The sequence below is a fragment of the Falco rusticolus genome, chromosome 4 (assembly GCF_015220075.1).
Source record: "Falco rusticolus isolate bFalRus1 chromosome 4, bFalRus1.pri, whole genome shotgun sequence".
In the NCBI taxonomy this organism is placed as follows: Eukaryota; Metazoa; Chordata; class Aves; order Falconiformes; family Falconidae; genus Falco; species Falco rusticolus.
In genome coordinates, this window is record NC_051190.1 from 10,843,764 (window position 1) to 11,386,490 (window position 542,727).

A 542,727-nucleotide genomic window follows, 5' to 3' on the forward strand; every position below is an offset into this window, starting at 1 on the left:
TCTTTCCCACAGGATGAAAACACGGTTAAATACTTGCTGTAAAAAAACCATTATGTGATGTGCTAGCCAAATGATACACTAATACTCCAACGTAAGTGCTTTTTTGGCATCTACTCAAAGGAGCAAAAAATTACATCGTTTTCAACCCCAGTGATGATAAGATTACACAAAAGAAAGCAAAATATACAAAACGGGTTGATGATAAATATTGTACAATAAATGGAGAATAAGCCGGTTTTCTTGCTGTCACACCCTTTGCAGTTTTCTGCAATTTTTCCATCACTTGAGGCAGCCACACCAATTATTTCCATCATATTGGGTGTCCCCTGAAAAAAAACTGACAAAAATAAGGATTTGAAAGATTCCTTTTCAGGAACTTCCTCCACCAACTATTTCCTCCTTTTCAAATGGGGCTTTCAGAAAGGAAGTGGTGGCCAGCAGTAACATTCCCCACGGGAGGGACCCATCTTCCCTTCACATGTGGAGAAGCAAGAATATCCTCTTATGAGGCAAAGCAGGAAAAGAAATCATCCTTTCATTGGCGGTGTGTTCCGACCGGATAGGTGTCTGGTGCCGTGTCCACGATGGTACCTTCTGAGGAGTCATTTCCAATTGGCTTCAAGCCCCACATTGCAGAAGGACAGTCAAGACCTCGTTGGCTTATCCTATACCCTACTTTTTTCAGTTGGACACAAATCAAGACGTTAAAAAAAAAAAAAAAAAAAGCAACCCTTAATCTTCACTGCAGCGGAAAGACTTTCTTATATCCTCAGTGAGGTGCTCAAATATTTCTTTTTGTTGCTAACAGGCGCAACTTTGGTGGAAATGTTTCTTGCAGCCTTTCACCTTTTTTTCCCAGTTTGCAAACCCAGTTTCCTGCCTCCTGCATACCACCTTACTCCTTGTAAGCGCTTACTAGGTAGGTGGAAGGAACCATCCCAAATGCCAAGGCTGGGCAGGAGCCATTTGCTTCAAGTCTCTTTTGTTGTATTTAGGTACATAAAATAAACAGTTGTGCTCTCTAGGTAATTTTTTTTCAAACAGCATTAGGATGAGGCAAGAACTCAATGGATGGTGGATGGGAAAGTCTGCAGCAAAGAAGCCATCTGCTTCCTTATTATTCTCATTCGATGCAGTGTGCTTACTCATAATCTCCAAATGTCCAGTATCCAACCAGAGTGGCATCCAGCGGACCAAGCAGCTGCTATGACCCCATCACCACAGCATCTGATTGCAGGCACCCCCAGAAAGCATCCCAATCACCTGGGAGTCCTACCCACCCACTGCCACCCCACGCTGTGTGGATGCAGCCGTGCAACTGCCACATGTGGCCAAGAGCTGGGGCTGCCCTGGGGAGCCAGACGAAAAGCAGGCGCTCGCTGGCAGCCCTGCAGCAATATCCCTTTTGCACAGATGTTTGCAAGGGCAGACTTGTGGGGGGGGGAGGGGCACAGAGAGGGGCACCAACCCGGAGGTGTGATACCGTCATGCAAGTTTGCAAACACCATTTAGCGGAAGTCAGATGCCTATTTATTGCTTTCAAAGATCAGCTGTTAGTGCTTGCAGGATCAAATGGGTAAATTAGACGCAGAAAAGATCGCCGTTCAGGCTAATGGGATTTACACTCTCAAATCAAGTTACATAGATGCATTATAGGGAGTTCACATTGAGGGAGCCAATTACCCCATTAGCACTAATAGGAACTGCACTAAGGCATCATGTGAGAAGAACACATGCAAAAAGATTGCAGCTTTCCCTTTCTTATTCAGGATTGTTTTGCCGAAACAAGGCAGTAAGTGATGGATCTCTCTCTCCCCAACACAGGCCAGGGTTTAGATGCTCAGTCTTGCCTTCATCCAGCCACTTCATTCATAACACTGGGAAGGACCTTCCTCCCAAACAGTTTTTATGAGGAGGGCTCAGCTCTTCTATATCCACTGCCACCTCTTTTAATAGCAAACAAGGCCATAAATCCAGATAGGCCTTCTGCTGCTAAGAAAGCCACGCACGTCCAGGGATGTGGCACTTATCTGCAGTTCCTTCCTACTCTCTGTAGTTGCACACTGGCTTTGTCTCCAGTTGCTGCTGTTTATCACCACCTCTTCACTGGCAAGTGCCCAGTGGACACATTTATTCCCTGTGCAGCGCACAGAGGCATCTTAAGCAGATACCTGTAACCCTAATGACAGTACTTTAATGAAGAAAAGGCAGCAAAATTAAATGCGAGTGGCATATTACCACACTTGTTTTAAATTGATATTTAATTAAAAAGTTAATTATTAATTAAGTTTATCAATTGCACATCAGTTGTTCAATAGAAAAGGGCTCATTCATTTAATTATCTGCGTGCAACCGATAGTATATGCTTTTTAGCCAGGCAAGGTTATCTCTGCATCTGTTCTAATTTAGATCAGTTTAGCTTCTAATCTATCGAGAGTGCTTCCTTTTGCGAGCTTTTGATTTGATCTATAAATGTTTACTCACAGAACTGTTAGGTATTAGGAGCTGATCAAATAAAGGGAAGAGCTGCTCAGAGTTGCGTTACGCTCACCAAAGGGCTCTGGTGGTGCTTTCTTGCAAAGAGCTTCTCAGGGTTTGGGCCTGCTGTAAAAGTTTCAAAAAAGATAAACATCCAGCCCAGAAGTATGTTAATAGCCCAAACAATGGGGAATCTTCAAAGGGCGAGGGAGGCCTGAGAGCAGAATACAGCGACAGACGCCACCACTGCCGGGCAAACCTCCTCGCTGCTTTTGCTGCAGAGGACCTCAGGGCATGGGCCGTGCCCAGGGTGCTGGGCAAACACTGGTGTTCCTAAGGGCCCCCATGATCAAAGAATCGGCATAGGGCTCCTCCTCTCCTTTCTCCCTAAAATGATTCCTAGGTGCAAAGCAACAGCTATTTATAGAGGAGTTTTGGATGCCACATAGCAAACCATGCAATAAACTCCTCCAGTACTTGGATAGTATAATGGAGAGAAATACCCTGTGGAGGCTGTGACTCCAATAGTGTATTCTAATAAATTAGCTTGTATTTATTTTAACTGCAAATCACGGTCCTGTTCAGTTTCTATTAAAAGTAGTGCTCAGTGCATATATTTAAAATGCTAAAGGGTGCTGGTACGTTAGTATGTTATTGGGGACCAGACCTGCCTGGTGCTGAGGACGCTGAACACCAGTAAAGCTAATAAGAAACTGAGGGTACCCAGACCTTGGAGCATTGTAGGAGGCTATAGATAGGCACTGAGTAACTAATTAGAAACAGGCACCAGCTCAATGTTTGGGGCTTAAGCCACAAAAGGGGCTGCAGCACTTGCATGTCCCTAAATAGTTCTCCTATCCATTGCACGATAGATGGCTTTTCACAGGCAACCACCACGACACAGTCCCTGCCCCAGGAGTCTAACACAAATCATGACCACAAGACAAAAAATGCAGCAGGCCATAGAGGGTAAGTCAAGGAAAAGGTGCGATGCTACAAGACAGAGCGCTGATGGACTGCCTTGAGGGGGCAATGCTGAAACAGATGTGTCTTTTCAGAGCTTAGTTAATCAAGAAAAGGAAATGTATCACAACAAGTAAATAGCTACAGCACAGAGGTTCATATAATTCAGGTGAATACCCGGAGTCTGCAGCTTGCATTTGATCTGAAGACAACTAAGCCCAGGGCTGTCTCCCATCTCCTGAATGAAAAGCACTAAGGGGAGAGGGCTTTTAAAAGGAAGGTAATTTACAATGCAATATTGCCGGGGGTGGTGGTGGTGTTGTGTTTGTACAACTGGAAAGACGATAAAAGAAATCTCCATGAATAGTAACTGTATGTTTACAGATGGGTGCCTCTTTGCCAACTCTGCATGCAATGTGCATTCATCTTCACCAGATATTCAACGGGCAGGACTTTTTCAAGCAACACTGTTTATAGAAAATGACTATTTTGAAGCTTTACACACTAGAATTTGAGGAAACTTAAAATTTACATTTACAAACATCATCAGTCATCCTATCTGATAAATCAGAACAGAGGAATCTGGCTTAACTACTATAGATGGGCAGCAAATAACAGTCCGTTTCTCCAGAGATTTGCTAACATCGGTTAAAATGAGAAATTTATCATGCATCTGCTCACAGATGCTCTGAAAGAAACCAAACATACCAAAGCACTGATTTGTGAGGAATTATTTACACCAGTCCCTCTTTCTTGACTAGAGAACAAAACTGAAAAGTTTCCTTTCTGTTGTATCACCCCATTCAATGTAGCATCGAGCCGTGGGATACTCCTTTCCTTCAGTGACAGGACAAAAGTGAAGATAAAGAAGAACTTCCACACGGACGTAAGTTATCAGTGAAAATGCCATATAAGCAAGCAGCTCTGAGAGATGGGGAACAAATAAAGCTGGTTTGTTTGTTCTTTAAGGTGCCACTGCGCAATGAGATGGTTGATAAAGTGAGAATTTTGACTGGAGCATTTCCACAGCTGGGGGACATCAGAAAGCCCTTTGCTCCCCCTTGACTCACCCTCTGCTGTATGATAAGGAATGAATTAACACTGCAACCTTTTCCTAATAGGGGTGCTAATTTAGTCTGTCATCCCCATTCAACCCGCTATTCTCACAAAACCTGTAAGAATTTCGTATCTCTGAGCTCTTTAGGCTTTGTGGCCAAGTGAGGTTGAAAAAATTACCTGGAGAGGGATTCAGCGATGCTGGCCTGACATAGAACTTCACAGTGTTTGTCTTTGAATTCCTGGGCTGAAAAAAACACCTTGGATAATTTAAACAACTTCTGCATGTATGGAGCAGTAGGGCTTTTAGGATGAGACTATTTCATATTTCTAAGTTAAAAGAAAGCAATCAACCCCTTCCTTCCATTCCCAGCAGACGTAGAAATGAATTTAAAAGAACTGGGTTCCTATAGACTTACGGCCCTAGAGGGTCAACACTTTCTGAGCATTGATTCTGGGTTTCTGCCCCAAAGGGTGAACCTCTCCAGCTGTCAGCCAGCAGCAAGCAAGCCATCAATCAAGAAAGGACCAGGCCTTCATGCAACACTTTGATTAAACCTTTGGTTTCAAAGCTGAATCTTCTGTGCCCTTCTGTAGTCCCAGGCTACACTGGCAAACAAACGCAGAAATGCCGCTGGGGAAAGCATGTTTGTGTGAGATTTCCAACCCAATTTTGCAGACTCAGATGTTAGGCAGTTTAGATAAGGGGATGATTAGAGGTCTAAGCCTAAGGTTTGAAATACCCAGACTTCCTGGAACCACTGGTGCAAATCCCAGCAGGGCTGACTCAGCCCTCCAACCTCTCAATGAAGATAAAGTGAGCTCCATGCAGAAGTGTGACTTGTGGGTCTCTACCAGCCAAGACCCCGCTGGAGCAGAGATAATGGTGGTGGTGCCTACAGCATAGAAGAGGATTCATTACATGGTGAAGGTGTAGTGCCAGGAGTCAGTCCACCCACCAGGGCTCTGGCTGGTGCTTTCGCTCCTGGGCTCCACCAGAAGTGATTTATGGACCCTAAGCTTTTCTAGAGTTTTGTTCCTACATGTCTTAGCGTGCATGTCCAGTGCTCCTGGCAAAACTATGGTCCCTCTTATCTTTCTGCTGCACTACATATTGACCCCTTCAGAAGAGCACTGTAGCTGCACATTTTTTGACTCAAAGCCCTACAGAGGTGGATTACATTGCTTTTCTATCAATTAGCACTGTGATCAAATAGTTTTTATTTTAGAAAATAAACAGAAGTCCCAAATCTCTGGTACGGTCTTCACAGTATTATTTGGTTTGCCAAGCACAACTACCTGGAAGTTATCACCCAAAAAGTTTTAACAAACAAGCTGAACTAATCAATTTAGCCTTTCTTTTCCTTTTGGCTACTGGCCAATTAGACAACATGATACAAAATTCTAGCATGCATTTCCTCTTTTAAGTTATTCATATTATTATCCTTTAATAATTCAGAGTACTTGCAATTTATTCTTTTGTGCTGTGCTCTGAAATTTAAGTTATCTGATCAGGGGCTCCTCAGAAAAAAGATAAAGAAAACCACACAACTTCTGTAGCCATCAAACACAGCATCGATGACCGATTTCACAACCAAGTGTATGATTTGAAATGCACTTTAGGAAAGTACTGAAGCAGCAGAGAGAATTAAACCCTTGCTTTCCAGTAGCGTTCACCTCATTAACAGTTCAGATATTCACAGGGCAGCAAATTTGCACAGGACACACATACTTAAACATTCTCAAGTGAAACTCCACAAATAGACATCAGTACAGAACCAGTCCCACGTTTTGTCATTCCTCATCCCATACTGAGACCAACAGATCGATCAAGTTGACCAAACAGGGTAGCAGATGCTCAGTTCTATTACTCAGTCCAACATAAAAACAGTAAGAAACTGTAACTCATCCTCTCTCTAGCTCCTGTTTGCACTGTGGCAAACTGGATGATGAGCCATCAGCACCTCCACCCCCAAAATGCTCTCCAGCAGAGGCAGGAGATGCTGTGCTCATTCATGGTTCTTTGAGCTGAAAGAAGCATCCCCAAACTTCCATCCACCAAATGCATACGAGTAAATTAAAGCCAAACAGGTAACTTCAAGAAAGGTGGAGATAAGGATCTTGTTTTCCTGGACTTGCTGCTCCTATGGTTGAATTATCCTGAGTCTTAAAACATACAACTCCTACATCTGTGCAGTGATGGAAACTTCTCCAGTGGCTGCAGCCACAATGGCTGCAAGTAAGCATCCATCCTCCTTTTCCCCTTTCTCAAATTTTTTGGAGACTAGTAATGCTGCTTCTGCACATGCAGAAGCTTTTCTTTCAGTTGAAATAATGGTTTGGTTGCCTCTCCTCCACCTGCTTTTTTTATTTTCACAAAACAAAACAGGAACACAGTACCTTTGAGACCTCTACCCTCCTGCTTCCTTTCAACTGAACCTTGCAGATAGGCTCCAATGTTACTGAGGGACGGAATGAGACCCATTTCTTTTAAGATGAGGTTAAAAATGGCTCTAGAAACCATACACACACACAAGAAAAACTAAATAACTTAGTGGAATGCTTGGCTTTCCAAATAAAAGTGCCCACCTTCTGGTTTATAATATCATGCAGCCAACGTTTTCACTCTGCTTTGGTCTGAGTTAAATTGTAAGTCCCTTGGGGCAGCATCTTTGCTTTTCTATTTGCTTTTAAAACGCCTTGCGTGCCCAGCAGCTCCAGTATAAAATAATCTCTAGAGCTGCAAGGAGAAAAGTCTCCATGAAGACGCGCCTGAATTTTGTAATAAAATTGTCTCTCCGTTGAGATGTCCTGGTGCACAAACATTTCCTCGACAGGGTTTCACTCGCACAAATACTTGTTTTTTGTTGTTTCATGTTTGAATACACATGGAGACTGCATCTAAGCTTGGGTAAGCATTCACATCAGAAGCAGCTTTGTAAGTGAAACTCCCGCTCAGAGAACAGAAAGAGTGATTTTTCTTGACCCATCCCAATTCGGCAATAAAATTCAAATGTGGCAAACCAGACCATCCAGGCTTTTATTTTTCCTTTCTTTCTTTTCTCCATCCCTCACCCCTCCCTTTTTCTCAAAGCAACAAACATTTTGTTGAATTGTTCTAAATAATGACAACATTTGAAACCACTTCAGTCTGTTTAAGATCTCAGGGGGAAAATTTGGTGAATAAATGACTCGGGATAAATCAAATCATTCTGTTCTAATAACTGCCTCCCTCACTCTCCTTATCTCAATTGCTGTCCCTACTTCTGTGTGCTCCTGCGCCTCCGCAGCTAACTCCTGGGCATCGCCCCTTGCTCTGAAGCCACCCTCTCTGCTCTTATCTCCACCTCTGTGTTGGTCCCCATCCCACCTCCTCTCATCAAGCTGTCACAATTTCTCCTGTCTCGTCTTTGATCACAGCTTTTTTCTCCATGTGGTCCCCGACCTCCATCCACCAGCCCTGCGTGCCCTGCTGTCAGGCATCTTCTCTCACCACCCTGTCCACCTGCACGTTGCACAGCTCTCCCCAGCGAGGAGCCCTGGCTCCCCTTCTCCCCTAAAACCAGCTTCTGACACAGGCACCACCCTGCCATCTACACCAGACCCTGGTACCTCTCTACGCCTCATTGCAAAACTAAGCCAACCTCCTCCATGTCTCCCTCGTTTCCCCCTGCCCTCCCGTTCCCTGGCCATGCTGTCATTCTCCACCATTTGAGGCAGCAGCGGCAGAACTCGTGGAAGTCGTTTTTGACGGCCTTTGGGTATGGCTGGTGGGGGAAACGCTACGCGGCACCGCACGAAGGCTGAGGAGTCAGGAGGGGTCAGCCCAGCCATCGGCTCGGCCTCCCCAGCCCATCTGCCTTCACGCAAGCAAAGATACACGCTCCAAACATGTATGATGGTTTCAGGACATTTGTTTTGGGAGCGGGTTGCGTTAAGCAAAGGTACGTCAATTGATAATAAACCTGCTCCACCGTGTCATTTGTGGGTGATTTGAAGAAAAGCAGACCATGTAATCAGGTCTAAGGGGTCCCTAATACCAGAGACGCTGGTGCTGTCAGCTATAGAAAATAATTAGAACGTTATCCCTGTGGCAAGGAGAATGTAAATACATCTAAAATACGACATAATGACATTCTCCTCTGTAAGCCAGGGGATCTGCTTCAAATAAAAGGGCCATTAACACAACAATTAAAGCCGAGGGGGCCGGTGAAGTAGGGAGCCGGCCTGGTGCAGGGCGAGGCGAGCGAGCGCCCGGCGTAAATCTTTCGCCATCCCAGCCAGGAATGTGACTATTAGCCCTCTCATGACCCGAGGGCTTCCCAATAATGCATCTGCTCTCTGTCAGGGCCAAGATTTCGTAACGTCCTCCAGCCCGAGCCCAGGGCCGGCTCCACGGTGCGGCGCCAGCGAGGGAGCTGGCGGGAGCGGGGTGGCTCCACGCTGGACCTTGGCCCCTGTTCAGCAAAGCACTTAACCACAGGCCGCAGGGACATGTCCCTTCCCAAGGCTGCTCGGCCGCTCGGAGGTGAGTGACGGGTGGGCTTTGCTGGGCTGGGGTCATCCAGGCTTTCCCAGAGCAGAGCTGGACCCCTTGTCATCTCCAGCACTTCTCCTCTCCGCCTCCCTTGCAGGGAGCACACCCCACGGAGCTGTCCTGAGATGCTCCATGAGCATCCTCCTTGTGAAACTCCGGCTCAGGGAACCTGTGAGAACCGAGGCGTGGAGAGCACTGCAGAAATTTAGGCACGATTCAAAGGAAATAACATCATTGCTTTCAGTGCCCAGGCAGCAAGCACTCTGAACGTGCTCCAGGCAACATGGAGATAATACTTTCTATAAGCTCTATAGCAAACATACAGAAATGATGGACAAGTGCCTGGGGAGGACAGCAGCTCCCACCTTTCATTCAGGCTGAAGTAGGTGATAAAAGTCCCAAACACATTAGGAACTTTGATTCCAGGCAAAATGATTCCAGCACACCCCTGCAGGTTCTTGGCAAAGGAAAAATATCACTGAGCTGGCAAAATCAGCTTCCACAATAACACCAGGCTTAGACATACTTTTCTTAAAGCTGACAAGTTAGGTCACAAACGCAGATTTTACTTTCATTGTAGGGAAAAAGGCCTCATCAGGCTCAAAAGACTTTTTTATTTCCTTTGTTTTAATTTGGTGACTTTTTGTGGTAAACATCAAATTTTCTATGTCCAGTGGAAGTTTCTGAATGCCAGAAAACAGAAACTGATACCCACCTGCCTGGCTGAGTTGTGGAGGTTGAGACCAGTGCCCAGTCCAGGTCTGTGGCAAGATCTGTCAAAAGCCAAGTTTGTTACATCAATCCCCTTTTCCAGTTCTACTGATCCTTCTAAGAGAATGACATAGCAGGGACTTCAAAACAAATAAAAAAAAATTCCTTCATATTTTACTTTTAAGCCTGAATGTTTCAAAATCCAAAGGTAACATGCTTTGATGTCCTGCTTTGGGTGTATTAACTCCCACCCCCCCAAAATGGATAAATTTAAGTAGTTGTAGGACATACGGAAACTTGTAGAGCTATTTCAAGATGACCTTTAATTTTTTAAAGAAGACAACACATATCCTCTCAAACATTATGAGCAAGGAAGATCTGAAAATAACAGCTATGGAAGTCACATTTTTCTTACGAAATCATACCATACACTGAGAAAACTATCAGAAAGGCACACAGAGAAAATTTCTCCCTACAGTGCATTAATGAATTCCACAAAAGAAGCACTTGTTTAAGAACTGAGGAGCTGAATAACTCAAGGTACGCTAACTGAAAACCAGGACTTGACATCCAGAAACATTTGCATCGCGTGAAACAAGGCTGGGGTCTGGTTGCCGAGAGGTTGAGAAAATCAGAACCAGTTTCAGGGGAAAGAGAAAATGTCTTGTGCAGTCTGGGCTGCGTGGGCACTCACTCTGTCCCCTGCTGATGGATGCAGGATCAACACCCTCCAGAGGATGGACACCTGGGCTAAGAGAGAATTACGTATGTTAAGGTACAGCAGACTAGTATCTTGGTATGGAAAAAAATTACATAAGCAAAAAAATTAGCTGCGTGGCCAATATAGAATAATCTTTGAAGATCCTCATTACAAGTAAACACAAGGATAATAACTAATGGATAAGCTCATTAGTCATGCAAATCTGATGGATTTTTCACTGCCTTCTTCCAGTCACTTATTGCTTTAGAAGGCATTTCATTTTCTGAGTAGTGCACAGTTCAGCATCCAATTCATATTGGTTGGGCAAAAAGACAGTCCTTTAATCTTCTGACACTTTGGTCCTCAGTGTGAAACACATGGAAACTTTCCAACAGAGAGACAAAAAGAGTGATAATATAAAAGAAAATATTAGCAAAAACTCCCATGGAACAAAATGAGGTGGTGTTCTCTGGCAGATCTCATGCTTGAGCATTGTGGACAGCAGTAATGTATAACCTGCAAATGCAAGGACAGCAACCAACACATCTGTCTCTTTCAATTATGTGAGCTGCCTTATATATAATAGAACTGTTAAAAATTATCTGAAATAAACAACAGCCAGCCTTCATAACTAAGGTCACACTGGCCAAAAGGATTGTGAATGTTCCAGCAGGCTAGGAACAAGTTTCTAGACAGCTGGAGACATTTTGAGCTAACATGGGCCAACTTAAACCGACATGGGAAGCCAAAGTGAAACCAGTAAAAGCTTGCCTACTCAGATGACTTTTGTTTGAGCTGGAAGCTAAATTAAAACAAAATTCCTAGGATGATACTGCTTTGACTGTGACAGCAGTCACCTGAGTCATGTGATAAGCACTTTGCTTAAAAAAATCTTAGCATGTCACTCGTGAGAACACTTGTACTTCAGGTCCATGAGAAGCAAAAAGAAGGAGGGGGGAAAAAAGGGAAAAGAAAAGCTTTTGTGCAAACCCTGTGAACCAAGTCCCCTATGTCTCTTTGCTTCCAGACATTTCTGAAAAAACAGCTCACTGGAACCACAAAGAACAACAACAACTGAGCAGCATTCTAATATGGGACATCCTGCCGGACCAGCCCGAGCCAAAGGAAGAAAGCAAGCCACAAAAGTCAGAACTCAAATTGGACACTCAAACCCAAAGCCTTACATTTTGGGGCATTTTTTTCATTTAAACTAATCTAATCGATTGGTCACCATAATACAGGGTTCAAGCAGCTGGCTTAGTTACGTCCATCTGTGACGAACCTTGGAACCAAAGCCATGTGTTCAAACGCACGCACATTTGAAAATGCAAACAAAAGATCAACTATTGTGTCTTAAAATATCTACAGTTGACTTTGTGCATCATCACTAATAAGTATCGTAGCACACAGTATAGTCCTCAAATTGTTTGTGGAGCTTCCAATTGGTTCCCTCAAAATACAGTTCATACATTAAGTCCCAGCGATGGATTTCCTCTCATACCGACTTACAAACCACGGGTGAAGGTTTATCAAGGGTCATTGCCTTGTGCTGATGACCCTATCTTGGGAATGGCTGCAGATCAGAGGTCGCGAGAAATAATACGAAACAATTAAAGAAAAGGAAGACTATAAACCAAGATAGGAACCTGGGAAGAGAGCATTTTTTTTCCAGGAAGCATAAATATCTGGAAAACTGTAAGGGAAAAAACCCAACCCCTAATTAACCATTAAAAGAATTCCTTAAAAGCAGAACCCTTAAAAGAAGATTAGTGGCAAAGCTCACAAGTATGGTACTATCCAGTTATAATCTTAATCTACAAGGTAGTATCTACTCTGCTTCCTTCCTACCAGCTGGGGAATAAGACTTCCTGGCTCTGCCGAGTAGAGCAGGGGCACTGTGTAACACACCTCACCACACTGGTCCCCTGTTGCCCGCTGGACTAGAAAGAAAAGGCCGTGAGTATGAGGGACAGCTGAGCCCAGACCCAGCACAGTGTCAGATCACAGCTGGACTGCGACTCCCAACACAGAGTCCAGCTTGGACCCAGGAGCTGGAAAATACTCTTTGGCCCTTATTCATCCTCCGGGATGTTTTCCAGAAATGAACCTTCGGAGCCAAGGTCTGATAAAATGGAGCCTGGGACTGGACCAGACCTGCTTTTTGGATCCACAGCCCCAAAACCCATGAGCCAAGACACCGCAAATCCAACACTGTGCTTGACAAGTTGGGTCACTGCAGGCACCATGCATCTGAGGGCCACATTCGGGTCTACCATACATTCCAGCATGGTGCAACTCTCCCTTTGATGGCTGTTGACCTCAAATAGGACCTACACGTGCTTGGTTTTGCTAGCTCAGAGCTGTGTCCAGCTTTGCTCTACTCTCCGCTACCACTGCCTTTTTACATGTTTTTCAGCCTCACAGAGATAAGCTCAGTGAGTAAATGGCCAAGGGATGTTGAGGCTGCTGCAAGAACAAAACCAACCACTGACTTTCTTTTTATGTAGCAAGGCAAAGGCTTAAATTCTCCTAAGAATAAACTGCTTTTTATTGCAAAAGAAAGAAAAACTCTTAGCAACAACAACAAAAGAGATAAATGTCCTAAGAGATTATAATGGAACTGGGGTAAATTACTTTAAAATGAGAAATCCAGGGTGAAGGGGAAACTCCCCAGAAGTGAACAAGTGCTCTTCACATTTTAAACAAGGGATGGATTTTTTCCCCCCTTTTTTTCCTCCTTTCTTTCCAGCAGCTAGAAGTCCCATCTGGTTCCTGTTTCTATTCGTCTGATCTCCCAGAAACTTCTAAAAGCCATAAGCATCAGCCAAAAATTCCCCAGGCATGGACTCCTTTCCAAAATAGCCCACAAAACGGCATTTTTTAGGTGGGTTGGTTTGGAAGGAGCAGAGGGGGGGATGTTGATTTCTGTAACATTCCTAGGAATTTCTTGCATCTATTTCTCCCCTCTAGAATTTCTTCTCTGCCTGAATCCCCCTTCCACTTCCCGCCAGCACGCTGGCCAGCACAGGGACTACCCACTCCCATGCAGCGGGATTCAGCTCTTCTTGTGGGAGCTCACAACAAGCTGCTGAGAGGCTTTTATCCCCAAGGAAGACAAATGAACTTGCAATTCGTTTGCAGATGGAGTCTCCTCTGTTGGGCTGGTGGCTGTTTCATATGGAGGCTGCATAACTGGACACGTTTCCCTGCTAAGCGCCGTCAAGGCAGGACTTTTGGAAATAGTGACTTGGTGTAAATAGGTAAGATTGATGAGACAAAGAGGACTGGATCACCTTTACATGCTCTACTCCTCAGCCTTAGGGGAAAGTGGAAAAGCTTGAACATTTCCAACAGATCCCCAGCTCCCACCTGGCCTGGCAGCGGAGACAGCAGCCTGTGGCACTGCTGGCTCTCACGGCTAAAACAGAACGATGGCTTTCCCTGTGCAGGCACAGGTGGAAAAGGGTGAAGTGTGGCTGAGATGGGGACGCTCACCTGGTGTTCCTGTATGACAGTTTTCCTCCATAGACATTTGGATCATCAGTAATCGGTCCCTCTGAAAAGCAACCAGCGTGTCCAACTTCTGTACATTTAGGTTCTGATTCAAGCAAGCTTTAATAAAGGTGGTTAGCTCTTGCTGACTTTGGCATGCGCTTAACAGCTTCCCTGGACACTTTACACAGCTAAGACCAAATAAATGCCCAAACAAAAGCAGCCCCATTTAACTCTTTATGGCACATCTCTTTGTTGCACCCATTTTTCTTGTAAGGTGCACAGACCTGTCACAGAGACTCCAAGCATCTTGGTCTCCTTTGAAGCCTCATAATCCTTCACTGGATCAAAACAATCTTTCAGACAGCAATTCAGAAACACAGGGAGAACAGCTCTGGAGGTGGGAGGTAGACTCTAGAAATCTGCTCCACACAAGAAAGCAGTCCAGGTCACTGATGACTAAAGGCTGTTACTTTTAGACATCTGAATTAATGAGATTAATTTAACCTCACAAAAGAACCCAGCTGCCTGGCTGGACCCATCCAGCATTTATAGTAGAGCAACAGAATAATCTAAAAGGTCACAGTCTTATCTCCACGCCCTGCACTTGCTTGTGCTACTTGCCTTGCTTAAAAGTCAGAGGCATAACAGAGAGCAAGCAGCCTCTATGGCTCTGTGGCACAGCTCCACAATGTGATGCCGTGCAGAGTGCAGCCCATTAGCTTGAGGAAGCATCCCAGAAACGGCATACCGATGGCATTGCAGTGACAGCATCCAAGTTAGCCTACCTTCCTCAGCAGGGCCATTTCAGCACTAGGTCAGGTATTGGTACACATTACACCAGCTCATGCGTCAGCAGATATGGTCACACACACTCTGGTGCAGCCTGCTCTGCTGGCAGACTCTGCCTGGAGACTAAAGGCTGAGCAGACCACAAAGACCAACATCACCACTTGGGTATGCCTGTCCTACCAAAGTTGAAGCGCTCTGGCCAGAGGCAATGGGCAGAGACTTTCTCTTCTGCTGTTAAATGCATCCATTCAACAAACCTTTGGGTCATCTTAGCATCTAGTCCAGTTCGAGAAGATACCAGTAGAGTTCTCTGGCCCTTCTGGCACAGCTGTAGTATGTCAGAGATCACCAAAAAATCCTGACATCCCCTTGCCCTTCCCAGCCACAAGCCGGTGAGCTTGACCTAGCAAGGTATTTGTTTCAAAAACCAGCTGGCATTTCTAGTCAATGCACAGTCTGAGATGTCACTAGGACCATCTCTCAAACCCTCAGCACAATTAAATACTTCATCAATAAAAAATAAACACACTTCATTTTCTATTTATAAAAGAATCTTTCCCTCCCCCCCAATGTTTTATTTTAGCAAGTGCACTCAACCATGTTCTCAATCTGCACTTCATTTCCTGCTATTCAGTTTTCTGTGGTTCACAGACAAAAATACCTGGGGGAAAAAAAAAAAACAACCCACAATACCAGATCCCAGGGGACTCTGATTTACCAGAGGAGAAAAACGTAGCGCACTGTACAACAGGAGCCCATTGCCCAGGCTGGGAGCAGGAGGCACAGCTGGTGGGACAGCGAGCATTAAGCTCAGAGGTAGTGGTGCCAAGAGCTTCTCAAGTCCTCTCCCAGCCAAGACAGTGGAGGGTGACCCTGCCTTCCTCACCTACCATTGATCCTGTAGGAGTAGTGAAGAAAGAAAGGGGGTCTTTCTGTGCAGGGCAACGCTCCAGCTCAAGAGAAAGAACAACCAAGAGCTTCAGTCCCTGCTCCTGCCAGACCAGGACCTTTCACCATCATGGAGAAAAAACAGAGAAATGCATTTCTGCAGCCATTTACATCTATGAGTATCTCAGAAAACTTGGTCTTCTGCAGCTGTGGTTGGCATAAGGCATGAGAGCAGGCACAACCTGGCAGCAGATTGTAACAGGCTTTATAGACTGAGATGTACAAGGTGTCCCAGGGGATGCAGGCAGGAGGTGGTCATTCTCCTTGTGATTTGGGCAGAAGAATGAAGTTTGGGAAGAGAGATGGAAAGGAGGTTTTGTGATCTTGCAGATAAGGTCCTCCCCACTCAATGCAACATAGGCTCTTCTCATCCTGCAGATGCTTCTGGTGCTGCTCCCTGCCAGAAAGAAAACACAGGACACAGGTGAACCAAGCCCAAAAAATAATCCATTAGAAGAGAGACAGCAGGTCCCCTTCCATCACTGCAGCTGGTCAGGGCAGCCAAGGGAGAGCAGGCAAGGCTGGAGATGGAGCCATGGCCATCCCAGCAGGCATGGTCCCACCCCAGCTGCCCCACTGGTCACAGCGATAATTGAAACCACAGTAGGGAGCTCACTTAGACGTTTTACCACGTCCCTTCACCCCAAGCAATGTGAAACAAAACGCTAAATAGGTGACACAGCGTTAGAAACATCAAGCCTTGACTGTGCTCCAGCTTCCCCTGCTATCCCCAGCAGTGAATTGCAGCTGCAGGGTTTGCTGTAGCAAAGGGGAAGGAGTGGGACAGAGCCAGGCCAGAGGACGTGGAGGGGGAAAAGATGGAGTAAGGGAAGACCAGGGGAAGGAGGGGGTTTCAGGCTAAATACAAGTGTTAGGGAACAGAGAAAAGTTTGTAAGCACAGAGATGGGAAGGCTGAGAGGGAGAGCCAAGGATAAATTGTTTTGATGAGTGCTCCAACCCTGAAATAAATATAACCACCCAAGGGGGCTGTGTGACTCAGTCTGACATTTTGGCTATTTTTTTTCATGCCACCAGATGTAATCAATTTAGCCGGGGGGCGAGGGGGGAAGCACACACATATTTTTATTGCATTCTAATGTCCGCAAAAGAAAAAAAAAGTACGTTTTGTTTTGTTTTGTTTTTCTAATCATAGTATATGGCACTTTGTGCAAAACCAAGCACAAGCAGAACTTCCACCTGCCCTTTACCATCACAGAAATAGGAGTTTTGGGGACTAAGGGTGGATCAATCTGTCCAGGGGTAGACAGAGCGAGCCCCCTCATCAACACTGCAGTGGGGAGGCAACCTCCGAGCTGAAGGAGGATGTAAAGGATAGCTGTGCGAGGCTGTTCACATTCGCTTCAATATGCACGAGGGAACAAATATGGCCAATAACATCCTAAGATATTGTCGTGCTGAAATTCTTTGTTTACCAAGAAACGACATGTTGAAAGCCCTTGGCATTTATGAAGCAGATGATTTCTATTCATTTATTTGAAGCATTTTACAGTACTTACCCAGACACTTGGAGCAATCATCTTGCCAGATCTCATGTGGAGGACTGGGTCAGATGGGTGAGCTCCAGAAAAATCTCCTAGTGTCCTAGAGGAAGTGGTGTTGGCACTTGGGTAGGTGATGCTCACCCCTCCGAACCCATCCACACCAAGGCAAGGGAGAGGGCCCATCTCATTGCTTGCAGTTGCAGTTTCAATTGGGCATAAACTTCAACTCCTGTCCAAACCTGTGGGGAAATGTTTCTGTGCACTGTTAAACAGCTCCTGCATTCCACCCAGAGGCTGATGCTGTTCTGTGGTAGGTGAATAATTCTTATATTTACTCTCTGCAACATATTTTGGGCTCTGGAGAGCTCTTGCTCAGGCAGACTCCTCCTGAATTAATAACAGCTTTGCCTGAGCAACAGCTAAGAAATGAAAAGAGAGTGCTGGGAAAATCAGTATTTTTTAATTCATCCTGGTGATGGGATCTGCAGATAAAAGTGCTGGTGGGAAATACCCATTCCCCCCTCCTGTCGTACAACCGTCCACCTCCAGCTCCTGCCCACATATCTTTGGAGGAGCCATAGGAACTTAGCCCAGCATAGGACCTAGGATCACACATCCAAAAACCAAGCAAAAACTCTTCACTGAACTGGCTACCAAGTCTCCATCCAACGATCAATGCAACATCCATTATATCTAACACCTAGGCCATCATTTGCCCTGCATTTTATTTTAAAAGCTGCAAGGAGGTAGCATTACTCAGGAGTTACTTCCACCATGGCTAGATCTTTGGATGTTTTCTCCTTGCATGGCTATCTGTGGGCATGGAAAAGAAGCCCTAGTTATATCTTCCCTTGTAGGGCCTCCCTTTTGTCAGCTCTCCTTTAATTAGCCCCACTCCCATTTCCTAGGAGGCTCTGTGCTGAAGGCCGTTAGGAGCAGGGGAGTTCTGTGAGGCTGCTCAGTTTTTAAATTTGATCTCTTCTTTTTCAACTCTGAGCACTTTTTTTTTTCTTTCTTGAACATATCCCCAAAATCCTAAACTCTGCTTCAAAATCAGATACATTGCATGTATTTAGTGTCACAGTTGCTCTTATCTGTCATGTTAATTACAAAGATTTCCACACCCACACACCACCTTGTGTCATTTGGGAGTCATTTGAAATCTACCACAATGATTCTATAGGATCAATTTCTTATCAGATATTCTAATGCTACAAATCAAGTCATCCACCATGATGCATTCTGGGCATTTTGCAAATTAGCCATTTTGAATGCATCGTGCATTCAAGGAACTACTTCATATGTTCAGTGCATAGACTGGCCAAATTTGTACATGTATAAGCACATCTGAGGGTACCAAATGGATATGTACTTGCAGGGACAGTCTCTGAATGCTCAAGAAGTTGCTCCATCACAACAGGGTAGAGAAGGGAATAGGGAAAATTCTGCATTTGCATTATGACTTTGTATTAACTTTGCAATGCCATTAATCCTTTGAGTGGACCTTGCTTATTTTTAAAGGTTTAATTAGTTAAGCTTTGTATTTGGTTTCCTTAACTTTCTAAGAAAAAGAAGGCTGTCTAAGGAAAACAATCTTTAAGTTTGAAAATCCAGGGGAAAATCATGTATTAAACCACAAGACTCCTGTAAATTATAAATTTGACCCTGGAATTGCTGTCACGGAATCACCATGAATGGAGGTCTCCCAGTTCCCAGAGGTAATTTTTAGTCCTTCAGTTCTAAACAGATTTTTCTGTATTTCATCTGTCCTTAAAAAATTCCCCACCAACAAACCAAAAGCCTCCTTACAGATACACTTTTAACTAAGTTAACACCAGGTTTCTAAGTCCGGCATCCTCGACCCAGATAGGAAGAAAGGCAAGCTGCAAATCCAATACTTGCACTAAGATATCCATTTTAAATTTCCACAACTTTATAACAGATAAAATGCTTTTCCTTAAGCTGAATAATTTTTATAGCCTCCTCGCTAAGGAGATGGAATTGAAGTCATGCTAAAAAAAAGTTGATATATTAGACATAGGAAGTAGAGATCTTTGCCTTCATGTTTTTGAGTCATCCTGAAAAAGTAGAGCACATCAAAAAACTAATAATTGAAATATTTTTTTCAATAGAAAGTGTAGTTTTCATGAAATCCGAATGTTCCATGGAAAAACTTTAATTTTGCCAGAGCTGTTCAGTTTTCCACTGGGGGAGATTTAAATAAAAGATTTCCTTTTAAGTTCCAGTTGACTGAGATGTAAACTTTTAAGCCATTTTTCCAAATAAATAAACAAGTAAATAAATCAGAATCCATCCTCTAAAGATTTTCTTTGGCCTGACATCTCCTCAAACACAGAAGACGGACATTCACCACAGGGTGGAGATTAGCAAGGAGCTCCACAAAGAGGACTCCCACCAGCACAGCCCATACCTTCAGCAAAAATGTGTCAGTGTGCTAAGATGAAGCATGGAAAATGTAAACCCAAAAGGAATGAGTCTGAGAAAGATACTAGCACAAGTGAAGGAGGACAGGCAGGAATAATAGCAGTTGGAGCTCAACCTCCGTTCCAGCAGCTCTTGCCAACGACTGCGAGCGCTAATAAGTAACAGTCCCCCTGTGCATGCCACGTGCAGCCAAGGCAAGACAGACACATTTGGTTCTGCTGTTAAACAGCCTGGAGTAGGTACTGGCTGTGGTCACATTAGTGGAGATCCACACCAGCATCCTTACACCCAAGGGCAACATCCCTTGGAATGCACAATACGTTCAGGGCAATGTCCTACTTTGCTGACCCCCCATTTTTCAATTCCTGCAGCTGCCAGGGGCTTGGCAGTCTCGCAAGCACCAGAGCGGGTGCTGGGTACCACCTTCCATGCACATCTGCAGCACAGACTCGGGTCCTTTTGCGTGTCTTCCTTGAGCACAGGGGCATTGCAGCGTTGCCACGACTTCCAGATGACCAGCAGGGAGGGGGCCTGGGGGTAACAGCACAGATTACCCATCCTTTTTTCCACCTCTCCACCTGCCAGCACTGGTTCTGGCCAGCCAGGACTTCTGTTGCAGAAGGTGTTGCTCCTATGGGGAGGAAGAGTTTCATGGGGCTTCCCTCTGCACCCCCAGTATCTCCTTGCCCTCCTTCAGGAACCGGCACTGCTGAGACCTGAGTGGAACCAGAGGCAACTGTGACCTGAGTCCTGTCCCAGCCCCGGAGCGCCACACAGCTTCTCCTCACACAGATCCCTCTGTGCCCCCTCCTCAGAGCAGGACAGCTGTCCCCAGAAGGCAGCTCTCAGGACAATTTTCAAACAATCCAATATAAATGGAGTTTGCAAACCTATTTCTTCACAGTTTCTTCCTGCCCTGAAGCACCTTTTCCCTCTGTTCACCCTGCTGGGGCTCAGCAAAATGGGGGGTGTTTTCTTTTTCTCTGGAAAACGGAAAGAAAAACAAAAAACAACCAACAACAACAAAAAAATCAGTGTTGCCAACTCTTGCAATTTTAGTCCCACAGCATTTGATGTTTTTCTTCACCCCCTCCCCAGCTTCTTGCTCCAATGTATTATGCAAAAATCTCAGATTTCATTTTAAAACAGAGAAGAAAAAGGAACAAACAGTTCATGGGTCTCTGGGTTCTAGAGAAAAGCTGAGAAACACAAGCTCAGCACACCCTAAAGCATCCTCCAAACCAAAAAAGCAAGCATGGGGGAACCAATATTTATATATATAATTTTTTTTTTAAGGAGGTGATGAAAAAAAAACCCTCCTGATCTGAATGACCCAATTGACTTTTGAGCCCTTGGAGGTTTACATAAAAGGTCAGCTAATTTCATAGGTACCACCACTGATGGCTTGCATTGGCCAGATTTCAGTGCTCAGTGTAGTGGCATGGAGATGAGGAGAGGGTGGCATTCCCTCAGGACATGGGGGGCTTGGAGCCACATGCTGCTCTGCTCACCCAACCCCAGTGTGGGATCACAAATGGTCTGGCCATGCCCACAGCCGCAGCACTAAGAGAGGCTCAAGGACAACTTCAAGCTGCTCAATATCTCTGTCTTCTGAGCTCATGCCCACCACCCTCGCACAGCCTGGTCAGGGCTTCTCCCTAGCTTTGTGAGATGCCTGGTGCAGGTGGTCCCAGGCTGGAGCTGACCCATGCTGCAGCTGGGCAGGGACCTCCACCACAGATCCTGGTGTGTGGGATCTCACGGGCACCAGGTTGAGACAAAAAGGCTGAGGACTGACATTTCTAATCAAGGCATTGGGATAGATCTACCTGCTGCATCTGTGCCTCAAGGGAATGTTCCCATTCCCCCTTTGCTGCAAGCCTCTACCAGTTTGGAAAACCTTGCAGAGCAAGAGCTCACACGTGGGTTTTTGCAGTCCTTTTCAGTTATGCACCCTGGTTGGATGCTTTCTCCAAAGCTGCCCGCTCCCTGCCTGGCCCAAGGGTTTGCAGCATCCCCAGCCCCACGCCTGCTCCATTCCTGCCCAGCACAGGGTACTCCCCACTGCCGGTGTTTGCCGGAGTTGTCCCTCCCGGGAAAGGCTCTGTGTGTAACCACAGCGCCTGATGTCAAGCCCGGCTGATTGTGCCCTGTTGTCAGGAGCAGGGCTGAGTTTCTGTGCCAGACAAAAGGGGCATAAATCTGAGCTGGAAGGGAAGGCTGCTCACAGCTCAGTGGGGTTTCAAAGTTGCTCTAAGACATGGTCCCTGGGGAGGGTCTGTCCTTGTAAGAAAACAAGTGCTTACATGAGCTATGGGCTTTTCTGAGTAAAACAGAAGATCTGAGGAGGTTAAAACACTGTGTGTGGATATGGACAGCGAGCCAAACAATGCTCAGATCATGCACTGCATCACATGCTGGGGATCACTCACCAAGCCCAAGGACAGACCTTTCTTTCTGCACTTGCTGGTCTTTCCTTTGCACTTCTAAGAAATGTGCCAAGAGGCCACCTCATCCCTGTCTCAGGAACCTGTTTCAGAGGGAGGAGACACACTTAGATGAGAATAACTGGACTGCTTGGAGATTTTACTTTACTTCTGTCTTGTTTTGGCTTTTTTTTTTTTTTTTTTTATAAATCTAAACCACAAGTCATTCAACCTGAAATTTTGTGGCTGCTATTTATGTATGGAAAATATTTAACAGTTCAAGTCAGAAAGCCTAAAATTCAGAAACTTAGAGGCAATCCAAAACTCCTAGGGTCTTCAAAAATCAGACTAAAAATACTACGAGAACAGGCTCCCTTGGACCAGATACTAATTTTCTGCAGCAGTGTGAAGGAATTAAAGCTGTCCTAAAGCACCAGCTGGGAACTGCCCTGACATTTTGATGTCATCTGCTCCCTGGTCCTCTTGAGTAGGCCATGCAGGGGTGGGCTGGAGGCTTTCAGGGCCCTGCTGTAATCCAGCAAACCTTGGCTGGTAGAACCAGCCCCAGAAGAGATTCCAGCTGGCTTAAGTTAGAGCAGCCACAGGGCTGCTCTAACTTAAACCACCTGCCAGTTCAGTCCTGGGCCAGCTCTAGGATCTGGGAGGTAGAAACGTGGCTGGAAGCCAGCTTTGCCGGCTCTCTTCCTCATCTGTCCCCACAGGAGCTAGAGGTCTAAACCCCATTTAGAGAGGTCTGTAGAATAAGGCTTCAGAGGGACGCCACTGAGCTCCTGGTTACATTTAAAATCCAAGAACAGGAATGCTGCCATTTAGCCCCATCTTCCTTCCTTACCTTCTCTCATCACAGTGCTTGCAATCACATATTGAAGCTCAAACATGAGGAAATGTGCAAGGACCGGTTATTTCCTGGAACGGCTGATGCTTTCTGACCTCTTTTGACTCCTCAGGCAGCCTCCCCCCTGCAGCTCTGGTGTCTCCACTTCTGTAGGGAGCCAAGCAATATAGACCGGACAGGGGTTTTCCCCCCTCCTCTTTTGAAAGAATGGAAGATACAAAAGTAAATGACAAACAAACAAACAAAACTTTCTCCAAACATTTCCAGAGCTGCTGATTCTGGTTTGAGCTTTGGATGTAAGATCCACAACCGATCTAAACAGTCCTGATTTACCCATATACAGACACACAGAGAACCATGTTCCGATGGTAGGAATTACCCTGATAATACAGCCTGAATTGTCCTGCCCCTGCCCTTCCTCCTTGCCTTCTGCCCTGCAGCTAGCAAAGATAATGAGTAACAGTGATATTAAACAGGGATTTGGGTGGGGTTTTTTTACCTTTTTTTTCCCCCCAGAAAGTGGATAACACACTACAGTAGATAGAAAAATCCATCCGACTTTATTTAACTGTAACATTTATTAAGAACAGTGAAAAAAAGGTCAGCACGGAGCTACCAGCATATGGGCTAAACTCCTTTCCCCAGCCTTGAATGCGACAAGAAAGCAGATCCTTTAAGATGCAACTATCTTAAGCTCCCCTCCGATGGTTAAACTCTTAGTAATTCTAGGTTTTGGAGACAAACGTCAAAGCAGAGGGCTCTTCCCTTCATTATTCAAGTAAAGGCCCCATCAATATTATCTGTAATAAGAATCTGCTGTTGACATGGCTCACCCTGCAGTTCCTGTTCCAGGCAGTAGTCCCTGTCAATAGGATTAAAGTGGAGGAATGCCTTTGACAAGTCCACTGGCTGCTGATTCATTGCTGCCATCAGGCTGCCGGCTGGGAAAGGCACCGGGCACCATTAGCTGGTCCTGCCACGGCTGCCCGGGGGGCAAGTGGTCCCAAAGCTTTGATTTCTGGTGCTGGAGGGGACCTCCCTGGAGCTGCAGGAGAAAGTGGGGAGAGGGGAAGTCTATGAGTGGTTTGCACCTTGCTTGTGTCCTACCATGTCGCTTTTGGCTGCAGCAATAGGCACGTCAGCTGATGGAAAGTTCTGAGGTGCTTTGATGAGCGATGCCAAACCGAGCAGCACAGGGAAGCCATCCAACATGCATGGGATAGGGAGCGTTCCTCAGCCTCTGCATCAGCCTGGGTGACCACATCACACATTGAGGTGAAAGAGGAGCTCACTCCCCTTGCACTTGAGCTGCCCTCAGTGCCAAGCAGCCCAGGGGAAGCCAAGAACAATGACCCCTGAGCTGCGCAGCCCCAGGTACAGCGATGGCAGCTGCCAGAGCCAAGATGTGACAGCGGGAACCCACAGCGAGAGGCACAAGCAGACAGCTCTGACTCTACTTTCTCCTGGAGCCTGGCCATTCTTCATCGATCATGAGGATGCAGGGATGTGCTCAAGGGACCAGGAATTACACCATGGTCAAAATGAAACAGTGCAGGTAAAAGCTCTGGAAGGAAAGCTCCAGCCACCAAGAGCTGCAGATTGCTGGTGTGTAGCTGGGCATATCCAGTCCTTGACAACACTGACTCTCATTTTCCTTCTCCTTTGCCTCCTTGTTTAATGCAGCTCTTGATAGAAAGGCTCTGTCATTACCCACTGGCTTGCCCAGCCCCAGGTTTGCAAAGCCCTGGCTCCCCCTCCCCTGCAGGCTGGTGACTGAGGAGAGCAGCCAGCGGGACGGTGCAGCCCCTTCAGCACCCGCTGGGTCTCACTCTGGCCATCAAACAGCACCGAACCACAAAAGTAAGGGAAAAAAGTCAGCTGCCAGGGAAAATCCGAGCCTCCTAACCTTCTACCTCTCAACTCTTCAAGTGGAGCATGCGGGACACATGTGCGCACACACATACACATTAACACCCTCATCTTTTCCAGTGACTAAGCCCCTGCCTAGTTTGTTCTGTTCCTGTCCCCTCAGGTGCTGAGGCCAGGTCAGGAAGCAGGCAGCCTAGAGTAAATAGATTAGCTCTTTTTAAATAAAACCTCTATTATTATCCTTAGGAAAAAAAATAACAACCCTCATTTTCAGGAATTGTTACATTTAATTAGGCTGCAGGTTCCACTGGGCTCTACAAACGGAGCCAAGAAAGCACGAATGTCAAAATATTCTGCACGCAAGACGAAAAGCCCTGAGCTGAGTGATCCAGTGAAAGGGAGTCCTGTCAGCCTGCCTGTCAACTCTGCAGCAGATTTTTCAAATCTAATTAAAATGATCGTTAATTTTTTTTCTTCTGTTTTTAAAAAAACACATTTTTCATCTTTTTTTAAATCCCCCCCCCTTTAGTTTTTAATCAGCCTGATTTCCTGCACTGAGCCAGCCAGGAAGAAAGTGAAAGGGAGACCCACAGAGGCATCCAGGGGTGGAAAACAGGAGGACGGGTGGCTGTTCAGGCAGCAAAGCCTTCGTGGCAGCTCACCACGCACTGCTGTTTACTCACATGTGAGATCAGCCCTGACAGGAAGAACAAGGTACCAAATTCTGTCCCTGCCTGTTTCCTGCCTCCCTTCGGGGGGAACGGGACCTTTCAGGCTCATTGTAAATAAACAGGAGTGCATCAAAGGGACACCTGACCGCTGCACCCATTTTCGGCAAAACTAGAACAACTCACAGGCACTTGAATTTTTGGCTGACAGCTCAGACCAAAAGGGCCTTTACTGCCCTGGGATTAGCAGCTCTGATGCTTTGGAGCAGACAGAGGAAGCCAGTTTGCAAATCCTGAAATGGGAGTTTTACAGAAGAGCTTGAGCCACCAATCAATTTTGCTCACATCTACACCTTGCCTTCACAGGGCCCAGCCGATTCCTCTCCCTCACTGGGTTCATTGTTTATATGTGTAAAGTTATTTGGATGGGCTGACCTCAGCAAAGTAGTCTGTGCAGTCCTGCAGCAAAATGCGGGGTCGCTGAGACGGAGGCAGCAGCACAGGGTAGAGCAAGTCATTAGACCTAATAACCAACATGATAAAAATAGGCATAAATAGGGATAAAGAGATTTAAAACAAGGAACTAATGCTTAAGAGGAGGTTGGGTCAACAGCTATACAAACACACATATCCCTACCACCTCCCCTGTCCCAGTGTCTCCAAGAAACATATTTGCTTACTTAAACAAGCATTTATTTTTTTTTCCCAGCCTAGTTTCCTAGAGAAACAACTCTTTTGTGATTGTGCTGTGGGTGTGTCTGTCTCTCTCCCTAATAAAACTTCTGAACTCACTGGCCAATTTCAACCAAGTTTGCCAGAAGGGCAGAGTCCTCAAAGAAACTAACTGCTTACAAGTCTTCCTGGGGCTGGGTAGATGAGAGAAAGCTAAGCCCACGCCGACAGAAAGGCTCCAGCATGCGCTCACTTGATATTAAACACCAGAGCATCCAACCTTGAGCTGCCTCATATGTTTCTCTGCAGGAATCCACGCTTCACTGAATCACCCTGACTAAGTGCACTGTAGAAACAGCAGCTTCCGAGCCCCTCTGCGCTGAGAATTTAAAATCGTGGTGACTGGCAGCCCCTCTTTCTGAGAAATGCCGATAGAGCAGCGTCGGCAAGGGAAGCGGTCCCAGCCAGGTAAAATAGGATGCCTGCAGTCACAGAGCACCACTAGCACCAGCTCTCCGGCCACCCTAGCTGGTCCCCAGTCCTTCCTGCACCAAAGACACCTCTTGGGCACTAAGGGGATGCAGGGCCAGGGGCAAGAATGGGGTCACCTTCTGACCGTGCGATATCCCAGCTGCGGGGTCTTTCCTGCCGCTTGGGTGAGGAGGAGCAGAGGCAGGAGCAGCCCAGCTACCGTGGGAGTCAGTGACTTGTAAACTGAGAGCAGTTGACCCGGGATCAGCCAGAGGGAAGGACGGTCCCACAAGGTCAGTCTCCTGCAGCATCAGTTTTCAGCCTCAACTTGCACTTTAAAAGCAGGTTGGGAAAGGCCTGTTGCAGATGCCTCTTTCTCGTGCAAGGGCACAGGGATGCTCCTGGTTGGGGTGGGAGCGTGGAGGCGAGCTGGGAGCTGCCATACTCCTACAGAGCTTGGGTACCTGTGGGAAGGAGGGCTTGGAAAGCACAATGGCGTAAATTAACAGCCCCACCAGGGCTGCTGAGGGCCAGCACCAGCAAATGTTCCGATTAAGAAGCTCTCTCTTTCTCCACGTTGGGTTTAGGATGATTTTAGAGCAGCCAGATATAGGATGCACCAAATGAAGGACAAAAGCCAAGGGGGTTACCAAAGGTTTGGATGCAGCCACAAGCTCCTGTTCTCCAAGCCAGTGAAGAGGCAGAGGGGAAGAAAAAAAAGACATTTCAACCAGGGGTAAACTCAGTTTCAACAATCTTACCTCTGCTCCCACATCATTTAAATTTGGCAAGCTCCTCAAAATATCACAACAATCCATCTCGCTGTAATGCCCAGGCACTTCCCCTCTCTCTCATCAGCCCCCCTGCTATCTCACTGGAAACACCCTCTCATCTGCCGAAAAAAATAAAGCATCTCCTGGAGCAACAAAACCCCTCAGCCAGAGCGAGAGGAAGCCTGGCAGGTTTTACCCTGCAACTGCTTGGGGAAAATTCACCCGTGTGACCTTCGTGTCCCACGAAAGAGATGAAATCAAGCCTTGCGCAAGGCGCTGCAGGGGAGGGATGGACGGGTGGGTTTGCCCTCCCGGTGACCAAGTCGGGATCTTGCGTGCCTGGGAATCATGTCCGTAGGGGAATAGATGGAGCTGGCATTTTTGGGACCCTGTGACTGGTTGTCCAGCTAGTAATTTAGCAAAAGGTGAGCAGATAATTTCCTGTTGGACTGGTCTGTTGGAAGGGCCTTTCCCCTCCGGGGAGCTGGTGGCTACGCAGCGAAGCCTGAAGATGCGCAGGAGCAAAGCGTGCTCCCTCCTTTTATAGCGGGGCTGGTTTCCCTGTGTTGCCGTCATCCCTGGGGTGAGCAGTGCCGTAAGACATTTGAGGCTCTCCCCCGCAGAGGGTAAAAAGTCAAAAGGGTATTAAGCTGTCAGATTGGGGCAATTTATGTGTATAAACAGAGCCCTGTTTTGCTGATTTACACCCTGATAGGACATGGCCCACAGGTAACGAACACAGCACATCCCCACATCTGCCAGTGGAAGCAGTCTGGATTGACTGACCCATAAAACTGCGAGGCCTGAAGTTATCTGGCTTCACATCTACATATACACACGCAAACAGCCACAGCCAGCAAGTGCTCATGGAGTAACACGATATAAGCAATAAACGCTTTCCCCCAGCAAAAGTTAGGAGAGAGATTAGATAAGGTGGCTAAAACAAACTTTAACCACCACGGTGGGAGCTTGGCTGGCCTGTCCTTTTACTCGGCTGAATACGCTGTGGCATAGGGAGCCTGCAGCACCGGCCACCCCCAGTGCTGGGGGCCCAAATTAGCCCAGCACATCACCGTCCCTTGCTCTGTCAAAGCAATCTCATCCCCATCATTACAGGAGAGCTGTGCCTCCCTCCCAAGCTGAGGGTTCAGTTAAGACGTGCCTTTGCTGGGGAAGGGCCCCAAACTCTTTTTTCCCCTTTGGAAACACTCCTGTTGGGAGCCAGGGAGGCTGCCCGCCTCTGCGGGTGTAGGGGAGAGGGCAGCAACGCTGGCGCCACGGCTCCCCTCCCAGGTGGTGCAATACAGCTCCCTCGACTACATTGCGTAACCAAACCCCGCTCCCTCCCACCTTCCCGGGGAAAATCACCCTTGCAGCTGCCCTGGGAACCTCCATCCTGCCCTCTCTGATGACACCAAGAGGGCAGGTTACCCCCTGAGTGCCGACACCTGAGGGTGGCACTGACGGAGGCACAGGCGGGTGCCTGCCCCCAACACATGCCACAGGGCAGCGTTTGCTTCCCATCATCGCAATTCATGCCTTCACATCGCCGTGCCGCTGCGGGGATGTGAGCAGCCGCTGCATTCCCATTCTGCCCAGCAGACTTCAGTGTCAATTGCATGCTTTGGGCAAAAATAACAATTGGAAAAAATAATTGCATTTATCATGTTGGCGACTCGGCCAGCTACATAAGAATGTTACATAGCAAAACCGCAGAGTTCAGCCTGTTTCCACACAGGCAGAAGAACAATGACTGGCAGGAGTCCCCTGACATCAGACGCTCATCTTTAACTCGAGCAATTCTTCCACCAGCATCTCCAGTCCACAACCTGGGATGCCACCGCAGCCCAGCCTGCAGGTGACCCTGAAGCTGATGGAGGTACCACCAGCCAGATGACAACTTCCCACAACAACTAAGCAGGCAGGAATACCATGATGGACTTGTTCAACTGTTGTGTTGATAGAGGCTTGGACAGATGTAGGATTAAACTCCTTAAATGACACCACAAGTTGCAGGAAATTTAACTTCCCTTGCTCCAGGCAGCAGTGATAGGTGACAGATTATGGAAGAGGCAAATGATGGGTCTTCCAGTGCCACCGCAGACCACACAGATAGGTGAATTGCAGCCGTGCCTCTTACAGTGACCTTCTGCTCTATGCAGCACTGCATGTTATTTCAGCTTAGGTTTACCTTCTTTGCTTAGCCTGCTGACTCTGCTCCTGCATAACCTGGCCACTGTGCTTGCACACGGCTTTCTTGCATAATTCAGCTCATTAGAACATGCTACTAATTTGCTTTGCTGATATGTAGAGGGATTTAAGATAATGCAATGACCATCCCAAAGGGTTCAAGTAAGAAAAGCAAATGTTATGAAAGGCTCCGTCTTTTCTAACTGATGGCTAACACAAAAATCCTGCCCCTCATCTTGGACTGCAGTTACTGGGCAGCCACTCTGAAAGGTATATTGGTTCAGTGATCCAAGCAGAAACCAGCTCACCAAAACAGAGTCTGCCCAAGCACCAAGTAAATCCAGCTCCTCAACTGGTTGCGTGGCCACTTCATCCAACACAAGAGACAAGATGGGGCAGGAAGGGGAAGAGCAATGCCACCCCTTTTGGATGCAGTGCCCAGCTACACGGATTAGCCAAAACACAAATTTGTTCCCAAAAGCCTTGTAAGCAAATGTAAGTTAAAATAGGTCCCTCTTGGATGCAGTGTTCAATGTCTTCTGACTCTATGGTGTGTAAATTATGTCAGTTGTAGACTTCTCTACACCTCATTGTATTGGCATAAAAACATCCAAATGAATCTGCCCGAGGCATTCCTCTACTCAAAAGATATAAACAGTTGGCAGTCGCTGATCTGCCACTTGTCAATGCATTCTCCTAGCCTGATTCTGCAAAATAAAATGCATTAGCCTGAGCTACCTTCATGCTGCAGTGAAGCCATCCCTGGCAATAGCCTGTTCCTCTCAACAAAACTTGAAATGCTTTATATCTTGTTTAACAAACAACTTAAACACATAGGAACACCAGTGTAACCACACTTAAATCAGTTCTTAATGTTGATTCACAATATATATATAAGTATGTATATATATAAATAAATGCATGCTGTGGTGGACAACCATGTCCTCCAGGTGTAGCTGATGGTATGACCACAAGATGCTCATTGCAACCTCCCTGGAGAGTCTGCCACCCCACAGCCCCACTGATGGCTATAACCTTTTCAAGCTGAGATAGACAAAAATCCCTTGGTTGGGAAGGCTGTGAACATCTAAAGCCTCGGAGTTACAACCAACACCACCTACAGCAGTTTTAAATTAACTTTGAGACGTTCATCCAGTAAGCTGTACTACATTGGTTTAAAAATAATTTTTAGGTTTTTATCACCTTTGTGTATAGGCTGGAATGAAAAGGGTCTAAGAACTCTAGGGGTAGTTCTACCACCCCCCAAACCATTTGGCACTTTTGATACTGACTTCAACATGAGCAGAACTTCAGTTTTTACTTACGTGCAGATGTTGGTCACCAATCTGGCTATGTCACAGTAGCAATGCTGGTTTAATCCTGCTGAAATACTGATACTCTATAAGCAGGTATGCCATGAGTTACTGAGCCTGGACAAAGCTCCCAGATGACACAGGTTAATTCCTGATGAAGCAGACTCCTTGAAGCCTTAAGGTGAAGCCTTTCTCTGCATCTGAATGCCTCCACATTCTGAGGAACACTCAGCTTCCAGTTGCTGCACAGTGGTCTGCTAGACAAAAAGATCCTAGTATCTACTTCAGTCTCCCCATCTGCAAACTGGGACCAACTCCATCCTCAACTTTGCTCTGGTGGATCAAAACATGGGGTCACTCAGGGCTTTGCCACACTTCCAAAAATTCCCTGAACCTTCTCCAACATATTGTTATATTTACGCACTACAGCAGCACTGTCACCCAGAGCATATATGACCTCTTCTGCTCTTTCTACCCCCACGTGTCCTCCTGCTTAGTTACAGCCCAGCACCAGGACCATCCATTCAACTGAGTTTTTCACACTGAAGCAGCTTTCCCAAAAACAACTTCAGTGTCCTGCTTCCTGGAGTCCAGTGTCCTATAAATGCAGCTTTTATTCTTTGTTCTTGCATTCACCTGCACCACTGTATTTGTTGTTTCCTTGAGCCTAGCTCTCCAAGCACTCTGTATTCCTCCCCTATAAGTGACCTCTCCTCTTCATTATTTACTGCTTCCTGGCTCGTTACACCATCAGCAGACCACATCAGTGGTGATTTTACATTTTCTTCCATGTCATTGATAAAGATATTAAATGCAAGAATACTGGAGGGACTTTGCTACAAACACAGCTGGCAGATGATTTACAGTTGCATTTGGAGACCTGTCAGGGAGCCAGGTTTTAATCCATTTAATGCACACCCTCTTGATTTTATACTGCTCTAGATCCTTAATCAAAATGTCGTGTGGTACCCAGTCAAATGTCTCGCAGAAGTCTTGTACACTACTATCACTTTTATCAACTAAACCAAAGAGAGAAATCACATTCTATTTTCCATGAACTCATGCTGATTGGCATTAATTACAATTTTCTTCCTTTAATTGCTCATGGACTCCCACGAACAAGGACTAACTTGTGCCACCCAGCACACCACTAACAGCACCCCTCTGACTCGTCCTTGGCCACAGAGCACGTGTATTTTGAGAACAGCAATTCTGTAAAACCCAGAGCTGGAGCTGGGCACAAGAAAAGCTGGCTGTCATCTGAAGTGGCACAATATAGGAACCACAGAAACAACCACGGTTGTGCTGGGGGCTTTGCCTCCTCTTGCAGAGGGATGGAAGGGCAGGTGAGCTGGCCCTGTCTCAGACACCAGAGAAAGGACATGAATAACGGCTCTGGCAGACAGCAGAGTCAGCCATGACCAGTCTTTGAGACAGTACTGAGATCCACACTGAAACCACCTCCCCAAGTAAAAAGTTAGAGGTGGTCAGGAGAGTCTTTTTCATGACAGCATGGGTGATACAAAATGTTTGTGTCATTGCAAAGAGGCCAAAGCTGTTTATTCAACATATAGATGAGACTGAAGTATACTTCTAGCAATAACATTGTGGATATCGCCATGCTATCACAAGCTATTTCATTTTGTTCCTTGAAGGTTGGAAGTAATTAATTAGCTCGTGCTTGAGTCAATACCTTGGTTCTTTCAAGTCTCCAGGTGAAGTTTAGAAAGCAGTTCCAGAGCACCTACCTCTGATACTGAAATGCTTATAACACTGTGTTGTTCCTTTTTTTGAAAAAAAACAGTATCTGCAAATCATTGTCTAAGTGTCCCAAGTGGAAGTAATTCTTCACCAAGGAACTATGGAGAATAAAGTGAAACAAGAATTTTGCTTCAAACATCCAAAACATGTTGGTTTTCACTTTGATGTAGTTGGCATTTTGAAAAAAAATTGTAGCAGAACAAAAGGGTTTGTTTAACTCAAGACTTTTTTTGAGGGAGGTACTATTTTTTTTTTCTTTTAATGATTTAAATAAAACTGAAGGAAATTTTGAGGAAAAAATGTTCCATGTTTTGTGAGAGAAGGGCAGAAAATACAAGCTGAGGTCCTTCCAATGCAATAGCTCAGACACATCAAGGTAAAGGCGCTAAACATTTCAGTGTCACTAAAACTGCATTTGTTTATTTCCTACAAATACTTTAGCTGAGGGATGTTTGCAATTGCCAGCCCTGGACAGTTACTACTGGAATTCACCTGTAGCCTGTCTCATTTCAGGTGCGCGATCTTTAGTTAAGAGTAGAGATGAAAACCTCATTGCTACCACAAAAAGTAATTCCCATAAGACCACCTGCTTGGATAAAAGAGAAGTGTCCAACATAACCACCTAGAAAGCCCTTCTGAAGTTTGAGTTTAGCGGTCCCATACATCCAAGCATCAGAAGCAGAGGAGGGAGTGGGGCATGACACTGCATCTCCCCAGACAAGACCATTCTCTGTGATTTTTTTCCTTTTTCCACTTGTCCAGCATGAAGAAAGTGACTGTGCTGGACAGCACAGATGTTTCCCTGCTCAGTGCTGATTATACACGGGCTCTTCTCTGTCCCAGCGAACAGCACAGTAGGCGGTGGTTTTCAGCTGTAAGAGACTCTCTGGCCCTGCATTTTTCATCTTTCCTCTGCTTAAGGCGAAATCTTGGCAGAACATGCTGGAAAAACACAAAGGATATTGTGATCTCAGGGTTAATGGCTATGCTGTTGAAAACTTCGCAGAGCTTTTGACTTATCTTATTAGTGAGCAGAGAGCTGCTTTGGCATTAGATGTCACCTATGCATTTCTAACAATCCCCAACATCAATAAATCTCAGCAAACATCCTCTCACTGCAACCCAAGTGCCTGCAAGGGTGCTAATCCCTGGCCAACATTCACTTGACTAAATCATTTTTAAACGATGATGCAGCTAATACTCCTTATTCCAGAGAATCCTGCATTGTTTTCCTTGCAAATTGCTCCTCCAAAAGGATAAAAGCTACAGCTTCTCAATTTCCACTCTAAAACAACCTTCTCGGCTGGAGCAGCAGCCTGCGAACTTCTCCAGGAAAAGTGAGATGCATCTAGTGAGTCACAGCCTGGTCCCCGACCATGGCCGGCGTGATGGTCCGGGGGCTGTGTCTGCGTCTAATCACAAATTTCTCTTTGTGCTGTGCCTCGTGTTTACGGCCGTATCCCTCCGTGTGGATTAGGACGTCCCTCTCGCTGGCAGTGCCGGGGGAGCAGGAGCAAGGCCACGCAGGAGTCAGCGGCATTGAAGGGCTCTGCACTGGTAGAACAATGGGTTTGCTGCAGGCACAGCTACTGACTTTTAACAGCTCTTTCCCAGTAACCCCATACGGGATTGCATCATGGAAAATCCTAGTGGAAAGCCAGGAACAAAGGAAAGATGTCAGGCTGCTTTTAAAAGGGACTTGTTCTCAGGGCAGAGGAAGCCCTTTGGTGGCCAGGGTGGGAGGCTCAGCTGGAGGAACCTGGGCTCCCTTAAAGACTGGAGGCAAATCTGGAGACATACACCAGACGGGAGAGCCGAGAAAAGGGCAACGCTCAGGAGGCAGCAGCTTTGCCTCGCTGTGCAGCGTTCCTGCATTGTCTAGGGATGAAGTGTGTGTGTCTGTGTGGAAAAAATTCCTATGCAGATGCTGTGTCCCTTTATTGAATTGTCCCCACGGTCCCCAAAGAGTCCGGAGTGCCCATCAGGACAGAGGATGCGACAATGCCCATAAGCGACTGAGCTCTCATCTCTGATCCAACATCCCCAGAAAGGGAGCCAGGCAAGGAACATGCCCTGAGAGCCAGGGCTGGGGACACTGCCTGGACTCTGTCCAGGCTCGGCTAGCTGGAAAGTACCCAAGGCTGATTTTATAATGGTGTGAGACACTATGCCCGAGGAAGAACGCAGGCAGAGCTGTGGCAGAGGTTCTGGTCAGGAAAGGCTCTGCTCTTCCATAGAGAAGCACAGCGAAAGATGCAGTTACCGCTCTGTTTCTGCGGGGAACAAAGCTGTAACTGACACCACGTTGCAAGTCTCATGAGAAACCTTTTTATGGGAGATTAGAAAAACAACACTACTGCTGAAAGTATGGAAAAGAAGAGCCATGAGTGCTGGTGAGGAAAAGGCAAACTTCCAAGGAGAGCCCAGCAAAGAAGACCTACACTGCCCAACGGTAGGCTTACTGCAGTGTGCAGTAGGGACAATACGTGCCTTTGGCTCTGATATGGTACCTAAATTACAAAGACCAACCTTCTTCGCGCCTGATTTTGTAATTCTAAATTACAAATTCTAAATTTAACTTTCCAGGGATGGCACGTGGAAGAATAGTGCAGAGCAGGTGTTCGAGACGCTCCGGTTCCTCCTTTGGGGTTCCACCCAAACACTCTGTTTCTCATCGGCAATGGGAGGATGACCCCACCAGCCAGCGCGATGTATGTAGATCGCATGGCGAGAGGAAGGGCACTTAGGTACCCTGCATAAAAAGGGAACAGCAGAGGTTGTAAGCAAGCCTGGAAACCCAGCACATTTGCATTCTCATTAGCTACATGGAAAACAGCTAGGAAGATTTTTTTGGCAATAAAGCTAGCCATTGACTTCCTCACTTGGCTGAAAGACTGATGCCAAGGAGCAGCAAAGCAAAGCAGGAGAGCTGGCCTTGAACCAAGGGATTTTGCAGAACTCTCATTTTGCATTCATTGCCCTTAGTCCAGGGGTCTTAAGTGTTGTCAGTTTAAGGGCATGAGTGAGAAACTGGATTGCAAAAGGAGCTCTTCCCTCTTTGCATATAGGCATCTCTGCCTTTGCCTTCCACTCCTCCTCTGGCCAAATAGTCCAGCTCTTGGATAGAAAATCCCTCCAAAACTCCAATGCTCCCATGCTTGTGAGCATACGGGGCCAGCTGGCTGGAGCAGGGAGCAGAGCGGTGGCTGGCACTGCTCTGGCAGCATGGTCGTACCCGCAGTGCCCGGCCAGCTCTCACTGCTGCTGGCTGGCAACGGCTCCGCTGCAGCTTCTTATCGCAGAAGAGCATCAGCAAGGCACGCTCTCTGCTCGGCCAGCCAGTGCTGGGCACTGCTCTGTGCTGCCTTAGTCTTGGTAATACTGGCAGCACCGCTGGATGATAAGTAACTGAATAAATAACTGAAAGCACAGCTCACTCATGTGAGAGCCCCAGCATGCACTGGACATCTCGATCGCCTTGTCCCAGTTATCTCCAAAAGGTGACAACTCCAGCGGGAGGAGCACACCCCTCCCCTGTGCCACACACCGTGCTGAGGGACACTACTGCTCCATTGCAAACACCACGGAGTAAAAGCAGTCTATCAGAGTGCAAGAGGACCAAGAACACTGCTACTTTTACAATACTGTGGCATTATGTAGGATTTTCCTTGTTAAGGTTTGCTGCTATGAGTTGCAAGAAAACAAAACCAAAACCCCACCACTTTTTTTTCATAATGCCCTGAGAAATCTTGACTAGAAATTGGAAAAAGAGCGAATCTGATGTCAGCTGGGAATAGTGACCGTTCTTCCAGCAGCTTCATTTAAGGCTTGAAGGTGGCTATGTATCTCAGAAACTTTTTTCACCCCCAATCGTCGATTCAAATAAATGGCTCGGATTTGGTTTGCCTTCATTCACATGCTTTTGTGTTTGCTTTACCAGTAATATTCTAACAAAGGCATTTACTGTCAGGAACATTTACCAAAATGGCAAATAATGGAGAGCCCATAAACACAGCAATTCAGACCAGAATCTGGTTCTGAAAGTCACGTACTAGTATTTAAGAGAAGAAACAATGCCGTGTGAACATTCACCCAAGCCAAAGTCACCAGCACAGCTGAGATTTCAACCATTCAGTAGCAATGGTTTCATTATCAAGATATATTGCCCAAATTATTCCTAGATGTTATTCAGAGAATTATTTCAAATAATTAATATATGTAAGAAAATTACTGGCTCTGAACAGAAGAATTGAACTTGTCACATTAGAGCTGAATAAATGCCCTGCAACTATTCACTGCCCTGCTTTTGGATACACTAATTGCACCAGATCCAATCTTTAACCCCATTGGGGCTGAAGGAAACATTCTCCCGTGGCTCTGCTTGCTGTGGCTCGGGACACAATCCCCAGGGACGCCACCCCTCTCTCTGTAGGGGGACTGTGGCCTTATCTTATGGGCTTTCCATTGTATTTCAGGAAGGAGATTCATAGTTTCACCTTTCACTTATGCTGGGGTAATTCCTGTGGTCTTCAGTGGAGCTGTGGTTACACCTCTGTGCACAGGAGAAGAATTGCGCCAGGTTTAATCTTGTCCACGGTTCATTGTTTCAGCATCTCAGAGGAGGTGCAGGAAACCCTGTGAGTGAAGGGAGGTGCTGGCAGGAGCAGGCAGGACCTGGTGCTCCACGGCTGGCCGGCGGGGATAGCCGGGTAGCAGTCCTCCCAAAACCAGGGCGGGCTGGAGCCTGGGCTGGGCACTGCAAGAAACACAGGAGTCTCAGTGCTATTTGTGCTGGTTTCAGGAAGAGAAGAGTGAGCACGGGCAACACGTCCAAACATAGAAGACATGGGAGGAATCAGATTCAGAATTTGAAATTCCCAATGTTGTGCCCTCACAGAAAAATGCTATGTCCCTGCAGGGAGCCAGGACCCCGGAGCGTGTCACCTGTGGCCTTGGACCACAGCTAGCCAAGCCCTGCTCCTTCTCCTGGCCTACAACAGGGCTGGAAAGGGCAGGTGCAAGGCTGTGGGGTGGTAACAAGAACCACAGCTCCATAGTAGACAAGCATTCTGAGAACACCTGCACCAAGTGGGGGGTTTTTGGGTTTTGCTTTTTGTGACCTTACAGACACCAGAAACTGCTGTAACTCTCTGCCCACAGTGCAACACAACCCCATCAACCTACATTTGCATCACAGGTGGCTTGTGTCCCACAGCTCATCCATCACTGTCACACAACCTATCTCCGGTACCTGTATGAGCAGCCTTGCCCCTGGGATCACAGCAGCAGGATGTGATGAAACTCCAGGAGTAAGGGTGCAGGATCAGGCTTTGGGTAGAAAAGGAGGGGGGAAAAAAAAGGCATTTAAGACAAGCGGAATAACTAAGGGAAGAGGCACATTTACATGGAGATGGCTAAACAGGTGACTTCTTAGCTGCATTGTAGCCAGGACGTTCATTGTTCCCTGTCCTGTTATTACCAAGAGCATGCAAGCCCAGGATGGACTTAACTTGATTGTGGGCAGGACCAAGTGCTGAGCAGATCTAGGTTTTAGATAGCAACAGGGGTCATTTTGGGGAAAGAGTCTGCAAAGCAGGGTTTGAAGAGGGATTTGGGTGGGGAAGGGGCTCGGGGTCACAGTGGGATCTTTGGCAAGACCCTGGCCACGCAGCTTATGGCCTGGGAGCATCCCGGCTGCCCCGAAAACAAGCAAAGCCCCAAAAGCCAGGACAACTTTTCTGCACCAATCAACACAAAAAGTTAATAGCAATAACTGGGAGGATCTGAAAGAGGTTCTTTGCTGCCCCCTCCACCTCCCCTCCCTTTTTTATTTGCCTGAGTGACAGAGGATTTAAATGCAAAGTGGATCTAATGCACACCCTGAAGTCGGCTGGCAGTATGCAAATGACCTGTCAGATTAAAATCTGAATGAAAGAGATAACAAGCTTATCTTCATAACAAAAGACTCTTACGGGCAAACTATTTGACGCAGTGTTGATGTTTGTTTTAACCCGTGGACTTTGGACAGTGCAATATTTCAGGGGCTGTGCTCCCCTCCGCTCTGCGGCTCGCACGCTTCTGTGTGTGTGTGTGTTTGTATTTGCACTGGCAACAAAAGGCAAGTGCTATGATAATAAGAAGGGGGGGGGGGGGGACGACACGACACCAAAAAAAAAAAAAAAAAAAAAAAAGCAGCCTAGTCGATTTCAAAGTCTTGTTTTGGGGGGGTGGCTCTGCAGAGCCAGTGCCAAACAAGCCAGCAATAGGTCAACTCACGCTTGCGACCAGCACTACAGCTGCAGTGAGAATAAGCAAACACAGCAGCAGGGGGAAGAATTAAAGGAGGGGGCTGGGGGCGAGGCGGACGATTTATTCTTCTGGCACGTGCAGAGGGGCTGGAGATGGATCAGCTGTATTTGTTCTGTGAAAAGGGAAAGAAAAGGAGGCAAAAGAGCAAAGCAAGTTTCGTCGTACCAGAGAAAACAAAGATTTTCAATAAACTCCCCATCGCCACCCCCCTCCCTGGAAAAAGGGGGAGAAGGGGGGGGGGGGGGAAAGCTGCAGGTGTTTGCGAGGGATCTGTATAGAAGCCATGCAGGGAATTAGCAACTGAGGCAAGTTGCCTTTGGAAAAGGAATCTGCCCTGAATAGATTTGCATTTCTTAATTTAGGGATCATCAGCAAACAAGAGCCAGAGAAAGCACCCCTCTCGCAGCACAGCACCGGGGGCTTCAAAGTGAGGAGGGCGGTGTGTTGGGAGGCCTCGGAGGCAGGCAGGCTGGCTATTCAGGCTGGCCGGGCTCCCGCTGGGGCTGGGCTCCCTCGTGCTGGCCCTGACCGGACCCCCAGCCCTGAGTCCCTCCGGTCGCCCCGCTTTATCCTCTCAATACAATGAGAAGCATGTGAGCATTGAACGCCACGTTCCTCGCCCAGAGGAACCGCCACCAAATCCTCCCCTTTCAGGTCCTTCCCAATCCTCTAAACCCCCTCAGTTAATGCCCCGCTGCTCTGCTCTCTCCCTGCTGAGAAGTGAAAGCCCATTGAGAGGGAGAAAGTCTTCTCCCAAAGCCCTCCAGTCAGTCCTCAAGCCACGAAGCAGAATTTACAAGTTTTTCCACATGCTGCAGTTCACCCCGATGCTGAACCCATTGCTGCAGGGGACAGCAGAGATGTGCCCATGCCACAAGGACAGTGACAAGAGCAAAATCCCAGGCTTGAACCCCTTGACAAGGGCTGGCTTCATGCCCCCCTGCACACAGGCTCACTGCCCTTGCTTCCCTGACTTCTGCTTGCCTGGTGTGCTTGGCTCAGCTCAGCTGGGATGGGATGGTGCCTGTACCTGCACCACCAAACCAAGGCAGTGCTCTCCACTCTTTGAAGCCGTAATGAATCCCAACTGCATCTCTCACTCACTCAATTTCCTAATGTTCACCTGAAAACTAGTCTCCTTCCACTTGGTTCCAGTATTTTGGAAGCCACCTCTGTGAAATATGTTCTAAACCCCATGCAGACACACCAAATTAACCAAAGCTTAATTTTCCTCCTCCTCTATGGCACATAGGTACCTTGCTGATTCAAGAAAGCCAAAAGCAGGAAGGGTTAAATGGTGTATGGAAGATCCCAACCACATTAACTTGGTTGAATAACTACAAACCTTCTTGCCTAGAAAAAAGGCAAGGAGATTTGGTCAAGTTCTTTTACTGAAGTCCTGGAGACAGAGGAGAGGTTTCCCAAAGACCCAGCTACCAAGCCCAAGTAATTAATAGGCTAAAATGTGGCGTTCAGCAAGTTGGACTGTCACTTCCCAAAGAGCACACACTGGGCTGACTGGAACAAGCTGGTGCTAAAGGCATGGGGGATGTCTGCCAGGATTCATCACAGCACACACTCAGGCACACTCATAGTGGAAAAAAGAGACCCTACGATCCCAGAGAGTGGCCTGCCACAAAAACACACCGTGAGATCAAATGCATTGCTCTGTCTGCTCGGCGATGCTCTAAGGAAGCACAGATCAATCATGTATCATTTGCAATGAAGCAAGAGGACTCGTCAGAGCAGAAATGTTCTGAGACAAGTCCTGTCTTGGTATGTCAACTGTACCTGAGAGAAAGTAATGAACTCCCTGGATAACCAAACAACAAGATGGGATTCCAGGACTGCAACCTGCAGAAGGACAGGGGAGGGCTGGATAAGGGGTGATTTACATGGGATGTTGGCAGGAGCATATTTAAAGTGTTGGCATGCTCTGCAATAGGAGACATGGTGCCTTTATTGCTTGGCTGGGGAAAAAGACACGCTAATGCCAATGTAATTGCTTAAGACCTATTTCAATTTATGTACATTATGCAAATACAACACACCATGAACTGCCAGCGTGGGGAACAGTGCATAAGGGCAGTCTTTGCACAGGACACCTTTCCCACACACACTCTGCAGTGCTCCCCAGGCTCAGTCCTGCACTACAGAAACGTACCTGCTCCAAAGCGCTCTGTGGCAGACAGGCTGGAAGGGAAATCCCAAATGCAGTTGTCTTGGATGAGACTGCAAAACACGAAACCACAGGCTAGGGAGAGTCCCCCAGGGCAGGTCAGTATGCTCCATGAAATGGCCTTTCAATTCTGGAAAGGAAAAGCAGAAAGAAATGTTACATAGATGTTAAAGCAATGAAGGAAAGATTTGGGCACTGTAAAACTTAGCTGTTAGGTCCTTTCCGATCGCACTCAACAGCTCTTGCTGAGCATAGGATGGGACTCCAGCAGATGCAAAAGAACAGCTTGAGTGAGGTATGTGTCAGATACAGAATCATAGAATTGTTTAGGTTGGAAAAGACCTTGAAGATCATTGAGTCCAACTGATAATCCAGCACTGCCAAGCCCACCACTAACCATGTCCCCAAATGCCACATCTACAAGTCTTTTAAATACCTCTGGGGATGATGACTCAGCTGTTACCCTGGGCAGCCTGTTGCAATGCTTGATAACCCTTTCAGGGAAGAAATTTTTCCTAATATCCAATATAAACGTCCCCTGAGGCCATCTCCTCTCATCCTATCACTTGTTACTTGGCTGAACAGACCTACAACCACCTCTCTGCAACCCCCTTTCGTATGAGCCAGAGCCTTTAGACAAACTGCTTTGCAAAAAGGGAAATACCCCTGCCAGCCTGCTGGTTCCTTTGGCAATGCTGTTATGGTGCCCTGGTGTTCTAGAGCTGCTCTGGATTTGGATCTAGATCCCACTTCAAGAGTTAGTTTGATCTGTAGCACCCAGCCACCCAGCACAGAAGGCAGCACCCTGAGGTAACAGATCTGCAACTGCAGAAACCAGTGGGTGCGTTCATCGTGGCCATGAAGTAGAAGAGAAGATTGAATAGGGTGGGAGGAGGAATTGACACAAAAACTCGCACCAACTTTTACAGCTATGGAGCATCTGTGATTCCTTCAAAATTTTTTTAAGGCTGTTTCCTATTCTCACGTGTATTGTGGCTGTTGCTGTACTGCTTAGCTGTGATCAGGGGCCACACAGGCACGTGAAATGGGTTCTTAGCTGGAGAAGCAAAACTCTCACTCAGTTCTGGGGGAAGGGGTGAATATTCACCCATGTCAAACCTACCCGGCACAAACCGTAAATGCCAGTGAAACGTGTTGGCACAGACAAACATGGGAACCAGACAAGGGCAAGAATGCAGCCAAAGGGGCTGGTGTAAAAATCAAATTTCCAGTCCTGTAACACTTGCCGCAGCATTTTCCACATTCCAGGAAACAGCTCTGCTGGGTCCTCTCTCCCACACCTAGGTTTTCCTAGCTGGCTTGAGAGCACAAGCTTGCAGTGCTGCCAGCTCTTGTCCTGTCATGAAGCTTATAATATATGAGTTTTTTCCTGTGTCTTCAGTTTTAGCTCCCAGAGGCAAGCAATGAGATGAAACGAGACCAAGGGGTTCTCACACACACTGTGACCTGAGCGCCTGATTTTGGGATGGTGGTCTCTAAATGCTCCTTCCAGAAGAGCATAGACAAATCAGGAAGAGAAGCTTCACCACTCAGGTACCCAAGATGCTCATCCTAAGGTGAGCAGCACAAAACCCCCTCGTATTCCTCAGCTGGAGAAAAAAAAAAAAAAAAAAAAAAAAAAGAGTATTGGCCTTCATAGCTTTGGGAAAAGCCTGAAAATTTTTACATGCTCTTATGGTTTCAAACACAGAAAATGGGCAAACCCCTCCCAACAATTCAACCAGCCTCTCAAAAAACTTCTCCCTTGCAAGCCAAGGCCATTGTTTTGGCCGATGTGTGGGACTGCAACCTCTAAATCTTGGATAACACCACAGCGAGGAAATAACACATTTTTAGCGACTCAGCCCGAGGATTTGCAGAAAGCATAGTCCACTCTCATCTGACCAGGAATCCTGGTATATTCACTGCCAAGATTAAACCTGGAACAAAGAAATAAGTAGGCATGTACAGAAAATTTAGGTCCTGGTTATCAGAGGCAATTTTTTAATTATGAATAACAAGTGTTTAACCAGCAAGTCTGATTAGTCATAGGTCCATTGGGACGTGCCCTCTCTAAAGAGGGACATCCCCAGGCAAGCACAGCTCTGCAGTGTTTAGGGTTCATTCTCACTATCTGGGGCTCCTCCAGGTCCAGAACTTGCCCAGAAGATCTGAACCTATCCTGTTGCCTGCCGAACCTCTGTTCAAGGCAAGAATTACCCTTAAAACAGAAACTTCTTGGGAAAGGGAAATCCTGACTCCACTAAAATCAACACCAAAGCTCCATCTGGCTTAGTTACATTCAGTATTTCATGCCATCATGCCTGTTAAATGCCTTCAGAGCGCCTTACCCAACTTTGGTGCTATATAAACAGCAATAAGCCATGAACACAGCATTTCTGCCTTTCTTCCCATTTACATCATTTGCTTGTTAGTGGTTTTGGTTTTAAGAAATAGCAGTGAACAAAAATCTGTATGCTAATTAAGCCTATGGGGCACATGAGACAGAACCTCCCTCGTGCTGGGTATTCACTTTTGGTCTTTTCTCAGCAATAAATCCAACCAGCAGGATCCTCAGCTGGCATGACTCAACACAGCTCATTTGAACTCACACAGTGACACACCGCTTTTCTGCGGCGGAGATCCTGGCCCCATCTAAATAAGCAAGAGCCTGTGCTTGCTCCAGAAAGGTAAGATAATATCTAGAGAGATGACGCTACCAAAATAAGGGTGGGACGGTAAAGCCAGACAGCTGAGACAAGACAGACTGTCTGTGACACGCTGGAATTAATATACATATCTATTTTTTTTTGTTTTAAATACTTTTTTCTTTTTTAAAGAAAGGGACTCCACTGATGGGGAATATCTTTCTGGACACTAGTGCACAGTTTGAGACCAGAGGTCCCTTTCGCAGAGCCCATGTGGAGACCCTTGAAGTTTTTGGCTACACTTATCCAAAAAGGGCTTAAAAGCTGAGTTGCTTCCAGCTTCTCAGTTTCTTCTGAGAAATGAACAGAGCACCCTGCTCTACCAGAGATCAAGCTACCAAATCTTAACTCACAAAGTGTCTTCTTCCAGCCCTCAGCTCCCTGGCCCAAAAGCGTTGTTGATGTGTGTGGGCAAACTCTGTCAACTGAAGAGCCTTTGGGCTTCTCTCCCAAGATACTTGTGTACAGGGAACATCTCTTGCCAGCATCACGGTGTGGGAGTCCTGGGCCCTCTTCCCAGCTCCTCCACCACTTTGCCAGCTTTCTTCATGTGCAAACCTGCAGGACCACTCCATGCCTCAGTTTCCCTGTCTATAAAGCTGGCAAAAAAAGAAACTCCCACTTCCCCAGGCTTTTTCTTCAAATTATTATGAGTTCTTCCTTTTACAACAGCAATGAACAGTTGCAGCCAAGATTAAAATCACACTGTAAAAATATACAAAAAAAGGCAGTCCTGCTCCGACACAGCGTTGAACGTAGACTGCAATCAATTTGAACTGGGTCTGTTCATTTTTTTTGCCAAAGCATCAGCATTTTGTAAATGAAACTGCAATTCCCTGCTTCATAAAGTTGTTTTAAACCCTCGGTCATTTCAGATCTTGTATGGAATAGCAGTAGGAATATCAGCCTTTCCTATGCAAGGCAGTTTACTGTTAAATCGGGGCAGATGGAATAGGTTCACAAGTATTTTACCTGTAGCTTCCAACTGATTGTGCCATTTGCAGTTGATGCATATTTTCCCCCCTTGGTTACACAAGGGTAGTGGTCAGAAAAGGTTGGTGGCAACGCAGAAATAGCTAATATACAAAGCCAGAGATAAAGAGCTTTACACAATAAAAAAAACAATGCAGAAAATCCCCTCGCATTCCTGAATCATCAGGAACTGACTGTCTTACACTCTTGGCCATTTAAGTATGAAATAAATAAAGATGATGGTGTTCATTTTGTGCGTGTGTCTAATCTCACATTCTCAATACAAATGCATTTAACCTTGTCCCTTTAAAAGAGCTCTGGACAATCAGAATCATCTTTACAGAAGACTGCATCTGCTTTTAAATTAGCTTTTTAAAAAGCAGCCATTCTCTCTTTTCCCTTTTCCAATTCCCATTCACACTTGGTGCAGATAAACACAGGCAGACCAGAGCTAGGAGCCCTCCAAAACTTTAAATGGAAACCGTGCTTCAGAAGAGCAGTGCTTTTCCCCCACAGCAAGTACACACTTTGCTGCCTGCCCGAAACCATCAGAGATTCAGAGTTTTCGTTTGTGTCTACAGCGCCTCAAATCACAAAATTTTAGACAAACCAGCTTGAAAAACAACTACTCTAGTCTGTGGGTCCACTCATAACTCACACAGAAGATGGTTCTATACTCTAGTAATACCATGGAAAACACCTCATTCCCTCAGAAACATTCCTATCAGCGCAGGTCAAATCCATTTAACCTAATTTTTGCCTGTCTTTGGCTTTACATCCAAGTGTCAAGTCCAGCTCCCAGCCACATGCAGAGTCGTTCATGACACTGACCTCCGTGTCATGCACAAACTTGGGAACCGGTGCAGAATTTGACCTGTGGCATTTGTTAATAACCTCCTTATTAATCATCTTTGTCATTTCTCCAGTGCCTCCCATCTGTGGATCCAGAAGCACTTTGCGAGCTGCAGTGAACTAAAGCGATGGTGTGGGTTAAGAAGGGTATCTCCATTTTACAGCTGGGAACAGAGGAGCACGCAGGGCTATGTAATTAATGCTCAGGAGATGCGGGCTTCTGGCAGAACATGTTCCCACAGCCGCAGATAAGTCTCGTCAACACAAAACCCCCTCTCCCCCGCTGTCATCCTGAACGCACGGGGAAACGTCCCTCCCATCATGGGGCTGCGGCGTGGGAAAGGAGCCATGGCGCTGCACCGCTGCTGTGCCACGTGCCTGGAGAAGATACAGAAAAACAACCACGCTTGTGGTCGAGGATGGCAAGTGCTGGGTGGGGGAATTGCAACAGAGAAACCATCAGGGAAAAAGTTTCCATCCTGCAAATGTCGGAATTGAACACCCTTATCGACACCAGGGCTGCGTAACGGCGCGCTCGAACGATCAAATTGCTGTTGTGTCAGAGCTCAGGTTAAAATCCCAGCAGAGGGGTGCCCGGCTTTAGCATGGGGTCGTGCTACTTACGGGGCAGCTCAGCTCAGGCAAGCACCGCCGTGCAGCTCTGCTCTTGGTGATACCGGCACATCTGGTGAGGCTTCCATAGGGAAGGATGCGCCTTGGTGATGTGAGCAAGGAGCCAGCAGCCAGGACACCGGTGGCCAGGGCTCCTCCTCGTGCCAGTCTGTGTGTGAAGCCCCCAAGCCAGCGGGTTTGAGCCGGAGCCCTAGACAGAACCAGCTAAAAGGAAATATTATATCTGAGTTTATAATCCCAATTTTGCCACAGTGAGATCCCATCCTAACCCCTCTCAGACCTCGTAACTTTGGAAAATAAGCGTTATGCACTTGACCTATTTCATCCTCCTGTACAACAGCAAAGCAAGATCCACAGGGTGAGGTATTCACTTTTATAAGACCAGCTGGAAGCACTGGAGGAGAAAAAACAGACAAGTTATTAATACCCAAGCTCCTCTTCAAACAGTGTGTGTAAGAATATTCCACGCTGTGGTCTGCAGCTGAATTTTCTGCTGATTTAATAATAACCTAAACAGATTTCCTACAATCTTAATTGAACATTCATAGATCAGTACTGTTTTATATGTCTCAGGAAAACAGCCCCGCAATGTTAGCCACGAGAAAAGTGCAGAAGCAGCCCATGGTGGTCACACATTACACTGCACAAAATCCTACTGGGAGCAGGGGAAAAACTTATGTGACAAAATAGCTTTTCAGATAATGTTTTTCAAACAGAAATTTTGCAGTTATATAGTGCTGCCTCTTCAACCAAAAAAAACCAAAACCACCAAAACAACCAAAACAACCTCAGCAATTTTCCAGTACCAATTCTGTTTTTCAATCAATAATTGTTCTTCAGTCCTAAAACAAGTCCAGCTTTGCCTTCTTCTGAAGCACTGGAAAAATAAACATCCCTTTAAACTTTTAGGGCAAACTCTGTGTCTCCCCCCAACCCTGCACTGCAGTTTCCAGTACAGCACATTTTAAAAATGGAAAAAAAAAAAAAAGCGTCAGCATACTTCAGCAGTGCGTGTTTCCAGTAACACTCTCTTTGTAGTTAACCTCGGCAGCCTCGAACAGCAGCTTGGGCAAGCCTGGGTCGCAGAGAACTGACGGAAGAGGTGCAACTCGGTACAGACAGGCTGGATCGTATATATCAATAAAATTGGTCTAAGTGCTCGGGTTGAAACATGTTGTAAGACACGACAGGGAGGAAGAAAGCTTCTAATAGCCCCCTATATTTGACAAAGGGCAGATGTCTCGCAGGGGCGGTGAGTCTGATTCCCGCAGCTCCCAGCTCTGCCGCAGTTTGCTCCATCAGCTCCTGCTCAGCGCTGCTTTAAGGTGGAATTACCCAGGAGTTTTTCCACCCCAAGAGGAGTTTTTAATACAGCTGGGTTTGCATAAACCCACATTGTGGAAAATAGGTTTGGTTGTTTATTTTTAGGGTTGTTATGATAAAACTTGGGGGGACTGGATGGGTTTGATGAGCAGGGTGCTGGTGGGGTGTCAGGAGACCTGGGCTCCACAGCCGACTGCATGGTCTTGGGGGGGGGGGATCCCAGTCAAGTTACACACTATCTCTGTATCTTACTTTCCACAGCAGTAAAACAAAGCTGTTTCTCAAGAGCGTTAAGAGTCTAAATTCATAAATATTTGAAATTTGCATTGAGATCTCTGTGGGACAGGAATGCGGCATGCCAAACTACGGCAGCGCTGCGTACCTTGGAGGCACGGTGAACGTTAGCCAATTAACTGCAGATTATTACGTTTAGAGGAATTAAAGTAAACTCCTGGATTCTTACTCAGTGCAGCCAGGAGGGTGTAACAGTCTCTCCACTGTGCAAATATCATTCCTAGATCCATTAGCAAGGGGTCCCTGTGGCGTGGAGAAGCCGAGCCATGCACCAATGCCATTCAACGACTGGTTATTGCCTTTTGTTGTCCCCACCAGAAGCTGTCTGGGGAGGGCTGGGGGCATTTGCCTGTTATCTGACCTTATTTTGAGGCTTTCATTTCTCCTTACTCCCAGCATTTCCCTTCAATACTTTGTATTGTGGGAGGGGGGGAACACAGCAAACTGCGTAGCCAATTAAGAACGCTATTGCCCCTGAATATTTGCTTTCCATCCTGCCCAGCTGTAATGGGAGCAGTGGTCAGTTTCCAAAGGACTGGATATCTCGGACTCTGGGAGCGGGAATCAGAGCCATGCAGATAAGGCTGTCATCAGAGATAACAGCAGTCAACAACCCTCAGCGTCATTATCTTAGCAAAGGGAAAAAGCAGGCAGCTCCCCTTAATATACAAAGTGCAGCGGTTATATATGTCTCCTTTACAATGATAGATGGTAAGGGATAAAGGGGGAAATCTAACAGAAAGCCTTCAAAGCCAGCCTGCTTCACATCCTCGTGCTCCCAAACAGCGAATACGTTTTCATAAAGGCGGTAAACAGCCTCCCCCCAGCCCGCGCTCACACTCGCCTCGCCGAGCGAGGTGGCTTCGGCAAAACAATTTCACTGACATGGATCTGAGCGAGGTCTTTTTTTTTTTTTTTTCTCCTCCTTTGGTTAACAGAATTTCTTAAGATGGAATAATGAAGCAGTGATTGTCAAACACGCCTAACTGGAAGGCAAACAAATTGGCTGGATCAGGCCTTTTTAATTTGAAAAAATAAATAGAATAACCATGAATTTATTTGCAATGGTTTGATTGCTCTCTGAGACCATTACGCTGTTAAGCCCCTTTTTACCTTATAATCAAACTCCAGGAGCATAACACACTCCAGCGTGCCTCACCGCGCTGTGCGAGCTGCCCCGGGGTTGAGCAGGCTGCATTCTCCCCGCTGCACGCGTGCACCGTACGCGACCCAACGCTTCCCCACCACCGCCTGCTGCTTCCAAACGGGGACCTGCGTGGCAGCACCACAGCACCGAAACACCAGCACAAACGTGACATGCAGTAATTGCCCTTTTGTAACAGGCAGGCCAGTTTGCGAAGCCCCAGATGAGCTGAGCCCCAAACACCTTAAAGCCCTAGAGGAAGCAGGGCAAATAAATAAGTAAAGATGTAGGGAAAAAGGAAAGTGGCAAAATCCTAAATAAAATGTCAGGGTCTGATTTCTTTATGTGCATTTCTGAAGTGAGAAGCAGCACACAGAAGGGCATTTAATTAAATCAAAGGGTAAAGGAGGGGGTTGCCATGCAGCTTGCTATTATGTTACAGTTCACTAAAATGAAAACTTATTTTTAAACCTCTGGTATTAATTTGAGATTATTCAGATACTTAATTAAAAGTGCAGCATGTGTTAAATATTATTTCAACAAAGATTATCATCAAAACCCTATGTAATAAGATCCTTCAATGCTTAGAGCGATATTTTATGCAAATTTTCTATGCCACCAAATGAAGGTCTCTTCAATTCCTCCCCCCTCCTTCTTCATTTGCTGCAGCAAAATGTTCCAGGCAGGGGAAAACAAGTTTCTAGAATAGCAAGGATACTGCAGATAATGCAGTGCAACAAATAGCAGCTCAGTGGTAGTCATGTTCCTGCACCCAGCTCCCTTCCTGATACCAGTTGGCAATAAAGGACTAGATCAAACAGGCTCCCATTAGAGCTAAAGGGCTGACTTATGCTCCCGGTGAGGTTACAGACAGTGTAAGCCAGGAGTAAGTTTGCCCTGGCAAAACCCTGCCAGAGTAACGAAGGCAGGAGTTTGCCCTTTGTGCATCAGGAATGAACCAACTGTTTATACCTGGATCATATAAGATAACAAGGTTTCCAGGGCAAAGAATATGTTTTCCTGTGGGGGATTTCTCCTGTGGCCTTTACTCCTGTGAATGGAGTCAGTGAAGTTGATGGGAACTAATCCTGTAAGATCAAGGTTCAGTGTTAAGTTTTCAGTGTTGTTTGTGCAGCTAGACTCCCCCCCACTCCCCACCAGAAGGATAAAAGAGATTAATTACTTGCTCCAAGTAACACTATTTTGCCTGAAAAAAAGCAAATAAAACCCCAAGAAAAATCATCAAATACTTACACGGACTCCCCTCATACAATGGCTTCATCAGTCCTGCCACAAGCAAGCTTCATTTATTGACTGGGGCCAGCGCTACGCTTACTCCTTAACAAACACAGGACCATTGCCGAGCAAAGACTTCATTGTTTAAAGTGAGCGTAATAGTTGCAAGGAATTGCATGTACGCTTTTTAACATATAAAACATTGATACTTCACAACACGGAACAACTTCAAAAATAATTGTGCTTGCTACTCAGCCTGTATTCACTACGCTGATTTTCTAAACGCCAGGAAAAGCTTCCATTTATTAGAAGCTGCTATCAAAATATAGGAAAAGCAACTACTTTCAGTTTGGGGAATAGCTCAAGCTGTCATTGAAAAATAGTACAAAAAACTTCCAGAGCACCAACAATAAAAAATGTTTTTGGCATATTAAAGAATCTGCCTGTATCTAACAGCCCCAGCGCCACACATGCACACAGCCGCTCTCGTGGATTCTTCACTTTGAATTCACGGCTGTCGCGCAGTTTGAGAGCCCCTGCTGCAATGACAAGCCATACATTCTGCTGAAATCATGAGCCCTGAAACTACAGCGATGGAAAACGCTGAAGCTAGATTATAGCAACTGTTATGCAGTCTCAGATTGTGGTTGGAGGTAAGCTGCACCAGCAACCTGAGCGAGAGCTAATATGGAATAATAATTAAAAAATATCAAAGTCAACAAATCAGAGCAGCAGAATGCCAGCCGCAGCTTCAAGCTGAGAGCCAGGAGGGAGATTCCTCTGTGTCGGATAAGGATTATTAGTGTGGCCGTCCTCAGAACAAACTGCAGAAAAGGTGCAATAAAGTGCATTTAAGACGAACAGAAAATTGTGGAACCGAGGAGCAGCGCTCGTTTGTAACCATTTGCTCTGTGCTTTCTGCTGCTCGCCTCAGTGTGCTTGGTGAGCCCCGGGTTTGACTGCCAGCTTGCCGGGGCAAGCAGCTTGCCCTTGTACTTGCCTGTAAAGTTCAGGGCTGGGCACCGATTCTACGGACACTGGAGTAACAAATTCACATGGGATCTAAAAGGTGTTTTGTTTTGGTCTTTTTTTTTTTTTTTAAAGGATCTTGTTAACAGGCAAAGAGACAGTTGGGAAAAGTGATAATTGTGGACTTTAAGTACTGAATGTACACAGACTGAAAATAGGGGAGTAAGAACTGCGGAAATAACAACTACAAGACAATCCATTGTGTAATCTACCCATAGCTATATCTTGAAACAAAGATCTAAGCATAATACGATATATCATCTTGGGTTTCATATGTGCCCATACACAAATAAAAAGCTACTTTTTTACAGGAACTTATATGCTCTATATCCACGTTGACTCAGATGTTCTTCAGAGGGTATTTTTGTGCAAGTAATACAATATTGTTTCTAGGTGTACGGGTGGTTCTTTCGAAAATAAGGGGAAGTTACCTAGGAGACTATGCCAGAAGCCTCCCCACTACACATCTGCAATTGTACACACACAAAGGAAAAAAAACCAACCAAAAACACCAAACCCCAAAACAACCCACACCAAAAAACTCCTTACTGCAGCGGTCTCTTAGCATAAAGACAATGGATAAGCGGGGCTTCGATTCTTTCGGAGGAGGGGAAAGGGGTCTGAGCAGTAAAGCCTGGGAGCGGGTCCGCGGCAGAGCGCTGGCCGCCCGCTGCTGCTGCTGCTCTGCCCGCGGAGGGAGCGCTGCTCGCCCGGAGCGCGCTGCTCGCCCTGCGCGCCCTGCCCGCGCTGCGCGCCCCGGCACCCCCAGCGGCAGGAGGCTGCTGCCCCCTATCGGCACCGGCCCCCGGCAGCCGCCCGCCGGCTCGGGAGCGCCGAACCCCCCCTGCCGCCTCGTCCCTCCCGTGCGGCGGCGAAGGGCTCCTTGCGCTGTCAAATCCCCCCCGGCATCGCCGGTAGTTCTTCGTATGTCAGTCGCAGCCCTCTGACAACGCGGCCCAAAGGACAATACAAATATACAGCTCGGTGAAACTGTTAAACAAACACGAAATGCCTGTGTTTTGGCCCACCAGTCTAAACAATGTGATAATGACAATAATAGCTCTATTCACAGCATAGCTTTCCCAGCACTGCTCTTGTAAACTTTCACTATCTGAACTGTTAAACAAAACTCCCGGCTTTATCACGGGCCCTTTATGCTTTATCTCTTGCTACTTTATGCGCTACAGAGCGATCCCGAAAAGGGCTTGAGACAATCTAGGAAAAGAAGAGGGAGCACAAGATTCCCACAAAAGCAGCTGATCGGATATTTTAAAAACAAATAAATAAATAACATAAAATAGATGGGACTTGCGATGACCAAAATGGGGGGGGGGGGGGGGGGGGGGGGAAAGAGCTCAGCAAGAGAAAACGCATAAAAATTGGACTGTAAGAGCCCCACGGTTTGGTGCAGCCGTTGCTCACGCTGGGCTGAATGCTTCGTGCTCACCTGGCCCCTCAGGGCAGCCAGCACACAAGTGTGTCTGCACAAACGCTCACCTTCAAGGAGCACAAATGTTCCTTTCGGTCCTGTCCTCACTTCCACTGGTTATGAAAATCTGGAGAAAAGCCACAAAATTAAGTTAAACCAGCGTGAGTTTAGACTCAGATCTCCAAATATAGTCATTTTAAAGGGTGAATTGTTGCTCCTCCTAATAACGCGTAAAATGTTGGGGTCAGTCCTGTTTCCACTGAAGCCCTCATAAACACACATACACAGATTGATGCCTAAATAGAGATAGAATTATATATGTGTGTGTGCGTATATACATCCAGACTGTATTAAAGATAAATATGCACGTTCTTTCTGCACAAGAGTGCCTATTGCAGTAAGCACTGAAGCGCACAAGAAAATACATTTATTTTTCAGGCGATTGAAGTAGCTGATGAGACCGGGTACTACAAACTTACAGGGAAAAAGTTAAGGTTATAATTTAAAACAGCTAAGATTGAACTGATCTTTTCGGAAAAGAAGTCAGACATCAGCTCCCAGATGTCAAGCTATCCTGTCACTCAGGTAATAGCTGAGAAAAATAAACCCAACTGTGTTTTTTATACTAATCTGAATGCGTGTGTGTGTTTCTGCTATAGTGGGCACATACCTACCATGGTCTCAGAATAGATGAATGCTTCTGGATGAACTGTGAGGCTGGTCAATGCCGAATAGCCCTCCTCTACCTCTGGATGAAATCACACTGGATTTCATAAAAACCAAGATTAAACCCCCTCCTGAAGATCTTTCAGCCTTACCTGCACCCATCTGTTAGTTCATAACAGCTTCAAGAGGAAAGGCTGCTCTTAATTTGTGTCTGGTGTGAGGCAGAGGACTGAGCTGGTCTTAAAAAGCAAGTTGTGGTGAGAGCGTACGGTGCGATGAAAACTGAACAGGGTCAGTAACACTTTGTGCTACGCTTTGCAAAATTTATCCTGTCTTTTTACTCTGTTGCTTGTAGAGAAAGTAGGCAGGGATGTGAGGCTTGCCTAGATGGCATGGTGAAATTTATTACGAAGTCATACTACTAAAGATTTCCGTCACAGGGAGGTCAGCTTTCAGTGTAAAGACACTATGTGAGCAGGTCCTGCAGATCATGTTTTATCTTCATAAATGAATGCGTCTCTACAGTAACCGGACATTTGTTTGCTTGTATGGAGCTCATTAACAGCTGGGTCATACTTGAAATCCTAGAGTTTACGGCATATGCAGGGGAAATTATTTTTCAGATGGTCTCTGGTCCTACTTCTCTGCAGACATTCAGAGCCACCCACATAGCCCACACCCCACCGCTGGCTGGGCTGCGTAGTGCCTATTGATCGGTATTTTTAAACTGCCCATGTCTGTAAGTGGCTTTCCATTAACCAACAGGACAGCTGTTGGTCTTCACCAACCTTAAAGGGACACCAGCAACACGTCTGAAAAGCATTTGTCCTTTTTTTTTTTTTCTCCTCTGAAACAAAGCAAGGAAGAGACACACCTCCTTTCAGAAAATAGAAAACCAAAAACATATCCCAAACAGCAGCACGTTGGTTATTAACTGACTGCACAGTTCGACACCAGTTATCTAAACCTGCTCTCCAAAACACGCCATGTCCCCACCATGTCTATTAATTACACTGAAAACTCCTTCAATTATTTGAAACCTCGATTATCCAAAATTCTCCCCTCTCCCCCATTATGTTCAGATAATTGAGGTTGTATGGAGCACACTCGCAGCCAGTTAGAAGAGCAAGCATTATCTTTCAGCTGATACAACTATCAATAGCAAGTGTACAGCATATACTACAAAGGCTTTATTGTGCATATGTAGGGAGATAGAGATGAGATACGGTTCCGGGAGGCAGTTTGTCTAGTGGTTACAGTACAGAGTTGGGTGTCATGAGACCGAAGTTTTAATTACTACCTCTGCTACCGACTCTGTTACTCAGATAAACCGCTCGCTGTCTCTGCATGCCAGCATCCCACCCTGCAAAAAAAGGGCACTGTGAGATTCACACACCTTTGTCAAGTACTTTGATATCCTTAGATAAACAGCTTTTTATGCGTAACTGCTGAGTATTATTGTCCATTTAATTGCATTTTTCAAAGTCCTTGGAAAGAAAGGACTGAAAAAAAATAGCTGAAAACATTTGAGAGCCAGAACTTTGGCTGGCGGAGACTGGCACGCAGTTCAGCAGAGTCGTGCTGATTTAAATCAAGGCAGACCTGGCCCTTTAAACATCGTTTGGTAAATGTAACGTGACCAGTACGAACAAGCTGTACCCGTGCTAGGTACAAACTACCCGATGCAGATTCATATTTTCTGCTGCAAAATCTTTATGCCTTACCACAAACCGGTACCAGTACTTGGTATTTGAGCAAGAATAATACAGCTTCCACTAAAGCAATAATCTGTTCGTGCCCGGTATGCTCTGACCAAAATCCTTTTGTTTAGAGAGTCCCAAAACTTTCCGCATCGAAGAATCAGTATGAGAGTGCGTCTTCGCCTCGGGTGAAGCCAAGCGATGTACAGCACGCTGCATGCTGCTACCAGGAAGGGTGCCAGACTCACAGAGGACATCTTAACATGTGGTACCATGAATGCTTGCACCACATAAATCGCAGAGAAATGATAGAAAATAAAGGCCTTTGAATAATGATAAGCTTCATGATTGCAGGTGAGGGACTACACAAGCTCGTTACACAAAGCTGTAACTGCGTGTACAATGCACCCAGATACGCTGTAGACATATTTGTAATCGCCACCTACCAAACTCCTTAAGAGCAGGCAGAACACGACCCTGCAAGGTAAGGAGATGGCACCTGCCGCTCTGCTATCTTTCTGCTTTGTCTTATAAGCATCTCAAATTCTGTTTTAAGGCTTTTCCATGCGGCGATTTCTGTAAATCACCCTTCTCGGCTGGAGTGCTGAGGTGAGGGGAAAAAAATCCCACGCTCACTTAAAGCCTTTTCTTTCTCTTGTAACATGGACATCTTGGAGAGCAGATTAGCCAAAGGAGAGGAAAAAAATAAAAAGCAAACGGTATTACTGGTGACCTAATCCTTCCTCTCAGAAAAAGAAAGGGGAAAGAAAGCCTCTTGTGATCTCCAAGGAGGAACTTGCCTTGTAAACTAGTCTCCTGTTTGAAACGGAAACAAGAATGTGAATCCTGATACAGAGAGGCTACCAAAGGCAGGGAACAGCTTAACAGACTGGAGATTTTCCCTTTCACTGCAACGCAGGGTATTACACAGGTCCTGCCTGCGTTAGAAAAACAGGCAGCGAAAACTTAACAGGTTATAAGATCCTCTGGCCACAAAGGCATCCAAATGTGGTTATTTTTATACACTAGGCAGGAGCATAATCTGTGTCCAAGTTTATAAACTGCGGGTTTGTAGTTCATTAAAAGGATTCTGTTACTGGCTCCTCTCTCTTAGGTTATTGTATCCAACCCCCGTGACATGCATTTACAGCCCTTTCAAACCTGCCCCTCTATAAAACCAGGAATGCTGCCCCTGCCCCCTCCTCCCCTTAGGGAGTGGGGGCAATCAGTGTTAGATTAACTAAATATTTGAAGAAGGGATCCATTTTTACTGGCAAACATTATTCGGAATAAAAGTTTGCACTTCCTCAAGTGCTAGATAAAAGAGCAGGAAGGCAGGCACGCTGGCTGCCGCTGTCGTCCTCTTTTCAGGCAAGAAAACTGAGGTCTGGGGTAAGTCCATGGCAAAATGGACTACTTATTTTGAATACAGCAACTCTCTAAACCTCTTGATTTCAACCCCAAACAGCCCCCTTTGCTGCACCAGGGCAGACAATTGGCCCATTGAGCCCAGTCTCCTCTCCAGCTTCAACCAGCTATATCACTCCTAATAGCCAATTTACTAGATGAATTTCACTTCTCTTCTTGCATGCAAATACCCCATGACCAGGTTGCTGCTCCCTCCATTTGTCATTGTCCAGAAATACTTGGAGGGTTGAGGGGTTTTGCCGTTTATTTGAACTTCTCGCTCCGTTCTCGAGGAGCACCGTGGACGGGCTCCGAGCACTGTGGTGGCATCACTCCTGTTCCCTCCAAGCAGAGGATCCGGGCACCACTGGCCCCGACACACAGACACAGCTGTCACAAAAAGCTTCCAGGAATACTCACATGTTTATGTGCTTTTTTCACTCTCCAGGAGCACAAACACCAGTGAAAACCTGAATGGCAAGGAACATATGCAAACAGAATGTCATCGTGGCAACAGCTAATTCATTTCTTAAATTCCAGGTAGTATCTTCAGACTTCTTTTCTGGCATCGTTCCCCAGCTCCTATCCAAGTATCCGATATCCATGGCTTCCTAAAACATGGTGGCAGATGCCATTCTGATAGGAAACCAGAAATTCCTTCCTGACCCAGCAGATTACGTCATGCCTCTGAAATGCAAGATCAAATCCAATCCAGCTACCTGTCCATCTCCAGACTGCCTATCAATTAGCATTAGACACTAATTTGATTAAATCAGTATGTTGAAATTTTATTTGATTCCACCTAAGGAGTATAATTCCCCCTGCGTGTTCTCTGTAACCCACTAATTTTCCAATGGAATGGGAAACACAGGTTGGGATTTGGAGGCTATTTCTTCTACTTGTTAACATGTGAGCTTAAAACCGCAGTAAAAAATAAATCCATGCGACTTGGTAGAATGAGACTTGCCAGTTTAAGAGAAAACGGCTTTTTACAGAATAACCCAGATGGGAACCCCCCCCCCCCCCCATATACATTTAACTCTGAAACCTGAAGTGTTCTTTGAGGGAAAATGAATACATTTTAGCCTTAAAGGGATCACAGACTGCAATTATATAATTCTTGTCAACTGATGTTAAAGATAGGCTGGAAAGAATGTATGCTGAGGCCCTGCAATAAAACGAGCTCCTTTACTCCTTTCAAATGTTTGCAAGCCTTGGAGGTTATCCAAAGGTCGAATACAGGAAAAGTCTTGGTGAACAGAAAACATAATCATGAGCTTTTTTAATATGGGCTCTTTTTGTAATAAAATAAAATTATGGTAAGGGAAGGGAGGGCGGGCTCTGTCTCCTCAGATCTAGGGCCAGGGGGGCTGAGTTTTAATCAGACGCTGCTGTTCTCCCCTCCTCTCCCCTCCCCTGCCTGTCACTACATGGAGAGAGAAGCCAGAGGAGGTGCACCGGGTGCGCTGCAGAGGTGCAAAGCCCCAAGCCTGGCACTGAAACCCCTCGCCTTTGCCGTGGTACAAGGACACGTTTCCTGAGAGGGAGATGGAGAGAGACCTTCGCTGCCAGACAGCTTGGTGCAGGGTAGCGGCAGATCCCCAAACACCCCCCCCCTTACATTATAGCAGGGATCTATCCCAACAGACCCCATCTCATGCAGAGAAGAGCTCCATACGATGCCTTATCTGTTAGTGATGTGCTGCCACTTCTGGGGTGCACCAGAACAAATGTCGTGTTTCCCACAGAAACGCCACTGGAAGCTGGACGTAAGGTGTATGGAGAATATCACATCCAGCTGCAACTACACAGGAGTTCAGAAACGGGTTGTCAATACGCCTATGGATTTTGAGGTAGAATCTAGGGCTGCAATATTTACTCTTTCCAAAAGTGCTACGGCTTTGCTCATGACCATCTGTGGTCAGGAAGCTGTTTCTGTTTCACCCAGAGTACTCGGTGGCACTGCCTAGACACCCCATCTGGGGTGTAGCAACAAATCACACACAGGCACTCAGGCTCCCTCCTGCATTTGGTTCAGAAATTTTTTATCCAACAACGGATTTGGCCCCATCTCCCCAGACTGCTAAACACAAGCCTGGAGCAGCAAACCATGAAGTATTTATAAGGATTTCATGAAGCAGACATTTACTGAAGGCATCAGGTGCTTCTAAGTTGTGAACATCCTTCATAGGAAAACCTGGGAGACACACACCAAGACTGGCTTTGTTCTAATCCCATACTCTCTGTAACACTTTATCACCATTTACCTCTTAGGGTGACTGCCCCATCACCCAACTCTTCCCACACAACACAGACTTACCTATACCTCACAGGCTGAGAAGTTCTTACGACAAACCTGGTGTTCTTTTCCTCTCAAAAAGCAGAAGACTGTTCTAATGATCAATCTCCATTGCCTGGGGAATGTCATTCATGCTGACAAGTCCACCACTGTTCTGAAGATGTTGTTTCCCATTTCTTGAATTTCTTCTAGGCTTCTTCTGTCCTGCATTTCACCATTACCAGTCTGGATGGAGAGACCTTTCCTATTCCCTGCTCCAGATGAATAAGCAGAATTAGGAGAAGAAAAAAACCCAACCAACCCACCCCAAAAACCCAGATGATACCTACTATTCCCATCTAGGCGAGAAATGCTTCAGAGACGGAGCAAGCTGGATAGATTCGTAAATGCACCTGCTTTGTTAGGATGTGAAATTAATTCACATTACCTGTGCTCCCATAGACCATCTCTTAGCCTACAGGCACAAAAACTTGACCCCATATTTACACTATTTCTTTTTTATATAATTTCATGCCAGCAGCATGTTTTCCAACATGAACAGCACATTTGGCTCTTCCTCATCTTTGAGGAAAAGGTGCAGAGCCACTATTTCACAAAACCAGGAGACAAAGGAAGACCCTGAACACTACTGTGTGTGGAATATGGCACATCTTTATTTTCAGTAGTATAGGCAGTGACAAGAGAGATGTAATTGGCAGCCCTATTGCATTCCAGGAATGGTCACAGTGTCAGGGTACCAACCCCCTGTTAGGTATGACCCAGAACATCACCTCTCCTTCATTTCATTTCACCTCTCCCTCTTTCATCCAGTCCTACTCCTCCTCCTGTGGAGTGGTATTCCTTGGCTTTAGCCACGTGCTTCTCTTCTCTTTGAGCTGAAAAGTCAAGAGAATAAATAAATGAGCACTGGAAAAGTCACTAGGAAGTAAGCTGCTGATATTTAAAAGTAAAGGTCCCTATTCACAGGCTGATTTGGAGAATTGTTTTGGCATGTGCCTAAATCCAGCTGATCTCCACTAGGCATAAGAACACACCAAAACTCAAACATGCATTGAAGAGCCCTTTCTGAGTGAAACTACTTGCTCAAACTGTGAAATAAGTTAAAGGAACATATCCTACAGAAATTCCGTGTGTTCAGGACAGCTCTGGAACCCAGGAAATGGTGATAGCAGCAAGCTGACCCTGCAAACCAAAATGAAATCCGAGCCTGGGGAGATGACATCCAGATTTTCCTGTGAGCAGAAAGTGGATGCTTAGTGGTGCTGCAGGCAGGCAGCTTTTCAAATGGGCTCCACACATGGGAACAAACATGTCCAAAAGCCTCACACCCAACAGGGAGCTGCTGGGTGCTGAACACATCTGAAAATCTGGTGCTCGGGGTGGGCATGGAGCCCTGGTAAACCCAACTCCCAGCCCTGCCGAAAATCTGTCACCACATCATCAACGTTAAAAGACAGGTTTTTCAAATGGGAAAAGTGCGTTTATCACCCTCAGCAAACTCACGAACAACACAAGGCATAATTGCTCAAACGTCAAATAAAAATTCTTCTCTGAGTAAACACCACGCATGGACCTTTTTTGATCCCCAAATATGAATGTTTTGGAACAGGATGAGCATGTGGCTAGCGGGGCTGTAATGGAGAGTGCTTTGTAACCTTAACTATACCAGGCGTGATAAAGTGCCCGCTATCATGAAAAAAAGCTCATCTGAAAGACAGAGGGAAACCAGATGGGAAAAGAGCACAAACTCTCAGCAGGAATTTCAGGGAGGGGTTTTTGGGGCTTTTTGGTTCTTTTTTTTGATGGCTTTCAATTTTTGCACAATAAGGATCTCTCCCCATTGCTCGATGCTAAGCAGAACTATGGTCCCATGCACCTGAGGCGGTCAGAGGGCAAGGCTGAAAGGCCAGGTTTAGCTTCGGTGCCAGAGCTGCAGCCTCCCGTGACAGCGGGTACCTGTGAGCCCAGCCAAGGGGAGCACGCACCCACAGCCCTTCACCCCAGCGGGAACCCGAGGCTTCTGGGGCATCTACCTCAGTTATTGCTGACTGCAACACTTTTGCTACTTCTGATATTGCAATCCTTTCTGCTGCTCGGGCAAATGCTTCAGTAACGCTTTCCGCCTCTAGGTTTTCTGATGCTTCCACCACTATTGCTGCTGCTCCTTCAGGAGTGACCACCTTTCTACCCAGATCCGCTCCCTCTGGGCTTGCCACCTCCTCTGTTGCTGCTACTTTTTCTGCTCCTTCCACCTTGGCTCGTGATACTGTTGCACCCTTCTCTGCTCCCTGTGGTGCTGTGACATCCAGCGGTTCCATGTCCCCTGCGAGGTCACCAGTGGCCAGTGTAGCAGCAGGACCCTTCCCAGGGGACAGCACAGGCCTGCAGAGTCACAGAGCTGGCCTGGATCCTGTTGGTAGAAATAGAGTGTGTGAAGCAGCACAACTATAAACAAGTGCATTTCCTAGAGTCACTACAAGTGGACAGGTGACAGGTCCTGGAGCCAGCAAGGGCTGCTTTTCAACACCCTGTCTTTTCTGTAGAGACACAGAGCAAGAGGCTGGGACCCAGAGCATCTGTGTGGGAGCACAGCTTTGACTCTCGCTTGGAGCACCTCCTACAAAAAGAATCCAAGGGTCAACCCCACAGGTAGGGAATAGCAGGCCTGAGTCACACAGACATAATGTGTCTTCTCCCAAAGTTTCTGCCAACACGTTTCGTTTCTGACCTGAAACATCCTCCCTTCTTCAGTCTGTGCTCCCCATACACACCTAGGCTGTTGTGCTTCAAAATCTCTGCTGTCATGCTAAATTTTCAGTTGGCATGTTCTTCCCAATACCATGGGAGGACCATCAGCGCAGGTGACATTTTTACAATCAATTTATCATTTCTGGTAAACACACAAGGGACATTGTTAGAGGAGATCCATAACTGTCTAATATACATATATTGATCAACTTTCGTGTTAGAAAGATCCCCTGTAAAACATAGCTCTGCTGTCAGGTCAAAGCATAGGTTGCAGTGAAGTAAATGAGTAGTTCCCGTAACAAATGTTGAGAGGAGTCATACCATAGGATGCTGCTCCTTCTTAGCAATACCCCAGCCTAGAATTCAGGACACGTCTGAAAGGTGATACTGGATGGAATAAATTGTATGAAATCAGAATACAAGTTTAGGAGTCAGAAAGAGCCATCAGGTCTGCCCATACCCACTGGTTTGGGAAAAAAAGAATTACCATTTGATTAATTCCCTTGTGTTTTGTCCCATCTCTCCCACAGAGACCACCACAGGCACTGGATTAACACACAACTAACTTTTGGGCATATGACTACACAGCAATACAAAGGGATTCCTATAGCATGGAGGCATCTTCACACTCGCTGTAACCCTGCCAGCACACCACCAGGGTTTGGCACAGCTCACCAACCCCCTGCACACCTCCGTGGGCAGTCCCAAGAAAAGGACAAGTAACACTTGTCAGATGTGCGGAGCAACTGTGATCGGCAGGGGACCCTGATGCAAGCACACGGAGGATACTGGCTGTTCCCAGCTCACACATGCTCTACAAACCACTAGCAGGGAACTGGGGCAGGCCTGATGAAATAGTGATGACACCGCTGCTCAATGCCATTTAGCATCAGTAATTGAAAAAGGGGAGGAAAAATAAGGTGGAACGCTATGAAAGGACAGGATGGAATAAACAAGAGTTGCTGGGGTAAGGAAAGGGGGAAAATGGTAGAGAGAAAAGGGAAAAGGAGAGCTAAGAAGCTAGAGAGAAAAAAGCGGAGAAGAGGAAAGCAGGCTGCGGATCACCACTGCTAAAAGGAGAGCTGTGCCCAACTACACTTAAGAGAGAAGCCCGGGGGTCGAAAGGCACCTGAAGCACCCCGCCACGCACACCTACATCCTTGTGGACACAAGTCAGTCACTTCTCATGCCACTGAACAAGCTACCTGCATATCTGCTTCATTAAATAGTAACCCTGTAGGTCTGCTGACAAGAACATACTTCTCTCTCCTTTGGTAATTAGCCCTGAAGGGTGGTCATGCTCACTGGCCATGAAACGCTGCAACAAGCAGCCTTTTCATGCCACAAGCTTTACCTTTGTCCCTGTCTGTTCCCATCAGCCTGGTAAAGGCAGGCGTGATGCCTGCCTGACACCGGCGCTCCTCGGCCGCATTCATGCTCTCCCCCTGCTGAGACGGGCACAGACGTCTCTCAACAGGGCAGATATGAGCTTGCTGGGACAGTTGGCCAGTGACCACACAAAACTGGGAACTTTCATCCTTTTCCTTCTGCTTGGGAAAAAACAAGGGCAGGCTCAGGAGCGGCAATTCGCTGCCATTTGGTTTGAGACAGCTGCAATTCAATACGCTGGGAAGAGGAAGGGTCTGACGAGGCTCCGGAGATACAGGAGAGGAAGCACAGGGTTTTGTGTGAGGAGCTGGACAGGAACTGAAGACTCAGCCCCCCTGCAGAAGGGCTGGGCACGCTGTTTGCTCAGCAGACCTCATCCCAGGCTTGAGCAACTTTCTCTCATTTATGCCACTGTGGGCAGGACTTCTCTGCCCACTGCACATGCCAGTCACGGCAAGGCTCTGACCCCAGGTAGTGATAGAGTCATAAAAGCAATAAAAGACCCAAATCTATTTTAACAAATGTAAAACACCTCCCGAAGTTCCTGCAATGTGGGCTGAGTTAAGCTAAAGCTGTTGTGAACTCAGTGTAAGGGATAAAAATGTTTTTTTTACAAAAAATTACTCTCCTTGTCAAAAAACAAAGGAGGCAAGTTAGTAACACTTACCCCTTCCAAAGACATTGGGAGCCTGAAAAGAAGCATGCATAGCCCAAAGCTCTAGCTCTATAATCACATTTCCCCTGCAAAATATTTTGGAGATAAATTCCAGGCAACACAGCAAGGAGAACATTGCAAAGATTAAAAACAAACGTATTCCCAGTAATTCTGGGCAGCCTGCTCCAGCGGTGAGACTATGGACCTGGAAATGAACCTTCAGCTGTGCTCCGAGTTGAGATAAGACCTTGAGTAAGTCCCACCTGCCTTTCTGGCCTGCAGTCCCTCAACTATAATACTCTGCAGTGGCAAGAGCTGATAATTAGCAAAGGTTGTTCCTTACGTTACGGTGTCTGAGGTCTGGTCACTGCACGTATGACTTTTCCAAGCAGCTTGCTGCCTGCACAGTTTTTGTATACAGGCATATTAGCATTTTGACCCACATTTGCATGGGGGCCAATTTAACCACATAACCTCCAATTTAACCTCATAAATTGCCTCTAAACCACCAGCGTATTTACCCTGGCTGTCCCCAAGAGAAAGGCTGGCAGGCTTTTGGATCAAGCCACCGCTCAGCCGCACCGCATTGTCAAAGTCCACCACTTCTCTGCCCAGATCCCTGCAATGCCAGGCCTGCTGCCTAAGAGCTTTCCCAACCTAACCTGCTTTTTCTAAGCAGTCGCATATCTTGCTCAAGACTAACATTTAGGTGCCTCCTATCTCTCGTACAAGCCCTGCTTCCTTCCATCAGAGCCCAGGCTGAGGTCTGTTTTCCACTTCACTTTGATTTTATTCATTCAGGGAAGTGGTTTGCAAAGCCCCTTGTTAAAATCTCTCCTACCACTTGGCACTCGTGTAGTTTGCCCCCAGCCCATTTATGTCTGACTAATGTTCATTGCTTCAAAATGAGTTTCAAGCTAATGCTGTGTCTCCCAATTAAATGTTTGATGGAATGACATCAAAACCAAAACAGACAGAAAAAAATTATTTCCCTTTGATAGGCTGACCACGTTGTATAAAACTCACTATTATAAGACTCTGATTGCTTAGAATTTTGCCAGACTTTAATCTTTTGAATTAAAGTTACCCATGTTGGTTGTCTGCCCCAGCTGGAATTTGGGCTGAAAATTTCAGCCGATGCAATTCATCCGCTACAGAAAAATTGTTTACCTAAGTTAAAAAAAAAACCAAACACAGAGCCCACCCACCACCTCCCGCCTAAAACTGGTATCTCTTTGCAAGCATTTGGTTGAACAATCTCAATGCTATACTTTGGAGCACTCATTAAATTTTGGCAGGAAGGTCATGATGGTGCCAGGGAATAACTTTTAACAGGGAGAGTAACACACTTTTGGCCACACTATGATCCCCTGAGAAAGCAGTTTGCACATGCTCTGTAGCAATCTGCGATAGTTTGGCAGCAAAAATGTTTTGCAAAGATCTGACTTCAAAATCTGAATATTCTTTTTGTGCAGTTTTGGTTTTCTTTAATGTAATCTATAAAAATAGCCAGTGACCTTTACTGACATCTAAACAGACTCCTGGTTTCCTTCCATGGTTTGAAGACTTAAATAATAGCCCCAAAGAAATGACTCACTACTACTCTACACACACACACACACGTACTCCATGCCTGAGAAATGGCTGGTTGTTGGTCAGCAGGAACAAGAAGGACATTCACAGAGGTCCAATGTGTGGTGGGTTCAGGCAATTTGGGGGATTCAGGTATGAGAAGCCCGAGATGCAGCAATCCAGCGTCCCCCCAGCCACTGCTCCACACACTGAGCAGTGTGAGGATGCCCACAAGTTTTGTGTGAAAGATAACACGGGAAAAAACACTCTGGGTTGCCGGGGGACTTGGTGGCTACCCTCACTGAGCTCTCAGCATAACACTTGCCATGCACCAAGTCTCTCAACTTCTTAGCACAAGTTGCTAAAGTCTTTCAGCACGGCAGAGTGGAGGATTTGTGCTCCCAAACCAGACTATTCCTATAGGCAGGGCAGGAGCATTAAATTACCCTTGTTCTTAAAGGAGGAACATTTCAGAATCTTACTAGGCAAAGTCCACCTGACACCAGCTTTTAACATATGTACATAACCTCAGCCAGAAAGAAACCTTCAACAGCTCAGCTGGTGGAACTGTTGCCTTTAGACCACAAGCAATGTGTTTGAAACCTGAGAGAGGAAATACGCAGGTTTCTGAATAAATCAGGATTCTGGAAGTGGGGTCAACCTCCTGGCTGACGGTCACAATATGACAGCGGCCAGCATTCAGGGAAAGCGGGCAGTTTGCAAGTGAGTTATGCTGTGGCTCTGAAACCCCTGTCTCCTAAGACCTTCTTTTCTATATGCCTGCCAAAGCTGCTATTTACCCAACACAGCCGTAGCACTTGGGTCATTAAACAATACTGATGGCAATGCCCGGGGAACTCCAAGCACCTATTGTAGGATCACTGAATTCCTCCTTTGATCACCATGGTCAGAAATATCTGATTTTTATCACTCTTTAATAGCTCCCAATCAGCTCTGAGAAGTTACCACAATAGTCATGGCAGAACCTTTGTCAGGCCAGGGTAATCATTGACAAAACCAGAACAGCAGATCTCACTGGCTCAGCATTGTCAGTCATATGTGACCTTCTGCATGGACATGCCACCCCAGGGACAGGGTTTCAGCTTCCATGTTGAAGACTACTCTGCCTGTGTCAGAGCAGAAAAGGCTGTAAACGTAAAAGCCATTTTCTGAGCTTCCTGCAAAGATTAAATGAGAAGAAAATTTGAAGCACATTTAAGTCATTTCTGGAGGACACACACTCCTAAGCATAAAATAGGAACTTTCATATGTTGCTGCTAGATCCTTCGAAAGAAACATTTTTCCCACACCTAAGACACAGACTCTTCCTCATAAAATTCTGCCACCTTTTATCTGGGTCCCAGATGGTGCTTACAAATAATCTAGCACTATTTTGTAGTCACTGTTACGACCTAGAGATACTCGTACTATCTTCACCTCTGCTGAGATGGTCTAATTGACAGGTATGTAACTAAACCCCAAGCAGCTGTTTATTCAGCATGTGCTTAACATTGGAAGCTTCTGTTTCAGACTTGAAGGGCTCATATGCCTCAAAGTTTGCTTAAGATCTCCAGCCGTACTAGTTTGTCCAATAAAAGACATTCTCTCTACCTCTAAGCCTTGTCCAGCAGCAGAGTTGTATCTTGTCTGATTGCAAAATTTGTCAGTTGAAAGGAAATGAAAACCCAGTGCTCTGATGAATGCTTTTGAAAACAAAACGTTCAAAAGAAAGTAATCTGAAATCGAGTTTATAAACCCCAAGAAATTATAGAAATTAGTATTATTTTACAAATATCTTGGGTTTTGTATGCTGGTATGTTGCTCTCAGGAGGCTTTCTTAGCCTTGAAAGCTCCTAAGAAACTCTCAAGAACCAAAACTACCCGAAGTGAGCTTTAGGACCAAGACTTCTGCAGGTGAGGGAGACATACCAACACCTATGACTTTCTGTTTCAGTGAAAATTAAAAAGGTCATCCTTGGGTTTGGATGCATTCTATAAAACTAGTGATGATTATAACTCAGTTGCAACATATTTAATGAATCACAGTGAGCAGCTGACAGACAGGTCACTTCAGCAGAGGAAAGATCCAATTTGCAATGGCCATTTGAAGAGGAAGCATTTTTAGGTAATCACAAGTAACATAATTACATGATTAGTGTCCTAGTTTGTAGGTAGTCAAAACCTAGTAATAATACATATAATAACCTGTCTAATCCAACTTTTTAATGTGTAGTTATAACCCCATTTTCAGATACAAATTTCTATTACCTCACTGGTGATATACGCTCTGGGAATTTTCGGATTGGCACTAACGCACAGACAGTGTCTGGAGGCAATACAGGGGATTCGAGGGGCAGCTGCACAGTGTATTGGCCAACTTAGGTGCCTTTCTAAAGGATTAAAAAATAAACTGGAATTTACAAGACTTGCATGTTCCCGAGGAGTGAGAAAAAAGGGGAAAATCACATAATTCTAAATGAAGCCCGTGGAGTAGGCAGGTTGGTTAAGCAACCTAGGAAAGGTGAAACAAAAAACAAAGAGTGTATTCACTTCACCTAAGACAGCAGCTGCGTGTTCTGGTGGAAGTGCTGGTTTCCTGCCTCTACCGTGCACACATTCATGTCCCTCAGTAACAGATCACAAACCTATCAGTCCAATTACTTTGTCTTCTATAGTTTATGAAAGCGTAAGGATTTTCATTCTCTGGTGCATTTTGGAATTTTGCAGAATTTCAGTGCTCCTACTCAAGTCAGCCATGCAACCAGATGATTAAGCTAGATTCCCTTAAAAGAAAACCTTTATTCAATACTTAAACAAGAACATTGAACTCTAAAACTTTAAAGTGTTATTTAATGACGGTTATGGCAGTATGAGATCCAGATGCAAGCTGCTCCGTGCTGTCCAAGCTCAGCTTCCCAGGAGTGATGCTCTGTATGACATAAACCCTCCCAGCACCAAGTCTGACAGCACAGAGCAGCTCCACAATGTTTCTGGAGGTCGAGTCCTCGACCCAACATACAGCCAGAGAGAACATCCTTATCCTTTTGCTCTGGGTGGGACAGAGGGACCGACACTCCCCTTCATTAGCTCCTTAACAAAAGTAGCCTTATGTTATGTCAGCCACTAAATTGCATCAAACTGCAGCGGCTCTCAGAGCTGCTTTTGGGCTCTGTCTCTTACCACTGAAGCCACTGAGCATCTTGCTAAGTAGCAAATGGGAAAAGGCACAAACAAAGAATAACTGAACCTCTTCCAGAAAGCAGCTGTCTCAGGGTTGGAAAGTAATGTCTGTTAATAGTCAGTCAATAACATAATTTAGGAGTAATAAAGAACGAACACGCATTCTCTTAGGAATTGGTAGTGTATGGATGCACCAAGCTTTTAATTCAGTGAGCTCTAATTACTGAAAAACCCGCAGAAGCAAGTAGCCAGATCACTCTCACACCTGAAAAGCTCTCCTTTAATCATCACACCGCATCAGAGAAGCAGAGTTAGAAAAATTCAAGCAAATCCCTACTGGATTCTTAAAGGAAGCTCTAATCCGATCCTACCATCTACTGAGAAATTATGTTTTTGAAGGAAAAGGATCTGCCTCCCATCACAGAAGTTTCCTCCAGCATCTCAGCTGAGCCAAGTGCAAATGAAACCTTGAACCTATGCCCAGCATGATCATCAGGAATCGAAGCTTTCAAATTAGGACAACATAAGAGATGCCAATAAAAATTTCTTTACCACAAGCCCTGTTCCGATGCATAAATCTTGCCCTGCTTCCCTTCCAGCCCAGCTAAAACCTGGGCTATGCCAAATCCCCGGGGAGACGCCACTCACAGCATTTCTGACACAAGCCAGGGAGCAGTTGAAATCACAAAAGACAGTTCTCACGAGAATCTCAGATCAAAGAAACCCACCTCCGTTTGCACGAACTTTTAGATAAACATTCAAAAAAAGTTTAAAGTTCACTAAGGGACTGACCCTTTTCAGCAATCACCCTCACGCAAATCCTATATTTGCTATTTGTCTTTATGGGTGGTAAGGTCTTCAGGGCAGGCACCAGGACTTGTATGCATTAGTAAAATGCCAGCACCATCAGCCTCTGGTTCTAAATGGAGCCTGTGTGTCCTGCCACAGTATAAATAAGATTTGTAACCTGTCCAGCTCCAACACATGACATCGTGATGACCCTCCCCTCATCTGTCTGTGCTACTCTAGGTTATTGAAGTCAAATTTGGTGAGTTTTAACACGTGGAAGTGAATCATACATGCAATGTTCAAATGATTAGAGTGGAAAGTGAGACACACCATCAGGTCATATGAGAAAAAAAGTGAAAAGTTTGCAGCAAACCTCATCTATCTCTCATTCCTCCTTTGCTTTAACCACCAGACATTCTCCATTCAATTACATGTTACCTTCTCTGAGATGTCAATTAGACCCAAAGTACTCCCAGAGACACGACTGCAGCACAGAAACGTTCTAGGAGAAACACACTTTTGCCTCAACACCCTATGTCTAGTAAAAGATATAAAAAGAACTAAAAATCCTGTGATGACAAGCTAGGTTCAGGCATCCTAACTAAGAGCTCAAAACCTCAGTCTTACCCCTGTATTAAAAGCCAGCAGCTTTTTTGAGTCACAAAGACTCAAACCGTAGATTATCTTCAGGGTTATTGTGATGTGACTATGAAGCTTTCTCATCAGGCTGCCAGTGGCAGGGGGGAAAGCTTTCTGAATCAGGCCCTTATCATTTATACCACATTACAATCCAAAATGAAAAATGACTTGCTCCAGATTTGATAGAATAAAGCATCTTGAGATGCCACAGAAGTACCCAATTTTCAATAAAGACATTAAACCTAAGCTTCAAAAAAAGGGAATAATTACATCGGTTTTTGCTTTGAGTTCTAATGTTAAAAGTGTCAATTTAGAAAACTAGGTGAACATCCACAATTCCTAAGCAGACTGCAGCTAATTAGACCCCTTTTGATCTTTTATTTTGCCTAGAAGCTTATTTAACAACTTTACACAAAACTCAAGGTTTTGACACACTAGTGAACTGGGGGAGGGGGAAGATCGTAGAAAAGAAAAAATTTCTCTGCTGTTTGCTAAGGTAGGAGGCTCGGCACTTCCTCAAGCACGTGTGCTGTCAGCAAACCCGCGGAAACTTTCTAGTGATGAGAGCGACTGCCCCTTATTTGAGCTGTCTGGATGGAGACACGATAGAGAATAAAATATTAAAAACTAAATCAAAGCACAGAGTTGTTACTAATGCTCCAGCTTTACGTACACAATTTGTGCACGTGAATTACTGTTTTAGGTGAAGGATGACAACACAGAAGACTAAACATGATGTCTCCAGAGCAAAGGGATGGGTTGCCTTTAACTGCCACTGCAAATAAACTAGGCAGTGGCTTGGTAGCATTCTTCAAAACAACTGTGCAGTGCAGAGAGCAGGCGGCACTGCAGCTTCCTACCTGAGCTTCCCATTGCAGACGGTGGTCCAACGGGGTCGGGAGCAGACCTGGACACAGCAGCAGAGCCCATACTGTGCTGTGCTGCACCAAAACAAATCTTTGAGTTGACTCCATCTTGGGGCAGTGGAAGGGAACAATTTCTGCAGGTCCTTTCCAGCCCTCCTTCCCATGAAGGACTGACATTAAAAGAACTGCGAGGGCCAGATGACAGAAGCCATCAGACCTTTGGCACTCATCGTTTCTGTGACCAGATCGTATCTCCTCTCTCTGTAACAAGAGAGAGACAGACCTCCACATCTCCCAGGAACTCACCACAGCAGTGAAGTCAGGATTGCTAAAGGCAAAAAGCTCCTTGCCCTGTCCTGAAATGAGACAATACTATTAGACCTGGAGGACCCAGGTTGTTAGGCTCGTGCATGCAGAACCTGAGGACCAGGGAGCCAGACTGATCCAAGAATGACTAATCACAGCCTGGGAAAGCAGCGACTTATTTCTGGACAGGAAAGATTATTTTTGTCCTATATCATTGCTTCATCCCTTGTAGTAAAGCATAGGGGACTTTATCAACATTATTAACTGCCATGCAGCTAAGGGGAGAGCGGCGCTGCACGCAGCCCGAGAGGGAATGTCTTCAGCAGCCTCTGGATTTCCTGCAGCCGTGGATGAGCAGGAACAGCATGGGGCTGGGTCCTGCCCCGGCCAGTGGGAAACACCTAGAAACTTGAAGTCCTGTGTAAACTGGCTTTTAGATGGTTTGGCAAAGGGGGCAGTCCTGTTGGAGGGGGGGTTATGGCCCATTACACTAAATAACACCTAGGGTTAAGTGTAACCATGTGAAGGTCAGATGTGCACTGCTAGATGGTTGCCCTGGCACATGAGAGACCTCAGTTTGTCCATGGAGAATGGAGAACACCCATATCCTTCCCCTGGGAAGTAGCAGGAAGACTGGCACACAAGAGTTTCTAAAACCCTTTGAGCTCCTGAGATAAAGTTGTTTAGAGACAGCAGTGATGCTGCACAGGGGTCAAGAAACAGCCAACAGAAGCAGCGAAGAGGCAGTCCACCCCCCTCCTCCCCTTCTTTCCTCCAGAGCAAAAGAGCTGGTACTAACACCCTCCCTCCGCAGCATACCTGCAAAAGGAGACCATACCCACTGCGGATAATCCCCATCCTGCCTGGGCATCCCGGTGGCTGTCTCTGCAGTCTTTGGCAGAGGATGACAGTTCTGCAGTATCCACTTATGCTGCAGTATCCCTCCCACCCCCCTGGGGAGAGGGACAGCCCTGGAAGCAGGAAGCTGGGCTAGGAAGCAGGGCACGGAGAAGGAAGAATGACACAGAGGAAAGAGACAGGGGATGGAGGGAATGAGCTGCTTCAAACAGCATAGCTGTGTCTGCAACAGAGAGCTGGATAGGTTTGAAATCACCATAACCATCTGGATTTACCGATTCAGCTGTGTTAATCTCTCTAACAGTAACAAACCTGGCACCTGGTCTAAACCTCAGTCAAATGCTAGTAGAACAAATTCCTTGTTCAAGCAGGAATAAACATGCTGGTGACAGCTCTCAGCCCCCACTGAGCTGTTACAGCCTCCCCTCACCCATTCTATGCAACCACATACCCACCCAGAGGACCCCAACCACAGCCCTAAGCTGTGCTCTGACTCTCCCACCCCAGACTCACATCATTAAGGAAAGGTTAAACCACTGCCTCCAAATTTCGTGAAAAATTGGTCTTCCTCACCTATGTCAGAGGCCATCCTGGCTTGCAACTTTACTTCCTTTTCTCCCCGCTCTCCTCCAGGTGCATCAGCTGGATGGGGCTTCAACAGAGGAAGGGAAGAAGGAAGTGATCACAGACGGTACCCACACAACAGCAGCAGAGCTATCTCACCCCTCACACTGCATGCTGCAATATTAATGATTTCAAAGAAAACCGTTAGCGAAACTAAGAGCTTAATGTAGTAAGAAAAATCGATACTGTGCTCAAGAAAATCCCCTGGTGCTGGAGACTTTAAAGCATCACTCAGGTAGACAGCACCAGGGCATCCCTTCCAGTAGCGGCAGCCCATCAGACCATTAGAGAGGGGAGGCTGCATTAATTTATTCTCTTTGTCATTCTAAAATAGATCTTCCCTTTTCAAACGGTGTTCATACCTTTCCACTGCCACCTGGGTTCATAAACAGAACAAGTCCTAAAAGCTAGGATCAATACACATCCCGTATCACCATTCAGATGGGAGGCAAAGAGAGTGCAGCAAAAAGGAGAGGGCCAGATGCCCTGCTGGTATAAATAGCACGTTCCTTGATGCTGCAGTTTTACCATTTAAAATATGAGTCCAAGTATTTGCTCAAAGTAAGTTAACCAAATGGAAAAAAAAAAAGGAAAAAAAACAAAACAAAAAAACCACCAACCAAAACCAACCCTATAGTCACCCTTGCATCCCAGAACAGCTCTCTACAAATAATTCAAGTATTTTCCAAATAAATATTAATAATTTATTATGTATCATTACTAATAAAATTGGTAAACAGTACTGTTTGAATACAAAACTGAGCAGGGAGGCTGAGCTACCCAAGGTGACAAGTCAGAGAGAGAAGCCAGCTCACCTGCCTGCTGCTCATGCTGCCTTTTGGCACAGAAGCATCCCTCCTCCTTTCCCAATGCTCCATGCTGTCCAGACACCTGAGAACTGTCAGTAATTTACCCAGAACTATCCACAGGCAGAACAGTAATCATAAAGTCTCCTTTTGCCTGCAAAGGCAGATACTGTTTTAAGGTACAAAAGCAGTTCTGTGAATGCATGGAAATGCCAATCCCTGGTTTCAGAAGAAAACTTCAAGTGCTGTGAATCTGTTCTGTCTCTCTTTAAGAAAGGAGTATTCCCAGGGTTTGTGTTTTTGTATGCCAGACTCCTGCCCTCTGAGCAGAGGTGGAGCATAGGAAGGCATTTCCCTGCCTTGGCCACAGTGGGCTTGAAAAATCTTCCTAAAGGAAGCAAGCTTAATAAACAACAGTAAGAGCAACAGGCCTCCTCCTTAGCTCCCAATAAACAAGGAGCAGAAGGAAGTGAATTGAAAAAACCACTACCATCCCCCCAAAAAACGGTGGAGGGAAGATTTTGAACAAGCAACTTCTCAGTGTTTCATTTTGCCCCTATATGTCAATGAAAGAATTTGCACATCGTGGGGAAATTCCAGAATAAAAACTGGTCCGTGCATGCAAGTATCATGCAACCTAAGAGTCAAACAAGAACTAGCTATAGACAGCTTATAGGCGCTGGAAAGATGTTCAGGTATGGAAGGTGATCTCCAAAAGTTGCAGGGACAAGTGACAGGTTAGTGCATGGGGTTATGAAGTGCATGGGTTACCCCTGGGTGCTCTGAGGTGTCCCTGTACCCCAGAATCATTCACACATCCTTAGAGGACAGTGTGCAGCAGACACAGAAACTTGTCTATAATTTGGGTTTTTTTCTGACCTAATTGATAATGGGTTTCTCTATTTGACATTGTCCTAAGGGACAGAGATACTCTCTGCTTCCATTACGGGCACTTGCCAGACCCATCTAGCTCTGTTCCACAAGAAAGAAATCCCCAAGGATTCCAATTGTTTTAAATAAAAAGCCTAAGCAAATGAAAAACAAACCCTCTCCTGCCACTTACTTAAGCACATGCAACCCTACCAAAACACACTGCTGCTAATGCTTTGCAGCAACACTTGCTCAACACCAAACAAAAGCACATATAAGTCACCAAGTCAGTTGGTAAAATCAGATCTAATATGTCAAAATATTTCAGTTTCACCCAAACATTCTTAGTTAGCGCTAAATATTCATTCCCTCTCTTAAATCCTTCTGCAAGGCAAGCCAGATTTCCTGCTAGAAAACAAAGTTAAGTAACATGTCTAAGATCACAGAGGAATGTTGCTGAACCAAAGTAATCACTAACATCTCATCCCTCAGTCTGTCCTCCTCCAAAGAATGAGGCTCCACTCCTTCCACTTCAGTACATTTCACCTTGGCTTTCATCCACTGCTTATTCTTATTTCCTCTTTCCTAGAATCCAAATAAATGTGCATGGTGCTAACTGAGCTCCTACAATGCGAACAGTGGAAGAAAGGCATCTCGTCCTTTATCCCCTGAAGGGCTCAGGCTGCCCGTGTCCCTGGGGCCACATGCACCCCTCTGCTCTCGAGGTGACTCCTTGTGGGGAGCACCCACCCTTTCCCCAGGGATGCCCCGTTCTGCAGCTCACTCTCTCTCCCTGGTATTTCAGAGAGCAGCTGCTTTAGCACTAGGGCTTGAGCCTTCAATTCTGGCTTGCTGCACCGTCTCCTGGATTTGATCCAGTCCCTCAACCCTTCCACCCGTTCTTTGGAGCCGAGACACACCAAGGAGCATCAGGACATGTTTACAAAGCAATGGCTGAGAGTTTGTCCAGAAAGCTCTATGCGCACAAGTGCCTTTGTTTTTACAAGAGAAATGTCTACAGAGCTGCATTTAGGAAAAAGGCGAAGAAACATCTGTGTACACACAACAGCAGCACAGGCACAAGCTGCAGCTGCGAAGCCCCTCTAACTCGGCTGATGCTGTCTGCTAACTGCTGGCATAAATATAGTAACAGTGTTGCACATATGGCAGGCTGTTTAATTTTAGAAATCAAAACTATCAAGTGATTAAGTTAGTCATCCTTCCTCAATTTGGGACCAATACAACAGTACCAGAGGCAGTGGTCATAACCACTGTGGTTTGTGAGAGAGAAAGAGAGCACATGTGTGTGTGCTCCTAACAGCAGCAGGGAACACCAGAAACCCTGTCCTGCTCTGTCCAGCCTTGTTTTTTCAAAGCAGGGTCAACAAAAGAAAAAAAAGCCCAAACCCAACTTAAAACAGCCTTTAAATGAAAACTGAGTGCCTGCAGATCTGCATGCATGTACCCGCACAGCCTGCAACACGCTCTGGGTGAGGCGTAGCGGAACCGCTGCCCTGAACACGCACTTTCAAGAAGTGAGATGAAAAAACCGTTGTGCCAGTTGGCCTCTAGATGCTGGAAGCGGGATACATTCAAGTCACAGTCAGGGATTTGAATTTCCCAAGGGAAACTAATGAAGAGGGAAATGGGAGTGCAGTTCAGCCAGCACAGCTGCCACAGTGCAAACGTGTCTGGGGCAGGAGTAAGAGTGAGCCACGTGCTTGGGCATTGCACAGATCCTTAGCACCAGTTGACCATGTCCCACTGTGCTCAGCAGTTCAGCCTGTGCCAACGCTCACGCAGCCGCCCCTGGGCAGGAGAGGCCTTGATGCACCGCAGAAGCAGCATCTTCCTTCGCAGGCTTATCCTCAGATGCAGCACCAGTCGCGTCAGGAGGATGCAACCCTGCAAAACCCATCGGTATCTTTCCCTTCCAGTGAAAACCAACGAATGAAGAAAGCAAACAAGTCATGGAGGGATTTTCTGTTTCTCTAGACAAACACACTAAGAGCAGTTCAAAAGAGGCTAATTAAATTCCAAAATCCCTGTGCAAATACATTAATAATGATTTTGAAATGAGCAGTTAACCAAGGAAGTTTTCAAGGTGGGAAGTGTTTGATACAGAAGAGCGCGTGAGGAAGAGCTGCTCAGCCTACATTAGAGACAATCTCTCTGGCTGGCACGTGTTTGGGGGAGTGGGCAAAAGCAAATGCTCCTGGGCTCAGGAACAGCAGTGTCCCCAGGCTGCAGGGGGACACAGGAGGCAATCCCCTCCTTCCCAATCAGCGGGAAGCCATGCAAACAGTAAATGACATGGCCGCGAGCCTGAGCGATCACTGCATAGCCCCATTGAAGAGCTCTTTTTACATATTTCCAGGATGGAGGAAAAGCAAAACACATTTTTTTCTCTCCTGCTGTCACTACAGGAAATTTCCAGACACCAGATAAATCTTTGTCCTCTTCCCACACAATCCTAGTCAAATCAAAGGAAAAAAAAAAAAAATCAGTTGCCTGTAACAGATGTATAACAGTTACTTGTGGGGAAGGGGTTGTCCCACAGCCACAAAGACCTTTTGCCTTATTTTTCTTGTTTCTGCAGCTTGCCTCAATAACTGCACCGATGGAAAACGTGTATGCAATGCTACTGTTCTAATAGGAATCAGAGTCTGCCCCCTTTGTGCATGAAGCATGAAATGATGAGAAACGGATAATTTCTTACAATTGCCTATATGGCAGGGTGGAAAAATACAACATCGTTAAATGGTCTCCACTCCCATGGTTTGTGGAATCTCTTGATTTTAAATGCCATCATTCTCACAAGCAAGAATGGCGATAGTACCAGTCTTCATGTAACGATGGCAAACCAAGATCCACAGAAAAGAAGTCATGTGCCTCTTGTGAAGAGCAAGGAATTAAACCCACTGGCTGGGGCCCTGAAAACCAGGCCACCCCATCTTAGTCCAATCTCCAACCATGGTCACAAGATTGTCCCTCCTATTCTTTTCCCCTGTTCTCTTTCCCTCATTCTCTGCATGTCCTTGCTCAGTCAAATACAATTACATTTTTTTCAGGCAAGATCTCATGAGATACTGATTCATACGCTTGTTAAAATCCAGATCCATTATACCTCTCTTTTTGCTTTCATTCACTAATTTTATTGTCCTATAAAAGAAAAGATTTTCTAATGAGATATATTCACTATGCTGCCACCACTGCTAAAGGCATACAGCTGCCATCATCTTCCGGAAACATGTTTGTTTAGTTTATAAATCCTCGTTTCAATATGTTGCTAAATACAAAAATTATGCATACAGGATAATAAATTTCAGGATCATTCTTCCTTTGGATTTGACAAATAGAATGGCAGTTATTTCCCCAGCCCTGAAGTACCTCTTTTAAAGAGCAGTCAGCAGTACGATAACTTTAGATAAACCATTTAATTTCCAGAAGTGGCCTTGTCTCTATGCACATAGAAGTTATAGTCCACCGGGTATTATCCCAGATTGCCCCTGTTGGGAAGCAAAGGTTTTGGGTGAGTATGTAACTGGCAGTCTCTGCCTTCTGCATCACAAAGTTGTCTAATTTGAAATGTAAGGATCACTTCCACGAGCCATAAGAAACTGTATTTGTCACTTACCTCAGCAGCAATCTGAGTATGCTGTCCTGCAGTTCCAACAACTAGGAGAAGAGGCCCAACTATTGTTTTACTGCTGCATTATTTGTAGGAAATGAAGAGAGAAAGTGGGAAATAATGACAGAATAAAAAATGACCAAGAACCGTAAGGAACTGATTTAGGAGGGAAAACAGCGAAAGAGTGGAAATGCTATGCAGCTTTGACTCATGTTTAAATGCTCCAGGAAAGGAGAATTACTTAGAGGTAAATCCAGTTGGTAGAATCAGAAAGGAAGAAAGGTTGTTAACTGCAAAATTCAACTATACCACCAGGAAAAGCCTCCAAGCCATTCAATTTATTACGGTGTGGTGAATCCTGCCTAGGAAAGGGACAGAATTCACACTTAAAAGCAGCTCAGATGAAACAAATCAGAGGTTTGCTTACCATATGCGAGCATACATCAGTTACCTTTAATTTAGCTAAAACTTGCACGCTGGTAGCAGCAAAGACATGGCCAGAACAGGTCAGTGCAAGCTGCTCATCGACATCGCCAGGACTTCAGACAGAAGCAGACCTTGCTGATGCACACATTTCTGCGAGCGCTCTGTGTAACAAAATGCTTGAAAGAGCAGAGGCATCCAGAGATGGCAGAAGAACTCCAAGATGTCAAAATTTATCTCCTTGTAACCATCTAATTCACTTCCAAGCTTGCCCTAGGGCAGAGACAGCAGAGCCCATGAAGGAGTGCTCCCCACGGCACGCAGGACTGCCATTCCCACCCAGACCACTCCTGTTCCCTTGTGAAATTTCACATGGGTAAATGAGCCTTTTCACCCAACTGCCATAGCACGCGTGTGTCCTGCTAATGTGGAGCTGCTGATCATCTGAGTCAGGACAGATGGTAAAGGGCTTGCACAGGGGCCCTTTGCAGGGCACACTCGGGGCCCCCTGACCTGCCAGTTCAGAGATCCTCCACAGCCAGCAGCCCTGGCTGATGAGCACAGCAGCTCACAGACACTGACGTGGGGTGGGCAGGAGAATTTCTGAGGGCATGAAACCGTCATAATGGCAAAGGGATGTTTTGCTGATGCCAGTGCTTCCTTTTGTCCACCTGAGGCTCTCTGGAAACAGCCAGTGTTAACAAATGCAGAGTAAGACCTCTTAAAACCTCCCCTCTGGAATCTAGGGGCTACTCATCAAGAACACCAGAGGTCTTGGGCAAAAAAACTTTGGTAGATTCTTTCATATGTACTTCTTTATGCATCCTAGGGGAAGGATTTCACTGCACTGTTCTCGCTGCAACTAACGGTACTGAGCCTATGAGGAGGAATGTTCACAGACTGAAGACCCTGACCGCAGAGATTTTACAGTCTTTTTCAAATCAATGACTACAGACATGCCAGGCTAATCCTGATTAGTAACAAACACCTCCACTGTGATTATATTGATAAAAACCACTTAAGGCTTATGTCAGGTGGACCTCATCTCTTTCCCATAGCTGTGTCTGATATTTTAGCCACTTCCCCATCCTTTTTCTCTTGCCCAACTCTTCCACATACTGGCACAATTCGGAAAAAAATAGGAAAAAAGCTAGGAGCTGTTCCCAAAATCGTGGCCTCCAGCCACCACTCTTTCTCCCTCCAACTGAGGACCGCATTCCTGTTGGCTCTCCTGTTTCCTAGCTGAGCTTGGAAGTGCTAAGACACTTTTTAAACCCTCCTGGTTCGCACAGGTCTATCACATTGTCTGGGATATGATGGGTAAAAAAAAAAAAGCCAAGGCTATGTTGCTTGCAGAAATGTGCTACATAAGCAGGTCAGGTACCTGCACTGCACAGGTATTTGAATACCTTTTGGGCTGGGCTTGGAGACAACAACCCCTGGCTAAGTGCCACTATGCAAGTGGTGAGATGACAGCCAGCCAGGATGGTCTAGTGGTATGGCAAGCGTGCAAGTACTCAGATAAAAATTGTGGGATAGCAACAGGAAGAGCTGGCACATGCAGAGCATCGGTTATTTGGGAACAGAGACACCTCCTTGGTGGTGCTAAAGCATGCCATGCCTTAGTAAGCCCATTTCCAAGGTAGCTTTTGTCATATGCAATACAGCAATGTCAAATCCCAAGAAACATTTCATTTGTCTGCAATATGCTGTAATGCGAAAGAACACAGAGGTTACTTGCATCAGACACCAAGCATAAACAAGTATCTGCTTTAACCAGCTGTCCTTTTTGTCAGAAGAGGTATGACATCAGAGCCCAGATGCTCGAAGGCCAGCCGAGTTGGTCAGTGGGCCAGAGCAGGGCAGCCTTGTTCCTATTCCCTGCTCAGCAGGGTGTTGTCTGATAGTCAAAAGGTGAACCAGGATCAAGATTTTGTTCCTCGTTAACACTGACTCACTACATAACTTCGAACAAGATGCTACGCCACACCTTCTCCATGTGGAAATGGCAGAATTTACCCATTTTCCTGTGCCCGTGCCTACGGTGCAGTTCATGCCCAGAAGGTTCTTTCAGGTCATTGGCTCAAGGGTGCCAGGCAAGAGCAGAGCCTGACTGCTGTAATTACATCCTGGGCTTACTCTACACAACTTTAAGAGCCTCAGTCAATGTATGTGAATTTTTTCCAGCAGTCCACGAGTTCTTCTGTATAGTAAAGTTAAAGCAAGTGAGAGAAAGAGAGACGTTCCCACTTGATTGGCTGTGACTAGCCGCAATTAAAAACTATAATTTATTACCCTGGATTACGAGTATAATTTCAATGCAGAGAATTAAGGTTTTCTTCTGAGATGGAAATAAAGATTAATTTTTAATTTCCTTTCTCACTGCACATTTAAGAGCAATGGACTCCATAGAAAACTGCAGGTCAAAATAGTTTTATGGAGGAATGACAATGTTCCATTGCCGGATAATTTAATGCTCTTGCTGCCTTTTTAATATTTGACTGCAGCTCCCTCATGCGAAACAACGGCAGCAGACGCCACACACGTTTGCTGCAGCACTCAGGTCAACGTGACTTTGAAACAACAAAGTTTCACTGCTGGGGACTTGGGCAGCTCCTGGAGTTCCCTGACGCAGGCAGCTGCCTTCCACAAGAAGGGCACAGGCTGCCTTTCCATCAGGGCAGGCAGCTGGTCTGGGGAGGGGATGAGCAAGAAGGACATAAAAGCCTGGGGGGAGCAGAGGGTACCAGGATGGACTGGCACCTGGGGGGAATAGGTGCGCAGCAGGTACATCCTACCTCAGACACAGATGGGTGTAGGCAGATAAAGCAGGAGAAGCATTTCCATCTGGGAAATGCTGCCACAAGGCACTGGGGCTCTGCTTTGCCTGCAGGCAGAACATGTAATTCCAGTTTCTACAGCACATCAGCAGAACACAGGGGAAAAACGGTGAAGCACGAGGTCATGAATTCACTTGGTCCCTGGCACCATGACTAGGTCACTGCTTGCCAAAACTGCTCCCAGCCCCTGGTGAAAACAGCCTGGGAGAAGCTGGGATATCCACACCATTACACAGCACTTCTGAGTGACCTGTAAAAGAGAAACCAGTGCAGCATGAAAAAAAAGAGAGGAGGTCTGTGTACATCCATTCCTCCCAGAAACAGCAGCTCTCAGGACAGGATTTTCTGTCACTGTTCACAGCAGGAGGACACCACCAACGTGCCTTAGGCCCAATATTTGACCCTGGGAAACTGACAGTGAACAGAAACATCACTGAAATTCCTAAATGCCTTAAATCATTGCCTTGGTAGTAGCAATTAACAAAAAAAAACCCCTGCCATAGTAATGACTTGGATCCCAGTTAACTGAAGAACCCTGCACTGACAGAGCTGCATCCTAGATAGCCTAATAATAAGGCCTTTCCATTGCAGCGTTTTAAAAATTTAATGGCATCTTATAACTGGTGTCTCGGTTTATAAAAGGGGTTGAGATGCCCAAGTGATGCAACTGCTGCTTACAAGAAGATTAAGCTGAGCACTGTGCAGGGTCACAAGGAAGAACATCCCCAGGGACATAGTGGTGACAGTGCTTTCAACAGGGACCAAATCCTTTGAGTGCTGAAGGTCCCCAGCTCTCTTGGTGGCTTTTAGCTGAAATCTGCTTGAGGAGGGAAAAGAAGATTTTTCTGTTAAATGCCTTCACATAGAGATCTCAGAGGAGGTTCAGACAGAATAATGAAGTTAATTCCTAATGTTTCAGCAGTCCCTCTCCCTCCAGGACTCCTAGGAGGCATCTAAAGTACATCCATTTTCAGGGTAGAACATCAGCAAAATTAGGCACACAGTTTAGGGCAAGCCAACACCAGTCTGCTACTGCTATCCTGGTGCATAAACTGACTCTGTGTGAGGTGACAGTTTCACGAGGGATCTCCTCAGAAGCGGTACATGGCTCTTTTTGATCCTTGGGCTGTACGCTCAGTTCTACCAAGCCAAGGCCTCAGGAGGTTGCAAGGGGCTAGTCCTGAGTTAGGAGGCAGGGATGGACACCACTGTGTAACCAAGTTTAACTCCGTTATCTTCATTCTGAAAAACAAAACCGCTAGAAGTTGCACCCAAAAAAGTCAAAGCCACTTTCTTCATGCAGTCCCTCCCTTCCAATATTGACATATTTTCTCATCTCCTCCAAGGCTACCTGGAATCAGCCTACCATTAGGCTGAGCACAGGGCTGTAGGCTAATACCATGAATCAGCAAATGAAGCTTTTATGGGGTAAGGGACCTCAGAATGTTGCTCATGGTGGGTAGCAGGCAGCAAGGACATGCTGAAACATCCCAGGGCAGGAGAACAAGACAGGCATTTTTCAGGCTGTCACTGTTCAACTTGAGGAATCATCCCCTTGCCAAGGAACTGAGTCTTCTCTGGGTTGTGAAGGTTTGTTAGATGGATTTACTTCCCTAGGTGACCAGAAGGTACTTGATTGCTTCTTGCCAGACTGGGAGATGCCAGAAACACAAGTAAAATGTATTCAGATATATTACAATGCCCCTGAAACCCACAGGTCTAACACAAACTGTATCTCAGCCTTTTCACATTGAGTCTCAACATAGAAAATATAACACCCACAGACACAGCGCCCCGTAACCCTTGCTACCCAGACAGCATGACCGCTCCGAGCCTGCTTCTCCTGCTGAAGCAGGGACAGCTCTGGCCATTTGATGCATATCTGCCCATGCCAACTCAGGCAAAGACTTCTCAGAGTTCACAGGTAAAAGCAGTTATTTGGGAGCCCTCTACAGAAAGCACAGAAGCTGAAAAAATGAGTGCACCTGAATGGAGAGTGCTTCTTTCTTCCTCCTAGCAGGACTGCTCCCCAAAGCAGAGCTCTTTCTTTGCATGAGATTTCAGAAAGAAACTCTAGCCAACTGCAGTTACAAGAGCTGCTCCAGCACTTCTTACAGCAGGGGTGCTAAGTAGCACCCGGACTGATTTCTACCTCGGGCATTTATCACGTCCTGACACCTTAGGAAATTCTTTGCAGATTTCACGTTGCCTACATTATTTTCCTGCACCGCCTGTCCTAAACAATCATGTCCAGACATTGTTCACTTTAATCAATCACGTTTCTGTTCCCCTGTGGCTGTCTTTCAGCAGTGACTGGAGCAGTCACTAAGTACAAGTTTTCTTATGATGGCTGAGGAGTCACCCTGCGAATGGGATACACACCGGTCTGGATGCAACTGGACTTTGGGAGAGCCTAGCTTTTTTCAGCCCAAAGCACCCAAAATTCTGATGAGTTTTTCAGAAGCACTTGCCCCTCTGCTGCTGGGATGCTTGTGGCCACCTTTGCCAAATAATCCAGATCTTTGGACCATTTGGAAAATCTGGACTCCAGTTTTGGAGCTCTGGGGAAGCAAAGGAGACCCAGAACCACCAGCTACAATGAAGCATCCTTCTTACAGGCGTTCAACATCAGTCCTGTCTCTGGTAGCCCACCCCTGGTATAACCATTGCCTGAGTGCAAAGACCGGTACGTGTCTCCGGAAATGGAGTTTAGATGTTTGTCTTATCTGAGCAAGTTCAGTGACTGAACACGCTGCACAAAAGAGTGTGAGCAACCCTGACAAAGCAACTGCCGCCTCCTTATCACGGTCTCCAAAAGGACTGAAAAGAATCAAGCGTCAGAGACTTATCTCTTGAGAGATGTTCAGTGCCCATGCCTGGCTTACCAATCAGCTCTAAGTCCCTTTTGCACTAGAGTTTTTCTGCCTTGTTTTTGGCCACACACTACAGCCTTGCCACTTCCTGAGCGTGGAGGAGTCGCGAGGGGAAGGGGGGTGTGGAGGATGGGCCCTCTGTGCCCACGTTATTGTCTTCTACTTCTGGACAATGGGATGGCTTTACTTGTGACAATTTTACCGTTGTGATAGCCATAACAAGTGGCCATCCTGGTATCACAGGCAGGTTCTGAAGGTTTGGGTGACGTTAATGAAGTGGAGGCTGAGGACAGGTTTCCTTGAGGTCATGTTAACCTGGTGTCCCTCTGTATAGCCTCCCCATAGCGCACAAAGCTCAGCTTGGGGTCCTGCAGCCAGCGTGACAGCTGCATCAGTGGCAGGTGCTCACCCTGAGATGGGAGAGGGCTCTTGGCTGTGGCCTACTGCCAGTTCCAGAAGAACACAGGCTTGGCACATGTCCTGTGCGTGGCGACAATTGTTTTGGTCCCTGTAGGGCTGGTGCAGCTTTGAGACTTGTGGGAATGTGTATTCAAGAAAAGGGATATTGCAGTGTTAAGAGAGGAATTGAAATAGTCTGAAAGTTTTAAAAAAAAGTCAGTCAGAGGAATACTATAGACCAGGCAGAAGGAAACATGTAAGCTCCTTTCAGGAACAAATGCTTCTATATATTCCCACTGACTCCTCAACTGCTTCCAGTTGCACTGGAAGGGATTTACACAGCTGCACATAGGACTATGTGTCCTATGCCTGCCACAACACTCCCAAGCAAGGTAACCTACTACATCACAGAAAAACTGTGAGAAATGTATACCGCTTCTCCAAAAAGCTGCTTCTGCCATGAAACACGCTAGATCCTTTAAGCCCCTTCCCTGCCTGCTCGGTCAGCTGGTATACGGGATTTCCAACAGCACCAAGCCCTGCCCTAACAGTGCCCAATGAAGTCAGTGGAAAAAACACATTTTGGTTGCAATAGGAGCAGAGTCTGGCCGACCCTGAATGCTGTTGGAAATCCTTGACTAAGGGACAGAAAGAATACATACAGAGATACTTGATTCTGGCACATAAAAGATCAGGCCAAAGGCACCAGTGAGTAAGGAGGATGGTAGCAACAGCTTAGACAGGACAAAGCATGCAAAGAAAATTTACACTTCACTCCAAGAACAGCCTCTGGAAACTAGCGTGAGCCCTTTTTGGGTTATGGTGTTACCCAGCAAGAACAGAGACATCACAAGTATCACTCCACAATAGTGGGACACACCTGTCAACTGGCATTTCTACGTTTTTGGTGTCTAGAATTAGTAACTTAACTCTCTATGTTGGAACCTGTCTGCAAGAAACAAGCTGGGGTTTGTCCCACATCAGCCCCATCTGGGATACGGTTACAATGGCCATAACCTTCAGCTGATCTCCTGACGTTCCACATTCAAGACTGTAGAAATTCAAATGCACAAAACCTCAGCTCCAGCAAAGGAGGATTCAGATTCTCACTCACATCTAAATACTCAACCAAAGTATCCTAAAGCAGCTCAGAACAGCCTGTATCTCCACTTACAATTGTATTTGATCTCCCTTTCATTGCCTTATTCCAAGTCCTCAAGTTTAGGCACGCAAACATATGGATTTATACAGATCTATAAACTAATATACATGTTTTTGAGACCACTTTTTGAATTTTGATGTTATTTAAGTGAGAAGAACATTTTTTTATTGTCCTTGGCACTTCGAATACAGAAAAAGTATAAAACTAGCATCATGCTTTATTCTCAAGAAAACCAGCACTTCTCCCCTCAAAAGCTCGGGGTCTAAGGCCAGACATATCACGAGAAGGACAGTAAAAACAGTGCAGAGAGAGTTACAGCAATACCATCACTTGCTTACATGGCTATCCTTGTTTGTCACTTGCCCAAGACAAGCTTGGGAGCCCAGCAGTGAGTGTTTCAGGACTGGGCAGAGCCAGAAGACCTGCAGCCTGGCCCTGAGCAGGTCACCTCACCCCTTGTGCCTGCCCTCCCTCTGCCTAGCTGCCTGCCCCGGTTGGGACTGTCTCCAACTACTTGTAGTAAGGCGTATCTCCCCTAGGCATAGTCTGCTCCTTGTTCAGTGAAGCTCTACTACAACCTAAGGTCTCTAGACACTTCCATAATACATATATTCAGTAATAATATGAAATGGATGCTAACCAGTTGTGCAAATAGCTCCATTCATTTCCATATTTAAAAAATCTCTCCTCCAGAAAACACACATAATCAACACAAATGTCTGTCTGTAAGCATGCAAGGCTGAATTAACAACAGATGATGTTTACGGAGAAGTCTCACCAATTGAGCTTTGCACAGCTAAAGTTCTTTTATCAGATGTTCCCCAAACAGCCCCCCTTCTCTTGCTGTGCTCAGCTTAACTGATACAACAGGAGTTGGAGGGGAGGTTGCAGCTGCCAGATAATAACTAATACTTGAACCCCTTTTTCCACGCTGCAGAGTTTGGAGGTTTGGCACACCGGTGATCACGAGCTCCACTTAGCTCATGGCTTCACCTCAATCCATGCGGGCCAGACTGACAGGACAGGGTGGAGCTCCACAACAGTTTCTCAAACCCCTCGGTTAACAGCACCAGAACCTGAGCTATAATAAAAGCTCGTCAACTATTTTTCATTAGGCTGTTTCCATGGGAGGATGTGGACAAGGACCCACCAGGCAAGGCTGTACTCCTCTCCAGGCCAGGCTGTACTCTTTTCCATCGTCGCCCATCAGAGCTGCCAGTTTCAATCGCAGTCTGCTAGTCCTCATGCTTGCCTGAAACACGGTGACTTAAGGAAAGGTCCCAGACCCTCACCCACAAGGTCCATGCCACAGGGCATGCTTCGGCCAAAAATGGCTATACAGCAGCCTTTGCTGTGTGGCCCTGAAGTACTGTTTTGAGACTGGGGGCAACTGAGAACTCCTACCAAAAAATGGAAGGATGCAGCAGAGGCTGTAGGTAGTCCTGGCTGGCCACTGCCCACAGGGCACCCACATTCCTTGGCAATTCACATGACAAGGAACTTCATCACAGCTCAGGCCTACTGAACAGAGCTCTGGAAAAAAAAAAAAAAAAGGACATTTTGTTTTCAAATGTTTTCCTTTCACAGGCATTGAATGAAGAAAGGAAAAAAACCAACAAAAAGCCCCAAGCTCTGATGAGAAAGATAAATTCTCAAAAACAGTGACAGACGCCCAGAGCAGATACCGGAGGAAAAATGCCACGGAGATCCGATTAGCCCAGTGAATCAGCGCTGCGGACAGTATCTCTAAACCAAACTACCCTTCTCTTTTCCCCTCCCACACTCTTCCCATCATTGCAAAGCTCTCCCAGCCCACAGCTCCTCTGCCCGCTGCTCACACACACGAACCCTGACCAGGGCCTGATGCTGTCAGCATTGACTCACGCAATGCCCTCCGTTGATGCTGGTGAAGTCAGTGCTGGTGTAGGCATTTGGCCTTTGGCTTTGGATAGCTTCCCTCACCACAAGCACAGATGCTGACCTCTGCTTCCAATGTTATGCTATCCTTTCACCGCTCCTGCATCTGGGATTATTTCTGGGCTCATGCAATTGTAAGGGGTTGGGTTGGCAGGTATGGAAAATGTCTTTTTGTGAAAGAGGAGAAATGTTTCTCTTTTATCAAAAGACGACACACAGATGTCAGATGGGTGACATGCTCATGCATTTGTGGCCCTGATGCACTGCCTATGTCAACACAACTGGTTTCTTCTGGGGGCTCTTTGAAGTGCCTTAAGAAGGAGATAAATCTTTCAGAAGGCTTCTTGGCTTCATGATCATAGGGTCTGGAGGTTTGAATGAAGGAGCATCCGGTTCTCCACTCCACCACTTTAGTGACTGCTACTCAAGACTTCACCAAAGTATCTCTATCCCATCCAGTCTGGCATGGGCTGTTGGTTGGACAAGGAACCTGCAGTGAGCTCCACACAGCCACAAGTACACAGGCAGATTAGCTCAGGAAAAATTACGTGATTCAGTCACAGCTAGGCAGATTTACCTCAAGTGCCTTCCATCAGTCAAAGCAAGACAGGACAGCAGCATCTGAGCCAAACAGCGCTGGACAGGCTGCCTCTGCTCTCAGCCAGCATCCCTGGGGACTTTTCCTGGGAAAGGGACAAACTACAAAGGATTTGAAAGGGACTGAGGAGATACTGCCCTTCCACAGCACTGAGTTGCTCCTTTTCCTATAGGCAACGAACAACAGCCACAGTAAGTTTTCATAGTAATGACTGAAACAGCCATGAGAGGAAAAATTATCTTCAGAAGAACCGATTGCGGTCAAAAAGTGAAGAGGCAGAAAAAGGAGTGGCAGGGGGATCCTGTCCTGAGTTGACAGAGGAATTCAGTCAGGTTTTAGCTGTTTACAATCCCCCTGCTAATTAGCTAGCAGACCTTTCAGTGACTCTTCCCAGCAGTGAGACTATTCCCATACAACTGCCTGTAAGCAGCGTCAGATCACTCCCGTGCCGGCCAGATCAAGTCATAGTTTCCAGACCGAAGGGGTACCATTTTGGTCTTTCCAAAATCAAGAGGCAAAGCCAGGAACAATGCCTGGAGCAGACGAATACCGCATCCTCGCCAAAACCACTGGCAGCAGCTTTACCATGTAAGCATAAAGCCCGCCTGTCCGTGCCAAGCTGCGAGGGGGCTGCGCGAGCCCCTGGCCGCAGGGCGAGCCGAGTGCCACTAAGCACAGCCTTTCTCCCAGGCCTCCGTCTTCTCTGTTCTGGGGCCAGGATCAGCAATCTCGCTGTGGAAATAAGCTTTAATAGTTGCTCTGGATCCAGCAGGAGGAGCTGGCTAAACACATATTTTTGTCTTAATGTAGGGCCTAAATAAACAGTCAAATAAGAACTCAATTTAAAAAATCTTGTAGTTTAAAGGATTCCCTCAATTCTCAGTATTCCTTTTATTCCCATGGCAACTGATGTGAGTCTGATCTGCAGCCCAAGTATTTTTCTCCTGCCTACTTTTCTAGTATAGCTGGAAACACATATAAGTATACATACAAATTTGATGTTGGCTTGTACATTTTTTGCAAATACACCTTTATCCTAAATAATTAGTGAAAACATACTGCATTCTTTAAATAGACATATCAGCCCACTGGTATGCAGGAGGAACATCTACATGTTCATGAGGGATCATGAGCTACCTGCCTTGATAGCCTTGCCATCCATAAGGCCCATGCCTGCAGTGTGGGGGCTCAGTTAACTCTTCGCTTCCAGCCATGGCAGAACCCATTCACGCAGACATCCCTGCACGCAGACAGCGGCACACAGACCAGCTCGTTGGTTGCCCACACTGATCCAGCAGTTGCCCAGCTACTTCTCTACACACTCACTGCAAAGCCAGCAGACTTCAGCCAAATGTCACCGACACCGGCTTTCCTAATAGCCATCCTCCCTTAAGGCCTTGCTGCTACGGCCGTGCCATTTGGTGGGAACATCAGGTTCTGTTTATCTACAAATTGGGTTCTGATCCTGTGGCTAGCGAAGGCCAGGTTCAGCCACAATTCACTTGCCACTTTGGAGCTGGAAGCAAATGGAAAGACCCTTACTTTAATTATTTGGCTTCAACAGAGATGTATAAAACCATCGTCTCGGACTTTGGGTCTTCGCTTACGATTTGTCATCTGCTGGCAAAACTGCCAGGCCGAGCCCTGTTGAATTCCTACCTGGTGGTAGCAAGGAGCTTGCAGGGCCAGCTCTTTACTTGACACACCTTCTGACTTACTTAGCAGAGTCTGGATCACTTTTCAAAGCACCCATAGGCCCGTCACTAAAATATACGTTTCCTAAGACCCCTTAAAACCTTTGTAAAATATTTTGCACCTCTAGCCCTTGTGCAAGTTCTACAACCATTAAATAACAATACAACAGCTTGCTCCCAAGTTGTGAGCATGCTCTTTCAGAGACTAGGAGGCAAGCAGTAAGGACTTTGCAAAATTGTCAGATATATGCACCTGCTCATGAGTGGATATTTTGTCCCATATTTTTGTAGTAGGAAAAGAAACCTGAGGTTTTACCTGACAGCTTCTTACAATCCGGCCAGTGTAAGGTATAATACAGTCTTTTTTTCCCCTTGCTTCTCAGATCTCAGGAGCGTGTGCCAAAAGACTGTCAACTTGTTAAAAGTACATTAATGCAAATTCCAGAGCTTTCAGTTATGTTTATGCTAATAGAAAGCCTCCCGCTCTGTGACAGGCCCAAGTGAAGAGTCAGTAACAGGAAAATTAATTCCAGCTGTTGAAATTGATTTAAAACTAGCTTATTCATAATAATAAGAAGAAGGAGGAAAAAAAGAATTCCTGAAATAAAAATAAAAAAGGGAAATACAGAAAGCACAAAATCATGTTTACTGCATGAAAGCAGAAAGGGTTCTCCTGTTGGGAAGAAATCTTCCAAATTTAATCAAGCCTGGTTAGAAGAAAGCTCTAGCTTGTTATCGGGTTGTAAGTGTAGATTAACATGAAAAGAATTAGTTATGTGCACAGCCTGATTTTGCAAAGGAAACACAAGGGTTTTGTGCATGTATTTTGTTTTATATTCCTTATGTCTAATCCACAGGCAAGGAGACCAAATCCAGGCTGCAATGGGACAGGCAGTATTTTAGATGATAATGGTTGTGTACCGAGAACACCAGAGCTCCTGGGTGGGAAGATTAGCTACCCGTGACCGCTGCATTTATTTAGTGCCTTTACCTACATTTTTGCTGACTTGAGTTCTGAGTGATTTCCGTGTTTAGACAACCCCAGTCTTGGGATCACATACCCCAGTTTTGCTGGAGTTTCAGAGTTCAAATCAAGATCTAGTTGTGAAATTGCTGGCTGGCCTGCCATTTCGAAAATGATCTCGAATGTTCACGTCCTTGATCTAACTCTTTTAAAAAAAGATCCAAATCTTTTTTGTTTTCTTTTGTTTTTAAATTTCCCGACAGTGATCCTCCTAAGGTCCTTGTGTATGTACGCCTGTAGCCCTAAGAGCTGAAGGAACATAACACCTTGCAAAATTCAGTTTTGAAACAGAAGGGGAGGCAGTCTAAAAATGTGTTCAGAGAGAGACTTTCAAGCATTCAACAACTACAACAGCAACCAGATTTGAAAATACATGGTGTTCTCATTTAATCAAAGGAGCTGAGTTTCCAAAGCACAGAACACCTACTGGCCTCTGGTGTAATACCAAGTATAGGACCTGTTCCTTTCATGGTGAGCACTTCTGAAAGACCTGAGGTCTTATTTAGGGTCCTGCGTAGATGCTAAGCCCTATCACCACAATCATATCATCTGACTAGGACCGTAGTCCTTGCTGCTTTTGAAGGGACTGATCCAGAGTTCACAAAAATCAACGAAAAGCTCTCCATTGAACTCAGCAGGCTTCACATCCAGCTTTAAGGGATAGTCTTGCATTTCATTATTCAAAAGCCCTAATAACCTTCCACAGACTATGTCTTTGCTGCCCTCATCTCTTAGTTCCACATCACTAAGGCTCCCCACCTTGTAAATGGAGGCAAATGCAAATATATACAACTCCACACATTTTTCACAGGGGTGGATGAAGGGGCAAAGACAGAAGAGATGCCATGACTTACATGGATCTGAACCAACTTATGACACTGAGGAATTCATGTGCGTGGGCGGATGCGAGGATAAAGTGTTGGACCAATTTCAGCAAGAACCTTAAGAGAAGCCAAGTCAAACCCATGGTTATGCAGGAAGCTAATAAAGGGTGCCAGCCCTGACCCTGTAAGAAAAGAAGCGGGCTGGTGAGTTTGCAGGAGGTTGCTTCCTTTCAAAGGGGAAAGGGGGAAGGAAGTATCTTTAGAAATCCCACTAGAATTTCAGAAATTTGCCCCTTTATTGTCAACTACAGAGGATCAAGATAAACCTTATAGCATGCCACAGCTCAAACAATGAAATGGACAGACTGCCAAAATGGAGACACTGTCGGTTCGGAGCGGCAGTGCCCCTGACTCGTGCCACCAGAGGAAGGAAAGAACAACAATAAAGAAAGCAGGGGCTGCTCAGGGTGCACCCCATGACTTCTGCTAGCACATGTCAGGAAAGAAGGACCCTGCACATTTTTAACTGAGCAATGTGCAGCTAGAAGCATCATTTGAACTTAAAAGGGCCGTTCACAGCTTTATCTACCAACTATAGTCAATTCATGTGGGGAAACTAAGCACTGCAAATTAAAAGAGAACCTGATTAGTAAAGGAGGAGGTGGGGATATCACCCTTTGCGGGACTGATTCTTCTCTCCAGAAAAATGAGGTTTTATGGGTGGGAGCAGGAAGGATTTTCTCTAAGGGCTGGTATTTCCCTCTGTGGCACTCACTGTGTCCCCGCTCACCCGTTTTGCAGGCGCTGGCTCACCAGGCTTAACAGGCTCAGGCCATTTTCAAGCAAACTGCCAGGTTCCTGCTTCTGATCTAATGCAAGTCAGGCTTCTACCTGCCTTCAGTTCCCTTGGCCCAAAATCAGCAATGCAAACCCAGGAATTCAAATACCATCAGTTTGGGGAGGGGGTGGTGGTGTTTGTTTTTAATAACAATCAGCTTTGGGTTCTTTTTCCCTGCCTTGTGGATCCCCAGTCTTTCAGGCATATCCAAGTCACACTTTCAAATTACAAGGTGCGGGGGGGGAGGGGGTCACAGAAACTGAAGGGCTAGAAACATGCCTTTGAAATGAAGCTAAAATTCTCAAGCAGTTATTTAATTCCCAAAGACCAGGCACTAAACCACCAAAAAATATCCACTATCTTCACCAGAAAACGCTGGTGCTGCAAATCCCCTGCTCCCACGTATTTTTTTGCTCGCATAAAGGAAGTTTGACTTGAGAGCTGAGTAAAGACAATCGGGATTTAGCTCTACAACTTAAAGAAACTGTTACTATCCAGAACCTGTAATAGGGAGCAAAATCATGGGTCTATTGTCCCCAAACCAATGGGGTTTGCTTTAAGCAGGCAGGAATCACATGCTGTAAAAAGTCAGGGAAAAGTCTGGACCAAACCTCAGACAGAATGCACACAGAGGCAGGCTTAGGAGGACTCCTCTGCCTCTCTTTTGCAGGGCTTTTGAGCCCGCTGCTCTAGCCGGTACGATGGCAAAACACAGGGATTTGAGAATAAAGGAAAAAAGTAACATCACCTCAGCAGCTTCCTGGCTGCACTAGTGTGAAGCAATCCCTGAGCCTGCAGGGCAGAGCAGAACACAGGGGATCCCACACACACAGGGTCAAGGTCAACTTCTCCATGTGCCGCCCTCTTCCACAGCCTCCTGCAGAAGGCTGGGCTGGCCAAAAAAGCCGGAACACTTCAAACAACCTGAACACTGTCCACAGCTAATCAGATGTTTCCTAAGACACTATCTGAGCTGTGCAGCACACACACCCCTCCTGCTGGACCAGGCCTTTATTTCAAAAAGAGTCGCTATGAAGAAAGGAGCTGAACTCTTTTACAAGGCATTAAGTTTCATTTGCCATTACTTTGGATTTTATTGCACTACTGAATATAACAGGTTCATTAACTGGGCCAGCAACATTGTATCCATATGCCTTTTTAATAGAGCTTTTCTGTTATTGTTTCCTTATTGGTCTTTTCCCTTTTGCTACATGCAACTGGATTTTACTGGCATCCAGCATTTGCAATAGGTCCCAGGTGGCTCCTCCAAGAACCTTATTTATTAATTTGATGGCTGAATTGGTGTACAAGGAACAAAAAATACTTCATTAAATGCCCAAGAAGCTACTTCACAGCAGCAGCAACAACCCAGTATGCGTTCCCCAGAGTAAGCCCATGGGGTGAAGCAGTATCTTGTCCAGTTCACCCCTGGAAGCAAGCCAGCCACGACTCCAGTAGGACAGAGGATAGCCGTAATGAATCACCCATGAGAGTCACAGCGTGCTGCACAGGGATGGAGCCACAGGGACAGAAGACAAGGCTCCTGCTCCTGCAAACGTAAGCTTCAGAGTAGCAGCAAGACTTATGTGTGGGTAGAAGACAGTCAACAAGTGAAAGAATTGGGCCATATATTTGATGAGCCACAGAGTTTCCATAGAAGACATACTTTTTCAGAGCAAAGCCTCAAAAAAATCCGGTTCCATCCAACAGTTTCCACTAGGAACGTGACAACCAGGTTTTCAAAAGAACTGAGCACCCACCAGCACCCACTCAGCTAAGTGCTTTCAGGAATATGAGCTCCTTTGAAAACCTGGCTCCCTGCACAAGGCACTAGCAGCTGATGGTTAGACGTGAAGGGCGTACACTGTGCTCTTGCCTTGTTAAATAATGCATTTCTTTCTACAGTGGATAAAAACTGAAAAGCCTCATGGAACAAATATATCCAAAACAGGGATTGGAATACAGAGATAAGCCAATGGCGGAGAGGGGAGTTCCACTTGCAGAATTCCATGTCAAGTTTTGGGGTTTTTTTTCCACGAAAAATTCCCCATCCCCCATCAGGAATGCCAAGTTATCAGAAGGAAAACATTGTGTGTAAGAAAGGGCGGATTCTAATGGGTATTCCTGATTTGGGGGGAAATGGGGAAAAGGTTTCATGTGTGTGTTTGCCATGACTATCTGTTTCAACGTTCTGTTTAATTTACACCTGGACAAAACTTGAAAATAAAAATAATAAAAATCAAAGTGAGATGCTTCAATTGTTCAGATCATATGTTGCCTGGGGCTTTATGTTTTGGGGTGGAGAAGGCTATTTTGTTTTAAGATTTTTGAGAAAAGACATCACTATCCTGATTTAGGCAATTACTTGATTTTGGCTACTTTTCTTGTCCTAAGAAATTCTCCTGAGATGGGAAATCATGATGAGCTCTGTTCTAGACCTAAGTACAAGGAACAATATCAAAAGGCATCGCCACCCGAGAGTACTTCCTTTTGCTGAAATAGAATCCCAAAACATTTGCTTTGCCAAGAATAAGAGAAAGAATAGAAACAGGATGCTCTTGCTGGGGTTACAAGTCACCATTAATGAATGCAACCTCCTCATCTCCCAAAAGAGAGTGTCTCACACAGGCCTACTGACTCAGGACTGCTCAGGTCGAGTAGAAAATGCAATCTTGATAAACCACAGCACAGATGAGAAACCTTCACTTCTCCTCAGCACTTTTCCCCCCCTCTTACCTCCTTGAGTTTTCCCTTACATCACCGGTAACAGTGAAACACAGAAAGGGTTTGATCCGAGGAAGCCCTGCCCTTTCACCCTCCTCACAGAACCCCTTCGCGTAACTTCTCAAAGCCCAGGGGAGCCCCGTCAGCATCATCTCCACTGGTGCTCTACTGGTGCCCCTTGACACTCGAAGCAGTGCAGGTATCTCCACATCCAGAAAGCACTGAAGGGTTCAGATTTGGTGCTGAATTGCAACACCCAGAGCTATCTTCAGAATCCCAAACAAATACATTAATTGCTTCCAATTTATCAGCCTCAAATCATTCTGTCTAATTACCATTCATCTAGAGTTTGTGTTTTTAATGGTTTATGGGTATTGTTGGTAATCTTTTAATTTCTCATTAAAAACAATATCTTGTACGCACTATGTGTGAAAAGCCCTAATCCGATAAATCAAGCAAGAGTAACACAGTTAAAAGGAAATCAGCGGAACAATATTTGGGTTTATATATTTCTGCCAGTCAATTTGTAATTAAAAGTTGCTACTTTAAAAAACACAGTTGTTGCTGTGAAAGCCATTATCAGTCGGCATTTTCATATGAATACTGCTTTAATTAATTAGCAAAAGTAAATACATTATATATCAAAAACCGCTTTCCCACTGAACCCATGCGTTCCAGAACAAAAGGCTTAATAAACCATACAAAAGAGGGACAAATTAGCTGATCCCACCCCTCCCTTTTCAGGTTTAGAGTCTTTTAAAGTTCTCCAAGGTTTTTTTCCCCCCCACACTTGCTTTTTTTTTTTTTAACACATTGTTTGTTTTTCTTTAGAAGCGCATATGGGGGAGAAGATGCTACACAAACACAAAACATGCCATTCAAACTAAATGATTTGGAAATCAGTTTTGCTGGTTCTTAGAAAACAGGAGTGTTTGTGATTATTAAAAACCAAATGTAATTACGATCACATACAACACAGTCGCTTTGGAACAAATTATTTGCTGAACATTAAGGGGTTAGAGTTTGATTCACAAAAGGAAATGGTGTGTCTGAAAAATTCTTTTGTCTAGGGGCTTTCCAGAGACTGGAGACAGCAGGAGAAAATTCTCTGTTTTCATCAAGAAGCTGGAGAGAAAGTGTGGATGAACAGTGTCATTTCAGACGAGGGCCTACAATAAGAACACCTTGAAACGTCGATGGCATCTCTTACCTCGCGTGCCTTTGACAAGAAACAAGGGTCCTGCCATCTCACTAGCAAACAAATCACTCACCTCATCCTGGCCTTCTCTTGCCAAATTGCTGAAGTGCTGCAAGCAGGGTCCATCCGTGGGTCAGGAGCAGAGACAAGAGCAAGCACCTTCGCTAGCAGGTGACAGGGCTGGGCTCCCACAAGACAGGAGGCTGGTGAAAGGCAACGTGACGGTGGGACCACACACCTGCCCTAAACAAAGAAACCCAGCTGAACAAGGCTCTGTCTGGTGGATCAGGCAGACTGATTCCCCCAGTTTCATTAACGTACCTAGCGAGCTGGAATTCCCTGCGTTGTGATGAACAGCAGCCTCAGTAGGTTGAGCCTCACCACCTTTTCAACAGTGTAAACACGTATTGATCAGCAGGTGGGGCCAAGGAGTGTGAACACCAGGCTGAAAAAAGTACCACAGGACTCAGTGGGTGGGAAAAAAGAATTGCCCAAGGGACGGTTTCTTTGTATACCCCTTGCATGTCCTTTCCATGACAGTACTGGAGGTTTTCCACCAAAAGATGCCTCTAAGAATAAAGATCAACACTAGGAAGATGATGATATTGGACTGGCTAATTGTACTGCTGTTAACAACCCATGCAGGCATCCAAACCTTCACTAACACAGGAAACCCAAGGGTGCACTCAGCCAAAGGCAGTTTGCAGTCACCAACTCCAAGCCTTTCCAGCAAATTTCCTTTCTCACCAGGTATTTCACTTCTCCCACTTAGTCCTGACTCCTAGACACCTTCCCACTTGCACCAGATACTCAGCATGCTTCCTTGCAAAGCAGATGTCGAGCAAGCTTCATTCTTAAATTACTGAATTGTCCTCCTCTGTTCTTGGATGCATACAAAGATCTAATGATCAGTCCCAATCCCTTATCTTCTGCCTTTCTTATGCTTTCTCTTGCTTTCTCTGCCTAGACTTTGCATGCAATGCCTTTGGAAAAGGGACAGAGTTTTTCACTCTGACTTTTAACTGTGCAGTGCCACGCACACCAACAGGGCTCTAAATGATCAGAATTCATACTTCAGGATGACTTAAGAACCCAGATGATTTTGAAGATTGTCCCTCTGCTCACTCAGTTCCTTTACACCATCACACTGCAACAGCAAATTTCTTCAGACTTTTCACACAGGAGATGTTCATCTTTACACCTCACTTTTCATCCAAGGGCTTCTGTGCAACCTGTTTGATACTCTGTGCCCCAACTTCAGTCCCTCACACACTGATTCTGAGTGTCCGGGCCACAATTTCATGAGACACACATCTGCTGCTTTGGAGCCCCAGCATGACCTGGGACATCAGAACACTGCAGCTTTTCTGGGCAGACAAAAGTCATGCTGCTAATCAGTTGTTGGCTTCTTGCATGGGCTGAGAGACCAGCCCTGCTATAATGTCATTGGGGTGGGATGACTTCTGATTGCGTTTGGGCGATTACTCTCCTGACCATGTTTTTAGTCTGATAAGGTATTTACTCCTCACTTATTCCTCAATCAGCATAGAGTCTTATTAGGTAGGTACCATTAAATCCAGGCAGGATACCCCCAGAAAATGGCACGTTTCTGCAGACACAGAGGAGGTATCTGTGCAGTGCATGGGGATGAAACATTGCGGGGTGGGATGCCACAAGCAGCACCATGCCGAGGGATGTTTCAGCACAGGGAAGTGTGTTCCTCAAGCAGCCCTTCAGCGCAGGCGTTCTTTTCCCTTCATGTAACTGCACTGATTTTTATCATTGTTGTATTCGGTTCAGCCGCCCATCTGGAAAGTTCTTGCCTCCCCCGGCCCCCATAAATAACCAAACCCAGCTCTAACCAAAGGCAGTTGACAGAATCAGCCCCATCGCCCTTTGGCAGTTCTTCCAGGAATTTTTAGGGTTTTTACCAGTCAGAAAAAGGCTTTGATGCTTTGGAATCAGGATTTTATGAAGATCATTTTGTAGGGTTCAGCCAACTCATGAAGTGTCAAATGGGGGGCACTCTTTCATCTCATCACTGGATGGGTAAGAGATCCTCCCTCTTACCAGAATGATGACTAGAGAGGGGGGAAACGGAGAGATGAAGGTTCATCCATAGAGGGGAGGGTTTCTTTTCTCTTGGTAGAGTCCACCCACCACATTCCCATCATACTGATTGCTGCAGTCCTATCTGTCTGCTTTCCAGGCTACATCAGATAAGAGGAGAACTGCCTGTTCGCTCTGGTTCTGATCCTGTGCTGCAGGGACCTCCCAGCCGCAGAGCCAGGCTCTTCTTCACTCTCCTTTTCCAGCTGCCTTTTTCAACGACTGCTGCATTGGCAGGGATGCTCCCAGGAAACCTGTCACGTGCAAAGAGTGAGACAATAACCAAGACTGGCCTAAGGAAATTTCATCTTCCACTTTGCACTTATAAACAATTGCTACAAAAGAGAGCAAGGAAATTCCTGTGCTTTCTCAAAATTTATGTGCAAATTCCTATCCAACCATGCCCAGGCTGTTGAGGGCTCAGTTGCCATTGGCCCCTGAACGAGTCCTGCTGTGGAGGGCATTCAGACACACTGATGGGCTGTTCCTGAAATTTGCACCTCCATTGCCTCAGTAATCACAGACATCACTTGTTCGGAAGCTGTATAGGCACCAAGCAGTGTATGTGCCAGAACTCAGAAAGGCTCCTGTTCCATCCCGGCAGGGCTGTGAGCTACACAGCCCATCTTCACCTAGCACCTGGTTCAGGTGTCCTGCTTTTGTGTCCACTCTCACAGGTGGATATGACTGCATTGTCCCAGTTCACCTCAGTGTAAACACCAGCTTCCTTGTCTGGGTACTTCACTCAGGTCAGACGACCCACAAACTATTCCTTCGCTGACTGTCTTGTTTGCTATGACCTGTCACTCACAATCCTTAAGCACAGCAAGTCCACAGTCATGCACGTGAGATTTGCAAATGCCACCAAGCCTACTGAAGACCATTCAGGCCAGTGAAAACACCAAGATGTCCCATCATTAAACTCAGATTCAGTTCTCAGGATTATTGCTCCAACTCAGATGCCCCAGATTTAATCTGGAGCATCTCATAATCCTGCAAACACCTTTCTTGGCTGCTGGGGGAAAGTCTGAGGAAGGCAAAAATCCAAGTTACCTTGCTGGCATACCTACTTAAGACACCCCCAAATCTAGCACATTAGTGTGTACGGACACCTCTTCCTGTATTCATGGAGACTATGGTGCTGTATTAGACAAAATACTTCAGTTGCTTTTGATTTCTTTTGGAGGAGAGCAAGCAGTAACACCAGAGTGCTCTGGCAGACTTGCAGGCACCAGACACACATCCTACAAGAGGAATGAAAACAGCAAGCAGGACACATCCAGAGCTTCCACTCCTCTTCTGCAAAGCAGAAGCCAAAGGCAATGTCAGCAACAGTCCCGATGGAAATCACAGCAAAAAGGCTGACCCTGACAGTACCCTTCAGCTTGCCTTTGTTCACGTTCTTGCCACAGTCAAGCACAAATGGAGGCCAGTCTAGGGTTCATCAAAATCATGATCCAACACGAGGCACGCAGACAGCATGAACACACACACACACTGCTGGCACGGGGGGGCTTCTGCTGTATCTGCACAGTGTTGCTGAGGCTTAAATGGGGAGACACAGCAGGAAATGTTTTAAGATGGTCACAAGCCTCTGACACACTGCTTTCCAGCGGCACAGCCTCTACCACCACACCTGAGAACATAAAGCAACTACTAAAAACAGCCAAGCAGTCTCTCAGCCATTTTCCAGCTAACTAAATACCAGTGAATTTCACTGGGAAACTGCCCTTTGGTGCTGTTGCCTCAGATAGGTTTCTACATATTACATCTTTTGGTCTACTGCTGGAGGGAGAAGACTCGGGTACTTAACAGTGCTGGAGCAGGTCTGCCTCCAATTTCCAGCTCTGTATGTATGACCTTGAAAAAGACATTCAACTCTTCAATGGCTGAGCTGTTAAACTGCAAAACAAGGCTCTTACAGCTTTTGGCTGTCTTGTCTGTTTAGACTGTAAGCTCTTCAGGGCAGGGACTGTCTCCTATTAAACAATCATAATTCTCACTTAATTAGGGTCTTCTACACATCCAGGGCCCTCAGAAAAATGTCATAAACCAAAGGCTTTCTAATAAATTCTGGGGAATTCCAGATTCTGATCCAAAACTGCTCAGTGGTTTTCCCTGCTGAATATGGTGCCGAATCCCTTGTTAGTGTGTGTGTGTGTGAGAGAGAGAGAGAGAGAGGGAGGAGGAGGGAGACTCCTTGTAATTTAAAGAGATTGCATAAAAGACAGTTTAAGTCCTTGTGGCTGTATATTTCTTTTAATTAGTTTATGCGCAGTGCATTTGCATGGGAAGATGCACAGCGTGTGGACGGACTTAATTAGAAGAACAATACGTTCCCTCTTAAGATAATGACTTGAGGATTATGAAAATTATTATTCCAGATCCATCCATGGGTCATTCGAGGTTCAGTATCCAGCGAACTTTTAAAATGCATTGAGGTCAGCAGTTTGGATACTGTCAGTAAAGTCACTTGATTTTACTGTTGCTTAAATGATTAATTATGAACAGCGGCTGCAGGCATCCCACAAGTTACACAATAACCCAAGGACTTGCTGCATTTCGCATATGCCATCAGCTACTCTGGAGAGACAGATGTGCTAAATGGGGCTGTAAGATTCACCGTAGTCATCTGCCAGCAAAGTCTCCTCTTGAGCTCTCCCCCCTCCCTTTCACAAGTCCTTTGCCTTTTTCTTCCTGGCTGGGGAGACAAGAAGCTTCTGTCTCTGCTAATGAATCTTTGTAGCTGGACAACCGAGACAATTACGTGAGTATTTTAGGATACAGCTCAGTAGCCCATATGAAATGAGACTCAACACGTCCCATTTTAGAGCAAAGTACCTACAGGGAACTGAGCTGGAAACATCACCTAAGCGAACCTCAGCTTAAACTCATAGTTTGGTAGGTCTCAAAAAAAAAAAAAAAAAAAAAAAGGCATCTCTTCTGCCTCTCTCCAAAACCCTGATCTACTCTTAGAGAATGCATGATTGTTTAAAAAGTGCTCCTGCATCTTATCATGACAGATGGGAAAACAGTCCTCTGAAAGAGTTTCTGCAAGGACTGTATTTCACAGCCAGCTCAGTTCAAATACTCTGAGAGCCCATCCTGTTCCCTCTCTTCAAAAAATGGGTACTGTTAGGGTAAACAGCCTCCCCACTGCAACAAGGCATCCCAGAGCGGGGCAGCCCTCTATCCCAAAGCTGTACCACTCCAACTGTCAAGACTATGCAAGCTACTATCCTCAAACCTGAACCACCAGGTGCGGAACAGACAGAAACTCTGTCTTTCACCTTAAAGAACAGAGCCACATACACAGTTTAAGAGAACGTGGACAGCACTTTCAGTACGAGGCACCACGACTCATCTAGGAATCACAGCAATCACACCTTAAGTGTCCTTTCCTTCCTCTTGCCCTACAATGATAAGGCAAGTTTTCCACTCAGATGCGATGACTGTGAATTAAACCAGGTTTTTTAGTTGCAGTGACAGAAAAAGCTTGGTGAAATCATCATGCATTGTGTTGCCTTTAGAGCCAAGAAAAGAGCAGTTCTGGAGGGATGCAGACAGAACATCTTCAGCTGTGCCTCCCCCACTGAAAACCTTTGATTTAGGGCAGGCAATAACAGGCAAAAAAATTAACTACATTTCACATCTGAAGGGGGGTGGTGGGGTGGTGTTTGAAGAAGAAGAAAAAGAGAAAAGAAAAAAAAAAAAAAAAGAGGGAGACAGCGAAGGAAAGGAAATTTTAGAGGATCATCTTGTGGGCTTAGCACAACTCAGTCCAGTGACTAAATTCCCCAGTCTTTGTACACCTTCCCCAAAACTTCAAACCAAGAGAAAGAAAAGTGTACCGGCCCCGGATGAATGGCACCTCTGCGCTCACATTGGCAAAGGGAAAAAATCTGTGACTGGTCCCAGCATCTCCCTTGTGTGGTGATCCTGCTGCAGGGCTCTCCCTGGGATTCTTGTCAGGGTCAGCTTTCCAGAAGAGAAGACTGATGCTTCCACCCCACATTGCTCAGGTATTTGCCAAGCAAAGCCACAGACCCCTTTTAAGAACCGAGGCTTTGTTGCAAGGAGCGACAAAGTGGCTCTCAGATTTTTCTTCTTTATAAAAATACACCTAAAACGAGAGATGCTTGGATCCCTTTCTGCAATAATGTTCCTTTACAGCACACCGGAGGCAGCAGCATGCCTGGGAATGGAGCTCTCCGTGAGGAGAAGAACCAAAAGGCTGGGCCAGCAGCCTGCTGGACTCCGATGCAAACACAGCCCATGCTTTGCCTTGCTATCTTTGCCATTTTAAGGCTTCCTGAGGCCACAGAGGGTGCTCAAGGCCAACCATGGCTAGCAAGTCCCACAGAGCAGCCACGGCAGCCGACACTGCTGGTGCAGCAGGACACGGGGCTGTGCAGAGCCAAGGGGCAGACCCGACCAGCTGGGAAACCCCAGACCACGGCCAGGCAGGATCCATCCCACCACACGTACAATCGGAGAGCCCAGCAAAGTCCAGTTACTATGGAGATGAGCAGTAGGGGAAAGGAATCAAAACATACCATTAATTATAGGATGAGAAGAGAACAGCCCCTCAACTCTGCAGGGTCAATAGACACAGTTGGTGAGCATCGCTCGTTACTCAACCTCTGTTGTGGATAACATGGCAGCCAAAGCATGCTAGGCACTGTACAGGGCAAAGATGTCCCTGCCCCAAAGAGATTACCATCTAATTCTGATTTTACAGTCATATTTCAAAAGCACAGCGAGATCAAAGCCCCGCTCTCCTCCCCTGGGCGTTCATTCTCTCCCGTGGAATACATCTCTATTCATAAATCAGAGAGGCAGCACGTCTCAGTGCATACTGCCATTGAGGACACAAAACAGAACATGGAGATGCCAAAGGTAGTCCTGACATCATGGCAGTGCTCAGGAGAGCAATCCCGGGGTGCAAGAGAAGGGGGGAACACACAGTAATTATTATATTTCCATTATCAAAGCAGACTTTTGTTCAGCTGCAGTGCAATTGGCAGTAACAGCATGTGACAATAACCCATGACACTCCAGAAAAGAAAATTTTTAAAAAGAGCTCATTCTAGAAATTAAATGAAACTTGAGGAGACATTAGGCGAGATGGTCCAAAAACACCTTAAAAATTGGGACAAATATCAGACTAGAGTAACACTGATTTGGGAAAGGACACCCTGAATTTGATTGGGATTTGCCTTCGGGATTCCTAATGTTCACTGTTTTCTGATTCATTCACAGTACTAACAGCATCGAGGCACACTTAAGCACACAGGAGTAAAGACAGCTGTCTCCCAAGCACTATCCCCACTGCAACATCTAAGGGTTTCCCCCCCAGAAAAAATCTGCAATTCAAACGCTAAATTTGCCCCTGAACTGCTTAATCTGCAAGCTCCAGCAATCTTCCTGTAACGGGATGCACAGGCAACAGATGTTCAGAAACCGAGCTGGCAGTTTGCACCACCTGAACGTGTGACTGGGAGCAAGACAGAAAGGATGCACATTGCCTGGGAACATCTGATAATGCCGTGCCCTTCAGAGTCTGCACATCGGTGAAGGGGCAGGAGCCAGGCTGAGAAATAACCAGAAGCATTCTTCTTCTTCTTCCGTGAGTCACTCCTGCTTCAAGGAGCTGCAGCTTTGATTATTAACTGGGCTAGTCAGCTAGATATTTAAATGATTCCCAAAAGTCATTAAGAGCCCAATCAGATATGCAGTGCTTGACTCCAGCACAGGAATGCAGAGAGGGAATTATTTGCATAAACTATGCTTTAGAGAAAACCTCCATGTATTTTATATTTCAGGGTACGAGGGAATCTGATTTAACTGAGTCAAAGAGAATAAAAAGAAGCTTAAGCAATTTAAGGGACCACACTAAACACTGAAGAGAGTAAAAAAAATAATAAATAGAAACATCAGCTACCATAGGGACTAGGAATAACAAAATATAACGTCAAAGCACTCTTCCTCTTTATTCTCTAAGCAACAGGCAGCTCCTTTAGATTTCCCCTGACTTTTCAGAGAGAAAATTCAGCCTTAAAGTCAAAGCACTGCCTGAAAATGTATACCCGATCAGAAGATCTCATAACCCTTCTGTCCTCTGTCCCAGCTTGAGATCAGAGAGGCGAGCTAATGCAAGAAGAGGAGCGGGCAGGCACAGAAAACCTACCATTATCTAAAAACAGTATTACGTTCACCTGGCCTCTACTCCAGAGCCATAACTCAGCCTTTCCCCCATCAAAAAGTCAAAGCAAATCTCCTGCAGAATTGTTCTTACGGGAAACATGGCGTGGCAAGAAACCTACAGGGTTTGGTACACCTGAAGACAATACCAGAACAGAAAGTAATACCAGAGTAGGGGCCATCTTCAAAGACAGGCAAAAGGTTACCGAACTTGGCTGCAGCTTTTCTGGTGGTTTGTAGCCCACCTCGCATCTGCGTTACACCCAGCCTAGCAAGTAGTTCTTGCCCCATCCTGCACAGCCTGAGCTAGAATCCAGCGCTCAGGGGTTAGCGCCCGGGACAGGGAAGCGGCGCAGGACACTGCACAGGGGCTCGTTCAGAGCAATCATACCCAGCGTATCACATCCTACCTGCTCTAGGCTAAAACCAGAGCTGGAGCAAGCAAAATTCTCTCATATCTGCAAGGAAAAACAGATATAGGGTGACTAGAAAGTCAGATTAAGCCTGGAATTTGTAACAAAACAAGAAGTGAGGTGAAAGTGGCTCTTTCAAAGCTCCATGAGGAGCTCTTTAGAAGCAAAGAGCAATCAGCAACTCACCCTAACTTCCTAGCCCTGCTTTTCAGGCAGAAAAATAAGTGTTCTCAGAAGAAGTCAGTAACCAGGGTAACCTGGGGCTGGTTATTGAAACGCATCACCCATCAGTCCCCCCATCTGTACAACAGGGGTTTAAATATTTCACTTTCTTCTTTCCATCAAGGGATGGGAGCTGACAGATTAAATGCGCTCATTCCTACAAAGCCTTCATCAGAAAGAAACTGCCATAAAGAGGGCAAACCCGTTACCGTTATTGTGATTAGAAAACAAAGTCCTCCCATGCAGTTATTTAATTAAACCATAAATACAAATGGCTAAGTGTCTAATGAGCCAGCTTTACACAGTGTATTTATATTCCTCTGAAAAAGAACAATGCTTAAACTAGTTGCAAATAATAGTCCTCTCTCCCAGCCTGGTTTTCTCTGCAATCAGGAATCAGGCCGCACAGTAGTTTGCTGACAAATTGGTTCGTGTTATGAAGATAATGAAGGCATCAAATTACTTTGCACTCCTTCCCCCTGGAAGCAGCGACGCTCTTGCAGAAAGAGATTGCCAGGGTTTTATTTGTGCATGCATGTGTGTGTCATTTGTGAAAAGACAAGCCCCAGAGGCCCGTCAGCCAAGGCAGGATGGCTCGAACCGCTGCTTCCTGGCACGCTCACAGCGTTGCACTGACCTTCTGGCTGTGCACTGTCAGTGCTGCGAGGGAGGTGAATATGGCAAAGATCCACAGCCCCTGGAAGGTGTCTCCTTCCTCCGGTACCCACGGAGATGCCCCAGGTTGTTCTATGAGAGCTTGCACGGGTACTAGATATCATTCAGTCATGTTAGGGCAGCTTTTCTCTAGGTCTAATATATTGTTTTCCAGGAACAAAGCCTAAACCAGCATATCCAGCAAAGCATTTAGCCTAGGAGTGAGCAAAGTCATCTTCAGAAGTACTTCAGAAGTACTTGGCTAGATCACAGCCTTTCTGCATGGTGGCTCTGGAAGTTTTTCTGTCTCTCTTCCTTTCTGCCTGGCAAAAGAAGATTTCACTCCTCTGGTGGTGGTTCCTGAAACTCAGGGGTAAAAGGACAGCAGAGAGAAAAATATTCCCACCCTGAGCTGTTCTTAATAAATATATAAATAAATTCTGAACAGGTAAGATTTCAGTAAACTGGATCCAAACAGCTTTTTAAAGCCCCTCGAGCCACTATGAGCATCAAGACCAGCAAAGCTCTTTAGTGATCATAACAAATGTGTCAGGCTTTACCCTGCGATTGATTCGCTTTTGGGAACATAAGTTAAGCTTTAAATCTATATTTCATATATAATCAAGCAGCCAAATCGGCCTTTTGATATAGAACCCAGACCAGCCGCTGTGTCTTTATCTCAGAAAGCAGGAGGGCCAACAAAGCTACAGCCAGGGAAGTGACAGTTCTTCTTTATTATCCTCCCTGATCATGCCCATCTTCTCATCTCCCCTATCAAATTTCTGGGCCTTTTTGATAAAAAATAATTTAAGAGAGCGCTTCGCAGGAAGCGCACAAAGGTTACAGATTGAGCAATGCCTGGGAACCCCTCTTTAAAAGGTGCAGCCATAAAAAGGGCCAGCGCAGGAGCAGCATGCCAGTCCTACACGCTGTCCTTCTGGCGGCACGAAGGGGATGCCGGGGTCAGACACTATGGGAAAGATTTCCTCCCTTCCTGGGCACTAGCATCTCCTCCTCCTGCTAAAACCCACACGAGGGAGGACTTTTATATCTCACTGACTATGCACTTGTTGATTTTGCTTGTTTTCTTTCCCCTCTCCCCATTCTGCATTGCAAGCTTCCTGAAACAGCCCCCCTTCTCCACTGGGGGGTCAGGCAGAACAATGCTGCTCCTGAGCTGTTTCTTATGAAAAAGAACTTAGTCTGAGGGGTTTGGGAGGCATCTTTTTGTTTGTTTGTTTTTTGAAGTACTCTCTTCTACAAAGCAGCTTTTCCTGGTTGTTGGGTTTTTGTTTGTTTTGTTGTTTTTTTTGGGGTGGTGGGGTGGGGATTCCATGCACACACCACAACCCCCCTTTGTTTCTCTAAACTGTTCACACACTTGTTCTGTCCTCCTTTGCTGGGGTTACAGTTTCACATTACAAATTCAGCAGCAATACCAGCTTCAGGGAATCCCTTCCACTGCCCCTGCCCTGCAGTGTGCAGTCCCCTCCGTGTGCTGCTGCAGCGGTGCGTGACATCAGCCTGACGGGGGAACCCATCCACTATAGCAAGGGACACAAAAGCAGGATTTCTCTTTTTCTCCTGCAGCCGGATCAGTTCCCCGAGATGTTTCACTGCACAGCCTTAGAAAACTGCCTGGTCAGCACCAAGGGGGTGGGAATGCCTCCAGACCCATGCCAACAAGCAGTTTTGCAGATGAAACCCCAGCTTGCCTCGGCTGGCTCGTGCCTCACTTCATCCTCCTGCAAGTGAACTGGAGTGTAGTGCCTTTGGGTCAGCAATCATGTCTAATTATAAAGACCTTGTAAAACATAGCTATTTTAATGAACCCAGGTTTTTACTTTAGCCCCTTGTGGGACATCTCAGGTTTAAGCTTCCCACAAGGATCAAGGAAATCTGAGGATTTCGTTTAGATGCATTTCATAGCCAGCTACAGAAGTGACTGAAAGGATTCTACCCATCTATGAGAGGTAAAATGGATTTATGTTCAGCTTCACTGTTCAGCCCTCTGAATGCTCCACAAATCAACGTGGTTTTCACTTGCACAAATATCCTGCAAATCAACATGCAACAGGAAATTTAAAGTTGAGGCTGGCACCTCCATCCATAATTCTCACTGTCAAGGGGGAAGAATAGGAGGAAAAGACCTAAAGGGGCTATTTTGCGTATCTGGAAAAAATTGGACAGAAGGTTCTGCCAGTCATCCACAGCCTTATCCCACATGGACCACATATCTGTTACAGACCAACACGCTACAAGCGCTCCTATTCAATGGGCTGCATTCACAAATGCCAGCCCCTGAAAGCTAGATCAGCAGAAAGACAAGAATTTCTGAGCTTATCTATCACTTCTCGTGCCCATTTCCCACCAGTGTAATTTGCTTCCAGGCCAGCACTTAAATTTTTGGTCCTTTACAAACTTTTTACCTTAGAATATTGATACAACACTAGAGTTGACACCTTGTCTTGAGATACCATGTGGCAACACTGTAATGCCTTTCCCCTGTGTTGCAGTGTACCACCACAAAGATATATATAAAAAAGTAATTTTTCTTTTATGAGAAAAAGGAATTTAATTCCAGATGATTATTCTGCAAAGGAACTAAGTTAGTTTGAGCTTTGCCAAATTCAGCTTGGATTCTGTAGTTAAACTATTACACAAGATGGGACAATTTCAGCACTTCCTATGCCCTGAGCAGAACTTCCGAACCTCCACAAGAGCGGAGTTTGCTGGGCTGTTGGAGGTTTGTGTAGGTTTTTTGGGGTTTTTCTAAGCATATTTTTAAGTTTTGCCTTGAAGTATCTCAAAAATGGGTAATCTGGCTGATAACACCTGCACGATGGGGGTGTTCTAAGATTTTTCCACTTTAATCTGCATCAGTTCCTATAAGATATAAGCCATGGTCATCAGAAATGCATAGAGTCAATTAGCAATGTACAATTTTCAGAAGTGAGCTAAGATTCAGGGAACCTCCATTTCTAGGTTACTGATTGAAAACATTTTTAAGATAACCTCGTTGCCTAGAAAGGGCTATTTTATGCCACCCTCTGAAAGGCACCCCCTGGCTGAGGACCCAAATACAGAATATGTGAAATCTCTAGACATTGCTTAGAACCTCAGAACGCTTGCAGGGGAGATTTTGTTTTCCTTCTTAAATAACAGTACCTATGGCCCATGTATTTTTATTTCCTACGATTCTACGCATTTACTCAATGCAGCCCTGTCCTGTCGCTGCAGGATATTTCACTTTCCCAGCCCTAGCAGCCTCCTCTCACTGCACCAGGGCTGTTTCAGGTCAGGTATAGTCATGCAAAAGTCTCCACATTCTCAGAGGCAACACACTAAGGGTTTTTTCTGCAATGGGCCCAACAGGGTCTATTAGCATACAAGACTACAAAATTCACGTCAGCTGAAATAAATTAAGAAAAGTTTAACCCTGAGGCTTCTGACAGCAAAACAGGCAGGGAAAAGAAAAAAATAATAAAAGGAAAGTAAAGCAAGAAAGACTTGCTTGGTCTTGCTGTTTACATGTAACCAGCACAGGACTGCCCTGTTCATGCTTTATCTGAGGCTTTTGGAAAGAGCTGAATACTCAGAATCATTAGACAATGCATTTAGTCCAGCATTAATTCCTCTCCTATGCAAATAATTAAAAGGTACAAAAGGCCATTTAAGTAGCACCTCATTGTCACACTTTATAACTTGCAGTCATCATTTGGTAGCAACCAGAGAGAGACAAAAATGTGCATACATACATACACACACACCCGCAATATACAGAAGTTCCTCCCATGCAATTACAGCTGGGTGCCCCCTAATTCTGATCTCTTGAGCATTTAATGTGTTTGCTCTGGGGTCTGCACAATCCTGCTCTAATTTTGCCAGGGGCCTTTGTATCAAAGGCCTGAGCTGTGTGAAAGGTGATTTAGCAGAGATGGTGTCGGTGATTATTTTCAAAGGAACTGCTGCAGCCCCACCACGAGGGACACTGCAGCCTCCAGATAGGGGGTCCTTATCATATTTTCTATTCTCAGATAAGATTATGTTTCCTTTTTTCATCCTCCTTCCTGAATCTTCTTGATAACAATTGGGGGCCAGTTTAATCACGGAGGTTGAAATAACCAAAAGGGTTCCTAGGGTAGTGGTGGGGAGGGCAGGGAACAGGGCCAGGTGGGTGGGGAGGAGGGAGAAGCTTTACTGGTCAGAAAAGTTGGGTAAGAGCAACTAAGAAATAAAGCCAGCAGAAATGGGGTTATTTCAAAGGGAACAGCTGTTAAACTGCAACCAAACGAAAAGCACATGCAGCCAATGTTCTTGTGGTCACTCGTCAAAAACAAAAACAAAACGAGTTGTTCACGCGCCCATTCTGTGGTCTAAACAAATTAGAGTGAAAACGGGACCAGGACAGGGAGATGGATGACCTCAAAACAATAGGGACAGGCCCTTTGTGAAACAGTCCTTCCTGCTGCTGCTGGGGGGTTTCTGAACACTAATAATATCTTTGTGATAAGACAAATCACTTAGGCATGATGCGAATTGGTTCCAGGGAGCCGACCCCAACCCCTGGGGTTTGGAGCTACTTGGACTGAGCATCAGAGACAGAAGGGAGCAGCCAGTGCCCTCTGTTACTGCCCCCCCCCCCCAAAGGATTCTGACCTGGAGCTGGAGGGGTGCAGAGGACTCTCCAGCTCTGGCCAAGACTGCCCGTTCCAGGGCAATATGGTAATGTTACAGTGTGGTGAATTCCCTGGCATACGTTCAGGGTGGGTGCAAAAGCCCCATTAGTTACTCGAATGAGGTTTTCTAAGAAGCATCAGGCTGAGCTAGTCCACAACGACACCATGTCCTCCGAGTCCATTCTGAATCAGCACCCTGAACGTTGCGTCAGAAGGTGCCAGGTTTTGAGAGTGCCAGTTAAGGGGCAGGAGGTGGGGTGGGGAGATAACATATTTCAGATGGGTTATAAATCAGAACTGTTCATCGCCTGTTGTTGTTAAGCACCCCCCATCCATCTTTCTCTGTTGCAAAAAAACCTGAAAAATTCCATTCTGCTTTGGCAGCATTACCTCCAGACAAGCCCTCAATCACCAGTGTGTCTGTTGTGTCAGTGCTAACGTTCCCACATGCCAAACCACAGGGGACTGTTGACCCATCTTTGTGTAAAAGGAAAGTGTTCTGTCCTTAAGGACCGTTTGCAGGGAGAGGCAAAGTGCATCTAAGACACCAAAGCAACTCTAGAGGCACGTCCTGATTTTCTAAGCTTGAACAATTTCCCTAGGGACAGCCTGGAGAAGAAACGACCTTTGAGACACTGCCACCCCAATATGACACTGGCATGGATTGGGCCAGCAAGGGCCAGCCTGGCAGTGGTCCCCACCCAGACCTAGCGGTCTGTATTCCTGCCTGCAGCATTTGGAGGCAGCTAGACCTGCCGAGGGATCAGGGCATGAGACTCCCCAACACCAGTAGAGCTGGTTCATGACGTCCCTTCTGGAGTCATGGGTACAGGTGTCCATCAGCCAGCTTTTGGCCGCTCATGGTCAAAGCTGCGTTTTCTCCTGAGCCTGGCACCAAACCCAGGACTCACCTCCTTCCAGTGGTGGCCAGTCCTGACCGAGCTGCCAAAGCAGAGCACTTGTCCTCGAAGATACTGGCACGCAGAGTTCAAAGCCAGGCCTGTCTGACTGTAAGGCAGCAGATGGCAGCTTACCACAGAGTCCTTGGTAATAAAGTCTATTTGAAGACTCTCAGTGAAAAGTGTGTTCCTAATAGAGGATAACATTTCATGGTCATTATGCGATACACTTAACTTTAAAAGGAACAAAAATGCTGAGAAAGTCATTTTCTGAAAAGGGCTCTCGGATTTCATTACTATGGGTCAAGTGCCTGGGGAGAAGAATTAAAGAAAAACACGAACTTGTGCACAAATTAATTAAAGATATTTCCACTAATAAATTGTCCCCGTATCCCAAGGCAGAGCCTTCAGTTTGCAAAATGTGGTAATATTCAAGTTGTGGTTTCCTCCACCATGCAAGCAGTTCAGCAACATTTAAAATCAAATGGACAGAGCTGGGAATGCGGAGTTTGGGGATGGGAGGGGGTTGCTTCCTTCTTCAGCCCATAGAAATTTCTGGCATTTTAGTGCATTTCTAACAAAAAGAAAAAATGCCTTGTTTATCCCCTGAGACCCCAAAACCGTGATGACCTTTTAACTTATTTTGCCTCGATGCAGCCAATTTCTCCAAACAAGGTCCCCCCCTCCACATTCTTCCACTAAAATTGTGAAGGATTCTGCTCCTTTTGATGCAAGGACAGTGCCAGTTGCTGTAATATGAGGAAATTGCACCACAAAGCGAAAGAAAACGAAACAAAAATCCCTGAAGGAAAACCAGAATTCATTTTGTCAGCAGCTTTCCGAGTAGTGGGCCTGACACAGCCCGGTGCTCATGACCCGCTCCCGACCACAGGAACAGCTACCATGAGAGGGGCTGTATTTAAGTGGCAAAGAGCAACACTGGGACAGCAGCTGAGCGTCCTGGGTCTAAACTGCTTTCAATCCATGGCCAAAGCTTTTTGGTCTTCTTGAAAGGCTTTATAGTCTACAGATCCACTCCCAGGGTAAGGCACCTTCAGCCCTTAGGTCTTGGGTCGTGCTGGAGCTTGCATGCATTGCTGCTTGAAAATCGTTGTCTTGTAAGGTGGTTTGCACAAGGGGTAACGGATGAACGCTCAGCCCTGTCTTCTCACTGTTGCCTGCTACTACCGAAGAAAACCAAAGCTGAATTTAATTTTCTTTTATTGCTTTGATACTCTCCCATTTTACTGTCTCCCTGCTTACAGGCATTGGAAAGCAGTTGTGGTGGTTTTTATTTGGAAGAAAGGGAGGTGGGAAGATTTGCAATCGTTTTGCAGCCCATCTTCTGCAAAGACCACCACTGTCTTAGATTACTATTGGTCTACCCACAGATGGGAAGAATTCGCTCTCCAGAGGAGGTAACCAACAAATCAAAAGAATGAACCTCCCAGATACACAAATACAGCGAAGCTAAATAGTCCTGTCCTAAGAGCTGGGATAGTTTGTTTGGTTTGTATTGACCTGATCCCATTTGAACATCCCTGTTCTCACACTGATCAGGGGCTGAAACGGAAGGAAACTGCTCCAAGCTTCTCTTTTCCTTTACTTTTTTTTCCCCCCTCTCCCCCCCTAGCACTTAAATTTCACAGGCACCTGAATCTGATCACAACTTCCTCTGTCCAGTGTAAAGTTTAGTCTGAGAGAGCATACATACCACAATACGTTGGGATAATATTAATGTATAGTATTTGAAGCCCCAGGGCCTGTATGTTTCATTAATTTCCTCCCCATTAAAGTAAAATGAGGATATCCTGTAGAGAATTGCAGTGAACCATTCGGACTGTGAAACTCGTCCTGACCCTGCTAAGAAAAACAGACAGAAGAGGAAAGAGCAGCTGATCGCAATATACAGCCACCCAAACGAAACACAGGGGTTCCTTGCTCAGCCCTCTTTGCACTACTGCCGTGCAAATATTTAGCTTAACAGGATGTGAAGAGCTGGTCAGCAAGCGTTAAAAAAATATGCACTGATTTTTATTTGTTTAAAATGCAAAACATTTCCCGTACATTCTTTGCAGTGCATTAACCTCAGGCGCAATTTCCACTCCGGGATTGAGCAAGCCAGGGACCTGGATTGCACACGAGTAATTCAGATTACTGCATCTATTTGTGCGTGGTTGGGGCATGCATACCGATCCTTGCTCATTAACCCAGGGCATCCAAGCTCTGCCAAACTCTGGAGGGCTGGCATCCAAAAGTCTTTCAACACAATTGGCCGTTGTGGTGGTGGATGCCAGCCTGTGAATGGCTCAGTCAGGCTCAGGACAGATCCAGCAGAGCCCAAGGCCTTTCAAAGCACAATGATTATCCCCTCTCTGTCCCAGCATCTTGTCTTTGGTTTTGTTTCTCACCCAGACCCCACCCTGACCTCCTTTTTTACACGGTAACCTTGGTACTCACGCCCCACCACAGCACACCTTTCCCTCGACTCACTTGGGAATGACTAAAGGAGGCAATTTTCCACTTTGGACTTGAAAGCACAGGTGTAAGGACATGGTTTTTATAAACAGGAATGGTTTGTTTTGCAGAGGACCAGGGCAGCTATTCAGCCAAGGTTCAAGTTCTACCAGTTCCCTTGTTTAGGCTGTTTCAATGAGCTTTGCCCAAATGCCTGAGCTCCGCTGCTCCGTGGCAGCCAGCACGGGAGGCAGAGGTGTCACCCCTCTGAATATCACTAACAAGCGAAGAGACTCAAACAGAGCTTGCTTCCTTCATTTTTTGGCAGGCTTCTACCTTGCTCTGCAGGTTTTCCTATTTGTCCAGCAGTCTTCAAGCCATGCCTGAAGTGATCCCCAGGAAGGCAGGGTGAAGGGCAGGGAGCCTGGGGACCAGTCCTGCTCAGGAAACCTGCCGCAGACTTCCCAGCTAAGGTACTTGCACATAGACTTGCAGTTGTTCTGGGAAACCAAGCACCCAGATTGGACTAAATTACCTTCCGCTGACATGAGACATGCTTCAAAAACACAGCTGGGAAACGAATTTCCTCTTCTGTAGCCCCCTCCAACACCAACCCTTTGAAGACCTAATTTCAGTCCCAAGTAATGGCTCTGTCCTGGTCCCAGGACTGCAGGTTAAAAAGCATATTTTGGAGGCAGTGCATTGCCTGCCCCGGGGGGAAGAGGCAGTTTGAATTACCCTGCACCAGCAACCTGGATCATTAACGGACCTGCCTGCCAGACTGCAAAGGATGCTCTGCCCATGCCTGGAAGCACGGGCTTTGTGATGCAAGCTGGGGGGTAAAACCAGATACAGGCAAATCTCAGCAGGACTGGGAAGGTGTCCCCTGCCCTCCCTGCAACGGATGAGAAAAATCCCTCTCCGTGCTCCTTCCCTAGCTTCTGCCCTGGTATTGTGGTACGGTCCCAGACAACTTGATCTCTGTGTAACTGCTGCAAATGGTGGTGGGATTCAGGAGCACAGAGATGACAGAACTGCAGGGTAATGTGTCCATCCAAGACAACAGCCACTTAAAATAATCCCCAGCAGGCAACTACCCCGAGATAAAAATCAGAAGACTCACCTGGATGGGTTGACTAGAGGATTTGGTTAACTACCCCAAAAATATTTAGCTCAACACCCCATATCCTCCCCACAAAGCCCTAATCCCTGATCTTTACTTTCAAAACCCATTGCCAATGCACCTCCCATGCCAGAGGTTCATAAGAAACATCCACTTGTATTTGCTCATTCCAGATGAGCCCTCATTCCCTTTTTTTCCAAGCTCCATGATAGCAGCTGCCATTTACTTCTCAGCTTCCTACCAGCACCTTCCAACGAGCCCCAGCATAATTTTCTCCCATTTCTGCACAGGTTTCCCCTTTGCCAGCAACTTTCTTCCTTGTCCTACCTCAGAAGCACCTTCTCTTACCTGTTTCCCAGCACACAATTCAAACGCTTCCTTAAATTAGAGGTGGGTCTGAAGAGGGAAGGTTAAATCCAGATTTTGCAATGTTTCTGTGGTGTTTGGCTCCTAGGCAGTCAGCTGGGCCTGTCTCTGCCTCCAATGCCCTAAATCGCATGAAGAATTTGGCCTCTGGGCATTACAGGAATGCATATAATAATCACAAAAGGCTCCAAGCACCATATATATGCCAGCGATCACATTTGCACCATTTAGATTTGAAACATGGACTTTTATGCTTGTATTTGCTTGTAAAGCACCAAGCCCTCATTTGAGACCACGTACATATCATTTTCCCATTCTGCACAGACCTATGCATTCAGCCAGCTCTCAGCAGGGCGGGAGCAGGGGGGAGAACATACTCATGATATAATATGCAAGAGCCTGATGATTACTAATATTTCTTAATAAAAAAGCATATATAAAAAAAACCCTAAAAAACCACAGCCCCCAGCTCATGATTTGAATAAAGGGGAGGGAAGAAGGTGTGGGGGGGAAATTGTCTTAATTAAAATTCTCCCTTTCATCCTAGTAATTACATTCAAACAGGCGACAGCAGCAGCATCTTTGCTTGTCACCGTGCCAAAAAAAGAAATTGATTTGATCACCGGGACATCGTGTTGCATTAAATAAAATTCTTAAAAATCTGCCAGCATTTTTTTTTCCAAACTGTAATTACTGCTAGAACACTGGAAAGAAGGGCAAAAACAGGGAGAAAAGAGAAGAAGAGGAGGAGGAGGAGGAGGAGGAAGGGGACCCAGTGGCAGATAATATGCCAGTAATGATGGAAACACCTGTAAGCCAGTGGAGATCTAGCAGCTATCAGCTCTGGCTGCATTCCATATCCATTAGCTACAAGAGGCTGCTTGGGCTCCAGGAAAGGAGGGTGTTAGCTCTGACAACTGGTGAAAAGCTGATGAAAACGTACCAAAGGGGCAGTCACGGCGCTGCTATTTGATAAAGAGAAGGGAAAAAAAAATAGAAGAGAGGAAAGGGAGAAGGAAAAAAAAAGCCAGGAGTAAATCAGTCTAATTAATGGCTTTGCTCATTTATCAGGGGCAAATGCTAATTATTCTTTTTAATCACTTTTCTGCCACAGTTGCTCATTCTTCTTTTTTTTTTTTTTCCCCTGCCAGCTCTGCCTAGTGAGAGAGCTGGTAGAAAAGCAAACCAAACCTCAGGCTTATAAATAAGGAAAGCATAAGAACAAAAATAATCAAAGAATGGGTGAAATTGTTCCATGAAATCCTACCAGGCTTCTCTCCATGTAGCAACTCCCAGCACCCTCTCTGGTCTTCCATCTCCCTTCGTGACCTACAGGCTAAAAACCCAAATGAAGAGAAGCCCTTGACAGAGAGGCTGAAAGATCCTGCAAGACATCTTTTAAACCATACCTTCAACCTCTAAACTGATGCTGTCATAAATGATGCTTCTGTCCCTTATTATTCACCAACACCTGCATGAACGGCTTTTTGCTCATGCCAGTCTGTAGGAAACAACTCTCTACTGGTAAACTCAAGAGCTTCTGTGTGTGAACATTGCTGTTTGACTTTCCCATCTGTTTTTTTACCCACAATGTGCAGGGCAGAGCTGTCAAAAGCAGCGAGTAGTGTTAGCTGCACATCTCCAGACACCTCAAGTGTTTAGTTTTCAGAAGGCAGAAAAAGTACCAGTTTCTCAAGGCTCTTCAAGATGATTACCCGAAAAAGCCACTAATTACCACCACAAATCTTGTTCTCATTCATCAAGTGGTGAGCAGAAACTTGGGGTTTGATGACCAAAGAGACCATAAACACAGGGACCAAATCTGCAAACAAACCCACAGACTTAAAACAATTCAACAAAACCACCCAGCAAACTGTCAAAAAGAAAAAAAAAAAGCAAAACCAAAAACCTACATGCAGAAGCAAAAGAGAGTTTGCAAACAAATCTCAGTAGAAAAAGACTCCACTCGTGGCAGTCTGTTTGGAGTAAGATGTGTGATGTGCATCAGCAAAGAGACAAAGATGGAACACGACTGTCAAGCTAGACAGACAGCATTTGGCAGTGTACGTGAGCAGAACTACTCTACCAACACAACCAAGACACAAGATCCTGGTTTTCCTTAACATTAATCTGGAGAAGGAAACAAATTACTTGCCCCAGAGAGCTGGGAGGATCCATGTAACTACCCCTCCCCCCCCCCCCCCCCCTTAGGAACAATGCTACCCATGGCAGCAGATCCAGGAGGACATGGGAAAGCTGTTAGAAGAAACTCTGGATGCAGAGCAGCTTTCTTTGGTCACAGTTTAAAGGTCTCCAATAAGAATTTAATTCAACAATTCAGTGACTGCATAGTAAATTCCCTTGAGTACTAGATGTGTGTCTTGATAGCTGCTAAACCTCAGTAAACAAGTCTTTAATCATCCATTGGTAATTAATTAGCAAACAAGAACTAATTGCAACTAGATAGCTTCTTAGATTCAAGACACTTGTTTTACGTTAATTAAATATAGAGGTCCACGAGTTACACAAACACATTCTAACCGGCGTACCTGCAGGTTTCTAAAATGCATTTAGCTCCTAATGGCAGAGCTTGCTAATTTTGGGGTGGCACAAATATTGGCACCTGTGAGGTGCTCACAGGAGCTCATCCACTCACCCAGCTAAGAGCACAACAACCACCACCAGCGTGACCACAACCAGGGATAAGCGAGCTCAGGAAGTCAGAGCCAAGAACCCAACACTCAGTAAAAGGCTGGAATAAACATAAATGATAAATACACGAGAAATTTGTAATCTACTACATTTGTAGTCTGTTCCATGAAAAATTATCTGTGTGGCTTTGATGCCAGTCCTAATGGCATTAAGTCAGATTTCTGCCGCCAATTTTGAAAAGAGCCAAAGCTTTTGCCCCATGAGTCTCATTTTCAGAGCTGACACTGTAACTTCTGAAAAACAAGCAAAACCCTAAACCAAGCTGCAGAGACCTTATTACAACAAAAGAAAAGCCCTAATTTGGCATAGCCACACTAACGATTTGGTGAAGTCACATGAAAATTTGTGTCTCTTGCTCTCCCAGGTTGATCCAAATTACAGGTTTTTTAGGCCCATTAATCCTTTTGTCTGCCTTCAAAGACCCCGGAATCTTCCCCTCCCAGCTGTGCCATTCACCTGCCAGGCAGCATTCACCAGCAGTTAAACACAATGCTTGAGCAGCAATTTACAGTAATGTTTTGTAAGATCTGGTAAGATGCTGGGGGGCATCCTGAGGAGAGATCATTTTGAGTCCAGGCAGGTTACAGACAAAACAGCCTGGACACTTGCAAAGAGGTTGCATTTCTGTATGTACAGGACCAGATCCCATCCACCTTCAGTCTATGTGGATTTGGGCCTGATTAATGCCTGGCTTTCCGTTTGCTTTTCCTCTTTATGACAGAAGCTACCGATTATAGTGTCTCAGAACATTGTTTGGGAGATAGGAAGAGCAGCTATTGCCTCTGCCACTGTAGCCCTTCGTGCAGTTCCCTGTATCGTATTCACCAGGATGAGCACGTACCCATGCACACCCATCCAGAGCTCAATTCTCTTTGCCTTTCTAGAGACCTCCCCCCTCATCCCTACTCTACACACCACCATGAAACACACCTGCCTTTCTCTTCAGTCTTCCCCTAAACCTACAATGGCAAACTTGCTTCCCCACCTGGAAGCTCAGGTGAACTCTGCATGTTACCACAGAGCTGTACTGCATATTAGCGATGGTTTCCCCTCCGCTTTCTTCCCTAGATTAGCACCGCAGCACGACAGGGCTTCATCCTCCTTCCTCTGCCTCCCTGTCATACCTGCCTGCACAGCTCAGATGGCTGGGGCTACAGCATAGGAGGTCATGGGCAGGGAGAGAAAAGAAAGGAAAAATGACTCCTTATTGAAGAGCTAGAGGGAGGAAGCCAGGTAGACAAAAATCAACAATTGTGATTTACGCACACACTGAAAAACAACCACCAAATGGTCTGTGATCCAAGTCACAGATGCTGCAGCTCTTCGCTGCAAGCAGATTGCACCCCTTTGGCATGGCCTTTCCAGACACTGTACTACGCACGGTTGCAAGATAATTTCATCCAAATGTGCAAATACGCAAAACAGATCATACAACAGGCTTGAGCTGAAATGCATTAATGACTGCAACATCCCAAACTCCCCCTGTGTGGCTCAATCAACAGAACTTTGCTGCCCAGACTCCTCCAAGGGGCTGGCATGCATCTCCTTTTCCATGACAGAGGAGGCGACCGGCGGTGGCAAAAAAATCTGTGCTACTTTGCAACCTCTTACCTGCTCACATTTACCCACATGACAATAGCTGCACTTGAACAGAAGCAGGGAGAGAGGTGGTGAGATTTTCCATCTCAACTGGCAGGCAGCAGCAGTTTTCATCTCATTCAGCTGCCTCTTACACAAGCAGCACCCCTTTCAGGCCCCCACGTCTCCCCCAAAAGACATGCACCGAGTGTGTGTTTACAAACACACCATTTATATATGCACGTCAAACACTCGCGCAGATAGCATGCGAGGAGAGAGATTTAAAAGAAAAATATGTCTTTCTCCATATACTGTATGTTCCCCTGGTCTTTCCATTTCATTCTGTTTTATCTACCAAAAATATATAACCCAAAAGCCTGTTTCCATCAAAGTCTCGATTCCATGAACATTTAAAGATAAGCCTTATCTTATTACTGGTGCATTAACAACAGAAATCTAAAGGGCTACTGTCAATCATCTCCTTTTCTCTGTTTCTTTTCCCCCTTTTCTCAAAACAGCTTTGTAGAGAGCATAACTGGGACCTCACAAGGGTTCTGGCGGACACAAACACACACAAACACCAACAAGCAGAAAAATGCCACCCCCATCCCGGTGAAAGGTACTATGGAAAGATCTGAGGGTTTGACCAGGGCCAAGCACGCGCTCACAGAAAAGGAAAGAGAGCAGCATCAAGCAGCACCCACTCAAACCAAGAAGGAGCCCATATGAATTTCTGCAATTACGTACCTCCTTCCCCTACAGCACAGGGCCTGCTGGCAGGTGATGTCAAAGCAATTTTCAAGAAGTTTGCATACAGAAAATGAACCACTTGAAAAATCCAAGGTCACAGAGGTCATCTGCATTTATATTTCCATTGCATCTATTTGTTCATTACAACTTTTCCCTTGCCATCCTTTAACTACCTCTTTCTTCTGGTATCTCAACCTCCCCACATCACGTGTGTAAATTTTAAATAATTCTTACTAGGACATCTGCATCAACCGAGGCAGCATCCAAGTATCTTGGCAGAGACGCTTGTTTGAGGTTTTAAAATGTAAAGGTTCTAGATTACTTATGGAAAGCAGTGATCCTTTTCTACAGTGATCTTCTGGGGCAGAACAAACTCTGCAATGGATGTGAACTCCATGCCTCTGGGGCAATTAAAATTTCCACCTTAGTTTTGCAGCAATGTGTTTTCCTTCCCTTGCATTTCTTTTGCTTTCCAATTAGAAGTTTTAATTCTGCAATGAGTGTTACTAAAAGCCCGAGCCAAAAATAACACAGCCTGTTCCAAAGGGCCTTTGAAAAGCTTTTATTTTTAAAAGCCAGAACAAGACAGACGATCCAAGAGTGATAAATCTAAGGTTTCTGAAAAGAGCTGAGGATAGCAGGAGGGCAAAGAGACAGCTAGGGATGAACAGCACGCACAATGCAGCTTCGTAGTAAAAACAAATTTCTTCTTGCAGACAAAACCATCAACTGCACATGTAAGTCTCTACCAGAGATTTTACGAAGCCTTTCTACACGCTACAGTGGTGTCACTGAGGACCTTCAGCCTCAAAGCCTGATCCCCTCTAACCTCAGCAGCCCCTAAACTGGGTTTGTCATCTGCTTGCCCAGATGTAGGACAAAGCACAAACTTTGAAGGTCTTTGCCACAAGGTCTGTCCCTTGGGTAATACAGGGGAGCGTGTACCCTCTTCTCATGAAAATGGAGTACTCCTCTGGAATGTGCTCTCATGTCCCTCCACTAAGATAAGATGAACACAGTGAAAACACTGCATGTGGACAGTAACTTCCCAGCCACGCATGCCAGATCAGTTTTATCTTCACAGACGCAGCACAGAGAATCCACTGGTCACCACAGCCAGGGCAGCACCAGAGATGTTCAGGACAGTCCAGCACTGAACACAGACAGAACCTGGAACCCAACCACAATAACTCCAAATGGTGCCTCTGAAAGAGTTTCACAGCACCTTCTGGATACAACTTTTTCAGCAACTTATCTGTTAGTCTGCCCTCAGTTCCTGAAAACGTCTGATTTTCAGCAAGAGGCTACCACACAGAAGCTGGCAATGAAAAGTTCTTGTTTGTCCTTTTTCAGAGCCCGAGAGTTGCATAGTTGGATTCTCATCACAGGGAATCAGCTTCCAAACACCCTAAAAAGAAGTGTGATGTGTTGTGAAGGTCGTCACACTTCAGCTGCTCTCTGGCAGAATGAGACCAACTCCAAAGCTGAAGAGCTTCCAGGGAACAAGCTGACAGCTGCTGCTGCTTTTCCTTTAAGCTACAGGAATTTCAGCATGAACGCATCTGATCTCAACTATGGCTGCACACAATCTAACACCGATTCATAGGATCACTCAGATTTGAAAAGATATTGGGACACCATCTAGCACCAACCTCTGCTGAAAGCAGTTAGTCCAGACCAGGTTGCTCAGGGCTTTATCCAGTTAAGTCCTGAAATATTTGCAAGAATAGAGATTCCAAAATTTAAAATAATAGTCTGGTCCTACCTACACGGCTTTCTAGATTGAACACTGTCCTTTCCCTCAGGCATATTGAGGGGGATAGACAAGGTTAAATGAAAATGTGTAAGGTGGTTTAAAGGGTCATTCCTGGAAAGAGAAAAGCATTGAAGTATTTTCCTGAAGTACTGTTTGTTATATCACATAAACTTGCAGTCAGGTAAACTTGTCTACAGCAGGAATAAAGTCACAGCCAGCAGCTCGAAGCAAAATTACGACCAGGTTATACCTTATGGATGATGGGAACAGAGAAGAATGAACTGTAGGTCCTAAAAAAACAGCACAGGGACACAAAGTTTTAACCAGGAAAACACATCAGATGTTTATGCATGGTAGGTGTTTATTTTTCTATCAAGTACATGTGCCCAGATCATGACAGGATGTTTGAACTGTGCACATCAGGTCTTTTACCCACTGTTTATATGAATGTCATTCACTATCAGGCCTCTGCGGAAGATAAACAGATTGAAGAGAGATGGGGACATATGAGAGTTTTGCATTGCTTCCGCTCGTAACTCTGCTTTTGGTGCTGTAAGAAACAAAACCTCTTGACAAGAAGAACATCAGAAAAAACAGGGAAGGGAGAAAAAGAATTGGTCACAAACCAGGAGGTAGAGAACAGTCCAAATGAGAGGTATCTACGAAAACGCTTAGAGACAGGCACTCCGGAGACCATGAGACCACCCAGTGCAATTTTTCTGAAGCGTGAAGACAACAGACACAAAGTAGCTGAAACTAAGACCAAAAAGACTGATGATCCGCTTACCTGGCAGACAATATTAAACATGCATGCCACAGAGACTTGTTAAGGGGACTGCAGGACAGCTAAATCCTTGCTGACGTTCAAATCATTGGGCATCTTCCACACTCCAGCTCCTCTGAAGTCTCAGAAGCCACAAAGCCAAGCAGTAGGCTTGGACCTATACATGGTGCAGGGAGAGGGGTTTAAAAGCTAATCACAAATCAACCAAAAGTGCCTGTATAGATTTGCTGCCCCCCATTCCTACCACCCTCTTCATCGCAAACCTTCACACCTACGAAAACGCAAGACCTCAAGCATCCACTGCTATCTCAGGCTAGCCAGAGTGCCCAAGGAAGACTCTGAAATCTTTAAGACTTCTGTAAGAAGTGATACATACTGGCAAAGCACATCCACACATCCCTTCTAGCAAGGTCTTGTACTGCTTCATTCAACAGGCAATTGCTTTGGATTATTCTTTGATACAGCACAACATGGTCAAGTTGACATAAAACATGGGCAACAAGCTCTAAGCCCGAAGTGTTTTTTTGTGGAGTCACACTTGCCCCATTTTTACAGTGGGTTATCCTTAGGTTTCACACACTGTTGTAACCAAAATACAATATCCAAATGCATTCAGCTGTCCGTGCTCACGTGCTACCTTTCCCACATGTTTTCCCTTCCTTTTTCCTCTGCTGTAGGGATGCCAGATCTTACTGCGTATGAGGAGAGGTTTAGAGGCTATTGTACAGGCATCAGAGTGCGTGCTACAAATGAGAGGTTACATTCCTGTAATTCAGGCGAAAATGCCCTAATCCTGCTGGAGATCACGGAGACCACTCATGCAGCCACGCAGTGTAGCATCTTGGTTTGGGCCCTCAGCTGCATGTTGCAGGCACGTCCATCCCACTGAAGTTAGCCATAACACTCACTTTGGTTGTTATAAGAGTACGTTTAGGGCTACTGCTTCTGAAAATCCCATTAATGAGATACCACCTTTACCTTCAAAAGGTAATTAGAATAACGGTTCAACCTATGTACCCAACACAGTGTGGAAAGCTAAGAGCGAAAGGATATTTGCAGTGCTCATTTCTAGGTTCAAGCTTTTAGAGCACAAACTGCTATCTTGATTGTTATCGAAAGGTCACCACATTGACTAGAGATTAAGATGAACAAAAGACAGCTGGTTAGGGGAACTCTCCCTTTCCACACTTTATAACACTGTCTGATTGCAACAACAAGTAAAAGGACAGCAGCATTGTGCGCAAAGCCCCAGCAACCCCAAAACTCCAGTGTTATTATTGAATAGCTCACATACCCAGACTCTAGAAGAAAACAGCAAGCAACAAAACAACAGTATTTAGAAGCAAAACATGGCCTTTAAGCCTGTGAGAAACAGCAACTTGCTGGCTGTACCAAAGAGCTCTATCGATGAAAACTGTAGGTGGAACAAAGGCGCAGAGGAGCAGCAAGGATGGGGTAAAGGTATATTCTTCAGCATAGGAGAACTGATGAATTTATCATTAAAATATCCACAAACTCAGAGTGGAAAGACCACTTCCCTTGCATTCAGGGTAGCATCACGCATTTCCCTTCAGACTATGATACCATCAAAGCCCAGCGTACTTCCTGTGTGGCACACTGTCCCTTGGCTAAAGTGTTGTCTTTTAAAAAGACAAACCCATCCAAATTATCTATTTTCATGTGAATCAATTTTCATGTGAATCATCCACAAGCCCACGTCTGAGGTGCAGTGCAATACTGTTCCATCACGGGTGCAAAGACACATATACCCTTACCTTCTGCTTTGTGAGCAGCCGGAGCATCAAGGCATTAATTGAGCAATCATGTTCACTGCAAGATAATGCTACAGGACAGCGCAGGTTTTAGTCTCCTTGGGGTGGGCGAAAGGGTATTAAGCTGTTGCTTAAGGTGTTAATCCATGGGCATAGTTGAAAGGGTGGACATTATAATATTGTCCCCCCCCCTAGTCTTTGAGAGTGGTAACTTACCCATGCAATCCTGGAGATTTCAGAAGGAAGATTTTCAGATGCATAGACCCCTGGCCATTATCTGGCATCCATATCAGCACCATGTATTAGTCCCCAAGTACTAGCAGCACCCCCAGAAGAGCCCCAACTCTCACTTAATGTGTTGCACTCAGTGTGTTTCCCACATGGCCCCTGAAAGGCAACCTTGTGCTGCTACTCCTCCTTGGCACAACAGCTGCAGGGTAAGAGTACTGAGTCCTACTTTCGAGCTTTTTGTTTCAGAGTCTCATCATTTCCCATCATGAGCTGAGTGGAGGGAGATAAAGGCCGTCAGTCTGTCTGCAGAACAGGCTGGCTCTGTTTGCCCCGTGCCCCACCAAACAGAGGTTGTCGACTTTTAATGGAGCACTCAGGTTTCTGCTGATGCCAGCTGCAGATAGAACGGCCCAGTAGCAAACAAATTCAGGTCCTTGGGGGCCGCTCAGATTCTCCTCTTATTTGTTAGCTTACCTGTAAAATACAGTTGGGCTAATTCCTGCTTGTGTGGTTGCAAAGATATATTTCCCTCTTCTTTTGAGCTGGGGGGGGGGGGGGGCGGGGCAGGGGACAGATGAGCAAGTGCAGCAAATCTGATGGAGTAAGAGAGCATTTCCTATGGCTTAGGCAATAGCAAACATTTTCTGCTGGGGATTGTTTGCCTAACACTCTGCACAGAGGTGACGTTGTGCATCACATTATAATAACCGAGACCCATTTGTTACACACAAAAGTGCAGAAGGCATCCTAATATCTACATGTTCAGACTGGCTTAAATCCAATAGCTCCTCCGACATTAGCTGTTGAATTTATTATATGCTTATTAAAAGGCCAAGAAAGGAGAAGGAATTATCAGCAAATGTTTTATTTGATTTTTAAGTATCAATAAAAACATTTTAATCACACCTGAAAGCATTGTGTTACTGAAATGGACCAGAACAGCCACCTGCAATTCAAGTCTCCGCTTACCTCATACATGACAGTGAGCCTGAATGACTCCTCAGACTCTTAAGATTCATCCTTGTCACCAGACTGTTGTTCAATTCAGCTGCAAAATTTGCTACTGCTTAGCTCCAAAAGACATACATGTTTTGATTTAGATGTGAGTCATGAGAGAGAAAGGCTGCAGCACTGAAAATGATCCAGCCTGAGTTCAGATGCTTGGCACCTGAGTGTCTGACAACTGCTCCCATTCAGGACTGTGACTACTGCATACTTTAATGAGAAAGTCACGGCTGTGAAGACTGGGTCTTGCAGGTCAAGATTAAAACGCACCTATAGAACCAGGAAAACCTGCATATCACCTCTGTACAGCATACTTTGCATCAAGGCAGTCCACATTCCTGAGCATCTTCTCACACATAAAAAAAAAAACCTAAAGCAAAAAACCCCTGACTTCTCTCTGAAGAATGGATTCTAGTAAAAACCAAAAATAAACACATGCTTTGTGGACAGCAGGCTCTACACGGGTCATTTTGCAGCTGAAGCCAAATGAAAGCAGAATGAAAAACTCTGAAAAAGTCACCTAGAATACAGGTCAGGAAAAAGAACTTTTGACTGTTTTCCACAAGGCATTTGCATAAGCTAGGGAAAAACCACCTGGAGAAACTCATTACAGGCTGAGCGCAACACTGGGGAACATTAAGGGAATAGTTATCAATGGTACACTGTTTGGGAGGATATTAAGCATCGTTCACAGAGGTCTGTCCTTGAGCTAATTCTATTCAATATTTTCACTAATAATCTTGATGACTGGATAGAACAGGTGGGAATGAGTATGCTGGAGGAAAGGACTGGAATTTAAGTGATCCCAGCAAATCAGGGAAGTCTGAAAAAAATAGGAAGCTGTTTAAGAAGGGACATAGAAATGTGTAAGTACAGAATGGAAAATGAAAGCCCATATAACAGAGCTACAGAGAGACATCATGATACTGAGCTCACACATTAAACTTAAGGCAATAAACTCCTGATTCTGCAAAACCCGCAGATGGGGAAGCATAAACAGGAAGATGGCCTGAGACACAACCAAAGTTAAAATCCTGCTTTATTCAGTCAGTAGTCACAAGGCCTTAGCTAGAGAACTGCCTAGTTGAGAAATGCACTTAAGGAAAGACATTGACCATTTGGAGAAACTCAGGAAGACAGAAACAACTCCAGACCTAGGAAACAGCCGCCCAGTGGGGGGACTGGACAAACTAAGAACATTTACACCAGAGAAAAGACCACCGCGTATGGCTGTGATCAGTCTTCAAGTACACAAAAGAGCGCTGTAAAGAGAAAAGGAATAGTCTGTTCTCTGTACCTCAGTGGATACGGATAAAAAAAAATATCAAGAGACTCACACTGCAACACGAAAGATTCAAGTAAGATACCAGGAAGAAAGAACCTGTTCCCTCTTCCTCCAAAACAACCCTAATTATATTACTGTGACAGCTAGTAACAAAAATCTCTAAAAACACGTTAGCTGGACACCTGGAAAGAACAACATACATATAAGCTGGTCGTCCTTTTGGTTAGGGAGAGGGACAAGGAGACCTTAGGATTCCCTTCAAGAAGCAATAAATAGCTCCTGCCATTCTATATACCTCTGACAACAACTCCTTACTGAAGAGGCACAAAGAGCTGCTTATCAACAACAGATTCAGAAGAGACCTTGCTAACGGATAGGACAAAAGAGGGTTTGCTTTCTTAATATCTTTATATTGATCCTAAATTGGACACAGTTGCTCCAAGAATCACTGAGAAATTTTGAGAACTGCTTCTCTTCTGAACATCACTGCAAAGTTCACATGACAAAGCAAGCCACAGGATTCCAAGGAAAAAATGGAAATGTCAGACTGGAAGCTTAATAGACCCTACTTTCCATCTGATCTAGCGCAATCTCAGGAAGAGACGCTACCGTATTGTCCTCCAGATCAGGCATGTAACAGAGCTGCTCCTCAACACAGAAACGCCGCAGGCTGGAATGGATGCAGCACTGCTGCACTGTAACCTGGGCCGCTGCTGCTCTCTCCGAGAAAGGCTGCACACCTGTGGTTAAGCAAAGAGATTCTATTACCTCATGTAGTGCACAGTCACTTCCCTGGATTTCATACTTTGAGCTGAGGGACAGAAGCCCTGGTACTGCAAGCACAAACAGCTACATTAGCTACAAAGAGAAAGGCACCTCATTTGCAAGCCAGGAGCCACAGGCTGTTTACACCAGAGCGTCCATAAACATTTAATTAAATCAGCCTTTTTCAATCATGGCATATTTTCTACATCACTGCTCATTTCCAGCTTGTTGCAAAGCCTCTCCTGATGCTCCTTTTTTAAGGTTCTAAAATGCTGCACTTGGAAGTTACTGCAACAGGCAGAAGCCAGGAGTAGCCAAGTGCAGAATGGGAATGCTGGGTTTGCTCAACCACTCCTCAAGGGTTGCCCAGCTCAAGATGCATGGTATCTGCAGAAGTCCAGCAAAAATTCACTCCCCAGTGCTTTCTGACAGTGCTACCTTAAAGTTCAGATGAATTACGAAAAAGTCACTTTTATTAACTTAAAACAGAAGCTGCTTCCATGATCAGGTGAAGAACACAAGAACTGTTGATGCCCAAGCCAATTTTGTGACCAATTTTGGAATAGAACTGTTCAGCAAAAAGGGAAGCAGCTCGATAACATTCATTAAAAATTAACTGTTGATTCAGGTTATTCTACTACTGTCCAGAAAAAAGACCCCAAAACAGCAACGTGCTTCTGAACAACCTTAAGATTCTTTTTCTTCATCTTTTTTTTTTTTTAAGTAGCCAAGGTGACCTTACTTACTTTATTGATTGTCCACTAAGTAAGTGGACAATCGGCACAAAACAGCTGTTAAAATGCTTTGCTGCATTAACGATAACATTATTAAATGATTCACACATTCACAAAAACATGCCTTAACTGACATAAATTACCACTGTTACCACTTTCTTTAAAACAGAAGTCAAAAATTCTCCTGGGTATTACAGACCAGTTTGAGCTTACTTCAATGCCAGGTAAAACCATGAAGCAACAATCAAAACCAGGCTGCTTAATCACCTTGATAAACGTGACTCACTCAAAAAATCAAAGGACAACTGGTCATCTTCACTATACTGGAATTATCTACACACATTCATAAACCACTGGCTTACCGAAGACCTTCTGCAAAAAAGACAAAGAGAGAATAACCTCAGCGTTACTTAACTTTAATGACCTTCCAGAAAAAGTAGAACTATAACTGGGTGAGATCTGCAAATAGCCCGAAGTTAATTTAGCTGGCAGGAAGAGGAGGAGGAAGAACTTAAGTACCACCAAAGGCAGGCTGAAATTGAGTATTGACAAGTGAAAGGTAACCACAAAGAACGTATAAATTGAACTACACAGATACCTTAATAAAGGAATCCAAGATAAAAGATTTGGGCATCACTGTGAACAGCTCAATAGAACACAGACCCTGCATAGCAAGACTCTGGGGGATAGATGCTTAAGAAAAGGGATGGATATTGCTGAAATTATTAAAATGCCACTGATCAATCTTTATTTTGAAGATTGTATTGATTTACTAAAACTATTAGAAGCGTGAATAATTTTCCATACCAACAGAGGTTGTGAAGACTTGCACTTCCGAAGACAGATGGTATCTGATAAAGGTAAACAAACTGACAGCAAGAAGGAAGGGAAATCATGACTTCTGTTCCAGCAGAACACAAAATCAACTGAAAAGAGCAAATTAAAACTGCAGTTTCATAATTAGCTTGTGCGTTAGAGTGCCACAAGATATCTTGGAAAACGCGTTTCAGCAATTTTTTAAATGATCAGGTATTTGTCTGGGTAACAGAAAAACCCACACTTAAACTAGACAGAACAAAAATACAAATCTTCAGACTCAAAGGACACAAGATACCCACCAAGTGTGAGGACTCTGGGGAAACAGTTCCCTTGGAAGTAGGTTATTCCATAATTGTCCATGGCAGAAGTTTTCATACTTTCCAAGAGTGTGACGCTGGAAACATTAAATGTTAATGTTTTAGAATCTATCCCTATCTTCCCACAAATCTGCTTGAAAGAAGGAGGGAAGAAAAATGAGGTAAGGGAGCTTGAGCAACTCAAAATACATCAGCCCACAAGGCTCCCTCACACCCAGCAACATGCTATGCTGACATCAGCAGATCAAAAATGGTGAAAACTCTTCAGGCAGCTCTCTTCTACATCACTTGCCAGGACTGAAAACTGGAGCTGCTGCAGTGCCAACATAGTAACTGATCTCCAAAGATAGGGACAGGGAATCCTCCCTGCACTGGCAGCATCACAACTGGAGCAAGCAGAGGGGCAAGGCTGACCCAACACCATGGTGAAATAGTTCAACACTTCACCTACTCGTCATTCCGTTTTGAAATTTTGTCTGTTCACCTTATGTATGATCAGTGAATCTGTAGATCTCTAAACTCAGGTCCCTTGGAACAGACAAGGTCTGGTCTGGAAGGTGAATGCTATCTTCAAGAAATTTTCTGATGATTTGACTCAAGCAGCAAAATATACCTGCAGGCAGAAGGGTGCGAGCTAATCCCTGTGTGCTACAGCCCTACAGAGACAGCTGATCCTTCTGCAATTCCAAACTGCCAGTCAAAGCTTTAACATCTTAATACACAGCATGCTCTAATTAAAATTTCTAATTAAGGTGTGTGTGTGGGGCACTAACCAGCAAAACTAATGTTGCAAATTAGCAAGCCTTACCTACAAATTGAAGGTGGTCTTTGTTGCTCTTTCATAGATCATATGAATGTTAGTATTTTAAGCAAATAATTCCAGACAAAGTTACCATGAGTTCACTTTGCCCATTCTAGTAGTGGGAGACAAGTAACGTTTCCTAGGCAAGCCTCCTTTGTTAGGGTGCGTGGGACACAACAGACAATTCATTTTACCATCTCCTTTTGGAAGCTAGACCAAGTAAAAAAGGACCAAGGAACAAGTAGACAAATTCTGTCTGCATTGCCTCAGTGAAAGATTAAGTTATTTCAGAATTTCTCTTACTTTTGTCCCAGGAAAGAAAGGAAATGTTCTGAGGAGTTTGGACTAACTACCCTCAAGGCTAGTAACAGCAGACTCAGAAGCAGCCTTCACGTGGTAGGCAAGTGAAATGTGGGAAGACAAGCAGCAGGAGCTACAGCCTGAAGACCCAGCTCCAGCCCTGCAACATCCCACACATGACAGTGGACAGACAACTCACTAAACTCATTCAATACTGTACTCATCAATTGGGCATGGGTTTACTGCAACACACACATCACTGAGAGTGAACTGTACGCTATGTTTTTTAAATACATAATATACACCAAGGGGAAAAATTGACAAATAATGTCAGTACTTGGAACTGATGCAGAGAGCTTTTCTCAATACTGATCTTGCAATAATTTTAACTTAAAAGAAATTGTTATCTTAAAAACCTGTGATGCTTAAACATTTATATATACCTGTTCTAACAACAGAATTAAATTACTAAATAAATGTGTGCTTGGATATTGTTATTGCAGCAGTTCTAGGCTTCTATAAATACATTTCAGCCTAAACCGATGCCTCTCATCCAGCTGTGTGCTCCCAACAGCTCTATTTTCATCCCAAACTGGCAAACCTCTTTGCTTTTCTACTGTTCTAAACCTGGATGTCTCCCTGAAACTGCCCAGTCATGCCATGCTTTGCCACACAGCAAAATGAGATTTACAACTCTGAACTGGATGGAGACCAGATTGTCCACTTACTCAGTGGGGCTGTAAGCACAGATCAATCTTCTGAGTTAAAAACAAACCACCTCGGGAATACAGTGTTTTGGATTTCTCTCCAAACAAAATGCTTCTCTTGCCAGAGCTCCCCAACAACATTTTTAAATAGGCAAGCTGATGCAACATCATCCCTTCCTCTTTCCCTTCTACACTGATTAACAACTGAAACTTACCTTAGTTCATCTAAGGAGGAACAAGAAATATGTACATGAGAAAGCACATCTCACGCTCTGTGCCACTTAACCTACGCATCTTTCTGCCCTTAAGCCAGAACACTGCCACCCCACCTTCCCCTTCAGCTGCAATAGGGCACATTCACCCAGGACGTCAGCCCACAGTGACACCCCTCATCCTTCTTCAATAAGAAGGGAAAAAAGCTTCCCAGTGAGACTTCCTGATTAGTACCAACATTTCAAAGATTTTTTTCATAGGTATAATACTCTACAGTAATCTTTGTCAGGAAGCACCCGAGGATGAGACTTAAGAAACAGAGGGTTTGATGCACTGAGCAACACTGGATGGAATTCAATTATTGCCTCACTTTTAAATTTAAACTATATCATCATCTCTATGTCTAAATCTCAAGGTATGAAAAAAAAATCAGTTAAAGAAAATAAAAGCATGCTTGCTTACCCTCCTGTATGAGCTGTATTATGCTTTTGATGCATGTGTAATCCCTAAACAAGAATCACTTTTGAAGGCAAGTGTCCTGACCCAGGCATACATTACAGGTCACTCAAGCACCCTCTCTCCTTCCTTTCTTAGCACCTCAGCCCAAGGGCTTAAATGCGCAGACAGGACCAACTCTCAGATTCTTTCACTCCAAAGAAGTCACTCTACATGCTAAGGAATTCCAAAAGAATCAGACAAAGCCAAGTAAGCACCTAACAGAGGAAAACGTGATTCAAAATACATAAACACAAATTGATGCACATAGGCAAAGAATTACACAATATTAAGCTTAGAATTGGCAGCTGCAACTCAGGAAAGATTTTGGAATATTCACTCAATTCTCTACAATCGTTAGCTTGGTCTGTGCTGACAACCAAGAAGTCAATTACCAGAAAGGGTATCGTTGGCAAGACAGAAATCGTTCCTGGGCTACAATATAAAAATGGTACTTCATATGCTCTGCAGTAATATGAAAGGCTAGGAAGTTATGGAATGCATGTGAGGCAACAAAACCAGTTTAGATGTCTAATTTTTTGGGGGGAGTAATTTTGGTTATTTCCAATTCCTCCAATTTCTGCACAACAAGCAGCTTTTCTTTCTTCTAATGATTATCTCTAGATACCATGTTTCCGTTTCTAATGTCCCACAGACGGTATGACTCACATTTTGCAGAAAAGAAATCACATAACCGTTAATGCAGGTGGGCACCAATGTAGATAACCTTTCAGTAAGTGGACAGCATTTAAAAGAGCTTCTGAAAGACCTTGAATTTTCCAGGCAATAAAACATTATTCTCACAGAGGGTGGAGAGTTCAACTCAGCTTCGGTTAAAGTGAAGCTTAACACAGAAAACTAGATGATGGATTGCTTGCTTCAGCAGAAAGGAAGAAATTTAGGCAAAACCACTGTGGGGTCTAAGTTTCAGCTTTTGCTTATGGAATGCTGTTTTGGGAACGAATTCACCATGAGGGCATGGATTACTCCTAACTGTCAGACTGAAGTTATAGGCACTAAACTTACCAGTTTTCACAGAAAACAATATAAAAAACCTGGTTCCTACACTTCCGAATGGGGGCCATATATAGCCTAATAAAAGCAATTTTGCGGTCCAAGAAGGATGGAGTCTCTGATTGACATGAATGAGACCCTTGAGAAATCTAAGAATGATCAACCAAAACACAAAAAGACTGTATGACTTCCAATCAAAGGAGAAGAAATTGATCTAAACAGAACCTTCTAGACCTAATGAACAGCCTAGATTCCTAAAGGATCATAAGTAATCAGATCAGCTTAGCCAAAATGCCAACACAATGGTGCTAGCAGGCATCTCAGTCACCACCAGGGTTGTTAAGTTTAGCAACTCTTGATGGAGACCTCAAATTAACCTTTTGGTTAAGAAATGTGAACTAGAGCAGGCAGGACTGCTCAGTACTCAAAAAGATGGTCATGTTTTTAAGAATGAGCCTTGTAGGGCAGTGCAGGGCTGAGATTCAAAAAAAAAATCTTGCAGGTTTTTTCTGTCTGGTGAGTTCCTTTCACAGCTGATCCTGAATGTGAGCTCCAAAAAGGAAAGAATTAGATGGGATTCCCTCTCCTGTCATTTATGAAGAAAAGCATACAAATACATATCAGAAATACGTGACTGAGACAGAGAAGACCCTTACAGCTTTCACCTTTGACAAGCAACAGTCACCTTGCGGGGAGAAAAGACGACATGAGTCTTGCAGACTGACTACATCTTGAAAAAACACTCAGACATACAAATAAAGAACTGTAACACTTACAGAGTAATGGAAAGCCCATTCTATCCTAGTAAGTCCACTAACAACTGGAACTAAAACCAGTGCCAAATGCACAGCAGCAGATGTGGGAAAGACTCCATATTCTGGCATTGGCAACAGGAAAGCAAGCAGATCAGCCGTACTCTTCTTCCTCTTACATCTTGTCTACGGTGGAGCTACAACTGTATCAAATGAAGGTTTTAACCTATTTTTGCACAGAACAGCAGAAGAATTTGGGGGGAATCCCAGATGACTACTCACCTTTCTCCAATATCTTTCTTAAACACAACCTCCCCAAACCCTTGAATTCCTTCTGGATGTCCATCATCTAGCAAGACCCACCTCACCACAGAGTGTGGTCATATAGTTCTTCCCCTTCTCCCAGGCTTGGCAGGTTAACTCCCTGTTCTAGGCTCTCTCAGAATTATTCTATTTATTAAACGAACTTACTGAGGATAAACTCATGTGTTCGTAAACAAGGAGCTTTCCAGCTCACTGTGGATATTAAACTAAACGGAAAACACAGAGAGTTTTTGAAACTGCTAATAAGGTAGCATTCCTCTGCTGCCTCTCACCTCTCATTTCACAAGATCCCTGAGCTTTCAAGAGATGTGAACGCGGAGCTGCTCTCCCAGCAGTGAGTCGTGGCCAGTCCTGGGGTGGAACATGGCTGCATCACCGCGCTGGGCTCTCCCTTTTGCTCTGCCACCCTGTGGCTATTCAACTGCAGAGCTCAACCAAGCAAGTCAAGTGCCTGCTGCCCAGAAAGAGGTGTCTCACAGACACCAAGAACTCTGCCAGAGTGGATGGCTCATTTTTTCATAATCAGGTACTTGCCACCGATTAATACAACTGGCAGGATTGGAGGAAAAGAGCTATTTTCAACCGAGCCACAAGCACACCCAGAAAGGACGCTTGGTACTTCAGGGCTTGGTCAACAGATTGGAATGAATGGCTTCGCCCCAGTCATTAAACGCACTGTAGTTTTTAACAGAAACTGTTCTTTGAGAGATGGGTTGCAAGCTTGATTCAAAATCTGCATTATCAATGCCAGCGCGCACCCAATTTTTAGGTGGGGGAGATTTAGTTTTGATTCCAAGTAAAGGATGCCACCTACTGAATCCTTGCTACCACGATTGCATGCTTTGACCCTCACAGCTCAAGACCTCTGGCAGGTTCACAAGCCAGACTGCAGTCCCAAAATAAATTCCAAGGAAAAGCAGAAAACAGGCTTGTAAAAACAAAGCTTTTCTCACTGCTACTCTCCCCACAACCCAAAAAATGTATTACTCACTGCACATCTGCACAGCCATATAATTTCTAGTTTTGCAACGCTGACAACCTTAGCAGTATTAAAAAACACTCCTTACATCTTTATTCCATTTTGGATTCATTATAATACATGCTGAAAATATATGCTAGTACAGTACATTCTGCAACATTTAACCCCTGTTCCCAGTTGCCGTTCTTAACTTCACGGCTTAATGACACAGAGTCAATAGATCACAATATGACCCTGTTAATATTTTTTTAATGCCATTTTTACAAATTACAGCATAATGCACTGATTATGAGGATGAAAGGGAAGTCTCTACGTCTGTCTGGAAACCAAATAAAAGAATGTTTGAACATCTGTTCATCCTACAAATGTCTTTAAAAGCTTTGATTTTCCCATAATCATTTTGTTCCACCATTTCACCCTTTTTCGAATGTGTATCCAACAGCCTCAGGACAGCAGCCAGAGATCTGCAGTAATAGCACATTATAATCAAAGTTCTGGGGCACGCTTAGGTTCTTCTTTTGGAATTAAAAATGGGGAAGAACACAAACCCAAACCCCAGACTTCAACAGATACCTCTCCAGCTGCCTGTCCTACACAAACCTCTGCTAGGGGAGCAAAACGAAAGGACAGAGCTTTGGGAAAGGGGCTTTTCATAGAGGATTACAAAGCACAAGAACAGGGTACAGTTGTGGGTAAAGGGACTCGCGAGGCACGGCATGCATGCCTCTGCACAGCCTGCTCCCACTGGGTCAGTAGCAGCTGTTGCAAAACTTTGCTCAAGTCCTAGCCCAAGCACCTAAACACAGCCAGTTACCCACCAGGCACGGGAGCTGGTGTAAGCTACTGGGCAAGAAACTTCCCCAGCATGTGGGGCTCCCAATCCCTGCTGCAGGAGCCCTGCCAGCACCCAGATTTACATCTCCTTCTCCAGAGGCAAGAGCAGAGCCAGAACAAAGAAAAACAATGAGCAAAGATCGGAAACAGGAGCACTGAGAAGGTTAGGTCTTGGACTGGGAGGATGGAAGAAAGATACTGTGTTAGTACACCAGTCTGGAAACAAGACAGAAGATAGCGGAAAGATTTTAAAATAAGTATATTGCAGAAGACTGGATGAGAAAGGGATGGAGGTCCAGCTCTGGAAGATGTTGCTGCTGCCCCCCTTGCAGTACCCTACAGCAAATAAATCATGGGATCCTCAGTACTAGAAGGCCTTTCAACCACAGAGAGGGCTGCAAAACTAAACATTCAGGACTAAGGAGTTTTCAAATGGATCAAGTTCCGTAACAACTGGCTCACTGATCCTGCTATGGGCAAATCCACAGCGTAGAGGGGAAAACATTAATCAGACAGTGCTTCGTAGAAAATTCATACCACTGTTTACACTGACAGCCTCCTTTCCAGAACTGTTCAAAAATGCCTTAGAAATGAGAAAGACAAAAACCTGTAAGTGCAAGGCTAACAACTGTGGAGCAGCCAACAATATCCTATAGCAGGAGCTTTCCTGATGACTGCCCTTTTCCTTCCAAAACTCCAAGCAGAGTTGGCAGAATTTAGTGACCCATTTAAAATTTAGCCAGAACATTAGAACTATACAGATAAAAATGTAAGATCCTTAATAATTCACTTTTGATTTTTTAATGAGAATGTTTTTTATACCAGTAACTCTTAGACTAACCTGGAATGGTAATAACGGCATTCCTTCTATGTCATCTGTTACTCTAGCTTTTGTCACTGCAGTATCTTAAGCGGAGGTAACAGTGAAGAGTACAAAACAGGATTTGATAAAGGATTAAAAGAAAGATAACAATAAATATTCTTTCTAAAGACTGCCTTTGGGGGTGTCTGGGAAAAGGAGAGAAATGGGGAAGAAGAGGTGACAGGGGTGCAAAATGCATTTTTTTCATTATAGAAGGATACATTTTCCAGCCAGGCTGGCAGCCCAAGTCACATTAAGCCATAGCTGAAGTTGCCTGCCTAATTCCTCTGGGATCACACTGAAAGCATACCCCATAATCTTAAGGGATGTGCTAAAGCTTTGCTGGGACTCACTCAGCAGAAACTGTTTGGGATTATTCCACAAAGTGCTAATTCTGTTCTGATTTAAAGGGGTACCATCAACCCAGTTTAGAAACCAAATTTGCCCTGTCTCACCAGTGTCCAGCTGTAAATATCCTCTCAATAGCTGATATTTTTGCCATTTGTATCCACTTTGGTTACCTGAAAGTTAAAAGGAAAAGAAAAAGACTGAAAAAACCTTCCAGTATCATGTTAGCACGATGCACTCACATCCATTAATAAATGTTTGAATAATAACACTTTGAGTGTTATATGATTAATGAGTGTAGCAGTCTATTACAGTTATTTGCTTCCATGTGCAACCAATGCACTTACATTATACATACGGTCATCTTCTATGGCTGGCTTCAGTGAATGGGTCACAGGCTGCTTACACCAACAAGCAGAAGTACTTTTTTTTTTGTTCAAAAGGCAGGAACTAACATTTTCCGTGCTGACAAGCCCGAGTCCAATTTCTGTTCCAGACCGCAGCTCTTGCACCTGTAGAATTATTGTTAGCTTTCATGTTAAGGTGTCCTATGCTTTGTAAATAACAAAGGGATATTACCAACTGCTCTCCTTTTTATGAGCCTAGGACATGAAATTGAGAGGAAGAACTAAAGCAGCCATGAAATCCCTATTAAACAACTAATGGTTTCTAAAGCATCTTGGAGATACTCATTTTACAAGGCTTACACTGCAATCTTCTATCATTATTTTAATGAAATAAAGCCCTTGCCTATTTCCAGAGGCAACTTTTTCCTTTCGCACACACAAAAGACATTTTTGTTACCAACCCCCACCCCCCCCCAATTCTGGATAGGATTCACCACAGCACGGGCAGGAAATTCAGAAAAGCTATATAAAATGCCACTGAAGATAAGTTCTGAACCTTTGGAACAGCAAACAGAACAATTAAGACTCTCAGTTACACAGACCATTATGTTTAATATGAAAAACATCTCTATATAAATCGTATTCATAAAAAACATCCATACCATCTCTCAGATAGCATCTTACATAGTTGCAGCTGAAGGAATGTGAAATATCCATTTTAGGTTTCACCTATTGTATCGTGTACTTTCTGTCTCCCACTTTGCTAGGGGGAGTAAACCTAGACTAAACACCTCCACTTTGTGGGTCATGTGAAACGCACATCTTTACTAGATTTAGATTAATATTGGTAGCAAACTTTTAAATCAAGAGAAACTTCAAAACAATTCTCAAAAAAACCACCACAATTAGAACACACACCCAAATGTGCTCGTCTGGCAGGTGACATTCTCCAAGAGACCATAAAGATTCACATCACAAAGATGACAACATAAGCAGATTCTAACAGAACAAAACCAGACGGCAGAGATTTTGGAAGGGAGCATATAGTCACCAGGAGCTTCCAGGCTCTGTTTGTGAGGAACAGGTCTAATACATTCAGACAAGAAACACATTTCACTTGAACTCATCTCAGAGTCCCCTCTTTCAGGTGCAATCAAGAAGCCTTCTCTTGCTTTCTCAGGATTGAATCATTTTCTTCTGTGTGTCAAAGACATATCTTTTAAAGAGAAGAGAGATGGTAACAGGTTGGGCTGAATCATTCTTGCTGCTTTCGTCCTCTTTGATTGTATCCCCCTTCCCTGCCTTGGATTTCTTCTTGGAGGCAACAGTAAGAAGCATCTTGGTATCTGGCTTCAGTCCATCTGTAAAAAAAACCCCAAGAACACACGTGACAAACACGCTCAACATCACACTCCAGTATAAACGGAAAAACCAGACAAGCTTACTTCTCAAAGCAACCAAAGAAAATAAGAAAGTAAATCAGATGCATTAGGAAAGTCACCTTTCTGCATCACACTTCTGGAATATGGTAACTCACGTGAAAAATAAGAGAAGCCTTCAAATATAGTTCACACAGTGATACTCCAAATTCAATGCAGTATCTTGACTGTTTTCTTCTACAGCTTTTAAATACAGGCAAAAATTTAAACAAGCTAGACCAACTTGCCTGGTCTAAGCCTTTTTACCCGCTTTCTACCAGCGGACCTCTCCTATTATTTACATACATCTCCCAAAGTTTCTTCTCATTATTACGAGTATTTATAAAAATATAATTCACGAATGAAAAACAACTAGTAAAATACTAAAATTATATAGAGCCCTAAGATTCAGAACGTTCTTGAATGTCTTTATCCTAATTTACCAGACCTGCCAGAAGCACACTGCTTAGGTTTCAACAAATTACACTGGTTTGTGGGGTTTAGGGTTTTTTTGTTTGTTAGTGTTGTTGGGGGTTTTTTTTGGCTAAAACACACTATTTGTTAAGGGTTTCAACTGTCATTTTTTAGGAGAACTACAATTAACCTGTGCAGGATTCTGGGGACTGAACCTAAGTCTTTCTCCAGATATTTGTGCTGAACAAAAATATTTGTCCTTTTCTTCCTAAATGGCTAGGGCTTATAACACTTTAATATTTTCTTTTAACTTGACACATTGGTGACATTTCAGATAAGAAATGCAAGATAGCAAAGTCCATAGAAACACTGTAAAACAAGAGAGATGCAGTTCCTAAAAGACCACTCCTGAAGAATTGCTTTCTTAAAGCAAAGGACAGCAAACCTCTTGGAAGCTTATTCAGTGCCACCCGAATACACTGTAATGTGGTTCTCAGGCACGTGGCCAAATTCAGTTCAGGTATTTTTAACCTGTGGTGTCACATAACCTTATCTCAAACACTTAATCAGCTTCTCTCCCCTCATATTGAAATTCAGATGTGGATTCTCATATCACAGCCTGACAAAAAGATTGAGATGCTTATGATTTACTGGAGACAGGAGGTCTACAAGCACAGGTGATTTGCTCCAGCACAGACGCATCTAGAGGCACTTACAGCTGATTGCAGGGGGACACAGCACCAGAGCCCACCTTCTCATCTTGCTGTGTCAGGTACCAAATTGTTTCAAGCAGCATCCCCCCTGCATGGCGAGGGGGACGAAATGAGGGAAGTGTTGAAGCAAAACCAGGAAACTGTCGATTTTGCCATTTCATAGCCAGAGGCTGTACAACAGCCCCAATGCCCTGCAGCGCAGCCTTGGGGACTGCTTGCGAAACAGAGGGGTCTTGCTTTTTTTTGAAAAAATGCAAGAGCACAAAAGAGGAGAAAAGCAACTCATGTTGTACATAACTAAATAAGTTGCAGTCTACACTACGGCTGCAGAAGTCCAGCATTAAGCAGAATCTGCTTCATACAGTTGTGCAAGATCTTTTATTTCACAGTCAAGACAGCAGCCATCTTCTCTTTTCAGATGGCAGAATACAGAAAAAGCAATGATTATTTAATTGTGAAAATAATTGAGAATGTTTTTCCTTGATGGTTCAGAAGTCTGATAATGACTGTCTTTGCACGTGTAAGGTTCAATTAATCAAACTAGGTAATATGGCACGGCCAGACCACATATTTATTACATGGTTTTATTACATTGTCTAGTCATGTTTGATGCAGCTGTTTCAATTTTTAATTGGATGCTTTCATAGAAATTCCATTAATATCATTAGCCTTACAATTACTTCATCTGCATCAGGAAAAATAATTTATCATTACATGAAAAGGAACTTATTTCTTATTTGGAAAGCTCCAAGAATATCTTGGGTTCTGCTGAAAAAAAATTGCAATAGTTAAAAAAACCACCAAACCAAACCCAAAATAAAAACAGCAAAAAGAGTGACCTCACAGTCCTGCTCTCCACCTTTGCAGGATTTATTTCACTTTATGTGTTTTCTGCTGTTTTGACCAACCTAATTGGAAGTGTCCCTGAACAGGGTTTCCTCCACTTTCCTGGGAAGACCATTTATTTTTCAGACAAAGAAACATTTCATTTTGCTTTCTAGTCGGTTTCCCTTTCTGGGTCTTATCACTATTACTAATGTTGCTGTTACTGGCACATTACTGTTAAAGAAAGATGTTTAACTAAATCCTTTCAGAAAGACACACTCTAAATTAATTAAAGCAAACAAATCCTAAAACACTTCTATTTATGTTAGTAGGCTTCGCAAGACTCTAATTTCCAAAAAAATGCTAATTGGCGGAAAGGAGAGAGGAAGGGAGGAGATGTGGCATTAAAATTGCAGCCAAAATTTTCCCTGGCAGGTATCTGCAGCGAGGCACCAAGGCTGCTACTGCAAGCCCTTGCCTGCAGCCAGGCGGAGAGTGCCCTCGGGGGGGTCAGCCCCTCTGCCCCCAGCAACACTGCCTGCAAGTGGGGAGCTCCCAGCTGTGAAGATGGAATAACCACTTTGGATAAACGGAGCTTCAAAAACTGCCAGAGGCACCAGTGAGCACCTGGATGGCCCAACACATCTGAAACCTGGTCTATCAGCTTAGGTGTTTAAACCAAGAGTCTCATGTTTGCAAAATTTCGTTTTCAAATAAAAAGGAGATGCTGCACGTGGAACTGTCCTGGGGAAAACTTATTTAGAACTGAGCAATCTCATCTCCTCCACCCTATCACTATCTTCCACACATGGAGAGGACAGACCTCACCTGCAACCATTAACACCCATGTGGACTCAAAAAAGGTATTGCGGATAAGAAGTTCATGGAAGAAATGGAAGAACGTGGTAGTTCCTACCAGTGAAGTGACGGGCTGACAGCCAAAGGCAGCTCAGGTATGATTAAATTCACAAGGTATCTAAATTACCTAATCAGATCCCACGGCCCACATTCTGCAAACAGATTAGGTGGCTGGCATCGTACCCTAACAAATGGCATTTTCTGTTCTTCTGCTCTGGTGCCAGGAGGTCTAAGGGCTGAAGAGGCTCCGTGATAGGGAGCAGCACAAAGGAGCAGGCAGGGAGAGACAGGCGGGGAGGCGCAATCGGGGTTTCATCTACCTCCGTGGATTTCTCGCGTTACACACAATGCATACTTTACATTTTACAAAACCAAGGAAATGAAGGGAAATATATCTGTCACCGAAGAAGACATCAGAGCTTTAATAGCTGAAATGACGGATATTTTTAGATGGAGGTCTAGTTTAACTTACTTACATTAAGGGTCTAATCTCTCCTGAACAATAGCTATGCGAGCTTGAACACAGTGAAAAATCTGTTCCATTAATTAAGTGCTGCCTGTACTACTTGGATTTGTAGCAAATGTTAATAGATTTTTTTCCCCCCCTCTGTTGGACAATTACTTTATTTTGCCAAGTTGCTAATGGATTATATTGAAAAGGACCATGTGTTTAAAAAAAACCAAACTTTAGCTTCAAAGTTCTAAGAAATGCCTTGCATACAACAGTGGAAAATACCTATGTATTAATATTATTAATGGGCAGTCCTCAGAGGCGCATAAGATATTTGAAAAGCCTAGCAAATTCATTCCCACCCATCATAACCACGTCTGTAACAAGTACCCAGACAGGTCTTACATAAAATGTACTCGTAGCATCAACTAACTCAGGTTAGATATGAAAATCTAGTTGTAAAAGAGTTCAATCCACTTGATTCTTTTGGTTTCAACTACTGTTAATAATTAACAAATAAGAATACACACACTTAACACTATATCCTTTGTCTCAGTATGGCCTCAAGGATTTAGTCCAAGTTGAGCCATCTATAAATGCAAAAAAGCAAATTTTCAAATTCAAATGAAAAGTGATACTTCATCAGGAAAAATACTTTCCAAGTCTAAGAATAGTTTCACATGCATAAAATAAAGGACAAATGCCGTGTTTTATACAGTTTTAATAAATAAAAGCTAGCTTAGTGAACTGCAGTATCTTACATAGTTAAATGCATTGCAGCCTTGAGTTTTACAACTAGTCATGCAAGAAATTTGCATAGAAACACTCAGCTTTCAGTAATTTCATATGGGAATTTTGCATTGCAAAATTCTGGACCCGTTCTTGTGTATAAACACAGGAAATCAATTTTGCTCCCCCTCCCCTTCCCCTCAATGAAAATACTAACAGCTACACAAGTTTTAGGGTGTCTGTAATGCTTCATTTTCTCCTTAGCTTAATCAGGCCTCAGCATAACAGGGACCCAGCAAAGCCTCAGGACCAGGACCCCGTGCCCACCCCGCGGTCCCTGCACCACGCTGGGGGAACAGCCCGCACACCAGGCTGCTGGGGAGCGCCCCTCAGCACACACCTACAGCGTGTCCATATACGTGTCCATAACCAGCCTGGTTTACTTTCACTTTGCTTTTACTACTACTACTTCATCTGGAGGGCGGATGAAAGCTGACGCAGCATCTGCTCTCCTAATTCCTTTGGTTAATCCAACGCAGGGTGAAGGAGCACCACTGTGCTTTTTTCCCCATATACATTTTTCTTTCAACTGATACCTGTAAGCTTAGATCCTACTTTTCTTTTTTACCTTTTACGTAACTTCCCCACTTCGCTTCCTCCTTCACTTAATATTACCATTCCTCTTTATCAACATCTTCTGTCATCTTTGTTGTCTTTTTCCTTTTTTTTTTCTTCTTCTTAATCTTCTGCTCCTTCAAAAGGTCTCCAAAGGTTTCTGCTCTTTTTCCTCAAGTCCAGCTCCTCCCTCCTTGACTCCCAATTCCACTTGCTATTCTGACTTTCTGGGGTTTTATACCTCTTTCCTATTCCAACTTTATTTTTCAGATTTCCCACCTCCGTATTTCTTCTATTTCCACAGATCCCCTCAATATTTAGGAACAGCCCCGTCTCTTTCAAAGCTAATTAAACTTTGTGTTTGAACAGAAGATTTTAAAGACTGAATGCCAGACACATTGCAGATGAGAAGATAATACAGTATCTTGTAGCCCAGCCAGAAACAGGAGTAATTTTTAAGCAACTGATACACACATCATTGAAAACAGGTGTAATAATACAGGTACAGGGCATGCTCTCCAGCACAGCCAAGGAGAATAATTTATTTTGCTGAACTTCAACAACTCTCTTCTCACACACACACTTGTAAGAAAAGCCTACTGCTAATTATCCCAGTTAGCCCCAATAAACATTAAGGTATCTGCATGGATGATTAGAGTTTTCTTACAGCATTAAAAATTGTAATGGGGAAAAAATATATGAAAAGATTTCAAGTTTCCTGACTCATAAGAACTTTGCTTTCAGGTCACAATTAAAAGTTCATCCTACCAATGGAAAAATCAGCAAACGGATCACACCAGCTGCCTGCAACGGTACTTGCCATGGTTTGCTGGGAAAGCACCAGCTTGGGATACTTACCAACACTTTAGGAAAAAGCACATTGAGGCTACACCAGTAGCTACCACGGGAATAGAAAATACTCCCTTTTGCACTCACTATTAAGAAATCCTAGACTATTCTTGACCTGCTGATACTATCTCCAAACCTGCCATTCCATTCAGGAATTTGTGAGCAGAGTTTCGGTGGAAAATGGAACTTCATTTTTCCCACCTGTAAACAAAATATCCTATTCACTTCCTTCAGACATTACAGGTACGAGACTTAACTACCTGCAGTTTCTTGTTTCCCGTCAACATTGAAATACTAAAAATTGACTAAACATCAAAGAATAACATAGCACACTGGATGTTGGAAATAATTTCTATCCAAGTCAAAAGTAACCTTTTAATATGACAAACAGACATTCTTCTTTCTTCCTGGGGGCGGGGGGGGCGCGCGGGAAGCGCAAAACTTGAAAGAGGCAAAGGGTTGGGGATAATCCTCACTCACAATGGATTATTCATAACAGCTGGTTTTCACAATTTCAGGATTTCCTTAAACTGAACCCTCAGAGCCTGAACCCTAATTACACAGTTAAGGAGTGTGTGCCTGCATCAACTCTTCTGTTAACAGCGTGCAAAAGCCAGTTGACCTGAAAATCAGAAATAATTAGAGCCCCAGATGGAGACATCCACGCCACAGCCTGATGCAGAAGGGCTGCACCTGAGAGTGGACAAAGTCCAGTCTCTCCCCCTTATTTTGGCAACGACAGACTATTGAAATGAAATACAAACTTTTTGCCAGTACCACAGGACGCCAGAATCCAGTACTTCAGCACAACATAATTATAAACTAATTAATTTTTTTTCTTGCAACAGCTATGTATATTCAGCCAAGACTTAACCCCCCCCACATTTATCTATGTTTAAAGAGGGGTACGAGGTTCAAATACAGCACTCTTATCTGTTTCAGATTCTAATCAACTTTAAAACAAGAAGAACAAATCTATCACTAGTTTCCAGCAAAATTAAGAGAAATACCAATGGTACAAGTCTTGGTTCTCAGAGTCCCACAATACACTAGGCAAGCACGCATTTGTTCTCCACCTAGTCCCAAACCATGTCAGCAGTCTATAAAAGAGCTATCAGTAATCCGGGCTCTAAAAACATGAAAAGTGTGTGCAATTATCCCTGAAGTAACATTCTGGAGCAGAAGCACCCTGAAGTCAGAGGATCGCTTTGCCCGGCTCCTCCTGTTACAGTTTTCTCTACAGTCAGACAGAAAGGACAAGAATAATGGAAAACATAAAATCATGTTCCTTGAATGCTTTATGTTAAGCTATAAGGTAGCAACTCTGTTTCTCTCCTCTGCTAAAGATATCCAGAATTCTACCTTTTGATTTTATTCAAGCTAAGGTGGTCATTTTTCTCCTTCAGTGTCCCAGAAAAAAAAACGAACCCTGAGCTGATCAGGAAAAGCAATGTTGTTGTAAGCCTTCCAAGAACAAGAGTACTACGTTACTCTGCCCATAAACACGGTAATAGGAACATTAGATATGCCACACCACATCTAGTACGCTGGATGACCGGTCATCTTGAGACTGCTAGCCCTATCTAACTTGGCATCCATCGGCCTGTCATTAATATACTGTGTTTCACAAAGAGCAGGGACGAAAACAGTGTCCTGAGCTACCCAGAGCCTGGGATCAGGCAGGAATTCTCTACCTGACATCAGGGTCAGTACGTCAACCTATGAACCTTTCTAGCCAAAAGATTTAAGTACAGTGCTCCTACAGGAGCCTATCTACTCTGCTCCTAGCTATTCATCACCATGATAACAAGCATAATATGATTACCTGGACAATTTCAATGTAATAGTTGATCAGAGACTCGCTCAAGAAACAAGGGATACTCCTTCCCTTGCTACCCTCAGGAGCTCAGGATTTGAGCTTCAATTACTTTCACAGATCAGGCAATGAATTTTACTTATGTAAATCCCTTCACAATTCTCCAGTAATTCCATTTTGAATTCACACCACCTTTCCCCACATCCCTTGTTAGCTCTCTCAAATATTCTGCTAGAGTTTCAAGCTCCAGACTAGATTCATTTTTCTCTTCTGGCTGGTACAAGATCTGTTACTATCACCTTGCCTGGCCTGTGAATATTAATAGGCCTACAAGGTGAAGTTGGCCAGGGAGAACAACAGACCTCCAAGGAGGCCAGAAAGTAGATTCCTTCCTTCCTTCTAAATGAGAATTACACTAATGCCTCAGTGTGGCAGTGGATCTATGCAAAAAATCCATAATTCATTGTCTGATGACAGAGACAAGAAAAAACCAACCATCTTACAGCCACTTTGAGCAGAAGTAGGCTGCCCCGCGTTCTGACAGCCAGCCTGCACCAACAGAGCTATTCCCGCTGTCTCAGCTTGGTAGACTGTTAGGAAATCCTTAACTACTACAACATTTTCCCATAATTTGGGGAACAGCTGCCCCGTACCACATCAGAGAAGGCTGCAGTTCAGTGGTGAGCTGAATTGAGTCTTGTGTATCAATTTGTTAAGTTTACACAGGCTTTTGGACTGAAAGACGTTATTGTAAGAGGTGGTACTACTGGAAACAACATGGATTTCATTATGGGTTCCTACTTAGCAGGGAAAGAGCTAATCTTCCTTGATGAGGAAGACAGAAGCTGTTTTAATTCAAGAGGCTGACCTAGGTGAAGTTCAGGCCAAAGCTGTATTTGGAAAACTCTCACATCAAGCTGGACACAACCCTTTCAAGCTCAGTGCCAATTCTACACAATGGCTTGAACTGCACTCTCCGGCAGTCCTTAAAGGCACATTTTGTATCTTGGCTTTTGCTGCAAGCAATCAAGAAAGAATGCAAGAAAACAAAACTGTTTCCCAAGCACTGTTTGCTGGTGCCATAATTAATATAATCAAACAATTCCACAAATTGCTTCCAATTGCTGGCGTCACTTTCATGTGCAGAGCCAGACTTTCAAAGAAGGGCCCTTCTTGTCCTACGTCCTTACACTGGTAACCCTTGCTTCACACAATAGTAAACAAGACCTCACTAAATAGTATAGGGTAATTTGTACTGTAATAGGTCCCCAAGGCACCATGGACACAATTTGAAATGCCATCTAATTTTTCTTTTTAATTAAAAAAGCAGTTACTATATTTAAACAACAACACAAAAAAGTTCAGAGGGGACAGATTGGAGTTTCCCACAGCTCTCTGGGAGTTTTCTCAAGGTCAGGAAGAGTTTTATAGGCTCAATTGGTACACATTTTTTTTCTTTAATTAGTCTGCCATACCCTCTGCATGAAGTCAGCGTCTTGATTTTCAGTCTGATATTTTTCATATTGCTAAACGGAGCACAGACTCGAGCACCACGCCATATCTATTGGCTGCTGAATGGTTATCAATGCCATACCTCCCTATACGTGTCTCGCAGGCAGCCCCTTCCCTCTTCTTAGTCATAAACTTGTCATCTACACCAAGGACACCCAGCATACCACATTGCACTGGGAGTCAGCCATTCATTCACAGCTTTACGCTTCTCAACTTCCAGCAAGACGATCAGGTTATATTAACCTATTTCCCAAATTTACATAACATAACCACATATTAACCTTTTTTTTTTTTTGGCAAAAGTAAAATGTAATAATCAAACACCAGATACAGATGGACCATTGTCATCTGAAGCCATGCAGCAGGACAGATTTCTGCGCTTGACAAATACCCACCCTGTATCATACCACTGCTCTGCAATCATCTCATTATTTAATTAAGTCTACACATTATTTAAGTCTGCACAAGCCCACACAACACTTCAGAAGAATATCTGCTGTTCCCACAGTGGGTTTTCCAAAATGCCCCCTCAACCAAACATACCTTTCAGCTCTAAAATGAAGTAACATCTTGAGACTTTCATTTCTTGGCTAGTTGGCCATACTTCAGTTGAGAGTACCAAACCTGACTTTGTCTTATAGATCAACATGTATTTTACTTGCCGTTATGTTGTGTGCCACAACCATTTGTTGGCTAAGCCCTCCTATGGCAACTCTCATAAAAAGAAGACAACTTCACACTTGTTGGAACATAACTATGACTTATATGCTCTACACAATTTTTTGTCTGTGTATGCCAGAGACTAGCTTTAATACGGGTTACATGGGAGGCTTCAGTGCACCATCATCACTATAGGGTTCAGGCTACACAACTTAAGTGTGTACAATTACAATGGATCAACTTGCAAAGCTACAAGACAGCCACTAAGATAATTTTTTTGGCCTCAAATCCAACACTGTTCCGTTAGCCTAAAAGAAAGACTTTTCAAATTAATTTCTGATTGGGCTATACAAGTGCTTTCAGTACATTAACAAGGTTGCAATTTATGCCAGCCGATATATCACACCTGCAGTTATTGCTAAACTCTGTTTTCACTTGGTGGCCAGTCAAGGTCCATGCAGCCATCGAGATCCTGCCCAAGCGCTGTACTCTTTCTCCCAGCATACCTACCAGGAAAGGCAACTCTCGTACTGATTCTGTGCTTTCAGTCTGCACATTCTTCAAGCTCCATGAGGCAAAAACTGAGCTCATGGAAAATGCTCAGTGCACAATGGGAGCAACTGTGAAAAAATAACGCAACTAATAAGGACATCAAATTATTAACACAAAAGGACATCAAATTATTAACACAAATATATTTAACGTAGTTGGAAGCCTGGAGGTGTAGACAGGCTCTTGTTACAATTCAACAATAGGAAAGTTACAGGCAGGTCAGCGTGAAATATCCAAGCCCATTCAAGACAGTCAAAGACAGAACAGTGCCTTAAAATCAGTTATTGTCACTGGACCTCTAAGAAGCACTCTCCCAGGAAGGGAGAGAAAAAACAAACATGCAGATATCAACACAATGAGTAAAATTTGGCAGAGTCTATGACAACTGTTGCACAGGACAGATTTTCACAAATTTTATTGTTGAGGTGGTCCTTGCTGGTTAAATCCTTAAGAGGAACAAAACCATAAAAATGTTCCAAAAAGTACAGTCAGGTATGTAAAGATAGATCAAGGAACCACAAAGCATAGGAGCTTTAAAATCCGTAGAATATCTAGTTAAGACTAAATTCATATCCAGTGAGGGAGGTCTCAGCCTGGAGCTACTCAGCAGTGGGCCAGAAGATACTTTTGATTGTGCTTTTTCAGCACCCCAGTACCTATAAAATAGTAAATAAACAAAACCAACGATGTTCATGATCTATGCACTAAGGTGAGTGGAAACAACTGAAAACATGTTTTGAATTCAACACAAGGGACTAAAATTTCATCAGCCTAGTGAAAAGGCAACAACAACAACAGTACCAACAGACTGTCTCTCCTACAGCAGCCTTTCAGAAATGCATACAATGCGGAAAAAGTTCAGGTTAGCAGATCTGACACAGAATCAAAGGCAATTCATTACAAAGCAGCTTCAAATCAAAGTGCTAGATCCGCAGGCCTGTCTGTAATCCTCCCATCTTGCCTGCAACTCTTGATGTGGAGTAGGCACCACAGAAGCCAGTTAAGCTGGACCAACTCTGCTGATGTATCCCAGGCATCGGCTGCTCAGCACTGGTCCAGAGTTTAAGTTTGGCGATATTCATCTTCCCCTGGGCTGCCTTTATAAAGCAATCCTGAACAATGGGAATTCAGAATAAAGAATAAAACATTTTTAAAAAATTTTTTTTCAACTTCTAGGCAAAGGCCTTTAATGTGATTAGAAGGGGAGGGGGATTGGATAGCAGCTTTTTCTTTTTTATGTTATGTATATTGTGTGTAAACAAATATGCAATTTGCTTTAAAAAGATAAGGTGATTAAATTTTTATCAGGCTTGTACTCTGTTGTCACCACAACAAAGAGAATTAGGAGGAGGAAAGAAAGGCCTTTTTATTTGAATTATGCTCTTACCAGAGGTTCTCTACAGCACAGCTGTAAAGCCACTCAATGTTCTCCAAACAGGCCCTTTGATTGCATTTTATTCAACTTGTTTGCATTTGGAGCAATCGAAAGGAAAAGAACGCTCCACATTTTGATGTCTTAATGTTCCTTAATACCTTCTTTAATTTATATTAAGCTTCTTAACTAGGGTGATGAATTCTTCAAAAACAATAAAGACCTAGTGCAGAAATCTTTCACACACCATGAAAATTGAAATTATAATGTATTCATGGCTTTTTTTGTTATGAAAAAAACTTTATTTAGAAGAAAGATTTAAAGCGTATAAAAAAATCCTGAAGTTGTATGAAAATTACTTGATCCACAGAAATAGATGAAAGTTCAAACTAATTATTACAAGCAAAATAACATGTTGTGGGAAGCGGAGGAGAATAAATAGTACGCGAGTGTTGGGTTGTTATGAAGTGTTCAGTCTTAAGAACCTATAAATTCCTTTTCTATAGTTTTCTACAAAAAAGGATGCTGGAAATTTGTATAATTTTGTTTTACCAAGACAAATTCAAATGTTTGTCAGTTCTTCCTCCCCTATTATTCATACACTTCTTCCCTAAAATGGCTCTTCAGGTTCACAGTTCCACAGTGTATTTCCCTCCCAATGTCTTTCACAGTCTGCCAAGACCAACAGCACACACCGAAATGGGTGAAGCCCGTAACGGGGCACATGTTCCTGGGTAAAGTTGCCAAACTGAAATGCCACTCCCAGGTGGATCTCAGTCGAACGGGAGGCAGGCTGCGCAAGAAAAGCAAGGGCCACGTAACAAAGTACGGAAGAGGCTACCTGAGGGGATGAGACTGGATGGGTTTGTTTTTGCAGGCACCGCATGTTTTCCAGCTATAGTTACAGGATGCTCAGTCTGGTTAAGCTTCAAACACTAAATACCTGGCCCACGTAACAAAACTCACTCAACGATTGCGGTGTTCTTAAAAATCCCTTCTGCAAAAAATGAACAGAGCTTCCAGTGAAAGTCCATTATGGTACAAATTAGTCTTAGCAAGGAACATCCAAAAGAGCTTATTACTGCTTTGCTTCCCAATTTGTCTACTATTTTACGTTTGTTTTTTTTTTTTTTTTAACTTAACTTTACATTCCAATGCAACTTCTTCAGTCCTCAGTAATACATATGCATGTGCACATGTATAGCTACAAACACCTCACCTTGCTCCCCTTTTTCCTCTGCAAAGAAAGTCCAGAGAAGAAAGCAGCAAGCCACTGCTGGCACCACGTCTGCGAACACCAACACAGTGCCTAGAGCTGCACTGCAGTAACTGGGTGCACGGGTATTACAGCAGTGGAGAAACGAGCCTCCTAAACAAATCCTGAACTACATGAAATCAGTTGAAATATCCTTGAAATAACGTATTTGAACAAGAATGTACATTTTCATCTGGAATGACCGTTATTTTTTGTCAACATCCACTGACTGCTCACCTACCTTCCCCGAGTCACATTTTTAAGGAAATTCCAGAAAAGCTCAAATTAAAACCTCATGATAGAGCCTGCCACATTTACAAAATGCTTGTGAAAAAGCTTGCTTAGCTCTACCAGCAATCAACTGGTCACAATAATTAAAACTTTTTTTTTTAAATTCACATCACTGCACTTACCATAGAGTAACACAATGCTGATCTTAATCTAATACACATGCACCCCGGGTGAAATGACACCTCCCACCACTGAACAGGGTCACACCATACAAGCACAGAAGCATCAAAACCTAAGGGTTTAAGAGCATATATGGATCTCTACAGCACAACTGAAAAATCTCTCTCAACAAGTATAGCAAGAAATTGCAGACTTTGTCAAAGGCGGCACAAACCATCTTTACAAACCATGTCATCACCGTCTGCCACAGTATCATGTTGTCTTCACATCTATCCTAAAAACTTAATCACTGCTTTTGCAGGAAACAGTAGAGACACAAAGCAACGCTAGACAGTTATTCAAGCACAATAATTATCTTCTAACAGCTAACACCTACTGTACCCCACCTATTAAAACTTTCATCTCCTTTAAGGGAGCAAGTACAAAATTTACATAGCCAAAACAGTATTTATGTATGTATCCAGTTAGAAATCTTAACTGTTGCATCTAGGAAAGCTTGTGCCTTTAAGCAGAAATGATTCATGAATTTTAATTTGTTTTAAATGTTGAAAAATTCCATCCAAGTAAATTGAGTCAACAAGCCAGCAAAGGATGAAGACATGTATCTGTTTTTTATTTAAAAAATAAAAACCTCAAGTCTATACATTTCTTAGTCACCCACAAATCCTCTAGCAGTGAAAAAACACTTTGCAATAACTAAGTTTCCTGCATTTCTTTTAATTAAGACACTATGCTTTCCCTCGTTCAGAACATGCTGGTTGAACACTACTGAGCCTTAACTGATTCTCTTTGTATTAACCACCATTATTTTAAAATGTTCTTATAGAAATAAATTAGCCAGTGATTTTGGAAATTGGGAAAGTGGGGGATATCTGCAGAATGGGACTCTTCCTGTAAGCTACTTCAATAACATTAATTTTGAAAAGTCAGCAGCCTACCCTCCAAATAAAACCACTTAAAATTAATATAAGCATTATTTTTAAAGGCATAACTTATTTACATTCCCCTTCACAACTTTCACTTCAGTCTTTTAATGTTTTTTCTCAGTAATCACAAAGACCAGAAATAAACCTTTGAATCCAAAGTTAGTGTTTTCTAGTAATTCATTTACCGTACTTGGGCTCCACGTAAACAGCAACATTCACAAATACAGTCACAGTGATACGTTTATAAAGGGGCAGGCACACTAAATCAGACTTTAAATGAGACTGAACAAGTTGCAGAGACAGTGTGACACAGACCTAACATATATTAATAACTTAATACCTCTATCCATGCCACAGCGATACTTCCATTTTTCTAGGCAAGCACCCAAGGGCTGGGTTTCCTTCCTCATTACACTCTTCCTGGGGCACAGACTGTTCTAAAATCCAGTCAAGTAAAATATCAAAAAACACAGGTACAGCCTCTGCCCAAGTCCACATTAAGCAGATCATATTTAAGGCAGAAGGAGATTAGCTTTCCTGAGCCATCCCCCAAACAGATTCTCTTCGTCTTTCTGAAATGTCCAGGTGCTGATATTGTTTAGAAATAAGATGCAGGCAGTGCACAAGGCTCAAATGCAGAAATTAAGAAATGTCCTGATGCCAGGTGGTTGCTGGAAAAGAATGAATTACAGCAACCTAACTTACAAGATTCCCACTGCCTATGCCAATCTGTTTGAGGGTCTGGGTCCAAATCCAGCAGTGAGAGGGAAAAGGTTTGCAACTAGTATTTCAGGGTGTTACGGCAGCCAACCCAGCTCTCCAGACTGGTGACTGGTTGAAGAGTCACTGCACATTTCCAACGCACCAATTTACTTTGACTTGCATTGCAAAAATTCCAGACCTCGCAAATAAATTTGGTGTTTCTAGGGAGTGTAAAAGGCAGCACTGAAGAAGAGGAAAATCAGATTACAGAAGATGTAATATGACCAGCCAAAACACACAAACAAGTTAAAAATTAATTAGCCCCACTACCAAAACCACAAAGGCAACATCTTGTGTGACAACAGTTGATTTCATTAAGTTTGGGTTCTAGTACAGTCCATTTCAGGAGCAGGAGTTCTCACATCTCAAGATTTATTTTTATTGACAAATAATTGTTAAACATTTGCCTTGTACTAACGTATCGATGTTTATGATATCCTGACTTACTCAAAGACAACACAGAAACTTAGTTTAGCCTATCAACATAAATGACTTGTGAGTGACCCTATGAAAGCATGGAGTATCTTTTGCCCACAGTTTTGCTAGAATACTGGATTTCTAAAGAGGGGAGAATAAAAGATTAGACAAATTCACACTCAAATTATGTTCTCTGAAGCCTCTTCTACATCTTCCTCTTAGCATCCATTATGACACTGCTGCAGTCAACTTTGCACTTCACCGCACCTAGAAAGACATCCAATAAAAGGAAACAGTGTCCCTTCCAGTACCCATCTGTGCCTGTGTTCTCTGTTTAGACCCCTGCCTCAGGGTTTTAATTCCCTCCACTCTTACTCTCTGGTTAGCCTCAGTGGTCCTGATGTCTCCACTTATTGCTCAGGGCAGAGCTGATCAACTGCAGGTTCTGTGACGGCAACCAAGAAGCCATTTACAATTCCAACAGCTGTTACTGATTTTGCAGCAGAATCATGGCAAATCTGTGGTTCAAACCCTCCCTTCTTACAAGCGGGGGGGAAACAAGAACAATATATATATAAAAAAAAACCAAACCACCACCAAAAAAAGGGCAGGACTAGGAAAGCATCATGGACAAAGGGCACAGCCCTAGCCGATAACCATTTTCTCTGTGCAAAGCTAGCGACATAGAGACTATTATACCCCATGTTAAGTCAAGCCTGAGGTCCTATCTTATCCAGGTTCCTTCCTTACCAGCAGATATCAGAGGAGGGGAAAGTCTGCAATGCACCACAATATTCAGTCACACTCTCCATTTAAAGATCTACATGCCCTGCGGACAACAGCACAGAGCAGAGCTATCTCAGGTAATGCACGAGGAAGCACACCTCAGGGAGGTTAATATGCCAACACCACCACCCCAGCTTCGTTAAGCTATTTCAGCCTTCGTGGATCAAAGTGGAAGCAGCAGCATTCCCTCATCCTGCATACTGATGATGAGGGAACTCATGAAAGTGTGTGTTTTACATGCAGTTCATCAAGGCTATGGATCTAGAGTAGGTTCATGTTGATACTTACGCTGCTAAAATTCAAGCTCTAAAATTCAAACTCTAAAAAAAAGTCTCCCAAGGAGAGAAAAAAAATATCTACCTAGTGTTTACAAAAATCTACCACAGGCACTCCCTTCCAAATAGGTTTAAACAACTCTTAACAAGATTTTCCTCAGGACAGCTATCCATTTATCCTTCAGAAGAAATATGGGATACTACGGGGAAGGTAAGAGCCTAACTCTTTGGAAGGAAACCAGGTAGTTTGTGCCCAAGAGACATGAGTGGGTGGTCAGAACGAAACAGCATCTTCAGCTCCCTCCCTCTCAAACAAGATCAGCCTCCATGTCTTAAATGCACACACTTAAGACAGCCCATGTGGTACCCAAATTCTGCTCTATCATTTTGCAGGCAGGAATGAACCAGTCTCATTTCCTGTATTGGGCAAAAAGATACTGAGCAAGTTCACCAAGATAATTTCTGCAGTTAAGTCAGAAGTATACAGCAATTACTTTTAGGATTTTGTTTCATAATTACATGCACCACCTTTGACCTAACAATTTTTTATTAAAGAAAGAGAGCATAAGTAAAACAAACACTCAGAGGAGACCTGCTCAACTTGCAACTCCAAAGTATACTTCTAGTGAATTTCATCGGAACAAAAAAAATTTAAAAAATTCAAAAAAAATAGTTTTAACTTTCGAAGAACCTCTTGGTCGGCTGTACTGACTTCTAATGAAGTTTAGTTTGTGCTCTGCAATCTAAAATTATAATGGACAGGCCACTATTCCCACCTTTTGTTCCATCCTATTTTACTACTCCCAATATATACTACCTAAATTTGTATACTCTTTAACAGTAGTTAATCTTCAATTAAAATACCTAGAGCAGAAACTAAGATAACTGGTTTAAAAGGTAAAAGCTTATTGACAAAAATGTATTCTTCATATTGCCTTTTTTTAATTCTGCATATTAAAAATGTCATTTTTATGACTTGAAAAAAGTCTTCAGGAATAATGAAGACTAACAAAAGACTGAAGAGCAGTAATTTAAAAAGCTCCATATGTAGCATCCTGATTACTGTATCAGTCCCATTTCCATAACGAAGGGAGAAGTCACCAAACTGCTGCCTGTCCTTTCTGGTGACAAGGAAAGGGCAAAGAGGCCTGAAGGATGATGCCTTGAAAACACACTGTCTCTAAGGGAAGAACAAGAAGTCTCCTGCAGTACAATATGTGGGTGTCAGTGTCCGGCACTTTTCTGGAATACGGTAACCCCAGCTTTGGTGGTCCCTGCACATGTACTTAATTTGGAACCAGCTGAGTTCAAAAGTTTATCCTCACTTTTTGACCTGCAAAGGTTTAGTGTGTGGGCGTGCACATGAGTGTGTACATCATACCACACAAGCTGAGATGTGCAGCCCCAATATACAAAGTATGTGAGTGTTTATGCGTATTGTTTTGCAGGCAGAACACACTGCATGTTTTTAAACACCAAAACATCCAGTATACACTGGAGTGACGTGCACTGCATGAGTGTTCAGCCTTCCCAAGCCAAACATGGCCAGCCTGCGTTTCAAAATTCAGTTAAGCTTCCAGAATTTTTGGATGTAATTTCAAAAGGGCAGATTAATGAAAAAAAATTTCTTAATTGTAATACTACCTATTTAAATAGAACAGATTCAACACGCTTCACAAAGTACAATAGCCAAACCTGCAAGCTTGACCAGATTAATGACACTGACATGCCTGCCACAGCAGGAATCCTAAGCAAAGGATTCGATAGCCACTGGATTATCTTCACATTTACAGTGTTTTTCATCACAGACACAGCAAGCTAAAAATATAAGTGAAGGAGAGGTTAAGTAAGAGAGGCGGGAAGACTACAAAGCATGAGGAGGCTGGGAACCTCTCAGCACAGTAAGTTTATGAGTACCAGTGAGAAAAGTATAGGCACACACTGATAGAATGAATACTCACAACTCAGAAGAATTAAATGTATTCTCCAGCCAACATCTGAATATTTTCTTGAATTGCCCTAAAGCACTCTACAACTGCAGGCAGAAATGGCTCATCTTGGCACAAAGGATACATTTTTCAACAATTTGTCATTTTACAGCTCAGAGACAGAAGCAGGTTAGTGCCTATCAGCTAAGCTTCAGTAACTGTGAACGTCCTCCTCAGCACATCATATGCACGACAGAACATCTTCACTGGGATTTAAAAGGAGATCTAAGGTTATGAATTTATAGCACATTTGTGATGGGGTTTGAGCATTCAGACAGTCACTGATATAATGAAAAGCAACTCATTAATCCACGGAAATGTGACAGTATAGTTGAGTGCAATAGTTTCCTCAGCACTTGTGTTATTTTGAAATCTTGAATCAATTGTTTACAGAAGCTCTTCACTTGTGTTCATAGCAGTAAGTGCTCTACATACCAGCAAATCTTTAACAATTGCTAATGTGCAGCATGTATGAAATAGTTTTATTTAAATAATAAAAACCAGCTCACATAATGGATAAATAGTTTGTGATGAGTGGAAAACACAAATTTTTCAAATAGAACAAGCACTTTGTGTTGATAAAAGTTGTAACTTTCAGTCAGAATTATGCAACAGCAACTCTGTTACAAACCAGTTCCAAATACAAGGGGGAAAACATTTTGTATGCAACACAAATCAAGTAATGTGTGTAGACATAATGGCATAGAAAATAAAAGTTATTTAACAGAAGAGCCCATACATCAGCAACTGAAACTGCAAATTAAAACATAAGATGGTGCCCCGGGGGGAACACTAGCACAAAGACACTACAGACGGCAAGTCTATGAAGACCAGACTACTAGACCAATGCCAAAAAAATGCAAGTCTCTCTTCAAAAGTTCCAGGGACAAAGTGAAAAGTTAACATTCAGAGCCACTGTGCATTTCTAACTTTCTTGTGACCTAAAAACCTATCCAACTTTCCATAGAAATTTCCAGTTTTCAAAAGCACTGCTTTAGCATCAGAACTGAACCCCTAAAAAGTGAAAAATAAGGGTAAAAGCCCTCCAAGAAAACAAAAATTGTACTTTCATCGTTATACATTGATCATAACATCTAGTGCAACAGTCAAAGGAAACGCTTCCTATTTTTGTTTCAACATAGTAGTACCCAACTACATACCCCCCCCCCAACCAACAAAATAATAACAATAATTCCAATGTATTACTAAAGCAGACAAAACCAACTCACCAGGCAATGAAAGAGAGAAGAATAGGCTCTCAGATGCCATGCAGGCCCCTGGGCTGACAGCTCTATGCAAGGCATACACGTGCTTGCCGCTGCATGTAGCGGGGACAACACATTTATTATCTCATAAATAAACTGGATTCTACCAGTTTTGTAAGTGTCAACTGGGAGTAACTCTAGACATCCAATGATTGAAATCAGAATACAATTGAACCAATAACTGCTGCTCATACTAAGGAAAACGGAGGAACAAGTACTGCCTTACAGAAGCCCCAAAACTGTAATACAACTTGCTCTCAAGTTATTATAGCCCTAACGGATAGACATTTGGATTGGAAATTAAGAAACCAGGCCTAGGCAGCTTTGCTTGTTTGGCTTCTATCAGTTCACAGCATTATTTCATCTCTGTCTCAGCTTCCCCACTTACAAAACGGGTTTCATAATGCTACAATTCTTTATACAATACCTTGAAATACACAGCCCTTTTTTAATACGAAGAAAAGCTCCATCTTATTAAGTTTACAAAGTGTCATTGCTGATTAAACAGCCTGTTCCTTTTAATTTCATGTTTAAACAGCTTCACTGAGGTCTGAAGATCTTGATTTATTTCTGATTTTACAAATTTTAACAAAGGCTTTTCGTGGAGATCTAATTCATGAGTTTAACATTTCATCAAATATGCTTTTGTTAAGTGCGGTTGAGCAGGCACGTTACTCAAGGTCATAAACTTTAAGTCAAATCACAGGCAACTGAGCAGCTCCTGTGCTTTTTCTATGGTCTCTGTGCCTACCACAGAAGGCTAATTATTTTACAACAAAACTTGAGAACTGTATTTTTTCCCCCAAAGCTGTATTTGTTCCTTGTTTCACTATTTCTGCTTCCAGAGCATGAATCCCTGTTTGCAGTTCATATATTCCCATCAGAACCACAATTCTGATTTAAGTAAATTACATCCTTAAGCAGTGTTAATTTTTGATGGATGTGAAATTTAAACCACAAAAAGGAAAAGGTAGATATAGAGTTCAAAAGTCAAATAAGAACCAGAAGCGTCTCTCAGCTTGCCTAGGCTTGCTGGTTCCAACCTTCCAAGGTTGTTGGTGGAAAACACAGCTAAATTTTTTATATTTTCTATAAAACTAAGAATAATGTCTGCTGCCAATTTCTGTACCTACACCCTCATTATGGATATTTTTTGGCCTGCAGTATATTGAGAAAGTAATTAATTGCTATCTGTATCCATTTCTTCTATTATGTAGACAGGGAGAAATTTTCTACCGCTGGTCTGTTATTTTGGGAAAGAATCTACAAGAACCTCTGGTATATGTACATTCACTGTTACAGTATTTTTTCTCCAAAATTGCTCACAATTGTCCTTCATCAAAAAGGAGGACAAAATCCTGCCGCTACGTTTTCCTTTTTCTTTAAAACGTAATTGAAAAAAGGTTTAATATAAAATAGCATATGACAAGGCATACTTCCATTGCGCTAGAAGTTAGAAACAATCTTCCAGGCCTTTAACCAAAAAAAAAACCCACCCAAAACCAACCACCACCACGCCCCCCTCTTGTAGCATAACAAGAATCAAGTGAAGAAGCCAGATCCAAGAGAGCAGCCCCCCCAAGCCTTACACTTTGCCCCCACACACCCAGGAGCCTTTACAACGGCCCCTCCTATGGCTGGAGCAAGCCCTACTCCTGTTAGGGGGCAGCTCAGAAACCAAGTACCTGTGACTATGTGACAGAGTACCAAGAGCAGGGTGGCATGCAAACTTCCTATCAGGATATCAAACAACAAGCGTGAGTTATACACGTTATGTATCAACCTATTAACAAATGAAAAGACATAGGCTACAGAACATCTTGCTTAGTACAGTATCTTGCTGTGGCAGGAACACCAACGTGCATCAAGTGGTTTGAAATGGGAAAAGTCCTGTCATGACATGATCAGAAGGTACCAGATAGAGTAAAAAACCAAAACCTTAAGATGTATTTGCTAAAAAACTCATCTTTTTGTGTCCTTACAACAATAAGATGTTAGAAATTAAGGAAAATCATTAGACCGTCCAGGCAACATCTCAGTCTAAGATGGGATAGTTCCTGAAAGTACATTTTTAGTTATCTTACCAGACTGTTTTACAAGTCTCATGAATTAGGTAACCACCAGTTTTCTTCTGAAGATTAATCCCCAGCTGAGAATGAAAACAATGGATCAAAACACACCACTATGACAAGCGATTTAAAAAAAAAAAAAATCATCATCAACAATCAATGACAACAGACTGCTGTCTAACCTGATAACTAACCTAAAATCAAGCGTACTACAAAAGGTCCAGGAGATGCTCTTACACTAGTGGTAAGCTAAAACTTCACAGTCACAGCACTGCCATAAACCTGCTGGCAACTTATTTAATCTCTAGATCTCTGCTCCATGCCTTCGGAACATATGTAATACCTTCCTTCACTAGGGTAAAAGAATAAACTCCATCTGCTTCTGAAACATGCAGGCATTATCAGGAGTACTACTACTACTACAAAGTGCCAGGGAAAAGGACTTGAAACAGTTACTATCCATTATACTCATACAGCAATAAAATTCACATATGAATGTAGAAAAATGCAAGCTGCCCAGCTCTGCCCAGAATCATGCCAGACAAGACCTCTGCATGTAACGCATACACTGCTGGAGGTCACCAGTCTCCTGCAGAACACCATGCCTGAACATCTTTGCCTTGTCCCGAGACAGGCAGATTGTGGCGAGTTATTTAAGCATCCAAGCTGTTTGAATTCATTCTTACATTGAATACATTACTTTCACCCACTCCTATGTTTTTTCTTTAATTATCACTGTCACATTTGCAGAAAAACAGTCCTGCAGAAGTAAATAGTTTCCTCATCTAAGCAATAAATTAGATGGTTCTGAGGACTGAGGCTCTAGATGTCCAGAAAGCTGTGATTATTTCATCAGCTCCATTTTTAGGACAAGTCCCAAGATGTGCCAACATAAATAACAGAAGTAATGGAAATACAGAAACAAAAGTCTCAGGGTATTGTTTTGTATCAAAATAGATATTTCTATTTTTGGGGGGGGGGGGGGGGAGCGGGGGGCAGCAGGGGGAACCCAAGCCAGCAAATGTATTACTGAATACTGGTCTGGAAAAGGGAGTTCCCTAACTATATAAGATTTGTCAGCCTCACCCAAAATAAAGCAAGTGGGGTTGGTTGTTTTTAAAATCTGTTAGGACCAAGCAACCCTGTTAAGGGAATTAAAGTTTATTCTAGTCTCTTCTGTTGTCCTGAAGCTCCTATTGTATCATTATCACTAGTCTAGTCTTTCCCAAGAACCTCTGAATCAACCTTCAAGTAACTTCCTACTCCATGTACTTTTCTGAATATGCCTGAGGGACCAGCACTCACCCATACTGGAAAAGGGGTTCCTGCACTCTGTGCACTGCACAGAAAAAGCCTCACGCCCCCCCCCACCCCTCCTGAAAAACCTGGGATAAGACAAAGGACACCATATACAATCCCATATGACAGAAGTTTGCTGTTCAGGAAATGAGTGATTAAAATTAGTGTCGTAATACACAGCTGAGCAAATGAAAAAAAGGAACAGTACATTTCTAGCTATTACAACTGTACCTGCTAAGAAAAGTGGGAAGATCAACCAACAACTGTATGGGGTAATACAAAGAGCCAGTAACATGAAGCAACATTCCAGGTACCAAAACCATTCATTTTTCAGGACTTGAACTACACAGGGATCATACACAGCTCTCCCAAGAGCAGCCAAAATGCACACATCTTGGGTTAGCGTTGAGCAAAAGCCCATGCTGAAATTCATGAAACCTCTTTGGATACACCACAGCAAAATCAAATGGCATGGATGTTCAAACTGCAGCTCCATCTTCCTCCAAGCACTACATACAGCATTCCTTTGTATAGCCTTGGCTGCAAGCCCACTGGTTTCCCCACTTAATGCAGAGACGCGCTGTAAAGCTTTTATATTTGTGGAAGCGTGTTGAGAAAGTGCCTGAAAAATGCCAGTACACATCTGAAATGTCACCAGCCTGTACCATCTGAAAATCACAAGCAGCATTAAGAAAAGATTGATAATTGAGACACAAATAAAGCAGTTCTAAAACACAATAAAGGAAATAAATTTAAATACTGCAATCTTTCTCCTTTCATGATGACCAAATACGGTACACTGGATCAGCTTTCAGCTCTCAGCAAGGCTGGGGGAAGGGGAAAGCCTCGTTTAACAGTTGGTCCCATTTAGTCATACAAAGCTGGAAGGAGGCAAAAGGCTAATAATTTAGTGATGAAGAAACTCCAAAAACTTAGAAAAGCATGGCAGCGTCCAGAGGTAGGGTTTGCCAAAAGGCTATTTTGGGGACGGATAGGGCTACAAAGCTGCTATTAAGCTTCAATCTTTAAAATAGGCCCATAAACTCAGAAAATATTTATCTGTAAGGGTGGCAGCCCAATAAAAGTTTTACGAATGTTTTAAAACTGCCCTGTCAAGGGGCTAGCCACTCAGTCACCTTCCTCCCTCCTACAAAACACCACACACAAGAAAGTGGGCCCATGTGTCAGGTTCCCAAGCGGGAATGACAGGGCAGCCTGAAAAACGGCTCCACACCTCCTGCACCCCCTCACGAAGCCATCGGAGCACACACACCTCCCGTCTCTGCCGCTGCTGGGGAGCAGGGCCCTGCTGCAGCCTTCCCTCGGCCCCGTGGCAGGCGGCTGTCTCTAACCCATCACCTGCCTCCACCCATTTTCTCCAAGATCTGTTCTCCTCCCTGTTAGCAATGACCTGTTGGGGAAGGGAAAAAACACCCTAAAAATCAGTATATAAGGGACACCACGGGGAAATACAAAACCAATCTGGTTTTAAAGTTCGCATTTCTAAAAGCATCTTGGATCTAGAGGTCTTTGTGCTCCCTCAGATGATCCAGTCAGTTTGGCACTGGCTCACAGAGATGGACAGTGAGCCAAGTGTAAAGGGACAAGAAAAGTCCACTTTGGACTTCCAGCTGTCCCATTTTTGTTAATACTTCAGGTTTAAGAGGAAAATCAAGCTGAAGTAGTGCAAAGACAGTGAATTTAAGTAAAAACATAACATTCATTTATGAAATTCCATGTGAAGCCTGGAAACAGCAGACAGAGGAGGGATGCTGCTTCTTCCTCCTGCCACACCTTTCTTCCCCCCTTTCTTATCTATCCACCATCACCAAATGGAAAAACTCCACACAAAGTTTGGCCAAAGGAAGCTTGGCACCTTCTTCAAAATCCAGGGGGAGAAATAATCACATCCAGCAAAATCAAAACGGGATGGACGATGCCAGTAACTAGTGAAAAACTGTTTGCAGCCAACCAGACTCTTACTGCTCACATGCGAAACTGTTTCCACAATTATCAGGTCCCATTATTAGGTACAACTTTCAGAAAAATGAACTCCGATTTGTTCAGTCATTCCACTCTTTCTAGGCAGCACCATCCCACGTGGCTCCTTTAATTTCTTCAAGGAAAACATACTTAGAATTCATATCAACACAAACCCCCCGAATAAAACTACCCCGCCCTTGCGGCGGAACAGAGCCACCCCCTATTAATGCTGAGGGTTCGGCACTCACTCCTGCAATGGAGCACATGTGGCTCCCCAGGCTGGTGGCAGCAACATGAGGCTGTGGCCAGCCCAGGGATGGCTGGCAAGACAGATGTTCCCTGTCACCAGTGTCATGTTTGCGCTGTTACAGATATTTCTTTAATGTATTATGTTACTCCATCTATCTTAGTGAATTGTCCATCTTGTAAATTTTTTTTAAATTGTTATTTTCTTATCTGCATTATCTAAAATTATTTATACTATTATAACCTTGGTTTCAAACATTGGCTATAAACATGGTTACAACAGTTCTTAGACGGGGATTCATATACATACACACAGAGATGAATAATTTACTTTACAACTGCTCTGAACTGCTGTAACATGATTTTGTTTCCCCAACAGCACTTCTCTACCAAAAAGGAAAAAAAAGACTAGAGAGACAAGATCCAATCTGCCTTCCCCTGGGATCTCAAAGCAACAGTTTTCCTGAAGATGGCACAACACCGTCCTGCATTCGAAGCCTTGTTGGCCACTTCTTTCTCGGGGAGCAGAGCAGTTGCTGAGCCAGAGTTTGGCAGGAGTAAGTGCTCTGTTAGATTAAGTTTCAGCATAATGTTCTCGATAGGAATCGGAGCACCATCCCTAAAGTGCAACGGGAGGGTAAAACGCCAACCATCAAGATCGATGGTTTGTTTTTATTTTTATAGAGATTTTCTAAACCTCAACTTTCACCTCTTAGCCCTCTCCCCCTCCTGTTCTCAGTCACCTCCAATAGCCCATCTGTCTGCTTCATTTAATAGAAATCTATATTTCCTAGCTAATGGATGCATTTGGTTAAGAAGATAATCTCTTTGTGTTCGCTTCAGTTGTCACATTCCTGTTATCATACTAATACTGATTAAATACGAAACCCAACAGTTAAGTCAGACCCCACACATTATTTAAAAGCGACAAGATGTTCATATTTTGGCACTCTGAAACCTCAGCCAGCATGGAAGTGGCCTCCCCCTCGCCCTCTGAACACCTCACCTTTCAGCTGGAATACCACCCATATGGGTTTTTACAAGACAGGATACTTTAATAGCACCCTATTTAAGACCACCAAAGAAAGTTCAGGTTTCCTGAAAAGCTCTAGGGTTGGCACAAACCTATCCCAAGAAAACTACAACACTGCAGGTCAAGCAGCATGATGCTGCAGGTTACAAGACAGGAAGGGTCAGTACAGATTTCCCTTAAAAATGTCCAGTGGTAATTCACAGCCCACATTTGTGCCTCAGTTTCCCCCTTCTGTATGCAAGGTTTTTCACAAGCCGTGATGTAGGTGTGTGGCTAGTTTATTAACATCTGTTTGGGTCTGCACGGCTACAGACTGGAGATGCTGCAGAAAAATGAAATATGAATTGTCAGACACCAAATCAGCGAAAACCGATTCAACAAAATCTGGGATTTAAGCCAACTTCATAACATGTCACATTTTAAAAGCAGCCAGACACATGCATGATAAAACACACTTCTAACCCTAAGCAAAGTCATCCTCAAATTCCAGAACTCCACTCATCACCACTACACTGCAACAAGATGCAGATGAATTTGCACCATTCTTTTGTCACTTCTCATGCAACCATCACCAGTCTCTGTGGAGAAGGAAGACTGGGATATGATAGCCATGGAAATGAACCTCATGAAATGCACGCTGTAACTCACAGTACTGCTCAAACACATAACCATCGCTAATTTTTAAATAAAAATTATTAACATGGCTACTTATTCATTCAGGGTTTATCCTGTTCAGTTTAATGGACTACCACTACCAAGTCAATAGAAGCACAGATTTGTAAGTCTTAACCTCAAAGTTCTGGTGAAATCAGTCATGTATGTCACTGATTTTTTCAAAACTGCAATTCAGCAAGAGCCTAAATTATGTTCTAGTCATTTTTGTGTGCAAATATCAAGGCCCAGAATGGAGGCACAGTAGTTTACATACACTACACATGCAAATTATGAGTAACTGAAGACAGACACAGTGCTCCAACCACTCTGATTACATTCACCGTTCTTCGAGACTAGGTACGAGCTGCAGATACTCCACTCTGCCAGCACCTTTCCTAAAAAGGGATGCGACACCTCCTGAGCAGCTCTGGAGCACATGAGGTTATACCATGGTCAGGAAAGCTCCTCTGGGATGTCAAGAAGGCTAACCTAACCTTCTGAGATCCATATAAACAAACAACTGAACATGGAGAGCCTTGAACCGAGGGACTGCTGTTTACCTAACCCCTGAACTGCAAAAGACATCAATCCCTGCCTTATTAAAGAAATGCATACGCTAGCCAGGCATGCCTGCTTGATCAGCTCTCTCCTGTTCACAGCTTCTCTGGGGTCGGAGGAAGTTCCAACAGGCCCCATTCCATAAATAAAATCCTTCTGGCTGGCGATAACTAAATTGTATTAAGACTGGCTCAGACAGCTTCAATTAGAAATAATCGGCAGGGGTGGACTGAAATACCCTCCATCAATTTGCTTACAGCTGGTTTTTTCCTCCTTTTCCATCCCAAACCAATTCTAACTACCTGGTTCAATGAAAGTAGCAGGGAATCCATAACATGCTTCCACTTATTATGTGTGTAATCCATATGTATGTGTGTCCTGAAATCAAAACCACATCTAGGAGTAAAAGCTTCAAGTACAGACAGAATCAACAGGTCTTTAATGGGAGATTCCCAGCCATCAACAAGCAAAACCAGGAAACTTTAGATTCGAGTAACAGAGACCCTTCCCCCATGTTTAAAGGATTTCTCTCTCTCCTTAACCATCCCCAAAGCAACCATTTGTGTATATTGCAAATCCAGCCTTTCTTTGTGAAAATTAGAGAAAGTAAGGTTATTCAAACTCATTTGCAAAACTCTATAGCACAGTCTCCTTACAAGTATCAGTATTTTTCTGTAAGAGTTTGAGCTTTAATAAAGACGTTTAAAATCTGTTGTTAATCTACCTTTAATTTTTTCCAAATGCCAAATAAAACTGGGATTTTTCCCCCCTCTGCTTATTAGAAACAAGTTCTACATGAGAATTACTCCTCCTTTTGCTCCAGCATACTCTGAAACTTAATCACATATTTAAGAGTAAACACTAGTGAAATGCAGTGATCAACCAGACAAATACTCAAGTTATTCTATTTTCACAGGTGTGAGAAACTAATTTGATTTTCATAAATTGGCAAATATTAGAAGTTATACATATTTTAGGATTTTCTCCAAAACCTTTCATTTCTGTTTAGCCTTCACCCAGCTTAGTCAATGGAAAAGGGTTCTTAAAATATTCAACTTCTTTTAAATCGAAGAGCAACTCAAGACAGAGACTGGGTCACTAAACATAAGCTTAAGTTTCACTTAAAGTAAAAACTAAAATGCTGATAATTTACTGAATAAGTAACTCCTGCTCTGAATGTGCACAATTTCAAGACAGAAAAATAAATCACTAACTAAAACCAATTGCATTATGTCCTCAAACTACTGAAGAGCATAACAAGGAAAATATGAAGAAAAAGTAGGGAAAAAAGTCAGGTATTGGGGAACCCGGCATCAATTTCCACATGAACTCCAGAGGGACTATAATCTTCATACATCTTCTGAGGAGGTACTTGTGAGAACAGTCGATTGTAATGAGCCATGAAAAGAAAATCCTCAGTTCATGATATACAGCCTGCTCCTGTCAACAGAAACTTGCATTCTTTACCACAATTTCAGTCCTTGAAAACATCTTCTTTCTCTCGTGCCTGCAGTGTTACCTGGCACATGCTGCTTGGCACAGCCCATGTTACCATTGTGCTAGCTTGAAAAGATAATTCATTGCAATCATAAAGAAAGCAAATGCATATTCTTCATGTTGTATTCATATTATAATACCAATCCTGATGAGCCGATACTTTAGGAACAGGCAGGCAAACTGCCCCTTGCCCAACGCATCCATACATTAACTGTTCAAATTAGAAACAGGAAACGTTGTTCTTTCACAGACAGAAAACTGAGAAGGTAAAAAAAATGCATTCAGAAGTAAATATGTACCTGGCAGGAAAACCACATACCGAATTAAAAATCCTCAGGTGCACAGCAAAAGGCTGTACCATACAAACCAATATTCTGCATTTATATACAAAGAGACAGTTTAGGATGAAACAATGAAGTAATTGAAGGGATGGCACCGGTCCATTTTCTTGGTTCAGGGTTCTGTAGCTAATATATTTACTTTATAAAAAATAAAAAGCAGCTAAGGCTGCTCAAGATCGTGTGGGCAAGGCTGCTTGGCAGAGGAAGGGGCTGCAAGAGGAAGAAAAGGTAAATGGCCAGAGAGAGGACTGGGTAAGGAAGAGAGAGTAGGAGGAGATTAGAAGACATGGGAAAAATGAAACCAGGTAGCTCATCAGTTGTAACTGGTAAATTGTAACTGTAACAGGTTCCCTGAATTACCAAATTGTCTCCATTTCCTAATCTGGAATAGTTGGGGGGGGGGGGGGGGGGATAAGGGGGAAAGGGGTGGGGGGAATTAAGCACCCAGAGGTTTAAAAAAAAAAACTATTATGACAAAGCCCACAGCATGAAAGTAGACAAGATGAAATTCTTGTGACTGAAGTTACAACCTCAGATACCAGACTTTTCTAAGCAGGATGATGGTTTTCTCTACCTATAATTTTTATTACAGGTATTAAGTGCTTTCAAAGTATTTTCTGCAGCTTTTCTTAATGCAATAATACTGTAGTTGCAGGCAAGAAATGCCTTTGTTGTTTATGTGTAATAATATACAAAATCATGTTACAGCATTCCCGCGCGCCCCCCCCCCCCCGAAAAAAAAAAAAACCAACCACCAACCAAAAAAACAGGTCTATTGAAGCTCCAGTTATTTCCTATTCTTCATTTAACACTGAGATCCCTTTGTGAAAACACAAACCAAAGACCGGTTTACACACACTTCCTTGAAATCAATGCACACTATTAAGAACAACTATTTTTTTTTTCCCCAAACTCAAAACATGGATAAGCCGCTCAAGGTTAACGTCCTTGTCACACAACAGTTCCCAGCCACTAAGCACTGGCCACTGTTGTGAGACAATACTTCAAATAGCCTACAATTTGCAAACCACAAAGCTCCATGCCTCCAGGAAGCCCCCATGGTGTATGCTTTTACTCAGACTTCAAAAAGATACCAGAACAAACACTGGTGGAAAGGGAAGGTGAAAGGCCCATGGGATGAATGATCAAAATCAAGTAAATAAGTACAAACAGTTTACAGAAAGGGAAAGAAATTTCATTGCAAGAGGGCAATGTGAATGCATGAGCTACCCTTCTGGAGACACTTAGTAAGATCAAAGTTAAATTACGTAAAGGCTTGGAACGTAAATATTTTTTCACCCAAACACTGCAGAGCCTTGAGTGAGGACTGTAACACCCGAGGATGGTAACATCCAATTTTGTACACAAAAAAGTAGAAATAAAGGTGAAGGAAATAATTCCTTCTTTGGTCTTGTATAAACTACAGACCTGGGAACACAAGCTAGATTTCATGGCTTCCGCTTCCATGCTCTACAGAAGCAGGAAGGCTCTTGGGAGAAAGCTGCCCGCTGGAAGCAGGACAGAGCCAGTTCCTCGTGAAAGGTTTGCCCTGAAATCCCACACTCCACCTGCGCACATAGTACTTGGGTTGTCTCACCATAACAAGTAACTCTTCAAAATAAAATTCCACCTTAAACATTTAAAGCAGCAATTCTAAAACGTGCAAGTCCCCGGCACATTTTCTGGAGCACTCAATGATCACTTTAAAAAGTACCATGTCTTGGCAGTTCAGTCCCATAACTGAATCCCCAGGGATCCTCTGAATCCCTCACATTTAGCTGTAAGCCCTTAGCAAGAAAAAGGGCCTTTCTTTCCCAGAAGGACAACATTTAACTGAGCAGCAGTGAACGGATATAAATTTTTACCAGACATACATATATTTTGTTACTCTTCAGAAGAAGCTGTACGTGGGCTTTCAGCATCTTTCAAGGCACACACTGAAGCATCCTAAGCCTGTAGAGGAAAGTATCAGGCTTCTTATGCTGAACTGGATGAGAATGAAATAATTAAAAAAAAAAAAAAAAAGGATATTCCCGTTTGCTCTAGGAGATATAAGGTATTACAGGATTTACTTTTTTCCAGTGCTCTGAGGTTGCTCAGCCAAACTGTATAGACACATAATAAAAAACACTGTTAGCTATATTCTTTTTCAAGAAAGAAAAAAATGTTTTCACACTTGAAATTACAGCAAGAGTGTATTGAATTTGCAAAATGAAACACCTAAAAAGGACAACAAAAAGCCAAACAGAAGGTAGCACATGCATCCTGCTCTTGTGTGCAGGATGTGTAGTATGCTAAAATTCTGTAGCATGTGATGAAAGTAAGAGCGATCATGTCATTCCATGCCATATTCTAATCCAAACTGTTTACAATTTTAACAGCATAGACCCAGTGAAGTCAAAATTAAATGCAGAAATTGGTCTGTAAGGAACAGGCTGTAGTGACTACAGCAAGGCATCTCCACTTAGAGTGATAAATACCTGAAATGACAATGCAGCAAAAATTTTACTGTTCTATTCTGCAGTTGGTTGTTTATGGAACTTTGCAACTGCCACATATGCAAAATAGGGCAGGATTAATTTTAAAGGGGAAATAAAACTTGTTCATTTCCTCATCTTCAATATTTAATTTTACCATCTACTGGACATGGTTCTTTTTTACCCCCTTTTCCCTTCAAAAAGGTAACCCAATTTAACAGAGGATTTCCTAAGCACGTTCGGCAAGGCTCAGGACAGCCTGACAGGTGTGGTTTATACAACAGCAGTATGAAGCCCAAAGGTACTGGACAATTCTGAAGAGATCACCAGATAGGTTAGTGGCAACGATCACAGATACCATCCCAGAACACAGCAGCCTGCTCAGCTACATCAGTTACAGACATGTCCTGCCAGTGATGTGGGCTGCACAATAGGGTCCAAGTAGCTGCTGTAATTATTCACAATTCAGCAAAGTAGCAGCCCTAAATACACAAGATGTTTTTTTCTCCTAGGGAATGCAACTTTCCACAATAACTACATTCCCCCAAAATAACAAAGCCTGGATTAACTGCAAAGACTTATGACCACAAGAGACCCTACACAGAAGTAAGGTTATAATACACAGCAGCTCTACCAGCTCTCAGTTTTACCACAAATCTCAAGATAAGTGCACTTCTTTTGAAATCCCAGATCCTAAAAACATGCAACTGAGTGCAAATCTCGGTTTGTTTAATTTATGTATCTAGCTCTTGCGGCTTAGGAGAATCTTACATACATGACCTGAGTTTATCTAAGAAAAGAAACAATCTCTACAGATAATTTTTTCTTTTTTAAATAAAAGAAAAATCATTCTTTTGGGGGCTTACCATTGTGAGTACTTTGGACAGCTGACTACCAATGTCACTGGCAACTGAAATAACAACTGTTCAGTTTCAAAATACTTGTAAAAACCCACAGTCATCTCCCAAGCTCTCCCTACACTATCAGATCCACATTTTATCCTCAAATTAAGATAAATAAATTCTAACTATAGCATCTTTCTATTTTCCAACAGGGATTTGAAACTTAACTTTAGGATACTAGTACAGCAATTGTTCTTTGAAGCAAAAAAGGAAACAGCATGCATTCGGAAAAGACCGTGTTTTGGCAGCTAAATTCTTGCAGCCTCCATCTCTGTGCAGAGAGCAATCTCGAGCAAAGAGTTAGATTGGATTTTCCCTTCAGCCCTTCCTTTCAAGAGCTCACGATATAACAACACTAGAGCATCCACAGCTCAGAAACAAATCCCCTCTACCATGCACACCCCTACAGCAGCCTGAAACTGCTGGCAGAAATATCTGAGGGCAGAATAAGATGTTACTGCAGAAGACTTCAGAGACTAAGAAAGATAGGCAGAAACTAGTCAAAGTGAAAGGGGGCTCAACGGAGGTTGGAAGCTAATATTAAAAGAAGAAAATGTATACAATCCCCAGGTGAGGGTTTTTGGTTTGGGTTGGGTTTTTTTTTTTCCCCCTTTCCCACATAGTAGGGGTTCTGTAGAAGTAAAGATTCCCATGCTATGGTCAAACAAATCCCATCTGCTAGAATTATTTCTCTTAATAGGATTTTTTTTCCTTAAATTGCACAAATAATTGCTTTCATATTGACAGCAGGACTCCCATGAAGCGCAAAAAATAAAGGAGTTGATTACTCAATGAGAAGAAAAAATAGCATGGCACAACAGGTCAGTCATGAAGCATCACCCAAACCCTGGAATGTTTCCCTTGTATGTGTCAGCAGGGAGAATGCAGTCATGCAAATGGCCATTGTATCAGAACACATCTCACAATGGAGAGCTAATTAAGATATTTTTTTAAATATTTTTAAGTTTTAAATGCTTAACTTTGTCACTTTAAGACTCCCGTCTTTTCAAAGTAATTGTCTTTAGACTGAGGCAGCACCTACATCTTTACTGCTTTCAAAATACAAACAAAAAGCTTACAAAAACATGCTCTGCAGAGTAGAAGTAACAGAAATAATAACCTAAGCAGGAACACAAAAGCCAGCAAAGCCCAGAGTTAAAGCTGGGTTTACTTTGAGGCTAAGCTTACACTCGTGCAAGTATAAAGTGCATTGATATTCAGGGTAGGGAAAAGGGTTTAGTACACAGTGCTCTTTACCACCATTGAATCGTCGATCAGAGAGCAACAGGACTTCTTCCTGAAGACCACCCATAGCCGTAGCTTCGAGGGGAGTGCGATGGTCATCAGTGTACATGATGAGTAGGGAAGAGAAACTGAGATTACATCATATGGTGTAGAATCACCAACAGTCCTTCCATTGAGTTAATGACACTTTACTGCAGCTCTTCTTGCACAGAAATAAAAAGGGAAAAAGGGGTGGGTGGCGGAAGGCTCTACCTCATTCTTTTCAATTACCCGAAAGACCACTGTGTAGCCCACACCGTACCCAACAAAAGGGCTTACACAGGACCTGGACCTTTTTCTTCCACAGAAGCACTCAAACACTGCTACATCTCCTGATGCCTGCTAATTCCATAATCCTTGTCTGCTTGATCCCAGAACAGCAACCTGCTGAACCAACACTCTAACAGCAACTTGAAATTCAAAGAGTCATCTTAACCTCTCCTGGGCACAGCATCTACTCTAGCATGCAATGACCGTCTGCCTCTGAAACCAATCTTACAACCAACACATCACCCTTCAAAGCTCTGAGTTTAGAGACTTAGTCCTGCAATTCTGTCATTACAGGCAAGACCAGGATCTACTGATACTAACGTGAATGAGGCTGACAGCCAGTTAATAAGTTAACACTTCCTTGACTTCTGTTTTCATTCAGAAGTAACACACACAAATCTTGACTTCGATTCCACAAAAAGAACACTCTAAGGTCAATAAATCTGGATATTCAGCTCCAAAGGTCAATATGGGCTTACAGGATGTCACCACTTGATTCCATCAGGCCAACCTTTTTGTATAAATGCAGTACAAACTCCTGGTTCCTATGTGGTCACCAGGACTTTCACATCACTAGAGTTTAATCCGCTCAAGAGGGGATCGTACAGGGAAGTGATGCTTCCCTGGCAACAATCCTCTCCCAGCCTCTGTCCATACTACATTGGCAGCTTTCACAAAAAGGAGAGAAGGAGATTTATGCTTGAAGTGCCCCTTAAGGGTTTTAGGTTTTGTTTGTTTTAGAGGGTAGGGAAAGAGAGACTGTGAAAGAACAAGCAGAGCTAATCTCCAGCTTTTAAATAAAACACAGCTACACAGATTTCTTCGCCCTTGGGCTTTTGTTTTTCCTCTTGACTGAAATCCTGCTCAGCCTCACCTGATATTGACAGGGATGGCAACCCACCAGACCCTTGGAGCCAACAATTTTTTATTCTCTTTTATTAAAAGAGGAGCCAGGCTGGGCAAACATGGACATTAAATGTGCCTAAATTTCATTTGGCCTAAGAGAAGAAGATTATCCTATTTTAACACAACACAAGCGAGAATTCCAAATGTCAAGATCTCCCACAAAAAAAAAGTACACTGCTTAGTGACAGGACGTTTAATTATTCTCAGTGCAATGAAAAGGTTTACCCTGCCCCATTCCTGATGTCAGTAAGGACCGCCCTCCAAATTACAAAGCTGGGAGTACGACATTTGTCTAATATCAACTATTTAAAGCTTGTCTCCTACAGTTGTTTAAAAAACGCTGTAACTAATATTCCACAAATACCAGCTACACTGGTGTGTTGAGAGCTACCTGAAAGAAGTGACACCTTTTGAATAATAACAATAATAAAAAAAATTAGAAAATAACACAATTAAGGTATTTCTGAAGAGGGAAGTTACAGAAAACAACGTGGTACACACATAATTTTACTGTTGCATTTTTCCATCTTTGCAAAACTCATTTCCCTCATACTATTTAACCTTGATTCAACATCCTTAGAGTGCTAAAAAATAAACTGATTTGAATCCTACTTTGAAACCCGTAATTTTTAACTGGAATTGAAATTATGCAGAGCAGTGCTATCCACCTACAGCTCTTAACATCAAAGCTTTCCCACTATGCCATTAACCACTGTGCAAGCCAGCGTGGGATCCCATCCAATAAAAAAAGTATATGGCAAAATATAAAACCACCAAAGACACACCATCTCCACAATACACTAAGGGAAAAACATATTCAGTATTTCCACCCTTAATTTCAGACATAAGAACAGGAGGGATTCTCAAGAATAAGGCACATCGGTTAATTCTTACCACCTTATGTCATCTTACACCAACACTGTAGGATCCCAGAGGCATTCCCTGAATTAGGGACCGTTATCTGTGCTATTCTTCAGAACAGAGTTTTTTTTATTCAACCCCTCTACCACGACAAGCAGTGGAAACAGTGAAAACAGACTTGCTCTCATACGCAATAAACCTTTATAAATGCAAGGCAAAAAGTTACTGGCAGCAAAAGACAAGGTCAGAAATAAGTTTGCCTTCACCTGTTGCAAGAAGCTTAAAACCACCGCTATCCTGCACAGGTAAAAAGAACAGCAAAGTAAAAAGAAGCTTGTATTCTAATATTCTAACTTATATCTCTTCTTATGGAAAGCATGCCTTTTATTACATTTAAGTTTGCTCAATTCAGAAATGAGTTCAGCTGTTATGAGTGTTTAGATATGCACAGCTTTCACATTAAGAAATAAGCTAGCTTTTCATTCACACACAGCAATTTCTGCTGGACTGAGTCAGAAGAAGAAGAAAAGAATTGCAGTCAAACACACCACAGTGCCTCAGAAAGGATGAACACTTCACTAGCAACAAGACAGTAAAGCGACAGCAAGTGAACTATGCCTGAGAGATCACATATGCTCCAATTAGATTTTAAAAGTTACTACATTTTACAATAATCAAGCACAAGATAAATGCAACATGTCAAAACCAATGAAATGAGCATATCTAGAGTCAATCTTTTAAAAGATGTCATGAGACACATCAACAGAACATGATTTTGCAAACCAGGCAGAGTTTTACAAGGTCAATTCTTGGGTGAGAGACAGTTAAACAAAATCCACAATTAGCACTAAGTTATTCAAACTATTCACTGAACTTGCCTCTGAATTTCTTATCAACTGGCATGACATTCCTAGGTGCAACTCCAAAGACTATCATTGTTAGCTCTTGTCTTCTTTAGAATAAGACACTTAAACATAAGAGTTCCTGCCTCCCCAAACTTGTTCATCATTTCAAAGGTGAACAATACTTTTCACTCACTCACCTTTAACTATACAATGCAGTGTTCCCATTTACAACTAAAACAGCTGCCACACATCACCCACCTCAGCAAGAAGCACTTCATCAGTAGCTCTCTCCCTCAGACACACACACTAGCATAACTTACAAAGCAGTGTAGTTTAAATCGCCTTTCAAATCCTGTTTGTTTTTTAAGCAGCCTGTTAAACTAAGCAAAACTCTCTTGTGAGTTTAGACATTATGTCCTCCTTTTTATGTATTTGATCATACGACCAGTCTGGAAACATCATCCTGTCAATTAACATGCCTTGAAACTTTTTTCTCAGTTAAAACACAAATAGCTCCACAACCCAGGCCTACATAATAGCAGATCTGCCAGTGAAGACATTTTTTTAAAGTAGATGCTGCTGCAAACAGTCTAGAAAGTAGGCGATACTTTGTCATTGAAGCAATAAAAGCCTGCCTGAACACAAAATGAGAAATGAGATGAAAAATATATTGTCGTTCTATTTCCATCACCCTGCTGCCTGCCTGTTTTACCCTGACAGGCACTAGCAAACATCCAGGCAAACTAAACATGAGTATTCTCAAAATGGATCTACATCATCTTCCTCTGCAAAGATGATCTGGCAGTGCAAGAAACCTCTGCTAAATAACATCTCTCAATAGCCAAAGTACGCTTTGCTTTATTTCATGTTATTAGCTTTATTTCTACCTCCTTGGACCACCCTAAGGGATTCTTCTCCATTATGTTCTTCAAATACTTGCAGATAATCATATCTCCCACTCAGACATCATTTAGCCAAGTTTCATGCATTTCTTTTCATCTTCTTTCCCTCATAAATCAATCCCTTCAGCCTCTCCAGCATTCTTGCTGCTCTTCCCTGAATTTCTTCCAAACTGCTGACATCTTTCAGTGACTGAGTAACTTCCAATCACATGCTGTACTCTAGATGTGTTTTTTGTACTCTAAAGAAAGATAATTAAGCCTTTTCAAGAAATATTAATGCTCCAAGCCTGGAATAAATCTAAATCAGAGATATTATTTTTTTCCAGAATGGATAGTAATTATCCTCATTTCACAGAGCAGAAGAGCAGAGAAGTATCTGACTTAGTGCTGCACACAAGCAGTGCCAGAATAAGAAACAGATCCACGTTCTACCATTCCCAGTTGTGAGGTTTGCCAAGTTTCAGCCCACAGACAACGTAAGACAATGTTCCCTGGCTGTGATCTATAGGCAAACACAAGCCATTTCCAAGCGACTATGGAACAACACTTGGGGAGCCCAACACTTGCTTGCACGGTGCTGGAAGCTGCTGGCACCAGCGGGACCATGTAACACTCTGCACCGTGCCATGGTCTGCTATCACTTGAAGTGGTCAGGATACAAGCCTCTGATACATCTACCTGGTTTTTATTGCTGCATAGAGGTTTCTTTCAAAAACCAGCCCCAGCTACCATCAGGTTAACTATCCAAACAAGCTGTTCAATTCCAGAGGTTAAGGTTGGTTTTAGATACCAGAGGACAGACTGACTGCCAGGCTGGGGCAGTCCAAGGCAGCTTTCGACTTGTATGTTTCCTTCCCTTTCCTCCCACTCCCTGCTAGATTTGTGAAGGAATCGTAGGGAAATAACTTCAGAAAAATTAAAAAGAGCTCTTCACAAAAGAAATTTGTAAGAGAGACTATATGAGAGGAGGAGGCTGAAGAATGGGGGGAAGGGAGAAAATAGTATGATTGGTTGTATCTTTTTTTTTTTTTTAAAAAAGCAAAACCCCACAAACAGGATGCAGACACATTAAAAAAGCAACACTGATCCAACAAAGGAATGTGAACTGCAGTTGACTTAAACAGCATCACAGCAATAGCCCTCCCCCTACACACAAATCTCTGCAACTCTCGGAGATGCAGCATTTTAGGTCCTTCCAAATTCTGAGGTTCATTCCCCTGCTAGCTACACAGTTTGACACTTATCTTGAGCTAGTTTAGCTTATTGCCTCCTCTTTTGAGACAACAAGGGTACCCGAGTTTGACCCAGTCTAAAGCAAAGCAAACTGAGTTGTATTATTCTGCCTGCCTTAGAGATATTACATTCTAGTATTCTGCTACGTATTCTTCTCATTGAAAGAACAAACTATAAAGGGCCCTCTGTTCCATGGTCTGCTGTTAAACATCAGAAGAGTGTAACCAAGATTAGAAATGAACACCTTGGTGAAAGGTATCATTTCTTCCCGCTAACTCCATATACAGAGCAAAAAGCAATTTTCTGAATCTGTGTATGATTTTCTTAATGTGACTGTTGCTTTGCAATTATAGCTCCTGCCTGCATCCACAATGGTAAAAAAAGACTCCTTATCAGGCTTTTCCCTGTCCAATGAAGAATCATTCCCTCCACCCAAAACGTAGGAATGGAAATGTAGATGCCATCCTCCTGTTGTTCTTTCACATTTTTGCCTCTGGGAGAGAAAAGCTACTAACACTACATTTTTAAGCAAGCTACCTTGATTTTCAACTTAAACTCTTCTCAGCACTAAGGTTATTTACACATCATTTCACCACTTACCTAAAAGTACCTATCTCAGTGAACACAAATTCTTTTTTATACTAGAAAATGCAAAACATACATTTATCTGGTGCGACTTCTTTCTCCATGTATGCCCTGTGTTGCTCTCAGACCTATCTGCAAAATCTAGCATTTGGTGACAAAACTGGAATTACTGCTAGGACAGAATACAGAAGGTTTTTTGTCTAGTCAGGAATTCTTATCTTGTGACAGGAAGAAGAAAGGAAATTTGCTGAGGGTCAAAATTAGTGCAGTTGCATCAAGCCTTAAGTTAAATGGAAAACAGTCCATCCTCAGCAAGAACTCAAACTTCAGTTTTCTCTGTAGATCAGTCACTATGTGATTGTTTGCTGTCATAGAACATCATGCTTTCTTCACTTGTACAACAGAAGTAATCTCACTCATCTCCCTAAAAAGGGCGGAGGATTAACTCATGACAAATGGGCTGAAGACACTACAGAAATACAAAAGTACTCCTAGTATCACTAAAATCTTATCCCAAAATCTGAGTTAAATGCAGGATCTATTATTGCCTTTTGAAAGGGCTAAGAACAACTTTCCTATCTTAAAAGGAGGAGGAAAAAAACCCAGCAGTGACACTTATAAATTCTAGCACCCATCATTCCCCATGCTCTAACCTAAGGAGGCATAAATCCTTGCTGTAATTCACTAAGGATGAAATATACAGTAATATATAGTATCATAAAACCAGGAGACACAAGCAATAAAAAACCCTCAAGATCTCAAAAAAACTCATTTATCAAGCAGTTTTTGCTTGAAGGCAAGCTAGGTAATAACATGTAGAACAGAGCCAATTTAAGGAACTTGCATCCACTATACTAAATTTAATAAGTAGCTACAGGTAAAAATGATTGCAGATTTTCTTTCCTTTATTTGTTCAGAAGGGCTCTGGTGCAAATCATATGTATATTAAGAAAAGAGAGATTTCCACAAATCTTTCTGAGCAGAGCACGATTCATACATTACTGACACTTAACAAGAAATCCTTTTGAGACCTGAGTTTATTGACACAGGAGATGTGGCTTCAGGTCATTCAGTATCACAATGTAAGCCACCATCATTTAATTAGAAGAGGTACAATCTACCAAATAACCAGTGGTCCAACTGGTTATGAGCAGATTTCAAAACTTCAGGAGACTACTGGTAACATTCAGACTGGCAGTATGGAAGGATTCTCTACAGTTGACATTGGTTCGTATTTGTTAGCTGATATGCACCTACCTGGAATTCTGATTTTAAATTTGCCACTTTGTCCAAAACCACCATCTATTATTCCATCTTCTCCTGTAGATAGTTTGACTTTTAGACCCACAAAAATCTGGATGTTGGTTTCCTTTTTAAACAACGAACGACCAATCACACTGTAATCATCCATCACCTGCAAAAGAAATAGGGCTTCATAAGTCTACAATCTAAAGTGACAAGAAAAATTGTACCTATGAGATACACAAAGTTTGGTGACCTATCACCCTGTCCTTGGAAAAGCATTTACCCCCAAATGAACAAAACTCTACATAACTCATCTAAACTGCTGAGTTTAAGACAATTTGTGTCTAAAGCCATAGAAGACTTTGTGAATTAACATACTTCTGCTTTCACCTCCTTTCTTATAAGACAGGAAGAACATAACCTGCATTAGAACATGCTGTAAAGATCAGTTAATTAAAATCTGGTTTCTGCTTTAAAGCCTTTCCATGAAAGTCACTTAAGTACCTATGCTCGCAAAGTTTAGTCCTTTACTTATCCTACAGCTAAGTACATTATCACATTCTGTCTCTTAGCCCCAGACCTGCACTCCAACAGCTACACTTCCAAAGAAATGACAGAATTGCTCAGAATTTCTAAATAGAACCTTTTAAATACTTACCTTCACATACACATTGATTTGTTAAACTAAAAGCCTTATGACCATTGTATCCAATTTTAATTTCAAGGTTTGTAACCCAGTGGGAAGAACCATTCCAAGTTGAATTCTTAATTATGCTATCAGGAACAAGAGGCAGCAAGGTTAGCAGGTAAGGCAAGATAAACAACCCTCCCTTAGGCATTACAAAGTATAAGGTGCAGTCAAGCGAGCCTAATCCTGTAGGTGTGAATATCCTCATATACCTAACACCTGGAGTTACTCTACTTTGCAGCCACAGCAAGAACATTTATTTATCAGAAGAAATAAGGGATATTACTTAAATTTTTTAAAGGGTGGGGGTGTGTGTGGCAAAAGTTGTGGCTGCTCTTGGTATCTTAGAAGCAATTTTTAAGTAAACCTAAGGGTTTCAAAGACCAAAGTGACTTAGAGTGGTAAACACTTACAACCAATTTTGAATATGCCCCTTTATTCAGTTTAAATGATAACTCAAAGTATTTCTGTTCTATTAAGCTATCCTCCTTCCCTGAAGCCTCCTCCATAAACACTATTGCATACACAGACTCAAATCCCCAGCATTTTGTTTGGTATGTTGTTACACACGCATGCCTCTATTTTAATGCCAATCTCAGTATGGCAGTAAACCCAGCACCACAAATTTAAATTTTGTTTTATTTTGAATGGGGTTTACTTGCTCAGCTATAAACTGCCTTGAAAGTGCTGTGCGGTATTAGAGAGCACCGGCAGCATCTCACCCTTCTACAGCCCTTCTTCCTTCTTTCACAGGGAGATGACAACAGCACAGGCAGCTCCACTCCCGGCTGGGTGCAGAGTCGAGGCTGTAGGCAGAAGTATTCTGATGTCCCAACAACATTTGCTGCCTGAACATCAGGCATCTTTTCCCAAAAGGTCAGAGTTCTGGGGGTTTTTTTGGTGTGTCTGTCCTCTCCCACCCCCTCACCAAGCCCTGCCTCAAAATAGCTTGTGAACTACTAACGGTGGTATCACTGCTTGGTAACCTCTAGCTTGAATTTCAAACTGAATAATGTCTTTTACTAGAGCCACTGATAATGGGTGGTGGTAGAGAGGGGAAGATAAGCTTTCAGGCACACTTGCCGTTCCTCAGGTCTGAAATAGAAGACCAGCAGAAAAAGAATCTGTTCATTCTCAAAACCTTCTTCATTTTTACAGTTGCATTAGCTGGTGAAATGAAAATATTACTTCTTCCTATAAATCTTTTATTCCTAAAACAAGAATGTCAAAACCAAACACCCCTCTCCTCCACCGCTGGCTACATGCTTCTTACTCCTGTGTTTGAAATACAGATGGTATCTTAGACTCCAGTGAGGATCTTCCATATATCTGTTATTTTTGTAGTTATCCCCCCAAAATAGCACAGGAAGACAACTTTAAAGACAACACAAACATATTTTATTTTTCCAAGAGCACTTCAAAGTTATCTTTAACTTAATTAAAAATGGAATTACAGGGTGAGTAATCATACTAGGCTAGCAGGGTTCAGTTTAGAGCCTCCCCAGAAGACTGTCAGAAAAAACACAGAATGATTTTTATGAACAAGTGTTACAAGCACGTACCTTCAAGTAAACCGGTAACAACAACCTACAAATGGATGATTCTAAGAGCAACAAAAACTATTAGTATTTAGGTATGCCATACTCAATACCTTTTGATTTTAAAATCCCTCATCTTTTCTAAGTAAATGTGCTTTTTAGGGTCTTGCTCTTCTACACAACTTAGGAAAGTAACAGAGGGCTCCAGCTGCACTCTTCCTTTCACTCTAAAGGACAACTTGTTATAAGAATCCCTCCTATAGTTGATCAGTGTGTTCTGTCCCTATCACCATTATTCCTTGGGCGTCTCTATAGGCCATTAGAAAAACAACTGCTTTAACGGTGCTGAGATAATAAGTGATCAATGACTTCCCTGAATGGCTGTTATGAATAAAACTTTTATGAACCAAAGTCTCAGTATCATACACTAAATACTATACATCCCATCCTGTGTCCTCCATCCCCCCCAGTTAGCCTATCATCAATTCAACCCTGAAGACGACCAAGTAACAAGCGAATGCCTGATGTAACAAGAACTAAGAGAACTGATCAGTCTTTGCAGTAAAATAAAAGGGTGAAGGAGAGAAAATTGCTACGAAGGAAACCTCATTTTCTCAACTTTAAAACCATGTTAGAAAAATAAAAGAAAAATTAAATTTTTGGTTTAGTCTTGCTTTGTAAAAAGGCATAGAAATGCATGTTGTTCTCTCCAACTGAAACTCAACACTTCCAATTACTTTACCAGCAATTTACCTCCAATCGCTGGATTTTGAGTTAATCCCCTTTGAGTTCTCAGAACATCTACAATGGCAATCACTTTGCCTATTAGCTGAAAAGTCTTTTGGGAGATCTTTCTGCTTTTCTCTCAAGCGCTTTTTTTTTTTGTTATAAAATATTATTAACTTAAAAAGCCAAATGCCGCAAAGACAGTAAGGGATACGCAGTCTGCTCTGAAGCAGCAGCAAGGGGCCTAGCAATGAGGGCAGACTAATTTTATTAACTTCAGGGAAACTTCAAAAAGCTTTAGGGCTTTAATGCCAGACAGAGACGACCCCAAAAGTCAGTTTAAGTGCTGCATAAACAAAGGATTAGGGCAAGAAAAAGCTGAAGGCTCCTTGCATTTCTTGTTTATATTGTCATATGACCTAGTAGGAGTGGGAGAGGGCTGCCTCTCTGACTTTAATCCCCCATGGTGTACAGTGGCGTTTCAGTTCACTGACCTACATTACGATAATATTTTTTTAAATTTATGGGCAGAGGTGCAGCATCAAACTCACTTAAGGACTTTAAAAAAAAAAGGGCGGGGAGGGAAAAATACCCAGAAGAGAAAAATTTTCTGGCTGGTATAGTCTCCCCCTCTCACTTGGGTTAGATCAGCAGCTTAGAAAGGGATTTCAAGTTCAAAGGGAATGTCTCTGTTACTCTTGTTTTACGGCTTAGACCAGAGGACACAATAGCACCGAGTTTATGAAATATCCCTTCCCACTTGGCTTTTGTGTTTGCAGGAAAAAAGCAAACAGCACTTTATAACCATAGGTGAAGTATGTGCATCTCCAGCATGTAACACTTCTGCTAATACCAAGAAATTCACAGAACAAACTAACGACCTCGCACCACCTATCTAAGCAGTACTTACACTACCGTATATTGTTTGCAAAACCAGTTTGTGTTACATGTGTTGGCATTCACTGTAAACCATAGTATAATTCCAAGGAAAAATATCTCTGTGATTTCCCATTGAGCAGGGGTACCAAGCTATACTGTCCAGCCTGTTAAGCCACCCTCATTTTTAAGATAACTCAGAAATTACTGTCATCTGAACACCCTCTCAATCAATCAATCACACACATTTCGAGAGCAAGTAACTCTGTGTTTTAATATATCTGTAGGAAAAAAAATAAGGAGGGGGATAGCCTAGCAGAACAGAAACATACAGGAGCAAACAAAGTGGTGCCAGAATGAGACGGGAAATAAAAGTTTTGAGACAGAGAAAGTAAGAGCTCTGACTATTAAACACTGGAAAGAGACACTGAAAGAATAACTTATCCAGATTTAATCTAAAATTATACTGTTTTAAATAGAAATAAAACATTTTTTTTTAAAGCATAAAACCAGGTCTGAGCATTACTCTCCGCAAACTGATAAATGGCCCACTGAAACCAGAGCAGAAAACAGGAGATTAAAAAGAACAAAAAGAACCTGTAATCAACACTGAAAATACAAAGTATTTTCATTACTTTTTTGTACTTTAGAAAAAGTACACTGGAGACATCTTCATCATGACCAGTGACAGCTCATTTACTTCTAGAAAACAGTTTCAAGCACCTTCCATTTCTGTGTCAGAAATGTGAATATTCTGGAGGCTGCAAATTCCTGTTCTTTTTTAAAGCTTTAATGGCTTCATGCATTGAGAAAAGGACAGTACATGAGAGCACAAAAAGGGTGAAGGAGAAAGTAAGCGAGGGGATTTCACTGACAATTGGGTTTGCAGCTTTTTTGATTCTCCAGACTGTTCTAGCTTATAGTTGTTACTGACGGCAAGGTGAACAACTTGGTACGAAGGAAGAATGATTTGGTCAGCCACACCATTTCCTCGATAGCTTACATCAGCATAAAAGCATTAAAGGTTTTTCTTTCTGTAATTCCCTCCAGCACTAGAAGCTTTTGGTTGTGTGCTGGGCTCTAAAGACCTTCTTTCTCACCATCCTCCAAGTGATCAAACTAAACTTCTGCCTCGGAACATCCATCCAGAAGGAAGGAACAGAGATGAGAAATCCATCTCCTTCAGTACTCCATGTCTCGTTATTGCTGTTTTAAATAGAGCAAGAAGCCACCAGACATCTCTGTGTATCCGCTAACTTTAGTTTTCAGATGTTTGCCCCAACTCTCCCCAACCTGTTTCTTGTATCCAAGAAGCTTCTTCCTTTCTCTGCCCTTCCTTTCTCAGTAAGGGGACAACTGGATTTAAGAATATCAAACAAGTAGCCATGAACGCCCTTCTCTTTGTTGAGCATTCTGCCTTCACTATAGACTGGTTAAAACCAGAACAGTAGTGGAAAAGGAAGAGTCGGACAATAAGAACTGCATAACCAGACCAGTTTAGATTTTAAAAGCTCTATACATACCAATTAGCATTCTCCAGGCACACACAGAGTACAAACAGGGCACTAACTTCATTATGCACCTTTATAGTGCAATCTTCTTTCATCTCTATTTAAAGTTCGGAAGGGCTGAACCCCCCAAAAAAACCACAGGCACTGAATTCCTGACACAGCCTAGTTAAGAACACATTCGTCCCACCAAGTGAGAACAAAATGGTTGATATCATGATTTTATTCATCTTTACACTAATCTATGCTGTGTTCTCTTTATTCAGAAAATGCAACAGTGGGAAAAGAGGCGGCTACAGACTGTTACTACACACTAGACTGCTCAGGACCTCCATCTCCAGACCAGCCAGGGCTGGCTGATAATGCTATAATGATTACAAACCCTGTAATGCTTACTATCCAAGCACAAACCAAGAAAGAGGCTGTTCTGCAGAGTAAAAGATCTGTAGGTGCAGAAGTCATGACCTGGCATTGCAAGAAGGATGCAGAGAAGATTGCCAAGCTGGAGAAGGTTCCTCCCAGGCTGCAGTCCTGAGCAGCCAGAAGGACTCTGGTGGTATCTCCATCCCTTAAGAGCACTTAGGCACTGTCTCCAACTATTTTAAAGTATTTTAACTGTGGCTATCTCAGGTTGTGAGATTTTAAACATCCAAAAGGAGACACCAGCGAGACCTGGCTAGTTTCATTTGAAACAGTGCGTAGATCTGGCAGGTAGCAGTATAGTGACGATAAGTTAATTAGTTTCTAGAGGAAACTGCCCACAAATTGCTTGGGGAGGGCAGAGAGGAACACAGAACAGCGGCTTACAAAATCCTCACTGGAAATTAGGCAGGCAACAAGGACAGGCCTGCAAAGGGCTACCTGAAGCTACTAATGCCAGGGGAGTGGAGAGCTAACTCTGGACATTGACTCGCATCCCCTTCTAAAGACGCCACTTGGACACACAAACACCCCAGGTCTGTCCATCCCCTAATGATCTCCAACTCCAGTGTGTGGATCCTCTGCCCAAAGCCCAAGAGCCCACCACCTCTCGTGGATAAGTTTCCTTCAGCCATTTGGTTAACAAGGTTTGTGGCAGCAAGCAGTACAACTCTGTGCTACGCTGCTGAATATTGTAACTCAAACCCTAGCAAAGGTGTACAGTAGAGGGATAGTTACAGTTCAATAATACGCAGGTTTAGTTTTACTTTACCTTTTTACTTTAAAAATGCCTAGGAAATTACATTTATATATAACGTAAGTTATTCAAGTTGCAGAATTGGGCACTTAAGAAGTTAAGAAATGCCAGATGTCCATACAACATTATTCCTGTCCCTCTTTGATATGCCCCATGATATAGCTTTTACATGACCACATCCAAAAAAATTTCACAGGAGCCCTGTCTTATTAAGTGCACAGGGTAGAGGCACAGGGGAACAGAATTAATGTTGCATAGGCAACTGTAAATCTGGTATTTCCTAACTTTCAAGTGCTTGATTTTGCAACCTAAGTAACATTCTTAATTTATTTTTGTATCCAATAAATAAAATGGTGTATTGGTTGCCTTGCTGACAAACCGATTCCCCCACAGGTGACTCTTACACAACCTCAGAAAAATCAAGACCAGCTGTCCATACACTTGCATGACCCAAAAGCATGTCTGCATTTTAAATTTAATAATGTAAATAATAACCATAGGTGTTACACAAACCTTGCAAAATTCTACTACTCAGTCACATGAAGCAAGCCATTCTTTTGTTGGTGAGTGAGCAAAATACCAGTCTTTTCATATGAGTAAGCAAGCAGATTCTGTGACTTAGCTGGTACACTTTTATGACAAATTTATTCTAGCGTGCTAATCCATATGTTGTGTCAGTCAGTAAACATCACCATTCTTCTCTCAGCACTGTTGAGCAGAAATGGCATTTATGCCTAATGAGCATATAGCCCTCCCTTCCCTGTCCCCCACTAAGCTTCTCAAACCCTTTTACTAAAAAACTAAACAAGACCCAATAAATAAATGCATCTTTTATATTCCTATTTTACAGTGCATTTTAACTAGTGAATGAGCTGTGCACTTTTATTCACCTGATTGCCTTCATCTCCGTATTATTACTGTATTTAGCATACCATCAGCAGCCAAGCAGAACCAAACAAACTCATGTTCAGACTTCAAAGCAGGAAAAATATTAATTGTGGCGTCTGCATGTTTACAGTAGATGGAGTGACATCCACCACTTCTCCCAGCTAGAGTCACAGAAGGTTCTGCAGACAGCCCAGGTCACTGCCTGTGCCTGCAGGCAGCACTCTATCAGTTTGCACTATACAGTTTGGCCTTGTTACTCACTTTGTGCCCATATTAGTCTGCACACCGTATCAGTCACCCAGAAAGCATCATTGCCTGGCTGACGCTGTGTCTTACTTGCTACCCTGCTGGCACTACAGTGCCACTATAAGAAAACAGCAGATGAAATGTTAGTTAGCCCTAGTAAGCCAATGAAATATCCTTTATCTAGAAATAAGTTAGATGGAAGAATCTAACTAGCTCTGAGCAGGTAAAATTTACTCCTCTTTATTCCCAGCAGTACTGCAACCATGCAACAAAGGAAAATTCAAGGAATGGTACTTCTGTGGCAAATATGTTAAATACAGTGCACAGCCACAACTCTCTGAAACAAATTCCGGTATTACTGGTAAGATATCTGGAAAGGAAAAATGTGCCAGTGTTGCTCACACACGACCCACTATTCAGGAATCTTTCCAGACAGGAATACCCTGGCACTCCTGTACTAACTTCCCACCTCCCCTAGGAAAGACAACCTCCCCAGAAGTCTGGTCTCATCCTCTAAGTAAACCACATGGATGGATGTTCCTATTCACTCATGGTTGAGTTCATTTTTCCTTCTTCATACCCTCCTCCTTCAGTCTGGTTAAGCGTGTGGCTGAGCTACCGTAAACTTGGCGTGTACTCTAAACGAAACGTTGGTGTTTTTACTCATAAAAAGCCATAAGGAATTAAGACAAAATATGGCTGATAACTGCTAAAAAAATTTGCCATTTTCACAACCGCTGCTTTTCAAAATGCCTAGCTCTCTAAAGGATAGTCTGGGTCATCAACAAGTTTAAATACAGTTTTCTCAAACTTCCTGCAGTTGCTTACTAGTCCTGATCTCCACCTTCTTATCTTGTATCTCACCCTTCTTCTGAAAGACCAGAAAGCAGTGGTGACAAAGACCTGCCATTTGACTCAGATTACATACTTGCTCTGACACAACTCTTGTTATCCCTACCGTAAGAAGAGAAAAAACCCAACACTTTCAAAAGATGCTGAAAGATAAGCTTTTTCTCCTGCTTTCACATCTTCCTTCTACAACAATACTTTTCTCCTTGGGGACACTTAGATCACACCAATATTCAAACAATTAGTAACATGTTTTATTAAGCAGTAAGTGATTCTTCCATCCTCCAGAAACTAAGCATGCTAGCTACATGATAGCCTCAGTCCCCATGGGAACAAGTTCAATAAGAAAACTCACTATCCAGCAACCCACAAAACTTGGAAACAGAGCGACTATATATAAAACTAGGACATCCCATGGCTGTGACACATGAAAGGAAACTGCTGAAGAAACAAGTGCAACGTGATTACCATCAAGTAAGTAGAGCCTAAGAGCAAGGCAAAAAATGAGAAAAAGACATAAAAAACTGAAATACATAGAGAGAATTAATTCTTAATGTCAGAAGAACACAGCAAAAGCATCTTTAGGAAGGACAAGCCCATTCTCATAGGAAAAACACCCTGCTATGCTTAAAATGGGAAACAATTGCGGCTGAAACATGCATATATTTTTCACCACACAAGTTTGAAAGTGCAGAAGGTGCAGCCTGTGCTATTCAGGCAAGGCAGAGAGTTTTCCTTCTCCTTTTGTTTCTGCCATAGAGCTACTGATTTACGAGCATCCTTGACAATAAGACCCTGTGGCAACCATCCTAAGATAAATCCTGCTTGTGCAAACACTTTCAAAACAGGCAGAATATCTGAGTCATGCAGGAAAACATGATGCACTCCTACAGTTCACCTTTCAGTTGAAACTCTGCACTCAACCTGTATGTCCATGGAACCCAAAGAGCAAATAACGTGACAAATATAACGGATTTATCCCAGGAACTGAGTAACCGCTTCATGAGTCAGACTAGAATTAACGTGCAATGCTGTGCCGAGGTAAAACTCTGAGGAAGGTATTTCAGAGGTGGTGTTTGGATTAATCAAGTCTTTTTGCGCACAGAACTGTGAAGAGCTGACTGGTGAGCAGCCTGTCTCCAGAAGCACAAGACCAAGGACAACAGTTGCTGTTTATCTTCGTAATTTGCTCATCTCTAACTCCAGGGACTGCTGACCAGCTACAGTTCAGCATGCACACCCCACCGCATGCCCACTCAGAGGGACAACCTTGCTTCACAGCATCTCATTTGCCCTTTTTTCACGGAGATTCCCACATCGCACTCCTTAAAGCAACACTGGTGTTCACAATAGCACTCTCAGCCATGCTTTTACCCTTTTATCAGTACAAGCCACTTGTTGCCAGCCTAAGCCCTTTTTCCTACCAACAGTACATTTGTCAGGCAGCCAAGGTTTTGCAAAAATGAAGTGTCCAGAAGGCAACAGTCTCTGCCTCAACATAACCATGCCAGAAGGATGCTAACTTCCTTCCACTGAACTTGTCCCTTCTCTCAAGTCCTCTCTGCAAGAGAAAACTGGACTAGTATTTCACGTAATTTAAAAATCATCAAGTTAAGCAAATACAAACCTTTGTCAGTGCCCGCTTAGTTCCGAGAGAACGGCAGAGTTGTTTTCCTTAAAACTAACTGCTAAAGACTTACTCTACCCCCCAAAAAACTGGTCTAAAGCTAAAGAAAAGCATTCACACACCTCTACAACAGTTAAAAAACATCAGATAAAAATCGTTAACTGCAGTTTGAGTCGTGCAACTTTTTCATATGCAAGATGCAATCCCAGCCTGGTTAGAAGCAATGTTTCCTGCACTATGCAGCTCTCAGAAAACACAAACTTAACCAAAAAGGCAGATAATATATGTTTTAAGGCCAAATTTTACAGATACTGCAGTAACACAGATCTAAAAAAAGCAATTAAAAGAAAAATCAGCAGATAAATAAGCAAGCTGGGGGGGAAGGGGGGGGGGAGCTCAAGGATATGCTGCAGACAGGTAAATTCAAAAATTCCGGTGAAGAACAGTAGTCAGGCTTTGAGTCTTTCTCTCCCAGTGCTCCGTTCAGTTTTAACATTAAAGAGGTAAGATGTCAAAAGGAAACAGCAAGCAGTACAAAAAGAAGTGCAAGGGTACTTGAATTTTTATAGAACATTTACCATCATTTGAGCAGATAAGAAAAACCAGGAAGCTTAGGTGTGCGTTTTCACTAAAATGTACTAATTCAAGACTGTTTTCAAGCTTAAATCCAATTGTTTACCTTTTTAAAATACAGTGTTTACCCAGTTCATGAATTTCATTTCTATGTGAAACAGCAAAAATGTCACATTTGCTCTTAAAAAGCCAAAAAAGTCTTTGAGAACAACTGTACTACTTTTATTAAAAAAATAAACCTTAAAATCCAGGAGGGTGCCATGCACAAGGGGCACAAAAGTACTGTGATGCTGAAACTTAATGAATTTACAATTCTTACTATTCCATCAGAGCTCTGAAATTAATCAGAATAGGAACAAAAAGCCAAACCATAAATGCCTGATTTCTCTGGGGTAAACTAGTAGTTAAACTGCAGGGAATTTATTTTAATTCTAGCAGCAAGCAGGGGGGCTTGGGAGAGCCCACATCAGATTAGCAGCAACGATTTACAAACGGGCACTACTGAATTCCACTACGACTCAGTTATGGAAGCATGTTTCCACCCTGTGCTGAACCCGGCAAGGCGAATGTTATGTGCCCCTGCCTCCCTCTCTCCCAGCTTTTCAGGAAGCTATGAAGCCAATTTTCCCCAGCAGTATTCTTTGGAGGAAAAGTTCACTTCTCATGAAGGTAACGTGTATTTTTTAATTATTATTTTTTACGCCTCCCCAGGGAAGGTGAGGAGGGGAGAGCTTCCTTGCTCAACAGAGAAAGAAACTTTCCTGTATCGGTGCCAAGAATAGACACCCTAAATTCAGCGATCCTAATCTCCAGCCATCTATCAGCAGCAGGGTGGGACCAGCCGATTCGGATTTTCTATTAGCTAGCGACTTTGTGTACTAAAATAAGTCACTGTACCACCCAATTGTTCCCACTGCTCTCGTCTCTGCAAAAGCACAGACTTACCAGTAGCTACCTCAACGAGTGCTCTAAGTACTTCTCCAGCCGGCCCTTTATAACTGGCACAACCCTCTTCCCACCAACTCTCCCAAGTCCCTGAACGCCCCTGTGACTTTATACCACAAGTGTTTCTTAGGACGTTTGCTCCACAAGCCTTCTGGCACACACCAGGGAAAATGCTAACCCCGAGTATCTACCGTACCACAGGCGGCAAAATCAGAGAGCAAACCTAATCCGCAGCCTCACTATTCAATGGCAACGGTTCATTTACAGGGCCAATTAGTGTTTGTACAAACAGTGATCAAGGCCCATATATAGGGCACACTATGTGACAGACAAAGACAGATCAAAAATACCTTCCACACCCCCCCTACACCCACCAGCTCTATACTTTAAAAGGCACAGGAAGCCATCAAAACAGCTCACTAATATATCAGCCTAATAAATTACTCTGTTGGTCAAATACTAAATAACCTACATTCATTGGGTTATTTTCTGGACCAGAAAATAAAATATGTGTAATTCGATTAATGTTATTCCATTATGTATGCAGTAAAATTAATAGCAGAATACATAAACTGGCAAAGGATTTGCAAATAACACTAAATAAAAACAACTAAAAATGCAAACCCGAGACTAATGGCAAGCTCTGTTAGCCAAGTCAGGCAGCTCACACAGTAGGTACTCTGCAAGTTTTCAACTCCCATAGACTACTGCCATGTATTGGAAGCAAAAATAAAGAAAGAATCTGAGACCGGTTTATTTTAGTTAAACAAAACACAAGCAGCATCTGTCTCCATGGGCCACACAGACTTCTGTTCTCATTCCTATTCCTACAGCCACAGGGAAACAAAAGGGAGTCGGAAAGCCAGGTCTCACTGCCTATTAGAAACATGGGCCATGCACAAACAAGTAAACTTTTAGCAAAAGTAAAGGCAAACGTTCCATGAGTTCAGACGGCTCTAGAGCATCACAAGAATTGTTATCCAGACACACACATTTGGTCTAGAGCTTCTTTGCAGCTTACACGACAGAATACTTTGGACCCGTCGTTCAACATAACCATCAGCCAAAGAGGAAGGCAGCCGGCCATTTCAAACAAAGGAAACCACACACCTGCTACCAAAATTCTGAAGAGTGACTGCTGATTTTGGGTGTTCCATATAACCCATATTAATGGAAACAAAGCTTCTGGAAAGCTACAGATACCCTCCTTTTTCCTACCTACCTACCTTCCTAGTGACAAAATCAGCATCCAAAAACCCAATACAACACTACAGGTCTGCAGTTCCTTTAAAAAGAATAGCCTCCAAAGTCAGCAGGGGAAATTCAAAAGAGAAACTTTTTTTTTCCCCCCCCCAAAGCTAGAACAGCAATATAGAAACTTCAGAGAAAAGAAGGAAATACCAATTGCCTGCTTGATCAATTAAGGTAGCGAGGTACTTAGAAAAGATCCTCACTAATTCAAAATCATGGCCTGACAGGGATCTTTGTTTATTTTTTTACTATTAAATTAGTAAAGCAAGCAAACAAAAAAGTATTCAAGAAGTCTACATTATAAATTGCAAACATGATAAGGTATGCTAAGGGTTTACTTGTCTATAGTAAAGTACAGAGAGATGTTATGCAGAACTCAACACAGCTTTATAGAATTTTGAAAAGAACAGCAAATGCTAAATATTTTGTTAAAACAATCAGGTTTTGGATTAGGAAAATAAAAATTAATAGTCATCTACCCAAAAGTTAATAAAATACCTACCACACTAATACATCAAGTAAGCATTTGCTAAAGTTTTACATAATCACTGTTTATTTAGGGGTAAGCAATGTAATTTAATGTAATTTATTTGGCTCTTCCCAGATGCTATAAAAGCTTGATCATAATTAGGACAGCAATGTAATAATACCAACCACTATAGACAGTGTTTCTATCCACAATGAAGGGACAGTAAATAGTCCCAATTAATTTTTCCTGTAGATGCTAACTCTTCCAAGAAGGCTTTTCTGCCACAATGAGGTGGGTCAAGTATATACACTACAGCAGATTAACACCTGTGCAACACACAGCGTGCATTCATCAACACTCCAGTCCTCCATGTCACAAGCTGGATCCCCAACATGTTATCGCATCTTTTTGCCTACTAAATTAAATGTTACTAACCAAGGTTCTTATTTAACAAAATGTGAAAATGCATACAAGAATTAATGGCATTTTGGTATTATTTAATCTAATGCTACTTTCTATTTGGTTTACACTGTCTATACATCTTGAATAGACTGCAGAATAACTGTGTAAAATATGTCAATGGTAAGCTGGAAGTTTTGTCAACTGTGAAGCAAAGTGATGAGCCACTTAGGAAAGTACACAAGCAAAGCAAGTTTGCAGGAAGAACAGTGTGGCCAGGCAGCAAAAGAATCAGTGAAAAAGCAGCATCAAATTACTCAACACTTCATTGAACTGAACAAACTAGTCACTTAAGCAGCAATTTCTGACCGCCTGCAAGCGGGCAAAATGTAATATAGGTATACAAACATTTTAAAAAGCACATAAAGACTCTGGAACGTAACAGTGAACATTCTGTAGCCCACCAATATATGTACTTACACAGGGGCAAGTACTTCCCCTTCCCACGTACAGCATTAGAGTCAGCTTACCCTTTCCACTTGTCCTTCTTTGTGCTTCAGTTTGTACACTTTCAGCTTCGGAAGGAAAGTCTCCATGTAGTTCTTGTCTTCCATGCCTTGGAGCAGCACCCCATGGAATGCCAGCCTGCAGGTATTTGCATGAATATCTGTATCCAGCTTGGAGCCGATCACAAGGCACAGTTTAGGACAAGTGACTGGTTTTTCAAACTCCAGTAAAGCCCACTGTTGTCTTGGGAGCTGAACTTCTGACTGATCGTTTTCTTTGTTTTCCTCTGAAGAATTTGAGTCCTTGGACAAATATTCCTCTTGATAAAGATAATCCTTTTCAAAATCAAAAACTTTTTCTTGAATTTCTTTGTTGAAGTCAGCAGGAGCTGGACTGAAAAACATCACTCTTCCCATAACAGTTTCATGACCAACTGTGATATGGAACTTGGCCTTGGTTTGAAGAGCTCCTCGAAAATACTGGATTTTCTTCAGGGAAATTATTGCAGCATGGATAGTGTGAAGTGATTCTGGCGTGCAAATTAGGCCTCGTTCTAGCAGTTTGGGATCAAACTGTGTTACACAGATACCTACTCTGTCACCCTGCATAGCATAAGTCACAGGAGTATGGAACATCTGCATGGACTTGACTTTCTTTGTCACCTATTGATGAAAAAGAAGAAAAGCAGCAATTAGTTGCACATGAGTGCACCACAAGCACAAAGCCACATATCCCAGCCTGCTTTCTTGTAAGATGACTGACCTTCTAGCAGAGTCCACAATTCAAAAGAAGAAAGCGAACAGCCTGATAACATACCCCATCATTTAAAATTACCACAGGTTTGAGCCTCTTCACTTACTCTACTTCTGTTTATGAGACTGCAAGATTGTCATGGTCACAATTATGTTGATATTTGCATCATCTGTGCTGCAATACTTACATTCCATTTGAAAATCAACCCCATTATACCCGCACCCATGGAATAGCTTACTCCCCCTAAGCACCTGCGCCACCAAAAGCATAGCACTACAATACCAATCCATGCACCTGTGTGACTGTTTTCCCACCTCTTCTATGAAAATAATCTAATACACTTTAACTTGGCTGAATTCAACCGTAGAATTTTTAGAACAAAAAAAAAAAATCTTTCCTTATAACGTATTTGTACAACACCAAGCGCAACAAAATCTTTTAAACTATCATTGCAAAATCATTAGCAATACAAAAATCTACCATCTCCTAGTCTGACGTTCATAGATTAAAATAAAGTCCTCAAAGCTTTCTTGCAAAGATTTGAATGTTCATAGATATGTCTGGTATTACAGTCACTGAAACGTGGGGTTCCACCTGTTGGGATTATCAGAGGAAAAGTGCAACACTGGCCACCACTTAAGATTTATTTAGCTCTTCCCAGATGCTATAAAAGCTTGACCTTAATGAGCTTGCTGTTCCATTACTTATTTCAAGGAGTTCTCAAGAAGAGAGGAATGAAATTAGCTTTTAAAGATCAAGTCTAGGTTTAGCTTGATCAGACTAAACCAGTTTTATGAGGCTTCATTTTAGCTTTTCTTTCAGTTCTGCAAACCATCCTTTAATAAATATTCCCCATCCACCCCCAGTTTGCACATAACCAAGTGTTTTGTCTGATAAGTTTATGTTGCCACCTGTTGCATTCATACTAATGCTGATGTCTGGCTAGGTAACCATCCTGCTTGAAGTCCCCACATTAGATAGCTTTTAATACTGTAATAATATTTGTAGCAATAAAAAAATATTTATCTCCTAAATAAATATTAAGTACTTGGACAAGAGTCCTTAACATAACATTTTTGAAGGGCTGAAACCTCAAAATTCAGATCCAAGAAGTGAACGCTGCACAGGAATGCTCTGTCCCAGAGATCATTTATGTTTTTATCAATATACAATAGATTATACTGTGAATGCGTACAGAACAACATTGCTAGAATAGATCCGGACTCTCAGTATAATTTCTTCTTCTCTCTCCCTTTTCTTAGTACCAGTTCTGCAGCTATTATAAAGGTTCATGTCAAATGCTACTGTACGATTCTCAGCATTCAAGCCATTACTATCTGTCTTATGCAGCTGGAACTGTTCTCAAATCTATCTCCAACCACTGCACATCCCTTAGTAGCCCATCTTCTAATCCTGGCCAACCCCATTTATCTTCTAACTCCTGAAAGAAACCAAAATACACAAGCACTGATGAAGAGAATCCCAAATCAAAGGATTGGATTCAGCAGATCTGGGCTTTATCCTCAGTACGTGACATGTCTTAGAGAACATCATTTAGGTTAGACTACTCTAAACAGTCTAGAGAAGTTTAACTTAGTAATTTTAATCACAGAGTCATTTACTCACAGGATGATACTGAAAATGTTAGCTTTTTGTCCTGCATCTTGGATGCAATGCTTAAGTGGAAACAAAACTATGTTTTTCACCTTTTCTACAAAGCCTGGTGCCCTATGTGAAAGGCATAAATAGTACTTAGCTTCAGACGAATCTTTGTACGCCTATTCCCAACACCACCAAACTAAACCATACTAAGAGAAGACTGTAGAGAAAAAAAAAAGGAAGAAAAATTCAGAGAGGAACAAATTGCTCAAACTTTGATCAAAATAGAGTAGATGAAAAGTCTAGTGGCTGACCTAAAATCTTCAGTAACTGGAATATAAAGAGCTCTCCAAGTAAGTCAGCAAAAAATGGTCACAGGCAATATACAGAAAGCTGACTAAAAGAAAAGGGAAAAAATCTAGCAGCTGCACAGCTCCTGGAAAACAACAAAAATCCTGTATCCCTTCTTGAAATCATAACAATAGCGGTAAGCTTCACCACTACAAATTTGTTTAGGTTCCCTGGATCTCTGGCTGCTAACCAAAACCAAAAGAAATGCCCTTTTTCAGATGATAGTGAGTTATAATTGCAACATTGTTCAAACTGAATGCCACATCAACGCCTGTGGATTCTTGGGAGAATCCACAGAATATTATGAGAATGGAGATGAAGAGGTGTGCTCACGTAAGAGAAACCCCCCTCACTAAAAAGCCTGGACCAAAACAGTTTGGTATGATCTTAACTAATGCCAGAACAGACTTAAAAGGCCATTCTAAATATTCACTAGAATTGCAGTTTCAAGCACTTGTATACTTAAACATATGTTCATTATTCCTTTAGCCAAACCTCCTAGACAGCACTACCTGCCTAGATGAACTGGAGATAAACAATTTAGCATTTACCTCTACCTCTCTATTCACTTCTGACGTTGTACTTTGAAACCTAGAAGTACGGGGGCTTGAATCAAACCCTGCTTTCACTCACTACGACCGACCCCCTCCCTCTCCAGTTTCAATCACTGCGATAGCTGCAACACTGGTGATACAAGTCATGTTTAAGGACTTAAAAAAGTTTTTCTAAACATTTGTGTTTCAAAGAAATAAATAAGCACTACAAGACTGAAATTGCCATAAACACTAGCCCACACCATTTTGAAAGACACTGTGATCTCATATGTGATCATAATGGCAGTAGATCTTTCATCTTCTACAACCATGGACAGGGTGAATAAACTGCCAAGAATTGAGAAATCTTCCAGCACCGCCACTCCTCAACACAAAATGGAACTGGAAGATGCACAAGAGACCTATGCAGTTTTTCTACCTTAAGCAGAGCCACGATACAAAGATATTTTTTTTCTTTATGTTATTATTAATATTCCTGTTTATAATGGTACCTTTTTAGAAACTACCCACCTAAACAGTTCAGTGAAATCATTACAGAAAACATTTGCCAGTCCTAAACCAGTCTACATATATTAATCTGAAGTATTTTTTGCAGAATTCAGATAACATTAAAGAACAAAAATTTTGTTTGAAAAAACCTGTTCTTGAGTGCATATACTCAGAATGCATCTTAGCTTTTAATGAGGCATCTACGAAGCATTCCTTGAAAATGCTATGGGTACTCTCCCCTCTTAAATTATGCCTGATGTATCTGACATGCATCCCACAAGTAACTATCAGAAGGAGAATTAACAAATACTTTTAAAATATTCACTCACATGATTAAACTTTTTCAATGATATTTGCAGTTCTCAAACGTGCCCAGACAGAGCTTGTATGGGACTACTAGCTGTGTTCTTCACATTTCTCAATGTTAAACTACACTAAAAAGAGAATACAATTGTAAAGCGTCATTTTCCATGACAAAAAGCTTGCCCTAATTCCTACATGTAGGGGAAACTCTAGAGTATCAATACAGGAGTATTTTCCAGTGTTGCAGGAGGCTTTAACAGGATGGCTCCCATTAATATATTTACTGACCATCCTCACAGTTTCCAATGCAAGTTAAGAAAAGTTTTGGGTCCCGATATTCCCTTTAAGACAATATCCTTATTAGGAAAACCACTGAAAATTTGCAGAATCATGTAAAGTAAAGCTTTTTCCCCTCAACCAAAGCAGATTATCTGTGCTGCCCCAACTCTCTCACAGGAGGCAAGCCCCCACCACCCTGGCTGTGCTCACCCAGAGCTTTAAGAATCACCTGATTTCTTTGTAGATGGGACTAGCTTCCAGACAGGTCTGCTTGTCCTCAGGCATATGAAGGGAAAGATAGTGGATTTCTCAACCTACTAAAAATCAGCACTTCATGCTGACCCATACGGTACCTTGTAAATAACTTAATCAGCCCATCTGTATTTATTCTAGATGTAAACAGTTTCTGCCCTTACATTCATGGTATCTGTTCTTGTACCTAAATTTCCCATAGACATATCAGAAGAAAAATAAATGGGCATAACATTCAAGCCCATTCTTTTTTTTCCCCTACATTCTCAGTACCAGATCAACTGTAAAGGGAGTATGCAGCACAGATTCTTAACTGACCATAAACACTGTTCCAAAAGTGTAGCATGTGTAGGAATTAGCGTCTGACCAGAATAATGCTAGACTGTGCTTAGGTGACTGGAGGTGCGGGGTGTGGATTAGATCACACAAGAACTGAGTTGGAATTGCATCTCCTTCGAAAGGTCAGCCGTGGAACCAGCAGAGAAGTGAATCAGTGAGCTGATCTGCACCCACTGGATCAAATAACAAGAGCCAGAGAAGCTTTAAATCACCAACTTCCTGTTTTCCGACCAGACCATGAACATCAGTACAGTATTTCATTCCATTTCACTTTGACCCCGACTGACAGAGACATTCATCCGTGGTTTTAAAATACTTCGAATGTAGGGTTTTTCTTCAAGAGGCTGAAGTACGTAACTAAAATTCATCTTTGTTTTGCCCGGCCTTTAAAATGCAAACACCTGGAAGCACTGAAAAGGATGCAACCAGCCCTTAGTATTGGTTTTGTTTCTCTTACTGAGCCCCACAAGTTACAGCACAGTTCTAAACTTTTGCATATTTTCTTTAGCTTTACAGCAATAGAAGTTTCAAGTAGGGAGTGGGGGCTGGATCACTCTGCACCACCTACCAACAGAACGACGTGAAACACTTCAGAACATTCTGTCCTGGGCAATAGGAATTTGTAACCGAGACCAGCTATGACCAATACCTTTGACATTTCTTTCCATTTATTTCAAGTATCCAATTTTTGTCCTCAAAATGCTGACGGTAAAACAACTTCTATCTCATCCTGTCCACAAAAATAGTGCAAGGCCCATTTTAGCAGTCCACTAAACAGATATTTTACTCTTTCTTAGTGAATAAGGCACTCAGACACAGAAAGAAAGTGAACAATACTGAGTGTGACTTTAAAGAGACAGAATTTACTCCATGCAAACAATGTAGGTAAACAAGGAAAACTTGGATACTGTTATAAAAGTTGCTACAAACTTTGCTAAGAAATTCATTCATATTTTGTTTTTGAATAATGGCACAAGGGAATTGATTATATCTCACCATATAAATCAAGAGCCATGTGTTGAAATCTTACATCATTTGCAAAGGGATTTGCTTCACTCTAAATTTTATTTGTATAATCACATTAATGTTCCTAAAGCATTATGTAAAGGTCTATAAAAAGGGTGAGAAAGAATAAGTTTATGTGTTTAAATGCAGATTAAAAAAATGCAAAACAGAAATCAAAAGCACCCAAACAATTCAGCCCTTGAGATAAACAAATGTATTCAATATGAGAACCCATTTTTTGAAAACCAAAGGAAAAGCCCACTAAGATTTTCAAAGCAGTTTAGTACAGACTAATAGAAAACAGGATACAGAAAAAGTCCACTAATGACTTTCCCCCGATATGTCAGAGCTTCTTTTCCTTTATTTATCCAGCTTCCATTAAGTTATCAACCATATGCCATTGCTCATAGCTTCTTCAGATAAGAACCTAGCCATACTGCTGCCTCCCAGTACTGAGTGCATCTTCCTGATTTAGAAGATACAGCAACCATACTTCCCTGTAATACTGATGAGAAACTGCAAAGTTAAAATTAGTCTGATTAATCTATGAGAGAAAATACGGATTATAAATGCCGTATTTATAAAGAGTATTACATACGTATTTGAAAAAGACATCCCACTTGAAATGCAGACTCCAACCAGTTCAAAATAGAGATCACATCTCAAAGCCCAGCTGCTAACAGCTGCATCTTTAAACTTATATCCAAAAAGGAAGAGGAACCGATAAATGAAGAAAGCACAGTTTCAGCCCTGAGGTTTAGAAATACACCAAGAGCAAGCCCAACTGAATCAGCACCCAAACAAGAAAAATAATCCTCGAGAGGCATAAATTGACCATACATTGCAGCAAAGTGCCAAATACAAGAAACAGCACCTTAATATCATCCAGCAGAAGTGCCTCCTTATAGCTGAAGAGGAGCAGCAAACTACAGCCAAGCTGCACAACCAAAATGTGTCCCGTATCGGCTGCTTTTGAAAGTAAGGACTGCCTTCCTCTCTATTGCTCTATTACAAATTCAAATAAATAAGACATCTCATCTTCTTGCTCCCGGTATCATTTCTTGGTGGTCAGATGATATCAAGCTACACTGTCAAAAAAATGCAGCCCACTTGTCTGAAAGGGTACCACAAGTTTTAGTTTTCAGCCAACACTTGTCTAAGCATGTATACTGAAACTAGGCAAAGCTCTAATTCAGACATAAGACTGCTCTTACATGTAAGCAATCCTTACATAAATTCTCTTCTAAACACAAAGAACGCATAATTCTTTGCTTTATGAGGGATGACCATTCACAGGTAAAGCTGAGCCCTATAGATGAGTAAGCAGCAATGCATTTAGTGAAGGCAACCCAGCCCTGCTTGAAAGTGTCAAAAGGACACCTAGGCTGCGAAGGAACAAGAGAGCAATAACAAGCGTTCAGGAATCATGAGTCAGGGCCTCTGCCCTCCCCCATCCACATCCTCTGTGGAAATAATTGATTTTAAAAATTATTTTAAAAATTAAGATATGGAGTATTTTCTTAATCCTCTGCAGTACTTTTGCAGTTCATGTCATATCTCAGTGAATGCTGAGAAACATTCGCTCCAAACTTTCACCAGGATTTTAGAACAGCAAAAAATGGAGATAAACCAGGAGCAGTCAGTAGTACATGGTTGCACAGCTGTCACACCATGCAAACTTTTCCCCACTGCTCAGGTTGTTGAAAGCCGTCCTTTCTGAGGCAACACCACAGTGGCAGCTAGGACCAACTAGCAACAACCAGCTGAGCAGAAACCTCAGTGTCAGAAAGAATTCCAAGTTTGCAGGTGCCGCCAAGATCATATGGCTTAGTAACAATTTTCTGAAAGATCCTGAATATTCCTAGAATCTATTATTTGTCCATGGCCTCACTTGTCTCCAGACAGGAAAGGAATACAGCATGTGGAGGAAAAACTATTTCACACAGAATAATTCTTTTAACTTTTTTTTTTTTTTTAAAAAAAGTTTACAAGGGTATTCACCATATGACCACTATGGTGCCTATGTAATGCCACACACATGCTATCGGATTTTATTTAAAATACTCCTCCTCCTGACCAAAATAATGCCACAGCCTGAAAAGCTTGCACTGCAACACTGGAATAACACAATACAAAAGAGGATACTAAAATCCCTTTAGCTTATTTCCTTTCACACATCGAAAATATGGTTATGCACCCAGTAAATAAACAAGCAGGTCAGTCATCTTACTCTCACACTGCTCTGCTTTAATGCCATAATTAACTACTTGTATGCTATGTTCATGCACACAATCACAAATCAAAAATTAGCAAGTGTTAAGATTAAGATTTTGCACCTTCTGTGCCAATACATTCTCATGTACCCTTTAAGTATGTAACCTCAGATTTTTTCCAACAGAACCTCATCCATTCCATGCACAGGCTGGACAAAGCTCACTGAATAAGAAAACTATCCTCTATTTATTTTCTTCTCATGCCTGAACCTCCCTGAAGTCCTTATTTACTGTAAACCATCAAATTCACACAGTATTGCATGTATGCCACCTTACTGGAGTTATTTATTTAGTAAACTTCAGTCATCTTGTCACTCTTGTGGTAACATGGCATTATGCCTCATTGCAGATAGGAACATCAACTGTGTATTTGTCACAACCCAAATTCTCAAGAAAAACCCAACGTTTAGTATTTTAAGGCAATCAGGCTGGTCAAGCATGATTTGCTCTCACAGTATTTCCCCAGTAATTACATATTCTTAATATGCTCTTCGGGTTCCACCCCTTACATCTCCTCTACCTGTGATTCACAGGGGGAACACCAAGAGCACCAAGCCCTACTGCACCTTTATTTCCTCTCTGCATTGCCTCTTCCCGATTCGAGGACCATATCATCCCCTTTTAGGATCGCATCCCCTTTTAGTCTTCTGGCCGAAGGAGCGTGACAGCTGTACACATTGAACACTGGGGGCCGTGGGTAGGGAAGAGGTCCCCGCGCTCCAGGCTGTGTGGAAGGTAGCAGAAGCCAGACACCTACTAGATATACCTTCATCTCCAACTGACTAAAATCTTTCAGGCTTTTTGTAACCAAACAAGGAATCTTAAAGTTGTTGAGTAGCCTTAAATTAAGTGGTACTGCTTGTGACATCTATCGCTACAGATGACAAAATATGCATTTTTAAAAGCATAACATAATGCCAATGAGTTTAACCAGCAAGTATCTAGGCAAAGAATGTCAGACCCATAGTAAAACTATGGCAGAGTAAGCTTAACATTTACATAACAGCTAAAATTTCTGCAACTTATAAAAAATTATCTCAATAAAACATTTTTCAAAGCAAAAAAATCCAGGAAGAAATCAAAACCAATGCAAAATGAGAGGTTAAAGAAAGGCTGTCTGGAATTTTCTTCTTCCGACAGAATGAACCGAATTCTTTTTTTTCCAAATAGATTTAGGTTTAGAACAATAATAATACTTTTATCTGAAGACTTCAAAGTCACATGCAAAAGAATGTATCACAGTAAACACAGGGTTGAAGGTTTTATAGAAAAACTTCTACTGGGATTTTTTCCTTCTTCTTTAAAGGAAATTTGTTTACTACCAGTCTTTGAAAAGCATAAAAGGGAGGAAACTATAGGATAAAGAAGTAAAACTTTTACGTGTAAGGAACATTTGGAGCTTTGTGAGAAGACTGGTTTTGGTAGAATGTGCGACATGTAGCCCAATGTGAGTAATATTATATCTCAAATAAAAATCAGCCCATGAATATACATAATCCAAAAGGTAATTCTCCCAATCTCTGAAATGTAATGGAGCTACTCTAGATCACTGAGGCATGAATATTTACCGTATTCAGGCTTTACTGCTCTCGATCTGGGTTCAATTTTGCAAATTAAAATGAAGGCTCTGTGGATAGAGAGATTAAAGAAGAGCATCCCAAAGCCTGCCTGTTTCCTTGGTGTGGTAGCAGCGATCTTGTTACCCTTCTGTTGGGTTATTTCTTTTTACTTAATGGAGTAGGTCAAAAGCAATTGAGAGTGGAAAGAGGAGGTCATTATTGGGTCACAACCTTGGAGTTAAAGGCTCACTAAGGAAAACAAACACAGAATGAACATAAAGCTGCATTTAAAAATAAAACCTGTAATGAAAAATAATATTTTCAGCTCTTTTCACTTTTATTTTGACAGGTCAAGGGGAAAATTAAGACTAAGTTCTTTCACTTGTTTCTTTCTCATGAACAAAATTCTCCTGTCCTGTCTCTAAAACAAGCTCGTTAATAGAAGCCATCATTTACACAAAATGAAACAAAGGTGATAAATAATTACTGACAGATCTGGTAGGCTTCATTAGTTGTGGCAAACTTTAACATTAATTGTGATGATTTGTACTTTTTCTAGGAAATGCTTAGAATATAAACACAAGAGCACTCCAGTGCAATGCAACAAACACACACACACACAAGTATGCACATCAATACAAATCAAATGATATGGTACTACTCCTAGTGAATTCCTTGCAATAAGTACAGTCAAAACAAAGGCTACCTCTGCTATGAGAAGAAGAAAAGAAAAAGGAATAAAGGAATTAATTACTATCAGACAAGTATTTTTCACATTTTTATTTTAAGTTTACATAATAAAACCCAATTGGTACACAAAATCTTTATAGCTTTTCCTTGAGGTAGGATTTTTCTTTTTAGTGGCAAATTTTAATTTAAAGAGTTCAACTAGCAAGCAATTTCTAATACAGGTCAGTACAGTGATTAAGATCAGACAAGTAAATTTATATCCTCTGCATTGTATGATATTTTGAATATCTAAGCAGTTAAGTCTAAAGAATAAATGGATTTATCCCTACCGCCTTGGCAAATAATACTAAGCTATTAAAGGAACAAAGCAGTATGGTGCAAAGTTTGATACAGCAAAACCAAGTTCTAATGCACAGATATATGGTAAAAAAAAGTCAGGTTTATCAATAATGATTCTGATTAATCCATTCATATGCAGCTGGGGGAAGAAAGAGGGCAGAAGGGGAAAGAAACAGAGGGGAAAAGTTGAGGAAAGAATGAAGAGGCTGCATCTTACAAAACTGGAAATAAAGCCAAATTGTAGTGATCACCAGCTAGCAAAAACCAGCATTTACCATATAGACGTGCCATGTGATATCTTATGAAGTAAGAAATTCACACTTTTTTGCCTCTGAGCTACACCCTGGTACCAAAGGGTTACTGTGTTCTAAAACCTTCAACAACAGCCTTACTAAACATTTAATATTTTTTCTTTCTGCTTTCTTAAAGGCCCCAGATGTGTTCTTGCAGATCAAAAGAGACCAACTTATAAAGTTAAACGAAATCAAGAGCTTTTGTTCCAAGGCATCGTTGCTGAACTAATTATTCCTGGATGTTGTTTAATGAAATAGCGGTGCCATATATTAAAACAGTTAACAGGATGAGTTGCATGAGTTATAGGAAAGGTCTGATCTGGGATTATAAATTTAAGGTTTTCTTCAAAGGAGATGAAACAAACTCCTCACGACTCCCCAGTCCTTTCTGTCACTGGAAAGCTGAAATAAAGGAACCAAAAAAATGTATGAAAGCTGAAATATCATTCTACATTACCCTTCCCTGAATAATAGAGAACTAAAGATGGGGGAGTTAAATCTTCATTTCCCCATCTTGGAGAATCTCAGGAGTCTTTTTTTTTTTTTTTTTTTAAAGTTATCCTGCCTATTCCCTAAATGCTACAAGGCACAAGTTAAAACAAATATTGGTAAAGTCTTACGAGAAGCTTCATTTTAGATGTACATACACAAAAAAAGAAAGGGCTCCCGTCTTAAACAACGCCATGCAAATAGTTACCGGAGCAATCATTAAGCATTTTTATTAAGGGGGGCGGTGGGTGGGGGAAGGTAAGCAAAGAGCTATTCCAACATCACATTATTAGTAGAAATGGATCTCTTACATTATTCTGCAGCCCCCAGCCACACCATTTTTTTGGTTAAAATGCTTATTTAACTATTCATTTACCTTCCTGAGAGAAACAAAAGACTCTCAAGATGCCTGAGGACATCTCAGACTAGGAAGGTAACTTTTCAGAACCGATGGCTCTTATACATTCAGACAATAAACACTTCACTTCCCTACTGATAGTCCTTTCTGTGTTTGTATTTTACAGCCTGACACCGGCCAACCCTACACTTGACACCTAATTAACAGACCTAGGAGCTGGAGGTCCATATATTGATCACACTAAATGGGATTAGTGTGAAATAAAAAGTTCAAAGGGTCTTGACCAAATTTCACCACAGCCCAGCTGTGACAGCTGCTATGAATTTGTGTATCCAGTGCCCCACATTTTTATTAAGAGGGGTCTGGCGCACAAGAGTATGCAGTAGCCTATGAGATCACGAAGGTTCACCTAACAATGTCAGGCTCTGTAACTGTAGTGACTGACTGAAGAAAAAAAAAATCCTCTTGCTTGTTTGCATAGGTCTTTTTGATTAACTCATGAAAAGGGTCCCTCACCTCTGATACAACAAGCATTTACAATAGATGTAGAGTTGTGACTTCTTTGCCTCTCAAGGATTTGTTAGCTTGCTATGAAAGAGCTGTCCAATTTGAAAAAAACCCCTAGGTTTGGTTATAAAAGAAATAATTCCCAATACACGCTGCAAGCATACCGAGTATATTCTGACAATGACAGTCAGGAGCTGCATTCAAACGACAGAACTCCAAACTATTATCTTCTAAACACACTTTCTATTTGCCTAAACCTATATCATCTGTCATCAAGTGAATAAACATTTCTACATTTTACACACACGCACACCTTTTAGTGGCAGTTCTAGTGACACGATTTGTTCAACCTTCATCAAGACCAAAAGAAATTACAACTATCAACAATTCTGAGTTACGTGCACAAATTAATTTATTTAAAACATGCTGCCTCATTTTCCAGTACCTAGTATCACAGACACCTGTAACAGAAACAAGGGAAACCTACTGCTACTCAGGGAAGGGAACAAGCCCATCACACACAGATGTGCAAGTACCACCGAGGCACAGTGAATGCTCAACAGGATTCTCTTGGCTAACATGATGTTTACCAAAATATTCAGGATAAAAAAATGAACAAAATGCCATTTTGCTTTTGTTGGTGCTTTTATTTCTTAATTTCTTTAAGGATTCACTCTGTCAGAATATTTTTTTTAAAAAAATTGAGGAATATCCACTTCTGGGAGTTTATATATCAATGACAAGGAGATGGTCATCAGTCAGGAGGAAGAGATGGAAAAGAACTGTCAATTTATCAATAATTTTAATCAATTATGGGTCTTTTAAAAGGAAGCTAAATGTGGTCCATGAAGGGACCCTAAAAATAAGCTCACTGAGGTTGCAACATGCATGGGTAACAGACAAGACGGCAATAGAGCCATCATGCAAAAATACATGACAGCAGATCACCAATGACAGAAGCTTGGTAAAAGTAAGGAGGGTAACCTGAAGCCTATGGAAGAAGAGTGAGTTGTTAATGTTGGCACATAAAGGTATTTCACACAGCAATTTTTTAATACTTTATACAGTACTGTGGCACATCAAAACCAGCTTTTTGGGTTTTTTTTTTTCTCTATATATGTATATCTCTTCTTCTGCTAGGTTTCTTTCCTTGCAGAATCTTCCACTTCCTATCCTTTGGGTCTGATCGCTGTTGCATGGCCAGTCACACCTGCTGAGATGACCTTCACTGAAATGGCCAGTGACATTTTCAAGTACCACAATTAGACCTAAAAGTTAACATACCAAGACTGGAAGATTTCATATGTCTCTGCTATGTCTGCAATCAGGACTGGAAAACTGCAACTGTCACTCCCTCAGTCTCAAAAACTAGAACTTTTCCATTTTAAATTAAAGTTGAAATTACATGTAATCCAAAGTGTGCAGGCCACAAAAAATTCTTTGAGATGGCTGAATCTAGTCCAAAAGGAAGCTTATCTAGCCTATCCACCAATGCTAATTTTTTTCCTTATTCACTACACTATTTAAGATTTTTTTTGTCAGTGTAGTATTAAAAATTCCATCAGATTTTTTAAAAGCATTTCATGACCAGGTTTCCTCATTTGGAGATTTCCCACTATAGTCACTAGCTCTCAGCCCCCATTCCCACAAAATTTTGGGACATTATGTACTTCCTCAATAGTGCAAAACTGCATCACAACTTTTTCTCTTGCTGTTATGTGTGTTGTAGTTGTATGCACCTTCTCAATTTAAAATGATTACAAAATGCCCAAGGACATCACACACACACTATGGAGGTAGCCATCTGAAAAAAAGTACCAATTTTAAAAAGTCAGTTAGGTTTGCTCATTACCAAAATCTAGGAGAGAAACCTAGTAGCAGAAGAACATTTTAAGGGGAGACAAAGGCAGCAACTTGCAATTGAAAGTGTGCACCACTGTAACACCAGAAGTTACCACTGCTTTTTGTACAGTGTCTTTTCTAAGGAGACCCCACTGCATCAGCCACCACATCTACCAACTGTTCTTCATTAGTCAAAACATTCTTCCCTCAAAAACCAAAACAGCGTTTGCTCTCATCTTTAAGGGCAAGGCTGCACAGAGGATACAGTGCAAATCAATGCTGAACATGGACTGTATATCCAGAAGTCTCTTAAATATAAGAAAAAGCACTCAGAAAAAAAAAGAGAATATAAAATCATAACATGGGACAAGATGCATTAATATTATTATCCAGTAAATATAAAAGTTACTCATCACAGTGAGACTGCAAGATTTGGTTACTTGCAATTTTAGGAAACTAGACTAAGATATAATTCGGGTTGCACCCTCCAGTCCTGTATTTTACAAGTTTTTGGCACAATTCAAAAGGCTTGAGAAGAAAATATTTTATTGGAATTGACTGGGTACCTTTATTTAGGGAGAAAAGTGTCTAACTAGAAGACCCTACAGTCCAGAGTGAATCCAAAACTAAGAAATGATCATATCATTGAAAAGAAAAACATCAATGTTAGAAACTCTTGAATGTTGATTAGAGGAAATTAAGTCAGCAAGCTGGTACAACTGCATGAAGTTTTATCACTGTCTTTCAACAGGAGGAGTGGGGGAAAAAATAATTTAAACACAGATGAAGCCAAAGATAAACAGAAAAATAAGAAAAGCTTTTAACTTGGCCAGTAAGCCAAGTTTCCAGAGTCAATCTAAGTAGATAATTGCTCCTAACTAAAAAGACATAGCTTCAAGAATCAGTAAAACAAAAATGAGGAAAAAATATACATGCAATACTTAAGCACACATTTATATACCACTTACTCTATGTTCAACATATGCACATTTCATAATCCTTCAAAGATTAGATTTAGAGGAGAAAGAATTTTTAAAGTGAAGTTTAATACTTAGACAAAACAGCTGCCATTAGTCATCTGACATTTTCATTTTTCTGTCTTTACTAAAAGGCAAAACAATACTGTGCCACTGGAATAGTCTCTGTTCAGTCATCATCATCACTTCCTGCATCCCCTTTGGATCTCATCCTTTAACTATGACATTTTTTTCCTCCCTTTTCCTGCAAAAAGTAGGTACCACTTATTGCCTTTGGATTTTCTAGTTTATTAAAATGGGATAAATTGCACACTGTTTAGAAAACATTCCACCCCCTTATTTTTCTAAAGATATTATTTAAAATCCCCAAAGGATGTTAATATTAAACAAAAGCATAGGGTTAGCCTATTAGGCTATCAAGTCTGACATGTTATCCAAGGCAAAGGCTTATTTCAGTTGCTTCAGAAGAAAAACATGAAACCCCAGTACCTTACCAACTGTGCAATAATGAAAATGAGGTTGTAATGAATTCCAATCTAACCCTCAATAGTGGATTCCAATTACCGTGCTCGTAGGAGAAATAAAAATATTGACAAAATATAACACCATTTTTTCTGATAAAATGGTGAACAATGCTGCAAAAAACCTTCCACAGATTTAAATCTACAAAGAAAATCAAGTTCCCACTGAAATTTCTCTCGTTTTAGTCTTGTTAGGCTCCCCCGTACATCAAGGGGTGAGCTCTTACTCTGCCCAGAGGCAAGGGAATTAAAAAGGGATGCTAGTATGAGGTTTAGCAGCAAATAAATAGCTTTGCTGTTACAAATTTCAATAGAAACATTATTAAACTTAGTGGGCTTTGTGGTTTAGTACATATTCTGCACAACTAATTTTTCTACAAGCCTTTGGCTCCATCTGCTGACTTTTAATATTAAAAATAATTGATGAGGCTGAAAACGTTCACGCTTTTGGAACACTTAAGTCCTCTACATTTTTGTAAGTGTGGTTCAAAAGGTATAGCTAAATACCCCAAGTGTGTGGTCTAGTAACATTGTCAGTTAAAATTATCTTGAAGCAGCAACACACCAGTGCTGAGGAGAAGGCACCTGAGGGAGCCTGGGATGCACAAGGGATAAACAAATATTACTTGGAAGACTGGCTGGAATCAGATTTAAGCAACAGGTATACATCTGGATGTTCCTGTCACAGAATCACCCAGCAAAGTCCAAATCTGAGAAGTGAGATTCTGAGAAGACTAATAAAATAAATGGAAGATCTAGAACACAACCCTTGTGAAAGCTTGTTGGAGACATTTGCTCAACACCTGCCTGCACAGATTTCAGCTTCTCCCATTTTCACTGAGACGTCTGCTTCACAGAAACTAAAGCTTGTTGTATTTATGAACAAAAACACAGTAAAAAGATTACTCTGAAGTTTCAAAACCCCCAATATTTACCTGTTCCAGCTCTGATTTATTTTTCATTATTGCAGAATTCTGATCAGAGTGCTACAAACTCAAACTAGATAGTATTTCCACACAAAAACTTGTACAAGAAAAATGCATCCAATATGCTCTTTAAATACAGCAGGGGAAAGTCTTGGACTCAAAAATTAAAAAAACCCGCAACAGTTACAGTACTTCATGGCCATTTTTTACAGTTAAACAACTAAATCCATCATTAAATAAAAGCAGCCTGATTTACAGGAACAGTGAGCTCTCACGGCTCCAAGTTATTTGAGTGGTAACTGGAATAATCAGCATCTCTGACAATCTATCTGTTCGCCTTTATGACTATCTTTTTGTACCTGTATTAGAAAAATTGAACACCACATACACACACAGAAAAAACCCAACACACTCAACTTCCAAGACTTCCTGTGACATCTCTGTGCACTCCGAAAAATACTTTCCTCTTATTATCAGTGTAGGAGATAAGGTCAGTGCCTCGAATCAGATCCCACTTGTTAAAATTGCTACGTATGGGGAAGACTTTTTTAACATCCCATTCATAGCTCCTATATCCACCTACCAAAGTCTTAATATTTGACTTACAAACACAGGTAAAAAACAATAGATGGAATCAATTGCTTTTTGCAAGGAAATTTAAGCACACAATGAAGTATTTACTATGTTAAAGTTAAAATTAAACAGAATCTGAACCAGACCCTAAAACTCACTATCACAACGGTGTGAAAAAAGCTCATCTTCATGGCTTTGTAGGAAAAAAAAAAAAGAAACCGACAACTCTTCTTTGAATGAAAATACGAAATCCCTCTTACATACTACACACACACACTACAGATACTGCAGTTTCCAAAAAGCTTCTTTTAAAGCTATTTGATGTTTATAATGTCTCCTTCAGAGCTGAGGCTGAAGCTAAGGAATTAATTACAACAGCCATTACTTTCAAAAACCGAAAACAAAACACATGCATACAAATTCTGAACAAAGATTCCCAAGAAATTTTAACAGTATATGAAACATTAGGAAGATACAAGACTCATTTCTACATGGTCATGCTCAAATAAATATAGGTATAGGTCCAATAGTTTCAAACTATACTTACGTAAGAGTTCACATTGGAGAAAATTATCACCACACAATTTAATATTTAGAGATACGTTAAGGAAAACTCCAAAATATAATCACATTTAAACACAAATCTGACTTCTGCAAATACGATTCTCCATATACAGAAAAACAGCAAGAAAACCAGCATGCATACTGTAAAGCACTGTGTATAACTACAAAATTTTTTATCCTATCTATGTATTCTCTCTGTCAAAGTCCATCTAAAAAGCCCTGGCTGGTGTCAGCATTGCTAGATGACACTGAACAAATGAAAGGCAGGATTTAAAACTTCATTTCTGAGCTGATCAGAAGGGACCTTGTCCATCAGGGATAACATAACAAAAAGCAATAATACATTGTTTGATTTGTGGAATTACACTCGCTGTGCCAGAAAACTTTAACATTATGGATTCAAAATAACTAACTCGGCCCACTACACATTGTGGATACCTAATGGCATGTTTTTACAACTGTTTGTAATGTACATGTCAGATGGCCTAAGTCTTTCTTGTGAGTCACACCATAACCACAAAACTATGCCTAGATGTTAAATGGGAAGAGGGAAACAGAAAAGTTGACGTAAAATTTTTTTGTCCATCTCTCTTCCCATTTATTAATCTTCAAATCATCTTGCCAATATTAACTTCATGCAACCTTCACAGACAAGGGTTAGAATCACCCTTACTAAAAAAATAAAAAAGCAAACCAGAAATTTACCACACATTTGCTTTTTCTAATCAAAATTAGAAAAGGAAGCATATGTTAAAAAAACCACAAAAAAAAGCACCTACACCCCAATTTTTTATAAAGCAAACAGAATGCCTACCTTTGCGGTCTCATTTGCATGTATTTAGTAGAAAATTAGTGTAATTTTTAAAAAAACACTGCTTGGGTTCCTGCCAAAATCACCCCTTTACAAAAAAGAAAAAAAAAAAAAAAAAAGAAAGAAAATATCCTCAATGCTTCTGGTAAACCACCAAATCAGTTCAGCATAGACATGTTTGAAAAAGGCAGAGGCTACTGAAGCCACAATTTTCTTCCCTAAACATGTTCTTGTTACTCTTACCACCTCTATTAGCTCTATTCCTAATAGTAAACAAAGTTTGCAAAGATTCCCGCCCCCCCCCCCCCCCCCCCCGATTTAAAAATATTTAAGAGTCTCTCTAAAGGAAAGCCTCTAAAAAGCCACTGACAGAGCCTGTGATCTCAGGAAAGACAACCACTTATGTGCTGTCTGCACATATCACACATCTGGAAACTGGATTTGAAAATGGAAGTTCAACCACCTGAACAGATAGAACAGGTGGGTAGTGAAAGTGAAGACGAAAACAATGGAAGGACACAAGCAAAAGGAAAGACTCGAAGCAATTCTGAATCTTTTGTACTACAAAAAAAAAAGTGTGTGATTACAAATGTATCTTAGAACCTGTGACTAATCTGCTAGCATGTGCTGCCAGAAGGAAAAGCAGACACACAACAGTTTGTACAGCCTGGAGGTTTCCACCATTTTCCCACTAGTTAGGGGACCGCATGCCTGAGAAATATTAACACATCGGAATAAATTATGTTGAACTTCAATCTTATGTAGCATCTCAGGCTCATGGGAGGGCTCAGAACAAGTTAGGACCCCACTCTGTATCACCACACTGTAGAACTTCCTCCACCTCCACCCATAAGAGATTAAAGTCCTACCCTGGGGCAAAGATACTTAATAACCTCCTCTAAAGCCCAGGCAATCAAGTAGCCTTTGACATGACTGGAATGAAGCATTAATTTGAGGGTCCTTGCCACATTAATACATTTTGTACAAACAACTGTTTCTCCCCTGTCTTGGTTTAACCCCAGCCAGCAACTAAGTACCACACAGGCACTCGCTTGCTCCCGCCCCACCACCCCCCGTGGGATGGGGAGGAGACTTGGCAGGGGGAAGGTAAAACTCGTGGGTTGAAACAAGAACATTTTAATAATCAGAATAAAATAAAATCATAATGAAAAGAGAGAGAGGAATAAAACCTAAAGGGGGGGGGGGCAGAAACAAACCATGAAAACCAAGTGATGCACAACACAACTGCTCACCACTTGCTGACCCAGCCAGTTCCTGAGCAGCAATTGGTGGCCCTCAGCCAACTCCCCCCAGTTTATATAGTGAAGATGATGTTCTATAGTATGAAATATCCCTTTGGCTAGTTCAGGTCAGCTGTCCTGGCTACACTCCCTCCCAGCTTCTCATGCACCTCTTTGTTGGCGAGAGTATGGGAAACTGAAAAGTCCTTGACTTAGTAAGCACTACTTAGCAACAACTAAAACCAGCAGTATGTTATCAACATTATTCTTATATTAAATCCAAAACAGCACTGTACCAGCTACTAGGAAGATTAACTCTATCCCAGACAAAACCAGGACATCCCCAAACAAGAGCATCACATGAACTGCAGAAAAGGAACATGTGAAATAGAAACGTGTCATACAGAACATTCTTATCCAATCACCACCTGATTTCAATTCCCTCCTAAAACTCAACACAAAATAGTCCAGAGTGGGACTCTGTGTTTTGTTTTATTTTTGCAAAGATTTGTATGTTTCTTTGCATTCAGACTAAACTAACTGGTGTTGCTTTGCATTGACTCAAGGGCAAACTGGGCATTTATTTCAGTCTTAATGGGCATTTATTTCAATCCTTTACCAAACATACATACTTGCAAGTTTCCCCTTACAATCCTCTCTCCTGTGGTTTTGTTTTGAGTGTTTGTGGTATACCTGCATATTCCTCATTCCCTGAAGACTTCCAATTACTGTCAACTAATCTCCACAAGGAGGATCAGTGTCTTCAACTAGGCAAAGAAAATACCACATGAATAATACCCATATTTCAAAACTGAACTGATTTATAATAGCACACATTTTTTTCTCTAAGCCACCACTGAACTTGTTGCAGTCTTATGTACTAGGTACGGCACATCAGACAAAAAGCTTTTCCAGGGATGGTTAGCATAAAAATTTATTGGAACGCATTATATAATAAATACAATATTAAGAAAAAGCAACTACAACATAGTAACTGAAATTAAAACTGAAGTGGTTTAGACTAATACTGAGAAAGAGCAGAAAAACTTCAAGAGGTTCTGAAACCTCACAAAAACCTGAAACGACAGACTTCTGAATCTTTTTCAGTACCTCTCTTCTCTGTTGAAGGAGAAAAAAAAAAAAGAAGTCTGTACATTTAACAGGGTCATTGCTTCCAATGAGTTAATCTGTTCTCATGGATGATCTCTGCCACCTAAACTGAACAAGGAGCGCGGCCATCTACACCATTCTTTTGCAGAATCTATTACACACCCTATACACAGAATATATCTTAAAAATAGGTTGCCTAGCCAGAAGACAGGTCAACTACTAAATCTAACTTGCACAAAGGCCTGAATTTAAGTCTACAATTTAAGTACTTAAAGATGTATTAGCTACAGCGACTGTTTAAAAGGCTACTTCACCTTTCCTTGTGATTTCCGAAGTGTGAAACGTTTATTCTCAATTATTTATTCATTAGAGGAGAAAGAAAGAGAAGCCAACTGCATTTTACAGCATACGCTTTCAAGCTAATCTTTAGAACCATGAAGAGCCTGGGAGTTTGTAGTTTTCATTTCAGACAGTTGCAAATGAAAATCTGTACCTAGGCATTCGTATCATGTTCATCACAGTGCTATCTGGGCAGCTTACATAATTATATTATTCCAGCTGATATTGTAAATATTGGCTCTCTCTAGTATTACTTTTTCTTTCATTTCAAACTGCATCAGCTATTATAATACAAAGTTATGGGAATACTCTAGTGATGTATCTTACATACAGTTTCCACAACACGTTATTGTCACAGGCATACAACAGCAGATTTGTGCAGCTCATCACCTCAATGTTTTAAGAGCAAAGTCAATTCTCGTAATTTTCATAGTGGTAAAAAAATAAAATTTAGAGTTTTATAAATGGGGCCATCTCAGGAACAAACACTACAAGACATGAAATCCAGAGGACTTGCTATGGTGTCTTAGTAATACTTCAAGAAAGTACTGTGGTAACAGACTAATTATGGATTCCTGGGCATTATGTACTAGTCCATTTTCTTCTGTCTTTTGGTCAAGTTTAGAAGTTTATCTTTAACAGTCTTGGTTACATAACATTTTCAATATTCACATGCTTTTTTTGCCAGTGCCCAGATCTGAGCAGAACTTTGTAATATGCAAACCATGGCTTAGTTAACATAGCACTTTCTGAATTGTTCTGCTTCTTAAAAGCCTGATCAAAAGAGGAATTTTACTGTATATGGATGACCAAGGAAGAACAAAATGTGACATTCCCTTCCTTCACCCCGGTTACTGAAATTTTGCCAAAGCCTCCAGCACTTGAACTTCAATATTTAAAACATGATAGTTGCTCACTACCCTAACTAAGACTACTCGTACTAGAGTTACATTCACAGCAGGAATGCAATGCAAAAGCTATGTTTACCATATAGGAGGCTACCTTTCCAATTACTATTCAAGCATTCCACTAAGATTCCTGCTCAAACGGTATGTGTACGTGCATGTGGGTCTGTTTTCAATTGAATTGAGAACAATTTTACCTGATAAATTAAAAGAAATAAAAATAAAGTTAATGGTCTGGCAGCAGCAATGCTTAAGCAAACAAGTTATGCAAACACAAACCAGCCATCCTTTGCTTTAAAAAGTTACCATAAAATTTAAACAAAAAGGCATCTGGATGAAAGTTTGTGATTACTATAGCAATGTCCATTAACTTACGTTTCAAACTACTCTTGAACCTTAGGGTACACAAACCCAAAAACACAACACTTAATCACTGCAGCAACTGCTTGACAGGAAATATGTTACCCTACTAAGCCCCAGGACAACATCCATGTTTTTGTTCAGTTGCATCCCAGTCATGGCTCAAGTCGTCTTCAGATTTTTCTCCTCTTGTACACAGCTTACAGGACTATTGCTTAGAGCACCCACTTTAGATGGCTCCTGTGCTCCTCTTCAAACTATAAATGCAAGACACGTAGCCTTAGGAAAACAATAGCTGGCATATTCTGTGGAGGAGGTATCAGAACTGACTTACTCATCTTCAGAAACTGCCCTTGAGAGGATAACACCACTCAATGTTTATCAGGTCTTGCTCTTTCTCCCATCAGACCCACTCTAGCTTCAGCCTATGGTAACAACTTTAAAAATGCCACCTCAAGGTTTCTCATCTGACCTTGACTGATGGTGGTTTCAAGCAGCAGAGGTTTCAAGCCAAGATGTACTCGAGGGGAAGGGAAGTACACACAAGCACATTGTTACTCAAGATTGCAACAGCTGAGAGAAAGGAGGGAGAAAAGTTTTTGCAGCCTGTGACATAAGTGGAAAAGATGAGTCACTTTGAAGAGCAAATGTTGAGACTAGAAAAGAAGCTAAAGATGGAAATAGGCAGGAAAAAGTAGAATAAGCAGATGAGGGAAGTTAAAGCAATAGAGAAATCTGAATATCAGGTATCATCTTAATAGCTATTAGATGTTTGATTTCCTTTTCAACTTTGCTTTGGAGTTGCAAACCTACATATTTATCCTTAACTACATTGCCCTACTGAAGCCAAATGGCTCACAAATGTAACATACAAGAACACATTCCATGTGTCCAGCTGTAGCACTTTTGTACTGGGACACCAAGCTTTTCCATCAGATCCAGCAACCCAGTACGTTGGTAATTCCAAAAGACCTACAGAATACTGAGCACCACAGACTACACGTGGAAGTCACATCGTCCAGCAGTCTACACTACTCACGAGAGCACACCAACGTGGCATGCTAATGGTGACTATGCCTACATATACGTAGAAGAGTGCACACAGTCACTAATGAAACTATTACACTTCAGCTCCAAAACCAACCTCAGAACAATTCTACCTGTATAAGTTTCTTGTTAGTCCACTGGTTCCCTGTTCTTCACCTCAGCTTCCTTCCCACCTTGTATTTCTGTAACAACTTTCTTCAGCTTTTCTAACAGTTCTCATGAGACAAATTATTTTTTGCTGAAATCTGGACAGAAAAAACATAGTTTGATTTATCTAAGAAAAACCAGTCATTGTATCAAACAAAATTGTGATTTTTACCTCACACAGTATTCATCTACTCAGAGTCAAGACAATCCTGTATTTATTTCTCATCTTGTATCCCCATTGAACAACACACCAGTTCTTAGGCAATAACAACTCTGCACTCGTTAACTATTAAGGCATAATTACCTGCATGTCAATAGCACAAATACACACTTTGAATTATCTCGTGCATTAACTACAACCAGTCAACACTGCAGATAACCCTGAACAAGCAATCAGTACCACGCAAATCCTGCAGAAGTTAAAGTCTACCTTGGCGAACAGCACAGTTTCCAGCAGTGCTGCACTTCTATGTGGAGCCTGGATGCCCAAAGTCATTTAAAGATAGTTTAAGTGGATGGAGGCCATGTAGAAGTTACACACAAATCTCTTCCTTTTCAGATCCACCGAAGGAAGAAACTTGGATATTTTGGACAAATTTTCTCATCCATTAGAAGGCAATCTGTATCCCAACTGTTTCTAGCTGGAAGGGACCACAGGGTACATCTAGACCTCCAAAAAAAGCTGCAGATTAATTTTAGTATTTGAAGAGTTAACTGGCCAGCACTGACTAGGCCACTTTTCTGCCTACAGAGATCACATTAGACACACAAGTTCCAAAAATACAGTGTATGGTTTAGATTAGCACTGCTCAGGTTGGCTGCTCTCCCCTGGCTTCCTTCCCTTCTGCTCTGACCTAGTATAAAAAATTTAAAATCCCTATGATATATAACGAGCTCCCTTTCTATTACGTATTATCCCTGGTCCTCAAGAAAACAAACCTTAACACACAAAGTACTTTATCTTGCTCCCTCTTATTACTGTATCTACATGATACTTAATAAAAAAACTGCAAGTGATAAGAACTAAACCACTGTACTTCAGTAACAGGTAGTGAAAGAATTGCAACATACAAATCTCCTCCTGACCATTTTTATTCCTGAACCTTTTAAAAGTCTAAAGTTAACTAGAAATATATTTTTTAAAATAAAAAATTAAAATAGATTCTGTTCTTTGGGGTCTTGGGTTCTGTGATGGGGGTTTTGGGTTTTTTTTTGTTTGTTTGCTGGTGTTTTTTTGAAGACACAGTGTTGGTTTGTTGTTTTTTTTTTAAATGTGTACTAAAACAAAAATAAAAAGCAAATCAAAAAACCACACAGTAAAGTTACAAACCCATACATTGAAAATGAGGGAAATTATCTTTAGAAAGAGCTCAGCATCTGCTACTCTTATTCTCTCAAGAGATCAAGCCCAAAAAGATTTGAGAAGTTTTTACTGCCAGATCTAAATTTCATTCCACAGGCACTGGATCAGGTCTTTAATCCTTTACTTAACCACAAAGAACTGTGCTGAGGAGTTTAATTCTTCCAAAACAACTGATAATATCCCAAATGTTGAAAGCGGAGTACTTTCCAGTATAAGCCAAATCCTGCATGTTTTGCTTTTAAGTAAATGCCACAGCAGATGCAAAACCAGTAGGATTCACACTTGTTTTCTAGGAAAGGAGAAAATCTCCAAAAAACACAACTGTGCTTTAGAAGTGGCAGACAATTACAGAAACACTTTAATACTTGTACTGAATTAAACCGCGTGTATAAAATTAAGTGTATATGTTTGATTTATTGATTGAGGATTTAAGATTCTTGTACTTTATCACCCACATATTTTAATATGTGTTATGAACTGCCTTTTCTCGATTTTAATCAGTAACATTTAATTGATTCTTCCCCTAACCCAGTTTTCTGAACCGCCCTTCTTCAAAGCATTTCAATGAAACGAAGATGTTCAAGGCCAACCAGACTTCATCCCCAGCAGAGGAACCATAGCATTTTATATCTACTGTTACATGCCTCATTGTTGGATAAGCCACAAAGACATACATACTGTTATATAGCTGTTTATATCTACACTGGGCAAGAAAAATTCAAGGAGCATTGGAAAAAACACATGGAATAAACAGTATTCAGACATACTCTCACAAAATTTTGCAAGGGTTCTATCTATTTGCAGTGCAAAAACAATCAAGATATCCTGAAATTTGGAAGGGGTATATTATGAGGTCCAAATAACTCAAAACGATAGTGGTGAAAATTAAAGATTTCACCATGGAAGTCCACATATAAGTGTCTTTGTGATCCAATTCAGTGGGGTTTGATCCAACTTTTTCCGAGATTTAAATGTTCTCTGGCAAGACTTAGCCGTGCAACTGTGCAAGTAGTCCTTAAATACACTGAAATAAGTTCTTAATACATTTACATACTAAAGCTCACTGCTCAGAGGTCTTGGGACATCAGATAGGCTGAAGTACTCGTGGGCAAAAGCAGATATGTCTGTTATGATTTGAACAGTTACAGTGGTTTGAAGGAAAAAGTCTTGCAACTCCTATTTGGGTTATTCTATCAGACATTGGAGACCTTTTTTGTTGGATGAGCCATAAAAACTACAGAATGTTTGTCAAAAAACAGACCAAGGTTATCTAGCCAACAAAGCAGCTTAAGAAAACCAATAATCTATCTCTTTTCCTAAGGTGGAAGTATATGAAGCCATGAAGCTCCTTGGTGTCACACTTACAAAATGATGCTTCTTAAAAGTTCATGAAGTCAACATAATTTGACAGCAAATAGGCCCTTGCCAAGCCAGAAACCACTGCTGGTTTAAACTGACAGTCTCATTTACTACGAGAACTGAATAGATAAACAGAAGCAAGTTTCTTATATTTTTCATATTTGATGTCTCTGGTGTCCTCTTGAAAGTATATCAGAGTACTGGAACACCTGGATGACTACTCTCCCACTGCAAGAGAAGCGTTTCATAAATACGCCTGCAACTTGAGATTGAAATGCTCAACACTAATAGTGGCAATTGTCTACTGCAAACCTGAGGGATGGTGAAGGTTGGAGCTGGTATGACTGTTCCTCTTCTTTAATGATTACAGCTCAACCACACCTAGCAGACAAAGAAATCTGACAGTGTCTAAAGAAGCATCTCCCCAGGTCAGTCCAATGGTCGGGTGTGCACACGATTTATTACACAAGAAATAACTTTGTACTATATTACACCAGATCCACTATTCAGCTTCCCCACACAGCAAAAATTCCCACATGATCCCTACATAAAAATATCAACATAACCATTTAACAATAACACAGCTACTCAGCATTTAAGGTGCTCATGAACTTCTGACAAAAAGCAGTACAAACTGGCAGCATACTGTACTTTTATACAGGCTCCAGTAAAGCTACTACCCACCACCAGCCATTCAGCTTGCATCAACTTGCTCTAACATCTGTCAGTAACCACACCAAACAGAACAAATAGGAACTTGACTATAAAGCAAGAAGAAAAGTTTCTACTTTTTACAAGTTCTGAAAAAAACCCACCCAACAGTGGTCCTTGTACCTGGCTGCCACATAGACACTTTGTGGCTGCTGTACACTTGCAGCACTTGATCACAGTTAAGGCAACGCTGAGTCGATACTTTAATGATGACCAGATTTATATCCTTTAACCATGCACATCTATCTCTGCCTCCTTACTCAATTCAGACTTGACCTCTTCTATGATCTTTCACAACTCTTAAGACAGAAAGAGTAATTTTTATTAACCAACCTGGAACATTTTCTGTGCCCTAAAGTATCTTTAAAGGAATATCGGTGTGTTACCATCTGCTTTACCCAATCTTCCAGTATTTCTAATGTGCTCGCAGCTGTGCAATCCAAAGTTAGAATCACTAACACTGGCCAGAAGGAAGACACCATACAACAATCTACATTACTCTTCACATAAGGATTTTTTTTTGTTGTTTTAAGACAACCAATGGTAAGAACAAAAGTCCTGGTTCTTGCCTGGGTTTTTTGCCCTCTAAGTAGCTGCTGTTCTTAAGCTACTAAGGCTTTTTTTTCTTCACCTGGATAAGGCAGGCAAAGATACTTTCCCATACTGAAAAAAAATCATTCCTTTTTTAATTAAAGTATGCTATACAAAGACATAGCAGCACAGAATTTGACACTCATGCTCACTTAAACTAAATTCACTACACAAAATATACTTAGACAAATATTTTGAAGTGATTACCACCAATCCTATCAGTAGAATAAAATTAATTTTATTTTTAAAAAATCCTTACTATTCAAACCCCAGGAACTTCCACAAAGCAGAAATAAAAATGTCACGAGTTGTTACAGTTTATAAACTGGAAGACTGTAGACATTGAAAGACCACTGAAATAATCTTAAAGGACATTCAGAATTCTGCCAACACTATGTTTTTGCTGCAGAAATCCTAGGTTCATGCTCTTCAAGGTGGATTTCAAGTGCTAGTGAGCAAATATTACTAACTCAATTGGATAGTGAACTGTTTGCTGTGTCAAAGCTTTTTTGCCAAACATACACATATAATTTTTCTTTTTGCTATATGCATAATCAACCCCAGATGGCAATTTACATAGGCAACTGCATAAAGGAATCCAAGCACTGCTGGTGCTCTCAGCCTCAATCAGAGCAAGCATGGGCGTTTGAGAATGTCACTGTTTATTTTTAATTGCTGTGTCCCTCCTTTGTGCAGGTTCAAGCGGTCAAAGATGTCGAAGTCCATTAGTAGAACTGGAAGGTGATGCCACTTCATTTGGTGAGAGGGTTCTTCAAATTTAAAAAGCAGCTGGTTTGTAATGTCCCTAAATGCCCAGTGGGCACCAGCTGTCAATCTCAGTTACCACAGGGTCAGGGCAAAAAAAGGTCAGATAGAGTCATAAACCACAACGTGTTGTGAAATGTGCTTCCTCCATTACCTTGTAGGCCTGAGAAAGGTTTGACCTTCTATAGGTATCCTAACCCAACTCTGCATGATGCTAGCAGGGGTAAGTACAACACACAACTCAAATTTACAAAAGTTGCTTCCTTTTACTGTGCCTTGGTTTCCACAGCTGCACAATACAAACAAGAATATTCACAAGCTGCAGTGGCAAAAAGCAAAATGCAAAACTCTGCCCACCACTATTACCACTCAGAGAACGGACGCATCTTTTACTTCACACAAGACAGCAGAAGGATTAAATCATCAACAGCAATTGAAAATATCTAAAACTGTGAGGGATGCTGTTAATGCCATAGAGACCAAGGAAACTGGCTTCTCTTTGTCAATCACCTGTTTATCTACTAATTTGCCTTTCACTTCACTGCTCCCCCAGTCACTTGGGAATAAAGCATCTTTTAAAATCCCACTCACAACCTTTCCTATTGTCCTTTTAAACCATTTGCAATATGCAACTTATTCACTGTACTTTTGTCATTTTCCCCTTTATACTTATACAGATTCTCAAAGAGCAGACTAATTCCTAAACATATTTCTCCACAACGTTCTTGGACTATACATGAAGAGCTGAACAGTCATTTCCAGATATAATCTAGTTACACATTCTTTCTTTGCAAGAAATAATTACTCTGATCTGTCTCACCCCCATCTCTCAGTGCACAAAGCTACAGGAAGTTTAGCCGGTGCTATGCCAAACAGAAAGTAGCTAACTAGCTATGTCAGGGCCCCACTGGGCAGGAGCCATCACTCGGCACTCACTAGCCTTGTACTCCTAACTACTTGCCCCTCCTTGGACTCCTTGTGTAGGCAGGCCCAGGACAGCAAGCAGAACCTAACAGAAATGGGAAGGAACACTGGCAAGGGGAAAGCAGGAGAGGCTGAAACCAGAGCTACAATCCCAGCAAAGCATATTCCCTGCAGGAACTACAAGTGTGACTCCCAGAACGGGCTGCATGCTGCAAATGAGAATATAGGCAGTGAGGAACTCCACTGGGAAAGCAGACACGATGCGGTACATGTGCAGATCCCTTTTATTCAAAGGACAGTATAATATAAACTAGATAGCCACAGGTATCGCAGAAGAGGCTGACCAAAAGTTAGTTGACAGCTATCAGCAAAATAATTCAGGTGAAACCAGAATACCTCACTTAATCCTTCACTTGCCCACAAAGTACAGGCAAAAGTGAGAAAGCAGAACGTTCACTCAGAAGAATAAGGTCCTTATAGTAATACAATTTGACGATAACACTGACAGCACCAAAAGGGTCCCATCCAGGTTCCTTCAGCCAAAAGTTGCCTACTTTCAGAATGTAACCAGCTGTGTCCATTTTAAGTGGCAGCTGCAGAACGTTCCACAAGTCTTGACTCTTTTTGGACAATTAATAAAGAGGGAGAGTCAGAGCAGTTCAAATCAGCATTTGTGATATAGGCTTTGCCTGTTCCAAGCATAAAGTCACGTTGTTTTCTTTTAAAGGATGAACATATTTTAAAGAAATAAAATAGCAACAACCGTTAAGCAGCTCATAGGCCACTAAAAGGCCTCTTGACTTCCTACAGGCTCTCCAAAAAGCCCAGCAGCAGCAAGCCACCTACTGCATCCCAGCAGTTCTCCCAGAACATGCTGGCATCAATTAAAGCCCTAGCAATCAAAGAGAATGTGCATCAAGCATTTCAATGTGTTCTCCTTGTTATTTCCTTCAGTTCCAGACATCTCAGGAAGCCTACCTCCTCAGATTCTTTTGCAAGCCTTCTCACTGCAGCATGTCCCAAATTAATGTCATGTCACTCAAACCTTGCTCAGTCCTTGGGCACATCTTGGATACATGCCCACCTTGCTTTTCTGAATTTGAAAGTCTAACATGCTAATTCAGGTCAGTCTTCTCTCTTCTTCAACTAAAACTGAACAGGTAACTTTACTGGCTGCCTTATTTAAAAATCTCTGTCTCTTCCTATTATAAGGTGGCTTATAGTAGAACACACAAAAAAAGAAAATAATTGAATAATTTCCAATTGGAAGAGAACACTCCCTTCTTTGTTGAGTGTCTTTCTATCAGGAAAACTGGGGGGAGTGAAAATGAGAGACTCACCTTCAGGGCAGGAATCTCCACATTGTCACCAAGGCTAACAGAGCCAGAAAGAACAGTCCCTGTCATCACTGTGCCTTGACCCTTGATAGAGAAACAGTGGTCAACTGCCATAAGGAAGTTTCCTGAGGGGTCTCTTGATGGCAGGTAAGCCTGGGACTTCAGGACCTGGGGAGGGGGAGGAGAAAAAAAAAATAAACGACAGGTAAAAGCTGCATCATGCCTGGGTGAAAAGTCATGACAGCCATACAGCAAAAGGCAGGCAAGCGGATGATTGATTGAACAAGCTTGCAGTTTTACTGATTTCAGGCATCTCCCAATGAGCTCAGAACGTACCAATGTCAAATTAACTGTGTGCACCATAGGAGACGCACACTTAGCAGGAACAGTTCGATTTTCTGCCTTAGAAAGATTTGGCGCTGCACATTTAGCTTGGTTAGCAAAACTGCATTGGCGATAAAGTTGCTGCCAAACTCAATATAAACACTGCAGCAAAGCAAAGAGAAAAAAATATCCTGCAAGCCCCCCCCCTTCCTTTTCTTTTCCCTCTCTCAAAAGCACAATTTTACAGTGCGTTTTGCTACTTCAGCTTTTTTGGATTTTGTGAAAATGAACTTGTACACAGATATTAGTGTCCCATAAAGCCCATCCTTGCCTCCCTTCCTGAAAAACTACTATACTATGTTAAGTTTTCAAAGTCAACTTCCCCTTCAGATTTCTGTTAACACTTCTTGGAAGATCAAACCACTAAGAAAAATAGCTACATGAGTACCATTTTCTAGGGAAATTATCCAAGTTTAGGATTTCTGTTTTGCTGACAAATATGATGTTTCTTAAAATGTATTATCATCATAGACAGAAGACCTTATTTATAAAAATGCAGTCAGGTACCCAACAGTATTTCAGAGGAAGCAGTTCACCCATCTCAAATCACTTTTGATCTCTGCATCTGTTATAACATCAGCATATAAACTTGGCACTGCCTTTAATGCCTGCTTTAAGGTCAGAAACGGCAGATTAAGCCCAAGTTGTAATGGCAGAACAACAGAGAGTGTCACTTATCAAGGACAGAAAGGATAATACCTTGAAGCCCAATGGCAGGACTCAACATTTGCCAGCTCTTCTAATATTAGGTCTTAGTTGACAGAAACAGCTGCAACATGGGTATTTTCTTCAAAGGTTTTTAACGCAGGGGAACATCCCTGTGCATCTACCCAGAACCAGATGAAGACAGAACTAAGGACCTGCCCACCTCCACTTCTCTAGACATTGCTGTGGGCAGCCTCACTCTTGCTAAGTCTATTCTAAGGCCATACCCACATCACACCAGCATGTCCATCGCAGGCCACACATACCTGGGAGGCAGTGCGACATTCAGCACAGAGCAGCTACGTAGAACATCCTGCCTCTGTACAAGCCAGGCTGCACTGGGCCAGACATCCCTAGATTTTTGACAACCAGTGCTGCACCCTAACTTCAGCAATCTACAAATATTTTAAACCTGGCAGCATCCAAAGCATCCAAATCAGACCTTGAGAAGTCTGCAAAGAATGATGCCTTTCTTTTATGGCTACTTTCTGCTGTCTGCAAATAACAGTGGCACTCCTCCAGGGCAAAGATGCTACTTTTCCCTAAAGCTTATTCACAGAAAGGGTGACAAGTCTACTAGAAGCTATAAATTGCACTCAAACAGCTATTTTAAGTCTCCGGCCCTTCACAGTACGAGATTCATGCCATATAACTTACTGTATAACTTATGAAAACCTGAGAATTTATCCCTGCCTCCAAAAAAACCCCAAACTCACACACCCAAATACACTGCTGGAACTAAGGATACCTGTGAAGCATCAGTTTGCTTAAAAGTTTTCTCTTGTACATATGGGTCTGATATGTTAGTTATACAATCATGTATAGGGTTTTTCCAGGCCCTACCTCATTCAAGACACAGGGTAAATCCAGGCCATTCTTTTCTCTTTTGCAGATGTGCAAGGCATGCAGTAAGCAAGGCAGAGTATCACAGAGAAAGATGGTTTCATCAGGAAGGCAGGTGGTGCTCCTCTAGAGAATGAATTCTACGCTTGCTTATGCCAGAACTCCCATGTATCACTATTCTCTTAAAAATGAAACTTTTCACAGGTAATCATCAGCTACATGCCTCAGACTGTCCAAACAGAAACCCCAAATCTTAACAGAAGTGCCAAGCGCTCACAATTGCTATCAGAATTAGCACGTACTATGATCTGAACACAAGCATGTCCCAAAAGAGTTCCTAGTTTCCTTAAATTTGGCAACCAAAATTAGTAAACTCAGTGGACTTAGCCCCTTTGTGCCTCAGCTTCCCAATCTGAATATAGATTAAAGTCACCTCTACACTTCCTGTAGGTCTTTTGGAAGTAAATTAACTGTTTGCCAAGTGTTCAAGACCACAGTGATGTGTGCCAAAGAAAAGTCCAGGAGGAAATTAATTACTTTGAATGCACAGCGGCACTTGAATGGAGTCATGAGGCCACCCAGAGAACAATGAGAATCAAAACAAACTACAGACTACCTGCTCACTATTTGAGCGCTGTCCATCCTGTGCAAGGAATGACGTAAGGGTTGTTCAGAATAAAGAATCATGCACTTAAACACTGGAGGATAACACACACACAAAGGAAGGAGACAATTCCCAACATGTAACTTTTCAGTGCCTGACTACATACCTTTACTGTTTTCTTAACTGTGGTACAACTATAAAACAACACCTACCAAGGATTTGGCAGAATTTTAACGCTATTTAATTCATTATGCTTTGTAATTCTTTACAAATTTAAAACCAATTTCACCACATGTGATAGCTGTTTCTTAAGACAGCTGTTCAAAGGCACTGAAGCCTAATAGCTGAAAAAGGAGATCCACTTTGGGGACATGCAACCTCAAGTCCTCCACTCACTGGAAGGGAATCCCTAAAGAAAACTGACATAATGCAGGAGTTCCTCAGCTCTAGATACTAATACAGTGTACTCCAAAAGACTTAAAGAATAACATAAAATGTGATGGAACTTTTATGTTCTTCAGCAGGTACCTCAATTAATTCAGAAACACCTAGCGGGTTCTCAGACTCTGGGGCTTCTGGTCCACCGGGCTTTGCTGCAACAGCAACAACAGGACACCCACAGAACCTGAAAGAGAGAAAGATGCCCACCATTAGACCACAGATCTCCATGTGTCAATGTAAAGTAGTTCCAGGCCCATCTGACAATGAAAGCAAGGAAAAAAAAGCCTCCCTCAAATTCAGATTTATCTGCTCTTTCACCCATGGTGAAAACCTGACAATTTTTTCTTGAATTATCAGCATCTGTGCTGCAGGACTTCACTACGAAATCTCCAGTCCTGTTTAATATTACTTCTGATTCAAGTCTGTGGCAGACAAAAGCAAGATCTTCGGTTTATTTCAGAAGCAAGGGCCTGTTACCTAGTTCTACTGCAGTGGCTTTGCATTCAAGTCATTTTACTTGGAGACTAGCACCATTTTCAGCTTTCATTAAAGCAATTATAATCCTAGCTGTAGAGTCATAACCTTCAAAACAGGAGCCAAACGCAAGATGACACATGATATCTACCTGAGTCTACAGGCAGACAGCAAGATCTGCAGACAGCAGAAAGATCTAAATCTACTGAATCAAAGTTCATGAAACTCACAAATCTCAAACATGCAAAGGTTCAGAGAAGAGAAGTACTTCCACAGCTAACCTCAGTTTAGTGTTGTCTGACAACAAATTTTACTCAAGTCCTTTGTATCCAGCAGCTTGTTTTACAAATTCATTCAGCAGATTCCACCTTTGCTCCCTAAAATGCAACCTAGTGTTTGAATCCTCCGACAGCTTGTTTTGCCTATGTTTTGGAAAGGGAAGTTAAGACTATAAAGTCAAATTAGTACTGCATTTTTTTTAAAAGTCAGGACAAATCATGTAAAATAGATCTATTAAGGCAATGGAATAGTATCAATAACAACGACGTTATTAGTTCTCATAGATACTCGAGTCTTATGCAACAGATTCAGACGAAAAGTAATTATCATGGTCATCCTTTTTACACCCAACCCCTAGAGACTTTATCTCAATACAGGAGTGAACTGGAAGATAGAGACAGTGCCTTGATATTACTTTAAAAAAAAAAAAAAAAAAAAAGGAAGTTGGGTTCTACAGAGGGAGCTCATTTAGTCAAGCATATAAGGTATTTTCTTTGTTTACATGACATAAGTCTGAGGCATCTAGGGACAAGGTGTAATAAAGTACACTGAATTTCTGTTATTAGCCATTAAAATTATGGAAACTTACTATCATACAAGTACTTTAGGGCACTGTATTGGACTAAATAGAAATTTATGCTGAACCAGGTGCTTTACTCCTTTTCCCACATACCAGAACAAACTGGAATAATCATATACTGCCTTTGGAGGCATGTCTAAACGTGATTCAGCCCTACTAAAACTCTTTCTCCATCACATGATTTATTGTCAGCAGAGCTTAGACCCTGCTGGACAAAGATAAAAGCTGGCATGTGCAAAAAAAATAGGAAAAAAATAGAAATTCTATTCATAGGGACAGTTTGCTTTTACTTTTGGTATCAATCCATGGAACAAGCAAGTTTTGATTAGGTTAAATTTACAAGTGTCAAACTATTCAAATATATGACAGTTACTCTCCTCTGCTTATATTTTTCACCTTCCATGAAATCTCCTGACAACACTACAATAATTTCCCCAGCATCAATGGCAACACCTACTCTACAGCTGCAACAGACTTCAGATTTGCTTACTGCTATGGAATTGTGCATGCATGCCTGTGTGTGTAGAGAAATAATAATGAAGTAAACTGGTCCTAGAAAATACCTCATTGCTGAGTGTTTGGGATCAGACGCAGCTGTCAAATGGTCTCAGCATACACCCTGCTAATAAGAGTAGTTTAGAAATACAAAAACAGTTAAAATCCATGTATTTGGAAATTCAAAGTCAAATGGGAAAGTGGCTGTTAAGAAGTAACACATGCCTGAGATACCGCAGGACAAGCGCTATACAATCAAGCCCAGGTCAGCAATGCTTTCAAAGCACCATAAAGCACAGACTGCATATGCAAAAACTCATTTTTTGTTATGAGAACACCACAGAAATCCAGTAAGAGCATTTCTAGGATTCAGAGTTCAAATAAGCAATTAAAGCATTATGACAAGACCGTTTCTCTCCAGGTAGAATCACAGCTCTCGTGATCAGCAGATTCACATCTCTCTTTTAAAAAGGGGGCCGGGGCAAGGACCTCACGGTTAGCACAACAACTGTTTCAAAAACTCACTCCCCCTTCAGTTTTGACAAAGTCTACTAGTTTTCAAGACATGCTGTAAATACCCATCTGTACTCCAGGATATAAAGAGAAGATTTAATTCAAACAGTGTAGATAAGTATTTCTGAACACCATCTTCCTTACAAAAATCTGTCTCCCTTTTACGAATATGCAACTAGAAAGGTCTTTTTTTCCCCAAAAAAACATTCCAATATGATCTTGGACTAAACCAAGAATGAAGTACCACCTGCAGCAACAATTACTACCATTCAAGAAGAATAAACAAATTTAAAAAGGAGGACAAAATAAAACAGCAGTATTAAGCTAAACACTTAATCATTAAATTCTTGGTATAGATGAGAAAGATACAAAATAAGCGGCATTACTATTAATAGTCAATTCACATTCTACATATTAACCTTTCAAACAACCAAATAAAATCATAAGTCATTGGATAATTATGTCTAAAGTTCTCCTAACTTTACTATCTCAGTGCTATCTCCATTGGGATTACCTATGAATTTGATCAACAAGCTCACAGCTACCAAAAAACTGTTGATCCAAAATGCTTTGATATACTTCAGGGGTCTCCTTTCTCCATCTGCCCTAAAACAAAGGGAAGCAACCTACAGAGAAAACCAAGCCACCCTGTATTTACTTGCTCTTAAATCAACAGTTGCCAGAGAGAACTGAAAGTTGTAGGATTCTAAGTTCACAAGAGAATTTAACTGTCTTGGTTACCTCTCTGTACCATTCCCAGCACAATGAATGGACCCAACAACACAGGAGCTGGAAAGACACCAACATCTTTGTGGTCACTATTGTGAGAGTTGCATAGTTGAAAAGGGACACTACCTCTCAAATAAGGTAAGCAGGAACTGCCATATCCAACCAAGCTCTGGTTTTTTGGTCCCGGTGAAATTCTCTCTTCTGTACACTAAGCTCTATTCTTTTGATTCTTCCAACCAAAATGTGACCTAACAGCTATATCCTCATATCTCTCTGGGCAAAGCAAGCTGTGCTTCAGTTTGTGTAACCACTAAACAAACAGCATGTCTGTATTGTATTATTGTATCTATCCACTTCTAATAGCCACATTTCCACTCACGAATTTTGTCACATTCGCTCATTAGGTACCTCAATTAACTGACCTAAAGAGGACTGACAAACATCATCCCAGCCAGAGTCACATTACTTTATATAAAATCCCAACCATTCTGCTCTCCCTAGTTGGGGAAATCACATTTTTCAGCCTCAGTTAAGGAAAAGCCCTAACACACTCTTCCTTCTGGAAAGAAAAAGACTTGCAGATCACAACAGAAGTTGCAAGCTCATAGACTGAAGACCCAATCAAACACCCAACAGGTCTTCACCTGGATATTCTGGCTTTGTTTTATCCAATCCTCCGAACCACAAGCAGCCCTTTAAGCTGAAAAGCTTAATCACAGGAAAGTATTTGTCTACATGTGAAATTTGCAGATGCAAATTCAAGACTGCATTTGAGTTTGTGATAATCTTTCCGCTCTCATCATCTTTGCTAGGTGTCTCAATGTGTTTAGAGGCATGTTGGAAGGGAAATACGGGAAGTGTTTTTGTTAAACATTTTATTACAAGTTAGCTGTTAATGTTCCTTTTAACTTACTTTGTATTTTCCAAGGTCTTCTGCATTTTCTTAGTCATCTTCTCAATGGCACTTTGTCTCTTCCCCTCTGGAAGGAGATCTATTTTGTTCAGAACTACCACCATCTTCTGGCAGGCAATTTGCCCAATTACCAAGCACTCTGCTGACTGCGTCTGCATCCCTTTTGTCACGTCTATTACAAGCATCATCAAATCAATAATCTGGGCACCTGGAGGAGAATTCATAGTCAATATTGCAGCAGCATAAAAACATTAAGGATCATTTTCTCAAACAGTTTCCATAAAAATGGTCAGTATATGTACAAATGCCCAGGAATATGAACAAAATAAGCATCAGTTTCAAACACAGCTGTGTTTGAAAATAAGACGTTGGGAACTTAAGCTATTACATGCTACCATGGGATCATAAAAAAACTACAGAAGCATGTGATAGTTTACGTATTCCTCCATACTAATAGTTGAAGTTAAGGATACTACCACTGCATTTAAAAAAAAAAAAAGAAAAAGAAAAATTACCCTTGCAGCAACACAAGCATGATATTTGCCTCAATTCAAAAAGACAATCTAAGAAGCTAAGCAAGAATACAGCACAGCCAAAGAAACATACAACACCACAGGCAGTTGCACACTCTGAGCAACTCTTGTAAGAGCCAACTACATGCCACATAACTACATCTGCAATTCCTCAGTCCCCACCTGCTTCCCACCATTTCTTATTTCACAGTTCAAAATTTCATAAAAGTGAAAACAAGATGACCACCACTAGAGGCAGGTTTATCCCAAGTCTCAATAAATATCTACAGTCCCTCAATATGAGGAAGAGATGATTTAAACTCTGCAATATATTATGACTCGCTCCCAATTCAGATCTATGTAACTTGAATATAATACTTCACATACAGCCATAAACAGATCTGATTCTTAGATCTCTTCACGAAAAAATTCCTAAATTTTAGGCTGAAGTTACCTATCAGGCTTATAGATTATTTTTATTTTATTTTTCAAAGTGGTGTTGTCATGAACCCTTAATCCTTTGATTGAAGCAATCTGAATGTCATGGATTTAGGTTAGTTTTCAAGGAAGCTTCTGATGAATGTTCAGCCTTCCACTAATTACATTCAAAATTTTCCTGTCTCATTCCTAGTAACTGAAATACTCCAAAGACAAAAAAAAAAAAGTGCAAGACTTTAACACTGACAAAATTTAAACATAAAACCCAAACAAAATCTGAAGCTAAAGCACCAGAAAGTTGTAAGTCAAAAACCATTTTGAAAGACGATCGAAGCTAGAGATCATGCAAAATTGCAGCATTCCGAATTTACGTACTTTTAATACTTGCCTTAAGCTTTTGACCAGAAGAACAAGAAATCAATACAACTGTTCCTTGTTCCTTTGCCCTCTCCAACCTTCCCTCCCTCCCACTTTTTTTTTTTTTCTTAAGCTTTTACAATGGCTATGACAACAGCTACCCTTGTTCATAATTCCCATGAACTCAGGATAGGAAATCATTCTGAGGTTGAAGTGCATGGGTGAATGAGTGGGTGGAAGCTACAACAAGGAAAAAAAAATGGTTACAAATGACTATTTTAAACCTAACAAAGCTTTCATCTTGTAATAATGAATGCTAAACCCTTCAGAGTGCCAGCTAGATAATTATGACCTTCCTAAAGCTACTGCAGATTTTCCACCAATCAAGTATCTCTCCATGAAAAGCTGAAGATAGACTTTACATTTTCAAAAGTATTTTTTGTTTTCATCGTTTCAAGAATTATGTTAATTTAGAAGTTGCTTGAATAACACAAGCATCATCAAGGCTGTACAAAAAAGCTCAGACTTACACCACCATACAGAAGTGCAGACCTAAAGGACAGGAGGCAATGGGAACAAACAGCACGAAAGTAATTCAAGTGAGACAAAACATCTAGCAACCTGAATGCACGCACTTTTGTGAGTATATACAGCAGTTTTATAAACTTAATACGACATCCGTATTTTTTATTAAACTATACCACACAGTAATTCTTACTACACAGATAACATCCTTACAATGAAATTAATAACTAGAACCAAACCATCAAGTCAAATTGATTACTAATACTATAAAAAGTGCATCTAGTAGAACAAAAATGCTGCAGTTTTTTAGCTAACTGGTGTGACTACTAGAATACAGCAATCCTTATGCTTCAGAACAACCAGATCCAAATCTGGCTTTGAAAAGGGTGGTGGATAATATGCATAATATATCTCTCCCCTCCAAGAGGAGCCAAAACCTGCACTGAAACAGTTATATGCAGTTTCAGTACAAGGGCCACTTTATCTTGAAACACTAAATCAACTGCTTTGAATACATCTGTTACAAGTATTTTCTTTGTAATTGCTGTATTTATGAATCCAATAGCAAGACTTTAAAAAAGCCATAGAAATCATCAGCCTAGTTGCTAGAAGATCAAAAATGTCTACCTCAGGGCATTTCATAACAAAGGGAAGATGGACAGAAGAAAAATAACAGTCCATGGAAAAACTCCAGAAACACCAAAAAAAAAAAAAAATCACAACACTCCAAACAAAAATATATTACAAGTCAAGGCACAGCAGCATACCCGAGTTTGCAAATATGTGCCTCAGTACAACTACTGCGCCTCCTCTAAAGCCTTAACATACTAACTGGCCACAGTGTAAGAGATGTTGCAAGACTGAACTGAAAGCACGGCAGGGGGAGAGCTGGCACCCAAGCATGGTGGGAAGCTGCTGCCCTTCAACTGTGGGGCAACCAAGGAAAAGATCAGGACAGCACTGACAGAAATATTTTAACTGCATTCTCCCCAGGGCATGAGGACGTTGTATACACGTCCACTCACACCTATCAAGACATGACTGCTCAAGTTTACAGGACCCTTGGGTAACAAGGCAAAAATGTAATGCTGAGATTTAGGTCCTCAACTCTCTTCTTTGAGCTGTTCAATAAGCCATCTTTAACAATTCACCTTCTTCCCAATCCCTCAATCTTCTCCTTAGACAGCTTTACATTTTTACTCTAGAACCCATTTCCTTAGCTACCCTTCATCTATGCATAACAGTTCATTAAATACTAAAATGAAATCATCTAGTGAAGTCAAAACAAAATGCACAGAGATTCACAAATGTTACATTTCTAATCAGGAAAGTTGGCAGCTCACTTGTAATGAGGTGACAAAACGGTAATGCTACCCACCACCGGACATGGAACATCTCATTCAGTACACTTTTTCCTCATAGCATGTAAACAGTAATAGCAGACTCACGATGTGTTTAATTTCATATTCACTATTTAATGGCACTTGTGAGCAATCAACTTGCTACCATGCTGGATTTCAGTCAAAAGGAAAAACATTCCTAAAGAATTTTCTACAGCAGAGCAAGATTTAACTAGGAAAGGTGAAATGAGGATGGATTGTAAGAGTATTCTTATATACATAATCTCATTAGAAAGACCTTTTAATTAAGGGATAAAAATACTACAGCCATACCAAGCTAAGATGTCAATAAAATAACAAGAACAAAACAAGGTGACAATATCACTCAATAAACCTGCACTATCCAACCACAGAATACCTGCCATGGGCTCTCATGCGAAATGGAACACAGAAGAACTGAAACACATTGTTCGCTTTTGCTCAAAAAAGGGGACAGGATACAGTCCTACACAGTTAAGAAGAGTGATACGGAAGAGATGAGTGTCCTCAATCCCTCAACGCAGGCACACGGTTTGAAATTAATCTGAATGAAGCAGGCACATATGCAAAGGATCCATCTGCATATAAGGAAGTACAACAATCAAGAAAAATACTTCATCTGCATTGAAGCAGGTCATATAGAATCAATGATAAAGTTAAACTAAAGTATTCAAACAGTTTTCCCTATAGAAAAAACAGGCAGTGTAACCTTTTCTTTGCCATTTCATCTATGAAAGAGGTGTTCAAGAACATTCAGGAAGATAAAAGAGTCCTCCTGATGTGTGATTTCTCACTTGTCTGCAAAATGAAAGATCAACTGCTGGAGTATCCTTTGTGTGATGACATACAGCTCAGCCATAGCCCTGTAAAAAGCAAATGAAACAAACTAGTTGTCATCAGAAAACACAAGGGGGTGGGGAAAGATGGGAATTATATTGCAAGATAAGCAGCTAAACCACAGCTAAAACACAAAGTAAAGTATATGGTCTGAGTGAAGAAAAACAAAGAAGAAAGATAACACACGAACATAGAGAATCTGGATGACAGCCAGATACAGGGAAAATGCAACTAAACCAACAGCACCGCATCACAGAGAAAAGACTGCAAGCAGCACCAGCAGCACTCATTTGTACCACAAAGGTGACAGGGAACACAGAACTCACAGAAATCAAGAAAAATAAAAGAAAAAGTCTAGCCCCTGCTTTGAATAATCACATCCAACCCACTCTTGCTTTTGAATTTTGGGGAGTATCTGATTATGAGCAGATGTCAGGAAAGAAATTTTTACTTTTTGCTCATGGGACTAGTTGAATCAGAGATATCATATATTAAGACAAGTTTCAAAAGCGCTGAAGGCAGCAACTCGGTTTCCCTAAACTGGCCATCAGCTCCATTTCTCCAAGGCAAGAGCAAAATGACACCACCGCATCACATCATTCAGAACTAGATCTCACTCTTGACCCTGAAAGAACTCGCCAGCTGCTGAGTACACCCAAAAAGACAAGATTACCCATAAGAATAGTATGCATTTAAAAAAAAAGTATGTATTGCCAAACTTTTAAACTTCAGGAAAAAGTTTATTGCATTTTCTGCATTTATGTTGTTTATTATATCTTCAAACCTTTACCAAAACAGGAAGAAAGGCCTATCCAGAGTTCTAGACAACCAGGCTGCAGACCTTCACCCCCTGCATTAGAGTCATTCCTTGTAAGTGTGTTGAGTAGCATCATACCCATCTTTGATTTCCACACAGTTTATGTACTTAAAACAGACTTGATTTTGCTCACCGAAGCTGAAGTAAACGAACTCTGCAATGTTCACATGCCACTGTCTCATATCCTTACACAAAAACATGCAATTGATAAAACCAGATCTGTTATACCAGTATTCACAAGGAAACACCCTGTGAGTACCCAATCTACAGGCTAAATTTAAAATCTGTAAAGCACTACATCTGCCATGTTTATTTTGGAACAGAACATTACATCTTAAATAACAAATCTCCTTCAACCTCAATCACAGAAGTTGTTGCAGTTCTGCATGTACATGAACTCAAAACACCTTCCGTTTGTACAGCCTGTTGCATGCTTGAAAATCGTACACCCAAACTCCCAGACTGAGCTGTGTGTAAATGGAGCCATACAGCAAAGCACCACATTTACACAAAGTTAAAGAGAGCATAATTAGGTCTAGGGAAAAAAACTCCAAAACATTTCAGCCTCTCATATTACTTTATCAGTTCCAAAAGCTAATTACTATTTTATGTGCACTGTGCCCACTTTCAGAACCATTCGGTTATAAACTCCAGGCACTAAACCAGCTAGCAATTTCACCCTTACTGAAAAGGAGTAAGAACACCAAAGGCATTTTCAATAAACGCCCAGAATCTCAATTGTTTTCAACAAATGTAGGTCAAGAATATTAGAGCATTTACAGGTACTATTTTGACAAGCATAAATTTAGTATTGCATTAGATTCCCCATAACCCTTCAATATAAAGCTGACTTGGCTCCATACAGTAAAACGTGGACTAGTAGAGGGAAGACAAGAAGCAGTCAAGTCCCTGTGTGAATGAGGGAGGTTTTGCATGCCACACGAGCACAGAATGCAGGCACAGATTCTGACTCCTGTTTTCTTTGACCTACTGTGTCCTGTCCTGTTTGCAGTAATCATTTTAGCTGACTTTGCACAAACAGCACAACTTCTGTTCACAGGCACCGAAAGGAAGCAGAAAATGGAATTTGAAATGTAAAAGTAAAATAATTGTGGGCCATAAGCTATAATTTGATTTCATGCTTTACAAGGAAATGAAAGAGGACTTCCTTAAACATACTTTTTTTTTTTTTTTAAATATGCTTTTTACCATGTTAGGATTTCCTCTAGTGCAGAAGAGAAAATAGGATTGTAGAAAATGTACCGTTCTCAAGTATCATTGCTACTCAGGGGCAAAGCTCTGTTTTAATGTGCACTTCCCATTCTGGGGAAGAGGAAATTCTTCAATTAATAAACCGGGTGGACTGAGGCGAGTTTTTAAGGTTTAATCAATTTCATCTGCACATAGGATAAAAAGACTGACTATTCTACCATTTTTGCCTCTCCTATTCCCCTTTCAAAAAAAAAATAATAAAATCAATGTTTTATTTTAAATTCTTTGAGGTTAGTATCTCCTGTCTCAGGAAATATTGTCTATATCACGCAGTGAGTATGAAACTTCCCCCTTCACAGCCCCCTCTGCTATTTTTTTTGTTTTGTTAAGAATCTTTATTCAGAAACAACTAAATTATTCTCTGCTTTCATATAGAGTAACACCTTGGGAGATGCTACAAGTCACACAGGATTTTGCTAGGTACTTTAGGGGAGGCATTGTGATGAATAAAGAAGATGTTTTACAGGATAGGAAATCTTCCAAAATTTAAACAGATATAGGAGGTGCAAAGGGGGAAAGAGACATACACACAACTGGAGCACATGAATTACACATGAAGAAACCCTCTGTAAAGCAATGCAAATCATCGATCAAAACTGATACCACAACTTTCATTAGGAAACACTTTGAAAAGAACAGGAACTCATGGAGTTCAAGTATCCCACCACCATTTCCCAAGCATGCCAATTCCCAAAGATTTCAGCAGCTGTAAGCCCAAACAGGGAGCTGTGCAGCTTCAAACTCTGGATAACCTGGAATATCTCTGACAGCGAGGGTCACCTGGCAACCCAGAAGAGTTCTTTCTGAATGCATAGTAAAGCTTAGAATTATATGCATTATATTTGATTTCTGAACAGTAAAGAAACCGCTGGTTGCACAAATTCCCTTTAAATGAAAAACAGCCACTAAGGTCCTTCCTAAACTGAGAGCTACAAAGAGAAAGCAGGATGACCACAAGGGCATAATTCTAAGCCCATTTCTTATGTCAAATAACCTGTCTTTTACAGTTATTTATTAGTAATCCTGAGTTCAACTCAACTACAAACGGTAAGCGATGCAAAGAGATAATTGCTAATAAGGAATAAAGACCTCACAAAAGAACCCACTTTATAATTCATCTCCCAGATGAAAGTGTGCAATACTGTCCTGAAGAGGATAAAGGCAATCAAGGCCTCTACCCTCCCCTTTGTCAAGTCATCCAAGATCTTACTTGTTTGAATACGTTCTAACTATGCATCAGAAACAAGCCTGTGCTCTTCAAAGGGAGGAAATGCCTATAATGATTCGACTATGTCAAATAAGCTTGATTGGCCATGCTGAAGTAGCATGAACAAAGCTGCTAAGGCCTCCATGAAGGTCATGCTAAGACAGACTGAGACATATCTTCCAATAATTTATTATTACATGCTGATCTAGCTATTACAATATTGCACACAGGAATGAGATTATTATAATTTTTTTTCTTACCAAGAAAAAAAACACCCAAACAAACCTTACAGTGACAAACCTTACAGTGAAAACTCTTGCAAAAAAAGCATTACAACACACTAAGAGAAAAGGTCATCAAGAGATCCTTTGTAAGACTTTACAGAATGTAAGGAGTCCCATGTTGCTTTTAGCTTCTTCGGAGAAGTGTTGTACACTGGGTCATCCACGAAGCCCTAAATGATTTTTGGGACACTTGATCTAGCTTAAAGGGGTTCACTTTCAGAAATGGCTGGCCCACTTTAAGGGGTAAAACCAGATGATTTCCAGAGGTCGTTTCCAACTTGAACTATTTTATGAGGAGACAATGCTATAGAGGGAAAACATTTCAAAGAAAAAACACAAACCATTAGAGTGTAGAACAAGACTTGCCCGTACGCATTTTCTAGAGACACCTGGAGACTGGAGACCCAGGTTATTATTATGGGAAGGCAAGCTTCGGACAGAACAGCTACGCATATAGGCCAATTATTTTAAAGCCCGCTTTTTCCCCCCTGTCCAACTACGAAGCAAATAACAGTTTGAATAAGTTTTCTCACTGCATGCTTCTGGTTACAGTCTGAAACACAGTGAACTCTGTTGGACCCCTGTGCCAGGAGCAGCGCTGCGAGGGGAGCTGCAGGGTGCTCCAGCCCACAGCGGGCAAGCACAGGCAGCCTGGGAGCTCAGATGGGGCACTCTGAAAACATGAGGGAAAAAAAGGATACACTTGACCCTGTGACACAGAGAAATTTAGCATTGTCCTGTTGTCTTGATATCTCTCATTATATCCCAGTGACTCCCCGATTTGCTTGTTTGGGGAACAGTACAGGCTTGCGCTGCACTGTCAGCGGCGAAGGTTACAGAGATGTGTTCTGAGGTCTTTACTCTTCTTTTGATGAGGAAAATCAAAAGCACCAACCTGAGAAATGTCTGAACACCTGTGCAGTTTCCATCACTACAGAAGAGAGACCATTCCAAAACAAGGCAAGTATGGGAAGCTCTCATTACAATCTGAATAATTCACTAGTAAATCACACGTTAGTTACACATAGTTTTGTAAAAAAATACACACAATAAAACAGAATCCTTCCTCCAAAGACACCCGAATAGAAATCACTACCAAAAAGAGATTACTATGAATGTTTTTTAGGCAAAAGAATAATTTCTACACCTTTCTTCCCCCGTCCCCAACACAAACAGAAGCCAAGTAAGCTTCCCTCAGCCTGCACATAAGCAAGGGCAGCATGAGTAACAGCCACAGCTAAGGATACATGCTTCTACAGACAAGGAAAGGTATGCTTCATTTCACTGTAAGCATACTTTTAGAGGCATGACAGTATAGATTTTTTCCTTTACTTCTGTTGTAAAGATAAGACATGCAAGTCAAAAAGACATTTCCACCCATGTAGTTCCAAGCCAGGCCAATCCCACACTTTATTGCATTGATCTACATAGCTATTTGTAGATAGTCAGCCACCTAGAAGGGGAGCATACTGAAAAGGTACTCGCTCTGGCACACCCCAGTGATGGAGGCTGCAGCCCTGCCAGCTGGGAAGCTCCTGCTCCCAGTGACGCTTCCCCCACACCATGCCTATTCAGGTCTCCCGCAGTTCACAGAGGGTCCAACGAACGGCAAAGCTGAAGCTCAGAGCAGTCAGTCCGACACAGCACCACCAGACAGCTCTCCTCTGGACCAGGGAGGTGTCCCAGCTGATGCAGGGGGCTCCAGGCAGAGCCAGAGTTGGCACAAGGGAGGCAGCAGGACCAAACGGCCAGGAGCTGCAAGGGGAAAGAAGGAAAGAGCAAAGCCAGCCTCCCATTTCTAGGGACGGGATGCTGCTGCAGGCCAAGTTGTTTACAAGACAGCAGCCTGAGGGATTTCAGAGAAACTTAAAGCTGAATAAATGTCACTGTATTGTTTGGAAGTGTTGGAAGAAACTTATTAAGTACACGCATATTTACACAAAACTAGCACTATTAGTTTAGAAAATTACAAAAAGACACAGTCATTCTATGCTGTTCAAAGCAAAGTTGTTTTATGTTTAGAAGCAGTCAAAAAAGATAAAACTATTAGACTATATATGTGATGTAATATTGAAATAAAATACCACATTTAGATCTAATCACTAACTGAAAAAGGAATCTGGAAGAATAAGCACCTTCAAAAAAAGGAGACAAGACAAATGCAGTTAAGTTCTTCACATACAATTTCATTTACTAAGAAAAATCCATGTTAACAGCATGCAATGACAAAAGCACACAAAGCTGAGCAAGAGAACAGAAATAGAACACCTCTAATAAAAGAGCACAATCAATTATATAATGGTAAATGCCAACAAACCTGAACTCAGTGCTGCCAGACACCATTTGGCTTCAGACAAATGAAAATACAGATTTGATATTTACACAATTAAGATTTTTAAAGCTACATCCAGCTAGATGAATTTTCATTGTTTATAAAACATTTATGGTTTCACCCTGTGTAAAAGGCATTAGGATGAAGCTTAAAGCAAAGGACACTTCATTCCATCATTGACTTTCTTGCTTTGACCCTCTGAAACATTCGCTTTGACTGTTGCCAAAGAAAACGTACCAAATTAGCTGAGTAACTACTAGGGTCTGGCATTTCAATTCCTGTTCTTCAAAATATTTCTGAAGAAAATCAGAAAATCACCACCAAAAAAAAAAAACCACTCTCCCCTCATTATCTATAGTAAAGTAAATAATCCTTGTAACAAGAAATGCTACGTAATACGTAGCATGTATAAAAATGGAAGTAAAGCACCACATGAGAGAAGATATCATCCTTCTTACATACGTAGCAAAATCCTATTCTGCAATATCACCTATTACTAGATATGAATTTCTATATTGACAAGGCACAAACTGAATAGAGTCCAGAAGAGACCTCCATTTATTTTAAGTCTGAAAACATTAATTGTGGTAGGGTTTAAAAAATACCTACATATCTTGAAAAAGCAACAATCATTCTAAGTAGACACAGATGACTGCTACAAAAAAAGTCAGCGTTTGCTGAATTACACAACACCATGGTATTTCAGCTGCATTATTCTCTTTCTTGGCTTGAAGTCTAAAGTGCATAAATTGTGAATTAGTTAGCAAACATTAACTTTTTAAAGTGTCATTCATATATGTGTATATGCAAATACAAATACCAGTAAAGCTGGAAAGTTAAATATTTAGGATGCTACAAAAAACTAGAGTGAAAGTTACCTAAAATTTTAGGCTGAACAGCATTATAAAGCCCATCATCCTTGGAATACAATCCACAGCATACAGTAGGAAAAACTGTTATTTCATACACTTGAAAGCAAAACAATGCACAGAAGAAACCAAGTGGTTTCCATCTGCATTGTAACTTTCTTTTTGTGCTACATCCCTGTATTACCCCTAGCACAAAGAGGTTCGGTTCCATAATTTGGCACCCAGACCATAGAACATCTACACAAGAAAAAGTCATGTCAAATTTCTGGGCTCCCAAATGACATACGAAAATGGCACCTATAATTCCACTAGTTCATGTCAGACTCAAAAACTTCAAGGTTCACAATGAAGTGCCCTGTTCCTTCCATCTAGCGTTGTTGAGTTCATAAAACACGGTTTCCGAAACAATGTGGCAGTAAGTTGTACAGTAAATCAACACTCTATGTTGTTCATGCTTCAGGAAAAATAAAGGTGCAAAATAAAAGATGGATATTTGTAGAACCTCGCTTTGACCTCCCCAGATGATATTGTGCGCTCAAGGTCCTAGTAAACTTTCCCATGTCCTGATGAATGATTAGTTCAAGTTTCAGACTTCTTATTCACAGGTATTGCGCTTTGGTGTCAAGGCCATGTGTGTTTTTGCACTGCTCTGAAGAATTAATGTAACATCTCACTTGAGCCTCACATAGTGACCATAAATGGTTCCTGAAGGTCCATAAAGTCTTTACAGTAAACATTGAAAAGCAAACAGGTTAGAGGAAACTACATGTAAAAAAAAAAATACCCTTTTTATAGTCTTTACTCATATCAGCTTTACATTTGCTCTCTACAAGATCTCCCGCCAGGTTTCAAAGCCCAAAAAAAGGTAAACGTATTTGCATATGATAATGCTAAATATGTTGCAAAAAATATGACTACAAGGTATGACCATTCTGCCCACTCCATCCCTCAAAGAGTACAGACATCATCTTTGAAGCTATTTCCAAGATCAGAAGGAGAAAACAGTGGCTAAACAGTATAAAAAGAATCAAGCATCTGGAAGAATTACGAAGGCACTGAACCTGCATGAATGAGGACATAAGCCCATTCCCAGTTCTGCCAGATTTCCACACATCTGAAGTCTTCTGCTCCATCTCTAAAAACTCAGTTCACACCAGACAGAAACAGACAATTCCCAGCTTCAGGAAAGTTACACCTGACATTTCGCTAATGATAAACACTGGCACATGGAGACAAATAGCGAATGAAAGCCTCTGCAGTACCTACAGCCACAGAAATTCCTGCTACCTCCCTGATACTACAGGATCCTAAGGCTTCAGCCTACAGTAGGATATACCTGTATGCCTATTGTTATGAGTTACAACAGTCATACGAAACCAGGTTTGTACTGGAAAGAGAAAAGTGGTACATTAAAGATGACTGGAATCACTTGATAGTGTTTCAGGGAGAGCAGTACATAAACAGGCGAACAGTGCCTACATGCACACATTTTCCTTCAAACCAGTTCGTGCTTCAGGCAGTGAACTTCTGTATTAACTTTTCAGAAAATTTAACCCACACATCTTCCAAGAACAGCACAGCTGACCGAAATGTTTCCTGAACAATGTGCTCTTATTTCTGTATGTATTTGAATATACTATTACATACAGGCCCAGTACTGGACTTGGAGAGGGGAAAGGCCAGACACCTGAACAGCAGTCAGTGAGTTTCTGTAAATTCTATTCTGTATCAGTGCTATTTCACACTCAGCTCTTCATCTTTCCAAGTTCTTTTAAAATACTTACAAGATGGTATCATTATGCTAGCATATCTAGGATTCAATCACATCCATGCCCGGCCTTGTAACACAAAAAAAGATAGCACATTTCAGAAATCCTTACACAAGCAACACACAACCTGAGTACTTGATTATCTCAGGATAAAGAGAATGAGCTATGCTTAATGACCAGCCAGGTTTTTTTCCTCCCAAAGGGCTGGAGAATTGTCACTACAGAGCATCTGTTGCCTCCCTCTGGGTGCTTAAGAGAATTACTGAATTAGAAACATCTTAGAATGTCTGTTAGAATTTCTTCAAGCATATTTCAGTCAGCTTCATATTAGATGACAGTAAGATGTTTTTGCTATCTTTTGTGTTAACTTCTTAAAGTCCTGCCTAGCCAAAGAATATCTCACTGTGAATTCTTGCTCATTCTTCTGCTATATCTTTGAAAGATCAGCCAACAAGAAGTTTCATGCAAAAGTCACAAAAAAGGACTATCATCACACTAGGTGTAGCTATACAGGTCTGAATATACATTTAGACATGCAACTCTGAACTTGCACAGCTACAAACAGCAGTTTGCATGCAGTCAGAAAACTGTGTATGTATGAAAGTTTTACCTTAAAGATACTGCTGAACCACCCTGAAATTCACAACTCTAATTAAAGTTTTCTCTACTTAAATGCAATGCTTTAGGCCAACTAGCCTGAAGATCATGAAATGCACAGGGGTCTCCAAGAAACACACAAATTAACACTTTGATTACAGAGATTTGCTACTACCTTCTCTTCCCCTCTCTGTCAATTCAAGGACATTAATCTTATAGCACACCTGCAGCTTTAGATAGCTCAAGAAACCAATAAGAAATTGATTTTAAACCTTGTACAGATCAAGAGCATATTTCTATGAGACTAACAAATAGAAATTTTCTTGAACAGTTCTGCAAGTCGCCAGTCCACAAGTAAGTCTCCAGTCCAACAGATTCTAAATCATTCTTCTACAAAAAAGGAAAACCCAGTTTCCATGTAAAGCTGGAAACAAATTAAGGTGAGTCTACTCTTAAAGCATTTCAAGTCCTAAGATACCTTGTCTCTGTCTTTGAAATAAAGTACCCAAAGGTCATGGACCTCACACCAAGGATCTTATTTTGTACTAAAATCCAGTACCATTAAGTTTTTTTACAATACCGCATGCAATGCACTGTCCCAACAGAAGAGTTACAGTAGGCTATGGGAAGATTCATGCACACCTTTCAGATGGGTTCCATCTGAGGATGCTGAACAACATTTTTTAAAAGAAATTAAGAGTTTACATTTTTCTTCTTCTTCCCTCCCCTCAAAAAAAAAAAAAATTAAAGACTGCCAGGAGCAAAGAAAAAAAGCATTCTTTAATTTTCTCTTCACCCTCCACAATACTGAAATAACATCAGTCAGGGTTATAAACATCTGTAATTGCCAGGGGAATGTACAATACATTCAGAAACTCCAGGCCCACATATCCTGTAGCTCTGCACTTCACAAACAAAAGGTTGGGGAAAGAAAGAGGGGGTGGGGTACAGGGAATAAAGGCTTAAAGATTAAAGTCACAGGCAGAGACAGACGGCTCCGTTTTTTAATAACTGAAAACACGAGTTGTGCCTGAATGTGCTCATTGTTTTATGATGGGGGGGAGAGTCTACGCATGCTGGACTGGCTGGCGACAGAACTGCCTTTGCATCAAAAATAAGATTTACCAAAAGAAAAAAAAAAAAAAGACACCAAGCCCATACCCTAATTTCCCCTCTTGTAATGGTTAATGATGCATTCAGGTAGAAATCAACAAATTTTACCCCACGTTGCCTTTATTAAACTGGGGAAAAATTCATGACTAGAAGTACCTGATTGTAACAGTTTAACAGACACAACTGAAAAGATGTCTGAAGGCTTTATGCTGTGAAGGAACACAAACTACAACAGCAACAATCATACATAACAAACAGGCACATCTATGAAACAACTAGCTTATAAATCAATTTCTGATAGTTTATTTGCAGAACAAAACCAGTGCCGCAAGGCTAAATTATGTGATCTAGGCAGATTTTTCATATGGATTCAAGAAGTCTAGCTGTCATGAGGAACTTCTTAAACCCATTTTTAAAGGTATCTGCTATACTTTTAGTGAACAAAAAGGTTCACAAGTTGCATTCGCTTCGGTCATAAAAAAAGTCATTAGCTTAAAATGTTGCATTACAGTATTAAAAATTTAAAGTGGTTTAGGTTTTAAACCCAATTTTATCTCAAAAAAAATCCAAGAGTACAATATGCTTATGACTACTCAATATCCATGATTACACATGTATATTATTTTAAAATTCTATAATACACAATTTGTGAAAGGACAATTTTTAATCTAAAAGGGGAAATACTTATTGTTATTTATTTCAGTGAACAGATTTTTGTGGGTTAGACCCCACCAGCACCCAGGAACCCCTCTGAAGCTGAATGCAGTGAGTCCAGTACCACTCCCAGGTGCTAATGGACTAGAGGTAAACAAGCAGTCTAAACAAACACATAAAAACGCATTCGATCATTCTCAGTTTTATTCTAATCCAGCCCAAGATGATACTATAACAGAGCTTTTGTTTGACCATATCTTTTTTTTTACCTGCCAGCTTTGCTTTAGATATAGACAGAAAGGAGATAATTCAACAAGACAACAGGCTCTTTCATCTAAAACTATGAGACTCCCAGTCATAACTTCTTGGGGAAGCCTAAAATAAGGAGCAGGGAGGCACACAACAGGAGTCAATGAAATGTAGTCTCCTGCCTGAAGCAAGCATGCTGTGCTGGGAGGAATCAGTAGCCACAATACACAGCTCCTTGGCCAAAAATGTCAGACCTGGAATGCTCTGACTATCGTCCCCTCTTTGTTGATGCAACGCTTTTGCATCATCAGCCACTGGATGTCTTGTTGAGATTAAAAATACTGCAGAGAGTTACTGACTGTTTAGGAAAGAAAAAAAAAAAAAAAAAAAAAAAAAGACAGTCCATGTCAGAAAGGGAGGGGAAAGGAAAAGCCGAAACATGAGCTCATAAGCCTGTTATGGAGGATAAAGGCAGGCTTTGTTTTACTTTATTCATACCAAGTACGAACAAGAGACTCATCACTGTTTTGAGCTTGAACTGCAAAATTTGTTTTGTATGCAGTACTGCCAACTTTTTTTTCCTCATGTAACCAAACTACCCATCTTTCTCAAAAATAGCTTCTGCTGATGCTCCGATCAAGTATTTAAGCCTGGATGAAACCTGTGTAATAGCAGAGACTATTATTCTGCTCATGCCATAAATTTTGACACTTCAGAAGCACATACAAAAGCATTCTTATGCAGTAAAGACAAACCTTGGTTATATGACTGATTCTGTCCCGAAGCTCTCATATGAACAAACAAGGAAATTAAAATATATGAATATCTAAAAAAGATAAAAGGGACACACACTGGGGCACACTAAGATCTAGGCAACAGCTATTAAAGATACTTCTTTGGACAACAAATATTAATTATTTAAAAATTTTCAAATGCAGAAGCCAGTTAAAAAATACAATGCAATGTTTAAAAAGTATAGCCTTTGGGAGATTACAGGAAAAAAACCACTAATAAAAAAAGGTCTGCCCTCTGACAGAAACACTACCCACCAGTGCTACCTCTAAAACAGCTGAAGGGCAATAGTAAAAGGCAACAAGGGAAAGCACAGCCTAGTTTCTAGCTTCTTGCTCTTAGGAAAAGGCAAAGAGGGTGGTAATTTACCATGTACAACCAAATTGTACATGAAAGTTTAAAAACAGCCAATTAAAGCTAACATTATGGAATGAACTGAGGGTCCGAGTGGAACACATTAGACACGCATTCCAGACAATGGCTCCACAGTCCGCCCACGAGGCAGATACTGTACAAAGTACAAAGGGTCAGGAAGTTCTTCTCGAAGGGAACCCCGGAGTTGACCAGGAGCCATAACATCTTGCCCAAAAGATGAACATGGTGCCCAGCCATGGAATGACATCAAGGCTGTAGAGCTAAGTAACCTGCATTGACAGAATGCTATGGATAAGGTTTGAAAGTTATGTCAGTCAAGGAAGAGCAAATCTCACTACAATTAAGAATCAAAGGAAGAGGGAAAACAAGGAACAAAGAAGAAACCCGCTAGAACCGACAGCAATAAACATGCCTATTTCAGTTTAAATCTCCAACACTAGTATCTCATGCATTCAACCACAGCTTTGCTTCTCTGCCAAGCAGTTCAATCCAGAACGACTGAAAGAGCTACCAATATCTAGTGGGAAGTTAGAAAAGAAAGGTGGCTACCTCAGATTATCAGGACTATACTACACTTAGCCTTCAGAGTCTTCTGTACTTTGGAGCATGGTGAACCCCTACTTTGATGTGAGTTTCTTGGTTTCTGCGACAGTAGTGCAGAAAACTGTTGCACTGGTATTCCTGCTGCAGCATGTAACCAAATGGTAAAATAAAGACAGAATAATAATTATATTGCTCCTTGTATCATATACTTCAGCATACAATTCCATCCACACGCAAAGTGGGAAATTAATTCAACTTCACGATATGCAGTTCTACAAGAATTCTAACACTAACACTCTAACTTTCAAACCTTTACCATCTACCAAATACCAACAAGAATTAGAACCCTTACAGAACAGCAGTGTTGCATCAAGGATGAAAAAATACATCCACGTAAAAAAAGCTTGTCAAGAAAGACATGCTGCAAGCAATCTCAGGTTTTGTGCCAAGTTTTATTTGAAGCACCTGCATGACTATACAGCTATAGCAGTACGGCACATGGGAAGAAAGAAATCTCTAAAACAAATCAGTCACACACAATTAAATTAAGGATGCCAACTCTGGGAAATAGGACACTTTCATTCTCTGCATTGTCACAGATAACCAGAGCCAAAGTAAACGGCAATACTTCGGAAGACAAATTTTTCTGGACAGTCTAGCCAGCACTTAACCTACCTTGCTGCAATGATGGAATATTAGGTGCTTTGTTAATTTACAAGTTTCAGATTAAGAGGTGAGTAGCTGAAGAGTTAGCATTGCCAATAAATTGTTCTTGCTAAGGTGTTAAGAGTTAATATTGCACTACCAAGGAAAGTCTTTATGAGGAAAAACCACTGCAACCTTAAAACTTGAAACCAAATTCACAGCAGTGGTCTGTTGGTTTATTCTCAGTTCGCTTTAACAGAGTCTTCAACATTCAAAGAGGCTGTAACTTCTGTTTGTTTTAAAAGATAAATTTGACTCACCACTCAAATTCCAGAAAGATTTATTTTGTACCCTGTTCTCTAGTCTTCAGTCCACAGCAGACATCAGGCCTCGACTAATAATACAATATCAAATTGTGACAATAACAAGCATTCTGCATAGCTTGTCGTTCCACCAAGTCATATCAGATTGTGCCAGAGGACAGCTTCCGAGGAAGCCATTATCAAGCATATGGTACTATTTCATCCTTCCTGCCAGCCCAACAGAAGGACTTTTGACAGCGTATTTATTTTTATTTAAAGTTTTGCTGACTAGGATTGCACAAGATACACACCTTATTTCAGAGTGGTCCCAAGAGGTCAATAGTCATGTAAATCTCACATCCCACTACTTCAGGACAAAACAAACTATCATGCTGGATATACTATCTAAATTGCCAACGCCACAAAGCACTCCAGATACTGCAGGTTGTATGATATTTGTGTTTCGCATTAATACATTCTCAATATAATAAAAGGTGATGCTCACTATAAACTAGGAAAGGAGTGCAGAGTCTAATTACTAAGTAAAACTAGACACAATTCTTGCCAAGACTATAATTTATGCTGTATTAAGAGGAGCTGAAATTTTATGATCTATAATCATGCAGAGATAAGAGAGAGTAGCAATGCTTGTATAAATGTTTTCAACAGTACTAAGAGGAGGGAAAGTGAGAAAGCTAAGGCATCAAGATTTATAAACAGATGGTTTTTAAGAAAAAATTTGACAGTAGTGTCACAAAAAGATATACTCTTCCAGTGAAATTTGGAATTAGTTTAAAAAAAAATTTAAAAACACTCTAAATTATTTACTTTATTACTTAAGAGATACTCACGTGGATGAAGTTTTGTAGCCAACTAAGGAGCAAAATACAGCCCTGGTCTGAGTTTGCACTAGTTTGGACCTTGATCATGCAAGCTTCCTTACAGAGTTCATTCCTATGAAGCTACATGGAACCAACCGGGCTCTGAACCGTTACCTCTACAAAGCTGCAAGCGTGCATGGCACTTCACAGATAAACGCAAAACAAGGTGCCAGCTTTAGAAAGCTCCCAGGCTAAATTTAGACCACTTGCTCCCTAGAATAATGAAAACATTTCCAACTTGGAGACAGCCAGGTTATTTTATTGCTTCAAGTTTTATACTTAGAAAACCATAGATCTTGCAAGGTGTACATACAGAAGCCATCAACATACAACAACAGTCCTTTTACCTCTAAACCCCCTCATAATTAAAGAAAAAGGTTTTCTATAAGTATTTTGAAGAATTTCAAAATGTGAAGTTGTGTTGCACAACCCTGCACAGTGATTTCACAGTACAGCTGAAATACTATATAAAACACAACATGCTTAGATTATCATCGATCTCTCAGAATAATTCGCAACAAGTCCTCCAGCCTTTTCTCTAGGATGAACAAACAACTTAAAAAAGCCACACAAGCTCTGACTCAAAGGTACAGGCATTTTACAAGTAGTAGTGGCAGTTTGTGTAAAGTAAGTTTGTGAGCAGTCCCATCTGTCGGTTAAATAAAACACTCAAGATCAAAACTTTTATCGAGACCAGAGCTCTGCTTGTGACCAAGAAGAGTCATCAGAAGAAAAAAGTACAATAGGTCTCCCAGCTCCACATCCCACACTCACCCTCCTATATTTCATTTGATAATTCAGAACAACTTCTCTCCCAAATCTAAATCTAAATTTTCAAGCTAAAACAGAGGCTGACAACATCCCCAGGAAGTGGGAAGAAAGCCTACAGAAAACAAAGTCTGTGCAGAATACACATTGCCCTGCCAAGCTCATGTGACCAGCTCTTCGGAATGCTGGCACTGCTCAAGTTATTCAATGGAAATACACAAACAGACTAAGAATCCTTGGTAAATAAGCAAATAACACGGATACAAAGCAGTAATGATCCTACAAAGTATGCCATAGCCGTAAATTTATATTTCAGTGTTTAAAAATGGAACAACATAACCAGCACATTTCTGGAGACCACTAGTCGCAGCAAAAATTTAAAAAGCAGCAACTACAGGCACTGAGCCATTACCATCTAGCTTGGATGGGATTCTAGAAATGAAGTGCTCAGAAGCCCAGCAAAATCATCTGTGCTTGCTAATCTAAACTCCGTGATACAATTTCTCAGGTGAGTTAAGAGAAGAAATTCCTAAGCAAGAATACAAAACAGTATCAAAAGCACATCAATAATATCTAAACATTACACACTTCCCTCTTCGCAGAAACCCATTCTTAGATGCTTTTGCCTTGTATGAGTGCGTTTATATTCTTAACTATTAGCTTTCACATTTTGTTAGGTCTTCTTTCTGATCTACATCTTCTAGACTCAGAGAGAACAAGATGCTAAATTAAGTTTTCTGACAGTAGGAACTAGGATTACAGAACAAGGGACAGAAAACTCTGAATGAGAATTTCATTTGAAATAAACTTGAGTAAATATGCTTCATTTGTTACCTAGCCACTTTAGTCTTCACATCAAATGATGGACACAATTGCTGTTGAAGATCCATATAATAATGGAAGAGAAATACAAAGGAAGAACCATATAATAATAACGGAAGAGAAATACAAAGGAACTTTATTAAGTATATTCTTACTGACAATTTACTATAGACCTAAATCAAATTTTGTTAGAAGATTTCCTTAAAGTACAATTAATAAAAAAAATTTATTGGAAGTATTTGAAATGTCACAGCTAATCTGCTTTTGAGGAAAAAAATTATCTTTCCATTTTGTAAAAACACAACATTGAAATAAAGTGTATGAAGAGGAAAAGGGTAAGTAATGTAGGTAGAGAAAACAAAAGTGTCTTTAATTACTAGTCTACATGGAAGTAAAAAAAAAAGATTAAAATCACATAAATGTGTATTTAATTTTTTTTTTCTTCCCTTGATAAAGTAATACTAGCATCCATTTACATGATTTTTACCTCTAGAGTGCCCTGTTGAGCAAGGTACAAAGGGGGTAGACTTGAGACCACAAGGGGAAAACAATTTTTTTAAAAAAAATTTCTTATTTGTAGTCACCATGTTTTAAACATACACAGCATTCTCTTTTACTCACAAAAATAAGATTTAAGCATACAGTGAGAAGATTTGTCTCTCTCAAAGAGCTAGATTCTGTTGTCTAAGGAAAATTAAATCACAACATCTCAGATTACACAAGTTTTACGCAGGGTTTCACCAGCAAAATGAGAGCTTTGAAGTTTTCAGTACCAAGAGATAGCAGCAATAGTCTATTCCTTCTGCAGCAGCACTGGGCAGGCAAAGAAGCCTGTTTCATTTCAGTTCTGTTAATAAACTAGAACTCAAGCTTGTATACCGTTAAAGCTAGAAGGAAACGGAATGCATAATTTTAAGACATACAAACAAAACCCATGAAACAAATAGAAGTGAAGCAAAAGTGGGTTATCAGCAACCCTACCACTCCTCCCTCAAAGCGTTCCAACTCACAGTCCACCACTATTTAATCCTTACCCAGTTATGACAGAAAACAAACAAGGACACCTTTTAACAGTATTGAAATCCTTTTCTCTCCTCCTTCCTCCTACTCCTAAAGGACAACATTTAAGTATCAAGAAACTGTTCTTCAACCATATTTCCCACAGCACTGTCCCTCCTCTTTTCCTTCTCCCCCCACCCCCCTTAAGAAAAGGGAAAAAGATCATTTAATTCATTTGTGGAACTGCCAGCTTAGGAACATGGAGAAAAATCCATTCCAACTACGAGCTTCGAGATCAGCCTGCTACGCTGCTTCTTCCCTTGCACCTGAAAGAGGCATAACACCAACCACCCATGTCCAGCAGCCAAAGGCAAAGCCTGGAGATGGACTTTAGAACAGAATTTCTAAAAGTTCTAAGCGGGGAAAAAAAACCCCACCTTGTATTTTCCACTTTTCTTCACAAAAATAAAAAAAATAATCTAAGATTATCATTAAACACAATGCCAAGGCTATAAAACCCCTCTCTACTGCTTTCTTGCATGTTCTTAAATGGCAAGAAAAAAAATCTGCTGAAATTGCTAGGCATCAGCCAAATTCAATAAACCAACACTATCTCTAACTGTAAATGCATCACCAAGATAAATGAATGCATAATTGAAGAGTACTAATCACTGCTTAATGAAATGCTGAAATCGCCAAGAAAGAATACAGCCTTGGTGATTAAAGCTCAATTTTTTTGGTTGCCCAGAGCTAACAGAAGTAGAAAGAGAGATTACAATTCAGGCATTTAAAATATTTTCCAATGATTTCTACCACTTAGCAGCAAACCATATTTCCCAGAATATATTTAATATTGGAAAACTAGCTTGATGGGCTATTTTGCTGACCCACTAGAAAGTCATGTTTGCCACCAGTAAGCTACTGCCTGAGCATCCTGTATTTCAATCATGACTGTTAACCACAGAACTCTGCTTCTTATGACAAGTTCTCATAAATGTACTGTTTCTGCTGAGCTGATCTCGGCTGCTTTTATTGCACCTATACCGTACTATGCTTCCAATCCCTACATTAATTTTTTTTTTGTCTTTTATTAGGGAACCTCAGACCCCACTTCAGCATCCCCTTAGCAGAAACACATTTCTCATTCACAGAACTTATTTATTCCACTTCAGAACAAACTGCATAAAGGGGAACCTACACAGGCTGGGACAAACAGAAAGCATAACAGCTTCCAAACAGAATAACAGCCTCCCCAAAATGCGTGCATTTTCACGATTTCATGCTGTTATTCTAAAAATTTTCAGTGTCCAATAAAAACAGTAAATACCGTTGCATTTGAGATGCTATAAAGTTGTTAGCTCTCTTATACAAAGTGAAAATGCTGCTGAAGTATCATAGGCTGCTAAAATAAATATTAGACAGCTTAACCTCAAACATTCTTGTAACTATTTTGTTCCGACTGTTCTTATATGAGCCCCTAAGTTACTGCAGAAAGGTTTAAAACAGTATGCATAAGCTTTGAAAAGATACTGTCACTAATTTAAATTTCACATTAGTCAATTCTGGTTCTACCTAGGATTGACTCAATTATATGCAAGAACACACCAAAAAATCCATAAACCTGGCATCACTTTATATGTGGTCTACAGTTTTCCTAGCTACTGTCTACCATTTTCTTAATGGGACAAAGATAAACATCTTTAAAATTCAAAGGGAAAAGAAACAAGTACAGTAACCAAAATAACCTTCAAACACTACATCAGTTTGACTATGTTACTAACGGAACACTATCAAAGTAAGTTAAAGACTCACTGGTTTCTTGGTGCAGGGTGGGTAAAGAAATGGACAGTGGGGCTTGTGTTTAAAAAACAGATTTATCTTCACATTTGATTTGTTTGGCTTTAAATTACAGCAAAGAAAACATTAAACCCCACAAAAGCAGTCCTGGCTATTACTAGAATAATCAACTATTTCATACCATAAATAAAGCTTCAAAACAAAAAAGAACACACATTTAGGGACACACAATGAAAAAACCACCCAAACACTCACCCACATACAATTTGTTAGTGAATATAGTTCAGTAATGAAAACACACATGGAGATGAACTTTCTGTTAAGGACTAGACTTTCAGCTACTGGGTTTTTGAGGTTTTGGTTTTGGGTGGTTTTTTTAAGGAATTTCACTTCAGTTCAAAACGCCTTCCCTCCCTCCCTCAAAAGAGTATTTTCTCCATGCAAAGGCTGATACAGTTTGATTTAACTAAATACACTTTTTAAAAATATATATAGTGCCCTAGAAGCACTACACAGCACCACAGACAAGCGAATCTTGTCCCCACAAGATATTCCAGTTAAATAGCAATTTTGGACAGAAAAAACTAGCATTCCTGGATATCATAATACACACCAGAGAGAGTAAATTGAGAGCTCAATTACAAACACATGGGTAAACATCACCAGCCACCACAACTTTATCACAGCACTTGAAATAATGGGATCATCTCAGTTGTTAGGTGAAAAGTCTACTGAGGGAAAGAAGTACACATTGGTACCCACCACAGAGTCAAAATCTATCACAAGCAAACTGAAAGAACAAAACTATTTCCTTAAACTTCCTTAGGAATACCCGACTTGTGACTGCTGGATGTTCAGCAATATTGTCATTACACCATACACAAGGAGAAATATTATGAACAATTATTTCAAGGGTTTTTTATTATGGATTTTATTTATATTAAAGACATGCATATAACTTTGGTGTAAAAACTTGCTTTTCAGGCTTTTAGGAATGTTTAAGGTGAGGCACATCATCATATTAAGTTATAATATTGCCAGACAGTGGCCAACGTAACCATGTTATATGCCCAAGGCTGCGTCCTTAAGTGAATAGCACTGTTGACACTTGGGGTTTCTTTTTTTTGTTCGGTATTCAGTTTGGAGTATTGAAAAGTACAACATCGCCTCACTGAGAGCAGGGAAAGATTCTGATGCTGAGTGCTTTTAAGAATGACACTATTTAGGGTTTCTTTACTCTCTAAATGCAGCCTAAGCACTTAGAATTAAGTACCATTTGAATAATTTTCCTTATTCTCTGCTTAAACACCTCTTGGTCAGTTCTTCTGACATCTTTAAAGGACAATTCATAAATTAGAGCAGAAACTCCTAAAACTGTGTTTTTTTCATAAACCTCCAAAGAAGTTAGGAAATGGACAGTGGGGCTTGTGTTTAAAAAACAAATTTATCTTCACATTTGATTTGTTTGGCTTTAAATTACAACAAAGAAAACATTAAACCCCACAAAAGCAGTCCTGCTGTTTCAAAGCAGCAAACCTCCAAATAAGTTAGTTCCAAAATTGTGTACATACAGAACTGCACAATAAAGTCAAATAACACAAAATTATTCTGTGAATTTTCCCATCACACAGCAACACTGATGCACGCATATATTCCCATTTTGCAGGATCAGGCAAACTACCTCTATAAAATTGTGTGCAATTTTCTTCATATCCACATTCACAGACATACTCATGCTTGGTTCTTCCACACCAGCACTACCATACTGGTGCGATCCCTTCAAGATGCCAAACACCTTCAATAAACACTGGAGAGTGAGGGTTAACACTAACACTTGCAGAGAGGTCCTAAGCCCTTTGCAATTTGGGGGAGACAACTCCAGCACTATTGCATGGCTGCACCAGGTTAGGCGCTTACCTTTGGAACAGATCATTCACAGAAGCCTACCTAGATCCACATCTACTACTCTGCCTTCTCTCCTATGCCAACAGACAACCAAAACACACGAGCTGCTAGCACTCCGCTGACCGAGAGGCAGCAATCACCCGACAGTGGGTGACTGCGAACGAGAGCAGCACAAACCCCAGAGAGGACTGAGGCGTGCCACTATTACTTTACATATATACTCCAAGCCACACTTTAAATCATTTCACATACTAGAATGTCAGCATGGATAACCACTGCCAGAACACAACACAGAATCCCCTGAAGTCAACCACAGGTTCAGGTAATCACGACCTCCCTTTTACAACATAAATGCATAATTTCCGCACCACTCTTTGATGAAGGGACCACAGACTTAAAAAGAGGAAACAATTACAGTCATTAGAATTTCACCCAAGCATGAGATTTAATCTCAGGCCATGGTCTTGCCAATGGCTGTGGGGGTCTCAGTGGAGACAAAATTGCTCTGTGGGAGAAAAAAAATGCCTCGATGATGACATTAGTCAGCAAGAGACTGAGCTTTGTCTTCTCTCCAACGGCACAGTCAAATACAAGGAAACCATTTTCCCTCCCCCTCTTCTTGATCCTAAAAAAAGAAAACTACAATAATTTTGTTTCTTTCTCCAAAACACAGTTTTTGCATGCTTCAGAAACTTTCCTCTCCAAAGCCATACTGCTGGAAGGGAAGTCTTTAATATAAGAGAAGTAAATTTAAGCATCAATAAATATCTATGACAAAAAGACATTTCCCATTGCCTATCGTGGTTAATACAATTGGATAGTTCTATCAACAATTCTCTAACACTTCTATAGCTTTTCCTTACTCAACAGGTTCTTAAAGACCATTTCAAGTTTTACATATACAGCAAATGTCTCTAAAATATAGTTACCTGCTCTACAATAAATTTAATGGAAATAGACAGGTGAATCTTTGCCGAACAAATCAAGGCAAAGTTCCACAATTAAAAAGAGCACCCAAGCCCTTACGCTGCAACCCAAATAAGACACGAAACAAAGCAAAACTTTGGCACAGGAGACAAAAAAGTGCTACAGGGGATTGGATTAAATTCACTTTCCTGGCACTGCAGAAAAAGCAGATCTGCCATGGACACGACAATGCTCATGATCCTTCCATGGCATAAGAAAATAATACATTTTTAAAGAAAACCTGCAAGCCAAATGAATCATCTCTTCTATGGAACTTGGGGTAAGGGGCCTGAATTCCTACCCAGGTCAACTTTCATAAATCTCAAAAGTTAAACCTTGATTTTTAGTCCCCCTTATCATCTTTTACCCCCACAATGCTCCTGAATGCAATTTATTGTTTTTGTTTAAGCTATCCTCTCAATTCCATTTCCTTTTCTTCCACTATTCACCAACTCATTCCGCTGCTACATTCAACATAGAGATACACATATATATATAAATATATTTGTTTGTCTGGTCACAACCACCCCTAGTGCTGGTAATGCTGATAATTACAATCTAATGTAGAATTCATCAGCTTAAATTTGAAACAGAGATTGTCATTCAAATTGGAAGCCAACACTAACCATTTCATGTTCACTTGAAGAGATTAGATAGGCTGTGCAAGAACATTTTGGTAGAATAACTGATAAGGAGATGGGAAATAAGAATTATTGGTATTTACTTAGCCTGCAATGCTTTTTGGAAGCAAACAGTTTAAAGGAAGCACTTCAGAATGGCTATTTAATCTGAATTTTACAGATAGCACAGAGAATATTTTCTCACAGTATGCACAGTATCTTTGCAATCACAGCTATCAAACAAGTTGTTCAAGTCTTTCTTTGCTGGAGCTCTCACTCAATTTTACTTTGTTATGAGCTGTGACCCACAGAACACAATGCATTCAAGAATCCAGCTGGAAACTACCACCACAGAACATCTGTCCTTGCTCTTCAGCTTGCCAGGCCAACCTTAGGGTTCCCAGACAGAAAACAACTAGCTGTCACATGGAGAAATAATTTTACTCCACTTAACGGGCTTCAACAATGACAATGTGGGGGGTTGGTTTGTTCACTTAGCTAGATGTCGTATGTCTGCTTTACTATTATAACCTAGATTTTCCCATCTGTGCTTTGGTTTTTTAGGAGTTTTGATACACAGCACTTTATAACAGTCATCCAAGAACATATATAATCACTTCTAGTAGAAACAAAAAAAAAAACCAACAAAAACAAAACAAACAACCAGGGAACATTAAGGAAGCTAAGTTCACGGCTCCATCAAGCTAAGCTAGCTATTAAAAGTGTGTTCTATACATAAGCAATGTATCATTTAACTGCTATCTAGCATCCACTAATTGAAGACAACTGCTAAGTCAAGCTGTAGAACAAATACAGTAGAACCTTACTAAGCCAGTTTGTTGATTAGCAGACCACTGAATTGCTGAATTGGACTATTTAACAAGCCAAACATATCCATCATCAGTTACAAATCTACTTAGAAAAATGTGCTTTAAATTTATTTTGACAAGGGTAATTTTAACTATAAACTTGCTACATATTTTACAGTGAGTTGTTCTAGTTTTATGCAGGTATTTATAAGACTTCACTACATTAGCTGATATTTAAAAACATCTAACATGGATTAATAAAGCTTGACCACTCTCCCAAACAGCTTACAAAATTTCAAGAAGGAGAAACATGAAGCAAATTGAAATGAAAGGACATGTGGTTATTTGATGAATGCTTGCACACAGAATGATGGAACAAAGAAATTCTGTTTTTAAATCAATAGGAAGAATGATCAAACAGACTTAGCACCATTACAGTGCTCGGTTATTATGTTTTCCTGAGAAGCTGTCAAGTTTTTTGTGTCAAATAATGAAGTGTGAATTAGCACAATTTTGTTGTATACAAGCAAGTATGCACACAACCACTCAAAAGCTTTATAGAAAAACTGTCCTATACTAGCAAGAGACAACCTATCATTCAAACAAGGTTCAATAAAGCCACTCCTGTATACAGTCTACATTTAAGATTGAGAATTCAATTAGAAATCACATCTTCAGAACAAGATATGCAAAATTAAGGTTGGGGTTTTTTTTAACTGAACACAGGAAACTGTACACTTCTGACAGGATTCTAACAAGAAATAAAAGAGAACGTGATCATTCACTATAACTTCTGAGATCGCAAGACGATGGCTCTCTCACTCCTTTTAAACTTTTCAACCCATAAAAGGAGAGGAGGACTTCCCGCTTTGCTCTCTAATATTACTTAAGAGTTGATGTTTAGTTTAGGAGCTGGTTGAACCTTTGTAAGTTTAATAGAGAAATCAGCTTCAAGTCAAAAAAGCAGAAGAGGACATAGAATAGAAATCATAACAGCCAATTACACTAGTCCTACTGTCACATCACTAAAAAAACATTAACACAGACAGAAATGAGAAGTGATGCATAATAAATAGGAAGTTAGAATCATTATAGTTATGATACAAGTAAGATAGAAATTACACAGGAAGACCACTATTTGAAAGTACCCTGGTGTACACACACACAAATTTCATTCTACTCAATCTCATACAACAAACCCCACACTGCACAGAAGTGGTTCAAAACAGATTTAGTACAACTACCTTACTTTTGCTTAGTTATTAAATGACTCAGGGAAATGGGGGGGGGGGGGGGGGGGGGGGGGGGGAGGGAACTGGGTACGCTAAATTCCATGGTTCCCACATCACTAATTGCTTTACAGGGTAAACTAGATAAACTTTCCTTAACTGTAAAATAAAAAAACCCAGCCCTTTATGTGGATAAAGAGTCATACTGCTCACATGCAGCCTCAGTGAAAACCAGTTGTTTCATCTCACCTGTGTTATATGCATCTCATGTAACACATAAGACAACACTACACTTTTTTTATCGCATAAGCAATAAAAAGCACTATCTGAACTGCAGATGAAATACAACTAACCTTCCTTTAAAGCACAGAGGATATTTTCTTTAGGAATGGGAAAATTAAGCCACAGTTGCATTCCAAATCTTCTACTTAATTCTTTTTCGATTCACAGTACGGTCACTCCATCCATGCTGACCTGTTACCCTACGCACTTATCATGAGGATCCCACATCGCAGGCAAACACTGCCCTCTTGTGCACTCTTAATATCCAGTAGACAAAGTTGCACTTTGGGGGTTGGGGAGAGAGCAGCAATATTTTTATACCAGCTGCCTTATCTTTATGCATAGGTCCTTAATTTAAAAAGTGGCTTTCATTTTAAAATGTCAATAAAAATACTCCTTTAATTTGTCAGACAAGTATCAGGCACCAGCCAAATTACTTAAAGTGAATTAAAGACAGTTTCAGTTTCAAGAGAAAAGTGGTTTCATTTACAGAAATAAAGTTTATTTATTTGCATTTTTAATACAAAGCAATGTCAGCAATTTACAAGCACCATGAACCCAAGTTTAATAGGCTTTGGAAAACATTCACATTAGTGTTAGTTGAACTCTCTTGGCCCATGAGTACTTCCACAAGATCTACCACTACATCAAGGATCATGAATATAAATTATATAACATGAGTTGTATTTTAATATTTTTCCGCCAGAACAAGGTTCATTATTACGTTATTCTCACTTCAAGTTGGCAGCCAAACTCCTCAAGACTCTCCAGTGACTTCTCTCTGATCAGCATGGTGTCCATTGAACAACACAGGAATTTGCTCCAGAGAAGAACAGGTTTCCCTTCTACATGTGCACTCAATAGCAAGCGGCCTCCACAAAAATTTAAATCATCCATATATACACTCTACAACTATAAAACTCTACTTGCTCACTCACCTGGAACAGAAAAAACAAGAATTGTCTTATCTTCACAAAGGTGTCAACCAGCAGAAGTTCACACCAATGGAAGTGTATTTTCATGACAGTAATGCAAAGGTAACCCTGAGTTTACAAATCCTCTTAAAAGCTTACAACAAACTTGGCAAAACAACTAATCTGTGATAAAAGAGGAGGGTTTTTGTGCTATGTTAATCTTACAAATAATCTGCATCTGACTGAATTTGAATGCTGGTAGCAAGACCACATTTCCCTTGATCTCCCAAGACTGTTTTCATTGTACTCATTTGCATCAGCAAGACATGCTTTTGCTATGCTCATTTCCCCCTCCCCAAGCTCTTGTGCAAGTTCAAAAGTCTTGGCCCCTCCAATGTATCAGGTATGAATTAATACCCTTCCTTAACAGAACACAGCAGCAAAGTGGAAACAGACACTTGGAAGGCTGTTTTCTTTGAAAGGAACTGCAGGGACAAATGGTGACAATGAAGTTCTAGTTATAAAGTAAAAGGGTCAAAGGTTCAGGCAGGCATAAGGATTACAAAACTACAAGTTTGTCAGAATTTCCCGCCCCCGCCCCCCCCCCCAGGTTTAGACAACCAAGGTCAAGCAGTAGCTTTCCAATTAAAACACTATAAGGCTACTCTGTCCTTTGAACTTCACAAAGGAAAAAAAAAAAAAACAAAAACCAAAAAAAGACAACTTTCTTTTTTAGAAGTTCTTTTGAGGACCCATCTCAAAATCAAACAGATAAAGGGCATCTGACAAGAGCTCACCTAAAACAAACACTGCGGTATCCCTTCACTGCGTGTGCGGGGGGAAGAGAGGATGAGGTAATCATGTTCTTCTGTATTAGTGTGCTGACCCTTTGTAGGGCATGAAATTAACCATCAGCAAGTAAAAAATCTGCTACTGGTTAAACTACTTTGCTACGCAAAGTGGTCTTAAAATGAAATATGGAGATTGAATTTCTTCTGGAAGATTAACTCATATAACCTCTCTGCAGGCATCCCTTTACTGCTGAACTCATTTGAGAAACCATTCCAGACCCTACTGAATGCATAGGTCTGCAACAAACAAATGTAAAAGCAACTCTTCTTTTACTTTGATGACATTAGCATCAGCTTTGCGGAAGACCAGAGAGCTGAAATTTAACAAAGGAACAGAAGCTTAAAAACAAACCCATAGGACTGTGACAGAAACTGCCCCACCTCTGTGTGAAATTTTAACAAAATACCATTCGAAATCTCTATAGCAATAGAATCAAGCGGTATCAATGAAAAATAACAGTAATGCATTTTGCAGTCATTCCCTCCATGCAGAATGCAAACATAAGGCTGATGCGAGTGCTTCTTACTGCTAAACACAGGGACAAGCTAAAGACCTGACTCTCAAAATTCAGTTATTCAGGCTTGTTCTCTCTGTTTAGTAAATCAACTATGAACAGCTGTAAACAAAGTACTTGTTGCATTGCTTGATACATGATAGACAAAATCCTGCTAGAGCACAGGGAAAGTCTTCAAATTATTGTAAAACAGAGTTCTGTTCTTGCTGTTCAAAAAAAAAATACATGACACAGTCCAAGTCACACTGCTGTCCCCAATAACTTAATACCTTCCTGCTACATCCGACACACAAGAGTCTGCTGTTGAAGAATAAACCAGTGTGGTTTAAATACAAGTGAAAGCCACGATGTAGTAAGTTAAGTGCCTATCATTTATTCCATTTCAACCTTCACTATCACCTTCCAGCTAAAACTTTTTAAGACAGCCTTCGGTGGAACTGTCTGCAACATTTCCAATTCCCTGCATGCAGGTTAAAAAGAAAAAGTATCTTTTGATTTAACATTTGATATGTTTTGTTTTCAAGGACAAGCTTTGCAAGAAAAATGTAGCCACACAGAATGAAATACGACTTGCATTTTCCATTCCATTTGGTTACTGCTCAAATATTCTGCATTCATTTAATCCTAAGGTATTGTCTCTAAATAAACATCTGTGACTGTGAGAAGTATTTGCAAGGTCAAGCACTACCTGGCACAGCATGACAAAAATGCAACACTAGATTCAGCCATGAAAAAAAACACTTCAAGAATTAGCTAGATACAGAAATATGTTAAAGAATGGTAAATAGTATAATTTCATCTGTAAGCAGATTTATCAGCTTTGCACGGCAAAGAAATTAACCCTTAGAGCACTCTGGGAACACAGATGACAGAGGAAGGCACTGGACTGGAAGATAGCCTGGGACACCACTGATGAAAGTGGCACCCTAGAAGAAAAGAACTGAGATAAAAACCACACACAAACACACACCCCCAAAAAAAAAAAAACACACACCACACCACTACTGGCTTCCCCTGTGAAGCCAATAAAGGAGCTCTTCAGAAGGAACCCCTTCTCCCTCATGGGAGACCTGACTGAATAATGCTGGCACTACCTAGCCACAGCAGACAGCATTTCCGAAAGATGGGGTCAACTCGGGGTGAGCCAACTAGTTTACACCACTATCAATGAAAAGTGAGCTTCAAACAATAAGAACATGCAATAACATATTTTCACACCTACAGCTTCCACTGCATGCACATGATTAACACATATGAGAAGGCTGCTTCTTCAGAGCCCTCTGTTATCATTCCACCCTTAGGTTCCTCACATCTAGCTCCCCTTCCCTCATCCCTCCCGCCTCTATCTTTTCTGTAGGGTAACTCAGATCTATAGCTATCACAGGACTTAATTTCAGAAAAGCAGTATTGTACAGGCATGAGAAATCCGAGGTGCAGAATAAACACAGGAAGATAAAGTACTTTGCACTTAATGTTTTATTTTAAAACCTTATATATAGAAAATGTGTACTAACAGTGAAATCTCAGATTCCATCAAAAAGAAAAAAAGTAGTAGCATATCTGGTTACAAAGAAAATGCTTGAAATTGTGAACCTTGAATACTCATGATTAGAAAGCAGATGAAAACAATCTGTGTTTTTGAAGTATCATTATCTGGAAGGCCTGGCTTTCCATTTCTGAAGAGCAAGAAAAGTTGGCAATATTGAAATATTGACACTTAAACACTGAAGGATGTATCCTGTTACACAAGATATGCTATACTTCAGTTTGAGTTTCACCAAACCATACTAAAACCGTAAGCACCTAAGTAGTCTCACAGGCACAGATCAGGTTTTATCATCAAGGTTTCACCTTTTAAACCTGATAGTAAAAAGAAAACAAAGATACACATATGCTATCAAGCAGAAAACTGAGATTTCTAACTGTATAAGCTAAGTATTAACACACTGCCTTTTCTCTACCGTTCTTTCTTAATACCTACAATTGCAGTAAAAGTCACACTAACCAAGTGTTTTCACCAAGACACATAATCTGGTATAACTGGATCTAAGCAAGTTTGATATACTTATGTGTCTGAATTGCTACCTGTAAAGAATCTTTTTTGCTGCGAAGAAAACTCTTATCATGCCTTCTAGCCTAGTCCACTTGTCCACAGTCATCTTCTCCCAGCATGGCCCATCAATAAGGAAATCTGAGTAACTTATTCAACCACTGGAAACAGCTGTGACTAAATGCTTCTTCATAAAACCAACAGGAAGCCACAATAAGTCTATGTATCAAATAATCAACCCAGATAAATGTTAAAATGATAAAAAAAGCTATTTTTCCAAGTTTCCCCATGTCCTCTTCATGAGAGAGAAGTAGTTTCTGGCAAAAAGGAATGTCTAACTACAAGTCACTATTCAGTACCTCCAAGAAAAGTTTGCCAAAGTAATCTTTGCTCCTCAGAAGACAAGCAGGTGCTTCCGATTACTTAAGAATGATAGCTAATTGTAAAGTACAAAAGACTGGAAGACCACAGGTTTCTGGGATTCAGCACAGTCACTCCTCCCCTGCAGCTGCAGAGCACGCATTAGTGGTACAGAGCACTTCGCTGCTGGTGGAACCGAGAAACAAGTAAACCTTTGTTATCCAATACAAAAGAAATTTAAAAAATGCAATGCAGTTACTGCTAACAACATTTACAAATAACGTGTCTGCTCAAAAGAGGGTTAATTCACACATCATAGAAAGTAACTAGGTCTGAACCTCAGTCCAGCTGACTAGAAATACACTGCCTGCCCTGTGAAGCCACCAACTAGTTGACACTAGAGACACCAGCAGAGGACATGCTAGGAACTAACTTAGCTTCCAGAGGTCCCTGTAGTTGCAGTTTATCAACCTGTGACCACTTTCAGTAGCCTGCAGCTGCAGCCCCTTCACCTCCTTAGCCAAGCCAAGCCTCTTCAGGCTTTTTACAAGAGGTGGAAGGGGGAGGTGTTATTTCTCACAGAACAAGGTGAGCTAATTTAACACGTGCTCTAATGCAAACCAGATTGACCTTCCGATATCACCTACATAAACCGAACCAGAAAGTTACTAAAATCCACAAAATTATTTCTAAGCATAAGATTATCACATTAGAACTCCCCTCTCGAGTTTGGCACAAGCATGTCCAGCAAGCACGCTACAGCTCTCAACCACAGGGAATATCAAGCTCTGACAGCTTTAACAAGTGAGAACCTAGAAATTAATATTGCCCTTAAATACCACAAAGAAGGCCTCCATACACAATATTATTTTTTCCCCATGCATAAGAAAACCAAGCAGGCCTGACTGTCCAAAGAGCACTCAAAGGCTTCACGTTTAGGCTGCTTTTCGAAGAGCACTGGCGTTTCATTTGTGGGGCAATCACGAAGTGTAACCAAGTCATGAGGCCCGTGAGCCACCGGAGGCCCGCACAGGCCTCCCCCCCCCCGTCGGACAGCCGCATCCCCCCGGGGCCCCGGCTAACTCAGGCCAAGCCCCCGGCACCGCGACGCTCCGGCGAGCGGCAGCCCCGCTCGCCTCACCGGGGGAAGCGGGGAGCTCGCCGAGGGTCGGGGCGCCCCCAGAGGCCTCTCCGCCACCGGGGCCCCGGGGCGGGCAGGGGCGGCCACCCCCGCTCCCCCCCTTACCGCCGATGATGGTGCGGATGAGGGAGGCGTGTCCCGGGCAGTCGACCAGCGTGAACTGGAGCTCGCCGGGCCCCGGGCCCAGCTGCGGCGGCAGGGCGGTGCGCAGGCAGGAGAAGCCCAGGTCCAGCGTGATGCCCCGCGCCCGGCTCTGAGGCGCCCGGTCGAAGGCGGCGGTGGAGCCGGTGGTGCTCAGCGCCCGCGCCAGCGCCGTCTTCCCGCTGTCGATGTGGCCCAGCACGCCCACGTTCACGTTGAGGACGCGGGGCGCCGCGGGCCCGGCGGCCATGACGGTGCTGCACCCGGCCGGTCCGTCCCAACAGCGCCCCTGCGGCAACGCGGGCCCGCCGCCGCCGTTCCGCAGCCACAGCCCCGGGCGGCGGGAGAGCCCGGCCGGGCCCCAGCCGGCACGCACACGCCGAGCGGTGTCCCGGCGGTGTCACAGCCTGGCCAAACCCGCCGCTACTCGCGTGCTCAGCGGCCGCACCTGCTGGGGCGAGACCTCCCGGCTCCCTCCCGGGCCTCGGCTCCGAGGCCGCCTCATCAGGGGGAGGCAATTAAAGCAACACACAGCGGCGGCCACACACCTGGCGGGCGCCCCCTCCCCAGGTGCGGGTCTGGGGCTCATCAAGGCCAGGGCTAATTGCAGGAGGATGGAGCCGAGAGGCTGCGCAGGGCCCCTGGGGAAGGGGTTATTGCAGCTGCCCCGGGGCACCGGCGCTTTGCTCTCATCATACCCACACTAATTAGTCACTCAGGGCTGCCTTAGCTCAGCCCACTGTCACTGCACACCTGCAAGGATAACCCCACCCTGCCACTGCTGGAAGCGTGGTCCTCAGATTTGACTTCAAAGTTGCTTGGGCATTGCAAACTCACTTGAAAAAGCAGGTCAAGATTTGAATAATTTGTTCTCCTTTCACTTAAATCAACAATTTCTGGGTTCCTATAATTTATTTTTCTGTAAAAGCATTTTTATGCTGTGTAGGATGCTTCCTAAAAATCATACCTTTAAGGGATTAAGAATAATCGTGATTATCAACAGGGATGAACATCTCTCCTGCAAAACAACAATAAAAAAAAACCCCAACCAACAAACAAGTAGATGACCACTGGAGAGGCCTGAGAGTCTTTGAGAGGGTAAGGGCAGGAGCACGTTTCACTGGTTTAAGTCACTTAGCTTTACTGATAACCCAGGAGGCACACAGGGCCAAATGTATTACACGATAAAGCTTAACACACACGCTCTGCATTTTCAATAGCAACCACTAAGTAGTCCTGAGTACCACTTCAAATGATAACAGCTGTTTACAAGCCAAGAAAACAATACTGTGTGATGGACCTCCCCCACAGGTGTCCAAGTAGACTAGACTTGCACTGCACTCTACAGATTTTTTTCTTTGAGAGAAGAGCTGTTTTGCTCTCCCTATGCAGTAATATATATCGCTAACAGTATCTAGTATTCACATCTGAGTAACTAATGAATGAGCCAGAAGCGCAAGATGACTTGCCTAAGGTTGTCGTCAGCATCATGGATTTAGTTTGTAGGCTTTAACTCCACACTCCAGGCTTTTTCTTATAAAGAAAGTTACTTCATATAACACCACTTTCGATATAGAAGAGTTTGCAGAGCTTTACAGCTAGGTACAAATTACCCCTCCTTCCCAAACACACAGAAGTCAAGGTGACAGAATCAATGACTCCATGACAGGGAAAATCCCAGTATCAGTCACTCTTAGCACTCAGTGCTATTTGAGAGACAGCTATCTCCCTAAAGGAAATAAATGAACTCACAAGGAGTACTGCCGATGCACTGAGCTAGCCCAGTTAATCGGCTTCTTGAGCAGAATAGTTCAGCTTGATGGCAGCTCTGTCATGGGACCCAAATTAAGCATAATGTCACTTTTCAGACCAAGTTCCCAGACTTGGAATAGTTTCCTGTCAAATCATAAGGCTCACGTACACTTCATTGTCCTGAACGTCTCAATCTGTTACATCAATGCATATTGACAAAGTGTTGCAAATCTATTCCCATAGGAAAAGGCCCGACACAGTTACAATCCACATAGGTATCCCAGTATCATATTACCTACCATTTGATTCTTTTTTTTTGGCATTAATTATTAGAAGAGTTCAGAAGGAAGAGATGGAAAAAGGTCTGATTCCTTACCAGATGAGGCATTATCCAGAACATCTAAAATAACTGCCACTTTCAACAAGCTTTGACAAAGTACAGATTTAAATGTTTCTGTAACTCTTGTGAAAACCAGCAGTGAGGTAAAGGAGGCGCCCATTTCAATGGCCCATAGTGTAAGGCTCCAGCAAGAGCTCAGGTGTGACCCATTTTTCTTGGCTGCCAAATTACTAATGAAATGAAGAGCTGTATTTTGCTCAGACAATGAGAGGGATACTGGATAGAACTCATGGGACAAAAAAAAAAAAAAAAGAAAGAAAGATAATTCCTTTTGCTATAGGGATTTAAGGAAGGATGATAAAAATCTGTAAGAAAATGGGTTTAATTCCACTGCTCAGATAAAAATGGTGGCACTTCTTTTATAACCTTATACTCATGAGTGACTTGCAAGAAGAAAGGGAGTCAGGTAGAACTGTAGTCTTGTTCTTAGTTTTCTTCCTTCAGCTACAGAAAAGACTTGCCACCCTCTAGACAGGGAAGGCAGTGGGAAGGAAGGAGAGGGAAAAGAAAAAAAAAGTGCTAAAATGTTTACAGTTTTATTGTTACCACTCAGAACATATTTCTGTCTCCAGGATTTTAGTCTGTGGGTATGATTTTGCAACATACCACTTGAAGCCTGTGAAATGAATACACTTACATCATCAATATCAAGCAGAAATTTGATAGACATAAGCACTTTGATTCAGTGTTTAGAGAGGTCCACTCAGCTCACAAAGTTTTAGAATTAATTACAGATTTGGAAATTGAGAGATGTCATTTGTTAAGACTCATCACTCCTATTGCTTTGATGAAGAGTAAGAAAAATCTTTCTGCAAAAGAATTGCAGGAAAAATACCTGAAGACCCCCACACACACCCACAGAGGTCTTGATATTACTAAGATGGAGAAGGGAACATGGCAAAATGGAAGAATCCCAGCTTCTCCAGATTTTTCTACACCTCTCATGAAACAAGTCATTTATAGCATTTAGCAGTTTTCCTTTTTTTTCCCCTTAATATAATACAATACACCATTCTCCTTCCCAGTCATTCTCTCCTATACTGATTTTTTTTTTCCTTAAAAAGTGTTCACTTTAATTGCTAAAGTTTATGGACTCATGGGAGAAAGGGCAGGAAGTCAGACTTTTGGGATAGGGTAAAAATGTAAAGGTCATTCACACACACACACACACTCTCTCTCTCACTCCAAAAATAATACACTATTTGACAGTTTCAGGATTCAGCATGTCCCATTGAAATTTGAAAGCTTATGTGAAACTAGGCCACGTCCTGTAACCTCAAACATTTAGTCTAGGAAAACAGCTCTCAAGTCTCCAGCTCCCACATCAGGTATCGCATGACGTCTGTGCCAAATAGGAGACCTCAAACAGGGGGGCAAAAGAAACGTTGGTAAAATGAGTTGATTAAACCTGGGGAATAACAGTTCAGACTGTTAGTGACAGGTATTATTTTTTCTGGTTAACTGGCTAGTGAAATATTAAATTATACTCAAAGCATCCATAACATGAGATGGGCAGAATGGTCAAACAACCTACTTGCCTTCTATCTGGTGGCATGGACAAAAGAGAAAGATGACTCATGCTTTGCAATGAAATTATTTTACCCTCCCCCTCCAATGTGATAAACATTCAAAATCACAAAAAACTTGTTAAAGTTGAGGTTCAGTATTTCCTCCTACTGATGCACAACAATACATCAGACATCAATTATAAAAGAGCATTTAAGCTATTTAAGTTCAGCTCTAAACTTTCCAGTAGTTCCACTTGTACTCTCCTCTTTCTGGGGAATAAACAATTAATCCTGTGTGGTCTAAAGGATTATTGTTTATTTTCCTTCACCCAAATGTACTCTTCTCTCACTCTTTAACTGCAATTTCAGTATGATGCTCAAAGAACATATGGAATGAGTAAAGCAATCAATACAATGAGCTATGCCAAACCATGCATAGCTTATGGATGATTGTAAGCCCTGTTAATTAATACTAACTTGAGCAAATAAGAGGGAGAAGCCAGCTTCACATCTATCAAGCAAAAATTATTTACTGGTTCTTTTTTATATTGAAATATCCTCTCCCACTGCAAATACAAACCCAAATAATTTTCATAATATTTTCTGCAGGTCAATACTAGAATTTTACTTTCATCATGGCAGTAGATTTTATTTACTGAACAGCAACGGTCACCAGCAGACTAAAGTTTTTGGCTCTGCTCCAATACTTGAGGCATCGTATTGTTGTAGACAAACAACGCTTCCTACTACCTTTCATCAGGAAAATTATATAATTGAATTTGTATTTCTAAAGTTAAAGAAACTTATTAGCATATCTGATTTTCACATACATGTAATATTTCTATCCTTCCTCCTAGTTATAATGAAGATTAACAGCAATTCTCAGTTCCTGCCATCTACATTCCTATATATTGAATTTCACCAAAAAGAAATAAGCAAACATTATTAAATAGTCTTTGAAATGCCATGAACTCAAAAATAGGCCTAGCTGCGATATCAAACAAGATAACACGGACAGATTTCAGTCTAAGTTAACAAATTACCATGTATTTCACCTATTGCCAGCTCTTCTTAAAAGGAGAGCCATACCTAGCCTGGACCTCTTGTTAACAGTATCACTGCTTTCAGAGCTCTTAGAAGACTTTACTAATTATTCTGCCAGAACTGGCAGAAATTTGAACTCTGACCACTTACCCACAGCACTTGCGGCAGTTTAATGCACTAGAGAAATCAGAGTTGTATATTTGCTCTTTTACAAAGAAAAAAGTCTGCACTTCAGTACGCATTAGACATTTGTATTCTGTGACTAATATGACCCTGAGAGGATGTATAGAGTCCAACAGTATACACACTTTAATTATTTAAAGGAGAGCTCATATTCGTTAGATTAAAAAATTCTTAAACAGTTGTATAATAGCACACCCTTACAAAGGTGTTGAACTACATATGTGTGCAATTATAATTACAATTTTAAACTAATTATGTAAACTGACAGAATAATGAATGGAAAAAGGAAGCAACAAATAGCAAAGCCTTTTCTTTGCTGAATGACATTTATGACAAAACTAATGGAAGCTCTCAGACAAAAAGGGAATGAATAGCATATATATTGTTCACCGGGCTTCTGAAAATTGAACCGTAATTCCCAGCCTTCCTAAAAGCCGCTCTCCTTGCCTGCACCACCACAGGACTGCCGTTGCAATTCTCCCTGGCAGCACACGGGAAAGCAGAGATGGCACCATCCCTGCATCATACCATGTTAATCCATTGGCATTGAACATTGCACACAGCTATAGTTTCATGAGCAAACACAGAAAACACTATATATCCATAGGAAGAGAGTCCCCTCTTTTAGGGAGGACAGATCCCAATATCTACAAACAAGAAGCCAGTGGAACTGTAGGTTCCCAGATCTCACCTAAGCTTTTAGTGTGAGTGACCTCCATTTTAAGCACTACATAGAAGGTGCAGCAGAACTACAGCTGCCCCACAGTTAGAGGCTGTAGGACCCTGAAAGCTGTAGTGCCACAGGCCTGAGGAAGTGTTGGGTAAAGGCTGTGAGGCCACGAAACTACCTGCTGAGGAGGTGGAGGATTTTTCCTCATTTCCATAGGTCAAAGCTCAGGAGAAACATACACGCTACATACATACAGCATATGTCAAAGCCTCAGGTGCTTACATAAAGGTTTTGGGCACATGGGATAGAATTATTTTGTAGTTACAGTGAAAGATAGAAGTTAGTGATCAACACCAAGCAGGTAAGAGATTGGCCTTACTTGGTCTTTGACAAGAATTCAGAAGGTGCCCTTGAAAAGCCTCAGCTTACTTTTGTAAGCTAAACCCAGCAGAGTTTTCCAGAAAGGCCCTGGCCCACCGTCCGTGGGCAGCGCCCACCACCGAGCCGAGCCAGGGGACACTCGGGGCTCACCCTGCCCCGCCGCGGTGGGAGGCGCTGGCTCCAGCGCCAGTCAGGTCCAATGAAGGCAGAAGGTGTTCATGTAGACGTGAGGCCAAGAAACTGCCGAGCAAAAACTAGCTGCTCCCCGCGCCCCCACCGAGGGCCTGCGTTTGCTTCCCCACAGGGAGCCCGCTCAGGCCGGGCACGGCCGGAGCCTCTTCCTCCTCCTCCTCCCCCCCCCCCGGCCCAATGCCGCCGCAGCGCTCGCACCCAGCCGGACTCGCTGAAGACGCCGCACACGGAAACAGGTGGACGGACCCTAAAGAAATGCACTCCCTGCCAGTGACGGGCATGCACCGCGCCCAATGAATACCGAGAGCGCCGCCACAAGGACCAATGGCGCGGCGGGGCGGGCGGGGGCGGCCGCGCGCCGGGAGCCTTGGTAACGCGCGGGCCGCGTGTGGCGAGTGTGGGCGTTTGGGTACGGTGCTGCTCCGCTATGAAGATCGAGGAGGTGAAGAGCACCTCGAAGACGCAGCGCATTGCTGCTCACAGCCATGTCAAGGGGCTGGGGCTGGATGAGAGCGGCACCGCTAAGCCGGCGGGGGCCGGGCTCGTGGGGCAGGAGAATGCGCGGGAGGTGAGCGAGGGGGGCGGCGGGGCCTGGCCAGGGCCCCCGTGGGGCCCAGCAGCCCCCACCCGGCTCGAGGTGGCAGTCTCAGGGGCCCCGGTCTGTGCTGGGTGTTCTTAGAAGTCCCGATAGTGGGTGAAAGTCTTCGTCTCGGATCCTCCGTGTATTCCTCTGCTGCGTGAGAAGCGATGGGGATCGAGGCTGTTCCTTATGCCACTACTTTTCCGCATTAGCTGGCGGCAAGGGCTGGTGGCTGCCTCCCGCGTTTTAGACGTAGAAATCGAGGTATAAAAAGCAATGAAACCTACCAAAAGTGAAGAGAGTTGGTGCAAGTAGGGGTTGAAGCTTCTGTTTCAGTCCGGCGTTTGGCCTGGGCAGGTGCTTTAGCTGCTCTGCCCTTCAGAAAGCCAAAGGTGCATCTCCTGCCGTATTTTGAAACCATTATATATGCATGCAACTCCCGGAGGGGGAAAGGAGTCTGTGCTCTTAGGTTGAGTTTCGTCATCTGTGATTTTTTTTTCTGTTTTTTAGTGTCTGTGTGAGATAAAATGATTGTAGGAAGTAGGTTTTTCTGAACTTGCCTCCCTTTTTGTGTGCATGAAACTGAAATCCTCTTTATTTTTAGCGGACTCACAAAACCTAATATTTCTAAACACTTTTAGTAATATTGGAAGAGAAGATATTAGAGAAATACTTGTGTTACTGGTATAAAGACTTACTTAACTTACAGGCTTGTGGGGTTATAGTGGAACTAATCAAAAGCAAGAAAATGGCTGGCAGAGCTGTGCTGTTGGCTGGACCTCCTGGAACTGGCAAGGTATTATTATTTTTCTTTTATACGAAAGAAATTATTCCTGTATCTAATGTAATTTGTTATAAAAAACGGCTTAGGGTAATAGTTATGCAATGTTTTAATTACTGGAATTTTTTTAAAATCAATGTATTGATGGCTTCCTGCTTTATATTTTGATTTTTGCCATGTCATCAACATGGCAAAAATCCGGTGTTGTGTTCAGGCACCGTTAATGTGAAGTCACCTGTTGTAGGTTACCAAACAAATAGGTAATATGGTCTCTGCAGAAGAGTCTTAGAAGTTAATTTTATATTAAAAGCCCAAATATTTTTTGCTTTGTTTATTTTTTCCAGTGATATTTAAGTTTTTTTGCATTTGTATTCGATGTCAAATTCAAAATCCCAGTATTGTTCCTTAGAGATGTTTTATTAGTCTTTGAAAAAAGTCACTTTATGTGCACCTAACTTGTTTGGGAGGAGGAGGGTTGTATGGAGAAATACATGTCAGGTAGAACATTTTTAATCTTAAATTGATAGTTGATAATGTGGAAGGTAATATGATGAGGAAAGTTACATCTGTGCAGAAAGAATCCTTTGTTAATTCTCACAAAAATTAACATGTTGGTTTTGTGTTTGTTTTTTTTAAAGACTGCTTTGGCTTTAGCTATTGCTCAGGAACTGGGAAGTAAAGTTCCCTTTTGTCCTATGGTTGGAAGTGAGGTCTATTCTACTGAGATCAAGAAAACAGAAGTTCTAATGGAAAACTTCCGACGTGCAATTGGTAAGCTCTAGAAAAACAGAATAATTAAGTGTTTGCATGATACTTATTTTGGGTTTTCTCAGTCATCTAAAAAGGAAAAACTTTTCAGTGGCCATGGTGGTTTTTCAGATAATGGTATGTTCTTTCTTTCAGTACTGATGTTAATTTAGTGAATCTCTTCCACAGTTAGTGGAGTCAGGTTTTCTGTTTATAAACCACAGTTTAATTGCTGTATTACAGTTTATTCTACTTCCCCAGATTCTCCTCTCATCCTCTAGGTTCATCTGGTTTTGCCTCTGACTGAATAAAGCTAAAAGAAAAAATATTTTTAGTTTCTTACGTTAGCAGAAATACTTGTAGATGGAAAAATGCTCTTGCCTGTTTTTATTTTAGTGATTTCACCCTACTAAGTGAACAATCATAGTCAGGGACTCCCAAGTGCAGTGTTAGCCTGACTTGGTATTACAGTGAGCACAAAGAAAGTTCCCTGCTAACAAAACAAATAATGTCTTAACTTAATGTCTTCCTCAGTTTTAGAGTGCTTTTGCAAGCTTGATGGAAGTTGGTTAAGTTTGCAGCATTACCTCAATGAGTATCTAAAATCTCTTAGGTGATTGCTGCTGACAACTGATAAATGCAGTTAGAAGTGGCCCTTGTTTGTATGAGGATTGGCTAAAGATAGCCTAGCTGATTTTGGTATTGACGTATTAACAGTTAATTTTCCTGGTTTCTGTACCATGTTTTCCTTTGGACTTCATTTAAGTATTTCATGGCAGTGAGGAAGAAGTCTCTCAGTTTTGCAATGAAACAAAAGTATTCCATTGACTTTTGTAAGAAGGCAGCTCTAAGTAGTCCCTGGTCTTCTAGTTACCATGAAACTGGCAGGACCTGGGGGAGGGAAGCCAGAGACTCAATAGTCTGCAAAATTTCCTTGATGTGATGAAGTTCCCTGTCAGAGATTTGGAAACCTGAACCAACGGATGAAACTTATGCCATCCGTGTTGTCATTTCTAGAGATAGCAGTATTTTAACTCTCTGAGGTTTAACAGCCAGCTACATTGTTAGTTCCCTGCATTCCCTGAATGTCAATACAGAGACACTTCTAAACAAATATTAATGTTAATGAAAGATGGAACTTGTTTTATTCCTTTCTGTTGAATTCCATGTCACATTTCCATAACACAGCCTTTATTGAATATTTTTATCAGCATAAAAAAACCCAACTGAAATATTTTAAAGGACTGGTAACCACAGTTTCTCTTAATGGAACACTTACTAATTGTGTTTAAATCTCAGGTATGTTTTAGCTTCCCTACCTGGTAAACAAATAATTTACAAGAGTGCATTTCTTAAAAAATGATTTTGTATGCACAGCGCAGTATCAGCTGTGACTGGGTGCAAAAGAAGCTTCAGCTCACATTTCAATCAATACCTAAAGTATTCATTTAGGTTTTTTGGTTTTTCATATGATTCCTTGCTAGGAGGTTCTGTGTACATCATCTGTTGCTCATATTTTGCATTTTACTTTCAGGGGGTTTAGCCACCTCAATTTATAAAAATAATCAGAGATATTAACGTGAATGTTTAACCTTTTTTTTTTTTTTTTTTTTCTTCTTCTTGGAAACAGCAGAATCTGACTGGTTTGGACCCATCACTGTATAAGGAAACGTGTGTTTCTGAGTTTACAGAACTTGTATTATTGTTGAGATTCTTTTAATAACAGACTTGACATAGTCTCATGTCCAAGTGCTGTTTGGGATGTAGTAGAGAGTTTATAAAAAGAAACAGAAGGGGATGGAGTGGGAGATGAGAAAATGGAATTGTACAGGTTAAAAAAATTCACTTGAGAGAAATTACTCCTGTATAGAGCTTATTAGCAGCTGGCAAGTATGACAGTAGCTAATGTTAGAGCTCAGTTGCAGTAAAAAATAACTGCTGGAATCGCCACTTAAATAGCGTATCTGTTCCCTGAGTCTCCAAATGGTATCTGCTGGTAAATCAAACAAGTGCTATTTAACTCCATATTTAACTCTGTTGAACCAAAAAATGAAATCGCCCACTATTGCCTTCTTGGACTCTCATCTGATTTGTAAGTAGGAGATACCTCAGTTTAAGAACTCTTTTGAGAATGAAATTTGTAGTTGATACATGCAAATTCATTTGAAAACAAAGGATAATCAGCAGCAATCTCAAAGCATCAATTACTTTTGTTCAGGTCATGCTTGCCTGTAAATATTTCTATAGACATATCTATGTGAGCACATTAGAGGGATGCTTTTGAACCAGATCTCTAGGTTGTCCTTGCTGACTCATGTTTGGTTTGTGTTGTGGAACAGTCTGAGCATGTGAAATGAATTCTTTTCAGATTAAATGAAACAGGAAGACGGGCTTTAGCAGCATAGAAAAATATATCCCAAACACACATGGGCTTCCAGTTTTTCAGAGCAGAATAGAGATTGTGCTGGAAGTTTAAAAGCAGAACAAAAAGGAAAAAGAAACCTGTGAATGTCCAGTTTTCAGCACCAGCAGTTTTACTTTACAGATCCCCATATTGCTTCACATTCCTTGCACGTGTAGCCTATGTGATGAGGTCAGTTTTGTAACTCAAAGGTTCATTAATTTTTTGTCTGATGTTTTGACATACCTGAAAAAAAATTTTAAAAACTACTGAAATTAACTTTCCATAGAACTTTTTATTTGGTGCTAAATAAAAGAAAGGAAACATTTTTTACCAAGAAGTTGCCATGCTATCCGCCGTTAACCTGTTTCTCGCATTTCAGATCCTAGTCTTAATTTGGGCCCAGTAGGGGGAGACAGACTCGTGTTTGTCAGTTCTATATTCCCCTATCAGCAGCTCAAGGTTACTGGTGAAGTGTCTGATCTATTTCAAAGCTAAATGAAAAGTTATGGAACAAGGAAAGTTTTATAAAGTCCTAATAGCCTCAGACTGGGCAGGATGACTTCCTTATATCTTGTTACAGCCCATTCATTATTTTTGGTATGGCATGTGTGTCTCATAAAATACTTTATAGAGTCTCTTCAGATGTGGGTTCTTTGAACTTTTATGTAGTTAGAATGTATGCATAATTGTAGTGGTGGTGGTGATGATAGTGTTTTTTCTTTGGAACAGTCTTAACTGTAAAACTCTTCAGCCCTGTATTATTCATCAATTTAAAGTAACTTTAGTTAATTACAATGGTTCTGACTAGAATAGAAGATACCCAGATACTATGATGATTGCTCGGCTGTCTGAAAATGAAGGATGTCATTGTCAGCTATTTTGAAATAGTTTTAAATTTGCATTATAGCAGTTTTTGCTGAATTTTATCTAGCTCTCCTTTTGCTATTAACGTGAAAAATATTTAAAATGATATATTAACCTTTTCTCAATCTTACGAGGTTCTAACACAGTACCTGTTAATCAATTTATGTTATTTTTAGCTCAGCTGCTAAAACGTAAAGTTTTTTATGAAGCTACTTTTTTCTCCTGTCTTTTGCTTTGCTTTGCAGGAGTTTTCTGATGGTCCAAAAATAATGTAAAACTCTGTTATATTAGTGCCACTCGTTTCAGAAGATGTTGTGTTTCTCTGACTTCAGTGTAGGGGAACAGATCAAACAAATCCACTCTTGGGGGGGTGAAAAGAGAGAAGATACTGATATTTGCTTCAAGAACTAGTAATAATGATTGGAAGAAAATAATTTCTTAAGAGTTTACTAAACTGCTTTGCAGATCAAAACTTGGGCTGAACTTTCATCCTGATGACACAGGGTGAATATTCTCATTTAATATTGAAGAACAATAATTAATCTTTCCATTGTTAAAGGTAAAAAATTACCAGTAAATGTAATGTAGCCTCATACTATGTTACATTCTGTTGGCAGTAATGCAGCAGGCTCCTGAGTGTATACAGCCATTGATTCATATATTGAAGCTATTCTAAACAATTTCTTGCAGGGTTGAGGATTAAAGAGACCAAGGAGGTTTATGAAGGAGAAGTTACAGAACTAACTCCATGTGAGACTGAAAACCCTATGGGGGGCTATGGCAAAACCATCAGCCATGTAATTATAGGACTCAAAACTGCAAAGGGAACCAAACAGCTGAAGGTATGTATGGTAGTCTCAAAAGTCTTCTTAAGTATTTTGGGTCTGCATCTTCTATATTTTGCACTTCTTATTTCCATTTCAAGCTCTTGGTCCCCATCTCTGTAGATGGAGACGCCAGGAGGCTGTTTTCTTTTGCTGGATATCTTTATCCTACTCCTGATGTTTCTCTGCTTTATGTAGAATATTGAGCTATTAGTCTTGTTTCCTACTAATTGAAATTAGAGATATCCCCGCTGCTCAGGGGCTCCTGTTACTTTTCTTTGTGGCAGCACACACTTGTATCTTCAACGAGTTAAAGGCGAGTTTAGGCAGGAAGAGACCCTGGTGCAATTTTGCAGCATTACTAATACCACAGAAAAATGGGCTGAGTTGGGAATCTGAACTATGATCTGTGTCATCCGTGATACGCTCACTCTGACCCTGGCTATAAATTCATGTTGATGGTAACAAACATATGAGAAAGGTCTTGTTTATTTTTGTTTTCCTGACTCTCAACTGAATTTTTGAGGATGGTTTTGGGGAATCTTGCTTACCTTAGTATAAATGGTTCTTTGTGTCACATCTTGTCTTTCTACATGGGGAGATACGCTCTAGTGAATATTTGATAGAGAACTGGAAATTGAGCTGGTAGTTTGCCAGCTCAGACCCACCTTCCCTTTGTTTTCTTGTACAAGTCTCTGTCCATGTTGTTCAATTCCCCTGTCAGAGTACAAGAGAGCAGAAAAACTGTCTCTGTTGTTAAGTATCGTCTTGCATTTGTTCACCCTGAAAATAAGAAAACGCAGAGCAAAAGTGGATAAACATGTACTGAGAGAAACAAAAGCATCTAGCATATTCCACGTCCACTCTTCCTCACATAGCTGCACAGAGGATAAAGACTCAAGAAATCAAGTAGCATAATTCAATGCTATAGCCAGATTTTTTATAGAATTTTTGCTAGAAAGGAAGAGAATTGCTGCTTCCTAGGTATAAATATGTTGTCACATTACACAAAGGCGTATCCTGCGTTAGTAACTGGTATCATAACGTTTCTGGCACTTACCGTCATTTCAGACAGCAGATATTTTTGGTAAGAGAGTTGGGTGCATCTTCTTCCAAATTTATTCTCTATCACTACTCCAGGTGTTACAGCTTTATAAAATCCTAGAGGTACTGTTGGGGGGAGTTGGAGTTTAATTTTGTCTGGTGGGAGTGAGCTTTAGATGAAACTTCTTTTCCTTGATTACCATAACAAAATGGAACTGTTTTGACCACTATAATGTTTGCTTGCCTCCAGCTGGACCCAAGCATATTTGAAAGCTTGCAGAAGGAGCGAGTGGAAACTGGCGATGTTATTTATATTGAAGCAAACAGTGGAGCCGTCAAGGTAAAAGTTCTGCACTTTTATGCAGGTGCATGTATTCTTGCAGACCTTTCTCTGCCTTTGTCAGAAGGCTCTCCGATTTATTAACCTTAACTGACATGAAATGGTTACATGGAAGTTTTAAAGAGAGCCCAGTGTTTTCCTTATCTTGAGAGAAAATTCTCTCTTGCACTGAAAGAACATGGTGATCTGGCTCACAATTAAGGTCATCTGGCAAGGAAGCTATCACTGATGCTGTCTGGATGAGTTTTCTTTTCTGTAAGATCAAGACATCTTTAAGGGAAGGGGGAAAAACCAAGCAACTTTAGTCATTTTCAGGCTGACACGTGCAGTGTATTTAATCTTTCTTTTATCGCTCTGGTATTTTCTCCACAAGATATATACATGTAGAAGGGAATACTGCATTAGTTAGCATTCTTTTCATATCTGATTTAGAAAGTAGTGTATAGCGATACTTGCTGTTTAATGGATGAGCATAATATTTTCTATCATATAATAAATCACCCACCTACAAAGCAGTCTTGAACAGTTCTCGCAATCTTTAGTTAATCTGCTGGATTTGTCCTTAGCAAGAATTGCATACGGTTAAAAGAAGGGGAGAGAGGAGTGGAATATTCTTACTACTGAAAATATCAGGTGTTTTTCAACAGAGTTTTTGAGCTTTGATCAGTAGATAGGGTATGCCATGCCTGTTGCTAAGCAGGGAGTGGGATGTCTGAGTTGTCAGCTGAAGCTTGTCAGGACTGGAATTGTGAACTAAGCCCTTTATCAAGTTGGTGTCACTCAAGGTTTTGGCACTGAAACTAATTCTATACCTGGGTTTCTCTGCTTTTCCTCAGAGGCAAGGCAGGTGTGATATCTATGCTACGGAATTTGACCTTGAAGCTGAAGAGTATGTTCCCTTGCCAAAGGGTGATGTGCACAAGAAAAAGGAAATTATTCAGGATGTCACCCTGCATGACTTGGATGTGGCCAATGCTCGACCTCAGGTATCTGACTCCACAGATGAAGTCTTTACAGAAAAATCATTTGACATAGATGTGGTGGTTACTGCAGTAATTAAGGAGACGTGGCAAGCTGAGCTGTCCTAGATCACCCCCAAAGATTCCACTATAGGAAAAGGAGTAGGTGTTACATCTTGAAGGCTGGTCTACCTCTCCTCTCTTCAGGGAGGTCATGCTGCAGTTGACTGCCTCCATGGCCCTGCTGTACAGTTTAAAGAAGCAGTTGCTAGATTAGGATTCGTGCATCTGGTCATGGAATATTTGGCAGAGTACATTTCCTAACACTTCAGAGAACAGCCTTATAGCCAGAGCTTCCACAAGGATATTTGGGATCTGTTACCTTCACAGTATATACATGGTCTAGACCTAGCTCTCTTCTTTGCTCCATCCCTTGCAGAAAAAGAGCAGTGTGGGCTGCTCCTCTTGACCAGGAAAAGAGATTATTACTTTCTCTGCAGAAGGAAAGTTGTCTACAGATGTGAAGTAGCAGCAGCTAGATCTGCATCATTCTATTTATTGAAAGTTCTGAATGCGGATTAATATATTCTGTTCTGTGTTTATGGTTTTGTGGCCATGAAATGGAACCTGCAAGCACTATCATAAGAGGTGAAAGTGTTTTGACTGCTGTGGATTCTGTTGATGGCCCTGCTTGCTTCAGAAATGTTTCATGACCTCTTGTTAAACTTCTTGTGACTTTCATAGAGCTCTGAACATACTGCAGCAAAAAAATGGGAAATAGGCAAATTGCTCCTCACTGTATCTTAACATAAACTCGGTATTGAGGGGATTCCATGTATGTCATAGACAAAAGCCACTAACAATATCTTTGTTTAAAGGCTGGCATCCCTACAGTATGATACTACGATCCCTTAACTACTCAATTTCAAAGTAAACATCCTTTTTTCCAACAAAATCATTTATCTGATAAAAATCATGCTATTCAAAAGTCAGAATAATTGTTCCTGTGTTGACAGGTTGAACACCTACCGTGCATGCAGGCAATCCAAGTCTCTGTTCCCGGACAATTTCAGTCCTTCTCCGTGCCAGTGTTTTTAAAAGAGGGTATCTCCTTGGGGGTTTTTATGTTCTCCAAATGACAAGGCTAAAGAAGGGGTGAGGAGGTATCTAAATAGTTATGTTTAGAATACTGCTGCGGTGAAGTGACCTAACCTTTGACAGATTATCCACCACTGCTGATATAAAGTATCAAGTTAACTGCAAGAAACAACTTCTTTAACCAATTTCTGATTTATAAAATTCTCTAGGTATGTGTTGACTATGAGACCTCATAGCTGATCTGTAACTTTATTTTCCTAGGGTGGACAAGACATCCTTTCTATGATGGGACAATTGATGAAGCCTAAGAAAACCGAAATTACTGGTATGAATCCTGCACAGTGGTTTTAGATCAACATAACCTATATGTTTGCCAGTTAGAAAATGATTAAAAATGGGGTTACTAACACAGCATCTCTGTGAATGCCTGTGTGGTATTTATTCATAAGTACTCAGATTTTGAAAAGTAGTGATATAGCTGCTAGAATTGCAACGGCTGGAAAGAATACAATGGTATTGGTTCACACATACGGTGATAAAATATATACCAGTCTTTCTGGAGAGAGAGAGGTCAGAATGCTAGTGCCATCCCCCTTCTCAAAACATACCTGCAAGAGAGTGCAAGGCTCACAGTTTTGACAAAGAGCAAAACTGCAAAGCAACAACAAAATCTAAAAAACGTTATTAACGTGCATTCTTATGTGAGGCAAACATATTGAATTTCTGTGGGGCAGAAAAATGGCTTCCAAAGACTCTTAACTTTGGTTTGGTTTAGACACGTCTGTAGCAGCTGTCTATTGACTTGATGCTCAGAAGTGCAGTGCTACTCTTCCTACCTACAGATCATTGGAGAAAAAAATATCTACAGAAAGATCTGTTCTCCTTTTTGCTTTGAAAGAAATGTTTCAGTAAGTGACTATCTAAATGTAGATCAAAGACTGTTTCAATACCTAACTTGAATGGCGGTCTTTTGAAGTATTTCATCTGTTCCAGAGGTCATGTTGCTTATTCTAATGTCAGATTTATTGATGTAACATCTTGAATAGCTTTGAGATCCATATGTTCACAGGAATTTATATAGCCCTATGTTTTTTTTCGTTAAACAACATCTTTGCTGAAATACAGTAGCAATATTTTATTTTTTCAGTTATGTTCTTTTCAGCCATACTTGGAAACTTTATTTCATGGTTTAAGCTGAAGTTTGACTGACTGCCATCACCACCAAACTCCCCAAAGCCACAAAAATAATAGGTTTTCATAAGCCATGTGAGGGGACAGACTACCCCAGTGAAGTGTGAGAAGTTCAGTTTAGAAATATTTTGTTGCACAGATGTCTCCCTGTTACAGGACTGAATGCCAGAGAATTTTTAGTGTCACAGATTTTCCTTGTGGCAGTAAGATACCAAAGCATGAAAAAATAAAAGGACCGTTTTACTTGCCTTAAGCCTTTCATACAGACCTATAGTTCACTAGCAGTACAACAACTAACAGTTTCCTTTTGTTCTCAGACAAACTTCGAGGAGAGATAAATAAAGTGGTAAATAAATACATTGATCAAGGCATCGCAGAGCTAGTCCCAGGTGTACTCTTTGTAGATGAGGTGCACATGCTGGATATTGAATGTTTCACATACCTGCACCGAGCACTGGAATCTTCCATTTCACCCATAGTCATCTTTGCTTCCAATCGAGGAAACTGTGTTATCAGGTATGATGTCTAAACTTGAATTTTCTGGTTGTCATTGGTCCATAAATCTTGGAATTAGCTGAAGCAGTAGAATGACAATTTTGAAGGCTTTTGTCTCTTGACATCTGTGATAATCCCACACATGGGTTGCAAACTGCATCAGAGCTCAAGAACTACATGTGAGCTTCCGGAGGGGACAAGCACTTAATGCCGAGCCGACTGAGTTAAAGCAGGATGGAATTACTCCTTTTACCTCCACTGATACACCCCTCTCGTAACAGCTTCTGCATTGTCTTACTTCCTGGGTGATCTATAACAATTACCTTTTTCATTGGATGCCTCTACACATCTGATGCTTGCACATTAGGGACATTGAAAACACAAGAACTACAAACCTCTAATGTCATAGTTTCCTGCTTCTTCTGGATTATTTTGCTGTTTGCTCTCCTCGTTGCATCAGACTTAAATTTACTGTTCTTACTATTAAACCATGTTACAATTCAGCCTCTCCCTACTCTTCATTCTTTCCTGCTGTGTTGGTCTGGCTTTCTGTTACTCTTCAGTCTTGCCAACTAACTTGTTTTTAATCTCCAATCAAGTTTGTGCCTCCACTACAGTATTTTGCACCCACACAATGCATTCTTCGCATGTTCAGTAAAAATGCTCTCCTCTTTCACATTCTTTCTTAAGTTCTACTGCTAATTTGTGGTCTAGGTCTAATTATGTCTAAACAAGCTGTCATTAGCAATGATTGCTACTCTTCAAATTGATTTAATTCAGCTGTGTAACCAGCCATTTCTTTCCCTCTTAGTGGCTCATCTGGTATTAATCTTTCTCTGTTTGCATTGCTTGGAAGTGAAGGTGATAAGCCGTTCAAAAATGTTCAAGGTGGACATTGCAATGCTCTCTTTGCAAAGGCATAAAAAGGCTTGTCTTGTAAAAGTAGAGCAAACGGAGATCTTTCAGCATGGATTCACTGCAGATCTTGTTATCTGAAAACTGTGATTTAAGAAAGGAAGTTTTCCATGTAACAGTTGGATCCAATATTGCTAAATTAAGTCCTTAAAAGCAAGCTCTTAACTGTATACTGCTCTCTCAAGTAGTTAGTGATGCTCTGATTTGCCTGCTGACAGCCCTTAAAGGGGTTGGGAGGCAGGAATACTAATTGTATAGACAGTATAGTTGATTCTGTAACCTCGTAGAGAAGGAATCATTTCAGAGGAGAGGACGCCATCTGCTCAAGAGTACAGCGGATGATTGCAGGGCATTTTGATTCTTTTGCCAAGGAGAGCCATGGCCAAAGCTGCAGTGTTTAAATACTAGCACTAAACTCAGAAACGTAGTGCTCTACCACCGCTTTACTGCTTTTACCTGCAGTCTCTGTAGATCTCATGAAATCTGGATATCTTCACTCTTGATTTCACAGCAAATCATGGTCATCTTGGAAAGCCAAAAGTAGATGTGTCTGCAGCCTTTGCTGTTGGGTGTTACATGTCAAACAAATAAAATGGTTGGGGGGATCCTGCTCTGTCCTTCATGCGCAGACCTCCACTTCTCAATTTGCTGAGTTGCAAGCATGGAATGTGAACCACTCCAGTATTCGCTGGAGGGACTGGGAGAAGGATTGAACAGAGTAAAGGCTTGCTCAGCAAGAGGGGATGTTCTCCAAATGGATGGTAGTGTATATAATATCTACTGATACTGCTAAACAACATAATAGGAATGATTTGTTCCTTGGTAGAAATTGCCTTGGAATATTAGTTAAGACTATTGGAAGATACAATGCAGACAGGCACCACCTCTTATCTGTTTTTGAGTGGCATATTAAAAGCTCCAGAAATAGTATTTGTTTCCTTTGAGCTGTCCAGTATGAACTTCAGACTACAATTTTTCCTGTCTCTGTTTGGGGAGTGTGTCTCTGCAGGAAGACACAAGAATTGTAGAGTAGTAGATGGGTAGTCACTTACTATTGATTTTAATCAAATTAATGTACAGAACTCAGAATAGTATTCGATCTCTTTTCTGTTTGGTTTCTCTTTAGAGGCACAGAGGATGTAGTGTCTCCTCATGGAATACCGCTGGACCTGCTGGACAGAGTAATGATTATCCGAACCATGTTGTATACACCCCAAGAAATGAAGCAGGTATGCACAGCATTTTAAGAGAACTTGTAAAAAGTCCCCAGAGTTCTAGTCTATCGGGTTGACTACTGTGTTTCTGCATATTCTGTTACTATAGAGCTGTTTGTGGTAACCAGGGTTTGTGCCAGAAAGCTAACCACTTCCTAAATGCATGCTGCTTTGGTAACCATTTACAGTAAGCTGGTTAAAATGTGCATGCAATTTCCCTGATTCCCACCCTCTGAGTTGTATTGGTAAGCATATCTAGAGCTGAAAGTGACATCTCACTTGCATGAAATAGCAATGAATTGTTAGATGAGCTTATCTCTTGCACAGATGTGCTTCCCGTAGAGTTTGCAGGTTCCAGCAGGTAGTGCTTTTCCAGTTGCTATGAGATGAAGTGTCACATCTTGGGACCTTTGGTCCCAGACGTCAGGCTGTTCCTTCATGGAAGAGAGGGACTGAGGAACGCAGCTTCATCCACTGTGGGTTTGCCTCTGTGCCCTGTACTGTAGCTGTAACCCCCTAGGTCTGTCGCCTGAAGCGGAGAGGTTTTTCATGCTCCTGGTCAAGTTTGGAAATGTAAGCACAGCAAGTGTTGCAGAGATAGGCTTCTGAATGCCTGGAACTTTTCCTGTGGGGCCATACCAATGTATTGTGTGTATCGATTATAATGCTTGGGTGCCATTATGATGCATTGTGTCAAAGATCCTCCCTCATTAGCGTCTCAATGCTGTGAAGTGACACAATGCAAAGACATTACGGTTTATCATGTCAATTCTTTGTATTATTTAAGAGATAGTGTCAATGGAAGAGAGCGTTGTCACAAGATAATAGTCTCCTGCTGCTGGATAAGTGCCAAGGTGAAGCCGAGGCATTTATCGAATATAAACGTAGAGGCAAAGCTTCATTTCACTTGGTTTGAGGAGCTTTTCATATGTGGCTGCTGTGAGCCATTCTCAGGATGATTTTTTGTGTGCCTGGGAGGGCACTTTAAAGCATTATGGTATAGATTACAGTAGAAGCACCCCAATGATTTAATAATACAATTATTTTATGTCTGTGTACAAAACAAATTTTAAAGTGTGACTTTTACTTAGCCTGGAGATGTTAAAAGACTGCTGTCTGCACTTCCCTGTACTGTATGTGAATTTTGTGTAGTTAGGGTAGTAGGGGTATGAGCTCTGAGTTGCTTTTTGTTAAGGTCGCTATATATAATACCTGCTTAGTGTGCTGTATTATCACACAGATAATACACTGTTAAAGAGCTAGTTTCTGAACTGTTGACTTTCAGAAGAGCTGGGTAAGCGCTGTGATTTCCACCCTCCACAGGGGTGAGGGAAAGCAAGTGTTTACAGTAGCATTTCCTAAAGCTAAAAATAGAGTCCAAACTTTATGTTCCCATAATCGGATAATCTCACCTTCTTTTTAAGACTTTTGGATTACTTCTCTTGGGAGAAGAGGAGGAGCTACTACACTTAACTTTGGTTTCTAACTACATATAGTTTGGGGGTGCGTGTGTATGTGTGTAAAAATAAGACATTCATAAATTTATTTATTTTTGCTCCCTTTTTTCTTTCATGCTAGAAAGAAGTTTTCACTGCTCATGTTTCTGTGTGAGACTGCCTTGGCCTTTCACAATTGATTTGTTTTATCAGCAAAAGAATTGTCTGTGTATCTACTGAAAGTTTGTTCATAAACCAGTTCAAAATATTTCTCTTTGTGTTGGTAAAGTAGAAGTCCCATTGTGTAGCGCTGCTGTGAGAGCAAGACCCACAAGTTACCTTAGTGCGACCAGAATAGGGAGAAAATTCACTTTTATGCATATGCTAGTCAGGTATTGTTGTAATCAAACTTTTGCATGTGTGTCTGCTGTTAGATGTTAGAGGTTGTAACTGGGATTTTCTGGTTCCTAGTGTATTTTACCTGATAAACACTTGTTTTCCTATTTCATAGCAGCTTGCTTGTGTATGTATTTGCTGGGTTAATGGCTTGGGCCCCAATTCTTCAGTAAGTTGTAGCTAAGTTGCTTGATAAAAAATTACTGAAAAAAGCATTGTTAAAGATGTGGCATTCAAGATACCTTGTTTTTAGCAGGGGAGGAATTAAGTAGCAGTATTTGAATGAAAGGAAGGTGATGTTTAGGTGATCTAAAAGATAGACAAAAATCTGAATTTCAATCTGAAATTGCAATTTGCAGCAGTATTGCCAATATTCGGTATTAATATCTTAGCGTAACTTCCTGCCATTTCAAGCCCCTCTTTTTTTTTTTTTTCCCCCCACTCTGTTCCCTGACTCCCCTAGCGCATTTTTATGGCCTTAATTTAAACGAGTGCTTCTTGATATCTTGTTTACAAAGCTGCCAAAGTGAAAAATACCTGTATTATATGAGGCTTGCAGTTCGAGTTATCTCAGCACTACAACACAACATCATTATCCAGTCTGCCCCTTATCACTCAGCTGGTAATACGGACTACCGAGAGACTTGTGCCACTTTTGTTACAGCTTTATATGCTCAGGCTTATTGGTGATATCTTGCTCTCCAACTTTGTAAAGATCTTCAAACTGGTACGAGCCTGAGACTGTTCCTGAAAGATTAGATTCTTCTTAGTGATTTTTTTTCTTCTTGTAGGAATAGGTGAATCATAGAAAGTAACTTTTTGATTTATTTTACTATCATCTTCTTGTCAATTGAATAAAAAGTGTGTTGTGAGCTGCTAAGGAAGGGGCGTAGCTTTCTGTAGGGCTTTTTGGAGGGCTCTGCTGTATAGCAGCAGTGATTCACTGTACAATTTAGTAACTGGTGTAGCTGTCCACAGGACTCCAGCTGGCATTTACTTCCTGCATACTTTTCTCTGTTTTGGTGTATAAGTTCTTTTATTCTGCTCTTTAGGAGATACTTTGCTAACCATGCAGTTATCATGAAGGGTTAGTAGTCCAGATGTTACTTCACTTGCCTTTTGTGATAATTGTTTTTCAACATCGTATTTGCTTATTCTAAGACTTAAATGTTCTACAGATTCTAGTTCAGTGGTAAGTTACAGTAGGACAACTCTCCACACCATCTTGTTTTATAGTATGTCTCATCTCTGAGCTGACAGTTTCCAGCTACTAAGTTAAGTAGTTTAGCATACTAATTGTTTGGGCTGGTACCTCACTTACTCATTCGTCCCAACAGATCATAAAACTTCGTGCTCAGACAGAAGGAATTAATATTAGTGAAGAAGCTCTAAACCATTTAGGGGAAATTGGTACCAAGACAACCTTAAGGTAAGTTGAGCAGAGTTGGGTTTTCTCTTAAGTGTGATTGGGTCTAAGAACTCTGTAGGATAACTCACACTTGTATGGGAGAGGTTTGTCTCACTTGCAATAACGCAGTCTATTAGCGGTGCTGACGTTAAAAAGAGTGGTAATCCTCCTCTTACATCCTTTAAAGAATGTATGTGCTGGAGAGTCTTGCAGACTTTTTACGTGCTGGTAGAGCTGTGTGTTTCCTAACAAATCTCCCACGCCTACATATATTCAGTTCACACGGAATTGTAATGATGTATCCATCTCTGTTTGATCACAGGTATGCTGTGCAGTTATTGACCCCAGCTAACCTGCTTGCCAAGATTAATGGGAAAGACAGCATCGAGAAAGAGCATATTGAAGAAATAAATGAACTTTTCTATGATGCCAAATCCTCAGCAAAAATCTTGGCTGATCAACAGGAGAAGTACATGAAATAAAGAGCTTATCATGTTAGATGCTTTGAAGTGGCTTGAACCCTTACCCAGGGCTGGCTTAATTATTGAATGAGAATTGTTAATGGTATGTCTCTTTTGGGACTGAAAAATATTTAAATGTTGGACTGCTTTGTCAGGCCAGAATTAACTATCAAATGTTCCTATTTCGTTATCAACAGTAAGATGCTCCATGATGTCTGTGTAACATCTTAGGCTCCCTGTTTATGAGTATGCATAAAACTAATAGCTCTTGACCCATCAGTTTTGTCTTTAGATTTCATTACAGAAGAGCTCTAACTGAAGTTGATGCTTAAGAACAGTCTATTTTCTTTATGAATGTTGTTCTAAAATAGTTTCCTTTTACAGATGAGAACTTTTTTTTTAAATCAGTTTGTCTGAAGTGCTTTATAATAAAATATTTCTAGAACATTGGAAGCTTGCATGTGTTTGCCATGGGTGTTGACCTGCCTAGAGAAACAGTCAAAACAAGTTGGAATTAACAAAGCCCATTATCAGCAAAATGGATCTGAAACACAAAAATAGACCTGCAGCAAAGGAAAGTAATAGCAATGGGACCTTTTGAAAGTGTTTACGTTTTTGTAGGCCTTTTTCTGAAGACTTCTTTGGAGAAAGCAGAAATAAGTAATAGTGATTACCTTGGTCCTACTTGAAGCCATTCTCCCAGACCAGAGTAACTTTACCTTTCTTTGGGTTTTCTTTAAGCAGATTAAATAAAAACTGCTTTCCATCATGGTTGGCGATTTTTTTTTTTTCACCATGTTCTGTCCCTACTTTCTTTAACACCCAGGATCAGGAGAAACTTACAAGCAAAACCTGAAATCCTGCTCTGCAAAGACTTTGTAGGAGCTTGGCCTTGGTCTCTTGTTCACAAAGCATGCTTCCTTGGTTTGTAAAGCATGGGTACTTCATTGCTTCACAGCACTCTAAGGATAAATGATTTAAAGATTTAAGATCCTTGTGACACTGAAGTACAAATCTGTATAACCATGTAAACAGATGAAGTAGGGAAGAAATGTAGAAGCCCTATAAAGTGTCTAACCTCACATTCTTTGTTAGAACCATTAGTGATGTAAAGCACTTTACGTACACTTACCTAAATAAATGTAGCTCTTAAGGTAGGGTGGGAAGGGAAGAAATAATAACTTGTCATAGTTTTAGGTACCCTTTTTAGCAGCTGCAAAGTGGGGAAGTTAACTTTTCAATTAATACTTTGAGCTCATAAAAAATTTTAATCCATGTTCCTAAATGAGAAGCTTTCTGACAAGTACCAAACATAAAGCTACTAAAGCTTCTACAAATCCTTCATAGCAAGTCATTGGCTCCTCACACTGGGAGAATCTCAGTGCCATTACATTAGGCAGACACTGGCAATTGCTTTTTTGTTTTTTTTAAAGTAAAAAGCACCTCTGTTACTCATTTTGCTTTCCTAAGAGGTTTTCTTTTAAGAGTTCCTGGTAGTTAGAGAGGCTGAAATGATCACAAAGCCATAGCATGCATGTTTGTATAAAATACATTTACGTGGCTTAATTGCTGTGCATCAAATGTAACAGAGCTTCCTTGTTAAAACTGTAGAATTCCGACTCCTAAAACTAACCTGCAAGCTCAGTCATCATGTTGTTGGGGAAGGAGTCCAGCTGCTAAAACCCACTGTCCCCACTCCCATATGCTCCGGAGGCATCTCTTCCTTGTGCTGAAGTGCTGTTAGTGGAAATTGCTAATGATTTTTCGGCTCCAAAAAACATGGACTGGACAGCAGAGACTGCTGGGGAAAAAAAAGCAGAGCTGGAAAGAGGGTGGATAGTTCGGATTTAATGATGTTTTGATCACATTCTACCATCTCAGTCATGTAAAAACCTGCCCCATTCTTCAAAGTAAAATTCAGTAATCTGTCAGCCAACCCTAATTAGCTTTCATACTTTAAATAATCTATCTACTCCTTTTTCTGTGTCTGCACCTAAACAGTAGCGACAGAGATATTTAATGAATGATTTTTGGTTTATCTCTGAATATTTCTGGCCAAGGAGTAATCCTGCTTTCAAACCTAAAAATCTCTCTCTCATTGATTCCAAATGAATACAGATTGCAATTACACCATCAGACTAATTTTCCCAGTGCTTCTAAAGTATCTTTTTACTGGGGTGGGTTGCCGTGTTCTGTGGTAGTGCTATGGCATGATGGGAAGAGACCCAGCGAATTAAGCTGCTGAAGGGTCAAAATTGTACCTTTTTTTGCTATTGCAGTTTGGAAGTCCTTCTTGGCAGTGATGAATGTAGTTATTCAAGAATATAAGTACCATTTTTCCTTGAGTTTTTCTGAAATACCTAACTGATCGATTTATAAAGAAGTTTCAATGAGCTCTAAATAATGCTTAATGCTAGAGCTGTTCAAAGTCCCAATCAACGTTTGACGGCATCGGCTTTTTACTGATAAATTCAGTTCTGTTTGCACAGCAGCAAAAGACCTACTGGGGCAGCGACGGGTGGTGTGTCCTGGAAAAATGAAATTTAAGACCACTGTTCCCACTGCCTACCATTGTCAGGAGAGGGTGGAAGCTCTTGCTTCTCCTTTGGCAAACCAATTCCTTGCTTACAAAATGTTCTTCATAAAAACTCAAGCTCTGTAAAACTGGGAAGAAATACCTGTTCTGACAAGGAGTAAAACTAGCAATCCTCTGTAAAACAAGCTGGATAGCCTACCAGACCTCAGTTATCGAGCAGAGACCTAGGAAGAAGTGAACTGCGTGCCACACACTGACAATAAGCGGTCGCGTCCGACCCCAGTTTCATAGCTGACTGCATGACTGATGGGACCTGTCACTTGAGACTGACTGCAGGTACAGAAGTGTACTTCAGGAAGAAAACAAGATCTCAAAATACACAGGGAAGGGGTGGGGGGGAGCAGCAGCCATCAATCTAAATTGGCATTCTTCCCAAACCTTGAGCAATTTAAAAAGAAAATAAATCATTACTTCATCATGTACGACCATCCTTACATCTGCCAAGTTAGATGCTGCTCTGCGGCAGCTGGTACCAAACCATCCCCCGGAAGGGCTCTTGCTTCTTTCTACGGGCAGCAGCCGAACTGGGTGCAGGGCGTGCTGGGGAGGGGTGGTTGTTGCCTGCTGACGTGTGCCTCCTAAACACCGTTCTGCTGCTGAAGGACCCGAGTCGGTGCAAACCAGCTCGTGGCAAGGGCCCCCCTTTTCCCTCCTGCACGTTAATGTTTGTACAGCAGCAAATAAGCCCCGGCCTCATCCCTGACCGAGCGCTGGTTCCGGAGAGCTCTCCCGAGGGTGCCATCTCTCTAATGGCCATTAAGTGTCTACGAAAGACGTAAAGCTGTGATATAAAGGGAAAATCCTTCTACGCTAAATGGTGAGCAAATGTTTATCTAGCCTATTAAGTGACGTCCAGCAGACTTATTGGTGTCAAAGCTTTGCCCATGAAAATAGTCTTTCATATTACCGATAAAAATAGTTCTGTTGAAAGAATCACTGCACCACACACAACAGCTGCTGCTGAAGGATCTTCAAAAAAAACGTAGAAATACCTATTCGCACAAAGCTGCCCCTCGAAAGGGGAACGCACATGCGGCAAGGAACATTCCCACCAAATAAGCTTGGTTATTAATATTAAATGTGAAAGAACAAACTGTTATTTTAATTCTTTTCTTCCTGCTTTCCACAAAGGTTGCACTTAATGCATTAATCTTATAAAGGGAAGTTTTTACGACCGATTGCCTACACACTATGAGAAGTTTCTCCATCCATTACTTGCAGGGAAACGGGCCCTGCTGTGTAGGAAAATATTTGTTACATCTTATCAGGGTGACACATAATCTAACAACAATTACAGCAAGCCCATATTTTGTACTATTTCGGTTTCAACGTGAAAAATAGTTCTAATATTAAACCTGGGTTGGGTGGGGGTTATAGTGACCAGTTGAATATTATAAGCTGTGATTTTCTTTCGACATGGAGCGGTGCCACACTTGGATCCTGCTCTGAGACAGTGGATACAGATAAATCCAGTGTCTGTGCCTCCTCAGCCCATGCCGCGGTGTGGTAGTACCCGGGAGGTGACTTCCCCCCCTTTATACATCCTGAGGGCAGAAATTGCTGCATCTTAGTTGTCGTGTGGCCAAAAGCATCTGAAACGCCATTAACCTTTATGAGAAAAACGGGAGACATTCTGAAAACGGACCCACCTAGGAGACCACCGATGTCAGGAAAACTCAAGGCTACTCACATCCTGAAAACATTCCATCTCAAAAATTGGTCCAGATGCTCTCAACGGAAAAAATTTGTGATTCCCTTCTTGCATTGGCCTTTACTGTTTGAAACTGGGGTACCAATGAAGAGCAGCACTGGGTCGTGCGCAGCAGCTTACAGCAGGGTAAGGGCCTTGCTGGGGGACAGCAGGCACGAGGCAAGCTTAGAACCTTGGGATTAGGGATGCAGGGCAGCCAGAGGACGTGTGGGTGTTATGCCAGTGAGCTGTTTTACACCCTGCATCCTCAGCGCCGTAGCCAGGCCAACAAAATGCTTGTTCAGGAGACCCTTCCTCTGTGCTGATGCCTGCACACACGCTTGGAGCATGAGATCCCTCAGCATTCCTCAGGGTGGGAAACACTCCAGAGGAGTGAAGATGATGATGCCTTTTGCTCGTTTTGGCAGCAGATACCCTGGTAATCAAGAGTCATTACCAGCAGGAATTTATTTTAAACTCCACTATCCTTGTCCAGCCTCAGAGCACCCAGAAGCAAACAGGAGCTTTTCCTGCCTAACATTTCAGTACCTTTAAAAGGAAGAAATGCAAGTGCCCAGCTCTGTGTCAGTTGTGGGAGCTGCGTATAGATACGCTTTGGACTCCTAGTTCACCATCAGTATCTCCTATGCTGATTTATAGCCTTGGAGCCTGTGCATCAGTGTACATATTTTAATTGTGCACGTCCAAGCAAGTCATTAACAGCAGGCAGAGACAGCACTGATACCCTGGAAGTGGGCAAGGTTGCAACCGCAGAATTTATTTAATGGCAAGATGGTGATAAAGTGAGCAGGCCAGGGAAAGAGCAGACTTATTTTCCTTTAAACAATAAAAATTAAGAACCAATTTATTTTTATTACAAACAACAATTTAAACAACCTTCACTTGTTTTTTTTTTGGGGGTGCCAATTAAAGATTTCCAAAGAGGAGAGGACCTAACACTGCTCACTTGACCTTGTAGACGCTGTTGGGTCCCAGCCCCCATTCCCAGCCCCCATCCCAAACCAGGCACCAGCCCCTGGCTCTGCTGCTGCCCCTCTCCACTGGCTGACAGCACCGTGACAGTTTTCCGATGTAAAACCAGGCAAACAAGGAGAAAGAGAAGAGACTTGAATACATTTCAGATCAGAAGCCAGGGAGAGGAAGGAGTGCAGGGATGGCAAGGAAGCGAAGAGCAGCTCGCACCTGCCTCAACACCTGCAGCTGATGCTTTTTCTTTCTTTCCCAAAGAAAGAAAACTCTCATTCCCGAGTCTACAACGAAAAGCAGGAAAAGGCACAACCTGAGATTTTGATGCCCGCTCACCACGGCCTCGATCCCATCGCCCCGCACGGATCCTGTCTCCCGTGGGAGAGCGGGAGCTGCAGGGGCCGTTGGAGGCAGGTGGGGTAACACGTCCGTGCCTCCGTTCCCAGGCCAAGCGCGGGCAGCACCGCAGAGAGCCAGCGAGGCTGCGCCCCTCGCCCCGGGATAACGGGATAATGGGGGCGCAGAGCGAGGCAGAGCTGCTCATGGCCAGCCCGGGGCGGCTGCTGGGGCCAGCAGGGGGAGGGGGCAGCCCCGTGCCCACCACAGCAAAGGCCACTTACTGGTTAAGGACCTTTGCCAAGCAACCCTCAGCAAGGACGAAAGGAGCATCCCCACCATTCCCTGGTTCCCTAGACCCGGGCACTGTCCTTGCAGCTGCCAGTTCCCCACGACACTGGACTCCAGCCCCACCAAGCTCTGCCTGACAGGGCGCTCAGCACGCCTGTGGCTGTAACAGTCCTTTTCTGGGTCGGTTATTCATCCCCTTGGCGCCTGGCTCGCTGCTTTCTGACCTGAGCTATTGTACCTCCTCACAGGCAGTGGTGGTACCTAGCAGGTACCAAGCACAGCAGTGGTGCAGATAACAAAACCTCATCTTACTTCCAACGAAATCTGTGGCTTCCCAGGGAGCCCGATTGAACCCACCGCTGCCCTCAAGAACAGCGAGACCAGCGTCGCCAGATCACAAAGCACTCCAGACTCGCTCACAAAAGTGAAGACATCGCCCAAGGGCGACAGCAACCACACATGAAACCACAACATGTAATTACGAGCCCCCAGGCTGGCGTACGGTGCCACGGCAGGTGCTGCTCCACATCTCGTAGCTGCCAACCCCCTGCAGATGCTGGGGAGGCTGGGTGGCACGTGCCTCACCTCACGACCTACATTCGGGCAACTGAATTGAGTCCCAGAGCATTGTAACAAAGATGATGCATATGAGAAGAGATTTTTAAAACTGCCTAGGAACTTTGTTCCTGGTCCAGAACGGATGTCTGCCAAGCACATGCTATTTCCTTGGTTTGTTTCCTGGTTATGGCTGGAGGTCCCAGACGGGGCCATGGCTCTGTTGCCCGGGATGCTGTGTGCCCCCACAGCAAGGGGTGATTTCTGTCCTGGAAAGCTTCCAATCTTTACAGTGAAGATGGGCAGTATATTGGTGTCAAATGCAGCTCTTAGCAGGGGACATTCCTGGGGACTGGCCATCCCACCTCCTGAAATGGACCTTCTGAGATCAGAAAATACACTGCACTCTTTGGGGGAAGGAAAAAAACAATACTTTGTAGGTTGAAGTACCTTTTTAAAACAAACCTGTGGTTTCCATGATCTGGTGTCATGCTGACTTTTGCAATAGGCTCCTGGTTCTGACCTCCACTGACCATGGCATGCAGACTGCAAGGAGGTGTGGGAGGTGCTGCTGAGCTACTTCCAGTGAAAGCTTGGAAGGGTCTGTGCTGACCTTTGCTGGGGAGGGAAAGTAGGCGAGAGCTCTGGCCAGCTGACGTGTTTCAGATTAGGCCAGGAAAAAAAAAAAAAAATCAACCATAGTGAAATTATTTCCCGTTGTCTCAGAGGGAATTACTGCTCCTCTCCAGCACGGAGCGAGCACGGGTGGGATCAAGAACACCCCACGGGGTAACTGTGAACGCAGCAGTCATAGTAACATGCTGTGCACAGTTCAGCTCCTGCCACGTCAAGAGCCAGAGAGGAGCAGAGGCGATCACTCCAGGGTCTCTCAGCCCTACCAATGTCCAGGAGATATGGCAGGGCTCAAGGACTCTGCTTGCTGCCGAGGAGCAGAGGAAGAACACTCACCATGGCATGGCAAGGGCGGGGGTTGGCTTGCTATCCTGTGACCTTCAGTGCGTGCTTTAAGAAGTTATGAGCCAGAAGAAGAGTATTGTCTAGTGGTAAGAGCAGGAGACCAAAGACTGAGTCATTTCTACACTGCAAATTCAACTATGTTGAGTAGTTTCCCCATTTCATTAAGGTGTTTGCAGACAGGACCAAGTTATTGATAATCATCTTAGTGGAATGGTGCTACAGCAGCCAGATCGTAACCTGATTTCTTTAATGCGATTAAGGGACAATTTGATCCCATCTGCAAAAGCAATCAAAATACTGCAACATATCTGTGCTCTGCCATAACTATAAATATGATGCAAATATGACCTCATCTCTCATTTAAATGCATCTTGCCCAAGGTAACAACCTCTCTGGTTAGATTTCATGCAGTGTCTAGTTCTTTGGTGCAATACTTTAGAGTTAGCAAGAGATTAACGCATGTCAAGAAAGCACTTTGAAACCTGCTTTGTTTTATAATTCACCAGGTTTCCATTACGAATGGAGCTCTGGCTCCACTTACATTCTTGCAAACCTGCACTGACTGCAGTGAGGCTACTGGGGATCTAGACTAGGAGGATGGATTTCGTGTAATGTCATTTTGCACATTTTTAGCTGAGGCCATTGGTTGTGGCTGTGCCTCCTACACTCTGTACCTGCCCAAGTATTGCAATACAACGTTAAATAACAGCTTCTCAGCGTGCAGGTTGCACTGTGTGTTTTGCATATCGGTATCATCACGTACCCTAGGACTGTAGTTTTGAGACTCATTCATAAAGGAGATGGGGCACCGTTTCCCCAACAGCACTTAGGACGCTGATGCAGGATTCCCTAACAGACCTGGGGTTTTAGCTCCGAAAGCTTTTTGTTCCGGCCAAGCCCAGAGAGTAACGTCAGCACGATAACTGTCTGCACTGGAAAAGAACCCGCTTCCCAGGGTCCCATCGATTTGGATGCAATCACCTGGCAGAGGTTTGCTGCCGGTTCTGCATCTCCCACCTCGCGAGCCCCTGTAGATGCAGTAACTCTGGAGATACAGCTGACTAGTCATGATAAGCTCTGAAAGCGTGAAGCCAAGCCTGTGTTGCACGTACCGTACATCCTTCCACTAGAGAAGTAACGGCTGAAATGAATTCAGAAGTCATGTCCTGGTATCTCAAGGCCCAACTCTATCCCTGATTTGCACTGCAATCTTCTATGAGTCATTCTCTTAGGTAACACTTTTCCAGCATCCATTACTTTGGGCACTTAAGTTTCAGAGATCACAGGCACATGAGAATTAAAAACGCACAGTACCTCTGCAAAACCCAAGCTTCAGATGAACGGATGGTCTCATGCTAAGGTTGATAGCATTAGTGGAAATTCAGGAATGTAGGTGTTGGGATCACGTTCTCCCAAACCACCTCCGTATCTAGAAGGAGCCCAAGTCTCAGTGAAGCTCAGGCTTTGGTTGTTCGGTTTTCAAAATCACCTCAGGCATTTGAGTTAGAGGTCCCTGTTCTTACAGCTCCAGACCATGCAGACACCAGCCTACAGAAAACGTTACCAGGCAAAGGCACTATTTCCTCATTTTAGCACCAGCAAACTGAATCTGTATCATCTTTAGAGAGGATAGGTAAAGAGTTGATCCTTTAAGCGTTCTCCAAAGCTCCCTGATGGACAGACCAAGCCAAGCGTCCAGGACCTGTTTCCTCTTCTGTGTGTTCTTGCTAAGGAGGTCCGCACGGAGACCAGAGCTCTGCTTCCCTGCACGAGCTGTGCTTACCCACTCTGGATTCAACTTTTCTGTATGGATGAGGGAAATGCTCCTCAAGGACTGTTTTCACCACCACCTATTACCAACGTTTACGCCAGCCATATGGTTCACGCACCCACCAACTACTGTCTGCAGGCATTACCTGCGTTCATGGAGAAGGCAGAGAGTAATCACCACCCAATTTTTGGAAACCATATAGAACAAAGTACTTCTTTTGGAGATGCTGCCTAACCCTCCCTGCTTTCATACTGATCCTCTGGGATTTGAGAGGATGGATCGCAGAGGCAGCACCCCCAGCTTTTACAGACAAACCTGTTTGATCCAGATCTGCATATAATGCCCACTTTTATTAGGATAAAAACAAAAACAGATGCAGATTAGCAAATCGGTTGTAGGTACAAGAGAGTGAATACCCAGAATGAAAGAACTGACTGCCAAATGCTAATGCTGAAGAATTCAAGCCCAAGGGCTTTGTCCCAGGGAGGGACTGACAACCACCAACAGAGCAGAGCCAGCAGCCTGGAAAGCTACTAAAAACCACAGGAGGTAACTGCGTCTGAAGACATCGCTCTTATCCCTTAAATTAAAATAGGCATGTTCCTTAAATACAACAAACACGAGCCCCCTCCATGCCTCCCGCAGATGTACATGCCTGCTGCTCTCCCCAGCCTGCCGGCACGGGGCTGCTGGCCTCTCTTTTACGCCAGGGGTGGAACTCACCCCCCACAGTCTTCCCCAGTGGATCCCACACAGGCACCATTGCTCGAGGGGTGGACGGGTGCGTGCAGTGCTGGGTGACTGTGACAGGAGCTCCTTGACATCCGTCACCGTGATGCAGGGCAAGGTGTCGGTGCACCCCTGGGCAGCAGCTCCGGGCAGCACAGCGCTGCAACTCGGTCCATAGCTCAGGGCTTTGGGGAGGCTTTGGGCCACACACAAGCATCTTGCATGCAGGAGGAGCCATAAGAGCGTGGTGGGACAGGGGCCAGCCTGGAGACAAGGGCACCATGCCCTGGAAGGCAAAACTCCTTTGGGGAAACAGCAGCTTCTGCACAGCCATGCTAAGGATGGGGTTGGGTCTGGCTGGGATCCAAAGGATGGAGTCCCAGTTACCCAGAGCAGGACACAAGTAGGTCCCCGCTGCAGGGAAACTCACAGGACTTGCAATCACATATTTCTTTCTCCAGGCAGCAGAGGCAAAAAGAGATCCCTGTCCAGCGTAAATCCATTGCACACCAGAGTCGTGTTGGTTTACACCAAGGACTCCCTGCGCACAGGGCTACTCCCCAGCCCCTCTTATCACAACCAGCTCCGGTGGGCAGGAGGACGGTGGCTTTCAAAGCTGCTCCTCTCCAAGGGTGGGCAAAGGATCCCTCTCCCCCCGCTGGGGGTGCTCCGAGGTGCCGCAGGCCAGGGAACACGACAGGAGCTTCAAACCCGACACTGGCTCCCTGCCGGAGGCACGGGCGCGTCGAGTCGCCGGCATCACCTCCAGCTTCACTTTTTGATTAATGTTCTTCCAAACTTTCCTTGGCTCCCCGCACTCCTACTTTCTGTCACCCTTCTCATTACAGATGTATCTTTGCATCGAGGCAAGCGGGAGGAAAAATTGTTCTTTCAGGGTGACAGCTGAGCGAGGGCTATATTATTAAAGGTACCAATCATAGGTGCCGAGCTATCATCGCACGATGAATGCACTTGTCAGGAGCCCGCGGCGGCCGGGGGGAGGGAGGGAGCGAGGTGGCGGGACGGCAGCACTCGCTTCCTCGCTCCTCTCCTCCCACCCCCCGCTCTCCCTCTCCTTTAATGTTGGCCACCTCCGCTCGCCTGAACTTGGACCTTCAGCGGCGACAATTTCTCTGGCCTCGACAGCACGATTAATTTCTCCTGCCCTCGGCGGGGCCTCCGAGTGCGGTGGAAGTCCAGCTGGCCTGCTGCTGATAAGATGTACCTTTTGATTTGTTTTGTCTTTGATTGCCTTTTCTGTCACCTACAATGGCTGGCCGCCTGGAGACCTCCACATCGCCTGACTGACGGATCTATTTATCTATAGGCTGCTCCCCGGCTTCTCCTCCCCCTCGCTCCCCTCCTCCCCCAAACCACCACCTTGTACCGCTGAAGTCCCAGTCTAATAGAAGCCGTGAAGGCTCATCCACCATAAAATACATCTGCCATCCTCCTTCTCTCCAAGATAAAAGCCTGTCAGTGTTACTTTCCAATTCCAGGCAGCTTGATTAATGGTGAAAAGCCACTGCAAGATCGACTTCTGGTTTTTACAAGCGCTGTCAGCCGGCCCAGGGTTATGCGAAACACACACTCGTAGAAAACAAAACAAAATGAGAAAAGGTTGGGTGGGGAGGGAGGAGAGGGATGGGGAGGAGGGGGCGAGGGTAACCAAATCATATTAGGCTCAGGACTAAATAAAATAGGAACCTGGAGCCATCAAATACCTGTCAGCTGGGTGCAGAAATACGCTCCGCAGCTCATTGTACCAAGGCAAATTATGGCAATAATAAATCATTGTTGAAGGAAGATTGTTGATAATTTTTTTTTCTTTTTTTTTGGATGGTGGCATTCAATAGGGGCGCTGGGACACCTGCCACTGGGCTTGGAGCGAGAGCCGGAGCAGGTTATTAGCCTGTCACTCAGCCCTCCTCCCCCACCCTGCAGGGATCGCAGGCAGTGGGGCTAGAATAAAAAGTCTGGAAAGAGAGATATTAAAACAAAAAAAATAATTAATTAAATAGCAGAAATATTCCTACAGGAAAAAAAAAAAAAAGGGGAAGGGGGGTGGTCAAAAGAATTACAGTGCTCTTTGCAATGCTCATTTTTGATAAAGAATATTTTTACAGTGGCCCAGCCTAGTGGTGCTTCAGCTGCTCCTTCTGCTGCTGAGAGGCAGCCATCTCGGGGGGGGGGGGGAACACGACTGGCCAACGGAGTAGAGAAACGCCACACACCCTGGAAAAGTCTGGAAAAATATACAGCCCAAAATAGAAAGTAGGGAACATTCCCAAACCACTGGGACTGAGCTTGAACAGTCAGGAATGGGGTTTCGTCAGGCTCAAACCTACGACAAGTGACAGCAGGACACGTGGGGCTGTGAGCACCGTGGTGTTGGATCCCGGCTGCCCCACGGCACCTGGGGCAGTGTAGGACCCTTACTGCTGTATGAGAGCATTGGCCACGTCCAACACGAATGAAGGAATGGAGGCTGCCCTCAGCTAAATCACTCACTGCAACATCCTGCATCCGCCACAAGTTTCCCATCCGAGTTGATTAATCCCAATGTTTCTTGGGTGACGAGGTCTGACCGGGTCATGGGAGAAGGTGCAGACAGCCTAGCAAAATAAATCCACATCCCTGCTTTCACCACGCCAGTGTGGGCAAGGCTCAGCATTGCTTCTTCCAAAATGGACCGTCAGGCTGGTTGGCAGAGACCATCTCAGCTCTGCCAGCACGAGGAGAAAACTGGCAAGGTACCCGTAACATCCAATGGCCTCAAGCAGGTAACACTTCTGTCCGTTTGTAGGGGTGGTGCAAAGACCAACACGTCAAATCTGGTCGTTTAGAGCACATGAAGTTGCCAGCCCAGCTCCCAGAGCCCAGAGCCAAACGCACACAATTTGCCCATCATGCTGGGCAGCACCTCTGGCCTGGCCACCGTACTCCAGTTTACCTCTGTTGCCTGTCGAGAGGCCACCCGCATGAACTTGTTTGAGCATCATCCGAATCCTGCAATCCAACCACCCAGTATCGCACAGGGTAACAGCAGGCGAACCCTTACACTTCGGCTGGGCGAGCTCAGCAGGATGATGCTATTTAAGTGAATGAAGGAGGGATACCTCATGTACCCCAACTCTGTTCTTCACTCTTGCACTGGCTTCCAGGAGATCTGCCCCCGAGAGAAATCAACACCCAACTTCTCCAGCCTCTGGTGACGCCTCCACGAGGGACCACTGCCCACCTGTGGTGCTGGTGAGTCGCTGAGCCACTGAGCAGAGCCTGGTGCTCTGCTGCTGCTGAGGAGGAGCCCAAGCAGAGGAGGTCTGCAATGGAGCAACGCAACAAATCTGTTGGCAGCTTGCTGTCCCCCGAGCTGGACCATCTCACTTCAGAGGTACAGCACCAGGGGGGATAAGGAGGTGGCAGAAGTGAAGGAAAGGGGTTGATAAGCAAGGAGCAGACATTGCAAGGGAGGATGGCAAGCCAGCAAGGTAAGAGGAAGGAAAGAATGAAAAATAAAATTCCCCAAAACAGGAGAAGAAAGCGTGAGCAATAAGAAAGAAAATGTAGGGAATGGGGAAGAGAAAGGGAAAGGCAGAAATCTGCTAACTAAAGGCAAGAGAAAGTACAACTGTAGAGGAGGAATAAACCCTCTGTATAGCAGATGCAATCCCAGAGAAAGCAAGAGGAAAAGCAGAAGAGAGATGGAGTGTTTGAAAAAGGCTGTGCATTACAAGAGAACAGAGAAGGGAAAGAGGCAGAGGAAGAGAAGAAAGGCAAAAGAAAGAACAAACCCCCAGAGGACGCAGCGGGCTCCCTGGCAACACTCTTCCCAGGAAGCCGATGCCAGTAAAAGAAAAGAAAGAATTAAAAAAGAGCTTGAGTATAGAAGCAAATCCACCAAAACCCCAGGCAGAGGTTTTACTTCAAGTTATGAATTAAATGATGTATTCAATTTGTATTAGAGAGACCTCCACGGCCACACGCTTTCCAAATCAGCATGCATGGGGGACCTCAAATCCTGCACCCCCTTTTATTGCATTGTTTGCTCAAACAGCTTTGTTCCCCTCAATTACCTTCCTAGCCAAAAGCCGTCACAATTCACTCCCACCAAAGCCTCTCTCCCACACCCCATCCGCACGCCTGCGGCATCGGACCCGCGTCATCTGGCTGACAGACGGCCAGGTAGCGGGGATGCGGGGCTCCGGGGAGCCCGGCTCATTTCCCCAGCCAGGGTGCAGAAACCCGGCTACAATGTCCCCATTGTCAGAGCGCTCCTTCATCTTCCCGCCGCGCACATCAACGAGGAGAGCGCCTCGGCAAGAGCCGTCAGCGGGCCCCGCGCTGCGCTGATGTGAGGGTTTGCAAACGAGAGATGACAGCAGAGTCCAGCGGAGCGGGGCAGCGCAGAGGCGAGATGAAGGAGCCAGAAGGTCGGCGAGCGGCAGCAGGTAGGGCCACCACTGCGTGCGTTCATCACGCGGAGGAAGCCAGCGCAGGCTCCCTTTGGAGCAGGAGCATAAGACAGTTTTTCCATCTGGGTGAAATTAATGACTTCCACACTTAACGGATGAGCTGACGAGACAAGCTTAAGTGGACACATCCAAAGCCTACAGAGATCACAGGGAGGCACGGGCTCCCATTCCCACTCCAGTCCCATCTGTGACCAGACTGGGGGCTGCACCCCGCAGCAGCTCTTCCCTGGCATCGCCCCCAGCTCCAGCGGCTCCTGCCTGCCCATGCGCACTCCTCGCACCCCAGTTTCCAAAGCTTCCTGGACCCAGCACAACAGGAGCTTCTGCACCAGCAAGTGCAGGGCTGAGTCCCTGGATCTGGCCGAGTGACCTCCATGCCCGTCTTCCCCAGCAGCAGGACTGGGAACAGGAGGTGTCAGAAACAGGCAGGGCCCAATGTAAAAAAAAATAATTACGAAAATACAACAACATCCTTTTACATGTTAAGTTTTAAAGTCACGATGTTACTTCTGTGTTCCATTACTTGGAAAAAAAGGCCTTCTATAAAATACGTAAGTAAAATAACTCAAAATAAGTTAGAACAGTAGGCAACTAATTCTGACCAATTTTACTGTCAGTCCTTAATATCACACTCTTAACCACATTCTAATGAATCTTTATTGAAATCTCACACTTTTTTTCGCCACCTAGTTCTTTGAAACAGAAGTTTCTTGTGTATCTGCGTTATTATGCCTGAATCTAAGTTCTACTTCAGAGCCACAAGATAACACCTCCTTTTCTGTACACACATTAGCAATGTTGATGCTTTTTATTTTCAATATCCTATTGCCTACTATTTTAGGGATAAAAGTACTTAATTACTCTGTCACTGCAAGAATCTTTGCATGCAATGCGATTTCATTTCCAACGTGGGCTGTATTTTGAATACGACACAGTAAAAAGAAACAGGAAGAATTGAATCAATATGGCTGTTTTCCATATGTTATCTAATTGTACCAAACATCATTTTTCATTGTTAGAAAAGCAGACGTTTAGCTCAAACAACAACTATGGGAGATATTTCACTTTTCCTAAGAAACTCAGGGGCTTTCTTCCAGAAACAAGATCCTCTCCACTCTTTAGTTGCCCTCTTTTGTAAAAAAATAATTATAAAATTCAGCATCTTTATCAGTAATAATCTTCCACACAGGGCTCAAATGCCACACACATTCAAACCTGGCAGACGCTTCCATCTTCTAGTTTAGCAGGGAACAAAGTTTACCATTGGATTTGAATTCGTTGTGGAGCGAGTTGGCCGAGTCTGTCGCACATTGCACCGTATTCACACAGCGATTCGCATATTCGTGGGGGGAGAAAGGAAAAAGGACCCCCAGGTCTGGACCCGCTGCTCTTGCACCTCTTTTCCTCCCAGCAGTTATGCCCGCCTGATGTAGTGCAGTGGCTTTGCAGCGTCACTGCAATCACAAACTTGCTGCCTTGAGAGGCAGACAGAGATGGATCACAAGAACTGCCTGATCAATGGACCTTTTGTCCAACCCTTTATCACAAACAATAGGAGCTGCAGAAATCCAAAATATATTTAGGGAAATACTGGGAACTAGCAAGCCAAGTGCTGCCACAGAGGCCAAAGACAATCCCCCAGCACCAGAAAAACATCTTTCCTGGGTTCCAAGTTGTGACTGTCAGGATCCCAGTGCTGCTTCAGCCTGTGCCTTCCTTTATTATCCCGACTGCTCTCTCTGGTCTGAGAGCTGCACGTAGTTTTCCAGACCACTGACCGCAGGAGTGATGCACTCAAGCTCAGTATTAATGTAGAGAACTATAGCAGCAGCTTTATTGAATGGCTCTGGCCCCTCTGGACATCTATATTGTACAACTTGGATACAGGTGATGGGCACCTAAGATTAGAGAGACTGATAACTATATATTCCTAAAGGGTCCTGTCCTTCCAGATAGATTTCTTCAGAGGATGAATTTGCTTTGTCCCATCCAGAAAGCAGGATCTTGCCAGGAGGATCCACACATATCATCACTTGTCTTCAGAAACACCAGCCACACTCCCTCATTCAGAATCAGAGCAGGGTAACCCCATCCCACTCAGGCTGGGACAGGAGGTAAGCAGTCATCAAGTGGCAATTATAGACCCATGGAACATGTACATAGGGGAAAGTGAGAAAATTACAAATGTACATCCAGGAATCGCTAAGTCTTTTAGATAGAAATAAAGCAAAACAGTGTTACAGAAAATCAAGCGCTCTTGCTGTTGTAAGATGAAAACAAATTGCGTGAAGCTCATCTCAAGCCCTTTAAAAGGTCACGTTCGACAAGCTTGCAAAATTCCTGTGCCCCACCTGACTTGGGAGCCATGGGCATCAGCCTCTCGTGCCTTCCAGCAGACATCTATGTGAGCACAAAGCTCTGACACAGGGTGAAGAAAGGCCATTTCTGACCTCTGCTGCCCACATCTCCGGGCATTCATGCTGCTTATGAAACCTCTTGGGTCTTCCTACCATTTAGAGAGGTGTTTGGCAAGAATCACATCAGGCTCCTGCCAGAGGATTTACAAGAGAAAGGCAAAGCTGCCGCCTGGTCAGATCTGCACTCTGTTGCTGCAGTAATAGCTCTGCTGGGTAATGGAACAAAGCAGCAACCTTCCAGATGACAGAGGTACCTGCTGGGAAGGTTCCAGGCTGGGGGATGCTGACTTGGAGCGCCTGCACGTGCCGGAAAGCACCAGTCTCATGTGTGAATGCCAGTGGGCAGGGAGAAGAGGAGACTTTTTGAGGTCTCTAACTGACAATGCTTGTGCTTGGCTCTTACAGGCTGTACAATGCCCACATACTTCCTGAAAACAGGGCAGTAGGCTGCATGGTCTAGCTTAGCCTGCTGTACGTGCTTCAGGGCTGTGCTTAGACAGGCGGTTTTGATCTGGTTGGTTCTTCAGGATGTGTTTGTGAGACAGCTTACACAGGAAACCCACCAGGCCAGCAGGACGCTATCCACCGTTCAAGGTAGCAAGTAACATAAGGACTGTTACTAGTAACAGAAACACTCAATGGAAAAAGGTGCAAAACACATAGCAGTGAATCGTTACAGACTGCGCTGCTCTTCCGTGAATGGCTTTCCCCATACAAATACTTTAAGGCATTTAACAAATCCCAATCTGAGAAAGGGTCACTGGTACCCAGCCATAAGGTAACACAGTGACCCTGCAGCAGGGACAGAACCTGTCCTTGTTCACACTTTCCTCATGCCAAATCCCCTCATAACAGAATCTTCCTGTTACTGTAGAAACAGCAAACAAGTTCCCTCTCCAGCTATCAGGGAACATCGGACAGAGATGGAAATTTCCTAGATATCCAGCCAGGTGCTGAAAGTCCATCAGCCCCCTGCTCCCCCGACCTGAGCAGGAACCAGAGCACAGCAGAGCTCCTCAGGAGCCAAGAGATAAACCCATCAGTGGGCCACATGCAGATGACAGGGTTTCCCTTCTTACCTCCCCTCCACCCCAGTCTCCCATTTAAATGTTGGAGGATGCTAGCAGCACCTCAGCTCACATCAGGGATGCCCTGGTAAACTACAACCACAGGAAGAAATTCAATTCTGTCCTGTTCAGTCCCTCCCTTCCTCCTCTACTGCCCCATTCTCATGGACACAGAGTGCCCTTCAACGTGTTTACCTCTGCTGCAGCACATTATCAGTGGGAAATGTGAGGTGTGGATGGTGGAAGGGTCACATCCACAGAAGGACTGAAGCTCCTACACGAGCAATACCTGTTTCATGCAAGAACCTCCCACCACAGACACACCCATGGAACGCAAGAAAGCAGGACAGAGGCTTTTATTCAGGTCTTCAGAGTTGTGGGCTTGAGCCCAGGATAAATAACGATCCTTTCTCCTGATATCTAGAGGGTGCTTCTACTTCATTATGCTCATAACAAAGCTCTCTGGGCCGTAGCAATGTAACAGCTTTCAGGCAATTTCATTATTTCTCCAGCAAAGCCTTCTAGAACCCTGGTAGCATCAGTCTGTTGCACTGCTTGGGTAAATGATCCAGACTTTATAGCAATTACTTTTAACAACCAAAAACACAGAGAAATGGTTTTGCCTTCTCTTATAGTAAACGTGAAGCGTTAAACTCGATGAATTGCAGGCGCTCAAAGCTCTGATCATCGCTTAATGGACTATGCATAAAGGAAACACTCTGGACAAGTAGAGATATTCTACAAGGATGAAATAACATCAAGGCTGTGATGTCTCAACAGTTCTGAAAGAACAAAGAAAAACACGACCCTGCTGGCACATGGACCACTTGATTCTCTGACCCTCTTTTTCCTGCAGGCATGAGCTCACTGCTGACACACTGATTTGGTGATTAAGGACAGAATGAAGTGTACCACTTCATTAATTAGCTGCTCACGGTTATGTTCTAAAGACACCTACTTTATATACATACACAAGGGCAATTTGAATCTGTATTTCAAACTCTACAGAGTCAGCATTTCTTTCTGGTGCTTCAAGAACAGGCAACATCAACAGAAGAGGTATGTACAGAGATGGTGTGGTAGAGACATTGTATTTGAGTCAGGACTCTTGCAGTGATCAGCTGTATGACCAAGGACAAGTCCTGTCCTTCTCTACAGCATTTCCTTTGGGTTTTGAGTGGGTTGTTTTTTTTCTTAAATGTTTTTTATTCAGACTGTACAACCTTTGGAGCCAAATATCTCTCTCATAATTACAGCCAATACCCACCAAAATGGGCACTCTCATGCAAAACAAGCAACTTCGGCAATACAAGTAATAGCAAAGAATAGACTTCAGAAAAATGGCAACCCTTCAAGTTTACTTGCCCTAGAGCTAGAGCTCTTTTCTTTTCACACATGAGAGACGCCATGGAAGCTTCCAGCTATCCACTGCAAAAAGGGAGATACAAATGTTGAAAGCTAAATAAAAATGACAGCAATGTTCCTCAGTTGCAGAAAGTTGTGTTAGACCCCCAGCTTCTGTTACTGTGTCCCATCATTAAATTAGATAAGCCTTATCCCAAATGTTGGCTGGCTTCCACTAGCCTGTACTGCTTAAGAAATAGGAGGTGCTGAGATAAGAGGCAGTTCTTTTCTACCTACCTAAAAAGGTTAAAGCCCCCCGCCCCCTTGTAAATCTCTCCTGCTTTCAAGAGTTACTCAAAGCAAGATGGGCCAGGTTAAAAAAAAGCTCTTCTTATGACAAAGATCACCAGTTCAAGCTCTATCCTCAAACGTCTGAGATAATTAGTTCCTTTTCTAAGCACTTCTAGCAAACACGCTTCCCTATCTTACAAGCTTCTGCATCTGTACAATATTAAGAAAACTTTGTATAGTGAAAAGGGAACACCAGGTCAGGCTGGGATACCAAGGTTAAACAAAACATCAGTTTCTATAGTACCCAGGTATTCTGGGCTTTCCTTTTACTGGGGAGATGTAGTAGGCAGCTACCCCTTTGCAATATTTAATCACCACCCCCATCAGCACAGCACGCTCACGATTTGTTGCCAGCAATCATCAAAATCCTGGAGCTCAAGAGCATTCTTAGATACACTCACGTTGAGTACATCCTGGCTTCAAAAGGATACGTGTCCTCACCGCCTTGGTTGCTTCTTCCCAGAATTCCTTCATGGAGCTCTGGCCTCTCACCACACACCCACCGGTTACTGGCTGCAGCTGAGCGCTGCAATCCCACATCGTTGTGTAAATGACTACAGTTGTGGTCACGGCAGGCAAGCCCTTGCTCTAGATGCATTAGGCATAGTTCTGCAGCCCTTGGGAATCCAGCAGCAGCAACAATTCCTTGGTCTTGCATTGCCAAAAGATAAAGCTATTTAAACAAATAGAAAATTCACACTTCCATAGTGAAGTTAATCACGCAAAACGTTCTGCTTACTGTTTCCTTCTCCCTTATGTCTGCAGCTGCCTTCTTTTCTAAAGCTTCACACCACAGGCAGGCGGAAGAGACACATCAGAGCTGTAAGAACATCAAATGGCTAAAGACGTGCTGAAGATTAAAGTGGATAATACTCATCTCAGATTTCAGATAGCTAATATTCCCCCAACACTGCTCACACCATTTTTAGAATCATCCTCTTTAGACTTAACATATAAGAAGGGGAATCTGGGATTTTATATGTGCCATGTATCCGGATTTTCTCCAAAGCAATACGAAAAAATGTCTGAAACAGCTTTTTAAAAATGTATATCCTAACTGTTCTATTTGTTCCCTCTGTTTCAAGCTCTCAGGTATTCGTATTGCTGGAAAATTGACTGGCCCAGTCTTCCTGTTCTCCAACAAAAAAAATGTCTCAGAGCAGACATCCCATCTCTGACCTTGACAGCCCACTCTGCGATGACAAAGCGTATCATGTCTGTGCTCATTCAGTCTCTGGCCCCTCTGATACAACTGCCAAAGGAGGTGCCAATTGTCAGGGTATTTCCTTTCTGCCAAGCGCTGCCAGCTTGGCTAGCATCACCTTAGCAATAGCCAGAGGATTGCTAGAACCTGGCCCACAGAAGAGCTCCCATTTTAGCCGATCCATCCAGTCACATATTATAAAACGGCAGCTTAAAGTCTAGCTGACTAATTAGGTCCCCGGCTTAGGATGTTGATTTTGTTTTTAAATGCTTCTTTTTTTTGGTCTTCCTTCCAGTCCCATAAACTGCCTCAGTCTAGGCTTAAATCCTGTAGCCATACGCAGACGACTAAGTGGCTGTAACAGCAACTGCCCCTTGACACCTAGCGTGCTTGAAGAATACTAGAAAATACTCTAATTATTATAAACTCTCCAACAGAAGGCGATCATTTTCAGCATTTCGGCTTCAAACAGCCTCAGTGCTGGTGCCAGTTCTAAGAATACAATACGATACCGTGCAATAAGTACTGGCTAACTCTGTTCCCGAGTTTTGACGTTGTGACAGCCACCAGCACCGCAGCAAAGGGAAGAACGTGCACTGGGAGCAGGTTTAACAGCACTTCACCGACCCAAGTTGCCTTGAACCCGGTGCCTCGAATCGCAGCGTAACATTGCCACCCGGCGGGCGAGCGCTCCCCTCCGTGTGCCAGCAGCCATCCTCGGGAAGGGCTGGCGAAGCTGGGGGGGGGCTGCGTTTCCCAGAGCCAGGCCCCCCACAACAAGCAGGCATTGTTTGAACACCTGCACGTCTCCCGGTGCCGCTGGGAGGGAGCCAGCAGCGCCGCCGGCCCTGGCCGCAGTGCAAACCCTGACCTCGCCGGGCGGAGGCTGGGGGTCCGTGCGGGAGAGCTGCCGGAGGCTGCGTACCGAGCAAAACAGAGTTTCAGAAATGTCATCGGTGTCCCTCTCCTGCACACCTTCCCTGAAAGCACTCTGCTCGTGATAACCAGGGCTCGAACGGCCGCTCAGCACCCGGCTGGGCATCAGGAGGCAGCTTTAGTATTCCAGGCAGCGAGGGCTGATTGAGGACGTCGGTAAGCAAACAGCAGCTTACAAAAGCCTGCACACAACTCCCCAAAGTGGTGATCAAATTGAAGGCTGCCTAAAGCTCGCTGTAAGAGAGAATAATTAGGAAAAGCAGTTACTAGGCCACTCGGCTTCCTCCTTTACTGAAAGCTGGCTGAGAAATCTATTTCACAAATCACAGACTGTTTACGGTACAGGGACAGGGTTATCCCCAGAAGAAATCGATGGAGCAGAGCCATGAAATGTTTTGGAGTAAGGCAACAACCTTTACAGTTGCAGCCAAAGGGAATTTGTTTTTAAACAACAACAAAAAATATCCAACAACAAACAAAACGTTCAAGGAATTAAGAAAAAAAAAAAAAAGTCTCTCTGTTTACCATCTCAAAATTATATGGAGATAGGCCCTAGGAATTAGTGAACTAGAAATAAACCAGATGATTTTTAAGGCCTCATGAATAATGGTGATGGGGACAAAATCAAACACTCGGCACTTCAGTGCTGTGGCACAAGCTTTCACGTGAAATCGAGAGCGTGTAAGAGGCTGTGTGAATAATTTTGCACTGAAATGCTACCAGCAGAAAGAGGATCTCAGACTTTGCCTCGGTGTTGGTATTTCACCTAGCTGTCTTGCTGATAACTCATCTACAGTGACTTCAATTACTTCTCTGATCATACGTGCAACAACACAATATTCCTACAGCAACCACAGTTATTAAGGCAAGTTTCCCGAGGGAACGTAAAAGAGCAAGGGAGAAATCACACTGCTGTTTAGAACGACTAATGCTGTTCATACACAACCAGCATCTTGGACAAAGTTCTTGCACCCAGTACCAGTATTTTACATAAATTTGCTTTTAAGTACTAGGGTATTTCTAGTCAGGAGGAAATTTGTTTTTTTTCCTTACTCCAAGTTAAGTTTAAAAACTCAGAGGGCAAAACAATACTAGGAGTATCATGAGCTTTGAGTTGTGTTGTTTCAATTAATTCCTGTTACTAAAGTCATGCTACAAAAAGACTGGCACGCATTTCATGTGGAAACACAGTTTTTGTTAAAACTGATGCATCATTACCTCACTCTCCCACTATTTGCCTGTGAAATGCCTTCTGAATTACAATTCTTCTGGAACAGGAAAGCCCAGAGGAATGGGTAAGGTTCTGTTATTTTGGCAACCTATTGTTGAGAGAAGACCTTGGAGTACACACAATTAGTCTTTATTTTACACTGACACTCTTAAACAAGCTGTTCTGAGAGGGATCACTCAGAGTCTTGTAGGCAGGCAACGTTACTTAACAAGTGTTAGAACCTTAACAGTATTCAAAGCACCAAAAGCCAAACATTAGCTCCAAAGATGTACTTTATTTCTTTATAAAGCAGATTGTTTAGGTATTATTTCTTTTTTGTGAACGTCCACTGTATGACCAGCAGGTCCTGCTTTGAGGACATAGCTGCTTGATAACAAAGACTTCACCACTAGACAACAAAAGTACAGATGCATAGAACAAGTGCTGCTTAGACACTGAAGAGCTAATGGTCTAAACTGCAACCGGTTCAAACAGATATGACCAAAAATACAAGTACAGCTCCAGCCCAGCCAGAGCTGTGGGCCCAAAAGTGGAGTCCTTTTTATTTCAAAATAAAATTTGTATTGGGCTTCCTGGAAAAAAAACCAGCAACAACAAAATCCCCAAAGCAGAAGAACCATACCACGCTCCTTCCCTCTCTTTTGAAAGTCACTTATTAACCGTCCCTTATTTCACATCAAAATGGTGCTGTGGCATGCTAGTACTTTCTATAAAAGACAGGAAAATTATTGAACACAGTGTGAAGTAATAGTGAATGGTTGGTAGCGAGCATTTCACGGGTACTTTATCCTAATACTTTTTGTCCCTTTCCCAATCGTGATCCTCACCCCAGGAGTTTCGCTTTGATTGATAGGTGTATCTCATCCCGAATTTGCAGATTTCTCACACATTTGGTATTTGAGCTCAGTGCATTAACAAGGGCTTCTGGATGTCATCCGTGCTCCTTGGGTATGTAAGAGTCCCGACACGCCAAGCAGAAACAGAAATTCATATACTGTTAGCCGAACATGCCAAAATGCACAGAAGGCATGTTGATGCAGTGTAGAGAAACATTCCAATATTATAACTCCTCATTCTGGTTTCCATGTCGTCCAATACTGATTGAGGAAAAGTGTATTTACAAGACTCGTAGACAGATATTTGCATTTGGTCCTAGGCACCTGATTAGTACTGACAACCTAAATTAAAATGGAAAATTAAGTATTATTCTGGTCCATTAAAGCCAATAATGTAACTTCTCCAATTTGAAGGCGTGATCTTCAAAAACAGGAGTCCCAATGCCTTCTGAAAAGGTACTTTTCTATGCACCATTCGAATCAATGACATTATAGGATGGAAAAGGCTTCCACATAAGCAACTTACAAGAGTTATCTGACAAGGGTCTCATATCTAGGCCTATAGAAATAGACAAGTAGCACACATTCTTTTCACACTCCTTTGTGGCAATGAGACTCAAAATTCACTAGGTATGAGTAGTCAGATAACATCCCGATTGCTACAAGACCAGAATTAATTATATCAATGAAACTTAGCTTTAGCAAAGAGCACAAGCAGATTTGCATCTAAGCAGCCATAACGTCCATTTCTTTCAGCTAGCATCAGAACTACCACTAATGGCAATGAAAACTAATTAGAATGTTTTACAAAGCTGCCAGTATGACCAAGTTTTGAAGTTGCAACTCTTAGGCACAGACTCTGGCAGAATCTAGATTGACCTGAGTTTTCTGCTTATAGAGGAGGGGTGGTGGGAAAGAACACATTCCCACCTTATACAGAAACTTGACAACAGTCTCAAGCCAATATTCAACATCTGACAAGGTCTAGCGCAGTGATTACAAGACAAAACATTTGGAGTTAGAGATATCATTTAGTAAAAAGAAACAACTGCCTTCCAAATCTGCCATACTGAAAAAACAACCCCAAACACAAACCTGAACATATTAAACACTGTTTGTGCTTGTAACTGTAATTATGGAACTTGAGCATCAGAGGGAGAGATTTTTCTGACCACCATTGCAAAGGAGCTGCAAAAACAAGTTAAATGGAAAAAAATCCCTTCCAAACATTCATTTAACAAACATTTATTAAAACCTGTAAAAGCTTCAGGTATACTAAATTTGAAAGGGGCTCCAAAAAAATTTCAAGAGTCATTGAACTAAATCCAAATCAGAAAGCTGATTCTCCTAATACATAATTAACAAACAACTTTCTTAAAAAAAAAATATTTTGTACATATTTCCTCATCAATTTATAAAATGCAAACAGTACGCTAGAAAAGTTTGAACATAAGGGAATGCGCTTTGGAAACATTATTAAAATATGTGTTCCTATAGAATGGCATTATCAAGTTTATTTTACTTCTTTTCACCTGACTGGCTATATTTGAGAATGTTCCTCCCCTCTTTCCTGGGTCCATGAGAAGCTAGGTTTAGAAAAGAAGAGCTCCCATACTGCCAACTTCACTCTGTTCCTTTACAAAAATTTCAAAGTACTGATAAATGATAGTGACAGCAAGCAAAATTCCAGTTCCAGACCCAATTGCCCCAAGGAAGTCTGCCAACACAGAGAGGGCGCCAATACAGAGACCACCAAACGCAGCAGCTGTCGGGATGTACCTGTAAAACACAAAATGAGAATAGAAAAGGTGCCAGGTTTGCTCAGGATACTAACAAATATTCTAGGGTTAGTGGCATATGGGATCTAAGGGAAGTGTCTAAATTAAGAGGCAGATTTTTTTGTAGAAAACCAATCCCACCAAGAACAGAAAGAACACTACAGAGATAATCTAACCAGGTAGGTAAAAAACCAAGAATGAAACTAGATGAAAGGAAAAGAGTCAATAGCAGAATACTCCCTTCTCTCCTGGGTCCACAATACAAGGTAAGAAGTGTGCAATAGTGCCAGTATACCAGGTAAGGAAATAAAAAGCTGAACCCAATTTGAGGGGAAAAAAAATGCTAAGCTAAGAAGAGAAGGTATTGCAGTCTACCATCAAGCACACAGATTAAGCTTATGGTTACTAGCTCTTCAACTCATTTGCAGACGACTGAAATCTAAAGTTAAGATAACTTTTCTGTAACATGAAGGATGAATAGGTCCTACTCTGCAGTTAGAAAACCTAGAGGCTGACCCCTGCCTACCTCTGCACCTTGTAGATTTAAGTAACTACTTGTTTTAGAAGCAAGGTCTGCATGAAAACAGTACTCAAGACGTAACACATTAAAAATTACAGTAAAAAAAACCAACTTGTGCATCAGGTTGAAGTAGTGAAGTAAATTCAAATGCTCATTATTAGCTATCCTATAAAAGTAGTAAGAACAGGAAAATACAACCCCCAGAACTTAAGGCATATTCTCTTAGCTGTAAGGCGAGAATATGCTGTACTGTACCACCCTTCCATTAACGAGACAATATTCTGCGTCTCACGCACGTTATGAAGCTGAAAGAATGTTGTTCTAGAATCTAGAAAATGGAAGTCAAAGAAAAGTTTGCCATGTGTTTTCCCCCATAACACCTTGCATAAACAGCCTGTGAAATGTGTAGCTCACCTGTTTAGTTCATGTACCATCGAAGTTTCTCTGTGGCCTCGCATTACCATTTGTTGTTCTTTCAATTGTTTGGCAACCTGTATTCAATCAAGGAATGGAGCAAGTAAGTTTAGCATTATTTGCCAAGGCCATGGAACTCAGTACTACGGGAAGGAAAACGGAAGCAAGACATTTCAGTAAATGGTGGTGTGTTTAGGTGTTTTTTGGTATTGTTTTGGTTTTTATATTATTCATCTGAGTTTAAAATATCCAGTATTTTAACTTCAGATAGGTTGCAGTCACAGGCACTTTTCCACACTCTCAATTACACAAAGCTTTTTGGATAATTCTAGTCCTACCTAGACAAGGAAACTCTGGAAATTGGTAGGCTTTCATACACACCATTCAGTTCCTGTTCTGCCACCTACCCTTCTCCTGATTAGTGTTTAGTAGATGTTAGCAAAACAATCCTATAAAGCATCCACACCGTTTCAGTTAGTCCAAATGAATGTGGGAAACAGCTTGTGGGGCCATATTAAAAACCGTACATTTAAAAGAATGCCTTCTTGGGACATTATTCTTAAACTGGGTTTCTGCAATTGCACAGGGTTACAATATATAGCCCTGCAAACATTTCACTAAAAACGAAGGGTAACAAACTCTAGCAAGGGACCTTCTAAAGGTGCTTGTCACTGAATCTAATGTACTGAGAAAACACACTTTCAGATGATTAAGCTACCAGTCCTCCACCATATAGTGAACATTTAAGTAATGATTCACCAATTTTTATATGGCCTTGTTTACGTGAAATTAAAATAATTTTATTCAGTATAAGGAAAGTATATTAAAGTGTTAAAAGCTGTACATTGGTTTATACTGAAATAAAAATCTGGCTATACATGGCTGTGAGTGCCTCCCTGCATGCCTGACAAGCAGCTAAATTCAAGTCCAAAATGAGAGAGTGCTCACGCTGTTACAGTAACTGTGCAACTATTACATATTTGTTAAAGAATGGATTAAGCTATTCCATATGGCTGCCAAGCTTGATTTCCTACCCAAAACCACACAATACAAACATACCACGATGACAACTATTTTCCATCTTGTTTTCCAATTCCAATTTCAGAATGATACAGTTGCTGAATATCAAATATCCTGTAGCAAATGGAAATTTTGAGAAGCTAGGCTCAGGTACATTAATGCGCTGCACTATATTCTCTGTTATCAGTGCTCTCAAATTAAAAATAACAACCTCTAGTTAATCTTCCCCCAAAAGAAGTTAAGAATTCTCTATGCCAGGCATGGGTATTCAAGCTTTACCTGGAAGTTAAGTGGCAGCTGCCTTGTACACAGTGCATCTGTTACTTGGCACAGAAAGTTTCTACCTTTCCTGTTACCTCGCCTGCCCTCGCACTGATGAGATGTTACACAGGAATGCTGAAAGTTTCCTAATGCCAATGAAAGCAATTTTGTTGCCGCTGTTCTTGAAAAAGCAGTAAAGAAAACGGGGAAAAAGTTACCCCCATTCTGCCCCCATCCTCCCCACTTACAAAAAAAGACACAGTCACTGTCAATACAAACAATAAATATTACCAAGATTACCAGCAAAATAGCTATTTCAGAAGACAGTCAGTCTTATTCCTACAACAGCCCATTTGTTCTCATCACGTAAGCTTACACAATTTGTCATTTTAAAACTTACATCTTTGGCAGAGGAGCCAGAGACTTCAATCCATGTCTTGGAGAAGAAAGCACAGGAGCCCAGCATAAATACAATATAAACAACTGCATGTACAGGGTCTTCTAACACTGAAGAAAAGGACTCTGGAGGTGACAGATAATAACAAAGTCCACCAACTGGGTAAGCACGAGCAGGGCCTCCAGATGACGTGTCCTAGAAGAAAGAAGTCACCTTTTCTTTAGTAACTTAGGTGACCTCACTATTTCTTAGCCATTAGGCTATGTCTGGATTTATATCACCTTCATATCACTGTGTATCATTACCAGTACAGCAGCACACAGAGATTCAACTTTACTATGACAAGCAGTTTCTAAAGTGGAAATCGAATACAATAATGAAGAGCAAAAATACCTAGGACAGCAAAGAACAGTCCAAGGTAAAAGTTAAATGGAGACCTAACATCTACACTCAAGACAGCTGGTCTCATACTCTACCATTAAACAAATGGCTAATTTCAGTGTACATGACCACCTGTAGAAGTGTGCCTTAATATTTAGAGACCATCTCTTTAACCATGCATTTTAATGGTGGTCTTATAAAGCTGTATGCAAGATTAGAAGGAATACTCACAGACCAAGTGCCCAGCAGGCTAACCAGTAAGTTGCCACTGAAGCGAGCAGAAAGCATCTGGGAGATGACATACAAGTTTGACACCAGGGCAGACTGAAGAATAATGGGAATGTTGGAGGTATAGAACAGCTTGATAGGGTAGGTGTTGTACTGGCCACGGTAGCGAGCAGATTTGATAGGAAGATCCACTCTGAAGCCCTGAAAAGTTTTCAAAAGAAAGTCCCCCATTACAACTGGCATGAACCCATACCACAGGTCATAAATGCAACTGCAATTCCTTGACAGCAACAGAAAAAAACCCCTGCAATCATTTTGTGCAACTACACATACTCTACCCATAAGGCTATCCATGTGAACACTTCTGCAAATGGCCTGGAAGCCGGCAGGGCTGTCTAAACACACACATATAAGAAGGCATGGAAAGCCACAGACATCAGAAGAAATCTAAAGTTTCAAGAAGACTGAACATAGTGTCCCGGAAAAGAAACATTAAAACCTTCTATATTCATCAGCAGTTTGCTGCAACAAACAGTAAGAGACATACAGGCTTGAAGACTTCAGAGTATTTTCCAGTAAAAAGCAAGAGCATTTGGGTTAGACAATACTGCACATGCATGTTCATATGTGGGGTTTTTTTCAGTGACCAAAGTTGGTCTGAAGTCTATTATGTGGCTACAGTAAGATTAAGAGAAGCTAGTGTTAAATGAACATTCAAACGTTGCAGGTACAAAAATGAGTCTTCTGAAGGCACTAGAAAGTGAAAATACAATTTCTCATAGAAGGAAGCAGATTACAGATCTACTTCCATATCAACAGTTTCACAGGCCTCGTTATTCCAACTGACCTGGAAATAAATTACAATAGCGAAGACAAAGATGGTGGCAATCAGGTTCATAAGGTTGGGGAGATTCTGACGGTAAAAAGCCTCACGAAGAGCTCTGACTTTGTCTGTACGAGTAGCCAGAAGATGGAACAGAGCAATGATGGCTCCCTCAAATTCCATGCCTTGGAAAGGAAAAGAAAAACCAAGTTAGGTGTGCTGTGATTATCTCCCAACTTCAGTGCTTTGTCCCATTAGGTATATTTCTGAACTAGAGGATTCAGAATGGGATATATCTCCAAGTCTCTTGCATCTAGAGCATGCTGTCAGACTTTTCCTACTGCCATCCTTCATATCAGCTACAGTATGTCCAAAATTTGTTTTTTAAATCTCCCTGTAGTGGCCTAGAAACTAAATCATAACCCAAAGATCAAATGAGATAATTTTATTGGTCTCCAGAAATACTGACATTCACTAAGGTCTTTACCCCTTTCCTCCTCCCCACCAAATAAACAAACAAAAAAATTGGATGAGAGGCAGCATGCTTTCTAGTATCATTCACAGTGACACACAAGTTATTGTTTGCATTACAGAAAATACGATAACCTCAGTTATGTTTTCTATTATACAGCACCAAACAAAATCACCTTCTGTAACATTCGGAGAATAAGGTCTTTGGGGCAAAGAGTAAAAAAAAATGCAAGGTGCAGAAAGAAACAGATGATATTTGTCAGTAAGCTGGGAAGCAACCATAATACAATGGCAGTCTACCATTATTGAGTTTTAATGGAGGCACCGTAAGAAATTCAAGTTCAGGAAATATCTTGAAAGACACTACAAAATTAAAGAGAAATGTCTTTGTAGTTGCACCTTGTGTAGGAGCACTTGCTGTATTAACAAGATTCACTACATGGCAATTACACAGCCAAGATGCTAGCAGCAGCGTTTGCCATTTAAGTTGACATACTGCAAAAAATAGATTTTGCCTTTTTTGTACAAAAATTTTGTAACGAAAACAGACTATGCCATATTACCTCGTCCTGTGTTCACTGTAGTGGGGCTGAATGCTTTCCACACAATAGTCTCACAGATATTGGTAGCAATGAAGAGAGAGATGCCAGAACCGAGACCATATCCTTTCTGCAGGAGTTCATCCAAGAGCAGAACTATCAATCCAGCAACAAATAGCTACAGTAAAGAAAGAAATACAGCATTAGTCCCATCCTTTCTTAAATTTTGTTAAAAAAGTAACTTGTATTAAAAGAGAAGGAAGGTGTGTGTGTGTGTATATATATATATATGAATGAGGAAGCAGGCACACTTCAATCTCTGCATGTTGGGCAGGCAGTCCGTAAGGTGGACTTTTTGACTCTTTCAGAGGGAAAGCAAGAGAGGACTAGAAATCACCTGAATCGTGATAAGCAAGCAGATACCAGCACCCATCTCAGATGGGTCTCCATACATCCCAGTCATTACATAGACAATAGACTGTCCAATGGTAATGATCATTCCAAACACTGTAGAATAAGAAGAAAAAAGTACATATTTGTTCTGGACATCTAGGTCAGTGGGCAATTAGAGAAATACAAACCACTTTCTCTTTGTAGAGAAAACTGGGAAGGAATACATTGTCACAGGATGTTTAAATTCAAAGGTAAGGTGTTTGTCTGAAATCTGGCACTAAAAATACAAATACACACAGACACTTCACTGAAGGTTGCTTTAGATATTGAAAACTGAGGGTGTTATGATATTACTGTAGCAATTTATGAATTGTTTTCCCAGTGAACAGATCAGTAAATAGTGCAATACAGCATCAAATAGCTAAAGAACACTCAAATTTTTCTAAAAGCCATTTATCAACTGAGCACAGAGATCTCTTATTGCTGAGAACAAGCCATGCTTGATACTGCAAGGTAGAAACAACTAGAACAAACACCCTAATAGTAACTTTTCTAGGTTAACACTGTCCAACACAGTTGAAAAGTTCAGTCCCCACAGTCTACGTATTACTTAATTTAACTGGTGAGATTACAGCAGCAGTGCCAATCGCAGATATTTTTCCTTTTCAAACCTTTCTGAAGCTAAACAGCTAACAAGCCAGAAAGCAGACAGTAAAAGGCTGATTAAAGACAGAAACCTGTGGCACAACATGAACACACAGCATGAGAGAAACCCATGTACCCGACTTGAACATTCATCACACAGTAAGTTTACACTTTCTGTTTGTTAAGTTTAGATACTCTAGAACATCAGCCTTGAATATCAGCTGTTACTCACATTTCTGTGCTCCATTGAAGAGAGCTCTGTCCTTTGGGGTGTCACCAACTTCAATTATCTTAGCACCTGCCAAGAGCTGCATGATGAGCCCAGAAGTGACAATAGGTGAAATCCCCAGCTCCATCAATGTACCTGACGGACACAGGAAGAGCAACAAAAGAAAATAATGGGGTGTACCATACCCAGGCACCTCTGAACTTCAAAACTGCTTTTTTCCACCCTTTATGCCATGATGGAGAAAATATAAAACTCCAAACCTCCACAAATGTAAAAGGTTTAAATAGCAGAAGCTTGTTAAAAGTCAGTCTGATGAGTAATGTGATATTCCTTAGTACCTTTTAAAAAACACATTCACTGAAAAAGACTGTTGTTATCCAGAACAGATTTACTCCGCATCAAACAAGTGTTGTGGTTTAACCGCAGCTGGCAACTAAGTACCACACAGCCACTCGCTCACTCCCCCCACCCCCAGTGGGATGAGGAGGAGAATGGGGGAAAAAGGTAAAATTTGTATTTCAATTATTAATTTGTTCTTACCTCAACACACAATATTACAATAGCAACAATAACAATAACTGTAATGAAAAGAAGAGAGAGGGAGAGAAAGGAATAAAACCCAAAAAGAAAAAAAAAAAAACCAACCAAGTGATGCACAACACAATTGCTCACCACTTGCTGACCAATGTCCAGCCAGTTCCCGAGCAGCCATGGGTGGCCCCCAGCCAACTCCCCCCAGTTTATATACTGAGCATGACGTTCTATGGTTTGGAATATCCCTTTGGCTAGTTCGGGTCAGCTGTCCTGGCTATGCTCCCTCTTGGTTTTTTAGGCAGCCACTCATTGGCAGAGCATGGGAAACTTGAAAAGTCCGTTATTTAGGATAAGCGCTACTTAGCAACAACTAGAACATCAGTATGTTATCAACATTATTCTCATACAATGCTGTGTTTTGGATTTAGTATCAGCTACTAAGAAGAAACTTAGCTCTATCCCAGCTGAAACCAGGACAAGATAGGAATTTGCTTTCTGCCTTTGACAATGAGTCACTTAATTATCTGTAATTTTAAACAGGAAAACCCAAACTTTTTTCAGGAGTACACCAAGCTGCATGCATGCATATGGGCACATCTCATTATGATATAAACTAATAAATAGCTCAAATGATATATAATGACAAAGTGAATTCAAGAAACTGTCACCACTCCCTCTACAAGAAAATGTAGAGGCTTTTTTTATAAACTATTTTTATAATCTAAACTATATATACTATATAAACTATATATATAAACCCTACATATATATAAAAACATAAACTATTTTATAAACTTTATAAATAAATTATCATGAATTTTAGTCTTCTGTGAGACAGACTCAAAGATGTCACCCAGAAAACAACACTCATGTAATATGGTTTGAAACATAAACCACCTGAAATATATACAAAAGACAGCAACAGCAGCAATACAGGTAATTCTTCCCTAATCCTTTTCACTCCAAAATGCTCCTTGATTTTTGTACATATAACATTGCACACAGCCAACCATAAACTCATTTTGTCCACAAAGTTATGCCTTTCCCAATGCCACCCTGGATTATGATTTTACATAATACATAAAATGACTTATCCCCCTCTACTTCAGATATTTTCGTTGTTGGAGTGCAACGTAAGAACACGTCCAAAGATGTTTTGATTCAAGCTATAAAAACCCCACCCTCCTGAAAGACTGGCCATACCTCTATTTGACGCCAAAATCACTCTCATCCAGTAGAAAGGATCTGCAGAGTCTGATGACATGATACCGAACAAGGGAATCTGCATTTCCAACCAACAGAGGAAAAATGGATTAGAGACTTCATAATATCCTTTAAACATTTTAGCTCTTCCTTAAAAAGAAGAGAAAGAAACATACCTGGCAGCATACTAAGAAGATGAAGAGTGTGATAGCTGTCCATAGTACCTTTTCCTTAAACTGAATCTAAAGGAAAAAAACAAAACCAAAAACCAGCAACCAAAGATGATAAAGCTGTCAAGATAACCAGATCTAGTCAATCAGGCAAACTTTCATAGTAGCTAAAGCACACTTGATTTTCTCATGAGGGACAAAGTACAGGACATCCTAAAGAAAATAACTCACTGTTCATCCCTTTTATACTATGTAAGGCCAAGGAAAACGTCAAAGCTTTATTGAAACTTTAACCCAAATAGACAAGCTTATGTCAATGGAAAGTAATTCTAGTATTTTCACAGAAATGAGTCTTGTATCTTTCTAAGAAAGAGCCTGTGGTGAGAAAAAAAAAAAAAAAAAAAAGAGAGAGGCGTATCTTAGCAAATAACCTCAGATTAGAACTGAAGAAGCAAAGATTTTCAAGTTGCTATTTTAAACTATTATAGTTTACACTCTGGTATATACTGCTTTCAACATTTCACTGCTGTGGCATAACCACAACTGCACAACTGCATTTACCAGCAAATATATTCTTGTACAACCGTATCCACAATACCCACAATACAGGGTGTGCTAGACAAGCCCTGCACTAAAAACAATTTTGCCTAAAGCTGCCATTCTCCGAAGAGGAAAAAAAATAAAATCCTAATCCCACAAATGCAAACTAAGCTGTAAACATTTTATATTACACAAATACAAACCTGTGAATAAAATTGTATTAACTTACCTTCCGTTCTGGCTTTTGGATTTCAGGTAAGATAACACAGAAGGGCTTGATTACTTCAAGAAATTTTACTGTATGGAAATTAGTTAAAAAGACAAAGTGAACACACAAATACAACAAACACTGGGAAAAGCTCAAGTAAAACTGAATTTGGACATGTACTTTACATATTAAAAGTCTCAGTTAAGGACAAACGTATATCATTGTTTTGATTTTTTAAAAAGTTCTTATCTGTTCTAAATATACCATACTAGCTGAATCTCTGTGTAAGTACAGCATGGACTGGAAACAAAAAGAAAAAAGTCAAGAGTTTTCCCATTTTACTAAGTACACTGACAGTGCAAAAAACGCCTTGCCATTGTTTTGCATGAGTTTACCAATACCTTTGAACTTTTATTTAATAATAGCTTCACCCCTAACCTGGTATTTGAGAAATACACCACCTGAAATACAATACTTTTAGGCCATACAGCTTAAGAATTCCTTCATGCTGTCATAAGCAACAATTCAAGTTACTTTACAAAACACCTCACGCAATGATCTCCTCCTAGTCAAAAGGACATAGCCTTTGATCTGAAAAGTCTGAGTCTTTAAGCATACAAAAGAAGAGGGTATCTGCAAAGTCACAAGTTCTCCTACGAGCAGAGATCTGATTTTGAACAGAGTTAATGCTTAACTTCTTAAGATGAATCTCAGACTGCACCTATATTTTGGGCTGATCTGAACTAAAAAGTGTATGACGATGCAGAAGACCTGAAACTACTGGTGGCTTTCCACTTTTCTGTAGAAGGCAGCAACTTCAGTGGCAGTTTTGTAACACTTTAAAACCAGCCCATAAAAATTATTTACTTCATTTCAAACGATTAATTGTCTGAAGTTACACTGGATTGTGGTTTTAAACTTGAAGCAAATCGCGATTCTCCCCTACATCTACAATACTATTCCAATTGACTAAGATGATTTTTCAAGCAGCTCTTTCTCGAAGTAGCAGACTGAAGACTGCCATTCACCCAGGTTACCTCCAGACTTCAGATCACTGTTTATAGTTTACTCTGGCAATTGGAAGCGTTGTGAGCAATCGCCAGCCTGACTACCCGTCGCTCCCTGTCTCCTCACGGCATAAGCACACCCGGGCCTGGGGCTGGCTGTGCCCGCCAAGCGAGCGGCCCGGCCGCCGGGCATGGCAGCGCCAGGTCCCTTCCCTAGGGACATCTGCCATCACCAGGACACGGGTCCTTCACCGCGAGATGGGGGGGCGGATAACCCAGAGGGAGCTGCTGTACAAGAGAAGGGAAATGGGCGCAGGACTGACCACGGCGGGAGTGCCGCCGCCGGCGGGCAGCCCCCAGGGCCATGGGGCCCCGGCGCCTCAGAGGGGCTCCCCGCCGCCCGGGAGGGGAGCGCGGGGGAGGGGAACGCGGGGAACGGGCCGCCGCGCCGCCCCTGAGGAGGGCCCATCCCCAGGCGCCTGCGAAAAAGGAGCCGGTGGCCGAGCCGCGGCACCTTGGCCGTCGCGCACTCCGCGAAGACGCCGCTCCCGTCCCCTCCCGCCCGCCGCCGCCCGGCCGAGGCGCCCCGGTACTCACTGCCCATGGCGGCCGCCGGACGGGAGGCAAGAGCGAGCGGCGGCGGCAGCTGCCTCGGAGAGACACGTCAGGGATAGAGCCCGGCCGCCCCCTTCCGCTTCCTGCCACGCGCCGGGCCCGCCGGGCCCCACCGCCGCCGCGCAGGCGCTGTAGGCCGCCCCGGCTACCGCCGCCCTCCGCTGCCCCCAGGGCAAGGAGCCTACAACTCCCGTCATGCATTACTGCCAGAGCAACCCGCACCCCCAAGAAGGGCGGGGGGACCCCGACGCTTATTGGCTCCCCGAGGGTCTAGGAAACCAATCAGATGGCGGAGTGGCGCACGGATTTCTGGGAGTTGTAGTCTTGCTCGCCCTGGCAGCCATCTTAATGAGGGGTAGGCCCGGCCCCGGGGCAGGGCCGCGGCGGTGAGGTTGGGAGTTACGTCAGGGGGTGCATGTTTTAGCTAGTAGAGATCTTATGGAATTACTGTATTAGAGAATTATTATTTATAACAATTAAATAATTAAATAATTTTAAATATTATTATATATTATTATAATATAATATAATATAATTATATAATATAATAATATTCTAATAATATAAATAGCAATAATATGTAATTAGAGAAATCTCTAGGAATTACTGAAGACATCTGCCAATGGGTCTGAGAATGTTTTAGTTATTCTTGTGCATAGCTCTTGTCCAGAGCAGCTTATTTCAAAACATCTGGTTTATCAAAAGTGATTTTAACCCACCCATTTCTAATTAGAGATAAAGCAACGGCTTCCCAGCTGCCAAGCTATCTTGCAGAGGTTTGTTGATAAGATCTTTTTGACTTACTAATGTAGGTGCTGTGCCTGGCTTACCTGCGCCAACAGGTGGAAAAGAGCGAAGGCCTCGCCGTGGTTTTGTGGAAGTCTGGGCAAGGGACCGCCAGCAGTGATCCAGGGGAGGGGTGGCAGCAGCCTCTGATGAAATGCCAGAATCTGCTGGATTTATTAAAATAAGGCAAACTATTGTGAGAGGTGCTGATAACATCACTATGCCAGATCACTGGTATGTTAGAAAGATTAATATGGATTTACCTATCTCTAAATGGCTCATCTGCTTTTAGTCTAGGTAGTTGTCTAGACTCTGTGATCAATGAAGGCAGAAGGAGACACCTGGAGAAATACTCACTCTACCTATCTTACACATCTGTTTTCAGATTACACGAATTATCCTCCAGAAGTATCTATCTGTATCGATTATAGAGGGAACTAAGGTGACCACTTCAGACCAGATACCTGTATTTTACACATCTGATGTTAGAAGAGATGAATTCCACCCATAAAGACTAAAGGTTGTCTAAATGTAAAACATGTACTACAAAATTATATATCTCAATATACCTCTATTGCATTAGTACAAAGTTGACATTTAATTACTGCTTTTGAAATTGGGCTTTACTCTGTGGCAACTGACTGTAGATGCTGGACCCAGTTGTGTTGAATTGTGCCCCGATGCACACAACAAAGACTATATGATTGCCTCAATAGCCGGAGGTAAAAAGCGGAAAATAGAGACAGAGAGTAGAAATGAGGAGAGAAGCACAGATTAGTTTTTCACTGCCGCCAAATGGTTCTAGTTCTATGGCATTGCTTGCAGAAACTGGCTGCAATCACTTTTTAAAGAGATCACATTTTCCATGTCTGTGATGTGCTCACACTCTGTTCCCACACCGGTACATTTTATCAGGGTGTCAAAGCTTGCACGTTGCATTGAATAAAGGCCTTTTTTAACCAAGGAAGATAAAAGAGACACACCAGCTGTTGTTACACCACGTCTCCTAGCATCTGTGGGCTGGGATCGCTAGAGGGCATTACAAAACTATTCGTTTATACACACGTGTATAAGTGTACACATGCACACAAACATTGACACAAACAAGACCTTACAAAACAGGGCTAGTGAATATTTGTAGCATCGGTCTGCAAGAGAGGTCCTGTGCTAGCAATAGCCCTTTGTGTGCTGGCTCTGTTTAATAGTGTTTGCATGCAGTCTGATTTTTGATGTACAAACTCCTCCAGCAGCGGTTTGGCTCACCACAAGGTGGAAGAACTGCTTTACTTATGATGCCATCTCACCTTGCATGAAATGTACACTACTGGGTAGGCAAGTTTTATTACTATCATTATTTAATTGTTATAGTGCATCACTGCCCAAGGATCCCATTCAGGACCAGAAGCCCTTGTGCCAAATATAATATAGATACAGTCCACAGCCCTGCAAGGAGCTTCCTGCAAATAGATCCCAGTGCGGTGCCCCACAGTGCTCAGGTCTGCGATACTTCAGGAAATCACTATAATCTCTTTCTCTGCATAGTATAGGTATACTGTTAGGTATTCTTTCGCTTCAGCGTAGCTCCCCAAAAAGATCAGCCCGTGGGGAGCTCCCTGCAGTCATGCTCAGCTGTAGCATCCGTACCTGTATTCCAGGGAACGACCACAACTCTGTCATGCTTTACCTCCCCTTTGCCTGCCACCCCCATGCTGTCTGTCAGGCAGTTTGACAGTTGTTTGTCAGATGTCCTTACCAATTTATCTACCCAGAGGGATGGGCTCTGGAGGTGGTAGCATGCATGAAACATTTGAGGTCACAAGAGAATGCTCATGGTCAATGGCAGGTAAGCATGGACATAAGGATGACCTTCAGGTAACCCTGAGCAGACAACATTTCTAAAATAAATTGTTTACTATGTTGTTAACCTAAAAAAGACTTAACTGCTCTGCTAAGGCCAACAGCCAAACTTCATTGATTTCAACAGAGCTGAAGTTTCCCTTTCAGTCTGTACTCGGGAGATAACCTCCCAGCTTGCCTGAGGAACCTCAAGTAGCGTGCCAGCATGCCTGTCACAAGTGGTGTTCACCAGGGCTCAGTGCTGGGGCCAGTCCTGTTTAATATCTTTGTCAATGACCTGGACGAGGGGATCGAGTGCACCCTCAGTAAGTTTGCAGACAACACCAAGCTGGGGGGGATTGTTGATCTGCTGGAGGACAGGAGGCTCTGCAGAGGGGTCTGGGCAGGCTGGGCCGATGGGCTGAGGCCAATGGTATGAGGTTGAGCAAGGCTGAGTGCCAGGTCCTGCACTGGGGGCACGACAACCCTGCACAGTGCTACAGGCTTGTGAAAGAGTGTCTGGCAGAAAAGGACCTGGGGATGTTGGTCAGTGGTAGACTGGATATGAGCCAGCAGTGTGCCCAGGTGGCCAAGAGGGCCAACAGCATTCTGGCTTGTATCAGAAACAGTGTGGCCAACAGAACTAGGGCAGCGACCGTCCCCCTGCACTCGGCGCTGGGGAGGCTGCACCTCGAATGCTGCACTCAGTTCTGGGCCCCACACAACAAGGCAGACACTGAGGTGCTGGAGCACCAGAGGCCCAGAGATGGGCAACGGAGCTGGGGAAGGGGCTGGAGCACCAGTTGTATGAGGAGCTGCTGGGGGAACTGGGGTTGTTCAGCCAGGAGAAGAAGGAGGCTCCGGGGGGACCTTATCGCTCTCTGCAACTGCCTGAAAGGAGGCTGGGGTGAGGTGGGGTCTGTCTCTTCTCCCAGGTAACAAGTGACAGGATGAGAGGAAATGGCCTCAAGTTGTGCCAGGGGAGGTTTAGATTGGCTATTAGGAAAGATTCCTTCACCAAAAGGGCTGTCAAGCACTGGAACAGGCTGCCCAGGGAGGTGGTGGAGTCACCACCCCTGCAGGTATTTAAAAGACGTGTAGGTGTGGCACCTGGGGACATGGTTAGTGGAGGGCTTGGCAGTGCGAGGTTATTGGTTGGAGTCAATGATCTTAAAGGTCTTTTCCAATCTAAACGGTTCTGTGAAAAGGCAGACAGGAATCTTCTGTAATGGGGAGATGTTGAGAGCCACATTTCTGGTTGAAGGACCATGGGATAAAATTTTCATACACAGATTTGAACTTTGTTACAGGGCAATGAAAGGTACAGGCCAATGGGAGATGCTGCATGAAAAGTTCTTTCTGTCTAATAGAAACAAAGAAATGAGTGAATTAATTTTTTTCTAGCCAATCAAACCCTGCGATTCCTCAATAGAAGGGGCTTTAAAATAATGTACATTCTTTCTAGCCCAGCTGATTTCCAGTTGAAGAGATGCATTCTAAAAGATGAAACCTGCAAGTTATATAAGGCATGAAATTAATCTCTCCTAAGTCCAGATGGGTAAGAAATGCAAAATTTTATCCTGTCCTGAAGGTCATGGGCTGTTTCATAACTGTGGGTATTTGCAAAAAAAATCCAATTTAGATATCTAAAACGAGATACCTATACCACTGATTAAATAGAGTTGCCCTAGTTACATCAAAAGAAGTATGCTTAGCTTCTCCACCAGGCATAAGTCCAATATTGCAATGCATAAAAGAATTTCTAACATCAGTATCAGGACATGAGAGGTTAACTGAATGTCTTTGTACTGCTTTGCATGAAATGTTTTGAATCCTGATCTCCTGTTATGACTCACATCCCTATTTCTCCAATTTGTTCACCCAGGCGCTCCTGGAACATCACTTTATTACGTGCATTTATGGCAATACTTAATAAGGTATCTAAAATACTTTATAATACTGTAACTTTAATCAGCCATGCTCTTAGCTGGCAGTATTACAGCAGGGCTTTCTCAATAACTGGGATCCTGATTTCTGGCCCTGATAAGATAGACCTTCTATATAACACATACTTGTGTAATGTAAAAGGGCAGTGGCTAAAGCCTGATCCTGTCAAAGGACAACAACACTTCAACAGGGCCAGCATTTCATCCTGTATCTTCAAGTTAAGCCTCAATATTTCAAGCAGAAACAAAATGTAACATGTAGTTGTGCAACGATAGCAGTGCTATTGATTCAGAAAAAGCTCTGTAATAAAGCTCCCTTCTGTTTGCTAAAATGTGCCATGAGGGGGGACAAATTAGGGTAAAACTTATGCGGATCAGCCAGCAAGGTCAGACAGATACTTGCCACTGTCAGTACATGCAATATGAGCGGTTGAAACATATGCAAGAAGAATGAAGAGGTTTTGCATTCTTCCCCGAGGGATGCAGTGTTGGCTACTGCTGGCCACAGAACTCCAGACTAGATTGATAATGGCTGCTTCTCAGCTGACTGCCTGCAAATTATACCAGTTCATGGTGAATGAACAGGTGAATGTTTCAGCAAGACAAAAAGGCCCACAGCTAATAGAAGGTTAAAGTCTCTCTTTAACTTCTAAATGCTTCACACGTGTTCTCTTCCTGCCTTTTTTTTTAATGCAAAAAAGTCCCCACAGAATGGTTATTTTTCGTGCCCGACTTGTTTTACTGTGGCTTATCTAACTGGATTCTGTAAAAAAATTATAATAGAACTAACAAATCCAAACATGTTCGTATTTCTAGGGGTTAAGAACTAGTTTTTGCTTATATGGTCTGTTCTTTAATCATCAAACTATTGACCTGGAGCCATTGTTTAGAGGAAAATAACCCTAACAACTGTGTTTGGAACATTAAGGAAAAAAGTTCTTGTCTTGGAAACATTGGTGCCAATTTCCCCTAATGCCTATAGTCTAGTAACCAGATACATATAGTTTTGATAATGGACTTATTTACATAAAAATCACTGCCAGCTTGATGGTAACAATGACCATGTGGAAGTTGGCCAGGACTAGAAATCATTGCTATTAACCTTCTGAGAGAGCCTGTACACCTTTGCAGAGACAGCTTTTGGCACAGAGCATTAATTTCATTTAGAAGTTTATGAGGCATTAGCAAATATACCTTTCATGCTAAAAACACATTTGACCTGTGTTTGGGAATGGAAAAGTAGCAATAAGAGGAGGCTCTCAGGTTTTCGAGTCATCAAATCTTAAATGATGCTGGCTACCATTAATCCAGCTGGAATGTTCTGATAGCAGTCAAAGAAATAACAGCATGGATATTGGACTTCTGCATCTGCATGGGCCGTTGTTTTATGAATCAATGTTTGGGTATTGGGTTTGAATAACGTCCTGCATGCACACCATGACATAGTGGCACTCTTCATTTGTTCACGAACGTGTACTGTTGTGGTGCACGCTAAGTGGGGGCTGAGCTTGGCTTGTAATTGCATAGGGTTTTCATGACAATAAAACATGTAATACATTAATGTTTTTGCATGCAGTATCATATGCATACTTGAAAAGAAACTTCTGTACATGCAAAATTATGCTTTTGATCCTGGAATAGAACTGAAATCTGCTTATTTTATGGATATCTGCAGCTTGCTGAATAATAATTTTTTGCATCTTTCACTTTTCATCTCTTGGCAACATCAGCTTTTAAGTCCAAACTGTTAGAAAATTACCTTTTGAGCTATTGTCTCTTTTTTTTTTTTTTTTAAATTCTGAGCAGCAGTAGAAATTCATCAAGTAAATTCTCTTCCTGGCTTGAAAACCAACTGAAACCTGAGCTGTTCTGTTTGATATACAGTGAATGAGCTTTGATTTGATTTTTATTGTATTTCATTCAAACTTTATTATAAAACATCTCCCAGGGACACTTGCATGAGAACCACTTTGCAAGTAAAAACAGCATTGTATTTCCAGTCTCCCATTTTTAAAGGTTATTATAACATTTTTATCATGCCTGCTTATCTTCATAATATAGCACTGTAAAGCAGACAACTGCAGATGTTAGGTAATAGAGCTAGATGTCTCTGTAGGTTTTTCTAATGGATTTTCTTTTCCCGTACTACAAAAGGGTTTCACTGTGTCATTAACCCAGTGACCAGCACTTCTGCAGTCTGACTGTGGGCAGTCCCCAGGCAGCTATGTTTCCACTGCTCTTTGACTCCAGTTCAGTTTCAACTGGGTTTTTTTGACATGAAATTTGGTGCAGATTTTTTAACAAATGCCCCTCAAAAACCTATTGTAATTTAAATACAGTAGATGATCTTTGTGGATGGGTCAACCGTGGGTGTTATGTTATTTCTATACTGTTATTCTCAGTAGTTGCTTCCTTCTCTGGAATTGATCCACCCATGTTTTTCAGAGAAACAACAATGACTTTCAGCAGCTGGATAATTTCAAGTTTGTGTTCAGATTGGGCATACAAAGTGTTTTCTCGATAACTTTCTTTCCTTCTAAAAATTGCAGTTTAAATCCAAACTAGGTATAAATTCCTCACAACATGTCACTTACTTTTAATCGATTTTTGATTATTATTTGTCTCTTGGTCTCAGAGAAGGTGTTTGTAAATGCTACAGGATGACAGGCTTGGTTTGATCCTGCTCCTATTACAATAGTTGGCCAAAAATCCTGCTGGGTCACGTTCTCTGTGTGGATTGCATCCCTATGGATCTCCTAATTTATAAAATATATCCAACAAATCCAATAACAACAGAAATAGGATTAAATACACAGTGCGCAGGTGGTTCCGAAGAAAGGGAGTTACAGCTTCTCTTTGAATTTTTGCTTATAAAGATTTACTTTCCTCATAAAAGTAATCCATATAAAGTCTTTGTTTACCTAGCTCAACTAGGAAAATAAAACAGTAACTACAAGCTGATCTGTGCAATACCATAATAGTACAAACACATTGAAGTCCCTCTTAAATGCAGGTGAGCAGGACCCTGGCAAATTGGGAAGAACAAGAGAACAGTTAACATGCCCGAGTTTTATAGACACGCCAAGCGGCTTAGCAGCCTTTACTGAACATTTCTGTTACAGTGGCTTGCCTGAAACAAGAAACAAATAAATCAGATTAAAGATTGAGCTGCTTAGGACGGCAGCATTAGTCCAGCAGATTTCCTGGCAAGATAACTTATTTTGTGCATCAGGTGACTGCTCCATGCTGCAGTGCTGAGCAGGGGTGGATTCATAATCCATTTTGAAAAGTACTTAATGAAAGCCTTTAGGAAGGTTTTATCAGCTATGAATACTGGAAAGAGGGTGAACTTCCTATCCCATGGTGTTGTTCATATGCTATTTGGCATCTTTCTGTAAGAGCATGAGAAGTCATCAAGCGGTGAGCTATTAATGCATGAGTCATGACAAGGCTCTGCAGCAATTATCAATCTTTGCACAGTCTTTGACAATTTGTCCCCTTAAAGCACTCCAAAGAGCAAGCGTTACAGCGGGCTAGCTTCAGAGCTGAGGTGGATGCTGGTGCGTTAAGGCACAGTTTGATGGGTGAATTTCCACGTGGCAGTGCTGGCGCATACAGCTGCCCTGCCGCACACCCATCAGCGGGCACTTGTTCTGTCTCTGTGCCTCTCTGTGCTGTGCCACTATAGGCGATGTTGGAGCTTCATGGCAACACGGACTACAAAATGATCTGGCTGCAAAAGACTTTTTCAAGTTCTGCAGCTGAACTACAGATTTAGTCTTGTTCGTTATTGTTTAGGAGTTCCGACTGCAACATGAGTGAATACCTTAGTTATCTTTACTTGAGACTAATTATTAATGAGAGCAGTGAGCATGTAACAGCTTGGGCTTCAGCATGGGCTGTCCAAGCCAGCGAGAGATCACACTGAATTACTAGGGCAGCTGACACCTGGGCTTTTGAATCTTCATTGCTAATCATTAGATCTGGCTTGGGTACATCTATTCAGCTTAAAATCACACCTCCCAACTGCAATATGGCTATAGCTTTGCTATCAACATACACCTAACTGCAGATGTGTCCCAGCTGACAGAAGAGAGGAACTGGAACCTATCAGGCACCTTTAAAGGCCACTTTTCTTCTTATTTTATTTTCTTACCTTTCCCTGTGCACTTTGTGGGGTTGTAGACTGTTTAAGTAGTCAAGTGGACAACACAACCTTAAAAGGCATCATCACTGAGGGATGTGGCATGTAATAAGAAGCACATTAAGAACCCTTCAGCCTTTCTGTCCTCTGAATATAAGTGAGAATTTAAGACTCCACTGCAATCTGGAAAGAGCTGTCCTATCAATAGAACGTGGCTGAGTACAACTCTGTGGGACAACATCCATGTAAAGCCCTTTGCTTTGATCCTTCTTAAAGGCAAAAAGGAAGAAAGCCCATGCCACTAACTGTCACAGAGTTCAACATTCACTACTGCAAGTTTAATCTTGGCTATTTAAGAAGACTATGGATTTAGACATATTGTTATTTCTGTACGCATTAGAGTAGTCATAGCCGTCTCTGCATATAATACTTAGCAAGAGCAGTCCTTCCATTGGTTTACCTTCTAAAAAATGCAAAGGGCATCTTTTTTGGGAACATGGTTAGGTAGATGCTGTCCTATTCTGGGTGACAATCGTTTGACTGTAATAAAGAGTAGAATTCAAACACTTTTTCTTGGAGAGAGCTTGCAGAGATAACAGTTTGAGCATCTAGCCTATCATTCTGATGGCATGTAGAAAAATAAACACAAATGATAGACACTGAAATGTCTGATATGACATTTGGGACCTAGATTAAATATGGGCTTTCTTCCTGTAGGATTTGCACTGACCTTAAATAAAGAACTGCTTCCTTTGTTTTTAATGAGGCATTGCTGCAGGGAATTAACTGAGAGTAGGGCCAGAATGAAGAATCAATGGAACAGACACATCTGAAATGTTTTTAAAGACATGGCTGGTTTGGGAGTTTGACTTCCCTTACATCTTTATGGTATCTCTCCTTTTTATGGGTATAGACAAAACCAATGCAAAATTCTTTTGCCTGGTATCTTTAACACTGCTAATAGGAATCATCTGGAGACTGGAAGGCGGATATTACAGGTTATTTATACCTTTGCCTTGCTATTCAGGGCCCCAGCAGGGATGCCAGCCATGATAATAGTTTTTTTGTGTTTAGTGGGGATTTTTGAAGCAGTTTGATTCTCGTCCACTAGGTACGGGGTTGCCATATAGTAATATGCTTAGCCTTAGTGGTCAATAGACGGCCATCTACAGGGAGTAACTTTATGCAGCTCTTGATTGGCGCTATGTCTGACCTTATGGCTAGAAAGAAAGGTCTAGGGCTCCATTACCAGTCTCTCACATCTCAGCTTTCACTTTGTTGCCTTTTCATCCTCACCAGAAGGTTGAAATCCTAACCCTGTGAGCCTCCCTCTGAGCAGAGAGGGATTTTTAGGTAGGTCTTAGGTCTGAGCATCTCTTGCATGTTTGTTTCATCACTGACTTGAAAAAATAGTTATATCCAACTTACACTAGTGTGTATGGGAGAAGGATCCATCCTATTTTTTATTTTTATTGTGTAACTCTCTCTGAACTGATTTTTTAAAAGGTACCAACTAGCTGTTACACAGGTGTCCAGTCTAACATATTCAAAGGAAACAAAGCAATTAGGCAGCTTTCTGATCAGTGCTGTCCTGCAAAATAACCACACATTTAATTTGTTGTTTTGTTGGGACTTTTTAACTGCAGGGAAATTCCAGTATATCTCATTGTCTGCTTAGTAAAAAATGTTCTCTACCCTGCAAAACTGGTCTTAACCTAAAAGAGTTTTGGAACCTCGGGGTCTTACGTATTATAAATTACCAGTCTGTAAGTATTATAAATTACTTGTCAGTTCAACTAAGATTATTTACTTATGCACACTGGCGGGGAAGGCAACATAATCCCTGGTACCAATCCAGTAACTCAGGAAGGAGATGCCACTAAACTGCAGCAAGTTTCCTGAAATTCTCTTACGCATGTTCTGTAGGTGATAACCTGGATGCAACAGTGCCTTTTAGTGTCTAGCTAAATGTGTCACTGATTTGTTATGGAAATCCCTGGAGAGTTGAAGCTTTCCTACCAAAGCTGTGGTAGACCATCCAAATTCAGGTTTCAGTTACCCAGTAAATCTGCTACACTTCTGTAAAGCGCCTTCTCTTTTTTGCTCCATAGCAACTGTGGCAATCTAAGCAGCATAATTTATTAAATCAACTCTGTTTTGAGAAAAATACAGTTCACTCGTTCTTCTCATTACTACTGTTCAAATTTAGCCTCAATTAGTGACCTCTCAATTTGCTGAGATTAGTTCTGCCTGTGTAGAAATGTGACTAGCTATGAAGGCATATGCAGTGAGCCTTACATTTCTTCTACTTAATGTATTACACAATTAGATATCACTTGTTGCTTTTCCATGAAGGAGTAAATAAAATACCCTTGTTAGCTGCAAACACCCAGTCTCTCCTTTCCCAGGAAAGCTCAGTTTCTGAATGTTTTGGACAACCGTATTACAAAAATGAGGGAGAGTAGCGCAATAATGGTACTGTTCTACCATTGCATAGGACTTCCTGATTTCTGTCGCTCAACATAACATCACAGATATTTTTAAGCCACCCCTTTGAAAAACACAGCAAGGCAGACCCACAAAATGAGTAAAGGTATATTACTATAACTATTTGACACGGGTGAAACTAGGCACACAGACCAGATGCCCAAGACTAGTAAACAGAGTAATTGAACTGGAAACAAACCCCAGAGGTTCAAATTTCCAATCTGTGCTCTAGTTACAAGACTTCTCCCTGTGATCATCCTCCTCCTCATACTGGAAAGCCTGGAAAAGCCTATTGAATGGGTATCATCGCTTTTTATGCTAGGATTCAGCAGTTGTTTTAGCCACATTTGAAAGGAATGAGTCAGGAATGTGAGAGGAAACCACTTCCCACATACACACATTACTGTATGTATGGATGAAATACATTTCCTCTACTATGAAGTTGCTGAATGAGAAAATAAAGTTGTGCAGCTGACTGGCACTTTAGTGGCTGTACTTCAACCCTGATAATGAAAAGCCAACAGCCTCGGGAGGCCGGTTTGGATAATGCATTTCATGGAAAAGCTGGTGAAGTCACTTGCATTCTTATAAAGAATGACTAGAGAAGGTCAAAGTGAAGAAAATATACCGATACTAAACCCTGGTAAATTAGAGACCAGGTTCTTTAGTGAAACCTGGCCTGACTGAAACCACAGCAGAAAATCTGGCTTTAAGATGTGAGCTATGATACAGTAATGAAGATGCCTCCCTCTGTGCTTCAGACAGTTTTTGTAGCAACTGGTGTTCAGGAATCAGAGATAATGGTAATGGCTTGTGCCTGCAGTCATTACAGCTACGGCATGCACGGTATGCAAGGTATTTAATGTAAAACTTGTCAGCATTGCACAGTGAGACAGCAGCGAGACAAAGTAGAATGCAGGTCACCTGCTCTCCAACCCTGGCTGATGGCGACGTCGCAGAGCAGGCAGCTCTTATTTGCAATGAAAGTGAACCACAGAACTTGGGTTGAGGCTGCTAGAACTTACTCAAAGATGAGTGTCCTCAAGTCCAGGGAGCTGGTATGGTCTTACTTCTGTCCTTCAAAGCTGATGTGTTGCTGGAGCGATAGGCTTCTCAGAAGTCTGGAGCCTGGTTGAACACCCTGAGTGGCTGTTCCCATCTTCTGGGGAACTGAAGGGGAAAAGGAGGAGCGTAAGGGCTGGTCAGACAAGGGGGCCGAGGCAGATATGGGGTTAGGGTAAGAGAGACAGACTTGCAGAAAGCTTTCAAGAGGACTCTGAGCTTCTGAGGGGAGTGCTACAGCCAGCCAAAAATTTGAGAAGAAAGGAGACCTAGACGAGGACTAAAAGATTTCCCAGTTGTTCCTTAGCTCAGCAAGGATTTTAAGGTTCTTTTTGACTTGAAGCCTGGAGTAGTTTCGTATATTTAAAGACCAGCACTTTTTTGAAGTGCTTTGATGAGCTATGCAGAAGACAGAGTTGCCAGGTATGTGTATAAAAAAAGGATCTTACTGCTGTCAGTAAAGAACCTCTAAAATAATGTTATACATATGTATATAAACCACATACATCCTGGAACATACATCCTGGAATACTTAAGTGTTTGGAACACTTTTTGTTTGAAGGCAATTTCTTATGGCGAGGCAGGCCAGCCTGTCAGGAGCCACAGCTCTGCACCATGCTGGTTGTCTCTGCTCTGGCAGCCCAAACACGTAGCCCCAGCGTGGCCTTCACTGTAGCTGCAATCATAGGTTATTAGTAAATCATTCCATCAGACACCCAGGCAGGGCAGTAAACACAGAGGAGACATTCACCAAGAAAAGAATGTGTATTTCCACATACATTCGATGTGTATTTTAGCCATTTTCCAATATTTCCTTTGCTTTCAACCTCTACATGCCAAATGATAGTAAATTGCAAATGTACTAGTTCCAGCTGAGCACAACTGGGGGTGAAATAGCTTTTCTTTGAAGCTGAAGCTAGAGTCCACTTGAAAAGCTGTAGGGAGAGCCACAGAAATCTGCGAAAGAGTAACTGAAAATCTGACCTGGTGATTCAAAGCATTGTGATTCATGGAACAAATTTTCAGAGGTGCTACATAATCCGTTAGGAGAGCAGCTCGTGAAAGAGACCATCACTGTAGCTAAGAGAGCAATTATGAGGTAAACAGTGTATTAAAAGAATGTCACTTTTTTCCAGATCGGCAGAAAAACAATATATGAATGTGTTTTAACATTAAAAATACATATATTATTCTAGCACTCGTTTCCATTGTTTTTCAGGTCATCAAGGATCTCATTACACATTTCAAGTACAGGAAAAAATGTAAGATAATGATCCAGGGCCAAATCCTTTTACATCTGAACCCTCCCCTGTGAAGAGTTGGGGAGGATCATTCCAGCTCACCTTGGCTCTGCTGCCTGTCGTAACATTCTGGGAGCGCCCACCTCTTACCTCTGTTGCCAGTCCCTTGGTTTTGATGTTGCCTCAGCCTCTTACCTGGACCATATTTGCTAGTAGCAGAGCTCACAGCTCTGTGTGCACCATGACAATTTTCTGTTGGCAAATCAAGGCTTCCCGAGTGGCATAATACGGCTGGAACATGATACAGAAACTGCCCCATAAATTTCAATATTGCACACATGCAAATGTACGTTTTTGCCTGGCATGGGCAGCAGCTGAGCCACAGGCGGTTGCAGTACTGGTATGTGAGGGCGGGTAGTCAGATGCGTATGCAGGCAGTTCCTGTGACCACATATATGAAAACAGAGATGAGAGCGCTACAGGGATCCTTATGAAATCAGTTATACTTGGACAATTTCAAATTAAAACATTAGCTGGGGATAAAAATGTAGAGCTTCAATTAGCTTTTTATAGCATTTAATTTTTTGCTTTACTCCCGGGGTGCCACGTGACCAGCTACCTCTCCAACATTTTTCTTCATATTTGGCAACTAGTGATGTACTTCGATGTTTCAAGCGACATCAAAGGGTATGCCTTTGCTTAATAATCCCCCATTCATTTAAATAGTCGGTAGCTTGCCAGCACTGCTTTGTTTGCATTTTAGAATTATGGATGATGTCAAGTCAGCCTTGATTAAATGTTCAGCTAACTAAGGCTCAGAGGGAAAGGGGCGAAGTAAACTATGATTTCAGTGAAACTCAAAAGCCTGGAGAATGTGCATTCTCTAATTTTATTTTTTTTTTTCATCAGGATTTGTAATAGAAGAAATTAAGACTCTTAAGGACTTTCCCAGAAATTTGAGACTAGCCATGGATGTATCAGACATGCAGTATTCATATACTCTCAGAAGGATTTTGGCCGAGATCTCAATAAGCATGCTTTCTGCTTCTTCCTTCCTTCCTCAGTCAAGCTGTCTTTTTCCAAGTATTGGTTTAGAAATTATAGTTGCCCCAAGGGCAAACCATGAACTACCTGGGGCCCACACAAAATCAAGAAGTTAGTGCCCCCATTCTAGATATTTAATCCAGAAGAAAAAAATTCCCTGCCTGGTATGTAGTGCTAGACGTTCCGACCTGGGCAGAGACAGAGACACGGACACACACGAGTCCCCACTAACAGTCAGACCCTGGGGGCAGTGGGGAGCTCAGTGCTTGGTGCATGCTAGGGCAGGTCCCTTGCCAGGGGCGCTCGGAATAAAACCTGTTGACTGCCCACTACAGCTCGAACTAGCTGATTGCAAAGCCAGTATATAAAACATATGCAATTACTCTCTTCAGTTATCAAAACAGACCTCAGAGTACGTACTTCCTTTCCATCCAGCTTATTAAGTATCAACCTAAAAAGCAAAACGTACGAAGAGGGAAAGAAACAGCCAGCTCACTACTGGAATAAAAGTTTAATAGCAGAGTCTCAGCTGTGTTATACATTTTCAAATATAACTAATGAAAGCCTGCAAAAGTCTCCCTTCTCTCCTTGAAATATTCCAAGCAGACTGACTTTCAGAGAGTGAAATCCAGTAGATTAATTCAGGCTTTAAACCACAAGAGGATTTGAATTGTCAGGAATAGACCTCAGAGCAGAGACCAAAGACAAAAAGTACCCTTTAAAAAATTCATCCTTAAAACAAAAAAGGTGAAAGAAGCAAAATTGGTAGATGTAGTTCCAGAATTTGGAGTTTCACAAGGAAACACTTAACTGATGCTCAAGAGCATTGCTTCCAGCTGCCTTGAGAGCTCTGTAGAGACATTAGAACAAGATTACCTTTACTTTGCAGTAACAATGAAAGTTAAAAAAAAAGTTGCCAATATTGGATGGTTAATTGGAAGAACTTTCTACTGATTTTGTTTAAAAACACATTAAAGCAGAGTTTGCCTCCTTGATCTTATACCTACAACTGCATTTAGCGACCAAGGTGGTTAAGACTTTAGGAGCTGGTTGCTGGTTTGTACCACTGAAGTTCATGCTTGTTGCAACTCCATTCTAGACAGAGGATGACCGACATGCGAACAAAGGAAATAAAAAAGAATGGATGATATAGAAATGATACAAGCACAAGAGTATGTCTTTAGGCTGTGAAACAAAGGGAGACAAGGGATTAGCTGTAAGGCTCACAGGTTTACTCCCTCACTACATGCTTTCCTTAGTTTCCCCTCCACCAGCTCCCTTATTGTCTGAGCAGTCCTCAGTGTCCTGCTATAGCTATCAAGTAAACTTTAGTGACCTTCCTGCGAATTGTTTTTATATGACAGATTAATTTTCCCACTGGATATTTTAGAGAATAGTACATGAATCAGAAAAGTCAGAATTGGCAAAGGGCTTCTGGGTTATCCTCTCTGTCTCTCTCTGCCATAAGAATTACAGGCAAAAAAACCCCCAAAACCCAACAAAAACAACAGCTGGCATTTTTTCAGCCTAAAACACGATTGAAAAGGAAAATGGGGATGCTTTGAAGTGCAGATCCTGCAAGTGACTATGGAAGAACTAAGTGACAGATTCCCTCATTTCTTTGCCCATTATTTCCTTCCAGTTTTGTCACTGCTTTTGTAGCCATCAAAAGCAACTTCTTGATGACAATGATAATTTTTGTTCTGTTTCATAGTTTACTCTTAGTGTTTGCCTCTGACATTCACTCTGCAGTGCAGCGTACTACCATTTGCAGTTGTGGCCCAAGAGCACAACGGAGCTTTCCAGTTCTCTTGTCCATGCTGCCCAGGCAGTGGCAGGGAGATACACTACAAGTTAGGCACCAGAGAACCGATGAATAGTTATTGGTAATTCAAACGGGATAGCAGTATTGGTAACAACTTTCTCTCTAGCCTCCTGTCTTCAAGCCTTATAAAAGCTAACACTGCCTTAAGAAACACTGAATTAATTCTCTTCCCTGTGATTATAGCCAATTCTCTTGGTAGAGAATTTACTTTATGCTACCTCAATAAAGCCACTTCTATAAAAACAGCTACTGTTACATAAACATTTATCAATTCGCACACCTATCCTTTTTCCCTGTAGCTGCAGAGCTGATACGCAGATAACGCTGGTCTCATTTATTGTTTTTTATTTTAAATTCCCTTCCCCATCTCTCAAAGCAAGAGGGATTTCTAACTGAGCTTTAAGGCTCTGGTCACACCAGACCTTGTAACTGATAGGATCTATGTGAAAATTTAGGATTCTTCTTGTCCTGGTTACACACTGCCTACTACCTCTGCGGAAAGGCTCACTTGTGACTTGTTGCCAAAAGACTAGTTTTCTACTAGCACAGGCTCAGCTTGGTTGGCAAAGACGGGAACTGTCCTGTCTGTGGGTTAGATAAAGTTTGCAGTAGCTGGTGTACCTGGGTAATGAACCTTGGCTAATGTGTTTTGGTTTGGTTTGTTTTGTTTTTTTAAAAACAAGCAAAGGCTCTTCTCTGTTTTCCTTCTGTATCAGTTAAGTACAGCCTGGCCTTTTGGTACAGCTGGACTGGTTTTCATCAGCTGACTTAACATATTTCTTAGCCTCCTTGGTAGCTTAGCAGAACCAGGCGAGGAAAACAGCAAAGGAGGGATTTCCCTGGCTAGAGCTTTCCTCCATATGTCATGCTGTGCAGTGAAATGAGCCCCGGGCTGCCACTGTGCCTGTGAGGCAAAGGCTCCCAGAAGCCCAGGCTGCACCCAGCACTGGAGCTTGCACAGCCAGATGGAAGGCGAAGAGCCACACACAAATGCTGGGCGACCTCGACTTTCAATCGCAGAAGTCCCGAGCACCAGTACTAGCAAAGTAAGCATCATCTGAGAAGCACAGCTCAAAGGCAGTTCTGTCCTAAAGCACGTGTTGCTGGCTCCTCTCTGTGGGACTCAGTTGTCATCCAGAGGCAATGCAGCATTTGTCTCTCCAAATTTTTCCATTTCTGCAGAATCTGGAAGCACTGAGAGTCACTGAACTTCTATTGGTCCACTAAATCCGGGGGAGGAGGGATAAGATCCCGCGGGTTCAGCCTAGCAACAAGACAAACATCATAGCTGTCGTGCATGAGGACGTCGATGGCCACCACGTTCCACTGGTTCTCCCATGTATCCAGTTCGAGGATCTCTTTGGTGATAACTTCGTGACGAGCTGAAAAACAGAAGCAACAACAGCAGGCATCAGGAGTCAAGTCAAGTCAAACAGGATCAAAGAGGTTTGTGCAGTTATTATGACCCTTCTGTAAGGCAGCGATGAAAAGGTAATTTCTGTGGCACTAACGGCTACCCTGTTCGAAAAGCATGCGAGTTGTCAACGTATAACAAATGAAATAGTGCAGATGGAGAGCTGCACAGTGTATTCAGTCCGCGCAGTCTGGGCTCCAGGTGCAGCTGCAGGGACAAAAGCATCAAGTGTTCCATCTTGGTATGAGTATGCAGGTGGCATTTCACTGTGCAATCAATTGTCAGATGTTCATCTTTCAGAGGCAGAGCATTGCCTATTGTTAATGAGCGTGCCTACATGCAGTATGTTGTCTTTTCTTTGCCCTGATGAAAATGCGGTCCTCAGGCTCCTGGAAGCACTCCAGTGCCATGGCTTTTCCTGGGTGCAAAGTCTGGACATCCTGTAATTTGGGGAGAAAGACAGAAAGAAACCTCCAGGGCTTAATATGTACTTTAGCTGTTCTGAAGTGCTGAGGAATTTGTCATGAGCAGTCAGGTTAGAAGAAAGCTATTAAATCACAGCCAGTCTCAAGACAAGAAGCTTTTTACTGAGATTAACAAAAAATGTAAGAATCACCACGCAGCAGAGAACCATAGCTGTCAACAGCAGAGCTATATTAAATTTCTTACAAGGACACAAAACCTTTCTTTGCTAACTTAAGTACTGCATTCTCCAGCAATTGTGACTAAAAGCCAACTTCTCTCCTAAAAATAAAAAGTGTCTTTCACGTCTGCTCACTTTTTTGTCTTAAAGTTGCTTTCTCGCAGCAAGTAACCATAGTCTAAACTTTTCTTACTTTGAGCTGAGGACATGCACGCTCTTTGCTGTCAGCTTCCTCCTGATGAATTGCCGGATAAATGTATTAGGAGCCAGTTCTCAGAGATTTCCAAGCACAGACACATCACTGGTGCCAGGGTAAGAACCATCATAGCAAGACATGTTAAATACTCAACACTATTTTATTGTGTCTTAAAAGAATGGTGAGAGGCTAAACTTACAGGGTCCAGGCTGAGGTCGCTATTCAGCTATCCCTTCTAGAAAGCCTTTTTTTCTAAGGGTGGTGGTGGTGGAAATAATCAAGCCAACAACAACAACCAACCCTATCCTTCACATCTATTGACTGCATCTCATCGCTCGGACACTGCCCTTCTGAGGAACTGACAGCAAAGGATTGAAGAAAGGGAAAAGTGAAATACAGAAGAGCATACAGAGGTGTATATTGCTTCTCATGTTGGAAACACAGAGCACATATTCCTCCAGAGAACAGCAACCCTGGGGGTTTACTAACCCCAAGATAGTTCAGTCATGGGTTAGGTTCCATGCAAAATTGGTGTTGCTATTATGATGATGTAGTGTCATGGGATTTAAAATACCCCTAGGGCTCCTCTACAAGTAGCTTCGGGATGTGGGGAAGTCAGATGGAAACAAGACTTCTTCCTCTCCCACGATCAGTTTCCTTGCTGAGCTGATTCAGAGCAGTGCTCTTTACTGCAGGTCCTGCACATACACGGGAGTTGGGGACGTCTCAGCTTTATGGAAATCTCTGCACATTTTTGCCATGTTTATCTAAGGAAGCCACTCACCATCCCTGTCCCCCCTCCCACCTGACAAAGGGGTGCTGCACAGTGTTTCTACCCCACAGTCCACAGCCCATACTCATTTTCCCCTCAGTTGTGTCACAATTGATTGTGGCGTAATTTTTGTTGGTCCGAATCCAGACCTCTGGGACTTTTAGAGATCTCTAGGAGCTCGCTTGAGTAAAATGCGGGCAAGATTTCAGGATTTAGCCTCATCTGAATAGTCCTTGTTCTGCTGCTCACAGAAAGAGAAATAGTCACGACGGTTTGCTTATTGAACCTGGATATTAAAGGAGAATAATAACAATAATAATACACAGGAAGGCTGTACCCATCCAAGAAAGAAGACAGCAAACTGCTAAAAAACCCAGTTATATGTGAAGAAAGAAGGCATGACTGACAGACTGCAAGCAAATAACTTGCCAGTACCAGCAAAGAGAGCTCATTTCTCTATAACCCTGCAAGAGTGAACAGGTTTTTCCTAAGAGGCAAATACAGGGCTGCAAACAGACCTAAGCTGTGACATGGGAGGCTCCAGTCCTTGTATTTATTATTAGATCATCCCCTTTATGCAATAAATTTTTATGCCTGGATTTTCTTTGGCATGGATGATGACACAAATGAGACAATCAGAGGAAAAAAATCAGACACTGGAACTGAGATACTCTGTGGGTGATTGCAACACTTCAGGAAAAAAAAAATCATAATTAGAACATCAAAGGCAGATTCAGCAACCCTTCCTTGCAAGCCTTGCTGTGCTTTTTCCTGGCCCTGGTGACTCACAACCTTTAGTGTCCCTTGCTTCCCTTTTCTGTGGGATGTTGTAACTGGTTTTGTTCCACTCTACAAATTCTGCTTTCCAGTCCATGAGTGTTAGTTAACTCTTAACCCTTGGGAGATAAAGAGAGTATGTTGTTGGAATAAGGGAAGCAATCATTTCTCTGGTCTTATCTTGCTTAATATGGAAGGAAGCAGCACCCTTTGGATGAGAAAGTTCATGTGAGGAAAAGCACAGCTCAAAATACAGTCATAGCTCAGAAAAAAAGTTACATCTCCCCTTTCTTTTTAAAATAGAAACAAGTGAAAACACCTCAACTCTTAAGCTTTTTTTTTTTTTAATTTTTCTTGGTTAAGACAACAGAAAAGGTAATGTTTTTCAAAGAGAATAGCACCTTTGATTACAGGGTATAATCTGTAATGCTGGATTTGGGCTTTAATCCCAATAAACAGTTTTAAGGTTGAAGGTGCAGATAAATTCCAGATTCTGCCTCATTGGTTCACCTTATTTAATTGCAATTTTATTTTTTTTTTAAGGCAATATCTTAGCAGCCAATTTTGCTTACAGGAGAAGAATGTGATGTCTAAAAAAAGCGAAAAGCAACTGGCTGTATTACACAGATTACCTGCTTAAAAAGCCACCCCACAGAACTCCCTGTCATACATAGCATTATTCTGCATCACTTACCAGACAAGCACCTTACCTAATGAAAGGATCTCACTCCTTTCCAAATGATTTCATTTATTCCACTAAATGAGGCAGTAATTTTCTGCACATTCTTGTTTAACCGTGAGATGGTTTAGGAAACTTTTTTTACACTATGTTTTTCTGCATAGGAGTTAAACCACTTTATTCAGGTAGTACAAACCTAACCCTAATGCAGATCTTTTTCCAGCGGTAAAACAGTGTTTATAGCAGTATGGTGTATTCTTATTCAGGAAAGGAAAAAGGCTAAACCAGCCCAGGGAACATTAATTCCAGCATAAATTTATCCCCACGAGAAACTGTGGTATGTTAAAAGGAAGTCAGAGCTCTTTCGGTATAGTTACGTGTGCCTTTTTGATGTACAACTGCAGGCTGAAGGGTAACACTGAGCCTACAAACTTATCTTTTCCCACTGAAAGAACTTGAGTTACACCCGAAAACATTTAGTTTATAAATGCTAAAATTGTATTTCATATATGCAAGTATAGTAGTATGACAGCAAAATGAGTTTAATCTTTATATTTTTTAATATTCTGGTCTGTAAAGAAAATGCTTCCCTGCAAAATTTTTCATATGAAATTTTTCTTTGCATGTGCAGAAAAAACAACAAAAATATTAATGTTCAGTAATTATTGCCTGCACTCCATATACACAACCATGCTTCCTCTTTAAAAGGTTTATGATTCAGGCACTAAATATGGCCAGACTTCATTTCATGCTGTAAGTTTTCTCATGTCATTTGAATTAGGATTCACCATAAATCAGGATAAACCATTCTTGGAAAAAACCCCAGTATGACTGCAGGCAACATAAATATTTTATCTGCTTTTTTGTCTCTTTTTTTTTTTTTTTTTTTTTTGAACTGCATTCCATTTGTGATTTGGAGGTTGGGGGAAGGAACAACTTTCCATGTGAATTTAATATTTATTACCACTTTTGATTTTTTTGACCTTGCTTTCTCTTTCCTATTTGGAACTGAACATTCAGATACAATTAGATTTTGGTTTGGGAGTGTTGAAGAGAGGCAGATGTAGAATTAAGCAACATGCTTAACAGGTAGAAAATCTATAGGCCATCCAGGACTATTAACCATGCAGCTATTATGTTTGTAAGCCAATACAAATAAATTCACTCTATTGTAGCCTGGTTAGCATCCAGAGCATTGAACTAAAAAAGAAATTTGTGCTGAATTTTAGTTCAATGGAGTTGAATCTACGGCAAGTTTCCTGAAATGGGGTTAATATTTCATTATTTTGTATCAGCCCATTGACATCACCTGATAAGTTTGCCCCCATCTTACGAATGAGGGAACAGAGTTACAGAGGTAGTGAGAGCATGTGCCAAGTCGTGAGTTCTGATGCCTCTGCATCAGTGCAGGGCAGAGAGACCCAGAGTAGTTTTGGACAAGCTCACCTGCCTGCCAGCTGCGGTGCAGCTACCGTGACATACTGTTACACTGCCAGCAGCACCCGAGCAAGCGTATCCAGAGCAGGGACACGCGCCTCAGCACAGAACCACACTGAGCAGTTGAAGGCAGCCTGTGTCACACCTCCCCTTGCCCTTGAGCTCTGTGCCCTGGGACATCCTCACACAGGCTACTTGCCTGAGCTCCTGCTGATGTCCATTCTGAGGTTGTCACAGCACCTTTTCCTTTCCAGTTTGCAGTTTCCTAATGTGCTCTGTGCTCTATCTTCTTTCACCGTAAATCAATTTATAAAAGACATCAAACCTGTAGTGATTAAACTGTTAATTTCCTACTCTGCTCTTTCCATGGAAAAAAGCACTTGAACATCACAAAGTGCTTGCCAGCTCCCCAGCAGTCCCCCAAACGTTTACTCAGGTGTTTCACTGGTTTCCCCTGTTCTCGTCACCTATCCACCACCCCAAAGCTGCCTTGAAGCAGTTCAGCCTCCAGTGCTGGTTTGTACCTGGTTTTGCATGCCGTTAGCTGTTGTACCAGAGACCAGAGGATGATTTTAAACATATGGGACTAGCCTCTGCTACTTATCTTCCTGGCCACTAATAGCTGCTTTCATAATTACGTGATGTGGAGTTAGGTGACTTGGGAATTCACGTTTGTGTTGCAATGGGATAAAAGTGCATTTAGATCATTACCACCAGATGTCCTGGCTCCTCATTTGCAGTAGAAAAAAGAATAAGTTCATCAAGTCGGTGGCCTTCAATCCCATTTGCGTATGCGAGCTGCCCCCTAACTCCACCAGCCTTGCTAGCGTAACACAGCCAACACCCCTTGTGGGGTCAAGTACATCCATCATCTATGCCTGTGGGCAGGAGCAGGCAGAGAATACACAGGAGAGGGAACTTGGCTTGGCTGTTTAACATGCTGGCCAGCCTTCGTGACGTTAAGTATCAAAGCAGTGTATCCCACCAGACACAGCAAAAGCTGGGAGGCAGGTTGGGGCTTGAATTTACAACTGTGGCAGCTTACTGTTTTCAGAGCACCTGCGTGGAGTAAGGTAAGATATTCGCTCTCGTAGACAGGACCTCTATCCTCTTGCTCTGCTGTGTAATTCATCAGGACCATAGTTTCATGAGCCACCCATTCCCTCACAAATCAATATATATTTAAAATATGTCTGTAATATAACGAATGGGATAGTCTACAGGAAGAAACTTCTAAATCAGTTGCTTCAACTGTTTTTCTTGGGATTGATCCAGCTACTTCAGCTTTTAAAACCTTTCCAGATTTTGCCTGTTGTTCATAGGCAAGGCCTCTTTCAGACACTAATCTTACAAGTGCTGGTCCTGCTTTTGCTGCCAGCGATGGCAGGATCACAGCTTACAGCAGCAGCAGGAGCAGTGCTCTCGAAGTCAAGGCGCCATTCGTATGAGTGAAAACTGCAAGATCAGAATAAGAATTACTGGTCTCAGACCATCCTGTGAATCTGTTTCTAAATGCCTTACAATGGGTTAATACATTATTAATAGAGGATATAAAGCGTGTTTAGACTGTATGCATGACAGGCAGTTATGAACACAATAGAAGATGTCATACATGGCTACAAGCCATGTTTCTAAACAACCTATTGACCTCTTCAGCAATTAATTAAAATGCATTAAAATATCTATTAATCATTCATTAACCCTTTATAAACTATAAATGAGGCTTAGCAAGAAGCAGGACTGAATTACTAACACCGGGCTGTCAGAGACTGGGTCAAATTTAGATCTGAAATGAGCAGGTGCTGCTGCCCAGCAATTCCCCTGACCTGTGCTGGCCTTATTTACGGTGGTGAGTTTCTAGCTAACGAGCGGGGGGCAAACAAGCAGCCCTCCCCGGGAAGGCAGCAAGCTGAGGGGGTCTCTCCCACCCACCAGTCCCCGGCAGCAGCCTGGCAGCTCACACCGGTGCTGGGGAAGAATTAGGCAAAAGGTCAAACAGCATCTTTCGGGGCGGACTCGGCATGCAGGCTGGAGAGATGCGGCAGTGCCTGCGGCACGGTGGGCGGCCAAGAGCAGATTTCTATGCTGAACAAAACGCAGGGAACCTGAATCCCTTCCATTGGTGGGAATATTTATTCAAATGGTAACAACTGTGGGCAGGAGAACTTTAATTATTCATCGCTGCCCAGTAAATTCGAACTGAGGGAAACAAACAGTGCTGCAGATAGGCAGCCTGGGGTTTGCCCCTCTGCTTTATTTAGCTGGGAACATGGGAAGGTGCTGGAGAAACAGGTTTTGTTCCTGTCCCTCAACCCCCAAACTTCACAAGTGCAGTATTTACTGTGCCAGACTCCTTAATATGTCTAAATTTAATTTGATTCCAGTAATGTTCCATAACCACTATAATAAAAAAACAAGCACTAGAACGATTCTCCATCTAAATCACATAATGGAGGAGACTAGGGGGAATGGCCTTTATGGGAGATTAGTCAAAATAAATAACTATTAAGCTAGTCCACTGTCAGGAGAGGATGGCGTGCAGATACAAACTCATTAGCTCAGCTGGAATACAGTAATTACTACACAGTTCTGCACTGCAGCAAGCAGCGCCACTTCTATTCCAATGTATGGTTTGCAATTTATGTAAATGAGGAAGAAGAGGCCAGAAAATGAATCTAGGGTAAGTATATGTCTTTTTTTTGGTTTTTTTTTGTTTTTGTAGAATCAGAATTACACAGCCAGCAGGACTCAGTGTCACTATTGCCTCTTGGCGAGCAGTTGCAAATACAAAATTGCGATTCTGGCATGCCAAGTTCATAGATAATTATTCCCTTTCCCCTTCCTCTGACTGTAACACCACTTAAGTAAAAAATTAATTTCTACTTGATATTAGTAAATAAATAACAGAACTGGGTTGATCAGCACTGGTCCTGCACATCATGCTAAACACATTACAGTATTTTTCAACATACATGGTTGGGAAGCAGTACATTTATCTTCTCTGCTATCATCTGCATTGGAGGGACACAGCAAAACTGCTAATTCAGAGAAAGTTCCATGTCAAGTCCATTAGCTGATGAAATCATAAGACCTTTTAAGTGATATGTACTGCTAATAGCAGACCCATTAACATTTTATTATTTGCATTGGAGTGGTTGCCCCTTCACTTTGCACATCAGCCCGTCTCACTTGAGTGTACAGTAAAGGTGGCATTCTAATTAAAATCATAGAATTGTTTAGGTTGGAAAAGTTCTTTAAGATAATTGACTCCAACTGATAATCTTGATAACCTTGCACTGCCAAGCCCACCACTAACCATGTCCCCAGGTGCCACATCTACACGTCTTTCAAATACCTGCAGGGGTGGTGACTCCACCACCTCCCTGGGCAGCCTGTTCCAGTGCTTGACAACCCTTTTGGTGAAGGAATCTTTCCGAATAGCCAATCTAAACCTCCCCTGGCACAACTTGAGGCCATTTCCTCTCATCCTGTCACTTGTTACCTGGGAGAAGAGACGACCACCACTCCATCCCAACCTCCTTTCAGGCAGTTGCAGAGAGCGATAAGGTCCCCCCTGAGCCTCCTCTCCTGGCTGAACAACCCCAGTTCCCGCAGCAGCTCCTCATACAACTGGTGCTCCAGCCCCTTCCCCAGCTCTGTGGCTCATCTCTGGACATGCTCCAGCCCCTCAGTGTCTGTCTCACAAACCTGAACCCAGGATTCAAGCTGCAGCCTCACCAGCACTGAATGCAGGGGGACGGTCACTGCCCTGGTCCTGCGGGCCACACCGTTTCTGATACAAGGCAGCATGCATCAAGTTAAAAAAAAAATAAATCAACTCTGGATTTGAATTTATTAATTCAAGTCTGTGAGACAGGCAGTTGGACCAATGTTTATAATCTGAAACTAAAGCTACAACCCCACAGCCCCCAGAAGCAGGCTACAGGATCTGTATTTGTGCAGCAATAACGCTAAGACAACGCACACGTGCCTCCGCAAGCTGACAGTGACAGCAGATGACACAGTCCTAGCAAGCAGGCACACGCTCCTGCCTTCATTATTTTCACTGGAAAAAATATTTATAGTATTTAGAAGCAGTAAAAAAGAAAGGGAACCCAATCCTGCAGGCATTTTATAAGCATGTAATGCTGCATACCTGACAAGCTGCTTACCACCTCCTCTGGTGAGGCATGCTAATGAGGCTGCTTCTGCCATGTTAATAGCTGATGTTAATAGCTGTCAGCCTGCGCAGGTGGCAGGTTTTAGCCCTATGTAAAGGCAAAGGAAATAAAACGTGTCAACAAGAACATTGTGCAGTCAGGCTGCAAAGGCTGCTTTAAAATCCATAGTTAGTGGTAAATGCAGCAACATATTTTAACAATTAGCAGAAAGCTGGCTGGCTACTGTGCATCGAGTCCTTCCGAGTATTCATACTATGGCTAGTGTTTTCACTCTATGCAGAACCATAAACTAATGGACAAAATGTCTACAAATATCTTAGGGGTGGGTGTCAGGAGGACGGGGCTGGGATCCTTTCAGTGGTGCCCAGCGACAGGGCAAGGGGCAGCGGGCACAAGCTGAGACACAGGCAGTTCCATCTGACACGAGGAAGATCTTCTTCACTCCGAGGGTGACCAAGCACCGGCACAGGCTGCCCAGGGAGGCTGCGGGGTCTCCTTCTCTGAGACATTCAAATCCTGCCAGGCTGTGACCCTGAGCAGCCTGCTCTGGGTGAACCTGCTCTGGCAGGGGGCTGGCAGCGGTCGCTTCCAACCCCGACCATTCTGTGATTCTGTGAAAATTAAATATTTTAAACATTTCTGAATATCTTGATGAATGCTATAGCATTGCTGACAAATGACAGACTACATGAGCTGGATCTGAGAGTCAAGATCAGTGGTTCCTATTTGCCATAATAGTTTTAGTAGAAAATGAGCTAATTCTTATGAACTGCTGAAAAACAGATGAAGTTTCACAAGTCTTGCTAAGAAGGAAACAAATTCAAAACAAGCAGAAGTGATTTTTTTGGGTACTTATCATGATTGTAAGAACATAAAACTCTGTCAGTTAGTGATACAACACAGAGGTCTCAGAGTGGTTTGTGACATCTAACCACAGACACCAAGCTCCTGTTGTGTTAGCTTTAGGTAAGCCAGGTTAGAAACCTTCATATCCTGATCAAGACATGGAGCATTAAGAGATAAGAGAGGTCCTCAGGGTTCTGAATTGCCTTCTGATCTTCCAGAGCAGATTTAAAGCACCAAGGTCCTGAATTTCCCTCTGGAAGTTTCTGTGCCTCTCCATGTGCTGCAGAGAGCCTGGGGTCACCAAGGTCTTAGTGTAGGCACTCCAGATAAGTGTCTAAACTTCAGCTAAATTAATCCCCTTTCGTGGCCAGGCTTTGAGCAAGCTTCTAAATTGAGGAAGCCTCAGAAGAAGAAGCCTTACGAGCTTTGTTTACCAACGCAGCTCAACACTCAACAGCATTCCGTGTGGTTCAGAGGAAGCTTTCTCTTGATGAAGCTCGGACAGACTGGAGTGCACTCATACTTCAGAGAGACTGTGCTCTGCATTGCTACTCTCAGCTGGCCAAGCTGATTTCCCTCTGGAGACTCTAAGTAGCTGCAATTTCTCTTCCTCCACTCATGGGGATGTTCTTAGGGCTGCACCATTTGTCCTCCCTTGGAGCAGACAAGGATTCGTGAGAGGCAATATATATGGGATGGGAAACCCACCATCACAAAACTTCAAGTCTCATGTGGGACTCAGAAGAGATAGTAGCTGGCCAGACCTCATCTTTTCATCCTAATTTAAGGCCCTTTGAGCAGTTGACAGCTGCTTGTCAGCTTCATATTTGTGTACAGCATCTCTGGTCTTCAATTAGCCATTTAGGTCAATACCCGTGCTTACAGGGAATGGCACATATGAGTAAAATTAAGATGCAACTATGCCCTTAGTAAGTCAACTTTCATGCTGCTGGACCAAGAGTGGGTTTAAGTGAATGCAAAGGCAAGTTGAGGCTGGGAAGCTGGGGACAGATCTATAGAATACAGAGAGTTGGTTGCAACCCCTTATATAGATCAGCTAAGACTTTCCATTGCAGCAGTGATTTTGGCTTAATTTCATTTTTTTTGAGAAGCACACTCACTCTTGAATGTTCACAGCAGCCCTTTAGTGTTCAGCAGGCAGAAAACCCAGAGACTACAGCTGTGCCTCTAGCTTGTTCCAAAAACTCCACTTGGTTGAAACTAAATTACAATGTTTTGTAAAATTGGAATATCCTCTCTTGGTTGCATCCCTCACAAAAACCAAAGTGGCATGCCAAGAAACCCAAAAGACTAAAACCAAACAAGCAAAATCTAAAATAACCCTACTAAAGCAGCAGCAGCACATGCTGTTCTGTGGATATCTTGAAGCTGCCGAGCAGCTCTCATTGTGAAAGAGCAGTGTCGAGCCACGCTCTCCAAGTTCCCATATGACAGTAATAACCCTCTGTCCCTCCACCCTTCACCCCCAAAGAGCAGATCAGGCAAAAGCTCTTCCCAGCACATGGAGAGGCCAGGGCCAGGGTGAGGGGCCAGCCAGAGAACCCACTGGGGTTCAGCGTATGGACTCCACCCTGCTTTTCCTTGATGGTGGTAGCTACAAGTTGTTGTTATGAAGATTTAGAAATCCCCTTTTCATTAATAACTTGAAAGTCACATTAAGGTGCCTGTCTTTAAGGCACAGCTTTCTCTCAACCCCTCGGACACGTGGATACATATGATTTACAGTGGACAGTGAAAATCTCATTTTGGCTCCCTTTTTAACAGACATCCTAATATCTAACAGCAGAATCACATACTGTTTCTTCACTGGCATACAAAATGCACGCGTAGGGGGGAAGAATTCATATGGCACAGGTAACTGCAAAACTGGCATTTTCTAACTTTGACTTCTTGTTTTCCAATTTAACAGTTTTAGCGTAGGGGATTTCTATACATAATTATATAGATTGCAATAGTACAGTCAGGAATCAGGACCCCATTGAGCTGGCATTATACATACAAAAGGTGGCCGTCTTGAAATCCACGGGGGGATTTTCAGTCTCTCCCGGTGTTACAAGTCTTTATACATGACTCAGTGACAGAACGTAGTGGTATTGTACAAAGAATGATTTTATGGCTCTGAAGCTACCTTATTCAGAAAATCTCGTACTAATCTGTTAGTCATCTTGAATGAAATTACTTCATTTGCCAGTGCAAATGATCATAGAATCATTTAGGATGGAAAAGACCTTTAAGATCATTGAGCCCAACCATTAATGCAGCACTGCCAAGCCCACCACATCTACATGTCTCTTAGCTGCCTCCAGGGATGGTGACTCAACTACTTCCCATGATCAGCCTTTTGAGATTTGTACCCACGACCTCTAGGCTTTTCCGTAATACCACTGTAAAAAAGACAAATACCACGGCCCAGTGTCTGCTATGGAAACACGGTGGTGTATCATAACCATAATTGCTCTGAGGTCACAGAACTTCCATCACAGATGACACGAGAACACGCCTGTTTGGGAGCTGTCATACAACGGTTCTCAGGAAGCAGCTTTGTCAAACAGTAGCAAATGGAGGGAGGAGAAGGCAAGTGGTGAACGAGCTGGTGAAAATCATTGTTCTAAGCCAACAGCACCTTTAGGTTTAGGGTTTGTTATGCAAGTAAAAGTCAATGCAACTGGAGTCAGTGTAAGGGGAAGGACACCTCACCCAGGGATACCAAATGCCCATTCCTGGGCAGCAGTGAGCCTGGCATGGCATTGATCCGCAGTGGGTAATGCATCTGTATTACCGCTTTCTCCTAGAAAGGAAATTGGGGTAGCAGCTGTACGTAGCAGAAGAGTTTAAGTGTGCATGTTTTGAGAGTCCTTGCATTTATAATGAAAAAAAAAAAATGGTTAGCAGTATTGGAGATTTAGATAGAGCTAAGCACAGTTTGAAGGAAGACAACTTAAAAGAAAGGGGCCCAGGATTACTTAAAATCACCAGATCTGGAATTTTAGTCTCTTTGTATCTCAGTTCACTACCTAGAGTACTCATTAAACACACAAGCTTTTTCAACAATGATTATGAAATGCATATAAGTAAACAGGCAGAGCCAGATAGCTTGGCTAAGGACAGATAGATAGTGCCTTAATCTTAAACAAATATGCCCGAGTTCTTTAATGTCCATAACACATTAAGCTCCTGATCCCAGTAGCTCTGGAAATAAATCCTGAAAAATTCTACTGAGGCTGTAGATTTGGGCAGGCTTAGCACAGATCGGAAACATCCTTAATTTTTCATGTTTCGTTAAGGAAAAAAGCAAAGGGCAAACAGAACACATTTCATATTGACATTAGGAGTTGGCAGTCCAAAGGGCTGAATCAGCCCTGTGGTTCCAGGGCATGCCAGTGCCACCTGATCGGGGTGGTTGGTCAGCAGGTCAGTCTGTGCACAGTGAAACTGATTTCGGCTACGTAGGGAATGTCAGATTCAGTTTAGTACCTGCTCCACGAAATCCTCCACAGAGGTACAGCTTCCCTTCCACAGAGCCTGCGCTGGTGGAGTTTGTTCGTAAGGAGAGGAGGGGAGAAGGCATGGGAGGGCCGTCCCGCCAAAAGTCACCATCAGGGTTATAGATCTCCACCGCATCAAGACATTTCCGTGTCTGTCCTCTGTCACGGCCAAGGCACCCAATTCCTCCTGCGAAAGATACATAGGTTAAATGTAGCCATCCCAGGTTCTGCCGAAAAATACATTGCTGGCTGCATCATTTTTTGTTTACCTGTCCTCATCTTCCTCTATTTTCCATTTTACAGCTCTAGAAGTTTGTTAGAAAGTAAACCGAAAGCAGACGCTGCTGCACGTTATCTACAGACATCGAAGCAAGATCCTTTCTGAAGTCTTGCATCAAAGGAAGGACAAGCAATATGTCATTGAAATGCAAAGGTATTTTCTTTTGTTTTCTGCCTATATAGTAGAAATTGTCATAATTACTTGTTCTGTGTGCTGGAAAAATTGCTTTATCATTAAGTTGCCATGGATCAAGAACTATTTTCCAATTACTGCTAGCGGATTTGACCCTCACCGTGTTAACGAATGATCATTTGGATTTGTTGCTTAGTTGTCTTCAATAAAAGAAAAAGATTATACCCATTTCTTAAAAGAAACCAACTTCTTAACAAATCCATCCAAAACGCAGGAGTGCCAAATGAGTTATTTGTGACAAACCCTATTGCTGAAGGATTAGTCAGGATGCTTTAGGTCAGTGTGCAGGACTGAAACAGACCCCAGTTTTCATTTGCTGGACATAGTGCAACAGGCTGCAGACATACCTGACATCTCAGTGTGCACTGGAAACACTGCACACTGAAATCACAGTGTAAACACTGCCTTTTCAAATCCTTTCCAGTGATCAAACCCCGATTTTGAATTCACAGCCTTTGGTTCTTGAAAATTAATATGCTGACGTACCCTCACAGGTTTTCCATCTGTGCCAATGGACACAATACCCTGTAATGAGCAATGATGGCATGCTGAAGCAGTTCTTTTGTGCATGTGTGTGTATGTGACCACTTTTAAATATAAAATGACTGCAATATGCAAGCAATTTCCACGTGAAGGCTGGCTTTCCAGATACATGTGTAGGACTGCTCAGCTGTGCAAATCCAAAATGCATTGTATGGCATGTAATTGTGCCCTTGCATATGCAAAGGGACGGGACTGCAAGCATAACCTGTGCAAGGCTGGTGCAGCTGCTTTTAAAATATATGGCCGCTAGTGCTATTATTAAGCTGGTCTGTCAGAGACATGAATATATTGCCCCTAGTGCTCAAAGTTTTACTTGCATATGATTTCCCGTCTGCCTCTTAATATGGACTGTGTTATTTTTTCAACCCTTCGTGCATTCTCTAAGGGTAGTTGCAAGAGCAACTACATGTAAATGGGGACCACGGGGCTCCAGATTTGCTACCGCTGTATTCCTATCTGTAGTTTAGGGTCAGGTAAAGATAACATATCAGTTATCCTTGCATCAGGGCAGCAAAATCAGAACCTAATTCAAGGACCATTATCATCAGCAGGAAGTTTTCCTCCAGCTGAAGTTAGCAACGTTTGATTTCGTTCAATATTTGAATTGGAAAAGCTTAACGGGGATTGGTTGTCAGCTCCTTTTCCATCCACAGCAAATCTTTCCTTGCCCTAATACCTACCAGCAAGGTCCTAGCAGTTTGTGTGTACCTAAACAAGGCTAGCATCCAAATCTTTTCTTTCCCATCTTAACAACCCCAACCGAGCAGCATTTGCTCTGATAGGCTCCTCCTCTGAGGCTTGATTCACCTAAGAGAGCTGAGGTAGGGAGTAATTGTGGTCATGGAATCTTGCTAATTATTTCCATGCCAAAAAGGGAGTTGTATGCATCACCATGCTGAGCCTTTCTCACAATGGAGCCTCACTGAGCTATTCCTTAGGACTATTTAGAAACAAGAATAAATTGCAGAGTTCAAACATTTACTTATGGTATTGTTTTTTATGCCAGGAGCATTATCTTCTGTGCAGTGTTCTCCCCTGCTCCTTAATGGCTTATAAGACAGGTGCCATTCTAAGAACAGCATGCTATTTCCCTACATTTGTAAAGAAAAAGTTTAAGGGCTAATAAAAAAATTTTAACTGATAAGGATATTTAATTGATTGCTTATCACATAGCCTTTCTGATTCTACAGCATCCTTTGGTGGAATCACAGAGTATGGTATGCAAGACAATTTGCTACCAGGGTACGGTCTACAGTGTGCAGTCTAACACAGAGATACCCAAGGCAGTTTTAACTGGGAGCCAGTAATATTAAAGCTCCCCACAGACTAATTTGATGAGTTCAAAAGACAGCTTTGTGGTGCCAAAGACAGACCGCTGCTGGTTATCAAGCTGCCTTTTTTTTTTAAATTAGTGCAGGTGTTACTGTACCCCACTGAAGAATATGCACTCATCCATAAGAAAAGTTTCCATATGAAGAATGAAAGAGGGTTTGTTCAAGCAGAGGAATGAATGGTACCCACTGGGGAACGCATGTGACACGTCAGAGTCAAACTACAATAGCTTTGCTGATTGCCTTAATATTTCAAGGCAGGGCAGCGGACAAAATGCCCCCAGAACTCTTCTAGAAGAGTAACTGCTGTTTATTTCTTAGCATGTTTTTATTGTCATTTTCTAAACTGAGTAACTGTGGGGCATGATAACTTCAGAAAGAACATAAATAATTAGGTACAGAAATGATACAGCAGTCAGTGACCTTTTGCAAAGAATTCACAACCGTTACCAATTAATGAAGACATCCAGCTGCCAATGCAGGGGACCCACCACCACTTTTTTCTGCATGGTTATTAGAAAAGTAAGTTTTCGTGACCTATTGGAACATCTTTTCAAGAGTTTAAGAGCTACCACATTTTCAAGCATTTACGAAATCTTCATTGGATAGCTTAAGTAACTTCAGTTTAACCTCCTTTAATCTTGTCATTACCAGAGACAGTCCTGAAGGTACAAAATATCTCTGTTCTATTTATGCCCTCCACAGTCATTTCAGATAAATCCAATTTCATGTCCAATTTACAACAAGAACAAAGCTAAATTCTCAGCAAATAGCAAGTAAGAAGAAAAAAATCGGAGGGGAGTAAAGTTTGATTTTCAAGCTTAGAAAAACAGTATTCTGAAAAACAAGAAATCAAGAATTTCAATCTCCTCTTCTAAATCAATGCTTACACTGAAGTATTGCCTACAAAGGAATCTGAGAATATTAGACTCTACCAGCACTGCTTTGCTGTGGTCCCAGATGCAGTAGTTGAGAAATAGTCCTGTAAGACAATACTTATTTTCCACTATGGAGACTGATGTCTCAGGCCTCTTCCTAAAGGACTGAATACACAAAGCAGCAAAAAAAAAAAAAAAAAAACACCTCAAATTTAAATCAATTCACATCCGCAACCAAGTGGAGGCATCTCACGTTAACCAGACTATCCATCATCTACAATGTATATACCATGCAAGACTTCAAATTGGCAGAAAGAGAGAAACTTGCAGTGTCAGACAACTCGGGCTGCTTTGTGCTCTGTCACTGGTGGCTCCAGGTGACCCTGTCCCACTGGCTTCCTCACTCAGATTTAAGAAACCATTAAGAGTACGAGTGGAGACATACAGAATTACAGTTAAGACCGTGAAGATTGTCTTTATTTCATGTTCTGTGGGTAGAGCAGCTGAACAACTGAGTGCATGCTTTGCTGCAACAGGAGCCTCTACATAAAACGCGTAGACTTTCTAGAGGGCAAGGCAGAGTGCAGCAGAGAGGGCAGAGGGGTTTTTTAGGTCATTTTCAGGAGACTGTGCCAAGTGACCCACCAGCAATGCCTGCATCCGTACCTGTGATTTTACCTTAAACCACCCAGAACTGTAGATGGGGTCGTTAAAACACACGTGCTGTGGTCACAGCCCCCTGGGAGCCCCAGCAGGTGTGCAAAGGGAAGCAACTGCTATTTCCATGCCCACGGTGTGGAATGGATGCTGGGGAAGGTGCTTCTAATGAAGCCACACTCCCCTATCTCGTCACAAACAGCAGGTGAACTCAACAGCACGTGGCTTAGTTCTCTGCATAAAGCCCAATTGTATGTCCTTTGTGCAGGGGGAGGTGGATTTCTCACTGGGCGTTTTGAACATTTCTGTCATTTTCACATTCATCACACAAAAGGATCGAACCCCAGAACTCAGTCTTCCCCTGCCCCCGCCTGTTACAAATACACCCTTTCAACACTTTAGGCTTTTTACATTATGCACTTTCCCTAGGAGATATTCCAGATGCCACTGAAGGACTAAAAAAGCCAGGGAAGACACCTTTGTGTTCCCAAACCCATTAATGCTTGAGAGCTTTCCATATCACGCTTGGATGATTCTGCAATCAAACATACTTTCAAGGGCACTCTGTAAGCAGCGCTTCTAATGGACTTTAAATTTAACATGAAGCTCCATTAGAAAAATAAATATATAAATAAAATACATGATCTTTATCAAGAAATCAAGATAGGGAAGACAAGCCTTTGATGCAAGAAGGCAACGCAGGGTAGGTGACGTGATTAGCACATCTTCAGAATTCCGATGAGGCACAGTTCTGTGCCTTGCTATACACACGCACTGCCCGTAGCCGGCTGAAGGCAATACTGCTGTGGCTGAGGTCAGCTGCCTCCCCCTTAGCCCATGCTCATCTGAGAGGACCGAACACAATTTGAGTCACATCAGTTCTAATAACAGAACACCCTGCCAGCACTGGAGGGGGAACGCCTGTAATGGCGGTGAAGCGGTAAAGAGTCACTGGTGACAATTAGTTCAGCAGGTGCAAAGGAAATAAGTGCCTTAGATATTTCTGTGTATTTCTATAGAAGCGGGACTGACATGCAGTTGAGTTGGAAGAGGTAAGGAACATTCCTACCTACATGCGCCCAGGGACTTCAGCCCTGTTGCTGACAGCTGTAAATGCAGGCACTGGTGCAGAGCAATAGCACTCCAAGTCTCACCCGCGCTGACCTCTTGCACAGCTGAATCCAACATGGACAGTTATGGGGTTTTTTTGCCCCCAGGACAGCCACCCAGATCCAAGTCTAGATTGCTTATTGCACATACAGGATGGCTGACCAAGATGACACCTACCAGTTGGTTGGTGGTCCAAATAAGACTGAAAAGAGCTTATTGAGAGTGGCAGGGTGATGGGGAGCTCTGAATATCAGACTTCACACTGTTTAATTTGGTTCCACTACTAAGACATCTGAAATTAGACATGAGCTACAGCTTTTCAGCCAGGGCAATATATCAGGGAACAACAAGAGCAGAGCTGCTTCCAAAGGGAAGGTGACACAGGTAATGAGCTCACCAACAGGGCACAGCTCCGCAGAGAGAGGCAGGCAGTTGCAGAAGGTCCTACCACCCATCATCAGGCAAAGACAAGGAGATCAAAAAGGGCTGACCACCCCCTAGGCCTATGTTTAAATGATGCTCCTGAACCTATGGGCAGAGGGGGTGGGTGGAGGCCCCAGGCAATGCTGGTCAGGATGATCAAGACCTACTAGAGCCCTCAGGGCACTGACACTGTAAATCTTTATCATATAATTCAGTCCTCAGATCACAATTCCAAGCAACATGTATTCTTATTAGCGCCTCTTTGAATTTTTATCAAAGGAACCTGGGAAATGGGTGAAAGAAAAAAGGAGTAATTCTCCAACAAGCAAGTGAACTCTAAGTTTTGCTTCCCATGGAATAATTCACTATTAAATTGATCTCTGGAATGCACGATGGATTTAATAGCGCTACTCTCTTATGTAACATTTCCCTTCATTATTCTTTAACAGCACTCAAGCTGAGAGTCTCGGGGCTTACGCTGCGCTCTCACTCGCTGCAAAGTAGGGCTGCAGAGCAGGTTTCTCAGAGAAATAAGGGAGCAATAAAACTAGCCCCGGCAGGCACTTCCAAAGATGAAACTGAGAAGCACTGTCAATCTTTACTAACACAGAGCACAGCAGATGAGGTAATGCAGCTTGCAGAAGACATGAGGGCGAACGATTGATTAGAAGCAGGGCTGAAAAAACAGATTGTCTTCCTAAACGTGGTCAACACCAGTTCCAGCCTCTTTTGTCCTCTAATGCCTTTTTCTCATTTCCTTTGATAATCCTTAAGTGAGTGGAAAGCGTTTCTTATCTGATCTATCAGACCAAATTTTTGCCTTTTTTGTTCCTCCCTGCACATAGGCACTACGGAGTCTGCGCACAGGTATAACAGAGCAGAATCAGGCCCATAAGCTGCTGCTTGTTGGAAGTATGAAGCCTAGTTATAAACAGACACGTTTATTTTAGAAGAATGTGTTATTCAAATGCACAGTTAATATTCAAGCATGAAAGCTAAAATGTCTCCTTCCAGCCCCTCCAGCTTTCCTTTCCAGAGAGACCCCAAAGTACATACTCCAATTTTATGATCAAGACATTCAATATTTAATTGAGCCTCATTTAACTGCTTAACACTTTTAAGAGAAGCTCTCAGCAGGAACTCAGGGGGAAAACCCCAAGCTGTAAGAGGTGGGATGCCAAGCTAAGGAGGATAAACAAAAATTCTTTGGTTCCTAAATCTTCCCTAATAGGATTTCTCATTTAAGTCCTTCTATATGTTCTTATTTATAAAGCAGGAATTATATAACATAAAAGCAACACATGGTTAAAGCTGTCATGGTGATACAACATTTTTTACCAGTGACCTGTATTTCAGAGACAGTAGTTCTGCTGAATGTGTTTTAACATAAGCTAATGAATATGGCATTCAAATGGATTCATCTGGATAAATTTTCCTAATTTGTATGTTGGCTGTAATAAGTTTTCAGAGACTTAGCTGGAAAGGATAGTTTCTTAAGCAAGAGATTAAAATGCATGACCTTAAATAGAGCCCTCCCATCTGGTTTTCTTCCAAAAGTGTCTCAATTGCCTCTGTCATTAAGAACACAATACTGCTCTTTCTTGGGCTTTCCAACGAATATAGTTATGTTCCTGGGAAAATATGGAGAGAAAGAGCTAAGACCAGTCAAATGGGATGAATAGGAGAAAGGATTTTGAGCCTTAGGAAATGCTGTTCATTTACTTATGAGGATTATGTACACTGTATAAATAGCATAAGATTCTCTAGGAACATTACACAACAAACAGACAATTATATCGCAGGATTGCTGATTAAGAAACACAGTACAGATTCCTGAACAATGCTATTACTCAGACCCAAAACTCTAATCTATTTCTTATTTTCCTTCCATCAGTGTGACTCTAAAATAACTCCATTTAAGTCATTAGGGTTTTACAGGCTGGAGCCGGCAATTAGGCTGGGAAGAGTTTTTGGACAGTGACTATGTACTCTCCATTCTGTGCCAACAGGACTTTTCAGAAATTAACACTTCAAAGGCTAAGCATTAGATTTTGATCTGGGTTAGAACAAAATGCATCCGACACAACACTGTTGAGATCAGCAGACCATTTACTACAGATTTACACCTACAGGGATTAGAGCAAAAAAAAGTCTGCTACTGCATCTTGTTCAAAGCTAGTGCTCCATCTATGCTTTTTGCTTCATATTTATGATAGAAATTGCATTCACACATCAGAGACATTAGAGAGGATCAACTTTCTCTGCAGTGATTCTTCATTTATGCTCTAGAGTCTCACCTAATCCTGAACGTGCTGACACCTATATGAACTGTACAGGAAGGCAGAGATCCTGCCTGGAAGAGCTGCCAAATTTACTTCATTTAAGGACTTTGTTTTCAAAAGCTGCTTGAAAGAAGTCTCATCTCTCTGCAAGGTTACTTTATGCACCCAGCTAGAACTATATATATTTCTATATTTCATGTTTTTATTTCTGGAAGAGGGGTTTGGTCCTTGTGGCATACAGAAGGTATCTTGCATGTACCTATTTCCACCTTGCCTCCCTCCCTCTCCTTCCTCTGCCCCCAGAAGCCCACAGTGGGTCTTCTTAGCTGGGTGCAGGCTGCAGGATGCCCATGGAGCCATGTGCCACACAAAGAGCAAGTATGACCTAAGAAGCGGGTGATGCTTGTGGAAATCCAAGCAATGCTGTTCAGCACGCTTCTGAATCGCCCCTTCACTGAGTGTCCCATGAGTGAGGCCAAACAGGAGCCTGTTAGATGTTCAGTTCCTGCGCCCGCCATGGGGAACCCCCATCTGGAGTGAGGAGGGTACAAATGGCAATGGCAGAGACTCCAAAAAGGTCTCTCTCATCTGTAGCACAAAAGCTTAGTCATTATGCCTGAGCATAGACATCCCTGAGGTCACGACATGAGGACAACCTATGAGCTGTGATCCTCTTCAGACTGTGTCTTTTTGCACAAATTGCCCCTGACAGCATCTTTCTAGGCTCCCAGAGTGCCCAGCATTCCTTATGAAGTGGGGTGATGTGCAAGGGATCGACAGCTTTGGAGACCCTGCAGTGGTTTTACCATCCTTATGACAGTTGCTATTCCTTGGTCTGTCACCATCAACCTCTGCTCTTTCCATTCCTCTTCTCTCCTGAATGTCATCTGCGTGATCAAGTACCGCATCAGCCAGGTTACAAACACTTTCACTGCCTTCCTTTCCATGCCATGAATTGCCCGTTTATCCAGCCAGGGTTGCCATCGCAATTGTTCCCAAAGGAAAACCGGACCCACCTCGCAGCTCCACAGCCTGAGAACTCCCAAGGTAACAACAACTTCTCACCAGGAATAAACTGTGGAATGTAGCTTTTCTCTGTGAGGTTTTAATTACAGTTGGCGAATGCACATTTACAGCTGGAGATGGGGCCATGTGTGATATCAGCAGAATAAAATGCCAATATCAGTGACTGTATCACTGTTGCCAAACAGAATTCATCTGGAAATTGCTTCATCATTTCAAGAGGTCTTGGAAAATGCTTTAATCTCTTCCACAGAGATTTCAGACTGGGATGGTTAACACTTACCAATTACATTGTCTTCTCAATTTTAACAGTTAAATCTTCATTCCACCTATACTGTTAAAGGTTGATTTAAACCATCATATTCAAAGGTAGAATTTGTTGACAAATCATTTTTGGCTTAGTGTCAGGTTTGTCTTCCAATTAAAAAATTAGTCCTCATATTATTTCATTTCCTAAGGAAACAAGACTTATGCAATTACTCTCACTACATATGTGTTCTGTATCTGTGTTTACATTATTTTGTCTGCCTCTCATAGCTTCTCTGCCTGTTGGCCAGTTTCAACCAAATTTTACAGATTTATAGACATTGAAGTCCTTGCAAGGTTTGTGAAAACAGGCAATCAGGAGTTTGCGAAAGCAGTCCAGACCTAGGTCAAAATGCCTTCCCTGCAATCGATATTCGTCCTACCTGGTGGTAACTCATTTGCGTCCACACTTGCTGCAGTTACACCTTGAGTAGAGGTGCAACATCAGAACAGAGGCAGACTCAGAAGTGCAATGGTAAAAATCGCACAGTCTCAAAAATCTGCTCCCCGGAGCAGCGTGTGAGCTTAGTTACCTTTGGTAGAAATCACAAGCAAGTTTGTTCATTACAGTGAAATTATCCCAGATTTACACTGTCAAAACTGAGAAGAAACACTGCCTTTACATAAATTTAATTACATTTAGTGGCAAATTGTTAATCTCAGGATTGTGTTGGTTCCCTTAGGACTTCTGGAATAAGGGCTGCTCATGGGAAGGTGTGTGAACCAACAAAGTGGTGGAGACAGAACACGAGCCTGTTCTGGCCCATGCACCAGTCTGATTGTTAGCAAAGATTTTCTGACCAAAAACTGAAATAATAATAAAAAAAAATATTGGTACTGGCTAGCACATAAGAAGGAATTCAAGTCAATATTCAGCTCCATGAATAAATACTGCAGCACTGGCAGCTATACATAATAAAACTATACTTTCTATTTTTTTATGTGAAGGTCTGTGACACCATGAACTTTCCTCAGTGCCATTTAAACAGGCATTTTTCAGATTTAATACTGTGCTTTGTGTTCAATCTGTACATTTCATTATTGTAACGACTCAGATATGTTTCTTGCTTTGTGAGATTTTGAGGGAAGAAAATGGATGCAGTTTTCCTTATTAGCCAGTCCTTTTCCTTGTCTCAGTGTCAGGCTTGCTGTGAAGAAGACTGTCAGTTTGTTTTATCACATGCATCCCAAGGCGGCCTCTTTTTTGTCTGCCTGACTCTCTTGTGTCATCACAGCATTTGTGGTCTCAATCTCAGAGCACTTCTTACTGAAACACGTGAATACAGCCTTGCTCTTCCCAACGATTACAGCTGCTTCTGCTGCCCCCTTACAGCATCAGTGTCAGTATAAATAATTATATATATATTTAGCCTTTTACAAAGGATAGAGGTTCCACATTTTTGAAGCACCTTTGAACCTGGGCAGCCAACACTCTCATTATTTAACAGCATACTGACGCTCTCTATCATTAACCTTTGACAATAACGAAATGGATTTCTGTTTGCAAAACTCTATTTTCCATGCCGGCTTCTTTCTCCTGGTTGTGCCTATGGGCCTGTCTCAAGCCACTTCAGAGAAAGAAGTTTCTCTAAAAGAAGCCAAATGCGGCATTTAAAGCCATTTTCCCCTTCTACTTCACAGACACCTTTATTAAAGACACCCCCTGCAAAACGCTTTCTGTATTACATGCCAGAAACAAACTCTCCTTTATCCATGGTATATAACAACCCAGACAAACCCAGAACTTCCCTTATACAGGAGGTGTATTAAGCTGGTAAGGCCATATTTATTGTGTTCACTTTGATAAGCTTGTACGCAGGAGTAGTTTGAAGCAGAAGGGATTGAAAAATCCTGATGTAATTGCTGCCTTCTTCATGTCTGATGCTGCCCACAGGGCACAGGAGCACAGAAGGGCATGAATAACAACACTCATAGCCCACCTGTGGAGGAATTGACTATAGGAACTTTTTTCCCACTTCTTCAAGAACTTTCCAGTCGTACACCTATCTATAATCCCTCTCCCCATCACTTAGACAACATTCTGGCTCCTATTCCACTTCCAAAATGCCCCTTTCAACTTCTTCCCCATATCATTCCCAATGCCTGCAATGCCCTTCTTATCCATCTGCCTTTCCCTACCTTACATCATCATCTTCTCTTCAGAAAAATCCCTTGCTTGCCACCTTCTGAGGTGTTTGCTAGTGTTCAGAAACAGGTGTTTTTCCTTATGTTGGCTTGGATGGAGGTTGGGACGAGGCCATGAAGCTCTTTGGGAAAAGAGTCATGTTACGGATGAACTGCAGAACGGGGGGATAGGGATGGGGATCATTTTGGGACAAAAGTTTCTGGGGTAGATTATTGAACTCTTTCACACAACACTTAAAACTTCTGACCAAAATACTGTTTTGAAACAAAAAATTGAAAAGATTCAATCAAAAAATGACAAATCGAAATATTTAATTTTCCAAAAAATGCAATGCGTTGAGGTGGGTGGAGGAGAATCATTCATTGAATTTTATCAGAACCCACAAATAATGTTCATTTTGACTGGGAGATCCAAATTCTTTTTCCCTGTGCCATTCCTTCATGATGCTGGATATATTCCTTAGCTTTTCACTGCTCACCTGTGAAACGGTGCTAACAAGGCTCCTCTACCCACCTTTTAAAACTCATTAATATTTATAGAACACACTGGTACTCCAAAGAAAAGTAGTTTCAAAAAGCGAAGTATCTTTGTTACATTAATCCACAACACTAAACATCCACTTAATTTGGTCTACATAAGGAAGGAAGAAATGATGTGGGGGAAAAACAACCCTAGCAAAATGCTATCCATTTAGTCCAACATACTTTGTCCTACAGTACATAGCAAAGGGTGAGATATTTCACTTCACTGAGGCAAATTGCTGGAAAGAAGAAAAAGTCATGGTACTATCTGTTAAAAATCTGTTTCCTCTTACCCAAGACATAAATCTCGCTGTTGACTACAGCTGTGCTGAAGCGGTATTTGGAGTACTTCATTGGCGCACCTTCTGTCCATTTGTCTTGGCCTGGGTCGTACCGAAACGTTCTGTTACTTAATCGATCCGGCTCATCGTCAGGCAGATCCGTCTGTATGAAATATGACAGCCATATAATAATACAACATTTGGAGGCCTCTGCACACGCCTGCATGTAATTAATCACAGCAGACAGCTCAGCAGATAAATAACATAAACACATCAATTATAGCTGCAAAGTGATTCATGCTCACTAGGGTTTAGCAGCACCCATGACTTGTGGCTGGGAGTACAATGTAAAGGCAAAGGAATAAGGGGGCATCTATATTCTGCAGCAATAAAGCTGAGGATTTGGGTAATAACAATATACTCATGGACCTGGCTCTGGCAGAATGTGCCTTTTTCACAAGGCTGCTGTAAAGTCCTAATAATGATAGAGGGAAAACCAATCTCTCTGACATTTTTTTCTTCCTGCTGAAGGTTGAAATCTATTCCCACTGTTACTTAGACTGTACCATGAGTTTCAGGGAGGTACTTTGCTGGCCTTTCTCAGGCCTGTATATATCCATAACTTATTCTGAAGTCATTTGCACGTTTATTTAGTCAGCCTAACCAGCATAATGTTGTTTAACTGCTGTAACTTCAATAGTTTTCATAATAAGCTCCTAATCCCCCGCTATATCTTTGCTGCCATAATATTCTTTTTATACTCACTCCTACTCCTCTTGTTCTCTCTAATCTTCCCCTTTCTCTGCCTGTCTCATATGATGCAGGGAATTCAGATTATGTTTTCTGGGTACGACACCCTTGAATGTAAGCAGTAGGCTGTGGGGGGAGGATCCTGAAATATTTTGGGATGAAAGGTTTCACATAGAGAGTGAGAAGGAGAGAACTACTTTGCTTGCTTGTGTTGGTGTTATATGTGTTCTTGCTTTGCTTGTTATTTTTCTTTGCCAAAAGGCCTTTCCAACATTAATGTCACAGACAAGATAGTAGGAGGCAAAGTAGAAAGTAAATGTATAGCCCCATGGTTACTCCCTGTGAGGGCCCAGGGGCACGTCTTCCTCCATGGTAAGCGTGAAACACAAACTTATTCCCTGAAAGAGGTATTTTCAGCACAGAGTAAGCATATACTTAGGAGCAGGCACCTTCTGACATGCTGTAAATTCACATCATTTTTGTGGTAACGTTCACCTCACAGTGCACCCTGTGCTCTTTATGTACAGAAAACATAACATCCAGCAGCCCTTCTCCCTGTCTCGGGGTCTGAAACCTTCCTCTCTCAGCCTCACCAAGCACTTCCTTCCATCTTAAGAGCCCCCAGTCACCAGGGCTGGAGTAGCTTAGGTTTTTAACTCCGCTGGCGTCAGCGAGGCCAGACCAACACTGAGCCAGAGCAATGCTGCTGTGAGTTGCGCCCTCGCCCTCCTAAGCTGTCATTTTATGTCCTGGCTTGACTTTGTCTTGCCTTGTTTCAATTGCAAAGCCCGAGTGGGAAGGGAACATGTATTTATCTCTGTCCTGTAATGGACACATGCATTTATGACAGTCTATCAATGCTGCGTCGTTAGCATTTGTTCAGGATTGACAGAACATTCAGTGCTCTTGGAGCATGGGGACAGCTCCTGGCTGGAAGAACTAATTTGCTTTCACTGTGCAGCTGTGGTAGCCCCACGCGTGCGGTCACTACATCTGACAGGTGAGCGTGGGAGATACGTGGCACCAGAAGAATTCAGCACTCTGCAGTGCCGGTCTTGAACCACTTTTTGGAGAGCTTTAGCCGATTTGTTCTGATCTGTTCAGGTACGCCCTAATCTTACAAAACTATGGGTTTTAATCAATTACTTTAATCTGCTCATCTCAAGCCTATTTATATATAAACTCAGACCCCCATGTGTTGTTACTGATAGTACTGGTCAGCAGGTATGCACTTCAGGTGGTTTTGAGGTTCCTGTATTTTTTTTAAAACCATTCTAGGCTCGGTATTCCTGACTTGTGTTTCTAAGCCACTTTTCCCTCTTACAGTCTGTTCTGGAGAACTATTAAGAAAGACAAAGCTGATTGTCTGACTTCAACATCTGTCTTTGTTATATGACATCTCTTTCAGTTCAAGTTTTTTCAGATTGTTTCCACATTAAGTGTTTTTATGGTTTAATTCTTTAAATAGTGGGGTAACCTTGCTCACTTGTTTCAGCATCAGAAATACTCTCTGATCTTTCTGTTGTCTCCTTTGGGGACCCCTGCACTCAGGATATTCAAAGAGGTGAAAATCTTGTTTGCTGAATGCATCTCACTTTTAAATGCTTTAAACAGTAATTTATTTCAAGAGAACACAAACCAATGAGATGTGATGACAGCCTGAACGTACTGCTGTTGGCAATAAGGATTACAGATGCTTTACTTCATTGTTAAGTAAATGTGGGGCTTTATCTTGAATGCTCAAATTTAAACTGCATCAACCAGTAAATAAGAATGGGCTATGCTCTTAAAAAAGATATTTTGCACTGGGAGCAGCTGGAGAGAGCAAGCAGTGTTCCTAACATCCATCTTCCTCGTAGCAGAGGTCTGTGTATTCCCTGTACGACTGAATACGGTAGCCGTGGCCCTGCTGAAAATTCCTGTTAAAGCTTTACATGGCCGAGCAAGGCAACTGAAACAAATAAATGGATTGATTAAAGGAATCTGTTTTCCAGAGAATGCTTTGACTTTTCATTTAAAATATAATATAATGAGAATCAAATAAATTAACTTTATTCAACCAAGAAAGCTTCCTGAGATATTGAGGTGAGCTTTAAATCTCATATATAAGTCTGTCTGAAATTCACCTGTGTGCACGCTTTTTGAAGACAAGGCCCCTGTATGATTCAAATACCATTATTTACTGACAACTAGAGAAATTAAGAGAATGGTAAATAAGAAAAGAAAGGCTGGAACCCATGTTGACACAGGAGATGCATTTTAAACTCTTGCTCACTGTGCACATGCCTATGAAAGAACTGCCCTTGCTGAAGTTGGTATTTACAGTGAGGATGCCTTAAGATGGATATTCTTCTTCTTCACCCTGTTTGGTTTTCCTACAAAAGATGTTTAATCAGAGGAATGTGAGCAATTCATTCTTGTTATCACTGATGTACTCTTCCTACGCAAGAAGCACCATAAAATTACACAACACTGCTTGTTAGTACACAAACAAAACAACTAGCATGTTTCTTGACCTGTGGTGTCCATCCACCCAGCACGTAGAGCTTATTCTTCACTGTCACCACCATATGGCAGGCTAACGGTACTGGCAGAGGCGCCGTGCTTCTCCAGGTACCTTGCTCCATGGAATACTTCTCCACACAGTTTGTGACCAGATACTGATTTTTCACTTTCATTTGCCCTCCTATTACATAGAGGTCGTTATGGATAGTGCCCAATGCGTAGAGTTCACGGAGCTCAGTGGTGCACAGGCAGTGCCAAAACTGGTTTCCTTGCTGGTGGTATCTGTAGGAAAATCCAAAGTTGTAAGTGCTCTGGTTCACTGAGGTCCCATCAGCTTGTTTTGAAATGTTACCCTCTTCATTGTCAATGTTTATTCAGACAGGGGCACAGCGACAAGAGGAGCTTTCTCATTCACAGAGAAGTTATAAAATTGAGGCCAATGTTTGCAAGACCAAGCATTTTTAGTATGAGGAAGCCTAGGCATCCTTTCAAAGATATTTGACCGTAATTAAGGTTAAGAAATACCTTATTTCTACATGTGCTGCTCAATCATAATTTCCACTGAAGTTAGTGGGAAGAGCAAGAGCTCAACACTGCTGAAAAGGCCACTTCATCTGCCTCAGTATGGATTTACTTCCTTAAATTTAGGTATCTGTATTTGAAAATGCTGTCACCATTTTTAAATTTTATCTTTAATCCAGAAAATGTCTGGTTTTCTTTAAAATGGGTGCATCTGAAAGAGATATGAGCAAAAACAGAATGAGAATTTAAAGTTATCAGTCATTATCCTTTAATCTCTATCATCAACATCAACAGAGAAGTGTGTTTTCCCTGTCTTACTGGACTCTTTCGGTCATTTACTTTATTTGTTTTGCCCTGCTAATAACCTAGAAAAGAGTATCCTAGGAAAATGTTGAGATTTGGGTAAGGACAATGTGAAATCCACATACATTGATGTAGGATCTAACCAAACTCATTTACACAGAGATGCCACTGGAGTAAATCCTCCTTCTTTCAGGAGAAAAAGCATCAAGATTTGGTTATATGTATATAATTCAGTGCTATAAAGAAAAATTGCGACAAATTGATTAGAGTAATCAAAATCTCTGGGAAAACTTTCAAGTAAAGAACGCTTTTTCTAATGGTCTTATTTTGTCCCCGGAAATATTATTTGATTTAATTTTTTTAAATAATTTGGGGTTTTCTGACAAAGGGTACATACCTATAGATTTCGATGTTCCGGGTCTTTTGTCTAGACATTTTGACAGCGCTTGCCTCGCCTGCCACAATAATATCATTTTTCTCAGTGACAACACCCGTGCAAACACATCCTAAACCCTCGCCATACTTTGGAGAGGAAATGAAGTAAGTCTTTTGTGTCGCAGGAGCATAACAAAAGCTGGCATCTGCATAGCTACCATGTCTTGACCTAATGCCGAAAGAATTGTTGCCAATGCAGAGTAAGAGATCCGTAGTCTCCATGCCGTAACGCAGGCTGAGAGAAGGGTGGCTGGATAGTTTGATGGTTTTCAGTGCTTCCTCAAACATGTCATTGCATTCGGAATTGCACAGGATCATTGTGTTCCTTTTCCGGGCTTCCACAAGAAAGGAAGGGCTGACAAGTACCAGCCTCACTTGCTTCAGGAGCTCAGTAAGGTGCTCTACACGTGACTTCCTGCTGTGCCTGACCCATCTAATGACGAGGTCCAGAATGCTTTCCTCCCTGGAAATGTTCAGATCGTCTGATTTTATGAGAGTCAACAGCTGCTGGAATTCAATCTCTAATATTTCTTCTTGTAAACTCACCTCAGCAAAATGCTGATACAAGTATTTCCTCGCTTGATCAGCTAAATCTTCTGCCCCAATGTGGCTGGCAAAGTAGTAGATGCCCACACAGTTGGAAGCATCCATATGGTCCATCATGTACTTCTGGCACATACTGAAAACATCTTCCATTTGCATGAAATAAGCAGCAAGCGCAACAGTCTGCACGTTCTGATCAGCGAGGCGCAGGTCGGCGCTGTACATGTAATGGAGTATCACGGACACGCTCTCTGCGGAGATGTCGTGCAGCACCACTTCCCTCTGTGTGCATTCCACCAAGCCACAGGTAAACATGGCTTTGAAGTAGGGACTGAAGGCAGCCAGCACCACCTTATGGCAGGGGAATTTCTCACCTTCCGCCACCAGGACAACATCAATGATCTCTGTTGATTCTTTCATTCTCTTTACTTGTTCCAACAAAGTCAAGCCATGGCGCTGCTTTCTTTTCTCCTCACCCTTATGATCCATGGTTAATCTCCAAAGTTCCTGTTTGTAAATCTCAGAATTCTAGGTCTTCATCAGGAATGTTTCTAGAGGTAGAAGCATAACATTGTCCACTAAGAACAAATTATACTGCTGTTAATATCTAAAGATAGCCTTCCATAGGATGTGATACAAATCAGTAATGCATAAAAAGTATGCAAAATTACGGTGAGGTCTCAGGCTCAAGTACTCTAAGACAAAATAAAATTAAAATCAACACTTCAAATGATCTTCAGTATCCAATCCTCCCCCTGAGGTTTTGTGATTATTTAAAGAAAATCAGATTTCTCTTCAAAACAGTCTTTTCCAGCTGCTTTGTCCCTCTATTCCCTGATCCTGATCCGGAGCCTATTAAAATTGAGGGAAAGTTTTCCACTGAATTTAATAAAGTCTAGATCAGGCCCTTAATCCCTCAGCTATTCAAGTTTTGTCTCTGACATGCACCTGAAGGACATTAGTCCTTGCTTAGATGCTGAAAGTACCTTACGTTTCCAACAGCCCCTTACGTCAGACAGCTGCAGCGGAGCGGTGCCCTTCCAGTGCTCACTGCTCCCCTCAAACCAGGAGCTATGCCTGAGCAGAGCCTTCAGAAAAGGGTTTTACAAGATTAAAAAAATGCAAAAACATGAATCTTGCTTCTCTCATTAGCTTTTACAGTTTTTCCACCTCTGCAAAGCGGGTGGGAAATAAAGCCACTAGTACAACCCAGTTGGCTGGGTTTAATACTGTGCTTTACCACCAGACTTGGCTACCAGTTTGCAGCGTGATTTTAATTTGCAAGCCCTCTGCAAAGCAGTTAGGAAGCTGCAACCTCATTGCTCTACCAACAGATTTGTCCCGGCCCCATCACACCCCAATTTACCAGTAGCTTTCTGCCCAGGCTTCGAGCTGAGGGAGCCAAGGCAGTGATGCAGGCAGGGACAGCTTCCACCCCTGAGGTATGCGGTGGAATTGGCAGGAAGCAACTTGGTCCAGCTGGCTAGATTCTTTACTCTTTCACACCAAAGTGTAGGTCACTGGTTCCTACAGGGTTGCTACTGGCTTGCTTTGGGATAAACAAAGGATTAGTAAATAGGGTCCAGCTGTTGAGCTGTCCTCCTGCTTCTCAGCGAGATGTTTAAGTGCTGCAGATTCACAGAGGTTTGGTTCCACTTACTGTAAGCTCAAATGGGGTTTTAAATTAAAATATAATTATTCACATACTCCCTTTAGTTTTATTTATGGGAAAACAGAAGGAACTTATTGGTCCCATTTCTGTGTTGGTTTTTTTTGTTGGTTTTTTTGGGGTGGGGTGGGGGTGGGCTTTACTGAACCTGTCTGGTGTTCAGATCAGCAAGCTGCAGAACATGAGGTACACTGGTAGAGCTGTCAATGGGAGAGTGATTGTTCCCCATCACTTGAGGGACACCAGCCCTTAACAAAGTGTTTGTCTCTAATGTGGGAAGGAGGCAGTTCTGTTGTGGAAATGCATCCCTTGATTCATGTCATGAATCACCAATACACGAACAAGTCCTAAAGCTGTGGTATAACCATGTCTGAAACACATTGGAAACAGGCTATGAATTGCTTAATGAGACTATTTGAATTAGTAACATTCCTCACCAGCTTAAATATTTGCAGGATTGTGGTCTTGTATGGCGGATTGAACCAGTTTTCTCACATCCTGGAAGCACACAGTGTAGTCTTAGTTTCATTAAAGAAATAGGTATGAACATAAAAAATGAGTATATGACATTATTTAAATCCACTTAAAGGTATTTTAACAAACGGTCCAGATTTCTCTGCAGATCTAGATAGATGGATTTTTTAAAAATACCATAGTTATTTCCCAGGTGAAAAGGAAATCTACAGATACATCATCAATCTCAGACCTACTCTTTTAGCTGTTTGGTTGTTTTTAGAAGTAGTCATCATTCTGTTTTAGCAAATTACATAGATCCCTCACTTTGAGTGCTAAATTAAAAGCTAGGCATGCTTGAAAACTAGCATTTCCTTGATTTTATCAATTCTTTCCATATTCCAAATTGGTAAGTAGAAGCAACAAATCAGAGAAATGAATCTGGGTTATTACCAGATTTTAAAAATGGATTTGGAAGACAAAACATTAACTTCATAGTCTGAGTGTGTGCCAAGCTCTGAGCTCTTCTTATGGTACTTCTAAAAATCAATCAAAGGCAGTAAGTTTAATATAAAAAATAAAGCCATGGTATTTCCAAAATCTAGAAAACATAGGTCTTAATCTTGCATCAAGTGCCTCTGGAGCAGTCCTTACAGTCAGTAGAAGGCTTTTCTGAGATAGAGAATTGCCCTACATGATAATTAGATGGGCAGTTTATTTCCCCCCCCCTTGTGTTGTTGTATCACCACACAATACTTGATCTTCACTGCACTTTGATAAAGGAACCACACCACATCTCAAAGATCATGTATCATAAGCACACATATTTCAAGCAGATGAGCTGTAGTGTCTTTAGCCAGTTGTTCACTTTCCATCTGGATGAAAGTGTTAATAACTACCAACAAGACCCCAATCCTGTTCAGCAAGCTGACTAACCAGGGTTTTTCCTCCAAACTGATCAACTTCTCTTCTTTCTCTTTTGTGATGTCAGAGCTTCACAAATCCTCCAGCTTTTCCATAATGGACAAAATGTGCATTTTTAATGTGAAGAACAAGTGAGATGATTAATCATCATCATCTTTCCCAGATTTTTGCACAGATCAGGAAGCAGCAGCATGTAGAAGTGAGTTATGATTTCACTTCCTTTGCTGGTCACCTTCAAGTTTTCTTTCACTGTTAATTTAGCTTTCTTAAGAGCAACTCTGTCTTTGATTACACCGTTCATCAGATTTGCGAATTTTATGTGTTCATTTACCAGTGATTAGGATATCTGGCACAACATACTCACAGCCGTTTTCTCCTCTCTTTCATCATTAAGACATTAGCAATAGGAATCTTAAAGAACAGTGTAGCTCGTGCCATTTATGCACCGCTTTAGGCACAAATTATCTGATGGATAAGCCCTACACCACTACCCTGGCGATGAAGGGCACTGCCCATGTGCACCCAGTGCGGGGTGGTCTCCTCTGCCCCCCCGCAGACCTGGTGGGTCAGCTCTGGGCATCCTCCCCAGGAGCACCAGCAGAGCTATGTACAGCCTGTGAGTGGAAGGGGGCATGGCCTCCCTTCTCCTGGAGCTGGTCCATACCCAACCATCGCCTCATCCTTGGGCTGAATCATGCAAGGGGTCTCCACCTTGCAGTCAAGATCATCTGCGACCCCCCGACCTCCTCTTCACCCACCTCACGGAGCTCTGCAGAGCAACGCTGCTTCCCCAGCCACAGCTACAGGCAGAGCTCCTCACCTCACACTTTCAAGAAGATGGTATTTGCCTTTCCTCTAAGAATGCACCGTCTTCATCTCCTGGCTTTGACAGCACACCAAGCTCCTGACTGAACCGTACTCAACAAAATCATGCTGTCGACTTGCATGTGTCTACTTTCTCCATCCTACAACTGAGAAAGCTGAAGCTAAAAGGTTAAAAAGAAAACAGGATTGAAACCCAGGGGTGAAATCCTTTCATTAACTCCAGAAATTCATCCCTGTGCATTACCTACAAACTTGTCACTCCCCTCCTGGCTTTTTGCAGTGTTTAGGTGAGGTCATTGGAAGGATATTAATATTCTCCCTTATATCACTGGAAAGACTATTAAAGGGTAATAATGAAATGGTGCCGCTTTGCTTTCCCCTCTGGGTTACAGAGGAAAAAAGATGGTACATTGATATTAAAAGAAAGGATAAATGTGATACAAATATAATTTGCAGTGAGACACTATAGTGAGATTGTGCCAGAGGGTGGGTTGTCATTATAAAACCTGCAGTGCAAGGTTCGGATCCTTTGTAATGTCACCAGGAGCTGAAATCAGAGTTATTGCCTTATTCAGAGTTTTGGGATTTTTTTTTCTTCTATTGTGAAAAATGGATTCAGGTACAAATCTTCATTGGATGTTACTTTATTTCAGAGTCAGGTTGTTAATTTTCCTTCAGTTCTGGCTGCTACTTTAATTTTTATATCAGCTGTTTTGTTAGTCTAATTTAACTTTTTTTTTTTCTTTCTTCCTCCTTTGTGTCATGAACCGTATGAAGAGTCATGTATAATTTTATGCAGGAGCTACAGCATACGTTTTGCAAGGCAGGAGGGTGCTGCATGAACAGTTCAAAACATAAATAAGCGCACTGCTGTGAGCTCAGCTCTACAGCTTTTATGAGGCTATCAAACTATAAATAAATGCTGTCCTCAATTCTCAGTTACGCTGCAGCCTCTTTGAACTGCCCCAGTGCGAAGGGACTGTAAACCAGATGGAAGTATCTCATCAGGAATTTCCCTTAACCTCTCGGGGAGTGGGGGGAAGCTACCTTGTAATTAGAAACATTATTTTTTCTGTATTTTTGCCCAGGACATAGATTTTTCTTGTTTTTCTTTTTCCCCAGTCCCAAGGAATCTCCCCTTTCCCATGCCGTGGTGGGAGGGTGGGAGCTGCAGGACCTGGCCCAGAAGAGGTCACAGCAGCCAGCATGGGGCAGCGGGCTGCGGCGCAGGGGGCACCTCCCGCATCCTCCTCTTCCTCCTCTGCTTGCTTGCTTTCTTGTTCTTCGCCTTAATGAGGTTGCCCTGTCTTCAGCCTGCCTCCCTTCAGGTGCTGAAAGGATCAGAGTTCAGTCACATCAAAGAACCGGTGCCTCTGCCTATGAATTATTTGTGCTTCCTTTGTTATCAGTAAGCTGGGAAGCAAATCTGTTAATTGTATGCATTATGACATTTGGCTGACAGCCACAGTGAGGCAGAAATCAGTACCCAGATGATAATAATGTTATAATCTCGGGGTTTAATTATGAAGGCTGTGCTGGCATTTAAGATCAAGATTTTAAGGTGTGCAAAAGATCCTGCAGTGCTGGAGAAGGGCAAGTAATAACGCTAACCTTAGTAAAAGGAAAAGATAGAATAATATATAAAAAGGAAGCTTCCAGGGAATTATAGATGTTCCCATAGCTATAGGATAATAGGAACTTAATTCTCTTAATTCTGATACCTGGAAAGATGCCGGAAGAAATGATTACATGATTGAGTTATAAGAATTTTGAGGGTAATAAGGCGATAAAAGCAGCTATAGCACCTATTTATCAAGAACAAATTGTGTCAATCCAATCTAATTTTCTTCATTTTTTCAGGGAAAATAGGGGATAAATTAGATACTTTGTCTTGAGTGAAGTTACCGGTATGGTCCTACCTGATATCATTACAAACTATGATGAAATCAACTGACTAAATCAAGAAAAGTTAGATGCCTAACTGGCTGAAAAAAGCAAATTCAGAGAATAGTTATCAGTGGTCAGGCTAGAAAGCATCTCTAGTCTGTGGCTAGATATCTGTGCTGGAAAGGTCACTCACAGTTTCGGGGAACACGTAGATATTATTTCTTGAATTAATTTCATCCATCCTATCCAGATAAAAAAATCAAACTTGTGGCAGAGCATTAAGCGGGAGAATATCCAATTTTTTTTAGAAAATGTATGTCTATACAGTTTGAGAGGGCATACAGGTAAATGGTTCTCTGTGATAATTAGACATGTTAGCGTTTGGATGCGTCTCAAGTATCACCATAGCTACTAGCAGCCAGGGTACTTTTCCTGAAGTTTTCCATATTCTGTCAGTTGCTAGTCACTTAGAGATTTAGGATTTTCAGGTTTTCAAAGGCTTCTAACCAGAAGTCCAAGTCCTCCCTAAGCTCACTGTGCAGTTTAGGAACTGAAGCATCTGCATCGCTTGTAAAGGTAAAACTTCAGCCTTAAATTGCTTGGGTTTGCCAGATGACGTGAGCTGCTTCCCATTAAAGTCAGAAAAAGAGCTCTCCTTGCTGAACCTACCCATCTCCCAGGACCAGCCCCACAGCAGGTACCTTTCAGGTGTTCTGAATTGATGTATTGCTGGCGGGGAAGGAGGAATTTGGGGGTTTTGAAACTGTGAGCACTACAAATCAAATTATGTCATTGGCCTATATAAGATAAAGTATAGCAATCCTTCTGAGAGAGATTTTAACCATTTCCCTGCCTCAGCCCCTGTGGCACCCTGTGGTTTTTTTACACATGCCATCTGATACTGAGGAGCTTGAGTCAAGGCAGTCCAAGGTCTCGCGATAGCCAAGCATAGGCCAGCTATCCATAGGGATGTGTGCTGCCAGGCATGCTCATGGGAGCTTGCTCAGCCAGTTACAGTCTGCAAGTGGTGTAAAAGGAGGCTCTCAGTGCAGAAAAACAGGCTGCTGACCTACAAGCTGCTGCCATCGATGCAGACAGTTGTGGCAGTGTTTGCGTTCCCCTGAGTGCATCACTGCGTCCCTGCTGCTGCAAGCATCCCCCTGCCAGCAGAGCCTGCGGGCTCTCCACTTGCACTGCTACAGGCACAGCCTCTCCTTTCCCCAGTAGCTTATTTACTTTCTTTCCCATTTCGTTGCTCTTAATTAAAAATAAAAAGGGACTTAATAAGGCTCTTTGGGTTAGGAGAAGCTTGACACCTAACAGTGAGATTTTCAAGCAGGCTGCAAAGCTTCAGAACTGTGTTTGGGAGCGCATTTGACCATCGGAGACCTGAAGATGCTTTGATCAGTTTTCAAAGCCTTTGGGTTGTTTATGATTCTGGAAAGATTTGACAGTTTAGGCTCTGTTTACTGCCAAAACAGAGGCCTAGATATGGGATTGGATTAATATTGATCCTATCTCAGCAAATACCAGGCATATTTTTTTTCTTTAAACTGTTATAGATTCATGAAAAAAATCAAAGCAGCTGAAAATGAAAGACCCTGTGGGCCATCTTTTCAAATATGCCTTCACCTGACCTTAATCTTACTCTGATTCAAAGCTCAGTGAAATCAGTCAAAAGAATCCCACGATTTAAGTAGAAAATGGATGTAGTTCTGTTCACAAACAAATGCCTATAACCAAGCCCAGTCTGAGCTAAGTATGTGCATTAATTGCATGAGAAGAATGGAAGCTAAATATATACAGACATACAGAGCCGTCTCTTTTACAGTTCACATGTGCAGATCATTTTTCTTACATATCAAATCTAATTGAAATGGCAAAGTGCTCATTCACAGAAGGGGGATGCACAAGTTTTTTACACTTCCAATGACAGATGCCAGCAGAAGGAAAATGTATTTCTAAAATGTATTTCAGTAGCTCTTTAAGCAGCCTGGCAAAGGTCTTAGAGATTTCTCTTTTTGCATTGATCTAAACATACTGGCAAGTGTAGGAAAGGCTTTCTGGAACAATTATATCATACAGTGGAAATTGGAATGTATCACAATTAAAAGAAACGTAATTTAATAACTTGGCGCAAACTGTGCTTTATTTGCATTTTTACAACAGAAAAGACTGTGAACTCTAGTTGCTAATATTTGCAGAAAACTCTGAAGTACGTATCCATTTGGTGAGCAAATGCTAGTAAAATGTCTAATAACCCAGTCACTCAGCAGTGAAATTAAAATAAATTGCAAGTTGTAAACCCTTATAACTTGACGTCAGCATTCCATTATTACTGTTTGAGTCCAGCCTTCCCTATAAATTTCTCTAGTTTCAATTGCAATCACTACCAAGCAAACATCTGGGCATGTCCATACCCACAGAAAAGAAAATTCAGGGCAACCCATGGCATCACCACAGCACCACCTCCAAAATGGCCCCTGCACTAACACGGATTGGTGCCACACCTGCAGCCCCTGCTGAAGCCTCATGTTAAAAATGTTCAGCCTCTTGATGATAAGGATCAGATGTATAGGTACATATAGATACCTTGATGGGAGAAGTAACAGTTTCTCCCAGCTTCCTTGCTGGAAGCAAGTCTAGATGTTTGCAGGCTTGTGCAGTATGCAAAGCCCTGCCGTGCACAGACCTCCGACACTGGAATTACTGCATCCGCTGGCTGGTCCTGTTCCCACACCGCTGGCAGAGCCCACAGAGCTGCAGACAGACCCCAAGCTGGGTGATGTTCAGGGGTTCCCATCCTGACTTAGTAATTGATCTCTTACATTTCCTTTACGAACTAGACAGCAGGCACTGTAAGGACCTGCGAGGGCTTCTGTTTTGGCACCGACGATGGGTCCTACAGCCTCCTCCCCACACAGCTGCCTCGCAGCTGACCCTGCCTCGCCATGTACAGGCCCCCTCTCCAGCATCTTTAAGGGTTCCCCGAGACATATATTCAAGTACCCCTGCCCACAAAGTTCCCACACACCCAGCCACCCGGAGCAGCCTGGCCCTGCCATGCCCACACTGCCTGACCATCTCAGCACCAAACTCCTTTCTCTTCCCTGCTCTGAGTAGGGGAAGGATTTAAATGTACCTTTCCGTCGCTGGGAGCGGCAGGTGCCCGTGAGAGTGCGTGGGAGAGGGAAACAGAGACCTCATACAGCAGCACAGAGCTTCTGTCGGGCAGCGAGGTGCCAGGGCTATAAATAGCCCTTGCTGGGCTCCTGGCTGGGAGAAGGAGCTGATTTAATGTCATGCACAGGGGCACATTAGGACGCAGCTGACTGGCACCGGTGCTGCTCTCCTTCTCCCCTGCCCGCATGCTGCCTGGCCCGCCGCCTGCCAGACTCCGTGCTAAAAAGCAGCCGGCTCCTCCGCGGGGTGGCACGGCCACCGCTTGCGTCAGTAGCCCACCAAGAGGACTATATCCCTCCCCTAGAGCTTGCCACAGGCACACGACAGGCACAGCTCTGTGCCGCAGCTGTTTCTGGGCAGCTGGGGCCGTCGCAGTGTAGATGATGATCGCACTGACTCCCACGTACCGCTGAGGTCTGGGTACCACACCAGGGGAGATGCTGTTGCTCATTGACCCAAGTCACTCTCAAAACCAAAGCCACTGTCTACAGCTGAGAGGAATTTCCCCAAACTGTTTCTCCTGCCCTTGCTAGATCGCTAAGAGCTGAAGTTATGTGTAAAATAAGGATTCCTGACAGAATATAAGTATTACGTGTATATTTTAAGGCCTGACTATCTTCTAGTTTGTGTTGACGTAAATCAGAAGCAGATCCACTAAACTGGTCCAGAATAGTGAGGCTGCACTGATTTACATCAGCTGTAGATCTGGTACTCTGTAAATCAAAGGGGAATAGAGAGGGCCATAATACACTATTTATATCTCCATATGTTTAAGCAAGGATGGAAAAAAGATTAAGCAAAATTTAGGGTTATAAAATTGATTAATGTTGAACCTATACTTTTAGTTGAGAAAGACATTAAGGAGTTTTCAGAACATTCCTTTTTAAATGGCATTAATTTATTTATTCACCATAGTAATTCGTTGATTGATCATAACAGCTTCTGAGAAAATAAAAATGAAATGTATTTCCTTATCTAGATTTTTAGTCTGATGGTTTTATTACAGAGTTTTTCCAAAAGCCATGGAGGGAGTTTTCAGGAATGCTTAACTGCTAATAGCAGTTTGTTGGTTTTAGGGGGAAAATTAAGACATCATTTAAAAAAGCATATTTCACGTAATTTGTGAACAGAACTAGGGAAAAAAACGAAGTGAATAAAGTTTACTCACGTCAGAAAATTCAGTAGATCAGATTACAAAGATATATGTTGTCTAAACTCCCAGATTGTTCTCATTAAAAGTTCAGCTTTATCTTAGAAACCAGAATATCCAATCTGATACTATAGCTTTCACAGAAGCCAGGATGGAACAGTGAACTGATGAAATGCCACAGCTGTGATAAAAATGGACCATATCCCCTAAATTACCTTGTTCTCCTGGTATGTGGAACAATTTATAGCATGGTGATGGTTAACATGGAGTGTTCACGTAATGAATTTTATTTATATGAATCCACTCCGCTACCATGCTAATAATCATGTTTCCTTTATGGGTGCGTTTCTTAAGCTAATTCCTATAATGAGCCTATTTCACAAAAACACCAACTAATGCTTTTAAGACAGATTCCTTTTTATCACTCATGAAATTCTGAATATTTCTCTTGCACTTCACGGAATTAACCGGGACACCCTGTCTCGCAGCAGAGCAACTGCTGGGTGGCTCTTGGCAGCGCTTTGTGATTACACAAACGCCGTAACACAGCGGTGAAGCAGGGCCCTGATATTTTTGCTAGAATTAAAAGCTCGCTCTGCTGTAAGCCAAGCCTGTTTTCACCTTCTTTGTGTAATTAAGTCATAATCCTTTCATTCTGATATCATTATCTGTTGTCATGGTGATTTTAATTATAAAAGTGAATGGCTGAGAAGTGGGCGAAGACAAAAGTTTTCACTGAACTTCGTTAATGGCAAAAGGAAGAATATCCGTGGCAATACAACAAATGTGTGATCTTTTAACACAGTGTATTTTAAAACAACGGTAAGAAGTAGATGTCAGAGACAGAAGAGACACATTTGATGCGATTATATCAGTGTTTAGGAAATATGTGTTGAATTTAATGTTTTAGAATAATTTATGCATGGCACCGGTTGTACATTCTGGCCTCACATGAACAAAGATTCCCTCCTAAATCTCAGCTGCAAGTGATTCACCTGTCGGAAAAAACACCCTCTCTTTAGGAAAAAAGTCTGACCAAGTTTCCAAGAGTATGTTTTTCTGAGTACAGACTTTGGGAAGAGCTACGCAACATTTACAGTTCTTCCAAAAGCAGAAAGCCTGTTTTGATGGGTGGGCGCATGCAGATTGTCCGTAGGTGAAGCCACGGCAGGGTTTGCAGCGAGCGCACCCCCAGCCACAGTCGGTTATGGCTGAACCTGAGAGGAGACCTGTGTCAGTGCAGCTGGACTCTGGGTGGTATCAAGACACACAAGACGTTGTTTTTCCCTTGCTGCCACTGAAATATTGTGACCAACGTGCTGAACTAAACGCCTCTCCCCTGTCACTCTCGCCCTCGTTCTGCATTTTGCTCTGGCTCATTCTCTGCTGACAAATACGTAGTTTTACGCATATGTGTCGCTAAAGGGTGGCACAGCACTGGGAAGAGCCTCACGCTTGACTCGGTGCCCACAGGTGACTCCCCAGTGTGGCCACTGCACTTTGCTCCTCCCGGCCCAGCAACCCCCTGGGGCTCCTCAGACTCTTCCGGGAGACAGAGGCAGCCTCTGATTTGGGAACTAGCACCTCGCATTTGCTTTGCTTCCCACACGTGAGTAGCTCTGAGATGTCCGTGCATCCACTTGGCATCAGCCGTGTGTGGAAGCACCTCCAGGCTGGCTGCAGCAGTGATGATGCCGGCACGGCTCGCTGCCACGGCTGCTCCTGGCACATCCCACATGGGCAGCCTTGGCGTCCTCCTCCTCCTCCTGGAGCAGAGGAGCAGAGTGCATTCAGGCCCTGGTGGTGGGTTTGGACCACGTTACACCAGGTGCTCTGCACATGCTGATTATTCAGTTTGCATTATGTTAGGACCAGTAATGATATTTTGGTTATCATATCCCTATAGACGATGCCAGTGTGGATATATAGGGAGAAAAAAACCAGAAACAGAGAGACTTCCAGTTTAATCCTATTATCTATTCCCTATGTCAGTCCAAATACAACATCATAGATATTTTTCTTTCTTAGGGTAAGTGCTGACCTTTAGAGGAGACCAAGGGCAACCCTGAGCTCGCCTGTGACCACTGGTCCTGCGGGCAGCACCCCTGCAGTCCCTCTGAATTGAAATCTCTTTCTGGCCCTGTCACCCTGATTCCCAGGTTGCCTGACAGATAATGTGGCATGCCAACCACCCGCTGCTTTTTCATTTAAATAAATGAGAAAGTTGTAGCTAAATTAACACTCCAGTGGAGGTAATAAGGACCGACTCAGCAGCTGCCACAATGTATGCAAATTGCAGTTTCACACATTAGGAGCTGGATGTTGCTTAATTTGTAGGTCTTTCTGTCTTTTAAATGAAAGAGCCTCCATCAAATTCAGGCAATCTGGAAAAAAAAATTTTAAAAAAGGGCAAGATAAAGCCCCCAATGTCAACTACTCACCAGTGCTTCTAACTGTGCCTACAGTCTTTCTTCTGGGGTTTCCCTCCTGATCCCCTGACAATCAGTTATTACTGAGCTACACTGCACTGCCAGATGCTTTCAGGCAAAAATATCTGCTGATTTCCAATGAACAGACAGCCTGATTAAGGAGGTACTGCCTGTCCTTTGGTATAAACAGAAACCTGATTTTTTTTTGCAGTGGTGCCACAATCCAGGAACTCTATATCCATCATCTTTTTTTCTCTGGAAATGAAACTGTAACAGCATGAAGGAAGACCTGTGATAGCTGTCAGTTAATCAAACAGAAGGAATGGGCTCATAGGAGAGCATTTTATCTCCTTTTAGATCAGGAGAGATGAGAATGGAGATGCAAATAAGGATGCAAACCCCATCACGTTAGGGTTTGTAGAAAGGTTGTTCTGTACGTTATTTTTAGGAATTTTTAATTTCTATAAGAAAATTATGGCTATAACTGTGTTAGGGTCAAAAAGATTTCTACATGGGCACCAAAACTGAAACTCGGGAAGGGAAGTGCATACTCAGAAGAGCAGAACTTGGGGCCGTTATAGCCACAGAAAGTAGAAATATCTCTAATCGGGTTATGTTCTGTGAGAAGCGGCAAAATATTAAAAACATTCTAAATCAGATTTTAGCTGGCTCAGAAATGCTGCAGCCACAGGATATAAAGCTAAAAATGTGCTTGAAACTCACCCAATCTTTCCCAGGTTTTATTCAGAAAGACAGAAGTTTAATTCTAAAATAAATCCCATTCAAACAGTTTGGGGTTTGCCTATCTTTTTGGTCTCCTGACTTACACGGCTGGTCCTCAAGAACTATTGCCACAGATCTTTGAATGCCTTTGGAGGAGATGCTCTTTCCTCTGCTCTGGTCTCCAATTGCTCCATGGAGGAGATGCTCTTTCCTCTGCTCTGGTCTCCAATTGCTCCATGCTGAATTCCCATTTCTAGATGTCTTCTTCTTAACCTTCACTTATCCCTTTCATAATCTAGAGGTATCTTAGTGATCCCCAGCATGCTATTAGCAAAGTAATAACAAGAACTTGCCCTGTGTGGTCATTATTTGGGTGCACATGTTGAAAAAAAACTGTCACGTGAAAATGCAAGATAAAAAGCCACAATGAATCTGTGGGCAAGAAACATTCAGGCTATAAAAAAAATGCAGGACCTGAGAGTGCTACCCAGTTCCCAGAAGTGAATGCATATCCCGGCTGGTTTCCAGCTGCCTGCTGAAGGCAGAGCTGGCATACATCTCCTCCCCATCACTCTTAGCTCCTTCTGGAGGAAAGGAAACCTGAGCACTTGGGTGGGATGAGAGCTTCAACCAGCCCTGAACTGAGCTGTTGGGGACAGGAACTGAGGGAAGAGTCCCCAGGTGCCTCCACCCTCCTGCTCAGATGCAGTCTTGGCAAACTTGGATGATTTACCATCCAGGACACCAAAGATGACTGCAATTCTGGCTGATGTGACTTTATCTGTCACTCAGTACAAGCCCCTGCCATTCTGTTTGGTCTTTGTCCCTCATCGCTAAACCAGGATGACGATGCTTTCCCACCAGTCAGAGAGATTAATTAGTATTCACTAAGATGCAGGGCCTGTGTGCCAATTAAGAAGGGTGTCCGGTTTGTGTATTCCAATAAATTCTGTGTTTGCTGCAGTCCCCCAACCTGGCACACAACTGTGCCACAAAAAAATGCATTTAAAAAACCTTTCTTAGGCGGTGGTTATGCTGAATGAGTTACCAAATATAAAGCAAACCCCGCACTGCTTTTCTGACAGAGGCAGTAACTCTGAAAGACACAGACTTCTCCCATCATGGGTATGAGGCATCTGTCCCTAAAGTGGTATGAAGATGATGCTGGTTCCTACATGCTCGGTCTTGAGCACTGAGCTGGAGGTGGCTCCTCTCTCCCATTCCAATGCTGCCCCAAATGTGACATTTGTATTTGTAGTGCAGTGCTGGAGCTCCAAACCACATGATGAAACGGTGTACCAGAGGCAGGCAGGCAGCTTGAGCTGTCTATCCATCCATGGGCGTTAAGGTGATAGCGAAACAGATGGTCACAGCAGGAGCAAGAAAGATGGACCGCCTGCACGGCCTCATCCTCAAAGACCTTAGTAAATGGCACACATCCTGACTCAGGCCAGGCACTAGGTAGCCTCTTTCACCCCATGATCACCAGACTGTAGCTTTGTGAGTTCACCTGCGAGGGATCTCATGAATTAGGAGGTAAAAACTTGGAAAGATCTGCAATACTAATACCCTTTTAATTGCCCATCTACAGTTGCCCATAAACATGCAGCTGATTCTGCTCAAACCTTGCAACTGAGCATAGTGGCTTATTCCAGAGCAGCAGTACATCATAGAAAATGAACGGGAATTAGGATCCTTCAAAAAAGTAAAACTTCTTCTACTTCTGTCCACAACAAAAAAGGATGAAGAAATGTAGTATCTTCCAAGTTACATCCCATGTGGCAATCTTCCAAACCTCTTTCCATATGTTCCTAAGTGTTGAAAGCCCAAATGTTCCATATCTTGCTGCCAAATTCTCTGGCCCAATCCCAGCATCTCTTACAATACAGTTGGGTATTGTCTAGTGGGGGGAAAAAAAAAATCACCTCAGATTGATAATTAAAAATATATTTGATCATCAGATAGAGATGAATGGCCAAGGGTGCTCTGCTGAATGAATTGTTCCTGCTCACAGATTTCAAAGCAGCAGAAGAGTATCTTTCTGATCCTACTGAAGTTGCCCCAGAAATCCTTGTTCGTTGCAGAACATATTGCTGAAGAGATTCGAAATCGGGGGCAGAGGAAGGAGCAGATGAGCCATGGCAGGGAGCTGTACTGCTGGGCTGCAGCCTGGGGTAGGTGTCTGACCAGGACTGCAGAGGGAGGTCTGGGTCTCAGGCAGACATTGCTGGATTGGTTCCACTCCTGTCTTATTTCAGACTGAACCCTACAAAATCACAGGCTGTGATTTTATACTTGGTGCAAACCAAAGCAGAGCTGCTGCTGTAATCCCACCCCTGCTGGCGCTGAGGTGCTGGGCGCAGGTCTCAGGAGGGGACTGAGGATGCACGCATTGCTCAGGATGTCTCATACACATTTCACAGCACAGGAGGGAAAGAAATGCTTTGTGCTCTCTGGCTTTGGTGCTGAATGTTGCAGTCTTCCCCCTGCTATCCTCTTCCTCAAAACCTCCCAAAGTCTGGGAATGATGGAGTTTCGTGCAGGTATTACATCCAGGATCTCTTTCCTCTTCTGCTGAAAAGATAGCATCTCCAGACCTCAGATTTCCATTTAAAAAGTTACTGTAACTCCAGAGAAGATTCAGTAATGTACTAGGAAAAGTCAGCAAGTAAAAATAATCAACACAAGCTGGTATCAAAGCATAGTACCATGAACTGGAAGGTTCCTACGTTCAGGAAGCCCCACCGAGGGGTCTGTAACAGGAATCCAAACTGACTCTATCAGCCCATAGAAACTGCAGATGCTCGTGACTCCAAAGCACAAACCAAATCACAGATACCTTTGCTACGTGGGAATCGGTGACTGTAGCCAAGACATAACGGATATCTTGTGTTGGAGGAAGCAGGATGAGGCTTGGGGACTGAACTCTCAGATACCATGACTTTTGATGTTACTAACAGCAGATGCTGCTAATTTACATAAAGCTCAAATACGAAGGGTGTTCACAGCCTTGAGGATTGTAGATGTCCATCTCTAAAGCACATGAGGCTCTGGTAATAATCCTTTGTTGTCCTGAGATATAGCATTGTCATCTTATATAGGAAATACTTTGCCTGTGGATGCTTTGTCCCCTTTTTCACTGCAATGCTCCTCATTTGACAACCCCTTTCTCCAAGTGTACTCCAGGGTTAATTATTACATGCATTAATTCAGCCTAGGAGAAAAACCAGGGAGGGTGTTTTCCTACACTAGAAGGTATAAAGTAAATGGTAGTAGATACTATAAAAATTAAATAACTGAGAGGGAACAATTAGGAGCCAGATGCAAACAGTAATGAATGTGGTGCTTAGTACAGAATAAGTCACATGTGAATCCATGGTATTAGGGTGCAACACTGAGCACAACTGAGCCTTAATTTTGTTGGCCGCTTGGTGCTACCACAGTATATATAGAGATGAATGCTCCCAGGAGTGAACAGTGTACGTAGTATATAATTTCTGTAAGACATTACTGCCTAACATCTATATCAGGATGGCAGGATAGCTGCTAGAATTCTCTTGCTGTTCCATACTATAATGCTTATTTTTTTCTCCAATGTAGATTTCACACTGGGGATATTCTTTATTTTCCCTAGTACTACTCCTGATTTACATCAGCGTGAGCAAGAGTAGAATCAGGCCTCCAGTTAAATAACTAATGCAGCTGTTTTGCTGAACCAGCTTCCTGGCTGGGAATGAATCCAGTCAGCTGTGGATAACAAACCCCAGTAATAGAGATTTCAAAGATTTCATACAAATTTTTGTTTCTTAATATTTGCAGAGTTACTTTTCTTACAAAATCTGTTAGGCAGATGTTAGGAAGTAATTACTGTACATGAATCAGAAAGAAAATGCACATCTTACAGTGAATATGTGTGAGTGGACTGAGCAAAGAAACCAAAGGTACACGAGAAAAAAGCTAAAATATATATGAGCAGAGTCTGCCAGGATTTGCCATGGGGTTATTAAGGAAGAAACAGCACAAGGCAAGCTCTTCTGATGACCCACACGTTCATTGTATATACAATACAATAAGCCTGCTACCTTTTCTAGCAATGGCAGAATTACACTCACCGCTCATGGACAGAAGGTGAAGTCAGCCCTGGCTGGGCAGCTACAGTTTCCATCAACATCTAAGAGCCTTTCCAGCAATCACATCGGTAACCCATGTGGTCGACACAACTAAAATGTTGCTACATACACTCTCGTGCTCAGATACCCCAAAGTGTCCTTAGATGATGGTGCACATAGATGTAAATAGGACTGATCGTACGAGTGAAAACTTCTGCCTCCACGTCAGAATTATTGATTTTTTAATATATGAATGCAAGCAATCTTCCAATGCTGGTGGCAGCAGTAATAGTATCCAGAAGATTAGGATGGAAAGCAAAATTGTAGGGAAGATTTTGCTCTGAAGAATGTAGTTATCCAGGCTGTGGTTTTGTTTGGGACACAATATTCCATATACTTGCAACTCTGGGTAATCTTTTAACAACTGAAAAAGTTATTGCTTCAGTTGTTCACAGTGCTGTGATGGATAGATTTAGAGCTGAGATGGGATTTAGTAATGGTATAATTGGGTAAACAAAATCAGGATCATTAAGAAGAGATTCTGCCCTCAGCCTGCCTCCAGCAGTGAGCCTCACTTTTCTCTGCCCTGATTTCCCCCCATAAAAGAACAATTATATCGTTCCTTTCTGAAGTTCTTTGAAATCTCAGGTTCAAAGTACTAAATTAGGGTTAAATAAAAGATCTCAGTAAGTAATAATAAACATACTGCTTGTCTTTTACGGCATTTGCCGCCACTAGTTAATGCACTTCATAGATGAGGTTGGTATTATTACCTTTACGTTGCAGTGTGCCTGGACCAACAGAGGCCAAGTAAGGAAATGATTCACCTGTTCCATGAAAGCTCCCTTAAGATGCCTTTTAGAGGCATAAAGCGGACCTCCAGATTGTGCTGATTTTCACACATAAAATCAATTTCATTCAAAAAATAAATTGCACACCAGTAACTACGCCCCTCTAAAATTCCATCTTGGTGTTTATGAACCTATAAACTCTATAAAAAGAAATGCTACAAAAGAAGCCTTTAAAATTACAAACCAGCCAGGATGTTTAATATTTCACGTCTAAATTACAATATAAAACCTCATTTTGAGAAATGCTATGAAAGCATCGGCGTTGGGTGCATTTTAGAACACCACTTGTCATAAAAAAAGAGCTTGAACATTTGGGTTGCCAAGGCAGAAACAAGCACCACAGACACATTTTACCCTTATGGGGATTCATCAAGGTTGTGCAGTGCAGCTGTTGTCTTAGTAAAAGAAAGTATCAGCCCCTGGCTGGAAGAAACAGAAACATAATTATGTTATGATGAGCTGGAAAACATGCAAAGAAAAATTGGAATGCAAAGCATGATAAATGATGCTTTGTCAATTGCAAAGCAGCAAGAAAACCAGGCGGCACAATAATAACTCTGCTCCAGTCAATGCTTCCAGTTTGGCTACCAAAATAAAGCATCACTCTAACCACGACAGAATAGCTGCATCTTTTGGCTGTATTATTTAGTCCTGAAACAATGATGCTGGGTTTGTAAAGTGGATTATGCAGTCATCCTTAGTAACAGAAATGAGAAAAGGAATGGTCAGGTACTTCTCAAAATTGAGACCGTAATTCCATCTGGAGAAAATTTATAATGTTGTCTTATTCTGATTTTTATGTATATTATAATTCAAAGCTCAGAACCTTTTCCTTTAATACGCCTTTTAATTATGTTTTCTGCCATAAAACTCCTGTTTCTACCGAGGTGACCAAAATTTTATGAATAGTAATATGGCTACATGCAGTCATATTGCAATAAAATAGGAAATGCCATGCCATAACAGACTTGTTAATCTGTCTGTTCTCACAGTGACAAGGACAGGATTTCCCTTCAAGTGCTGCAGCAATGTGCCTGTCCAGGGCATAAACCACTGAAGTTTCTTCTCGTGATGTGAGAGAATCCAGAGGGAAAATTGGACTAATTATATACCAGCACAGGAAACTTTTATTTAGAAACCAGTACTGGACCACACCGATAAAAAGGGACACGTGTTTAAATAAAACCTTCTGATGATAAAGGGGAAAATTATTTTTTAAAAAATAGTGATTCAGGAGGAAGGGGAATTTGGTGGGGCTTACATGTCCCCAAGCTGCCAGGGGCAGAGAAGCAGTGCCCATGTCCTCTGGTGCCCTGACCAGCTGTAGCTCCCTGCGTTGCCCCTGGACTGGGCTTGGGCATCTGGGAAAATCCACAGTGAGCTGTCTCCTGCAGCACCCAGTGAGGCTCAGCTAAGGTGACACAATTCCAGACTTATAAAAAAAAATATTTATTCCCAAGGCAGAGTGATTCTCAAGCAAGAGGGTTGCTAGAATAACTCTATCAACTTCCCCTCTACAGTCAAAACTTTAGGGCAGAATTTACACCTTTCATTTTGATTTTCCTACCTTTAGAGCATGCCTTTTAGATATCTCATACTAAGAATGCCTCAGAATCTGCTCTTAATATTTTGTGGGGTTTTTTTGATTAAAAAAACCCAAATGAACCACCAAACAAAGTGTGTATTGCTTCTGTAATTAAAAACAAGCAGCTCTCAAATTAGCATCTATGTAGGATGGGTCATCTTCTACATATCAGTTTAAAGGACTGAAACCTATATTCAAAGAGTGTATTTTTAAGTGTGTATTTTTGGTCCTGTCAAATAAGGAGCACAGGCAAAATACTAATCACTTCACTCACATAGCTACTGTTTGCAGTCACTGCTTTGTAAGCAAGGTCTAATGACAGCATTACTTGCAAAACTTTTATTACCCACAAAAAATTAGGAGTATTTTTACCACTAATTATTTTTATTTACATGCTAAAAATACTGTATGACTTGACTGTAGTTTGCATCTAGGAGTATCAAACCACTTGTAGCTTAATCAAAATAATTCTATTGGCATAGATCAGGGGAAGTGAAATTACTGATAGGCAACACATCGGTGGAAGCCTGCAAACAATTTCTGTGATACTCATCCTTGTGCTAACGATTCAACCCTTTTCCCTTTTGCCTGGCGCTAATTTGTGAAGAGGTACATGAAACTGTGGAATTGCAGATCAGTGCCAAGCTACTTATAATTTCTCCTGATACTGTTAAGCTTAACCCGTTCAATAAAATATTGTCCTTTAAAAATTTCTATCTCAATCTAATTTGCCTGTCAGCAAGTTTATTTTTTGGGGGGCTGCAAAACATTAACATGGGCATTTTACAGGAAAACAAATGCAGTTTATCCCAGCCCCCACTCCTGTCTCATCCCCATACATGTCTTGTTCAGGGATACCAACAGGCAAGCAAAGGCAGACTGCACCAATAAGTACAGCTGAATGACTGCACTCTGGCTAAGGATGAATAAAAAAATGTAGCCAAAGAGAAGGGTAAATCCAAAAAAATGACTCTGAACCAACTGCTTTAGAGACATTGGCTTCTTTGCTTTTCACTTGATTTTAATTCTTCCTCTTCATGCTTCATCTCCCCTGTTCCCCATGTGCTCTCTGGCTTGTGCTGGCTGTTGCTCTCTCCAGCTGCTCCCTGACTACTGTAACTTCCAGCATTTTTCTGTTGGAGCAGATTCTTCCATAACCACATACTACTTTAGATATTTTATTATTGCATCCTCCTCCTCTATTACTTTTTTCCTCCTTCTTGTCAGCAAAAGTTCTCTTTGTGATCTGGGTGAGCAGAATCCCAAATAGTTTAGCACCCACACCCCTTCAAATCCACTCCTCAAACAAAAATACTCCTTTGCAATTTAAGAGCATGGTATCATCAACCAGAGCAGAAGGCTCTCATACAGTCTATTTACCTTTGCATGCCAACGGGATATGAGCCATTAAAAATTCATTTTGTGAATGAAAGCCTAAGGACAAAGAAAATCCTACCTATCCATTCCCTTACCACACCATCAGAATTACACACCAGCATGCTATGCTGTCTCCTCTCCATCCTCTTCCTCCCCTCTCCTCTCCTCTCCTCTCCCCTCCTCTTCCCTCTAGCCCATTTTCTCTCTCCCCTTGCTGTGGTAACAAGTTTTCACTATTAGTGTTTTCTCTGTCATTCCAGCAATTGATTCTTTCCCTAAAATTTGCCTTATTTGAGGGTATAATCCTTTTCTCTATACTCCTGTGGGTACCTTGGTGGTCGATGGAGTTGTTTAAACTAAACAGGGCCCAGCCTTTCATAAACAAAACACCTTTCCCTAGAAGGCTTAAGCAATTACTGAGTTAGTGTAAAGATTCACAAAGTGTATTTCTGTTTTTTATTAAGAAGTTGATTTAGCTTAAACTGTATTTCCAAAATGCATTTCCCTCCACCGAGACAAGAGAAGATGTTACAGTCTCATAAATACTGCATGCTCAGACATCCCTTTCATTTCTCACAGGATGCTAGTACGCGATAATTGCTCTGCTAAAGCTCTGTGCATCATTTGGGTATCAGCTAGGTGAATTCTTCAGTCTCCATGCAGTTTTCTCAGGTGGCTTTTCATTCACGATTTGAACTCCACAAAATGACAAGGTAACTAGTCAGCAGTTGCCTCTCATTCATTTTTAGGATGTTATCATGAGGCGTGGGAGGGTGTGCTACCCGTGAGAAGAAATGTCCTCAGTTTCCTGGGGGCTCAGGGAAGCCGAGGGGAAGGGAAGGAGGGGTCGGCTGAGCCTCCACTCCTGGGCAATGGTGGGAATCTCTGCCTGGCAGAGAGTGGAGCTTGGACCGCAATCGTGCTGCCTCCGAGGCTGGCTACCCGGAGGTTAGCAGGCTGTTACACAGCCATATATCTGGGCTGACCAGGGCAGGCTCTCAAAGACAGGGTCTCACCCTCATGTCCCAATAAAGGCAATTTTCTTTGAAACACTATTTTTATCCTGAATTTTAGAAAGAGATTTCTTTTTCCTTGTCTCCCCCCACCTCTCTGATATTCCCAGCACCACAGCGGGAGAGGAGCCTGCTCCTGCCATCAGGTTTCATGGATGGCTGTAGGGAAAGCAGTAAAGTGTTCCTGGCAGATAAACTGTGAGCAGGGGAAGAGGCTTCTTTCCTTCTTTTTTTCTTCTTAATCCAGTTATTATCTGATCTTTATCCTTTAAATAAATATATATGCCCTTGCTTCTTCCAACTCTGAAGCTGGCTTGCGATAGCCCTGTAATTCCACCCGGCCATGCTCAGACAGTAGCTCAGTGGCTGGCCTAGCAAATGATACACCTCCAAGCAAGCTCCCAGGGCTGTGGTTAAGACCTCATCTGACCTAAATCTTGTTTATTATAAACAACCATAAATGTTGTATTTGTTGGGGTTTTTTTTCCCCAAACAACAGCAGTTACAGGAATATGTAATTTTGCTTTTGCCGTTGATAACTACACACACACACACACACACCCCCCAGGGCATTTAATATAAATGACACTGAAAGAGGAACAAATCTAGGTTTTATTTCCTTTTTAATTTTATATGGATTATCTCTGAGGTTTTGCATTTATTGTTATTATTGTTAGCATATATTTCTTTCCTTTCTCCAGCCTTTGTTCCCACGTTTGGACTCAGCGAGCACATTGCCTAGCTTTAAAAGATATTGATAATAGCTGCCGCTTCTTTAAAAGGCCCGAGACCTCTAAGTGCATGTGGGCATGTAAAAATTAAAGTTTGTAATATTAGCCTGGTGAAACATAAAAGGCCTGAATCTGCACACTTAATATAAATGATTTTAAAGTGCTCAGTAAAAGCTGAGCACTTACCAGCATTACATGGCAGAACTCAGTACTGGGATGCCTGGAGGCTGGGAAGCTATTTTAACTTCGGGGAACCTTGCTGTGACCATTTTTATAAGAGAGCATCACAGACCATCGAACAGGTCTCAGTTCCAACATCGGTATTGCATATAGCCCATGGTGATTAGGTGCACTATTAATTGTGGGTGTGTAAATGATACACAGTGTAAATCGCCTCCACCACGGGTGCGGAGCGAGGGGCTTGGCAGCTCCTCAGAGGGTGTCTGATAGATTCCATCTTTCTGGTGGGGCTTCCCGGCCCGAAGAGCTGCCTGTCCCAATGCAGACGGTGGAGTCTGGATGTGGGGCGACAACGAGGGGTCCCGGTGGGGGGAGCCCGGCCGGCAGCGCGTCTCCCCTCGCTCAGCTCGCCGTTCAAAAGCCGGCGCTGGCACTGGTGGCCGGCCGAGCCCGCCACCGGGGGCAGCCAGCGAGGAGGCAGCCGGTGTGGTCCACCGCCCCGGTGAGGACACCAGCCCCCCGGTGCGGACACCACTCCCCCCGCGGTGCGGACACCCCCCCACCGGCGGGGAGCCCCGCACCGCCACTGCCGTGGGGAGGGGGCGCCGTTTTCCCCCCGCGGGGCTCCCCCGGTCCCCGCCCTGCCCTGCCCTGCCCGCCGCCCCGCCCCGCCGCTCGCCCCCGCCGGTCGCCCGGCCGGCGGCGCCCAGCTCGGCCCCACCGAGCCCAGCCCGGGCGGGGGCAGCAGCGGCCGCGTTCGGGGCGCGTCCCCGCCCGCCCCTCCGCCGCCTGCGGGTGCGCCCGGCGCGTCGCGGCGGGAGGGAGCGCTCGGCTCCGGCTGCGGCTGCGGCTCCGCCGGGGGCCGCGGGGAGCCCGCCCGCCCCGCCGCGGCGGGAGGATGCGTGCGTGGGGCTTGCGACCTGGGACCGCGCCGGTGCCTGGATCCCTCCTCCTCCTCCTCCTCCTCCTCCTCCTCCTCCTCCTCGTCCCCTCCCTCCCGCTCCCCGCCTGGCAGCCAGGGGCTGGGGAAGTTGCGCTCACACGCGAGATGGCTTCGCAGCGGGGATCGCTTTGAGAACAAGGTCTCCCCCTCCCTCGCCTCCCCCGGTCGCCGTGGCCTCCGAACTGTAAGTGGCAGGAAGGAAGTAAAGTTGCAAACAACCTGCAGCGGCAGGAACTTTCTGAGCCGCCCCAGCTGCATGTGTTCAAGGTGCCTTTGATGTGTGTGCAGCAGCTTCTGGAAAGTGGAGTGCAGCTTTCCCACTCGTCAGCCCTCCCTCTCCCCCACCCTTCCCAACCTCCCCTCCCACCACCGCCACTTCAGCCCACACACGCAATTTGTTTGAGAAGGAGGAAAAAAAAAAAAAAAAAAAGTGATGAACAAGAAGTGGTGAATTACCCAAGCGACTTTCCTCAAAGAGCGAGCCAGCCGGGGAGCGGAGCTGCGGCGCGCAGCCCGCCCGGAGCGCAGCGCAGCGAAGCCGCCCGCAGGGACCCGCCGGGCACCCACCGGGGACCGTGGGGGCTGCCTGGCTGGCGGACTGTGAACGCGTCTCCGCAGCGAGATGCAAAAAGCCTTATCTGCTTGCGTTTAACTTGCGATGCCGGTTCCTCACTAGAATGCAAACCCTTGCACAGGATGAAAACAGGTTTGTTGCAAATTCTCCTGGAAATGTTTCGTTCCCCACCGCCGCCACCTTCCTGTTTGAGATGCCAGAGAAGATCTTAATGATGACAAGGTGGCAGATACCTCTGCTGCGTACCCTCCGCTGTTCTTTGGAGATGTTAAGGCAGAGATAAATCTTTTATGCAGCTGTCTTTTCATTTCTGTGGCAGTTGCTGCACAATCTGTACTTGATTGCAGTTAAAATATTCTTTTTAGGATCCGTTTCACGAAATGATGCAAAATAAACACAGATGGGAGAAGTGGGGGAGAGAGAGCTGTAATGAAGTAGTGATGGTGGATTGATCTTCCCTACTTCCCCCCCCCCCCTTCCAATGCCCTCCCCCCAGATGTGAGCATTTTTGAACACAAAATGCTACATTTCTGTTTTAAAGTAGTAAGGATTTGGGGGGGGGGTCTTTGGCTGGGATTTTGGAGGGAGACCCCCATCAGCGGTGCTTGCCTTACTGCCTGACTTTCTCGAATGTCTGTGGCTACCAAGCCCATCAGCCTTTATCTTGCCTTCACCTGTTTTGAAGTATGTCTTGTTTCTTCCAACACCTTGTAGGTCATTCTTCCAGAATGCCAGAGGAAAGTTCACCAAAGCGGAGTCCTCAAAACATCCCGTACAAGGACCTGCCCCATATCATCAATGCTGATGGGCAGCATCTCTTCTGCAGGTATTGGAAGCCAGCAGCAACTCCCAGGTGAGTGCTTTCAAGCAAACGTCCTTTTTTTACTACCAGTAAATAAGACTGTTCATGTGATTACTATTTATAGCTTGAATGGCGTTACAGGGCTGTGTGCATGGAGTTTTACAGAGCCGCTAAGAGAGATTTCTGTCATCTGAGAGAGCCTCTACTGTAAAGGCTGCAATTCCCAAACCTTTACTCACTCAAGTCGGCCATACAGATATAAAACATGGAGTTACTGTCATTTCAGGCATGCTACCCAGGCGGTGCATCCAGGTGGCTGATGCCTATCAGCAAGAAACAACTATCTTCAGACTAATAGCACATGCAGCCAGGGAGGGGTGGGATACAGGCTGAGGGATGCGTACTCTTTCTGATTTTCTCAGTGTCAACAAATTAGACATCAGCGTCTGACTTCAGTTTCAGCAGTAGTAGCTGAAATCTCAGGACAACAGGCAGAATATGGTTTGACTGCATTGCTTTTTGACTGTTGGATTTTTTGTCTCAATTATTTATAGTTAGTGAATGATTTAGGGAGCTCTTTCACTGGCATCTGCAGTTTCAAAACTGCCCTCAGTAATAAACACAGACAAGGAAGCAGGCAGAGAAATTTCTCTAATGTTTTTGTCGTAATGTAAATAATCCCTTTTACTCTAATAGCTTTCTATGCTGATTGTGTGCTGATTATGATCTGCTATAGAAAGCTGTCTCTGTTCCTCCCATAGCTATGATCTTTCGTCGTCCACCCAGTATCTGCTGGCTTGGCATACGTTTATGCTACCGCTAGTTATATAGGTGGCTACTTCATAAGCATCTGGATATCTATAGTTTTCTTTTTCTGCAAGCCAACAGGAAAAGCTATGTTGATTTTATACAGCTAGAAAACAGTCACAGGAAAAAGTTGTTCAAGCTGTTGTAGGGAGTTAAACTTTTCCCTTGACCACCCAACATTACTCTGTGTCCAAATCAGCCTGCAGCTGTGCTGAGAGGTGGATACGGGTCCAAGTTAGCTGACCTTGTGTTTGATGCCCGCGGACTAAGGAGCAATGGGAATAACATGGAGGTGGGCAAGCACTGAAGTACACTGTCCCCAGAGGGGAGGACAGTGCAGCCACTCCGCTACAGCGCCATCACACTTGGTTGGGCTGTAGGACATGGCTCTTGGTTGAAGATCACCTGGTCCACAGGGTATTTTATAGTTACTTCTACTCACTGCCTTTCAGAAACAAGGAGGAAAGTTTTTGGCACTGATGCTTTATATAGTCTTTGCACCAACCTCAAGATTTCCTCTACAGGAAAAAAGCCCTATCAAAATAAGCTTCTCCTGTGAAACCGGGCTGTCTTGTATTATAATGCTAATTAATCATTAACTGCCCACAACATTCTTCACCCAGTTGTGGAACTGCTTTCTTTTTTTCATGTTTAATTTCTTAGCAAATTAGTAGTGAGTTGATGGGTCTTTGATCCAGAAATGAAAGGATGATAAAGAGCTGAGAGTTAAAACTTGGTGTCTCTAGGTAGTAATTAACTACCTTTGGGTAGTTAATTTTTTTGAGGGCTCTGTGCACCAAGCAGTTAATTGAGAGTGAGCTTGCCCTAGTTTTGTGACAACAAAAGTGGATGGGATCAGTGTTGCTCATTTACAAGTGGTTCCTAAGTGCATGTGTGTGTGTGTTTGCATGTTTGTGTATAAGGAGGGGGCGTACTGTTTATTAATAGCTCTTTTCACATTGTTATGTATGAGAGAGATGGCAAGTGACTGAATAACAAGTCAGTGCCTAGATCCTGCAGTCAAGAATGCTCTTGAAGTACTTTGATAGGCAAACCAAAAATACATACTCCCCCCCCTCCCACTTTTCATAAGTAACTCTGCTTTTTCTGCTTCATATGTAGAAGCTCAGCAACTTTAATCTAATTTTAAATGTTCAGCAAAAGTTATGTATATATATATATGTATGTATGTATAGGGAGAGAAAGAGAGGCACCTCAGGGGACTTCTGCAGGCCTGTTATAATTTACTCTGTTTCAAATGCTGAAGCCGATTCTTTCAATCTTCTAACTCAATTGTTGATTCAGGTTCAAATCTTAACGCTAATGAATGACACTATAACTGTCAAGCGGTGGGATCTTTCATTGATCCATTATGCGTATAATCCCAGCTAGAGCTATAGAAATACCTCTTCACTGCAGATGCCCAAAGGTTATCATTGACTTGTCTTCTATTAGAATAGAACTTATCATCCTTGATCCCTCCCCCAGGGAGGCGAGGGGGGAAAAATGGGATATGTGCCAAAGGAAAAATTAAAAAGTAGCCCTAGCCTGGGGTTGGAGAGCAGACAAAAGCAAGTGAGACTTTGAGAGTGGGGCCGACCGACACACAGCCCTGCTGAGCTGGTGCTCCTCTTTCATCTCAGACAGACTCACAAAGGTGGATGAAGGCTGTGGCAGGCTAATGTGCTCTAGTGTGTATTTTTTTTTTTAAAAAAAAAAACATTTGTCAGGAAGATGGAGAAATTTTGTGAGGCTCTTTTGCTTCGTGCTCGCACATATCCAGTCTCTGATCCTGTGTGGTGTTGATCTGGCTGATCAGCCCATACTGGTGCACATATGGAAGCTTTGTTGTAAGTGCCACCGAGGCCAAGGTTGTCCTGCAAGTGAAAGGCACCTATTGTGAGTTCCTCAGCAGGGTCTGCTTTGTTTCCAAGGGGGATTTAGGTGATTACTTCGCAGGAAGCTGACACACAAAGGCACTCAGATGTCATGATGATTAGATGGGGTAGATAGAGTAGGGAGTAATGGAACTAAGGAAGGAGGCTGACAGTATTTTCCACTTGTTTCTTGGGTGGGAAGTCACTCCCAACAGCAGAGCGGGGGATTGGGTGTCATCTTCTACTGCTGTCTGCTGGCAGCGGTGCAGGTGGGACTCCCTGGCCAGCAGCCCTGCAGGCTGCCCGACTTGTTGAGCCAGTTTCACCTTAAGATGTAATTAAGTGGTCTTGTTGAATGCAGCAGGGAAGAAAGAGCAGTATGTTCTGGTGTCGTTTTCATGTGTCGTGCCAACGCTAGAGTATGTGGAGCATGAAAACAGGTAACTCTTTAGCACCGAGTGCTCACTAGCGAGTGCAAAGCTTAAGATCTGGGCAAGGCAGGGCGTTTTCAGGACCGTGTAATGTTGTCTAAAGGAGGGGAATAGTTGGTACCAAAGCAGATTGATCTCGTGCCTGTAACGTGTCCCAGTAGCTGAGGAAATCCTATTTAATGGGAGAACAGCCTTTGTGTAAACAGAAACAGCGGCTCCATGCAAGGTTAAAACCTCTGCCACCACCCTGAGCCATCTGAGTCAAAACATGAGGTAATAGGAGGTGAGGAATTAAGAAACCACGCTCTGTTCCCAGCTCTCAGACAAAGCTGCTAAGAATAGAGGTGGGATGAGGAAGGGGAAGGAAAGTTGGGAGGAGAAGTCAAGGCATTTCCTTTGAGGCCCCTAAAGGGCCTGGAAAGGTTCAGAGATGACCTTCTTTTCCTCTGTGTTCTGTATCTCCATAGCCTTTTCTGGATGCTTCAGCTGGTCCTGTCACTGCCCAGATAAGCACCATTTGTTCTGAATGAGGCACTTCCAGCCCCTCTGCTTGACCTCACGTAAACCCTGTGAGATTTATTGACCCAGAGTAGTTTTTTCCAAGGTGCTAATAGCCTGCAGGCACCATTGACTTCAGATGAAGTGATGCTCAGCTCTCTCCCTGTAGATCAGCCACTTTAGGTTGGACACTTGAAGCTTGAAACACTTGTAGTTAGAGGATGCGTTTGAAAATGTGGGTTCCAGACATCCTTGTATCTGAACTTCCTCATCTATCAAACAGAAATCATTATCTGGCTAATTAGCATGATGCTTGTGTATCTGTCCACGTAGCGGTCTCTGGGTCTACTTACTTAGATGACTGAAGTGCTCTGCCTGAGGAGACTGCCTAAAGCTGAGACACGTGTGGGTCACAGATATGTTCCTGATCAATTGTTAATGTACACTGACATGGGTTGGCTCAACTTCAGACATCATGACCGTGGTTTAAGTGAACAGAATTGCAATTGTCTGAGTAAACAGTGTCTTCGTAGGAGTTCTTTCAGTTCTACACCCAGCAAGTGTGATTAAAAAAGACAAAATTAAACAAACAAAAATCACTCACTTTTTCTTCCTTGAAAAATGCCTGTCATTCATTCTGATTTGTTAGCAATGAAAGGCCAAGCAAATAAGGAGAAAATATATTTCTGTCTTCCCCAAGGACTTTGCAGAAGCGTGTGTGGTGCAGAAATACAAGCTGCCTTCTTACTTGAACTGGCCCTTAAACTGTGAATATTGCTTGCTGATTTTGGCACCTCATTACCAGCATTTCCATGGCATTTTCAGAAGAACAGCACAGCTCCCAGCATGAGCAGATGACAAAGTTGAATTTAACTTTCAGACCCTTCCAAAATGAATAAATAACTAAATAAACCAAAGTGGAGTCAAAGAAGAGGTAATCAAGTCACTAATTATAATGTCTTTAATTATACTGTGTGGTGTTAGTCTCTAGAAATACTTCAAGGGATTTCTAACTTCGTGTCACTCTTGAGGAACACTTTTGTTCCTACAAAGGAGGTCGACTTCCAGTTAATGCTCAGGGGCCAAATGTGTACGGGGCAAAGTGGCTTGTGGCAGCAGTTTGTTGTTGGATGAATTCAGCTCCCTCTGTGTGTCTGATCACATTGTACATAGCGCAGAAGGGAAATAACAATTATCATGGTTGAATCAACATTCCAGGCTTTGCTTGTACTACTATTGCCTGAGTTTCTAAAGCCTTCCTTCCATTCATCAGCCATGGATGTGTTCCTTTAATCCCTATGTTGTCTGTGCTCCACGTGACTGTCTTATTCACTGTGACTCAGGGCATCCTTTTAGGATTTCTTATGCATTTCCAGAGGATGGGCAAATTAGCAAACAGCTTCATGTAAGAGGGACTCTGACAGACAGGAGAGCAGCTTTGGTTCTTCCTGTAGATGCTTCCAACACGCTTTCTCAGGGGGATAATTTTTTTCAGTCCCCACAAGAATGTTTGACAGAAGCAAACCTCCCTTTTATTCCACAGAACCCAAGGAAAGAAGCAAATAACAAAGGGAATAACAGTTGTATTAGTTAATTAAACTCTTTTGGTCATTGCCCTGTTAGGATCAACTTCTGAGCACAAGTGTCCGTCCAGCTTTGTGACACAGGTGTGTGGGAACAAGGTGGGAACAACGGGAGTTCCCTGTTGTGAATCTCAGAGCAGTGAAATTTCAACCTGGTTCTGAGACAGCAGCAACGGAAGCAAAATCTATGTTGGTTCTCAGTGTGCCACCTGACAAACTCTTGGAAACAGTGCTGTCCAACACGATGAACATCAGAGGTAGAAATAGGAGAAAAGAAGAAAATGGTCTTGAGATTGTGTTGAAAAACTCAACTTCTGCTCATGATTTTGCCAGAGACTGAAGGCTAAGGAAACCTTGCTTCTCTCTTGCAAATGGTTCATTTGCTTTTAATGAGATTTCAAGTGTGTTGATCAGTACCGGCTTTGTACCATGACCATGATGGATCCCCTAGCTGGTCACTCAGCAGTCAGAGCCCTGCCTGTCCCTCCAGGTCCCTTTATCCTGAGCAGACCCAGCACTGGCCCTCCTCTCAGACTCTGGTGCATAGGTTTTCTTCAGCCCATCAAACTGGGAGCACTCTAAACCAGTTATGTGCTGACAGTGACACAATAGTTGAAGTAGACAAACTCCTCAACCTTCCCAGGGTTCCAGATGTAGGAGTATTTTACTTGACTAGCACAATAAATGTCTAGGTTTAGACAAAATAATAAAACAGCTGCACACAGTTCCTTGCCTCAATTTCGTCAACACTCTTGAACATCCCTTGGGAACTCACAGCAGCTCTTTTAGATCATTGTGAACACATCTACAAGAGTTGGCTGGTATAGTAGTTGTACTGGCTAGAAGAGGGTATTTTTTCTAGATGCTTTTTGCAGAGGGGTTGGCCTTTGTTTCCTTGCAAGTTCTCTTCAAGCTGCTGGGGCTTTGTGCTTTTCAGAGCCAGGGTGAACATCTGATCTTTTTGTTCTTTTAGGGAAATTGCATTGTTCTAAGAGCTGTCCCTGCAGACACATTTGGCTGAGCTGTCTTCCCTAGGTTCAGGCGTGCCATTGTCCTAATGTGCTTCCACTTGAATGGAAGCCATCAGCATTTTAAACCTTCCATTGTCCCATATCCAAGAGATGTGACACAACCCTGATAGCCAATGGCTGATTTGCCCAGGTATCCAAGGAGATAGTGTTGCGTCCTGCCCATAAGAGTCCTTAAGATATGCTTAGGCAGGTCCCTCACCTCATCACACCCCAGTTATATCCTTAACTATACCCATACATCGCTGCCCTGTACTCTGCCAGTATAGGCATTCTGACACCGTATCAGTACGGATTATTATCCTATAGGAAGGAAATCAATAGCACCAGGGTAGATAAAGTTTTCATTGTTAAAACTGTATCTCTCCTAGGGTTTCTTCCTGCAGACCAACAAAATTTCACTTATGTTAACTGGAAGAGAAGTACGGGTACAACAATCCCAAATACCAGCCTTGGGCAAGTCCCAACCATAAACATCTTCTGCAGCAACCAGACCTGGGGGAGTCACTGGCTGGTGGGGTCAGGGAGGCATCTCAAAGCTGACTAGACTCACTGTGCAGACAGTGGTACCCAGGTGTGGCCTTGGGGGCAGCAGGGAACAGCCAGTGGAAGCAGTCTCGGTGGCCAGAGCACCCCAGCCAGGTTTGCCTTCCTCCAACCACTCTCCTACGGGCTGTTCGCATCAGCTAGGTGTTTGCTTCTTCTAGACAGATGCCATGTGTTTGTGTCCAAAGGGATTCATTATTTTTGCAGTAGCATCCATGTAGCCATTCTCAATGTCCCAAGACCTTGAGTAACATCAGACTTCATGAGTGCTTCCAGTGGAATGACAGAAACTCCCCTCTGCTTGCTTCAGACACTTGCTTGTGAGCCAGAAGCTATCTTCATTTCTGTTTGGCAGGCGCTCGCTCGACGATGGGAACCTCTCAGTCCTCCTGTACCAAGTGATGGCAAAGGCAGCTTGTTAGACCTGGAAAATTTAGTGTCAGAAAACAGAATAAAGAAGTCAATGAGGAGCAGAGAGCAGGCAAAACACACGGTCAGGACAGTCATTAGGCAGTGACACAATGCCCAGCGATTTACGAAATCAGGCCCTTCATTCCTCTGTGGTTTTGTCTCCTCATCTAAAATTAGGTGTAACCATCCAGGCAAGTGACATAAATTGGGTCTGGAGTCCCTGTACGAAAGTTCCCAGAGAAAGTAGGTTGTTCCTTGAGGTTTTGGTGGTTGAAGAGTGCTTGATGTTTGAAGAGAATTTTTTTTAAAAATAATCTACTAAGTGATCCATTAGTTGTTCTCTGCTGTTCATCTACAAGTGAATTGTGTCAGCAGCCGTCCGTTAAAAGAGAAAAGAGAGAGGAGAAAAAAAAAAAGGAAACAAAATATTGACAACTGGGCTAAAGCCAAAACTTCAATGGTAATAGTGTAGTGATCGTTTGCTCCAGCATTGTGTACAGATGGGTGAGGAGAAAATGTACAAACTACTCCAGGTTTGGTAGGCAGGAAGTATTGCCGATCTTTTTCAGCCATCTATCTGACCTGTGATAAAAAGGGTTCGCTCTGTATGTTTTCTTTCTTTCTTCCTTGATTAAGCTGGAAGCTTGCAGAGTGGGGGAATAAAGCTTAAAAATTTGGCCTTTTTTAACAGCAGAAAGTTGGTTTAAATTGCTGTAGGTGTCAGCAGGTTAGCTAGTTCGCCAGCTGGCAAGATGAGCTTATTTTTATAGTTTTTCAACATCGTTTTTTACTTTTATTTTTCAAAACTATTTCAGTGAGGTTTCAAATTCAGCTGTCAAATTCCAGAAATCTGCAATGGCTTAATTTGCTGGGCTAAAGGCATGAGGAGTGATGAGGAAGCAGTAAGTAATTAAATTGCTGCAGAGATAACATCTAGCTGACTTAATGGTTAAGTTTTTTCTTCATTTCTTCAGTGTTGTCTGAGAGCTAGTCTACAATATTTGGAGTATTAAAAACTGTATTCTCAGCAGCATTCATAATCTCATTTTATTAAAAGGATTTTCAAGTGATTAGCATTCAGTCATCCTCTGGCCCTTGCAAGGAGCACCGAGCCTCTCAACCCAGATTGTCCTGTAAATGCACAGATCATCTCTCTGATATTAGTAGTTGCTCACAAGTTCATTAGCACAGAAAACTTAAAAAATTGGGCTTTTTCTTTGCAGGTTCACTGTGGCCCCGTGCATGTAGCGCAGAGCTGGAGCTCAGGTGTCACCCACGGTGACATTTTGACTCTGCTGTTAAACTCCCACTGGCAGCTGTAGGGTCAGGTTTTGCCACACGCTGTGTGTCCGTCCTTGCCTCTGGCACGCTGTGTTGCCACTGGCAAGGCTCTTTACCTCTTGTGCTTCAGTTTACGTGGCAGTGGGAGGAAGGTTTGAGCCTTGCTTGGGACGGGGCAATGGACCAGAGGACCTCTTGAGGTCCCATTCATCTCTGCGTAGCATGACTCTACAGCAAGCCTAGCTGCACCCTGTGTAAAGCATTTTGGGTTTTGTGAATGAGGAGTGTTGTACAAAAGCCAGCTGTTGTTATTATTTATGCTGTCTATTTACTGGTCACATTTCTCAGGGCTGGGGAATGGAAAAAAAAAATCAATCAGCAGATTCACTTTGTTTATATTTAATTTCACTTCCAGCGTTTGGGGAATGTTGATTTATTAAACACTCTTCTTTCCTCTAAAACCCCTGGTTTTACATAATTGGTGGAAACATTGTCTCATTCTTACACATAGGTGTACATTTCTCTTTTGAAACGCCATTTCAGAATTCTATCAAAGCTTTGCTTCCTGCTGTGTGCATTGCATTGCTTTAGGAGAGATGGCTGGATCCCTCAGCACAGCTAAATGTAGTAGCGACGCTTGTTTACATTGTGCGAAGCCCAGGGCACACTCAGACATGCCCTGCTCGAGCTGTGCCGGCAGTTAGCACATCTCCACTGCCCCGTCCGCCCCGCCAGCTCCCGGGCATCCCGCAGAGCACGGGCGCTCCAGTGCTCCGGAGCCCCATCCCAACCTCACAGCTGCAGAGCTGGGGTCTCTCCGGCTCCCCGTGTCCCACGCGGTGCCTGCAGTGGTTCAGCCCTCACCTGGGAGCTCGGTGTCTCCAGTGCCATCGGCGGCCCCAGTGTTGCACTGTATCTCTAGAGCTGATGGAGCTCTTCCCGTTCCCGTTGCAGGCTGTGACAGATGCACCCCTCATGTGATCCAACAAATGGTGTCTTGTAAGTTGGCAGAAGAGAAACTCAGGAGGAAAGGCAAAACATCTACCCTGCTGCTAGCTCAGATATCAGCTCTGACTCTTGCTGGCAATCGGAGGAGTTGGAGCTGGCCTGGCAGTGGCGGGGTTAATAACTGTGGTATTGAAAATATTTGTTCTTGATATTGCTGAGGCTTTTTAAAAATGGTCAGAAATATGTGGTACTTCTCAGTTTCTGGTGAAGTGCTCCACATGAAACACAGCATTCCTGCAGCAGAATAACAGCTTGTGGTTTAAATAAATGTTGTTATTTCTGCTCTGCTGTAGGTGTACATGTATGTTTTGGTTCAGTGACTGCCAGATACTGTAAATGAGTATTGATTTCCTTTTCTATTTTAAGCTTTTCTGCAGAAAAGGCATCCCACATGCCTTTAGCTTTCTTTGCTGTACCCAAAGTGATTGCAGCCAAGGCTTTATCTAACTAAATACTCTTTTATTTTATTGTTACCACTCATCCTTATTTTAGTAGTTGCACCCCAAGCTGGTCAGGTCCCCATTCACCATTTGGAGTTTAAAGCTATTACATCTAACCCTTTTCGAGAGCAAATCAAGACAGTGTTTAAAACTCATGGCAAGTAGATCCTTATTTTCATTGGCGTGGCAGCCCTCGCTGCCATAGGTGAAGCTGCCTTAGTGTTAGAAGTGAAAGAACATTTTAGGAAGCCAGTCTGCCTGGCTGAAGTCTTTGGAGAGCCAGGTTAGCTCAGTGTGGCCAAGAAATAACACAAACCTGGATCTGGCAGCTGTAGGCTGGAGTCTCTATCCATTTGTTAACTTTCAAGTCACCCGTAGGTAAACCATTGCACCTCAGCCACACTTCAAATTTTATTTTGGTACGAAATGTGAATAAACATTTCAGCCTTTGAAGCACATGTTGCAGCAATCACTGTCTTAGCAGGATTCCTGCGTCTCACGTTTAACTGCTTACATGCAGCCGTCTCTCCTACCTCAGGTCTATGGCAAACGTGGAATAGTAAATTAATTGGAACATGCTCAAAGCCTTGGCAAACACTTTGCCTGCGACATTACTGATTTCCCAGAGGAATAGCTGCTGTTATTGATTTTGACAGAGCCTGTAAAGCCTCTCACTGCAAAGATTCCTCTCATAGCTGGGCAGGGCTGAAGTGCAGCTCTGGGATGTGCCAAGATAGGATTATTCATTGGAAATTAATGTGCTTAATCTCAAAGTATGTTAAAATATACATAAGTGCTTTATGATTAAGAAATCAATCTTTGAGTTTGCATCTCTAAGTTTATGGGATAATTCCACCCTGGCTTTTGGAAAATCACATAGAGAAAGATCGGCTTTTTGGAGACTCATGTTATCTGCAACATCTGACCTTTTTATGAGTTCGTCAGTTTGTTAAAGATAGCCAATTAAGATCTCTGCCAACACAGAGGACTGCAGACAAAATTCTGTCAGAAAGGTAAAAGTTAGGATGGGTAATTGACTTGGTGCAGGAGGTAATCAAGGGTTCCATGTAATGGGTGGAACTGTCTGGTTACAAACCATACTATCAGGTTTAAGTATTTCAGGGAATTTAAGTTTTATGTTTTGCTTTAAACCATTGCCGTACAATTGGGAATTGTGCAGTCAGTGCTTTATTAAAAAGTAATAATATACTATCTTGAGTTCACAGAACAGGTAAAGTGGCATCCCCTTTCTTGCCCCTTACTTACAGCACTCTTCCAAGCTAGTGAAGATTTGCCCACGTAAGCCCAAAATGCCTGATCAAAGTACTTCAGCTGTGCAGTTTTTATTGCAAGGAATGGCCTGGAAACACGCTGACCCCCTTGTGCCAGATGTGTGCTTTCCAGCTTCTTCCCTGCGCAGGTGCTAGGGAGATGAGCTGAGTTCTTCCTTTAATAACTTTTTCGATATTGCTTGTCAGGAGTTGTCTGTACCATCCACTCCCTGAAATAATAGCTTGAGACTGGAGGTGATTAGAGCCATGGCTAGAGTTTGAAATACGGACAATCCCATATTTAAGAACCACTGATTTTGTGGGGAGACTATGAAGAACCACTGGTGAGCCCAGGTTCAGACCACTAGTGATGTCTAGCTCCTGCATGGAAAATACCTTGTGAAAAAAGTGAAGTCAGAACGAGTCTGCAAACTTGTCTTAGAGGACTTCAAGATGCAATGCTTAACATTTAGATGTTGTATCCTCTGCACCACTTTATGATTTGTCTCAAACTGTAAGCACTTCTTAGCAAACACTTGAAAATAAGCAAGCATGTTACCAAGGACTTGAAAGTCACCAAGTACTTGTGTGGACCTAACCAGAGGGTTGGCTTTACTCAGTAATTTCCATCATTTGAAGCTCAACTAGAACTCCTCACCTCGAAACAAGGATACTGCTAATTCCATCTTCTGTGCTATGCAAAAGGTGAGATTAAATGGTTAAAGTGGGGCTAGGCTGCCATGTAGGGAGCGTTCTTGCATGGCTTGAGCTGATACTTTAATCAAACACATCTTGTTCCTTTCTAGGAAGCCTGCTTAGTCTTTTAGGGTTGAGTTGGGTTTGTCAGGCTATGAACTTTTAGCACCAATAAGTCGTGACTCCTGTCACTGGAACAGGTACCAGTGTTCTGAATATGCTGAGACTGCAAGTGAATTCAGTAAGAAGGAACTGGTTTTGCACAGCTGCTTTGGAACAGAGACATACCTTTATATTTTAAAAAACCTTGTTCAGTGAACAGATTTAGTCCTGAACTAGTGAGTAACGTGGATTTTAAGCAATAGTGACTGTGCAGAAGAGAACTTCTGGCCCTTTAATAGCAGCTTTCTCATGCTTTGAAAGGACAGTCCATCTAATTACGCAAGCCTTTCTTTTTCCAAGGCTTTGACTCACCAGGCAGTGCCTGCATTTTGATTTCAGAAGAAACTGCTACATGACTGGCTAAATGGTAATTTTTGTCCCTTTGGAAATCATTAGAGGTTGCAAGTCCGTGAAAGAAGAGGGGAAGGTCTGCAAAAACTGTTCTTGCTCTTATTCCCCGTTTGTTGGTTCTCCATTGAGGATCGTGGTCCTGCAGCCATCTTCCATCTGTGGCCGCTTTGCTTCCAAGTGCAAATTATTTTTTAATAAAATTAACAAGAAGTATCTGATTTTTCCTGCTTTCCAAGGGGATCTATGCCAGAAACTGCTTTGAATATTCTTCCTCCACGCCTTAAAGCTAATCTAAAAATTTTGGGTGTGATTTCAGATCGACTTGAATTTTGCAGCTGATGTAGTCTATTTAAATAATGCTTGGCACAGTTTTCTTAGAAAGACACTGACTGCTTTGTGCATTCATCCTTGTAGCTCCCCTTGGGAGACACGACCTCCATTTTATCTCTCTTGTAGCCCTTGTACCGAGGAAGGGCTGAAGCAGAGCAAAGATCAGGACAGGGATGTCCAGTTCCAGCCTTACTGCCAGCTGGGTGGGGGGGCAGTTCTGCCTGGGCTCCCCCCAAGTCCCCTCGTGTGTGGCAGTGCCCACACCTTGCCTCTTTGAAAAACAGAAGTCATAATTCTTCTTCCGAGGACTGCTGCGCGCTGTCGAAGGGCAGCTGCAAGAGGAAGGCGCAGCTCCAAACCCTGAGCCTCCCCCGGCTGCAGAGCGCTCCTCTGCCTCGCACACCCAGAGCAGCAGTCAGTGCTGCTGAGGAACATCCCATCTCTGGTGTCAAAGTGGAGGAGTGTCTCCCCGAGGCAGCCCGTGTAACCCTAGAATTCCCTCCTCCTTAGTTTTATTCACAAAAAGGTTAGGAAAATCCAGCCCATGAATTTTAAGCTACACGCCATGCATTTCACCTGTGATCTCAGCCTTCTGTGCCCTAAAATATTACTTCGAAGCTTCCTTGAAACAAAACACAGCTGGTCTCAAACGTTAACTTTGCAGAGATTTGTCCAGAGCTATGCGGTTGCCAGGTTCCAATAATTCCTTCCCTCCCACCCCCACCTGAATTTTCCTTCATCTGTTTTCCCTGTGTTAGACCACTCGTGAGTTATTCTCGGGGAGGGCGAGGGCCTGCTTTTAGGAGAGCTACAATAAATCAGCGTAACCTCTTTCTCCACACAGTTTTGTGCTGGCTCTAGCTAGATCCTGTTGAACCTTTTGTTTTGAAATATATCTGTACTACCTGGTTCTGTCTCTGCCCTGTTGATTTATGGTGTCTTCACTTTCTGGTGTTGTTGGATACCTTACCCCTGTTACTCCTCCTGCAGGTCATGGCACTTCTCAGATGTCCTCCTAACTGCTGATGAAGGGCTGTGATTTTGAAATGTATGATGACACCAGGCTTGCAGACGTTGCAAGAGTTGCTCGTGGAAGCAAGCACAGACTTTAAGCCTAATCTCTAAGTCTCTAGGTTGTTAGACTGTAGGATGCTGCTTAAATGAACAGCAGCCCCTTTGGACAGGCTTGAATGGGAACTTCTGAGCCTGGGTAAATGGGGAAGGGAAGTAGGAAGCAGAGTTTGGTGGAGAGGGTTTTTTTTTTTAATTGCCAGTTTAGGATCTGGACTTGAATGAAGCTACTGATTCTCCTAGACTAGAACAAACCACATCAAACACAAATGTACAGAATCCTCGATCCCCACAAGCTCTCTGAAATCAAGCAGAAATTTTGTAGTGCATGTGTGGTGTATGGTCCTTTGACATATTCTGTGGTGCTTAAAGGTTTTCCACAGGTTAAACTACTACATTCTTGAACTACTTATTACCTCAGTCTATCTGGAAGAAGTGAATTCCTCCAGATTTGGATCTGTGTGAGATATCCATGCTGATGCTACATGGTCTATAGTATTGAGAGAAGGTTAACAGAGAGACTCAACTCTAGGCTGTTGCCATTCTGACTTGCTTTTTCTCCTGAGTTGGGAAAAATAGCTATAGAACTGCTAATTTAACACAATGTTGTTCAGCTTCAGTGGTAGCTGAAAAAAGAGGTGGCTACCCTGATTATGAACCTGCATGGCAAAGCTATGGGCCAGTAGAGCAGAGGCTAGGAATGCATTTCTCAAAAAAACTGAGCAAGAGAGCAGGCAAAGCTTGCAAGAGCAAGCTCTTGTGTGTCATGCCACCTTGAAATGTGGCTTAGAACTGGGAGCAAAGTCACTGCCTCTTGCACCTTCAGAGGGACAAAACTCTGCATGTTTCTTAGAGGCAGAAGGATGATGCGAAGGGACACACCTGACTCCACCATAAATATCCCTGTCTAACTGGAGTCACCAGGCTGAACTCTTGGCTAACTGCATAGGTCACGAGCATGCACAACGTGAGACAAATTGCCAATACTATTTTTAATCTCTGCCCATGGCCCAAGTCTAGTCAGGGTTGCTTCAGGACACAAATCACTTCAGGGGAAAAAAAAGTGCAAAAGCTGACTGAAAAAGCAGGTAGAGAGACATCTCTCTTCCAAAGTTCAGGTCTTGCACCCAAAGCAAGAGGCTCAAGAACCCTCCAGAGAAAAGGGCACCAGTAGTGGACAAAATAATTCATTCTTCATTACGTGTTCTTGGAAATGATTAGCTGGAAATTTAAAAAAAGAAATAAATCTTTAACCAAATACTAAGAGTAGAAAATTGGAATGACAGTCAAAGCTCAACAAAATTAGAAGCTGCTTAATGCATAATCTTATTATGTGAAAAAAAACTAATCTTCATAATCAGCGAGGACCACTAACCCAGCAAACACAGGAAGGCATACCTGTAATTGGCTTTCCATTATAATATACTTTGGAAGGAAAATATGCATACACGACATTAAGTTAAAAGGGTCTGTGAGCAACTCTCCAGTCGCTTGTCCACAAATACAAATGCCACCAGTGAAATGTTTTTGATAAATAAAGGTTAGTTGTTCACTGTGGTTCTAAGACTCAGGCTGATGCCAGCTACAAAGGAGCTGATATATCAGGTCAAACAACACACCAAAATGTAATACTTAATTTCCATAAGCCAGTCATTTTCCTGGCAGCCTAGCTAACTCAGAGCTTTCCTGACAGTTAGTTTTTAAAAATTACTTCAGGAATTTAGTGTCAAGTAGTCAGAACTGCTCAAGTCAGATGTTGTTAGAGCTGATCTGGTTCTGGTAACAACATACGTAATACCAAATGAAAAGCATAGTTGCCTTATGTAGAGTAACATGGTATTAGCTGAAGTTGCAAGATGTTGATTTAGGAAATCACTTCTGCATGTGATTAAATCAGTCCTTATTCAGGACATCATTTATAAATCCTTTTTTAACTTTCATCTTGTACTTTGTAAGTCCTACTGACTTTCATGAGTTGAAGAAAGGTTCCTGGGTTTAAGCAAGTACTTAAATATTGTTCCGAAGAGGGATGCTTTTGAATGGGGCGGAAAAGATTGCATTTTTCATATATGCAGTCACAGGAATCCTGTCTTCAGTTCTTTGGTTTAGTCCCAGTGTTTTGGTTTATTTTCTGGTAATAAAAGAACATGCACAAGGTCCCACAGAAGTGGGTCTGTCCCCAGAGGACACAAGATGTTAAAATCATACCATCCTGCTCCCAGCCTTCTTCATCTAGTTCAGTTTCAACATGATTTTTGTTGAAAATAAAGCAGCAACATGAATCTTCTGCCCAGCAGCACCCAAGTCCTGGGTTGGGTTTCTGACCTGCCAGATTTTGTAGCACAACAGCTTTCAGAGTGTTGTTTCAAGGCATGTTTTTTCTGATGACAGAGCCCTGGTTTAAGAGGACTCATGCATTTGCGTAAGCCTGGTGCTGCAGTTTGTTTTCCCTACAATTATTCTCCTGCAATTGATTGTGGAGTTGCATCTCTGAACCTTTGACCTGGCATGGTGGAGGAGGCGGAGGTGGCAATATGTGCCAAGCAAGAACGTGAGAACCTCTAAAGCTGGTTCTGCTCTTGTACCTACAGCTGAATTCCTGCCCTGCGAAGCTGCTCCCTACACAAGAAAGGATATATTAGAAGTTACAGTGAGAAATAAGCTAAAGCTTAGATCAACGGGTGACCTCTCCAAAGAGGCAGGACAAAGACAGTGTGTTCATATTTTGTGCACAGGGACTCTGCATTGCAGCCTGGCCTCTACCGCTCCCAGCCTCCCTGATTCAGGAAAGGACGTTTGCACGTGCCTTGTGCCAACGCTGCGTGTGGCATCGCTGCGTCTTGCTTACGTAGCAAGCTGCAGCACAGGAGGGACTAATACCTGCGTGTCCAGCACAGTCACGGGTGACCAGCACAGTGGAGAAGTGGGAGCAGGGACTGGTGGCTGGTACATACCATCACCTCCCAATGGAAGATGAGTAAACACAGCCGGTAGTTGATTTGAGCAGTAAAGGCAAATACTATCCTGCCCTCTTGTAATAAATAACTGCATCTGTTTGCCAAGCTGTGCAGTACCAGGAGGCAGAAACCTGCAGTGGGGAAGGAGGAGAAGGTGGTGAAAGCTATGGGAAGGGTAGGGATCTGTGAAAACTGTTGCTTTTGCAAACAGCAGTCAATAAACTGGTTTCCTTTAATAGCCGTAATTGTTGCTGCACTGGTTAGGTGGGAGCAAGCACGTGGATGCCTACTCATGCTCAGCTCACACCCTGGCTTTGTGTGGAGACACACCTGCCGAGTGTGGGGAGGCAAAATGGTGCTGTTGTGTGATTAGGTGCTTTTTTTGTGCAGGTGCCAAAGCACTGCTGTTGTGAGGTGTTCAGCGATTACAGTCGCACCAGCCAAAGCCAGCTGAGGCATCCAGAGATACCATCAGGTTTCCCTGTCTGTGGTTGCAGACCTGCTAGCACAGGTTCAGGCATGGGTCAGCCTCCACCAGAAAACATTGCAGGCTCTGCCCTGTTTTCTGCTCGAGATGTGCGAGTTTCCAAGGGCTGGAGGTGAAGAAATATCTCCCCAGCATCAATTTGATACATGGGCAATACACAAACCTTGTTTAAACAGAATTTCCACTGGGGTCGCACACAGAGGCACTGCAGTCCTGCAAAATCTTGATGCCTGCAGGGTTTCTGTATTAATTTTAAATTACTCTGTTGAAAGCAAGTCTCTGATATTCTGTTATTCCAGCCATTGCGGTAGGAAAGAGCAGGCTGCGATTGAGAGTAGGGGTGTCTGCAAAAATGTTTACATACAGAAAAGAACTGCTGTCAGTCAATCTAATCACACAATGTATTTTCATGCCAGCTTGCTAGTGAAAATATGTTGAACCATGTATTTGTTCCACTGCCTTCAGGTATTATTTGCCAAATCTAAACTGGTTTTGTAATGGAAAATGGGAGGTTAGGTGAAAGAGCCAAATCCTTCAATCCTTGCTCAGATGATACTCATACTAATTTCAATTTTTCAAGCGGTTGTGTTTAATGCATGGCCCCTGTGCTTAGGCCTGCAAGCCGGAGCTGCAGAGCTGTGTAGATGTGACCTAGTTTTTAGTCACCAGAGCTACTCTCACTTTTTATTGAACGACAAAATGAGCTGCTTCTGTTTCAACATAACAAATCGGAAATTTTACTTGTTTATGACTACTGATACGACAAAACTTTCCAAAGTATCTAAGCGTTGTCGACATCTACTGCCATTAGGGCTCTTAAGGCACAAACAGTCTCAGGAATTTCATTCAGTATTTTGCAGACAAATAATAACCCAGGTCTCTTCCCCATGATATCCAAAGGCTCAGTTCTGCAATGCCAGGCAATTGTGCTCGATGAGAGGAGAGGTTGCAGGAACACCTTGCCTCTCTGAAGCATTCAGGTTTTTTCTTTTCTCACCGGTTTCACAGAAGATGAGGGGTCTGAGCATCTAGCAGGATGCTGTCAGGCAAAGTCATGGTGCTGCATCAGTGTGAATGAAAGTAAAACTAGGTCTTTGCTGTTGGGGGGATGCAATACTGGCATAATTCTGCTGGCAGGGATCTCTTTGCCAGCTTCCCATTCGTTTTCAATCACTTGATGCATTTCAGTGCATACATTCAGATAACATTGCTCTGAGAAACGAAGGGCTGTATTCAGTCAGCCAAGTCGCACCTTCATCTCTGTGCCTAGTCAGCAGAAAAAAATATAGGTCCTCTAAAGAGTAGCCGAGGGCTTAAGTAAGACACTGAGCAGGGAAGCTGTGAAGGGCCAGGTAACAGGAGTTGTACAGCAGAGAGACAGCCTGGCTGGGTCTGTTGGATATCAAGATGATGGGTACACAGGAATTTTCTCTCCCATTTCCTTAAGTTTCTGCATCGGTGTCCTGTGCGTGCAGTGCCACTGCTTGCTGTACCGCGGTGTCCAGAGCCTGCGGGTTAACAGCCTGGCTTTGCTTCAGCCCCTGCCCTCCTGCTGCATTTCTGAATGCTCGGGGATCTGCCAGCCCCAGCTCACAGCCTAGGGGACTGTAATGTCTCTTTAGGTGACCCAGGACCAGGGCTGAGGTACCAGACCAGTACTTGTAGGTGGAGGCAGAAGCATTTGAATGGTGCCTCCAGTTACCAGGGGCATGTATAAAATAATGACTTGCTCTTCCAGCACTGGCCACAGTGTCTCTGCTGGGCTGCCAGTGTCCAGGAGAGGTAGGACATGTAAAGCCATGATGCCTCTGCTGCAGAAAGTTCCTATTCTCTGCTGTGGGAATGAGCAGTGTCTCTGTTTCTTCAGCATTTAGAGCTCCAATAATAGACCCCGGCACTCTGAAAATCAGACTGTCAGACAAGTGCTTGATAAACTGACAAATCTATTGACCGGAGAAGATGACAAACGAAGAAATGACTGCGCCACACTGATGGTTTTGAAACCTTCAGTCATACTAAAGAACATTTGTAAGGCACAGCAAATTACATATGCTACGTGACCGAACTTCACCCTTGGTAATTAGTATTAGAAGACACCAGAGCATCTTTGCATTGCTGCATTTGTGTCTGTAGTATGGTCTGTAAAATCCTTCTGGTTTCGATAGATGCTTTTTCAAGTTGCGTAGCTTGAGCAAATACTTTGAAGCAGGTGCTAATCAAAGAGCTAAAGCAGGAGTTTCTACATCATCCAACATCTTTTTTTAAGTTTAAATGTATTAAGATCAAAGCAGTTTATTACAGTGAATACGCTGTCTAAAAAAGCACTCGAAACCTCAATCAAAACAAAGTTCAGGAATTCACTGGCTGTAAACAGATGTCGTTATTTTGTTGTCAGTTCATTTAATATTTCACTGTTAATGTACTGGAAATATCTAACATGTAGCCTTCAAACTGTTTTGAGGTTGCTGATGTTGCAATGACAGATGGTACTTTTACACAAACAAGTTATGTTTATGTTGCTGAAGCTGGATTTTGAATAGTCACCTGTTGAATTCAGCAAAACTTCTGTAATTTAATTTCTACTTCTGGTATAGTTCTGGTCCAATTCTACACAAATTTTGCCCAGTAAAAACGCTGGGAAGGTGCATTCAACTTCAGTCACTCTCACTTGATGCCATTCCAGTGAAAGTAAAGTATCACTGGTAAAACTGGAGTCTTCAAAGAGATGTATTTGTGTGTCCATTGTGTGTTCTTCAAAAACAAGTGTCTATTAGACTGGGGTTTTTTATGATCCCTGTCTGTAGTCATATGGTGGCTATGTAAAAGTCACTTTAAACACCAAGTAAAGCAACAGTTTGGGGCCAAAACTGGAATGATAAAATTACCAGAATCGGGGTCAAAAGGTAAAATTCTAAACTCCAACCAAAGTTCTGGACTCTGCTTCTGACCTATTCTTTAACTTAAATTTCATCTTGAAGAGTGCTGTGTAACATCAGACACTGTTACAAGTTACAAAGTTAAGGATGGTGTTTGTGTTTGAAACCATGGAGAAATACCAATCCCAAAAGGAATCAATGGTGACACTTAACGCTGTAGGAGCAGTGTAGATGCCTCAAGCCCAAGGTAGAGTTACCCAGCGCAAGGATTGATGCTGCAGCCCATCTCTATCTGCAGCTTGCAGCAGACCGTGGTGGCAGACAAATGGGACAGAGCAGTGCCTGTCCCATGAGCATTCCATGTGATCTGTCCTACTACTACCTGGTGAAGACCAGGCTGATGGTGGGGCAGGATGGCGACCATGTCCCCTCCGACCAAACCCACCTCAGCCGTTATATACCTGCCTTCTATTTGCTGATGTCTGAAATGCTGTTGCTAAATTGTATCTGCTGGTTTTACTTGCAGCTCTGAAGCCTTTGTGGGTTGATTGCCAGGTTAATGATTTATACCTTAATGCTCCATTTAGGGCCCTGGTGTTTATCGCTCACGGCGCTGGGGAACACTGCGGCCGCTATGATGACTTGGCCCAGAGGCTGACAGGACTCAACTTGTTTGTTTTTGCCCACGACCATGGTGAGTAGCCTGAAACGGTGCTTGCTTTACAGCAGCTCAGGACTTTACTGAAGTAAATGCCTGTAAAGCTACTCAGCATTGAGAGAAGAGATAAAATGTTTACACCTCAGCATAAATGAGAAAGGGATCATCTGTTGCTTTGTAACGATCTGCATATTGAATCTGTAAGAAGCTGTCCCTGTTTACCTTGAGTTTTCGTCAGCCTTGTCCTTGACGTTAGTGCTAGTGCTATTTTAACCACCCTGTAACAGATTATTTGTCTTTCACCTATCGTGGGGCATGGGGAGGTGTTTTCCACTGTGGAAGTGGGACTGGGATGCATTTCTGCTGGATTCATGGTCGACGTCCTAAATGATCCCAGAGGAGAGGCTGAAATGACAGTATAGCTTTCATGTACTGATATGACTAGACAGCTACACCCCTGGGACATTGAGGAGCGTGGAGACATCACAGACCTTTGGACACATCTCCACAGTCCAGCAGAGACACCAGAGCTGGCTGTACACACCTCAGCTCTGCTGAGAAAGCAGCTTGAGTGCGTTAAAGGCCGCGATAACACAGCAGCACAGCCTCAGCCCTCAGCCAGCAGGTCTGGGCAGTGCCGTGCCATGTAGACTTACTGTTCCAGCCTCTTCTGCCCTGAAGACCTCTGCTCTGTGCTCCATCCTGTGACATAGCTAAGCTGGGTATCACCAGATCGCCTGCAGCACATGAACTGGGACCTCCCAATAATTTATTTGAACCATCTGTCCTGGCTCTTTGGTAGCCTCCTGTCACACCTGACTCTTGCAATTTCATGACTTCTTTTCCTTGTGCTTGGAAGTCTTTGCTTTGTTTTTATCGGATTGCTGCCTCCCTGCAAGAGTCACTCTAGATATCAGTAAAATGAATCAATGGGATTAATGATGGCAGTGGACAAAAGGGAAGGCCAGATTCTGAGCTGACAGATTGAAAGGGGATGAATCTCAGTGTAAATCCGATCTCCTTCTGGCAGATCGTTCACTGACACTCAAAAGTATACTGCAACACATTGGAAAGTATACTGCAATTTACTTGGCTGAAGCTGAGACTTCAAACCTGCCCCTAGATCTCCCCAAAGACAGGACTGCTTAATTTGAGCTTGACGATCCTGAACACGTGAGGCATTGCACCATTTAGTCTGCAAGGGCAAAGGCAAAACCTTACTGAACCCAGGTAACCAGGGCTTCCCCTCATTCTTGCTCTCATGGTTCCCTTTCAATCACAGCACTGCCCTTGATATGCAAAACCAAACCCTATATTTTCGCTGGAAAAGAGAATACCTAGTCCTCAGGACAGCTTGCAAGGAAAATAAATAAAAGCCATGTAATTCTTCTGGACAGCTGCTCACATGCCATATTCAGGGCTGACTTTACAAAGCCAGTTGACCCGTGCAGGAGCATCACTGCTGACCACATGAGTCTCTTTCTTTCTGTATAGGCACAATATTTCTACGTGTTGGTTCATTCATTCCGATATACTTCCTTCTGAGCTGGATGGAGGCTAGCAGGGATTTGCAGTAATCCCAGGAGAAAGTATCTCCATTCCTCTCTCTTTATCTGTATGGCATGAAGATCATGAGAAAGGTGATGGAACAGGCCACGTGCTGTCCACTCTGCAGCTGCTGTTAGTAGACCACAGACAATATACACAAAAAGTTCCTGAACTCCAGGACACACAAGCGTTTGGTTCAGAGCTTCCGTGGGCCTGTGAGAGATTGATTGCTCACTGTGCATGCTTAATGTTGTGCCTTAGTTCCTCATTCCCTTAAAACTTGATAAAGGTTTTAAGAAGTAGAGTTAAAATAACAATATTTGAAGCAACAAACCTAGAAGAAATGATAAAACGTTGTATTTATTGCATGGATTTGATATGGAGGTTGCCTCTTCTGTTGATGGAGAAGTGCCTTTGGGGTGCAGGTTCCCGTCAGGCATGTTTTGCACTGTATAATGAGACAGTTATTTGCTCTCTTTTTCCTTGAATATCTTCTTGACTAGAGAAGCTTAAATATTTCATTGGATTTTCTTGATAGGCTGATGTTGCTGGATTAATTAGTTCGGCTCAATTAGTACAGATCTGGTTCCTCAGGCCAGTTAACAACTTCATTCTCTCTGTCAAACCTACAGTTTTCTGTGTAAATTCGGTTGGGTTTTCTTCGTCAGCAGTGGGGAGAGGGTAAAGAAGAACCCGAAAGCAGAACAATGGAAACACAGTTGTGTTTCACAAAGAGCTAATTTAACTGAGCTAGTTCACTGTAAGTCAGGGAGATAATTAACATATTTTAGGCTCTGTAAAATAATAGTAATTAAAAAAAAAAAAAAAAAAAGAGGTACGGGGTGAAGATAAACTTTGCTCAGATCAGACTGGGAAGTTTATAGCTTTCCTCCACCATTTTATCTATTCCAGATCACTTCAACAGAGTGTTCCCCCTTTGCATCCCATCCTTTGGATATCTTTGGGTAATATTAATTATTCAATTGAGTTAGCAAAATAATTGCTTTCTATTCCCCATCTTTTACAGTGGCTCTTGGGCTTATGATCTTGGCATAGATTTCCTGACCTGGACGTTTGTTCTGGTTCTGGTATTCTCATGGATAAAATTCCCAATATAGACACATTATCCGTAAGATTATTAATGCAGTTCCACAGCGTAGCTAGCATGATTTCCCAAATGAGTTGGGAAGTTACTAGGGCTGTAGTATGCGTGACTTGACTGATTTATATTGTGTCTATACTTCAGTCAAAAGATGGAAAAATAATTTCCATTTATATTGCTGAGTCTGTAGGAGCTTATACACTGGTTCTAAATCTTGCTGAAGGCTGCTCTGCACCACTCTTTCCTGTTATGCAAGGCTTCAGCAAAAAGGTTGGCACTTCACGGAGTGACAGTATTCACCCAGATCTGTGTCTTGGTATGTCAGGATTCATGCGTTTCCTCTTTAGGGTATTTCATAGTAATCTCAAGACTACTGGACCTCACCAGATATTAGAAATTTTCCACGGTGGTGTTGAAAATTCAGCTCTGAAATACCTCTTAACCCTACCTTGCATCTAATGTTATGAAATTGCTTTGTTGTATGTCAGTCCCATGAAAGAGGAAAATAGCATTTCTTTGGATTAGAGCATTTTTTTCTGTGGTCTTTTATATAGCGTTTCTAATAGGCAGGTAACTGTTGCCCATGATTTCTGGATTTACTTGCTGTGCAGTTTCGTGAAGGCTGAGTTCAGACTGCTGGGATGACCTTGCTGTGCATTTCTGCAAGCTTTAGATATTTTGAAATGACATCTCACTTTTTCAATTTCCTTTCTATATTGCTATGATTTTATTGTCAACATTCTGATGACAGAAATAAAGAGATAGACAAACATATTAGGTTATCGGCAATCAATTTAGGAAACCCCTCTTAGAAGGAATACCCGTGGGAGATTCATCAAACTGGAGTGATATTGTAATTCTTCAGTCAGTCACAGGCAGATTGCAGCTCCTTTAGTTATAATGCAGTATTTTTAGGGATCTGTAAAGCTGAGAGCCAAGGAAAATGAGAATAAAGGATAGAGAATGTGGCTTTGTTTTCTCATACCAAGCATTTTCAGTTGGTAAAGCACATGATGTTCCAGCTATCCTCATCTCTCTTCCTATAACATCTCATTTGCTGAGATCTTGTTCTCTATGGTTGCATTACATGGCCCGAGCCCAGAACAACTGCAATTTCACCTTCAAATGTACATGTCAACTAATAGCAGTTAAAAAAGTGTTTCCAAGATACAAGGGCCACAAAAATATACTTACTTCTGTCTTAAACCTTTTAACAGCATTGGCACTGGCCTTGTGTTTCACTTGGACTTGCTGGAGCTTCTTACAGGTAACACAGCTGCCTTACATGAGGATAAGGAAGGTGAAATATGTAGCCCTAATAACCTGGCAGCAGTTCCAAGCCCGTAGATCTACTTGACAGCCCCTCCAACCTCCTGCTCTCTCCAGGCAAAATAAACCCTCTACCTGTCCTAGTACATGGACACCTCTGACTCTTTCACCTTCTTTGATGCTGTTGAATTTCCCACTCTTGAGTTGTGTGTAATGTCAGGTCAAAGCAGAGGGAAAGGTTGCAGCTCTAACAGCTTATTCATATTCCTTAGATGTTTCTAACCAAAGTCCAGCTTTCTTTTTCAGCCCTGCTGCTACTTCATGTGTGGTGAGCATTTCTGATGGGTTAGCAGGTCCCTCTCAGGCACACTTACTGCTGCTTGTGCTCCCCATTCATTTTCTCGCTGTTTTCTCTATTTAACAAAGGATTCATTTCTAAAAAGTAGGAAATAGCTGTAGCAGAGATTTTTTAATGCATCAAATATTAGCTGGTTTTGTTTTGCGTTTTTTTTTTCCAAGTGATTGCTGTGTTGTTCTTGCAACTGCTAAAAGGTCATTTTGTTGGTGAGAACAGAAGGCTTTTATTTATTCATAGCACTGGGAAGGATTGATCTACACAGAGAGGTTAAAAAGGACTAAACATGGTCAAGCTGGGAGGGGGGAAATGACTAAGAAGGATGTCAGCATTAACAGGAGCAAGAATTAGGGTAGCACTGCGGTTGAGAACAGCTCACGCACAGCAGCAGGAGGGACTGTTCCTGGAGAGCAGCACTCCCTGATGATGTGATCAGGGAGGCTTCGGGGTGATCTCCAGGGATGGAGTCGGGAAAGCCTTGGCAAGCGTTTTTTGGTTCACTTGCAGAGCAGCACAGCTATCCCTTGGTGACTGTTCCCGAGGCCGGGTGTGGGCCCGCTTACCGGTAGCAATCTGTTCTTTTTCGGCTTCCTCCGACTGAGTCTACCTCACTAGAGCAGGAAAAGTTTAAACAGTTTTTCTGCAGAGACACGGGAAAGAATGGCACTTACTGATTGGGTTTCCTTTGACAGGAGGCTTACAATGGGTTGTAGGCATATATATATATATGTGTGTGTGTGTGTGTATACGTATATATATATATATATATACACACATATATATACACACTTTTTTTCCCCCAGAGAAGGGCTCCTGGTCTTCAGCATTGAACAATCCTGAACATTGCTGGGAAATAAAATCTTCCATATACACAACTGGAAATAACCAGGGGTATGGACAAATTAGCATTTGCAGGAGTGCAAAATTACTGTTCTCCCTGTGAATCCTGTTCTCATCCATGCCCCCGGCAGCAGGAAGGACCTCACACAGCTCTGGGATTTGCTTGCACACGAAGTTGCACTACCTGAGCCATACCAGCAGCCCTGCTCGGAGCAGTTGGCTGCTGCTGATGTGCACATCCTTAGACAGATGCTCTTCCTGGCTAGGAAAGAGAATATAGCACTAGCTGTGTACCTGTATTAGCGCATCCTCTTCTGGGTTTTTTCTGAAGTGATGAAAGTTGTTCTCCCAGGAGAAATTCATAGCACTGCCCGGCCCCATGCATAAACACAGGTCCTGAACCTACTGCACGCTGTAGCAGAACTCCCATAGTAGGGCAGCATGGCTGGCAGGCTGTGGGATCTGCAGGCATGCAAAACCAGAGTGTTTCCCACACACAAGTGTCACGGTGGGGTGGAAGATGATGTTACGATTCACAGATTGGAGTGGTGACTGCAAGGGCAGGAGGAGAATCAGAGCCAGCTGTCAGATTGAGTTCCCCCCTCTCTCTATGTATTTCCCCTGCATAAAACCCCACTCTTCAAGAGCTAGGAAAGCTCTTTCTTTTAATATCTATACTGACGGTTCCAGTCTGAAGACTCCTAGCCCGTTTGCATTTGTCAGATGAGGACTGCTGCGTGGGCATTTGCCGCTGATGGTTCGTTAGAATTGCCAAGCAAAGAAGGAAGTTGTTCAGAGTTTCAAATTAAACTTTGCAAGTACATTCCCTACAGGGAAATCAACCCTTTTGTTCTTCAGATTATCTCGACTTGTCTGTCTTTCAGTCTTCTATGATAATGCATTTGGAGTGGAGAGAGAGCTGCTGAGGGGTGATTAGTCTGTCCCACCATGATGAAAGTGTATGGACATAAATCTCTGTGCATATAGCTCTGAAAACTGCTAAACTGAAAGCTTACAACAGAGCAAAACCAATGGCAATATAAGGGAACATGTAAATGATTCTTTGACCCTTGATCAATGTTAAGTGTAATATGGACCCATGAGCCCTGTCTGGAATTCATCCGTTCTCCCCTTGTACCTGGGGGAAGACTGAATCGTAAAGACGGCTGCGACATCAAAAGCGGGCGGTGATGCCTGCTGCACGGCGTGTGGGCAGAGGTGGAAACGGAGGGGATGTACCAGAGAAGAGTATGCTGGTCTGCCCCACCTCTCATGTTCTCTCTTGCAAGCACCCGCTGTAGGTTCCTCTTGGTAAGGGGGATCCCAGAGGAGGTGACACTTTGGCCTGGCTGGCAGAGCACTGCCAATGCCATTTTATCCCTGTTTTGACTCCATATTCAGTACGGTCCCAAGCCAGCATAGCTCTCTCTAAAATTTCCTTCTTCAGATGGTGAGTGAAGGTAGCAGTCGGGCTTATCTGCCTTCCAGGGCAGCGGTGAGGAATGCTTAGCATGTGCCGGGCACTCAGGATGTGAAACCACAGCGTGTAATTACAGGGTGAGAGTTCAGATACTGCAGTGCACCATGTAATTCCTTCAGCAGTAAGAAAACTGAGAGAACCTGGCGCAGAGTCCTCCTGTAAAACAAATAGCTAATGAGCAAACTTACTTCTGCCACCCTTTTCTGTTTTGATTGTGGGGATTTTCATGGAAGATGAGGCTACAGGGTGCGCTTCTCCAACACAGATGTGAATTACAAACTTGAAGACCAAAAAGCAAGATTAACTCAGGATGAACTGGGAAACCAGCCTGCCGGCCACTGCTGAGCTCCAACCAAAGTGACACCGGTCACTTCTCCAGGTCTTCTGGAGTGACGACTGATCTCGTAGCACTAGATCTCAGAACAGCAGTGACAGCCTGCTAAGGAAAACAGGTCCTTCAGCTTGAGCCTCTTTGAAATCATAGGCAAAAATGATTCATACTGCTAAGACGCAGCTTTCCCTATGCATCTTGAACACACTCAGTAGTGTATCTCCCAGACTGCTGCACAGAGCTGGGCTCTGTTGGTGGTCATGAGACCGCAAGGGGCAACAGCTTGTGTAGGGAAAAGTGGTCTGGATACACCTCCTCCAACACAGTGGTGGTGAAATGTGCCTGTAGTTGTACCAGAATACAGTGTAGCACAAGGGGAGCGTCCTGTGGCACAACAGGCAATGGTGGGTACTTTGAGGTGGGTTTTATGAAATGAAAGTGTGCACAGGATTATTGTTACTTTTGAGAAGCCTTGCAATCCAGCCTTGCTCTGGTGAACTCATCTGAGCAGTGATTCTGTCACTTCAGCACTTGTCTTCGTTCACGCTGGGATCATACAGTCCCAGATCTCTGCCTGCACCACGTGGCATCTTTCAGGGTAGTAAACATTGTTTTTGTTTGAGCAGAGCAACTACACAACAGCCAGAAAGCACTAGGTGAATCATGAAAGCAAATACCTACAGTGTCTCATGCTCTAGAGGAAGCCACAAGCTGAGACTTGGAAAAGCAAGTGCAGCTTTTATTTTGTTTGTCTTGTGAAGGCAGATGAAACAGCACTGTCGAGCCAGGAAGCAGCTAGACCACAGCAGACTAAAAATAAAGAGACTGTAAGGCTGCACACAGCTGATTTATCTGACGGTGCACACATAAGGCACAGAGGAGTGTGTTGGTTAAAACGTTTTGGTCAGGAAAGGCACAGAGGATACTCAGAGGTGTTCCCCTCCACTCAGGGGATGAGACTTTCTTTGTTTCATGGACTTCTCAAGAACAAAACTGGAGCCATGGTGATGTAAAAGTGGGGAAAACATGGTCCTTAACCAGTCTTTTAGCCAAGGGGCATTGGAAATTGCCAGGACTGGATACACCTTTAGCACAGACACATAGAAGCAAGAGTACCTAAAATCAGACAGGTAGTGTCATCTAATGTGTGCTATGAAAACATGCCAAACCAAACGCGGGCTGCTCAAAGCAATCTATTTGTTTATCTGACCAATTATTTTTTTTTCTTTTAAGTCAGATTTAATTGTGGTGTAGTCAGTGATACTGTGATTGGTGTCAGTAATTGTGATCAGTAATCAGTGTTTGGATGCAGGGGGAGGCAATGCAGATGCTCCTTCATCACTGCCCCTGTATGTGGGCATCACTAGATGATAATGTTGGACTGCAGTAAAGATTGCAAAAGCCTGGTTATGGTTTCCTCAGTTTCCCCAATTACTCTGCTCCTTCTGACCGCTCCACTATTTCCTCACTGCTGTAGATCCACAACAGATTATTGAATAAACACCAACATATCATCCGGTTAAACAGGATCTTTGGCTCAGGTCCTGGCTGAGCAGAGCTTGCTCTTCATGGCAGCAGAGGTGTGGCTGAGCTGGGGGTGAAGCAGAGCTCGGGCATCCTTTACTCCGGTCTCGCCCTGACCACCTCCTGGCATGAGCTGTTCTCTTTCCTCGCTCCATCAGGTGGTAAGAAGGTGCTACAGAGCCAGCTCCCCGGGCTTTGTTGCAACCTGCTTTGTGAGGGAATCCCTTTTGGGGCACACTGGGATCTGAGGAGCTGGCTTTTTACTCTGAAAGAAATGGGCCGTGCAATCTGCCCTAGTTCTCCTAATTATTCGCTGCTTACTAATGAGCAGAGGGAGAAATGTCAGTGGGTCATTCCATGAGATAGTACGTCTTCTCAGCAGCTGCTTCTTGAACAAAGCCTCGCTGTTGGCCTTCACACAAGGAGGCGTGAGGCTGTAACAACGGGCCCCAGTGGGAGGGGACGGAGCGGTAGGAGGAACAGAGTGCTCCCTTCTGAGCACAACGATGTGCGATGTGCGTGGAGCTGGCAGCGCTGGCCGCTTTCCAGACCGTGCTCCTCAACCTGTCACTGTTAACTGTTGACAGACTGCATGACAGAGAAAAGACATGTCATTCATTTGGGAAACTTAAAAGATGCCTTCTTCTCATGAGGGTTGAGTCCTGGCTTCCCTTCCATGATTCTGCCTCTCAGATGAGAGACACCCTCCATGATAGAGGAGTGGGCCACTGAACTGGTGTGGAGTGCCAGCAGCGCTGGGACTGAGTGACAGGACTTTTGGACGAGTGGTCCTAACAATCAGGAATAAAACATCCTTTATTTGGGCGAAGGGTTCACTTTGAAAGAGAAACTGAAGAGGAAATAGCCTTGACTGAACTAAGCTCATTTCGTTTTACAACCTGTTGGTTTGCTTCTGGTGCTTCAAAGATTTGTGCGATTGTCATCTGTACCCAGTCCTTACATATATAAATCAATCCCCACATCAAGGGTCAAATTCTGCTTTCACAGCTGCTCAGGTAAATCCAGGATAGCTGTCACCATGCCAGAAGGCAGGGTCGGGCATGTAACTTGTAACTGCCTTTCCTGTTAGTGAGGGAGGGCTGGCAACCTCGTGTAATGTTTTCAACAGCTTACTTGCTCTCCATAACCAGCTTTGCTAGCTGTAGGCGTTACGTCTGCTTGCAAGATGGTCGAGGGTGGATGGACAAGGACCAGATGGTTATTAAAAAGCTAAGACTGAGAGAACAGATCATTCCATCTTGCTAGTTATGTGTGTTATCTGGGGCTACTGGACAGACATCAAACATGCTTCAAACTTTGTCCCAGGGGTCATTTCCTTTACTGACTTCCATGACAGAGCATTAGCTCATATCAGCAAGGACTTTGGCCTCGAGAAGCATCAGAGGAATTCTGTATTCTTCAAGGGGAAAAAATAATAAATAGATGTTGCATATACTAGCCGTAGCTCTTTTTCGTTAATGTTACGGATGATGGGATAGAGAGCGCTTTCAGCCAGTTTACAGGGGTACCAAATTGTAGAAAGTGAGCATATACTGGAAGGCTGCTATTCACAGGGACCTTGACAGGCTGAAGAAACGGACTGGTAGGGAGTTTGAACAAAGGCATTTGTGAAGCTCTGCATCTGGGGTGGAGTAACCCCATTCAGCGTTAAAGGTTGGGCACTTGAGTGAATGAAGAGCAGCTTTGCAGAAAAGGACCTGGAGATCCTTGCAGGCATGTTGAACACGGGTCAACAGTGTGACCTTGTGTTGAAGAAGGCCACCACATACAGAGCTGTAGAATCATAGACTCATAGAATCATTTAGGTTGGAAAAGGTCTTTAAGATCATCGAGTCCAACTGTTAACCCAGCACTGCCAGGTCCATCACTAAACCTTGTCCCTAAGAACCGCATCTACATGTCTTTTAAACGCCTCCAGGGGTGGTGACTCCACTACCTCCCTGGGCAGCCTGTTCCAGTGCTTGACAGCCCTTTTGGTGAAGAAATTTTTCCTAATAGCCAACCTAAACCTCCCCTGGTGCAACTTGAGGCTGTTTCCTCTGGTCCTGTCGCTTGTTATCTAGAAAAGACTGACTGTGACTTTGCTGCAGCCTCCTGTCAGAGAGCTGCAGAGAGCAATAAGTTCCCCCTGAGCCTCCTTCTTCTCCCGGCTGAACAACCCCAGTTCCCCCAGCAGCTCCTCATATGACTTGTGCTCCAGCCCCTTCCCCAGCTCTGTGGCTCATCTCTGGGCCTCTGGTGCTCCAGCACCTCAGTGTCTGCCTTGTTGTGTGGGGCCCAGAACTGAGTGCAGCATTCGAGGTGCAGCCTCCCCAGCGCCGAGTACAACGATACACTCTGAAGGTCCACCCACTCGATTGTTTATTTGCTCATTCATAAGGCATGGCGTGTTGTTAAAGAGCTGGTATGCCTGATTCAAATGGGTGGATTTCCTCTATAAATAACTAGCCCTGTTGATTTTCCTGGGAGTAGCTCTATTTGTTAGAGACCATGAGCCCTTTTAAGGGACTGTCTCACAAGTCCTAAAACTAACACACGTCTCTCTTATTACAAAAGATGCAGAGAGTTCTTTAAAAACCAAAATGTTCTCTAGCAGTGGCTGCAAACAAGATATTGAATGTTGCAGCAACAAGCCCCAGAAGCAAAACAGACAGTGAAGGAAGGGAATACTCATCCTTTGTTTGATTCACATGTTCAGATTCTTCCCTCTTTAATCAGCCTGAGTGTTGCAGAGAAACATATTGGGTTACAGTGTCTGGTGTTTTCAGTTAATCATGTTCCTCCTATTGCACATTCATTCTGAATGTGAAACAGGACATTTATTTGTTTATTAACACATATTCTTATTAGCGGCCCAGGCAGGAAGACACTCCCTGCGTTCTCCGGGCTGTTCCTGCAAGCAGCATCCTCCACTCTTCTTCACAAACGGTCAAAGCTCAGTTTTTAACCAGGCATGGTTGCTTGGAAATGCTGTTTGGGCTGAGCAGGTTGTTCCAGGCTCTTGCTCCTCTGACTCTTAGAAAGTTCTTCCTTTTTATCCCAGTTATTTCTGCCCACTTCAGGGCTATATATTTCAGTGCCAATGTTCTTCTCTTCTCCATCTATTAGTTACCCACAACATGTTAGTTAAGAGCATTTCTCTTTTGGTATCATGCATTGTCTGTGGAGCCTGGCAGAGTGTTAACATGAACTGATTTCTCTCACTTATCTACCATGTAGCCCTGGGACCTCTCCTGGTCCTGCCTTTCCTTCCCGCTTTGAGGCATCACTCCGACCCTCTGTGTGCCAGGCGCCCTCAGCTTTGCCTCTTGCTCCTTCAGGGACAGGGACAGTGTGAGCATGCCCAGCTCAGCACTGCAGCTTCTCTTTTAATTTCAATTTAAAACCATGTTTATAATGTGATTCTTATGTGATTTGGGTGTTTATTTCTTAATGGCTTGAGCTCTATGTCTCTACACACAGAATACATGCTTGCACCCTCTGAGGGCAGTAGCTAAATGTCGCTGACTTCAGTGGGGCCAGGATGTGACCCATGGGTTTTAAGTCTGATTTTCCTATTTTTGTAAGAAGCTAACATGTCGTGGACTATTATTTTAGAGAATAAAAGATTGTTTTAGCTGATAAAGGGGTGTACAGGGAACTATGAGAATCGTGGTTGGTGATTTGGGAAAATTACTTCAGAATTTAAAAAATATTTATCTTCATAATTGAAAGCCTCTGGCAGCGTGATCCTCTTTGTTTCTGAGCCTGTTAGTAAAGCAGAACATCTGGTTAGCCTTTGGTTCACTCTCCAACCCAGATGAGACTTCCCAGCATCACAGTACCAGTCCTTTCAGCCTTAAGCATCTTCGTTCTTTATAATAACAAAATGAGGATTGCAAAAGATCTCACAAAACCTAAGGCCATCTGGAAGCAGCCCTTCCTGAAGGTGTTCATGGAGCCCACTTTGAAGTCTTCTGCGTGTTCTGGCAGTCAGGGAGCCAGCTGCAGTGGAGTTGTTTCAGTTTCGTAATGCACTAAGACATCAAACGAGAATGCATCAACCCATTTCTGTAAGCGACAGCCAGTGCTCAGGTAACGGCATATCTGGGTCTGGGCCAGCTGTGTCCAAATTCTAGTGGCCTGAACTAGAAAAGCTCACTTATTTGGTATTCTGAAGACTTCCCTGGATTTCACATAGCTTTAGGTCTGGGCGACGGTCTGTTGTGTTTCAACGGAGCAGCAGTTTTAGTAGCCACGGATACCTCTTGCAGGTGGTCCTTCCCATTAATCATGTGATTGATCCTGTATGATTCAGATCAGGATGTGGCTCATTCTGGATTGCAGCAGTAGACTATGCAAGAAGGTGTTTGGAAACCCCCCCTCGGCTCTGCCACAGGTTTGTTGTGGATCTCAGGAAAAACACTTCACCTCACTACATCTCAGTTTACTCATGGTGGGATCCAAACATGATACCAACCCACTTCCAGAGAGCTTGCAGACAAAATGCCCTGAACTCCAAGAATGCAAAACTGTGAAATGTGAATGGCTCTTCATAGGCTGAGAGGAAGATTCAGCCAGTGAAGAGAGCAGCTTAGAATAGAATATCTCACCAATATTTAAAGGGACGAGGCAGAGAAATAAGAAAGGTTAAAATGCAACTGTGTAGTGTTTTCTTATGTCCAAATGCTAAGCATTTGCTTTTGGAACTGCTAAGGAGTGGGGTTATGGATGGAAAACAAGCATTCATATGTCAGATAATTACATGCCAGTTGACTAGTTTGGTAGTTAAATGTCCTTTGACTGAATTTGTATTCAGGGTTGCACCTGGGAACTTGACCACTTCACAAACAATGCAGAAAAGTTCTTCTGTACCAGCTAAGCCTGTCCTTTGCTCCACCCTCTATCAGTGTTGCCTCATGAATGGAAACAACCTGGTTTAACCGCAAGGTGAGATTTCCTAGGGCATTAAAACTGGTGCCACAGAGCCTGTCCTGTGGCACTCAGGGGTTAATGTCTCTGAAGATACCGTCTTCAATAGGGAAAGCTGTTAATACCCACAGCATCTCTAATGCTGGGATTTATTCAGGGCTTGGCAGTGCTCTCCAATTTGAGAATCCTTGTTTAGCTTCAAAAATAATTAGAGAAAAAGTGCTGAATTGTAGATGATACAAAGACTAATGCTCTCAACCCAGATCCCTTAAAATTTACATTCTCGACACTGCATTTGTTTCCTAGTTCTGAATTTATCAAGGGCAAAGCGTGCTGTGGGACCCTGGCAGTCTATCTGGTGCTGAGGCGTAGGCAGTCTGGTCCGTGGCAGTGCCAAGTTCATGCTCAGTTTGGCAGAGGGCTGGGGCAAGGGAGAGGAGGCTGGGGGCTTTTCTGAACTGAGACTGCCTGGTGGAACCTGTCGTTTCGATTACAGTCCCATGCCTTTTCGTGAACCTTGCACTTCTCCTGCCCAGATTTCGAGGAGAGCTTTCTCTGAGCAGCAAATATGCCCTCGCTGGCCGATGGCAAAGCGGCTTGCACAGCCCAAAAGCAGTGTGCAGGTCCGTAACCTTCAACAGCTCGCACCACTTGTGCCTGCACATGGTTTACCAAAGTGCAGACCTGCCAGCTAGTGTTTGTTGTCCACTGCCAACGAGCCAGGGTTTGGAATGAGTAACAGAGCACAGAAAGCAAAAACCTGTCTGTTTGATCCTGGGTTGTTTGGTAGATCTATACGTAGTGAGGATTTCAGAGTTGCAGGAAAGAGAGTTACAGAGAAAAGTGTATCAAGCACTAAAAAGCATCTGAAACAGTAACGCTGGAATCAATCTCTACCAAGAAAGGACAACAGCTTTGCTGCAAGACGAATTTAGTAGAGCTATTTTCTGCCATGCTACTTTCCCCATGCACCATCTAAATACCACCCAGCCATGAGCCAACTGGCAGCCGTGGGACTGTGCTCTGGCACACTAGGCAGGGCTGTCCTGCCCAGGAATGCTCCCTGCCAGACCTGCTTAATCAAGTTTTTTCTTAATTATGTTGCTCCCGGTCAGGTTTGAGTGAGCTATAGCTCTGTGTGGATGTACCCTGTTAAAAAAAATAAACCAAAACCAACCACACAAAAAAAGCCTGCCCTTATTTCAGATAATCCACCTGCTGCTCATCCATTGAGCTTGTGCAAAGCGGGTATAAAAAGCTAACAGCTCTGGAAAAGTGGCATTTCCTTCATGCCTTGTCAGGAACGGGGACAAATCCAGTCTAATGAGGGTGGCACTGCCATGTGGCGATGCAAAGGAGTGAAGCAAAAAGAGAAAAATCTCTTTAACAATGTAGGAAAGCTCCCTTTGGGCAGGTTGGTGGAGAACTGGAAGTGGAACCCATGGGGAGAGCTGACCCTGAATGCAGGAGTTTGGAAGCCCTGGTTTGCTAATGACCTTTTGGCAGATTAATTGGTAAAACACCTTGCTGGCGTCTTAGAACATGATTCCCACTTTTTAGAAACATTATTATTATTCGTTTGGCATCTGCTAAAAGAATTATATAACCAAAAAAACTGTGCCAAGATTGCTTTGGAATAGAGAAATGCTGTACTCTGGTGACAAGAATCTCACAGACTAAACAGAACCCACTGGGAGCCCTTGCTCTACATGGGAACTGGTGTTTATTTTCACATGTAAATAAATTGGGTGAAAAATGGGTCTTCTAAATCCTTTTTTTTAATTTTTTTGTTATTGTTGCGGCTTCCCAATGGGTGGTCTGCATGGAGGGGAACCTTTTGAAGACAGCTTGAAAGGAGGTCGTGCCTGTCCCCCAAGACGTTCCTCAACAGCATGGAGGGAGTTCTTACATGATCCATTTTTCATCTTCTTTTCTTCTTGATGCCTAATCTACTGTTAGCAGGGAAGAATGAGGACCGTCTTCCCTGAGATGAATTGATTTGATTGTTTTCTCAAGCATAAAAATATTCAAGGCACACGTATGGATTTTGCAATGTAACTAGCTGGTCGGTGATGCTGCAGTGTGCAAGGCTCCCTGCTCAGAGATCAAGAGGTGGGTCATTAACTTGCAGCACTATTTGGAGGGGAACAATCAGGCGGGTTGTGCAAACTCTCAGGCAGGGCGAATGAAACTGTCTTTAAGCAAATAGAAGAGCAAGAAATGAATGGCCTTTGTTAAGGAAAAAATGGAAATGTTTTCTAGTTAAACAAGCTGTCATTTAGGACTTAATAGCATGTGCATGTGTTGGAGAGCCAACCCACATGCCAGCCGTGCTTTGGAATAAATGGGCAGGGAAGGGGAAGGGGAGTGTGCAGTGCCACTCCAGTGCTGGCTTTTTCATTGAAAACCCTGACATTTTGAATTGATGCCCCAGCTGTTTTATAGCTGGAACTTGGATCAGAAAGTCAATGCAAGTGGAGTTTTAGCCTTGTTTTCATCCAGGAAAACAATAAGGTTTGCAGCCATTTTTTTGATGTTATGGTACTAAGACAAGAGAGAAAAATTGTATGTATGTTTTTAAAGCTAAATTAAAATAGCAGGGAGATGGTCCTTGGCTGCTCTCCTCTTCCAGTGAGTGTGAAACTTGAGCTATCATTAGTGGTGCCTTAAGTGATACGTGGAGAGCAGGAGAAGAGGCCCTTCTCTGCTCTTGAAAGATCACCAGCATATAGGTCAAGTGGACTAGTCATAGTGAGACCCGGGATTCACTCCAGTGAAGTCCGTGCAGTTTTTCTGCTGTATCTGAGCACTGATACTGGTTCTATGTCATGCCAGAATAAGTCTTTGAAGACCAACTCTGATGCTAAATAAAGTCGCTTCAACGATACTTCAGGAAATTATCTGCTCTTCATGAAAGAGGGCAAAGAGCTCAGTGCAACACTGCAAGAATAACAGTTAAAAATTATTATATAGCCTTAAATAAAATCGCTTAGTGCCAGATTATAGGACTCCTTAGTGGCACCGTAAGTTGTGCCTCATTGATTATATATCTTACATTTATATTGTGATTTGCATGCCATGGGAAAGGAGATTAGATAGGAATCATTTCACCATCACCGAAAGGATCTTTTACAGAGGAACTCATCAGCTGGTCAGTCATCCATGTTGGCTTTGTGCAGCGTTTTCAAATCATTGATCCCTGTAGCCCAGTAGAGAAGGGCATTCCTTTCAGCTGTCTTTTGCTTTAATATTCTTGAAGGCTGGCTTGGGAGGTGGCATCACTGAAGGTGCTGAGGGAGAAAGCGGAATGCTGGTGTGTGGGGGCTTTGTGGAAAAGGAACTGGGCTCCGTATTCCTCTTTCATGGGCCTTAGCTTCCACCAGCCATGCCACAGCAGCATCCTGGGTTTGTGATAGGAATGGCAGAGCTACCCTACTCCAGGCAGGATGGGAAGCGACTACGGCATGTGCAGGTTTTCATGCTGCCTCGCCCCCTTTCATTGCATGGCATTGCAGGAGACACTGATGTTTCTAGTCTGGCCACAGTGACTGCTGTTTGTAAATGCAGCCTATGAAGAGCTCATTATTTTGCAAGACAAACACAGGGATGGGTTTTTTCAGCATGTTTTCATGAGCAACATGATGTTCCAGGAAGACTTTTAAGGAACTGGAATTCAGAGCCAAATTCAGCAACAGCATAAGAAATGGGCAAGTCTTCTAAAGCCAGAAGAGTCATGTTTGTATCCATTAGGGATGAATTGGCTCTTAACATTGACAGAAACAGTTTGCCTTGTCGGACAGAATTAACGACAGCTCTGATATGTACCAGGTCATTTTGTTTGTCATCTCTGGAGTACAGAAAAGATTTTAAATGGCTTCAGCAAGATGACTAGTTCTCTGCTTCCCAGCAATAAGGCACAAATAATTTTAGTATAGAAAATTGCCTGTTTCTTTTTTTTTTCCTAACCAAGACAACAAACAATATAACTCTGTGTGTGCACTATGCTAAAAATATCTCAGCTCTGCAAATGTGTCTCCAATGTGGGAGGAGAAGGCTTTCAGTTTGCTGCACTCTTTGTGTGAGGCAAGTGAATAAAAACTATCCAATAAATGCTGAAAGAAAAATTATTTTCCTAATCTTGAGAAGGAAGAGGGAAGCTGATGGACTTCTGCATTCAGGACAAAACTCTCTTTTGGTAAGAGAAAGGCAGAATCCATCTGTAAGTCTTAGTTACGTGCTCTGTACACCAAGGGTGGGGAGATACTTCTGTTGGCTACCACAGCTGGTGGTTTTGTAATGTGCCTATTGCCATGGAACACCCAGAGTACTACCTGTATCCATACAGGTGGTGTGAAAGAAGGGATGCTGAGGGCTACCCACAAGGAGAAGAGCGGTCAAAAGTTACTAAAGATAAGCATGCGTTGAGCTGCATTTCAGATCCTCGAGGAACATAAAGATGGAAGCAGTGGTGGGAGGGAAGCCTCTCCTTTTAGTTCCTAATGCTTCCCATCTGATGTGGAAGTAGTCCTCCTGGAAAAGCCTTAGACCATCAGCTTGTATCAAATATGCACCGTGTAAAGCTTGTCAATGCTGCAGAGCAGGTTTACTCTGTTCTGTGCCGCGTGGTCCTTTCTCCTGGTAGTCCAGATCACAGGCTTAGCTGGAACACCCCACAGCTCCCTTCCAGCCTAAGCTCTGCTTTTTCTTCTTGTGGAAACCAGAGCCACTGGAGAAGATGAGAGAGATGGTGCACATCTGAAGCTCCGTCAGACAGACATCGAAAAGCTCACCTCCAAGGTTTAGCTACCAAATACACAGCAGCACAGCAGCTGATGTGGGTAGCAACTTGGAGTCAAGGTAGCATGGCAAATCCCAGGACAGCTTACCCTGCTTCTCCTAGCTCAGGTGTCTCTGTCCTGCCTTTGCTCTCCACCTGCATGCAAAATGGAGAGGACGTACGTATGAAGGGCAGACACTACCGAATGCCCTCTGTGCATCAGATTTGACTTTGTTGGGGAATGGAAAAAGCTAGGGGAAATAAAATCAGAACAGGCTCCCTTGCTCTGATAACTCTGTTCTCAGGACAAGGAAGCCCCTTTGTTGGGTAGGAATCTGCAGGATGGACTTGGAGGTGCTTCCTGCGTGTGTCTGTTCTGCGAGGGGAGCGTTGGCTTTACGTGCTACCGACAGTACAGGCACAGTCTGTTGACATTTCCAGATGTTGATTGTCCGGCTTCGAGGCTTCTTCCTGTTGTTTTAGTTGTTTATGTGTCTGTATGGCGGATTAGATGTACTGCTTGTTAAACAGATAATTAAACACTGAGAGCTTTGAAATCCGGTATGTTTAATTAATAAGTTTCGCTCGGTTGATGAAAAGGATGTGTACTTGATTCATTACAAAACAAGTATAGTTTTTTCAGTAGTGAACTGTTGTGACAATTTGAAGTGTTTACTAGTTCATTAATTTTTTTTCATTAAACCTTAAAAAACACCCAAGCAGAAAATCAAGGCTTCGCACAACATTTGCTATGTAAACCCATTATTAGTGTCGTCTTGTGTATTGTCTCACCCACATTCCCCATCTATGTGCTTTCTCCCATCTCCTCCTCTGCAAAACTGTGCTACCTTACAGTCTGGGATTAGAGTTAATTATTGCTTTTAGATCTTGCTTTGGACCAAGGTCTGTGATTACACCCTGTGGTGCTGGGTGCTATACACGTGCAAAAAAAGCAGTCCTTGCTCAGACGAGTTTCAATAGGTCTCATAAATACAGGCATCAGCCATAATGCCTTGTGGCACAACTTATTTGACTGCTGCACTGACTTCTGAAACCAAAACACTGCTGAAAGATGTATCGTCAGCTTCATCTGGTGCTATAAGCTGAAGTTTTACCTCCAAGTCTGAATGCATTTCGTATAGGGCAGAGAGGAAAGCAGAGGTGGACAAGGGCTGCTGTCTCCTGGTCTGTGGGGTCTGGGTATTAAAATGAGCTGCTGAAGTGCTCCCTTCCCAGAGCAGCAGGATTGCAGGGTTGGTTGTGGACCACCGCAGCGAGATCCCCATCTGAGCAAGCTGCCACAAGCTCAGGAAGATTGCGGAAGGGGGAGTAGGTTGGCACATTTGCACCTTGCGTACCAGAAGAGCCATCCAAATTTCTGTCACTGGCAGCTCCCTCCCACATGCTTGAGACCCAGCATTGCTCCTCGGTGTGGGCCACCTGCAGAGTGAAAGCATCTATGAGGTCTTTTTAATTATGGGGGGTTTTCCTATACCAAACAGTTTAGCAGCAGGGAGAACATACTATATTCATGTCTCTCTCCAGCATCATCATCTGCTGGGGGGCGAGAGCAAAAAACGGTGAGGTGGGCTCACCTTCCTGTGTGCTGCAGTGTCCATCACCAGTGAGGAGCCCATCCCACCTCCAGCCTGGGGCAGAAGACAGAGTCAGAGGCCTTCAGGAATAAAACAGAACTTTCAGAAAGCTAATAAACACATAATGCTGATGTGAATGTCTCCTTTTCGAAAAGACACTTAGGCATTTGCTTCAAAGGGATGTGTCAGGCTCCAGTAAGCTTATTGATGAAGGAGGCAGTGAGAGAAGAAGGTTTTCAGCCTGAGCTTGGTTGTGGGCTCTGACAAAAATCCTCCCTTCGCACAGCACTGTCTGTGCTGCCTGCTGGCACTGCAGAGCCAGCGCTGAAGCAGTAAGATCACCTTTTCAGGCCTCCAACAGCTCCTTGGGGAACTGCATCGCACCCGTGCTCCAGCTGATTGAATTAGACATGACAGCACTGAGCCTTGCCGATAGCCCCTCTGACATAATGAAGCATTATTTTTAATTTCAATGTGGGACTGTGCGGTACAGGATCAGCTCCTCGGCTGTAGCTGGTGAATCGTTGACTTCACAGTGGTGGCAATTCTCACCTTTAACTACTTCTGAAGACTCCTGATGCTCCTGTGCTGGTGCCAGGGCAATTCAGAACGTATTTATGCTGGGGGAGTTGTGAGACTGAGGTGCCTGATCTTCTCCCTGTTCCTGCTTCTCCCACTTCAAAATCTTGGAGTTAGGTATCTAGAAAGAAAAACAAACACACGGTGTGGTGGATCCCAAGGCAGGCATCAAGCCCTGCATTCCTCCTGATTGTTTCTATCATCAGTTGGTTAGGGAGGGCGTTTCACTCACTATGATAAAAAAGAACCCAAACCATCCCCTTTCCCCCAAAGATGGAGACATCAAAATATGTGAAAAGTCAAGATCCAGACTCTGCCTGGAGAATTACTGCTCCCCAGGCAGATTTCTCATGTCCTCTCTCTCTGTTTTATGGTTTTTCCATAAAAAATAGGGAGCAAAGGCTGAAAAAACAACATAGCCCATAATTCCTGCTCTCCCATGATGGTAAGCTTTAAGAAACAGCAGCGAAATCAGTAAATTTACAGCAGCATAGCTGAAGTCAACATATGACCCTGCATTTCCCCTGTCACCTCATCTGCCACAGCAAAACGTCCCCCACTGAAGCTCTGAGGGGCGATTCGGTCCACACCTGAGCGTGCAGGGCTGGGCTGGGCCCTCGGCAGGAGGGAAAGAGAAAGAAGGATGTATAGTGTGAGGCTTTCATAGAAGTTGGCATTTAGAACAAAAATTGTGGAAGTATGTGAGGGTGGGCAAGGAATGCTACCTCGCTCATCCATCCCTGTGTGCCTTGGAGGGCCATGCGCCCTAGGACATGTGGCGACAGTCGCTGCCAGGCTCTCCTCTTTGCCTAGCACTCTGCTGGTCTTATTTAGTGTATTTAAGGACAGGTTTCTTCAGTGATGATGCAGCCCCACAGCCCCAGCAAAAAAGCATCGTGCCAGTGGAGACCCAGCACAGCTCCCCTTGTTTGAACGAATCTGCCCAGTAAGTCCAGAGCTGGGGTGCTGGTTTCCTCAGGCAGTTCCCATTTGGCCTTTGCTGAAGGGAAGGGAGTGTCGAGTTGCTCTGTGCTTTTTGTTTACATTTTTTTCAGCATTTTTCCAATCTGACCAGGATGTAACATTTCTTTGAGGCATGTGAGCCAATGTCAGCTGAATGTCAGCTTTGGAGCAGTTTCCAAAAGCGAGCCCCACAGCACAAGAGGATGTGGGATTTAGGAATGAAGGGACTTGTAGAAGTACGCATTTGCAGGGCCACAGGATCCATCATGCAAGCAGCACGATACCTACATGGTGATAACACACTCCCCAGAGCCCTCACACCCTCAACGATTTCATCACTGAACCCTCAGCTTTGTCTTCCTGCACAGCCAGTCAGTGTTATTCCATCCGGAGAGGTGGAATAACTTTGGAGAGGTGGAGAGCTTTGGAGGATCTATAATCATAGGTGAAATCATCCTCTGAAGTCATGCTTTCTGACAGGCTTGTCTGATCATGAGTTGCTGTTCTTGTCTCCACAGTGGCAGAGCTGCAGTCTGAGCAAGCTCATGCAGAAAATGCAGAGGGCAGAACTTAACAGCTATTACATATTGGGCCAGAGCATTGCAGCCTTTATTCAGACTTCGAGCAAAGTATGTTGTTTTGCAATGGTGTGTTTGGTTGGAAATGGAGGCTTAGACCTCCTAATTCTAAATTTGCAATTTGAAAAGGTGCGCTTCGGTTTCTCGTTTGAAAGGCGTTTAGGAAAGGGTGCCCACAATTATCCCTGTGCATGCAACCTGAAATGCTCCCTCACTGAGCCACTGCACATACACGATACTAGCAGCGAACCACACAAGCTGGATGTGAAGCCAGATAGATACGAAACCTATTTGACATATTTTGAAAACCAAATGTGTCGTGTGGATGTGCACTGACAATCTCAGCTCTTCACAGATGAGCATCTCGTGGTTATAACCTCACATTGCCCTGTGGAAACCAGGGGCCCCAAGGGGAGCACTGTGATGAGGAACTCACGGAGCTGTGTTTCTCGTGACACGCCTCTGTTGTCTCCCTTGGGTATTGTGTCACTTCAGTGTGGAGCAGCCTCTGGTTAGCTCCAGTTCCTGGGTGCAGGCGGTTCCCCTTCCCTTACACCCGCGGTCTTGCCGCTGGCACTCTGGAACCGTTAACGTCAGACTCATTCCCAGCAAAACCCAAAGCAAATAGCTTTACATCAAGGATGAACCTGACCTTTCATTCTTAATGGCTCTAAAGGCAAAAGATCAGAGAAAAACATGTCAATAATCTTGACTGTATTGATGTTTGGTGGTGCACATGTCTTTCATCTAACAGAAGAGGTCTTAGTTCCTCACCCTGAAGCTTTCTCAGCTGAGAGATTCAGACCTGCAATAAACTAGTTCTCTGGTGGAGTAAGTTTGGTTTCTTGGAGGGGAAGAGAGGAAAATAGTAAAGTAGAAGAAAACAACCTAGCAATGCCATCTGGCTAACCTTGTGCAAGGCGCAGGGACAGTATCAAAGCAAAGACTTGTATGGCCTTCAAGCATTGCTCTGTGTCATCTGAGTGGGGAACAGTAGTTTAGTATTTAAAAACAGGGTCAAAAGGTGGGTTCATGAAGTTATTAATAAGAAACTCCAAACGCTGCAGAAATCCAATGAGGTGATTGTCACAGCTATTGCACAGGATATTTCTTGGCTTCCACAGTCGTAACTCTCGACTGTTATGAGCAGTATTCCTGTTACACGGGCTAGGACCGGGGGATTTTCTCCACACCAAGGACCAAGGAGGCTTTCCAGACTTGCCTCTCTCTCTTCTAAAAATAGAGCAAAGCCTCACAGCTCCACAACAGGGACTCATGGCCCATATACAGACCTGGGCCACAGGGGTTTGCTATTTCTGCTTGCTCAGCTGTCTTACACGGACACCGTAGAGAAATAGATACTAGAAGCAAGTGCAAGCAGCACCAGAAGAAAAAAGAAGTGGAAGTGCAGAGCTCTGCTAAGAGAAAAATGTTCCTCTCACTGGAACATTCAACTCGTATTAACCTGCTCAATTTGAAGATTAAATAATAGGCAGATAATGCATTTGAGGACCACAAAGTGACTGGACTGGACACATATAAAAGTTGGGAAAAGCTCGCTTTCCATCTGTAACAAAAATCAATTTAAAGTTAACAGATCCATTAGCCACACACACATGGCTTCACTTCTGTAGATCATTGCAGCTTGTATTTTAACTGGCTCTTTGGTTTGTTTCTGGTCACTGATCCACAGAGGTTGCTTGCTTTACCATACTTTGGCAGGTATTGGAGTGTATGCATGGAAAGCAGAACTGGTAATACGTTATTTATAATGGACCAGCATGACACCTATGGGTTTGTCTGGCAGGCAGCGTGGCTGATTGCAGTGTACACTGCCAAAAGACTCTGGAGAGCACCTGGCAGGACAAAAGAAGAACAAGTCTGGGGTTCAGTTTTTCTTAGATGGAGTGTATTTAGTCCAGCTTTTTATTAGTTCTGCCTAACTTGCAAGGTGATTGTTTTTGGATGGCTTACAAGAAAATTAAGTTTAGGCATACCAATTTCTTCTGGTATGACTGTCGCCCGCAGATCTAACTGAGAAGCCTTTGCTTTCAGGCTGGGTAGGCAATGTTTTTCTTTGCTCAGCACTAGAGGGGGTACCATCCAGCATGTAAACAACTATCAGGCACTTCACATCGTTTGACAAGTCATTGCCCCTTTATGCCTTTAAGTACACCTAGGTGCCCACTGGAGAAGGCCTAGGGAAAACACACAGCAGGAGGGAGATGTTGTCTGAGACTCCCTATACCCTATCCTGTATGGATGGAATGTGTTTTCCCCCTCACAGTTTTCCTTAACAACCTGCAGGGAACAGAAGCAAGCAAGGAGACTTTTTAAGGAAGAATCCTATTTATGATAAATAATATTGTATATGTGTGGTCAGGTAAATATGCAAACTGCTCCCCCAAGGTGGTATTAATTTCAAGCCTTTGCAAGCTCAAAATTGCCTGGGACTGTGTTTGTGGGGATACTGGCTATACCTCTGCCAGGGATACCGCTGTTCCCATAGCAACTCACCATCTCCGGTTTTAGTCTTTCCCTTCCTTTTGATCAGACAAGATAACTCCCAAGCACAGAAGGAGCTAACAGTGTCCAGGTGCAGTACAGTTTGCATTAACACTGGTTTAGGAGCGTGCCGCTTGATGCTTTCCCACTGCAGGCTGTTGCAACCACTGTCGCTCAGCCTCCTCTGCTGGGAACACTTCACCTCGTAGAAGGGGAAAGTTCCAGCCTACCTGGTGTTCCAGGGTATCGGTGAGGAAAGGCAGGACTCTGCAAAGCTCATGCACACCCAGGCGCTGGAAAAGGCTGCCTCCACAGCCCATTAAGTTTATAGTGACTGTATCTAGTCTTCAGAATGTTTCTGTTTCTTGCCAAGACTCTACACAGCAGTTATTGCTGTGCAGCGAGCCATCAGACCCCAGCAGCTACAATCCCTGGGGCAAAAACCCATTTCCCAGGATGCGGTGATCTGCTGCCTCTACAGCAAGGCAAGACAGCCTCTCTGCGCTCCTCGCCCTGATGCTGAAGGCTGGAAGAGATCAGATCGGTACCCTTAGTTTTGAGGAGCAGGTAGAAACAGGGGAATATAAGATCTTTGTAAAAATTAGATCATGGACAGCATGGCACTTTTTAAACAGCTCTGTGCAGCTTCCTTCATATTTTTGCAGCACTCTTTCTGTTGAAAGATGACTGCAGGGGAAGGTCAAGTTAGGACAGCAACAGTCCAACAGACACGTTTCTGCTAAAGCTTTTCTCGGTCCAACCCAAACTATTCTATGATTGCAACCACTGCTTCGAATGACCTAGATGCATGCTCTCCTTTTCCCCTACAGTTGGCCACGGGCAGAGCGAGGGTGATCGTATGGTTGTCTCAGATTTCCACGTCTTCATCAGGGACAGCTTGCAGCACATTGATCTCATGAAGAAAGAGCACCCTGGGCTGCCCATTCTCATTCTGGGGCACTCCATGGTAAGCACCATCCCTTACCCCTTGCAGCAGCACCCAGGACACGTGCTGGAGCACGGTGGTGCCCTGGTGATGGCAGGGAATAACTCGGCCCACAGCATGAAAAACAAACTGACAAGCAGCCTTCCCTTCCGCTTCATTCACCGACCGATTTGCCAGCATGCCTTACCCTATGAGATCTGTCTCGAGTATAGTCAGCCCTTAACTTTTCTACCCGGATCATAGCCCTAATTAGTGCCATTTGCAACAATGGGCCGGTTTTTTTTTTTTTAATAGGACCATTCATTCACACCGGGTACATGGTAAGTCGCACAACCTCCCTGCAGCATTGGGCTTCTCCTTTCATTTTAACCAGTAATCAGGAGGTTAAGCCTTCCAAAGCTTTGTGAGCAGCTAGCACGAAAATACCCTGTAGCGCCATTCAGTTAAACAACCTAACAGGAAAGCGTACCAGGGATTAGGGCTGCAAAAACAAAGGCACTGATTTGGTGAGCAGATCTGAAGTCTGATTCTGACAGCACGGGCTAAATCCCTTTATTCGAGCTAGCAATATTCCCACTGATGTCATTGATCTGCTCGCCCTGCCTTCCCGGAGGAGAGGAAAATGAATAAGTACTTTGGGATTCAGCCCATGCTCAGATAAACAAGCGTTCTTGCATAAGAAGGCATGGCATGCTCTGAAGTGCTTGCTGAGCTCCAAAGCCGCTGTAACAAGGAGCTAATTTCCCAGTGAGGTCTTTGAGATGCTTCTCGCTGCTACTCCATTTAACAAGCCCCTGGTTCTCCGCAGTGTGGAAGTCCACCAAATATTTCCCTTGGCAACTAATCCTCTGCAAACTTTCCCGAGCAAGCCAGCCAGACCCCTTCCGTCCCCCACCCCTCACGCCACCAGCCCCATCCCCACGCAGGAGGGCTCAGCCTGGCTGGCGTTCAGCTCTGAACCATGGGCTGGGTGTTAGCTGCCAGGCGCTGGGCACAGCGCTGGGGGGCTGGAGGGGCTTCCAGCAATTAGTGAAGTTTTTCACATGCTGGATGGCAGCATTGCTGTTGCCCAGGTTACCAGTGCCACAAGCAGGGAGCCAGCCCAGCTCCACCGCATCTTCCCAATGCAGCACCAGCCTGTCACGTTGATAGAGCTGCGACCAATTTTTCAATTCCCACCTGGACCATCACTTCAGACATTTTCTTCCCAGTCCTTTTAACTGAGGACACAAGGCATCCTAGGGAGCTGACAGACGTGGCACAGAGAGTTGAGTTCAGTGTGACATGAGGGGTTTTAACATGAGAACAGAATGCAGGTCTCTTCTCCCCCACAAAAGCCAGACACTTCTAGTGCCCTGTGCCCCTCCTCCCCCAGCCTTCCTCGCCGGCCACACTGCACTCTCACCAAGGCAGCAATAATTTGTTTGCTTAGACTAAACACCTTCCAGTAACAGCTTTACTATACAAATGAGATGTTAACACCTGTATTAAGCTGTGGACTGTTATTTTGCATTGCAGGGGGGAGCCATCTCCATTCTGACAGCTAGTGAGAGACCCAGTGAGTTTTCAGGAATGCTGTTAATCTCTCCTTTAGTGGTAGCCAGCCCAGAAGTCGCCACTCCTATCAAGGTAAGAGCAAGCCTGTGCTGCACCTCATCACCTCGCTCTTCTGCTGAAGGAAGCACGCTAAGACCTGTAGCCTTTAAGTGCAAACCCCCGCTGAGATCTGTGCCACCTGGATGCAAGTCAATACTTCTGAGTCCCTCACCCACAGTCCCACCTACTTTTCAGAGGGAAAATGAATCCTGAACCCGCCAAAAAAAACTTATTTAAGTGAGAGTCGGCTAATGATGCTACCCTGGGAGGTGGTAGCAGACTGTGCTTTCTTCACCCCACCCTGTGGCAGCCCACACAGTGCTGTCCTTTCCCTTCCTCTTCTGTTTTATTCCTGACTCATACTGAGGCCGGTATAGTTACAACACAGGCTGCTGGCTAAGTCAGCCCAGGGTTATCTTTGGCATTTGGGGGATGACCAAGTTCTAAACAAAACTAGACTTCTTGAGTCCCAGGAGTCCTTCATGAGCCTCAAAGGAGGCTTCCAGCTAAAGCATCACTGCCCCAGCAGCATCCCATTTGAGGTAGTACTATAGCTGGTTCTTGTCCAGACTTTCTCCTCCCGTTTGGATTTCGGTTTTACACTCCTCCCATTCACATTTGCCTTCCCGAGCTATTTCTGACCCAGATTTGCACCACCCAGCTTGCCCTTACCCAGGGAGGCTCTGCAGGGCAACTGACCCTCAACTCTCCCCCTCCTTTCTGGATTTTTAAAAGAACAAACAAGAATCCTAAACGAATCTGGAAGCAAAGGGAAGGACCAGCTAAGGCAGCAGGAAGGACAAACATCTCATTCCCACAGAACTCATTCCTTTATCCTTTCTCCCTAGGTCCTTCTCCTAAGGCTAGCTTCTTGGTTTAATCCACTTCTAAGCTATTTCTCCTGCTTTCTTTTTTCTTGAGAGAAAGGAAACAGATTGCCTCAACTTTCAGTATAATCCTGTCACACCTTCTGCTGGAGCCAAAGCCACCTGCTGACCTCACAAATCATTCCAAGCACCAAAGGGTGCTTTTTAATCACCTCGCTCTTCCACCGAAGGAAATGGCATTAAGACCTCTAGCCTTAAAATGCAAAATTCTGCGTTACCTGGATGCCAGTCAATATTTTCTTTCCAAGTACCTCCCCCCCTGCCCCAGTCCCACCTACTTTTCAGAGGGGAAGTGAATCCTGAAGTCATCCAGCCCAGGAAAACTTACTTAAATAGTAGTCAGAGCACAAAAATGGGCTTTTAGGAGGCTGATAGCTGATTCTTCACAGGTGAGGCTATACCTGACTCAGCATAAGGGTCCCATGAGAACCAGTGCTCTTGTTTTTCCTTACTTTGGAAAGGGAAAAAGAATAAATATTAAGAAAATAAACCCCACAGAGCCTGAATCTGAGAGATACTGTTAGCCTTCTGTTCCTAGTTGAGTCAAGGAAAACATGGAAAGATTTTCCTTCTGCTAGAGCTATACCTTTTCCTCGATACTAAACCCTTTCTGAAATAAGGACTTACCAGTTCTGTGGGAACTAGCATTACTGTAGTCTGGTTTCTTGGAGATCTGTACCTGATTGTGGCTTTATTTCAGCGTAGGAAATCCTAATCTCTATCTAACTAAAGTATTTTGGAGGTGTTTATAGAGTCTGTTTCCTAGAGAGTCTTGTATGCAGTAATACAAGTGCACAGTGAGTGGCTTTGTCTTTCAAATCTATTGTTGAGTCTCAAAACTGATAAAAAATTAATTATTCCTGAAATATCTCTGCTCTGTCAAATTTAGCTGAAATCAGTCCTGGAGTTGAAAAGTTATTTGCAAGAGGAAGGAGTGGAAACAGGCAGAGTATTCCTCTGTAAGCCACGTTTTCCCATAAAGCTGAGCTGAAAACATTTGTGTGCTTTTTTTTTTCCTCTTGAGAGCCAAAACCCGTTTCATTGGTGTTTGTGCCTGGGAGGCACAAAGGCTTTGGTTTTCCCTTGGAACTGGTACGACTTCTCGGCCCTGGGCCATTTCCCAAGGACCATTGCATTCATTCCTTTGCTGGGGAAGTTTCCAGCTGAGCAAGAATTCACCTTGGCCTAAACAAACGGGGGCTCAAGGCAACAATAACAGTGGGCCAGATTACACACTGCGTCCTTCAGTCTGTCTTAGAAAAACCTGCCCTCGCTGCTGAGCCAGCCCTGGCCCCAGCAGAAGTGCAGCATGTTTGGTGCCTGCGGGCAGGAAAATCAAATTCTGCCCTTTGCGGAAACACAATTTCATCAATGCCCTGTAAATCCCGTGTCCTGATAGAAGCATCCAGTTGCAAATCCAGTGTAGAGAGAGAGCCTTCCCCCTTTTCTTCTCAACTAGTCTGGATAAAATTCAGCTCTGAATCTTCAAAATTTCAAAGAATGCAAAGAGATGGGAGTCACGTATGTTGGCAAAGAGCAGAGTAAGGGTAAAAGAGACTCTCCCACTATGTTTCTGTTATTGAATGCTTTGAAATGAGGTGGGCAGGACAACCCCTTTGGAAATACTCCTTAGTAATTAATCCTACACTAACCCTCAGCCTATTGCTTAAGGACTCAGTGCACAGAAAAGTTTCCTCTTTACTTTCAGTGTTTTCCATTTTGCCTGTTGCTGATCTATTGCTTTCCAACCTGACTGGACATCACGTTGTTCCAGTAACTGAGGGTCTCCCAGTCACTCGGGCTGAATCTGCACGGTGCACAGGACTGTTTCTAAAGATATAGTTAAACTGGGAGAAGGTACTATATTAAAACCTCTTATTTTGGCTTTGTAGTGGTCTGTCCAGTTTATCAGAGATGTTAGCCATCAGGTTCAGAAAAATATTTATGAATTGGTTTGGTATCCAGGTATGGAGACACAGTATCTGATACATACCATATCATATCATATCATATCATATCCCTGATATCATATCCCCCTGATAATGCTGTTGAGCTGCTCTCAACCTGATCCCTGTAGCTCATCACATCTCTTCCGGAGCCTGGAAATGAGCCTGGCTAACTTAACCAGTTCAAACATCACGTTTTTATAAATCCAGCTCATTTGTAGCTGTAATGACCTAAAGGGCATTCACACAAGCAGTTTGGCAAGCAGAGATCATGGGAGAGAGAATTAAGCACATCGAGGTGTGGAAAGAGCACACCTTTTGCTCCATTCAGAAGAAAAGTGCCTACACTGCGAAGCACCTGTATAGTTAAACTAAGGCAAACCCCATAAAGTCAGCTTTAAGTTACACTTCCAGTCAAGAGGCGATGTTCAGCCGTCTATTTCAGTCTTATCCTGGGATCTTTTCCACAGGCACGGAAGGGCTGGATTTGAACACTGTTAGTATTTCGCACACCTGCGGTGGCCTTGAGCAGCACTAACAGCCACTGCTCTGCGGTGTCATCCTCAGCCCAAGCAGTAGCAGCCCCCTCACTGCATTAACCGTTCCCCATCCCGTGGGAGCTACTCCCTCAAGAGCTGACACTGCCACTTTAAAGCAACAGGGAAATAAATTCTTCGTGTATCCAATATAGCCAGTGTTTCATCAACGTGGCTTTTCATTAAAGTCCAGCATGTCACCAACTGTATCACAGCGCTCGCAAAATCAGCAGTGAAGGCCCAGGGGAACCTTCTGAATTTTTCAATATAACATAAAAACTTGATTTTTCTGGCCATGACCTTGTCTCCAAGAGTCATCAAAATTACACCTGAGTGTTGAGGGCGCACTGCCTGCTGGAGGGGACGGAGCGTTTCCTGTGGATCTGAAGATCCTTCCAAGGATGGTGGCTGGCAGAGTCCTTTCACAGTCAGTCCTATAGGCCAAGGTTAGTTCTGTCTGTGCATAAAGAAGAGTTTATATTCACACAGGTGGTATATATATATATATATATGTGTGTGTATGTGTAAGTGCATCTGACATGTCTATGTCCTGGGCCTGGTGCTTCTTTTGCACGGCTGCACACCAGACGTGACTTCACACATATCACCAACCCAGAACGGTATGTGCTGCTACACTTGTGGTCAGCAGCCAGCCCTATCTTGTGACTCTGTTTGGCAAAACTCCAGACACGCGCAAAAACCTCAAGAACGTTTCCAAAGGATGTCACGGAGGCAAGGCCATCAGTAGGCTGCGGGGTTGGGATGATAAACATATATCATTGAAACAGAAAAATGGCCATGCTGAATCTGAGAAAAGCCTGTCTAGCCTGTCTCCAGCAAGGAAGAGAAATACATGCTGAGAAAGAGCATACATGCGGTCCTCCTTTCCTTGTGACACCTTCCCCACCTTCAGCACATCGTTAGGCTGGTGTATTGTTGATCATATGAGAGGAAGGTTCGAATTTATGCTCATTCTGCAAAATCCCTATTGCAGATCCTTGGGAGTATAAGTATTCATACACATACCGAGCAGACACAGAGCAGAATCACCATCAAACTCGTGGCTTCTTTGGGAATTAGAGAGTATGTCAACTAACTTCTTTCTTCAGCCAAATTTAAAAGTAAGCAAAGCACCCATCTTCCAAAAAAACCCATGCCATCTTTTACTCTTTTATGTGTCATCTTGGACCCAAATATCTGCGGCTTTAATACCAACCAACATATTGATCATGTGGTCCAGTACTCTTGATCTTGAGAGAGCATCAGCTAACCTCTCGTGCCAAGGTATTTCGTCTTGAACAAGCAATCATTAGGCACAAGAACTCACCTAGCTGTTAACTCAGGCTTCAGTTTTAGGGCAGCTAATTGCCTGAGGTTGCCGTGATAGTCCTTGGAAGGGCACTTCCAGACCATTGTTTGGATTAGAGGCGTTCCGGGGGTTGTTTCTCTCACTCGCCATACTCTTAAAAGAACGCCCAGGACAATTACGCTTCTTCTAAGTTAAATACCTCAGCTAGGTGTCTAAAGTTACTTGGCATATATGTGGGTCGTTGTAAGTGTTTGGTAAGAAGCAAAACTATTACAGTGCTGTCAGTGCATAACCTTGCCTAGGATTCGTGAAGGTGCATTCCTCAAATCTTCACCACCTGGAGTGAACACTAACAAAGAAAATCCCATTCCTGCTTGTTTGCATCATAAGCTTATACTTGCATTGGTGTGGATGTGTTATTTTACTAGTCTAACTCCAGAGACCTCAGAAGAAATTAATTTTGCTGACACAATGTCATAACCAGTGAGGGACTCCATGTACCAGTAGGCAGTAACGCCGCTGCGTAGCCAGATGCACACGCACGTTGCCAAATGTGAGTCTTTACTGCTGTTCACTCGTGGATGACTTTGACTTTAACCTTGTGTTATTCTGCTAATATCATAATAACTTTGTCATGTATCATCTGTGATCTGAAATGTCAGGGAGTGCTTCAGAAGGGATTAATATCAGCAGAATCAGGGAACATAGGTGACAGCCTAGCTGCGAGTGTTAGCTGTGAACACGACAGGGCCATAAAACAGACCAACACTAATTGCATATTTTCTGACTTAAGTAGCAATCACTTAATTAAAGACAGCTACCAAAGATCAGAGCAGAACCTTGGTATCAATGTGCTTTAGTGCTATTGAAACGAAAGATGTTATGCTTTCTTCTGCCAGTGGTTTTGAGCCTGGGCTGCTGAATGCTTTTGTGTTTCTTTCCCGGGAGACAAGTGAGCAATGGTTTTCCTTAGCCAATGCATGCACATTTTGCTGTTTTTATTTACAGGTTCCCCAGAGAATATGCTTATCAAAAAGAGTGCAGCCTAGGCAACTACTGCAAATTGCACCAAGCATTACTTATGCACTGCAGCCTGGAATCAGAGCTGTGGCAGCAAGGAAAGGGCAGTAAAGCAACAAAAGTCAGCCCTTCTGAGAGCTAGAAATGGCTTTTTCCTATCAAATTCCTTAACTGAGACCTTTTAAGAAATTAATTTGAGAACGAGATAAAGGCAAAGTACAATTAAGTTGTGATGTTGCATGTGGATGGATAGCTGATGGCATTTCAGACTAGCACACCCACTCCCTGATCGCAGGAGCAGCTTAAACACTTCCTCTTCAAAAGAAATGTTTTAAATATAGGACAGATCTTTCTCTGGTGTCAGCTGACATTTCTCAACTATTTAACTTCCGTACTGATTCCCATCAGCTCATGATTTGGCCCTCTGTGTTATCTCTCTTGCTCTAACTGCTTGCTTTCCTCTCCCACAGGTTTTTGCAGCGAAAGTGCTCAATTTTGTTCTCCCAAACCTGTCGCTGGGATCGATAGATCCAAATGCAATTTCCCGGAACAAGAAGGAGGTGAGACCCTTAATGCCATTTAAAGTCACTGCATAGTTGGTTATCTTGTCCCAGTCCTGCTGTTTCTTTTTAAAAAAAACAAATCAGTGTTCTGCTAAAGCCTGAGGGCAAAATCTCTGCTGATGTAAAAAGGTGAAACATCTCTGTGAAGTCAGTGGAACTGACTGCACATAGCAGAGAACTGGGAAACCAGCAGTTCTTCCCCTCGGTGAGCCTTGCACCCGCAGCCACTCTGGGTACAAGAGGTATCAGAGACCTGTGCTATGGTTGCAGTACAAAGCCCACGGGAACCGTGTTTGTCTCTGCTGCACAAACACCACTCATGACAGCAACAAACACCAGCTATACAGGTTGCAAACACACTGCTAAAGTCAGCTCTTCCAGTCCTGCTCTTTGCAGTGAAACCGTGCAAAACTCTATGGTCCTGGAGATTTGTTTTCCTGCGTACAGACCAGGATCGTGTTGTGCCAAATGCATTCAAACAGCGGAAGAGAGCGTGCTTGCCCCAAAGACCTTGCTACAAGGTCTCCTGGATCACGCACCAACTCTGCTACAGCCTTTCCAAACAAACAATGTATTGTTCTTGGTGCACCCAAGAATAAAACTTAAACGAGCTGCAACTGAAGCAGCCCCCGTAACAACCCGGTTCCAGCTCCACCAGCACAACTGTGCATGGAACTGTTCTGGGGTGAAGGTTTTGTAGTGTCACCATAGCTTGGGACTCTTCTCCCATTCATACCCGCTCCTAGTAATAACAGCTGCAGGCTATTCATGCCATCCCTAGCAAAAGCAGATGTTGCTGCAAGTGCTGCAACAACACACTGCAAGGATTTTTCCTTCTCGCAGTTGTGGGAGGAGGGAAAGGAGGGAAATGTGATTTGTAAGTGAACAAAGGTGCCTTGGCTGGACCCAGAACTTGGTGCATTTCAGAAATCAACTAGAATGCTAGAAAATGGCACCCAAGGGTGTCTCAAAAGCAGGAGGTCTTTGCTGATGTGCCTGTCAGTTGTTCCTGTGCTGCCATGTCAGCTCACATCTCACTGACAGATACTGTCATTTTTTTCTGCTATTCACACAACGGTTCATATCTTAAGTAGACATTAACTCTGGGGAGCTGGCATTAGAGTTGAAGCTGAACGGATCCGGAGCAAAGCGATGTCAGCGGCTATGTGAGTGCCATGCGATCAGCCTCGACATATCCCACCGCTTTGACTCACCCGTTCAGTAAACTGGAAAGCCAAGACTCTCCCAGAACAGCCTCAAGACTTTCAGGTTTTTTCTTGGCTCTGCCAAAGAGTTTGTTTGGTCAAACGACTTTCAGTTCAGTTATCTGTGACAGAGCATAACGTTTCACTGGGTTGAAGGCAGAAAAATTCAAAGAGCTGAGAAAAGAAAGACAGAGTAAATCCTAGGGAACCGTCAGGACTAGCAGGTAGCGAGTTCATGTGCATCCACTGATGCACCGTATGACATATGTTCTTAAGTACCATACGAGGCTGCACAAAATACGTACTTGGGAAGAAGGCCGATCCCAGACAAGCTAGAGAAACCTGTTCTTAATTCCATTCATCTGCCATAACTCGTTACATTTAATTCAGAGAAAAGGTTTAAATTTACAGCCAATTCACTAAAATCGCACAGAGGGAAGTTTCTACTTCTGCATTTGTGTTGAGAGGATAAAAGCAAATAGTTATCTGGGGGAGGAGAGGAGTTTGAGAATGTTACTCCCTACTTGAAGAGTGAGCGTGGCTGGGACAGGAGGGTCTTTGCCTGCTCCTGCCCTGATCTCCTGTGGCACCTGAACCCTGTGCCGCAGCTGGTCCGTAAGAGTGGCGGTTTTAAATACACTTCCCACAGCTGGAGCCTGTGCTGGAAGATGCTAGTGCTGCACTAAAGAGCTCTACAAGTGAAAAGTGGTGATGTGGGGACATCCTGAATAAGAATGCGTTTAGAAAAGTGTCAGTGAGCTCCCTGGGTTTGGTGCACAATATTGAATGAGCATTTCCATGTTAGAAATCACCACAGCAACCACTGGACATGGCTTCTAATAAATACATTCTATATTATTATATATATTAGTTTTATATATATAATAAATATATGCAATTGTGTTGTCTTTCAAACCAAATATTTACTGCTCTATGATGTTCCAAGCCTCAAGAGCTTTCTCTGAGCATTGTTTTCCCTCTGCTGTTTCCGTTTCCGTGGAGCAAGGGAAAGCCTTTTGCAGTGGATAAAAACGTAGGTCTGCTTCATTAGAGCCTGCTTATAATGGAGTGGCCTTCAAAATGAGACAACAAACCCCTGCGTGCTGTACTGCCTTCACACCTGCACGTGAACACACAGCTGACACGGCAGCTGCGACTGTGATGTGAAGGACTTTCCTGACCACCTCCAAACACCAGGATTTGAGGCTCCAGGCACTCACTGAAGACAACACAGCATCTCGGTCCTCTGGCTGCCTCTAACGCACACTCTACCCTCCTTTTGGACTCAAGATGCGCAGCTTCAAAGCACACAATGTGCTGGAGACATCCATTATTTATATGTTAAACATATTCTCCTGCCAGAACAACTTTCTATTCTTTAGAAATATTTTTGGCACATCATCCAAGAATTTCCTGATGAGTTTATGTTCCCAGCAGGCTGTCCTCAGGGTGTAGGGACTGAAACACAGGATGGTATGGAGATGTTTGTTTGATCTGCTTGCTATATCAAATGCAAGAGACACAAAAGAGCAAGAAGCAACCGTAAAAACCCGGTCCTGTTATTCCAAGGAGGAGTAACATCACAGGGTTGGGCATCCCTGTATCCCATTAACCTTTGTTAGCTGCCATTGGTTTCAGTGGAGTAGTCCCCCTGACTTTAGTCTTGTTCCTGCAGTGTCCACATAGGATGAGGCTGCAATTACCTTATAATGAATTTATTTATTATTTGCAAAATGCAAAGAGAAGATGCAGACCTCTAAGCAGGGGGATGTAATGCAGCAGGAGCCCTGATGGTCGCTCCTGTCTTAGAATTGCATAAAGAGAAAAAAGAGCTGCTGTGATGGACTCTGCAGAGCCTTGGCTGGACCATGCTGGGACCAGTTGCAGGCTCTCCTGGGGTCACCCTCACTCGCTTGCCCCTGCTGAGCCCGGCGGGCCTACTGGAGCTCTGGGCTTGCAGGGTTTGCAGTTCACAGCCTGCAGAATACAAAACCCATTCCCCGTCTTTTCCTCTTTCCCCAGCAAGCTGCTGCTTTGCACTCTCCCCATGCATTGAACATTAACTCTCATAAGGATTCCTGTGCCTTCGCTGGGAACAGGATAGTCCCCCTGCAGTCCTGATCAGTCTGGGTTAGGATTGGGTTATTATTTTTTTCCTCACCCATCATCTACACAAAAATATTTGTTGGCTACTTAGTAATTAAAAAATCCCTGCTCTTTCAGAAAAGAGAAAGAAAAAGAAAGAAACCCATTAGGTCATTCTTTTAGCATTTATTGGGCTAGGGAGGGGGCAACTCACATTAATTCATCAACACTGTTCTACTCCATAGGAAGGGTCAATCCACCTGTCCACCTCTCTTGAGTCCCCTCCCTGCGAAGTCCCTCATTTGCTGCCTTCAATTAAAAAAAAACAACAACCTAAAAAATAAAAAGAAACCCATCTCAAAGCTGTGTTGCTTTAGCACAGCGCTGTGACATAGATCCAGACAAGTAACTCCCTGATTTACTTACAACAGGCTGAATGAAGCCTGTTGCTGAGTAGCCGGTGCAAGATGGTCATTTTGCTCAAAGTGCTGATGAAAAGCCAACATGTTTGGCTGAAAATATCAGGATACGCCCAGCTGTCAGTTGGAAAGATAGCAACACCACACCAGGCAGTTATGTTTTGGAAGTAAAAGCTGAACTTTTTCCATGAGCAGGTTCATGAGAGGATGCTTCTTTCTAAACACAGGCAGCTTCTTGCCCTTTGGAAGCACTTTGCAGAGCAGGGAAGGTGTGGCAGACAGGCTGAGCAGTCTAGGGGATGGAGGATGCAGGTGGCGGTTTCTGCATTAAGCAGCTGGTTGGGCACTGGGAGGGTCCATGTGGAGCCAAGAGGACCACGTGCTGTTCAGCTTCCTAGGGCCTTTAGCAGGAGCAGAGGATGCTCAGCATGTGTTAAGGGCGGATCCTTTTACCTTAACTGCAACCTAATCTTACAAACATCTTGCAAACAGTGTTTTCCAAACCCCCAGCATGCATAGGGGCTTGCTACTTTGAAAGGGAGACACTATGCATAAGGTCCTAATATTATGAGCTGTGATGTCTTTGTTATTATTATAAGTCTTGGTCTCCCTGCCAAAAACTGCCCCTCACTTCAGAGTAGCCATGATCTTGCAGAGAGGCCAAAACACGATGGCCTCAATCAAATACTAGAAATATCTGCTGCATTCAAGGGTCCTAAATGAGTGCTACAACAACTTGAATGTCTGTGGTCCAACTCCAGCACACAGTAGAGTGGCTCTACAGCTGTCACTCCCCTGACCATCCTCAGCACTGCAGGCTGGGGCTGGAGGATGCCAGTTGCTAACAGTCCCAAATTCCCACCCACTCCTTCCCCTTGCTGCACTCAGGGGTAGGAACCATGGGTTCAAGCAGCAGGAGATGGTGGGGACTGGAGGCAAGAAGGTGAATGGGAAAGACCTGTGAGCACCAGCATGCCTCGCTGCCAGCTCCATTTCCAGTGCTTTGGGCTCCAATACATTTAAGATGACAAGGAGGGAAAAATGGCACGACACCTTCTGGCAAATTACTGCCCCCAGCCGGGAAAGCCCCACCATGTGGTGTCCTTCTGCCACCCTGATAATCTCATCTCACAGGGAGATGACTGCAGAGCCCACCCCAGAGGCTTGCTGCCTTCTCGGTGGGCACCAGGCAGGCCACGCTGTCCCGCTACAGCCGTGTCGGTGCCTACGCCTACACAGAGCTACGTGTCCCTGGGGTGGCCTTTGGGGTCACCTCCCACTCGTGGTCCCCTCAGGGCAGGCACCGGCAGCAGCAAGAGGACCTCAGGTTTCTGCAGAGCAAGGGAGAGTCTGAATCGACCCCACTGCCTGCGTGGAGAGGAGGAGACTGGTTTTGGCTAACCTATAAATAACTATCATTTCTATAAACATCTGCCGGGATTGGGAGAAACTGGAGGCTGTGCCAGAGACCAGCCCATAATCAAAGCATTCTGGCAAATACTGAGATGGCAGTGGCTGTGTGGGCCGTCTCCGCGTACAGTATACAAATATTTACTGTAGATTTGCCTGCTGCGGTAACTACTCGTTCCTAGCAACTTTCTGCACTAGCTCTTGTACATTTTTATCCTCTCACAGTCTGGCTGATCAAATTGTTGACTTTTTTTTTTTTTGCCTGCCACCTAATAGCATCCTTTGCTGCCTCGTCTGTGCACACTTTGCAGCCAGACAGGACCCCTCAGTGTCACAGTGCTTTGCGGTCCAATGTGTCAGTAGGTGTAGGTCACCGTCCTCACCCCCAGAGAGGGAAGGTGAAAGAGAAAACCATCTGAGCCCTCAGCAGAGAGAATAAGGACCTGCAGAACATCAGCTTTCAAGTAACACAGTCTGAAGAACCCTCTGCAGAAGAGATGTGACATTTGAGTGACAGAAGGACATGGCAGAGGAGAAAAATGCAGGCAGGTGCCCCCACGGGAACAGTCTTTGTCAGACACTGGTGCTTCGCCTGCAGGAAGATCTTTGGCTTGAATATTTTCTAGTGATGAAAGAGAGAAACACACAGCGAGGAGCAAGCCAGGTTGTGTGAGCAGTTCTGGGTAGCCCCAGCAAAGACCTCGACCTTGACTCTGATGGCAGGATATCCTGGCAGAGCAGGACATGACTGTGCGAGCCAAGGGAGGAGACTCCTCACTGCCAGACTGATCTGCTTTGTCTTTTCTGCGTAAAATATTGCTAACCTTAAATTACCTCTTTCTCCCTGCCAGATGGAGTCTTACACATCCGATCCCTTGGTCTACCATGGCGGCATGAAGGTCTCCTTCGTCATCCAGCTGATGAATGCCATCGCCAGAATTGAGCGAGCTCTGCCCAAGCTGACTTTGCCCATCCTGGTGCTACACGGCTCTTCCGACAAGCTCTGCGACATCAAAGGGTCCTATTTACTAATGGACACAGTGCAGAGTCAGGACAAAACCCTCAAGGTCATCTTGCTTTCTTGATTTCTAGGATTGTATCTTGTCAATGTTGGCCCGAGTGTGAGTGACCGTGAGGGGCAGGGAGCCTGCTGAGCCGCAGGGAGCTGGTGATGAAGCGGGGCTGGTGCATCGGTGGGACCGATGGAGCCCCTTACCAGGAGGCAGCCCAGGCGGAGCCCTCCCTGGGCATGGCGTGGTGGCCTCTCACCAGCTACAGCCGGGCTGTGGGCAGGGGGTGGTGGCTAATCCCAAGACCTGACCCAGTGGCGGCTGTGTACCTCTGGGGTCTCCTGGGCATGAAGCAGCTTGGTGTAGAAGTCGGGCGAGGCACATAAGCGGGTGAAGTGCTGACCCTCAAAGCTCTTCAGAACAATGCCAGCTGGGTGAGCACCAACCTTACCTCATGCCCCAGCAAGTAAAGGTACAGGGGGGCCTTTCCAAAGCGCTGCACGACAAAAGCCACTTCACATCTGCTCATTTCAAGAGAGCCACAGCTGATTAACCAATTGTTAGCACATGAATGAGCCTGAAAAAGAGACAGGGAGACCAAGGAAAAGCTTTTGTCATTGGAAAAATAACTGGATAGTCTGGGCATAAAAGGAGTAAAATTGCACAAGGCATGATGGGAACATCCCCTATTGTCCTTTAAACTCCAAGGGCATGATAAGTATTTCCTCCTCCTTAGTGGGATAAAAAGCAAGAAATGGATGGGGCTGGGACATCTTCCTGCAGGGCAGCAGGGTGCTGGGGGAACACACAGATGTCAAGCTGCAATGCCAATGCCTTCCTGCTCGCCAAGGGCCACCACCACCAGTGGCATCTCTTTGATTTCATAACCTGCCACATCTAGGAAAAAAAGCCTGACAAGGTGTGGGCAGGACGTGTTGGACCTGTGGGTGTTGACGAGAGGGGACTGAAGGCTGTTCTGTTCATGCGGCTTTTTTTTCCCCTATGCTAATCTCCACTCTCTCCCTGGTTGCAGGTGTATGAGGAAGCCTATCATGCCCTCCACAAAGAGCTGCCCGAGGTTTCTACCTCTGTCTTCACAGAAATACTAACATGGATCGCCCAGAAGGTCTCAGCAGCTGGGGAAAACAGCCATACTTAAGAGCAATTGGTTCTGCAGCTCTTACTGGGGTTTTCTGGGAATAGATGCTTTTCTTAATAGAAGCCTCTCTGAAAAAGATCTAACGTGGAGGGACTCTTGGGATATTTTATCATGCACAGCGTAAGGGTGGGTGGGGGGAGAGGCATTATTTGCTGATGTAAATGGCCATTGCCCTAATCTGGAGAAGAATTGATAGCTGTGGGAGCAGCCGTCAAAGTTTTCCAGGTGGGGTGACTTTACTGAAATGCCCCTCACCCACCAAACTTCCCCCACCACTTCTGCTTCTCTGCTTTCACTGGGGTGACAGGGGTGTATTTATACTGCAATAATTTTTGGTATGTTAAATAAGTCAGTATCTTCCACTTCATGGTTTTGATTCCAGGTGCATATTGTCCCTTCCCTGTCCCCACCATCCAGTACCTTAAAAGCCCTGGTCCTTGTGAGGAGAGCCATAACGAAGGTGCTGGGTAACGAGCAGAGGCTAAAGATGGAGCTGACAGCTCCCTGAAGGTGAAGGGCTGGTTTTCAAGTTCAGATTCCTCTGGATACTGCTTTTATAAGCAGGCCAGGCCAGGGGAGAGCATCAAAACAGCCTCCGCTGCCGCTCTGCATGTCCTCTGCAAGTTTGTGCCTGGGGAAAGCGTTTTGAACAGCTCTTTAATTTTCATCATCAGAGCAGGATCCCAGAGGGGAGAGGAGGAATGTGGAATCAAACCCACTTAGCACATTGAAACACCATGCTTTTCCAAATGCCAAACCTCATCTCCTCTGCAAAATGAACTATTCTGTAAATATTCCTAGGGGCTGCTTTTTTTTCCTTCCTTCCTTTTTTTTTTTTCTTTCCTTTTTTTCTTTTTGAATTAATCACTTGCGCTACTGAAATCGAAAAAGCAAAGTCAAAGTTATAAGAGAATATAGTAATATAATATATGATGTATATAGAGGTGGCTGGGAGCCAGGGAAGAAATAGGAGGAGAGTCTAAAGAAGGGGTTAATTTTTCACTCTCTTGGCAAGGAATAATGTTGTCCTACCAGGATCCAGTCCTCTCACCATAACTTTACAGCCATAATCTGTTGTTTTCCTTCATCAGTTGGAAAATGTCCTGAAAATAATGCTAGCGAGAAGCACAGAGCATCTGGTGGGTGGGGATTAGCAGTGGGTGTCCTCATGGTCCACTGGTTTAGCAGGAGACCACAGCGCGAATGGAGATGCCATCCAAGCTTGTCCCAATCTCCTCCTAATCAGCACAGCCACCTCTGGGGCAGAGGGACTGAGCTCACCCCTTTAGGCAACGTGGGGAGCTAAAAGCAGAGTGTAAGGGTGCAGTCATCCATCCAACATCCCCCTTGCTGCCCTGGGGGCATCCAGGGGCACTGGTGTACAAGCTGCTGTAGCAGAGCTTGCAGACTGGTCCGGTGGTACAGACAAGCCAAAGCCTAGAGCTGCCGGGGTCTCTGGCAGCAGCAGCGTGAAAGGAAAGTCTTTAGACCCAGCTATGGAGCAGAGGCATCGTATCAGCATGGCAAAAAGCTGTGTAGTGATCACAGCATGGCTGTGCAGGTCAGTTTGTCCAGGGTGATGGCTCTGTAAATACACTTCTTGGCACTAGCCAAAGGGAAGGGGTTCAGCCTGTGCCTCTCCCTCCAATTTTGCAAGCAGAAAATGCCTGCAAGTGTTGCACTATGAGAGAGCGGGGCACGTCCCCCGGTGACACACCAGACCCCTTATTGCCCTCCCTGGCAGCAGCAGGAACCATCGCTATTGTCCTGAGCTGCTGCCCCCCGGGCTGGATCCCACCTGCAACAGTCACGGGGGGGTCACCCACATCTCCTCCCTTTGAAACCAGTTCTGGTAAGATTCAGGAAAGGGACCTCTGTGCAATAACAGTCTGAATCGGGGCCAGGTCCCAGCAGCGTGGATAGATGAAGGATGCGTGGATGCAGGTTATATCCTTGTAATTGCCCTAAGGGGTCCAAGTCAGGAAAGCTCTTTTATACAGGTTGATCCAGGCACTTTCACACTTGTATTTTCTTGCTTGTGAAGAGAGGAAGGAGCTGTAGTTCTCCCAGCAATGACAGCTTTTAATTCAAAATTATTCCAGCGCAATCAGCTGTTCTCACCAACCCCTGCTAAACTTGTGGTGAAACTTGCCATGGGAAAGAGGTGATGCGCAGGTCGCCTGCTCTGCATCTTCCAGCAGCCTCGCTTGTTGCAACTTTTTTTCCCCAAGCAAGATCCCTCCTTGCCAGATGCTGCTAGGCAAAGACAGCAAGAAGAGATACTACAGCGGTGATAAATCTCACCTGCTTCTTCAGCTGGAAGGAGAATCAAGTAGGCGTGATCCAGTGGTGACAGACATTGCGGGGGTAGCAGCAAGATGATGACTTAAGGATGGGATTTTTAAAAGCACTTTTCCCGAGGAAGTCAGGAGGAGTAAATCAATGCCCACATTCTTTACATCCCTTTCAAACTGACAAGCACTTTGCGGGGGGAGAGGGAAATGACCCTCCAGCAGGAAGGTCAGAGCCCGTCTGCTCCCTCCAACCTGGCTTCAGGCAGAGGAAAGTCTGTGGTCAGTGCCTTTGCTAAAATGTGCTCTTTCACCCAAGAAACATCTCCAGCTCAGCAGAAATAAAAGGAAACCAATTACATTGATCTGCAGAAGACTTGTCCCTCTGACTAGCTTAAGCTCAGCGATGGCACATGGCCTGGGGAAGCTGCATTTGAAAATCAGGTTAACAAACAACAAGTTGAAAGAACCACAACAACAAAAAAGCAAGCCAAGTAAGTCCCAAGCCATGGCACAGCAGAGTTATTGCCACCCTCAGCCGGTTTTGTGAAGAGTTATCTTCTGAGGAAATTAACACAGGGAAACCTACCCCAAACAAGCCCCGAAGGCTGCCAGCCCCCGCAGCGCGCACCCCCAGGGCTGCTGAGCCCAGAGGGAGCAGCCCCTTCGCAGCTGGGGATGTAAGTGCAGAGGGAAGGAGCGAGGAGCAAATCAGCCTTCGTGAGCTGAGATGCTGATTTGCACCAGCTGCAGCTCAGCCCGTGCATTTCAGCTCACACTGATGTTGCTGATCCCTTACCACTGCCTGTAAGCTACTTTACATTGACCCAGTTAGGTTTCACTGTGCCCCGGAGGAATTCTTCCTTTACTGACCAGATTAGTCATGAGCAGACCCACTGCCAAGGGAAATGTAATTACACTCTGTTTTCAAATGGCAGGTACCATTTGCAGGGAGCACAGCTGGCCTTACGAATGTTGCTGTGCAGAGCCACACCAGAGACCGGTCTGCCTTTGAGAATAGGTGGCACTCACGACTGAGCAATAGCAACGTGTAACTACTGTATATATCACCACCTGTAGCACTGAGAGACCATTCCCCACTGCCTAACCCATCACGTTTTCTATTTAGCCTGTTCTTTTTATACCACTCACCTTATAGCACATGGCCAGCACAAACCCATTGAGATTGCATTTACTTTTCCAAGTAATTTCGGAGCTCGTCTCTCTTGTTCCGTTGTGTTCCAGTTCAATAAAATACATTTATATATATACATATATAAAAGCATATATACATACACATGTATTTTCGGTGGGAAAAAACATATACAAGTTTAGGATTCTTAAAGGAATACAATGTATATTGCAACTAATAATAAAGTTATGTTTTCTGAACAGAGTGTGTTTGAGAGCATCATTGGGGACTGCGGTCCCTCCAGAGGTGCGAAGGACGAGGTGAAGAGATGTTGAATTGCCGTTCAGCTTGTGGAGGAGGGGGCTGAGCCCACGGGCACTGCCACATTGCTGCTGTGGCCGGCACCTGCTTCCCAGCTACTGCTGACCGGGGTCTGGGGGTAGCCCAGTCTCATGGAGGCCTGAGGTTCCCTTTCTGCTTCAAGGTCAGCTTTCCAAAGAGCCCTGAGATCCACAGCCTCACACCACTATTTGCTATAGCCCAGAGCAGCACAATAAAAAAATTAGCTTGGGGTACTGTGGGTATAAGATGTCTTTGTATCTTTCTTTGACCTAGCAGGGCTCTCTGTCTGGGTCATCCCAAGAAAAGCTAGCTCTACCCTCCCCAGAGTCAAAGCTCTTTTTTTTTTTTCAATTGTAGGTGAGGTGCTAATTTAAAAAATAAAAAATAATTTAAATTCCCTGGCCCAAGTGCTTCCCCTACCCCAGACAAACAGCAGTGCGAAGCTGATGAAGAAGCCCCAAGTACCAGGCAAGCTCAGCCTGCTTCCAGATCTGGTTCCCACGCTTTTGCAAGCCCGTTAAAATACTATGTTGGTCCTGAACCGTACCCAATCCAAACGGGAAGCATCTGCACCCTGGCCAGAGCGGCAGCCTTTTAAACCTTACCTTTTGCCACCAACTGTAGAGAGGGCTGGGCAGTGGGGTTTGCTGCTTCCTCAGCTCCCAGGCAGTGCCCAGGGCTGTTAAAGCCCCGGCTTGTCCCAGCCCAGGGTGCCCCATCTGCAGGGACAGGGACGGGGCTGGGGCACAGCCCGGCCGCAGGGCCCCCTGCTGCCCCCTTCCCCAGGCAGGCTCCAGGACAAGCCGCTGCATCCGTGAGGGCTCCCCAGCCCCTCTCTTGCACCCCAAAACAGGTGACTGCTGTGGCCAGGGATGGGTGGGACGGTGTGTCCCTGTGCCAGCCCTCCAGCTGGAGACGTCAGCAGCGCCAGACCCCACCTGCAACCTCTGGCAACTCATTTCATCCTCCTCACGCCTCAAATTGCTAAATCAAAGCAATAATATTCTCTTTCTGCAGCCCCACACAGGCTGTAGGCCTGGTCACACCCCAGCTTGCCAGGTCAGAAGCTCTGGCTGACGACTTTGATGGATGTCAACATGGAGCTAGGACTTTTTGCCAAGCCAGTGGGCACACCACGATAGTAAGCAACATTATTATTAATAAGATTTGCTGTAATACCAGCAAGTCCTCGGCTCTTTTCCCTAGTATTTTAGTGACTCATTAAGCTCCTCACAGCGCTGAGGGCTGCTGGAGGGTGCAGGCCATGGTGCTGGGACAGGGACTGAGCCCAGGATGGAGGGGACGGTCCTGTGCAAGGCTGGGAGCAGCACCGGCATGAAGGAGCCTTTCTGGCAGTGCAGTTTTCCTGGTGTCACCACCTGGTGCGTGGCGAGCTGTCACAGCCACGGGCGACCTTTTTTCAGCATGTGCTTCTAGTCTGATCCTGCGAGTCTGTGGGAACCCTGAAGGTTTTTGCCTTTTTCTCTTCCCTGAGCTGTGCTCCGTCATGTGCTATCCAAAGCTGGCTCCCGGGGTGTGTAAGGCGGGGATCAGCCCATGGTGAAGCCGTGTGGAGCCAGAGGAGTGCCATGGCGGGGGGTGGGGGGGGAAGAGAGCTTTTGTGGAGCCCACCCCAGCCACGGCAGCAGGGCTGGCCGGGACAAGCAACCATCGGGGCAAGGCATGGGAGGTGTCACACTCGGTCACATTGCTGCAGGGACTGCACCTCTGTCAGACCTCCAGGACCACACAGCCCATCACCCGGGCCAGGCTCTGGTGCTGGAGAAGAGCCAAATGCTCTAACTTCGGTGAGCAGTGAGGAATTTTAATTCAGAAGGTCTGCTCAGCATATAAACCAGCAGCGCTTCGGTTGCATTTGCTGCTGGCAGACGGTTAAGCATGGGATTTATAGCCCATCAGAGGGTGGAGACGTGGGTTTGTCATTCACTTCAGAGCTGCTGGTGGGGGCAAGCAGGCTGCCGGTGTCCCTGCCCAGCCTCGGGCAGATCCCAGCACAGGGAAAGGGGGATGGAGCCAACAGGGTGGTGCAGGTGTCACCGTACCACCAGAGACCACCGCTACCGCACACCGTGCCGGCAGCCTGGCTGCCTGCTGCTGCTGCTCCTGCTCACTCCAGGCTCTCTAAAGCGGGGATTTTGGGTGGCCGTTTGCTCTTCTCTCCTCATACCGGCACAAGCCTCCCTCGCACGCAGAAACAGGGCAATGCTCTCCCAGCTGGTCAGCCTGGGACGCTCTCTTTCTCCAAAAGCTGCGGATGCGGAGCTCCCACTCACCTTCCCGCTGCTCTGCCAGCAACTCCCCTGTTAAACTGAACAGCCTTGTCTCTGAGCAATGACCGCAGAGCCCACATCTCCCAAACGGAGTAAGCCAAACAACTGACCTTCCCGTGGCCACTGCTCCTCGGGAGAAATGGGATTCATTTCCCTTCCCTCCAGAGGAAACTCTTCAGTGTATGGAAATATTCCAGGAATTCAGATGAAAAACAGTTCCTGAGAGATCAGTTAAGAGTAGACGGATCGCATGATACGTGCTGCTGTCTAACCAGAGGAAACTTGGCAAAAAAAGCTGCTTGGGCTGGTGAGGGGGGAGCTGAGGAGAGGGCAAGATGTCCAGCATGGAAAACACTTGTCTCGTAAGAAAACACACAAGGATGAGAACGGCAGAGGGGAAGCAACAACAGCTCAGGTGCAAAGGATGAGCAGTACCTGCCCTGCATCAGTTTAGGAAGGGTCCATGGCCAAAAGCAAGCAAGTCCCTGCCAGACCACCATAAACCCTGCCATGAGGCAGAGCCCCAGGGAAAGCAAGGCCTTCCAGCCTTCCCAAGGTCAGCAGCCTTGGTATCAGGCACGCCTTTATTTAGATGAAAACCCATGCAATGGCCACACCAGCCAGCAAAACCCTCCTCAGGCTGACACAGTGAGCCCTGAACAGGAGATACCCACAGGTTAGAAACAAACAACTCTGGCTCCTCATCCAGATTATTAAAAAAAAAAATATACCAGTTTCTCCTTCACACTGGATGGCAGAATCAGCCCCGTGCTGCAATGACAGCACCAGGCTGCCCGCCTGCGGGACAGGGCAGCCCTTGTGTTTGCTGTACCAAAAGCCCTGATGGCTCTAAGGTTCCAGGGCTCACCCTGAGCACTTTTAATACCAAGCCCTCTCTTCCTGTGCCGAGTGTATGTACATCCCGTGCCACGGCTGCTCTGCACCAAAACCCAGCCTGTCAAAGATTCCCAGTAAAAGCAAGGCCAGTCTGCCCTGTTCCCACAGCCAGCACTGGGAGCACTGCAGTCAGCACAGCAAGAGAAGTACGTTCCCCTTGCATGCTTTCAGACCTGGAACACTGCTGTTTAAAAGCATGCATGATTGGAAAAGGCCACACAAAATCAGGAAACAAGCAACACCAGCTCCCCCCACCCTGGGAAGGGAAGGAGCAGCCACCCCAGGAGCAGCGCGGCCAGAGCCAGTGCCTTGAATGGCTTTGAAGATGTTGTGCCCGACAGGCACTCAGACCCGAGAAGCAGCACAGCAGAAAAAGCTTTCTGGACAGCTCTAAAGAGAGCCTTTGGGAAAGCGAAGGAGATTGAACTTGCCGCCAACAAACTTGTTTTAAAACTCCTGGATAATTTTCAGATTTAGATCCAGGGAGAAAGGGGGTGGAAAAGGAGTTCTAGAGAGCAGATTGCTGGCTCCTGTTATGGAAGCAAGCTTAATAAAATTCATAGAAATATTGGTGGTTCTGCTATGCTGTGCCAAGAATGTGTTAGAATAAAACCTTCTGAACAGAAGGGAGAGATATAATGTCATCTTAGCCTTGATATGAAAGATCAGCCTTCATCTCCTAAAGCGTATCTCAAGGAGCAGTAACTAACACATTTACTTGCCTTCCCTTCAGAGCAGGTCTCTGCACAGCCTTGCTCGCGTGGTTCATCACTGTTGCAGCCTTGTACAAATGGTACTGGGATGACCCTAGCTCACAAAGAAGCGATAAGATAAAAGAACAGAGGGAGGCATTTTTTCTTACAGGGGTTTTAATGACATCCCAGTGTAACACGGACCAGCTCAGTTTCCTCCATGGGAAAGCTACATCAAATTATTTTGCGTTTCTTTAAAAAGACCAACACCACCCTACGCTGAGCCCATGAGCTGATGCACCTGGCCATACCATAGCACTCCTTTCACCTCCGCCTTTCCTAACTCACCGTGCCAAAGCAGCAGCCTTGCGTTCTGCCATACCAGCAAACAGAGCAGGGAGCAAAACAGACCCACTGGCAGAGCGCTGCAGTCAGGAGGGAGCAGAACTCACTTTCCAATCCTGCTCTCCTTCCCCTCAAGCTTGCTTTGTCGGTAACAGGAGGAGGGAAAGAAAAGCTCTCACACTCATTTCTCAGAGCTTATTTTGGGAACCGAGCAGCCAGACCCTTGGGATCAGAGCTAGTTCTTTGCATGGTACTGATCCTCTTCCAAGGCTTTCTTTAGCCTCCTGAAATGTCCTCCAAACCTTGCCCAGAACACGTAGGCTTACAAAGTTAACCGACTAGGAAAAGCAAAAAGGCATGTGCATGCCTGCTCTCTTCCCCAGATGCCGATCGCGCAGAGCTTGAAGCCTGTAGCTTGACTTCGGTCTTAAAGGTCTGCACGTCCGTAGCTGCACCCAAATGCTGTCCCCTAACAAACAGTCTGCCTCTCTGCAACCCTGACCTTGGTTATTGCCAATAACCCACCTCCGATTCCCAACCTAAAACACCAGAAACCATTTGCAGCTCGAGAAAAAGAGGTTCACTGCCCTTCTCCCTTAGCACTTCTTCAAGGCAGGCAGCAACCCCAGCAGAGCCAGCACCTTTATTCAAAACAGGCCCCAATTCTGATGAACGGGTAGCCAGCGTGGCCTCTCTTATCTTAATAAATTTATTATGTCCAATCTGTTTTAGCTTAGAAGGTAAACAACAACCTGCTCTGGCAGCACACCCACCTGCTGTCAGCAGAGAACCAAGCCTTTGCTCCTCACCACCAGCCCTAGCTGGGTTCGTTCATCCCCGGGAGCTGAGCGCAGCCAGACACAATCCAGCTCCCCAGGCTGTGACGGGGCTCGCCAGGCTGCCCACAGCAAGAGAAAAACAGTGTCACCCTGAGCAGACAAGTCTGTCAACGCACACCGAGTGCAAGCTGCTACGTGGGAAGGTGCCATCTCCACAGTTTGACCGTGACTGTACCAACATGAACAGCTCGAGCCTCTTGAAGAGGCTCATCGTTTACTCCAGGCTCTCACAGCACAACGATACTCCTTGTAAGCACCATTTTTTGAGTCCCAAAAGCCCAATTAGTGCTTGAACCTTTCCAAGCCCAGTCCTTCCCTTCAACAGCATCAGTCATTCAGATGTTATTAGTATACCCCCCTGGAAAACTGCACGTTCCTAAATGAAGCCACCAGGACAAGCTTGGATCCTTGTTCCCTGAATGGCAGCCACGCTCTGAAGTCCACAGGGGCTGCACACAGGCAGCTCAGTTATTGCCACAGAAACTGTCGCAGCCACCCAGACGTCCAGGGCAGAAGAGAAAGCGTCTGTGTCCTCAGAGAGGAAGGACTGCCCACATGCTTCAGCTGACTCAAGGTTTCGGAGAAAACACATGCTTCAGAGACTCCGTGAGTGCACGGAACAAGTCTGAACAGTTTAAGTACAGAGACTGAGAAATCTCCATCCTTGGATTTAATGGACAGTCAGTAATGACAGAGGCACAGGGTGACAAGAAGAGAGGGAGGGCCAACGTACCTGTTAGGGGCTGACCAGAGTAACTTTCCCAGGTAAAAAACACCTCCCTGACACATCACCACCACACTGGCCAAGCCTGTGCCATGATGCTGCTAATGAAACAGAATAATCCCGAGAGAAAGGAGCCAATAAAAACAATCTGGTGGTTTACATCCATGTTCTGGCAGGATTGTACGAGCAGGTCACCAAGAGAGGAGAGCAGTCACACTTTCCTTGCTGCTTGGAAGCCAAACAGCGTGGACCCAGCCCTTGGCCCAGGTGCAGGAAAATAAGCTGAAGGAGCCCACCACAGTCCTTCCAGAAATCAAGCCACACTGATGTTGTCTGTTGGTAACAGAGAGGCCACAGCAGGAACAGATATAGTGAAATATACTATTTTATTGCTGCACACATGCTTACACATTTCTTCTTAAATATAATGTTGCTCCGATAAATCTTACAATCTTCTTAATTCAGTAAGTGGCTAGTAGTAAACAAAAAGGACAGAGGCAACAGAACACAAGAAGGACACTGGCAACAGAAGAAAAATCAAAAGGTTTTTATTTCATGGCAAAATTATTTGCAGCAAGAATAAAGGGAATTCAAATCTAAGTTTTGACCTGGCTCATCTTAATTAGAGAGCTTGCCTGTACGCTGACCATCTGCTTACGCATGCTTTTTGATAGCCCTGTTTTGCCAAAAGGGATGGGGGTGGTGAAAGGACCCGCAGTAATTGGACAATCTGACGGGCCTCACAGATGTGACCACTAAGTGCACACAGACAGACTGGCATTTGCTCGGCAGCCCACGTGGAACTGCACTACCAGGGAGGCAGATCCAAAGGCCACACTGACCTTTCCTCCCACGTGTACAAGTGCAGCCTCACTTACTCCACGCTTAACGATGCAGGAATGGAATTATTCAAAAGCAACCATATGGAAAACACTTCCCAGCACTGCTGCCCCTCCTCTGCCTTCCTCCTGCTTTGCCCGCTACCAGTGTCCATTTGCTTTAGCAGCTGAGGCATCTGCAGAGAAAAGCATTAGCACATTCCTTGGTAATCCCGTTTCTGCATCTTGTTCAGTACAAGCAGAAGGCAAAGGCCATGTTCTGTTCTCTGGTGGCTCTCCACGCAAGCCTCGTGCAGGGCTGTCACAACCACTGCTGTGGAAAGCTGACTACTAAGATGTCAGATGCGGAATTTATGCCGGAGGAGCAAAGGGGATGTGATAAACTAAACACTCTGCTGAAGTTGCAGTATCATCTTCAGCCACACAGGGAGGAGAAACGCTGGGGAACTGAACCAGCTGGGTTAAGCTGCCGGTTTCTATAGCAGGCTTTCATGAGCCTGACACTCCACTGAGCAAGAAAACAGGCAGTTCTGCTTTCACCCTTCTTTCTCCAAAATATATGGAGCTTCATATTAAAACTTTCTCAATAGACTTTCCCCTCCCCAAGTTTACTGAGATGCCTTTACCAGGTCAAGTTGTGCTGGGCTCTTTGGTGGTCCTGTCAAAGCCACACTGAGCTTACAGATGGACATGGAGGTACATTCCACAAATCATACAACAAATGCACAGCTCTCCTCCGTGTCACCACCCCAAACAGAAGCAGTCTCGCTGCTCCCTGCTTCCATACAGCAACACACCCCTGCAGAGACACATCCTCTTCCCTCATCCTAATATGGCTGCAGAAAACAAACCACAGGAACTCCCTGCACTTCCTCGCAACCATTTTGAAACAGAAGAATTGAAGCAGGCCCTGCTTGACTAGCCCTGCTGCCACCATCCGCTGCCCCCGAGACTTGTTTTGAAAGAGACACCAGTTAAACACAGATGACAAAAATGCACAAGCATCCAGGGTTCAGTTTGTCAATGCACTTCATTCTTGCCCCCCAGCTCTGTCTCCAGCTTCTGTTAAATGCCAACTCCATCCTGACATGTGATCTTGTCAAAGTCCAGCTTCTCTCCAGAACAGCGGCCAAACTCCAGCGCCCTCTCCTCACCACAACCAAACCCAGCCTGCTTACTGCAACTGGTGCCCAAAGCCTGCCCACGTACCTGCAAACAGCTTCAACACACGCCTGATACAGGCAGATACTCTGAGCAGGGGCAGTGAGGCTGCAGTTCTCACATGGTGCGGGAGCATCAGTCTCTAACCAAGTGAGATCAGCACAGAAGAGAAACCCATCCTCCCAGCACATCCACACCCGAAGCAAGTGCCTGCCAAACGCTGGATCTCCAAACCCTTTCCTTATCCATGCGAAGCACCACCACCATTACAGAAAACAACACCCTGAAGCTGCGGGGGATCTATGCCCAGTTCCCACCTCAAACAATAAAAGCACACCTGACATGGATTAGTTCAAGCTCTTGCCTCACAAAGTGACCAAAATGACAATATGTGTTAGTAACGGCAGCCCGCTGCCTGTGCAAGATTCTCTGTGCTTCACCCAACGCCTCTTCTGCCTCCCAACTCACAGCACAGCAAAGTACACCCAGCCTGTGCCTTGGAGACCTGGACTCTCACAGCATGCCATTCTGGAGGCGACCAGCTCTGGGGGCAGCCAACTGGGCAAGACAAGCTTTATTGCAGGGGTATCACCCCCTGACTAGTGCCGAGGAGAAAGAACATCATTACCCTCATTAGGAGTCTAGGGAGACAACACGAGATAACGCGACCTACTGCAGAACACAGATTCAAAAACATTCATTAGTACAAACAGTGAATTTCCTGGAGAACAATGAAGCTAACAAGGCTCAAGGCTGAGGAAAGCCAGAAGGTTGACAAGCGGGACAGCTGCCCTGTGAGAGCCCCAAAAAGCCCCTTTTCCTTTCCAGAAAGATTTCCAATTATCCCCTCTTCCCTGACACACCAGCAAGTCACTTTTGCTCTACCACAATGGACAAAGAGAAAGGGAAAAGTGCTGTTTCCAAGAAGCTCTTTCCTTCCCCTTAGGAAGAAAAGGGTGCCATCTCTTTTTTTGTGCATTGAAAGCTACTGCTTTCTAAGAATGGAAGGACTCTGGTCTCTATTGTATTCCCAAAGCTGTTTGTTCAGAAAACAAAGCTTTTAAATTATGAGCACTTCAAAGCAATGAAAAGCTAGGGAAGACCTGGAAATCACTTTGGTTTTTTTCATCTAAGAACTAGAATAGCAGGTGAAGACAGTGCCTTCCACATAGCCTAGTACCCCTGTGTCCCTGTTAGGGAAGCACTGCCCACCTTTGCCAATCTTATAATGCTGACAGTGAAAGAAAAGACACCTCCCTTCCAATACACTTATTTGGAGAGTTTAACCCAGTTTTCTTCCTCTACTGGTGGCAATTCAATGGGTATCCCAGCATGAACCACTTTCAGAAACATGCTGTTGGGCAACAGAACAGGATGGATCCTAATACCAGGCAGTAGCAAGTCCCCCAGAAGAGCTCCCTTACCATCCCCCAACAGCGCGCAGTCTCCTGTCTGCACCGTGTTATACAAAGGAGCAGCTACTGATCTGGGCTGAGCTTTGGGAGCTACTTCTGAAAGGAGAAACTAAAACCAAAATAAAATCAAACACAAACCAGACATGCAAATGTCCAGACATAAATAAATTAAAAAGAAACCATGCCTGAGAGTGGATGGGAAGGACAAAAGAGGAGAAGAGAGACATTCAGAGACTCAGATGTTCTTGCACTCCAAGCCAACCCAGCAGGGTCTACGCAGGCTGCATATGACAGGCAGGGTTTGCACACATCAGCACTCAAGCCCTATACTGGCCAGGAGGTTTTCCAGAGCTTCAAGTTTCTGGTTGGCTTCCTCGATGGCACTGTAAGTCTGCACGTTGCTGGTGATGTGGAAGCGGATGTCATCAACCAGAGGAATGGAGTCAGTCTCCTGCCGTTCCTCCACAGCCTCCGCATTCTCCTTCACAGCAGCCACAAACTCCTCCAACTCCACCAGCTGGATGGGGTGGACAAGAGAACCATTAGGAAGACAAGATGACAGGTAAAGGGATGTAAAGGGTTGGGATAATGGGCTCAGCCACTGTTGAGACACTCCACAGCAGAAAAGGGAATGCTAAGGGTACATGGAGACCCGAATCTTCCTATGTCTCCTACAGATACTGCTTGGAGATGCATCCTGCCATTCATCCTAAGGAGGGAGCAATACCTCAGCAATATAATGGTCCCAACTGCTACGCAATCTGCACCTCACTAACTAAGCATCCACAGTTCTGGTATTGGAGCACACGGATATACACAGTGCTCCCTCCAGAAAGGCTCCCCAGCAGGAACCAGGAGACACTGCCAGACACTTTTGGGAAACATCTTGCAACAGGCAAGACAGCAGGTGCTTGTTCCCAGTTCAGAACCAGATGACTCTATCCCCACCACGGTGCTCAGCCCCACCACCAACAGCTGACCAGCAGATCACAGCAAGGCACCTGCTCTGTTCTGCGCCCAACCTGACAGAATCAGGTCACCCATGAATAATTTTGCATCAAGTTCCCCAGGAACATGTGGTGTGCTGAAGGGTGAGAGGCAGCTTCTGTCTGTCTATGCTACTCAACTGTGCCTGGGCGTTACGGGTTGCTGAGCCCTGCCAAAATCTCTCCCTGTTGCCATCATCAGTGCATGTCCACAAGATGCTGGCAGCTGCTGATGTTTGAACAGCTGGGGTGGCTCCATTTGTGCCAACACCCTTAAGAAGGCACATGGCCAATGCTAGGTCCGAGGACTCCCACTCAGGCTAGAGAAAGGGAACGCAAGGGGAACACACAAGCAAAGCCCCACCTTGCCCAATTACTACTTGGGATATTCAGCAACTTTCAAACCAAATGCCCTTCTCAGAAGCTAGAATCCAGGTGCATGCTGATGTGTCTATCATCCCCAAACTATAAACTGAACAAAGTAACAGCCCCAGAATCACTTCCTTTGCTGTTTTCACATGCCCAAAAGAATTTCACACTTTTCAAGCTGCAGGTGAAAACATTACATTCCCATGTGAACTATACAAGCCATTTATAAAGATCTATCTCAAGATAAAAACACCCCATAGGTTCCAGTTTATCCTCCCGTATGACAGCTTGCTCCATGAGTCCTGAAGCTTCAAGCTATAATCACTCAGGATAATACTTAAATGGAGCCCCATAAAGCAAATGCCAGTGTTAGATTCATTACTTCTGGCTGTTCAACAGCTGAATTTCCTCTGGGGAAACTCCTACTGTTAGATTTGTCATCCTGGAGGAGAGTAGAGATTACATTGATTTCTCCTTTCTATAGCACTAGGCCAGAAAGAACTCCCCCCAGCAAACACCAGAAAACATTTCCTACGCAGAGCTCCCCTGCACACCCATTGGGTTCTCCAGGCTGCAGCTGGTGTGTTCAGGTAACACCGTCGTTGCTCTGGGCACAATGGCTGAAAGCTCAGCGCAAGTCACATGCCCATGGCACTTGCAGAACTTTTTGGGCAGCTTTTTCACCCCACAGTCCACAGGGATGTGCTAGGCAGCCACCAGCATCTGGATTACTGCAGTGGCATCAGGTACTGCCACAGTCCTCAGCCTCTGCTCTAACTCACCATGTGATTTGTTACTTAACCGCTGCTCATTTTCAGGAAGCACATTAAACCAGAGTGGGCAGCCATGTGTTACAGACTGAAGTATAACCATTAAACCTGTTGTATCTATGACTCACTGTGCAGTTACAGTCACAGGCGCATGTGGTAAGCGCGGTGGGGAGTGTTTCTGCTACCTTCTCGATGATCTTTGCCATGTACTCTGTGCACTGGTCCTCCAGTCGGGTCAGCTGAAACAGCTTTGCAATCCTCCAGATGCTGACAATGTTATCTTCATCCAGGATCTGAGCCAAGGTCCGGCCACAAAGACGCTTGAGCCCAGGCAGCAGGTACATATCTGCCACGCACAGCACGTCATAGGCGTTTTCCGGGGACAGCTGGCAACGGAAAGTGGAGAATTACTGTCCAGTCCTACCCACTTCACTTGTCTTAGGCAAACTTACGCCTTCTCTTGTGTTTTAGCAGAGATTCCCTAAAGTGTCGTTTGGCCCGTTACCGGACAAGTGTTAACAGCACTATGGAGAAACAGGAGCTCAATCTTTCAGGGCTAAATCTTCCCCTCAGTTACCACAGATGAGTCTAAAATGCTGCAGAGGCAGCTTGCTCAGCACAAAGCAAGAAGTTTACCTTGCTACAGCTAACCCCGCCAGTAAGCACAAAGCAATGGGGAAACACTGAAGTGCAACTGAAGGCTGGCTGCTAAGGAATGATCAGCGGGGCGGTGGAAGGAGGTAGCTTTTACAAGAGGTAATGAAAGCCCTTCAAAGAGACAAATGGAACAGGCTGGTAGAACGCAGCACCTCGTCCCCACTAGGATTTTCCTCCCATTTTGTACTGCTGGACATTTTGGGAAGAACATGCAAAATTCCCTGAAGCTCCTTCCTCAAACTGGCTCTGCTAACTCAGCCAGCACAACCTCCCCGTACAGGGATACAACAAAGGACAGAAAATTCCACGCCAAATAAAACTGTAGGTGAGGCCCACCTAAGTGGGGAATAGACCCCACACATCAAATACTACTGGAGCTCTAACAGGCATTCAAACTAAACTGAATTCATGCACCAGATGCTCAAGCTCACACTGTTGTGGAACGGCCTTTAACATTTTCAGGCTCTTGAGCTAGAGAACCACCCTCCCATTTCGCTCTTGGGTACTTTTGTCCCTTGCAAGTGATCTGAGGATGAAAAAATGCTGTAGATAATGTTGGAGACACCACCTCCAGCTTCACTCAAGTCTCTCCCCCCTGGCTGGGCAAAACCTATTTTAGTCAGCCATCTGCGTCACTAACCTGGAACTAGAGCCTCTCGCTGCACAATTCTGTTCCTGCTAACGTGAATTGCAAAGACCACAGTTACCCACATCCGTTTGAACGGTGAATATGCAGGATGCAGCATACCCTGGCTGTGGAGGAGGCGAGATCACCTACATTTAGAGACCAAGCCATACTAGACCAAGGAATGGTAACTGGTGTGGTCCACTGCCCTCGTAACTGGTCAGCACCAAAAGCACAGCTGTCCACATCTACACATGTGGTTGCTCACCCTGACAACTGCAAGAGGCTGATTATTTCTTCCCCTACAGCTGTCCACACCAGTGTTTGGAGAGGCTGCTCACAGCAAATGTCCCAGTTGTATAACAACCTGCAACAGCTGTGCAGAAGGATACAAGTTGTATTAGGGGCACACCATGAGTGCTGTAGTGCCATACTGGTGTAACAGAGCTCTTGGGGTTATTAATCAAGTGCTGCTTTGTCCTTTCATAAGCTCTAGGGACCTCACAAGTTGGAGGCATTCGAGTCAGCAGTATTGGTGGCAGCAGCTCCCAACTGCTTGATCAAGGACAAATCCGGCAAACATTCCTCCAAAAGCTCCCATTGCGCCCACACAAGTATTTCGATCAGAAACTTCTCTCTCTGCCTGGAATCCTTTGTCCTCTGCACACACTCTAACCTCCAACTGCAAGTAGTCACTACTGTATGGACAGACACATAAATCCTTTGGAAAAAGAAACACTGAATTGGAAGTGCTGACACTTGGCTGGAGAAATCCAGGGCAGGAAAAACAGTCCACATTTAAGTGTGGAGCACGAGCTACATTCCTGCTCTCCTGACCATTTTTCCTGGTAGTTTTTCCTGATGGGTGAACTCTCTGCAGAAGCTCATATCCTGGCTGCTCAGTTTGAAATGCAACCTACGTACCATTCTACACAGAAAAGATACAAAAAAAGAGCCTTTCGGCTCCTACACATTGTTGTTGTTGTCCTGCTCCAAGTCCAGACAGGGCAGCTGAGACACCCCTTGGAAAGGGATGGCTGCTTGGGAAACACTTCCCGTGAGCCATCACAAGGAGGGCAGGCAGAGTGGAAAGGTGCAAGGGAACGGGGTCATGCTGCAGTGCGGTTACAAGGTCAGGAGGATCTTCACAACCCCAGCATGCTTCTTCCCCTCTCCACCCGCCCTTTCAACGCATGGCTGAGGAAAGAAGTGCAGACAAGTGAAGCATCTGCCCTCTGGCATACCAATGGCATTTCTGCCCTTGCTGCCTGATAAATACATCTCTCCCGACCGCACATTCCCCGCTGCTACCCGGAGGTGAACAGATCAGCAGAAACAAGGTCACAGCTGCCTGCATTCTCTGTATGTGGCACCTAACCCAGAGCACAAATACTGCTTGGGAGAAGTGACAGTGGCAGGTGCAGCAGCATCTCTGATCAGTGCCTTAATGCCAGAATGTGTTCTGGCATCTTGTAGCTAGACCTGCTGAAAGCATTTGCCACAAAACCGAAGCAGGAAGCTGCTTAAAGGCTGAGATTTGCTGCACCGTCCATTAGGCTGAAAACTAGGTGTGTTAGGGCCATTTTGTTACTGCTTGCAATACTGAGCACAGCAAGGTGTTGGTTCCCCAGTGGAATCTTTGCCCACCCCAGCAATAAATAACAGTGGAAATAATGACTTGCTGCAAATGGAAAAGTAGGCTATGATGCCAAGAGAAAATAAGCAGAATCTCTCAACCTTTCCACATCTCCAAATGTGTTCAATCTGCCATCTACTGGCAGCTGCTCACCTTATCCTTCCACAGAGCCCAAGAGGGAAATCTGCAAAATCCTGCATTTATCACACTAACATACAATATGCAACCTAATTTCCAAATTTTTATTACAGGGTGAAAGCCTAAGGATTTGCTTCCCAAATTTCATGCACATAAACTAGATTCATGCCCGGCTAACAACATGTCCCAGGTATGTGGGCTCCTGAGAAGCGAGGTAGCGGAGTAGGGCAGTGGGATTTAAGAAACCACATGCACAACAATTTCAGACGCTATGGGAAAACACTGCTGTGAACACCTCCAGAATTAAGCATCCCAGGAGGAAAGGCTCCATGGCTGGCCTCACCTCTGTATCGTCACTGTAGATGTAGTAGAGCACCCGAATGAAGATGTCTTCTGAGATGTTATGGAGAGTCACCACAGGGATGCTGGGCTGTGTCTGCAGCTCCTCACTCTCACTGAAATGGTCTTCAAGAAGGGCTTTGAAATAATCACTGCGACCACAGAAAAAAGCCTGGAGAGGGAAGAAAGACCAAAACACTAGCGTCCTTCTCACTGCACCGAACCAAACAGCACTACCAGCCAGCCATCAGAGCAGCTCAAAGGTATTTTGTAAGTTCAGACCCTGTAACTCTGACTCTCCCTATGTTTTGAAGCTGCATCTCCAACATTTTTCCATACCTTATTCCTATCCATGCCTACCCTCAGAACAAAAAAAACCCACCAATCTGTAAACTTAAGAGATTCAAAAGTAGCATGGCATTAGGGCAGGAGTTTGAATTGAAGGTTGGATCTCAAAATCCGTTCTTACTGCTGTTTCCTTGCAGATCGAATTCCCTTCTCTGGACACTGAACTCACAAGCCAGCAGCAGGAGATTTTGTAGCTGTGAATGCTGTAGCTGAATCCATAAATATATCCCCTCACCTCTGCAAGAAAGGCAGAGTTTTCTGTTTTGTTAAACGCTTTAAATATAGTTTCCAGCCGCAACAGGACTTTTGATGTCCCAGCTGATGAAGCAATGCTGCTTCTGCAGTGTATCCAGCACCGGATGAGTGGGGGAAGGCAGGTAGACTAGACCCATGGCAAGAAGGGAGAAGAATGAAGTATATAGCACAAGCACATACCTTATGACACAAAAAGTTGTAATCTGCCACTCGGAAACACACATCAGGACAACTGTTAAAGTTGTCAGTGCTGTCAAATGGCAACTCCCCAAAACCAACCTAGGAAAAGAAACCAGAAAACCCCACCTTTAAGATCCATGCTTTAATCATGCCTAGCGTCCCAAGTTTGGACTTCTTGGTCTTCCCAGAAGCAGTCACCCATCAATTCCCTCAGCACAGTGCAGAGCACCAAAAGATCATCTGAGCACAGAATTCAGCGTGAAGAAATCTTTGCACTCCTGATAGAGGTATTCCTGGCTCAAGTTACAGCTGCCTCCCTTATCCATGAAAACTCCCTGACCCTCCATACACCTCTAGAAAGCATTTCCGTGCCACCTAACAAGGCAGATAACCAAGAGGAGGCAAAGATTACTTCATGTACGGGGTATCATAAGCATACTAGAGCTTAGGACTAGCCCTTTACTGTGTAGATGTACAGGTGACATATAGATTACATAGATGTACACACCAGTTTGAAACGGTTTGGCTACAAGTACCACATCACTTCAATAATCCAACGTTTCTAAAGCATGTTTTAAATTTCTAATTTGAATTGCAGCCAAAGATAGTGTTGTTGCAGTATTAATACTCTAGCGAATTATTTTAACACCAACACACCTCCTCCCAGTCCTTCGTGCCAACAAAGACAGAGCACACACACACACACACAAAAAAAATCTGTTGGCGTTATGTTATTTTAAAGTGACACTTCCAAATATTTTCACTTTCACCTTGTCCGATATACAGGGCAACTAAACTGGAAAAAAAAAAAAGTTTACATTCACAGCCATGTAACCAAGACAATCTCTGAAAACAAGTTTCCCCTGCTTCTTGCTTTCCAAACATATGGCCCCGAGCTGCCTGGGCCAACGGGTTTATTACTGCTGTCTCTCACCCAGGAAAGTTACATCCCAGGTTTGCACCTGGGAAACCCCTGGGCTGGCTGTGATGATCAGTCTCCCAGTCACAGACCACCTAAGCACCATTTCCAACTCACCTGCCTCTATCCTAACAGAAAGCAACCGACTTTCAGCTTTACTGAGAGCTAGATGACTCCTCCCTCCCAAACGAAACAAAAGACACAGCCCGATGCATACACACTGGGTTGGTGCTCTCAGCCAAGCTCAATTCACATGCAGCGAGGTTTCTCTCACAAGACAGGTTCTAGGATGTGGCAAGGCACCAAGCTGGCAAAAGCTTATACCACCACTGAACATGGCAGTTTGGACCCATTTGCCAAGCTCTTTCCCTGTCCACAGCAACATCTGGCCGTTTCTGATTCCTAACCACAGGAGAGTAAGCCCAGTGACATTCAAATCGTACACATGCTGTCGCAGTAATGCTGCCTCCCCATAGCACCTCTCTCCAGTGAGCCTTTCCCCATCGGCAAACTCCTTGATGCAGAAGGGATGCAGCAATTCAAAGGACACTGCCCAATTGATCTATTACCTGCTTTTCATAGAGTATAATACAAAAGGCACCTCCAGCATGGAAGATGAGATCAAATCGTCCCATTTGTAGATTCCCCAGGCTGCTGTTTCGCTCTGTGTCTCATGTTTCAAGGCACTGAACAAACCTCAGTCTGGGGATCTGCATCCCACTCCCTGGTGCATCACATTACAAACACCAGTATCAGGCTAGCCAACTGCCTGCTCTGTTTGCCTTGCTGCTGTCTCCACGCCATGGGCCTCTACTAGTAATTCTGACATCACTTTCAAGGCTACAACTTTGCAGGCATATTACAGGTAAAAAAACCCACCACCTAGAAACAGGCTTTGATAAGACACCACTCCTTGCAGCACAAGAATTTTAACTGAGACAAACTCCACATCTCCTACATACATCCCTTCTTTGCTCCCCTTTCATTGTCCAAATGTAAATCTTTAAAAGGAATCCATCCCTCTGGAATGGACATGGGAATTTTATTTCTCTCAGAGTTTGTCTCCTGAATTACAACCTCCTCCAGGCTCAGTTTCCTGCTCCTAGCCTTGTCTGGTCGCTGCTCTGATGCTCAGTTTTACAAGGTCATTTCCATTTCCTACTACAAAAGCAGGTTCACATCTTTGTCTCTCCTATTCAGTGTGAAGTGGCTTTGCAGATTTTTCCATTTTACTCCCCTTTCAAGTCTCTACTACTTCTACTCTCCTCCCTTGTCACGCCTGAGGAATTTAATCTCCCTTTCAGGGTCTCCCTGAAGAAAACTGGCTCATTCCTCCCACCCCCCTCCCCATTCAGGCAACCTCCTTAGCATGCTTCTGTCCAGGCAAAGCAGTTACCAAAGTATGTTCCCCAGGAAGCACAACACAGTCCAGCCTGTGAGGTGCAAACATTCACAGTAACTCATTCACCATACAGAAATATTCTCAACACCTCTACAGCGTAAGACTGCTTGAACGTTGACAGGATCTTCCAGCTATCACATGTGGAGGACCATGTCTTTGCCGCCTGGATTTGCTATTAGCACTTAAATAGACATGCTGCTGGAGGCAAAAACATACTAAACAAATCAGTGGCAGCAATTTGTACCTCAGCCAGATTATCTCAGCAAGAAAACTGTAAATAAATTATAGCACAAAATACAGGGGTTAGCGATGCAAGACAAGATTACCAGCCCATAACCAGATATAAGTGGATTGGACAAAAAAAAAATAATAAATAATTGGAAGCATGTTGTAAATAGTTCAGTTAATCTGCCTCTGCCAAATGGGCACAGCAAAGGGCAGCAGTAACTGTCACGGACAACCACGCTACACAGGTGCAGAGACAGACAAGATGGAACCCATCTACTTGTTTCCAACTTCTTTCTATGCATTACAAGATTCAGCTTTATCCCAGAAGTGACAAATGGTCACATTTCTTTGCAGCCACACCAAGTGTCAATACAGATGGAGAGAACGGTTATTTATTTCATGGCAAACTGATCCTTTTAAGTCTGATTTCATCTTGGTTTGGAAAATAAGATTTTGGTTAAAAGATAATGAAAAACCAGCTACAAGGAAATGATGTACCTACAGTCTCATACACTGGAAGCCCTGGCATGTCTACCTCAACAACATCACCTGGCAGACACGAGATGAAGAGCTAGGCAGAGAGACAGTGGAAAGCCACATGTTTTTTGACAGTTGCTTGGCTTCTGATGGTATTTTACTTAAATCCGTCACACTAAATTTCATTGCGACAAACCAAAACAGCAGCTGTTGCAGTCAGAAAAATTCTGGGCGTTACTAGTTTAAAACAAAATAGAAACAATACTTTCAAAAACAAACACTGAATGAGAAAAGGTTTTCAAGTATAAGCAGGAATAAGGAACAAGATACTGAGATCATAAACATGTTTAAGAGTTCAAGGAATAGATAGTTCTCACTCTAAAAACTAATAATGAACCATGATTGGATATCAATTGTTAATTATTGTTTTAGCCATATAACACACTACTGAACTATGAAATTGGGATGCACAGAGTTTTCAGCAGCATTCAAGTATCAAAGACATAACATGAAAATTATTTGTCTATAGTGAAACAAAGTTGTATATAATACACAGCAGCTCAGAATGTCTCTTGCCAAATTTTGGAAATGCTGGCTTTTATCCAGAAGCCAAATACCTATTTTACTCTGCATAGGCTGGGAAAAGCATACGTTTCTCCCGAGAACACAGATGTTTGTACGCGACTATTCAGTTGTCCCTGATATTTCAGGTTACATACTTTGTATCCTATTCCTCGTATGGCATCAAACCCTGCAAGAAGGAGGATGTGCAGTTCCTCTGTCCCACAGCAAAGATGCCAAAGTCACAGAATTTAACAATTTGCAAACATTAGGATGATATATAACTGGCAATAGGGTGAAGAGCTTTTTTCATATATTCATTTTAAGTTAACAAAGAAAAAGACCTAGAGATCAAAAAACGGGAATCTTTGAGAATTTATCAGGCTTAAACAAAGCACTCAAATTTGTACATGGCATACAAATTCTTTAGTGAACAGGCACGGGCCGATGCCCTCTTTACTTTTACAGCCATAATAAGTCTAATGCTGCTGTAACTGCCTTTATTCTGATCTATGAACACTGCAAGAAAACAGCTCACAGAGGCATTCACAGTGCTGTCAGATGATTACATTATTCCAATTTTCTTACTTTCCTTCTAGCCCCTATTCTGCACGAAAGAATTAAAAGGAGAGTGTTTCTAACCCTAGAGAAGAAAAACCTAACCCAAAAGGAGCACGCCATCAAGGTCTAGGGACAAGCAATCAAATAGAAAGCATTCTTCTTATTTGAGAAGTGACTTAGGAATTTTTGTAAATCTCACTGTTTTGGGGCCCACGACCCTCTTTATAGTTCTTGCAGAGGTAAGTTTGGGGCTTACTTATAGCATCACCTCCCTTTAAACCCTACAAACATACAGAAAAGCATACTGAAAGCCACAAATAAATGCACAGTTAATTGGGGGAAGCAGGTTATGTAGGAAAGATTTCTGCATTGGTAGATGGAAACTTGATGGAGAGAAACTCTCTCTGTAAAGTGTTCAGTACTCAGAGAAGTATGTCTGCCAAAAGTCAGCAGAAAACATGCTGGCTTATTACAGGTAAGAAACCTTATCCATGCACAGACACACACACAAGCTCTTTGCACCAGGCAGGTCTATTTGGCAGGGGACAAAAAGAAAGAAGGCAATAAACTTTGCTACATCGCTCAGCCATTCAACCTCTGGGCACAGCAGCCACCTGAAATGAGTTCACGTTATTAAATTCAGTGGTTGGTCTGAGCGAGAGGAAAAAAAGGACAGACATAAAAGCAAAGTGAATCTACTGATACTACAGAAAACAACAGACGCAGGGAGAATGAAGACCACTAATATTTATCCTGTTCTCCTGCAACTGGGAGCAAAGATCTCCATATATGAGCCTAACTAATAATACTGATGGTATTTTAACATAGCTATCATCAACCTGTGGGCTATTTCTAAGGGTTAACAAGACGTAGTTATGAAAAGCAAATCTATTGTCAGTCAAGTTACATTCACTTCAGAGGGGCTTGCATTTCTGCTGGAAATATTTTCAGAGTTTGAAAGCACCTCTCCACTGCAGGGTGTCAGCTCCTAGTAAGCAAGCCCAGCAAGCCACCTTCCATCTATGTGTCTCTTCGGGTAACAACGCCTGCTGATAAAACAGTTCTGATACTCAAGAAGGATGGCAGAGAGGAGGAAAAAGAGCTGGGGACCACCTCTTGTCCCATTGTAGTCAATGGGGAAATCCCCACCAACCACATGGCAAGGGTTTTGTTTACCAAGAAACCTGCTGGGGTAAAAATCCAAGGGAAAGGACCAGCATCGACAGCCTCATTAAACAATCCTACAGCATTGCCAAGCAATAAAAGGTTTCAGTATTTGGAGCACCACCAAAGCAAGCACTAAACTCAAATGGAGAGAATGCAACAGAACACATATCACAGCCCCACAGAGACCAGAAGTAGTATAATTGCTCCCTACCCGCAGTTCAGCTGGCAGGGCGCAGTCTGCTAGAAGAGCCAGATCTTCCTGCAGCCGGCAGTTACCTGTGGGCTCAATCGTCAGCACTTTCACACAGGTCCCTGGCTTGGAAGAGACTGGAAGAAGCAAAAAAAAAAAAAAAAAAAAAACAACAAAAGAGCAGAGATGCCTAAATTCCTCTACAAACATTCTCTCCCATTTAAAGAAAAGACAGACATTCCAGAAAAAGTATTACTGCTGTTCAGCTTTTACCGCAAAACACACGTGATTCTTCTATGTAAACATGCATACAGCACTCCTCAGTACAACTGGTGAGAAGGGCTGGAAGTGGATGCATATATTGCAGTCTCTGCTCCAACCTCCGCTTAATTCCTTGTGCTGGACTATCAACTGTGGCACACAAAATTGCCACAGGTATATTTCAGGCCCAGCTCGCTCTCTGCAATCCGTGTCATCAATTACAGTTGAGGACCATTGATCAGGCTGCCCCTGATCCCTGCAGAAGCCACTCATACGATGCCTTCCCCAGCTGCCACCCCTGCCACTGACAGTGTGACCTAAAGTGAAGCCCATACCAGGAAATATTTAGTTAAAATAAAACTGCTTCCCCGCCTCTCTGCTCTGTCACATGCTCTCATGGGTCCCATCTCAGCTGTGGCATCCTAACTTCACTCCAGGGAACACAAGGATTTATTCTTGTTTAGGTAGTAAGTTCTGTGCACCCAAGCCTGTTCTCTACTTTCTACCTATAGATCCTCAAAGCGCAAAGATCCCCAGAACACCTGGACTCCTGAGTGTGCCTGTTCTTTGCAAACATTAAATAAGCATCACTGCCACCAAAGAGATCAAATAAACCATACAGAGACAGCACTTCATTTGCCTTTTTCAGACCTAGTGTGTCTCCCTGTCTTGCCCTACCAGCCTACACAATTAAACAGCCTAATAAAGGGGAAGCAAACTACACAATCATACTTTTGCGGTCTTGCTATGACCAAAGCTGCTGTGGAGCTCATTGAAGCCAACCCTGCCAACTTCGAATGAGCAGCAGCCCAAAGTATGCCCAGCTATTGTATTACAACACCGCTATTTTCAGCTCGGCATGAAAATGGGGTGAAGACTGCAGCATGTAAGATATTCAACAGTCTCTGACACATAGGGAACACGTGAAAAAACATGGAGCACCGCTGGAAAATGCCAGGTTGTGGTGATGAAGGCTTGAGATGCTGTTGGGAGCCAGGGAGATGCAGAGTTAACTCTCAAGGACAAAAGAGTTAAGTGGCCCCACAGCTGAAGCATTCAGAAGAATTTCTGACAGGCATGATTCACCACATTAAGACTCCTCACAGGTGAATCACGCCACCTTGAGACCTCATTTTTTCTGACATTTTGTGCAGCATTACATGAGCTCCATCAGATGACTCCGCTGGGCCGTGGGCAGAACAAGACCACGACGTGCCACAGAAGATGTTCTCCACCCCCTCCTCCACATGACTGCTGCACCCTTCCGATATGCCAGCACTGTACCTCAGATAGGCTGAATATCCCAGAAAGATACTGGGAAGGGAACAATAATTGACCAATACAAGACAGTCAGGTATCAACATTGCTACACATGGAACTACACCAGCAAGGAGACAGGCTGCTCTATCAGCACTAAACGCTACCTTCAGCTAGATGACTTGAGGGTACATAAGCCAAGAGGAGACCTGGCACCAACACAAACAAGACTGAGTGCATTTTCTTAAAAAGCCCTGTCCACTTACAGACCAGCATGAGAGAAGGAAATTTCTCACTGTGCAATTAGAAATTCTTTATGGCAGAGGGAATCATTTATATTTGTGTAATGCCTATTGTAACAGTTGCCAAATCAGTCAGGCTCTGTAAGTGCTAATGGACCCAGCAAGTTTTAAGCAGTAGTCAAGAGAAAGGGTTTCTCTCTTGGGATCTACAAAGCATCTGTGCATTTTCACACTGACATGAAAGAGCAGTGATTTGTCTGAGAAGCAAATCTATCATGAGACATTTCAGACACTGCATCTCTCAAAACCAAAAGCACAGCATCTGGTATCACAAGCAACTCTCTCCTAACAGTAACAACAAAAATCAAAGTGACGGAACAGGAATAAGCTGTTGGCTGCAAGGAAGCAGCAGGGACAATTGCTTTCTTGCGAGATGTAGGAATGAAGGGTTTTTTGAAAACAGCAACATAAAAAATGCAAGTAGCTGCAGGGAATAACCCAACTACATTTGAGAACGGAAGATTTTGTCTTCCTTCCCCATCTAGCTCAGTTGTATAACACTGAACATCACCTACGAATTTATCAGCTGCCTTTGTTTTACACTCAGTATTTCTTTGTAGTCTTTTCTTTCAATTGAGCTAATGCACCACAAAAAATGAGAGCCACAAACCCCCCAAACCTTTCCAAAATGATGCCACACTGATATCTGCCTTGTACATCCTCCTCCCAATGCCATGCCTAGCTAGAACCACAGATTCTGTACATCCAGTGCCTCCACTACAACAGCAAACATCACAAACCTTGCTCTCAAATTTTTCCCCCTAAAACTTGCAGAAATAACTGCAGAACATTTACTGTCAAATATCTCCACTTCTAAAGGAAGGATTACTGCTTAATCTGGACAAACCCTGTCTGAGCTCTTCCAAACACTGCAACAGTTTTTTCTTGTTACAGTCACAATACACACGTGGTGAAAATAAGCAAGCGTTCACACTGAAGTCCTTCTCAGGTGCAACAGAAGGCGCTGGGTCATCCTCTTCAGGGTTTTCCTAAACTACTGTCTGAGCATGCCAAGATACTAAGTGCTTTTGAAATGCTGATTAACTCTAGATAATGAGATTGCAGAGACTGCAATTATCCACTGGTGCTGCACAGGCTTGAGTTTATGTTGTTTCATTAGGCACATTTCAGCTTCATAATCCTGATGCAAGACGTGACCCTGCTCTGCAGACCTGAATCAGATGTCTATTCCACGGAAAGCACTTTGAAAAAGCAGAGATTCTGAATGCACTAGAAGGAACAATAATGCTTCGTCAAGTGCCAGACATGATGTTTTCTAAAATCTTTCCCAATTTTTAACTTATATAATTATTATATATATTAATTTCTGGAGAATCAAGTTTTCCCGGCTTCAACATGAGATCTGATATGAGAAACTACCTTCTAACAGACCTATCAGCAGTTCTGTCTATTCACGTAAATCCATACTGTCATAAAAAAGAATCAAGCCTAGTACTTCTATCAGTGCTTTACACCACCCATTGATTATTTCTTCTGTCAGGCCTTAGAAATGAACAACCGTTCCCTCCCAAAGAACACAGACATTAAATTCTTTGTCTGGTGCCATCCAGGAAGTCTGCATCACATCTCCAAGTGGAACTTCTATCTGAAACTCCCAACCCAACATGAAATGTTACTTCACCATTTTCCACTTTTAAACCCCACCAAGCAGTCAGCTTTTTTGTAGTTTGCAAATTTAAACACTGGAGTTCATGATCCTTAAGCTGCCAGTGACATACTACGCAACAGCTTCGGACAGCTATCAAGCTATAATGTCCTCCCACCACCTAATACGAGATTTCAACTTCACGTATTCAGATGGAATGGCCACCTCCAGGGTCTCAGCTAGACCCTGGGAGAAAAAGATAAAAAGGAAAAAATGGGGGGGGGGGGGGGGCAAGAATAGATGTCCGCATCTCATTGGATTACTCTGATATCAAAAGATGCCACAAGATAATTTTGTTACCTGACTTTCTGAGTAGTTTTTATTTTCTACTCATGGTATTCACCACCACTCCCCTTTTCTACCACTTAAACTGGTATCTTACATTATTTGCAGCAAAAAAACCAAAGAAACGCATTTCTAATCTCTTCAGATGCATGTTTACATTTGTATTTACACAGCTGAGGTAAGACATGATACAGCTTCCGTAAGGACTCGCACCCTGGTCTATATGGGAACAGTGGTACCATGGTAAACTTGCACCCCACCACCAGCACACACTTACACATGCCCAAGGGAAGACATACACATGGTAGTATCTTCCATGTGATTTGTAGATAAGGAATTTCTTGAGCCAGGAGTATTGTCTCTATCTGTCAAGCCCTGCAACTTCAGGAGGCTGAATAATCAGAACTCGTAAATCAAGAGAGAAAGGTAGAATAGCTACACCCTTACCTCTTAGATCAACAAAGATGCTCTTGATTTAAAAGCTACAGACTAGATTCTGTTCTCAAACCAAAATTAACTTGACTGAAATAAAGGAGTTAACTCAGCGCATGAAACGCGAGTCAGATGTTTTCAGCCTGAAGGTTTTGTCACCAGGTAATTTTTTTTTCCCACTTAATGACTAACACAGCTTTGCCCTACTTGTGCTGTTTTGATTCTTCTTCATATGTCCATTAGCTTGAACTAAGAAGATGAACGATAAACTCCAACTGTTGGTTTTCATGCAATAAGCTGATGTCATGATTAGATCACAAGCTCTTTGGATAACAAAAAGCCCTTAAATAGAGGATTGCATCATTTAAGGTTTGGCACATACATTTGTTATAAATACACGCATGCTTTCAGAAATACTTTTCTGCTTTTAAGAAAGTGTTATGCCTCACTCTGCATCCATTTCAGGCCAATTATCAAACATTTTACTTTGGTTAGGGGTCAGATAAATGCAGAAAAGGACTTTTAATTGGACATATTTTACTTCCCCACGGATTTAAACAAGCTCTCTGCTGAAAGGCAATTCCAAATATACCCCACAGTCCTCCAGCGAATGTCTGGCAACCACAGCAAAATCCTGCTGCCATGGCTGCTCTACTATAATGAAAACATTCAAAATAAATTATAAACATGCATGGGTCAGAAACCACTACAGCTGCCCTACAGAGAGCCCATGACTGAAAACTCATGCAAACAGGGGAATTCCACAACAGAATCATTTTCTGGAAGTCCCAAGGGTATAATCAAATATCGGTCATCACACTTTCCTCTTTCTCCCTGAAACAGCACATAGGCACAGCAGAGAAAACAGCAAGTAAAATGCTTACCAAATTCATAGACTTTTTTACATTTGGTCTCCAAATCATCTATGAGGTCCTGCAGCCGACACTGCTTGGCTAGCCTCTTGCAATCATTTACATATTCTACGTCGATATCAAGACGACCTGCCAAGAAGAAATGCAGACTGCTCTTTTAATACATACCACTTAATGGTAAAAATGTCAAAAATTAAGCCCTGAAGACTTGATGGCACAAAAATTCAGTAGACACACTTCCTCACTTTTTAGCATCCAGTTACAACTCAGTCCAAGAAGCTAAGACTTGGTAGCCCACGACCCACCACTTCCATGAATCTCCCTTTGGCATCTAATTCACATTCCTACTTTCCAGTGCCTACCCTAATAGCTTCATTCAAGAGGCGAAAGACTGAACAGGCTTACACAAAATTCCCCTCAGAAAAGGAAAAATAGCAGGGCAACAGCAGCATGCCTGATGGCCACCACTGGCTACCTGGCTCTGGGTAAGAAAAGATTTTAGGCTCACAAGCTGTCATCCCAGAATCTTTTAACATCACTGAAAGCGTGGCAAGGAGTTTCTGAAAACACTGGAGTGGGGAAGGAGAGCCTCGAAGATAAATTACTTTCTGGCACCACCTCCTGGCCTAAAACAGTTCAGCACTTAGCATGCCTCCAATATACAATTTGGCATTTTCACAGAAGGTTTAGGATCAACTTCTGTTCAGAAAAAAATAATACAAAGTAGTCAAAGCATTCAGCGCACAGTACTCAGTCTGCCAGACTGAAGGTGACCTGTGGGGAAACCTGGCTTTTCACCACCTCAGGGGATTTCTACCCCAGACAACAGATTTACCTTCCTAAAGGTAAAAATACTTTCTCCACATCCATCCAACCAATCAACCTTTTTTTTAAAATTGGCTGTATAGTTATTGGCAGGACAACAACCGGCAAAAGGTACAAAAAACTTGGAAGAGCTGGGGATTGCTCACATTCTCCCGTTCCGCCAGCAGAGAGGATGTGTTGGCAACTCATGCATCCAAACACGGCTGCCTGCAAGCCTGTGCCACCCAAACAGTGCTATGGCAGAGGCACAGACAGCTGCCCACCAGATGTGGATCCATACACTAGACAGTAAGTCACCTACCTGTGTATAGATATTGCAGAAGAGAGCCAAAGGCTGCTGGATTAATCTAAAATAAAACATGAGAAAGTTACCTTTAGAATTCCCAGAAACTTAATAACAAACTTAAAACTTGCCTGGATACAAACACGATCCCCGATAAGTCAAAAAAACCCCACCACTCAATAGCAGCTCACACACTGCACCTAACTTTCCGCTCCTTGCATAACTAACGCTGCCACTCCACCTGGCTTACACAGCTCTATCAACAGGTGGTACTAATTCATGTGCCTACGGGGACAGGACCTGACTAACGGAGGTGCTCCAAAGACACAGCTGTAATACAGGCTCTGTAAAATCCAGTCTTCCAGTGGTTGCAAACATTTCCAACTCTTCTTAATTTGAGAGGAAAGACGTGTTCTTGTACAAAGAGAAAAGAGAGACATTAAGCAATGTCCTGTGAAACTGGAAGTATGTCACAAGAGGTTTTGCACAGCCACAATCAAGCTGTAGAAACGCATGCCAGAGTATTGGTGATTAATGGATGGAATGCACTTATGGCCTATTTAGTTCTTGCTGCAAAGGCAACAAAAAGGACTCAATTAGTGCCAATTATGGAGGTGATGTCTTCACCACAGACCACCTGTCCACCAGGAATTAGACAGACTCAACTTATCCCACAGAGGAATCACGACGCAGCTGGCAGATGGGAACCTGCTGCTGCCATTAATTCAGATACGTTTGAGCCCACAGCAGAGGGAACAAAGGGTAAGTACACGGTCTACAGCCTTTTGTTATCTGAGTAAGATGCTATTTTTTCTGCATAAAATGCCTCCACAAGCCCATCCCCTTGACTAAGGTTATTCTGAGCTCCAGAAGCTATTCACTGTGGAAGTTAACCCTCAAACTGTCCTTCCTACTCACTTTTCTCACCCAGTCGAAACACGGGGGGAAAAAAAAGAAAAAGAAAAAAAAAAAAAAAAAAAAGAAAGAGCTGAGCTGGACGCATAGCCTTGCTCACCAGTGGATGCTTCAACACGATCATGTTCTTCCCCTTCCATTTGGTCTCAAACATTTCCGCAAAGTAGGCGCTGCGAGCGCTGAGAATGCAGCGGTGGGCACAGAAGGATTTGCCATGGACAATGAAAACTATGTCGCTTTGGTAACCCTGCTCCAGCAACCTGTAAGGAACAAAGAGAGGGGAAATTCATTGCAGAATGAGAAAGGAAAGAATTGAGTAAAGCTAGTGGGGGACATGGTACAATTAGGTCTAAATGAACAAATACCTCTGGACATTGCAGTCTCTCCCTGCCCAGTCAGAAGGCCAGCACGGGGGCTGGTACTTCACATACTAGACTGGGATCTCTCACTCCCTCCAATGACTCAAAGAAGTTTCCTTAGTGCAAGAGGGAGGCTGGAGAATGAAACCTTCCTGCCTCAGGTGAACACCTGAACACACAGAACAGATTTTAAAGTGGAACTAGTTGCGCCCAAACACGTCTCTAAAGGTTAATCCTGGTTTTAAATTGTCATTGAGAAAAAGCCCTGCAGAAGCACACACTTTCAAAAATAATTACCCCACTACAAAGTAAGATGCAACTTCCCTGCTCTTCAGGCACTGCCAGTATGCACACTTTAACTGTGCAGCAAATAGGACAGGGCTTGACGTCACCCACCCTCAGAAGAAGGAAGGATGTTACAGGCAAGAAATACAGACAATTACCACATCAGAGATGAAGCCTTGTTTATCACTGCACGCCCATACCCTCATTATTTAAAAAGGTAAAAAACAAGATAGCTAAGTCCAGAGTTTACAGCAACCATCACCAGTGCTTCCTAATGCCCATCACCCCTTGTGTATATATCCTCACAAACATCTCCAAGAGGTCAAATGAGGCAGACATCAGGCATCATACTCCTTCTAGAGCAGGACTGGTGCACAGAAAGGTGTGGGGTCACACAAGGAGATGATGACAGAGCAGGGTCTTGAATGCTGATCTCCATCTCCTGCCACTAGAACATCCCTCCTACTAGTGTCTAGCCCAAAACAAAATGGAAGCAGTTAGGTGTTTATTTTTTGCACCCCTACTGTTGCCCTTTGTATCAATTTTAACACAAGGTCTGTTTGGAATGAGAAGCAGAAAACAGCACCTTTTAGTTTTCATGTGAGCTCAACCCTGCGTCATCTGAGCCACAAACTCCGCAGGGGAGTAACAAATCGCCCTGCAAAATTCTACTTCCCTGAAAGGCAGAACCTGATTTTACTCAAATGAGTTTACTCCCTCCCCTCTCTCCCCACAGCTTCAGAAATTAGGACTCTGTAGTAGTGGGAAGATTGTCAGATATTTCTAGGACTTATTTGCTCTCCAAATTTGAAGATACAGGTGCTGAAACCTTGTTGGTTTGGTTTTAAGTCAGTCCAATGGGAGAAAAAAAAAAACAACAAAAAGAGAAAACCCTCCAAAAAACCACCAACACCAAGTCTCTGTAATAACATCAGAACCACCAGGATAGAAAAACAGCACGATGATGACTGACACTATTCCTTTACTCCTAGAGCAAGTGAGGCTTCTCTTCAGACTCTAGGCTAAGACTACAAATTGTCACAGGCAACTTTCAGAAACACCTTAAAATTAACACATTTTAACGAACAAAAGAAAAAAATGAGCACTGTCCCTGTAAGTCAGTTTGAGGCTTCTTAAGGTGCTCTGTCTCAGAAATGAAATACCTATTATCGCTGCTAGAAACCTCAGCTCGCAGGCTATAGCACTTCATGCCTGAAAATTAATTTCAGTTGACATATTACCCTAAATTGCTGACGCAGTTTTAGTGATCTGATTTTGGTTTGACAGTCAAGGATGACAGCCTAACGCTTCCGCATTATAAAGCCCAGCTTTCTGTTGGCTCTGGAGTCTGTACCCCCAAGTCACTGGAGGTTATACTTTAAATGCACACATACCTGGAAGTCATCCCTTAGGGCACAAAGGAACATCCCTTAGGAAGCTCCACAAGCCCAGGAATAAGGTAAGGGCAGATGTGAAAGGCAACTGATCCAGTATCCTAACAGAGAGCTTGAATATCCAGGTTAACAGCTACGGAAAGAACAGAACGCGTTGCACACAGAGCTGCCTCATCTGCTTACCGCTGCAGGAAGACATCATAGTAGTCTCTCTTCATGCACTTTGCCGTGATCTGTTTGTACTCCTTCAGCAGACGTCGGATGGCATCACTCAAAGCTCCATACAAACAACGCTCCCCATCAAAAGTGTTTGCCTCACATTTTGCTCCTGCAAAATGATCACAGGTACATGGCAGCAAGCAGAATTAAATCTTTCTCAATAGTTCCCGCATGGCTGCTGAATGAGTATGACTTCTGGCTGGTGACATGTTTCACTGCGATTCCCTACGCTACTGAGCATATTTACAAAAACTAAGCTCCCGTTATATGTGTATAAACTAAAGCTGTTCTCCCACTGCAAAATCCCTTCCTGAAGCAGCAATGACTCATTTAAACTGACCCTGGTAATAAGACTCTCAGCATGGCTCCAGCAATATTCTGGGAAGAATCTCACTGTACAAAGACTGCAATCACTTATTAGACTTCTAAGAGCGCTTTCTAGAAAGCATTTCTGCCTTGCACAAAGCAAGGGATGTCTCTTTAGGTTGGACTCTGCTAGAGATTTGGAGGGCACTTGTATTCTGTTATTTTACAATTATACAAGTGGTTGATTAAGATGCTCTAAATGCAGTGGAAGACACAAAGCTTTTGAAATGTGACTCTGCACTCCGATTCCTCTGCCAGAACACAGAACATCACCACTACCTAAAGGAATACGGGTGCTGGGAACCAAATGGGCAGGCACTTTGCCTGGAAAGTTTGTCTTGCTTTGTTTGAGATTAGTAAAAGCCCTTGCATTTCACCTTTAAGTCTCGACTACAAAGCAAGGCTATCAGAGGAGTACAAGAATACTTTACACAGACAATTCTTCAGATGAAGTACAATTCTTACATTGGCACACTTGCAACAGCAATGCACCCTCACAACATCAGTTGTGATTTCAGAAAGTCATGCTGCCTCAAATCATTACAAAAAACTTCCCTGTAGCAAACTCAAGCAGCAAATGGCCTGCATAAGGGACCATGAAATTGTGTCCAGGGCTTCCACTGCGGCCTGAGATTGCTAATTAGATGGGTGGTTGTAACAGAAGAAGTTTCCACAGGGGACAGCTAGAAGGATATACAATCCCTACAGACCAGTATGGAGAAAGATACTGCACCCATAACCAGCACACTTTTGCTCACCGTTGGCTAGAAGATAGCGTACAAGCTCCTCATGTCCACAGAGGCAGGCATAATACCTGAAAATAACAAGAGAAAGAAAATTAGGGATATGGTAGGAAGCAAAATTCAGTGTCTGGGTGCACCACAGCATGCACACCTCAGTGCTGAGACATCCCTGCTAAGCTTAGAAGATGACTCCTGATAGGAGTGAGGAATTGCTACTGAACAGCATAAAGCCTGACCCCGGCAATAGACTAAGCGGGATCTGTTCCCAGCACTCCTAGGCACTGCTGTCCTGCAAGGAGATCTCAAGGTCCCAGTCTGGGTTCAATATCTTCTGTTGCACCACCAGCTGCCAAATCCATCCTCGTTTCAATAGAGTTCATTTCACGGCCACTCAGCAAATCCACTGAACTCTCAAAAACACTCCTTGCTCTTTCTGTCATCAGCCTGAGCGCTGCTTGCTATGATAACAGGGGAACAGCACCCACATCGGACGTACAGCAAATCCACCCCTCCATCCTACTTACAGTGAAGTTTGTTTCCCCTTTCACAGTCTAAGGCTTTCATGATTCTCTTTCACAAGGATCACAAACTGTCCTACACATTAGGAGAATTCTGTAACATGCACTGCAGCCAGCAAATGTTATTCTACCTTTACTTTGGGAAGTCATTCTGTATTCTAAATATAATGCAGATGTCTAAATGCATTTTTGACATGGGTATGTGAGGAGGTAAAAAGGTCACACTACCCTCCTCGGCATGGGGATTCCTCAGTACCTACTGCGTGTTCACAGCCTTGCCAGACAGACTGTGATGGCCAAGCCTTCACCTGAAAAGACCTGCTAGAATGCCATAGACTTTGAGGCGGGAAAAAGCCTAACCAAGGCCAAGAGCAGACTGTTCAATTAAGGTAATTTGGTCACAAAATTAACCACCCTTCTGAGCATTACTACAGCAAGCATCAGTCAGATGAGGAGACAAAGCCATATTTAACACAGCACCCGCTGAGAAGAGAAGCGGAAATATGTAGCCAAATCTCCCAAAAAGCTGAACCTGAGATGTTTCGTAATGATGCTCCTAGCAGCTGATGCAGAGGGAGCAAAAGAGCTCTGAAAGCCCTCCCCTCCCACCCAGCCAGCGCTCTAGGCTGCAGGACTCACAGAGGTGTACTGTCCCATTTATCACGGACATTAATTTCCACATCTCGCTGTTCAAGAAGGTATCTGGAAGAAAAGGGAGAGCAAAGTTATAACTTCATGCAGCTACTAAGTCAGTCCCATTCTCCTCTTTCAAAAGACCTAACTGTGAGTTTCTACAGTAACTTCCTAAGGTATGACAGGGCGTTGCATTTGACTTGGGGAGCTGTCAGCTATGGCTGAAGGGGCATCAGTGAAATCCCCAACCCAAAGAATGGCATTCTGCAGCAATAGCTTCCTTCAGTCTTAAGTGGAGCACAGAGGGAAAGATGAGACTCAAACCCACCCCCTGCTGACCCCCAACAGGGCAGCAATCAAAAAGAAGCCTGAGCACTTCAGCAGTTCCTTCACATTCTCCAACAATGCCACAGCCTGGATGCTTATGAATAAGTGGTCAAATTTACAAGGCCAAGGCCAGACACCCATCCTCTTTGAGGCTTCTCTTCCCACAAGTGTCATTCCAGATTGCTCTTAATTTCTGCCACTTCCTTGTCCTGCACATTTAGGCTGTATCAAACACTGCCAATGCTCCCTCTTTGGCACCTCTAGAAGCCAGCCTTTGCCTTGCACACAAATCTCCTCACACAGCCTGGCTCATGTCATAGCCTATCCCCAACTACTGCAACAACCATCTCTCCTAATCACGTGTAAAAGTCCCTCTCAAGCCTTCACAAAGATTCTCACGTTGCTTTTTTACCTCATCCACCACATCAGTCCTCCCTTTCACTTCCTATCACTCACATGTCTTTCCCGTCTCAAACTTCAGGTTCCTTTGACCGCATTCAAAATCCCAAGCAACTCAGCTCGTTTCTACTCAGTTCCATGTGATCAATTTATCCCCTCTGCTTTGACAGCATCCCCACACCAACTATTTCTCCACTATTGCTTCTATGCTGGTCATCTTAAGCCTCTGCAAGGCCACCTGCAGGGCCCCTCCTTCTACGTTAAACCTGCAATATACTGCTTGCAGTGAATTAACCTAACATGAACACACAACCGGTAACAAGGTTCCCCAGACCTCCTCTCTCTGCCTATTTATCCCTCATTAGCAAGCACCTTGGAACAGAGAGGCTCCTCTGATTATCTGGGAAGATCTGCATGTTGGGAGCTGGAAGAATCAAGTAGGATCAAAAGGTGAAGAACAGTCTTAAGAGTCAAACCACGAGATGCACCAGAAGAGTCTGTTGTAGGCGCTGGGTCTTTGCATTACAACATCCACTCATGGTGCAGATGAGCCCGTCTGATTGCTGACCTGACTCACTGCAGCGAAGCCACACTGCTCCAGCAGGAGCAAGGAGACCTGACCTAACATTTTGGAGCCTGGTATTTCTCAGAGATACTACCCCAGTCTACAGCACAAGGTGTCTAAATAATGCCACGTTTACTTCCCAGAAATCTAGCTTCCTGCCGATGCAAACACAGTTTCCAACGGTAGAGAAAGAGCAGCTGAAAAGGCTTTTGCAAGGACACGGCCACAGGCAGCGTCCATGCTGATCAAGTACACCATATCTGCCTGGCGTTCAGGTGCCTGAACTGTAAGAAAACAGGCAAACCTCATACAAGCCTAAGAACACTAACAAACACGCAGTGTACACACAACCCCTCGGCAGAAAGCAGGGCGCGTATATTTCTGTTTCCCAGCCCAGGCCCCTCCCGGCCCGGCGGCTGCCCAGGGACACTGGGGGCCGCCACAGACCCGCGGCCAGGGCAGGGCCAGGGGCGGCCGTAAGGCGGCACGGCGAGGCCGGGCTGCCCCGCCAGGCCCGTCCCGCTTCCCCGGGCGCCTGAGGCAGCCGCTCATGGGGGGACGCCGGGAGCCCGCCCCGGTCCCGGCCGCTCGGCCCCAGCCCGCCTCACCGCACGCGGCTCACGTCCCCCTTCTTGCAGCTGGTGAACAGGTCGCTGGTGTCCATGGCCGGGGCAGGCCGCGGGGCGGCGGCGCCGCATTGACGCGGAGAGCGGTGGGCAGCCGCAACGGGCCGGGCCGGGCCGGGCCGGGCCGAGCCGAGGAAGGGGCCGGAGGGGCAGCGCCGGCCGGACGGAAGCGGCGGCGGATGTAAACACGGGGGCGGGCGGGGCGGCGGCGGCGGAGCGGCCCCGCTGCTGAGCTGGCCCAGCGCCGCGCCCGCAGCGCCCCAGGCGGCTCGGAGGAGCAACTGCCCGCTGGAGACACGGGTGGGGCGGGGCGGGGCGGGCTACTCCAGGACACGCGTGGGATGGGGGTGCTGCTGCTCCGCGACACGTGAAAGGGGAGGGGGGGGGCGGTCTGTTCTAGAACAAGTATAGGGGGGGCCCCGGTCCAGAACGTGGAGGGGGCCTGGGACACGTGGCAGCAGGGTGCCAGACCACACGTGGGATGGCAGGGAGCTGGCTGGGGACACCTGCTCGGGGCCACACGTGGCACAGGGACACACGTGGCACAGAGGTGCACACACATGCAGGGGCTCTGCTCTGCAAGAGGCTCATGCTAAGGCACCTTGGCAGGGAAGAGGGTCCCTGGGCTGGCCCTGCGAGGACAGGGCAAGGGACAACCCACAGACTAGGATCGTCACCCCACACCAAGAGCCAGTTCCCACATCCCGGGCACCCGGCCTGGCTCAGGGCTCCCACAGCAGCCTGCCATTCGAGGACTAAGGAGGGCCCTGTGGGGCTGGGGGTGAGGACCCTGGCCCACACCGTGTGACCAGATGCACCCAAGCAAAGCACTGCACAGGTCGGTGTTCAGACACCCAGGAGGTGCGTTTTATTGCAAAGAAAACAAAACCACAACCCTGTCGCTTCCAGGGCCAGACGCGAGTGTTTCTAAGTGTTCTCCGGCAGCAATCCCAAGCAGTGGCCAGGGCTGGCAGACAGTTTAGGTCCAGCAGGAATGAGGGTGTTGAGAAGAACGGCTGGGAGCCTGGCTGGGAGCAGAGCTGGGCCCACGAGGCTCTCATGAGCCAGCACAGATGAAGGTGCTTGTCGTCTCTGTCTGAGCTGCCCCCAAACCCTCTGTGAAGGAAAGAGGTGCTTCTGCGTGGCTGCAAAGGCGGACGGGAACAGACTCCCTGCTGATGGCAGTGGTTGCAGTGGGATCCTGCTGCAATGCTCTAAGGTCATACTGCAATAATCCACACTGTAACGTATCCATCTCACACTGCATCCTTTGCCTGGAGGGATCCTCAAGATGGGATCTTGAACTGTATTCTCAACCTGCATTACATACTCCACAGCATAGGTACTGGGGTCACTTCTCATTGTTCCTTTACACCCTACATACCATGAGGCGGTCTGCAGGACGCAAAGTCCTAGCGCCCATCGGACTCCATATTATGGACAATTTTCCAGACATCTGGGCAACATCTCAGAGTAATATGCAGCTTGGCTATCCCAGACCACATCTGGCCACCATCCCACAGAGACAGACAGCCACTCTGATCTTGGCTGTGCACCCAGCCAACACCATTGCCAGCATTCCCTGGGGCACAAAGCTCTTCACACCTGCACCTGATTCTCTCTCTGAAGAAACACCTCCATTTCAAGCCAGAGCCTCTGCTTTCTGGCTGTGCTGCCCGAGAGGAGAGGGTGCAAGCAGAGGAGAAAGTGGGGAGATGGAGCTGAAACCCGGTATTGCTACCCAGGGTCTCCAGGGGATGTCCCATCTCATTGCTCTGCAGATGGGGATGTCCTCATACAAACCACCCCCTTATGTGCCAGGTGCAAGCGCCCCTGCTCACAGGCGAGTCCAGCAAACCCCTCGTGAATGAAGCAGGTGACTGTCCTAGGCAAGTCAAAGGAAACAAACACCCACAGCTAAGAGCGGGGAAAAGTCCTTTCTCTTTTCTGATTTTTATGTTTCGTCTTCAACTTCCAGCAGCCAGCAGGTGTCAGTGCGATCAAACGTTTGGACGATGGGCACTGAAGTCCCAATAGGTGGAAAACAGTTTTCCACGAATTATTTTGTCTCCTGCATCTGCTCTGTCGCCTGGGAAGTCCAGGTCTGGCCACCACTCTGAGAAGTCCAGCCTTGACAGTTTTTCTTAAAAAGAAGTTTAACTACATTAAGGTGATAGAAAAGCTTCCTGTTACAAATGCTAAGACAAAGTTTCTCTTCCTCTTTAAACCCCCTCTGTGCAGAGCTAGAAACCCAAGCACTGAACAGAGCTAAGTGGGCTGTCAGCAGCCTCTGCAGTGCTCCCCAGCCTGCAGGTCCTGTCTCTGCAAGGCTGGTGGGAGAGGGACAACAGTGCAATCAACTTAACAAGATCAGCCTAGTGCAAAAAAACCGATACAGAGAAAACCCAAATGGTAAAGGTATAAAAAGTATCACCAGACTAAAATGAAAGGCTATTAATCAGTGGATTTCTGGAGCTAAACAGATCATACAGCCAGGTGCACGCTGTCAGAGACAGCCAAAAGATTGTTCTCAGCCTTGTGACAGCCACCCTTAGACAATAAGATCGCCTGGATGCTCCGGATGCAGGAGAGAGCTTGGTTTCTTTAAAGTTTGAAGACTCTACACCAGATCAGGAGGTGCTGAACCCAGCCAGCAGCATTGCTTTATCAGCACCTTGTTGCTTCTCTGAATTAGTCAAGTGGAAAGAGGACAGGGCAGCAAAGCAGCTCCTAGCAATGACGTGCACCAAGGAAGTGCTTTGGGGGTGAACTGATTCACATTGGATTGGTGGTGTTATCTTTTTAATAGCCACTGGGCATTAAAAACATATTTAATGAGGATTATTGGACTTAGAAACATTTATACAGTGAAACTGCCTAAAGGCCACAGCCATGCCAGGCCCTGTTATGCTAAGTGCTTATACAAACTCAAATTTTAACTCCATGCTTTAACTTACCATATTGTAACAACAACTTGCATTTAATCCTGTGAGCCCCAAAGTGCCATCAACACAGCCACTGAACTTGTGCAGTTTCACCACACAGACCCATCAAACTCAGCAGGAGCCATCAGCGAGGGGTGATCAGAGAAGGGCCACATGTGGCTGTCCACGTACATGGACTGGTCCCCATTATCAACTGCTGGGGCAGGAAAGGGAACTCCTCTGAGCATCTCTGCAACCCTACCAAGATACAAAAGGAGCTGACGACTACCACCTCCTACAAAACACAGGGAAAGGTATGGAGGCAGGATAAAAAGACTGAAAACCAGAATCTGGATAGGAAACCAAAGGCTATCACCTTCCTTGAATCCCTAATAGACTGATATCACGTGGTCCTACATCAAGGCGATCTGTGATTCAGTCTGTATGCAAAGCGCTATGCAAAATGAAACAACAGACTCCTGTACCTTGACTTCAGGCACTCACATCAGGGATGAACATGCTAAAAATATCTATACATACAGGGATAGTTTTACAGGCTCAGCATCAGGCTGCACCATCTGGGGTCCTTCTGTACAAAGGTTCCCTTAAAGACCAAATGTGAAGCTGCATCTTGCAGTAAGCAAGCATGCAGGTCACCGTAACAGAGAGGAATACGGCACTGTTGCCTCTGACCGAAGCAAGTCCCTCAATCCCTCGATGACAGAAGAAACAAATGTTCTGGGATTTCAGGCTTGACGGTACTGAGTCTCCGTTTAGGTAGGGCTCAGAGAACAATTATGCATATTCACGTGCCTTTTATCACACTTCTTCAGGGAGCTGAAGCCTCAAAGTTGCCTGAGGCATGCCTGAGAAACGTTCATTAGGGAGCTCTTAGATCTGATTCTCATCTCATCAGAACTGGCTTTTACACTTGCTTAAATGCAGTGATTTTAAAGATGTTACCCTGATTTACACCTGTGGGACATTAAAGATTCCCCTCCCCCTCCAGGCAGGATGCTGAAAAGGAAACAAAAGGACCAGAAATTTACCTGTTTCCGAGTTTTTACTTTTCTCCCTGTTTAAAAAGTCTCACATAATCTTTACATTGACCTCAAAAAGACCAACTGAAACCAAACTATGCTGGAAAACAGGAGTGGAGAAGGCCTGCCAGTCTAAAACTGAGACTTGGACAAGGGAGATTTTGCTGCTGACTTCACAGGCTGTTGCGTGGAAGAGGCATGTGAACGTCCTTTTTGAGCAACTCTCCAACCTAAAGCAAATTTCCAGCTAAGATGCTGCACCATGGCACTGAATTCTCTGCAATCAGTCAAGCAAGGGTAAAGTGCTCAAAATTTGCAAACTCAGCTTGGAGCTGTGGAGCTGAAAAAGGGAATGGGGCTGTTTGTGGTGCAACGGGGGAAATGAGATGACAGTGGGGTATTTTCCCCAATGTAAACATCAGCCCATCTAATTAGCAGCTGAATGCTAGAGCACTAGAAAACCTCTTAATTAGCAGCTGAATGCTAGAGCACTAGAAAACCTCTTTTCACATGTGGAATGGAAACTCAGCCCAGGACATCGACTGAGTCTTGGCTCCCCTCCATGCAGAATGCACAGGTTTTACTGCACCTGCAGGGACTGAATGTGATCTCAAGGTCAGGATCTGGCTGCCATAACTCCAGCTGGACTCCTGAAGTGAATTTACCCCCCAAAGCTGGGTTTTTGGTGGCAGGCTTAGCCTCACCACCTTGCTTCTCAAGCCTAGCCACTCTCAGCCACTACCAGAGAGCTACAGTAAGTGCATTTAAAGGTGATGAAAGCATTGGTGCTACTGATAGGAACACACACACACAGACCTACAAACCCACCCCTCCCGCTTCCCTCTTCAGTGATCCTCCTGGCTCCAAGCCTCAGATGCAACCTCAGAACTTCTACTGGGAAAACTTGCCCAAAGACTTGACCTGTTCCAAGCCTTTAAGAAGTTCCTGAGAAGCCACCTGATCCTGTGGTCCATCAGTCAAGATAGGAGAGACACAAGTGTATTTAAGGGGGTGGTTCCCTCCCTTGTTTTTCTAAAGATGTGTGTCTTCCTCAAACACATCTACATCCTCGCTCGCCTGCTTATTGATCAGGACATCCCAGCTGTCAGGGCCATTGATGGTGTTTCCACCGTTCACGCTTGGCTTCTTCTCCTGCATTTCTGACTGGCTGTCGCTGGCCACATCCAAGGTGGGGTTGTCATGGCAGCCGTTCTCAACAAAGCGCAGCTCCTCGCCGTGTGACTGCAAAGGACAAGAGGAACACAAACGGAGACAAAAGAGACAGGTCTCAACGCTGCTGAGAAGCACAAGCAGACGAGGCTATGAGGGTCACCGAGGACTTTGCAAGGTCAGGGGGAAAAGATAAATCTACTCCTAGCCCAGCCCTCACAGTGGAATGAGCTGTCCTGAGCACATCAAGGCACAGGTATGCATCTCTCTTACGCCTGAATGGGCTTCCTTGCTGCTCCAGTAGTGTATCCAGCGATGTCCCATAGGTGGACAGGGGAAAGCAATCTCCCTCTTAACTTTCCAGTCCCCTCCATCCCAAGGGCTAAGAGTCTAGCCACCTTCTCCACCTGTCCAGTACTCACCATGTTCTTCATCTTGGGCAGGCGTCTCTGCCAGCAGTTGTATATGAGTCCCAATACAATGATGATGGCACAGATGGAGCCAATGATCACCAGTACAACAAAGAGTTTCCCATAATCACTGCGTGTCTGGTTGGGGTGCGACTGGCAGCTTGTGGTCGTTGAGTAGTTCTGGATGCCAATCTGCAAGGAAGCAAGGAGTACACTAAATCCCCTGGCCTGCAGCCTGGTGGGATCCTGTTCAGACTTTCCAGGGTCCAAGGACAGGACAGAAGAACTAAAAGCCACGGCTGGGGAGTCAGGATGTATGCTGTCTTACATGACTAGAAGGTGCATAACTAAATACAAAACCACCTTGCACAAAAGCTAACAAGTCAGCAAGTGACAGCAGGCACAATCTTATCTTGATCACGTGCACGAAGATCACACCTATGTGCAAGACAAGGAGGCTTTCATAAGAGAAACTGGCCAAGATTAAGAGTTCCCGTGACAATGACCACTGATGGGTGCTTTTGTGACTGTTTGACAGAGAATATAACCATCATAAATAGGTTTCCATTAAAGCTTTGGTCCTAAGAGGGCATAGTGCTCTTTCCGAGGTCTTGAGAGTGGACAGCTGCCCACTGATCCAAAAAAGCTTCGGAATAGCTGCCCTAGAAAGGGCCTCCCTGTGGCTGTCAACAAACAAAGCCCAACATCAGTCCCAGTGACTTGGCAGATTTCAAACAGGCTACGTATCAATTCGATAGTAAGTATGACGGGTGTAAAGAGAATATCCTCCCTCCTCTCTCCAGTCTTCTGCTAGCACAAGGTCAGTGCGATGAGCAGCGTTTCATTTATTGATAGAGCCAGAGAGTCGAAGGCATGTGGCAAGGCTGCTCCAGTAGGATGCACGTTAACACAGGGTCACAGTTGCAAAGTCAAACCTTGCACCAGCACAAATCCTTCTTTCTGTACAGTTCTAGCTGCTGATACTTCAGACGCACATTTTCTACAGGGCTGGCTTTTCGCACTTTCTCTGGTGTAAGCCAATCAATACAGCACTGAGCACTTAATTTGCTTTGTCTAACTGCACCAGTTTGTTAGGTCAGGGAAAAACCCGAGAACAGACAGCCAGCAAGGCAGTGGCCCAACTCCGCTGCTAAAATCAGCAGAATTACTCCAGTAGTGTAAAAAACCTGAGCAGAATCAGGCTGTCAGTGCCTACATATCCCGGAACTCTAAGGGGCAAAGAGATCACGGGATTAATTTGTCCTCATCCCGAACCTCTTCCAAGCTGTCCAGGGTTAGAAGGGAATACACGAGGGCTAGAGGTGGCTGGCAGAGGAGCCTGGCGTCCATCGCCTCTGGTCCTCTGCCTGCCCCTGTGTAGGCAGCCATCTAAAGGAGTGAAATGCAGACCCTGAGGTTGTAGGAAGGAGGTGTATGAATGTGTCTCATCTACTAGAGACTCCCACCTTCTTCAGCAAAGCCTGAGCTAGAGAGAAGCCAATGTATGTAAATCAGCTGTAGGGTAAGCAGGGCCGGATCTGGGAGTCTGCAGCACCCACATTGCCACTGGCAGTAATGTAGAAGGGATGGGACCAAGTATCCCAACAAAATGAATGCGTGAAAAGCAGCTTCACAATGAAGCCAGAAAAGCAGGGAGGGAATAACCCATAGTTACTCTCTTAATAGGAGCAGACATTTGATGGCCTGGCAATTACCAGAGAGGGGAGAAGGGAGTTTGCCAAGTGTCTGACTCATCTGTTTGCCTGCTGTGGGTTCAGCACTCTGTTAGGCTGAGATATGCTCCTGGTTTTCAAGTTGCTTATTTTAATTGTATAGCTAGTCTTAACAAGTAGATGCAGGCAGACAGGCTTTTACCTCAGCTAAGCTCCTCTTAATGTCCCCCAGTGCCATAAGAACATCTTTTGTAGGGATGACACCTGTAAAGAAGGAGAAGAAGAGATCAGTGCTGCTCTTGACTCAGGTCAGCTCAGTCAGATGTATTCATCAATATGAAATCCCCAACACAATGGATGCAGGGGAGGACACATTTTTTTTCATTGACACTTTATATTAGGAGGCTGAAAGAACACAAGGACCACAGACAAGGATACCTCCAGATATTCTTTAAAGGAGTAAAAAAAATCCAGGCACAAAGTGATACCAGAGGCACCCAGTTACCCTCCCACAGCCACAGCAGCTCTTGGGCTCTGTGTCTGCTCTGGGAGCAAGCAGCAACAGCCAAGAAATCATGGAGGCAGGTGCCTATGCTGCCCACCTCCCCACCCACAGCAACTTGATCCTGAGTTGCAGCACTTGAGATGTTCTCACAGAGGTCCATGCTCACTCATTTACTTTACTTTATTCACCAATGCTCACCTTTAGCAGCGGTGTTTTGCTCTGCAGAGCAGCCTGGCAAGGCGGCATGCCTGGCACAACAGCAGAGGCTGCAGGAGGTGGGCAGCTTCAGCCAGGGAGCCACCAGCCCACACTGAGCCACCTCCTCCTGGGACCCTCCTTCCCTAACAGCTCCCAGGATGCTCTCCCAGCCAGGAGAGCAGGTGCAGATGGGGAAGATTTAGAGGCTGAGGCCCATTTCTCCCTTCACTTGCACAGCAGTAAAAAGAGGGACTGAACAGAAGTATAATTCTTCAGTGCACAAAATACTTCAGCTCCCAAGGTTCTAAACTCAGGGATATCTCCCAGCCTGGCTGTGCTGCTGGAGTTGAGACCTGTTTTCTTCTCCAGGACGTCCCTTCTCATGAGGGCATGAAGGTTTCACTTTAGAAGAACAAATACTCACCAAAGCCTTTTCATTGGCACATGGTCCAGCCCAAGGGCTTGGGAGAGATGCAATGATTTAAGGCACCAATACAGCAAATACTACTTAAACATTCCTCTACTTTCCTATCACTGTGGGGCATTTTAGAATACTGTTGGGATTTTTTCCATGTAGGCCGTAATGTCAACACCAGAGGCCTCCATCACTAAGCAGGCAGCAAAAGCATCCCTTTACCAAAAAGAGATTAAAGAGATGGTAAAATGTTCCAGCCCAGCCCGCTTTTCACTGACAGCTTTTGCTTCTTTGGGGATGCAGGGGAGGAACCACCAGGACTGGCCCAGTTCACACACGACTTAATTCTTAAGTTAAGAAGTGAACTAAGAGCTGGGTGTCACATCCTGCCATCGCAGTGGCCTGCCCATGGAGGATAGTATAGAAGCATTGGGAGAAAGCTGGTAGATGCTCAAGTGAAGGCAAACCAGGGAGGCAGCAAAGCAGGAGGCGAAGCGCAGAAGACAGAGCTTCGTGCAATCAGTGAGGGACAAGCCAGGAGGTAGATGTGAAGAAAAAGTCGTGTCCTCAGTCCCCCTCCACATCCTTCAATTCCAGTTAACACTGGGAACTGGTGGGACTGAAAAGAACTGGAAAGCAAAAGCTCCTTCCAACACGGCTGAGTACCTCCAGTTGGGAGCCCCTGTCACAGGAAGGCTCCTTCTCCCAGCACTTACCCTGTTCCCCTGCCAGTGTCATTAGCAAGTGCTTGTCGTTCTCATTGGGTTTGCTCAGAGAGATCAGCCAGCGGTCCTGCAGTCCATCTGCTTGTCTGGAGAAGGCGTCTTCCACCAGTGCCAACAGCTGGGGACCTCTCTCCAGCCGAAACTCCTCCTGCCACAGGAAAGGGACCCTGGTGAGCACACGGTGGGAACAGGGCAGATGTAGCAGTGCAGGGCTGGCACAGTGCAGGGCTGAGACCCCCAAACCCAGCAGTGCTAAACCTGGCACAACGCTCCCCAGCACGTCCCCAGCACTGCAGGCTGGACCCACCTGCCTACCCCCAACACACTAACCCCCCTCCTCAGCTCCTGCAGCCACCACACACCCCACCCCACGCCAAGCCTGGCTCCCCCGGCACACGGGGATCCTGAAGCGACATTCTCGTGTAAGGCAAGAAGGAAGCAGCCAGCGCTGGGTCAGCGGGTGCTGCTCAGCCTGACATGCTCCAGCCATCCCTCGGCGGGCTCCTTTGCCGCTTTCTTACTCCTGTGTTTCTATTCTTATCTCCAGTTGCCATGCCAACCTGAAGGCCACATAGATGATTAATAAAATGGAGAGCGCTTGTTGCCATGGCAATTCAAAGCACTCAGGGCAGGCACAGGCCTGTGCCGAAAATGGCCTAATTGGAAAAGACACCGATAGCTGGGGCCTGAATCACAAGGGCCCGGCAGTGCCTCGTCTCACCAGGTTAGGGCTTTCGGCACAGGGATGCAGCAGCAGCGCAAGGATGCAGCGCCAGGATGCAGCACCAGGATGCCCAGCTGCAGCTCCTGCCCGCAGGCCCGCCACCAGCCTGCAGCTGTTTTGGGGGATGCAGAGGGAAGGGGAGCAGCTAAGCCCAAGAGCAGGAGGAGGACAGAAGTGAGATATTTCTACTGATGGGGAAAGCAAAGGCTGCAGAGCACTGATAAATTTTCCATCGTGGAGAAAAGGGATCTGTGAAGGAGCCAGAAGGCACACGGACCGAGGTGGAGGTCATCTCCTGACGCACAGCCAGGTTCCACTGAACTTCCAGGATCCTGCAGTCCTCACTTGGGCAAAATTCTCAGATATATTGAGTGGGAGATGTGCCCAGAGAGAGACTGAAGTGATTCCCTTGCCCAGAGCCCATTAGGAAGATAAATGGGCTGCCAGCTTAACCCATCAACACAGACATCATCCCCGCAGCAGGTAAAAGCCTGGCACTATGAAGAATATTAAAGCTCAAGGTGCATCCCTCTGGAAGGGGTTAAGCATCCTCCTTGTCCTTCAGCTTTTCAGTGGGACTCGGTACTGCACCAGATCAGGGCATCAAAACATAGGAAATGTGCGGGAAATCCCCATTCACATTAATTTCAACTACAGCACTTGCAATGCAGGTTCTCCCTGGTGACCCTAGAGATCCAAACACCAAAGGGCTCAGATAAAGAAACCAGAAAACAAAAAAGGGACAGGCAAAGGGTAGGTGAGCTGCCCAAACTGAGCAAATTACCACGGGTAGGAAACAAACTACATCAACATCAGTGGAAGGAGAAGAGCTTGATTCCAGCTTCAGCCATACAAAGTGTTAATGGGAGGCAGGGAAAGAGGCAATGATCATGTAAAAATATGTATGTTGACAAGTGTCCCTTTGAATAAGAGGGAGGACAGCACAAATCATTCACTAGGAAATATGTTTTGAAACATGAAATCAAGTAGAAAAACAGTTCAGTCCTGCTTATCCCAGGGCACCGTCTTCTTTCAGCAAGGCAGAACTGAGGACTCAACAGTAATGACATAATTTGGTCAAGACACATCTGCTTTTCAGTTCTTGCCCTTCCAGTGGTTTAAACAACACAAATGCAAGTGACCACAGGAAGGAAGCTACTACATATTACAAAATAAACCAGCATTTAAACTCCACAGAGATGGGAGAAAGAGCAACGGGGACTAGGACACAGAGGAAACCAGGCAGCAGGACTCTGGTTTTCAGGTCCCTTCCAAACCAAATCATTCTATGATGATCTTCTGAGTTGCAACTGTGAACTGTAGCAGCAATACTTAAAACCCTCCAAACTGGTTTGCTGAAATCAGGAGGGAAGAGACTGACTTTTCATCTACCCTTAAAGCAGTCAGTATGCTTTACTGTGTACAGGAATTCCCATTTTCCAAGTCCCCAAAAAGTTCACCTTAAAAAAAAAAAAAAAAAAAAGACCAAAAAAAACCCAAACCAAACAACTCACCAGCAGTGGAAATGGGTCAGCATCACAGAGCCACCCTGCAGTAACAAAACCATGCAGCTCTGCCCAGAGCAAGAGCCGCAGAAAGCCATAGTGCTGACACACGAGGCCAGAACACAGTTCCCTGATGAAACATTTCAGTCTTGGGCTGTCAGGCTCATAATCATTTCTTAGAATTATGAAATGCACCTTGACCCCAGGCCTTTCACAACTGGTTTTAAAGTGCCTGATAAAAGGCCCAGCAGAGGTGAACGAGCCCTTTTACCAGGGATCCACAAGGGGCTCTGGGCTCATGAATTAACTGCAGCTTTATGGGGATGGATGGACAGGCATTGGATTAGCAGAGCGTGGCTGGCTAACAGACCCAGATAACACACAAGATAACAGGATGGGGAGAAGAGGCACTTAAGGAAGATTTAGTGACAGCTGCTTGACACTGAACCATTCACACTGCAAATGGGGAGTCCCTGTTCCTCTGAGCCATCAGAGGAACGTTACTGTATCCTGGAAGGAGGGGAAGGAAAAGGAAAAAGAGGGAAGAATTGCACTTCAATCCTGCCATATTTCCTACCAGCAAAAGGTGCAATGTTAAAAGCTCTCATGTCTCATGACAATCTAGGTACTGACTGGCACAGACTAACAGCCAGAAGTTGGTAAAAGATCCAATATGGGACTGACATGTGCTAGACTTTGAGCAAAATCATCTCTCTCCACCCACTCTTTTCCCTTCTGGGGAGCAAGAATATTTCTGTCCTCCTCCCCTCCTCTCCACAGCCTCTATAAGGCAGTTGAGATTTAGCGCCTTTAAAATGTTTTGTGGTGAAAGCAGACAGCAAGAGCTGTGCCTGCCTCCACTTCTCTAAGTGCTATTCCTCCCATGCCATCAAATCTCTTTGGACTGACTTACACAGTCAATGTTATCCGACATATTCAGGATGATGTAGTTTTTCCCCACAAGGTTGCTCCAGTCTTTGCAGATCACCTGGAGAGACAAGAGAGACAGCTGTGTTCAGGCAGCAAATGCAGCTCTCCTGCTGAAAGCACAGGGTACACAAGGGACAGGAGCACGGAGCTGTGCCATACCCCCAAGAAGCACTTCTCAAAGGATGTAAATGTCCTCTAACTCCCTCTACGAAGGAGGAATCACCATTTCAGTGCTAGTGCATGGGGCAGGGACAAGGTTACTGTGCCAGCCGGGCACAGCCCAGCTTACCTTCCACCTCTATCTAAACTCCAGGACAACTCAGTGGAAAGCTCTCTAGCCTGCAGTCTTATTCTGTACGTGATCAGCACCTAACACAACATAAACCTCACCAGGAGCCTCTGTGGTCCTTAAACTAGCAAGACAGAGTGGCACTTTGCAGGCAGGATAGGACACACAGAGGGACTAAGTCACTTGCTCAGGCTCCTGAGTACCATGGGGCAGAAAGGAAAATTAAAAACTTCCCCTGTCACTTCCTCACCAGTCAGCTCCTGCTACTTAGCTTCCCTTTACCAGTTTGCTGGATTCAGGAACTGCAGTTCACCTCACACCTCCTCTCCCACGAGCTCTCCTAGACCAGCATCCTCACAGATTGCTGTACCCTCCTCCACCTGCTCTGCATCTGCTCCCTGCAGGCAGCAGCAGCAAGAATAGCACTTCCTTCTCACTTGCTTTCCAAAAATCCCTGGGGCCATTTTTGTCCTGACGCTTCCAATAATGCAAGCTGAAGAAACAAGGGGCTTTTGCTGCTGTGCATGTCCCAGAAGGCAGGTGTTTATTAGAAGCAGGATTCTGTGCAGCATTCGCTGGGGAAGACGTGAGGGGTCAAGGCTTTCAGCAAGGGTGATGGATACCCTTAAAAAGTGCTGTGAAAAACTCTCCCTAAAATTCAGTTTGGCCTGAGTGAACAGAAGAAGCTACTTCTACCAGTCAGACTTAGGGACGCGGGTAAGGTTAGACACTCACCAAGAAAGAAGTACCCAGGTATCTCCACTGCAACCTCCCACCCACTCCCTGCTCCCGGTGCTACCTGTGCTGAGTCCCAGGGCAGCTCTGTTGGCAGCACGGCCACGCGGGCATCCCCAGCCTGCGGTGATAAGCTCCTCTCTGCTGTCACAGTCTCAGTGGCTGACTCTGTGTCATTCCAAACAGGATCCAGCACAGGTTCATCAGCCCTGTCCCACGGAGACGCAGAAGAAGTGGGGTGCTGCTCGCTCCCAGAAAGAGTCTGGGTGCCTGGGAAGCTGCCTCCAGGAGAGGGTGTCCCCGCAGGCATTTCCACTGTCTGCTCCATTTCAGTTAGCACCGTGGGCTCCAACATCTCCCACCCCACCATGGTCTCTGAGACCTCCTCTCCGGCCGAATGTTCTTCCCCACCAGCCTCCACTGTGGTCTCTGCAAGCTCTGCTCTTGTGGCAGTCACAGTCAGCTCCAAATCTGCTCCCCCAACAGCCCACGTGTCCCCAGCTGTCACCTCAAAGGGCTCTTCTGAAACACTGGGAGACCTTGCAGCAACAGTAGTAGAAAAAATAGAGGACACAGGCAGAAGACCTGGTCCCATGCTGCTCCCAAGGTCTAAGCCTGGAGAAACAGAGTCCTCTTCTTGCCCTCCTATGGCTGCCTCAGTCACAATACCTGGCCTGGCAGAGGCTGTGGAAAACAGAAGGGAGGAGGAGTCCTCTTGGCCCACTGGTTCAGAAGATGTAACCTCTGGCCTGGAGGTCTGGAGGCTCTCCACTGCTCCTCTTGAGTGGTCTATAGGGAGCAGCCCCTCCTCTTCCTCCAGAGCGCTGGAGAAAGGTGTGTGCAAGTCAGACTCTACAAATTCTGCCGGTGGCTGGACAGTGGCTGTTTCCCAGTTGTCTTTCACCTGTGTCCCGTTCCCTTTCAGCAGGGCCTTCTGAGATGCAGCTGGAAAGCTGTAATCTAAAAAGAGATCCAAAAGACTATATGTCACATCCCAAGTAACCACGAACTCTGGAAAAGGCAGAAAGCTGGCCTCATTAGACGTGTCTAGCCACAGTTGGGGTCAAATGGCAGAGACCCTCTAAAAGCAGGTAGCCTGCCACTGAAAAGAACAATCCTATCTGCACTTCCCCAGCTCCCTGTCCCATTCCAGAGAACTCAGTTTCCCTAGGGATAATTCACACGTTCATTCTCTCCACTCCTTTCTGTCATCTGAGGCATTTTCACAGACAACAATAAAAAAGATGCCAGGTGTCAAAACTGTTAAAGGTGAGGTTATGAGTGTTAGCAATCAGGCTGGGACAGAAAGATTTGTTTCAGATGGGATTCAGAAAGATACAGGGTGGTAGCAGCAGTCAGCCACAAACTAAAGGGGAAATACTAGGGAAGAGAAACAAAAGCACAGCAAACCTGGCACACCCAATACCACCAAAACCTGAATCAACCTGGGCATCTTTGAAATGCAGAACTTCAGTTTGTACAGCATTTCACAGCAGAACAGTCACCCCACAAACATCTGCATTTTGAGACTCCCGTGTCACTAAGGAAGAGTGGCCGCAGGGAAGCAGGAGCTGGATCTAACTGCCCTCCCTCCCGCACAGCCCCTGGCTGTTCTGTGGCTCTGACCATGCATGCACGTTGCTAGACAAATGTAGATGCTGAAGGAGAAGATGCACCTCACAAATGTAAGGTCAGAGCAGGCAGCGGTTTCTTCTGGAAGCCCAGAAAGGAGCTGGGATCCCAGGATAAGGAGAGTATCAGACATGTTAAGCTCAGCGACAGGCACAAATCAATCTTCATCTTTCTTGAGAAACTGCCTGTACCCAAGGGGCTCCGTTTCAGGAGTTTCCACCCCAATGAACTCCTTTTCTCCCCCAAGACAAGCACAGCACCTATTCTGACTGAGAAAGGGAAGACAATCCCTCTGCAGCCAGAAACGAGCACCCTGACCCACCTGTGGTTATTGTTACGAAGTAAGTGACTGTCTGAAATCCCCAAGACCCTCATCTCCTCTCCTGCCTGCCAAAGCGGATGCTCCACTGAGCACAGTGAGCAGCAGCTGTCTGGATGCCTTACAGAGGAGATCTGCACAAGGAATCTCCATGCATCCCTGACTCCAATCCATCGCTTGCTGCTGCCAGAGTGGGTGCGAGCTCCCAGGCAGAAGGGGCCATGTCAGCAAACACATCTATTGCCTTGGATACGCCCTGGCAACCAGGAGCGCCCATGCTGCTCCTGCACGCTCTTCCCCATCCCTCCTGCACGGAGAACACCACTGCTCCCTCCACCCTGAGCAGGAGGTGCAAAGATGCTCCTGTCCAGCTGGCAAGTGGCTTCCCTAATGCACAGCTCACTCCCTTCATGCTGTCAAGTAACACCCTCCAGATGCTGCCCAAAGACAAGCGTGATCCAGCTGCTGACCTTGGGAGCTGTGATGTGGTAACTGTCTCCCAATTCTGGCTGCAAACAGGCCACTGAGATCTACTGACCACCACAGGCAGAAGCAATGTCCGCTTTGCCACTCTGTTTCAACAGAGAGCACCCATCCTGACTGACACTCTAGCCAAGAACCCTGGGGATTAAAAGATTTTTTGCTATGCAACAGCCCCCACCTGGTGAGTCCCTCAGAGGTCAAGGAGGCTGGTAAGGGCAATGAGCAGCAGCCCACACAAACAGAAACCATCTCCCCTCTGCTGCCTGGTGCTGGTCTTCATGAAGGCCCTTACCAACAGCTACACATCCCAGGGTCCACAGCCACCGTCACTGCCTTGCCGGACGGATGGTGGTTAGCAGCAGGAACAGCCACAGACCACAGGATTGAGGGCATGAGGTCGGGACCCTCTTCAGACAGATGGTGAAGGTTTAGTGCATCTCCCAGGGCTCTGCTGCTCCTCCTGCTGCAGGGATACTCAGGGTTTGCACAAAAAACACCAACCGCAACAGGAACCCTGCCTGCCCTGACATGCTGTGGGTGAAAAGTGAGGGGTTTGCCCCTTGAAACAAGGCCCTGTCAGATGAAATGTTATTTTCAAGGACCAGTGATTCAATCTGCCATCTCCTTTGCCTAAAGACACTCTCAGCTATTCTCGACTCCTCTGCACCTACTCTCTTCCCTGCCCCTCTGCCCACGTGGAGAAGAGCAAGAACTGGCAGATGGGCACAGCGGAAAAACAAGCCAGGAGAAAGCAGCATGAGGTTTGTCCCATGGGAACTAGAAATGCTCCTGGCCTGTCAGCTCTCCTTTGAAGTCACACATTCAACCTTTCGTTAAGGTGCTCTGTCACAGATTAGCTAGCTCCTGCAGAGGAAAGCCCTGCACAGTACAGCCATGCTGCCTTTCCACCAACAAGATCTAAGGATGCCGGAGGGACTGCCACCTCTGCCATCTCTCCTGGGAGATGGAAGCTCAGGGAGAACCCATCCCACTCTCTCCCAGCAAGCTTCTGTCTTAAAAGGCAGCCAAAGACTGAAATCTGAGCTGCTTCTCTGGGCCAACAAATCAACAAGGTAGAAGCAGACACAGGAATCCTCACACTCACTACGAATTGAGTTAACATCTCCATTTGCCACCAGTGTCTCCACTATCCTGCATGCTAAGCTGGGAGCATCCTTCTCCCACCTGGTTCATAAGACCCCACTGATTTTAACCTCAACTTGCCTCAAGTCTTGCAAGGGCTGTTATTCAGACTCACACAAACAGTGAAACTTGAGGTGTTTTGGTCAGAGTTGTGCTGGTTTGTGCTCGTTAAAACAAGGAGCTCTCCATACAACCCAGTTCCCACAAGGCTTCCATCACTTTTGAGGTTCGGAGGTTCAGGGATAGTGAGTTAATCCTCCTTCTAGACTTCCCAGCTAGACACTTAGTCTCTGTCTGGAAACAGCTCCTACTGCCTCACTACCAAGGACGTCCACTTCTCAAGATCAGGTCTCTTTAAGGCACTCATTTTCTTTTACATCCCTCTTCTACGATGTGAAGGAATTTTTGCACCCTGTCCATCTCCTTGGTGTGATCCCAGCATCTTCTTCCCAAGGCTCCTTCCAGGCAAGCTGGTTTCCATCACTCACCTGTGCAACGCAGAGCTAAGAGCTTCCCCATTCTAAGAGTCTTTTCAGCATTTCCCTCGATTCCCCTTTGCCCCAGCCCTAAGGGAACTCAAAGGCCATGTCCCGTTTTCAGTGGCTCCTTCCAACATCCATGTAGCAGTTCTCCTTCAGCAACTGGTCTTCTAGATCCTACAACCCACCAGCCCACCTGGCTGTCCTCTACCTTCAGAAGACCCTCTAAACCTGGCTCCCATATCCTGGGCACATGGAATTGCACCTGCAGACCCTCCCACCTCCCTGTGCTGGTGCTATCCACCCCCACCAGCTTTTGTGGAGAGAAACAGCAACCATGGAACAGAGAGGCCAGGCAGACTCAGGTAACCTGTGCAGAAGTGGGGCAGGGTCTTCTGTTAAAGGAGACAGGTAGCATGGGGCTGGCTGCAATGCCAGATTCATCAGGCTCATTTAATTTCAGCAAGGAAGCAGAGCACTGCCAAAAAGAAGGGTGCCGGAGGAGGGAGGAGGCAATAATGGTACACACCATCAGCTCCTTCCCTGCCAGGGTCTGCTCTCTGGAAGTCTCCCACCAAGATCAGCAATATGTCAGAGCACAAGAGGAACTTGCGGCCACACACAGAGGTGGCATGTGCCAGGTACCCCTTCCAGCCACAAACAAGAGCAGCCAAGCCATAAGGAGCCAGCCTGATCACAGAGAGAGACAACTGAGGAGAACTGTCTGCTGGAGCCACGAAACTATCCCAGCATCCCCGATTAACAGCCTAGCAGCGATGGCCCAGATGAACATAGCCAGCAGCCACAGCTCCATGTCATGTACTCTCCCAGAGCTTCTCAGTCACACCATCCCCTTGGGAGTCTGGTTCACCGATACGAAATTCCACACCTCCACCTCACCTCTTTGCCACCACATCCTTAGCTATGCCCCTTAATGCTTTCCATCAGTAGTGGTATTACTCATATTGCAGCATCCAGCTGTCTTTGCCTCCCTCAGCCGCCCCCCCTTTTCCCTTCCAAGCACTCTTGCAAAGACCCTCAGGCACTATTTGCTAAAGAAACCATCTTGCACAGCCTTCCGTCACTCCAAGTCCTGCATTTTGCACCTCCCAGCAGACCCAGGTCTGGGTTGCACAGATTCACTTCCTTTGCCCTGGGAGAGGTGAACATGAGCTCCAAACCTCTGCAAAGAGCCGTCATTTAGGTGATGTCTTGCTTCCTCTGAAAGCAATACTGAAACTTCCCTGATGCTAGATGGGCCAAGACTTGGCCCTGTGCCAAAGCACAATTCCCCAGACAGACATTTAATTAACTACATTTCTGCCTCTCCTCCGTTCAGAAGAGCTGGTTTCAGTTACCGCCCTACAAGGTTCCCTACCCTGTACTTGCCACTATTAGCTGTTTAAAGCAACTGTGACAGCTCAGAAAAAGGGTGACCCTCATTGCTCTCAGAACACATAACCTGACCATAAGGTCTTTATTGGATTAAATGGGAAGATCATGTTAACCAGTGATTGAATTACTCATAACTAGAAGGCACTGTAATAAAGACAAGAACATTCCTGGGCTCCCACCACAACAATGCAGCCTGGCAGGACCGTTCATGCTAATGCATCTGCCAACCCTGAGAAGCGCAAGGTGCACTCTGCTCACGACTTAAAATGCAGCCAGGTCTGAGGGTAGTATCTGTTCACCATTTTGCAGTATAGAGCAGTAAGGCTTACTGCAAAAAGCCGTACTCCATCTGATTGAAACTGCAGGGGGATTTTGAAGAGGCAAAATGCAATTACTGGTGCTGGAATTTAGCCAGTTGGGGCTAATATCCTAATCTTCCCGAATTGCTAGAGGTTACTATCTGCAACTCCAAGACGGGCCCACACACACAAAAGAGACTCAGGGTAACGAAGTGGTTCGGTCTCATTACACTTAGAATTTGCTTCAGGTAGAGACTGGACACCAAGCACTGCAGCTGTTCCCAACATCCCCATGCCTTTTTTCTGCTCAGTGTGTGAACTGCAATAAGGCTAAAATAAGCCACCCTCACCCAAACACAGAGCCGGTCAGGGACAGCAGCACCAAAATAACACTATGCTCAGAGAAACCCTCTGTCACTGCAGTGCCTCGGTTGAGATGGCTTGTCCCAAGACAGATCCCCTAATGTGTCAGTGTACACTAAACCCGGGTGTAAACAAGAGGCATCCCAGGAGCTGAGCTCAGGCAGGGAGCTGCTCAGTGCTAAGCTTCTTATGCAGACGGTCTTTACCAGGTGCTTCATTTCATTAATGCTTGGGTTGAAGATGGTATTAAGAACTGCAGATTTGCTGTCAGTCTGGATGAAGATGCAGCAGATTTCAGTAAGGCTGAGAGACACTGGGATCCTTCTGGCCAGGGACAAGTAATTCACCATGGAAGGAACTGAACCTCACTATCAGAAAAGTTGGGGGTGGAAGATACTTTATTCCATCAGCCAGCCAGAAAACTTCTTTTTCTTTGAATACAGTCCTTTAACTTTTCTGTCCTGCTATCCCTCATCCTAGCTCTCCTGGGAATCTCTTCTACCAATTACTATGAATAATTAAAAGATTACAATTCCGCCCCCCACAAAGCACCACATGCCATCCTAGTGAATCGCCAACCCCGAAGACCAGATTTGATAGCTCCCAGCACTGTCATGCCTTGGTCTCTTCACCTTCAAAGGCACAACCCTGGAGCTAAAAGAGCAGACCCTAGCTGTAACAAAGCAAGCTTCATGGCAGCCCACCACCACACTGGAAGCTGTGAAGATGCACTCCAGTCCTTGGAGGCTCAGCTGATGGGCAAGGGCGGAGGGACTAAGTGCCTTCATTCCCCAGGCATTCACAAGTCTTGCATCAGTTTTTGGGAGCTTGCACTTCCAGCAATTAATGATTAGGCTGCCTCAACCCAGAGCCTTCATGGGGCACTGCATCCTCAGCCAAAGGAGAACACCAAGAGGTGCAAACCAGGGAGCACTCCAAGATGGATACACCAGATAACTCTTCCACTAAAAATCAGGGACTCAAAGGGACCTGCAGTCCTAATGAGTCCTGTCTTCTAGTCCTAAAGCTAGAAGAGATGTTGCATCTGTTGCCCTGGAAATCCGGTGTGACAGTAGGAAATGTGGGGGGATTGGAAGCTTCCAGGCAAAACAAGATGAGGAAGGTGGGAAGAAGGGCCAGATGCGAGTCCCTGCAGGGCCACTATCTTCAGGGTTGATCTGTGGCTCAAACCGATTTGATACCAAAGATGAAACAAAGCAGCCAAACCCAAACTACAACCTGAGAATCTTCCAGGTTCCCTAGAAGCCTGAAGGCAGCAGGATGCAGAAGTAATAGGTTCACAGCTTCACTGACTTGCCTCTCGGCTGAAGTATGAGTCACACGCTGCTGCTTTCTGTAAGGATACGGCATCCACATTCCCACTAAACCTAATCCGTCCCTTCCAGATGCAGCTCCACTGGGTAGCAGCTGCGCATCGGTTAGCACACATGCAAGCGTGCACTTCTGTGCACCCTCAGACAGAACGAGACAAATCTGAGGGTCCTTCCACAGGCTGGTGCTCACTGATGTCAATATAGATTTACTGTTCCGTAGCATAAGTCAGCAAAAGCACGTTATTCAGGAGAGTCAGAGCCCCAGGCTGAGCTGTGCTCTGCTAGTGGGAGTTTGTTCTCACTTTCTAATAGACTAACAAGTGGCCCTAAATGCCACATGTTTTCCAGAAATATATTTAAAGGATGTTTGAGAGCACTTAAAAAAAAAAGCAGCAGCTGCAGATAGTTATTACTTTTTGTCTCTTACAGTCTCAAAGCTGCACAAAGGCAGAGGAGTCTCCCCACACAGACTTCAGAAGAACATTAAAAAAAAGAAAGGACAGATGACTAATACAGCTTTGACATCTCAGGAGATGTGACTTATCTGCAAGAAGACCACCGATTTCAGGCCCAATTTCTTTATGCCAAACATAGAAAGAAGCCAGCACAGGTCTCCTTTCATTGTGGGGAATCTTCTCTCTAGTGGTGTAACAATCTCATTTTGTGCCTTTATAGATACAGGATCTCAAATCTGTGCCTGGGACAGAGCCATCAGCTGTGCTGGGCTACACTGTCATTTGGAGAAAACCCCCACATAAGCAAAACTTACACCATAAACAGCACCTGTTTGAAACTGTTTAATGAATCTATACATTGAAAATAACCTAACAGACGTCATCACACAGTCCCACAAGGTATCACATGGCATCTGTCACACATGCAGCATGTAAGATCCATTGGTTGTGTGCATCTCATGCACAGGCTTCGCATGACAGGAGAAGGCTGCCCAATTTAGGTATGCTATTACAACATCCTTTATTGTAAAATGACACACAGCAGGTTTCTAATTAAATTTTAAGTAGAAATGTGCTCCCAGCTCTTGAATAATTCAAACTGTTCTATTAACCAAGGTTCTGAAATGCCACCAAGACACGAGCTCTGGACACAGCAACGGTCAGGGGGAAAAAAACCGTGCTTGGAAGCACAGAATCGGTTAGCTGGACAGCGGATAGGACAGGGTACATGTAAAGGACAGCTGAAAGAGCACATCTGTTCATGGAGGAAAGCACTGCAGGCAAGAACGGAAGAAGAGATGAGCGTGTTCTGCATACAAATGGAGCAAGGCACGTGCAAGAGGCGAGGCTGGGTTCGGTACCCAGTGCATCTCTCTCTCAATGCACAAGCACATGCTGTTCTCCAAGTCACGTCCAGATCTGTGAGTACATGCAGGTGCCTGCTGGCACACAAATAAAAGCACCGCTGAGCACGCTGCCAGCGCGTGAGAGCGGGTATGCCAGAGCATGTCCCAAGGATGTGCTGACAGGAGCACGCACCATCCGCCCCCAGCATCGCTGCGGGGGCGGCATCTGTACAGCTTCCCCGCAGCCAGGCCTGCAAGTGCCTGGGGGGCCACACGAGCTGCAGGGCAGCAAGAGCACGGCCAGATGACTTTAGCAGCAGTGTTAGTGAGCAAAGGGCTTTGGAGACCTAAGCTGGGATGGCTCTTGCCCTGCATGGTGTGTGCTGTGCCCCAGTGGGCAGCCCTCAGCCCTCTGCGAGCACAGGTCTTGCTTAAGGTCACAGAAATCAGTGAAGATGAAACAAGACTTGTGCCTTCTAACTGCAGAGCTCCGTCAGACCTGCTGAGAGGGAGGCAGCAACACTGCATAAGGAGGAGGGATAAGACTGAAGCCTGGCCCCTGGGTAACACTTAATACATGCCCCACATGACACTTAAGAGCAGGAGCATGTGCAATAATCTCCTAAGCTACCGGAAACCCTGCAACACTCCTCCTCCTTCCTCCCATCCCGCTCCCTGACAGCATCTCAAAGCCAATGAGGGGCTCAGGGGGAGACCGCTGGGTCCCCTCAGTGGTCTCAAAAAAACACTCCACAGAGGAAAGCAAGGTCAAATGCCAACAGAACTCTTTTTGGCCATGACTCCCCAGGAAGCAGGCAGGACAGGGTAGGCACCAGGACAGCTGCCCCGGGGAGAAAACCTGCTGCCTTCTATTGGGCCAAATCCCCACTAAAGTCAGAGTGAGGAATCCAGAACTTGGCCCAGGGAACTCAGCTTTGACTCAAACCCCAAGATGGACTTGATCATTGAGCTGGTGTCTTCAGACTCGGGTTGTGCTTAATTGGCAGCAACAGAAAGAAGGAACGGAGAGCGTAATAGGGAGAAGGAGAGAAAGAAGACCACAGAGTGGGAAACTAGGTGGAGACAATACTTTTCCCAGGTCATAGCAGCTCAGGAATAAAGGCTAAGCTGTAACTTGGTTTCTAAAGCCCGTGCTTGCTCAGGGTTCACTGGGGACACATCAGGCACTGAGGTGAGAAAATAGAGCTGACGTTTAATCTCAGGCCCTCTTAGCGAGAGTTGTTTCAAAGCACTAAGACAGATCCCTGCATCCTCCCACCTCCCCAGAGTCCCTGCAGAGCAGGCAGGGAGAATGGGGCAAAAGTAACCTACCTGTTGCCGGTCCCAAGTCCAGGCTGGAGTCGTTGAGCTCTCCCCCATCTTCCCAGAAGTACTGCGGGGGCTGTAAGATCTTGGACTCCTCATTCTCCTCGCTGGCAAAGCCTGATCCTGGGGCAGCATGCAAAGAGCCAGGGGCAAGATCAGGCTCTGCAGCCTCTCGGCTGGTTTGCTCATGGGAATTCAGAGCCTCCAGGTGGGACATCATGGCAAACTCCAACATGGAAGTTGACGTGAGGCCATCAGTGGTTGGCTCCGAGGAGGAGGCAAGGCAGAGGCACAAGGTCCCTGTATAATGACAGTAAATCCATATTACAGGTAGGACTGACAACCACTGGGCTTGTCTTCCCCTTGCAGCCCATTCCTACCAAACCAACCTGTTGCACACACCTGCCTTCTTCAGGGTCACTTGCCCCTCAGATGGGCTGTGCTCTCAACTGATGAGAAAAATCTGGGAATTTTGGGAAACACCCACAAACCATGAAGAGCAGGATTTACACCCAGGAGTTGGTGCCAAGCAGCCATCCAGCCCAGGGACACCTCTCTTCAATGGGGCCATGACAGTTCACCCTCTCTGAGTTTTTTTGCCTCTTCAGAAGGACGGGTGCCTTGTTAGTCACCCATCCTGGAAAGAAGGTGAAATGTCTTATACTTAAGTCACGAAATTCTGGCCCTGTGAAGTCCGACTGTCATCCAGGCAAGATCGTTTGCACACCCTAGTGCTCCTAATCTGCAGCTATATTATATGCAGGGCGACTGATTTAAACCAAAATTATTTACATCACCAATATTAATCATGTTTTAAATCAGCAGGCTGGAAATCTATTTTTAAGTCATTGATTTGAACTTTATTTTGCATTCATATTTTTTGCTTTCTTAAGGGCGGGCTGGCTGTCACAAGTAAGAATTAAAATGTACCAATAGCAAACATCTACCTAACATGAAGCAGGGAGGCAGGTTGCATTTTACACTTTTCTTTCAACAATTACATCCTTGTTATTTCTATTTCATCAATTAGAAGGTTTGACTGACACTTCTCGATTCCTAGATGAGAGTTTAATTGTGATTTGTGTCAAGGCTCATTCACATGCATGTCAAATTTCCATCAAAATGCAAAAAAACAGCACCTGGAACTTGGCTTTATTCAGCCGATAAATATCATGATAAATACGGCGACATAAGGAAAAAAAATGAGATTACCAAAATATGTTTTACATTTAAAACAGCTTTGTTAAGCAAGCAAAGTAACTAATTTGGGTGAACTGAACCAAATGCTTCCTAGCCCTCTGTTCTTCAGCACATTAAAACTAGAAGATCTCATCCTCTCACAGCTGATTTTTATTCATAGATTAAAAGAAATAAGGACAAGTTTTCCCGCTTTCTCAGCTCATGCTCAGTTTCTAAATTCTTAATGAACTAGTCGCTGAACTGAACTAATTGAATAAGCTGAAATGAAGACTAATTTGGTATTTTTCTTTGGCAACTGATCTTCTCGACAAGAGAAATGCAGCAGATCTAATCCATCTGGACTTCAGTAAAATATCTGATATAGTGCCTCACACAGAATTACAAGAGAGGCAAGAAAAGACACCGATTAGCAGGAAAACTGTAAGGCAGCTGTAAGGCACTGGCTATACAAAAAATGACAGAGGCTTGTGCTGGAGGGAGGCTATTAGTGGAATTCCTGAAAGTCTGTCCTTGGATCTGCTGTTCTTTAACATTTTCCTAAGTGACCTTGGAATAAAAATGAAGAACATGATAATGAAATTATCCAAGGACACAAAGTGAGGAGACATCCTCACTGCAGAGACTGTTGGTACAGCTAGGTGATCTTGACAATGAAAACAACAGAAATATTATGAAAAAGAGTAGTACAAAGTGGTAAGTCACCACCTTGAGAACTAGCACCAAACATTTCTTATAAAGATAGGAAACCATTCATTAGAAATGTCTTAAGCGGAGAAACTCCAGTGTTAGAAACAGCTCTGAGATATCACTGGAATGCAGATGTGAAAAAGCTTGCACAGTCCTGAAATATTAGAAATAGAGAGATTTTACAAAGCACTGCTGAGACATCACCTGGATGCTGCATGCAGACTTGGATACACGTGGCCTGAAATGATTTAAGCAGAGCTGAACTGCCTTCAGGCAAGGGCACAGACTAGGCAGCCTCCCGAGGTTCCTTCCCACCACTATGTCCTACAACTCCACGCCCCAGAAGGACAAATTCAAACCAGGGCAAGTGCCAAGACAAGCTGTGGGGCAATGGCAGATGGGCTGGCCCTTGTGCTTTCACTGAAAACATCAGCTTGTTAGCACAAAAAGTTTGGGAGTTGCTGCTTGCTTGCCAGGCTGACTACCAAACCTGCCCTGGGAACGCTGCAAGCCAGAAATGCATTTCTCAAGCCTTCTGCTTGCTCTGACCCTCTCCACCTTCTTCCACAATTCTCTGAACTGAGCAAAATCCAATATTGGTTACTCTTTCCCATATACACTTGGGCCAGGCTTCAGCACTTCTCAATCTCGTTTATTTTGTTCTATTGATCTAGGGCAAGATCAGCTGAGGCCAGCGCAGCAACAGAAAGGGAACGGCAACAGAGGCAGAGTATCAAAGGGGAAGGAAGCTACTGCAGCATCACGGAGCCAACCAAAGCGCCTCTGGGCATCCCTGGGGATGGGCCGGCTCCCCGTAAGCTGCGCACACACAGCAAAGTGCACGACTGGAAATGAAAATTCGCACGTGTCTTGTGCACGAGCACAGACCTGGAGAGACCCGGCCAGGTCAGCCCCCGTGCAGATTCAGCGATGCTCACCAGGCTCCAGCATGATGATGCCTACTCTGGGCTTACCCAGGCTGACACAGGACACCTGCATCACTAACCAAGAGCGCTGCTGAGCCCCATGCAGCCCACTGGAGAGCACCTGTCTTGAGGAGCTTACGGCTTAAGCAAACATGAGAGACAGCAGTGAGGGGGAGAAAGGGAACATCATTCTCAAAGTTATCCAGAAAAGGGAAGCAGAAGGATGGGGAGAGACCACGGCAGGTCCAAGGCCTCATGGAAAATCTGGTGTAGTTGGGACTGCAACTGACTACCTGGACCTTACGCCAGCTCTTTATCCACCCCAATGCCTCAGTTTCCTCTGACTCCCACTAGCAGAGATGTGGTGATACAGCGTGGCTGGAAAGCCAAGGCACTTCAATTCCCATCCCGGTTCTCCCAGCCAGGCAGGCAAAGCCTCAAAATGCAACTCTGCACCAGCTCCAAAGAGGGGCTCGAGCCTCTCCGTTTCCATCGCTACACCCCGTTTGGGCTGCCTCCAGAGCTCAGCCACAGCCCATCCCACCACCTCTACAGCAGACGTCTCTGTGGCAGGTGAACCTGGGCACCCAGAAGGCTAATCCCATCCATGTGGGAAACTCGGATCCCAGGAGTTCGTTTACCCTCATTTAACTCTGAAGTGTTTACCCAGTTAAAACCCCTAAGCTGCATTATCTTGTTTGCTGGGATGCTCTGCTCTCCTCAGCCCAAGATAAAGCTACACCACTTCATCCCTAAGAATAAGTCAGTAATAGACAGAGCCTGAGCAAGGCAGGTTTCTCCTGGGGTGGATCTGGAGTAAGACCACACCTTGGGGCCTGACCCACGGGTACAGGATGCAGAGGCTGGCCTGGGGGAACCCTCCGTGCCAGCACCAGAGTGCCACAGGGCTAACGGCACCATTGCACCAGTGTACAAACCAGTACCTCTCCAGACAGCATCCTGACATCGCTTCATGCCTTCTGCACCAGCAGCAAAAACAAAGGTGTGGGGTGCCAAACAGCACCCCCAAGATTTGCCACCTTACTCCTCTCTTCCAAGCATCTCATAAAGGAGCTGAACGCAGCTGTCAACTCCAAGGCAAAGAAAGAATCAAAGCACAAGCTGAGCGGGGAGGCAGGGGAGCACAGCCAAGAGAGGAAATCTAATGCCCAAGACATCGGTGGCTAGCTGTTTTCCTCCTAGGATGGGGCACGGGGATTAGATGACTTCTATCAGCCATCAGTCTCCCAATTTTGTATTCTAAAAGGCAGATCAAGCGACAGGAATAAAGAAACACAAACGAATAAAAGCCCTGCAACCATAGATGGGAGGGAGCAGGGAACGGAGCCAGGGCTTGCCAGCTGCTTCAATGGGGCGTTTGTCTCTCATTTCTATTTTTGCGGCACCTCTGCGTAACCTGGAGGAGATGAGGCTCTGCATGCTAAAAAGGGCAGCCAGCCTTCGCGGAAACGGCAGGGCTGTGAGCAGAGGAGGAAAAACCCTCCCCAGATCAGGCAGAGGAGGGGCGAGAAAGGAGAGAAAGTAGGAGAGGTAGGTGGAGGGGGGAGCGGGAACAAAGGCAGAGCGCGCTCGCCAAAATCGGCACGGGAGCTCCTGTGCTGGCTGCCAGCTCTCCAGCTGCCAGCACCCACCGAGGTGGCACGTGGAGGTAACACTGACCTTGTAAAAGGTGCTTCACCTCTATCAGGAGCAGAATGGCGAGATTTCAACAGCAGCGGATAATACTGCAGTGTTACCTCTCTAAGGCCGCTGGAAAAAAGCCAGCCAGGAGGATACACAGATGAAATGAGTTTGCCAGTTGCTGACACCACTGGCCCCTCCGAAAACCGTTCTGAGTCAAAGTGGTGAAGCTTACTCTGTTCAGCTCAGCAGAGGATTTGATGCAACAGCCCCAGACAAGGCAGATGGGGGAGTTTCGCTCAACAGCAGGAAAAAGAGACAACAAAAAAACTGAGGAAAGAACATCTGCCATCTCCCTCCCAAATTGCTGCGAATAAGGGCAGTTTCACATTTCTAAACAATTCTAAAGGAACCCCAAAGTATTTTCTGCATTAGCTGACCAAGAACCACTTTATCCCTTTGCCACAAGGCAAGCCACCCCTCCACGGGACAGGGCAGCTGTTTAAAAGCTTCCAACTGGCCTACTGAATAGGACTAGAAATGAAAAAGGAAATAAGTCGTTCCTGTATCCAGCTGAAATGAGAGGAGGGATTTGGGGACATGAAATGGAACCTGGCTGTGACTGTGTCAGCCTTTAAAATTGTCTTGCTTTTTAATTAACAACAAAAAAACCCTCAATTTTCTCTCCAAAGCAACACACAAACACCCCTTAGATGCCATCACAGTGGCCTGACCTGTAGAGGGGCTGGTGTGCCCCTCAGTCTACCCAGCTGAAGGTCAGTTTTACCTCTCCAGTGCCACAGAGGCAGAATCAGCCTGCTGAAGGGAAAAGCACTCACCTGAAGACACGCTCTGACTTACCTGTCTCTCACCACCGACTAGCAGAGCCTGTACAACACCTCCCAAGGGCACAATGGGTACCAGGGGGGTCAGAGCATCTCAGTATTGCCAACGCAGCAGCCGCAACAACATCCATCTGGCCCTGCTACCATTGACCTTCCTTTCAAGCCCACCCCAAACCCAGGAGCTACCCAACAATGTTATTTCCTTGGAGAGCTGGGTCAGGAATGGGTCATTTACTGATAATGAGTTAGGACAGAAATACAATGACCAGATGAGGGAAGCATCTGCCAGGGATATTTCCCCCCTCCCAGATCACCACCTGGAAAAGCCGGGGAGCATGGCCCCAGGGCAGAACAGCCAAGGGCACAAACCACTTCCAGAACATAACCAAACACAAAGTAACTGAAATAGCAAAAAAGGATCCCAACTGTAGACAGTGGAGGAAGAGAAGAAAATGTTGTTCAATGGAGGCATGTCCCAGCTGGTTGCCCCATGCTCACCTGGAATATCTGCACCTCAGACCCTCAACAGCTTGCACAGGGAAGCATATGGGATGACCGCCTATCAGACCAAGTCCTTTTGGTGCTAATTCAGAGTTACAGACCATACCGTGCTGTGACAGTCCACCTAAGAGACCTCTCTCAGTCCAGCTCACTCATGGCTTTACTGATGCTTTCCTATGCCGCGCTACACCACTTACAAACCCAGCCAGGTCCCTATCTCTGAGATAATTTCCAATTAAGGTTTCAGACAAGATCAGGCTGCCATCCTCCTCTGGTACTGCCCCCAGCCAGGTCCCTCACCAAGCGTCCCTCTAACCATCCACCTTTCCATGGTCCCACTGCAAAGCAATGGGAAAAGCACTCGGGTGTGTGGGGAACAAACACACCAACTTGCACCAACAAGAGGGACAAGGCACAACTGAAGAAGCCCTTGCAATGGGGCAACTCTTTAGTGGGAGACTCTAGAGCACACTAGCTGTGCCAGCATCTTTAAGCTTTTACAGATCTTCACAGCTAGCACAGTCAGAGAGCTCAAACACCAGGCTACAGGGTGTGCATGTCTGCATGTACTGAGTAGGCGCTACCTTGCGAAGGACTATCAGCATTTGGTCCCTTGGCATTTCAGCAGAGAACATCTATAGCACGCAGACCCAGGTACACCCACGGGAGATGGCAAGGCACTGCCAGAAGATGGACCTGCTTTTGCAGATAATTGCAGATGTGCCCTTTGTCAGCACACGTGCACCATAGGCCTGACCTCCAGGGGTGCTGGGCATCCTCAGCCCACCGCTGAGACGAGTCTGTTCTCCTGACACGATCAGTAACATCAGGACTGTTCTGGGCACCACCACCCACCTCCACAGAAAAGACTCCATGCAAGCAGGTCATGCCAACTCAGACAAGCCTGTTTGTCCTTCTCCCTTTGCTCAACCATTCATGCTGAGAGTCACAATCCTGCCTGGTTTCAGTCTCCCAGACTGTTTGCCTTCGCTCCCTCCCCAGATCGTCTGGTAGCCTTCACACCTCCCTCCTCTGCTGCTGCAACGTCTGCTCTCCTCCACGCTTCTTGCTATCAACAGTGGCAGCTCCCAGCTCAGGGCGGGAGGAGACGGAGCCCCTGGGGAAACAGCGTCGGGTAGACAGTTGCATACAGCAGAAGTGAATTTTCTTTCCTTCGTTACCTTTCATATTCCTCCTCAAACAGCCCACAGGCCCCCAGGGGTTAACAGACCACAGGATGAAAGTCACTGATCTAAAAAAACCGCAGCCCACAGATTCCTTTGCCCTCTTGCAGGTCCAAAGCATTTTCATCTGCCTGCTAAAAATCACCTCACCAGGCCTGTGCTTCCTCTTCTTGCTCTGTCCCAACCTGGACCGTGTACCCAACGGCGCTCGGTCCAATTTCCAGCACACCAAATAAAGGCTCGTGGCTGCTTCATCTTCAAAGCCTCCCCACCTGGGCAGAGCAAGCACTACCACAGATGCAGGAAGGACTTCCCTCAAGACAGAGCTGCCCGTCAAAATATAACAGAAGCCTTTTATACCTCAAAAAGTCTCTAAAACTCACAGAGCACAAAATGGTTATGCTCTGCTCCAGCCCCTGAGCAGAGCAGTGATGACCACCCTGCCACATGCTGGCATGCCACGCAGCAGTCTCACCCCCAATAGGCTCTGCTCGCCAAACCACCTCAGGCATCCTAGGCAAAAGAGCTCATGCAAAGGCTTGGCAGTCCCAGGGCACACCTACGGGTCCTGACTGCCTTCACAACACAGCAGGCAGGATAGGAAAAGCCGAGAGCGGCTGCAGTTGTCATACAGAAGGAGGGCTGCAAAGCTGCTTTCCCAACAGTAAAAACTTAGCCACAAAACAAAAATGTACATCCAAGCCCCAGTAACCACAGTGGGGCTTAACCACCGTTAAGCTGTTAACTAAGTTAACCCTGTTAACTAAGGCACAGGGATGAAGGGGGGCTGATCCGAGCCCCAGCAGGGCGTACCTTCCTTGCCAGCATCCCTGGCCGTCTGAACAAACCAACGCAAGTGTTTGCTTTGCCTCTGTGCAGGCTGCGCTCGTGTGGCTGACAAATAGCCTCTCTCCATTCTTGTGGGATTACGTGTTTCAACAGCCAGCAAGAACGGGAAACAAGCTCACCCGACCACCAGCTGCGGGCCATGATGGACCTTCCCTGCAGCCCTTCTCCCCTGGGCTCTGCAGCAGGGCTGCTGCTGCTCACTCAGGTACCCACAAAATGCCAGGGCTTCTTCCCACGCTGAGTGAGTGGAAAAAAAAACTTTTGTGCACTCTGATCTGCAGCTCATCACCGGCAGCTTCCCCTTGAGGGCTTAATATAGTTATTTCTACCCCTGATGCCTATAATTAAATGAACATTTCCTTATGGCACTGAAGAGACCAAGGAAAAACTGACTACAGGGAACGTTCATCCATCCTGATTTATATTCCCTCATCTCAGGCTCGTTCACACAACGCTAACAAGGAATTTTCTAAGCAGGCAGAAGGAGGGGGGGGGGGAAAAACCCAACCCTTAAATAGCCCACATGCAGCCAAGCACCTGGGAAGACAAGAAGAGGGAAGAGACCAATTCCCTCCTTTCTCCCCCTGCTTTTAACCACATCATTTTCCTACTTGTAAAAACAAAAGGGCTCAGATACCCTAGAGCCTGGAGAGAGGTTTCCACGCTCTGCCAGCAGACCTGTGCTGCCCAGCAGCCTGATGGGACCCTGATGAGGCGCACATCCTGTTCCAGCCCATCCCGCAGGTCTACAGAGGCTCCTGATCCTGGGAAGTACACAGGGATTTGCACTCAGTCCCTCCAGCTCTCCCTCAGGTATTAACTATTCTTGTGCTGTGGAACTGGAGGAGCAAGAGTACACTGAATTATTCCAGACTGGAACTGATCCTGAACTGCTGAGCAAAGCTACTAACCAAAACCTTGATTTATAAATTCCCAGCAGTCTGCATCTCCACTCCTGACTTCCCATTTAGGTAGGAGTCCAGGTGTCCAGAGATGCCTGGCCAACTGAGTCCAACCCCCCAGAGATGCCACAACCCACCAGGATTACCAGTTTCACTAGATTAGGAACTGAGCTGTCCCTCCGAGCTGCTGCCCACCTCCTGCCCCTACACCTCTCCCTGCTAGGGCAGCAGAGGGGATCACAGGGAAAGCCAAGGACCCAAATCCTCCATGTCATCACCAGCTGGGCACCAATACTTGAAAGTTTCCAGCAGCCTCAGCAGAATACAAAACACACCTCAGCACGTCAGTATCGGCTGCGGTCCTTTTGGCCACCGGATTTTAAAACCACCATGAGGTCCATCTCCCTCCTACACAGACTAAATGCAGCTTTCAAGCGAAGGGGATGGAGCCAACCCTCGCCAGCAGGGTGGGAATACAGCAGCTCCCCACACACGCCTTGCCCTGCTCCGTGGAGGAGATGGAGGTCTGGCTGAATCTGGGGCACGGATCTCCTGCTAACACATGGCTAAAGGACCTTTGCCAGCCTTGCCTGACGTTCTGCCTAATGTGGACAACCTGCCTGGAGAAAGCCACAAAACTGGCTCCCTCCTTCAGCTCTGGAAAGGCTTATTGCTTCTGTGCCACAGAGTATTGGCACAAAACCCCAACAGGTTTCTGATCCATTTTGTTCTTTAAGCTCACTATTGTTTGCAAACCTAAAAGGCTTTATCCCTTCTCTTTAGGGAGCCCCAAATGACAAGGGCGAGGCACTGCACATAGAGCTCACGGACGACACATTCCCCCATGAACGTTTTTGGGAGATTGGGGTAATAAGAGAGATGTGCCAGGGGCCTGGATGTCACCGTATCACAGCTCGGTTGTGCTGGAAGACAGTGACTGGTTGGGAAATCAGCCCTTCCCTCCCTGCCAGAATGACTCAAGACAAAGACTCCCCCACTCTTCAAATGGCCCAGTTCGAAACTCCTCTTCCACGCTCACATTTCTGTACAAAAGGGACAGGGGTAGGGAGGAAGAAGGCACTCTCAGCCTCACGGGTCTTTGGGGGGATGCCTTTGTTGGGAAATTTCCCCAGACTATTTAAAAATAGAAGCAGAACCTTCACAGCTATTCCGAGCATCATTATTCCTGCACTTAATTGCCTTTCCCTGGCACCCTACCTCTCCTCCAAATTTCAAAAGGAGGCTCTTGGGGAAACGCGGCGCAATTTGCGGTTCCCCCTTCCTTTGTGCCAGTTTCGCGGTAGTTAGCAAAACCACCGCGACGCCAGACAAGCCACCAGCGCAAGGGAAGGCGGTTCGGGGGCAACGCCGCCGTAGCAGGGTCCACCCCGCCGTCCCGGGCCACGTCCATCCCGCCCGCGCCCCGAAAGCGCCGGCCGCGGCGTGCGGGGCCCGGCAGGGAGCAGCGCTGCGTACCCCCCCCCCCCCCGACCCCGGTGAGCCCCTGTCCCCACGGGGCGGAACCCACGTGCATCAGCGCCGGGGTCCCCTGCCACCCCCCGGCGGGCGTCCCGGGGCAGAGACCGGACGCTGCAGAGGGCTCCGATGCCCGGGGGGGGGGCACTGCCCGGTACCCAGAGGGAGCTCCGGGGTGGGCAACAGCGACCCGACTCAGGTCCCGGTAGCCCAGGGGATCAACGGTGCTTGCGGGGGGAGGGTGGGGGTGATGAGGACCTGCCTCCCGCGGGGGTCCCGGTGTCCTGAGGCATTGGGCCCACCGCGGGTCATCGTCCCCCGAGGTTGGAGGGTCGGGGGGGGGGGGGGGGGGCGCGGAGCAGACGCGCCTCCCGCCGGCGGTCCTGGCGCTCGGGGCGCTCCGGTGCCCAGGGAGGGGACGGACATCCACCCACCGCCCGGCCCCGCCGCGGGGGGTCCCGTCAGCCGGCCCACCCCAGCCCACGGGGATGGCGGCGACCCCCGCCCCACCAGCCTTCACTCACCGGCGGCCAGAAGCAGCAGCAACGCCGGGGCCCGGTGCAACGGCTGCATGGCGGCGGCCGCTGCCCTGCCGCGCCGCCTCTTCACGGGGAGCGGGGCCGCCCCGCCGCCCGCCGGGCTCTGCCCCTCGCCGCCGCGCACGCCCGCCGCCCGGCCCCGCACTGCATCCCGCCGCCTGGCGCCGCCTCCGCCCGCCGCCGCTGCCCGCCGCTCCGGGGGCGGGGGAAGCGGCGGGGGGGGGTGTCCTAACTGCCCGCCGGGTGCGCAGACAGAGCGGCCGGGGCAGAGGCGGGGCGCGGCCGGTGATGTGCCCCTAATGTCTGTCTGCCGAGCCGCCGGTGCCCGGCCCGCCCCCCTCACCCCGGCTGCAGGCCCCGGGCAGCGCCGGCGCCCACAACGAGTGCCGGCGGCGCGGCTGCTTGCGCGGCGGTGGGTGATCAGCCCCCGCGGCGGGAAGGCGGGAGCCGCCGCACCCCCCGGCGACGCCCCTCTCGGCCGGGCGGGGGGCAGGAGCGCGGCCCCGCGGGAAGGCCGCTCCCTGGCAGCGGGGGCAGGGCGGCCCTGACAGGACGGACCCCGCGCCGAGGACCCTTAACGCGCGTCCTCCGACCGTTCCTCAGCTTCCCGCGGCCCACGGAGCCGCCGCGCTGCCCTCGCCCCTCAGCTGCCGCCCCGCTTCATCACCTGCAAAAACTTCTCTCTCAGGGCAGCTTCGCTCCCCCACCTCTGGAGGCCAGCTGGGCCAGCCTCCCTGCCCGGCCAGGTTGCCAACAGCCAGGTGACCACCTCACTCTTGAGTATTGCCAAGGCTGGAGACCCCACAACCCCTCTGGGCAACCTGGCCCAGTGCGCAGTCGTCCTCTGGGAAAATGTGTTTCCCAGTGTTCAGAGGGACCCTGCTGCCTTTCGGTGTGTGCCCGTTGCCTCTGGTCCTGGGTGCCACTGGGAAGAGCCTGGGCGCCATCTTCTTTGCACCTTCCCTTCAGGTATTGATAGACATGGATGACATTCCCCTGCGCCTTCACTTATCCAGGCTAATAAACAGTCCCCACTCTCCATCTTTCCTCACGTGTGAGATATTCCAGTCCCTTAATCATCTTGGTGGCCCTTCACTGGACAATCTCCAACATGTCCACGTCTCTCTTACCAGGAAGCCCAGCTCACCAAGTGTGGCCTCACCAGCGCTGAGCAGGGGGCTACGATCACCCCCCTCAGCCTGCTGGCAACACTTTGCCAAATGCAGCCCAGGTTACCATTAGCCTTCTTTGTAGCAAAGCTTACATGGCTGACTCACGTCCAGTTTGGTATCCACCACAACCTCCACGTCCTTTTCTGCCAAGCTGCTTTCCAGTTGAGTGGCCACCAGCATATCCTGGTCCATAAGATGGTTCCTCCCCAGGTGCAGCGCTTGGAACGTCTTGTTGAACTTCAGGAAGTTCCCATTAGCCTGTTTCTCCAGCCTCTCAAGGTCCCTCTGAACGGCAGCTGGACCTTCTGGTTTATCAGCCATTCCTCCCAGTTTTGTGTCATCAGCAAACTTGCTGAGGGCATGCCCTGCCTCACCATCCAGCTCATTAATGAAGATGTTAAACAAGACTGGACCCACTAGTGACACCTGGGTTACACTGCTAGTTACTGGCCTCCAACTAGACTTTGTGCCACCGCTCTCTGGGCCCAGCCATTCAGCCAGTTTTCAATCCACCTCACTGTCTGCTCATTCAGCCCACGCTTCAGTATCTATGAGGATCTTGTGGGACACAGTGCCAAAGCCTTCCTGAAGTCCAGGTAGACAATATCTGCTCCCCTCATCTACAAAGCCAGTCATTTCATTGTAGAAGTTTTATCAAGTTGGTCAACCATGACTTTGCCTTGGTGAAGCCATGCTGACTATTCCTGATGATTTTCTTGTTGTTCGTGTGTCTGGGAATAGTTTCCAGGATTAGCAGCTCCATCACCTTCCTAGGGATAGAGATGGGGCTGACTGGAGCTCCCTGGCTCCTCCTTCTTGCCCTTCTTAAAGGCAGAAGTGACATTTACTTTCCTTTAGTCTTTAGTCACTTTTCCCAGTCATGATAATCAATCAAAGATTATTGAGAGTGGCCTCACAATGGCACTTGCCAGTTGCCTCCGCACTCATCCGTGCTCTTTGAAGACCCCAAGATCTCTGAAGAGGCCAGTCTGCTCTCCTGAAATCCAGGGTGCTAGCTTTCTTTTTACCCTATTTTTTCCCCTCAGGACGCTGAACTCCACCATCTCACGGTCACTGCAGCCAAAGCTGCTGTTACCTTCACATCACCAACAAGCCCCTCACTGCTGGTATGAGGTCCAGCAGAGCATCTCTTCTCATTGGCTCCTTTGTCACTTGAAGGAGGAATGTATTGTCAGTATGCTCCAGGAACCTCCAGGATTGCTTATGTTCTGCTCTGTTGTCGCTCCAGCAGGTATTGCAGTGGCTGGCTGCTCTTCAGTCTTGAGGGAGGTGAACTTATTTTGTAGTTGTAAGTCCTTAGGGGGAGCAGGAGCCTTCCTCTTACCAAGAAGTCAGAAGTTTCCATCCTTCACCTTCTCCAGAGGTTGCACTTACCTTAATATTAGGGGTGGACACTGCCTACTTCTCTGCTTCAGGTGGGGTTGGGAGCCCTTCAAGCTGCTTTGTCTCAGAGAAGATCCCACCTTCCTTCATCTCTGACACTGCACAGCCTGCTCACTTCCTTCTGAAATCCCTCCACTTGGTGGCACAGGTCCTCCAAGAGGAACACACATCTCCTGCAGGACAGAGGGCCTTTTCTCCTGGCACTACAGAGAAGTCCCAGGCACTCACTGGAGCCTGGGGCTTGGAGGGCTGCATCCCTTACCTGAACCTGGGTCAGCTGCTCCACCACCTGCTGGGGAAACCATTCTGTGGTGTCTCACCACCGTGTCTGAGAGTCTCACAGTGATACTAATTCAATGGATGCTCCCTCCTTCATGCCCTTCTATAAACACTGCTGTGCAAAGACATCAGATTTATAGTGCAGCAGTTCTTGGGCTTGTAGCTCTTGGAGCAGTTCTCTGGTTTTGGTGGATAGCACAGCAAAGAAACATGCCGAATGTCATGCCAAAAATCATTATTACAGCAACAAGGCTAACTGCTCCAATTATATTCAATTTCAAATTAAACACTTCTTCAGTGGCCTCAGGGTATGACATTACAGTAAATGACTCAAGCAAGGTTTTTGTCAGACAGGTGTCCAAGAAATAAGGCTCAACAGGTCTTTGAATACCACAGCGGTTGGCAGGGAACACGCACCAGCTCCCTGTGCTTCAGCCCCTTTCGCCAGCTGGACGAGCTGCAGCCTTCTGGCTTCCCTCTCGCAGGCCTCCAGCTCATGCCACCTCGGAGGAGCTGTGCAACTCCCAGTCCAGCCCTAGCCAAATCTTTGAAAGACCTGGTCAAGCCCCAAGCATCGCATGGCTGCAAACATGGTATGACTCCAAGCCGAAGGACCCAAAAACCTATCAGTCCCTTCCCGTTAAGCATTTAGCTGACTGTTTCAAGCTTTCCTCAACAGAAGCAGCTAGGAGCCTTTTTCTTTGGTTTCAAAACAATTTGCTCGTCAACATACTCCAGGAGACCAAGAGATGCTAAAATCCAAAATCACAAGCTCTGAGTGAGGAAACAGCTGCAGTGTCATGACCTCACCAAGTGTCTTCGCACTTGCAATGCTTGCACCGGGTGCCCAGTGCTCTACGTCTCCCATATGGCATGCTGCTGAGATGACAGGAAATAAGTCTGAAGGTGATCAGGATTTTAAATTTAGACATTCTTATTTCTCAAATAAGTGTTCATTAAAAGTATTCCAGAGCCTTCTTTTTCCTGTAAGAATTGAACCTTTTTTGTGCTTGAAGAGTGAATCCCCTGAAAAAAATATTGATGGTGGGTTTTTTTCTGGCACAACCTCACTGGTTTTCAACAACTGAAGACAGGTGTCATGTGCCAAAACCCACTGAACCCTCTAGTGAATCAAACAGCCAACTGAGGGTACGTGCTGTTACCAATTCGGACCCTTACAGCTCCTACCAGACCAAGACTGGCACACGTCACCCCTTTGTGCAATTGCCTGCCTCTTTCTGCCAGCTCTTTCCGTCATCTGCTCCCATGCAGCAGCTACCCTGAGCGTGACAAGGGCAGGTAACAGACTGGCTGCACCCGTTACCCAACGCGGCAAAGCAAAGCTGACAGGCTTGAGCCGACGTACTTGCTTTTGGCTTCTTTTGGACCACATCCTTCCAGTGCTCTGAAAGTCCTTTTTGTCCCAGAATCAATGCAGTCCCCAGCCCCCACCGAGCAGGAAATGCAGCAGGAACTACCGAGCTGTCACTTACTCATTAGATGAGATAAAAACACTTCAGTGTGCTCAGATTCTAGTCCAGGCATGGCATTTAATGAATGCTCTTGTCATTTTTTCACTTGGTTGCTAGTAATTTGGCTGTCTTCGCGTGCAGGTGGCTTACTACAAGTGGGTAACTAAAAGCCTTTCAGATCTCCTGACCCTGCCACATCCAGCTCCCAAATCTTAGAAACTGAATCCAGTGTCTAAACAGCCTAGTCACATCAAAGAAAGCACAAAAGCACCCTCATGTATTACATGGCCTCGAATCAGAGGGAAGGAAACCACACAGGCATGGCAGTGAGCACGCTTTCTATGAGGCTCATGGTGCTCCCTGGATTTATTTTGACGTTATGCATCAATCTCAGACTGAGCAACAAAAGGGGGAGTATGAAAGGAGGCACATTTAGGCAAGAAAATTAAATAAAACTAGTGGCAACATTGATCAGCCGGGTCAGCGCTGCCAGCAGAGCACAAAATGGCCAGCAGAGATGGGCAACACCAGTTCTCTTTAAAAACAGCATGAACTTAAACCCAGCACAGCCCTTGTGTCTCCAGTTTATTCTCCCTAGAATAGGTACAGCTGGCTTGGCTCTCTTTGAGGTATTGACAGCTTTTATAGTCCAAGGCTTGTCATTTCTCATTTGATCTCCTGCAGCCTCCCTACCTGGTGTACATTCTCCGACAATGTTCACAGCATTGGTAAAAGGGGCTCTACAATTGCACTAAACACGCTTTTTATAGCTGCTTCAAAGCTGTTCAGAAATTTTTCTCAGTATTATCATTATCTGTGCTTTTCTGTTCTTCTCCAAAATTGTTCAATTTCACAGTTACGTCTGTTGGGCAGAATCAGAAAGCAAGTGTGTATTTTAGGTTGGCAAAACTGAAAATCCTTCTGCCGTCTCCCCCTGCAACTTACCAGAACAGCTTTTGCCTTCAGGAACTTGAGCTAGCTTTCCAATTTCAATTTAAGGGTCACATTTTGTTCCAAGATACTTGCAAACAAATACTACAGAGACAGAAGAATAAGGTGATAGCTAAAGGAAAGAATTTGGTGCCTAGGACTAGTTAATTAAAAAGAAATCAACCACAAAGTCTAATCTCAACAGAAATGTAACTTATTTTGAGACTCTGGTTAAAAAAAGAAAAAGCAACACAGTAACTTGAAATATGCTGGTGAGATGTTTTATTCTCCTAAATACAGCAAAATTGAATTCACCTGCAAAGGTGAAAGCGATCTATTGGCCTTGCTCAGCAGAGTAAGAAAGTAAACAACAAGCAAAACAAATAAGCAGTCAGATATTAAGGTCTTGTAGTGTTAGAAAATGCAAGATGTCACTAGGACCAGGAAAAGGGTTTAACCCTTCTTCCCTTGCACACTGACAATTGTCCAGACCACAGAAGGTGACCTGTGCCCATCCTTGGATCCAAAGGAAAAGAAAATTACTCTCAGCCTCTGTCCCACTGCTTCAGTTGCTGGCTCTTTGGGACAGAGACTGGGTGACACAGCGGGCTTGTGGCACACCGTGCAATTTAACTCCATCCTCTATGAAGCTGTGTAGCCTTTTGGCATCTCACGCCCCCATAAGAGGAAAGCTTGAGAATTCCCCTGCCCCTCCTTCCTTAGCCACAAGGAAAGATGTAACCTCTCCTTTGTTCCAGTATATGTGATTTTACTTTAGAGCCTCTGATGAGCTTTTTATAAGCTTATTTGCTGACTTAGGCTTTTTAATACTAGGACACTGTGAAACATTTTGACTGTACCAAGCAGGGGCAGGTACCCACCCTATTCCTGCATAGCCCAGACAGGCAGACATTCCCTGGGCAAAATGCAGTTTCTACTCTCATCCAAAATCTTGCTGGGGAAGACTTACAATAAACATTTCAAGAGGAGTAACCTGGAGCCATTAATGCCTTCTAGGATAGACTGTAATTAGAACAGAACAGAACAGAATATGCTCTGCTTAGAGCCCAGGAGCAGGATTTTCTGTATCACTTTGAGCCTTTCTTCATCTCTTTGCATCAGCTTGATCCCCTTAGGGCAGGACACGCTGCCCACCTGGGGGACAGTGCCTTTACCAGCCCTGCTTGTTTCCCACCCCTTGCTGTAAGGTGCAGTGGATGAGCAAGCACAAGTCGTGCTTTACTTTTTCAGTTTTTCACGTGCTCCTGCTGCCTCCCATCCCTGAAGCTTTACATTTCCCTCCTCACTAAAGCAGAGTGGATTGCTGCATTAATAGCCGTGCCAGTCTCCTGCAGGAGGCTCTGACAGCAAACCTCGGCGGACTTCTAGAGGGCAGCAGCAAACAAAGCTATATTGAATTTGATTAAGGGGCCAGAATAACCTTTAACAGAGCCACCTGGGGCAAGGAAGCAGACAGCTCTCCAGCTGAGAGCCCGCACAAGTTTCCTCATAGCCCAGGGGACAGGGCTCCTCACTGGAGGGGAAGAGCAACCCAGCCTCTTTGCTCTGTTGGAGGTAGCGTGCAGAGGGATGGCCGCAGCATTCCACTTGCATGAAGGGGGAACTAAGCTCCCAGGCAGGAAGGACTGCATCTCTCGGGGATTATGCACATCATTTAAACTGGGGCCTCTGTACAGCACAGTTTGGAGAACTCCCTTATCTCTGTGTTAAGCTCATCAACTCAGATCCTACACAGAGACTAAACTCCCTTCTGGAAGGGATAGAAAATTTGCAGAAATGCAGAAAAGTAGATGCTGTGAGAGCAGGCAAACCTCAGACCTTCTGAAGCTTTTTACTGGAGTAAAAGGAGAAGCAGGCTGAAGCCCAGCAGAGCCAGGAAGTTTGGTCTTAGCTCTGCCTGCTCTAGAGGTATGACCTGAGCAAGTGACCACCAAGCCCTTGCTATGCAGGGTTTGGGGAGCGCACACCAGGGGGCTGATCACAATAACAGCCAGCAGGACAGCTTCCCCCCAGGTACCCAAGGCAGATGAGCAGAGCAGCTCAGGGCTAGCAACCACATTCAGCCAGAAGTCTTGACCCTCAGAGAAGCTCATGGAGACAAAGCTGGTCCAACATCAAACCAGGAAGTTAGTCCACAGGTCAGAATCAAGTTCTGCTGGTGGCAGCCACCGTCCAGTGATCACTTAGCAGCTCCATAGCAGTGGCAGTGGACAAAGACCAGGTAGGCAGCCTAGAGCAATAGGGACTATAACGCAGCACAGTAAAGCAAAAACCAGTACTCCCACTTCATAGCACAAGCAGACAGTAAGGGCCCCAGGCTGAGCTTAAATACAGCACCCGGCTGTGGATGTGGGTGGATGGATGCCCCAGGTGAGCCTGGTTAGGGCAATTAAAGCCTATTAGCACCCTCAGGGCCCTGACAACATAAGCCTCTCTCCTTGCACGATGACCTGAGAAATTAGAGGGGAGTTTCTGTCTCTTAATAAGCAAAGTATCTTCATTAGGAAGACCTTAGAGGTAGTTTATACCTTTCTTTGCTAAGCTGAAAAGCCTAATATAATCTTCAGAGAAACTCCTGGTTCTTTAATAGCTGGCTAGCCTGGGATGTGGGTATCTTCAGAGTGGAGGGAACAGCCTGTATCTGAAGAGGAGTGGTGTCTGTTGACTCCACTGTCAGAGAGCTGTGCACTGGCTGATGGGGTACTACTACCATTCCTACATATGTGGTTTCCATGTGGCTTGGTGGAACTGAAGCTCCTTGGCATCTTTTACACAGGACAGTTACTTTCAGATCTCACTGAGTACCAGATAACCTAGAGAAGAAACCTGGCCCATCCCCTTCGTTTGCCTCACAGCTTCACCTTGCCTTTAGAAGTGACTTGCAAGACGAGCAGAAAGGAGCACAGCCCCCTTCCAAGGAGCTTTTGCTCTGAAGATGCATCACTCGGCAGCCCCCTGAGGCTCCTCAGATGTTTAGTTGTGGCTGAAGAGCATGCTGGATGACTGGAGTTGTTGGCAGACCAGTGCTCCATGATAATGGAGACATTAAATCAGTCATGGCAGCAAGAACTGCATAATAGATGCAAAACACAGCAGAAGCCTGATCCAATTTTGGCTCTGCGTTGTTAAGTGGAAAAGTATTTTAGGAGATGGAAAAATACTAGGAAGTTCAGAGTGCATCTTCCCTGCAGCATGGCATGAGGGGTAGCTGTCTGCAGTGACTTACCTGTACCTGTAAATACACATCTTCTGTAAACACATTCCCATACGGTCTTCACAGCTCAGTGATCACATGCTGGAATTCAGGTCAGTTGAGGTCAACAAGGACAGAGCCCTAAGCACCTGAAATGGCCCTCCTGGTTGAACTGCAGCTGGCTGGCCTCCTCTAGGGCAGGAAGATAACACTATTCATCGCAGCTGCTGCATCTTGAACACAGATACACTGGGAAAATTCTTGTCAACCAGTTTCCAGGCAGCTCTTGGACAGAGTGGGTTCCAGCCAAGGTCTGGCATGGGAGAAAATGAAACACTGTCGGACCAGAAATGCTGCATATGCTAATTTTTCCAAGTGGCTTTGGCATTAATTTGAAGGAAAAAAAAAAAAAAAAAAAAAGAGTATTACTGGAGGTAGAATTTCCCCTACTCAAGGGGCACCTGCCATTTGACAAGCAGACTGAGAAACGGCTGCCAGCACACTGGATACAACCCAGGACTTGCAGATGTAGCGTGTTGGTTTATGATCACAATAAAGGCAGAAGCTATCAAAACTCTAAACCCTGTCAGTAGGTGGGAAAGAGAGGGGGCTTGTCTCCCCCTTTTTCCCAGATCACACACCCTCACGTGTTAGCTGGTTATCTGCAGGCACCTGCTCACGTACCCCAAGCAGGCAAGTATGCATTGTTTGTATGTGTGTGTATACATATGCTCCATGCTGGGCTAAGGTCAAACAGCTTTTTCTGAGATGCAGAGAGCCATGCTGTCCTCTCAGGAGTGTGCACACAGCATGTTCAAATTAAACTGGATCAGGATCTGGCCCATCATACCCTTTTCGAATCAAGATGCTCTTCCAAGCCAGTCTCACCAGAATTTGCCAGCAACCACAATCCCAAGGGGGTAATGACCACTAGGAAGGGACACTGCTTGGCTTCACAAAGCCACTTTGCAAGGAGCACCCTTCTCATCTTCCATCTGAGCCCAGGCACAGCCTG

At 43.9% G+C, this 542,727-nt stretch overlaps 7 protein-coding genes and 1 long non-coding RNA gene across 17 annotated transcripts; 2 read left to right on the forward strand and 6 right to left on the reverse strand.

Moving 5' to 3' along the window:
• Window positions 1-59,435: 59,435 nt before the first annotated feature.
• LOC119147805 lies at window positions 59,436-72,511 on the reverse strand. 2 transcript variants are annotated; one of them, XR_005104157.1, is made up of 3 exons: window positions 72,380-72,511; window positions 60,838-61,214; window positions 59,436-59,679 (listed from the first exon to the last, which is right to left on the reverse strand). It is a non-coding gene; the product is annotated as an uncharacterized LOC119147805 (long non-coding RNA). The 2 variants fall into 2 exon arrangements; XR_005104156.1 differs by lacking the exon at window positions 72,380-72,511 and adding an exon at window positions 68,901-69,035.
• A 65,937-nt stretch (window positions 72,512-138,448) lies between these two features.
• On the reverse strand, window positions 138,449-267,183 carry EEFSEC (eukaryotic elongation factor, selenocysteine-tRNA specific). Of its 3 annotated transcripts, XM_037385177.1 has the most exons (8): window positions 266,876-267,183; window positions 231,994-232,201; window positions 228,098-228,194; window positions 225,037-225,201; window positions 194,212-194,850; window positions 179,934-180,090; window positions 158,696-158,784; window positions 139,106-139,223 (listed from the first exon to the last, which is right to left on the reverse strand). In XM_037385177.1, the coding sequence occupies exons 1-8, from the start codon at window positions 267,159-267,161 to the stop codon at window positions 139,215-139,217; spliced, it is 1,650 nt and encodes a 549-aa protein (XP_037241074.1). In that variant the 5' UTR covers window positions 267,162-267,183; the 3' UTR covers window positions 139,106-139,214. The 3 variants fall into 3 exon arrangements, with proteins under 3 accessions (XP_037241073.1, XP_037241074.1, XP_037241075.1); XM_037385176.1 differs by lacking the exon at window positions 158,696-158,784 and having other exon boundaries at window positions 138,449-139,223; XM_037385178.1 differs by lacking the exons at window positions 139,106-139,223; window positions 158,696-158,784 and adding an exon at window positions 163,485-163,510.
• Window positions 267,184-273,383: 6,200 nt separating this feature from the next.
• RUVBL1 (RuvB like AAA ATPase 1) lies at window positions 273,384-290,651 on the forward strand. Its single transcript, XM_037385795.1, has 11 exons — window positions 273,384-273,609; window positions 274,331-274,417; window positions 275,041-275,173; window positions 279,108-279,259; window positions 280,536-280,625; window positions 281,462-281,611; window positions 282,944-283,007; window positions 284,191-284,389; window positions 286,410-286,512; window positions 289,667-289,758; window positions 290,060-290,651. The coding sequence occupies exons 1-11, from the start codon at window positions 273,469-273,471 to the stop codon at window positions 290,217-290,219; spliced, it is 1,371 nt and encodes a 456-aa protein (XP_037241692.1). The 5' UTR covers window positions 273,384-273,468; the 3' UTR covers window positions 290,220-290,651.
• Window positions 290,652-313,410: 22,759 nt separating this feature from the next.
• On the reverse strand, window positions 313,411-326,467 carry SEC61A1 (SEC61 translocon subunit alpha 1). The gene is made up of 12 exons (XM_037384981.1): window positions 326,351-326,467; window positions 324,768-324,835; window positions 324,005-324,070; window positions 323,829-323,907; window positions 322,095-322,226; window positions 321,222-321,331; window positions 320,849-321,002; window positions 319,839-319,999; window positions 318,995-319,192; window positions 318,386-318,577; window positions 316,705-316,781; window positions 313,411-315,771 (listed from the first exon to the last, which is right to left on the reverse strand). Exons 1-12 carry the CDS (start codon window positions 326,355-326,357, stop codon window positions 315,585-315,587), a joined length of 1,431 nt encoding a protein of 476 aa, XP_037240878.1. The 5' UTR covers window positions 326,358-326,467; the 3' UTR covers window positions 313,411-315,584.
• A 14,325-nt stretch (window positions 326,468-340,792) lies between these two features.
• On the reverse strand, window positions 340,793-375,903 carry KBTBD12 (kelch repeat and BTB domain containing 12). Its single transcript, XM_037384195.1, has 5 exons — window positions 373,641-375,903; window positions 372,430-372,700; window positions 369,176-369,326; window positions 357,180-357,377; window positions 340,793-344,121 (listed from the first exon to the last, which is right to left on the reverse strand). Exons 1-5 carry the CDS (start codon window positions 374,708-374,710, stop codon window positions 343,952-343,954), a joined length of 1,860 nt encoding a protein of 619 aa, XP_037240092.1. The 5' UTR covers window positions 374,711-375,903; the 3' UTR covers window positions 340,793-343,951.
• MGLL (monoglyceride lipase) lies at window positions 357,113-464,550 on the forward strand. Of its 6 annotated transcripts, none has more exons than XM_037384189.1 (9): window positions 357,113-357,204; window positions 357,494-357,623; window positions 399,542-399,680; window positions 420,328-420,434; window positions 445,607-445,743; window positions 447,241-447,351; window positions 453,487-453,576; window positions 459,550-459,765; window positions 460,742-464,550. In XM_037384189.1, exons 2-9 carry the CDS (start codon window positions 357,605-357,607, stop codon window positions 460,865-460,867), a joined length of 945 nt encoding a protein of 314 aa, XP_037240086.1. In that variant the 5' UTR covers window positions 357,113-357,204; window positions 357,494-357,604; the 3' UTR covers window positions 460,868-464,550. The 6 variants fall into 6 exon arrangements, with proteins under 6 accessions (XP_037240086.1, XP_037240088.1, XP_037240087.1 ...); XM_037384191.1 differs by having other exon boundaries at window positions 357,153-357,248; XM_037384190.1 differs by lacking the exon at window positions 357,113-357,204 and adding an exon at window positions 357,303-357,394.
• Window positions 464,551-470,787: 6,237 nt separating this feature from the next.
• On the reverse strand, window positions 470,788-499,349 carry ABTB1 (ankyrin repeat and BTB domain containing 1). Of its 2 annotated transcripts, XM_037384186.1 has the most exons (12): window positions 499,158-499,349; window positions 497,265-497,327; window positions 496,123-496,178; window positions 494,963-495,107; window positions 492,842-493,001; window positions 491,845-491,890; window positions 490,731-490,847; window positions 485,665-485,780; window positions 480,139-480,237; window positions 479,360-479,527; window positions 476,146-476,346; window positions 470,788-474,352 (listed from the first exon to the last, which is right to left on the reverse strand). In XM_037384186.1, exons 1-12 carry the CDS (start codon window positions 499,211-499,213, stop codon window positions 474,146-474,148), a joined length of 1,434 nt encoding a protein of 477 aa, XP_037240083.1. In that variant the 5' UTR covers window positions 499,214-499,349; the 3' UTR covers window positions 470,788-474,145. The 2 variants fall into 2 exon arrangements, with proteins under 2 accessions (XP_037240083.1, XP_037240084.1); XM_037384187.1 differs by lacking the exons at window positions 494,963-495,107; window positions 496,123-496,178; window positions 497,265-497,327; window positions 499,158-499,349 and adding an exon at window positions 493,107-493,514.
• Window positions 499,350-501,960: 2,611 nt separating this feature from the next.
• PODXL2 (podocalyxin like 2) lies at window positions 501,961-533,608 on the reverse strand. The gene is made up of 8 exons (XM_037386902.1): window positions 533,227-533,608; window positions 522,498-522,791; window positions 512,483-513,378; window positions 511,378-511,452; window positions 508,227-508,383; window positions 506,595-506,656; window positions 504,732-504,911; window positions 501,961-504,381 (listed from the first exon to the last, which is right to left on the reverse strand). Exons 1-8 carry the CDS (start codon window positions 533,273-533,275, stop codon window positions 504,172-504,174), a joined length of 1,923 nt encoding a protein of 640 aa, XP_037242799.1. The 5' UTR covers window positions 533,276-533,608; the 3' UTR covers window positions 501,961-504,171.
• Between the last annotated feature and the right edge of the window lie 9,119 nt (window positions 533,609-542,727).

What these genes read in the sequence shown, in the direction of transcription:
- ABTB1 (XM_037384186.1), bottom strand. Translation starts at nt 499,213, where the DNA reads ATGGACACCAGCGACCTGTTCACCAGCTGCAAGAAGGGGGACGTGAGC. An exon ending in GGGGACGTGAGCCGCGTGCG is followed by an intron (nt 497,328 to 499,157) that starts GTGAGGCGGGCT and finishes CTTTTCTTCCAG; the next exon opens with ATACCTTCTTGAACAGCGAG. An exon ending in TCTGCAATATCTATACACAG is followed by an intron (nt 490,848 to 491,844) that starts GTAGGTGACTTA and finishes TCTTCTTGGCAG; the next exon opens with GTCGTCTTGATATCGACGTA.
- PODXL2 (XM_037386902.1), bottom strand. Translation starts at nt 533,275, where the DNA reads ATGCAGCCGTTGCACCGGGCCCCGGCGTTGCTGCTGCTTCTGGCCGCC. An exon ending in TGTCGGATAACATTGACTGT is followed by an intron (nt 508,384 to 511,377) that starts GTAAGTCAGTCC and finishes TTCCTGTGGCAG; the next exon opens with GAGGAGTTTCGGCTGGAGAG. An exon ending in GACACTGGCAGGGGAACAGG is followed by an intron (nt 506,657 to 508,226) that starts GTAAGTGCTGGG and finishes CCTTCTTTACAG; the next exon opens with GTGTCATCCCTACAAAAGAT.
- RUVBL1 (XM_037385795.1), top strand. Translation starts at nt 273,469, where the DNA reads ATGAAGATCGAGGAGGTGAAGAGCACCTCGAAGACGCAGCGCATTGCT. An exon ending in CACCCCAAGAAATGAAGCAG is followed by an intron (nt 286,513 to 289,666) that starts GTATGCACAGCA and finishes TCGTCCCAACAG; the next exon opens with ATCATAAAACTTCGTGCTCA. An exon ending in GGTACCAAGACAACCTTAAG is followed by an intron (nt 289,759 to 290,059) that starts GTAAGTTGAGCA and finishes GTTTGATCACAG; the next exon opens with GTATGCTGTGCAGTTATTGA.
- MGLL (XM_037384188.1), top strand. Translation starts at nt 398,530, where the DNA reads ATGTGTGTGCAGCAGCTTCTGGAAAGTGGAGTGCAGCTTTCCCACTCG. An exon ending in CTTGCACAGGATGAAAACAG is followed by an intron (nt 398,960 to 399,541) that starts GTTTGTTGCAAA and finishes AACACCTTGTAG; the next exon opens with GTCATTCTTCCAGAATGCCA. An exon ending in GTCAGGACAAAACCCTCAAG is followed by an intron (nt 459,766 to 460,741) that starts GTCATCTTGCTT and finishes CCCTGGTTGCAG; the next exon opens with GTGTATGAGGAAGCCTATCA.
- KBTBD12 (XM_037384195.1), bottom strand. Translation starts at nt 374,710, where the DNA reads ATGGATCATAAGGGTGAGGAGAAAAGAAAGCAGCGCCATGGCTTGACT. An exon ending in CAGCGAGATTTATGTCTTGG is followed by an intron (nt 357,378 to 369,175) that starts GTAAGAGGAAAC and finishes TATCTTTCGCAG; the next exon opens with GAGGAATTGGGTGCCTTGGC. An exon ending in TGGAGGATTTCGTGGAGCAG is followed by an intron (nt 344,122 to 357,179) that starts GTACTAAACTGA and finishes TCTGTTTTTCAG; the next exon opens with CTCGTCACGAAGTTATCACC.
- SEC61A1 (XM_037384981.1), bottom strand. An exon ending in GCTTGCTTATCACGATTCAG is followed by an intron (nt 321,003 to 321,221) that starts GTGATTTCTAGT and finishes TCTTTACTGTAG; the next exon opens with CTATTTGTTGCTGGATTGAT. An exon ending in ATGGTACATGAACTAAACAG is followed by an intron (nt 315,772 to 316,704) that starts GTGAGCTACACA and finishes TGTGTTTTACAG; the next exon opens with GTACATCCCGACAGCTGCTG.
- EEFSEC (XM_037385176.1), bottom strand. Translation starts at nt 267,161, where the DNA reads ATGGCCGCCGGGCCCGCGGCGCCCCGCGTCCTCAACGTGAACGTGGGC. An exon ending in CATCCGCACCATCATCGGCG is followed by an intron (nt 232,202 to 266,875) that starts GTAAGGGGGGGA and finishes ATTCTCCTCCAG; the next exon opens with GTGCCCAGATTATTGATTTG. An exon ending in TGGAGATTCCTGCCCTGAAG is followed by an intron (nt 194,851 to 225,036) that starts GTGAGTCTCTCA and finishes TTTCATCAATAG; the next exon opens with GTGACAAAGAAAGTCAAGTC.